The 576,716-nt window shown below is 43.3% G+C and overlaps 11 protein-coding genes, 1 long non-coding RNA gene and 7 other non-coding genes across 44 annotated transcripts; 15 read left to right on the top strand and 4 right to left on the bottom strand.

Moving 5' to 3' along the window:
• Positions 1-8,303: 8,303 nt before the first annotated feature.
• On the top strand, positions 8,304-19,859 carry LOC138921810 (uncharacterized). Of its 3 annotated transcripts, none has more exons than XM_070257193.1 (4): positions 8,304-8,607; positions 12,374-12,533; positions 13,256-13,398; positions 13,612-19,859. In XM_070257193.1, exons 1-4 carry the CDS (start codon positions 8,449-8,451, stop codon positions 13,894-13,896), a joined length of 747 nt encoding a protein of 248 aa, XP_070113294.1. In that variant the 5' UTR covers positions 8,304-8,448; the 3' UTR covers positions 13,897-19,859. The 3 variants fall into 3 exon arrangements, 2 of the variants coding, with proteins under 2 accessions (XP_070113294.1, XP_070113293.1); XM_070257192.1 differs by having other exon boundaries at positions 8,312-8,607; positions 13,259-13,398; XR_011434664.1 differs by having other exon boundaries at positions 8,493-8,607; positions 12,414-12,533; positions 13,259-13,398.
• Positions 19,860-29,781: 9,922 nt separating this feature from the next.
• LOC138921812 (uncharacterized) lies at positions 29,782-41,346 on the top strand. Its single transcript, XM_070257203.1, has 4 exons — positions 29,782-30,085; positions 33,861-34,020; positions 34,746-34,885; positions 35,099-41,346. Exons 1-4 carry the CDS (start codon positions 29,927-29,929, stop codon positions 35,381-35,383), a joined length of 744 nt encoding a protein of 247 aa, XP_070113304.1. The 5' UTR covers positions 29,782-29,926; the 3' UTR covers positions 35,384-41,346.
• Positions 41,347-50,728: 9,382 nt separating this feature from the next.
• LOC138921811 (uncharacterized) lies at positions 50,729-62,829 on the top strand. 4 transcript variants are annotated; one of them, XM_070257196.1, is made up of 4 exons: positions 50,729-51,572; positions 55,344-55,503; positions 56,229-56,368; positions 56,582-62,829. In XM_070257196.1, the coding sequence occupies exons 1-4, from the start codon at positions 51,414-51,416 to the stop codon at positions 56,864-56,866; spliced, it is 744 nt and encodes a 247-aa protein (XP_070113297.1). In that variant the 5' UTR covers positions 50,729-51,413; the 3' UTR covers positions 56,867-62,829. The 4 variants fall into 4 exon arrangements, 2 of the variants coding, with proteins under 2 accessions (XP_070113297.1, XP_070113298.1); XR_011434666.1 differs by having other exon boundaries at positions 51,458-51,572; positions 55,384-55,503; XR_011434665.1 differs by having other exon boundaries at positions 51,463-51,572; positions 55,210-55,503.
• Positions 62,830-72,927: 10,098 nt separating this feature from the next.
• On the top strand, positions 72,928-84,489 carry LOC111771741 (uncharacterized). 4 transcript variants are annotated; one of them, XM_070257198.1, is made up of 4 exons: positions 72,928-73,223; positions 76,998-77,157; positions 77,883-78,022; positions 78,236-84,489. In XM_070257198.1, the coding sequence occupies exons 1-4, from the start codon at positions 73,065-73,067 to the stop codon at positions 78,518-78,520; spliced, it is 744 nt and encodes a 247-aa protein (XP_070113299.1). In that variant the 5' UTR covers positions 72,928-73,064; the 3' UTR covers positions 78,521-84,489. The 4 variants fall into 4 exon arrangements, 2 of the variants coding, with proteins under 2 accessions (XP_070113299.1, XP_070113300.1); XR_002805654.2 differs by having other exon boundaries at positions 73,109-73,223; positions 77,038-77,157; XR_011434667.1 differs by having other exon boundaries at positions 73,114-73,223; positions 76,864-77,157.
• A 10,096-nt stretch (positions 84,490-94,585) lies between these two features.
• On the top strand, positions 94,586-105,254 carry LOC111767429 (uncharacterized). The gene is made up of 4 exons (XM_070257194.1): positions 94,586-94,881; positions 98,661-98,820; positions 99,546-99,685; positions 99,899-105,254. The coding sequence occupies exons 1-4, from the start codon at positions 94,723-94,725 to the stop codon at positions 100,181-100,183; spliced, it is 744 nt and encodes a 247-aa protein (XP_070113295.1). The 5' UTR covers positions 94,586-94,722; the 3' UTR covers positions 100,184-105,254.
• Positions 105,255-113,842: 8,588 nt separating this feature from the next.
• LOC138921813 (uncharacterized) lies at positions 113,843-190,156 on the bottom strand. 2 transcript variants are annotated; one of them, XR_011434668.1, is made up of 4 exons: positions 189,927-190,156; positions 158,611-158,751; positions 153,183-153,423; positions 113,843-114,052 (listed from the first exon to the last, which is right to left on the bottom strand). It is a non-coding gene; the product is annotated as an uncharacterized lncRNA (long non-coding RNA). The 2 variants fall into 2 exon arrangements; XR_011434669.1 differs by lacking the exon at positions 153,183-153,423.
• On the bottom strand, positions 118,305-120,735 carry SMIM10 (small integral membrane protein 10). Its single transcript, XM_070258287.1, is given in 3 exon segments — positions 118,305-118,375; positions 118,378-118,553; positions 120,683-120,735. Coding segments are annotated over 3 exon segments (300 nt in total).
• Positions 190,157-193,757: 3,601 nt separating the features above from the next.
• On the top strand, positions 193,758-215,591 carry MOSPD1 (motile sperm domain containing 1). 3 transcript variants are annotated; one of them, XM_070257200.1, is made up of 7 exons: positions 193,758-193,865; positions 194,791-194,908; positions 205,841-206,095; positions 206,220-206,295; positions 207,882-208,099; positions 212,665-212,826; positions 214,022-215,591. In XM_070257200.1, exons 3-7 carry the CDS (start codon positions 205,942-205,944, stop codon positions 214,051-214,053), a joined length of 642 nt encoding a protein of 213 aa, XP_070113301.1. In that variant the 5' UTR covers positions 193,758-193,865; positions 194,791-194,908; positions 205,841-205,941; the 3' UTR covers positions 214,054-215,591. The 3 variants fall into 3 exon arrangements, with proteins under 3 accessions (XP_070113301.1, XP_001488147.1, XP_070113302.1); XM_001488097.5 differs by lacking the exon at positions 193,758-193,865 and having other exon boundaries at positions 194,534-194,908; XM_070257201.1 differs by lacking the exons at positions 193,758-193,865; positions 194,791-194,908 and adding an exon at positions 204,172-204,292.
• Positions 203,017-280,619, bottom strand: PABIR3 (PABIR family member 3). 6 transcript variants are annotated; one of them, XM_070257189.1, is made up of 11 exons: positions 278,089-278,165; positions 277,599-277,794; positions 272,061-272,139; positions 252,807-252,850; positions 252,651-252,705; positions 251,269-251,307; positions 251,089-251,172; positions 250,608-250,696; positions 249,937-250,001; positions 247,082-247,178; positions 203,017-204,203 (listed from the first exon to the last, which is right to left on the bottom strand). In XM_070257189.1, exons 2-11 carry the CDS (start codon positions 277,706-277,708, stop codon positions 204,200-204,202), a joined length of 666 nt encoding a protein of 221 aa, XP_070113290.1. In that variant the 5' UTR covers positions 277,709-277,794; positions 278,089-278,165; the 3' UTR covers positions 203,017-204,199. The 6 variants fall into 6 exon arrangements, with proteins under 6 accessions (XP_070113290.1, XP_005614572.1, XP_005614571.1 ...); XM_005614515.4 differs by lacking the exon at positions 278,089-278,165 and adding an exon at positions 280,438-280,587 and having other exon boundaries at positions 203,444-204,203; XM_005614514.4 differs by lacking the exons at positions 203,017-204,203; positions 278,089-278,165 and adding exons at positions 224,671-224,774; positions 280,438-280,619.
• A 1,326-nt stretch (positions 280,620-281,945) lies between these two features.
• Positions 281,946-305,457, top strand: PABIR2 (PABIR family member 2). Of its 9 annotated transcripts, none has more exons than XM_070257186.1 (11): positions 281,998-282,108; positions 282,885-283,127; positions 285,312-285,390; positions 289,367-289,423; positions 289,725-289,768; positions 289,853-289,907; positions 290,175-290,276; positions 290,578-290,663; positions 291,754-291,815; positions 294,967-295,063; positions 302,735-305,457. In XM_070257186.1, the coding sequence occupies exons 2-11, from the start codon at positions 283,030-283,032 to the stop codon at positions 302,877-302,879; spliced, it is 825 nt and encodes a 274-aa protein (XP_070113287.1). In that variant the 5' UTR covers positions 281,998-282,108; positions 282,885-283,029; the 3' UTR covers positions 302,880-305,457. The 9 variants fall into 9 exon arrangements, with proteins under 9 accessions (XP_023490167.1, XP_023490170.1, XP_023490166.1 ...); XM_070257185.1 differs by having other exon boundaries at positions 282,015-282,108; positions 291,751-291,815; XM_070257187.1 differs by having other exon boundaries at positions 282,025-282,108; positions 291,751-291,815; positions 303,670-305,457.
• On the top strand, positions 298,056-298,195 carry LOC111771662 (small nucleolar RNA U109). Its single transcript, XR_002805592.1, has one exon. It is a non-coding gene; the product is annotated as a small nucleolar RNA U109 (small nucleolar RNA).
• A 3,016-nt stretch (positions 305,458-308,473) lies between the features above and the next one.
• On the top strand, positions 308,474-485,050 carry PLAC1 (placenta enriched 1). 2 transcript variants are annotated; one of them, XM_023633205.2, is made up of 2 exons: positions 308,474-308,614; positions 484,216-485,050. In XM_023633205.2, the coding sequence occupies exon 2, from the start codon at positions 484,274-484,276 to the stop codon at positions 484,910-484,912; it is 639 nt and encodes a 212-aa protein (XP_023488973.1). In that variant the 5' UTR covers positions 308,474-308,614; positions 484,216-484,273; the 3' UTR covers positions 484,913-485,050.
• An 18,228-nt stretch (positions 485,051-503,278) lies between these two features.
• MIR424 (microRNA mir-424) lies at positions 503,279-503,376 on the top strand. Its single transcript, NR_033091.1, has one exon. It is a non-coding gene; the product is annotated as a microRNA mir-424 (primary transcript).
• Positions 503,377-503,634: 258 nt separating this feature from the next.
• MIR503 (microRNA mir-503) lies at positions 503,635-503,705 on the top strand. The gene has a single exon (NR_033100.1). It is a non-coding gene; the product is annotated as a microRNA mir-503 (primary transcript).
• Positions 503,706-508,405: 4,700 nt separating this feature from the next.
• Positions 508,406-508,491, top strand: MIR542 (microRNA mir-542). The gene has a single exon (NR_033108.1). It is a non-coding gene; the product is annotated as a microRNA mir-542 (primary transcript).
• A 699-nt stretch (positions 508,492-509,190) lies between these two features.
• On the top strand, positions 509,191-509,279 carry MIR450C (microRNA mir-450c). The gene has a single exon (NR_033095.1). It is a non-coding gene; the product is annotated as a microRNA mir-450c (primary transcript).
• A 44-nt stretch (positions 509,280-509,323) lies between these two features.
• Positions 509,324-509,414, top strand: MIR450A (microRNA mir-450a). The gene has a single exon (NR_033093.1). It is a non-coding gene; the product is annotated as a microRNA mir-450a (primary transcript).
• Positions 509,415-509,498: 84 nt separating this feature from the next.
• On the top strand, positions 509,499-509,577 carry MIR450B (microRNA mir-450b). The gene has a single exon (NR_033094.1). It is a non-coding gene; the product is annotated as a microRNA mir-450b (primary transcript).
• Positions 509,578-536,161: 26,584 nt separating this feature from the next.
• Positions 536,162-569,694, bottom strand: HPRT1 (hypoxanthine phosphoribosyltransferase 1). The gene is made up of 9 exons (XM_023634464.2): positions 569,448-569,694; positions 560,308-560,414; positions 558,866-559,049; positions 549,871-549,936; positions 546,232-546,249; positions 544,030-544,112; positions 537,925-537,971; positions 537,648-537,724; positions 536,162-536,876 (listed from the first exon to the last, which is right to left on the bottom strand). The coding sequence occupies exons 1-9, from the start codon at positions 569,472-569,474 to the stop codon at positions 536,811-536,813; spliced, it is 675 nt and encodes a 224-aa protein (XP_023490232.1). The 5' UTR covers positions 569,475-569,694; the 3' UTR covers positions 536,162-536,810.
• Between the last annotated feature and the right edge of the window lie 7,022 nt (positions 569,695-576,716).

The following is a 576,716-nucleotide window of genomic DNA, read 5'->3' as shown; positions in this document are numbered from 1 at the left end:
ACACTCACTTCAGTTTCTTAAGTCCTGTGTTTTTATGAGATAATGGTGCAGGTCAACCCCGTGGATTCCCACAACAGCTCGGCCCAAAGCCGATTTGGCACCTGTTGTTCCGCTTTAAAATACGTAGTTGAATAATGACTTCAGAGTTGGAATTCACGAATTAATGTATCTTTCATGTATTGGCACATTTAAGGGAAACATTTGCGCTGAGTTTATAGGCTTACTTTTGAAAATAAATAGAATTATTTAGTATTTGTTAAGGGTTTATTTACTAAGCCTTTTTGGTTGCTTTTTCTTATTCCCAAACCGCTGTTTCCTTGTCTCCCCCATCTCGACAAGTGGTAGTTCTTTCCTTCCTATTGTCCAAGCCAAACACCGTGGTGACCTCCTCAATGACCACGTTTCCTCATGGCCCACATTAGCTCCGTCAGCAAGTCCTCGGCTCTACGTTCAACAGCAACCAGAATGTGCCCGGGTCATTGCACCTCCGCTGTCACTGCCCTTGTCTGAGCCTCCATTACCACTCTCCTGGATTATTCTAATGGCCCCGTCAGTAGTGTCTCTTCTTCCTCCTTGCTCTATGCAGTCAGATCTTGTACATATCTTTGGTTGAACATCTGTACACATTTGTGCAGGGTAAAGAACTTGGGGTTCCCATTGCTGGGTCACAAGGGATGCTTATGTTTCGCTTTGGTAGATGCTGCCCAGGGTTATTCCCCATACGGGGGGAGGAATTTGCACTCCCTGCAGCGGTGCTGCTTCATTGTAAAGGCAAGGCAAGGTGAGGAATTGTGTGAGGAAGGAAACCCGGCCACAACCCCGCCCCGTGAATGCACCACGTGGATTCATTGTTGCACACTCCTTTTCAGTGGGGACATACCTGCTTTGTGACATTGGAATGACAGAGTAGGTCCTAGAAAGTGTGTGAGTAGATGCTGGTGGCAGACCATGAGTGGGATATGGCACTGCTGGTGAGCCCACAAGACAGAGGAGAAGAGCCCCTGTGGGCCAAGAAGAGCCAGGGCTGCCAATGGTGGGATGTGAGGGCAGTGCCTCCTGTGGTGGGATGTGAGGGCAGGGCTGCCTGGGGTGGGATGTGAGGGCATGGCCTGGGCTGAGCACCATGGGTGCTCCTTCCTTCCCCTCACCTCTGTCTACTCATGCATGCCTTGATGCGACCGAATTCCAGGGAGGCAGGGAGCAGGCAGGGAGTAGGAGTTTACCCCCATCCTTCTCTTCCTAAGTCTTCCTCGCTGTGGTCCCTGCTCTCCCTGCTGGAACAGGGTGCTCCAGCCAGCCCTCGACTCGAGAAGTCTCCCGGTGGAGACAGGTGTCCGTCTCCTATACCTGCCCCCACATTGGCTGCCTGTGCCCTGGAGAAAGGGTATTAGGGTAAGAAGACACAAATGGAAGCTATTGGATCTCCCCTCGGACGCACACTTGACTCATCTGCCCCAGTTTGACCTCCCCGCCCTGCAACTCTGCTCTCTGCTGGTTAGAGGTTCTGGTCCCCTAGGAAGAAACCCATCCCGTATGGGAGGAAATATTGGTTCCACTATACTTGAAGCCGCTCTTAGCTCCTGGAGCCTCTCAAAACAGGTGCTTGTGGTGTTTACGCTATAGAATGAGGCCGAGGAGGAATACGGATGAGACTCAGGGGGTCCCCTCAGGTGGCTTCTTATCCTCCAGTCCTGAGTAGGTCCCGACAGAGTACTGCAACCCCAGAAAGGAGCACCAAGGACTCAGACCCCAGGAGTGAAGGACTGAGCCTCCCCAGAGGGTAAGGCAAAAGGGCCGTGGAGTTGATGGAGAAGTCATAGCTAACAGGACCACCTCAGGGCTGTGTGCAGAAATGAGGACTGTACTCTCTATCTCTGTTCCCTGCTTATGCACGTTCTTTAGTTCAATTCTCTCAGCTCTACTTTAGTAATGTAAATAGCACGGAGAGGTGGTGCTGGTGAATTCAACATTTAGGTCGTGGAATTGTAGCATATCCACATTACGCTGGGATGATGACTGAGCAAGAGAAAGAGGAGACATCACTGGGAGGAGATTAACTGTAAACAGAGGCCCCATGCCTGCAGCTCTGAGTATGACGGTGGAAGGTGTGTGTATGCTGTCTCTGTCCGGTTACCTCTTGGTTGTATGTGGAGTGATCAAGTCATGGCAGGAGGGAGCATTTTTGGAATCGTATGAATGGAAGAAGGCTGTGTGGAAATGAAAGAGCATCCGGTGATCATTGTCTATATTATTTTTCTGTCTACCTAACATCCCCTCCTTTGGGACCTGCCGAAAATCATGAGGCTGCACTACCCCAGACCACAGGACTCGTTGAGGTAGAAACACAGCAGAGGGCCAGACATCAGCATCCAGTCAAGCCCCTGAGTATTGACATCCTGGCTTGTCGTGGGGCCTCCACCTTTTCAGACGTCAATACCTTGCCCTGAATCCTTCAGATTCTTTGGTTGAACCAAATGTGGCTTATGAACTTGGCCTCTGGGTTCCCAGGCAGTTTTCAGGAAGGATTTGAAGGGCAGCTCTTGGGTTTGCAGTAAAACTACCCAAACCGGGGACTTGTGGTCAGTCATGTCTCGAAGACAGAATGGATACCGGTCTCTGAGCACTCCCACCCCTACCCTGGGGACGAGGATTCTAGACAGAGGCTGCCTGCGTTGCTGGAGTAGGAAGCGGACGCCGGTAGTCATCAGGGTGCGAGCACCAGTTTGAGAGTGGAGGCAGTGAGGGAACTGTGTCCAGGGCAGGGGTCAAGGGTCACATCAGAGAGCCCAGGCTGTGGACCAGCCTCAGGGAAGTGCAGGGCCCGGAAGCTGCCTCTGTGCCTGTAGAGTCGGAAGTCTGGTCCTATCGAGAGAGGACCTGGAGGAAAGGCAGGGGGAAATGATAGAGAAAGGTAGAAAAGGAATTCTGTTGATCTGGTGTCAGAGAGGAGCTCTGTCCCACGTGGTGCTCTCAGAGAACTACCTCTTAGGAAAGCCTGAGGTGAAGGACGTGTCCTGTTGCACTCGGGGACTGTCAGCAGAGCTCCAGAGACAGCCCCTAACTGTCCAACGTAGCCTTCGGCAGACGTTGCCAGAGATACTCAGCTCGTGAGAGTGGGTCACGGAGGAGAACAGGCCATCAGTCCGAGGATGCTGGACTTTCGCTGCCTGTCTCCTTCTTCTGGCTGTGGGACGGGAGAAACAGCCCTGGCGTGAATCGGGGGAAAGGATTTGAAAAGTGAAAGACAAACCCAACGGCCTGTGCTCCTTGCAAGTGAAAATTTTTAACTGGACCTGTTGAGAAATATGCATAATTGATCTTGCTCTGTTAAGGGGTATACCCCAGCCTGTGCTGAGGAGAAAGTGGTATTTATTAGTGACATCTCCCCATTGAGTCCCGCTTGCTTTATTGGAGCCCCTGTGATAAGGAATGCTTTGATGTTTCGTTCCTGCTTCTCCTTCTGGTTAGAATTCACGTGCGCTCTAGGTGCCTCTGAGCTCCGCCTGAGCCTCCGTGAGTGTGTGCCAAGCAAGAACTTGGGAGGATCGACTGAGGTTGCAGAAATGGACTGCCCAGCCCTGCTTTCCCCAAATTCCAGCCCCCGTCGCGCCCACTTAGAGAGGGAATTTTCCACGAAAATTTCAAAGGCGGCCTCACTCTTCAAGTAATAAAGATACGACTAAAAACGAATCATGACAGTGAATGTCTGGTATCAGTGGGCAGGATGATATGGTTTGCAGTATTTCGTCACTCGGGCACTATCCTTCTCTGTGCCTGGCTCCTCTCCTGCAACTCGGAGGTGATAACGGTCCGCATCTCTGAGTCCGCTGTGAGGATCACGTGAAATGATGTGTAGAAAGTGCTTAGGCCCCGGCCTGGCTTTTCGTCACAGTGCAATCACGTTCCCAGGTATCACTATGTCTCTACAACCAGGTGGAGTGTGTGAGTGCACGTGTGCACTCAGTCTCTCTCTCTCTCTCTCTCTCTCTCTCTGTCTCTGGTCCAATCGCTCGAGCTGGTGGTGAGGGGGCTTGACATCTATTAAATTCATTCCACCTGGGTAATTTATTTCTCCTTATTTTTAATGGCTACATAGTGTTCTAGTCTATCAACGTACGTTTTTTCTTCAGCCAAGCTCCTAGCGTTGGACATTTAGTTTATTTCCGCTGTCTTGCTGTTATGACCAACACTAAAATGTGGGACCCTTGGATGATCACCATGGGGTATTTGTTGAGTGTTTCAGTTTTGAAAAGTTAATCACAATCTTTGTTTTGTTTTCACCTTATTGCTCACGCAAAGTTCCCTAGAGTTAGGAAGATCTGGGCTACCTGCAGATTACTGGCCATTTTTACTTTTAAAGCATTTCCTTATGGTCTGTGATTTGCTTAGAAAGTACGGAAATCATATCTCGTGATAACTCAGGAACATTTTAGGACCTACATACACTATTAGACAGATAGGAAGGCAGAAGCCATCTGGCCTCATGTGCCACTCCCTAAAGTCCCCTCCCCCAATTTCCTTCTAATTCTAATTCCTTTTTGGTAAGTTTTAATTTTGATCAAAGGAATACACGCATAGATAGTTTTTAAAAGATCAAATAGTACACAAGGGCTTGTAGTGAAAGCAGTGAATTCCTGCCCCTCCTCTGCTCTCTCGTTTCCCCATCCCAGAGGCCAAAACTACGCATGTCTTTTGAGCGGTTGCCTCCATTTTTCTCAATCATATGCTTTTATGAGTACTTCTTGACTTGTGACAGGAGGCATTTTCTGCTGCCTTCCTGCTGTCCCCTTGGCTCTCCACCCCCCTTGATACGATGTGCCTTTTCTCACTTGGGGGGACCGCCATCCATCCAGGCAGCAGCTCCATCAAACTGGCAGTAGCCCCTGACTCCTTGACTGCCCGTCCTTCACATGGCTGCCACTGCACCTTCACCGCACGCCCTGTTGGCCCGTGTTTCCATTTAACCTTCACGGCACCTGGAGGAGCTCCAGCACTCCTTCACCCCCACCTCGACTCTAACAGCCTCCTTATGACTATATTGCCTCCCTTTTTCAGATGACTCCGTTTGGATCCACTCTGCACACTGACACCCAAAGGATACATTTCTAAAGCAAATGGAATCTGTTACTCAAGGCCTTAAATTCTTAATGAAGCCTTCCACATCCCACCCAGGGTTGTGTGCTCTGCACTGCCTTTCCCCTCATCTTACATCCTGAACTCCCTTCTCCAATCAGACCACGATGTGCATTCTACCCTGAGGAGGCCATGTTGTTTCCGACCCCTGCTCCCGTGCACCTGCTCCTCCCTGGACCTTGAAACAGCCTCCTCTCTCTCCTGTGTAGCACGTCAACTCTGGGGCAGGACACGGTTCAGCCTGGTGCTTCGTCTCCTGACAGACTGGCCCGAGGGACGCAACCAAATCTCCCAGAGCCGTTTGCCAATTTCTCTATCAGAACACCACTGACGTTGAGTCTTCTGGCAAAACCGGTCAGCAGACAAGGGAGTTTGTGAATTCCTCCAGCGGGAGTATTTCTGGAGATCTGCCACTGAAAACCACTATTTCACTATCTACATGTGCACTTACAGAATACCCCTACATACCATGCTACATAAAGAGTGATCTGATCTTATTCTATAGAAGAAATTTGTGGGAACTTTGGAGAGGAGAGATGATATATATATACACATATGTGTGCATATATATCTAAACACTTAGGACGATTAGATTTATCAATTAGCATGCAGAAATGGCCATACATGAAAGTGATAAAGATGTGGAACTAACAATGGGAGAATTAGAAAGTGCCTGGAAGATGGGAACCTGGAACCTGGAAGGTGCTTTCCGTGGTCATTAGAATGCAGAGTCATACGAGCTGCTTTAGTGGGGGAATGGCGCAGGTAAGAGTGCAGGTTTGCTTTGAAACATGAAGGATGATGATAACAAAATGACAACTATAGTTAGGTGAGAGCTTGGTATGTACCAGGCACCAAGAAAGGGCTTTGCATTAACTCAACGCATCTTAGAACAGCCCAGTGAGACGGTTCTTATTGGCTCACTGCTTTAACTCATGAAGAAATAGAGGCACAATAATCATGTCACGTTACCCATCTGATGAGAGGAAGAGCTGGTGTATGAATCCAGGGAGCAAAGGTCCAGCCCGCATACAGATCCAGTAGCCAAAATGAGTAGTCGGTGAGTAGCGAATGCCGAATCTTCCCAGACAGGCAGGAGCCCAGGGCATTGGCCTGGGATGAAGTGTGAGTGGGGCTGGAAAGATTGGTGGCATAAAAATCAAGAGGGCATGGGTGATCCGAGAAGCAGGACCTGTGTGGTATTGGCCATCCTGTGGCAAGCACTGAGAGAGCCCAGCATGTGTCCATCCACAGAACCAGTCACAGAGATAAGCCTTAGTGCCAGGTGTTGAGAGAGCTGGCAGATCCTGGAGACAGGAGTCACATCAGGAGCTGGAGTTTCCCCTCTCTTCCCTCCACATGGCTTCAGTGATGGCTGAGAAAGCCTGCCACAACTCTCCTGCCCTCTGGAGCTTCCTCAGAGTGTGACCCACGATCCCAGCTCTGGAAGAGGTCAGCTATCAGCTTTCTGTGCGCTGGCAAACGACCAGCCTGACTCTAGCGGATAAGACCCCCATCGCGGCCAGTGGCTGTGTTCTGAGCACTGCCCAGATATCTGGCCGTCTGTTTCTGGTGTGTCCTTTCCTCATCCACAGTTTGGAACTCATGTTAACTTTTTGGATTTTGCCCTTTCTTCAGAGATCTACTTGAGGACTGGGAAGCCCTCTCTAACAGCAGCAGCGGATGCGAAATTCAAGGTATATTAGTCAGAGATGTGCAGAGGAACAGCAAGAATAGGAGTATGATAAGTTATGGGAAAGGAGACTTGTTATGAGGATTTTGGTCGCGCATCTGTGGAGGCTGAGAAGTCCCAGAGTCTCTCGTGTGCCAGCGGGAAAGCCAGGAAAGCTGGCGGCATAGTTTAGTCCCGGTCTGAAGGCCAGAGAAGCCGGGGAGCCGATGGGATCAATCCCAGGCCAAGGGCAGGAGAAGATGAGATGAGATGTTCCACCTCAAGCAGTGAGGCGGGCAAAAAGGAAGCATGTCTGCCTTCGTCCACCTTTTGCTGTATTCAGGCCTCAATGGACTGGATAATGCCCACGCACCTGGGGAGGGCAATCTTCCTTACTGCGGCCACCTCCTCAAATGCCAACCTCCTCCTGCATCACCCTCCCAGACACAAGCAGAAGCCATGTTTAATCTGAGCATCCCGTGGCCAGTCAAGGTCACATAGAAAAGCCACCACTGTGGTGGGTAGGGCAACACCGTGGACTACTGCATGACACTGTTCCACACCTTCGCCGCCTCCCCACCCCCACCACGGCAAAAATGACTTTTTCTTTGGGCAGGATAGGGTTCGCGTTATTGTGTCCTTCCCAGAGGCACTGTCCACTCTGAGCGTGCAGTCCATCGAGCCTCATCCCGTGGCTATGTGGTCCACCAACCAAGGGAGAGTGCAGGTGAGTTGATCATTCAAGGTAGTCAGTGCTGGCGGGGCCACGCCCCTCTTTTTGTCCAAGTCTCAAATTGAGAGCAGCTGCAAAAATTCCTGAGCAGATGGCCTCCTGAAAAGAAAGGGGTTTCCACTCTCACCTTCATAATCAGGAAGCTTAGTGACCTGGCAGCAGAGAAATGAAGTGCCCTTAACTTTCATCCTACAGCGACAGAAGAAAGAACTGTGCTTGGGGTTGGGAGTGGGAACGTGAAACCAGAGGGGGACTCAGAGAGGTAGTGCCTTATGCCTGGGCCTTGGCGAGTGGGCAAGAGTTCCAGAGGTAGAAAGGTAGGAAAGGATATGAAAATCCTGAAAGGGGTGGTTGGGAGTTGTTTGAATTCACTGATGGGACCAATCCTGGGAGGCTGCTATGAGTCACTCTGTTGCTGGTTTTTCGCTGCTCTTCCCAAACGTGTGCAACAGTAACCGTCTTGCCAAGATTGCGAGTGCCAACTTGGGGTCCTTCACACTGTGCCCAGCAAGTACTCCGTGATCCCAGAGATGGCAGGATTCCCCTGAATCGCCGCTCGGAGGTTTCTTCATGTCCATGTCGAAGAGCAAAGGGAAACTCACATCGACCTCTGGGGATGGGAGGAGTGAAGCATGGAAGGCTTCCTGGAAGAGGATGGCACGGAGCTAGGCTTGAAGAGCCTGAGTGATCAAGATTTCCAAAGTCTGAGAAGACAGGAAACTAAGGAAAAGATACGTGAAAAGCCTCGAAGCAGAGCTAGGCGTTGAGGGATGGACATAGAAGAAGAAAGAAAGAACAAGAAGAGCAAAGATTTCAGTCAATAAGCAGAGCCTTGGGACATGAGCGGGGTTTGCGCTCTTGGAGCTGGAGCGAGTGGCCAGTCTCGCTGTCAATCGTCGCAGACCCGCCAATGACGACGTGGGAAGGCGGGGCCAAAGGAACGCTGTCCAGTGAAGCGAAACGCTTGACCGGGCTCTTTAAAACGTGGATTGTGCAGCGCGGCTTCCGTGGACCGTTCCCCTCCGGGATGGGGGAACATGGCGGCTCCGTCTCCTGCTGTCCCCAAAGTGTAAGTTCCCTTGACTTCCTACTTGGCTGTCTGTAGGGTGATTGGAGGGAAGCGGGGGGACGGTGTGTGCTCAGCTCCTCTGACAGGCAGTGTGCCCGGGGCGGGCTTTTGGGTGGAGGGCAGAGAAGGCCCCTTAGCGGCGTCCGGGCCCCCGGTGGAGCTTGCGGCACAACCTGATGGAAGGCTCACCTCGTCTGCTCGTGGCGGTGTGGGCCTTGACCCCCCTGTTGGTGGTCTTCAGGACTGGAGGTGTCTGCAGCTTGGAGAGGAGGAAGGGGCTGGGGCGGAGGGCCGAGTGGCCGTGGGTCCAGGACGGGCCGTGGCCGTTGGCGGCCAGGGAGCGGGTGTGGCCTTTGGTTGTCCAGTGTCGCGGGCTGGAGGCTGGCCCCGGGTGTTTGTGGAAATCTGGGTCCTGTCCGTTTCCGTGAGCCCTTTCGTCAGGGTCGGGATTTCGGTGATTTTCGACTCGGACAGAGGGAGGTGACGCGCTCAGGGAGCGTGTGTGCGAGGGTGACAGCTGGTGGCCCATGGCCGCCTGCGAGCGCAGACTTGGGTTTCCCTGCCCAGCGTGAGTGCGCGTTTCCTTTCATTGGTTGCTCCCATTTCGGGATGCTCTTCTTCCCGTGCGGCTGAAAAAGAACGACACCCTGATAACGTCGGGGGAAAGAGTGAACAGCCGGCCTGCTCAGCTCAGGCTTGGCTTGTTCCCTGACCCCGCGAGTCCCCTTCAGTCAGCACTGCACGCTGTTTTACGTATTTCTGCAAAGCCCTTCTGGACCTAATGTCATCGCGCTGAGTGGAGAGTGGCCCAGATGCTGTCAGTGTGTTTGCATGCAAACTGTAGTGTTCCCTACGCTTTTCCAGTGTGAAACCCAGCGGTGTGATGGGCGAGCCCTTGTTGCTTCGAGTCCCTGAGGGGCATCACGGCCCCGGGGCTTCTATTGCTGGTTTCATTCTGTAATCTCATCCGTCCGTAGCGCGCGGTGTTTTTGTCTTCCTCGTGATTTTGTGGCCATTTGCATGTGTTTAATGTGGATTTCAGCTGGGTTTCCTAAGCATTCTTCAAACGATAGTCTCTTCCGTGTGCCCTTTGGGAAGTGATTTGTGCGGCTGAGCACCAGAAGTGTTCCAGTCTGTGTGAAGGCCCCTTAGCCACCCTTGTCAGCCAGGACTGGACCCTGCTGGGCACTGAATTTTGCATGTCCTTCCTCATGCGTTTAATGAGGAGGTCCTGGCCCTCCCCATAAACGTCCTTTAAATGGTTTCGGGGAAATTTTAATTTACAGAGCTGGAATGTACCCTCTGATAGAGTGTCATAAGTTTATAATGTAATTGCGTGTTTGACCTGATTTATATTGTTCTATTCTGGTGTTTCTCCGTCTTCCTAACTTTTCTTAAAAACTCCACGTTCTGAGGTCCTCTCCACGTACAGGGCCGAACTTTCAGTTGGCTGAGTCCTTGTTGTTTTACGACAGCGAATGCTCTTAACCGTATGTTGACGTGCGTCCCTGGCCCGGGGTGGGATTGTGTTTTACGGAACAATGGCATTTGGGGTCATTTTATTCTGTTAAAGATACGTCCTGATCCTTTTCGTAAGCTTTGTGTTAAAGTTTTTCATGTCACCTTCGATTGACAAATGAGGACAAGATGGTCCTAATTGTGTCTGTGCGTTTTGCTTTACGACACTTAGCGGCTTCAAGCAGTCTGCTAGCCTAATCTTGCATTTTATTTACTGTTAAGGGTTTTTCATACCATTAAAGTTTTGAAATTTTAGCTTTTACGTTTCTTATTTCATAGCTCTAATAAAAATTAAGAAAGGTTTGTTTTCAATGTTAAAAATTCACACGTTGTCGATCTGGCTGAGCGGTGCTGTTTTATGACACTGAATTCCCGGAAGTGCGCCTCACTGGTCAACACTGGAAGTCATTTGGGTTCTTCGGGGATTTCATTTCCAGCAATCATTGTGTGTTGCGTGTCGCGTTATTCGATTGGGTTCTGTCCTGAGTCCTTTCATGCATTTCCTGTTAAAATCGTGGGGCATTTTCCACTTACAGAGATGGAAATTCACCTCCAGAATGAGTGCTGTTAAGAGGGAATGGCCCTTGCAGGTCATCGGGCATGCTTATGTCTATTACTGGAGGGCAATAATTGTGCATTTATTCCGTTGTCATTTCTTTAAACGTTGGCCTGGTTCCTCCTTCCCTGGTGTTGTCCCAGAGAAGAAACGTTTTGTGTAGTTTCTATGTACAGAAAAGCAGGATAGGCCAATTCATGTCCTGACCGGTCTGCCCCAGGACCACTGCTATCCCATCTGTTTGAGGTCCTGGGCCAGACTGCGAGTACCATTGCCCCACCCCCACGTCAAAGGGTGCTGTCCTTGCCTCTTTGCACACAAGTGCTGACTGTGCCTTAGTGGCTCAAAGTGTTACAATGTCGGGTTAAGAAATCGACAGTGCCCGTGTGTTTATCCTCATGCCTCCGTCCTGCGACATCCACTGTGTATTCAAGGGGAGAATTAAATTAAAGGAACATTGTTGTTTTCCTCAAAATCCTGAGGACACTATCGCCTGACAGTAACCTCAGAATTGTCAAGGAAAACAACTACTTCCTCTACATAATGGTGATGGTTGAGTTGGCTTATGAGCCTTCTTGCAGGTTGATTCTTGATACTGACTTGAATTATGTATGTTAGCTCATGTAGAGATGATTTAATGACTTGAATATTGGTGGGGCATTGGTGTTCTCTAAATCCACCTTGATCACATTTAGAAATGGGACAGATGTATTGCTGGTATTTGCTTTACTGGTTGTATTGCTGGTCTTCCTTTATCTGCACAGTTGGTACTGGCAGGAATACCAATTTCCGGAATTGGGACACTCACTCACCTCGCCGGTGAGTCCTGCCTTTTCAGGCAGAGCCCCAGACCTGGATCAATACCTACGTGTGGAATGAAGGTGCTTTTAATCCGTGCCCATTGCCCATAGTACAGTAGGACGTATTGCAAATTAAGAGCAAATTCCCCAATCTGTGTATTTCCAGATGTCCGGTTGTTTCCGTTGTTTTGTCCTCAAAGACCTATGTTCGATATCGGATGGTAGTAACGTTATGTACTATATGAAATTCTTCATGAAATTGTTCTGGATTCAGTTAGCTCATGCCTAGTTTTAGCAGTCTTTGAACTTAATCTTTTACCAATTACTGAGACTAATATAACGACCCAGTTGTCTAATGTGCATCTCATGGTCTATTAAGTAGAAGACAGAACCCATGTGAATGAATTGTTACCTGTAATCTTACGTGGCATGTAAATGTCAGTAATTGGGAACACAGTGAGAGCAGGCACACATTCCAAAGGTTTGTTACCATCCTTTTATGTGTGAGTCAGTTCCCTTATTACTGAACAGAAAAAATGGAGTTGGGAGACCCCGCCCCCCCCCCCACCCCACCTTCTAGCCAGTCACTGGTCGCACCTGTCAACATAATGTTGAGTGAATCCCATCCGTGTTTGAGTAAAGCGGGATGAACCCTGGTTCACTTGAAGGGGCAATGAGGCCTCTAAAGCAGTGGTCTTATCTTGTGGTTTGACTCATGGAGCGCCTGTCTCACAGTGTCTTTCACTCTTTTGGCCTAGCTCACACAAGGTGCATGAGTGGGTCCTCTGGCCTCACCGACCATTTTCAGAAATTTCTCAGGATAAGGGAAAGAACCAGTTCGCCTGAGCCGCTTGACTTATATGAGTTGGCAAGTAAACTGTTTTTCCTGCAGTTGTGCTGGGCTGTCCACCCAAAGTCAAGTCTCCTTGCAGATTTCTACCATCACCATCCCCTTCAGGACCTGTGGTGGCAAAGTCCAGTCCAGGTCATCCTGTGGGCCTGTACGGAGAAGAGAGTGGAACTGGAACCAACAGTCAAGAGCAGGCAGACAAGTAAGTGCCATCTCGTGTGATGGGAGGCCACAGGTGTTGGGGGGAGGGTAGCACTGATCTCCTGTTAGCTGTAGCGCTATTTCAGATGGTGTGGAAATCCCTTCCCTGTGTGTCTAAGAGGGGAATTTCCGGGAACGTCGGGGGCACTCCCTGGGCACTGCTTATGAACCCCATGTCAGAGATGCTAGGTCTACCGCCAATTTCTGGGCTAGTCAGTGGCGTCTTTTTCCAGTCCCTATTGGTGTTCCTCTGTTTCCTGGGGGTGCCACTGTTACAGACACCTTGACTTTATTAGACTGTCAGATTTCAAAAAGAACCGATGTTGACATTTTCACGTCAAGGTTTTGATCTGTCCTATCCTTTCGAAAACCTTTGCCAGACCAGGCAGAAGCAGGATGGACTAGATGGGACGGTCAAACACAACCTTCAGGAATCCAAAGATTGTGGGAGATTGCTCATGTGCTTTTTATCTCGGGTGTGAGATCGTGGATTTGGATGTGATTTAAGACCGGGTCTAAGTGGGAAACGGGGGAGAAGGTGAGACCCGTCCACCAAGTGGGTGCCAGACAATGGCAATCTGCCAGTCTACCCCGGTTGTGGGTGGGTGAGCATTTACGTAGCAGTGGTCCTGCAGGCATAGTCTAGCAATTGAAGTAATGAATAGGTCCGTACTTGCTCACGCGCTTACCCCTCCATACGTTGTTGGCCACTTTGTTGCCTAGCAGATGTTGCTGCGACCAGACGTTGTGTTTCGTGGACAATAGATTTCTGGTATCTGAGTGAGAAAGACCCTTGGCCCTTTCTAGCTCTCATCTTTGAGCTTGAGTTTCCACAGATGGAGATGGGGAGCACACCTTGCTATCAGGTATGTTGTGAGAATCAAGTGTGATGATCCTTGTAAGTGCTCGGCATGCAGCGGGTCCTGAAGGAAGTAGCTGAGCACTTCCAGAATCCGTAGATTAGAGCAGACCCTTGTGGCTTGGTTGAGGTCCTCTCCCTCCCTGTGAGCCCCCGCTTCCACTTCAGTTCTTGAGACCCTAGGCGTCATTTCAACGAAATGTTTTGTTTCCTTTCACAGGACCAGCAAATTTCCTCAGCGATTCCTTCAATCTCTCTAGAAACCAACTTCTCTACTTCTCCTGTGATGCCAGGGGAAAGCCGGGCAATTCGGACTTTGCCTTCTCTGAGCTGCAGTCTTTCCGGCCAACATGGACACCTTTCGTCAAAGCTGATGTGGCTCAGCACCAAGTTCAGGCTGGAGGCTTCTTGTTCACTGGCAGTGCCACCAAGATCTCCTCTGTTCCCTGTCTGTATAAAGTCACTTGTTTTCTGGGGGGTGGTTAATTTGTTGAAACTTAAGTGAAGAGTTTGGGTAATTGGGAGGGAGTTCTTGATACAAATCTGCACTAGGTAAGGTGCGTTCCAAGACGCTTCTGCCCTTTAGTCTCATGGATGGCTCTGGTTCCCGGTTCCTCTATTGCTTTATTGGCACAGGTTTCATCCAGAAGGTCGCATCACAGAAGCTGAAGTTCACTCACCAAGGGTGAAAACAATCCACATTTCTTTGTGAGTAGAGACTAAAGTATGTTGCCTTTATGCAGCCCACTGACACTTCAAAGTCATTCTTGATCCTTCTGATTGGTTGGATCACATAAGATTTGCAGAAGATAGGGGTCATTATGTTGTCTGCCCAGTGAAAACCTGAGACCTGAGATACTTAGAAATACCTGTGCTCAAGCCCATGTTCCTTCACCAAGTGACATGACAGTGACCATCACTGGCCTGGTTGCTAGTCAAAAACTCAACTTGTGAAACTTAACCGTAACTGCGATGCCTTCTTCCCCTTCCACATACACTAGGGCCCGCTGCCCAGGACATTCATTTGAGGTCCCTTCATGGCGGGAGGGGTGCGAAAGACCTAGATGAATGGTTTCAGGGTCAATCTGCTGAGTATTGGCACTTGAAAACAAGTGACGGCTTTGAGGATTCCAAAAGAGTGACTCTAATTGATGACATTCTCAAAATCAAGACTCTCAGGGAAAGAGAAGCTGATCGGGTTCTCTCCCAGGAGTTCGTTCTGAGGCGAGCCATGTCACTCACCCAGTGAGACATGTACTCATGAATGTCTGCTCACTCCTGGGAGTGTTAATGTGCTGTAGCTTTTGGTGTGAAGTATTCCATGTCAAAGTCGCGTTTGCCATATGTATTTTTTCATTCCTCTTGTTGCTGTGGGGGTTGGAAAGAGAAGGGATTATATTGGACCCCTTAAGGGTAGGCTCCTGAAATGGAGTGTATTCCTTGTTATACTGGTTCCCTGTTCTGTGCAAAATGTCTATGGCGGAATAGTATTCCATTGTATGTATGTACCACATTTTCTTTACCCACTGATCTGTTGATGGACACTGAGCCTGTTCCGTGTGTCGGCTGTTGTGAAGAGTGCGCCATTGAACACCGGGGTGCAGACACGGCTTTGAGACAGTGATTTCGTTTCCATTGGCTGTACACCCAGGGCTGGGATTGCCGGATCATGGGGTGGCTCTCCTTTTACTTCTTGAGGAACTTGCATACTGTTTTCCATTGTGGCTGAAGCAGTTTACATGGGGGAACACTTCTTGAACTAAAGAGATTTCATGACTGGTTCTCCAGCCACTTCTGATTGTCTGTTCTCTTGAGGAGAAGAATGATGGAGGTTGGAGGCTCTGGTGGGGAAGGGGGTTCTGTGATCAGGAAAGATGGAAGGACTAACTCCTTGCTTCTGGTGCTTGAAGCCTAGAGCTGGGAAGGGGGCTGGACAGAGTGTCCTCTGTAGAGCTGCTCTCAGAGCAGGAGGACAGAGCAGAGAGGAGGGTATGCGCCCTCAGTGTCAAAGGCGTGTTGGCCTTTGTATGTTCCAGAGTGCCTCCTGCCCGCTGGCCCATCCATGGCACTACCAGGGATCAGCATGGCTGGAGGATAAAAGATAACAATGCAGATGGTTGAGGGTGACATGAGAACATACGGCCCTCTGGCCAAGATGAAATTTTGACGATGGGGACTGTTGCTGACTTGTGCAATAGGAGTATTTTGGACTTTGCTGCTGAGGAATGCTTTGCTGTTTCTGCCTGATTCTGTGCACTGACTTAGCCTGTGAATAATGGCTCGAGGAACATTGGCTCTTTGCCCTCCTACGTTGTTGTGTAGTACATTAACATGAGGGAGTCTTCTGAGAGAGAACTGCTGTTGTCTCTGGGGAATAATCGCTCTTGGTTGAGGTGCCCAGTCACTCTTTCGTATTGTTGATGAGCTGTGTCCCCATGGAGAGAATGATGAAAGCGAGCTGCTGTTGCTGCTGTTATATTTCCACAAACCACGCTGACACTTCTTCCTTCCACCATCACATGACTCAGTTGCCTTTTTCAAGTCGCCCAAAAAGCGCATGATGGCAATGGCCGAATGTGGGGTGTGGGAAATTCTGGGTCCCTGGGGAGAAATTGGCCATGGCCCGCCGTCAGGCTTGCGTGCTCTGACATGAAGGTGCTGAACAGAATGTCGTCCACCATGCAGGGCGATGGCATCTTAGGAGTCATTAGGGATGCTGAATTTCTGGATGGGAGTTGGGCTGGAGCTTTAGCCAAGCGTTACCATGTGAGCTGTCGGCACTCTTCCGCTGAGTACACTCTGCACATTGGTAGGAAGAGGAGAGTCACTGGGCCCTGTCCATGAACAGTAGATGAGGCCGTGGACATTTAGATCCTCATGGGTGTGTGCCGATAAGGCTGGATGTCCAGGAACGTGCCTGGCGAGCTCTCCAGGCTGGAGGATTTTGCCCTCCTATTCTTCATTGCTGAATAGGACAGCATGTAGTCAGTGGCTCTGGCTGTCCCTTCCCCTGTTTCTGTGAGAAGGTGTTGCTGCTTGGTGGTCAGCCCCTCTGCCCCTTTGGTCTTCTCACAGGGGTGGTGATGTTGCCTCGAGGGGACGTTGTGTGCACTCTCAGGGAAGTGGGTGCTGTCCACAACGGTGAGGGGCGTCGGCACAGGGTTGGGTGCTGCAGCTATGGAGGGGCAAGAGGGTGAGGACAGTCGCAATTAGAGGAGAGGAGACCCCCTCTGTGTTTCCTATTTCAGGCTTTTGATTTCTCCGCATTGGTGAAGTCTGGGGCTGGCACAGAAGTACCTAGCGGAGATATGACGACACTCTGAGGGTAGGAGGAAAACTTGAGAGTGTGGAGGACAAGGGACTTTGGTGCGACAGTCGTGAAGGGCATGGTGGGCGCAGGGCTGTGTCTCGTGTCCCCTATGTGCCTTCTCCCACACCACCTTAGGGTCAGCATAGCGGTGGGACAGGAGGTCACAGTGGACACTGATGGACATGCTGTGAGAAAATATGGCTCCCTTGTCAAGTTAAGACGTTTATTCTGCCAACAGGGTTTTACTTTCCATTTTCCCAGGGAACTGAGTGTTTGTCTGCAGGTGGAGTCAGAGGCTTGATCTCTGTGTGTTGTGACACACAGCAGGTGACATGACACTTGGTAGGAGGAGAGGACTCAGATGGTTGTCTCTGGTGAATAATCGCTCTTGGTAGAGGTGCCCAGTCACTCTTTCGTGCTGTTGATGAGTTGTGTCCCCATGGAGAGAATGATGAAAGCGAGCTGCTGTTGCTGCTGTGATATTTCCACAGACCACGCAGACACTTCTTCCTTCCACCATCACATGACTCAATTGCCTTTTTCAAGTCCCTCAAAAAGCGCATGCCGGCAATGGCCGAATGTGGGGTGTGGGAAATTCTGGGTCCCTGGGGAGAAATTGGCCGTGGCCCGCCGTCAGGCTTGCGTGCTCTGACATGAAGGTGCTGAACAGAATGTCGTCCACCATGCAGGGCGATGGCATCTTAGGAGTCATTAGGGATGCTGAATTTCTGGATGGGAGTTGGGCTGGAGCTTTAGCCAAGCGTTTGCAGGTGAGCTGTCGGCACTCTTCCGCTGAGTACACTCTGCACATTGGTAGGAAGAGGAGAGTCACTGGGCCCTGTCCATGAACAGTAGATGAGGCCGTGGACATTTAGATCCTCATGGATGTGCGCAGATGAGCCTGGATATCCAGGAATGTGCCTGGTGAGCTCTCCAGGCTGGAGGATTTTGCCCACCTATTCTTCATTGCTGAATAGGACAGCATGTAGTCAGTGGCTCTGGCTGTCCCTTCCCCTGTTTCTGTGAGAAGGTTTTGCTGCTTGGTGGTCTGCCCCTCTGCCCTTCTGGTCCTCTCACAGGGGTGGTGATGTTGCCTTGAGGGGACCTTGTGTGCACTCTCAGGGAAGTGGGTGCTGTCCACAACGGTGAGGGGCGTCGGCACAGGGTTGGGTGCTGCAGCTATGGAGGGGCAAGCGGATGTGGACAGTTGCAGTTTGAGAAGAGGACGCCTCCTCTGGTTTTCCTATATTTCGCTGTTGATTTCTCTCCATTGCTGAAGTCTGAGGCGGGCACATAAGTGCCGAGTGGAGATATAAGCACACTGTGAGAGTAGAATGAAAAATTGAGAGTGTGAAGGAAAAGGGACTTTGGTGTGACAGCTGTGATGGGCATCGTGGGTTCAGGGCTGTGTCTCGTGTCCCCTACATACATTCTCCCGCACTACCTTTGGGTCATCTTATCCGTGGGCCAGAAGGTCACAGTGGACACTGATGGACGTGATATGAGATAATATGGCTCCCTTGTCCAGTTAAGATGTTTATTGTGGTGACAACTGTCATTTTCCGTTTTCCCAGCGAACTGAGTTTGTCTGCAGGTGAAGTCAGAGGGTTGATCTCTGTGTGTTGTGACACACAAGAGGTGACATGACACTTGGTAGGAGGAGAGGACTCTGATCCTGTTTTATGGCTAGTTCGTGTGCTGTCCTCTCAAAAGGGTGGAAAGAATGTGCAAATGTGGGCACTCCCGTACCATTTGAATGATCTCCTCTAGACCCCGCGGGATTCGAGTTTGCCCTCTCAGTCCATCGTGCTGACTCCAGGAGCACAGTGTGTGGATTCCCGAGGGTGGCCGGTCAGGCCAGCTCCACGTTGATATTTGCCTTGGCCTTCTGAGCTTCCCTTGCCTCTCCTTCTTCATGCGCAGACCTAGCGTGCTGCTGCTTCTCCACTTCAGAGAACAGCCGTGGGCGCTGTGCAGTGAATCCTGGGGGGAGTCACTGCCTTTCTCAGTGTCCCCCAGCAGTCAGACACAGCGGCCTTCCAGAGTGCCGAAAGGCCCGTGGTCGAGCCAGCTCTCGGATCAACTGGGGGACTGTTGTCGTGGGGGCGTTGCTGAGCTGCCGTGTGTGAAATATGGTTAAAGCCGGGGACCACGCAGCTGGGCCACTTCTCCAGAGCCCAGGAGAGATGGGCTGGGTACTGAAAGATTTGCTACGTGTGTCCATTCTATGTTGTCTTCTTATTACACAAAATAATAATAATGGTAATTATTATTATTATTATTATTAGAGGGTGGAAGGAAACTTTGGAGGGGATGGGTCTGTTTATGGCACAGGTTTTGGTAATGGTTCACAGATGTCTACCTATTTCCACAGTCTTTAAATCATATACATTAAATATGTACAGCTCTTTTGGGTCATTCTTTCCTTCATCCCTCAAGAAAGTGGTTTCAGAAAATAATATTAAAGGCCCTCCCCTGACTACAGATGAGCGCTCCCTCTCAAATGTCTTTAGCTTTAGGACTGAAGGGAAGACTGCTTCTCCATGGTTAAAGGGGTAACGGCGTTGACTGCGTGTGGATTCTTTTGGGCCTTGGACTTTCCACTTATATGGAGCCTTAGCATTGGCCGTGTGTAAGGATAACTTTTAGTCCACAGGGTGTTGACTTTCCTAGACTCACAGCGGTTCTCCAGAACCCATGAACTTCACCTGAAGGACTTCGACTCAGAGATGGGGCCTGTGACATCAGCTACTTGTCATGTGACCAGAAATTGATGTCGGGGTACTGTGACTTTGGCATTAGGTTGGACTTTGGGTTGTTTTCCTTGTTTACAACATGTGCTTTTGTGCTTACTCAAGAAATCTTTTGAAATACTGTACATGTGGAGACGTGTCCAGATGTGTCTGTCCTGTCCGTGTATTCTACAGGGTGACCGCCGAGGTCTCAGGCTGAGTAGCCTTTGCAGTAGGAGCCTTTTCTCGGAGACCTTCCCTCACCCTCTGTTTACTGTGTGACTGAGTTCCCTGGCCATACCAACTCGGTGTGATACTTTTCTGCTATCCTCATTGCTGTGTCTTTACAATGTGTTTGCTGCTTCTGTTTCTTGCATTTTAAAGAACCCTTGTGTTCTCCCAATAAAATTCACTTGTTTCAGAAGATTCCACTTGTCGATTGTTTTCTTCGCAGTCAACACCCTCAGGTCAAGGGAGCTGCGGCTGTGCCATGTGCATCATCACTTGCACCGGGGCAGAGCTCTGTGCCATAGATCCTGAGGCATCAAGGACAGGGGCCTGGTGGCAGGGGAAGGGGCTCTCCAGGCCCTGATGGAAGTTCTCCCCTTTGTTAAGCTGGCCCCTGTGTTTAGAGACGTACTCCCCTACAGGTGGTGGGTAATCTAATGCCTCCCCTTATGGGGTGATCCTTTGAGCCACTTCTTGAAGGCCATCAGCACAGATGTGGGGACTGTGGAGTAAGGGTGGGAGGTCTTCTGATAGGTCCAGGGGTAAGGCGGGGTAGGGTAGTCAGCATGCTTCTAGAGAAGGTCCGTTCAGAAGTGGTTGGGTCTTTGGGTCTGGTTCCCTTCCTGGGATTTCATACACGTCTTGGGCTGCAGGTGTCAGCAAGTGTTCTTGCCATCCAGTCTACAGGGACCCAAGCTGCAATGTCCCATTTGTAACGGGAGTTCATCGTTACGCAAAGTTCAAATCACTTCTCTTTGTCCTCACTGCAACTGAACCTTTATCGATATCCCTTTTCTTACCCTCTCTGGTGTCACCGAATGAGTCTCACGTTCGAATGTGACCATTTCCCCTTTTGGCCTTAGTTCAGGTTAGCGGGTATGACGCTACCAGAGACATTGGCTTTTCCTCTTTGCCAAAGACCAGCAAATCACATTGCTGCTCTGATGGCGAGGTTCCCAGTTGACACCGGGAGTTCATTTCCTCAGAGGGGGGTCCGGGTTGGTGAGGGCGGGGCCGTGGGCGGTACCCAGCAACTGCGCAGTCTCTGCCCACAAAGGCTGTGGTCGCTCCAGCGCAGGCGCAGTAGGTACCCAAGGCAGTGGACGAGCGAGACGCCGGCGTGGCTCTAATGCCTGTTGGTGGAGGCCGGTCCAGAATCGCGGGAGGCGTGGCCAGAATCGGAGGGGAGGTGCTGAGGGTTTTCAGGAGGGGCGGTGGATGAGGACTGGGTCACAGGAGAAGACGTCAGGCCACTGGGCTCCATATGCATGGTGAAGGCGGGGGCTGCAGGGAGGGAAGTGGGGAGGATCCAAGTGCTCAGGCGCTGAGGCGTCCGCGTGGTGCCCCCCCTCCCTGTCCACCACCCACCTGTACTTCTGACATCCTCAGTCAACGTTGGCCTCCGGATGCCCCTTCTGGGAGGTTTTGTGAACACATTTTCCTGCTCATTCATGCGTCTGTCAACCCAAGATTTTTGGCCCACAGGCCACAGATACTGCCTCCAAGATTATTGGGAAGGCCCCAAACATCAGCCCACATAATTCACAGCAGCACATTCAACGAAGAATGCACCATGGCCAGGGAACGTCAGGGGAGTTCAATGCTAAGAAATGTATTCACTCACTGCGTTCAGAGAGAGAAAGAGGATATCATGCAATCACCTCCATAGATGTTGAAAAGATGAAAATCAGAGGAGTTATTATTTGACCAGAGGCGTTTGCTTTTAATCGATCGCCAACACCAGAAAATGGAGTTACCACTCTGATCCTTCCATCACTTTGTCGAACTTCATGTACCATTTAGTCAGGGCAATGACACTCACTTCAGTTTCTTAAGTCCTGTGTTTTTATGAGATAATGGTGCAGGTCAACCCCGTGGATTCCCACAACAGCTCGGCCCAAAGCCGATTTGGCACCTGTTGTTCCGCTTTAAAATATGTAGTTGAATAATGACTTCAGAGTTGGAATTCACGAATTAATGTATCTTTCATGTATTGGCACATTTAAGGGAAACATTTGCGCTGAGTTTATAAGCTTACTTTTGAAAATAAATAGAATTATTTAGTATTTGTTAAGGGTTTATTTACTAAGCCTTTTTGGTTGCTTTTTCTTATTCCCAAACCGCTGTTTCCTTGTCTCCCCCATCTCGACAAGTGGTAGTTCTTTCCTTCCTATTGTCCAAGCCAAACACCGTGGTGACCTCCTCAATGACCACGTTTCCTCATGGCCCACATTAGCTCCGTCAGCAAGTCCTCGGCTCTACGTTCAACAGCAACCAGAATGTGCCCGGGTCATTGCACCTCCGCTGTCACTGCCCTTGTCTGAGCCTCCATTACCACTCTCCTGGATTATTCTAATGGCCCCGTCAGTAGTGTCTCTTCTTCCTCCTTGCTCTATGCAGTCAGATCTTGTACATATCTTTGGTTGAACATCTGTACACATTTGTGCAGGGTAAAGAACTTGGGGTTCCCATTGCTGGGTCACAAGGGATGCTTATGTTTCGCTTTGGTAGATGCTGCCCAGGGTTATTCCCCATACGGGGGGAGGAATTTGCACTCCCTGCAGCGGTGCTGCTTCATTGTAAAGGCAAGGCAAGGTGAGGAATTGTGTGAGGAAGGAAACCCGGCCACAACCCCGCCCCGTGAATGCACCACGTGGATTCATTGTTGCACACTCCTTTTCAGTGGGGACATACCTGCTTTGTGTCATTGGAATGACAGAGTAGGTCCTAGAAAGTGTATGTGAGTAGATGCTGGTGGCAGACCATGAGTGGGATATGGCACTGCTGGTGAGCCCACAAGACAGAGGAGAAGAGCCCCTGTGGGCCAAGAAGAGCCAGGGCTGCCAATGGTGGGATGTGAGGGCAGTGCCTCCTGTGGTGGGATGTGAGGGCAGGGCTGCCTGGGGTGGGATGTGAGGGCATGGCCTGGGCTGAGCACCATGGGTGCTCCTTCCTTCCCCTCACCTCTGTCTACTCATGCATGCCTTGATGCGACCGAATTCCAGGGAGGCAGGGAGCAGGCAGGGAGTAGGAGTTTACCCCCATCCTTCTCTTCCTAAGTCTTCCTCGCTGTGGTCCCTGCTCTCCCTGCTGGAACAGGGTGCTCCAGCCAGCCCTCGACTCGAGAAGTCTCCCGGTGGAGACAGGTGTCCGTCTCCTATACCTGCCCCCACATTGGCTGCCTGTGCCCTGGAGAAAGGGTATTAGGGTAAGAAGACACAAATGGAAGCTATTGGATCTCCCCTCGGACGCACACTTGACTCATCTGCCCCAGTTTGACCTCCCCGCCCTGCAACTCTGCTCTCTGCTGGTTAGAGGTTCTGGTCCCCTAGGAAGAAACCCATCCCGTATGGGAGGAAATATTGGTTCCACTATACTTGAAGCCGCTCTTAGCTCCTGGAGCCTCTCAAAACAGGTGCTTGTGGTGTTTACGCTATAGAATGAGGCCGAGGAGGAATACGGATGAGACTCAGGGGGTCCCCTCAGGTGGCTTCTTATCCTCCAGTCCTGAGTAGGTCCCGACAGAGTACTGCAACCCCAGAAAGGAGCACCAAGGACTCAGACCCCAGGAGTGAAGGACTGAGCCTCCCCAGAGGGTAAGGCAAAAGGGCCGTGGAGTTGATGGAGAAGTCATAGCTAACAGGACCACCTCAGGGCTGTGTGCAGAAATGAGGACTGTACTCTCTATCTCTGTTCCCTGCTTATGCACGTTCTTTAGTTCAATTCTCTCAGCTCTACTTTAGTAATGTAAATAGCACGGAGAGGTGGTGCTGGTGAATTCAACATTTAGGTCGTGGAATTGTAGCATATCCACATTACGCTGGGATGATGACTGAGCAAGAGAAAGAGGAGACATCACTGGGAGGAGATTAACTGTAAACAGAGGCCCCATGCCTGCAGCTCTGAGTATGACGGTGGAAGGTGTGTGTATGCTGTCTCTGTCCGGTTACCTCTTGGTTGTATGTGGAGTGATCAAGTCATGGCAGGAGGGAGCATTTTTGGAATCGTATGAATGGAAGAAGGCTGTGTGGAAATGAAAGAGCATCCGGTGATCATTGTCTATATTATTTTTCTGTCTACCTAACATCCCCTCCTTTGGGACCTGCCGAAAATCATGAGGCTGCACTACCCCAGACCACAGGACTCGTTGAGGTAGAAACACAGCAGAGGGCCAGACATCAGCATCCAGTCAAGCCCCTGAGTATTGACATCCTGGCTTGTCGTGGGGCCTCCACCTTTTCAGACGTCAATACCTTGCCCTGAATCCTTCAGATTCTTTGGTTGAACCAAATGTGGCTTATGAACTTGGCCTCTGGGTTCCCAGGCAGTTTTCAGGAAGGATTTGAAGGGCAGCTCTTGGGTTTGCAGTAAAACTACCCAAACCGGGGACTTGTGGTCAGTCATGTCTCGAAGACAGAATGGATACCGGTCTCTGAGCACTCCCACCCCTACCCTGGGGACGAGGATTCTAGACAGAGGCTGCCTGCGTTGCTGGAGTAGGAAGCGGACGCCGGTAGTCATCAGGGTGCGAGCACCAGTTTGAGAGTGGAGGCAGTGAGGGAACTGTGTCCAGGGCAGGGGTCAAGGGTCACATCAGAGAGCCCAGGCTGTGGACCAGCCTCAGGGAAGTGCAGGGCCCGGAAGCTGCCTCTGTGCCTGTAGAGTCGGAAGTCTGGTCCTATCGAGAGAGGACCTGGAGGAAAGGCAGGGGGAAATGATAGAGAAAGGTAGAAAAGGAATTCTGTTGATCTGGTGTCAGAGAGGAGCTCTGTCCCACGTGGTGCTCTCAGAGAACTACCTCTTAGGAAAGCCTGAGGTGAAGGACGTGTCCTGTTGCACTCGGGGACTGTCAGCAGAGCTCCAGAGACAGCCCCTAACTGTCCAACGTAGCCTTCGGCAGACGTTGCCAGAGATACTCAGCTCGTGAGAGTGGGTCACGGAGGAGAACAGGCCATCAGTCCGAGGATGCTGGACTTTCGCTGCCTGTCTCCTTCTTCTGGCTGTGGGACGGGAGAAACAGCCCTGGCGTGAATCGGGGGAAAGGATTTGAAAAGTGAAAGACAAACCCAACGGCCTGTGCTCCTTGCAAGTGAAAATTTTTAACTGGACCTGTTGAGAAATATGCATAATTGATCTTGCTCTGTTAAGGGGTATACCCCAGCCTGTGCTGAGGAGAAAGTGGTATTTATTAGTGACATCTCCCCATTGAGTCCCGCTTGCTTTATTGGAGCCCCTGTGATAAGGAATGCTTTGATGTTTCGTTCCTGCTTCTCCTTCTGGTTAGAATTCACGTGCGCTCTAGGTGCCTCTGAGCTCCGCCTGAGCCTCCGTGAGTGTGTGCCAAGCAAGAACTTGGGAGGATCGACTGAGGTTGCAGAAATGGACTGCCCAGCCCTGCTTTCCCCAAATTCCAGCCCCCGTCGCGCCCACTTAGAGAGGGAATTTTCCACGAAAATTTCAAAGGCGGCCTCACTCTTCAAGTAATAAAGATACGACTAAAAACGAATCATGACAGTGAATGTCTGGTATCAGTGGGCAGGATGATATGGTTTGCAGTATTTCGTCACTCGGGCACTATCCTTCTCTGTGCCTGGCTCCTCTCCTGCAACTCGGAGGTGATAACGGTCCGCATCTCTGAGTCCGCTGTGAGGATCACGTGAAATGATGTGTAGAAAGTGCTTAGGCCCCGGCCTGGCTTTTCGTCACAGTGCAATCACGTTCCCAGGTATCACTATGTCTCTACAACCAGGTGGAGTGTGTGAGTGCACGTGTGCACTCAGTCTCTCTCTCTCTCTCTCTCTCTCTCTCTGTCTCTGGTCCAATCGCTCGAGCTGGTGGTGAGGGGGCTTGACATCTATTAAATTCATTCCACCTGGGTAATTTATTTCTCCTTATTTTTAATGGCTACATAGTGTTCTAGTCTATCAACGTACGTTTTTTCTTCAGCCAAGCTCCTAGCGTTGGACATTTAGTTTATTTCCGCTGTCTTGCTGTTATGACCAACACTAAAATGTGGGACCCTTGGATGATCACCATGGGGTATTTGTTGAGTGTTTCAGTTTTGAAAAGTTAATCACAATCTTTGTTTTGTTTTCACCTTATTGCTCACGCAAAGTTCCCTAGAGTTAGGAAGATCTGGGCTACCTGCAGATTACTGGCCATTTTTACTTTTAAAGCATTTCCTTATGGTCTGTGATTTGCTTAGAAAGTACGGAAATCATATCTCGTGATAACTCAGGAACATTTTAGGACCTACATACACTATTAGACAGATAGGAAGGCAGAAGCCATCTGGCCTCATGTGCCACTCCCTAAAGTCCCCTCCCCCAATTTCCTTCTAATTCTAATTCCTTTTTGGTAAGTTTTAATTTTGATCAAAGGAATACACGCATAGATAGTTTTTAAAAGATCAAATAGTACACAAGGGCTTGTAGTGAAAGCAGTGAATTCCTGCCCCTCCTCTGCTCTCTCGTTTCCCCATCCCAGAGGCCAAAACTACGCATGTCTTTTGAGCGGTTGCCTCCATTTTTCTCAATCATATGCTTTTATGAGTACTTCTTGACTTGTGACAGGAGGCATTTTCTGCTGCCTTCCTGCTGTCCCCTTGGCTCTCCACCCCCCTTGATACGATGTGCCTTTTCTCACTTGGGGGGACCGCCATCCATCCAGGCAGCAGCTCCATCAAACTGGCAGTAGCCCCTGACTCCTTGACTGCCCGTCCTTCACATGGCTGCCACTGCACCTTCACCGCACGCCCTGTTGGCCCGTGTTTCCATTTAACCTTCACGGCACCTGGAGGAGCTCCAGCACTCCTTCACCCCCACCTCGACTCTAACAGCCTCCTTATGACTATATTGCCTCCCTTTTTCAGATGACTCCGTTTGGATCCACTCTGCACACTGACACCCAAAGGATACATTTCTAAAGCAAATGGAATCTGTTACTCAAGGCCTTAAATTCTTAATGAAGCCTTCCACATCCCACCCAGGGTTGTGTGCTCTGCACTGCCTTTCCCCTCATCTTACATCCTGAACTCCCTTCTCCAATCAGACCACGATGTGCATTCTACCCTGAGGAGGCCATGTTGTTTCCGACCCCTGCTCCCGTGCACCTGCTCCTCCCTGGACCTTGAAACAGCCTCCTCTCTCTCCTGTGTAGCACGTCAACTCTGGGGCAGGACACGGTTCAGCCTGGTGCTTCGTCTCCTGACAGACTGGCCCGAGGGACGCAACCAAATCTCCCAGAGCCGTTTGCCAATTTCTCTATCAGAACACCACTGACATTGAGTCTTCTGGCAAAACCGGTCAGCAGACAAGGGAGTTTGTGAATTCCTCCAGCGGGAGTATTTCTGGAGATCTGCCACTGACAACCACTATTTCACTATCTACATGTGCACTTACAGAATACCCCTACATACCATGCTACATAAAGAGCGATCTGATCTTATTCTATAGGAGAAATTTGTGGGAACTTTGGAGAGGAGAGATGATATATATATACACATATGTGTGCATATATATCTAAACACTTAGGACGATTAGATTTATCAATTAGCATGCAGAAATGGCCATACATGAAAGTGATAAAGATGTGGAACTAACAATGGGAGAATTAGAAAGTGCCTGGAAGATGGGAACCTGGAACCTGGAAGGTGCTTTCCGTGGTCATTAGAAAATGCAGAGTCATACGAGCTGCTTTAGTGGGGGAATGGCGCAGGTAAGAGTGCAGGTTTGCTTTGAAACATGAAGGATGATGATAACAAAATGACAACTATAGTTAGGTGAGAGCTTGGTATGTACCAGGCACCAAGAAAGGGCTTTGCATTAACTCAACGCATCTTAGAACAGCCCAGTGAGACGGTTCTTATTGGCTCACTGCTTTAACTCATGAAGAAATAGAGGCACAATAATCATGTCACGTTACCCATCTGATGAGAGGAAGAGCTGGTGTATGAATCCAGGGAGCAAAGGTCCAGCCCGCATACAGATCCAGTAGCCAAAATGAGTAGTCGGTGAGTAGCGAATGCCGAATCTTCCCAGACAGGCAGGAGCCCAGGGCATTGGCCTGGGATGAAGTGTGAGTGGGGCTGGAAAGATTGGTGGCATAAAAATCAAGAGGGCATGGGTGATCCGAGAAGCAGGACCTGTGTGGTATTGGCCATCCTGTGGCAAGCACTGAGAGAGCCCAGCATGTGTCCATCCACAGAACCAGTCACAGAGATAAGCCTTAGTGCCAGGTGTTGAGAGAGCTGGCAGATCCTGGAGACAGGAGTCACATCAGGAGCTGGAGTTTCCCCTCTCTTCCCTCCACATGGCTTCAGTGATGGCTGAGAAAGCCTGCCACAACTCTCCTGCCCTCTGGAGCTTCCTCAGAGTGTGACCCACGATCCCAGCTCTGGAAGAGGTCAGCTATCAGCTTTCTGTGCGCTGGCAAACGACCAGCCTGACTCTAGCAGATAAGACCCCCATCGCGGCCAGTGGCTGTGTTCTGAGCACTGCCCAGATATCTGGCCGTCTGTTTCTGGTGTGTCCTTTCCTCATCCACAGTTTGGAACTCATGTTAACTTTTTGGATTTTGCCCTTTCTTCAGAGATCTACTTGAGGACTGGGAAGCCCTCTCTAACAGCAGCAGCGGATGCGAAATTCAAGGTATATTAGTCAGAGATGTGCAGAGGAACAGCAAGAATAGGAGTATGATAAGTTATGGGAAAGGAGACTTGTTATGAGGATTTTGGTCGCGCACCTGTGGAGGCTGAGAAGTCCCAGAGTCTCTCGTGTGCCAGCGGGAAAGCCAGGAAAGCTGGCGGCATAGTTTAGTCCCGGTCTGAAGGCCAGAGAAGCAGGGGAGCCGATGGGATCAATCCCGGGCCAAGGGCAGGAGAAGATGAGATGAGATGTTCCACCTCAAGCAGTGAGGCGGGCAAAAAGGAGGCATGTCTGCCTTCGTCCACCTTTTGTTGTATTCAGGCCTCAATGGACTGGATAATGCCCACGTACCTGGGGAGGGCGATCTTCCTTACTGCGGCCACCTCCTCAAATGCCAACCTCCTCCTGCAACACCCTCCCAGACACAAGCAGAAGCCATGTTTAATCTGAGCATCCCGTGGCCAGTCAAGGTCACATAGAAAAGCCACCACTGTGGTGGGTACGGCAACACCGTGGACTACTGCATGACACTGTTCCACACCTTCGCCGCCTCCCCACCCCCACCACGGCAAAAATGACTTTTTCTTTGGGCAGGATAGGGTTCGCGTTATTGTGTCCTTCCCAGAGGCACTGTCCACTCTGAGCGTGCAGTCCATCGAGCCTCATCCCGTGGCTATGTGGTCCACCAACCAAGGGAGAGTGCAGGTGAGTTGATCATTCAAGGTAGTCAGTGCTGGCGGGGCCGCGCCCCTCTTTTTGTCCAAGTCTCAAATTGAGAGCAGCTGCAAAAATTCCTCAGCAGATGGCCTCCTGAAAAGAAAGGGGTTTCCAACCTCACCTTCATAATCAGGAAGCTTAGTGACCTGGCAGCAGAGAAATGAAGTGCCCTTAACTTTCATCCTACAGCGACACAAGAAAGAACTGTGCTTGGGGTTGGGAGTGGGAACGTGAAACCAGAGGGGGACTCACAGAGGTAGTGCCTTATGCTTGGGCCTTGGCGAGTGGGCAAGAGTTCCAGAGGTTAAAGGTAGGAAAGGATATGACAATCCTGAAAGGGGTGGTTGGGAGTTGTTTGAATTCACTGATGGGACCAATCCTGGGAGGCTGCTATGAGTCACTCTGTTGCTGGTTTTTGCCTGCTCTTCCCAAACGTGTGCAACAGTAACCGTCTTGCCAAGATTGCGAGTGCCAACTTGGGGTCCTTCACACTGTGCCCAGCAAGTACTCCGTGATCCCAGAGATGGCAGGATTTCCCTGAATCGCCGCTCGGAGGTTTCTTCATGTCCATGTCGAAGAGCAAAGGGAAACTCACATCGACCTCTGGGGATGGGAGGAGTGAAGCATGGAAGGCTTCCTGGAAGAGGATGGCACGGAGCTAGGCTTGAAGAGCCTGAGTGATCAAGATTTCCAAAGTCTGAGGAGACAGGAAACTAAGGAAAAGATACGTGAAAAGCCTCGAAGCAGAGCTAGGCGTTGAGGGATGGACATAGAAGAAGAAAGAAAGAACAAGAAGAGCAAAGATTTCAGTCAATAAGCAGAGCCTTGGGACATGAGCGGGGTTTGCGCTCTTGGAGCTGGAGCGAGTGGCCAGTCTCGCTGTCAATCGTCGCAGACCCGCCAATGACGACGTGGGAAGGCGGGGCCAAAGGAACGCTGTCCAGGGAAGCGAAACGCTTGACCGGGCTCTTTAAAACGTGGATTGTGCAGCGCGGCTTCCGTGGACCGTTCCCCTCCGGGATGGGGGAACATGGCGGCTCCGTCTCCTGCTGTCCCCAAAGTGTAAGTTCCCTTGACTTCCTACTTGGCTGTCTGTAGGGTGATTGGAGGGAAGCGGGGGGACGGTGTGTGCTCAGCTCCTCTGACAGGCAGTGTGCCCGGGGCGGGCTTTTGGGTGGAGGGCAGAGAAGGCCCCTTAGCGGCGTCCGGGCCCCCGGTGGAGCTTGCGGCACAACCTGATGGAAGGCTCACCTCGTCTGCTCGTGGCGGTGTGGGCCTTGACCCCCCTGTTGGTGGTCTTCAGGACTGGAGGTGTCTGCAGCTTGGAGAGGAGGAAGGGGCTGGGGCGGAGGGCCGAGTGGCCGTGGGTCCAGGACGGGCCGTGGCCGTTGGCGGCCAGGGAGCGGGTGTGGCCTTTGGTTGTCCAGTGTCGCGGGCTGGAGGCTGGCCCCGGGTGTTTGTGGAAATCTGGGTCCTGTCCGTTTCCGTGAGCCCTTTCGTCAGGGTCGGGATTTCGGTGATTTTCGACTCGGACAGAGGGAGGTGACGCGCTCAGGGAGCGTGTGTGCGAGGGTGACAGCTGGTGGCCCATGGCCGCCTGCGAGCGCAGACTTGGGTTTCCCTGCCCAGCGTGAGTGCGCGTTTCCTTTCATTGGTTGCTCCCATTTCGGGATGCTCTTCTTCCCGTGCGGCTGAAAAAGAACGACACCCTGATAACGTCGGGGGAAAGAGTGAACAGCCGGCCTGCTCAGCTCAGGCTTGGCTTGTTCCCTGACCCCGCGAGTCCCCTTCAGTCAGCACTGCACGCTGTTTTACGTATTTCTGCAAAGCCCTTCTGCACCTAATGTCATCGCGCTGAGTGGAGAGTGGCCCAGACGCTGTCAGTGTGTTTGCATGCAAACTGTAGTGTTCCCTACACTTTTCCAGTGTGAAACCCAGCGGTGTGATGGGCGAGCCCTTGTTGCTTCGAGTCCCTGAGGGGCATCACGGCCCCGGGGCTTCTATTGCTGGTTTCATTCTGTAATCTCGTCCGTCCGTAGCGCGGGGTGTTTTTGTCTTCCTCGTGATTTTGTGGCCATTTGCATGTGTTTAATGTGGATTTCAGCTGGGTTTCCTAAGCATTCTTCAAACGATAGTCTCTTCCGTGTGCCCTTTGGGAAGTGATTTGTGCGGCTGAGCACCAGAAGTGTTCCAGTCTGTGTGAAGGCCCCTTAGCCACCCTTGTCAGCCAGGACTGGACCCTGCTGGGCACTGAATTTTGCATGTCCTTCCTCATGCGTTTAATGAGGAGGTCCTGGCCCTCCCCATAAACGTCCTTTAAATGGTTTCGGGGAAATTTTAATTTACAGAGCTGGAATGTACCCTCTGATAGAGTGTCATAAGTTTATAATGTAATTGCGTGTTTGACCTGATTTATATTGTTCTATTCTGGTGTTTCTCCGTCTTCCTAACTTTTCTTAAAAACTCCACGTTCTGAGGTCCTCTCCACGTACAGGGCCGAACTTTCAGTTGGCTGAGTCCTTGTTGTTTTACGACAGCGAATGCTCTTAACCGTATGTTGACGTGCGTCCCTGGCCCGGGGTGGGATTGTGTTTTACGGAACAATGGCATTTGGGGTCATTTTATTCTGTTAAAGATACGTCCTGATCCTTTTCGTAAGCTTTGTGTTAAAGTTTTTCATGTCACCTTCGATTGACAAATGAGGACAAGATGGTCCTAATTGTGTCTGTGCGTTTTGCTTTACGACACTTAGCGGCTTCAAGCGGTCTGCTAGCCTAATCTTGCATTTTATTTACTGTTAAGGGTTTTTCATACCATTAAAGTTTTGAAATTTTAGCTTTTACGTTTCTTATTTCATAGCTCTAATAAAAATTAAGAAAGGTTTGTTTTCAATGTTAAAAATTCACACGTTGTCGATCTGGCTGAGCGGCGCTGTTTTACGACACTGAATTCCCGGAAGTGCGCCTCACTGGTCAACACTGGAAGTCATTTGGGTTCTTCGGGGATTTCATTTCCAGCAATCATTGTGTGTTGCGTGTCGCGTTATTCGATTGGGTTCTGTCCTGAGTCCTTTCATGCATTTCCTGTTAAAATCGTGGGGCATTTTCCACTTACAGAGATGGAAATTCACCTCCAGAATGAGTGCTGTTAAGAGGGAATGGCCCTTGCAGGTCATCGGGCATGCTTATGTCTATTACTGGAGGGCAATAATTGTGCATTTATTCCGTTGTCATTTCTTTAAACGTTGGCCTGGTTCCTCCTTCCCTGGTGTTGTCCCAGAGAAGAAACGTTTTGTGTAGTTTCTATGTACAGAAAAGCAGGATAGGCCAATTCATGTCCTGACCGGTCTGCCCCAGGACCACTGCTATCCCATCTGTTTGAGGTCCTGGGCCAGACTGCGAGTACCATTGCCCCACCCCCACGTCAAAGGGTGCTGTCCTTGCCTCTTTGCACACAAGTGCTGACTGTGCCTTAGTGGCTCAAAGTGTTACAATGTCGGGTTAAGAAATCGACAGTGCCCGTGTGTTTATCCTCATGCCTCCGTCCTGCGACATCCACTGTGTATTCAAGGGGAGAATTAAATTAAAGGAACATTGTTGTTTTCCTCAAAATCCTGAGGACACTATCGCCTGACAGTAACCTCAGAATTGTCAAGGAAAACAACTACTTCCTCTACATAATGGTGATGGTTGAGTTGGCTTATGAGCCTTCTTGCAGGTTGATTCTTGATACTGACTTGAATTATGTATGTTAGCTCATGTAGAGATGATTTAATGACTTGAATATTGGTGGGGCATTGGTGTTCTCTAAATCCACCTTGATCACATTTAGAAATGGGACAGATGTATTGCTGGTATTTGCTTTACTGGTTGTATTGCTGGTCTTCCTTTATCTGCACAGTTGGTACTGGCAGGAATACCAATTTCCGGAATTGGGACACTCACTCACCTCGCCGGTGAGTCCTGCCTTTTCAGGCAGAGCCCCAGACCTGGATCAATACCTACGTGTGGAATGAAGGTGCTTTTAATCCGTGCCCATTGCCCATAGTACAGTAGGACGTATTGCAAATTAAGAGCAAATTCCCCAATCTGTGTATTTCCAGATGTCCGGTTGTTTCCGTTGTTTTGTCCTCAAAGACCTATGTTCGATATCGGATGGTAGTAACGTTATGTACTATATGAAATTCTTCATGAAATTGTTCTGGATTCAGTTAGCTCATGCCTAGTTTTAGCAGTCTTTGAACTTAATCTTTTACCAATTACTGAGACTAATATAACGACCCAGTTGTCTAATGTGCATCTCATGGTCTATTAAGTAGAAGACAGAACCCATGTGAATGAATTGTTACCTGTAATCTTACGTGGCATGTAAGTGTCAGTAATTGGGAACACAGTGAGAGCAGGCACACATTCCAAAGGTTTGTTACCATCCTTTTATGTGTGAGTCAGTTCCCTTATTACTGAACAGAAAAAATGGAGTTGGGAGACCCCGGCCCCCCCCACCCCCCCCCCCCCCCGCCTTCTAGCCAGTCACTGGTCACACCTGTCAACATAATGTTGAGTGAATCCCATCCGTGTTTGATTAAAGCGGGATGAACCCTGGTTCACTTGAAGGGGCAATGAGGCCTCTAAAGCAGTGGTCTTATCTTGTGGTTTGACTCATGGAGCGCCTGTCTCACAGTGTCTTTCACTCTTTTGGCCTAGCTCACACAAGGTGCGTGAGTGGGTCCTCTGGCCTCACCGACCATTTTCAGAAATTTCTCAGGATAAGGGAAAGAACCAGTTCGCCTGAGCCGCTTGACTTATATGAGTTGGCAAGTAAACTGTTTTTCCTGCAGTTGTGCTGGGCTGTCCACCCAAAGTCAAGTCTCCTTGCAGATTTCTACCATCACCATCCCCTTCAGGACCTGTGGTGGCAAAGTCCAGTCCAGGTCATCCTGTGGGCCTGTACGGAGAAGAGAGTGGAACTGGAACCAACTGTCAAGAGCAGGCAGACAAGTAAGTGCCATCTCGTGTGATGGGAGGCCACAGGTGTTGGGGGGAGGGTAGCACTGATCTCCTGTTAGCTGTAGCGCTATTTCAGATGGTGTGGAAATCCCTTCCCTGAGTGTCTAAGAGGGGAATTTCCGGGAACGTCGGGGGCACTCCCTGGGCACTGCTTATGAACCCCATGTCAGAGATGCTAGGTCTACCGCCAATTTCTGGGCTAGTCAGTGGCGTCTTTTTCCAGTCCCTATTGGTGTTCCTCTGTTTCCTGGGGGTGCCACTGTTACAGACACCTTGACTTTATTAGACTGTCAGATTTCAAAAAGAACCGATGTTGACATTTTCACGTCAAGGTTTTGATCTGTCTTATCCTTTGGAAAACCTTTGCCAGACCAGGCAGAAGCAGGATGGACTAGATGGGACGGTCAAACACAACCTTCAGGAATCCAAAGATTGTGGGAGATTGCTCATGTGCTTTTTATCTCGGGTGTGAGATCGTGGATTTGGATGTGATTTAAGACCGGGTCTAAGTGGGAAACGGGGGAGAAGGTGAGACCCGTCCACCAAGTGGGTGCCAGACAATGGCAATCTGCCAGTCTACCCCGGTTGTGGGTGGGTGAGCATTTACGTAGCAGTGGTCCTGCAGGCATAGTCTAGCAATTGAAGTAATGAATAGGTCCGTACTTGCTCACGCGCTTACCCCTCCGTACGTTGTTGGCCACTTTGTTGCCTAGCAGATGTTGCTGCGACCAGACGTTGTGTTTCGTGGACAATAGATTTCTGGTATCTGAGTGAGAAAGACCCTTGGCCCTTTCTAGCTCTCATCTTTGAGCTTGAGTTTCCACAGATGGAGATGGGGAGCACACCTTGCTATCAGGTATGTTGTGAGAATCAAGTGTGATGATCCTTGTAAGTGCTCGGCATGCAGCGGGTCCTGAAGGAAGTAGCTGAGCACTTCCAGAATCCGTAGATTAGAGCAGACCCTTGTGGCTTGGTTGAGGTCCTCTCCCTCCCTGTGAGCCCCCGCTTCCACTTCAGTTCTTGAGACCCTAGGCGTCATTTCAACGAAATGTTTTGTTTCCTTTCACAGGACCAGCAAATTTCCTCAGCGATTCCTTCAATCTCTCTAGAAACCAACTTCTCTACTTCTCCTGTGATGCCAGGGGAAAGCCGGGCAATTCGGACTTTGCCTTCTCTGAGCTGCAGTCTTTCCGGCCAACATGGACACCTTTCGTCAAAGCTGATGTGGCTCAGCACCAAGTTCAGGCTGGAGGCTTCTTGTTCACTGGCAGTGCCACCAAGATCTCTTCTGTTCCCTGTCTGTATAAAGTCACTTGTTTTCTGGGGGGTGGTTAATTTGTTGAAACTTAAGTGAAGAGTTTGGGTAATTGGGAGGGAGTTCTTGATACAAATCTGCACTAGGTAAGGTGCGTTCCAAGACGCTTCTGCCCTTTAGTCTCATGGATGGCTCTGGTTCCCGGTTCCTCTATTGCTTTATTGGCACAGGTTTCATCCAGAAGGTCGCATCACAGAAGCTGAAGTTCACTCACCAAGGGTGAAAACAATCCACATTTCTTTGTGAGTAGAGACTAAAGTATGTTGCCTTTATGCAGCCCACTGACACTTCAAAGTCATTCTTGATCCTTCTGATTGGTTGGATCACATAAGATTTGCAGAAGATAGGGGTCATTATGTTGTCTGCCCAGTGAAAACCTGAGACCTGAGATACTTAGAAATACCTGTGCTCAAGCCCATGTTCCTTCACCAAGTGACATGACAGTGACCATCACTGGCCTGGTTGCTAGTCAAAAACTCAACTTGTGAAACTTAACCGTAACTGCGATGCCTTCTTCCCCTTCCACATACACTAGGGCCCGCTGCCCAGGACATTCATTTGAGGTCCCTTCATGGCGGGAGGGGTGCGAAAGACCTAGATGAATGGTTTCAGGGTCAATCTGCTGAGTATTGGCACTTGAAAACAAGTGACGGCTTTGAGGATTCCAAAAGAGTGACTCTAATTGATGACATTCTCAAAATCAAGACTCTCAGGGAAAGAGAAGCTGATCGGGTTCTCTCCCAGGAGTTCGTTCTGAGGCGAGCCATGTCACTCACCCAGTGAGACATGTACTCATGAATGTCTGCTCACTCCTGGGAGTGTTAATGTGCTGTAGCTTTTGGTGTGAAGTATTCCATGTCAAAGTCGCGTTTGCCATATGTATTTTTTCATTCCTCTTGTTGCTGTGGGGGTTGGAAAGAGAAGGGATTATATTGGACCCCTTAAGGGTAGGCTCCTGAAATGGAGTGTATTCCTTGTTATACTGGTTCCCTGTTCTGTGCAAAATGTCTATGGCGGAATAGTATTCCATTGTATGTATGTACCACATTTTCTTTACCCACTGATCTGTTGATGGACACTGAGCCTGTTCCGTGTGTCGGCTGTTGTGAAGAGTGCGCCATTGAACACCGGGGTGCAGACACGGCTTTGAGACAGTGATTTCGTTTCCATTGGCTGTACACCCAGGGCTGGGATTGCCGGATCATGGGGTGGCTCTCCTTTTACTTCTTGAGGAACTTGCATACTGTTTTCCATTGTGGCTGAAGCAGTTTACATGGGGGAACACTTCTTGAACTAAAGAGATTTCGTGACTGGTTCTCCAGCCACTTCTGATTGTCTGTTCTCTTGAGGAGAAGAATGATGGAGGTTGGAGGCTCTGGTGGGGAAGGGGGTTCTGTGATCAGGAAAGATGGAAGGACTAACTCCTTGCTTCCGGTGCTTGAAGCCTAGAGCTGGGAAGGGGGCTGGACAGAGTGTCCTCTGTAGAGCTGCTCTCAGAGCAGGAGGACAGAGCAGAGAGGAGGGTATGCGCCCTCAGTGTCAAAGGCGTGTTGGCCTTTGTATGTTCCAGAGTGCCTCCTGCCCGCTGGCCCATCCATGGCACTACCAGGGATCAGCATGGCTGGAGGATAAAAGATAACAATGCAGATGGTTGAGTGTGACATGAGAACATACGGCCCTCTGGCCAAGATGAAATTTTGACGATGGGGACTGTTGCTGACTTGTGCAATAGGAGTATTTTGGACTTTGCTGCTGAGGAATGCTTTGCTGTTTCTGCCTGATTCTGTGCAATGACTTAGCCTGTGAATAATGGCTCGAGGAACATTGGCTCTTTGCCCTCCTACGTTGTTGTGTAGTACATTAACATGAGGGAGTCTTCTGAGAGAGAACTGCTGTTGTCTCCGGGGAATAATCGCTCTTGGTTGAGGTGCCCAGTCACTCTTTCGTATTGTTGATGAGCTGTGTCCCCATGGAGAGAATGATGAAAGCGAGCTGCTGTTGCTGCTGTTATATTTCCACAAACCACGCTGACACTTCTTCCTTCCACCATCACATGACTCAGTTGCCTTTTTCAAGTCGCCCAAAAAGCGCATGATGGCAATGGCCGAATGTGGGGTGTGGGAAATTCTGGGTCCCTGGGGAGAAATTGGCCATGGCCCGCCGTCAGGCTTGCGTGCTCTGACATGAAGGTGCTGAACAGAATGTCGTCCACCATGCAGGGCGATGGCATCTTAGGAGTCATTAGGGATGCTGAATTTCTGGATGGGAGTTGGGCTGGAGCTTTAGCCAAGCGTTACCATGTGAGCTGTCGGCACTCTTCCGCTGAGTACACTCTGCACATTGGTAGGAAGAGGAGAGTCACTGGGCCCTGTCCATGAACAGTAGATGAGGCCGTGGACATTTAGATCCTCATGGGTGTGTGCCGATAAGGCTGGATGTCCAGGAACGTGCCTGGCGAGCTCTCCAGGCTGGAGGATTTTGCCCTCCTATTCTTCATTGCTGAATAGGACAGCATGTAGTCAGTGGCTCTGGCTGTCCCTTCCCCTGTTTCTGTGAGAAGGTGTTGCTGCTTGGTGGTCAGCCCCTCTGCCCCTTTGGTCTTCTCACAGGGGTGGTGATGTTGCCTCGAGGGGACGTTGTGTGCACTCTCAGGGAAGTGGGTGCTGTCCACAACGGTGAGGGGCGTCGGCACAGGGTTGGGTGCTGCAGCTATGGAGGGGCAAGAGGGTGAGGACAGTCGCAATTAGAGGAGAGGAGACCCCCTCTGTGTTTCCTATTTCAGGCTTTTGATTTCTCCGCATTGGTGAAGTCTGGGGCTGGCACAGAAGTACCTAGCGGAGATATGACGACACTCTGAGGGTAGGAGGAAAACTTGAGAGTGTGGAGGACAAGGGACTTTGGTGCGACAGTCGTGAAGGGCATGGTGGGCGCAGGGCTGTGTCTCGTGTCCCCTATGTGCCTTCTCCCACACCACCTTAGGGTCAGCATAGCGGTGGGACAGGAGGTCACAGTGGACACTGATGGACATGCTGTGAGAAAATATGGCTCCCTTGTCAAGTTAAGACGTTTATTCTGCCAACAGGGTTTTACTTTCCATTTTCCCAGGGAACTGAGTGTTTGTCTGCAGGTGGAGTCAGAGGCTTGATCTCTGTGTGTTGTGACACACAGCAGGTGACATGACACTTGGTAGGAGGAGAGGACTCAGATGGTTGTCTCTGGTGAATAATCGCTCTTGGTAGAGGTGCCCAGTCACTCTTTCGTGCTGTTGATGAGTTGTGTCCCCATGGAGAGAATGATGAAAGCGAGCTGCTGTTGCTGCTGTGATATTTCCACAGACCACGCAGACACTTCTTCCTTCCACCATCACATGACTCAATTGCCTTTTTCAAGTCCCTCAAAAAGCGCATGCCGGCAATGGCCGAATGTGGGGTGTGGGAAATTCTGGGTCCCTGGGGAGAAATTGGCCGTGGCCCGCCGTCAGGCTTGCGTGCTCTGACATGAAGGTGCTGAACAGAATGTCGTCCACCATGCAGGGCGATGGCATCTTAGGAGTCATTAGGGATGCTGAATTTCTGGATGGGAGTTGGGCTGGAGCTTTAGCCAAGCGTTTGCAGGTGAGCTGTCGGCACTCTTCCGCTGAGTACACTCTGCACATTGGTAGGAAGAGGAGAGTCACTGGGCCCTGTCCATGAACAGTAGATGAGGCCGTGGACATTTAGATCCTCATGGATGTGCGCAGATGAGCCTGGATATCCAGGAATGTGCCTGGTGAGCTCTCCAGGCTGGAGGATTTTGCCCACCTATTCTTCATTGCTGAATAGGACAGCATGTAGTCAGTGGCTCTGGCTGTCCCTTCCCCTGTTTCTGTGAGAAGGTTTTGCTGCTTGGTGGTCTGCCCCTCTGCCCTTCTGGTCCTCTCACAGGGGTGGTGATGTTGCCTTGAGGGGACCTTGTGTGCACTCTCAGGGAAGTGGGTGCTGTCCACAACGGTGAGGGGCGTCGGCACAGTGTTGGATGCTGCAGCTATGGAGGGGCAAGCGGATGTGGACAGTTGCAGTTTGAGAAGAGGACGCCTCCTCTGGTTTTCCTATATTTCGCTGTTGATTTCTCTCCATTGCTGAAGTCTGAGGCGGGCACATAAGTGCCGAGTGGAGATATAAGCACACTGTGAGAGTAGAATGAAAAATTGAGAGTGTGAAGGAAAAGGGACTTTGGTGTGACAGCTGTGATGGGCATCGTGGGTTCAGGGCTGTGTCTCGTGTCCCCTACATACATTCTCCCGCACTACCTTTGGGTCATCTTATCCGTGGGCCAGAAGGTCACAGTGGACACTGATGGACGTGATATGAGATAATATGGCTCCCTTGTCCAGTTAAGATGTTTATTGTGGTGACAACTGTCATTTTCCGTTTTCCCAGCGAACTGAGTTTGTCTGCAGGTGAAGTCAGAGGGTTGATCTCTGTGTGTTGTGACACACAAGAGGTGACATGACACTTGGTAGGAGGAGAGGACTCTGATCCTGTTTTATGGCTAGTTCGTGTGCTGTCCTCTCAAAAGGGTGGAAAGAATGTGCAAATGTGGGCACTCCCGTACCATTTGAATGATCTCCTCTAGACCCCGCGGGATTCGAGTTTGCCCTCTCAGTCCATCGTGCTGACTCCAGGAGCACAGTGTGTGGATTCCCGAGGGTGGCCGGTCAGGCCAGCTCCACGTTGATATTTGCCTTGGCCTTCTGAGCTTCCCTTGCCTCTCCTTCTTCATGCGCAGACCTAGCGTGCTGCTGCTTCTCCACTTCAGAGAACAGCCGTGGGCGCTGTGCAGTGAATCCTGGGGGGAGTCACTGCCTTTCTCAGTGTCCCCCAGCAGTCAGACACAGCGGCCTTCCAGAGTGCCGAAAGGCCCGTGGTCGAGCCAGCTCTCGGATCAACTGGGGGACTGTTGTCGTGGGGGCGTTGCTGAGCTGCCGTGTGTGAAATATGGTTAAAGCCGGGGACCACGCAGCTGGGCCACTTCTCCAGAGCCCAGGAGAGATGGGCTGGGTACTGAAAGATTTGCTACGTGTGTCCATTCTATGTTGTCTTCTTATTACACAAAATAATAATAATGGTAATTATTATTATTATTATTATTAGAGGGTGGAAGGAAACTTTGGAGGGGATGGGTCTGTTTATGGCACAGGTTTTGGTAATGGTTCACAGATGTCTACCTATTTCCACAGTCTTTAAATCATATACATTAAATATGTACAGCTCTTTTGGGTCATTCTTTCCTTCATCCCTCAAGAAAGTGGTTTCAGAAAATAATATTAAAGGCCCTCCCCTGACTACAGATGAGCGATCCCTCTCAAATGTCTTTAGCTTTAGGACTGAAGGGAAGACTGCTTCTCCATGGTTAAAGGGGTAACGGCGTTGACTGCGTGTGGATTCTTTTGGGCCTTGGACTTTCCACTTATATGGAGCCTTAGCATTGGCCGTGTGTAAGGATAACTTTTAGTCCACAGGGTGTTGACTTTCCTAGACTCACAGCGGTTCTCCAGAACCCATGAACTTCACCTGAAGGACTTCGACTCAGAGATGGGGCCTGTGACATCAGCTACTTGTCATGTGACCAGAAATTGATGTCGGGGTACTGTGACTTTGGCATTAGGTTGGACTTTGGGTTGTTTTCCTTGTTTACAACGTGTGCTTTTGTGCTTACTCAAGAAATCTTTTGAAATACTGTACATGTGGAGACGTGTCCAGATGTGTCTGTCCTGTCCGTGTATTCTACAGGGTGACCGCCGAGGTCTCAGGCTGAGTAGCCTTTCCAGTAGGAGCCTTTTCTCGGAGACCTTCCCTCACCCTCTGTTTACTGTGTGACTGAGTTCCCTGGCCATACCAACTCGGTGTGATACTTTTCTGCTATCCTCATTGCTGTGTCTTTACAATGTGTTTGCTGCTTCTGTTTCTTGCATTTTAAAGAACCCTTGTGTTCTCCCAATAAAATTCACTTGTTTCAGAAGATTCCACTTGTCGATTGTTTTCTTCGCAGTCAACACCCTCAGGTCAAGGGAGCTGCGGCTGTGCCATGTGCATCATCACTTGCACCGGGGCAGAGCTCTGTGCCATAGATCCTGAGGCATCAAGGACAGGGGCCTGGTGGCAGGGGAAGGGGCTCTCCAGGCCCTGATGGAAGTTCTCCCCTTTGTTAAGCTGGCCCCTGTGTTTAGAGACGTACTCCCCTACAGGTGGTGGGTAATCTAATGCCTCCCCTTATGGGGTGATCCTTTGAGCCACTTCTTGAAGGCCATCAGCACAGATGTGGGGACTGTGGAGTAAGGGTGGGAGGTCTTCTGATAGGTCCAGGGGTAAGGCGGGGTAGGGTAGTCAGCATGCTTCTAGAGAAGGTCCGTTCAGAAGTGGTTGGGTCTTTGGGTCTGGTTCCCTTCCTGGGATTTCATACACGTCTTGGGCTGCAGGTGTCAGCAAGTGTTCTTGCCATCCAGTCTACAGGGACCCAAGCTGCAATGTCCCATTTGTAACGGGAGTTCATCGTTACGCAAAGTTCAAATCACTTCTCTTTGTCCTCACTGCAACTGAACCTTTATCGATATCCCTTTTCTTACCCTCTCTGGTGTCACCGAATGAGTCTCACGTTCGAATGTGACCATTTCCCCTTTTGGCCTTAGTTCAGGTTAGCGGGTATGACGCTACCAGAGACATTGGCTTTTCCTCTTTGCCAAAGACCAGCAAATCACATTGCTGCTCTGATGGCGAGGTTCCCAGTTGACACCGGGAGTTCATTTCCTCAGAGGGGGGTCCGGGTTGGTGAGGGCGGGGCCGTGGGCGGTACCCAGCAACTGCGCAGTCTCTGCCCACAAAGGCTGTGGTCGCTCCAGCGCAGGCGCAGTAGGTACCCAAGGCAGTGGACGAGCGAGACGCCGGCGTGGCTCTAATGCCTGTTGGTGGAGGCCGGTCCAGAATCGCGGGAGGCGTGGCCAGAATCGGAGGGGAGGTGCTGAGGGTTTTCAGGAGGGGCGGTGGATGAGGACTGGGTCACAGGAGAAGACGTCAGGCCACTGGGCTCCATATGCATGGTGAAGGCGGGGGCTGCAGGGAGGGAAGTGGGGAGGATCCAAGTGCTCAGGCGCTGAGGCGTCCGCGTGGTGCCCCCCCTCCCTGTCCACCACCCACCTGTACTTCTGACATCCTCAGTCAACGTTGGCCTCCGGATGCCCCTTCTGGGAGGTTTTGTGAACACATTTTCCTGCTCATTCATGCGTCTGTCAACCCAAGATTTTTGGCCCACAGGCCACAGATACTGCCTCCAAGATTATTGGGAAGGCCCCAAACATCAGCCCACATAATTCACAGCAGCACATTCAACGAAGAATGCACCATGGCCAGGGAACGTCAGGGGAGTTCAATGCTAAGAAATGTATTCACTCACTGCGTTCAGAGAGAGAAAGAGGATATCATGCAATCACCTCCATAGATGTTGAAAAGATGAAAATCAGAGGAGTTATTATTTGACCAGAGGCGTTTGCTTTTAATCGATCGCCAACACCAGAAAATGGAGTTACCACTCTGATCCTTCCATCACTTTGTCTAACTTCATGTACCATTTAGTCAGGGCAATGACACTCACTTCAGTTTCTTAAGTCCTGTGTTTTTATGAGATAATGGTGCAGGTCAACCCCGTGGATTCCCACAACAGCTCGGCCCAAAGCCGATTTGGCACCTGTTGTTCCGCTTTAAAATACGTAGTTGAATAATGACTTCAGAGTTGGAATTCACGAATTAATGTATCTTTCATGTATTGGCACATTTAAGGGAAACATTTGCGCTGAGTTTATAGGCTTACTTTTGAAAATAAATAGAATTATTTAGTATTTGTTAAGGGTTTATTTACTAAGCCTTTTTGGTTGCTTTTTCTTATTCCCAAACCGCTGTTTCCTTGTCTCCCCCATCTCGACAAGTGGTAGTTCTTTCCTTCCTATTGTCCAAGCCAAACACCGTGGTGACCTCCTCAATGACCACGTTTCCTCATGGCCCACATTAGCTCCGTCAGCAAGTCCTCGGCTCTACGTTCAACAGCAACCAGAATGTGCCCGGGTCATTGCACCTCCGCTGTCACTGCCCTTGTCTGAGCCTCCATTACCACTCTCCTGGATTATTCTAATGGCCCCGTCAGTAGTGTCTCTTCTTCCTCCTTGCTCTATGCAGTCAGATCTTGTACATATCTTTGGTTGAACATCTGTACACATTTGTGCAGGGTAAAGAACTTGGGGTTCCCATTGCTGGGTCACAAGGGATGCTTATGTTTCGCTTTGGTAGATGCTGCCCAGGGTTATTCCCCATACGGGGGGAGGAATTTGCACTCCCTGCAGCGGTGCTGCTTCATTGTAAAGGCAAGGCAAGGTGAGGAATTGTGTGAGGAAGGAAACCCGGCCACAACCCCGCCCCGTGAATGCACCACGTGGATTCATTGTTGCACACTCCTTTTCAGTGGGGACATACCTGCTTTGTGTCATTGGAATGACAGAGTAGGTCCTAGAAAGTGTATGTGAGTAGATGCTGGTGGCAGACCATGAGTGGGATATGGCACTGCTGGTGAGCCCACAAGACAGAGGAGAAGAGCCCCTGTGGGCCAAGAAGAGCCAGGGCTGCCAATGGTGGGATGTGAGGGCAGTGCCTCCTGTGGTGGGATGTGAGGGCAGGGCTGCCTGGGGTGGGATGTGAGGGCATGGCCTGGGCTGAGCACCATGGGTGCTCCTTCCTTCCCCTCACCTCTGTCTACTCATGCATGCCTTGATGCGACCGAATTCCAGGGAGGCAGGGAGCAGGCAGGGAGTAGGAGTTTACCCCCATCCTTCTCTTCCTAAGTCTTCCTCGCTGTGGTCCCTGCTCTCCCTGCTGGAACAGGGTGCTCCAGCCAGCCCTCGACTCGAGAAGTCTCCCGGTGGAGACAGGTGTCCGTCTCCTATACCTGCCCCCACATTGGCTGCCTGTGCCCTGGAGAAAGGGTATTAGGGTAAGAAGACACAAATGGAAGCTATTGGATCTCCCCTCGGACGCACACTTGACTCATCTGCCCCAGTTTGACCTCCCCGCCCTGCAACTCTGCTCTCTGCTGGTTAGAGGTTCTGGTCCCCTAGGAAGAAACCCATCCCGTATGGGAGGAAATATTGGTTCCACTATACTTGAAGCCGCTCTTAGCTCCTGGAGCCTCTCAAAACAGGTGCTTGTGGTGTTTACGCTATAGAATGAGGCCGAGGAGGAATACGGATGAGACTCAGGGGGTCCCCTCAGGTGGCTTCTTATCCTCCAGTCCTGAGTAGGTCCCGACAGAGTACTGCAACCCCAGAAAGGAGCACCAAGGACTCAGACCCCAGGAGTGAAGGACTGAGCCTCCCCAGAGGGTAAGGCAAAAGGGCCGTGGAGTTGATGGAGAAGTCATAGCTAACAGGACCACCTCAGGGCTGTGTGCAGAAATGAGGACTGTACTCTCTATCTCTGTTCCCTGCTTATGCACGTTCTTTAGTTCAATTCTCTCAGCTCTACTTTAGTAATGTAAATAGCACGGAGAGGTGGTGCTGGTGAATTCAACATTTAGGTCGTGGAATTGTAGCATATCCACATTACGCTGGGATGATGACTGAGCAAGAGAAAGAGGAGACATCACTGGGAGGAGATTAACTGTAAACAGAGGCCCCATGCCTGCAGCTCTGAGTATGACGGTGGAAGGTGTGTGTATGCTGTCTCTGTCCGGTTACCTCTTGGTTGTATGTGGAGTGATCAAGTCATGGCAGGAGGGAGCATTTTTGGAATCGTATGAATGGAAGAAGGCTGTGTGGAAATGAAAGAGCATCCGGTGATCATTGTCTATATTATTTTTCTGTCTACCTAACATCCCCTCCTTTGGGACCTGCCGAAAATCATGAGGCTGCACTACCCCAGACCACAGGACTCGTTGAGGTAGAAACACAGCAGAGGGCCAGACATCAGCATCCAGTCAAGCCCCTGAGTATTGACATCCTGGCTTGTCGTGGGGCCTCCACCTTTTCAGACGTCAATACCTTGCCCTGAATCCTTCAGATTCTTTGGTTGAACCAAATGTGGCTTATGAACTTGGCCTCTGGGTTCCCAGGCAGTTTTCAGGAAGGATTTGAAGGGCAGCTCTTGGGTTTGCAGTAAAACTACCCAAACCGGGGACTTGTGGTCAGTCATGTCTCGAAGACAGAATGGATACCGGTCTCTGAGCACTCCCACCCCTACCCTGGGGACGAGGATTCTAGACAGAGGCTGCCTGCGTTGCTGGAGTAGGAAGCGGACGCCGGTAGTCATCAGGGTGCGAGCACCAGTTTGAGAGTGGAGGCAGTGAGGGAACTGTGTCCAGGGCAGGGGTCAAGGGTCACATCAGAGAGCCCAGGCTGTGGACCAGCCTCAGGGAAGTGCAGGGCCCGGAAGCTGCCTCTGTGCCTGTAGAGTCGGAAGTCTGGTCCTATCGAGAGAGGACCTGGAGGAAAGGCAGGGGGAAATGATAGAGAAAGGTAGAAAAGGAATTCTGTTGATCTGGTGTCAGAGAGGAGCTCTGTCCCACGTGGTGCTCTCAGAGAACTACCTCTTAGGAAAGCCTGAGGTGAAGGACGTGTCCTGTTGCACTCGGGGACTGTCAGCAGAGCTCCAGAGACAGCCCCTAACTGTCCAACGTAGCCTTCGGCAGACGTTGCCAGAGATACTCAGCTCGTGAGAGTGGGTCACGGAGGAGAACAGGCCATCAGTCCGAGGATGCTGGACTTTCGCTGCCTGTCTCCTTCTTCTGGCTGTGGGACGGGAGAAACAGCCCTGGCGTGAATCGGGGGAAAGGATTTGAAAAGTGAAAGACAAACCCAACGGCCTGTGCTCCTTGCAAGTGAAAATTTTTAACTGGACCTGTTGAGAAATATGCATAATTGATCTTGCTCTGTTAAGGGGTATACCCCAGCCTGTGCTGAGGAGAAAGTGGTATTTATTAGTGACATCTCCCCATTGAGTCCCGCTTGCTTTATTGGAGCCCCTGTGATAAGGAATGCTTTGATGTTTCGTTCCTGCTTCTCCTTCTGGTTAGAATTCACGTCCGCTCTAGGTGCCTCTGAGCTCCGCCTGAGCCTCCGTGAGTGTGTGCCAAGCAAGAACTTGGGAGGATCGACTGAGGTTGCAGAAATGGACTGCCCAGCCCTGCTTTCCCCAAATTCCAGCCCCCGTCGCGCCCACTTAGAGAGGGAATTTTCCACGAAAATTTCAAAGGCGGCCTCACTCTTCAAGTAATAAAGATACGACTAAAAACGAATCATGACAGTGAATGTCTGGTATCAGTGGGCAGGATGATATGGTTTGCAGTATTTCGTCACTCGGGCACTATCCTTCTCTGTGCCTGGCTCCTCTCCTGCAACTCGGAGGTGATAACGGTCCGCATCTCTGAGTCCGCTGTGAGGATCACGTGAAATGATGTGTAGAAAGTGCTTAGGCCCCGGCCTGGCTTTTCGTCACAGTGCAATCACGTTCCCAGGTATCACTATGTCTCTACAACCAGGTGGAGTGTGTGAGTGCACGTGTGCACTCAGTCTCTCTCTCTCTCTCTCTCTCTCTCTCTGTCTCTGGTCCAATCGCTCGAGCTGGTGGTGAGGGGGCTTGACATCTATTAAATTCATTCCACCTGGGTAATTTATTTCTCCTTATTTTTAATGGCTACATAGTGTTCTAGTCTATCAACGTACGTTTTTTCTTCAGCCAAGCTCCTAGCGTTGGACATTTAGTTTATTTCCGCTGTCTTGCTGTTATGACCAACACTAAAATGTGGGACCCTTGGATGATCACCATGGGGTATTTGTTGAGTGTTTCAGTTTTGAAAAGTTAATCACAATCTTTGTTTTGTTTTCACCTTATTGCTCACGCAAAGTTCCCTAGAGTTAGGAAGATCTGGGCTACCTGCAGATTACTGGCCATTTTTACTTTTAAAGCATTTCCTTATGGTCTGTGATTTGCTTAGAAAGTACGGAAATCATATCTCGTGATAACTCAGGAACATTTTAGGACCTACATACACTATTAGACAGATAGGAAGGCAGAAGCCATCTGGCCTCATGTGCCACTCCCTAAAGTCCCCTCCCCCAATTTCCTTCTAATTCTAATTCCTTTTTGGTAAGTTTTAATTTTGATCAAAGGAATACACGCATAGATAGTTTTTAAAAGATCAAATAGTACACAAGGGCTTGTAGTGAAAGCAGTGAATTCCTGCCCCTCCTCTGCTCTCTCGTTTCCCCATCCCAGAGGCCAAAACTACGCATGTCTTTTGAGCGGTTGCCTCCATTTTTCTCAATCATATGCTTTTATGAGTACTTCTTGACTTGTGACAGGAGGCATTTTCTGCTGCCTTCCTGCTGTCCCCTTGGCTCTCCACCCCCCTTGATACGATGTGCCTTTTCTCACTTGGGGGGACCGCCATCCATCCAGGCAGCAGCTCCATCAAACTGGCAGTAGCCCCTGACTCCTTGACTGCCCGTCCTTCACATGGCTGCCACTGCACCTTCACCGCACGCCCTGTTGGCCCGTGTTTCCATTTAACCTTCACGGCACCTGGAGGAGCTCCAGCACTCCTTCACCCCCACCTCGACTCTAACAGCCTCCTTATGACTATATTGCCTCCCTTTTTCAGATGACTCCGTTTGGATCCACTCTGCACACTGACACCCAAAGGATACATTTCTAAAGCAAATGGAATCTGTTACTCAAGGCCTTAAATTCTTAATGAAGCCTTCCACATCCCACCCAGGGTTGTGTGCTCTGCACTGCCTTTCCCCTCATCTTACATCCTGAACTCCCTTCTCCAATCAGACCACGATGTGCATTCTACCCTGAGGAGGCCATGTTGTTTCCGACCCCTGCTCCCGTGCACCTGCTCCTCCCTGGACCTTGAAACAGCCTCCTCTCTCTCCTGTGTAGCACGTCAACTCTGGGGCAGGACACGGTTCAGCCTGGTGCTTCGTCTCCTGACAGACTGGCCCGAGGGACGCAACCAAATCTCCCAGAGCCGTTTGCCAATTTCTCTATCAGAACACCACTGACATTGAGTCTTCTGGCAAAACCGGTCAGCAGACAAGGGAGTTTGTGAATTCCTCCAGCGGGAGTATTTCTGGAGATCTGCCACTGACAACCACTATTTCACTATCTACATGTGCACTTACAGAATACCCCTACATACCATGCTACATAAAGAGCGATCTGATCTTATTCTATAGGAGAAATTTGTGGGAACTTTGGAGAGGAGAGATGATATATATATACACATATGTGTGCATATATATCTAAACACTTAGGACGATTAGATTTATCAATTAGCATGCAGAAATGGCCATACATGAAAGTGATAAAGATGTGGAACTAACAATGGGAGAATTAGAAAGTGCCTGGAAGATGGGAACCTGGAACCTGGAAGGTGCTTTCCGTGGTCATTAGAAAATGCAGAGTCATACGAGCTGCTTTAGTGGGGGAATGGCGCAGGTAAGAGTGCAGGTTTGCTTTGAAACATGAAGGATGATGATAACAAAATGACAACTATAGTTAGGTGAGAGCTTGGTATGTACCAGGCACCAAGAAAGGGCTTTGCATTAACTCAACGCATCTTAGAACAGCCCAGTGAGACGGTTCTTATTGGCTCACTGCTTTAACTCATGAAGAAATAGAGGCACAATAATCATGTCACGTTACCCATCTGATGAGAGGAAGAGCTGGTGTATGAATCCAGGGAGCAAAGGTCCAGCCCGCATACAGATCCAGTAGCCAAAATGAGTAGTCGGTGAGTAGCGAATGCCGAATCTTCCCAGACAGGCAGGAGCCCAGGGCATTGGCCTGGGATGAAGTGTGAGTGGGGCTGGAAAGATTGGTGGCATAAAAATCAAGAGGGCATGGGTGATCCGAGAAGCAGGACCTGTGTGGTATTGGCCATCCTGTGGCAAGCACTGAGAGAGCCCAGCATGTGTCCATCCACAGAACCAGTCACAGAGATAAGCCTTAGTGCCAGGTGTTGAGAGAGCTGGCAGATCCTGGAGACAGGAGTCACATCAGGAGCTGGAGTTTCCCCTCTCTTCCCTCCACATGGCTTCAGTGATGGCTGAGAAAGCCTGCCACAACTCTCCTGCCCTCTGGAGCTTCCTCAGAGTGTGACCCACGATCCCAGCTCTGGAAGAGGTCAGCTATCAGCTTTCTGTGCGCTGGCAAACGACCAGCCTGACTCTAGCAGATAAGACCCCCATCGCGGCCAGTGGCTGTGTTCTGAGCACTGCCCAGATATCTGGCCGTCTGTTTCTGGTGTGTCCTTTCCTCATCCACAGTTTGGAACTCATGTTAACTTTTTGGATTTTGCCCTTTCTTCAGAGATCTACTTGAGGACTGGGAAGCCCTCTCTAACAGCAGCAGCGGATGCGAAATTCAAGGTATATTAGTCAGAGATGTGCAGAGGAACAGCAAGAATAGGAGTATGATAAGTTATGGGAAAGGAGACTTGTTATGAGGATTTTGGTCGCGCACCTGTGGAGGCTGAGAAGTCCCAGAGTCTCTCGTGTGCCAGCGGGAAAGCCAGGAAAGCTGGCGGCATAGTTTAGTCCCGGTCTGAAGGCCAGAGAAGCAGGGGAGCCGATGGGATCAATCCCGGGCCAAGGGCAGGAGAAGATGAGATGAGATGTTCCACCTCAAGCAGTGAGGCGGGCAAAAAGGAGGCATGTCTGCCTTCGTCCACCTTTTGTTGTATTCAGGCCTCAATGGACTGGATAATGCCCACGTACCTGGGGAGGGCGATCTTCCTTACTGCGGCCACCTCCTCAAATGCCAACCTCCTCCTGCAACACCCTCCCAGACACAAGCAGAAGCCATGTTTAATCTGAGCATCCCGTGGCCAGTCAAGGTCACATAGAAAAGCCACCACTGTGGTGGGTACGGCAACACCGTGGACTACTGCATGACACTGTTCCACACCTTCGCCGCCTCCCCACCCCCACCACGGCAAAAATGACTTTTTCTTTGGGCAGGATAGGGTTCGCGTTATTGTGTCCTTCCCAGAGGCACTGTCCACTCTGAGCGTGCAGTCCATCGAGCCTCATCCCGTGGCTATGTGGTCCACCAACCAAGGGAGAGTGCAGGTGAGTTGATCATTCAAGGTAGTCAGTGCTGGCGGGGCCGCGCCCCTCTTTTTGTCCAAGTCTCAAATTGAGAGCAGCTGCAAAAATTCCTCAGCAGATGGCCTCCTGAAAAGAAAGGGGTTTCCAACCTCACCTTCATAATCAGGAAGCTTAGTGACCTGGCAGCAGAGAAATGAAGTGCCCTTAACTTTCATCCTACAGCGACACAAGAAAGAACTGTGCTTGGGGTTGGGAGTGGGAACGTGAAACCAGAGGGGGACTCACAGAGGTAGTGCCTTATGCTTGGGCCTTGGCGAGTGGGCAAGAGTTCCAGAGGTTAAAGGTAGGAAAGGATATGACAATCCTGAAAGGGGTGGTTGGGAGTTGTTTGAATTCACTGATGGGACCAATCCTGGGAGGCTGCTATGAGTCACTCTGTTGCTGGTTTTTGCCTGCTCTTCCCAAACGTGTGCAACAGTAACCGTCTTGCCAAGATTGCGAGTGCCAACTTGGGGTCCTTCACACTGTGCCCAGCAAGTACTCCGTGATCCCAGAGATGGCAGGATTTCCCTGAATCGCCGCTCGGAGGTTTCTTCATGTCCATGTCGAAGAGCAAAGGGAAACTCACATCGACCTCTGGGGATGGGAGGAGTGAAGCATGGAAGGCTTCCTGGAAGAGGATGGCACGGAGCTAGGCTTGAAGAGCCTGAGTGATCAAGATTTCCAAAGTCTGAGGAGACAGGAAACTAAGGAAAAGATACGTGAAAAGCCTCGAAGCAGAGCTAGGCGTTGAGGGATGGACATAGAAGAAGAAAGAAAGAACAAGAAGAGCAAAGATTTCAGTCAATAAGCAGAGCCTTGGGACATGAGCGGGGTTTGCGCTCTTGGAGCTGGAGCGAGTGGCCAGTCTCGCTGTCAATCGTCGCAGACCCGCCAATGACGACGTGGGAAGGCGGGGCCAAAGGAACGCTGTCCAGGGAAGCGAAACGCTTGACCGGGCTCTTTAAAACGTGGATTGTGCAGCGCGGCTTCCGTGGACCGTTCCCCTCCGGGATGGGGGAACATGGCGGCTCCGTCTCCTGCTGTCCCCAAAGTGTAAGTTCCCTTGACTTCCTACTTGGCTGTCTGTAGGGTGATTGGAGGGAAGCGGGGGGACGGTGTGTGCTCAGCTCCTCTGACAGGCAGTGTGCCCGGGGCGGGCTTTTGGGTGGAGGGCAGAGAAGGCCCCTTAGCGGCGTCCGGGCCCCCGGTGGAGCTTGCGGCACAACCTGATGGAAGGCTCACCTCGTCTGCTCGTGGCGGTGTGGGCCTTGACCCCCCTGTTGGTGGTCTTCAGGACTGGAGGTGTCTGCAGCTTGGAGAGGAGGAAGGGGCTGGGGCGGAGGGCCGAGTGGCCGTGGGTCCAGGACGGGCCGTGGCCGTTGGCGGCCAGGGAGCGGGTGTGGCCTTTGGTTGTCCAGTGTCGCGGGCTGGAGGCTGGCCCCGGGTGTTTGTGGAAATCTGGGTCCTGTCCGTTTCCGTGAGCCCTTTCGTCAGGGTCGGGATTTCGGTGATTTTCGACTCGGACAGAGGGAGGTGACGCGCTCAGGGAGCGTGTGTGCGAGGGTGACAGCTGGTGGCCCATGGCCGCCTGCGAGCGCAGACTTGGGTTTCCCTGCCCAGCGTGAGTGCGCGTTTCCTTTCATTGGTTGCTCCCATTTCGGGATGCTCTTCTTCCCGTGCGGCTGAAAAAGAACGACACCCTGATAACGTCGGGGGAAAGAGTGAACAGCCGGCCTGCTCAGCTCAGGCTTGGCTTGTTCCCTGACCCCGCGAGTCCCCTTCAGTCAGCACTGCACGCTGTTTTACGTATTTCTGCAAAGCCCTTCTGCACCTAATGTCATCGCGCTGAGTGGAGAGTGGCCCAGACGCTGTCAGTGTGTTTGCATGCAAACTGTAGTGTTCCCTACACTTTTCCAGTGTGAAACCCAGCGGTGTGATGGGCGAGCCCTTGTTGCTTCGAGTCCCTGAGGGGCATCACGGCCCCGGGGCTTCTATTGCTGGTTTCATTCTGTAATCTCGTCCGTCCGTAGCGCGGGGTGTTTTTGTCTTCCTCGTGATTTTGTGGCCATTTGCATGTGTTTAATGTGGATTTCAGCTGGGTTTCCTAAGCATTCTTCAAACGATAGTCTCTTCCGTGTGCCCTTTGGGAAGTGATTTGTGCGGCTGAGCACCAGAAGTGTTCCAGTCTGTGTGAAGGCCCCTTAGCCACCCTTGTCAGCCAGGACTGGACCCTGCTGGGCACTGAATTTTGCATGTCCTTCCTCATGCGTTTAATGAGGAGGTCCTGGCCCTCCCCATAAACGTCCTTTAAATGGTTTCGGGGAAATTTTAATTTACAGAGCTGGAATGTACCCTCTGATAGAGTGTCATAAGTTTATAATGTAATTGCGTGTTTGACCTGATTTATATTGTTCTATTCTGGTGTTTCTCCGTCTTCCTAACTTTTCTTAAAAACTCCACGTTCTGAGGTCCTCTCCACGTACAGGGCCGAACTTTCAGTTGGCTGAGTCCTTGTTGTTTTACGACAGCGAATGCTCTTAACCGTATGTTGACGTGCGTCCCTGGCCCGGGGTGGGATTGTGTTTTACGGAACAATGGCATTTGGGGTCATTTTATTCTGTTAAAGATACGTCCTGATCCTTTTCGTAAGCTTTGTGTTAAAGTTTTTCATGTCACCTTCGATTGACAAATGAGGACAAGATGGTCCTAATTGTGTCTGTGCGTTTTGCTTTACGACACTTAGCGGCTTCAAGCGGTCTGCTAGCCTAATCTTGCATTTTATTTACTGTTAAGGGTTTTTCATACCATTAAAGTTTTGAAATTTTAGCTTTTACGTTTCTTATTTCATAGCTCTAATAAAAATTAAGAAAGGTTTGTTTTCAATGTTAAAAATTCACACGTTGTCGATCTGGCTGAGCGGCGCTGTTTTACGACACTGAATTCCCGGAAGTGCGCCTCACTGGTCAACACTGGAAGTCATTTGGGTTCTTCGGGGATTTCATTTCCAGCAATCATTGTGTGTTGCGTGTCGCGTTATTCGATTGGGTTCTGTCCTGAGTCCTTTCATGCATTTCCTGTTAAAATCGTGGGGCATTTTCCACTTACAGAGATGGAAATTCACCTCCAGAATGAGTGCTGTTAAGAGGGAATGGCCCTTGCAGGTCATCGGGCATGCTTATGTCTATTACTGGAGGGCAATAATTGTGCATTTATTCCGTTGTCATTTCTTTAAACGTTGGCCTGGTTCCTCCTTCCCTGGTGTTGTCCCAGAGAAGAAACGTTTTGTGTAGTTTCTATGTACAGAAAAGCAGGATAGGCCAATTCATGTCCTGACCGGTCTGCCCCAGGACCACTGCTATCCCATCTGTTTGAGGTCCTGGGCCAGACTGCAAGTACCATTGCCCCACCCCCACGTCAAAGGGTGCTGTCCTTGCCTCTTTGCACACAAGTGCTGACTGTGCCTTAGTGGCTCAAAGTGTTACAATGTCGGGTTAAGAAATCGACAGTGCCCGTGTGTTTATCCTCATGCCTCCGTCCTGCGACATCCACTGTGTATTCAAGGGGAGAATTAAATTAAAGGAACATTGTTGTTTTCCTCAAAATCCTGAGGACACTATCGCCTGACAGTAACCTCAGAATTGTCAAGGAAAACAACTACTTCCTCTACATAATGGTGATGGTTGAGTTGGCTTATGAGCCTTCTTGCAGGTTGATTCTTGATACTGACTTGAATTATGTATGTTAGCTCATGTAGAGATGATTTAATGACTTGAATATTGGTGGGGCATTGGTGTTCTCTAAATCCACCTTGATCACATTTAGAAATGGGACAGATGTATTGCTGGTATTTGCTTTACTGGTTGTATTGCTGGTCTTCCTTTATCTGCACAGTTGGTACAGGCAGGAATACCAATTTCCGGAATTGGGACACTCACTCACCTCGCCGGTGAGTCCTGCCTTTTCAGGCAGAGCCCCAGACCTGGATCAATACCTACGTGTGGAATGAAGGTGCTTTTAATCCGTGCCCATTGCCCATAGTACAGTAGGACGTATTGCAAATTAAGAGCAAATTCCCCAATCTGTGTATTTCCAGATGTCCGGTTGTTTCCGTTGTTTTGTCCTCAAAGACCTATGTTCGATATCGGATGGTAGTAACGTTATGTACTATATGAAATTCTTCATGAAATTGTTCTGGATTCAGTTAGCTCATGCCTAGTTTTAGCAGTCTTTGAACTTAATCTTTTACCAATTTCTGAGACTAATATAACGACCCAGTTGTCTAATGTGCATCTCATGGTCTATTAAGTAGAAGACAGAACCCATGTGAATGAATTGTTACCTGTAATCTTACGTGGCATGTAAGTGTCAGTAATTGGGAACACAGTGAGAGCAGGCACACATTCCAAAGGTTTGTTACCATCCTTTTATGTGTGAGTCAGTTCCCTTATTACTGAACAGAAAAAATGGAGTTGGGAGACCCCGGCCCCCCCCCCCCCCCCCCCCGCCTTCTAGCCAGTCACTGGTCACACCTGTCAACATAATGTTGAGTGAATCCCATCCGTGTTTGATTAAAGCGGGATGAACCCTGGTTCACTTGAAGGGGCAATGAGGCCTCTAAAGCAGTGGTCTTATCTTGTGGTTTGACTCATGGAGCGCCTGTCTCACAGTGTCTTTCACTCTTTTGGCCTAGCTCACACAAGGTGCGTGAGTGGGTCCTCTGGCCTCACCGACCATTTTCAGAAATTTCTCAGGATAAGGGAAAGAACCAGTTCGCCTGAGCCGCTTGACTTATATGAGTTGGCAAGTAAACTGTTTTTCCTGCAGTTGTGCTGGGCTGTCCACCCAAAGTCAAGTCTCCTTGCAGATTTCTACCATCACCATCCCCTTCAGGACCTGTGGTGGCAAAGTCCAGTCCAGGTCATCCTGTGGGCCTGTACGGAGAAGAGAGTGGAACTGGAACCAACTGTCAAGAGCAGGCAGACAAGTAAGTGCCATCTCGTGTGATGGGAGGCCACAGGTGTTGGGGGGAGGGTAGCACTGATCTCCTGTTAGCTGTAGCGCTATTTCAGATGGTGTGGAAATCCCTTCCCTGAGTGTCTAAGAGGGGAATTTCCGGGAACGTCGGGGGCACTCCCTGGGCACTGCTTATGAACCCCATGTCAGAGATGCTAGGTCTACCGCCAATTTCTGGGCTAGTCAGTGGCGTCTTTTTCCAGTCCCTATTGGTGTTCCTCTGTTTCCTGGGGGTGCCACTGTTACAGACACCTTGACTTTATTAGACTGTCAGATTTCAAAAAGAACCGATGTTGACATTTTCACGTCAAGGTTTTGATCTGTCTTATCCTTTGGAAAACCTTTGCCAGACCAGGCAGAAGCAGGATGGACTAGATGGGACGGTCAAACACAACCTTCAGGAATCCAAAGATTGTGGGAGATTGCTCATGTGCTTTTTATCTCGGGTGTGAGATCGTGGATTTGGATGTGATTTAAGACCAGGTCTAAGTGGGAAACGGGGGAGAAGGTGAGACCCGTCCACCAAGTGGGTGCCAGACAATGGCAATCTGCCAGTCTACCCCGGTTGTGGGTGGGTGAGCATTTACGTAGCAGTGGTCCTGCAGGCATAGTCTAGCAATTGAAGTAATGAATAGGTCCGTACTTGCTCACGCGCTTACCCCTCCGTACGTTGTTGGCCACTTTGTTGCCTAGCAGATGTTGCTGCGACCAGACGTTGTGTTTCGTGGACAATAGATTTCTGGTATCTGAGTGAGAAAGACCCTTGGCCCTTTCTAGCTCTCATCTTTGAGCTTGAGTTTCCACAGATGGAGATGGGGAGCACACCTTGCTATCAGGTATGTTGTGAGAATCAAGTGTGATGATCCTTGTAAGTGCTCGGCATGCAGCGGGTCCTGAAGGAAGTAGCTGAGCACTTCCAGAATCCGTAGATTAGAGCAGACCCTTGTGGCTTGGTTGAGGTCCTCTCCCTCCCTGTGAGCCCCCGCTTCCACTTCAGTTCTTGAGACCCTAGGCGTCATTTCAACGAAATGTTTTGTTTCCTTTCACAGGACCAGCAAATTTCCTCAGCGATTCCTTCAATCTCTCTAGAAACCAACTTCTCTACTTCTCCTGTGATGCCAGGGGAAAGCCGGGCAATTCGGACTTTGCCTTCTCTGAGCTGCAGTCTTTCCGGCCAACATGGACACCTTTCGTCAAAGCTGATGTGGCTCAGCACCAAGTTCAGGCTGGAGGCTTCTTGTTCACTGGCAGTGCCACCAAGATCTCCTCTGTTCCCTGTCTGTATAAAGTCACTTGTTTTCTGGGGGGTGGTTAATTTGTTGAAACTTAAGTGAAGAGTTTGGGTAATTGGGAGGGAGTTCTTGATACAAATCTGCACTAGGTAAGGTGCGTTCCAAGACGCTTCTGCCCTTTAGTCTCATGGATGGCTCTGGTTCCCGGTTCCTCTATTGCTTTATTGGCACAGGTTTCATCCAGAAGGTCGCATCACAGAAGCTGAAGTTCACTCACCAAGGGTGAAAACAATCCACATTTCTTTGTGAGTAGAGACTAAAGTATGTTGCCTTTATGCAGCCCACTGACACTTCAAAGTCATTCTTGATCCTTCTGATTGGTTGGATCACATAAGATTTGCAGAAGATAGGGGTCATTATGTTGTCTGCCCAGTGAAAACCTGAGACCTGAGATACTTAGAAATACCTGTGCTCAAGCCCATGTTCCTTCACCAAGTGACATGACAGTGACCATCACTGGCCTGGTTGCTAGTCAAAAACTCAACTTGTGAAACTTAACCGTAACTGCGATGCCTTCTTCCCCTTCCACATACACTAGGGCCCGCTGCCCAGGACATTCATTTGAGGTCCCTTCATGGCGGGAGGGGTGCGAAAGACCTAGATGAATGGTTTCAGGGTCAATCTGCTGAGTATTGGCACTTGAAAACAAGTGACGGCTTTGAGGATTCCAAAAGAGTGACTCTAATTGATGACATTCTCAAAATCAAGACTCTCAGGGAAAGAGAAGCTGATCGGGTTCTCTCCCAGGAGTTCGTTCTGAGGCGAGCCATGTCACTCACCCAGTGAGACATGTACTCATGAATGTCTGCTCACTCCTGGGAGTGTTAATGTGCTGTAGCTTTTGGTGTGAAGTATTCCATGTCAAAGTCGCGTTTGCCATATGTATTTTTTCATTCCTCTTGTTGCTGTGGGGGTTGGAAAGAGAAGGGATTATATTGGACCCCTTAAGGGTAGGCTCCTGAAATGGAGTGTATTCCTTGTTATACTGGTTCCCTGTTCTGTGCAAAATGTCTATGGCGGAATAGTATTCCATTGTATGTATGTACCACATTTTCTTTACCCACTGATCTGTTGATGGACACTGAGCCTGTTCCGTGTGTCGGCTGTTGTGAAGAGTGCGCCATTGAACACCGGGGTGCAGACACGGCTTTGAGACAGTGATTTCGTTTCCATTGGCTGTACACCCAGGGCTGGGATTGCCGGATCATGGGGTGGCTCTCCTTTTACTTCTTGAGGAACTTGCATACTGTTTTCCATTGTGGCTGAAGCAGTTTACATGGGGGAACACTTCTTGAACTAAAGAGATTTCGTGACTGGTTCTCCAGCCACTTCTGATTGTCTGTTCTCTTGAGGAGAAGAATGATGGAGGTTGGAGGCTCTGGTGGGGAAGGGGGTTCTGTGATCAGGAAAGATGGAAGGACTAACTCCTTGCTTCCGGTGCTTGAAGCCTAGAGCTGGGAAGGGGGCTGGACAGAGTGTCCTCTGTAGAGCTGCTCTCAGAGCAGGAGGACAGAGCAGAGAGGAGGGTATGCGCCCTCAGTGTCAAAGGCGTGTTGGCCTTTGTATGTTCCAGAGTGCCTCCTGCCCGCTGGCCCATCCATGGCACTACCAGGGATCAGCATGGCTGGAGGATAAAAGATAACAATGCAGATGGTTGAGGGTGACATGAGAACATACGGCCCTCTGGCCAAGATGAAATTTTGACGATGGGGACTGTTGCTGACTTGTGCAATAGGAGTATTTTGGACTTTGCTGCTGAGGAATGCTTTGCTGTTTCTGCCTGATTCTGTGCAATGACTTAGCCTGTGAATAATGGCTCGAGGAACATTGGCTCTTTGCCCTCCTACGTTGTTGTGTAGTACATTAACATGAGGGAGTCTTCTGAGAGAGAACTGCTGTTGTCTCCGGGGAATAATCGCTCTTGGTTGAGGTGCCCAGTCACTCTTTCGTATTGTTGATGAGCTGTGTCCCCATGGAGAGAATGATGAAAGCGAGCTGCTGTTGCTGCTGTTATATTTCCACAAACCACGCTGACACTTCTTCCTTCCACCATCACATGACTCAGTTGCCTTTTTCAAGTCGCCCAAAAAGCGCATGATGGCAATGGCCGAATGTGGGGTGTGGGAAATTCTGGGTCCCTGGGGAGAAATTGGCCATGGCCCGCCGTCAGGCTTGCGTGCTCTGACATGAAGGTGCTGAACAGAATGTCGTCCACCATGCAGGGCGATGGCATCTTAGGAGTCATTAGGGATGCTGAATTTCTGGATGGGAGTTGGGCTGGAGCTTTAGCCAAGCGTTACCATGTGAGCTGTCGGCACTCTTCCGCTGAGTACACTCTGCACATTGGTAGGAAGAGGAGAGTCACTGGGCCCTGTCCATGAACAGTAGATGAGGCCGTGGACATTTAGATCCTCATGGGTGTGTGCCGATAAGGCTGGATGTCCAGGAACGTGCCTGGCGAGCTCTCCAGGCTGGAGGATTTTGCCCTCCTATTCTTCATTGCTGAATAGGACAGCATGTAGTCAGTGGCTCTGGCTGTCCCTTCCCCTGTTTCTGTGAGAAGGTGTTGCTGCTTGGTGGTCAGCCCCTCTGCCCCTTTGGTCTTCTCACAGGGGTGGTGATGTTGCCTCGAGGGGACGTTGTGTGCACTCTCAGGGAAGTGGGTGCTGTCCACAACGGTGAGGGGCGTCGGCACAGGGTTGGGTGCTGCAGCTATGGAGGGGCAAGAGGGTGAGGACAGTCGCAATTAGAGGAGAGGAGACCCCCTCTGTGTTTCCTATTTCAGGCTTTTGATTTCTCCGCATTGGTGAAGTCTGGGGCTGGCACAGAAGTACCTAGCGGAGATATGACGACACTCTGAGGGTAGGAGGAAAACTTGAGAGTGTGGAGGACAAGGGACTTTGGTGCGACAGTCGTGAAGGGCATGGTGGGCGCAGGGCTGTGTCTCGTGTCCCCTATGTGCCTTCTCCCACACCACCTTAGGGTCAGCATAGCGGTGGGACAGGAGGTCACAGTGGACACTGATGGACATGCTGTGAGAAAATATGGCTCCCTTGTCAAGTTAAGACGTTTATTCTGCCAACAGGGTTTTACTTTCCATTTTCCCAGGGAACTGAGTGTTTGTCTGCAGGTGGAGTCAGAGGCTTGATCTCTGTGTGTTGTGACACACAGCAGGTGACATGACACTTGGTAGGAGGAGAGGACTCAGATGGTTGTCTCTGGTGAATAATCGCTCTTGGTAGAGGTGCCCAGTCACTCTTTCGTGCTGTTGATGAGTTGTGTCCCCATGGAGAGAATGATGAAAGCGAGCTGCTGTTGCTGCTGTGATATTTCCACAGACCACGCAGACACTTCTTCCTTCCACCATCACATGACTCAATTGCCTTTTTCAAGTCCCTCAAAAAGCGCATGCCGGCAATGGCCGAATGTGGGGTGTGGGAAATTCTGGGTCCCTGGGGAGAAATTGGCCGTGGCCCGCCGTCAGGCTTGCGTGCTCTGACATGAAGGTGCTGAACAGAATGTCGTCCACCATGCAGGGCGATGGCATCTTAGGAGTCATTAGGGATGCTGAATTTCTGGATGGGAGTTGGGCTGGAGCTTTAGCCAAGCGTTTGCAGGTGAGCTGTCGGCACTCTTCCGCTGAGTACACTCTGCACATTGGTAGGAAGAGGAGAGTCACTGGGCCCTGTCCATGAACAGTAGATGAGGCCGTGGACATTTAGATCCTCATGGATGTGCGCAGATGAGCCTGGATATCCAGGAATGTGCCTGGTGAGCTCTCCAGGCTGGAGGATTTTGCCCACCTATTCTTCATTGCTGAATAGGACAGCATGTAGTCAGTGGCTCTGGCTGTCCCTTCCCCTGTTTCTGTGAGAAGGTTTTGCTGCTTGGTGGTCTGCCCCTCTGCCCTTCTGGTCCTCTCACAGGGGTGGTGATGTTGCCTTGAGGGGACCTTGTGTGCACTCTCAGGGAAGTGGGTGCTGTCCACAACGGTGAGGGGCGTCGGCACAGTGTTGGATGCTGCAGCTATGGAGGGGCAAGCGGATGTGGACAGTTGCAGTTTGAGAAGAGGACGCCTCCTCTGGTTTTCCTATATTTCGCTGTTGATTTCTCTCCATTGCTGAAGTCTGAGGCGGGCACATAAGTGCCGAGTGGAGATATAAGCACACTGTGAGAGTAGAATGAAAAATTGAGAGTGTGAAGGAAAAGGGACTTTGGTGTGACAGCTGTGATGGGCATCGTGGGTTCAGGGCTGTGTCTCGTGTCCCCTACATACATTCTCCCGCACTACCTTTGGGTCATCTTATCCGTGGGCCAGAAGGTCACAGTGGACACTGATGGACGTGATATGAGATAATATGGCTCCCTTGTCCAGTTAAGATGTTTATTGTGGTGACAACTGTCATTTTCCGTTTTCCCAGCGAACTGAGTTTGTCTGCAGGTGAAGTCAGAGGGTTGATCTCTGTGTGTTGTGACACACAAGAGGTGACATGACACTTGGTAGGAGGAGAGGACTCTGATCCTGTTTTATGGCTAGTTCGTGTGCTGTCCTCTCAAAAGGGTGGAAAGAATGTGCAAATGTGGGCACTCCCGTACCATTTGAATGATCTCCTCTAGACCCCGCGGGATTCGAGTTTGCCCTCTCAGTCCATCGTGCTGACTCCAGGAGCACAGTGTGTGGATTCCCGAGGGTGGCCGGTCAGGCCAGCTCCACGTTGATATTTGCCTTGGCCTTCTGAGCTTCCCTTGCCTCTCCTTCTTCATGCGCAGACCTAGCGTGCTGCTGCTTCTCCACTTCAGAGAACAGCCGTGGGCGCTGTGCAGTGAATCCTGGGGGGAGTCACTGCCTTTCTCAGTGTCCCCCAGCAGTCAGACACAGCGGCCTTCCAGAGTGCCGAAAGGCCCGTGGTCGAGCCAGCTCTCGGATCAACTGGGGGACTGTTGTCGTGGGGGCGTTGCTGAGCTGCCGTGTGTGAAATATGGTTAAAGCCGGGGACCACGCAGCTGGGCCACTTCTCCAGAGCCCAGGAGAGATGGGCTGGGTACTGAAAGATTTGCTACGTGTGTCCATTCTATGTTGTCTTCTTATTACACAAAATAATAATAATGGTAATTATTATTATTATTATTATTAGAGGGTGGAAGGAAACTTTGGAGGGGATGGGTCTGTTTATGGCACAGGTTTTGGTAATGGTTCACAGATGTCTACCTATTTCCACAGTCTTTAAATCATATACATTAAATATGTACAGCTCTTTTGGGTCATTCTTTCCTTCATCCCTCAAGAAAGTGGTTTCAGAAAATAATATTAAAGGCCCTCCCCTGACTACAGATGAGCGCTCCCTCTCAAATGTCTTTAGCTTTAGGACTGAAGGGAAGACTGCTTCTCCATGGTTAAAGGGGTAACGGCGTTGACTGCGTGTGGATTCTTTTGGGCCTTGGACTTTCCACTTATATGGAGCCTTAGCATTGGCCGTGTGTAAGGATAACTTTTAGTCCACAGGGTGTTGACTTTCCTAGACTCACAGCGGTTCTCCAGAACCCATGAACTTCACCTGAAGGACTTCGACTCAGAGATGGGGCCTGTGACATCAGCTACTTGTCATGTGACCAGAAATTGATGTCGGGGTACTGTGACTTTGGCATTAGGTTGGACTTTGGGTTGTTTTCCTTGTTTACAACGTGTGCTTTTGTGCTTACTCAAGAAATCTTTTGAAATACTGTACATGTGGAGACGTGTCCAGATGTGTCTGTCCTGTCCGTGTATTCTACAGGGTGACCGCCGAGGTCTCAGGCTGAGTAGCCTTTCCAGTAGGAGCCTTTTCTCGGAGACCTTCCCTCACCCTCTGTTTACTGTGTGACTGAGTTCCCTGGCCATACCAACTCGGTGTGATACTTTTCTGCTATCCTCATTGCTGTGTCTTTACAATGTGTTTGCTGCTTCTGTTTCTTGCATTTTAAAGAACCCTTGTGTTCTCCCAATAAAATTCACTTGTTTCAGAAGATTCCACTTGTCGATTGTTTTCTTCGCAGTCAACACCCTCAGGTCAAGGGAGCTGCGGCTGTGCCATGTGCATCATCACTTGCACCGGGGCAGAGCTCTGTGCCATAGATCCTGAGGCATCAAGGACAGGGGCCTGGTGGCAGGGGAAGGGGCTCTCCAGGCCCTGATGGAAGTTCTCCCCTTTGTTAAGCTGGCCCCTGTGTTTAGAGACGTACTCCCCTACAGGTGGTGGGTAATCTAATGCCTCCCCTTATGGGGTGATCCTTTGAGCCACTTCTTGAAGGCCATCAGCACAGATGTGGGGACTGTGGAGTAAGGGTGGGAGGTCTTCTGATAGGTCCAGGGGTAAGGCGGGGTAGGGTAGTCAGCATGCTTCTAGAGAAGGTCCGTTCAGAAGTGGTTGGGTCTTTGGGTCTGGTTCCCTTCCTGGGATTTCATACACGTCTTGGGCTGCAGGTGTCAGCAAGTGTTCTTGCCATCCAGTCTACAGGGACCCAAGCTGCAATGTCCCATTTGTAACGGGAGTTCATCGTTACGCAAAGTTCAAATCACTTCTCTTTGTCCTCACTGCAACTGAACCTTTATCGATATCCCTTTTCTTACCCTCTCTGGTGTCACCGAATGAGTCTCACGTTCGAATGTGACCATTTCCCCTTTTGGCCTTAGTTCAGGTTAGCGGGTATGACGCTACCAGAGACATTGGCTTTTCCTCTTTGCCAAAGACCAGCAAATCACATTGCTGCTCTGATGGCGAGGTTCCCAGTTGACACCGGGAGTTCATTTCCTCAGAGGGGGGTCCGGGTTGGTGAGGGCGGGGCCGTGGGCGGTACCCAGCAACTGCGCAGTCTCTGCCCACAAAGGCTGTGGTCGCTCCAGCGCAGGCGCAGTAGGTACCCAAGGCAGTGGACGAGCGAGACGCCGGCGTGGCTCTAATGCCTGTTGGTGGAGGCCGGTCCAGAATCGCGGGAGGCGTGGCCAGAATCGGAGGGGAGGTGCTGAGGGTTTTCAGGAGGGGCGGTTGATGAGGACTGGGTCACAGGAGAAGACGTCAGGCCACTGGGCTCCATATGCATGGTGAAGGCGGGGGCTGCAGGGAGGGAAGTGGGGAGGATCCAAGTGCTCAGGCGCTGAGGCGTCCGCGTGGTGCCCCCCCTCCCTGTCCACCACCCACCTGTACTTCTGACATCCTCAGTCAACGTTGGCCTCCGGATGCCCCTTCTGGGAGGTTTTGTGAACACATTTTCCTGCTCATTCATGCGTCTGTCAACCCAAGATTTTTGGCCCACAGGCCACAGATACTGCCTCCAAGATTATTGGGAAGGCCCCAAACATCAGCCCACATAATTCACAGCAGCACATTCAACGAAGAATGCACCATGGCCAGGGAACGTCAGGGGAGTTCAATGCTAAGAAATGTATTCACTCACTGCGTTCAGAGAGAGAAAGAGGATATCATGCAATCACCTCCATAGATGTTGAAAAGATGAAAATCAGAGGAGTTATTATTTGACCAGAGGCGTTTGCTTTTAATCGATCGCCAACACCAGAAAATGGAGTTACCACTCTGATCCTTCCATCACTTTGTCGAACTTCATGTACCATTTAGTCAGGGCAATGACACTCACTTCAGTTTCTTAAGTCCTGTGTTTTTATGAGATAATGGTGCAGGTCAACCCCGTGGATTCCCACAACAGCTCGGCCCAAAGCCGATTTGGCACCTGTTGTTCCGCTTTAAAATACGTAGTTGAATAATGACTTCAGAGTTGGAATTCACGAATTAATGTATCTTTCATGTATTGGCACATTTAAGGGAAACATTTGCGCTGAGTTTATAGGCTTACTTTTGAAAATAAATAGAATTATTTAGTATTTGTTAAGGGTTTATTTACTAAGCCTTTTTGGTTGCTTTTTCTTATTCCCAAACCGCTGTTTCCTTGTCTCCCCCATCTCGACAAGTGGTAGTTCTTTCCTTCCTATTGTCCAAGCCAAACACCGTGGTGACCTCCTCAATGACCACGTTTCCTCATGGCCCACATTAGCTCCGTCAGCAAGTCCTCGGCTCTACGTTCAACAGCAACCAGAATGTGCCCGGGTCATTGCACCTCCGCTGTCACTGCCCTTGTCTGAGCCTCCATTACCACTCTCCTGGATTATTCTAATGGCCCCGTCAGTAGTGTCTCTTCTTCCTCCTTGCTCTATGCAGTCAGATCTTGTACATATCTTTGGTTGAACATCTGTACACATTTGTGCAGGGTAAAGAACTTGGGGTTCCCATTGCTGGGTCACAAGGGATGCTTATGTTTCGCTTTGGTAGATGCTGCCCAGGGTTATTCCCCATACGGGGGGAGGAATTTGCACTCCCTGCAGCGGTGCTGCTTCATTGTAAAGGCAAGGCAAGGTGAGGAATTGTGTGAGGAAGGAAACCCGGCCACAACCCCGCCCCGTGAATGCACCACGTGGATTCATTGTTGCACACTCCTTTTCAGTGGGGACATACCTGCTTTGTGTCATTGGAATGACAGAGTAGGTCCTAGAAAGTGTATGTGAGTAGATGCTGGTGGCAGACCATGAGTGGGATATGGCACTGCTGGTGAGCCCACAAGACAGAGGAGAAGAGCCCCTGTGGGCCAAGAAGAGCCAGGGCTGCCAATGGTGGGATGTGAGGGCAGTGCCTCCTGTGGTGGGATGTGAGGGCAGGGCTGCCTGGGGTGGGATGTGAGGGCAGGGCAGCCTGGGGTGGGATGTGAGGGCCGTGCCTCCTGTGCTAGGATGTGAGGGCCGTGCCTCCTGTGCTGGGATGTGAGGGCAGGTCTACCTCTGGTGGGACGTAGGGGCAGGTCTGCCTCTGTTGGGATGTGCAGACAGGGCTGCCTCTGGTGGCATGTGAGGGCATGGCCTGGGCTGAGCACCATGGGTGCTCCTTCCTTCCCCTCACCTCTGTCTACTCATGCATGCCTTGATGCGACCGAATTCCAGGGAGGCAGGGAGCAGGCAGGGAGTAGGAGTTTACCCCCATCCTTCTCTTCCTAAGTCTTCCTCGCTGTGGTCCCTGCTCTCCCTGCTGGAACAGGGTGCTCCAGCCAGCCCTCGACTCGAGAAGTCTCCCGGTGGAGACAGGTGTCCGTCTCCTATACCTGCCCCCACATTGGCTGCCTGTGCCCTGGAGAAAGGGTATTAGGGTAAGAAGACACAAATGGAAGCTATTGGATCTCCCCTCGGACGCACACTTGACTCATCTGCCCCAGTTTGACCTCCCCGCCCTGCAACTCTGCTCTCTGCTGGTTAGAGGTTCTGGTCCCCTAGGAAGAAACCCATCCCGTATGGGAGGAAATATTGGTTCCACTATACTTGAAGCCGCTCTTAGCTCCTGGAGCCTCTCAAAACAGGTGCTTGTGGTGTTTACGCTATAGAATGAGGCCGAGGAGGAATACGGATGAGACTCAGGGGGTCCCCTCAGGTGGCTTCTTATCCTCCAGTCCTGAGTAGGTCCCGACAGAGTACTGCAACCCCAGAAAGGAGCACCAAGGACTCAGACCCCAGGAGTGAAGGACTGAGCCTCCCCAGAGGGTAAGGCAAAAGGGCCGTGGAGTTGATGGAGAAGTCATAGCTAACAGGACCACCTCAGGGCTGTGTGCAGAAATGAGGACTGTACTCTCTATCTCTGTTCCCTGCTTATGCACGTTCTTTAGTTCAATTCTCTCAGCTCTACTTTAGTAATGTAAATAGCACGGAGAGGTGGTGCTGGTGAATTCAACATTTAGGTCGTGGAATTGTAGCATATCCACATTACGCTGGGATGATGACTGAGCAAGAGAAAGAGGAGACATCACTGGGAGGAGATTAACTGTAAACAGAGGCCCCATGCCTGCAGCTCTGAGTATGACGGTGGAAGGTGTGTGTATGCTGTCTCTGTCCGGTTACCTCTTGGTTGTATGTGGAGTGATCAAGTCATGGCAGGAGGGAGCATTTTTGGAATCGTATGAATGGAAGAAGGCTGTGTGGAAATGAAAGAGCATCCGGTGATCATTGTCTATATTATTTTTCTGTCTACCTAACATCCCCTCCTTTGGGACCTGCCGAAAATCATGAGGCTGCACTACCCCAGACCACAGGACTCGTTGAGGTAGAAACACAGCAGAGGGCCAGACATCAGCATCCAGTCAAGCCCCTGAGTATTGACATCCTGGCTTGTCGTGGGGCCTCCACCTTTTCAGACGTCAATACCTTGCCCTGAATCCTTCAGATTCTTTGGTTGAACCAAATGTGGCTTATGAACTTGGCCTCTGGGTTCCCAGGCAGTTTTCAGGAAGGATTTGAAGGGCAGCTCTTGGGTTTGCAGTAAAACTACCCAAACCGGGGACTTGTGGTCAGTCATGTCTCGAAGACAGAATGGATACCGGTCTCTGAGCACTCCCACCCCTACCCTGGGGACGAGGATTCTAGACAGAGGCTGCCTGCGTTGCTGGAGTAGGAAGCGGACGCCGGTAGTCATCAGGGTGCGAGCACCAGTTTGAGAGTGGAGGCAGTGAGGGAACTGTGTCCAGGGCAGGGGTCAAGGGTCACATCAGAGAGCCCAGGCTGTGGACCAGCCTCAGGGAAGTGCAGGGCCCGGAAGCTGCCTCTGTGCCTGTAGAGTCGGAAGTCTGGTCCTATCGAGAGAGGACCTGGAGGAAAGGCAGGGGGAAATGATAGAGAAAGGTAGAAAAGGAATTCTGTTGATCTGGTGTCAGAGAGGAGCTCTGTCCCACGTGGTGCTCTCAGAGAACTACCTCTTAGGAAAGCCTGAGGTGAAGGACGTGTCCTGTTGCACTCGGGGACTGTCAGCAGAGCTCCAGAGACAGCCCCTAACTGTCCAACGTAGTCTTCGGCAGACGTTGCCAGAGATACTCAGCTCGTGAGAGTGGGTCACGGAGGAGAACAGGCCATCAGTCCGAGGATGCTGGACTTTCGCTGCCTGTCTCCTTCTTCTGGCTGTGGGACGGGAGAAACGGCCCTGCCGTGAATCGGGGGAAAGGATTTGAAAAGTGAAAGACAAACCCAACGGCCTGTGCTCCTTGCAAGTGAAAATTTTTAACTGGACCTGTTGAGAAATATGCATAATTGATCTTGCTCTGTTAAGGGGTATACCCCAGCCTGTGCTGAGGAGAAAGTGGTATTTATTAGTGACATCTCCCCATTGAGTCCCGCTTGCTTTATTGGAGCCCCTGTGATAAGGAATGCTTTGATGTTTCGTTCCTGCTTCTCCTTCTGGTTAGAATTCACGTCCGCTCTAGGTGCCTCTGAGCTCCGCCTGAGCCTCCGTGAGTGTGTGCCAAGCAAGAACTTGGGAGGATCGACTGAGGTTGCAGAAATGGACTGCCCAGCCCTGCTTTCCCCAAATTCCAGCCCCCGTCGCGCCCACTTAGAGAGGGAATTTTCCACGAAAATTTCAAAGGCGGCCTCACTCTTCAAGTAATAAAGATACGACTAAAAACGAATCATGACAGTGAATGTCTGGTATCAGTGGGCAGGATGATATGGTTTGCAGTATTTCGTCACTCGGGCACTATCCTTCTCTGTGCCTGGCTCCTCTCCTGCAACTCGGAGGTGATAACGGTCCGCATCTCTGAGTCCGCTGTGAGGATCACGTGAAATGATGTGTAGAAAGTGCTTAGGCCCCGGCCTGGCTTTTCGTCACAGTGCAATCACGTTCCCAGGTATCACTATGTCTCTACAACCAGGTGGAGTGTGTGAGTGCACGTGTGCACTCAGTCTCTCTCTCTCTCTCTCTCTCTCTCTCTGTCTCTGGTCCAATCGCTCGAGCTGGTGGTGAGGGGGCTTGACATCTATTAAATTCATTCCACCTGGGTAATTTATTTCTCCTTATTTTTAATGGCTACATAGTGTTCTAGTCTATCAACGTACGTTTTTTCTTCAGCCAAGCTCCTAGCGTTGGACATTTAGTTTATTTCCGCTGTCTTGCTGTTATGACCAACACTAAAATGTGGGACCCTTGGATGATCACCATGGGGTATTTGTTGAGTGTTTCAGTTTTGAAAAGTTAATCACAATCTTTGTTTTGTTTTCACCTTATTGCTCACGCAAAGTTCCCTAGAGTTAGGAAGATCTGGGCTACCTGCAGATTACTGGCCATTTTTACTTTTAAAGCATTTCCTTATGGTCTGTGATTTGCTTAGAAAGTACGGAAATCATATCTCGTGATAACTCAGGAACATTTTAGGACCTACATACACTATTAGACAGATAGGAAGGCAGAAGCCATCTGGCCTCATGTGCCACTCCCTAAAGTCCCCTCCCCCAATTTCCTTCTAATTCTAATTCCTTTTTGGTAAGTTTTAATTTTGATCAAAGGAATACACGCATAGATAGTTTTTAAAAGATCAAATAGTACACAAGGGCTTGTAGTGAAAGCAGTGAATTCCTGCCCCTCCTCTGCTCTCTCGTTTCCCCATCCCAGAGGCCAAAACTACGCATGTCTTTTGAGCGGTTGCCTCCATTTTTCTCAATCATATGCTTTTATGAGTACTTCTTGACTTGTGACAGGAGGCATTTTCTGCTGCCTTCCTGCTGTCCCCTTGGCTCTCCACCCCCCTTGATACGATGTGCCTTTTCTCACTTGGGGGGACCGCCATCCATCCAGGCAGCAGCTCCATCAAACTGGCAGTAGCCCCTGACTCCTTGACTGCCCGTCCTTCACATGGCTGCCACTGCACCTTCACCGCACGCCCTGTTGGCCCGTGTTTCCATTTAACCTTCACGGCACCTGGAGGAGCTCCAGCACTCCTTCACCCCCACCTCGACTCTAACAGCCTCCTTATGACTATATTGCCTCCCTTTTTCAGATGACTCCGTTTGGATCCACTCTGCACACTGACACCCAAAGGATACATTTCTAAAGCAAATGGAATCTGTTACTCAAGGCCTTAAATTCTTAATGAAGCCTTCCACATCCCACCCAGGGTTGTGTGCTCTGCACTGCCTTTCCCCTCATCTTACATCCTGAACTCCCTTCTCCAATCAGACCACGATGTGCATTCTACCCTGAGGAGGCCATGTTGTTTCCGACCCCTGCTCCCGTGCACCTGCTCCTCCCTGGACCTTGAAACAGCCTCCTCTCTCTCCTGTGTAGCACGTCAACTCTGGGGCAGGACACGGTTCAGCCTGGTGCTTCGTCTCCTGACAGACTGGCCCGAGGGACGCAACCAAATCTCCCAGAGCCGTTTGCCAATTTCTCTATCAGAACACCACTGACATTGAGTCTTCTGGCAAAACCGGTCAGCAGACAAGGGAGTTTGTGAATTCCTCCAGCGGGAGTATTTCTGGAGATCTGCCACTGACAACCACTATTTCACTATCTACATGTGCACTTACAGAATACCCCTACATACCATGCTACATAAAGAGCGATCTGATCTTATTCTATAGGAGAAATTTGTGGGAACTTTGGAGAGGAGAGATGATATATATATACACATATGTGTGCATATATATCTAAACACTTAGGACGATTAGATTTATCAATTAGCATGCAGAAATGGCCATACATGAAAGTGATAAAGATGTGGAACTAACAATGGGAGAATTAGAAAGTGCCTGGAAGATGGGAACCTGGAACCTGGAAGGTGCTTTCCGTGGTCATTAGAAAATGCAGAGTCATACGAGCTGCTTTAGTGGGGGAATGGCGCAGGTAAGAGTGCAGGTTTGCTTTGAAACATGAAGGATGATGATAACAAAATGACAACTATAGTTAGGTGAGAGCTTGGTATGTACCAGGCACCAAGAAAGGGCTTTGCATTAACTCAACGCATCTTAGAACAGCCCAGTGAGACGGTTCTTATTGGCTCACTGCTTTAACTCATGAAGAAATAGAGGCACAATAATCATGTCACGTTACCCATCTGATGAGAGGAAGAGCTGGTGTATGAATCCAGGGAGCAAAGGTCCAGCCCGCATACAGATCCAGTAGCCAAAATGAGTAGTCGGTGAGTAGCGAATGCCGAATCTTCCCAGACAGGCAGGAGCCCAGGGCATTGGCCTGGGATGAAGTGTGAGTGGGGCTGGAAAGATTGGTGGCATAAAAATCAAGAGGGCATGGGTGATCCGAGAAGCAGGACCTGTGTGGTATTGGCCATCCTGTGGCAAGCACTGAGAGAGCCCAGCATGTGTCCATCCACAGAACCAGTCACAGAGATAAGCCTTAGTGCCAGGTGTTGAGAGAGCTGGCAGATCCTGGAGACAGGAGTCACATCAGGAGCTGGAGTTTCCCCTCTCTTCCCTCCACATGGCTTCAGTGATGGCTGAGAAAGCCTGCCACAACTCTCCTGCCCTCTGGAGCTTCCTCAGAGTGTGACCCACGATCCCAGCTCTGGAAGAGGTCAGCTATCAGCTTTCTGTGCGCTGGCAAACGACCAGCCTGACTCTAGCAGATAAGACCCCCATCGCGGCCAGTGGCTGTGTTCTGAGCACTGCCCAGATATCTGGCCGTCTGTTTCTGGTGTGTCCTTTCCTCATCCACAGTTTGGAACTCATGTTAACTTTTTGGATTTTGCCCTTTCTTCAGAGATCTACTTGAGGACTGGGAAGCCCTCTCTAACAGCAGCAGCGGATGCGAAATTCAAGGTATATTAGTCAGAGATGTGCAGAGGAACAGCAAGAATAGGAGTATGATAAGTTATGGGAAAGGAGACTTGTTATGAGGATTTTGGTCGCGCACCTGTGGAGGCTGAGAAGTCCCAGAGTCTCTCGTGTGCCAGCGGGAAAGCCAGGAAAGCTGGCGGCATAGTTTAGTCCCGGTCTGAAGGCCAGAGAAGCAGGGGAGCCGATGGGATCAATCCCGGGCCAAGGGCAGGAGAAGATGAGATGAGATGTTCCACCTCAAGCAGTGAGGCGGGCAAAAAGGAGGCATGTCTGCCTTCGTCCACCTTTTGTTGTATTCAGGCCTCAATGGACTGGATAATGCCCACGTACCTGGGGAGGGCGATCTTCCTTACTGCGGCCACCTCCTCAAATGCCAACCTCCTCCTGCAACACCCTCCCAGACACAAGCAGAAGCCATGTTTAATCTGAGCATCCCGTGGCCAGTCAAGGTCACATAGAAAAGCCACCACTGTGGTGGGTACGGCAACACCGTGGACTACTGCATGACACTGTTCCACACCTTCGCCGCCTCCCCACCCCCACCACGGCAAAAATGACTTTTTCTTTGGGCAGGATAGGGTTCGCGTTATTGTGTCCTTCCCAGAGGCACTGTCCACTCTGAGCGTGCAGTCCATCGAGCCTCATCCCGTGGCTATGTGGTCCACCAACCAAGGGAGAGTGCAGGTGAGTTGATCATTCAAGGTAGTCAGTGCTGGCGGGGCCACGCCCCTCTTTTTGTCCAAGTCTCAAATTGAGAGCAGCTGCAAAAATTCCTCAGCAGATGGCCTCCTGAAAAGAAAGGGGTTTCCAACCTCACCTTCATAATCAGGAAGCTTAGTGACCTGGCAGCAGAGAAATGAAGTGCCCTTAACTTTCATCCTACAGCGACACAAGAAAGAACTGTGCTTGGGGTTGGGAGTGGGAACGTGAAACCAGAGGGGGACTCACAGAGGTAGTGCCTTATGCTTGGGCCTTGGCGAGTGGGCAAGAGTTCCAGAGGTTAAAGGTAGGAAAGGATATGACAATCCTGAAAGGGGTGGTTGGGAGTTGTTTGAATTCACTGATGGGACCAATCCTGGGAGGCTGCTATGAGTCACTCTGTTGCTGGTTTTTGCCTGCTCTTCCCAAACGTGTGCAACAGTAACCGTCTTGCCAAGATTGCGAGTGCCAACTTGGGGTCCTTCACACTGTGCCCAGCAAGTACTCCGTGATCCCAGAGATGGCAGGATTTCCCTGAATCGCCGCTCGGAGGTTTCTTCATGTCCATGTCGAAGAGCAAAGGGAAACTCACATCGACCTCTGGGGATGGGAGGAGTGAAGCATGGAAGGCTTCCTGGAAGAGGATGGCACGGAGCTAGGCTTGAAGAGCCTGAGTGATCAAGATTTCCAAAGTCTGAGGAGACAGGAAACTAAGGAAAAGATACGTGAAAAGCCTCGAAGCAGAGCTAGGCGTTGAGGGATGGACATAGAAGAAGAAAGAAAGAACAAGAAGAGCAAAGATTTCAGTCAATAAGCAGAGCCTTGGGACATGAGCGGGGTTTGCGCTCTTGGAGCTGGAGCGAGTGGCCAGTCTCGCTGTCAATCGTCGCAGACCCGCCAATGACGACGTGGGAAGGCGGGGCCAAAGGAACGCTGTCCAGGGAAGCGAAACGCTTGACCGGGCTCTTTAAAACGTGGATTGTGCAGCGCGGCTTCCGTGGACCGTTCCCCTCCGGGATGGGGGAACATGGCGGCTCCGTCTCCTGCTGTCCCCAAAGTGTAAGTTCCCTTGACTTCCTACTTGGCTGTCTGTAGGGTGATTGGAGGGAAGCGGGGGGACGGTGTGTGCTCAGCTCCTCTGACAGGCAGTGTGCCCGGGGCGGGCTTTTGGGTGGAGGGCAGAGAAGGCCCCTTAGCGGCGTCCGGGCCCCCGGTGGAGCTTGCGGCACAACCTGATGGAAGGCTCACCTCGTCTGCTCGTGGCGGTGTGGGCCTTGACCCCCCTGTTGGTGGTCTTCAGGACTGGAGGTGTCTGCAGCTTGGAGAGGAGGAAGGGGCTGGGGCGGAGGGCCGAGTGGCCGTGGGTCCAGGACGGGCCGTGGCCGTTGGCGGCCAGGGAGCGGGTGTGGCCTTTGGTTGTCCAGTGTCGCGGGCTGGAGGCTGGCCCCGGGTGTTTGTGGAAATCTGGGTCCTGTCCGTTTCCGTGAGCCCTTTCGTCAGGGTCGGGATTTCGGTGATTTTCGACTCGGACAGAGGGAGGTGACGCGCTCAGGGAGCGTGTGTGCGAGGGTGACAGCTGGTGGCCCATGGCCGCCTGCGAGCGCAGACTTGGGTTTCCCTGCCCAGCGTGAGTGCGCGTTTCCTTTCATTGGTTGCTCCCATTTCGGGATGCTCTTCTTCCCGTGCGGCTGAAAAAGAACGACACCCTGATAACGTCGGGGGAAAGAGTGAACAGCCGGCCTGCTCAGCTCAGGCTTGGCTTGTTCCCTGACCCCGCGAGTCCCCTTCAGTCAGCACTGCACGCTGTTTTACGTATTTCTGCAAAGCCCTTCTGCACCTAATGTCATCGCGCTGAGTGGAGAGTGGCCCAGACGCTGTCAGTGTGTTTGCATGCAAACTGTAGTGTTCCCTACACTTTTCCAGTGTGAAACCCAGCGGTGTGATGGGCGAGCCCTTGTTGCTTCGAGTCCCTGAGGGGCATCACGGCCCCAGGGCTTCTATTGCTGGTTTCATTCTGTAATCTCATCCGTCCGTAGCGCGCGGTGTTTTTGTCTTCCTCGTGATTTTGTGGCCATTTGCATGTGTTTAATGTGGATTTCAGCTGGGTTTCCTAAGCATTCTTCAAACGATAGTCTCTTCCGTGTGCCCTTTGGGAAGTGATTTGTGCGGCTGAGCACCAGAAGTGTTCCAGTCTGTGTGAAGGCCCCTTAGCCACCCTTGTCAGCCAGGACTGGACCCTGCTGGGCACTGAATTTTGCATGTCCTTCCTCATGCGTTTAATGAGGAGGTCCTGGCCCTCCCCATAAACGTCCTTTAAATGGTTTCGGGGAAATTTTAATTTACAGAGCTGGAATGTACCCTCTGATAGAGTGTCATAAGTTTATAATGTAATTGCGTGTTTGACCTGATTTATATTGTTCTATTCTGGTGTTTCTCCGTCTTCCTAACTTTTCTTAAAAACTCCACGTTCTGAGGTCCTCTCCACGTACAGGGCCGAACTTTCAGTTGGCTGAGTCCTTGTTGTTTTACGACAGCGAATGCTCTTAACCGTATGTTGACGTGCGTCCCTGGCCCGGGGTGGGATTGTGTTTTACGGAACAATGGCATTTGGGGTCATTTTATTCTGTTAAAGATACGTCCTGATCCTTTTCGTTACCTTTGTGTTAAAGTTTTTCATGTCACCTTCGATTGACAAATGAGGACAAGATGGTCCTAATTGTGTCTGTGCGTTTTGCTTTACGACACTTAGCGGCTTCAAGCGGTCTGCTAGCCTAATCTTGCATTTTATTTACTGTTAAGGGTTTTTCATACCATTAAAGTTTTGAAATTTTAGCTTTTACGTTTCTTATTTCATAGCTCTAATAAAAATTAAGAAAGGTTTGTTTTCAATGTTAAAAATTCACACGTTGTCGATCTGGCTGAGCGGCGCTGTTTTACGACACTGAATTCCCGGAAGTGCGCCTCACTGGTCAACACTGGAAGTCATTTGGGTTCTTCGGGGATTTCATTTCCAGCAATCATTGTGTGTTGCGTGTCGCGTTATTCGATTGGGTTCTGTCCTGAGTCCTTTCATGCATTTCCTGTTAAAATCGTGGGGCATTTTCCACTTACAGAGATGGAAATTCACCTCCAGAATGAGTGCTGTTAAGAGGGAATGGCCCTTGCAGGTCATCGGGCATGCTTATGTCTATTACTGGAGGGCAATAATTGTGCATTTATTCCGTTGTCATTTCTTTAAACGTTGGCCTGGTTCCTCCTTCCCTGGTGTTGTCCCAGAGAAGAAACGTTTTGTGTAGTTTCTATGTACAGAAAAGCAGGATAGGCCAATTCATGTCCTGACCGGTCTGCCCCAGGACCACTGCTATCCCATCTGTTTGAGGTCCTGGGCCAGACTGCAAGTACCATTGCCCCACCCCCACGTCAAAGGGTGCTGTCCTTGCCTCTTTGCACACAAGTGCTGACTGTGCCTTAGTGGCTCAAAGTGTTACAATGTCGGGTTAAGAAATCGACAGTGCCCGTGTGTTTATCCTCATGCCTCCGTCCTGCGACATCCACTGTGTATTCAAGGGGAGAATTAAATTAAAGGAACATTGTTGTTTTCCTCAAAATCCTGAGGACACTATCGCCTGACAGTAACCTCAGAATTGTCAAGGAAAACAACTACTTCCTCTACATAATGGTGATGGTTGAGTTGGCTTATGAGCCTTCTTGCAGGTTGATTCTTGATACTGACTTGAATTATGTATGTTAGCTCATGTAGAGATGATTTAATGACTTGAATATTGGTGGGGCATTGGTGTTCTCTAAATCCACCTTGATCACATTTAGAAATGGGACAGATGTATTGCTGGTATTTGCTTTACTGGTTGTATTGCTGGTCTTCCTTTATCTGCACAGTTGGTACTGGCAGGAATACCAATTTCCGGAATTGGGACACTCACTCACCTCGCCGGTGAGTCCTGCCTTTTCAGGCAGAGCCCCAGACCTGGATCAATACCTACGTGTGGAATGAAGGTGCTTTTAATCCGTGCCCATTGCCCATAGTACAGTAGGACGTATTGCAAATTAAGAGCAAATTCCCCAATCTGTGTATTTCCAGATGTCCGGTTGTTTCCGTTGTTTTGTCCTCAAAGACCTATGTTCGATATCGGATGGTAGTAACGTTATGTACTATATGAAATTCTTCATGAAATTGTTCTGGATTCAGTTAGCTCATGCCTAGTTTTAGCAGTCTTTGAACTTAATCTTTTACCAATTACTGAGACTAATATAACGACCCAGTTGTCTAATGTGCATCTCATGGTCTATTAAGTAGAAGACAGAACCCATGTGAATGAATTGTTACCTGTAATCTTACGTGGCATGTAAGTGTCAGTAATTGGGAACACAGTGAGAGCAGGCACACATTCCAAAGGTTTGTTACCATCCTTTTATGTGTGAGTCAGTTCCCTTATTACTGAACAGAAAAAATGGAGTTGGGAGACCCCGGCCCCCCCCACCCCCCCCCCCCCCGCCTTCTAGCCAGTCACTGGTCACACCTGTCAACATAATGTTGAGTGAATCCCATCCGTGTTTGATTAAAGCGGGATGAACCCTGGTTCACTTGAAGGGGCAATGAGGCCTCTAAAGCAGTGGTCTTATCTTGTGGTTTGACTCATGGAGCGCCTGTCTCACAGTGTCTTTCACTCTTTTGGCCTAGCTCACACAAGGTGCGTGAGTGGGTCCTCTGGCCTCACCGACCATTTTCAGAAATTTCTCAGGATAAGGGAAAGAACCAGTTCGCCTGAGCCGCTTGACTTATATGAGTTGGCAAGTAAACTGTTTTTCCTGCAGTTGTGCTGGGCTGTCCACCCAAAGTCAAGTCTCCTTGCAGATTTCTACCATCACCATCCCCTTCAGGACCTGTGGTGGCAAAGTCCAGTCCAGGTCATCCTGTGGGCCTGTACGGAGAAGAGAGTGGAACTGGAACCAACTGTCAAGAGCAGGCAGACAAGTAAGTGCCATCTCGTGTGATGGGAGGCCACAGGTGTTGGGGGGAGGGTAGCACTGATCTCCTGTTAGCTGTAGCGCTATTTCAGATGGTGTGGAAATCCCTTCCCTGAGTGTCTAAGAGGGGAATTTCCGGGAACGTCGGGGGCACTCCCTGGGCACTGCTTATGAACCCCATGTCAGAGATGCTAGGTCTACCGCCAATTTCTGGGCTAGTCAGTGGCGTCTTTTTCCAGTCCCTATTGGTGTTCCTCTGTTTCCTGGGGGTGCCACTGTTACAGACACCTTGACTTTATTAGACTGTCAGATTTCAAAAAGAACCGATGTTGACATTTTCACGTCAAGGTTTTGATCTGTCTTATCCTTTGGAAAACCTTTGCCAGACCAGGCAGAAGCAGGATGGACTAGATGGGACGGTCAAACACAACCTTCAGGAATCCAAAGATTGTGGGAGATTGCTCATGTGCTTTTTATCTCGGGTGTGAGATCGTGGATTTGGATGTGATTTAAGACCGGGTCTAAGTGGGAAACGGGGGAGAAGGTGAGACCCGTCCACCAAGTGGGTGCCAGACAATGGCAATCTGCCAGTCTACCCCGGTTGTGGGTGGGTGAGCATTTACGTAGCAGTGGTCCTGCAGGCATAGTCTAGCAATTGAAGTAATGAATAGGTCCGTACTTGCTCACGCGCTTACCCCTCCGTACGTTGTTGGCCACTTTGTTGCCTAGCAGATGTTGCTGCGACCAGACGTTGTGTTTCGTGGACAATAGATTTCTGGTATCTGAGTGAGAAAGACCCTTGGCCCTTTCTAGCTCTCATCTTTGAGCTTGAGTTTCCACAGATGGAGATGGGGAGCACACCTTGCTATCAGGTATGTTGTGAGAATCAAGTGTGATGATCCTTGTAAGTGCTCGGCATGCAGCGGGTCCTGAAGGAAGTAGCTGAGCACTTCCAGAATCCGTAGATTAGAGCAGACCCTTGTGGCTTGGTTGAGGTCCTCTCCCTCCCTGTGAGCCCCCGCTTCCACTTCAGTTCTTGAGACCCTAGGCGTCATTTCAACGAAATGTTTTGTTTCCTTTCACAGGACCAGCAAATTTCCTCAGCGATTCCTTCAATCTCTCTAGAAACCAACTTCTCTACTTCTCCTGTGATGCCAGGGGAAAGCCGGGCAATTCGGACTTTGCCTTCTCTGAGCTGCAGTCTTTCCGGCCAACATGGACACCTTTCGTCAAAGCTGATGTGGCTCAGCACCAAGTTCAGGCTGGAGGCTTCTTGTTCACTGGCAGTGCCACCAAGATCTCCTCTGTTCCCTGTCTGTATAAAGTCACTTGTTTTCTGGGGGGTGGTTAATTTGTTGAAACTTAAGTGAAGAGTTTGGGTAATTGGGAGGGAGTTCTTGATACAAATCTGCACTAGGTAAGGTGCGTTCCAAGACGCTTCTGCCCTTTAGTCTCATGGATGGCTCTGGTTCCCGGTTCCTCTATTGCTTTATTGGCACAGGTTTCATCCAGAAGGTCGCATCACAGAAGCTGAAGTTCACTCACCAAGGGTGAAAACAATCCACATTTCTTTGTGAGTAGAGACTAAAGTATGTTGCCTTTATGCAGCCCACTGACACTTCAAAGTCATTCTTGATCCTTCTGATTGGTTGGATCACATAAGATTTGCAGAAGATAGGGGTCATTATGTTGTCTGCCCAGTGAAAACCTGAGACCTGAGATACTTAGAAATACCTGTGCTCAAGCCCATGTTCCTTCACCAAGTGACATGACAGTGACCATCACTGGCCTGGTTGCTAGTCAAAAACTCAACTTGTGAAACTTAACCGTAACTGCGATGCCTTCTTCCCCTTCCACATACACTAGGGCCCACTGCCCAGGACATTCATTTGAGGTCCCTTCATGGCGGGAGGGGTGCGAAAGACCTAGATGAATGGTTTCAGGGTCAATCTGCTGAGTATTGGCACTTGAAAACAAGTGACGGCTTTGAGGATTCCAAAAGAGTGACTCTAATTGATGACATTCTCAAAATCAAGACTCTCAGGGAAAGAGAAGCTGATCGGGTTCTCTCCCAGGAGTTCGTTCTGAGGCGAGCCATGTCACTCACCCAGTGAGACATGTACTCATGAATGTCTGCTCACTCCTGGGAGTGTTAATGTGCTGTAGCTTTTGGTGTGAAGTATTCCATGTCAAAGTCGCGTTTGCCATATGTATTTTTTCATTCCTCTTGTTGCTGTGGGGGTTGGAAAGAGAAGGGATTATATTGGACCCCTTAAGGGTAGGCTCCTGAAATGGAGTGTATTCCTTGTTATACTGGTTCCCTGTTCTGTGCAAAATGTCTATGGCGGAATAGTATTCCATTGTATGTATGTACCACATTTTCTTTACCCACTGATCTGTTGATGGACACTGAGCCTGTTCCGTGTGTCGGCTGTTGTGAAGAGTGCGCCATTGAACACCGGGGTGCAGACACGGCTTTGAGACAGTGATTTCGTTTCCATTGGCTGTACACCCAGGGCTGGGATTGCCGGATCATGGGGTGGCTCTCCTTTTACTTCTTGAGGAACTTGCATACTGTTTTCCATTGTGGCTGAAGCAGTTTACATGGGGGAACACTTCTTGAACTAAAGAGATTTCGTGACTGGTTCTCCAGCCACTTCTGATTGTCTGTTCTCTTGAGGAGAAGAATGATGGAGGTTGGAGGCTCTGGTGGGGAAGGGGGTTCTGTGATCAGGAAAGATGGAAGGACTAACTCCTTGCTTCCGGTGCTTGAAGCCTAGAGCTGGGAAGGGGGCTGGACAGAGTGTCCTCTGTAGAGCTGCTCTCAGAGCAGGAGGACAGAGCAGAGAGGAGGGTATGCGCCCTCAGTGTCAAAGGCGTGTTGGCCTTTGTATGTTCCAGAGTGCCTCCTGCCCGCTGGCCCATCCATGGCACTACCAGGGATCAGCATGGCTGGAGGATAAAAGATAACAATGCAGATGGTTGAGTGTGACATGAGAACATACGGCCCTCTGGCCAAGATGAAATTTTGACGATGGGGACTGTTGCTGACTTGTGCAATAGGAGTATTTTGGACTTTGCTGCTGAGGAATGCTTTGCTGTTTCTGCCTGATTCTGTGCACTGACTTAGCCTGTGAATAATGGCTCGAGGAACATTGGCTCTTTGCCCTCCTACGTTGTTGTGTAGTACATTAACATGAGGGAGTCTTCTGAGAGAGAACTGCTGTTGTCTCCGGGGAATAATCGCTCTTGGTTGAGGTGCCCAGTCACTCTTTCGTATTGTTGATGAGCTGTGTCCCCATGGAGAGAATGATGAAAGCGAGCTGCTGTTGCTGCTGTGATATTTCCACAAACCACGCTGACACTTCTTCCTTCCACCATCACATGACTCAGTTGCCTTTTTCAAGTCGCCCAAAAAGCGCATGATGGCAATGGCCGAATGTGGGGTGTGGGAAATTCTGGGTCCCTGGGGAGAAATTGGCCATGGCCCGCCGTCAGGCTTGCGTGCTCTGACATGAAGGTGCTGAACAGAATGTCGTCCACCATGCAGGGCGATGGCATCTTAGGAGTCATTAGGGATGCTGAATTTCTGGATGGGAGTTGGGCTGGAGCTTTAGCCAAGCGTTACCATGTGAGCTGTCGGCACTCTTCCGCTGAGTACACTCTGCACATTGGTAGGAAGAGGAGAGTCACTGGGCCCTGTCCATGAACAGTAGATGAGGCCGTGGACATTTAGATCCTCATGGGTGTGTGCCGATAAGGCTGGATGTCCAGGAACGTGCCTGGCGAGCTCTCCAGGCTGGAGGATTTTGCCCTCCTATTCTTCATTGCTGAATAGGACAGCATGTAGTCAGTGGCTCTGGCTGTCCCTTCCCCTGTTTCTGTGAGAAGGTGTTGCTGCTTGGTGGTCAGCCCCTCTGCCCCTTTGGTCTTCTCACAGGGGTGGTGATGTTGCCTCGAGGGGACGTTGTGTGCACTCTCAGGGAAGTGGGTGCTGTCCACAACGGTGAGGGGCGTCGGCACAGGGTTGGGTGCTGCAGCTATGGAGGGGCAAGAGGGTGAGGACAGTCGCAATTAGAGGAGAGGAGACCCCCTCTGTGTTTCCTATTTCAGGCTTTTGATTTCTCCGCATTGGTGAAGTCTGGGGCTGGCACAGAAGTACCTAGCGGAGATATGACGACACTCTGAGGGTAGGAGGAAAACTTGAGAGTGTGGAGGACAAGGGACTTTGGTGCGACAGTCGTGAAGGGCATGGTGGGCGCAGGGCTGTGTCTCGTGTCCCCTATGTGCCTTCTCCCACACCACCTTAGGGTCAGCATAGCGGTGGGACAGGAGGTCACAGTGGACACTGATGGACATGCTGTGAGAAAATATGGCTCCCTTGTCAAGTTAAGACGTTTATTCTGCCAACAGGGTTTTACTTTCCATTTTCCCAGGGAACTGAGTGTTTGTCTGCAGGTGGAGTCAGAGGCTTGATCTCTGTGTGTTGTGACACACAGCAGGTGACATGACACTTGGTAGGAGGAGAGGACTCAGATGGTTGTCTCTGGTGAATAATCGCTCTTGGTAGAGGTGCCCAGTCACTCTTTCGTGCTGTTGATGAGTTGTGTCCCCATGGAGAGAATGATGAAAGCGAGCTGCTGTTGCTGCTGTGATATTTCCACAGACCACGCAGACACTTCTTCCTTCCACCATCACATGACTCAATTGCCTTTTTCAAGTCCCTCAAAAAGCGCATGCCGGCAATGGCCGAATGTGGGGTGTGGGAAATTCTGGGTCCCTGGGGAGAAATTGGCCGTGGCCCGCCGTCAGGCTTGCGTGCTCTGACATGAAGGTGCTGAACAGAATGTCGTCCACCATGCAGGGCGATGGCATCTTAGGAGTCATTAGGGATGCTGAATTTCTGGATGGGAGTTGGGCTGGAGCTTTAGCCAAGCGTTTGCATGTGAGCTGTCGGCACTCTTCCGCTGAGTACACTCTGCACATTGGTAGGAAGAGGAGAGTCACTGGGCCCTGTCCATGAACAGTAGATGAGGCCGTGGACATTTAGATCCTCATGGATGTGCGCAGATGAGCCTGGATATCCAGGAATGTGCCTGGTGAGCTCTCCAGGCTGGAGGATTTTGCCCACCTATTCTTCATTGCTGAATAGGACAGCATGTAGTCAGTGGCTCTGGCTGTCCCTTCCCCTGTTTCTGTGAGAAGGTTTTGCTGCTTGGTGGTCTGCCCCTCTGCCCTTCTGGTCCTCTCACAGGGGTGGTGATGTTGCCTTGAGGGGACCTTGTGTGCACTCTCAGGGAAGTGGGTGCTGTCCACAACGGTGAGGGGCGTCGGCACAGTGTTGGATGCTGCAGCTATGGAGGGGCAAGCGGATGTGGACAGTTGCAGTTTGAGAAGAGGACGCCTCCTCTGGTTTTCCTATATTTCGCTGTTGATTTCTCTCCATTGCTGAAGTCTGAGGCGGGCACATAAGTGCCGAGTGGAGATATAAGCACACTGTGAGAGTAGAATGAAAAATTGAGAGTGTGAAGGAAAAGGGACTTTGGTGTGACAGCTGTGATGGGCATCGTGGGTTCAGGGCTGTGTCTCGTGTCCCCTACATACATTCTCCCGCACTACCTTTGGGTCATCTTATCCGTGGGCCAGAAGGTCACAGTGGACACTGATGGACGTGATATGAGATAATATGGCTCCCTTGTCCAGTTAAGATGTTTATTGTGGTGACAACTGTCATTTTCCGTTTTCCCAGCGAACTGAGTTTGTCTGCAGGTGAAGTCAGAGGGTTGATCTCTGTGTGTTGTGACACACAAGAGGTGACATGACACTTGGTAGGAGGAGAGGACTCTGATCCTGTTTTATGGCTAGTTCGTGTGCTGTCCTCTCAAAAGGGTGGAAAGAATGTGCAAATGTGGGCACTCCCGTACCATTTGAATGATCTCCTCTAGACCCCGCGGGATTCGAGTTTGCCCTCTCAGTCCATCGTGCTGACTCCAGGAGCACAGTGTGTGGATTCCCGAGGGTGGCCGGTCAGGCCAGCTCCACGTTGATATTTGCCTTGGCCTTCTGAGCTTCCCTTGCCTCTCCTTCTTCATGCGCAGACCTAGCGTGCTGCTGCTTCTCCACTTCAGAGAACAGCCGTGGGCGCTGTGCAGTGAATCCTGGGGGGAGTCACTGCCTTTCTCAGTGTCCCCCAGCAGTCAGACACAGCGGCCTTCCAGAGTGCCGAAAGGCCCGTGGTCGAGCCAGCTCTCGGATCAACTGGGGGACTGTTGTCGTGGGGGCGTTGCTGAGCTGCCGTGTGTGAAATATGGTTAAAGCCGGGGACCACGCAGCTGGGCCACTTCTCCAGAGCCCAGGAGAGATGGGCTGGGTACTGAAAGATTTGCTACGTGTGTCCATTCTATGTTGTCTTCTTATTACACAAAATAATAATAATGGTAATTATTATTATTATTATTATTATTATTAGAGGGTGGAAGGAAACTTTGGAGAGGATGGGTCTGTTTATGGCACAGGTTTTGGTAATGGTTCACAGATGTCTACCTATTTCCACAGTCTTTAAATCATATACATTAAATATGTACAGCTCTTTTGGGTCATTCTTTCCTTCATCCCTCAAGAAAGTGGTTTCAGAAAATAATATTAAAGGCCCTCCCCTGACTACAGATGAGCGCTCCCTCTCAAATGTCTTTAGCTTTAGGACTGAAGGGAAGACTGCTTCTCCATGGTTAAAGGGGTAACGGCGTTGACTGCGTGTGGATTCTTTTGGGCCTTGGACTTTCCACTTATATGGAGCCTTAGCATTGGCCGTGTGTAAGGATAACTTTTAGTCCACAGGGTGTTGACTTTCCTAGACTCACAGCGGTTCTCCAGAACCCATGAACTTCACCTGAAGGACTTCGACTCAGAGATGGGGCCTGTGACATCAGCTACTTGTCATGTGACCAGAAATTGATGTCGGGGTACTGTGACTTTGGCATTAGGTTGGACTTTGGGTTGTTTTCCTTGTTTACAACGTGTGCTTTTGTGCTTACTCAAGAAATCTTTTGAAATACTGTACATGTGGAGACGTGTCCAGATGTGTCTGTCCTGTCCGTGTATTCTACAGGGTGACCGCCGAGGTCTCAGGCTGAGTAGCCTTTCCAGTAGGAGCCTTTTCTCGGAGACCTTCCCTCACCCTCTGTTTACTGTGTGACTGAGTTCCCTGGCCATACCAACTCGGTGTGATACTTTTCTGCTATCCTCATTGCTGTGTCTTTACAATGTGTTTGCTGCTTCTGTTTCTTGCATTTTAAAGAACCCTTGTGTTCTCCCAATAAAATTCACTTGTTTCAGAAGATTCCACTTGTCGATTGTTTTCTTCGCAGTCAACACCCTCAGGTCAAGGGAGCTGCGGCTGTGCCATGTGCATCATCACTTGCACCGGGGCAGAGCTCTGTGCCATAGATCCTGAGGCATCAAGGACAGGGGCCTGGTGGCAGGGGAAGGGGCTCTCCAGGCCCTGATGGAAGTTCTCCCCTTTGTTAAGCTGGCCCCTGTGTTTAGAGACGTACTCCCCTACAGGTGGTGGGTAATCTAATGCCTCCCCTTATGGGGTGATCCTTTGAGCCACTTCTTGAAGGCCATCAGCACAGATGTGGGGACTGTGGAGTAAGGGTGGGAGGTCTTCTGATAGGTCCAGGGGTAAGGCGGGGTAGGGTAATCAGCATGCTTCTAGAGAAGGTCCGTTCAGAAGTGGTTGGGTCTTTGGGTCTGGTTCCCTTCCTGGGATTTCATACACGTCTTGGGCTGCAGGTGTCAGCAAGTGTTCTTGCCATCCAGTCTACAGGGACCCAAGCTGCAATGTCCCATTTGTAACGGGAGTTCATCGTTACGCAAAGTTCAAATCACTTCTCTTTGTCCTCACTGCAACTGAACCTTTATCGATATCCCTTTTCTTACCCTCTCTGGTGTCACCGAATGAGTCTCACGTTCGAATGTGACCATTTCCCCTTTTGGCCTTAGTTCAGGTTAGCGGGTATGACGCTACCAGAGACATTGGCTTTTCCTCTTTGCCAAAGACCAGCAAATCACATTGCTGCTCTGATGGCGAGGTTCCCAGTTGACACCGGGAGTTCATTTCCTCAGAGGGGGGTCCGGGTTGGTGAGGGCGGGGCCGTGGGCGGTACCCAGCAACTGCGCAGTCTCTGCCCACAAAGGCTGTGGTCGCTCCAGCGCAGGCGCAGTAGGTACCCAAGGCAGTGGACGAGCGAGACGCCGGCGTGGCTCTAATGCCTGTTGGTGGAGGCCGGTCCAGAATCGCGGGAGGCGTGGCCAGAATCGGAGGGGAGGTGCTGAGGGTTTTCAGGAGGGGCGGTGGATGAGGACTGGGTCACAGGAGAAGACGTCAGGCCACTGGGCTCCATATGCATGGTGAAGGCGGGGGCTGCAGGGAGGGAAGTGGGGAGGATCCAAGTGCTCAGGCGCTGAGGCGTCCGCGTGGTGCCCCCCCTCCCTGTCCACCACCCACCTGTACTTCTGACATCCTCAGTCAACGTTGGCCTCCGGATGCCCCTTCTGGGAGGTTTTGTGAACACATTTTCCTGCTCATTCATGCGTCTGTCAACCCAAGATTTTTGGCCCACAGGCCACAGATACTGCCTCCAAGATTATTGGGAAGGCCCCAAACATCAGCCCACATAATTCACAGCAGCACATTCAACGAAGAATGCACCATGGCCAGGGAACGTCAGGGGAGTTCAATGCTAAGAAATGTATTCACTCACTGCGTTCAGAGAGAGAAAGAGGATATCATGCAATCACCTCCATAGATGTTGAAAAGATGAAAATCAGAGGAGTTATTATTTGACCAGAGGCGTTTGCTTTTAATCGATCGCCAACACCAGAAAATGGAGTTACCACTCTGATCCTTCCATCACTTTGTCGAACTTCATGTACCATTTAGTCAGGGCAATGACACTCACTTCAGTTTCTTAAGTCCTGTGTTTTTATGAGATAATGGTGCAGGTCAACCCCGTGGATTCCCACAACAGCTCGGCCCAAAGCCGATTTGGCACCTGTTGTTCCGCTTTAAAATACGTAGTTGAATAATGACTTCAGAGTTGGAATTCACGAATTAATGTATCTTTCATGTATTGGCACATTTAAGGGAAACATTTGCGCTGAGTTTATAGGCTTACTTTTGAAAATAAATAGAATTATTTAGTATTTGTTAAGGGTTTATTTACTAAGCCTTTTTGGTTGCTTTTTCTTATTCCCAAACCGCTGTTTCCTTGTCTCCCCCATCTCGACAAGTGGTAGTTCTTTCCTTCCTATTGTCCAAGCCAAACACCGTGGTGACCTCCTCAATGACCACGTTTCCTCATGGCCCACATTAGCTCCGTCAGCAAGTCCTCGGCTCTACGTTCAACAGCAACCAGAATGTGCCCGGGTCATTGCACCTCCGCTGTCACTGCCCTTGTCTGAGCCTCCATTACCACTCTCCTGGATTATTCTAATGGCCCCGTCAGTAGTGTCTCTTCTTCCTCCTTGCTCTATGCAGTCAGATCTTGTACATATCTTTGGTTGAACATCTGTACACATTTGTGCAGGGTAAAGAACTTGGGGTTCCCATTGCTGGGTCACAAGGGATGCTTATGTTTCGCTTTGGTAGATGCTGCCCAGGGTTATTCCCCATACGGGGGGAGGAATTTGCACTCCCTGCAGCGGTGCTGCTTCATTGTAAAGGCAAGGCAAGGTGAGGAATTGTGTGAGGAAGGAAACCCGGCCACAACCCCGCCCCGTGAATGCACCACGTGGATTCATTGTTGCACACTCCTTTTCAGTGGGGACATACCTGCTTTGTGTCATTGGAATGACAGAGTAGGTCCTAGAAAGTGTATGTGAGTAGATGCTGGTGGCAGACCATGAGTGGGATATGGCACTGCTGGTGAGCCCACAAGACAGAGGAGAAGAGCCCCTGTGGGCCAAGAAGAGCCAGGGCTGCCAATGGTGGGATGTGAGGGCAGTGCCTCCTGTGGTGGGATGTGAGGGCAGGGCTGCCTGGGGTGGGATGTGAGGGCAGGGCAGCCTGGGGTGGGATGTGAGGGCCGTGCCTCCTGTGCTAGGATGTGAGGGCCGTGCCTCCTGTGCTGGGATGTGAGGGCAGGTCTACCTCTGGTGGGACGTAGGGGCAGGTCTGCCTCTGTTGGGATGTGCAGACAGGGCTGCCTCTGGTGGCATGTGAGGGCATGGCCTGGGCTGAGCACCATGGGTGCTCCTTCCTTCCCCTCACCTCTGTCTACTCATGCATGCCTTGATGCGACCGAATTCCAGGGAGGCAGGGAGCAGGCAGGGAGTAGGAGTTTACCCCCATCCTTCTCTTCCTAAGTCTTCCTCGCTGTGGTCCCTGCTCTCCCTGCTGGAACAGGGTGCTCCAGCCAGCCCTCGACTCAAGAAGTCTCCCGGTGGAGACAGGTGTCCGTCTCCTATACCTGCCCCCACATTGGCTGCCTGTGCCCTGGAGAAAGGGTATTAGGGTAAGAAGACACAAATGGAAGCTATTGGATCTCCCCTCGGACGCACACTTGACTCATCTGCCCCAGTTTGACCTCCCCGCCCTGCAACTCTGCTCTCTGCTGGTTAGAGGTTCTGGTCCCCTAGGAAGAAACCCATCCCGTATGGGAGGAAATATTGGTTCCACTATACTTGAAGCCGCTCTTAGCTCCTGGAGCCTCTCAAAACAGGTGCTTGTGGTGTTTACGCTATAGAATGAGGCCGAGGAGGAATACGGATGAGACTCAGGGGGTCCCCTCAGGTGGCTTCTTATCCTCCAGTCCTGAGTAGGTCCCGACAGAGTACTGCAACCCCAGAAAGGAGCACCAAGGACTCAGACCCCAGGAGTGAAGGACTGAGCCTCCCCAGAGGGTAAGGCAAAAGGGCCGTGGAGTTGATGGAGAAGTCATAGCTAACAGGACCACCTCAGGGCTGTGTGCAGAAATGAGGACTGTACTCTCTATCTCTGTTCCCTGCTTATGCACGTTCTTTAGTTCAATTCTCTCAGCTCTACTTTAGTAATGTAAATAGCACGGAGAGGTGGTGCTGGTGAATTCAACATTTAGGTCGTGGAATTGTAGCATATCCACATTACGCTGGGATGATGACTGAGCAAGAGAAAGAGGAGACATCACTGGGAGGAGATTAACTGTAAACAGAGGCCCCATGCCTGCAGCTCTGAGTATGACGGTGGAAGGTGTGTGTATGCTGTCTCTGTCCGGTTACCTCTTGGTTGTATGTGGAGTGATCAAGTCATGGCAGGAGGGAGCATTTTTGGAATCGTATGAATGGAAGAAGGCTGTGTGGAAATGAAAGAGCATCCGGTGATCATTGTCTATATTATTTTTCTGTCTACCTAACATCCCCTCCTTTGGGACCTGCCGAAAATCATGAGGCTGCACTACCCCAGACCACAGGACTCGTTGAGGTAGAAACACAGCAGAGGGCCAGACATCAGCATCCAGTCAAGCCCCTGAGTATTGACATCCTGGCTTGTCGTGGGGCCTCCACCTTTTCAGACGTCAATACCTTGCCCTGAATCCTTCAGATTCTTTGGTTGAACCAAATGTGGCTTATGAACTTGGCCTCTGGGTTCCCAGGCAGTTTTCAGGAAGGATTTGAAGGGCAGCTCTTGGGTTTGCAGTAAAACTACCCAAACCGGGGACTTGTGGTCAGTCATGTCTCGAAGACAGAATGGATACCGGTCTCTGAGCACTCCCACCCCTACCCTGGGGACGAGGATTCTAGACAGAGGCTGCCTGCGTTGCTGGAGTAGGAAGCGGACGCCGGTAGTCATCAGGGTGCGAGCACCAGTTTGAGAGTGGAGGCAGTGAGGGAACTGTGTCCAGGGCAGGGGTCAAGGGTCACATCAGAGAGCCCAGGCTGTGGACCAGCCTCAGGGAAGTGCAGGGCCCGGAAGCTGCCTCTGTGCCTGTAGAGTCGGAAGTCTGGTCCTATCGAGAGAGGACCTGGAGGAAAGGCAGGGGGAAATGATAGAGAAAGGTAGAAAAGGAATTCTGTTGATCTGGTGTCAGAGAGGAGCTCTGTCCCACGTGGTGCTCTCAGAGAACTACCTCTTAGGAAAGCCTGAGGTGAAGGACGTGTCCTGTTGCACTCGGGGACTGTCAGCAGAGCTCCAGAGACAGCCCCTAACTGTCCAACGTAGCCTTCGGCAGACGTTGCCAGAGATACTCAGCTCGTGAGAGTGGGTCACGGAGGAGAACAGGCCATCAGTCCGAGGATACTGGACTTTCGCTGCCTGTCTCCTTCTTCTGGCTGTGGGACGGGAGAAACAGCCCTGCCGTGAATCGGGGGAAAGGATTTGAAAAGTGAAAGACAAACCCAACGGCCTGTGCTCCTTGCAAGTGAAAATTTTTAACTGGACCTGTTGAGAAATATGCATAATTGATCTTGCTCTGTTAAGGGGTATACCCCAGCCTGTGCTGAGGAGAAAGTGGTATTTATTAGTGACATCTCCCCATTGAGTCCCGCTTGCTTTATTGGAGCCCCTGTGATAAGGAATGCTTTGATGTTTCGTTCCTGCTTCTCCTTCTGGTTAGAATTCACGTGCGCTCTAGGTGCCTCTGAGCTCCGCCTGAGCCTCCGTGAGTGTGTGCCAAGCAAGAACTTGGGAGGATCGACTGAGGTTGCAGAAATGGACTGCCCAGCCCTGCTTTCCCCAAATTCCAGCCCCCGTCGCGCCCACTTAGAGAGGGAATTTTCCACGAAAATTTCAAAGGCGGCCTCACTCTTCAAGTAATAAAGATACGACTAAAAACGAATCATGACAGTGAATGTCTGGTATCAGTGGGCAGGATGATATGGTTTGCAGTATTTCGTCACTCGGGCACTATCCTTCTCTGTGCCTGGCTCCTCTCCTGCAACTCGGAGGTGATAACGGTCCGCATCTCTGAGTCCGCTGTGAGGATCACGTGAAATGATGTGTAGAAAGTGCTTAGGCCCCGGCCTGGCTTTTCGTCACAGTGCAATCACGTTCCCAGGTATCACTATGTCTCTACAACCAGGTGGAGTGTGTGAGTGCACGTGTGCACTCAGTCTCTCTCTCTCTCTCTCTCTCTCTCTGTCTCTGGTCCAATCGCTCGAGCTGGTGGTGAGGGGGCTTGACATCTATTAAATTCATTCCACCTGGGTAATTTATTTCTCCTTATTTTTAATGGCTACATAGTGTTCTAGTCTATCAACGTACGTTTTTTCTTCAGCCAAGCTCCTAGCGTTGGACATTTAGTTTATTTCCGCTGTCTTGCTGTTATGACCAACACTAAAATGTGGGACCCTTGGATGATCACCATGGGGTATTTGTTGAGTGTTTCAGTTTTGAAAAGTTAATCACAATCTTTGTTTTGTTTTCACCTTATTGCTCACGCAAAGTTCCCTAGAGTTAGGAAGATCTGGGCTACCTGCAGATTACTGGCCATTTTTACTTTTAAAGCATTTCCTTATGGTCTGTGATTTGCTTAGAAAGTACGGAAATCATATCTCGTGATAACTCAGGAACATTTTAGGACCTACATACACTATTAGACAGATAGGAAGGCAGAAGCCATCTGGCCTCATGTGCCACTCCCTAAAGTCCCCTCCCCCAATTTCCTTCTAATTCTAATTCCTTTTTGGTAAGTTTTAATTTTGATCAAAGGAATACACGCATAGATAGTTTTTAAAAGATCAAATAGTACACAAGGGCTTGTAGTGAAAGCAGTGAATTCCTGCCCCTCCTCTGCTCTCTCGTTTCCCCATCCCAGAGGCCAAAACTACGCATGTCTTTTGAGCGGTTGCCTCCATTTTTCTCAATCATATGCTTTTATGAGTACTTCTTGACTTGTGACAGGAGGCATTTTCTGCTGCCTTCCTGCTGTCCCCTTGGCTCTCCACCCCCCTTGATACGATGTGCCTTTTCTCACTTGGGGGGACCGCCATCCATCCAGGCAGCAGCTCCATCAAACTGGCAGTAGCCCCTGACTCCTTGACTGCCCGTCCTTCACATGGCTGCCACTGCACCTTCACTGCACGCCCTGTTGGCCCGTGTTTCCATTTAACCTTCACGGCACCTGGAGGAGCTCCAGCACTCCTTCACCCCCACCTCGACTCTAACAGCCTCCTTATGACTATATTGCCTCCCTTTTTCAGATGACTCCGTTTGGATCCACTCTGCACACTGACACCCAAAGGATACATTTCTAAAGCAAATGGAATCTGTTACTCAAGGCCTTAAATTCTTAATGAAGCCTTCCACATCCCACCCAGGGTTGTGTGCTCTGCACTGCCTTTCCCCTCATCTTACATCCTGAACTCCCTTCTCCAATCAGACCACGATGTGCATTCTACCCTGAGGAGGCCATGTTGTTTCCGACCCCTGCTCCCGTGCACCTGCTCCTCCCTGGACCTTGAAACAGCCTCCTCTCTCTCCTGTGTAGCACGTCAACTCTGGGGCAGGACACGGTTCAGCCTGGTGCTTCGTCTCCTGACAGACTGGCCCGAGGGACGCAACCAAATCTCCCAGAGCCGTTTGCCAATTTCTCTATCAGAACACCACTGACATTGAGTCTTCTGGCAAAACCGGTCAGCAGACAAGGGAGTTTGTGAATTCCTCCAGCGGGAGTATTTCTGGAGATCTGCCACTGACAACCACTATTTCACTATCTACATGTGCACTTACAGAATACCCCTACATACCATGCTACATAAAGAGCGATCTGATCTTATTCTATAGGAGAAATTTGTGGGAACTTTGGAGAGGAGAGATGATATATATATACACATATGTGTGCATATATATCTAAACACTTAGGACGATTAGATTTATCAATTAGCATGCAGAAATGGCCATACATGAAAGTGATAAAGATGTGGAACTAACAATGGGAGAATTAGAAAGTGCCTGGAAGATGGGAACCTGGAACCTGGAAGGTGCTTTCCGTGGTCATTAGAAAATGCAGAGTCATACGAGCTGCTTTAGTGGGGGAATGGCGCAGGTAAGAGTGCAGGTTTGCTTTGAAACATGAAGGATGATGATAACAAAATGACAACTATAGTTAGGTGAGAGCTTGGTATGTACCAGGCACCAAGAAAGGGCTTTGCATTAACTCAACGCATCTTAGAACAGCCCAGTGAGACGGTTCTTATTGGCTCACTGCTTTAACTCATGAAGAAATAGAGGCACAATAATCATGTCACGTTACCCATCTGATGAGAGGAAGAGCTGGTGTATGAATCCAGGGAGCAAAGGTCCAGCCCGCATACAGATCCAGTAGCCAAAATGAGTAGTCGGTGAGTAGCGAATGCCGAATCTTCCCAGACAGGCAGGAGCCCAGGGCATTGGCCTGGGATGAAGTGTGAGTGGGGCTGGAAAGATTGGTGGCATAAAAATCAAGAGGGCATGGGTGATCCGAGAAGCAGGACCTGTGTGGTATTGGCCATCCTGTGGCAAGCACTGAGAGAGCCCAGCATGTGTCCATCCACAGAACCAGTCACAGAGATAAGCCTTAGTGCCAGGTGTTGAGAGAGCTGGCAGATCCTGGAGACAGGAGTCACATCAGGAGCTGGAGTTTCCCCTCTCTTCCCTCCACATGGCTTCAGTGATGGCTGAGAAAGCCTGCCACAACTCTCCTGCCCTCTGGAGCTTCCTCAGAGTGTGACCCACGATCCCAGCTCTGGAAGAGATCAGCTATCAGCTTTCTGTGCGCTGGCAAACGACCAGCCTGACTCTAGCGGATAAGACCCCCATCGCGGCCAGTGGCTGTGTTCTGAGCACTGCCCAGATATCTGGCCGTCTGTTTCTGGTGTGTCCTTTCCTCATCCACAGTTTGGAACTCATGTTAACTTTTTGGATTTTGCCCTTTCTTCAGAGATCTACTTGAGGACTGGGAAGCCCTCTCTAACAGCAGCAGCGGATGCGAAATTCAAGGTATATTAGTCAGAGATGTGCAGAGGAACAGCAAGAATAGGAGTATGATAAGTTATGGGAAAGGAGACTTGTTATGAGGATTTTGGTCGCGCACCTGTGGAGGCTGAGAAGTCCCAGAGTCTCTCGTGTGCCAGCGGGAAAGCCAGGAAAGCTGGCGGCATAGTTTAGTCCCGGTCTGAAGGCCAGAGAAGCAGGGGAGCCGATGGGATCAATCCCGGGCCAAGGGCAGGAGAAGATGAGATGAGATGTTCCACCTCAAGCAGTGAGGCGGGCAAAAAGGAGGCATGTCTGCCTTCGTCCACCTTTTGTTGTATTCAGGCCTCAATGGACTGGATAATGCCCACGTACCTGGGGAGGGCGATCTTCCTTACTGCGGCCACCTCCTCAAATGCCAACCTCCTCCTGCAACACCCTCCCAGACACAAGCAGAAGCCATGTTTAATCTGAGCATCCCGTGGCCAGTCAAGGTCACATAGAAAAGCCACCACTGTGGTGGGTAGGGCAACACCGTGGACTACTGCATGACACTGTTCCACACCTTCGCCGCCTCCCCACCCCCACCACGGCAAAAATGACTTTTTCTTTGGGCAGGATAGGGTTCGCGTTATTGTGTCCTTCCCAGAGGCACTGTCCACTCTGAGCGTGCAGTCCATCGAGCCTCATCCCGTGGCTATGTGGTCCACCAACCAAGGGAGAGTGCAGGTGAGTTGATCATTCAAGGTAGTCAGTGCTAGCGGGGCCGCACCCCTCTTTTTGTCCAACTCTCAAATTGAGAGCAGCTGCAAAAATTCCTCAGCAGATGGCCTCCTGAAAAGAAAGGGGTTTCCAACCTCACCTTCATAATCAGGAAGCTTAGTGACCTGGCAGCAGAGAAATGAAGTGCCCTTAACTTTCATCCTACAGCGACACAAGAAAGAACTGTGCTTGGGGTTGGGAGTGGGAACGTGAAACCAGAGGGGGACTCACAGAGGTAGTGCCTTATGCTTGGGCCTTGGCGAGTGGGCAAGAGTTCCAGAGGTTAAAGGTAGGAAAGGATATGACAATCCTGAAAGGGGTGGTTGGGAGTTGTTTGAATTCACTGATGGGACCAATCCTGGGAGGCTGCTATGAGTCACTCTGTTGCTGGTTTTTGCCTGCTCTTCCCAAACGTGTGCAACAGTAACCGTCTTGCCAAGATTGCGAGTGCCAACTTGGGGTCCTTCACACTGTGCCCAGCAAGTACTCCGTGATCCCAGAGATGGCAGGATTTCCCTGAATCGCCGCTCGGAGGTTTCTTCATGTCCATGTCGAAGAGCAAAGGGAAACTCACATCGACCTCTGGGGATGGGAGGAGTGAAGCATGGAAGGCTTCCTGGAAGAGGATGGCACGGAGCTAGGCTTGAAGAGCCTGAGTGATCAAGATTTCCAAAGTCTGAGAAGACAGGAAACTAAGGAAAAGATACGTGAAAAGCCTCGAAGCAGAGCTAGGCGTTGAGGGATGGACATAGAAGAAGAAAGAAAGAACAAGAAGAGCAAAGATTTCAGTCAATAAGCAGAGCCTTGGGACATGAGCGGGGTTTGCGCTCTTGGAGCTGGAGCGAGTGGCCAGTCTCGCTGTCAATCGTCGCAGACCCGCCAATGACGACGTGGGAAGGCGGGGCCAAAGGAACGCTGTCCAGGGAAGCGAAACGCTTGACCGGGCTCTTTAAAACGTGGATTGTGCAGCGCGGCTTCCGTGGACCGTTCCCCTCCGGGATGGGGGAACATGGCGGCTCCGTCTCCTGCTGTCCCCAAAGTGTAAGTTCCCTTGACTTCCTACTTGGCTGTCTGTAGGGTGATTGGAGGGAAGCGGGGGGACGGTGTGTGCTCAGCTCCTCTGACAGGCAGTGTGCCCGGGGCGGGCTTTTGGGTGGAGGGCAGAGAAGGCCCCTTAGCGGCGTCCGGGCCCCCGGTGGAGCTTGCGGCACAACCTGATGGAAGGCTCACCTCGTCTGCTCGTGGCGGTGTGGGCCTTGACCCCCCTGTTGGTGGTCTTCAGGACTGGAGGTGTCTGCAGCTTGGAGAGGAGGAAGGGGCTGGGGCGGAGGGCCGAGTGGCCGTGGGTCCAGGACGGGCCGTGGCCGTTGGCGGCCAGGGAGCGGGTGTGGCCTTTGGTTGTCCAGTGTCGCGGGCTGGAGGCTGGCCCCGGGTGTTTGTGGAAATCTGGGTCCTGTCCGTTTCCGTGAGCCCTTTCGTCAGGGTCGGGATTTCGGTGATTTTCGACTCGGACAGAGGGAGGTGACGCGCTCAGGGAGCGTGTGTGCGAGGGTGACAGCTGGTGGCCCATGGCCGCCTGCGAGCGCAGACTTGGGTTTCCCTGCCCAGCGTGAGTGCGCGTTTCCTTTCATTGGTTGCTCCCATTTCGGGATGCTCTTCTTCCCGTGCGGCTGAAAAAGAACGACACCCTGATAACGTCGGGGGAAAGAGTGAACAGCCGGCCTGCTCAGCTCAGGCTTGGCTTGTTCCCTGACCCCGCGAGTCCCCTTCAGTCAGCACTGCACGCTGTTTTACGTATTTCTGCAAAGCCCTTCTGCACCTAATGTCATCGCGCTGAGTGGAGAGTGGCCCAGACGCTGTCAGTGTGTTTGCATGCAAACTGTAGTGTTCCCTACACTTTTCCAGTGTGAAACCCAGCGGTGTGATGGGCGAGCCCTTGTTGCTTCGAGTCCCTGAGGGGCATCACGGCCCCGGGGCTTCTATTGCTGGTTTCATTCTGTAATCTCGTCCGTCCGTAGCGCGGGGTGTTTTTGTCTTCCTCGTGATTTTGTGGCCATTTGTATGTGTTTAATGTGGATTTCAGCTGGGTTTCCTAAGCATTCTTCAAACGATAGTCTCTTCCGTGTGCCCTTTGGGAAGTGATTTGTGCGGCTGAGCACCAGAAGTGTTCCAGTCTGTGTGAAGGCCCCTTAGCCACCCTTGTCAGCCAGGACTGGACCCTGCTGGGCACTGAATTTTGCATGTCCTTCCTCATGCGTTTAATGAGGAGGTCCTGGCCCTCCCCATAAACGTCCTTTAAATGGTTTCGGGGAAATTTTAATTTACAGAGCTGGAATGTACCCTCTGATAGAGTGTCATAAGTTTATAATGTAATTGCGTGTTTGACCTGATTTATATTGTTCTATTCTGGTGTTTCTCCGTCTTCCTAACTTTTCTTAAAAACTCCACGTTCTGAGGTCCTCTCCACGTACAGGGCCGAACTTTCAGTTGGCTGAGTCCTTGTTGTTTTACGACAGCGAATGCTCTTAACCGTATGTTGACGTGCGTCCCTGGCCCGGGGTGGGATTGTGTTTTACGGAACAATGGCATTTGGGGTCATTTTATTCTGTTAAAGATACGTCCTGATCCTTTTCGTAAGCTTTGTGTTAAAGTTTTTCATGTCACCTTCGATTGACAAATGAGGACAAGATGGTCCTAATTGTGTCTGTGCGTTTTGCTTTACGACACTTAGCGGCTTCAAGCGGTCTGCTAGCCTAATCTTGCATTTTATTTACTGTTAAGGGTTTTTCATACCATTAAAGTTTTGAAATTTTAGCTTTTACGTTTCTTATTTCATAGCTCTAATAAAAATTAAGAAAGGTTTGTTTTCAATGTTAAAAATTCACACGTTGTCGATCTGGCTGAGCGGCGCTGTTTTACGACACTGAATTCCCGGAAGTGCGCCTCACTGGTCAACACTGGAAGTCATTTGGGTTCTTCGGGGATTTCATTTCCAGCAATCATTGTGTGTTGCGTGTCGCGTTATTCGATTGGGTTCTGTCCTGAGTCCTTTCATGCATTTCCTGTTAAAATCGTGGGGCATTTTCCACTTACAGAGATGGAAATTCACCTCCAGAATGAGTGCTGTTAAGAGGGAATGGCCCTTGCAGGTCATCGGGCATGCTTATGTCTATTACTGGAGGGCAATAATTGTGCATTTATTCCGTTGTCATTTCTTTAAACGTTGGCCTGGTTCCTCCTTCCCTGGTGTTGTCCCAGAGAAGAAACGTTTTGTGTAGTTTCTATGTACAGAAAAGCAGGATAGGCCAATTCATGTCCTGACCGGTCTGCCCCAGGACCACTGCTATCCCATCTGTTTGAGGTCCTGGGCCAGACTGCAAGTACCATTGCCCCACCCCCACGTCAAAGGGTGCTGTCCTTGCCTCTTTGCACACAAGTGCTGACTGTGCCTTAGTGGCTCAAAGTGTTACAATGTCGGGTTAAGAAATCGACAGTGCCCGTGTGTTTATCCTCATGCCTCCGTCCTGCGACATCCACTGTGTATTCAAGGGGAGAATTAAATTAAAGGAACATTGTTGTTTTCCTCAAAATCCTGAGGACACTATCGCCTGACAGTAACCTCAGAATTGTCAAGGAAAACAACTACTTCCTCTACATAATGGTGATGGTTGAGTTGGCTTATGAGCCTTCTTGCAGGTTGATTCTTGATACTGACTTGAATTATGTATGTTAGCTCATGTAGAGATGATTTAATGACTTGAATATTGGTGGGGCATTGGTGTTCTCTAAATCCACCTTGATCACATTTAGAAATGGGACAGATGTATTGCTGGTATTTGCTTTACTGGTTGTATTGCTGGTCTTCCTTTATCTGCACAGTTGGTACTGGCAGGAATACCAATTTCCGGAATTGGGACACTCACTCACCTCGCCGGTGAGTCCTGCCTTTTCAGGCAGAGCCCCAGACCTGGATCAATACCTACGTGTGGAATGAAGGTGCTTTTAATCCGTGCCCATTGCCCATAGTACAGTAGGACGTATTGCAAATTAAGAGCAAATTCCCCAATCTGTGTATTTCCAGATGTCCGGTTGTTTCCGTTGTTTTGTCCTCAAAGACCTATGTTCGATATCGGATGGTAGTAACGTTATGTACTATATGAAATTCTTCATGAAATTGTTCTGGATTCAGTTAGCTCATGCCTAGTTTTAGCAGTCTTTGAACTTAATCTTTTACCAATTACTGAGACTAATATAACGACCCAGTTGTCTAATGTGCATCTCATGGTCTATTAAGTAGAAGACAGAACCCATGTGAATGAATTGTTACCTGTAATCTTACGTGGCATGTAAGTGTCAGTAATTGGGAACACAGTGAGAGCAGGCACACATTCCAAAGGTTTGTTACCATCCTTTTATGTGTGAGTCAGTTCCCTTATTACTGAACAGAAAAAATGGAGTTGGGTGACCCCGGCCCCCCCCACCCCCCCCCCCCCCCCCCCGCCTTCTAGCCAGTCACTGGTCACACCTGTCAACATAATGTTGAGTGAATCCCATCCGTGTTTGATTAAAGCGGGATGAACCCTGGTTCACTTGAAGGGGCAATGAGGCCTCTAAAGCAGTGGTCTTATCTTGTGGTTTGACTCATGGAGCGCCTGTCTCACAGTGTCTTTCACTCTTTTGGCCTAGCTCACACAAGGTGCGTGAGTGGGTCCTCTGGCCTCACCGACCATTTTCAGAAATTTCTCAGGATAAGGGAAAGAACCAGTTCGCCTGAGCCGCTTGACTTATATGAGTTGGCAAGTAAACTGTTTTTCCTGCAGTTGTGCTGGGCTGTCCACCCAAAGTCAAGTCTCCTTGCAGATTTCTACCATCACCATCCCCTTCAGGACCTGTGGTGGCAAAGTCCAGTCCAGGTCATCCTGTGGGCCTGTACGGAGAAGAGAGTGGAACTGGAACCAACAGTCAAGAGCAGGCAGACAAGTAAGTGCCATCTCGTGTGATGGGAGGCCACAGGTGTTGGGGGGAGGGTAGCACTGATCTCCTGTTAGCTGTAGCGCTATTTCAGATGGTGTGGAAATCCCTTCCCTGAGTGTCTAAGAGGGGAATTTCCGGGAACGTCGGGGGCACTCCCTGGGCACTGCTTATGAACCCCATGTCAGAGATGCTAGGTCTACCGCCAATTTCTGGGCTAGTCAGTGGCGTCTTTTTCCAGTCCCTATTGGTGTTCCTCTGTTTCCTGGGGGTGCCACTGTTACAGACACCTTGACTTTATTAGACTGTCAGATTTCAAAAAGAACCGATGTTGACATTTTCACGTCAAGGTTTTGATCTGTCTTATCCTTTGGAAAACCTTTGCCAGACCAGGCAGAAGCAGGATGGACTAGATGGGACGGTCAAACACAACCTTCAGGAATCCAAAGATTGTGGGAGATTGCTCATGTGCTTTTTATCTCGGGTGTGAGATCGTGGATTTGGATGTGATTTAAGACCGGGTCTAAGTGGGAAACGGGGGAGAAGGTGAGACCCGTCCACCAAGTGGGTGCCAGACAATGGCAATCTGCCAGTCTACCCCGGTTGTGGGTGGGTGAGCATTTACGTAGCAGTGGTCCTGCAGGCATAGTCTAGCAATTGAAGTAATGAATAGGTCCGTACTTGCTCACGCGCTTACCCCTCCGTACGTTGTTGGCCACTTTGTTGCCTAGCAGATGTTGCTGCGACCAGACGTTGTGTTTCGTGGACAATAGATTTCTGGTATCTGAGTGAGAAAGACCCTTGGCCCTTTCTAGCTCTCATCTTTGAGCTTGAGTTTCCACAGATGGAGATGGGGAGCACACCTTGCTATCAGGTATGTTGTGAGAATCAAGTGTGATGATCCTTGTAAGTGCTCGGCATGCAGCGGGTCCTGAAGGAAGTAGCTGAGCACTTCCAGAATCCGTAGATTAGAGCAGACCCTTGTGGCTTGGTTGAGGTCCTCTCCCTCCCTGTGAGCCCCCGCTTCCACTTCAGTTCTTGAGACCCTAGGCGTCATTTCAACGAAATGTTTTGTTTCCTTTCACAGGACCAGCAAATTTCCTCAGCGATTCCTTCAATCTCTCTAGAAACCAACTTCTCTACTTCTCCTGTGATGCCAGGGGAAAGCCGGGCAATTCGGACTTTGCCTTCTCTGAGCTGCAGTCTTTCCGGCCAACATGGACACCTTTCGTCAAAGCTGATGTGGCTCAGCACCAAGTTCAGGCTGGAGGCTTCTTGTTCACTGGCAGTGCCACCAAGATCTCCTCTGTTCCCTGTCTGTATAAAGTCACTTGTTTTCTGGGGGGTGGTTAATTTGTTGAAACTTAAGTGAAGAGTTTGGGTAATTGGGAGGGAGTTCTTGATACAAATCTGCACTAGGTAAGGTGCGTTCCAAGACGCTTCTGCCCTTTAGTCTCAAGGATGGCTCTGGTTCCCGGTTCCTCTATTGCTTTATTGGCACAGGTTTCATCCAGAAGGTCGCATCACAGAAGCTGAAGTTCACTCACCAAGGGTGAAAACAATCCACATTTCTTTGTGAGTAGAGACTAAAGTATGTTGCCTTTATGCAGCCCACTGACACTTCAAAGTCATTCTTGATCCTTCTGATTGGTTGGATCACATAAGATTTGCAGAAGATAGGGGTCATTATGTTGTCTGCCCAGTGAAAACCTGAGACCTGAGATACTTAGAAATACCTGTGCTCAAGCCCATGTTCCTTCACCAAGTGACATGACAGTGACCATCACTGGCCTGGTTGCTAGTCAAAAACTCAACTTGTGAAACTTAACCGTAACTGCGATGCCTTCTTCCCCTTCCACATACACTAGGGCCCGCTGCCCAGGACATTCATTTGAGGTCCCTTCATGGCGGGAGGGGTGCGAAAGACCTAGATGAATGGTTTCAGGGTCAATCTGCTGAGTATTGGCACTTGAAAACAAGTGACGGCTTTGAGGATTCCAAAAGAGTGACTCTAATTGATGACATTCTCAAAATCAAGACTCTCAGGGAAAGAGAAGCTGATCGGGTTCTCTCCCAGGAGTTCGTTCTGAGGCGAGCCATGTCACTCACCCAGTGAGACATGTACTCATGAATGTCTGCTCACTCCTGGGAGTGTTAATGTGCTGTAGCTTTTGGTGTGAAGTATTCCATGTCAAAGTCGCGTTTGCCATATGTATTTTTTCATTCCTCTTGTTGCTGTGGGGGTTGGAAAGAGAAGGGATTATATTGGACCCCTTAAGGGTAGGCTCCTGAAATGGAGTGTATTCCTTGTTATACTGGTTCCCTGTTCTGTGCAAAATGTCTATGGCGGAATAGTATTCCATTGTATGTATGTACCACATTTTCTTTACCCACTGATCTGTTGATGGACACTGAGCCTGTTCCGTGTGTCGGCTGTTGTGAAGAGTGCGCCATTGAACACCGGGGTGCAGACACGGCTTTGAGACAGTGATTTCGTTTCCATTGGCTGTACACCCAGGGCTGGGATTGCCGGATCATGGGGTGGCTCTCCTTTTACTTCTTGAGGAACTTGCATACTGTTTTCCATTGTGGCTGAAGCAGTTTACATGGGGGAACACTTCTTGAACTAAAGAGATTTCGTGACTGGTTCTCCAGCCACTTCTGATTGTCTGTTCTCTTGAGGAGAAGAATGATGGAGGTTGGAGGCTCTGGTGGGGAAGGGGGTTCTGTGATCAGGAAAGATGGAAGGACTAACTCCTTGCTTCCGGTGCTTGAAGCCTAGAGCTGGGAAGGGGGCTGGACAGAGTGTCCTCTGTAGAGCTGCTCTCAGAGCAGGAGGACAGAGCAGAGAGGAGGGTATGCGCCCTCAGTGTCAAAGGCGTGTTGGCCTTTGTATGTTCCAGAGTGCCTCCTGCCCGCTGGCCCATCCATGGCACTACCAGGGATCAGCATGGCTGGAGGATAAAAGATAACAATGCAGATGGTTGAGTGTGACATGAGAACATACGGCCCTCTGGCCAAGATGAAATTTTGACGATGGGGACTGTTGCTGACTTGTGCAATAGGAGTATTTTGGACTTTGCTGCTGAGGAATGCTTTGCTGTTTCTGCCTGATTCTGTGCACTGACTTAGCCTGTGAATAATGGCTCGAGGAACATTGGCTCTTTGCCCTCCTACGTTGTTGTGTAGTACATTAACATGAGGGAGTCTTCTGAGAGAGAACTGCTGTTGTCTCCGGGGAATAATCGCTCTTGGTTGAGGTGCCCAGTCACTCTTTCGTATTGTTGATGAGCTGTGTCCCCATGGAGAGAATGATGAAAGCGAGCTGCTGTTGCTGCTGTTATATTTCCACAAACCACGCTGACACTTCTTCCTTCCACCATCACATGACTCAGTTGCCTTTTTCAAGTCGCCCAAAAAGCGCATGATGGCAATGGCCGAATGTGGGGTGTGGGAAATTCTGGGTCCCTGGGGAGAAATTGGCCATGGCCCGCCGTCAGGCTTGCGTGCTCTGACATGAAGGTGCTGAACAGAATGTCGTCCACCATGCAGGGCGATGGCATCTTAGGAGTCATTAGGGATGCTGAATTTCTGGATGGGAGTTGGGCTGGAGCTTTAGCCAAGCGTTACCATGTGAGCTGTCGGCACTCTTCCGCTGAGTACACTCTGCACATTGGTAGGAAGAGGAGAGTCACTGGGCCCTGTCCATGAACAGTAGATGAGGCCGTGGACATTTAGATCCTCATGGGTGTGTGCCGATAAGGCTGGATGTCCAGGAACGTGCCTGGCGAGCTCTCCAGGCTGGAGGATTTTGCCCTCCTATTCTTCATTGCTGAATAGGACAGCATGTAGTCAGTGGCTCTGGCTGTCCCTTCCCCTGTTTCTGTGAGAAGGTGTTGCTGCTTGGTGGTCAGCCCCTCTGCCCCTTTGGTCTTCTCACAGGGGTGGTGATGTTGCCTCGAGGGGACGTTGTGTGCACTCTCAGGGAAGTGGGTGCTGTCCACAACGGTGAGGGGCGTCGGCACAGGGTTGGGTGCTGCAGCTATGGAGGGGCAAGAGGGTGAGGACAGTCGCAATTAGAGGAGAGGAGACCCCCTCTGTGTTTCCTATTTCAGGCTTTTGATTTCTCCGCATTGGTGAAGTCTGGGGCTGGCACAGAAGTACCTAGCGGAGATATGACGACACTCTGAGGGTAGGAGGAAAACTTGAGAGTGTGGAGGACAAGGGACTTTGGTGCGACAGTCGTGAAGGGCATGGTGGGCGCAGGCCTGTGTCTCGTGTCCCCTATGTGCCTTCTCCCACACCACCTTAGGGTCAGCATAGCGGTGGGACAGGAGGTCACAGTGGACACTGATGGACATGCTGTGAGAAAATATGGCTCCCTTGTCAAGTTAAGACGTTTATTCTGCCAACAGGGTTTTACTTTCCATTTTCCCAGGGAACTGAGTGTTTGTCTGCAGGTGGAGTCAGAGGCTTGATCTCTGTGTGTTGTGACACACAGCAGGTGACATGACACTTGGTAGGAGGAGAGGACTCAGATGGTTGTCTCTGGTGAATAATCGCTCTTGGTAGAGGTGCCCAGTCACTCTTTCGTGCTGTTGATGAGTTGTGTCCCCATGGAGAGAATGATGAAAGCGAGCTGCTGTTGCTGCTGTGATATTTCCACAGACCACGCAGACACTTCTTCCTTCCACCATCACATGACTCAATTGCCTTTTTCAAGTCCCTCAAAAAGCGCATGCCGGCAATGGCCGAATGTGGGGTGTGGGAAATTCTGGGTCCCTGGGGAGAAATTGGCCGTGGCCCGCGGTCAGGCTTGCGTGCTCTGACATGAAGGTGCTGAACAGAATGTCGTCCACCATGCAGGGCGATGGCATCTTAGGAGTCATTAGGGATGCTGAATTTCTGGATGGGAGTTGGGCTGGAGCTTTAGCCAAGCGTTTGCATGTGAGCTGTCGGCACTCTTCCGCTGAGTACACTCTGCACATTGGTAGGAAGAGGAGAGTCACTGGGCCCTGTCCATGAACAGTAGATGAGGCCGTGGACATTTAGATCCTCATGGATGTGCGCAGATGAGCCTGGATATCCAGGAATGTGCCTGGTGAGCTCTCCAGGCTGGAGGATTTTGCCCACCTATTCTTCATTGCTGAATAGGACAGCATGTAGTCAGTGGCTCTGGCTGTCCCTTCCCCTGTTTCTGTGAGAAGGTTTTGCTGCTTGGTGGTCTGCCCCTCTGCCCTTCTGGTCCTCTCACAGGGGTGGTGATGTTGCCTTGAGGGGACCTTGTGTGCACTCTCAGGGAAGTGGGTGCTGTCCACAACGGTGAGGGGCGTCGGCACAGTGTTGGATGCTGCAGCTATGGAGGGGCAAGCGGATGTGGACAGTTGCAGTTTGAGAAGAGGACGCCTCCTCTGGTTTTCCTATATTTCGCTGTTGATTTCTCTCCATTGCTGAAGTCTGAGGCGGGCACATAAGTGCCGAGTGGAGATATAAGCACACTGTGAGAGTAGAATGAAAAATTGAGAGTGTGAAGGAAAAGGGACTTTGGTGTGACAGCTGTGATGGGCATCGTGGGTTCAGGGCTGTGTCTCGTGTCCCCTACATACATTCTCCCGCACTACCTTTGGGTCATCTTATCCGTGGGCCAGAAGGTCACAGTGGACACTGATGGACGTGATATGAGATAATATGGCTCCCTTGTCAAGTTAAGATGTTTATTGTGGTGACAACTGTCATTTTCCGTTTTCCCAGCGAACTGAGTTTGTCTGCAGGTGAAGTCAGAGGGTTGATCTCTGTGTGTTGTGACACACAAGAGGTGACATGACACTTGGTAGGAGGAGAGGACTCTGATCCTGTTTTATGGCTAGTTCGTGTGCTGTCCTCTCAAAAGGGTGGAAAGAATGTGCAAATGTGGGCACTCCCATACCATTTGAATGATCTCCTCTAGACCCCGCGGGATTCGAGTTTGCCCTCTCAGTCCATCGTGCTGACTCCAGGAGCACAGTGTGTGGATTCCCGAGGGTGGCCGGTCGGGCCAGCTCCACGTTGATATTTGCCTTGGCCTTCTGAGCTTCCCTTGCCTCTCCTTCTTCATGCGCAGACCTAGCGTGCTGCTGCTTCTCCACTTCAGAGAACAGCCGTGGGCGCTGTGCAGTGAATCCTGGGGGGAGTCACTGCCTTTCTCAGTGTCCCCCAGCAGTCAGACACAGCGGCCTTCCAGAGTGCCGAAAGGCCCGTGGTCGAGCCAGCTCTCGGATCAACTGGGGGACTGTTGTCGTGGGGGCGTTGCTGAGCTGCCGTGTGTGAAATATGGTTAAAGCCGGGGACCACGCAGCTGGGCCACTTCTCCAGAGCCCAGGAGAGATGGGCTGGGTACTGAAAGATTTGCTACGTGTGTCCATTCTATGTTGTCTTCTTATTACACAAAATAATAATAATGGTAATTATTATTATTATTATTATTATTATTAGAGGGTGGAAGGAAACTTTGGAGGGGATGGGTCTGTTTATGGCACAGGTTTTGGTAATGGTTCACAGATGTCTACCTATTTCCACAGTCTTTAAATCATATACATTAAATATGTACAGCTCTTTTGGGTCATTCTTTCCTTCATCCCTCAAGAAAGTGGTTTCAGAAAATAATATTAAAGGCCCACCCGTGACTACAGATGAGCGCTCCCTCCAAAATGTCTTTAGCTTTAGGACTGAAGGGAAGACTGCTTCTCCATGGTTAAAGGGGTAACAGCGTTGACTGCGTGTGGATTCTTTTGGGCCTTGGATTTTCCACTTATATGGAGCCTTAGCATTGGCCGTGTGTAAGGATAACTTTTAGTCCACAGGGTGTTGACTTTCCTAGACTCACAGCGGTTCTCCAGAACCCATGAACTTCACCTGAAGGACTTCGACTCAGAGATGGGGCCTGTGACATCAGCTACTTGTCATGTGACCAGAAATTGATGTCGGGGTACTGTGACTTTGGCATTAGGTTGGACTTTGGGTTGTTTTCCTTGTTTACAACGTGTGCTTTTGTGCTTACTCAAGAAATCTTTTGAAATACTGTACATGTGGAGACGTGTCCAGATGTGTCTGTCCTGTCCGTGTATTCTACAGGGTGACCGCCGAGGTCTCAGGCTGAGTAGCCTTTCCAGTAGGAGCCTTTTCTCGGAGACCTTCCCTCACCCTCTGTTTACTGTGTGACTGAGTTCCCTGGCCATACCAACTCGGTGTGATACTTTTCTGCTATCCTCATTGCTGTGTCTTTACAATGTGTTTGCTGCTTTTGTTTCTTGCATTTTAAAGAACCCTTGTGTTCTCCCAATAAAATTCAGTTGTTTCAGAAGATTCCACTTGTCGATTGTTTTCTTCGCAGTCAACACCCTCAGGTCAAGGGAGCTGCGGCTGTGCCATGTGCATCATCACTTGCACCGGGGCAGAGCTCTGTGCCATAGATCCTGAGGCATCAAGGACAGGGGCCTGGTGGCAGGGGAAGGGGCTCTCCAGGCCCTGATGGAAGTTCTCCCCTTTGTTAAGCTGGCCCCTGTGTTTAGAGACGTACTCCCCTACAGGTGGTGGGTAATCTAATGCCTCCCCTTATGGGGTGATCCTTTGAGCCACTTCTTGAAGGCCATCAGCACAGATGTGGGGACTGTGGAGTAAGGGTGGGAGGTCTTCTGATACGTCCAGGGGTAAGGCGGGGTAGGGTAGCCAGCATGCTTCTAGGAAGATCGGTTCAGAAGTGGTTCGTTGGTTGGGTGGGTTTCTCTTTCAGGGATTATATAAAGATCTTCTCCTTCAGATGTCAGCAACTTTGTTGTTGCCATCCAGTGTACAGGGACCCTAGCTACAATGTCTGATATTATACCCGAGGGAGTAAATTTGTATGCAGAGTTGAAATCACTTCTCTTTTGCCCCAGTTGCAGCTAGACCTTTATTTATATTCCTTTTCTTATCCTCTCTTGTGTTACAGGAGGAGTATGACATTAGGCTGTGACCATTCTCCCTTTTGGCCCTAGTTCTGCTCCGTGGGTATCACTCTACCAGAGACATTGGCTTTAACTCTTTGCCAAAGACCACAAAATCACATTGCCACTCTGATCATGACATTCCATGTTATTACCAGAAGTTCAATTCCTAGGCAGCTGGCCTAGTGCAGTAGAGGGCGTGGCCATCGGTGTTACCTGGCCACTGCACTGTCTCTGCCCGCAAAGCCAGTGGTCACTACTGCACAGGCGCAATAGGTAGCCAACTCAGTGGACTAGCAAGACGCGGGGGTGGGTCTAATGCCGGTTGGTGGAGACCGGTCCTAAATCATGGGAGGCGTGGCCAGAGTCAGAGGGGCGGGGCTGATGATTTTCACGAGGGGCCACGGATGAGGTCTGGGCAACAGGAGAAGACCCCAGGCCACTTGGCTCCATACGCATGGTGAAGCGGGCTCCATACACAGCAGGTGAAGAGGGGAGGATACAAATGCTCTGGAGCTGAGGAGTCCGCGTGGTGCCCCCCCTCCCTCTCCACCACCCACCTGTACTGCTGACTTCCTCAGTGAACGCTGGCCTCTGGATGCCCCTTGTGGGAGGTTTTGTGAACACATCTTCCCGCTTATTCTTGCATCTGTCAGCCCAAGATTTTTGGCCCACAGGCCGCAGAAATTGCCTGCAAGATTATTGGGAAAGCGCCAAATATTAGCCCATATAATTCACAGCAGCATATTCAACGAAGAATGCATCATGGCCAGGGAGTGTAAGGAGTGTTCAATGTTAAGAAATGTGTTCACTCACTATATTAAGAGACAGAAAGAGGATAATCATATGGTCATTTCCATACATGTGAAAACATTAAAATAATTGGGGTTATATCATTTTACCAGAAGCATTTGATTTTAGTCTATAACACAAGAAAATCGAGTTACCACTCTGATTATTACGTTACTCCCTCTAACATCAAGATCACATATATGCACATAATGCAACGTTTAGTTAGGCAATGACATTCTAGTTTCTTTCATAAATCATGTATTTTTATGAGATAATACTGCGGGTCAACCCTGTGGATTTCCACAACAGTTCAGCCCAAAGACGATTCGGCACCTGTTGTTCCACTTTAAAATATGCAGTTGAATAATGACTTTAGAGTTGGACTTTTAAGTAGAACTGTTACTAATTTATATATTTTTATATATTGGAACATTCAAGGGAAACAACTCCACTGATTTTATAGGCTAATTTTTTTAAATCAATAGAATTATTTATTATTTGTGAAGGCTTTATTTGTTAAGCCTTTGATTGTTTTTTTCCTTCCCAAATCTACTCTTTCCCTGTCTTCCCCATCTGGGCAAATGGCAGTTCTTTCCTTCCTATTGTCCAAGCAAAACACCGTGGTGACCTCCTCAGTGCCTGTGTTTCCTCCCACCCCACATTAACTCCGTCAGCAAATCCTCAGCTCTACGTTCAACCACAACCAGAATGTGCCCAGGTCATTGCACCTCCACTGTCACTGCCCTTGTCTGAGCCTCCATTACCACTTTCCTGGATTATTCTAATGGCCCCGTAAGTAGTGTCTCTTCTTCCTCCTTGCTCTATGCAGTCACATCTTGTACATATCTTTGGTTGAACATCTGTACACATTTCTGCTGGGTAAAGAACTTGGAGTTACCATTGCTGGGTCACAAGGGATGCTTATGTTTTGCTTTGGTACATACTGCCCAACATTATCCACATTTGGTTGGGCCAATTTGCACTTCCAGAAGCAGTGCAACTTCATAGTAAAGGGAAGAAAAGGAATTGTGTGAGGAAGAAAACAGGGCTACAACCCCACCCCGTTAATGCACCAAGTGTAGTCATTGTTTGATACTCCTATTCAGTGGGGACATGCCTTCTTCATGGCATTGGAATGACAGAGTAGCATCCAGAAGATGTATGTGTGTAGCTATTTATAGTAGACCATGAGGCTACAGTGGGATATGACACTGATGATGAGCCCACAAGACAGAGGAGAAGAGAACTTATGGGCCGAGATGAGCAGAGCTGCCTCTCTTGGGATGTGAGGGCATGGCCTAGGTTGACCACCATGGATACTTTTTCCTTCACCTCACCTCTGTCTACTCATACATGCCCTTTATACAACAGAGTTCTTGTCAGAGTGAACATAGAAGACAGCTTTGACAGGAAGCAAGAATTCAGGAAATGTCAATAAGCTGCCTGGATAATGTGTGTTGGAGCGAGTGCAGATGCACCCCTATACCTGCTGGCCTGAGGATGGCTTGTGGATGGCTTATATGAAGATGGGGTTCACCAACACCTCTCTGCCCTCTTGGAAAACTTGCAATCACTGCCCAGCTGACAGCAATGTGGGGCCCTGGGGAGCACAGGCCCATGTGCCACTGGTTCTTTTTGACAGATCTAGATAGCAAGTTAGTATCTTCCAGGGTTACTTTGGAGGGGGGCCATGGACATGCCTGTCCTGACCTGATAAGAAGCTCTGGTATCAGTGTGGCTCAAGAGTGTATTTATTTCAAAGCTTTCCAAGAAATTTAGCTCCCATATGTCTTGATATGGAGGCCTCAGCCTTTCAAGAGAACAAGACTGGAAGCTTCAAAAGCCTCCTTGACTAGGCTCAGAATTACCACAACATCCCCTCCACTACATTCTGTAGGTCAAAGGAAGTCACAGGTTAGCCCAGCTCCAAGCAGTTGGAAGAACAGATTCCACCTATTGATGGAAGGAGTAGAGAAGTCCCAGTGCAAAGGGCTGCACATCCAGGGAGAGGAGAAATTGCTGTGGCCTTCTCTGCAATCAATCTACCCCAGGATGTATCTGGAAATATGACCCAATACCAAGGACCAAGTCTCATAAGCAGAATATGGACTCATAATAGGAGATGAAGTAATATGGAGAGTCAAAGTTTGTATGTGGGATATGAGCTTACCCAAGGGGTATGAATCCCTTCTAATCCACTGGATTGGACATTGAATCCAAAACTGGGTGTAAAGGAACCATCTGTGGGTTTGCAAGGGGGTGGAGTTTCAGCTCAGCCTTCCTTCTTCACCCAGGAGGAATTGGGTGAAATGCAGAAGAGAAACCTGATCTAAATGGGAGTCAGGAAAGCCTGTAGGGGGAGCTCTCATGTCCTATCATAGACCATCAATTACTCCAAACAGGAAGAGACCTAATCTTGGATCTCCAAGAGGAAGTACAACTACTTTACTACTGAAGGAAGATTTCTTTCCCAACCATGCAACAGCCCAGCCAATAAGAAATGTTGCAGCTCAGCCAGTGAGATACCATTACCACCACGAACTGTTACTTTCCCCTAATGGACTTTCCTTTAGCACCGCCCCCTCTACATTCCCTGTTCCTCTATAAAAACAAGCTCCCCTCCTTTGTTTTCCAGATTGGCCTGTGTTGTGCCATAGCATGCACATCCCGGATTGCAATTCTATTGATTGTTACTGAATAACCTTGTTTTCTGGGTAAAATAACTGGCAAATTTGCCTTTTAACTTGACAACAGTAAATAAAAGGAATCCCCGGTGTACCACCAGGGGAGTGGAAGAGAAGATCAACATGTAGCCCACAACTTGATGGTTGGGTAAAGTTCAGATGCAGGACTGGGGTTTTAGACAACTGTCTGGGATCAATGAAACTTTGCTTTGTGATGATAAATAAGGCATGCCTTGAGACCATTTGGGTTAGAAGTGAGAATGTGATATGGACTAGCCTTCTGAGGAAGCTCAGAATATTGGTTCCTGTTTTGGTTCCAGTGGTAATAAAAAGGACAAAACCCAAAAAGGGTTGGTCATCAGAGCAACATGTCATTCTTTGGCAGTATCTTTCATTGGAGGAGCTAGGAGCACTTTGAAAATACACCCCTATGAGGTCATCTATGCTATTTCCCATGGAAAACTCCTTAATCTCATAAACCATGATTCATCAAAAGAATGCAATTCACTAGGACTCTTAGGATGTAGACTCAGAGGGGCCTTGGATATCTCCTAGTGCTAGAACCTGAGTTGTGACCCCTCCAAATTCGTATGCTGAAGCCCTAAGTCAAATGTGATTGTATTTAGATATGGGGCTTTTTGGTGGTAATTGAGGTTAAATGAGGCCATGAGGGTGGAGTCCTAATCTGACAGAATGATGTGTTTGCAGGGGGAGTAAGAGACAGTCATAGATCTCTCTCTCTCTTGCTGCCTGCTCACAAACAGGAAAGGCCATGTGAGGACCTAGCCAGAAGGCAGTCATCTGAAAGCTAGGAGGAGAGCTCTCACCAGCGACCAAATTGGCTGGCACCTTGATCTTGCACTTCCCAGCCTCCAGAACTGTGAGAAACAAATTTCTGTTGTTTAAGCTTCCCAGTCTATGGTATTTTGTTTTGGCAGCCTGAGCTGACTCAGACACCTAATCTAGGGTTTTCTTAAGTTGGATCTGGGAAACACTGTTGTGCCTGGACTGTGAGAGGTGTTGGGTCTAGGGTCAAACTCCTTTGAGAATGCCGCATAAGATCAACCCCTCTTGGAGATCCAGGATATAGATCAGAATACCATGTCTCCTCAGGCAACGGAAAGAAAAGAAAAAGGAAATAAATGGAACTACATCAGACTAAAAAGCTTCGGCACGGCAGAGGAAACCATCAACAAAACAAAAAGACAGCCCACCAACTGGGAGAAAGTATTTTCAAATCATATCTGACCGGGGTTAATTTCTAAAATATGTGAAGAACTCATCCAACTCTACAATGAAAAACTGAACCACCCGATCAAAAGTGGGCGGAGTATATAAACAGACATTTTTCCAAAGAAGATATACAGATGGCCAACAGGCACATGAAAAGATGTTCAAAATCACTAATTACTTGGGCAATGCAAATCAAAACTACAATTAGATATCACTTCATACCTATCAGAAAGGCTGTGATTAAAAAGACAAGAAATAACAAGTGTGGGAGAGGATGTGCAGAAAAGGGAACCATCGTACACTTCTGGTGGGAACGTGAACTTGTGCAGACACTATGAACACAGCATGGAGACTCTGCAAAAAATTAAGAAGAGAACTACCATGTGATCCAGCTATTCAACTACTGGGTATTTATCAAAAGAACATGAAAACACTAATTCAAAAGGATACATGCACCTCTATGTTCATCACAGCATCATTCACAGTAGCCAAGATTTGGAAGCAACCCAAGTGCCCATCTACAGATGCAGGAATGAAAAAAATGAGACATATATACACAGTGGAATACTACTCAGGCATAAAAAATACAAAATTGTGCCATTTGCGACAACATGATGGACAATGAGGATATTATGCTAAGCGAAATGTCAGACACAGAAAGACAAATACGGCATGATTTCACTCACATCTGGAAGATAAATGAACAAACACATAGATAATGAGAACAGAGTGGTGGTTACCAGAGGGAAAGATGGTGTGGGGAGGGCAAAAGGGGTACATATGTATGGTGACGAATGGAAACTAGACTTTTGGTGGTGAACATGATGCAATCTATATAGAAACTGACATATAATAATGTAAACTGAAATTTAAACATGTTATAAACCACTGTGACCTCAATAAAATAACTTTAAAAAAAGAATATTAAAGGCTTCCAGAGCACTAGAGTAACACCTACATCACAGGTTCTTTACCTGGGGATTACTTTGGACGCACCTGTGAACTGTGCTTTTGTTTTTGTTTTAGATATGTGTCCAGGCCCTGACTCTGCTCCTCACTTAATGAACAGGAATATCTAGGGGTCGAGCCTGGACATAGGTATATTTTCAAAGGTCACAGATAGTTCTGATGGACAGCACTAATGACGAGCCGCTAAAGGCATGCTTTTGTGGAGCTGAGCTGGGGAACTGCTGAACTAGGACAACGCTCTCCTTTTACAGGGGAGGAAATTGAGGTCCCCATAGGGAATATGAACTGCCAAGGTTTGAGCACAGAGCCAGTAATGTTTGAACCCTTTTTCCTCTGATATAAATGGCCTCTAGATGGCACAGGCAGAAAAGTTTTAGTCTGTGTCTGCACAGGCAGAAAAGGTGAACAATGACTGGATGAATTTGAGCTTGAAAATACAACAGTTGAGTCAAATGAGTGTCTCTCATGATACGGTGCCTCGGAGCAGGTAGCTGCTGAACTGTGTCTGTGGATACCTCAGAGGCCAGGTTTCCAGCCTGGGAAGAGGAGGACTGAGGGAAGATGAAGTCTAGTTTGGGAAGGGAGAGGTGAGGGACAGCAGTCCCTTTCCCATAGAGCCTGTTGTGGCCAAGTACCAACCACTCTGCCCACAGCACCAGCTCCTGGGTCCTGACTGATGGGCGTAGACACATGTCACACTATGGCAACTGGTTTCCCCAAGCCCCCTGCCAGTTGGTATAACCTTTGAGAAGGAATAATTTTAAAAATACATCTGATGATGGGGCCGGCCCTGTGGAGTGGTTAAGTTCACGCACTCCGCTTCAGCGGCCCAGGATTTCGCCAGTTCGGATCCTGGGCGCGGACATGGCAGCGCTCATCAAGCCATATTGAGGTGGCGTCCCACATGCCACAACTAGAAGGAGCCGCAACTAGAGATATACATCTATGTACCTGGGGTCTCTGGGAGAAAAAGGAAAAATAAAACCTTCAAAAAAAAAAAAAGACACATCTGATGAAGGGCCACTTAGAGAGATGCCTTTTGAAATCCAGTCATTTTGAGAACCTTTTCTCATGTCCCAACTGTTCTTCGTTAGAATCTTAGAATATTTGTAGAGTTTCAGACTCTCCCAGGCTGATACTAGAGTTCTCACCTTTTATCTGCTACCAATTCAAAAGTGACCTTGGGCAAGTCACCTCCCATCCCTCAGCCTCAGTTTCACCATCTGATCATCCAATTGATTCTCATTAAACTGCGTCAAGAACTCAGTGACAGTTTGAATGATGGCTAATACTTGACTTCTGTGACTCTAATAATTTCTGTGGGGCGAGATACAGCAACATACACACACACACATACTCACAGGAAGTGCTCGTGTGCATTTCAAATGCTTGTTATACACTTAGTAATGGCTTCCCTTTATTTAGAATCATCAAGGGAGAAGTCCATAGATATACCAGGCTCCAGACACAGAGCTCCAGCTGCAATTCTTCGTGATTCCCTTGGATCCGTCATCTTCTGTGACTTGGCCTCATCATCAGTGTCTTGGAAGATGGCTACAGCAGTTCCCTGGGGTCACGTCCAGATCTGACAATTTCCACAGGCTAAAAAAAAAAAAAAAAGGACCACTCTGCCCTGCATTGACTTCTTAGGAGACAGGAACCCTTTCCCAGAAGCACCCTAGTGCACTTTCCAGATTCCACTGGCCCTGATGGAATCACATCCCTGTTGTTTGCTTTTCCCTTCAGTGATATAGGGAATGGTAGAATTATGCCTAGCTTGCACCAATACTTGTCAGGCAATGAGCACTGAAATCAAGTACTGTTAACCTCTCATTCCTACCAAAGTAGAGAAGATAAAATGCTTAGAGTGTGAAGATGAGATCATTCCAAATCCACTGAAAAGGATTAAATAATCATTTTCATGCTGTGAGTCAATATTTGCTGTCTAATCTATTACATGGGACCAGTGTGTCTGTGTGTGCTGGGGGTTGGGCCATCTCATGGAGAGTTTTATATCCACCATCCATAGATGCTGTCATCCTTCTAGATTGACTTAAGGCGTGTTATCCAGGGGTCTGAAGTGAGATGCAGTGTCCAACAAGGAATAGAGTTAAACACAGAATGAGTAGTAGGCATTCATGAATTGTATTCACTGTGGCTGGGCTCATGCAGCAGGCTGTGATTCTGGCTTCTGGGTGGCCTAATGCAAACCTTTGTCAGATGGTAGCCTGTGATGTATGGCGTTGAGTGACTAGAAGCCCACTGATGTAATGTAGGGGAAGAAATTCAAAACTTCTGAACATGAGAGACTGTTTTCCATGTCATGAGCACCCACCCATTAACTCCCTAACTTTGCCCTCCAAGGAACTTAAAACATCTGTCGTGTAACCCTTGCCGTGAAAAATTGGTGGGTAAGGGAAGCATTAGAAGCTGTCAAAAGCACTTCTGTTGGCTGTTCTGTCCAGGCTGAGGATGCCAGTGAGAAGCAGGTGCCATTCAAATGGACTCTGCTGTGTAGCGTGTTGGAGGGAGTCAGTAATAGAGGAGTCCAGGGGGTGGCGGGTATCAGCAGCAGCAAGGTGGGCGTTATCACCCAACAGACATCTGGGGATCATCTGACATGCTGTTGTGGAGGGAACTGTGTCCCCCACGCCAGATTCATGAGGGGAAGCCCTGACTCCCAGTGTGCCTGTATCTGGAGGTGGGGCCTCTCAGGAGGCCATTAAGGTTAAATGAGATCATAAGGATGAGACCCTGTTCTGATAGTCCTGGTGTCCTTATGAGAAGAGGAAGAGACACCAGAGCTCTCTCTATATACACACACACACAGAGAAATAGACCCCATATGAGGACACAGTGAGAAGACAGCCATCTGCAAGCCAGGAAGAGAGGCCTCACCAGAAACCAACCCTGCTGGCACCTTGATCTTGGACTTCCAGTCTCCAGAACTAGGAGAAAGTCAGTGTCTGCTTTTAAGTCCCCCAGTCTGTGGTATTTGTTATGGCAGCCTGAGTGGACTAATATAGATGCTGAGTAATCTGCTATAACACTTGGGAACCTTCCCCTTAGCTTTCTCCCAAAAACACCTGTGCCCACTGACCTTGCCAATGTGCCAGGGCCAGCACAGCCCAAAGCTCTCAGAGACCCATTGGAAACAACCTGTAAGTCAATGCTAGTGTGACAGGACCCAGAACAGCCCTGCAGTAGCACCTACACTGGTCGGGGGAGTGCTAACTTAGGTTAGGGGAAATGAAATTCTACCCTGAGTCACCCACTCAGTAGCCTCAGTGACATGCTGACCACTTCCTCTGCGATTATTCTACCAGTTCCTGGATATACTTAGCATCAGGCACCATCCCCACTCTGCTTAGAGTGTGCACTTTTGGTTATTGTGGTGGATGTTCAGCCTCACGGTGCTCACCCCGCTACCCATATGTGGAGGCTTAGAACCATCTCAGACACTTGGGTCTCCTTTTACTCCCACCACACCAAGTCCCCAACCTCCTGTCCAGGTGGAGTGTTCCTCATCTGGCTGGTAGCCGTCAGGGCTGCCCTGAGGTTCCTTTGCTTCCTCTACCCTCTGTGCTCCAACACATGGTGTCAGGGAGAACAGCAAAGTCATCTCTACCCGCTCTGAGGGAAGAAGAGAGCAGGCACGGAGTGGGAGTTTACCCCCATCCTTCTCTTCCTAAGTCCTCCACACTGTGGTCCCTCCTCTCCCTGCTGGTACAGGCTGCTCCAGGAAGCCTCCGACTTCAGAAGTCTCCCAGTGGAGACAAGTGTCTGTCTCCTATATATCTACCCCCACACTGGCTGCCCGTGCCCTGGAGAAAGGGTATGAGCATAAGAAGATGCAAAAGGAAGCTATTGGATCTCCCCTCCGTATCCACAGAGGAAGCAAAATGCTATGGCTCATCCTGGTGGGAACGGCAGAGACCTGGCCACCATCCAAGACTTGGAAAATGCAAGAGCTATTCCTGCCACACAGGAATGTGGCCGGAGTGATCCACAGGCTAATATGGATCCACAGCTAAACAGGTCCCCAGCTGCTGTAGGCTAACCTGCTAGGAAATCTACTCCTTAGCCATTCTCATCTAGCAGATCCAATGGTGCTCACAATGTTTGGGGTAAATCATTGTGCTATATGGAGCCTTTTTTTTCACTTTTGAAAAATAAATGCCACTTTTTGTTCTGTTTTTACCTTTACTATGACCTTGCAGTGATTTTGCTCATGCAAAGTTCCATAGAGTTAGGAAGTCCTGCGCTAACTGAAGATTGATGGCCATTTTGAGTTTTCAAGCATTTCCTTATGGTCTATGATTTGCTTAGAAAGCGTGGAAATCATGTCTCATGTAACAACTCAGGAGCACTTTAGGACTTACATACACTATTGCAGAAAGATAGGAAGGCAGAATCCGCCTGGCCTCATGTGCCACTGCCCAAGGACCCTTCCCCCAAATTTCCTTCTAATTGTAATAAATTCATTTCTGATAAGTTTTAATTTTAATTAAAGGAATACATGCATATATAGTTTTTAAAAGATCAAATAGTATAAAAGGGCTTATAATGAAAGGCAGTGAATTCTTGCCCCTCCTCGTTCTGCACTCTTGGTTCCCCATCCCAGAGGCCAAAACTACACGTCTGTTGAGAGGTTACCTCCATTTTTCTCAATAATGTGCTTTTATTACTACTTCTTGACTTGGTTACATGAGGCATTTTTTGCTAACTTCCTGCTGTCCCCTCGGCTCTCCTTCTCCCTGGCTGTGCTTGTATCACTACTTTAAACTCTTCTGTTGGTTTCCTTGTTCACTTGAATAACACGATCCCTAAATCTGTCTTATTCTTTCAACTGGAGACAGTACCTGGACTTCTTACCTTATGAGAAGAACGCCGCTGTTCTGTTTCCTCCCCTTTGCCTGTTAACTTGTTGCCTGGACTTGCACACTGTCAAAGTTGGGAACATTCCCATCTGCTCTCTAACCATAATGAAGTCTTCCCTGCTTTGCCTAGAGTTTTACTCTAAAAATGGAAAACCATAACTAACATTTTCATTGTAATGATTATTTGAATACTGTTCACTGAATGACAGAGTGGGATGCTACCATTGAATTTTCTCATCTGTGACTGCACGATATTGCAGTGCATTCCCTGTCTCTCACTCCTGGCGATGGTTTACAAGAAGGCTCCATCTGAGGTTGCTGCATATTTGAAGCATGCTTTCCTCAAACAGTCTGAAATCTTTGTTTTCCCCTCTAGTTTCTGTTTACCATTGTGTTTCTTTGGGAGGAAGAAATGTATGCTTTCCAGGTCATGTTATTAATTTCCTTCTGCTTCTAACTCCATCCACCTGTTGCTGAGAATTCATTGCCTTCAGTTGGAAGTCTATTCACTTCTTATTCTAATTTAGAAGACTAGCCTCCTCTTTGCACCATTCTTGTACAGTTTCTGTCTATTTAACTTAGTGATTTTTCCTTTTTTTCCCCTTAGGGCATCCTATGCCCATTGACATTTCCTGAAGTTCATGCTGCCTTTTGTTTTATGGATGCAAGAACTTCTCAAATGTTTCTGAGGATTTTCATATTTCTAAATTCTTTTCTGTTCCTTGAATTCTCTATTTCTTTGAAAGTCCACTTTCCATTATATCTAAGGCTTTGTTGGTTACATTGCAGGCTTTCTGCAAATCATGATTCTAGCTGCCCATTTCTATTAAAAGATGTGGCAATGGAAAGACAGACGGGCCAGTCTGTGTGCCCGAGTGCAGCTGGTCGCTTTGCTCTAGGCTGGTGAGCTGGTGGGTGGAAGGTAGCTATCCTGCCCAGGACACCCCTTCATCAATGCCCCAAAGTTCTTTGCTCTAAATATGTACCTGCAGGTGGATGCTGAGCATCACGGAGACCACAACATAAAAGTAGGGGTAGTTCATGCACAGGCCTGGTCGAAGAATGTGAGCAGCACACACAGGAGCCCATTGCAGAAGGTGCTGTAGGAGCCGCGGGCCGCCACTGAGTGCAACAGCTGCACCCCCAGGCCTGACAGGGCCGCCACCACCATTGGGCTGATGGAGCCTCCCATACTGTGCCCAGAGCCCAGGGCCTCCAGCGGGCTCCGTGAAACCACCGACCAGCGGGCAGAGGGACAGACGTGGAAGGAATTGGTGTGGGAGGCCAATTAGGCAGCCACAGATGTGAGCTGGGCTGCCCAGCAGGTGCCCTCCTTTCACTGCAGCACTCAGGCCATCGCTAGTGCCCAAGGGCTGGGCGGGGGGAGGAGGAGGCATGCTAAATTGCCTCCTCCCTCCCTCCCCGGAGCCAAGGTGATACTGAGCAAGGACTTGACCTGCCCCCTGCAAGAGAAAAGGCCAAGCAAGCAGTGGTAGAGAAAGAACTTTAATAAGTGATAAGCTAGTATATCTGAACGTGGTGGACTATCATCCTAAAAAAACCCATCTTAAAGGGAGCTGATTTGGACATGACTTATATAACACAAACGAGGTTGGGGAGGGTGCTCAGAAGTGTCAGGTGATGGATCACCACACAACGTTGGGTGCCTCTCCATAGCGGATCTGCTGAATGCAACATTCCTGAGAAATCTAAGAAAATCTCAGTTACTTCTTTATCTGGGACAGAAGGAACAGTTTGGGCAGAGGACATAAATTTTCTGCTAACAAGTTATTCTTTCTACCTGTTACGGATTAGCTTGCCTACATGCAGTTCTAAGCGTTTTTCCAAAGCACATTGTGAGAATAAGATGGGGAGGGGACATGTGGCCTTGGGGGCCGAAGTTCCAAGAGTCCTCTGCACAGGGGTGACTGTCTTTCATATTTCTTATGACGTGCGGAGCTTACAGTTGGTCATTTTAGCTTCTCAATGCTCCTGTGTGATGCTTAGTCAGGCGGAGGGCTGTCAGCAAGCTACTCTCTTACCAGGCGTCCTCCTGCTGTTCTGCAAGGCAAGCTCAGAAACTTTGGTTACTTTGTTTCCCACATTAACCTTGTGGATACAGGCACAGTTTCATCCTAATCCAGGGAAACTGTAACTCCTTTGTCCTTGGTTTCAAAGGGAGCCCCATGGGACAGGGCTGGGTGGGGCGCCAGAGATCCCTGGCACTGAGAAGGGGAGGGGAGCACCGGAGAGACAGGGGACTAGAGGGGGGAGGGGCGCGCAGCTTACCCGGGAGACCTAACTTCCTGGCCCTGCTCAAAACATTGGAAAATTTCTTTCATAAACATGATCTTGAGCAGCTTAAAAGTGTGAACAGATTTCCTGTTGCCTCAGATCCTTCTAGGAACTTTTTCAATCCTTAACTGTGAGCTAGTACAAATATACAAAACCTACTAATTTTCTGAACTTTAAAATGTGTGCATTGTTTTAATGAGTCAAGTGACTTTTTTGTTTTTCCTTTGGATCTTTAGTATTCTTCTAATGGGAAAAGTTATACCAACAAGTTTTTAGAAAGTTTCAAGAGCACAGTTAGAACAATGGAAGGCAAATTCCCTGAGTAGCCCCCATCCCACCCCTGCCATGAACTACTACTCTGTTTCCCTTATATACCTCCTGACTTGGGATGTTGATATATTGCTTTTACCATATCAATGATATACAGCTACTTCACTCTCTTTAACGACTAATTATTACACCAATATATATGCTGACTAATAATGTTCAATGATTTATTTAACCAGTTCCCTACTGATAGATGTTCTGAATGTTTCCCGTTTTCCTATGCCAAAGAGTGTTGCAGTGAACATCCTTGTACACATGAGTTTACAAGTGGCAGAAGAGTATAGATAATATGATCCCATTGTAACCGCAGGCCCTCCAGGACCAGTTCAACTCATCCCATCTCTTATCAACAGAGTGATTAAGAATTGCCCTTCAGAAAATCTGCGAAGTCATATAGCCAAAGCATGCACAGAAGAAGAAATCTTGACCTGAAATGACTGCAGAACCAAAGATCCCTCCTCCCTACAGGACCCAAGGACCTGGACAAGACCGGAACTTGAATGTCAGACTCCTATCAGAAGCGAGGGTTCCCTCATTCAGGAAGATCCAGTGTTAAATTCCTTCCTTACCTCATCAAAAATGTTTAGCACCCTATCATAAAAGTTTAGAACCTCATCATAAATGTTTAGAACTCTGTCATAAATGTTTAAAACCTTACCATAAATGTTTGACACCCACCAATCAAAACTACCCTGCCAGCGTTTCCACGTGCCAGTCTGTTCTCCCTAACCTCTTAAATTTCGCCACAAATCCTGAATTGGGGAGACACATCTGGGAGCACATGTCCCCTGTCTCCCTGCAGGTTGATCTCCCAGAATAAAGCCGATCTCTTTTCCCAGAGGCTGATGCTGTTATTAATTGGCCATTTATGCACACTGAGCAAGAGAACTCCAATTTTTGTGTGATAACATCATCTTTATAAAAAACAATTACATAAACACATATATTTAGTGTTGGAGATAAAAAAGTTTTACTAATACATATGGCCGATCAAAAATTTTAGAGACCAGGACTCTATACAACATTGAGTGTTGATCTTGGAATTTTTTTCACCACTACAATAGGCAATAATTATATCTCATTCTTCTAATTTGCATTCATTTATCAGTGAAACTTAGCAACTTTTCTAAAGTTCTTAATTTTTCAATGTTGTTTCACTGATTGCTTCTAAAACATTATAAATATATATTATGAGAAAAGTAAAATTCCTAGGATCACAACCCCCAGAAAGAAAGACTATTAATAGATTGGTATATGTTTTTATCAATTATTAACATATATTAATAAGCAAGGTATATATACATATATCACACACAAATCATAAAATAAAAATGGAATCAGACAAACATACTGCCCAGACAATTGCTTTTAGACATAAGGACATATCTTACATATCTTTCAAAATTGATATCTTATGAGCTGTGTATTATTCTTTATGGATGGCTAGTAATTAACTGATGGTTTCACATTTTTCATGATTGTAAACAATGTTGAGATTAATGTCTTTGCATGCATATCTTTGTACACTTCTCTGATATTTCCCTTGGATACAGTTTTAGAGAGGGAATTTTTGGATCAAAATGTTTTTGTCTGTTTAAGGATTTTAATACAGGTTGTTAAAATGCCTTCCACACAGTTTGTACCAGTGTATCCATGAACACCCTCAACTTTCCTAATAATGAGTATTGACGTTCTCTTAAATCTTGGCCATTCTGATAGGTGAAAAAAAAAATCTCACTGTTTTAATGCGCATATTTTGATTACAAGCAAGGTTAGACATCATTTATATGTGCATATATCTTTGCACGTTTGTATGTAAGGAACTACTCTGTCAAAAGTTTTGCAGTCTTAATTTTTTTTTTTTTTGCTTTTTCTCCCCAAATCCCCCCAGTACATAGTTGTATATTTTAGTTGTGGGTTCTTCTAGTTGAGCTATGTGGGACACCGCCTCAACATGGCCTGATGAGCAGTGCCATGTCTGTGCCTAGGATCCAAACTGGTGAAACCCCGGGCCACCAAAGCAGAGCACATGAACTTAACCACTTGGCCACAGGGCCAGCCCCTTGCAGTCTTAATTTTAATCAATATTTTCAATTACCATGTAAAAAAGGTTGTAGAAATTTGCACTCTCTCAGGCAATGTGAGGCTGTCCATTTCTCCACACCCTTGTGCATATTATTATTATTTTATTACTGATAGCCTAAAAGCAAAGCATTATTCTAATTATTTTAATTTGCTTATATTTGATTACTGGTGAGGCTGAATATTATGCTTATTGGTCATTCATAGTGGTGTCAAAAGTAAGGAGGACCAGGTGGACCAGATGACTGGCTAGCAGGTGGAGGCCTTACAACTAATACACAGACTAAAGGGTCCTGGAGCCCCCAGAGATGGTATCAACAGTGAGGAAGAGGAGAGTTAGGCAGCTGTCCTCTCTCCTCCCCATAGCTCCCTGCCCCACAGGCTGCCCAGGCTCTGGCCCCTTTGCTAATTTTTGCATTAAAATTTTTGCCTATGGCATGCAGAACAGCACAAGCAGCCTGAAATGATAAAATTTCAACCATAGCCCTTTGGAGAAAAATAGAGTAGACAAAACGGCCTAAGATAATGCATTAAGCAAAGGAAACGCCTCCTTCTCCTTCACACCACACACTGAATATAAAATCGTAGTAATAGGGAGAGTGACATCAGCAACATGGGGGCGTGAGCTCCCCTGGGACTCTCTCCCCTCCAAATTACAACCAAAAAGAGCAACTGCTTTCCAACCAAAAAAAAAAAAAAATCCTAATAACAGAAATCGTCAGAGACCCACAGCAGCCAAACGATGGAGGTCGGAGACACTGGAGCCGCCCTTGGAGGAGCTGGAATGGGGTAGGAGAGAACTCCACCCCCTCCCCTAGAGACTGGGATCACTGCCGCGGGTGTGGGAAGGAGCGGGGTAGAGGCCGCATGTCTGGGGATCCTCCAGGACTCCCACCCTGGTGCAGTGGAAACCCTCTAATGGGGAAAGCTTTCACGTGTGGGAACCCCAGCAAGCCAGGGCCCTGGGAGACCAGAAAGGGAGAGCTGATCCAATCCAGGTCTGTGTGAGTGAAAGTGCCCCTCCTCTCTCAATCCACGTTGCGCCCCACCATCCAGGCTGAAGGCGGAGGGCTCAGAACGCAAGGCTCTCGACCCCCATCTAGTGGCGACAGGCTGTAACTGCAACCCAATAATAGCATCATGCGCAGAAACCGCTCCTCTACCATTCAGCAATTTATAAAAGCTCCAGTCCAAAAGAAAAACAATAAAAATACAGAAGTAGGTCCTGAGGGCTTGGGAATGGGTAAACTAAGTGAAGATGAGTTCAAAATAACTATCATCAAAATACTCAATGAGGTAAAGGGAAATGTGGAGAAACAACTCAATGAGTTCTGGAGTTACTTCACAAAAGAGATTGAAATTATAAAGAACAATCAATTAGAAATATTAGAGATGAAAAATACAATGGATCAGATAAAACAGAATACGGATTCCCTGAATGCCCATGTAGACACCATAGAGGAGCAAATTAGCAAAATCGAAGATAGACAGGCTGAATGGCTCCAGACAGAGGAAGAAAGAGAAATAAGAATTAAAGAAACTGAAGAAGATCTCAGAGAAATAGCTGACTCAATGAGAAAATGCAACTTAAGAGTCATTGGAATTCCTGAGGGCATGGAAAAGGAAAATGGAGCAGAAAGTGTGCTCAACAAAATAATATAAGAGAACGTCCCAAATCTAGGGATTGAAAGAGAAATGTGTGTGGAGGAAGCTTTCGGATCTCCTAGAGTTGTCAATGTAAAAAGACCTACTGCAAGGCATATAGTAGTAATAATGGCAAAAATGAATGACAAAGAAAGAATACTCATGGCAGCAAGGCAGAAGAAAATAACCTACAAAGGAACCCCCATCAGACTTTCAGCAGATTTCTCTACAGAAACCATACAAGCTAGGAGATATTGGAGTGACATATTCAAAACTTTAAAGGATAAAAATCTTCAGCCAAGAATACTCTATCCAGCAAAAATATCCTTGAGATATGAGGGAGAAATTAAATCTTTTCCAGACAAACAAAAGCTAAGGGACTTTGTAGTCACAAGACCTCCACTACAAGAAATCCTCAAGAAGGCTCTCATACCTGAAAAAAGAAAAAAAGGGAGTAGGGGGTCACAAAACACAGAGTAGAGAGACAGATAGAATCTGAATAGGATAGCAAATATTCAACGATAGCATTAGGATAAAGGGAAGTAAATCACCAAAGCAAAGACAATCTTATCACTCTAACCACAAACTCACAACACAAGTTGATATAAGAGATGAAAATAATAATTTAGGAGGGGAGGAGGAAAGGGACTGAAACAGTCTAGGCTAAGGAAGTAAGAGACCACCAGAAAATGGACTATGTTGTACATGAGATTCTGAATACAAACTTCAGGGTAGCCACTAAACTAAAAAACAGAACAGAGAAACAAAACATAAATAAGGAAAAATATAAGAAACCCAGCATAAGAAATTGTGGAAGTCAACAGGTAGGCTAAAACACACAGGACGAGAAACAAAGGAAACACAGGAAAACTGGAAAACAAGCAAAAGAATGATGGCATTAAGCCCTCATGCATCAATACTCACCCTCAATGTAAACGGATTGAACTCTCCAATAAAAAGACACAGAATGGCAAAATGGACTAAAGAACAAGATCCAACAATTTGTTGCCTCCAGGAAACACACCTCAGCTCCAAGGACAAACACAGGCTCAGAGTGAAGGGGTGGAAGACAATACTCCAAGCTAATAGCAAACAAAAGAAAGCAGGTGTCACAATACTTATATCAGACACAACAGACTTCAAGATAAGGCAGGTAAAGAGAGACACAGAGGGCCAATATATAATGATCAAAGGGGCACTTCATCAAGAAGAAATAACATTTATAAATATCTGTGCACCCAACACAGGAGCACCAAAGTTCCTAAAGCAACTACTAACAAACCTAAAAGAAAATATCAAAAATAACACAATAATTGTAGGGGACCTCAACACCCCACTCACATCAATGGACAGATCATCCAGACAGAAAATCAACAAGGAAACAGTGGAGCTAAACAAAAAGCTAAAACAGTTGGACTTAATAGACATATATAGAACACTTCATCCAAAAACGGCAGAATACACATTCTTCTCAAGCAAGCATGGAACATTCTCAAGGATAGACCATATGTTGGGAAACAAGGCAAGCCTCTACAAATTTTAAAAAATTGAAATAATAACAAGCATCTTCTCCGATCATAATGCTACAAAGCTAGAAATTAATTACAAGAAAAAAGCTGAGAAAGACACAAGGATGTGGAGACTAAACAATATGCTATTGAACAAGCAATGGATCATTGAAGAAATTAAAGAAGAAATCAAAAAGTACCTGTAGACAAATGAAAATGATAACACGCCATACCAACTCATATGGGATACAGCAAAAGCTGTATTAAGAGGAAAATTCATCACAATTCAGGCACATCTTAAGAAACAAGAAAAATCCCAAATCAGCAATCTTAAACTACACCTAACTGAATTAGAGAAAGAAGAAAAAACAAAGCCCAAAGGAGAGAAATAATAAAAATCAGAGCAGAAATAAATGCTATTGAAACAAAAGAGGCAGTAGAAAGGATCAATGAAACAAAGAGCTGGTTCTTTGAGAAGATAAATAAATTGACAAACCCCTAGCCAGACTTAAAAGAGAAAAAGAGAGAAAGCTCAAATAAACGAATCAGAAATGAAAGAGGAGTATTAACAACAAACTCCGCAGAAATACAACGGATTATAAGAGAATACTATGAAAAACTATATGCCAGCAAAAAGGATAACCTAGAGGAAATGGATAAATTCTTGGACTCCTACAATCTCCCAAAACTCACTCAAGAAGAAGCAGACAATTGGAACAGACCAATCACAAGGAAAGAGATTGAAACAGCCATCAAAAGCATCCCAAAGAATAAAACCCCAGGACAAGATGTCTTTCCTGGGGAATTCTACTAAACTTTCAGAGAGGATTTAACACCGATCCTTTTCAAGCTATTCCAAAAAATTAGGGAGGATGGAACACTTCCTAACACATTCTACAAGGCCAACATCATGCTGATACCAAAACCTGACAAGGACAGCACGAAAAAGGAGAACTACAGGCCAATATCACTGATGAACATAGATGCAAAAATACTCAACAAAATTTTGGCAACCCGAATACAGCAATTCATTAAGAGGATCATACATCATGAGCAAGTGGGATTCACACCAGGGACACAGGGATGGTTCAACATGCGCAAATCAATCAATGTGATACATCACATCAACAAACTGAGGAATAAAAACCACATGATCATCTCAATAGATGCAGCGAAAGCACTTGACAAGATCCAACAGCCATTTATGATAAAAACTCTGAAAAAAATGGGGATAGAAGGGAACTACCTCAACATAATAAAGGCCATATATGACAAACCCACAGCCAACATCATACTCAATGGGCAAAAACTGAGTGCCATCCCCCTGAGAACAGGAATGAGACAAGGATGCCGTCTATCACCACTCTTATTTAACATAGTACTGGAGGTTTGGGCCAGAGCAATCAGGCAAGAAAAAGGAATAAAAGGAATCCAAATAGGGAGGGAAGAAGTGAAACTCTCACTGTTTGCAGACAACATGATCTTATACATAGAAAACCCCAAAGAATCCATTGGAAAACTTTTAGAAGTAATCAACAACTACAGCAAAGTTGCAGGGTATAAAAGCAATTTACATAAATCAGTAGCATTTCTATACTTTAGTAACAAACTAACAGAAAAAGAACTCAAGAACACAATACCATTCAGAATCACAACAAAAAGAATAAAATACCTCAGGGTGAATTTAACTAAGGAAGTGAAAGACCTATACAATGAAAATTACAAGGCTTTTCTGAAAGAAATGGATGACGACATAAAGAGATGGAAAGACATTCCATGCACATGGATTGAAAGAATAACCATAGTTAAAATGTCCATTCTACCTAAAGCAATCTACAAAGTCAACGCCATCCCAATCAGAATCCCAATGATATTCTTTACAGAAATAGAACAAATAATCCTAAAATTCATATGTGGCAACAAAAGACCCAGAATTGCTAAAGCAATCCTGAGTAAGAAGAACAAAGCCGGAGGCATCACAATCCCTGACTTCAAAACATACTACAAAGCTACAGTAATCAAAACAGCATGGAGCTGGTACAAAAACAGGTGCACAGATCAATGGAACAGAATTGAAAGCCCAGAAATAAAACGACACATCTATGGACAGCTAATCTTCGACAAAGGAGCTGAGGGCATACAATGGAGAAAAGAAAGTCTTTTCAAGAAATGCTGCTGGGAAAACTGGAAAGCCACATGTAAAAGAATGAAAATTGACCATTCTTTTTCACCATTCACCAAAATAAACTCAAAATGGATCAAAGACCTAAAGCGGAGACCTGAAACCATAAGGCTTCTAGAAGAAAATGTAGGAGGTACTCTCTTTGACATCAGTCTTAAAAGGATCTTTTCAGACACCATGTCTTCTCAGACGAGGGAAACAAGAGAAAGAATAAACACATGGGACTTCATCAGACTAAAGAGCTTTTTCAAGGCAAGGGAAAACAGGATCGAAACAAAAAAACAACCCACTAACTGGGAAAAAAATATTTGCAAGTAATACATCTGACAAAGGCTTAATATCCATAATATATAAAGAACTCACACAACTCAACAACAAAAAATTAAACAACCCGATCAAAAAATGGTGAGGAGACATGAACAGAAATTTCTCCAAAGAAGATGTACGGATGGCCAATAGGCACATGAAAAGATATTCATCATCGCTGATCATCAGGGAAATGCAAATCAAAACTACACTAAGATATCACCTTATACCTATTAGAATGACAAAAATAACTAAAACAAATAGTAACAAATGTTGGAGAGGTTGTGGAGAAAAAGGAGCCCTCATACACTGCTGGTGGGAATGCAAACTGGTGCAGCCACTATGGAAAACAGTATGGAGATTCCTCAAAAAATTAAAAATAGAACTACCATATGATCCAGCTATCCCACTACTGTGTATCTATCCAAAGAGCTTGAAGTCAGCAATTCCAAAAGTCCCATGCACCCCAATGTTCATTGCAGCATTATTTACAATAGCCAAGACGTGAAAGCAACCTAAGTGCCCATTGGCAGATGATTGGATAAAAAGGATGTGGTATATATATATATATATATATATATATATATATATATATATATATACAATGGAATACTACTCAGCTATAAAAAAGAACAAAATCATCCCATTTGCAACAACATGGATGGACCTTGAGGGAATTATGTGAAGTGAAGTAAGCCAGCTAGAGAAGGATAATCTCTGTATGACTCCACTCATATGAGGAATTTAAGCATGTGGACAAAGAGAACAGATTAGTGGCTACCAGGGGAAAGGGGGTTGGGGGGTGGGCACAAAGGGTGAAAGGTTGCACTTACAACACAACTGACAGACAATAATGTACAACTGAAATTTCACAAGATTGTAACCTATCATTAACTCAATAAAAAATTTTTAAAAAAATAAAGAAAAAGAAAGGATAGACTGACCAGGGTTCAAATGAGAATGAATACCTGCCATATTAAATATGACAAATTAAAATATTTGGAATTTTAAAGTGTTTAGAAATGTGGCAAAAGAAGGGACTCAAGCTTTAAGGCAGAAACTCTAGCATACATATAAACTGCTTATCTTTGACAGGTGGTATAGGATCTGATGATGATATTTCAAAGAAACAAAAACTGTCTTTAGAAAGATTAAAGAATAAAAAGATCTCTCCTTTGCCAGTGGCAGTTTGTCAATTTCTAGCCTACCATGAAAAACACCCTTAAGAGCTTTTTCTTTTTCCATTTTGAAAGATACGTGTTCACTGTTCGAACACAGCAAGGTATATATGTTATTTATTTATTTATTTGACCTTTTAAACTCATCTTGGCAAAAACTTTGACCAAAACACCAAATAATGCCCAATAAATTGCTTTATAAGGAATTTGTTCAATGTACTTTTAAAAAAATTAGCTAATTCCTAAGATTACTTTTGCAGTGTAAATTCTCAGTTGAACCTTAACAAATAATAGTCATAGAGTTGAAGATCTCTTAAAAAAAATAGTAGTAATAGGTTAAAGTTATTGTCTTTGGGAAACTATACAAGCCTTCTGTCTCTTTTTTCCCCACAATACGGTGCATATACTTGATTCTTGTATCTGAATCACTCACTCTTAATATATATGGGAGGAATATATTTTTTAACTGCTATATTGATCTACAGATAATAGATTTAAATTTTATCAGAGGCTTTTGTAAGAGAAGACACTGAATTTAACATAGGTGTTTAACTCTCCAAAACAAATAGAAACAATTATAAAGAAGTGCAAAATAAATTCATTCATAAAATTAGTGGAAGGGGTGAGGATAAAGGACTGAAGAGCTTTATAAACTTCTGGAATGAATGAAGATTGAAGTTATTCTTCAAACTGAAGAATAACTCATAGTGAAGGGCATTACAGCCCAAAAAATCTCTCTCGCAGAGGCAGAAGCCATTTTCGTGGAAGAAGCACCCCCACCACACTCTCCAGGTATGGAGAGTGGGAGTAGAAGGATGACATAAAAGAGATGAACATTTGAAAATCTATTTGAAAAATGACTGAATAGGTTCATTTCCACCATTTTCCCCTGACCCCACTTAGTGGAAGAGTTTATCTCCTGGATCCTGGAACGGTGTTTCTCTAAAGAAATTGAGTGATATGTCTAAAAAGGGCTAGGGCTAGGGCTCCTGAATGGGGAAGGAGGATTGGTGCCTATGGTAGAGTGTAAAAATCACCACAAATGTTTCCCCTGCCTGAATCTATAACTTTGCATTGACATTGCAGATCCTCTCATCAAGGAGTAGTCTATTTTTTTCTTGAATCTATCATATTACTTGCTTTGGTCAACAGGACATTGGCAAAAACAGTGCAAGCAAAAGCTAGAAAAGTGCTTATGCATTGGGGCCTGCACTCTTGCTAGTCTTTGAAACATACTGCCACCATGTGAACAAACCAGGTGATGAGACTCATGCCCCAGTCATCCCTGTAGCCCCAACTGATGGCCAACCAACCTGTAGAAGCAGTGTCACCAAGACCACCAGCAGCAGCTGACCACAGACACATGAGAAAATCCAGCTGACACCAGCAGAAGAATAGCCCAGCTGAATCCAGCCCAAACTGCCAATTCCCAACAATTATTCATTAAATGGTGGGGTTTTAAGCCTATAAGCTTTGAATGGTTTGTTTCACAGCTAACTGGCAACCAGGCCCCAGAGTAGAGTTACAGAGCAGAGTGGTAACGAAAATGGTCTGGTCCACAGTGACCTTTGGTGGTGATTACTTGATCATGGGGACCCTAGGATTGAAACAGAAGCATGACCCATTTAAATGAATGAATTCTGGCAAGCAGAAAGTTGGGTGGCCATGATAGAGTGTCACAGCCCCTCAGGTCATATACCCAGAGTCCCTAGGAAGAAAGAGAGACTGAGTATCTTGAGGAAGGATGCTATGATAACATTATAATTAAGTACTGTGAATCTTCCTAGCTATGCCCAAAAGGACTTGCAGCAATTTCCCAGGGTAACTGTTCAGAGGAGAAATACAAATCCATAAACTCTCCAGAGATTATTGGACAATGGCTCCGAGCTAACACTCATCCTGGTGATTCAGAGCAACATTGTTGCCTACAGGGAGGGCTAATGAAGATCAAACGATAAATGGAGTATTGGCCCAAATCCAACTCCTGGTGGGCCCAGTGGGTATACAAACATACTCTGTGGTAATTTCTCCAGTTCCTGGGTTTACAGTTGTGATAGATATAACCAGAAACTGGAAAACACCCCAATTGGCTCCCTGACCTGTGGAGTGAGAATTCTTGTGTTAGGAAGGGCCAGGTGGAAGCCTGGAACCTACCCTCCCTTACAATTTTAGCAGTAATAGCAAACACACATATATAGCACTTTTTATGTGCCAGACACTCTTCCAAGCACTTTACATATATTAACACATTATTCCTTGAAACAGCACTACAGAGTAGGTACTATTATTGTACACATTTTACAGAAAAGGAAATTAAGGCATTGAAAGCTTAAGTAACTTGCCCAAGGTCTCTAGTTAGTAATTGGTGGAACTGGAATTTAAGCCAGAAACTGGCTCCAGAGTCTGTGCTCTTAACCACTATGCTGTACTCTCAAAATATTAAACCCAAACCAATACTGCATGTACAGAGGACTCCCAGAAATTAGGGTCACCACCAAGACTTTAAAAACTCTGGGGTAGTGATCCCTATCACATCCCCATTTGGCCAGTGAAGAATACAGAGGGATCTTGAAATAGAAGTAGTATATGTGGATTGGCCTCTAGCAGGTTCTGAAGACACAAGTAAGGTACATGAGCAGTGGTTCACACTCCCAGTGTGTTAGCGCCTGCCACACTGCCTTCCCTTTCTCAACCTACACTTACAGTTTCATAGGGACTGTTATGGACTGAATTGTGTCCTTGCCAAATTTATGTGTTGAAGTCCTAACCCCCCAGTACCACAGAATGTGACTGTATTTGGAGATAAGGTCTATCGACAGGTAATTAAGGTTAAATGAGATCATTGTGGTGGGCCATAATCCAACATGGTTGGTATCCTTATATGAAGAGGAGATTAGGACAGATAGACCCAGAGGGAAGACCATGTGAAGACAGATGGAGAAGATGGCCAAGGAGAAAGACCTTCAAAGAAAACAACTCTGTTAATACCTTGATCTCTGACTTCCAGCTTCCAGAACAGTAAGGAAATAAATTTCTATTGTCTAGCAAACTAATATAGGGACCTTTCTATAACCAGTTATATTAGTCGGGGTTCTCCAGAGAGAAGCAGAACCAATAGGATATATAGAGATAAATATAAGAGATTTGTTATAGGAATTCTCCCTCACAAGGTTATGGAGGCTGAGAAGTTCCACAATCTGCTGTCTGCAAGCTGGAGAATTTGGAAATCCAGTGGTATCATTTTATCTAAGTCTGAAGGCCTGAGAACTGGGGGATGCTGGTGTAAGTCCTGGAGTCTGAAAGCCCAAGAACCAGGAGCTCTGTCTGTTGTGCAAGGGCAGGAAAAGATGGATGTCCCAGCTCAAGAAGAGAGTGAATTCTCCCTTCCTTCACCTTTTTTGTTCCATTTGAGCCCTTAAGGGATTGGCTGATGCCTACCCACATTGGTGAGGGCAGATCTCTTTACTCAGTCACAAATCGGATGCTAATCCCTTTCAGAAACATTCTCACAGACACACCCAGAAATAATGTTTTACCAGCTATTTGGCCTCCCTTAACCCAGTCGAGTTGACACGTAAAATTAACCATCACACCAGTTGTTTGAGGAGTAGATAACTCAAAGATATTTAAGTACAGTTTTGTATGACATAAGGGCACTTGTCAGAAGCATATTGCTGCAGCATCAGAGCTCCACACAGGGATACCCCAGAAGGGCAGTGAAGAAGTAAAATCTTCTCTGAGAACATAATTTCAAGTGGTCTATCTGGTTGTTTGCTTTGCTTGGAAGGAGAAATGGCCTAAGGTATGGCTGTACACTGTTTGATGTTCAGGGGCTTGGAAAGAACAAAATGTGTAGTATTGGTGACAAGATTTGGGAGAAGTGACATGTGGTTGGACCTCTAGGAATGGCTACAGAGTGTGAATACATTTATGTTCCATATAAGTGCCCAACAAAGGGCACCAACTGTGATGAAGGCTCTCAATAATCATGTGAACAAGATGACTTGTATAAGAATGTCAGTCAGCCCCTTTCCTGAACCACTCTGAAGCTTGCTCAGAGGCCCATGTACAAAGTGGCTGTGGTTGCAGGGATAGAGGTTCTGCATGGGCTCAACTACATGGACTTCCCCTCACTAAAGCTGATCTAGCTATCAGAACAGTTGAGTGTCCAATCCCAGCCTGCCAATAGCAGTGGCCAATGCCAAACCCCCAATATATACCATTTCCTTGTGGTGGGAGGAAGCTCCAACCAGCCATCTGGTAGCAGAGTGATTACTTTGGGCCCCTTCCATTATGGAGGGGCCTACAATATGGATTTGCCTCCTGCAACACTTCAACAAGCACCACTTTCATGGGCTTGCTCACAATTATGATATCCCACACAGTACTGCTTCTGACTAAGGAACTCATTTTACAGCAAAAGAAGGCAATAAGGAGCTAAACAGAATTCGTGTTGCTCATACCTTATCCTGCATCATCTTCAATGGTGGGTTGCCTATTCAACATCTATTTGCAAGTATTTTCTTCCTGTCCCCTTGATTCTGGCCTTTGCTGATTGAGAGGCCTCCCAGTACAAAAAACAATGATTCCATTGAACTGAATGTTGAGACTGCAACCTAGCTATTTGAGCTACTCATGTCACTGGACCAAGAGGCAAAATATGGACTTTATTGATGTGATTGATCCTGATCATCAAGAAGATGTTTAGTTGTTCTTACAATGTAGGCAGAGAAGATTAAGTCTGACACTCTGGGGCTCCTCATAATACTGCTGTGTTCAGTGGTAAAAGTTAATTAAAGATTACAGCAACATCACATAGGCAGGACTATCAAGGCTTCAAAACTCTCAGTAATGAAGCTCTACCTCAGCACACCAGGCATAGAGAACTTGATAGCTGAGAAACTGGCTGAGGGCAAGAGAAAATGGAATGGGTAGTGGAAGAAAAAAGTTATAAATACCAACTATGGCCTTGTGACTAGTTTTAGAAACAAAATGGAAGTTGCCTGTTTATATATTCTTTTTTCCTTATTTTGTCGTGTGTGTGTGTGTGTGTGTGTGTTAATATATTCTCTTCACCCTGTCCCCTTACATAGGGTATGTTGATGGTGGTTGAACTTCACAATTTAGTTCACAAATTACAGAATATCAGTACATGATTGTGATGAACTTAAAGAGGAATGAGCATTGTTCAACAATCCTGAATTTAGAGGTGCATGTGATAACTTGGGAGACTTTGGGCATCCCTTTTCGGGGAGAAGTTGAGTGTGATTTGTTTTGTACAAGGCATACTTGTATTATGTTAAGTGGGAGCATGTTATTGTTGCTGTCATTGTTATTTAGAATTTTAAGTGTGGAAAAGGATTGTGTAGATATCCGTCATTAATTGAATCTAATCTGGCACGGAAAATATCTTGGATACCACATTCTTGGATAGCAGAAGCCTATCTTTCATTAATGTATTTTTTATTGCGATAACATTGGGTTATAATATTGTATAAATTTCAGGTGTACCTCATTATATATTTCAATTTCTGTGTAGATTACATCATGTTTACCATCCAAAGGCTGATTACAATCCATCACCACACACATGTGCTTAATCACCCCTTTCCCCTTCTCCGCTCCCCTCTTCCCCTCTGCTAACCACCAAGCCAATCTCTGTCTCTATGGGATTATTTGTTGCTGTTTTTATCTTCTACTTATGAGTAGTCACCAGATGAGTGAGATCCTATGGTAGTTGACTTTCTCCCTCTGACTTATTTCACTTAATGTGATACCCTCAAGGTCCATCTATGTTGGTTGTCACAGATGGCCAGATTTCATCATTTCTTATGGCTGAGTAGTATTCCATTGTGTATAAATACCATATCTTCTTTATCCATTTGTCCCTTGATGGGCACCTAGGTTGCTTCCAAGTCTTGGCTAGTGGGAATAATACTGCAGTGAACATAGGGGTGCATGTATCTTTACACATTCATGTTTTCACGTTCTTTGGATAAATACCCAGCAGTGGAATAGATGGATCATATGATAGATCTATTCTTAATTTTTTGAAGAATGTCCATACTGTTTCCCATAGTGGCTGCACCAGTTTGCACTCCCACCAGCAGTGTTTGAGGGTTCCCTTCTCTCCACATCCTCTCCAACACTTATTGTTTCCTGTCTTGTTAGTTATAGCCATTCTAACGAGAGTGAAGTGATATCTCATTGTAGTTTTGATTTGCATTTCCCTGATAATTAATGATGTTGAACATCTTTTCATGTGTCTGTTGGCCATCTGTATATCTTCTTTGGAGAAATGTCTGTTCAGATCTTTTGACCATTTTTTGATTGGGTTGTAAGATTTTTTGTTGTTGAGATGTATGAGTTCTTTGTATATTTTGGATATTAACCCCTTATCAGATATATGGTTTGCAAATATCTTATCCCAATTGGTAGGTTGTCTTTTCGTCTTGTTGATGGTTTCATTTGCTGTGCAGAAGCTTTTTAATTTGATGTGGTCCCGTTTTTTCTATTGTTTCCCTTGCTTGGTCAGACATGGTACTTGAAAATATACTGCTAAGATCGATGTTAAAGAGGGTACTGCCTATGTTTTATTCTAGAATTTTAATGGTTTCAGGTCTTACCTTCAAGTTTTTAATCCATTTTGAGTTAATTTTTGTGTATGGTGTAAGATAATGGTCTACTTTCATTCTTTTGCACGTGGCTGTCCAGTTTTCCCAACACCATTTATTGAAGAGACTTTCCTTTCTCCATTGTATGTTCTTGGCTCCTTTGTAAAAAATTAGCTGTCCCTGGATTTGTGGGATTATTTCTGGACTCTCCATTCTGTTCCATTTATCTGTGTGCCTGTTTTTGTGCCAGTACCGTGCCATTTTGGTTACTATAGCTTTGTAGTATATTTTGAAATCAGGGAATGTGATACCTCCAGCTTTGTTCTTCTTTTTCAGAATTCCTTTGACTATTTGGGGTCTTGTGTTGTTCCATATAAATTTTAGGACTCTTTGTTCTATTTCTGTGAAAAATGTTGTTGGAGCTTTGATAGGAATTGCATTGAATCTGTAGATTGCTTTGGGAAGTATGGACATTTTAACTACGTTAATTCTTCCAATCCAAGAGCATGGAATATGTTTCCAATTCTTTATGTCTTCTTCCATTTCTTTCAACAATGTTTTATAGTTTTCAGCGTACAGATCTTTCACCTTGTTGGTTAAGTTTATTGCAAGATATTTTATTCTTTTTGTTGCAATTGTAAATGGGATTGTAGTCTTACTTTCTCTTTCTGATACTTCTTTGTTAGTGTATAAAAATGCAACTGATTTTTGTATGTTGATTTTGTATCCTGAAACTTGACTGTATTCATATAGTATTTCTAAAAGTTTTTTGGTGGAATCTTTAGGATTTTCTATATATAAAATCATGTCATCTGCAAATAGTGACAGTTTCACTTCTTCCTTTCCAGTTTGTATCCATTTGTTCCTTTTTCTTGCCTGATTGCTCTGGCTAAGACTTCCAATACTGTGTTAAATAAGAGTGGTGACAGTGGGCATCCTTGTCTAGTTCCTCTTCTTAGAGGGATAGCTTTCAGTATTTCTCCATTGAGAACGATATTAGCTATGGGTTTGTCATATATGGTCTTTATTATGTTGAGGTACTTTCCTTCTATCCCCATTTTATTCAGAGTTTTTATCATAAATGGATGCTATATCTTGTCAAATGCCTTTTCTGCATCTATTGAGATGATTATGTTATTTTTATTCTTCATTTTGTTAATGGGTGTATCATGTTGATTAATTTGTGGATGTTGAATCATCCCTGCATCCCTGGAATGAATCCCACTTGATCATGGCGTATGATCTTTCTAATGTATTGTTGTATTCAATTTTCTAGTATTTTGCTGGGGATTTTTGCATCAATGTTCATCAGTGATATTGGCCTGTAATTTTCTTTTTTTGTGATGTCCTTTTCTGGTTTTGGTAACAGGATAATGTTGGCTTCATACAATGAGTTAGGAAGCTTCCCCTCCTCTTCAATTTTTTGGAAGAGTTTGAGAAGGATAGGTATTAAATCTTCTTTGAATGTTTGGTAGAATTCACCAGGGAAGCCATTGGGTCCTGGACTTTTGTTTTGGGAGAGGTTTTCGATTACTGTTTTGATCTCCTTACTGGTGATGGGTCTATTCAACTTCTCTCTTTCTTCTTCATTCAGTTTTGGAAGGTTGTATGTTTCTAAGATTTTTTCCATTTCTTCTAGGTTATCCAATTTGTTGGCGAATAGCTTTTCATAGTATTCTCTTATAATCTTTTGTATTTCTGAGGTGTCTGTTGTCATTTCTCCTCTTTAATTTCTGATTTTATTTATTTGAGCCTTCTCTGTTTTTTTTCTGGTGAGTCTAACTAAAAGGTTTGTCAATTTTGTTTATCTTTTCAAAGAACCAGCTCTTGGTTTCATTGATACTTTCTATTGTTTTTTTAGTCTCCATTTCATTTATTTCTGCTCTGATTTTTATTATTTGCTTCTTTCTGATCATTTTGGGTTTTGTTTACTCTTCTTTTTACAGTTCCTTTAGGTGCACTATTAGATTGTTTATTTGGGATTTTTCTTGTTTGTTGAGTTAGTCCTTAGTTGCTATAAACTTCCCTGTGAGAACTGCTTTTGCTGTATCCCATAGATTTTAGCATGTCATATTTTCATTTTCATTTCTCTCCAGGTAATTTTTCATTCCTCCCTGATATCCTCATTGACCCAATCATTGTTCAGTAGCATTTTGTTTAGTCTCCCCATATTTGTGGCTTTTCTGATTTTCTTCCTGTCATTGTGGTCAGAAAAGATGCTTGATATTATTTCAATTTTCTTAAATTTATTGAGCCTTGTTTTGTGGCCATTATGTGATCAATCCTGGAGAATATTCTGTGTGCATTTGAAAAGAATCTGTGTTCTGTGGTTTTTGGATGGAATGTTCTATATATATCGCAACTAAGTCCATCTGGTCCAATGTGTCATTTAAGGCCGATGTTTCCTTACTGACCTTCTATTTGGATGATCTATCCATTGGTGTAAGTGGAGTGTTAAAGTCCCCTACTATTATTGTGTTACTCTTTCTCCTTTTATGTCTGTCAATAATTGCTTTATATATTTAACTGCTCCTATGTTTGGTGCATAGATATTCACAACTGTTATATCCTCTTGTTGGATTGTTCCCTTTATCATTATGTAGTGCCCTTTTTGTCTCTTGTTACAGTTTTTGTGTTAAAGTCTATTTTGTCTGGTATAAGGATTGCTACCCAAGCTTTCTTTTCTTTGCCATTTGCATGGAGTATCTTTTTCTATCCTTTCGCTTTCAGTTTCTGAGTGTCTTTAGGTGTGAAGTGTGTCTTTCTATGCAGCATTTAAATGGGTCTTTTTTTTTTTATCCAATCGGCCACCCTATGTCTTTTGATTGGAGCATTTAGTCCATTGACATTTAAAGTAGCTATTGATAAATATGTACTTATTGCCATTTTATCACTTTTTTTCTTGGTGTCTTAGTAGTTCTTCTCTGTTCCTTTCTTCTTCTCTTGCTCTGTTCCCTTGTGGTTTGATGGCTTTCTTTAGTATTGTGTTTGGGTTCTTTTCTCTTAATTATTTGTGTATTTATTACAGGTTTCCGGTTTGTGAATACCACGAGGTTCATATATAATAAGCTACATATATAGCAATCTATACTGAGTATATGCTCTCTTTAGTTTGACCTCTTTCTAAAAGCTCTACTCTTGCTCCCCTCCTCCCACGTTTTATGTTTTTGATATCAAACCTAACCTCTTATTTTGTGTGTGAATCCATTACCTTCTTATCAGTGAAATAGGTAATTTTAGTACTTTTGTCTTTTGACCTCCATATTATCTTCTTAGGTGCTTGATCTGCTACTTTTACTATATTTTTCCCTTTGCCAGTGATTTTATTACTGTTTTTTGATAATTTCCTTATTCCTATTTGTGGTCTTTTCTTTTCCACTTAAATAAATCCCTTTAGCATTTCTTGTAAAACTGGCTTCTTGGTGATAAACTCCTTTAATTTTTGCTTGTCTGGGAAACTCTTTATCTCCCCTTCCATTCTGAACAATAACCTTACCAGGTAGAGTATTCTTGGTTGTAGGTTTTTTCCTTTCAGCAATTTAAATATATCATGCCACTCCCTTCTATCCTGTAAGGGTTCAGCTGAGAAGTCAGCAGATAGACTCATGGGGTTTCCTTTGTATGTCACTTGTTGCCTTTCTCTTGCAGGTTTTAGGATTCTCTCTTTATCTTTAATTTTTGACATTTTGATTACAATGTGTCTTTGTGTGGGCCTCTTTGGGTTTATCTTGTTTGGTGCTCTCTGTGCTTCCTGTACCTGGATATCTGTTTCCTTCTTTAGGTTATGAAATTTTCAGCTATTATTTCTTCAAATAGATTATCTTCCTCTTTGTCTTTCTCTTCTCCTTTTGGAACACCTATAATACGAATGTTAATGTGCTTGATGTTGCCCCAGAGATCCCTTAGACTGTTCTTGTTCTTTTTAATTCTTTTTTCTTTTATCTCTTCAGCTTGGTTGATTTCCTCTAGTCTTTTGTCCAGCTTGCTGATCTGTTCTTCTGTATCCTCTACTCTGCTGAGTCTCTCTAGTGAATTTTTCATTTTCAGTATTGTATTCTTCATTTCTGATTGGTTCTTTTTTATATTTTCCAATTCTTTGTTGATGTTCTCACTGTGTTCATCCAATCTTCTCCCAAGATCAGTGAGCATCCTTGTGACTTTTTGTTTGAACTCTTTGTCTGGTAGATTGTTTATTTCTGCTTCATTTAGTTATTTTTCTGGGGTTTTGTCTTGTTCCCTTGCTTGGAACATATTCCTGTGCCTCCTCATTTTGCTTCTTTCTCTGTGTTTATATCTATGTATTAGGTGAGTCAGCTGTGTCTCCTGATTTTGGAGAAGTGGGCTTATGTAAGGAGATGCCTTTTGAGGGCCAGCAGTGTGTTTCCCTCTCATCACCAGTTTCAAATGTTCCAGGAGTGACCCCTGTGTGAGCTACATGTGTCCTTCTGTTGTGGCAGGTTTGCTCTTGCTGCAGGTGCCCAGGGAGTCTAGGCTGTCCCCCTGGCCACCTGGTTGTAATGCTCAGCTGCATGTGGCTGTTATGGACCCTTCAGTCACTTTATCAAGTTTGGGGAGCCCCAGCACAGTGGCTACAAGGTCTAATAGCACATTCCTGTTGCTATTTTTCTGTTAAGTAAGTGGGCCCCCAGCGTGGCTCGTTGCTAGGCTCAGGGGCTTACAATTGCTGTAGTCCTCTGGTCTGTAAGGCTGTTGTTGGCTCTCTCAGGATTGCAGCTGAGGGGGCTGGCCCCAGGCATGAGAAAGCCCAATCGTTTCATGCTTTGGAAGGTGGGGCCGATCCCCTATGTGGCTATTTGAGAAGCACATGTCTTCTGTTGATGATAAGTCCCACAGCCCACAGATCCACACACACTGTCAACATGGTCCTGGCCCATGCACACGTCCCAGCCCCCTGGAGCATACCCAGTCACCCCACTGCAGAGGCCCACACACACTCCACCAATGCCCTGCTAACTACACTGCTCCTCACGCGCACCCTGTTCCACAGAGGAGGAACCATTTGCCTGCTTGCAGCAGATCCAGGCACCCAGTCTATGCAGGTCAAAAGTTGCCTGAGGGCTTGCTGTTGGGTGAGGCCATTCTCTAGGGTGGGCTGCCTGCCCTGGCTGAGCTGGATTAAATCTGTACTCTAGTGGGTGGGGCAGACCCCTGGGCTAACAGGCTAGGGGAAGAACTCCAATGGCATCTGCCAGTGTCTGTGACCACACACCTGTACTAGGTCACAATAATGGCTACCGCCAATGTCTCAGTCCCTGGAGAGGTCTCATCTCTCACCAAGATGCACCCAGGGCCTATCAAGTGAATCTCTTTTCACCAAAGGACTTTGCATCTTTCTTTCTGGTGATTTTATATTGCTTTCCAAAACTGGCAAATTTGTGCATGGACCCATTAATAACTGGCTTTTTTTCAGCTTATGTCTGGTAGCTTTTCTCGGGGTATTCCCCATTGTAGTTACTAGCAAGAAAAGCCAGATATTATGAGAGTCATCTCAGTTGTGCTGAGTCTGAAGGATGCTTATAGCAGTAATGCTCCCCTGTTCAGGTAACCTGCTCCTCCAGGGAAGGCTGCATACTTTAGGGTTGCTCCTGGCCAGCTGTGGAGCACTGTGGCTTGCAAAGGTGGCCTTTTTCTCTCCAGAAGGTATTTCTGCCTCTTCTGCCTCAGTCAGGACTGTCCCTTGTTTTGGGGGTTCTTTTTATCCAGTTTTCACTTCTCTCTCAGGGGTAATTGTTCCAAAAATAGTTGTAGATTGGTTGTGTTCATGGGAGGAGGTGAGTTCAGAGTCCACCTATGCCACCATCTTGACACCAACTCCTCTTTCATTAATGTAAATGGGAAAAATAATAATGTTTCTCAGCTTATCCCAAACCAATTTTCCAAAATTTTGCTAAAACACTCTTTACAATGTCTATATAGGCCACCAGAGGTTTCTGCATAATATAAAGCATTTACTACCTAACTATCTAATTCTAATTATTTAATATTTAATGAACTCACTAGTTTACATATTTATGTGCAGTATGTGATGATATCACACAGTATGGAATATGAATTATATTCTCCTTCCACACTGCAGGAAACACATTCTGTAATGTAATTAGGGTAAAGTCTTATGTTTGCATTTTATCTATTTTATTTTTCAGATTATCATACTATAATGTTGCAGTAATTGAACAGTGTGGCATTGAAGAAGCGAGAAACACACATATCAATGGAACAGAATAGAGTCCCAAAATAGATCTACACACATATGGCTAACTGATTTTTTACAAAGATAAAAAAGCAATTCAATAGAGAAGGGATAGCCTTTCAACAAAAATGTGTTGAAATACTTGGATATCAATAGGCAAAAGAAGAAAAATTGAACCTTGACCTAAAAATAACACCTTATTCAAAAATCAATCCAAACTGGATTATAAATCTAAATATAAAACTCTAAAAAATCTTAGAAGAAAGCACAGGAGAAACTGTGTGACCTGGGATTAGACAAAGAATGATTAGGCATGACACAAAAGCACAATCCATAAAAGAAACAATTGATAAATCGGACTTTATCAAAATTAGAAACTTGTGCTCTTTAAAAATCACTGTTAAAGAAACAAAAAGACAAGATACTGTCAAGGATTCTACAGGATACAAGATTGTACCCTACTTATAAGCTAAATCGTTAACCTGTTACTGTTTCGTGGATATGGACAAAAGACACAAGACTCCTGCTCTGAGACAAATGACCTTCTTACTCCTGGCAAAAGCAATAGCCAGAGGATCAGCATAATGCTCATGCTGGTTCCCCATGCTCCCTAAGTCCCATGGAGGTGATGCAAAAGACCTATCATGGATGTTGGCACATGCAGTAGGCTACAGTACAGGAGAGGAACAGCAAGCTTGGGGAATTCATTGCTTTTATAGCAAGTGGAAACAAGCCCTCTCTATCTAGGGGAAGAAGTCACCTCATCCCTCAAGGCTGTTTACAGTGATGCAAACACAATCCTGAGAAATGGCCTACTAAAGAGTAGTCAAGATCTTCCAGTCTTGGCATGCCTAGCAAAAATTTACAAGGGCACTAATGGCCCATGGTGAGTGGCCCCTCCCAACATTCCACCCTTCAGCCCAACAAATTCTTGGCCAAATGTGGATTTTTACATGAATATGCCACTCTGATTAATCTGACCAATAGAGTCTGGGATCAAATCTGTTTAAATTGTCTCATAAACTATTTTCAGCAGAACTCCAAGCTGCAGGATAAGACCACTTGCTGTAGTGATCTCATCCATGCCTCCCGGAGTCCTGGTCTCTCCAACTCTGAATAAATCCCAGGGGGACTGCTAGGTCTTCTTTTAGACAGTAAGGATATAGTCTAAGGCCAGACTATTATCCATTGCAGCCCACATGAGGGAGTTTAGATTATCCTGATGATCTTTGTTGTCATTGCCAATATTTATAAAGAGCAGATGGGCCATAAAGCCATCCCCAATGGAGAGACAGATCATGGCCCACTCTCCCCTACATACAAACATATAACCCAAAGGGGCACAGTTCAGGATTTGTTGTCACCATTGCATTGGTTTGGCTAAGCTGCATGGGCAGTGTCACCAAGTATTGGCAGCCTCAGTCTTCATACATGGCATAACCCAAGGCCATTCAAGTGTCAGAGAAGCATATGAATTGGAATTAGATTGAAACAACGTTGTACTGGATCATGTGTTTATACATGTTCACTTTCAGGAGCTGCCATTGATGGCAACAGGAATAACAAAATAGTTCCTGACTGGTTATATCCACATGAGTTTTTCTGTTTACATATCACATAGAAGGAGATTATAACCTCAGTAGTAGCAGGTCAAATTGCCAGTACAGCTGCTGCTTGACTCAGATGGCAATGCTGGATCTAGGGAACAAGGACAGCATTAATGATCCTCCTATCCTTGCACCTCCAGAGGTCTGAGGTATTCTCTCCCAAAGTACTGGGGTTTGCACTTTCCCTCCACTGCCACATAATTGGTGTGTCCCATCCCAATACCTAAAACTTTACCTTTTCTCCAATCACCCCCTGCTGGCATTCAGACTTTTCATCCTGATCATCGCCTATAGACCCCTTTCTGGGGACAGCTTCATTCAGTGACCAAAATGCCCTGCTAAGCTGTGTGGACTCAGAGGAAGTAGAGTCAGAAATCATTCCAATGCTCAACAACATCAGATACTAATGGAGTGTGGAATGTTCATCAAATACTTTGACTATTGACCTATTACTGGATGACATTTGAGGGAAAAAAGTACACCATTTGTCAGGCTGCAAATGGGTTGGAAGACTGAAAGTATGACACAGATAAGACTCACAGACACCACAATGATGTGGCAGGAGTCAGCTGATCATACTGGAACAGCAATAAGTAAGCTGAAAAAGTTTCAAAAGTGATGAGACCATCGGTAGCACTGAGGGGGACAGTCAAAGGTCTGATGTAGTCTGTCAGGAGCAAGCAGGGTCAATGCCCTGTCAAATGTGCCCTCTTTTGTTGCAAGATAAACAGGCCAACTTTTGGTAAGAATTACAAGTCTGGCATGTAGTAGTGACTTCTGCATCAGAAACACAGAGTCCTTTACTTTGTCCCCAGTCCCTGATGGCAGATGTGTTGCTATGTCTGATGGCAATCTGGGCAGTGTAGGCTTGATTTTAATTGGTTGTGAAAGGGAGCAGAATATGCCACCCCAAAATGTGCCTATTTGGCATGTGAATTATTTTAAGCTCAGGCAATCAAGACTGAGCAGATTCAGGAAAAACTTTTACCTCTCCCTAAACTGCCTAAAAGAACTTAAATAGAGGGCCTGGCCCAGAAAGAGAGCAATTACCAGATATAACTTCTTTATCTGAAAGACTTACCTGCATGGCAGGGCAAACATCTGATTACAGAACATCTGCTTTTCTTATCTTCCTATAAAATGCCCTCTTCTCCTTTAAAGCCCTAGGCCCCTATCCCATTCCTTAGCTCAGGATGTCATATAAACCTCAATTGCCTAACTGTCTTTGGGTCTCATATTTTTATGGGGTTCCCATACTGATGGACTTAAATTTGTTTTTCTCCTGTTAATCTGTCTTATGTCAATTTAATTATTAGACCAGCCAAAAAACCTAGAAGGGAAGAATTTTCTGCTTCTACAGTCTCATCAAAGAACAGATCTTTGCTGTGGGCATCTCTGTGAGTGACCCAGACAGTCCCATCAGTATCTACAGTTTGTCTCCAAGTTTACCATCCCAAAGAGAGGTGTCTTTGCCAATCTGCAGTCTTTCAAGTGGCAGCTCAAATGGCTAGATCAATGGCCACTGGGAACAGCCCCAGAGTCAGTAAAAATATAACAAGTTTTCTCAAGGGGAGGATTGGCCAGACTTCTGAGAACAGCCTTGAGTTCTGTCCATTGAGCAGAAGTGTTATAACACTGCAGTCAGGGCTATTGATTTGGAGGAGTTCTGATGTGCCAACCACCAGGACATCATCTATACAGTAGAAGCTTTGGACATCAGAGGATAAAGGGACTCACACTCAATGCTGACACCCCCACACACACACTGGTGGCAAATAGTAGGGGAGTTTGTCCCACTAGCACTTCTCTACTGGTGTCAGTGCTCTGAATGGGAGAATAACCTCTGACACTTTATGAGCATTTATAGTACAATCATTTAACACATCAATTTTCTTATACATTTTCACAACAATAGTAGATTGAATTGGCACAGAGGGCCCCATGCACAAGGTCACTTGAACTGTTTTTCTTCACTGAGAGTTTTACTCAAACCCTATCAGTTGAATTCAGGCTCTTTTTGTTCCCTAGGGGAACACAGACCAAGGAGTTTAACATCTGCACTTCAGCAGCTCTGGGTAGTTCCAGGCTTAGGAGGAGGGAACAGAGGGAGGGGACAGGACTGGAGGAGGCCAGCCTCAGAGGAATGGCTGCAGGCTTTTCTCCTTTGTCTCCTAGCTCCAGGAGGTATCTGCACATCCATCTCCTCCCCCTTGTACTTTCAAGAGCGCCCCAGCTCTGAGAGCCTTCCTTTCTGCCTCCTCACTGGCCACAGCTCTACCCTGGAGACCTCAAGGCCATTGGCCACCTCTGCACCCAGTGCCCTCTCCTTCCATAGGACTGGGCAGGATGGTAACTTGGATACCTGTTGCCAACAGAGTTATAAAAGTTTGAGTCCGTCCATCCCCCCCACCCATGCAAGTTCACCTGCATACTCTTTTTTGTTCTTTAGAACAGCTGAAATCCTGGAAGAGGAGGAGGGAGGCATCAGGAGGTATGAAGGAGAGAGCAGCTCTGCACCAGTAAGCAAAGCTTTTCATTTACTTTCAATTTTGAGTAGCTGCACACTTGGGCTCAACAAATGAACTTCTAATGTTTCTCATTATCTAAAGCTCTACATCCTCGTTTCTGACACTGTTTATTTCAGCTTTGGTGACCCCTTGACTCAGCAACTATAGTCATGTTCCCTTTTAACTAAGTCTCCAGGACTTGCTGTCCCATTGTCATGATAATGTCATTGTCCACACAAAGGAAAGGGATCAAGAACTAAGGTACCAAACTCATAGAAAAAGAGATCGGATTTGTGATTGAGGGTGGGAATTGGTGATCAAAAGGTCAAAACTTCCAGTTATAAGATAAATAATTACTAGGGTTGTAATGTACAACATGGTGACTATAGTTACCACTGCTGTGTGATATATAGGAAAGTTGTTAAGAGAATAGATCCTAAGAGCTCTCATTACAAAGAGAGAAGTTTTTTCTTTTTTTTCCTTTTCTTTTTACTGTATCTAAATGAGATGATGGATACTAACTAAACTTATTGTGGTAATCGTTTCACAATATATGTAAGGCAAACCTTTATGCTCTACACCTGAAATTCATATAGTGATGTATGTCAATTATATCTCAATAAAACTGGGGGGGGGGGGAGAGAACTAAGGTATAAGTGCAGGCCCTCCACAACCAGTTCAACTGACCCCATCTCTTATCAACAGAGTGATTAAGAACTGCTTTTCAGAAAATCTGCAGTCACATAGCTAGAGCACGCACAGAAGAAATCTTGACCTGAAATGACTGCAGAACCAAACATCCTCCTTCCCACCCAACCCAAAGACCAGGACACGACCAGAACTTGACAGTTGGATTCCTATCAGAAGTGAGGGTTCCCTCATTCAGGAAGATCCAGTGTTAAAATTCCTTCCCCACCTCATCAAAAATGGTTAGCACCCTATCGTAAAAGCTAAGAACCTCATAATAAATGTTTAGAACCCTGTCATAAATGTTTAAAACCTTACCATAGGGGCAGGCCCCATGGCCAAGTGGTTAAGTTCACACACTCTGCTTCAGCAGCCCAGGGTTTCACCAGTTCAGATCCTGGACGTGGACATGGCACCGCTCATCAGGCCATGCTAAGGCGGCATCCCACATGCCACAACCAGAGGCACTCACAACTATAATATGCAACTATGTACGGGGGGGGGGGGGCTTTGGGGAGACAATAAAATAAATAACTAAAACATTAGCAACAGTTGTTAGCTCAGGTGCCAATCTTTTTTAAAAAATATTTATTTATTTATTTATCAGGTGCCAATCTTTAAAAAAAAAAACAAAAAACAACCTTACCATAAATGTTTGAAGCCCACCAATCAAAACCTACCCTGCCAGTGTTTCCATGTGCCAGCCTGTTCTCCCGAACCTCTTAAATTTTTCCCCAAATCCTGAATCGGGGAGACAGAATCTGAGGGCATATGCCCCCTGTCTCCTGCAGGGCAATCTTGCAGAATAAAGCTGATCTCTTTTCCCAAAGGCTGGTGCCATAATTAACTGGCTGTTACGTGCATGGCGCAAGAGAACCCCAATTTTGTGCAGTAACAAAGGTACCCAGTAGAGGAATCTTATAACAGAGCCCAGATGAATTCTTATGTGGTAATTGCAAATGCCCTAGAGAATGGTGACTTCTGAAATGGACACTAAGTCACAAGAGAAGTATGTAGTTGAGGAGAACTGTTGCCCAGAAGCTAAATAACCTGCGTGTATGGATACCTTTCCCTTAAGATGATGGCCACTGGGAAAAAAAGAAAGAGAAAAAGAACTAAGGTACCAATCAGATGGTTCGTTTCAATCCTACCTCTCATCACTAAGCCTCCAACATTCATTAACAGGTTGGACAATGGGGGATCAGGCCATTTGGGCACTTCCCCATTTGGGCAAGAGCATTCCCTACTGGATCCTAGGAAGTCTTCTCATATTCCCTAACCTGGCTTGTGTGGGCCGTCATCCTTTCTCTTCTAGAAATCCTATCCTAATCTCCCAAACTGTCAAGCACTGTGCAGGATCTGACATTTGATCCTACTTACAAACTAACAAGTTAGCTTGTTATTGTTTCATGGATCCTGGCAGAAGACACAAGGCTGCAGAATCAGAGACAAGGCCCTTTATTATTCACTGTAAAAGTAGGAGCCAGAGTGTTTGTATTGTGCTTGTGCCAGTCCCCATGCACCCAAGTCCCATGGGAGCAATGCAAAGGGACCATCATGGGTGCCTGCACACACAGTGGATGTGTTGAGACACTGAGCTTAGGGGATTCACTGCTTTTATAAAAAGCGGAAGTGAGCTTGCTCTTTGGGGTAAGACAGTGCGGCCCTTGAGGTGAAAAATGACTAGGGTAAAGAGTGGCTAGGGCCTTCCCCAGCAAGAATGTGCAGGGACCCACACAACCCATAGTGAATTGCCTCTCCCAACAGATACAAGCCAAGAGAAAATATGGTAAATCACATGTATGGCAAAGGATTTGTATCCAGAATATAGAAAGAACTCTCAAAACAACAGTAAAAGAAAAACCCAATTTAAAAGTGAGCAAAAGACTTGAACAGATGCTTCACAAAAGAGAATATACACGTGGAAAATAAACACATGTAAAGATGTTCAGTATCTTTCTATTAAGAAAATTCAAATTCAAACCACCATTAGATACCACTACAGGTTTTCAGATGGCCATCTTCTCCTTGTAGCCTCACATGATGGAGAGCAGAGAGAGAGAGAAAGAAAGTTCTCTCCTATGTCTTCTTATAAGGTCACTAATACCATCATGAGGGCTCCACCCTCATGACGTAATTACCTCCCAAAGGCCCTTCTAATACCATCACATGGGGGATAAGAGTTTCAACATATGAATTTTGGGGACACACACACACACAAAGTCCATAGTAATACCTACTAGAATGGCTAAAATTAAAAATACTGACAATACCAAATGCTGACAAGGATGTGGAGCAACCAGAACTCTCCTATATAGCTAATAGGAATGAAAAATGGTACAGCCACTCTAGAAAACAGCTTAGCAGTTTCTTATTGAGTTATGCATACACTTACCATATGACTCAGCAATCCCATTCCTAGGTATTTACCCAAGTGAGTTGAAAACTTATGTTCCCACAAAAACTTGTACACAAATACATATAACAGCTCAATTCATAATTGCTAAAAACTACAAAAAAAACAAATATTGTTCAATGAGTGAATGGATAAGCAAACACTGGTACATCCATACAATGGAATACTACTTGGCAATAAAAAGGAATGAAATATTGATATACTTAACAATTTAGATGAAAATCAAAGGCATGCCAAGTGAAGAAGCCAGTCTCAAAGGTTACATACTATGTGATTTCATTTATATGACCTTCTCAAAGGATAAAACTGGAGTGATGGCGAGATCAGTGGTTGCCACAGGGTAGTGATGGGGGGAGGGTGTAACTTTAAAGAGATTACAGAAGGGAGTTTTTTGGAGAGTGATGCAACTATTGTGTAACAAGACTGTTAAAATTCATGGAACTGTGTTCCCTTCTCCCCCAAAAAACCCTACCATTCCCAGCTTCCCTTACCACTAAGTTGTAGACATATGACTTAGGTTTATGCCATTGTGCTAGGCTTTGATTTGGAACTAAGTTAAATGTGAAAAGAGGCAAGGCATGGGGGCATCCACTTTCTTCATGTGCAGCTGCAGAGTCAGATCCTGGGATCAATGCTAATATCAGCCTCTTCTCATGGTAGTAGCAGATGAAACGTGGTTCTGAGTTCTCCCTCACCTCTCCACCAGAGTTGGTCCAAGAAGCCCAGCATAGAGTCTCTTCCACTACCTTTCCCAGATTCCGTAACATACCTAATATACATGTAATAAATTTATGCTAATTTAAACTAGTTAAGAGTGGATTCTGTTGTCTGAAAGCAAGAACACTGACGGACGTATTTATGGATGACTGATGGTACTATTCAATTCTCAGCCCATGGCTTGCTTCTCAAACATACCATTTAATGATAACAATCAGTTATTAGCCATGACAAGCAACCATTTTAAGAGAGGAACACCTCAATGTCCTTTTAAAATAGATAAAGGAGGAGCTGTGAGCCCTTAAATGGCCAAGTACTCCATAAGGATTCCTTGGCACTTGAAGTGGTAAAATACTAAGTCCAAATACATTGGTCAGTTGATTGCAGAGAAGGCCATGACAATTCCTCCTCTCCCTGGATGTGCAGCCCTTTGCACTGGGACTTCTACATTCCTTCCATCAAGAGGTGGAGTCTTTTCCTCCACCCCCTTGGATCTGGGCTAGCCTGGGACTTCCTTTCACCTATAGAATGTAGTGGAGGGGATATTGCGGCAATTCTGAGCCTAGTGAAGAAGCCTTATAAGCTTCCACTCTTGTTCTCTTGGAATGCTGGGACCTGCATATCAAGAAGCATGGGAACTACATTTCCTGGAAAGCTTTGAAATAAATATGCTCTTGAGCCACAGTGCAACCAGAGCTTCTGATCATGAGGCGAGACCAGGCGTGACCGCTGCCCCCCTCCAAAGCTACCCTGGAAAATACTGACTTGCTATCTGGATCTGTCACAAAGGCCCAGTGGTGGCTGGGCCTGTGCTACCCAGGGCCACACATTGCTGGCATCTGGGCAGTGACTCAGAGTTTTGAAAAAGGGGAGAGAGGAGTTGGTGAACCCCATCTTCATATAAGCCATCCACAAGCCATCTCAGGGCAGCAGGTGTAGGGGTGTGTCTGCACTCACTCCAACACACATCTTCCAGACATCTTATTGCCATTTGATGAATTCTTGCTTCCTGTCAAAGCTGTCTTCTATGTTTACTCTGACAAGAACTCTGTTGTATAAAGGCATGTGTGAGTAGACAGAGGTGAGGTGAAGGAAGGTGTACCCATGGTGGTCAACCTAGGCCATACCCTCACATCCCACCAGAGGCAGCCCTACCCCTACATCCCACCAGGGGTAGACCTGCCCTCACATCCCACCAGAGGTTGACTGCCCTCACATCCACCACAGGCAGGCTTGCCCATCTTGGTCCACGAGGTCCCGTCTGTTTTGTCTTGAGGACTTTACATCAGCATCATATCCCACTGAAGCCTCATGGTCTACTGACAAAGATTCTCTCCTTGACCAAACTCTAGCCAGGCTCCTCTGAGCCCTCTTCTCACTTAGGCCTCAACGTTGGTCCATAAAGAAGCAAACAAACACTAACACAGTCTCTAGCAGCTCAAGGCCTCATCCCTAGGATGACCATACTCCCCCTTTAAGTACCTGTGTGAGAAAACTCAAGGCTGCCAAAAGAATTTACTATTTGTTCCAACCAACACCTGAAGATAGGGCCCCTGTCTCCCAGGCTCTGTAGGAGTGTGGGGCCTAACTTTGATAGGTACCAGTTAATAAACCCAGATGTGTTTCACATGGACCGACTCCCCTCACCTTACTTCCTGCTTTTTGTGATTTTTCACTTTCCTGACTCTACTGAGCCCCCATTTATTCCCCATCCAATTCCTTCGTTCGCCCTTTAAGACACCCAGTCACCTCTGTACAAAGGGAAGGTCAGTTCATGCTGGACTCTTCCCTCTTTCAGTAGTGTTTTACTGATTAAAATCTGTCCTTAGGGCACTTCAGTGTTTGGCTTTGTTTATCTTTGACACTACTGCCAAGAGTTATATGTATACAAATCTGCTGCCACTGTGTCATTCAAGTGGCATGAAGAAGGCATATCATAAAGGAAAAATGAATACACTTGATGCACTAATGGAGTGGGATTGTGGCCTTGTTTTCATTCCTGATACAGCTACTTCCTTTGCTGTTGCTATGAAGTTATTTGAAGTGAATTTTTTTAAAAAAAATTACAGGTGTGAAAAAGCATGTCCTCCTTAGTCAATACTTCCAGACCCAATGCCAGTCTAGGATGACAGAGCTGGTCTTGAGCATAATGAATGTTGAAGGTGCTGTCTAGAAGGTGGGGTTAACCTTCCAGAGCTCACCTTGTTGCCTGACTACTCAGGAATTCAAGTAAAGGCAGTGACAGGAAAGGGTTATGGGGGATGTATTTTAGAGGCCGAAGGCTTCCTCACTCATTATAAGCTTTCCACAATGAGATTGTGCGCACTGCGTTTATGATCACAGATTTTCAGGCTTGAAGCCTCCCACCTGTGAGTCTGTGTAAGTTGGAAGGAGAGTCCAGGGCTTCTGCTCAGGGGCTTGGGGTGATTGTTTCTGTCTGACCATCCCTCATCACAAGCAGTGGCTTATCTTGGTGTACCGCTGTATAGGGTGTGTGTGCGTGTGTGTGTGACGGGGTGAGCATGTACCCATACTGGGCCTGCTGCACTGGTATCTGCTTACGTGGTGAGGTAGGGAACAGGCGTCCTACTAGTACAAGGCCACCTCAGCAATTCACAGTTGCCATCCCAGAGAGAATGGCATAGGAGTTGAGTGTGCTCTTTACAAGATGTAGGACATCATCATTATGGCAACAAGCTTCTTGTCAGTGTCCCTTTACCCCCCATCCCAGTTCACAAAAGAAGAAATGGTAGCTGATGAGTGAGCATAAGGGGGAAAAAATGTTTAACTTCATCAGTAACCAAAGAACGTGGCCCTTATTGTCTATTACCCACTATGCTGTGTCTTTCCTCTCTAACACCTTGTCCAACCCGTAACTACCAGTTTATCAGTTTCCTTTGTTTTTGGCATGCCCCGTCTCCCTAGAACTTGAGACTTGGGAGAGTAGAATAATCTCTGTCTTATTCTCTGCTGGGTTCCCAGTGTACGGAGTATGACAACAAATCAATGCTCAAAATATATTTCTTTTACATTTGATTGGTGAAGAGGTACAATCTAAAACAACTATGATGTAACATGTTTCCTGTCAAATTGGCAAGGATTTTAAAAGATAAGAACAGCGTTGCAAATGACAGGGTCAAGGCAGCATTCTCTCACGCTTCTGGGGAGAGTGTAGTTCTTGCCGTCTTTCTGGAAAGCAACTTAGCAATATGTGTCCAAAACCTAAAAGGATTACATTGCCATTGAGGCAGCAATTCCTCCTCTAGTCATTGATAACCTAAGCTAAGGGGCTTATCAATGGTATTGAAGGGGAACAGAATTTGCCAGCGCAAAATATGCCTCTTTGGCTTATTGATTATTTGGGGCTGATTATTTTTGAGAGTCTGCAGACACAGGAGAAGCTCTGAAGACCAAATAGAAGTTATCCTTTTGTAAGAGACATTTACATTTATAAGGGAATCTCCATTTGTAAGGGTGTCCCCCTCTCTGTACCAGAAAAAGGAGATGATTAATCTCTAGCAACTCTTATCGATGGAGAAGGCAAGGACTTAAATCTGCATAATAACCTTACCCTTGTTTACGGTGCTTTTCCTGGTCATCTCCCATAACTGGCTCCCACCCTGCTCCCAACATCGTCCTTTGTCTTTAGTTGAAGATGGTATTTAAGATGATGGCTTGTGACGTTTGGGGGAATTTCTTAGTTTTCCTAGGTCTCTCCCATATATACAGGAAGCACACATGTTGTTAAACTTGTTTGTTTTTCTCCTGTTGATCTGTCTTTTATTACAAGGTGAGGGGTCTCAGCCAAGAACCTAGAAGGGTACAGGGAAAATTATTTCTCCTCCCCTACAGTATGCCCCCAAAATATAACCACAATGAAGTATACTGTCCATGATTTTTGTAATAATTAAACATCAGAAAATAATGCCATAGAAGAACATATAACACTTAGGAAAGATCTTTACAGGATTTTGTTACAAAGAAGAAATAAGATAGTATGTAGAGAAATACTGCATTTAAAAATTTTATTTACATTTAGGTAGAGGAGAAAACTAACGTAAACAAAGTGCCATAATGTTCTGAGTGGTTGTCTGAGGTACAGGATATCAGGTGATTTTTATTTTCTACTATTGGCTTATCTATATTTTCCAAACGTTCCACACTTTTGTAATAAGAGGCAATTCGAATTTACTAAACTAGAGCAGCTTTGCCCCCTGCTGGCTGATTCAGTAATTGTCGGCCTTTAGTCTGAAGGAGGAATGTTACCCACTGAAAACGAAGAGAAGATACTACTGCAGGCTTTAATCCCAAGGCTGAACTTTCAAGATTCATAAGTCCTTTAGTAGGACAAGTGTTTGTGTCCTAGAGGAGCGATCTTTTGGAATTCTAGCAGTTATCTTTGACCATATGATGACAGTATGCTCTCAGCTGCCATGAGACATAGAGAAACACCAACAGCAGGAAGAGGAAAATGGGTTCCAGGATCAGCTGGTCGCTTGTGGCAGGGCCTCTGCAATCAGAGGGCTAAAGAGGGCAGGCAATTGGAATTGGGGTGGGGGCCTTGGGGTTGGAGAAGAGGGGGGACCCACTGAAGTGAGAGTTACAGGGCAAAATGGATTTAGTGACTGGCTGTGGGGGACTAGTAAGAGGGTGAACTTGAAAAGGACTTGGGATGGATGAGTGGGAAAAGATGGTGCAACCAGCAAGAGGGCCAAAAGGAGCAGAGTCAGAGAAGTAAGGAGCTCTGGTCCAGGCCAGCAGCCGCTGAATCCAGCCAGGCAGCCTTCTTGGGGACACAATCTCCCTTATCACGATGTCAGGGCACCCTCTCCCCATTTCTTAGGGCTTCAGATTTTACTAGGATCCCTGAAGAAACTGGAAAATTTCCCAAAACAATGGTTTTCAAGCTTTCTGTGAGTGGCGTCCTACCTGACTACGATTTTAGGGACCTCTTCAACCTCAACTCCTAATGCACAGTTTCGTGTGAGGATTTCTGATCAGCTCCAATGTGTGGTGGAATGGAAGGGCCTGGAGCACCCATACCGTATATCTACTGTTTAATACGTTGATTTTATGACTTGCTGTTTTGGCGTGGCCATTTCCCCATATCTTTATAGAGGCTTTGAAAACAGGATGAATTTTTGTTTTGTTTTGCTGAATGTGTATTCTGGCTGATCCTTTTCTCTTTAACTACTGGCCCCATGGATGAGTATTTATTTTTGTTTTTAGGCTTGTTGCTGCTCATATCTGCTTGTCAGAGAACCTAAGTAGCCACTGTGCCTCACCTGATGGAAGGCAAAGCAGTATCAAAGGTTTTCATCCTAGAAGCAGGGAGCCCATAAGGCTTTGGCACCTGCAGGAAGCCACCCTGATTGCAGGGCTTCTGGCACTTTCCAGCCTACTGCTACATATAAATCATCGATAAACATGAGATTGCAATTAAGAAGAAACAAAGCACTTTGAATGAGAGACAGCAGAAGAAAAACAGCCCAATCAAACCTGAAAGGGCCTCAGATATTGAAAATGTGCTTTAGTCTGAGAAAGGAATGTACTGCTCCACTCATTTTGCAGACCTAGAATGTAAAACTGATATCTTGCATATGTTTAAAGAAATAAGCGAATACTGGAAACATGAACAAGGAATAAAGGGCTACCAAAAATGATCAGATTTCTTCTTTCTCTTCTCTCACTGAAAGATTCAGTCCAAAAGCAATTAGGTGAGGCTAAGCAATGTAGGTATTTGTGTTGGAGGAGCTAGGGTGACCCTGCGTTACGTGATGTCAGAGCTTGAGCAGGGTGAGCAGAGCAGCCACGTAGGGGAATGGTGGTGGTGATGGTCTAATGTAGTGTCAGAGCCCAGTTAGGGTGAGGAGAGCAATTTCATCGGAGAGAAGAATAATGGCATTGGCCCAGGATTTTAGAACCTGAGGGGATGCTGAGGGTATCCATGCAGGGAGGTGGCCTGGCATGGTGTCTCATGATCTGACTGCAGTAAAGAGGGCAGCTACATGGGTTGGGAAGTAACTGTTACAGGTCAAATTGTGTCCTACCAAAATTCATATGTTGAAGTCTCCTGTAGACTGAATGTTTGTGTCACCCCAAAATTCATATGTTAAATCCTAACACCCAATGTGATGGTATTTGGAGGTAAGGCCTTTGGGAAGTTATTAGGTCATGAAGGTGGAGCCCTCTAGAATGGAATTAGTGCCCTTAAAAAAGAGGCCCCAGAGAGCTGCCTTCCCCCTTCTGCCATGTGAAGACACAGTGAGAAGACAACTGTTTGTGAACCAGGAAGTGGGTCCTCATCAGACAGTGAATCTGCCAGTGACTTGATCTTGGACTTCTCAGCCTCTAGAAGTACAAGAAATAAATGTCTGTTGTTTATAAACCACCCAGTCTACGGTATTCTGATATAGTAGCCCGAATGGACTGACAAAGTTCTAACCCCCAGTACCTCAGAATGTGAACTTATTTGGAGATAGGATCGTTGCAGAGGTAATCAAGTTAGGACGAGATTGAGGGTGAGCCCTAATCCAATATGACTGGTGCCTTAATGAAAATGGTAAATCTGGACACAAAGATACATACATCTAAAGCCAAGGAGAGCGCCAGGGAACAGATTATCCCTCATAACTTTTCAAAGGAATCAACCCTGCCCACACCTTAATTTTGGACTTCTAGCCTCCAGAACTCTGAGACAATAAATTTCTGTTACTTCAACTACTCAGTTTGTGGCACTTTGTTACACCAGCCCTAATAAACAAATACAGTAACCCAGCACAGGGTTTTGGAGCCTGAGCTCTGTAGGAAGGGAGCCCACACAGTAGGGGGGGGGGGGGCAAGGTGGGTATTGGTGAGGATGGCCTGGTGTGGGGTGTCAGAGCCTGAACTGGGTAAGAAGGGTGTCCATGTGGGAGCCAGCCCAACACAGGATATCAGAAGCCAAGCACATGTGGTAATCATTTCACAATGTATCAAAACATCTAGCTGCACACTTTAAATACAATTTTTATATGTCAATGATATCTCAATAAAGCTGTTTAAAAAATAATTTGAATTAGGATGGTGCAATATGCTACAGAATTACACAAAAGGGAAACCTCTCTGTAGCTGAAAGATTTCCAATGGGCTTAGTAAAACATATCCTGATTCCTACCTTCATTTTTCTGGAGTGAAAGGAGAAGTCGGCCTTCAAATGCCCTGCAGATACACTCATCACTAACCTTGGTACATGTTTGGGCAAAAAAAAAAGAAACCAAGCACAATGAGAAGGGCTCTCATGGGCAAAGGATGGGAGGTTGGATCCTGGCAAAGGATGTTAGAGCCTAAATGCGGTGAAGATGGTCTGTGTGGGGGCAGCCTGGCACGGAGTGTCTGGGCTTGAGTGAGATGAGATGGGCATCCACAAGGAAGGGTGAATCAGTGTGGAGTAGCAGAGCCCAAGTGGGGTGAGGGCAGCACCCATGCTAAGCGGTGGCAAGGGTGGCAGTTAAAATCTTTTTAAAAGGTCTAAGACTTCACACTGAAAACTACAAAACATTAATTGTGTCTTTTTATTGTGTATTTTTGATGCCTTGACACCTGGGGCCTTGCTGACACTGGGGACTGCCCTCCCAGGCTTAGCCAATTCCTAGAGAGAGTAAGGGACTGGCCTGTGAGCAGGCCTTTCAAAAGCAAACCAGCCAATCCAGGACCCATACCACCAACCCCCAACCACCTGCTTTATGGGGCTATCACACTTGCACACAATATCACCTGCCCTAATCACTGCATTGCCAGGTACCAGGCAACCAGGGACAGCCTCTATGCCCCAGAGCCCACTGAAATTATTCAAACCAACCAATCTTAAACCTGCCTACCTGCCTTGCCCATTCTTTCCCATAGAAACCACAGTAAAGACTCTTGCCCCGCATTTATCCCCTCCCTCTTCCTCCTGACCAACCCGGGCCTTCCTCATGTGGCTCTCCCATGGCATGGCATGACCCTCCTCTTGGGAACTATAACAAACTATCTTTTCAATGACAATCATCTCCTGATCTGTTGGCCTTATCATACCTAAATAATAATAAAACCTATATTACAGTAAGAAGACCTGAATAAACGGATATACATACCAGAATCATAAATTGGAAGACTCACTATTGTGAAGCTATTTCCCCATAATAAATATATAGAAGCAACACAATTCTGATGAAAGTGTCAACTTAAGCAAATTTGCCTGTTATTTTACCCTCAAAATGAGTTTATTCAAGAATAGCCAAAAGAATTGCAATTTTGGGATGTGTGTGCCATGGCAAACCATAGGCAAATCCAAAGAACAAAGGAAAGGAGGTTGCTTTTATAGAGAAAAAGGGGAAGTAGGGAGGGACTGTCTAAAAGAAAGTCCATTGGGGGAAAGTCACAGTTCAGGGTGGCAACGTCTTCTTATTGGCTGAGCTGCAGCATCTCATTGGCTGGACTTCTGCCCGGTAGGGAGAGAAATCTTCCTTCAGTAGTAAAGTAGTTGTACTTCCTATGGGACATGCAAGGGTAAATCTCTTCCCGTTTGGAGTAATTAACGATGTATGATAGAGTGTGAGAGCTCCCCCTACAGGCCTTCCCGACTCCAATTTAGTTGAGGTTTCTCATTCATTTCACAAAAACCAGAGCAGTTTTGTTTTTGTACATGTGTGAAAATTGACATGCTATTTCTAACATTTATATGAAAATGCAGAAGGCCAGAAATAGCCAAGGCAATCTTGTCTTGGATTACTTGGGTTAAATCACCAGATATCAAGACCTACTATAAAGATACATAATTAACTCAGTGTAGTAGTTGCATGAGGATAGACAAATTGACCAATAGAACTGAACAGAGATTGCAGAAAGAAACCCATAGATATAGTAACCTGATTTATGACACTCTAGTACACTGAGAAAAGGATGTCTTTTCAATAAGTGGTGCTGGGTCAGTTAGATATCCAAATGGAAAAAAAATTGAACCTTGACCCCTATCTTACCTGATGCACAAAAATTAATTCCAGATGAACTGTTGATCCAAATGTGAAAGGTAAAACAGTAGAGTTCGTAGGAAAGCATCTTCATACTCATGATCATGACATAGGCAAAGATTTCTTAAACAGGGCACCGAATGCCGAAACCTTAAAGGAACAAAAATATAAGATGGATTATGTTAAGCTCATAAACATCTGTTTATCAAAAGACATCATTAATAGATTTAAAGGTAATCCACATAATAACAGAAGCTATTTGCAATGCATATATCTGACAAAGGATTTGTGTCCAGTGTATATAAAGAACTCTGTAAAAAATAATTATAAATAAGAAAAAGACTGGAAAAAAGTAGAAACATGGACAAAAGACATGAACAGATATTTCCAAATGGCCAGTAAACATATGAGAAAATATTTAGTTTCATTACTCATCAGAGAAGTGCAAATTAAAACCACAATGGGATACCACCACATAACCACAAGAGTGGCTAGATTGAACACAACAAAAAGCACCAGGTGTTTGTGATAATGTGGAGCAGGGAGAATTCCCATACCCTGATGGTAGGAGTATAAATTTGTGCAAGCACTTTTGAAAACCAGTTGGAAAATTTGAACAAGTGCATTCCCTATGACGCAGCAATTCTACTCCAAGGTCTATACCTGACAGAAATGCGTTCATATGTTTACCAGTAGATGTGTTCAAGAATGTTCATCCTAGCACACTTTGTAATAGCCCCAAATGGGAAGCTTACCCAAATGCCCGTGAAAAGTAGAACACATAGATAAATTGTATATAATCGCCTAATGGGATACTAAACTGTATGAGAATAAATGGACAGGATATGGATCATTCTCACAAACGTAACATTGAGCAAAAGATGAGAAATGTATAAGAATACATATGGTCTGATTCTATTTATATAAAGGTCAAAAACATGCAAAACTATTGTGTTAGGAGTCAGAACAGCGGTTTCTCTCAATGAGTCGTGACTGGAATGAGGCCCGAGTGGGGCTTCTGAGGTGCTGGTAATATGCCATTTCTTGATCTGGGACCTGCTTATACAGATGAGCTCAACTTTTGAAAATTCATGCACTACACTCTTAAGATTTATGCTCACTTCTGTGTGTCTGTTATGAAGCAATTTAAAAAAAATTTACCCTAAAGAAAATGTAAGAGAATAAGATGAATATTTATCTTGTCTCTGGAAAAAAATCTTTAGCATAGTGACAACATAACTAAAAAATAAAACACTAATAGTTTTGATGAGTTAACATTTTGAAATTTGTATTTGTCAAAAGAAATTTAATGAAAGAAATTGAGAAAATCTTTTCCAGAGGATTACAGATGTTTACTGTGTTGAGTTAATAAAGACTTCATATAAATAGATTTTCTTTAACAAGAAAAACAATCTGAAGTTAATTGACAGATTATGGGGAAGGAAGAAAGAAAAATAATAAGGAAAATGTGAAAAAGGCCACACATTATTGGTAATCAAAGAAATGGAAATGAAATTAATTATTAGGTACCCTTTTGCTTATCAGATATCATGGTTATCAAATGATAATTACTTTTAGTAGGGGTGTAATGATATAGGCTGCCTTACACTCTATTAACAGAAGTGGAAATTGATATAACCATCCTGGAAAGCAATCTAAGAAAATCTATCATGAGTCTGGAGAATGTTTATGCATTTGATAAAACATTTCCATTTCTAGACATCTAAAAGTATGAGCACAAAAGCAGCTAAACGTATATAGGGAAATGTTTATTATAGCATTCCTTAAAATAGCAAAAGAAGTAGAAACAAATTAATATTGTCCAACTTGGGAATGTTTGATAAACTGTGGTATATCCACAGACTTGGATATGCAAACATTAAAAACCATATCTTTGTCAGAAATTTTTAGCGATATGGGATAAATATGATACAGAATTATTGAAAAGATCAGGACACAAAACCCTATCAAATTGTAACTATGTGTAATATATGTGTGGGTATATTATAGAGACAGAGAGAGAGAGACTGAAAGAGAGTGAGAGAGAAAAAAAAATGTTAACAGTCATGTAGTATATTAGTCAGCTCAGGCTGCCATAACAAAATACCACAGACTGGGTGGCTCAAACAACAGACATTGATTTTCTCGCAGTTCTGGAAGTTAGAAGTCAGAGACCAAGGTGCCAGCAGGTCTGGTTTCTCCTGAGGCCTCTCTCTGTGGCTTGCACTTCTTGCTGTGTCCTCACATGGTCTTTCCTCTGTGCAAGTGCATCCCCAGTGTCTCTCTGTGGGTCCAGATTTCTTCTTATAAGGACACCAGTCAGGTTGGATTTTGGCCCACCTTAGCGACCTCATTTAACCTTAATCACCTCTTTAAAAGCCCTATCTCCAAGAACAGTCACATTATGAAGTAGCAGGGGTTAGGACTTCAACAAATGAATTTACAGGAGGACACAATTCGGCCCATAACACATAGGTCCCGAGTTTTCTACCAAATGCAGCAGGGAGCACAGGGGTGTTAGACACCAAATGTGAGAAGGCCCAGGCAGGGCAGAAGCAGGAGGGCCTTGATCATCTGCTGGAGGTTCGTGCACCCTTAACACAAAAGGAGGAAGGAGGGAGAAGGGTCCTTGAGGAACAAAGACCTAATCACCACCTCAAAGTCACATGGCTTTTTCATTTCCTACAAACAATCGCATAATCATGCCTGTGTGAAATATATGTAATAAGGGGGAAAAAGAAAAATATTTAGAACTTACTAAAACAGAGCAACTGCTGCCCCCTGGTGGCTCATTCAGTAATTGTCTGTTTGAGGTGAGTAAATAATGCTGCAGTCCTGTGCTCCGGCTGCAGAGCAGGTACTACCACAGTCTTAATCCCAGGGCCCAAACCAAGACTCATTGACTCTCTGAGTACCACAAGGGTCCTGAAATTCTAAACGCTCCCCCTTTGGTCGTGTGGCAATATGCTCTCAGGTGCCATGAGACATAGAGAAACACCAACAGCAGGAAGAGGAAAATGGGTTCCAGGATCAGCTGGTCGCTTGTGGCAGGGCCTCTGCAATCAGAGGGCTAAAGAGGTCAGGCGATCGGAACTGGGGCAGGGGCCTTGTGGTTGGAGAAGAGGGGACCCACTGAAGTGAGAGTAGGGGGCAGAACGGATTTGGTGACTGTCTGTGGAGGACCAGTAAGAGGGTAGACGTGAAGAAGACTCGAGATGAGTGGGAGAAGGTGTTGCAACTAGCAAGAGGCCCAAAAGGAGCAGAGTCAGAGAAGATGAGCAGTTCAGTTGTGGGCCAGTAGCTACTGAATCCAGCCAAGCAACCAAAGCCTTCTCATAGACATGCTCTGTGTCATCATGATGTCAAGGGCCACCCCCCCCCAAGTTCTTAGGGGCCCATGGTTTTCTCTTGAGGATCCCTGAGAGGCCCTAGAATTGTCCATAAATAGTGGCTTCCCAGCTGATCTCTCCTTATTTACTGAGTATAACAAGGAATGGGCAGCATTGGGCCTGCGCCCGGGCCTGAGGCTGAGACTGGAACTGCCCTTATCTCAGGATGCTTGGATAGTCAGGTTTGACCAGGAGAAGAAATATAAGGGTGGGAAGAGAACTCTGACATAGGAACACTCTCCTATGACTCAGGGTTTAATGTCGTGGCAAGGACCCGTGGAGCCGGTGTTAATATGCTACTGAGATGGTTACCTGAGGCTGGGGAGTGGGCAGGACAAACAATGGCCACAATAAATGAAGTGGACATGCCAGAACTGATTAGATATTGGGGAAGAAGTCAGAAAGTTCAAAGTCAGGGATGGAGCAATGTTAGAATGGCTTTTTTATTTCTTACAAACAATTGCATAATCATGCCTGTGTAAAATGTGAGTCCAGATAAACTGCCACATGACTATGTTCCCTGGGGAGGTTCAGAAGACATTCCTTCAGCAGGAATGCACTGGTAAGCAGGGGCACCAGCTTCTTTGAGAAGAACGATAGTGGTTGTCTTCTGTAGACCAAGATTGACAGTGGGAGATGCCGTGGTGGAACTGGGCCCCTCAGTAGCAATGGAGATAATAGGATTCTGGTATAGCAGAAGCCAAAGATGATATTTAACTGACCTGAGCAAGACTGAAGTAATTTCCAAAATGGGCCATGTTAGGGGCTGATTGTGTCCCCCCAAAATTCATATGTTGAAGTCTTAACCCCTACTTCTGAACATCACTGTATTTGGAGATAGATTCTTTAAAGAGATAATTAAGTTGAGATGAGTCGTTAGGGTGGGCCTAATCCAATATGACTGGTGTCCTTATAAGAAGAGGAGATAAGGGCACAGACACGCACATAGAGGGAAGATCACGTGAAGACACAGGGAGAAGATGGCTATCTATAAGCCACGGAGAAAGGCCTCAGAAGGAACCAACCCTGCCAACACCTTGATCTTGGACTTCTAGGCTGCAGAACTGTGAGAAAATAAATTTCTCTTGCTTAAGCCACCTAGTCTGAGGCTTTGTTATGGCAGCCCGAGTAGACAGGTCAGAAGGCTGGAGGAGTGACCAGAATGCCTTGACCTGCAGAAATCTATAGTGATGTTTAATGGACACGGTATCTTAGGGATAAGAGAGATGGACAGCCAACTGGGGTGATAGTTGACTTGTATACTCTATAGATATTTAAAGCTGGGAGCAAAAAGCTAATGTCAGCCACTACAATGGAAAATCATGATCCTTCATCCAGTTTCCAGATCTAAATTGGTTCACAGATCCAGAGTCCAGCGATTGAAGGGAAGTCGGTGCCCTTGGGGAAGAACTCTGCAATGCCACTGAAAGTATGTACAGTAAGTATTCCCCCATGCTTCGCCAAAGGTGCCAATGTCCATTTACCTCGAGTTATATGGGAAGGAGGTTGAAGCAAGCTGATAACTCACCAGGGCCAGCACTCATAGGCGTTGGAGGACAGAGAAGCTGAAGGTGGAGACAGGACCGTAGTATGCTGCTATGGACTGAATGTTTGTGTCCCCCTAAAATTCGAATGTTGAAGCCCTAGTCGTCAGTGTGATGGTATTTGGAGGTGGGGCCTCTGGGAGGTAATAAGGGTTAGACTAGGTCATAAGGGTGGAGCCCTCTGTCTCTCTCTCTGTCTCTCTCCCTCTCTGCCTGCCTGCATGGACCAAGAAGAGGTCATGTGAGGACATAACCAGGAAGAAAGCCCTCACCAAGCACCCAGTCATGCTGGCGCCCTGATCCTGGACTTGCAGCCTCCAGAACCGTGAGAAATAAGCGTTTGTTGTTGAAGTCACCCAGTCTATGGTGTTTGTTATAACAGCCTGAACTGACTAAGACATATGTCAAAGTCAGAAAAGACGAAAAGACATCAGCAGTGAGTATCCAGAAGCCAGACGTCAAGGTGAGACAGTATGTCAAGGCCAGTTAATACCCAGGAAAGTAGAAGCAGACATAATTCTAGTCAATTTTGTTACCCAACAGTTTAAGCCAACATGTGATAACTTTAAAAAATATGTTCATGAATTCCTGGGTGCTGGGTAGAGTACTAAAGGAATCTAAAGATGTCTATGGACATCCCTGTCTTTTGGGTGGCAGATGCCAAAAGAGGATACTTTCCTTTTCTACCACCAATCTCTTGTTTCTCATCAGTGGCAGAATCCTGGACTCAACAAGCTTAAGTGTTGACCTTATTTACATTCCTTCTGTTTTTACATTTTTTTAGAATGAGGCCATGATCTAAGGTGACCCAACCATCTCGGAAGTATCATCTAGTAAAACCACCTTGTTAATTTAAAATGCAAGGAGCTGGAGAAAACACACCTCTAACATTAAGAGGATTTTGATTGGCCAATATTTTCATCAAAGAAAAATATTATAAAGAGTGGCTATACCATTTTTTCAAATCCGTGTCTACCTAACAAGGTTTTATTTCATTTCCTAGCACCCACCTTTCAATACAGAAAATCCTCAGGCCTAGTGAATCCTGATGAGACAATCTTAGCATTGCTTTGGCAGCACCTGTGAAGCCGGCCTGGCTTAAAGGATGGTGTTGCCCTTGGTTTAAAATCTTCATAAATGAGTGCTGAGTGTTTGCTGCTATTCATTATGTGAGCGCTCTTGAGAAAGGAATTTTAGTAGCGACATTAACGGAATTCCTGTAAGCGCTTTAGTAAGTCATAACCCGTGCAACAGATACTTAGCAAGAAGCCTGGGGTGGAGCTTTCTTTCTCTTCTAGGGCTACAGTAACCATCTGTTCAAGATTATTGTTTTCCATTATAGAAGAGAGTTTTATTCTGCACATGATTTTTTTAACCTACCAGCTTACACCGAGTTATGCCCTCATACTGAGATAAAAGCTTGGTAGGAAGCATTCACGTCAGATCTCAGGGCAAGGCCCAGTTCACTCCAGTGGGGCCACACAGACTGTGCGGATCTGAGAAGTGGAGCTGGAGTCTTCCCACGAGGAGCAGGGACAGGCATTGAGGGACAGATACAGCTGTGGAGTCCCAGACAAGGAGGCAGCCTTAGGTGTGGCTGTGTGATCAGAGTGAGTTGAGGGGTTCCAACCTGAAGTGACAATAAGCGTATTGACAGACTCTTCAAGCGGGGAGTAAACTAGAACCTCCACAGAGTTATTCTGAGGAACCAAGGCCCTGCTGGCCAAAGGGGGAGGGAAGTTACCGAGTGGGAAGAATAAAGGGACCTAACACTTACCTTGGACACCCCTGAGTGTCCACTGGAATCTCACTACTGCCTCATGATGATGCCTTCTCCCTCCTCTCTCTGACACACACATGTATAAGGAACCAGATGTAGAGGAAGGAACGTAGGTTTTAGAGTTCAGAAGACCTGGGTTCAAATCATGGTTCTGTCATTTATTTACCTGCTGTGTGACCTATAACACATTACTTGCCCTCTCTGATCTTCAATTCCTTCATCTATAAAATAGCAATAATAAGAGTATTTACCTTATAGGGTGTTTTTAGGATTAACAGAGGCAATGAAAGTGTAGTGAGTTTATTGAGGTGTCTCAACTCATCGGGGATATGTACATAAAATAGTTTCACTTTATTTATTTCATATTTCCCAGTAAATACCCCTCAACTGCGCTGTGCCCCTGATCGAGGTGTAATACCACTTTCTGATGAGGTATGAAACTCTTTGCCCTCATAATGTGGTAGGTTTTGGCAAGACCATGAGCCCCAGTCTTCTCTATCATTTTGGGACAATTCCTGGCCTTGCAGATATATGCCATATATATCTTACCTACTCCTCAAGAATCAGGAAATTCAGGGGCCTGTCCTTGCCCCCTCTCCACCTGGCAGTGCCCCTCTCGCAGTGTCTTCCTCTATGCCCCAGCAGCATCAGGCACAGTGCCAGTACAGTAGAGAATGGATAGACACCAGTCCACATTTTAGTAAGACCACAGCGGGTTACTTCCAGTGACCCCTATTTTTCTGAGTGGTTCTCTTACAGTTTCTCCTTTCTAGGCTTGAGGAAGGGAAACATTGCACAGCCCCAGACTAGACCTTTGATGTCGACTGGGCACCGGGGCATAAAGCTGGTTTTTCCACTCAAGATCTGTGGGCTGATGGCTGGCCCTAATAGTTACTGGTCCTCCGAACTTAGAATGGGGGGCAAGGAGTATCTTTTGCTTTAAGTTTTGAGCCCTTAGCTGCAGTTCCAAGAAAACTGCTAAATTACAAGGACAGAAATCAGATCAGTGGTTGCCAGGGGCTCAGGGTAGGTGTGAGGGGATTGACTGGGGAGAGACATGTAGAAACTTCTGGGGGCAACGGAAATGTTACACATCTTATTCTGGTAGTGATTGGGTGACAAAATTCACTGAACTGTGCACATAAAAAGGGTGAATTTTGCTGAATCGAAATTATACCTTAATAAAAGAAAAACAGGAAACAGGGAAAAATCCCTTTGGGCAGCTCACAGTATCCTATCACAAGGTAGGGTGCGTACTGCCTGGCACACAGTGTTCAATAAACAGCGGCTGCTGTCCCTGGTGTGGGCCAGCTCTGCTGGAGCTCTGCCAGCACTGTCGTAGTCACAAAACTATGTATCTAGTCATCCCATCGCTCCCTCTCCTGGGCCGTCCTGTCACCTGTAGCTGCTAGTGTGGGCATTAGTGGCGAGGTTCCTATTTCTGTAGGTCTCAGGCAAAGGGAGGGCCCGCTTCAGCATTCCTGCTTTGGGACTCTGAAGGGTTAGAGCTGGGGTGGAGGTGGAGAAGTTACTGACCACTGAGAAAGCCTGCCTGGGGCCTCTCGGGAGATCAGCCGGGTTGGTACTTTGGACTATGATCTCAACGCTGCCTTTCCTGATGTCTCTGCACAGAGGCGCGACCTCACCCTGAGCCCGACTCGCTCATTCTCATTCCTAGAAGCCCTGTGCTCGGAACAGAGGATACAGGGAGATAAAGCAGGAGAAAGAGGCCTGTTTTTTGCCGACTCCTGACTCAGGAGAGCAGCTGCTAAGGCCTCACTTGTGGCGTATGCTTCCCTATTTTCATCAGAAAGTTTAAAATATTTTATTTAAATATTTCAAGCTCTTGTGGCTTGACACTTTGGAAAAGGAGACCTTGCCCAAGGCTTTCAAATAGCTCTTCTAGAGTAAATGAGTGACCCTGTAGGGCAGGCCTGGGGTCACCCTGTCATTTGAGATTCCCGTCTGATTGGTTTACACCCCTGTCCCCCATCCACAGGAGCCCCAGCGCATGTCTGGGCTCTCTGAGGAGAACCTGCGTTTCTCTAATCACACATCTCAGGCTCCGAGTGTTTTTTTTAAATTGAGTTCAGAATAGTTTACATCATTGTGACATTTCAGTTGTGCATTATTTCTTGTCCGTCACCATATAAGTGCTCCCCTTCACCCCCTGTGCCCACCCCCCAGCCCCTTTCCCCTGGTAACCACTGAACTGTTCTCTTTGACCCAGTGTTTGTTTATCTTCCTCATATGAGTGAAATCATCTGGTGTTTGTCTTGCTCTGTCTGGTTTATTTCACTTAACATAAAACCCTCAGGTCCATCCATGTCGTTGTGAATGGGACGATTTTGTCTTTCTTTATGGCTGAGTAGCATTCCATTGTGTGTCTTCTTTATCCATTCATCTGTCAATGAGCACTTGGGTTGCTTCCACATCTTGGCTATTGTGAATAATGCTGCAATGAACATAGGGGTGCATAAATCTCTTTGAATTGTTGATTTAAAGTTCTTTGGATAAATACCTAGTAGTGGGATAGCTGGGTGATATGGTATTTCTATTTTTAGTTTTTTGAGAAATCGCCATACTGTTTTCCACAGTGGCTGCACCAGTTTGCATTCCCATCAGCAGTGAATGAGGGTTCCGTTTTCTCCACAACCTTGCCAACGTTTGTTCTTTTCTGTCTGAGTGATTATAGCCATTTTAACAGGTGTAAGGTGGTATCTTAGGGTAGTGTTAATTTGCATTTCTCTGATGGTTAGTGATGTTGAGCAACTTTTCATGTGCCTATTGATCAGGCTCTGAGTTTTTGCCTAGGCTGAATTAGCTCAGTTAAGAGATGTGCTCTCCCTCTCACCCTCACTGACAGTGTTCCCCACACTGAAGACTGTGGGGTGTCGAAATTAAGAGCCCAGCCCTGGCTGCACATTTGCATCACCTGGGGAGCTTTTAAAACTCTCAATGCCAAGGCTTCAACCCGTGCCAATTACGTCAGAATCTCTGGGGGGCAGAACCCAGGCATCAGTACTTTTTAAAGCCCCCCATGGGCCTGTGTTGTGCAACCAAAGTTGAGAAACAGTGCTTTCGAAGTTCAGACAGACCTGAGTTTAGTCCTGGCCCTGCCGCTTGCAGGTTGATGGACCTTGAATAAACTACTTAAGCTTTCTGAATCTCAATTTCTTCATCTCTAAAAGGGTTTGTATGAGGAGTCCATGAGTTAATCCCTACAAAGCATGGTGTCTGGCAGAGAGTAAGAATCTAATAAATGGAAGCTGTTAACGTATTTTTTATAAGACAGTCTGTCGCTCTTATTAACGGTGGATGAAGAGCAATTTCATGCCCTTGAAACCACTAGCTTGGGAAACCAGTGCTCTGAATGGAGGTATAAGAGAAGATCAATTCAGCCACAGATATTTATTGTGATTCTAAGTCATGCTAAGCTTTGAGGGGATGAAGAGATGATATGCTCTATGATCTCCAGGGACTCACCATTCTGGTTGTGGGGAGAATAGATGTGTAGACAAAGAAAGAGGAAGTTAAGCTTAACTTATGCTACGAACAATGAATAAATTCGTGCTGTGTGCTGCAATGGCCAGGAGAGTTTTCACAGAGAAGGATGTGGCTTTGCAATACGGGTAGGATTTGGACTGGCAGAGAAGACTGGGGAGAGCATATGGCTACGTAGAGATCCAGTGGCTGGAATAAAGTTGAGTGGACTGGTCTTAGTGAAATAGGGTTTGTTATAGAAAGCAGTGGAGGATAAGTGTGGAGAGGCAGGTTTGGGAAGAATTTGAATCCTGGATGAAGAGCTGTGGACTTTATCCTGTAGGTTCTTAAGGAGTGTGTGTGTGTGTGTGTGTGTGTGTGTGTGTGGTGGAATCCTTTGAGCATCAAATGAAAAGCTATGTATATGGTGGAAGAGGGGGTCACGGATGGTAATTAATCACATATCTCTCCCATGGGATCTGAACCAATAGAGAAATAGACACATGAATCAGAAACAAAGTATGGTCTTAGTTAATAATAAAGCTGTGTTGGAGCAGGGCCAAAGTGAACATCCTACTCCTTCCTCCTAAATTAGGCGAAATTAGCCATCTAGTCACAAGCAGGAGAAGCCCTGACCTGGTTGCAGAAGTAGGAAGCAGAGAGAATATTTGCCAGTGGTACAGAGAAATGGAGCAAGGGGTCAGGTCATTTATTTGCACAGTGACCTTGAACATACTAACCCTGCCCAGAATTGGAACCAATGGAAATCAGGCCATCACAAAATGGCAAATTTTAAATATAATTTCAGGAAGTTAATTGACTTCCTAGGAGTTGATGGACCCCAAAATAAAGATCCCTGAGGTAGGCAATGATAAGTCACAGGTTTTTTTCAGTAGGGAAATTAAGTAGCAGATTTATTCATGATAGTCAAAAAGTGGAAGCAACCAAAATATCCTTCAACTTTTAAATGGTTAAACGAACCATGGTCCATCCATGCCATGGAATGCTACTGGACAATAAGAAGGAATGAAATATTGATACATGCAACAACCTGAATGAATCTCCAGAGAATGATGCTGAGTGAAAAAAGGCAATATCAAAAGGTTCCATACTGTATTATTCCATTTATGTAATGTTTATGAAGTGACAAAATTATAGAGAGGGAGAACATAATTGTGGTTGCCTGGGCTTAGGGATGTTGGAGGAGGGAGGGAAGTGGCTATGGCTATAAAAGGGTAGCACAAGGGATCTTTGTAACGGAACTGTGCTATATCTTGACTGTAGTAGTGGTCACATGAACCTACATGTGATAAAACTGCATAGAACTAAACACACACTAATGAGTGCATGTAAAACTGGTGAAATCTGAATAAGTTCGGTAGATTGTATCAATGTCAATTTCCTGGTTGTGACAGTGTTCTATAGTTATGCAAGATGTGACCATTGGGGGAAATTGGGTGAAGAGTGTATGGGAGCTCTGTCTTATTTCTTATAACTGCACGTGAATGTACTATTAACTCAAAGTGAAAAGTTTTTTAAAAGCACGTTTCACAGACCATCAAGTGTAGTATGATTCCCTTTGTACTCATGCCCTCAAAAGGACATACATGTATATTTGTGCTTATATATGCATTAAAAAATTTCTAGAAGACCACACAAGATACAGTTAATAGTAGTAGTTTTGTAGGCCTGTGGTAAGAAGAGACCTAGTTTTTACTGTGCATCCTTTTACACTCCGAATTATTTTAACAAAGTGCATATTTTCTTTTTAACTTTAAAGGAAAATTAGTTGAAGAAAATTAAGTGTTGTAGTCACTGGAATCAGATGTGCCACTTTATCATCAGAGTCCTGGCATCTGATTCCTCTTCCTTGGCTGCGCTCTGCAGAGACTCTGATCTTTGCATTGTTGGATGAGACTGACTGCCTGCTGAGGCCACCAAAAGCCGGGACCCATCTCTGATGGACACTTTCACTGAAATCAGTGCCCTTTATGGTTAAAAGTAATAATTCTCCTCTTCAGTGGACAAAAAAACTAGGTGGATCCATAAGGAATGATATAAACAAAAATCAAAATATACTTTTAAGAAAAAGAAAATTACAGAAAAATATTGTATTTTTAAAAATCTGCATGTGTGCAAGAATTGTGAGGATTGCACATGCATGAACACTATATGTATTTATGTCTATACATAAAATGTTTCTGGAAAAAACTGTTATCAGTGGCCACCATTAAGGTATAGTGTGGTAGGCAAAATAATGTCCCCTCAAAGATGTCCGCGCTCAACCCCCAGAATCTGTAAATATGCTTTGGTACATGGCAAAGAGGAATTAAGGGTGCAGATGGAATTAAGGCTGCTAATGAGCTGACCTTGAAATGGGGAGATTACCCTGGATTATTCAGGCATGCCCAATGTAATCACAGGAGTCCTTATAGGTGAAAGAGGGAGGCAGGAGAGTAGGGGGTCAGAGTCAGAGAGAGATTTGAAGATGCTATACTGCCGGGTTTGAAGATGGAAGAAGAGGCCATACACCAAGGAATGCAAGCGGCCTCTAGAAGCAGAAAAGGCATGTGAACAGATTCTCTTCTTGAACCTCCAGAAGGAATGCAGCCCTGCTGACACCTTGATTTTAGCCCAGTGAGATCCGTTTTGGGCTTCTGACCTCCAGAACTGTAAGATAATAAATCTGTGCTGTTTTAAGTCACTGAGTTTGTGGTAATTTGCTACAGCAGCAATAGGAAACTGACATAATGGATGTGAAGGAAAGAGGATCCATGGGAATATTTTTACTTTTAATTTACACCCTTCTTTAAGAGAAAAAGAAATAAATTCAACAATTTAAGAGCTAAGTGGTGACCCTAGATAAATGGTTTTCATTTTAATTTGTTTTAAAAAATTATCATCACAGGGCCGGCCCGGTGGCGTAGTGGTTAAGTTCACGTGCTCCACTTCAGAGGCCCAGGGTTCACAGGTTCGGATCCCAGGTGCAGACCTAGCACTATTCGTCAAGCCACACTGCAGTGGCATCCCACATAAAATAGAGGAAGACTGGCACAGATGTTAGCTCAGTGACAATCTTCCTCAAGCAAAACGAGGCAGATTGGCGACAGATGTTAGCTCAGGGCCAATATTTCTCACCAAAAAAATAAAATAAAAAATTATCATGGTGTAAAACATTACATGCTTTCAAAAAAAATTAATATCCCCCTAAACCCTTGTCCTGTTTCCCAGTTTTGCCACCTAGAAGTAATTTTACTTTTTTAGCCATTTTTTTATTGCAGTAACGTTGGTTCATGACATTATATAAATTGGTTTTCATCGAAACTCTGGAGCCCAGAGGGAGAGAGGGGCTCTGAGTGGATGGGGCTCTAGGCCCACTCAACCCTGTTTCATTTTTATCTTGTTTATATTGGGCTTTGGTGGCTGTATTAGTTAGGATTCTCCAGGGAAACAGAGAGAGCAGAGAGAATTGGAAAAAGCTACAGTTCTCCTCGGGTGTCTTTCTTTACTGTCACACAGAACACTCATAACACTGATACCAGATGTGTGGAGTTTTTCCCTCCACCAAGAAATACTCTGTAACACTAGCTGGGGGTGGGGTCCTGTGATTTAACTCAATTCTGACACTATCTACCTGGAGATAGCGTCAGATCCCATGTTAAGGGCTCAGTCCCACAAGACTGCCTTCTCTCCACTTCAGATGCCAAATCCCAAGTCCAGGTTGCCACTGTGCTTCTAACCACTCAGCTATAAATCAGAGATTCCCACAACCCCCTCCTTGGGTTCGATTAATTTGCTAGAGAAGCTCACAGAACTCAGAGAAACACTTACTTATGTTTATCAGTTTATTGAGGAACATGATAAAGGGTACAGATGAGCAGCCAGATGAGGAGATACATAGGGTGAGGTCTGGGAGGGTCCCGACTGCAGGAGCTTCTCTCCCCTAGAGTTGGGATATGTCATCCTCCAGGTACATGGATGTGTTCACCAACCTGGTAGCTCCCTGAACCCCATACTATTGGGATTTTGTGGAGGCTTCCTCATGTAGCATGATCAATTACTAACTCCATTTCTAGACTCTCTCCCCTCTCTGGAGAATGGAAAGTGTGGCTGAAAATTCCAAGCCTCTAATCACGGCTTGGCCTTTCTGGTGACCAGCCCCCATCCAGGATCCATCCAGGAGCCCACCCACAGTTGCTTCATTAGAACAAAAGATGCTTCTAGTGCTCTTATCACTTGGGAATTTACAAGGGTTTTAGGAGCCCTGTGTCAGCGACTGGGGATGAAGACCTAATAGATACTTACAAATCACAATGAAAGAGAGAGAGACTTAGAGAAAAAGATTATAAGGAATAAGCTCACACAATTATGGAGGCTGGTAAGTCCCATGATCTTCAGGGTGAGTTGGAAGCTAGAGACCAAGAAGAGCTGATGGGGCCCCGGCCCTGTGGCCGAGTGGTTAAGTTCGCATGCCCTGCTTCCCCAGCCCGGGGTTTTGCTGGTTCGGATCCTGGGTGTGGACATAGCACCACTCATCAGGTCATGCTGAGGCAGCGTCCCACATAGCACAACCAGATGCACTCACGCTAGGACATACAGGGGGGCTTTGGGAAGAAGAAGAAGATTGGCAACAGATGTTAGCTCAGGTGCCAATCTTCAAAAAAAAAAAAAAAAAGAAGAGCTGATGGTTTAGTTCCAGTCTGAGTACAAAGGCCTGAGAACCAGGAGAGCCAATGATACAGTTCCAGTCCAAAGGCCAGCAGGTTTGAGACACAGGAAGAGTGGATATTTCAGTTTGAGTCTGAAGGCAGGAAAAATCCAGTGTTCCAGTTCAAAGGCCATCAGGTAGGAAGAATTCTCTCATACTTGGAAAGGATCAGCCCTTTTGTTCTATTCAGGCCTTCAACTGATTGGATGAGGCCCATCCACATTAGGGAGGGCAATCTGCTTTTACTCAGTCTACTAATTCAAATGTTAATCCATCCAAAAACATCCTTACAGAAACACCCGGAATAATGTTTGACCAAATATCTGGGCACCCTGTGGTCCAGTCAACCTGACACATAAAATTAACCATCACAGTAACTAAAAAAGGTTTGAACATCTTTGACCTACTAAACATCCGCCATTTTACTGGTGAGAGATCTGAAGCCAGAGAGAGAAAGGCCCTTGATCTTCTGATCTTCTTTACTGCATTTACATTTGCTGATCCGATTTAGGTGCAGGGCTTCATTTTCATGTGGAAGCTCCAGGGTAGAATCTGTTTCCTTGCTTTTTCCAGCTTTTAGAAGCCACCACGTTGCTTGGCTTGTGACCTCCTTTCTCCATCCTCGAGGGCAGCAATGATAGGTCAAGCCTTTCTCACATCAAATCACTTCAGCACAGACTTTCCTGATTCCCCCACTTTCACTTATAAGGACCCTTGTGATTACTTTGGTCCAACCTGGATAATCCAGAATAATCTCCCCAGTTTGAAGTCAGGTGATTAGCAACCTTAATTCTATCTACAACTTTAGTTCCTCCTTGACAAGTAACATAACACATTGACAGATGCTGGGGAATAGGAAATGGACATCTTTGGGGATCCATTATTCTGCCTACTACAATACTATTGCAAGAGACATCTGAAAGAACCTCTCTCTTCACACTGCTGACCTATTTCCAGAGGGACACTGTCTTAAGGCTGAACCCTTCGTACTTTCTGGCATCCAGGCCCCTCTACAACAGGGCCTTACCTTACTTGGCCAGCATTATCCTCTCATAATTTCTTCTTTAATTGATTGTCCTGCCTGGAAAGTGGTCATTTCTCTTTGGACCCACATTATAGAACCAAAACCAACCAACCAACCTAAGGTCAGCTCTCATTATTGAGTGACACATTGAATCAAAATTCCAAATAGTTTCTATATACTTCAGGACCTTTGCATTTACTATTCCGTCTGCTTGGAATGCTCTTCTCCCAGAGTTCCATAAAGCTGCCTCACTTTTTTCAGGTCTCTGTCCCACTGCTTCACAGATCACCATAGCATAAATGGCATAAATTTGCCCCACTCCATCTCTGTCTCTTTCTAACTCCTTATTCTGCTTTATTTTTCTTCTTAGCATTTATCATGACTTCAAATAGATCATATATGAAATTGTTTTGTTTTCTCCTTCCCTCCTCACTAGAATGTGAGCTCCATGAGAGTAGAACTTTGTTTTCATCACTGCTATATCTCCAGCATCTAGAACTAAGCCTGTTACCTACTAGGTCCATATTACCTAAAGCAATTGCAGATTCAATGCAACCCCAATCAGAATCCCAATGACATTCTTCACAGAAATAGAACAAAGAATCCTAAAATTTACATGAACAACAAAACACCCCAAATACCCAAAGCAATCCTAAGAAAAAAGAACAAAGCTGGAGCTCTTAGTTTCATCACAATCTCTGACTTCAAAATATACTACAAAGCTATACTAATCAAAACAGCATGGTACTGGCACAAAAACAGACACACAGGTCTATGGAACAGAATTGAAAGCCCAGAAATAAAACCACACATCTATGGAGAGCTAACCTTTGACAAAGGAGCCAAGAACATACAATGGAGATAGGAAAGTTGCTTCAATAAATGGTGTTGGGAAAACTGGACAGCCACATGCAAAAGAATGAAAGCATCTTTTCGAATACCATGTCTACTCAGGCAAGGGAATCAAAAGAAAAAATAAACAAATGGGACTACTTCAGACTAAAAATCTTCTGCAAGGCAAAGGAAACCATGAACAAAATGAAAACAACCCACCAACTGGGAGAAAATATTTGCAAATCACATATCCATCAAGGGGTTAATTTCCAAAATGTATAAAGAACTCATACAACTCAACAACAAAAACACAAACAACCCAATCGAAAAATGGGCAGTCGGGGCTGGCCCAGTGGTGTAGTGGTTAAGTTCGCGTGCTCCGCTTCAGCAGCTTGGAATTCGCAGGTTTGGATCCCAGGCGTGGACCTAGCACTGCGCGTCAAGCCATGCTGTGGCAGCATCCCACATAAAATGGAGGAAGATTGGCACAGATGTTAACTCAGCAACAATCTTCCTGAAGCAAAAAGAGGAGGATTGGCAACAGATATTAGCTCAGGGCCAATCTTCCTCACAAAAAAAATGGGCAGAGGATATGAACAGACATTTTTCCAAAGAAGATATTCAAGATAGCCAACAGGCACATGAAAAGATGTTCAATATCACTAAATATCAGATAAATGCAAATCAAAACTACAGTGAGATATCACCTCACACCTATCAGAATGGCTATAATTAACAAGACAAGAAATAAGTGTTGGAGAGGATGTGGAGAGAAGGGAACCCTCATACACTGCTGGTGGGAATGCAAACTGGTGCAGCCACTATGGAAAACAGTATGGAGATGTCTCAAAAACTTAAAAATAGAAATGCCATACAACCCACTATTCTACTACTGGGTAATTATCCAAAGAACATGAAATCAACAATACGAAGAGATCCATGCACCCCTATGTGCATTGCAGCATTATTCACAATAGCCAAGACAACCCAAGTGCCCATCAAATGATGAATGGATACAGACAATGTGGTGTATATATATACAATGGAATACTACTCTGCCATAAAAAAAGACAAAATCGTCCCATTTGCAACAACATGTATGGACCTGGAGGGTATTATGTTAAGTGAAATAAGCCAGACAGAGAACAACAAACACCATATGATTTCACTCATATGTGAAAGATAAACAAACACAGATAAGGAGAACAGATTAGTGGTTACCAAAGGGGAAGGGCGTGGGGAGGTGGGTGAAAGGGGTAAAGAGGCACATATGTATGGTGACAGATAAAAATTAGACTATTGGTGGTGAGCATGATTCACTCTATACAGAAACTGATACATAATAATGTACGCCTGAAATCACACAATGTTTTAAACCAATATGACCTCAATAAAAAGAACAAAGGCAAACCAACCAATCCAGAGTCCTCATCTCTACCACCTCCTCTATCGGGTTCTCACACTCAGGGCTACTTATTCCTCTGTCTTAACTAGCCAGGTCCAGGTGCTAGACAACTAGGGACAGCCCCTATGGCCCAGAGCCGCTGAAATTATTCAAACTAGTCAGTCCTAAACCTGTTTACTCTGCCTCACTTCTTCCTTCTCACAGAAACCAGGATAAAGGCTCTTGCCCACATCTCCTCCTTGCTCCCTTTGCCTCCTGATCAACCCCAGTGCTTCTTTGTGTGGCCTCTGGAGTGGCATTCCCCCTCCTCTTGGGAACTGTTAGGACCAATCTTTTTATTGGCGGTCTTCTGTCTCCCGATCTGATCTGTTAGCCTTCACCATACATGAATAATAATAAAACCTACATTTGAAAACAAAAAACAAACAAACAAAAAGAAATCACTTCTCAGTGCCTTTCACATTTTCTGAGTGATGTCTCTGTAGCTTCGCCCATGTGGGCTCTACCTCTGGGTCTGATGTTTAAGACTATTAAGACTTTGGACAAGTGATCTCTCTGAGCTGTTAGACATTCAAGAATTTGAAGCTATTATTATTATTATTACTACTACTATGACAAATTCCCACTTGAAATGGGGATAATTAAGTACCCGCCTCGTAGGATTGGCATGGTAATGACATGAGACAAGGCTCCTAGCACTTTGGCCTGTGGTAATTGCAGAGTAAATGGTAGTAGCTATGAGCAGCAGTAGCAGTGTCACATCTGCTGTGCAAATTAAGTTATAAAGTCAGCGTATCAAGTCAAAATGAAGTAAAATTATGCTTGGAAAGTCCTACCAATTTCCCATAAAGTACACTATCCCTGCCTTTGTGTATATCCTGTCCAGCTGAATTACTTCCCCCATGCTCACCCCGTGGCATATGCTTACTGAATGGAATGGCAAGTGGAATTGTTTTTTCTATTTCTTTTATTTTCCCGTATTGGATGGGGAGGGAGGGGCGGCGTGCACACACAGCCGAATTTGCGTAAATTAAATGCAGTGGACGGGACACCACTGGCTTCTTAGTATTAGGAAGCTGGCTCCCTTCAGTGTTGTCTACTGTGAGCCCTGTCCTTGGCTACTTTCTTGTTCTCTGAGACTGAAAGTTTTTTAAAGGCTGACCATGAGACTCCTTTCTATAGAAACAACAGAATTTTAGTTGGAACGGATCTTGAAGGTGCTGGCCAACGCACTAGGTGGCAGAATATCAGAGTTCCAGATGTGACTGTGCTACTTACAAGCCGGATGAGCCACTCAATCTCTCTGCCTTTCAATACGCTCACAGGTGAAATGATGGCCTGTGCTGCCTGCCTCCCAAGGTTGTGGAAAAGACTTCATGAGACAGTAATTATCACAATAAAGATACTAATAATACCTAACACTCACTGAAGACTAAGTTATCTCATTTAATTTTTACAATACCCTTGAATGAAGTAGTGCCCATAGTTACCCCAATTTACACATGGAGAACCTGAGACACCAGGTGTGTCAAAACACTTCAAAACCTCTGAAGTGCTTTGCAAGTGTAGGAATGAGTGGAATGAGCATGTTGAGGGATAGAAATATAAATGTGACCTTGGGCAAGTCATATCCCAAAACCCGGCCTAGTTTTCTTATCTGTAAAATGAGAAGGTTGAACTCTTTCAAGGTACCTGAAAAAAGCTTGGAGTAAGGTCTGTTGTCTATACACTATAAAGTAAACTATTTCAAGAACAAATTCTAGTAAGTTCACTTGTCAAGCTCTCTCTAGTAGCTCTATTCGGTTTACATGTTGAAGCATGCATGACATTTCACTCATTGCCAAATCGCCCTTTTCTTTTATGTTTATTTGACAAGCATGAATGCTTGGAAATGTTCTGAATATTTCCTCCTTAGAGCACAATAAAAGGGCAGAGGAACATTCTCAGTAAAGCCTGCTTAGTGCCCGATTATAATTTAATAATATTCATGGCTCCTCTGGTGTGCCTTACTGAAATATTGAATGTGCGTTTCTCTGTAAGGCAAACAGCATGTGTTTATTTCCCCATGTTTTAATTGTAAATATGACATTAAAATTTTTCAGAGAGAGAGAAGGAAAGGAAGGAAGGAGAAAGAAAGGAAGGGAAGAAGAGAGGGAGGGAGAGAGAGAGAAAGACCCTCTGCTCTAACCCAATCCCAATATTTTTCATTCCAAGATGCTTCCTTCAGTCCTTGTTCATCTGCTTCCAGATTTTTCCACAGTTCATTCATTCATTCCACAGGTATTTATTAGCCCATACCACGTACCAGGCACTCACTGTTCTAGGCACCGAATATGCAGCAGTGAGTAAGACAAAGTCCCAGCCCTGGTTGCAAGCCCTGTGTACATGCACTGTTATTCCCTCTCTTTTTTTCCTTTGGCTTAACATTCCATCTTAAGCATTTTTCCATGTGCCTGTCCTGAAAGAATGAGGACAGAGAGCATTGCTGCTAGGGAAGAGACTTGAAGATGATAATAATGACTATTTCTTGAGCAACTCCTTTGCAATAGGCACCATCTACATGATATTCATACATGATCTCATTTACCTCAATCTTTACTACAACTCTGTGAGGTCAGAAATATCATTTTATCCCCATTTTACATATAAGGAAACTGAGACAGCGAGGTTATTACTGGCCCAGATCACATAGTTTATAAACTGCAAAGCCAGAATTGGAGTCCCAGTCTGCGTCGCCCCAAACATTTCCCTGTAGTCTTGGGATGGAACGGAGCCTTCTAGTTCTTCCTTAAGGGGCTTTGCTTTGGTTCCATTTCTTTCTTTTTGAGGAGGGTAGGGTGTGGAAAGTCATTCTGCACCGCCTTTTACTCAATTTCATAACTATTTCAGGTTGGAAAGGAGATAGAAGTAGAGAGAAAGGAAGTAAGATGCAATTCGGAGGAAGTGAAAGAAAATAGGAACTCTTCCTGTCTTTTTCCCTTTTCTCGCCTCAAGCTTTGCCACGACATCTTTTTGTTTGGAGAAATAATGGAGAAAATTAGAAATGGCACAAAACACAAAATATTAAGGTATAGGAATTAGACTGAATAGTCGAGGAATGCCAAAGACCCACAGCTTTATTGCATACATGCACCAGTGGCTGGAGGGAGGCCAGGGTCACCTTGAACTCTTGAGATATCTCCAAGGTAATAACAGCAACAAAAACAAAATTCCAATAACAGGAATCCCCGGACAGTTACGCAGCTCTTTATGGTCTTCAACGCCCTGCACCACAGTTTCTCAAATATGAGCCATGTGTGGATGCTTTCTATTGGCAAAAAATTCATTTAGACCCTCAGTGTTGATCTTTTATTATAATGCTACTTAAATACATGCTAACGTAAAAGAGACATCAACTCCTTATGCTTATAGGAGTTAAACAACTATATAGTCAGAATGATTTTGCATATTAAATGCAAACAAAACTACAAAATCAATAAAATTCAAATCACTAACATTAATTTAATCTGATGGATGATGTAGTTTTGCTGAAACTAAATCGCTTTCCCCAATGTGAGTATTGGCATGCGCATTATTAAAACACTTCCTCCGAATTAACTATAAACTATCTGCCTTCATTTGGAACAAATACATCATTTAGCATGAGGTCCACCTCTGTTCTTTTCTCTTGCATCAAAAACAATAAGACAGTACTCTTGGGGCTGGCCCCGTGGCCGAGTGGTTGAGTTCGCACGTTCTGCTTCGACGGCCCAGGGTTTTGCCGGTTCAGATCCTGGGCATGGAGATGGCACTGCTCATCAAGCCACGCTGAGGCAGCGTCCCACATTCCACAATTAGAAGGACCCACAACTAAAAATACACAACCTATGTACTGGGGGGCTTTGGGAGAAAAAGGAAAAATAAAATCTTTTAAAAACAAAACCAAAAAAACGCCAGTACTCTTTGTACTATTATGAATGTAAATAGAAGTGCAAATTCTGATGCTGAAATTGCATGGCAGCACTTAGTTATGAGGTGGTCATCCACTTAGTACAATCTGGGAGACAACTCGAGGACCACAGTTTTGGGAATATCAGCGATTAAGAGCATAAGCTTTGGAGTCCAACAGATCCGAGTTTGTATCCTGGCTCTGGCTTTGTCACTTTCTAGTTGGACAAGTTATTGAACCACTCTGTTCCTCAGGTTTCCTTCTCTATAAAATGGGAGTGATAATAATAGTACTTTAATTTTGCCAGCAGAAACAGGCACCATGACCCACTTTCTAGACGTGCATGATGTTTAAGCCTGAAACTGCACAGAAACTTCAGAGCTCCTCGGTAACTTACTTCAAAGCTCCTCTGTAACTCGAGAACTACATGGAGTTGGGCAAGTTGAAAAAAAATGTCTCTCTGGCCTCCCACCCTACCCTCCCAATATCTGCATATGCTGTTCCAGGTTCGTGTTTTAGAGTGGAAATGGAAAATGCGATTGAGCCTAAAAGGGGAAACAACTGGCCATGCCAGTAAATAGACAATTGAGAATGAGTTGAACCCATGCCACAAGACAGCTGTTTTTATCTGAAGCCCACCAGTAGGGGCTTGCCTTTTTGCTTCCTGGCCTGGCATGAATCCCTTGGTTCCTGAGGCCCCCAAGGTTGAAAATAGCTTTGCCACCTGCCAATGGTTGGTATATTTTTAGGACCAGCAGGATTGGAAACAGAGCTTCGTATGCCTGGAACTTGAGCCAGGCTGCTGGGTGGGTCTCTCACCTCCATTGGGTTGCTAGGTCCTGAGCTGCTGGATCAAATCCAACAGCAAGTCATAGAAGAGGAGAGAGAGTTCTGAGAGGAGCAGATCGGAAGAGTGAAAAGAGGTGGGGTTTGTTTGCTTTAGGGAGGAGAATGGGCTGAGCAGAAGGTCTTAGCTAGTGGATATTTGGATAAAGGATATAGGAAAGTTGTGTACACAGTAGGACCCCATAAGCAGAAATCACAGTACTAGATCTTTCTTTATTTTTTAAAAAAAGGGGAATTAAAATTGCTCTTATTGTCTCTTACTAATCTCTCAAACAAAAAGCCCAGTACTCTTGAAACTGTCCAAATACTGTGTGTTTGAAAAATTATAACAAACAAATCCAAAGATTTTGTTCTCTTCTTCCTCTATCCCCATCCTACTCAAGAGAAAAACTAATTCATCATATCTCACTGTGTGTGTCTCTCTCCCGAGTGATTTATCAAAGGCATTCTTCCGAACCAATACAACATTCCTTCTAAGGGGAACACACAGAGGGAGAGAAGAGATGAATAGGTGAGAGAGCAGAACAGGAGGACCTAACTCAATCAGGGAGACAGAAAACAATTCCCTGAGGAAATAGTAGGATTAAAGCGAATTGTACACAAATGCTCATAGCAGCTTTATTTGTAATAGCTGCAAACCAGAAACAGCACAAATGTCCATCAACTGGTGAATGGATAAACAAACTTTGGTGTATCAGTACAATGGAGTATTAGTAAGAAAGGGGAATGAACTATTGACACACCCAACGTAGATGAATCTCAAAATAATTGTGCTGAGTCAAAGAAGCCAGACCAAAATGAAAGGGACATACTATAAGATTCCATTTATATAAAACTCTAAAAAATGCAAACTATGTGCATTAAATATGTACAGCTTTTTGAATGTCAATCATACCTCAATAAGGTGGTTTAAATATGCAAACTAACCCATAGTGACAAAAAGAAGCTCAGTGGTTGATTGCAGAGGGGTGTAACAAGGGGAGGCAGGGATTACCCAGGGCCATGAGAAAACTGTCCAGAGTGATGGATATGTTCACTATCTTGATTGTGGTGATGGTTTCGTGGGTGTAGACATATGTCAAAACTTATCAAATTGTACACTTTAAATATGTACAGTTTGTTGTATATCCATTATACCTCAATTCATCTATTTTGAAAAATATTTTTTAAAATTGAGTTTAAGATCTGAAGGATGATTAGTATGAAACTGTGGTGCAGAAGTTGGGGGAGGGGCGGTGGGATGGGGAAGAGAGCACTCCAGGTAGAGAAAACAGTGCACAAAGTTTCTGAGGGGGGAAGGGTATGACATGTTTGAGGAGTTCAGAAAAGTGTTATTTAGAAAGATTTGAGAGATCCAAGGGAAAAGTGGCAGGAGATGACGTCAGAGAGGGCGGCAGAGGCTAGATCATGCAGGGCCTCACATTCATCTATTCTTTTAGCAAATATTTGCTGAGTGCTCACTACGTGCCGGGAACTGTTCTAGGTGTTTGGGATTGTATTAGTTTGCTAGGGCTGCTATGTCAAAGTATCACAGACTGGTGGGCTTAAACAACAGAAATTTATTTTCTCACATTTCTGGAGGCTGGAAGTTGGAAGTCAAGGTGTTGGCAGGGTTGGTTCCTTCAGAGGGCTCTCTCTTTGGCTTGTAGATACCCGTCTTGTCCCTATGTCTTCACACGTCTTCCCTCTACACGTGTCTGCATCCTAATTTCTTTTTCTTATAAGGGCATCAGTCCTATTGGATTAAGGCTCACCCACAGGACCTCATTTTATCTTAATTACCTCTTTAAAGGCCCTCCCTCCAGATACAGTCATATTCTGTGGTACTGGCAGTTAGGACTTCAACATATGAATTTGGGAGAGGATGCAGTTCAGCCCGTAATAGGGATATAGCTGTGCACAAAACAAAGATGTGTGGTCTTGTGGAGGGGGTCTCATTCTAGAGGAGAGAGGCAGAGAACAAACAATAGTCATAACAAAGTATATAGACTGTTAGAAAGTGCAATGGAAAAAAGAAAAAGTATAAAATCTTTAAAAAAAAAAAAAAGGGGGCGGGGGGCCGGCCCCGTGGCCGGGTGGTTGAGTCCGTGTGCTGGGCTTAGGCAGCCCAGGGTTTCACCACTTCGAATCCTGGGCGCAAACATGGCACTGCTCATCAAGCCACGCTGAGGTGGCGTCCCACACGTCACACCTAGAAGGACCCACAACTAAAAATACACAACTGTGTACTGGGGAGCTTTGAGAGAAAAAGGAAAAATAAAATCTTTAAAAAAAAAAAGAAAAAGTAGGGCAGGATGAGGGGACTGGGAATATGAGCTGTGTGACAGGTGGAGGTGAGGATGGAAGCAAAGAAGGAAAGTTACAAATTTTGTTCTTTATCCTGGCGGCAATGAAAAGCTATTGGAGGGTTTGAAACAGAGGTGGGACATGATATTTGCTATTGAAAAACATCACTCTGCTTATGGAAACTAGAATAAAGAGTGGGAGAGGCAGGTAGGAGGATATGGCAATAGTCCAGATGCAAGGTTATGCTGGCCCAAATTAGGCTGGTAGGAGGAGGATGGGATAATGTTGATAGATTTAAGATATGTTAAGGAAATTGAATCAATAGGATTTTTTTTCTGCTTTATCTCCCCAAACCCCCCAGTACATAGTTGTATATCTTAGTTGCAGGTCCTTCTAGTTGTGGGATGTGGGACACTGCCTCAAAGTGGCCTGACGAGCAGTGCCATGTCTGCGCCCAGGATCCGAACCCTGGGCCGCAGCAGCTGAGCACACGAACTTAACCACTCAGCCACAGAGGCGGCCCCAATAGGATTTGGTTTTTGATTGAATGTGGAGTGTAAGGAAAATGGACAAAACAAGGATGACTCCTAGGATTCTGTCTCACAAAACAAGATGGATGATGGTGTCATTCGCTGGGATAAGGAACACTGAAAGAGGACCTGGCTTGGGAGAGAAGATCATGAATTTGATTTTGGATGTGGTGCGTGAACTGCCTGTATGATACCAATGGTCAATTAGGTATGTGGGCCTGGAGGTCAGAGGAAATGTGTGGATTGGACGTACAGATCTGGGAACCAGCAACATATAAACTGTAGAAACAATGGGAGTGGATGAGGTCATCAATGCCTGGCAAGACTACTTTGTTTCTCTGGTCTGTTTGCTCTCCCACTTATAGCAATGACAGTTTCACACTTTCTCCATCCTCTGCAAGACTTCTACCACCTGGACTCAATCAACACACAAACATGTACCACCACCACCACTATCATCATCAACTGACCCCCGGATTCCAACCTCTCCTCCTGAATCTTGCCCACTATTCCCTTTCTCATCTTTTTTAAAAATTATTTTATTGAGGTCACGTTGGTTTATAACATTGTGTAAATTTCAGGTATCCCTCTCTCTTCTGTATCTTCAGTCACTCCCTCTTTATTTTCTCCATCTTATCATCATTTAAAGATGCTCAAGCCTTTCACATCTTTAGAACAACTTTCCTCGAGCCCACTTCCCCCTCTAGCTATCATTCTTTTTTCCCCTTCATTGTTAAACTTCTCCTAAGAGTTGTCTATTCTCACTGCCTCCATTTTTTCACTTCCCACTCACTTTTCACTCTACCTTAATCTGTATTCCACCCCACCATCAAGTGAAATCTTTCAAGAAGGTGGTCAGGACCTTCATGTTCCTAAATCTAATGGGCAATTTTTTATTCTCTTTGTCCTTGATATCTCAGAAGCATTTGTAACAGTTGACAGCAGTTGAGAACAAAGGTTGCTCTCTTAAAGTGCCAGGCTCACTTCATTCATGTATGAAAAAAATATCTGCCAAATAGTCAAGTCTAAATAACCATAGTTTGTCTGTCGTTCTTTCAAGTAAATGTGGAGTTCCATGAAAAAAGCAGCTAGTTCAGTTTGTAACTCAACTGAGCATGTTATTTCTTTTGAGACGACCATCACACTTTTTTATGCAGAAGTGCTTTGTGTATTCTTTTTATTTTATCACACAGAATATTAAAAAGACCTTACTCAAAGGTTGAAATTTAATCAAATTAATACATTTTATTGCTTCATCAAGTAAAAATTGGATTTTTTTCTTTCTTCAAGTGTGCAGTGATGAAAAGTACAATGACTATTAGTACAGTCTGATGCCACTGCCTTGTTTCACCCACCATTGCTTTTGCACCATCGGTGAAAATGTTCACACAGTAAAAAGGAAAGAGCAGGGCAAATAATAACTATTATTAAGCAAATAGTTTTGACAGATTAATCAGGATTTGCCCCTACACTGGTGCATAGAGCCACATTTCCTGAGAGGTGGATAGTGGAAAAAAGTGGGGTTCTGTTGGCATGGAAAAGGAACAGAATTGGTGTTGATAGCCAAGGAAATATCTTTTCATTGAAAGAAGCAGGTGTAGTGGGATAATTACGGGGAAAATGGTATAATGTGAGGTTTAATCAGAGAGTAGAATTTTGAATTAGGATAAATTTCTGCCGATTACCAGGGTAATCTAGAGTGTTGGAGTGGGTGGCTGAGTGGAGGAGAAGGTCATTGGAAACAAGGAGGTCAAGGGATAGAATGGCCAGGGTAATGGGTGGGTTGACCATGTGGACACTGAAGGCTCCCAGGATGATGGCAGCAGGACTTGCAGTAGAAAATAAGACTAAGAGCCAGTTGCTAAAGTCTCCAGTGGATACAGAACACTGGCCAGAAGTTCAGTTGGTAACAGGGACCAAGATGGAGAAGCGTTAGTACAGTCAAACAGTATGGACCTCAAAGGAGGAAGTAATGGCTTGAAAGTGACATTCGTCAATGTGGAGGACACCAGCCCCGCCTCCCAGCCTATGGAATGTGGGATGTTGAGAGACAAAGTAGACGCCATTTGTCTACAGAGAGAGCTCAGCCTACAGAGAGAGCTGCAAAGGAAATGTCATCCTCAGAGGAAAATCAGATTTCCATTAAGGTAAGAAGTTGGAAAAGATTGCTCAGAAAAGATGTTGAGGATGTAAAGGACTGTGATAGTTATGTAGCGGCCATTCCAGAAAGGGCATAATGGCAGTTTTTGGTTGCTGAGAGAAGAGTGAAACTTCAGGGAACAAGAAAAGAAACAGAGTATCATGGCAGGAAGTATATTTAGGAGATGGAGTGGGGGGAGGTATATGACTATAGGGGCTTAGAGTTGGGAAAAGACCTCTGAAAATAAACCTGTAAGCTACCCTAGATTTAGTCCTGCTGGCCTCTGGGAGGGCCAGATTTAGGCCTCTAGAATTCAGCTAAGTTTTGAAAAAAGGCCATGAGTTTATCAAGTCCTGAGGATACTAGGGATGGGCTTGGGGGGCGGGGAGGTGTAGGAACGGATGGTCTTGTGTTTTGTTAGACTAGAGGACACTTCAGCTAATTTTTTCAGAACAAAGGAACATCTGTCTCAAGTGTGCAAATCCATACCTCTCAAGAGATGGGAATGTTTGCAGCTGTGATATGAACTTCTCCAGTTTCTAACAATCCCATTCAAGTTATTTAAAATGGAAAGGGCTTCTACTACAGCAGCTATTCAGTTACAACAAGCGCAGTTACAACACTGCATGCTATAAACACAACAAAATTTGAGTTTAAAAAAAAGGCTATGAGAATATTATAAGTGGGACAAAAAAGGGCCAGGATTGTTCTTGGTTTAAATATTTTACGATATTACTCCAACCAAACAAAATAAAGGGATTTGTTACCTATACCTAAATAATCTCTAGTTATTTTTTTATTTTAAAGATTGGCACCTGAGCTAACATCTCTTGCTGATCTTCTTTTTTTTTCCCCTTCTTCTCCCCAAAAACCCCCTGTACATAGTTGTATATTCTAGTTGTAGGTCCTTCTGGTTGTGCTATGTGGGACACCACCTCAGCGTGGCTTGATGAGTGGAGCCACGTCTGCACCTAGGATCTGAACCGGCAAAACCCTGGGCCGCCAAAGTGGAGCGTACGAACTCAACCACTCGGCCACAGGGCCGGCCCCACTATAGTTTTAATCTGAGCAGTGTCTTGGTTTGTCATGATGTTTTTAAGGCAATATGACTACAAGTAATCACTTCCATTGTGGTCAATTTGACCTAGAATGCTCCAGCACTAGTAGATGACTGAAGGTGAGAAGGTGGTTTGAGTTGCTGACGGATAAATTGCCATAGCAGTGTTCTCTTACCTATTTTCAGAGGCTTGCTAATGTGGCCACAGAAGAGTAGCGTTGCGCCCAGAACTCCTTGGTCCTTTGCAATCACAAAGGGACAGACCATCAGGGGCTCTCCATCATTGCTGAGACTATACAATTATGCAAACTCAAGTAACCCAGCTTAAAAGTACCTTTGGCCAATCCCATTACTGGGTATCTATCCTAAGAACCTGAGATCAGAAATCCCAAGAGTCCCTTGCACCCCTATGTTCATCGCAGCATTATTTACAATAGCCAAGACGTGGAACCAACCTACATGCCCAGAAACTGATGATTGGATAAAGAAGATATGGTATATATACACAATGGAATACTACTCAGCCATAAAAAAAGACAAAATTGGCCCATTCGCAGCAACGTGGATGGACCTCAAGGGTATTATGTTAAGCGAAATAAGCCAGTCAGAGAAAGACGAACTCTATATGACTCCACTCATAGGTGGAAGTTAACATATTGACAAGGAGATCTGATCAGTGGTTGCCAGGGAAAAGGGGGGTAGGGGGAGGGCACAAAGGGGGAAGAGGTGTACTCACAACATGAATAACAATAATGTACAACTGAAAGCTCACAAGGTTGTAATCTATCATAACGTTAATAAAAAAAAAAGTACCTTTGGCCAAAGTGTATTTTGATGACATAATCATTTGTAGCTTAGTTTTTATTGGCTAAATATGATTTTATTTGGGGATTTTGCTTCAAAGACTAGGAGCTTGTTTGGGCGTGTGTAACCAGATTAAACTAGAATTGGCTTCTTAAACATGGAGTTTAGGTGCTTTAAATGTTGGATTTTGTTTATTTAGTAAAGTTACCGATTCTAAATACATATCTAGACTCTGATTTTATTCCACGTGCCAACGTTAAAAATGCATTTTATAGAGTTGTACAGAGAATCTCAAAGTTTGTATAGTCACTCCTATTTTACAGATTAAAAAACTGAGACTACAAGAGGCAAACTTGCCCAAGGTCACACACAACTAGTAAGTGTCGACGATGAGGTTTTACCCAGATCTGAATGCCTCTTACCCATGCTCTTAAACCACCGCACTGCACCGTAGTACACCTGCCTTCTGCAGTGGACATTTGGAAAAATACTTAAAACTGGATTATAGGCCTGGCCACTTTTGAAGTACAAAATCACACGGGCTGAAGTGAAGTATAATTATATACAAGCTACATCTTAAGTATGTGTTATTGCAGGATCTCCCTGCCATGGCTTACTCATCCTGACCATTGAAATCGTTTGTGCCTCTGTGATGAAATGTTCCCAGATGTGCTGTGGCATGCATGCTTACCTTAAAAACATTGTTTTCAAGTATATTAGTTCAGTCTGCCTTCCAAGTGTGCCCATGAAGTGAGTGGATAAGTAGGTGAGTGTGACAAGTTATATACATCTTGGATACTTAATGAAATTTTAGTGCTGCCCTTTGGCGTGTTCCCTCAACAAGGTGTCCCAAAAGTCTCAGTGCAGTTTTAAGCTTTAAATAGAAATATATTTCATTGAACACCTACAAGATTACTTGAGAAAAATCCCAGATTGGTCTGCCTTTTATGAGAGAAGCCAAGGAGCTAAGCATGAAGTGCAGAGTCACAGGGAGAACAGGCTTTGGAAAGGAACAGAGTGAAAGGGTGGAGACAGCAAGATAGCAGAAAGCTACTCAGGGCACGATGTGGGACCTCCTTGACAACCCTTAACCTTTTCAGTAAAGTTACCAAATTTAGAAAATGCTGACTATCTGGATCTCTTATGGGAAATGGCAAAATTCCTCTGGGTTTCATGCAGGACAGAACCAAGACAGCATGCATGAGTGTCTGACAGCATGGAGGCACTGAAGTATGAGGATGTAAAAGCATGGAAATCCTCTGGAAAGTTCTGAGATATGAGCTGGAATTGGGGGTGACCCAAGCCAGTATCTGGGCTACACCATCATTAGATAGTGTGGACCCCCCCTTGAATTTTTACAACAAAGTTGACTAGTCTCAGTGGCCCATAGCCTTTATTTCTTTCTTCGTCAGGTCTCAGATTCTTCATAATAATAACTAACATGTACTGAGTGACTTCTATGTTCTAGTCTCTTTACAAACATGCACTATTTCCTCTATTCAGGCCGTCATCTGAAGAAAGCTTTTACAGATGAAGGATCTGAGCTCAGAGAAGCTAAGCAACTTACCCCACTTTCCATAGCTCGTGACTCTGTGCTTCTTCTAGTAAAACCACACTACCTCGGAGGCCTCATTCCACAGTCATCTTCTATATTCAAAAGGAATTCCTGACTTTTGCTTCTTGTCCCTTAATATTATGCCTGAGACCGTCTCCTTGTCTTGGTCAATTTTCTCTGGCATAGTGAATAGAGAGCTGGTGTAACAGTGTTGTAACCTGACAGGTGCAAAGAGAGCAAGTGCCTGGGTTGCCACAACAGAAGGTAAAAACCATCCTTAGCTCTGCCCACAGGCTCACTAAGTCATAGGCTCCTCTTGGTGTCACTGAGGCCACCTCAAGTTCCTGGAGCATGTAAAATGTTCCTACTATTTAAACAATAAAACAAAATCATTCATACATAGTGTTGACATTTAGTAGTCAATTCAATAAATGTTCTTGACTAAGTGGTAATGTAGTAATTTTTATTTGTTATATGGGTCATGGGGTAGAGAGGAAGAGAAATACAGAACATTTTTCTGTGGTTGATTCTATAAGTTTGAATGGGGAATCAGAGCAGGAGAAAGTCTATTTCCAGGACCTTGAACAGAAATTTCTGGCCAGACCTGCCACAGACTTGAAGTCCAGCAACCTCATTGTAGAGACGGGTGAGTTTTGAGGCCCAGCATGAAGAAAGGAATTGCCTGAGGTCATCCAGCTCTAGTGGGACAATGAGAATCAGTTCCTACTTTTGCAAAAAGTACTCAAAGCTATTAAAGCTGTCTCTCTGCTCTGCCACCAAATGCCTGCAAGTATGATTCCTACTACTTAATTTTTTCCAAGATGAGATATGGCAAGAATGAAAAGGAGAGGAGCTCTCAGCAAAGGCTTCCACAATGGAATAGCAATGCAGTATGTCTGAACAGTCTAGAATTAAACGAATGGCCCTTAACACATTTGTATGCCTGGATTTGCTGTCTGTCTGGATTGTCAGGGGATGAGAATGCAACTGAAGCCTCGTTGGTGTTCAACCCTGTTATAGCCACCTCTTCTAGTCCCAGCCCCTGCCTCGAGGTAATGGGAGAACTAGGCGATATTCCCCACTCCTCTCAGAAGGCCCTTCTCAAACTAACCTCAGGTCAAAAGTAGTACACCTATATAAAGGCTGTGAGCAATATGTTCTCCTGAGTCCTAATCCCAAGACTGCCAGTGTCAACGCCTAGCAGACTGCATCTCTCTGAAGTAGCTAAGGTAGGCTTTACCAAAAGGGAGGTCATTCATTCTTCAACAAACATTTGCTGACCAATGACTCTGTGCATGGCACGAGGCTAGGACATGACGATACAGAGTTGAACTGTGGTTGCCCTCCATGGGCTCCCAGTCAAGGAGGTGAAGCAGACGTAAACAGACAATTTCACAGGTCAGCTCAACATAAGCACCTATAATACATCAGGCACAATGCCACGCCCTGGGGATGCGAAGGTGGATAAGACCAAGTCCAGCCCTCACCATCTCAGAGACAAACAGGAAAACAATGACAATATGGTTTTTAACTGCTGTGAAAGAGGTCTGTCCAGGGAGCTGGGGAAACTCTGAAGAGAAGGATCTAAAGGGAGTGTTCATCACCAAACCATTGTGGCACTGAGAAAATCCTGGGAAATCAATTTGATTGAGGCAGTAAAGGCGCCTGTTTAACACTCTGGCTTCATCTGGTAAATCTGATTCGCTGCAAGCCATATAACCTCAAATCAGTTTCTGAGAGCTTGGGGCAAGGACAAGGAAATTCAGGGGAAAGTTTTGCCCATTGCCTGCCCTTCTGTAGCCTCCTTCCAAGTTGAGCTCCAGTTTTGATTTCTCCTTATCTAAAAGGCCTTTCCCAGGAAGAATCCTAAACTAATTCATTCTGATATGTGAAGGACTGGTAATAGCAGTGTCTCCCAGACTTGCCTGAGGATAAGAATCACCTGGTGTCATTCCTAATTGTGCTGTTAACCTTTCTCCTGGTGTGATATTGTGATTTATAATAAGAAATATATACTTATCTTCCTTCCAATTTCTGGCACAGAGCTCCTAAATCCCTTGGAATTTCCTAAGTGATGAGAGCAATAAAGATGTCTTGATAGTCATAATAAACCTCTTTCAACCACACCTGAGTTAATGTTAATAAGGTGGCTTTTGGAAAGCACCTAAGGATTGGGGCTGGTTGCCAGGGGGACCAACCAAGTGATTAGAGGGTTGGAACTTTCCATCCCTCTGACCTCCAGGGAAGGGAGAGGAGAATGGAGGTGGAATCAATTACCAATAACCACTGATTTAATCAATCATGCCTGTGTAGTGAAGCCCCCATAAAACCCCAAAAGGAGCGGATTCAGAGAGCTTCCGGGTTGGTGGACCAGAACACTTTCATGCGCCACCATGCTGGGCCTCAAACTCAACAGAGTGCTTGAGGTCGAGAGACTCCTTTGAGACCTCACCTTATGTATCTCTTCTTCTGGCTGTTGATTCATATCGTTTAATATCCTTTGTAATAAACCAGTAATCTAGTGAGTAAAGTGGTTTCCTGAGTCCTGGGAGCTGCTCCAGCAAATTAATCAAACCCAAGGAAGGGGTTGTAGGAACCTCTGATTTACAGCCAGCCATTCAGAAGTACGGGGAACAACCTAGACTTGTGATTGGCCTCTGAAGTGGAGGGCAGTCTTATGGGACTGAGCCCTTAACCTGTGTGATCTGATCCTATCTCCAGATAGATAGTGTCAGAATTGAGATGAATTGTAGGACACCCAGCTGGTGTCAGAGAATTGATTGGTGGTGTGGGAAAATCCCACTCTTTAGAATCGTTGGAGAAGAATCTTACCTGGAAATTTTTATTCAATAGGTCTGGGGTAGGTTCTGGGAATCTGTTTTAACCAGGGCTCCAGGTGACTCTTATCTTCAGGCAGATTTGGGAAACCATGATATAAAGCATTATCCCCAGGAATTCACAATAAAGGCTTTGATTGCTAATGTGGAATCTACAACACGCATACCTACGTAGCAGAATGTCAAGATTTAAAAAAACGTAATAATAAAACATACCGTATGTTTGAAGGGCATCCCAAAGTTACATTATCACGTCCTATAAATATTAACACATTAGAACCTCCTAACAGCCTGGTAAACTGGGTAGGCAAATTTGTCCCTATTTTAGGGATGAGGAAATCCCGCCAGAGTGTAGCTTGTAATATAATTGAAGAGAAATCAAATACACATTAAATGTTGCAAGAACAACACAAAACAAGATGCCTACTTTTGCAGAAGAATACCTTATAACACAGTATACAAGGTCTGAAGGGATATGGAGCCCAACGGTGGCCTGAAGGGCAGATAGGAGTGCAAAGCCTCCCAAAGGTAGGACATATGTCTGCATTTGGAAACTCAGTTATTTTCTATGGCACCATGAAATTTTTCTACACTGGATCCTCATGTGAACTGTACCAGTTCCATTTTCCACAACCACATATTATACCACAAACCAGTTTGACCTGCAAGGGAAGTACAAGCTTTGGTCCTTTTGCAATGCTCTGCTGCCTAACCAGTTTGTTTGCAAAATGACACGTGGCCGGGTCAAGATGGAGATGCCCCCGTGAAGGGAGGGTGGTTGTTGTATGAGGTATTGCTTGGATCCTTTCTGGGCCTACTTAGGGCTTCAGATGCAGTGGAGTTGAAGGATTTCATTTCATCCAATTGTGCTGATGTCTTTTCTGGATCAGGCATTGTGCTGGCAGCTGTGGGTGAGCTTTCAGGAATTCATAGTCTAGGTAGGAGAGAAAGGAAGACATATACATACATGCCTGGTGATTACCTAAGTCAGGAAGAATTGCAAAGCAGAATAAGCAACGTTCTGTGGTGATGAAGCAGGAGTTAATAGTTCTCATGGAAGATCCTAGAAGGTTCATTGGAGGAAGTGGCATTTCCACTGGGCCTTGAAAGATAGGTAGGTCTTCCAAAGACAGAGAAGGGCATTATAAACTGAGGGCATCGGTGAACAAAGGCATCAGAATCCTGAGCCCAAGGGAGATCTACTGTCATCCCATTGCTCTGGTGGGGAAACTGAGAATTCTTTGGGCCTTATACTTGGGGGGAGGGGACGTGTGGTAGCTGCACCTTACTCTTCCTTTCTGAACATCATTAAAATTTAATTTTGAAAATTCTATCTTTAATGATACTCCAAGTGGCCTATGAACGTTAGTGACAGCACAGTCTCCAGCAGTTTATTGGGTTAGAGTATTGGGTGCATCAGAAAAGGATTACAGAGGACCCTATATACCATGCTAAGGAGTTGTAGGTACTGCTGAGACACTGAAAGGTTTTAAGCAGAAGAGCATACAGTCACCTGTACATCTTAGAGAAATCCCTCTGGTTCTGTCTGGGAGACGGTGTAGATAAAGGCAAGAGTGGAAGGAGAGAGTTCAACCAGGAGGCTACTGTAGGCATCCAAGCAAAAAGTCAGGGGCCTAAAAAGAGTCTGTAGCGCTAAGGATAGAGCAGAGACAGGAGGTCAAGACCTGTCTTAGAGGTAGAATCAACTAGCCTTAGGTACTCACTGGATGTGTGTGTGTGTGTGTGTGTGTGTGTGTGTGTGTAGGAGAGTAAGACGGGGGAGGAGTCAAGGGTGACTGCCTAACAAGTGCAAAGAGAGATGACCCTCAGTAAGAGTCTCCAGTCTCCTCAACGGGTCGCAGGAGGGAAGGGGAGGGGGCAGGCTAGAGACCGAGAAGGAAGAAGTTTGGAGCACGGAGAAGTGAGAAACCCGAGAGGCCAGGTGGCATAAGGAAGCCCCGCCCCCCGGCTCCGGACCCGCCCCCGACTCCACCTCTTCTCTCTCTTCCCACCCCCCCCAACCGCGGCTCATCCTCGAGGGCGGAGAGAGGTGGCATTTGAGTCCTCCGGTATCCCAGCAGGCAGTGCAGTCTAGAGACGCTGACAAAGGACCGGAGGAGCAGTCGCAGCTGCTTTCCGAGGAGCCGGTGTTGCGAGGTGAGAGTCCCCCACCGCCCGGTCACCCACTTCCTCCGACTTCGGGAAAACGTGGAAGTTACGTTGCCGGGAGACCCCGCGGAAAGAATGAGCCATACTCAAACCCAGAGCTTGGCTCTGTGACTGACAGCAGGGCTCCGCGGCGCCGGGATGCGAGTGGGAGGTGGGGAGGAGGCAGATGGAATCCTTTCTGCCCCATCTCTGACTGTCAGTTGCCCCACAGCCCGGGGATCCTGGCCCCAGGGTCTGGCTGGCCCGTGTGTCTCTCTCGTGCCCCGGCGGAGGCAGCAGGCTCGGGATCCTCCCGGTGCCTGCCCGGCAGAGTTCGGTTGCCCCGGGGATGCGACTCCAGGGACAACTCTTCGGCGGATGTTGTGAGGAGGGCTTGGGAAGGGAGATTGACTCCCTGGTGGGGGTGACACCGTCCTCGCCCTTCCTCCTCCTTCCTCCTGTTCAACTGGTCCCCCCAGCGAGCAACTGGAAGGAAATCGGCGGGGCTGGAGCGAGGTGTCCCGGGATGGCTGGAGGGAGGTGAAAGTGGGGTGGAGAGGCAGGGAGGGAGAGCGAACGCCTTCTTGGAATAATGGGGGTGGGGGATTGGGGGTACGTGGCCTGTATCCTTCCCCCTTCCTGGACCTCCGCACGGATCCTGATGGTTGCACCAGCTGCTCGGCTGTAAACAGGCTCACATGACCGGTTTCACATGGAGCCGCCGGTGTGGGGACGCGGGCTGGAAAGGCTGGGCCCCATCAGGTGGAGCTGAAGTCCTAGGACGGACCGTTTGATACTCCCTCCCCAGCCCTCCAGCCCTTAATCAATGTTATGCGGTTTCCACTCTGGGGAAAGTAACTGACATCTGTCGTCTCCGGGGTGAAGTAGCATTTCTACCCCAGTAGAATCGAAGAGACCTCACATGGGGGAGCGAGAGGGCAAATATTAAATGAAAACGGTCCCACATTTTTGACCTTTGAGGGAAATAAGAGATGGACACAAACCTGAAAAATTGGGTCTTTTAGGATCTTGCCTAAGAAGCGGTCCCATTATTTCGAAATGCATTCGAAAGAATTCCAGACAGAAAAGGAAAAGTCTACTTTTTCAGGCAGGGCACACATGGGATTTAATATATTCTTGATGATGAAAATCGAGTCCACATTTCCTCTAAGAGCTGGGAAATCTCTCTGCCTATAAAATACTCTATACAGGATATTGAATAGGGAGTGGACACCAACTTTTAGATCACACATATATTTGGTATAAAGCAGTGGGAAGTTTGGAAAACAGGAAATGGGACCAAGTGTGCCTTTCACGTTGTCCAGGTCTACATGTCCAAACAGGATGCAAGATTAAACTACGTTCTGAAACATTTCTCGAATTCTCAAAATAAGAAGTTTACTCAAATACCAGGATATTTGAGAATTTGGAATTTGAAAAATTCACAAAATTATGAGGGGTAGTTGTGATGGATTCCCTTTATGTGTAATACATAATTAAATGTAATGGACAATATTCAGTATAAAGTCACCCCTTTATAGGTAAAGATAGAAAATAGAACAAATAGCTTATAAAGTAATGCTTGTTTCTCCCCTGAAATTGTTCATGCACATTTTCTTCCCAAATATTTTATTTTTAAATTTTTTTCCTCATGGAGCTTTTACATTTAACTCTCATTTCTGAAACATCAAACAAGAAACTACAGGAAAAGTTTCCCCATCCTATACTAGCCCAATAAAGTGATTTGCTATTCTTCTCTTTCTGTTTTTCAAACAGTTTAAGATGAGAAATAGAGGAATTTTAAATCTTGTTTAACTTAGCGGATGATCAGTGTTGCTCTGAATCTTGTTTTGCCACCTTATAGCATTCTGAAGAATCTTGCCCTACGTAAAATATATTAAGTGATTTACTCTTTGAGGCCCTCCATTTCCTCATCTGTAATATGAAAGTTTTGTTTTAATTTCCAGGGTCCCTTATAGCTCTCAAATACTATAAAAGAGTGCAGTGTTTTATTAGGAACTATCCTTGGACAAAATAAGCTGGTCAAATAAGCCAAGATGCTAGTATCCACTAAAAGAACGTGCAGTAAGTAACAAGAGGTATCCAGAGTCCTACCAGGAATAGGAATTGCACTCTGCGAAATTCTCATTAGGTAAATTAGTCATGTAGGTTGACCTGTACCTCTCCTCCTTTGTGTCTTCGCCATCAGGAAATTGAAGATTGCCTCAGCTAACTCCTGCCTCCAAAATTAGAAATAACAGTTCCACCTGACTTTCTTGACCTTCAGGGCACAGTACAAAGTGATTCTTTCACTCATTCCAGCTTCTTCCTGAATTGAGTGGGCTATGTGATCCGTGATGAAGTTAAAATAGAAAAAGGCTCTAGCGAGGTCTCCCTTTGGCAGTACCTTGGTTAGGCCACCAGAACGAATGTCTTTTTTCCCCCAGCTTTTCAGGGTTTGAAATTTAATTTGGCCGGCACATCTAGAAATGATCAGTCGGTCTCAGAGATTGAGTCACACTAACCAAACTCACAAAAGATTTCTGTGTTAATAGGAAGCCAGTTTACTAACTTCCAGTAACAAGTAGAACTGCCAGGCAAGCCATAAGACTCATGTACAAGCCAGGGCACCAAACTGCTCTCAACCTCCCGTTTTTCTAGGGTCTATGTGGACTGCATCTTTCTTAAAACACCTAGTGGTGGATACACTCAACAAAATTACAGCTTTCTTTTATATAAAGACCATTTCAGTCACACCTTTGTATAGATATATTCTAGTCACCTGATGGAACGTGGGCCACCTGTACAACATCTCTAAAATCTGTTTCCTCTCCATTCTTACTGCCTTTGTCTAGGTCCTCATCTCTCCATGCCACATTCATTCAACAGTTATTTTTTACTATAACTACACTGGAGTCAGGCGCTGTGCTTGACTGGTCAATGGCAACCTGTTTCCTATTTCAGACCTTATCCAGTCAGTTCTCTGCTTAAAGGTTTCCCATTGCCTGCAGCAGTGGTTCTCAAAGTGCGGAGTGCATCTGAATCATCTGGAGGGTTTCTTTAAAATACATGGCTGGGCCCCAACCCCAATATTTCTGATTCGGAAGGTCTAGGTGGGACCCAAGAATTCATGTTTTTAACAAGTTCCCAGGTAAAGTTGCTGTTGCTGGTCCAGCACCACATTTTGAGAAACACTGGCGTCCAGAGTCAAGTCTAAACCCCTAAACTTGGCTTATAAGATCTTTTACCATTTGCCCCCAGCTTACCTTTCCAGCCTTATCTCTCGCCACTCCCCCATACGTGCTATTTCTTTAACATATGCAATACCAAACCTCATTTTAAGAATCCCTTTCATGCCTCTACACATGTTCTTCCTGGAATTCACCCCCTCTCCACTCCTTATTCAAGGCAGACCGTGAACTCTTATTTAAGGGAGACCGTCACTTTCTTTATGCTCCCAGAGTATTTTGTATCTACCGGCATTTTAACACTTGTCACATCATATCCTAATTACTATGTATATCTGTTTTTCCTGCTAGACTGAGTTTTTGGAGGGCTGTGACAATGTTTTCATCTTTTCTCCATGTTCCTTAGCGCAGAGCCTGGTAGATAATAATAAGTGCTCAGTAAATGTTTGTTGAATGAATTTGTGATTCTAGAACTTCCAAGAGTGCTACTTGTAGCAACATATATATTTCATATAATAAAGTGATATGAATTTTGCTTTGAGAATGGTACATACATCTTGAAGTAACTGAAGACATATCGGGATATTATAAAACAAGGGTTGGAAAGAACTCATTAAAAAAAAATGTTTTAGAAACATTACTGAAGGGCATCCTTATGTTTTTAAATCTTAGAACATACACTACTCAGCTTTTACATCTTGATATGTAGTAGCCTATCACTACCTATCATTTATAGCAGTCAATCCCATTAGTAAGATATCAAATTATACAAAAAATCTAGAAAATGTATAAAGACAAAATTGCCTAATATTGAGCAATCAACTATTTAGAATATAAGGTGAACATTATGACATCGCTTGTGAAAGAGTTGACTTAAGGAACATGCCATCAAAAGTCCTAGTGGACAATACTGGAAATTCAATGAGGGAGAGGGCTCAGCTGATGAAATGGTAAGGAAGGAGGTTTTAATACTACTGAGCCTAAAGCAAAAGAACTTATTGCTCTTAACTGTTTAGTATTTCGTTGGCCATGGGCAAGGACTGCACCAAGTATGGAGGAAGGAGATAGCGCCTGAGCCCAGATAAAAGGGAACTGGCCTGGGGGTGGAACTGGGAACCCCAATCAGAATAAGCACAAGAGCCAGGGACAGGTAGTAAGTAGCTGGTGTACTGTAGCCAAGAAGGTGGGTCACCTTTCTGGGGAAATCTGTACTTTGAATCATCCTTAACCATTTCCAAACTTTGAACCACTTCAGTACAAGAATCCCTAAGGACCACTAATTTCATTTGATTTTTCTTGCTGCCTCCCTTGCCCCCAAAAGGGGGCAGAGAGCAAATGACAATATGCTTTTAAAGTGGTTTCTGTGTTCTTTAACAGTCTCCACGTTTTGAATCGATAGTGGTAAAAGATAGTGAAACTCCCCTCTTTATCTTAGAGTCGAGTCTCTTCCTTCCTCTGCTCAATCCAAAGAGACAAAATAATCACACTGGTCTCCTGGACTGATGGTGGAAAGTGTGTGTGAGGATTTCAGTGTGTTTAGACTTTGTGTGTGTGTGAGAGAGAGAGAGAGCAAGAAAGTAAATTTGCAAACTGGTCACAAGGTGGTGTACACACATAAGGTTTTCCTTCAAATTTCCTTCATGATTGCATCTCCGTGCCTTTGGTATGGAGGAAAAGGACAGGGCAGTTTCCTGGACCACCAGCTCCCAGCTGCACTATCTCCCCATGAGGTCAAGATATGTTGGAGCCTCGGATTTTTAGATGCGGCTGGCCCCGTTGGGCACTGTGGAGCCCAGTGAGATGATGAGAGGGAGAGTGGGGACAGGCAGCTGGGAGTGCTGATCCTCTCTGGTCTCTTTCTACCCCAGCCCACGGCAAGCGGCCAGCAGAGATTTACTGTTCCTCTAATTGAGAGCCTTTGCCTGTATTTTATGAACAAAGCATGTTCAGCTATGGGGAAGGGGAATGTACCGCGATAGAGGAGACAGTTGTTAGTAGACACCTGCAGGTTGACTGACACGTTCACTGTCTTCTGCTAAGTGCCTAACACTGAGCTTGGGTCTATGCGGGACGCTAAAAGCAAAAACCCCACAGAAAAACAATATGGCATTATGCCTGAAATCTGGAGAGTCAAAATTAATCGCATCACACAAGTGTCAAAATATTGTCCATGCAGTAAGTATTTTAAGAAATAATGTCCTAGAACTAGTAAGATCCATGTAGATCAGAGTGGCAGAGCAAGGCTACAAAGAGGGGGAATTTGAACTAGGCTTTGAAGAATGAGTCAAAGTTTGGTGTCCAGAGAGGAAGAATAAAATAAACTTTGGCTATTAATGCCCTAATGAATAGCTACTGACAGGCATAGCTATTCTTTCATAATCTGGAGAAGGAAATGTGTGCAACTTAGTAAGTGAAATTGTCTCTCGATTTTTTCTTTATAAAACTGAAAAGGAAAAACATGCATCAAAACCTGAATTTTGGATCATCCTTGGAGAACTCATCTCTTCTGGAAAAGCAGGGAGACTTTCTAGAGATGAGGACATGCATGGCAGTCAGTGTCAGGGAGGCGGGACTTTTGAACTGAGACACAGAGGAGATGATTACAGTATAGGGAAATGGGAGTCTGGAGACCAGAGTTCTGCCACCAGTACCCTGTGCAACCTTGAGTAAGTCCCTTAACCATACTGGGCCTGCTTTCCTCATCGGTAAAATGAGAAGGGTTGGGAGCTAACATTGTTTGACTTTGTGTGTGCTTGCCTTTTGGAAAGCAACCTTATAAACTGATCTTCAGTAAGGTTTTACCGGCTTAGTATATAAACTGTCCCCCCAATTTTTGCACTTTATCATTTTGCGGTATGGATTGGAGCAAAGAGAAAGAAGTGTTAGTCTCCGGAAAACCATCCATTAAAGGCAGGTATTACGCTTCATTATCTTTGTTATCAGAGTCTCTAATATCGCTCTGGTGATAATTCCTCCTGTTGCTAATTCCTCCCTAATTTCCACTGTTTGGAGTTTAAGAGGCAACTTATATTTTAGCCAAGATAAGTGAGAAATGGGCACAGGGATATGAAAAGAAATAATAAAATGCTCAAAAATGATTAAATACATCTTTAATGGTGACCAGGGGATAAACAGCCTATTCATGATTCATGGGAAAATGTGTATACAGTCAACTTGTAAAGAGAAGGCTTCAAAATTAAAAGAATAAGAATTTGTACTAAGCCAATATTTAAAGCTAGTAAAATTTCTATTCCGTGCCGACTAACTTCTCCTTAAGGTTAGAACCAAGAGTTTAGCACTTGTTCCATGTGGTTAATTTTGACTTCTCAGTGAGATTCATAAACCATCTCATACTCCTTTATAACAAAGAGTTTTACATTTCCTAAGTTTGCAAGTGATCTTAAATAAACCTTTGATTTTCTCATTGTAATGAGTTTCTGTTGCATGTAAAATTATTTTAAATAATTGAAATCATTCTATTTAACACATAGTTTAAGGTTTTCAATGTTACTAAAGGATCATAAATCGGAAAATGCAGTTAACAGAGATTTTTCACAAATTGTTTCTAAATTCCATCTTGTGTTTCAGAACTGACACCCTTTTCAAATTAGGCCCTAGTAGAGTTGTTTAATTTGGCCCTTTGTTGTTGTTTTTTTACTTTTGAAAAGGCATTCATTGGGTTCAGAAATCAAAAGATACACAAAGGTATGTAGAGCAAACTTCCCTTCCACCCCTGTCCCCGGTCACTCAGTTTGTCTCTGCAGGGCAGCCCTGGCTATCCTTCCAAAGATATTTTACCCATATCCCAGAAAATAGGTTTACATATTCTTTTCTCTCCCTTTTCCACATACATGGTAGCATACTCTACATTCTGCATTGCACCTTGTGTTTCTCACTTTACACTTGAGGATCAGTCCTTACGCACACTACACAAAGAGCTTCCTCTTTCTTCTTTTTTTTTTTAAGATTTTATTTTTTTCTTTTTCTCCCCAAAGCCCCCCAGTACATAGTTATGTATTTTTAGTTGTGGGTCCTTCTAGTTGTGGCATGTGGGATGCTGCCTCAGCATGGCCTGACGAGCGGTAACATGTCCACACCCAGGATTCGAACCAGTGAAACCCTGGGCCGCCAAAGTGGAGCGCTCGAACTTAACCACTCGGCCACGGGGCCGGCCCCTTCCTCTTTCTTCTTGATGGATATCTGGTCTCCCAACGAATGGCTATATCATACTTTATTTAATGAATCCCCTATTAATGGACAGTTGGGTTGTTTCCAACCTTTTGCTATTGACAACTAGCTCTTAGTGAGTGCGAAGCTTCGTTCTAGTTGCTTCACATAAATTATTTTATGTAATCCTTAGTGCTGCCAAAAAATCCTTTCACATACATGATTTCACACAAGGGGAATATTTATGCTGGACAAATTCCTAGAAGTAGATCTCTAGATCAAAGGTGTGTGCATTTAATTTTGGCAGATATAGTGGATGTGCCAATTTATATCCCCGCCAGCAGCACTGAGAACATGCCTGATTGCTCACACCGTGTGCTATCGAACTTTTTGATTTTTGCTCATCCGACAGGTAAAAACGTGTATTTCAGTATAGCTTTAGTTTGTATTTCTCTTGTGAGTGAGATTACACATCCTTTTGTAAGTTTAAGAACCACTTATATGTCCTTTTCTATAAAATATTGTAGCATCTGCTCATTTTTAGATTGAGTTGTCTTTTTCATGATGATTTGTAGGTCCTCTCCATATAGTAGGGAAGTTAGACATTGCCTATGATATGAATTAAAAATGTTCTCTTGGCTTTGATTAAAAAGTTTTTTGCCATGAAGAATTTTAGAAGTTTTTATATAATTGATATTATCAATATTTTTTGGTTTCTGGTTGTTAGAAAGCCTAAGATTATAAAAAAAAGATTTCCCATGGTTTTTAGTGTTTTGTGGTTTTATTTTTTTACATTTAAAGCTTTGATCCTTCGAAGTTTACCCTAATAAAATTTGAGGATTTTATAAGGAGCGAGGGATAAATTCAACTTTTTTTCCCTAGATAGATACCTGGTTTTACCAACATTTATTGACTAAACTATCTTCTACAAATCAGAGATGTTGCCTCTTATCATAAGCTAAATTCTCGTCCTAACAGAGTTTTAGAATGAGATGTTGAAGATTATGTAGTGATGCTAAGTTTGGATGTTCTAGTCCTCATAGTCAAGCTTACCAAGAAAGTAATTATGGAGCTTATTATTTCCTGTTGAAAACAATAACATACCAAACTTCTGAGAGCACATTATCCAAATAGAAATATGTATGGCTCTCGGCAAAAGAAATTCATGGCAAATAAAAACTGAGAATTATTTAATCAGATGCTTTTCAGAATAATCTTTGTTTTGCTTTATTGAAGTGGACAGTTAGTTTGGTATAGTGGAAAAACACAGGACTGGGAGGCAAGAGACCTGCGGATGTGTTTTGTCTCAGTCTAGTCTCTTCCTCATTTAACAATAACAACAAACACTTAGAACATTGCCTGGCCTACGGTAAGTGCTAAAAGTTTACATATATTAATTCATTCAGTATATGTAATTAATAAAAAGTTTGTAATCTTATGAATTATACAAATGTTAAATATTATTACTTCTAGAAATGCAGATAGGCCTTTTCAGTTCAGGGAAAAAAAACCCACTGACACTATTATGAGCTACAGGCATGCTATAAAGTATATGGCTGTAAAGTAGAGTGATGATCCTAGGACAGCCTGTGGGCCACAGCCTTCCCAGCGTTCCCCCTTACCTTCACATTTTTGTGCCTTTGCTTATGCTGTTCCCTAAGTCTGAATGTCCTCCCTCCCTACACCCCCCCAACACAGAAGTGTGTACCCTTTTTTCCTTTAAGGACTACCTCCAATGTCATCTCCTGGCCTCTCTTCCAGGGAGAATTATTCATGTGGTCTTCTAATTCCCTGGCACTTTATATACATTACCATAGAGGGAGCTTAAATATTTATTTTGTTTCATCAGTTGGTCAGTTGAGTTTCTTGAAGGCGGGGCCTGCACGTTATTCATCTTGGTATCTCTGCGCAGCTCCTGACGTAGTTCCTGGCCTGTAATAGATGTTCAGCTGGAAGAAAAGAATAAAAATTTGCATGCACGATTATACAGTAGCCTATTTGATAAAAGCTGGAAAGGCCTCAATCAGAATGAGCGCGTGTGAGTCCTGATAGCTGGCAAAACCAAACAATTGAATCATTTGTTATGTTTCTCTTTGTATGAGAACCTGAACGCCGAGTATTAAATGGTTTATGGCCTCTTTTAAAAGGTGTGATCTACAGGGTGAAAATCAGACATTTTCTGTGATTGTATATTTTAGCATTTGCATTTTATTTTAAAAAGCCACACTTAGGGTTCTAGCTAAATGAGTGTTGTTGATTAAAATTAGATTAGGAAATACAGAAACATTGCACTTACCAGTCAGACTTCTGCCAGCTACAACTATCTGGAACATATTCAAAAGCCCCAGAACGAATCCAGAAAGGTCTCCGAAGTTGGAAGAAAATAGCTCTCATAAAGCCTGTGCAGATGACGTAGGAAGGGAGGCACAGCGCCACTCGCATGCCAGAGCCGACTTACTGACTGAATTCTCATAGAAAATTCCAAGGACTGCTTAGCAAGTGTAGATATTCGGCTTCCTTTCAAGACGTTTTTGCTTGTCTTGGGTTTCGGTAGAAAAAAGGTTAAAAGAATTCTCCCACCCGTGCTGACAAAAGGCACTAACTAAAGCATTGTTGAAATGAGTGTAAAAGTGATTCTCATGTTTTTCTCCCATAAATTGTGGTAACTTACTTTGTTTTATTTTATTTATTTATTTTTTTGCTGAGGAAGATTAGCCCTGAGCTAACATCTTTTGCCAATCCTCCTCTTTTTTTGCTTGAGGAAGATTAGCCCTGAGCTAACATCCATGCCAGTCTTCCTCCACTTTATATGGTGGGTCATCACTGCCACAGCATGGCATCTTGAGTGGTATAGGTCTGCACCTGGGATCCGAGCCTGAGGACCCCCGGCCACTGAAGCAGAGCGTGCTGAACTTAACCACTAAGCCACGGGGCTGGCCCCATATATTGTTTAGTCTTTAAGAATTCTGATTGGCTCAAATAAAATGTGTTGTGACAATATTTAATTTATTCTACTATTTAAAAAATGTGTTTTAAAAAGAGTAATGTCCCTTTGATCTCACCTTTTTGAAAGGGGCTGACTAATTTGAGGTAGAAAGCCTTCTTTACTCCTTTATTCAGGTATTTATGTAATTTATCATAGGTTGAAATCTTTTTTTTTTTTTTTGAGGAAGATTAGCCCTGAGCTAACTACTGTCAATCCTCCTCTTTTTGCTGAGGAAGCCTGGCCCTGATCTAACATCTGTGCCCATCTTCCTCTACTTTATATGTGGGACGCCTGCCACAGGATGGCTTGACAAGCGGTGCCATGTCTATACTCGGGATCCGAACCGGCGAACCCCATGCACCAACCCAACCGCGGCACCACTGGGCTGGCCCCCATAGGTTGAAATCTTAAATGTGAAAAGAGCATGTGTAAATTTCTTTGCATAGCTTGGTAGAAGCTATATAAACAAGCCAAGAAGAAAAGTCAAAAGGCATGTTTAAATGATTTGGGGACCTATTTTAATGTATACTGAACATGCTTTTTGTGGAGGGACAGCAAATGACAACAGGTCTCATTCAGTTTTCTTTCTCCTCTTTCTAGATTGCCAAAATGCTTTGGAGTTTTTAACTGACTTTAAGAAAAGTCCAAAATAGACTTGAGACTGTAAAAACAGAAGCTGCAGCAAGGGGGATTCAGTGCCAATGCATCAACAAAAAAGACAGCCAGAGTTAGTGGAAGGAAATCTTCCTGTTTTTGTGTTTCCCACGGAGCTAATATTTTATGCGGATGACCAGTCAACGCATAAGCAAGTGTTGACTCTGTATAACCCCTATGAGTTTGCCTTAAAGTTCAAAGGTGAGTCTCCTCGGTGAGTCTCCTCGGTCAATTTTATGGATTTTAACTAGTCCCTACTAATTTTTTACTTGTACAAACTAATTTTTTAAAAACCACTAATGGCCATTGTGACTTTTTCTTTCAGTTTTGTGTACTACTCCAAATAAGTATGTTGTCGTTGACGCTGCAGGTGCAGTAAAGCCTCAGTGTTGTGTGGATATGTAAGTCAAAATCACTTCCTGGTAACATGTTTTAAGTGTGTTAATATTTCTGTGTTTAACTTGAAAAAGAAAAGTCTCAAAGCTGTTCCCACATAGGGATTTATTATATTTTGAGTTTTTACTGAAAGTTTTAGTCTATCAAAATTCTTTTAAAGACGTTTCTAAGAGATTCTAAACAGGTCGACCAAATACTTATATTTCATTAGGTTGGAGCTGATGTGTGTGTTAATATCCATGAATGTTTCCTCATTGTTGTGCTTTTAGTCATTGCAGGGACATTTATGAAGGTAAAGTTTTAACTTATCCCTTTAAATTTCTCTAGCTATAATAGGGAATTCAGCTTTCTTTGGAACATCCTGCTATTATAGTGATATTTGGGAAACTAATAATACTACACTCTTAGAACAATGGTAATATAAGTTCATCTGAGATGATTCACCTAATAAGCCTGGAAGTTACTCTATATAAACAGGAAACAAGTAGGTAACTACTCATCTGTAAAAGGTTATCTGAGCTCTTCCAGATAATTTCGTTTTAGAGTGTCAGATAAATGATTGTTTGTTCAAGCTGTTCATATTTAATTTTCACTTTAGAACTCGGGGTGACCAGATGGGTCCATTGACCAGCCCTTAATTTAAACTACCAAGTAAAATGTATTTAAGTCTTCCGTGAGAATGAGAAGCGGAAGTCTTTTCCTTTGAAGACATTTTCATCATCTCAAAGCCGTAAAGTGATGTATCTTTGAGGATGTGTTTTTGCATACTTCTTTTGGTTTTCATTCGGTACACAATAAGCAAGGACTATTCCAAAGAAATGTAGTGTCTTGCCAAATAAATGTGTTACCTTTGACCTAGTTGTTTTGTGTTCTCTAATAAGAATGAAGTAAAATAAATGGAATTGCAGATAACGCTCATAAAAATTAAACTGTTTTATACTTCTGAGAAATACGGAAGTGTATTGTTAGCCTCCTGTTGCATTGGTCACACTGGATTACTTACTTCAGATTCAATTGCTTGTTTTTACCTCATGCATGGACTTCAGTTTTAAATCTAGGGTGAGGTTTGTTACTTGAACAATAAATAAGTGGCAATAGAAATTTATGAGTCTTTTGTAGGAAAGAAACAATTTTATATATCCTATTTAGTAAATATTGCTGCACACAGATATCCAGGGAAAAAATAACATTACTAAAAGGAATTTTCTCTACTTAGCATTGTTTTACTTAAGACTTTTATTCTATTTTTAAGTTATTTTATTGGGGTCACCTGGGTTTATAACATTATATAAATTTCAGGGATATATCATTATATTTTGGCTTCTATGTAGACTGCATTGTGTTCACCACCAAAAGTCTAGTTTCCATCTGATCTGTGTTTTAGAGAATGTATTTTTGTCAACTATTTCAAAATGACCCAATTCTTTAGGAATTATACTATTATTTTTTTTTAAGCATCATTAGCAAATTTCTGTATTTGAGTATTTGGTTATAGCCAGTTAATATTGTTTTACTGTATGCAGTCCCTTGCTGAATTCTGTTTGACAGGCCCCCAGAAATCTAAACAGCATTTCTTTTTTAATGTTTTCAGTGTGATTCGTCATAGAGACGTTCGATCCTGTCACTATGGTGTAATAGACAAATTCCGTCTCCAAGTTTGCGAGCAAAGCCAGAGGAAGGCTTTAGGAAGGAAAGAGGTGGTGGCTACACTTCTTCCGTCTGCAAAAGAACAACAAAAGGAAGAAGAAGAAAAAAGAATAAAGGAACATTTAACTGAAAGTTTATTTTTTGAACAGTCGTTTCAACCAGGTAGTTTGGGGTTGTTTTTAAAGCCTTTGCGTATACATTTCTAACTTTAAAATAATCAGCGAGCCAAGAATAATTACTAGAAAGATAATCTGCCACTTTAAACCTAATCAACCACTTCAAAACTAAACCTAGAGATCAGGTACCTAAAAAGAGGCCTGGAGCTGGACTTTAAGAGGAGACAATGTGTCTCACTAGATGAGGCTGTAAGGAGGGGCAAATGTCGCCCTAGCCTTTTTTTTTTTTAAGATTTTATTTTTTCCTTTTTCTCCCCAAAGCCCCCCGGTACATAGTTGTATATTCTTCGTTGTGGGTTCTTCTAGTTGTGGGGTTTTTTTTTTTTTGCCCTAGCCTTTTAAATATATAAAACCTGAGGATGCAGGCACCGTTCTCTACAGTGCTAGCACAATTTGGCAATTGTATACTCTTGTTTCTGTGACTTTCCTATATCCTTTCTCATTTAATTAGTTCGAAGGAGAGAGACTGTGTTTGGCAATAGGCCAAGCTTGGTGCACTGTTCATATTATTGTGAAAAAAAAATCTCATTAAAGTTGAAGTTAATTAAACTAAGTAGATTATAATATCCCCTGTGGGCTATTAATTGAATCCCTCTCCATTCCTCATTTCCTTCCAGTTTAGATATTCAGAAGTGTTATGATATATTCTTTCAACATTGACACTATCCTCATATTCAACTCCTTGGGCGTCATTCCTCCTCCCTCTTAGCTTCTCATTATCTCCCTCCTACCCAATACAAGAGGAGAAAGATAAAATTTTCCATAGAAAAACATGGAAACTTTTTGATAGTGATATATGAACGTGATAGCAGCTGTCCTTGAAATTGCAACATTATATATGAGGAGTTAAAACAAATCTACTTGTCATTAAATTAATTCACAGATCCCTATCAGTTTGTTCATCTTAGAATTATTTCAATAACACAGGGAGTAATGCCTCTTTGATTTACTGTAGCCAAGAGTCTTCTCAGTCCATGTAGGGAGGGCCCAGATTTTCTGGTGACACCAAGACTAGGTTCTAGGTAGTAGCTAGTAGATTCTTTTCTTCTCAGAAACTATTATTGACCGACACGACCAGCTTTTCATCTTTTGAAGTGGAAGGAGAACCACTCGTCAAATGCCACTTTGATCTCAGATCAATATTGTGAAGTTGACCTATAAATATTTATGAAATGCAAGATTCCCCTTTTAAAATGCCTCTTCTAGAACAAGAAAGGCCATATAATGAATATTTGTTTTTTTATGTTAAATTCATAATTTAAAGTAGTCATTGGAGCTCATTTTTGTATTTAACAGACTGGTTTAATAGCAAAGAATAATAAGGGTTAAAAGCTTAGTTATATATATATATATATATTTCCTTTTATATTTAAATTTATTAGAATTCAGGTAAAAATCATTCTAAAAAGCTAAATAAATACAATGTATATTAGTTTTATTTTTATAACGGACCTTTGGTATTTGAAGTATATTAGAGAATTCTTCTAATTGTCAAATTGGAGTAGGTCGATGAATGAGGATAAGTGATATTGGCATAACACATGGTGGTCTCTGTTTTTAAAACAAACAAACAAGCAAACAACTCCCCAAGACATCCATGTCAGGAAACTCAATGAAGTCAGGCACCTTATTTGTCTTGTTCACCATTATGCCCTTGGCACCCAGCACAGTGCCTGGCACAGGGTAGTTACTCAGGAAATGAGTGCATGGGCTGCACCTGGCATGGTCTGTTGGCTTGGTTTTCTTTGTCTTTCGGTTTCCACAGCTTCTGCTACTCTTTAGAGCAACGGTGATACCACAGTAGAGCCCCAAACACAGCCTTGGCCAACATGGCCTGTTTGCAGGTAGTCACCCCAATGCTTCTAATAATACGACAGGAAATTGAGTAAAGTTTTCTTCTTTAATAGAGTATAATGGTGACTGATTTAGTCAGTGTTGACAAAGTGATATGTTTAACTTCTGTTTATTAAATTAATAGTAAATTAAGTGTGGTTTCCAGTATGTAGAATTCTAAGGTATTTCACCTAAGTTTCTCTGAACTAAAATGCTGAAACGTTGAGATGTTTTAGGGTAGGTATTTAAATGTCATTATTTTTGCACATCTTTAGCTGAGAAAACGTTTATTAGATTCATTACAAGACCAACAATGTTGTGAGGCTCTGTGAACTAGTTGGAAAATGGTTGAAGGCAATATCATGAAAGATTTGGATTTTAAAATATATTGAAAGGCAATAAAAATGAGAAATTTCTTCTCAAATTGTGTAAAAGACATATAGCTATAACAAATTCAAAAAAGAAAATAGCACCTATAATCCCACACACTTAACAAATCTGCTTATATAAGTGTTCCCTGTTACTTTCCAGACCTTGTCTATGCACATAAATACAATTTTATATATATTTTTTCATTTAACAGAAATTTAACTAAGGGAAACCGACAAAGCATGCTTTTACCAAATACCAAAGCCCAGGTTATTAAAAAGACATTTTAAAAACATGCAGCTGAATCTTAGTGGGTTTGTCTTAATTACATTACTAATAAACTGCTATGTCTATGCGATGTTTGAATCAGTGCCTTCTGGCTTAAGAAAATAATGCTCTTTATTATTGTTTATAATAGTAAAAGATTGGAAATGACCTACAGGTCCATCAGTTGAGGATTGATTTATGAATATTCATAAGATGAGATGCCAGGCAGGCATTTACAAGGATCTGATAGGATAGATGGTTATATATTGACATAGAAAGAGGTTCAAATATATTTCTAAATGACAGAAAAAAAAGTTATAGAATAGTATGTATAATACGGTCTCATTTATGTAAAAAAATTACTTTACATCTTTATATGGGCATTTATAAAATCTGAAAGGATCTATACCTAGCTGTTAACGGTGTTCTCTCTAGGAGGATGGGATTACATAGGAACTTTTATGTTTTCTATATCTCTATGAAATTGCTACAACAATGCTGTAGTATCAGAGAAAAAACTATTTCCATTTTGAAAAATTTCAAGAATTTATGCAAATATTTTTGGAATTTCTCTAAATACTAAAAATTCCTTGAAATTGTCTTTGTTGTGGGTTTGCAGCGAGCAGTATAGTTGTCGTAAATAAATGTTTTCCTTGAAAATTTATCTTAGCAACAAATAAAAATATAAAGGTCCTCCATTTGTTAACTAAAATAAGACTTGTTTTTAGGTCTTTATGCTATTGTTGCATCTCAAGCAATAATCGCTATACAATTTGAATTTATTTTCATCTATCTGGCTTTGGTGAGGCTCAATTAAACTTCGCATAACAGCTAAGGTATTAATAATTTAGAAAAGCTGCATTTAATAATAAAATGAACAGTGTTATTTCATCAATAAAACACAAAGATTGTGCTGCTATTGGCTATTTCTTTTAATGAAAGGAAGGGTAGTGGGAAAAACCGTATGACAGAAAATACTGTTATTGAGTTTCTTAAAAATATAGGTATGAATATTGTACACATTTAGCCAGAACTGTAGACTAGCAGACCTAATAATAAATGTTTTTAAATTTTTATTTTATTGTGGTAAGAACACTTAACATGGCATCTACCCTCTTCACAAATGTTTTAAGTGTACAATACAGCGTTGTTAACTATAGGCACAATGTTGTACAGCCGATCTCCGGAACTTATTCATCTCGTGTAATTGAGACTTTATGCCCTTTGATCAGCAACTCCCATTTCATACCCCACCCCAGCCCCACGCAACCACTATTCTACTCTCTGATTCTACGAGTCTGGTTATTTTAGATTCCTTGTATAAGTAGAATCATGCAGTATTTGTCCTTCTGTGACTGGCTTATTTTATTTAGCATACTATTTGCCAGATATTGTTTCTGCTGCATGCTTTCTTCTTTGCTGTAAACGGTATAGAGCAGAGGAAAAGAATTTTCATAGGCAACTTTAAAACACTCAAGAAGTGCCGTTTTGCTACCATAACATTTTCAAAAATGGTAGCAGGACGCTGCGGTTAGTTATTAGGACCAAACCTGTCTGGAGACCTACCTAAGATACTTCCAGAAGGTAGAGGGGCTCTAGTGCGATGAGCTCCAAATTGGAGTACACACAAGCAATCCATTGGGGTACAGGAAGAAAATATCCGAACTTGAATTTCTACCTATTTTTAGCCCAAATCATTCAGTTAAATTCTCTTTGTGTATTTCATATTAAGCATAATAGTACAGTATTCATGCATATAATTTTATAAACATACACAGATGACGCATGCTCAGACCCTTTCTACCGATTACGGTGAGGTGGGGGGGCGAAGAATGGTGACCTTTCAGTAGAATTCACCACTTCACAATACCATTCAACATTCCATCCTGTAATGACCCAGAGAAGGTATGGGCTTCCAGATAAGTCCAGCAGATAAGCCCCCATGGAATGGGAACAATGGGGAAAGAGTCAGAGAAGTTAGACAAAACCAGACTCCTGGTGAGCAGTAGACAGTATATGTGACCGAATTTTTGTCTTAAGTTGTTTTTAGAAGCAAGCTCAGGGATTTTTGTCTTTTTACAGAAAACAAAACTGTCTCCTCAGGACCTAGCTTATTAACTGTCTTCCTGGGAGTCGTGTGCATCGCAGCTCTGATGCTTCCTACGCTGGGGGATGTGGAATCGTTGGTGCCTCTCTACCTCCACTTAAGTGTGAATCAAAAATTAGTGGCTGCTTATATCTTAGGTAGGTGTTTTCAAGATGCATTTGGAGCATATGTGTAGGCAATTTTTATGGCTCGGAGGTGGTAGTGGTGGTCTTGTGTGTATGAGGTGATGGTTTGATTTTTTTTTTAAGAAAAACATAAAAGATGGCTTCAAAAGCATGTTGAGGTGTAAAGTGCATTTTAAGATTTAATTTTTGGCTCACATGTAGTTCTTTTCAGCTTATTTATCTAATACATAATACTGTACTTATTCAATTATTTTCCTTTTGCTAACTTACAATGGTGAAAATCATGTATAAAATGTAGAATGCATATATTCCATGATACAGCAATTCTACTTCTAGGAATTGATCCTAGGGAAACACTTAGACAAAGTGCATACAGTGATAAAGATGAACAATGCAGCCTTATTTAATATTGTGAACCTTTCTCTTTAAACCAGTTCCCTTGTTTCCTAAGTCATTCTTTCAGTCATTCTGGCCTGAAATCTTAGTTAATGAGTTCAACTGAACAAACATTTATTCACCTGGAGCCCTGATCCTACCTCCATGTTGTTACTCTTGCCGTTCCCTCACCTGAAATGCCTGCCCATCTCATTGTTCTGTATGTTTCCTGTCCATCTCTTAGGCTTATTTCAGCTTTACCTTTGGAGGTATCTTTTCTGATTGCCCTAGTCCTACGTAATTATTCTCCTTCTTGGTACTTTCTCACTTTTTTTTTTTTTTTTTTTACCCCTCGTTTAGGGCTCAGCGTATCCTTATAATACTAAATTTTTATAGTTTTATGTATGAAGTCTCTTCAAAAGAGACAAGCCAAGCAGGAATCTGCCTCTGTCTTTCTGTGACCCTAGGGCCCTGGGATGCAAATAGGCTCACGTTTTTGTTGAAGTTGGCTGGCTTTACTGACACTTCAAAATGCCATGTCTGCTATTATTATAGCTGATGTGACTGGGAAAGTGGGAGGTATACTTGATGGTTAAAAAATTAGCTATGGCCAGGTGTTAGTGACTTAAATCTGTCCAGTGACTGGCCATTGCTGTAAATTGGATTTCTTCTGTGTAATACCAACTAAATTCAAACGGACTTTGAGTTCTTGGTAGAGTACCTTCCGATGTGCTGGATTTTATCTGCTCGTTGAGGTCTCAAACAAATGCTTATCGAATGGAAAATTTTGTAAAATGCATGTCTTCAACTGTTCTCCAATTTTTTCTTTCAGGTCTTATCACAATGGCTATACTTAGAACATGAGCAAGGAATCCAGTTGACTTCTGAAGTAAATTTATCTTGAAAATATGAATACGGACTGCCTTTTATCTCTTTCACTCCATTAACATGCTACAAACTATTGAATGATTTACAGTAATTGCAAATGTATTAATATATATTTTAAATTACTCTATAATTTTATTCAAAGGACTCCACATTATGTTACAGACAGCAAGGATGCTTCTGAGTGACACCTAGGAAATTATTTGAAGAAGTTCTTTTTATATCTGAATCTATTGTGCAAAAGACTTTAATTAAAACATTTGTTATTTTCTCATCTTTTTTCTAATTCACTTGGATCGTTAAGGTCATGTGTCCTTCAAAGTTAAAGGCCTAAAAGACGAGCCAAAAAGTAAAATTACATATATTTCCTAGCTACGAACATCAACGTTACTATGTAGATTATACCTTGTCCTCTGTCATTATAAACAGTTGCCATGGTGTTTCTAAAATAAGAGTTTTACAGTTAATGTGTGGAGGGTAAAGAAAAAAGCATAAAGTCCTGAGGGATCATGCTTATCCTAGGGTCTCACAGAAGACAGGACATGTTTAATTCATCTGGCGGACTACAGAATAGGTTGTGGTCCAGACGCCAAGCATGTGGGGTTGTTTTTTTAAACCTAATAGAAGCAGGGTGACCTCTCTCTTCGGTCTAAAGGGAGGCAGGCGTCTGCTTCGTTGGTTTACCCTGGCTTTACCTCTGGACGATGCTTTGTGTTAATAGGAGGAAAACTCACTTCATCTCTTCTCAGCCCTTTGCCTGACTGTAAGTGACTAGCCCGGAGTGGGATTACCGGATGCCGGGGAGATTATGTGGAGATGAATTTTCACCTTCAAACTCGAAGCCAAGTATAGAAAATCCTTGTTATCTGTGTCTATTTTATATCAGTCACTGAGACATGTTTTAAGTTTGTATTTATTAAAACAACTTTACCAAAAAGAATCCCTGAAGCACAACTATTTACATTTCTTTATAGCCTCTTCTGGTCTCTAACATATATATGCAGTTTTAACTGTAATTGTCATAGCAACTGATCTTTTGACATAGGATTTTTATCTGAGAGCACAATGCATTAACAGTCTCTTGAAAATCTCTTCCAGATCTTTTTACAGAATGAATTTATGCACTGCTACTGTAGTATTCTCAAGAAATGTACGTAAATACAAAATGTATGCCTGAGGTTGGTTTTTGCAGGAAACAGTACTTTGCTTCTCAAGTAAAAGCTTTTACGTATACTCTTTCATAGAAAATCCTCAATGTTTAACCATTTGGGGAGCATAAATCATTAAATGGATCATGTCTGTACATTGTGTAATGACCGAAAAGCACATAAATGTAATCTATTTTGAACTTTGTAAAGAAAAAAACAAACTTATGTTTGGAGGCTATCTTTCTCTGTCCATCTCAACTCGTGTGTGTGTGTGTGTGTGTGTGTGTGTATGTATGTGTGTGCGACAACACATTGTAAAGAACAGAAATTACTTTAAAAAAATAAAAGAAAATGGAGATCCGCATTTCACATTGATTTACACATTTTATTTGGGCTACCTCTAAGGAACTCAAAGTTTTAGTCTCCCATTTCCTAAAGCTGTCTCCAATTCCTGTGAGTTAAATAGGAAAATGAGAAGTGAAATACGTGAGCTAAAATGTCTTAAGTTTCTTAATTTGCCAAAGGAGTTAATTTTCTTTTGAAGTTTTGAGTAGGTAACAGTCACATGCTTCAAAAATGAAAAACTATAAAAAGGTATACAGTGAAAAATCACTCCTTGCCAGCCTGTCCACCCCAGTCCCTGTCCACTCAGCCCCTTACAAGTGACTGCTTTTATTAGTTTAAATATGCTTCCATTGTTTCTTTATCCAAGTACATATATATTATTTTAATGCTTTTATGTGTAAGTGGTAACATGTTCTATATACTACAGTGCACCTAGCTTTTTTTCACTCAACAGTATATCCAGGAGAACTTTCTATACCAGTGATTAAGGAGTATCCGCATTCCTTTTATTACAGCTGCATAGTATTTTCTTGTATGGCTTACAGCATAATTCATTTTGTCAGTTCCCTCCTGCCAGTTCTCCCTGTTCTTCCACAGTCTCATCAACCATGTGTTATGCCAATCTGATAGATGAGGAATGGTATCAGTGTAGTTTTAATTTTTATTAACTTATAAGTGATGTTGAGCATCTTTTCATAGAGCTATTTATTCACATTCTTTGTCTCCCACCATCTACTTTCTGGTGGGTGGGTGGGTTTTTTTTTCTTACTGACTTGCAGGAGCTCTTTGTGATATGCCTTGCAAATATTTCCTTTCAGTTTATCGTTTTTCTTTTGACTGTGGCTTATGGTGTCTTTACCATGCAAAATTTATTCTTGGGTAGTTGAATTTAGAATCTTTCATGGCATCTGGATTTTGAGTCATAGCTACAAAACCCTATTCCACTCCAAGTTTACAAACCATAGATACTCATACACACACACACACACACACACACACACACTCCAGTTAGAAGATAGAGTGAAGAGAAGAATCCATTTACAATAGCAAAAAAGTAAATTAAAAGAACCCTAGGTTTAAACTTAAAGTCCAAAACCTTTATAAGGAAAACTATAAGACACTCCTGGTTAACACAAAACTAGAACAAATAAAAAGACATCTGGGATGTTCTTGGATAGGTAGTCTTAACATCATAAAGATTGCCCTTCTAAGTTATATAAATTTAACATGACTCCAATAAGAATACCGAGAGGTTTTGGTATCTTTTTTTCACCTAGACAAGTAGATTCTAGAGTTTGTATGGAGAAATAGGTATAGCTAGGAAAACTCTCCAGGAGTAAAGGGAGAAATTTTTGCAGAAATTAAAACTTATACATAACTCCAATAATTCCAACAGTGTGGCACTGGCCCTTGAATAGACCATTGGAAAAGAATTGGAAATACAGAAATAGACCCAAATACATCCGGGAACTTAGATAGAGGTGTCCTCTCAAAGCAGTGAAGAAAAATTACTGGTCAATGAATGACATGAAAACAACTGGATAGCCATCTAGAAAAAGGCAGTTGGATTGATGCGTTCCACCAAGATAAACTCCAAACGGATCAAAAATGTAAATGTAAAGAAATGAAACCATAGAGGTGATAGACAACAATATGGGAGAATTAATCCCTTTGGAATCTTGGAAGGGGTTGATTCTTGATGACTCAGCAGTATTTCATATCAAAGACTAAATTTGTAACCAATGTCTCCCCTTAGCAGTTGTTTGTTTTCCTCCCCTCCTCAGTGTGTAATTCCTCAGTTTTTTAAAAGGACCCCCCCAAAATGAGTTTCCAAAGTAGATTCCCAGAATCATAAAACAATTGGATCTTCCCTGTTAGAGATCACTTACTTCAACTCACTTAAGTCCTCTTTAATTCAAAACCTGCCACATTTTGACAGGCTGTAATCAACAAGAACTGGGTGACTGGCAAGTGATCATAAACTGTGTGTCTACACTGTCTGGATTTACAGTCCACATTGAGTGTGTGGTGGCGCTGGGGAAGGGCAGAAGAGAAAGTGCACCTCAAACAGCCTTTGATCCAATTCCATGCTGCAGGAGTCCAAGGGACCTGAGCGGGCTCTTAAAGGGCAGGCTTGATTCATACACAGAGAGGAGGTGGGTTCACAAGAAAAGGTAAGGATGAATGTGCCACAAAGTGAGGCGAGTTGATTTGCAACAATTTCCAGGGGGACATTTGAGACTATGACGTGTGTGCCCTTATTTCCTGTCCACCATGAAGAAAATATCTTCCTGCCATGATTAAAGGGGCTGAACATAGGCTGGTGAGGAAAGAATCAAGCGTACCATGGGGCCACAGGTAATACAAGGTTTAATGAGGGACAAGGTAAAGATGTAGTTGTCATCATGAAAACAAATATGATTCATCCTGAAAGCAGCTAGCAAACAGGAAAAGCACAGCAAGATGCATGGCAATAGTTGTAATTATCTGTCACTGCAGGTGTTTCTGCCACCTTAAAATCGTTAGGCCTGCACAATTCTGCCACCCGAGTTCACTTCAAAAGGAGTTGTACAAGTCAGCACGTAAAGTTTCAGGTTTCTAGAAGGGATTCTGGAAATGAGCGTCTCCCAGATATTCTCATTCGCCGAACAATTAAATGGGAAGACTATATAGCAGCTGCCGAGGAGACACCTACAGGGTTTCAACATGAACACGGAAATAGAATGCTGAGGTTTCAAAACTTTGCTATTATGAAAGAGATTGAAGATTTCAAGTAGTACTGAAAGCCCTGACATTTTGAGACAGCATGCCTAAAAGGAACAATTTTAAATAGACCCAAAGAAAATTGGAGGAGGGGTGGGACTGGGATCATGTGGCTACACGAGAAGATTCAAATGGAGGGCCCCGCAGAGCCTAGCTGTCGTATCCTAGGATCAGAATGTCATATTAGTGATTATTTCATCAGGAAAATATTTGCTACACCTATAATCTGGAAGTGATAAACAACATACCAGAGCAGAACATCCCACTCCAGGATTAAATACCAAACAAAGTGACAGAGTTGACCCAGCTACTGGCCATTGGGATGAGGCCTTGTCCAGTTTCCACATCAAAGACCCTTTAAGTAAGCCATAGGCAGAAAAAGGAGGGATCACTTAGGACACTGGTTTGGAGAGGTTTTATATGATCAAGAAAACAAAGAAATGCAAATAGACTAAACTCAAGCTGGCTATTTATCTTGTGCATTTAGGTTCTCCCTGATTTGCCCCCGTCACTTGGTTAATCAAAAGATTTCCAAAAAATTAAAGTGCTACCTACCCTGGGCTATGTCAGCTCAGTACCTAATAAAAACGGAGCCCGGTTCAAGGAAGATGATGATGGGGAATGTCCAGCTCACTAAATGCATTTTCCAATTAGCTGGGCGATTGCTTTGTGAATCACTGACTTAATGAGCACACTAGCTAGGCAGTTCAGGACGTGATCCAGGTAGGTGGGGGAAAGCCCTGATTCAATCAAGTGAAAAGAATAAATGAAATGATTTCATGAGGGTGTAGACAGATTTTAGTCCACCAAGGTAGAGATAAATAATGCAAAATCTATCTTGACAAAATAAAGTGTGAGCTGTGCTAATGTTAAGGGAAAAAAATGTGCTAAACCCTGGGATGAATGGGTAAATTACTTTTGCACAATCATAAGTCACGGGAGGCAAGGTTAGGAATGGAATTATTTGGAGAATTGAAACAAAAGTGCTCTCTCTCTCCTAAAGAACATGTTTTTGGAGCTAATCTTGGTATGTACTAGGTAACCTGTATCTTCTGCTGTTTTCAGGCTGTTAGGAAACAGGTGTTTTCCATTTGTGGGGTTTTTCTTAATAGACTTTATTATTTAAAGCAGTTTGGGGTTCACAGCAGAAAGTACAGAGTTCCCATACACCCCTTGCCCCCACCAACTCATGAACAACCTCCCCCACGCTGTCCACATACAGCAGTGGTGCATTTTTTACAATGGATGAACCTACAATGACACATCATTATCACCCAAGGTCCATAGTTTGCATTAGGTTCACTCTTGGTGTTGTACATTCTATGGGTTTGGACAAATGTACAATGACATGTCTCCACCATTATGGTATCATTCAGAATAGTTTCACCGCCTTAAAAATCCTCCATTGGGGTTTTCTTCTTTAACTTAAAACAAGTTATTACGGAAAGTGTTAAATATGTACAAAAGCAGAAAGAATAGCATGATGAACCCCGTCCATGTACCCATCACCTGCCTTCAGAAGTTACCAACCATGGCCAAGCCCAATAAGACATCTGCAAAGGCTATGGGAACACAGCTATAGGCAGACTTGTATTAGTTTTGTGAGAAAAGGGTTTCTTCTCAGTAATTTTTGAGTAATTGAATTATTTTGGGGTGACCATGCATTAAGTATTAAATGTGCGAGGAAGTTTGCAAATGATATCTAGACCCTTGCTACTCCAAGTGTGGTCTGTGGACTAGCAGCATGGGCATCACCTGGAAGCCTATTGGCAATGAAGGCTCTCCGGCCCCCCCCCCACCCCCCACCAGAGCTACTGAATCAGGGTCAGCAGTTTAACAAGATCTCCAGGTGATCTGTATGTGCATAAAAAGTTAAAAAGCACCGATTGTCTGGCTCAGGGTAGACACTTAAAATAGCCTCCTAATAATCCTGCAACAACACCTCAAGGCAAATATCATCATGCCCAATTTACAGATGAGATAACTGAAGCTCAGAGTTATTATTTGGCCTTTTCAAGATCTCACAGTTAACAAATTTAGACCTGTCTGGCTTCAGAGTTTATGATTTTACCACGTATAGCATGCTGCCTCCCAGCTATGGAGTTCACTTTTGGGGCAACTCAATAAAAAAAAGAAAAGGAGATGGTATGCGTTTACACAACACAAAAAACCACTAGTCATCTTGGTGGCAACAACAACAGAAAACCAAACTGGTTGCTATCATGCAAGCAATCGCTCCACCGAGAGACCTTTTCAGTTTGCAACCAGCTATTATGGTATCATGTAGACAGCTAAATATCTCAGAGCAGTCAGAAAACAAAACAAAAAGACTAGAGCACTTATCAAAGTTACTCCCCTTTGACAGTGACTGTTGACCCAAATAGGAACCAAACTGGAAACCACAAGCTCTCTCAGAACAAAGAGAAGATTTGCTATAGACCCAAAGAACCGGTAAATGCATTTAAAAACATCGGTCAGACCAGTTTGACATCACAGAGATAGGAAGGGCAGGTAGTTAACTATTTCACTTTCCAACCAGCTGCCTGGTTTCAACCTATACCTCTGAACTGTTTACACCAGTAAGGCAGGCTTACAGAGCTGAGCACTGCTGGGCAATGCAATAGTGCCTTCTGTTTTCTGGTAGCTTTTTGAAAGGGGTATTACAGGAAAAGGTAGGAAAAGCATAATTCCTGGAGCACACCCCCAGTTTAGCAGGAACTCATTAGATCTTGGGAACTTCTTCCCTGGGAGGAGATTAGGCCATTTCCTTCTCTTTCTGCTGGCCTAATGACTTGGGGGACCTGCATTGATGGATCAGCATGGCTACTCGGTTTTGCAATGAGCTGATTTGATGATTAATTAGCCTCTAGCAGGAACCTGAAGTTCTCAGCTCAAAGCCCCAGGGATCCAGTTCGGGGCAATCTGCCCTCACAAGCAAAGAGCAGGTGAAGAGGCACACAAACTGGCCTGATGATAGGCTGCCACAGGGGTTATGATTCACTTTCTACTTTACAACCAAATGACCTGGACATAGCTTGCTGTTGTGAAAGTTATCCGACTGAAAAATAGTAAACCCACTGGCTCAAAAAAGCTAATTGTCTCTAAGCATGAAATCAAATTCCTAATGTATCTTCTCTGCCTTGTAAATAACTATTTGGCTCACTTTACCCCACATTCTTTTTTTTTTAATCCCACATTCTAACGGATTTCATAATGTTTTATGGCCAACCTCACCCTCATGCAAAAAGTAAAATGAACAATACTAAGAATTTAGTCACAATAGGCCAAAAAAAATAAAACCGCCTAAGGTAAAATAGATAAGACTTATAAAAGTTATTTTAAGAATGTTTTTCTAAACATTGAGGAACATTTCAAAACAGGGTATTTTGAATACTGTATTTTAATGTCTGAATCACTATATTTTCCCTCTGAAACTTTCACAAAGACATTTCTAAGATCTGTTTATCTCAATGACCACCTTCACAAGGTTAGGAGGGCAGTTGCTGTTTATCCCTCTTTTGCAGATGAGGAAACTGAGGCTTGAGAGTTGAAGTGACTTGCCCTCCACAAGAAAGCCTCCCAGCGAGAACGAGCCAGAGCCGAGATCAGCATCTAGTCCATGAGCTGGCCGTCTGTTTTCCCTTACCATGGGTTGAAGAAAAAGATAGCACAAGAGTAGCTGCAAAATTACCCCCTTAAAAAAACCAAGGCACCTGAGAACATGTCAGGATTATTAAATTAGTTGGAAATATCTTTTCGCTTTGGAAATTACAAATTACACCCATGGGTTATTTGGTGAGGGGGAAACTGCTGAGACATGAGTAGCTGCATGCATCATGTAAAGTGTGATGCTGACCCAGAGCAATGGCACTTGGGGTGGGACACATAGCTAGCTGCACTTTCTCCTTCCCTCCCTCACTGCTCATACTCTCCTCACCTAAGGGGAAGCGAGGAGTGTTCTGGAAGGCAGGGGCCTCTACTCAGAAAGTTAATCTCCAAAATATATAAAGAACTCATACAACTCAATAGCAAACAACCCAATTAAAAAATGGGCAGAGGATCTTTGGACATTTTTCCAAAGAAGATATACAGATGGCCAACCGGCACATGAAAAGATGTTCAACATCACTAAATATCAGGGAAATGCAAATCAAAACTACAATGAGATATCACCTCACACCTGTAAGAATGGCCATTATCAAAAAGACAAGAAATAATAAGTGTTGGTGAGGATGCGGAGAAAAGGAAACCCTTGTGCACTGTTGGTGAGAATGTACATTGGTATAGCCACTGTGGAAAACAGTATGGAGGTTCCTCAAAAAGTTAAAAATAGATCTACCATATCATCCAGCAATTCCACTTCTGTATTTTTATCCAAAGAAAATGAAAACACTAATTCAAAAAGATATATACACTCTCATGTTCATTGTGGCATCATTTACAACAGCCAAGATATGGAAACAAAGTGTCCATTGAGGGATGAACAGATAAAGAAATTGTGGTACATGTATATACAATGGAATACTATTCAGCCATAAAACAGAATAAGATCTTGCTATTTGTGATAACACAGATGGACCTAAAGGGCATTATGCTAAGTGAAATAAGTCAGACGAAGACAAATACTATATGGTCTCTCTTATATGTGGAATTGAAAAAAAAAAAACCAAGCTCCTAGATACAGAGAACAAATTGGTGGTTGCAAAAGGCAGAAGGCTCAGGGGTGGGAGAAATGGGTGAACTGTGAATAAAAATTTTGTAAAAAGAAGGAAGAGGGCATACACTAGAATGCAGGGTCTCCTGGCCCAAAGACAGATGCCCACCCCATCTCTACCTCTGGGGCTGGCTGTGAAGAAAACCATTAGTGTAAAGTCATTTCTTCTAAAAGGCATGTCCTAAGGAGTCTGAGTGGATTTGTATATGTGCTGCTGCCCAGTTGAGGAGAGCATGGTGCTCGTTGTGAAGTGAAGAGCGAGTAAAATTTGTGCAAAGTGAAAAGATTTCAAAATAGTCCAGAGGAGAGGAAGTGGGGATCCAATTTAATCCTAGCCATGGAACCCCCACAGCTTCCCTTCTGCTAGCCCCTTCTAGTCTTAGCATGACTTTGAGTCACTATTTTCTGATGTTATTACAATAGGCTGTAGAGTGCCCTGTAAAGCTCTCTTACCCACAAAGGAATCCTGGGGAATTGGGCTCCAGGGGAGTGGGACTGCAGTTCAGATTATCTCACGGAATGAGCCTTATAGATATCATGTAGGTAACACACTCACAATCAGCCCAAGAAATAAATTCCACACATGAACCACTTACATTTGAAAGGCCCCAGTTGCTGGGGGCCAGACTAATCTGTAGTTAAGAAAGGGATTTCTGGAATTTTCTGTGAGCCTTCCAGGCTTCTTGCATGTCATCCCTCTCACTAGGTAAAAGGAATGGAAAAAGGAGATGCCTGTTTGGTACAGGACAGTGTGTGATGGGAAAATCAGCACGTGAGAGGGCATTTTGTAATATTTAATCTAAAGATAAGAGTTTTGCTAATTATTGCATAAGTTTATGGAAAGAAAAGTTTATGTCCTTGCTCTAAATATTTATGTTAAATACTTCAACACTCCTAAAATCCTGGAGAAGGTTCTAGTTTGTGTGTCATATGGGCTGGGTGGACTCTTGGAAGAGATATTGTAGAGGGGCTTTGGGCACAAAACGGGAGACTGGGCTGGAGAAGTCACTCATTCGAGCCTGAGATTCTGTGAAAGCCACAGGTGCCAATCCATTTTCTTAAGAAAACTGTAGTTTTTACAATGCAAAATTATGGAGATGGAGAGCAAATTAATGGTTACCAGAGGTCAGGGATGGTGGGGGTGGGGGGGGGGCAGGGTGGGTGTGACTATAAAGACGTACACCAGGGAGATCTTTGTGGTGACGGAATAGTTTTGTATTTTGATTGCGGTGGTGGTTCCACAAATCTATACATGTAATAAAATGGCATAGAACTATACACACACATTGCACCTATGTCCATTTTCTGGCCTTTATATGGTGCTATGATTATGTGTGACGTAATCATTGGGGGAGACTGGGTGAAGGGCAACTTCCTGTGAATCTATAATTATTTCAAAATAAAAAGTTAAAAAAAATTCTAGCACAGTTCTGCATTTCTCTTAAGTGCCTACAAAACCCTTCATTTATCCAATTTTTCTTTTGAGAGAACCACACCCACACCTCCCCACCTCCACACACATAACTCCTTGACTCTTGAGAATTAGAACTACAGACTTAGAAACAAACTTTTCCTTTTCCATCTTAATTTCTTCATTGGGAAAAAAAACGTCAGAGAATGCACGTGCCCCTTCTTTTCTTTTAATCTGATGTTTTAGATGGAACTATTTGATTGGCAATGCCTTGAGCAGACTGGGGAGATTCTATATCTGATTAGGCCAGCTCTTCTCCCTGCCATAGAAAAAAAAGCAGAAACAGGTTAAATTCTTTTCATGCCTTCCATGTGAATAGAAGCATAAGGGTAGGAAGAAGGGAGCGGACAGGCCAGGAGGGTGTTGGTGTGGGGTCTTGTGGTTCTGAAAGGAGAGGCACCAGGCCACCACACAAAGCAGAGAGGCTCCTCTCAGCTCAGAGGGAGCTGTGCTTCTGGGGGTGAGAAACATGGAGAAACTGCCCCAGGAGGTCAAGCTCTTGGAAGAACAACAGCTCAGCTAGCCTCAGAGAGGGGCAGTTTGAGCTGAATGCAGAAATGTGCACCAGTTTCCCCTCACCACCTCCCCAAGTACACCAGAAGAGGAGACGGACAGAGCCTGAGCCCTTCAGTGGGAACAGATGGCTGTATGGGCAGGTTATAAAGGGATTTGGGATGAGAGCACCTGCCCCAAGCTGTCAGCTTTCTGACATACTCTATCTCCCAGAGGCCCCATCTTGGCCTTTGTAGATTCCACACGTCTCGCTAAAACTTCCTCGGTACATCTCATCTGGCCCATGTAACTGAGCACTTGATTATCAGTTGTCTTATATTATTCTCTTACTTTGAGTTATATGGGGCCTGGGTTCAAATCCTAGTTCTGCCGCTTGCTAGGTATGTGATCTTGGACAAGTTGTCTTAACCTCTCTGCTTCTCAGTTTGCTCATCTGTTAAATGGGGGTAATGCCTTACAGGGTTTGTAAAGTGTCTGGCACCTAACTGGTACTTAGCAAATGTTAGCCTTCTCTTTGTTCTGCTCATTGGTTCCCATGTGGATGCCACATCACTCATGAGACTGGAAGCTCCTAGAAAGAGCTTCTTTCTGTTCTTTCTGCCCCAGGACCTAGCATAGGGTTGGGCACACAGCACATTGTTAATGAGTCCTTGTTGGCTAGGCTAAATGGTGCTTTCCACCTGCCTCAGTGATACTAACGGAGATCCACAAATGGGTGTAAGAGAACATCAACATTCCATTGCAAAGATATGAAGGTAATATGCTGAATTCTTTACTTCCTTGATACATTGTTATAGTAAAACTGTCCACACGATAAGGCCTGCCTTTAGTGCAAATATAATTTTAGACAAATATTAGGTAGCTTGAGTAAAATTAAAGTCAAGGTTCAAGTATCTTGACAAAATGGCTTCTTGATCAGTTTATCAGTTGTGGAGCAGAAAAAAATCAATTACAGACTGACATGCTTATTACCACAGAATTCAGAAGGTCATCAAATATAGCAAAAGAAGATGAAATTGACTCAAGTCACATCTATACTCCAGTCATTGTCTCGGGACTACACCTCAGTCTACAGTCATTTGTGAGGTAGAGTGGAAAGAGCAATAGATCAGGAAGTGAATACCAGAGCTATAGGCCCAGATTTCATCATTCATTCACTCATCCAGCCAACAAGTATGTGCTGAGTGCCTAACACGGGGCTAGGCTCTATGCTTCACAGACGTGATCCTGCCCTGTATGGAATTTACTATCAGTAGCTGTGTGATCTGTGGGAAGTCACTTCACCTCTCTGGGTCTCATACTCCCCATCTGTCAAATGGTGACAAATCTATTTATATCATCATTATGAGAATTCTATGAGGAGATGCAGGGACCAGAGCCCTGCCGACTGTGACTGTTCTCTAAGATTGTCTTCTACGTAATGGTTACATGAATAGCTTGTGATCGTTTGAAAATTATGTCCAAAATCGATTTCAAGGGCGCTGAGCATGTTCTGCCTATCTCGTTTTCCTTCCCTACATGTTGACAAGCCAACCAAGACCAGAGTGAGCAGGAGGGACAGAGAGCTCTGTTACATGGGGCTGAAGCATTATAGGGAACAGCACTCTGCTTTGTGTTCTCAAATGGCTTCGATTTCAGACATGCTTCCCGTTATGGGTTGAATCGGGTCCCCCAAAAAGATATGTTGAAGTCTCAGCCCTGGGCACCTGTCAAGGTAACCTTATTTGGAAAGAGGGTCTTTGCAGATATAACCAAGTTAACATGAGGTCATTAGGGTGGGCCCTAATCCAATATGACTGGTGTCCTTATAAGAAGAGGGAAATTTGGACACAGACACATATACAGAGAGAATGCCATGTGAAGACACACGTAGTCACAGGGGGGAGACGGCCATGTGATGATGGAGGCAGAGATAGGAGCTACGCAGTCACAAGCCAAGGCATGCCTGGGGCTACCAGAAGCTGGAAGAAGCAAGGAAGGATCCTCCCGTAGAGGCTTTGGAGGGAGCATGGCCCTGCCACACCTTAATTTCAGACTTCTAGCTCCTGGAACTGAGAGAATCAATTTCTGTTGTTTAAAGCCACTCAGTTTGTAGTAATTTGTTACGGCAGCCCTAGGAAACTAAGATAGTCCCCAAACAGAAATGGCCCTGTCACGTACTTCCCTCTGCCCTCCACATAGTCATAGTGCCCTTTCCTTTTCTGTACATGAATCCACATGAAAATGATGCCTTGATCCCTAAAAACGTGGGTGTCCAGAGTGGTGACAAAGCTTTTACAGAATACTGAATTCTGTTTTATGTTTTTCAAATAAGTCAAAATGAAAGGCAAGAGTGCCATCTCCCCCACACCCCCACTTACCCTCATTGCTCTCAAGTTTGATGGAAAATAGTAAGAGCAGGCAGGTATGGGACCCGCAGGCACGAGACCTAGTGAGCAAACAGCTGCCACTGCTAGCCCTCAGCATGGAGACTATCTTGGGAAAATCGTGGAATCCATTTTGGGTCCTGATAAAGGCCAGCAGGGCTTGAGGGAGAACAAACCGCAACCAAAGTTTCCAAGCATTGCAAAGTATCAGTGGGTTCTGAAGCCAAGCTGCCAGCTTGTCCCCAGCTAGACTCCACGCTTGCAGCCAACCAGGGGCTGCTGTCCCAGCAAAGGAGGCCTCACTTCTGTAGGACGAATGAGTGATTCATTTAATCAATGTGTATGTTTTATTTTGAAAATCACTATTTGGCAACAACCAGAGTAATAACTGACTCAGGAAAGAATCATCAACGGATCCTAAAACTAGTGAGTGAAAGTTTTATGAGAAGCCTGTTATTTATGTGGTCTCAAAGTATCTCCCCATACATTAGTTATTAAGTACAAAAAGGAAAATAGTATCTTTACAGTGGGACAACCTGGCAGACATCATCTTAACCAAGCAATCAAAGTTAACATCTCCAACAATCCTCAGGTGCCTTTTTATGTTTTACTTCTGCCCAAAGTGTATAACCCCTAGCCATGAGGACACATCAGGCAAACCCCAATTGAGGGACATTTTACAAAATAACTGGCCTGTACTCCTCCAAAATGTTGTCATGAAAGACAAAGAAAGGCTGAGGGCTGTTCTAGATTTAAGGAGACTTTAGAGACATGACAACTAAATACTGTACAAATGTGTGATCCTAGACTGGATCATGGACCAGAAAAACAATAGCTATGAAGGACATTCTTGGGACAATTAACAAAATTTGAATGTGACCTGTAGATTATATAATAGTATACTGTATCAATGTTATAGTTCTTGAATTTGCTACCTTTGCTGTGTGTATCTAACAGAATGTCCTTGTTCTGAGGAAACACCTGTTGAAGTATTAGGCGGCAAAACTTCTCCGCAACTAACTCTCAAGTGTTTCAGGTAAAAAATGTGTTTGTGTGTGTGGAGACAGAGAGAATGGTAAGTGAAACAAGATGCTAGCAACAGATGAATCTTGGTAAAGGGTATGTGAAGGTTCTTTTTACTATTTTCGCACACAATTTTCTGTAAGTTAAAGTATTTCTAATCAAAAATTTTAAAATATATTACTTTAAGCATTTAACCATGAGCCTGACGCTGTGCTAGGTGTGTGAGATAATTCAAGAGAGAACAAGACATGATCCGTATGCTGAACCCAGGAGCTCACAGCCTGGGGCAGGCGAGACAAATAGAGGCCTGCACAATTCGATGCGATAAGGCATGCTGTGACAGCATAGAGAAGGGATGCTAAACCCAGAGTTGCTGGGGGGAAGGGAGTCAGAGGAGACTCTTTACAGAGGAGGTAAAGGGGAAGCTTAAAGTTGGGGGAACTAATTAAGTTTGGGGTGCCAGTGGGACATGCAAGCAGAGCCAACCAACAGACTGTGGGGTATAGGGAAGATGCCTGGGCCCGTAGGCAGCAAGAGGAAGCCACCTGCCCCTTGAGGACAGACAACAAGGCACGGATTAGCAGGTGCCAGGCCCAGGCCAAAGTCACCATTGCTTCTGAGGTAACATAAGAAGCTCAGACATAAGCAAAACAACTTCAGGCTGAAAGGGTGAACACAAGTGTGCTTACTGATGGCTTAGGCTGAACTTTGTGGTGCTGTATACGGAGTGCCCTAGAGACATCAGCCCCCTGATTGATAAAATATAAGTAACCTGGATAAGGGCATGGCCCCAAATTAAGTTAGGATTGCTAATAATAGCCTGCAAGGCAGGAAGAGAACAACAAGTGATCATAAGAAACTAAAGAAGTGATTTTTCGAAAACAGGATGAGCTTTACAGCAATAAGGATAAGGTAGTACCCAATTAACACACAACAGGATGGGGAGAGATTGTTGTTAATAGGAAAAATCCTGAGAACAGTACTGGGTCCCATAATAAAGGGAAATCAGCGAGGCAGTACTGCTGTTTCAGAAGTCAACGGGGGAATGGGAATTTCCACTCAATTACGAGATACAAGAGCCAGGATGAGAAAGTGTATGAATGTTCCTAGCAAGGGCCTGGTGGGAGGTCATTTTTTTTCTTTCTTTGAAAACTTTTGTATTATGAAAAATTTACAAAAATAATGAGAACAGCATTAGTTTAAACCACATGAGATTGCCAAAATGTGACCATTTTTTACTTAGAAAAATGGTAATTTCATGTTTTAAAAGAAAATGAACCCTCATATACCCATCATTCAGCTTCAGCAATTATTGACACATGGTCAATTTCATTTCATCCAAATCCCCACCCATTACCCTGGCAAACTGACTGGTTTGAAGCAAATCTGTGGTGAGAGTTTTTGTTATGCTTTTGTTTTATAGATTTAATATCTATAGATATTAAGTATATCTATAGATATCTATATCTATTAGATAGATAGATTTAATACGTATAAAAAGAGATTCAAATAATATATATATATAATGTTTTCAGCTAATTATTTTCTCAGCAAGTAATACATACACGGCTCAAAATTCAAAAGGTACGTCACATCGCACACCTTTAACATGTATAATTTTTATTTGCCAATTATACTTCCATACAGCAAAAAAAAAAAAAAAAAAACCGTATAAAACAAAAGGACAAGTGAAAAGTTGCCTTTCAAACCCTGTCACCTAGCCAACAGCTCACTCTCCTTGAAGGCAACCAATTTAACAATTTTTATGTCTCCTTCCAGAGATATTTTACTCATATGTTAGCAAATGGACTGAACTACTTACACCAATCTGCACCTTGCTTCTTGCACTTCGCGAAATATTTTGGAGATCATTCCATATCAGCACACAAAGAGCTCCCTCCTTTTTTCCAGCTACTGAGCATTCCATTTTATGAACCATAAATCATTTAACTAATCAAATCACTATTGACAGACTTTTTAGGCTGTTTCTAATCTGTTGCCATTACAGACAGTGCTGCAATGACTACCCTTACACATTCATTTTGCACAAAAGCAAGTAAGTCTATCTGTAGGAGAACCCCTCAAAGCCAAATGGCTGGATGACAGGGAACATACATTTGTAATTATGATAGATACTGCCAAATTGCCCTTCATCAGGTAGGAGTTATTTTAATTCTGTCTTCACCCTTTTACCACGCACAGTTTCCTTGCTGCTCCTTTCTGCTTACTCCAAGGGCCCCATAGAGAACCACTTCAACATATCAAACTCAGACACATCCCTCTGACTTCAGCCTGCTATGGATCCCCCTCTACCACTCTCTGGCCCCCATGACCATCAGCCTGTCTGTCCTCTCCTCTCCTTTCTCAAAGGCCATCAGTAGCCTAATAGCTTCCTTTCACCCTTCCAAGCTGGCCCCATGATCAACCATTTTAGCCATGCTGGTGTTGACCCCTGGACTTACTCTCTCAGTGACCTTCCGCAGCACCTGCTCTGCCAATCCTCAGCCCTGTGAACACCCTCCCACCCATTCTCTCCATCCCCCCCTCCTAGGCTGCTAACTGTTGCTGGAGAAGGTCATGAAATTGGCTCTGCTACAAAGCCAGGCCAGCCAGCTTCACCGGGGCCCCAAGGGCTGCAAGGCAGTCCTTTTATATATCTGTATCAAATTTCTCCCAGTGATCGTTCCAAATCCTCTCCCTCTCCTCAGATCTCCTACACCACCCTCACCGGGACCCCTCAGTCAAGGTCCTAGCTTTGGATTTCAATGACAGCACACAGGTCATCCAGCAGGAACTCCCTAAATCCCCCCCTCTTTACCTCGCCCTTCCCCGCTTCTCTGCATTTTCTCCTATGCCCACCCCTATTTCTCCTATCCACCCCTCAGCCTCATGGGAACTTTCTCCTCAAGGTTGCCTCTTCCACCTATGACCTTGACACTAGGTTCTCTTGCCTTAACCTGCACTTGGCCCCAGGAGCCATCCCCTTTCCCTCTGGGCAAGCTCTCCCTTCCGGTTAGGTTTCTCCTCTTAGCCTAAAAACACTTTCCTCATATCTGTGTCATTGTTTCACATTACCACCAAACTTTTAAAATTTAGTAATCTTTAAAATTATGCAAGTAATTCATGCCTCCTGGCTTCACTTCCTCCTTCCAAGTCAGCCCCAAAATTTAATAGAAAAATTGGAAAATAATAATAAGCAAAAAGAAGAAAATAAAAACCATCCGCAATCCCACCATCCAACTGTTAATATTTTGATATATTTCTTTCCAATCTTTTTATATGCACATATATACATTTATATGTCTTTATGTATTTTTTCTTACCAAAGTGGACCATAGTATACATACTGTTTTGTCATAATATATTTCAGACATCTCAGCTTTGCTACTTATTAGGTCTCTGACCCTGGGTAAGTACATTAACTCCCCTGAGTCCATTTCCTCCTGCGTAAAACGAGGACTATTATAGTAACTACCTCACAGGGCTGTTATGAGGATTAAATGAGATAAAAATATATAAAAATACTTATCACAGTGCCTGACACATAGCAAGTTGAATTAATGTTAGCTATTATGATCTTCCCACATCAATAAATATAGCTCTACATAATAATTTAATGAGTTCTGTCACTGCTGCGTCTAATAGGAGTGACTAAAGGCCTGCAGTGACTCACCAACACGTATTCATTTGGCACATGAGCAAGTGTATCCATGGGACAAACTCCTAAAAGCAGAATTGCTGGTTCAAAGGTTATGCGCATGTGTAATTTTGATAGATATTGCCAAATTGCATGCCATCAAGTGGGAGTTACTATGACTTCTCTAACTTTATCCCTTATCGATGGATATTGAAGCTGTTCCAAATTCTTCTCTGATACAAACCCAGACTGTGAAGAACATTCTAATAACTAAATCTTTGCATAGGTCCGTGATTATTTATTCAGGGCAGAGGAAAGAGTATGAGTAAATGCAGAGATGGGGGAGCAAATGGTGTGCCCAGGAAACTGCTAGCATCAGTGACAGAGGGGAGAAGGACAGGAGGTGAGGCTGGAAAATAGAGTGGGACCAGATGATGAAGGACTGTGAATGCCATGGTCATTTTTTCAGTCATATAATATATATTAATATATTGTATATATTATAAATATTACACTATATTATAAATATATATTTAACATACAAATAATATTATAAATATTATAATTTAGTGACTCTCATATTATAGGCCAGGCACTATTTTAGGCACTTTGATCACTTAGGGAACAAAAACAGAAAAAGATTCCTGCCCCGGGGAGCTTATGTTGTAGCAAAGAGAGAGAAACAATAAAAATAGTAAGTAAACTATAGAGAATAAACGATAAGTCCCATAGGAAGAAGGCAAAGTAGAGCAGGCTAAAGGGGATCGGAGGGCTGGGAGCGGGCCAGCAGGTGCACTATTCAATAGAGTGGCCCCTCCATTACAAGGTCTGAACTTACTCTGGCAGTGAGGGATCACTGAAACAGGCATTCACTTGCATTCCTCACCATCTTTGCCATATCCACACACCACCTGATACCTGACGATTTTCTTTAAATCAACTTACCTTTCCCTACTGAAATTTATTTTAAAGGAAGCTTTATAACACCAGCATAAACGGAAACCCAGTTTTGCACGCCATGAAGGTCTAGAAAGGGAGACTGGAAGACACCTAGGACTGGCCTCTTCCCTTCCTTTCACAGACCAACTTGTGAATAACAACAAGAACTTTTAAAATTGTAGGCTCGTTATCTGCCAGGTAGCTTAGCTTAGTTTTATACGCAGCAGATAATTTTATCTTCACAATAACTCTATGATGCAGGTGCCATTATTGAACCCGTTTGTTTAGGAGGAAGCTTGGGCCAGTGATTAACCCTCCCAAAGCCCAGTTTCCTCCTGAATAAATGCGGACAATAATGAGGATATAGGGAGAGAAGGGCCCATGGCTTCTGCCCACTCCATGTAGTGCTTGGAGGAGACTTGGAGAGGTGACAGGGAGGGGACAGAAACTCCCAGCAACATCATCCCCTGACCACTATCCCCCAACTGCCAACGACTGAGATTAGAACTAAATCACTGCTTTAAAACACAAACACCTCCCCCCAGAGTTAAATTTATTGGTCACTTTAATTTTCCTGTGAAAAACTTTAATCAGAATGTCCGAATTGATTTTAGACTTGCTAGGATGGGGGCTTTGATTAGAAGAGGGGAAGAAGATACATTTCTGGAGCATCAGACCCAGCCCGTTTTGGGAGAGGGCAGACCTGGGCAGATACCAGGTGGGGGAGGAAGGGCTGGCATTTGGAAAGCTGGAGGGAAAGAGGCAGCAGAAAGCAAGGTGGGAAGAAATGAAAGACAAACAGTATCAACTTCAGTTGTCTCTGATTCAAGTCCTTTTGGGAAAGAAGTAGAATATAAACTCAATAAATAATACATCGGTAGAGAGACAGTGCCTAGGTTATGTTAACCTGCTGAGTCTCTCAGAGCATACCAAGCTGTTCAACTTCCTGAGAGCTGTGTTTTTTTTTTTTTAAAGCCATTTTCATTTATAGGAAATAATATGGGACTTGGAACCACTCAACCAAAGAATTTAAACCAGAGATATGTCTTTCCCTGGTTTCAGTTACGATTGATTAATGAGAATGCCACAAAGTCACACAGATGAACCCAGCTTCCCTGAGAGGTTTACAACCAAGAAAAGTTCAATGTAATGCTGTAACCCTAGAATGTGAGCATTGGGGCAGTCCTTCAATATTTGATTTATAAAGGGTAGATCAACTCGATGAAGTAAGTAATAATATTTTTAAATGGCTAAGAGAAAATTGGAGACTAAAGAAAAGCTTTTCATATAAACAAAAAAGTAGGAGCAGAAAGGGTTAGATCTCTAGTACAGAGCAGGCATTGCCTAATGACCCCAAATAGCCCATAAATGTGATGTGTTACGTAGGTCCTACGTCACAGAGGAAAAGAGTATAGGATCTGTTTGGTGCAGACCATCTACGATGGGATAGAAATCCCCAAAGGCAAGTGCACTACCCCTGATTTCACAACATAGGCAAGGAGACATCGAAATCCTTTAGTTGATAGACTGGTGAACGTGGCACCACATTGTCTAGTACACAAACAGCTTCTTTCTCCTGCCCAACATTTGAGGAGTCCCAGACAAGCCTCAGACAACTCTGGCACTTATGTCGGAGCTCCTATTTGATAAAGTGAGATTAGCAAAGCTTGTTGCTTGGTAACATGTGCTCTATAAACCCTTGGGTCTTGGGTATGGTGAAAGAAACCAAGTACATCTAAAGTTTCATTTCACTTTTTTAAAATTTCTTTCTTGTCACCAAGATCCAAAGGCTGATACCATGCTTCATGGCTTTCCAGGCACCCACATCACCTAACTCACAGGACACTGGTAAATATCTATGAAGTCAGACTCTTCTCCTGCCAGTAGTTGAGGGAGTTTGGGAGGCTATGTATGTCACTGGGACTACAGCAAGCCGTAGCTTCTCTTTAACTGAATATGATTTCTCTATGAACTTATCTTGAAGTTAACTAAAAAGAAGTAGGAAGTCATATGAAGGTATTCCTTAGAATTTTAGGAGCCTCTTTAGAAAATCAAGTCAGTTTATTTTCTAAATCTTTTGAAGGAAGCATGATTTTAGCTGATCATTTTAAACAGTAACGAATAATTGTATTTGGCCAAATACCAAAACCCAAGATATACAAGGTAAATTCTTTGAAAGCAAATATAATCTGGTGAACATTTTTGATAAAATAACCATATTAAACATATGATAAAATAAACATTAAATAATTGATAAACATATTTCCTCACCCTCATTGATGGCTTTCTTATCTCAAGCAACATTTACCACAACAAATCCTTTTGAAAAGTAAGATCTCAAAATCAAAACATTGTTTAAATGAACTACATACATGAACTACATAAATGAACATGCATTGCTGAACAGGAATATAAAATGGTCAAATCACTTTGGAAGACAGGCTGGCAATTTCTTATAAAGTTAAACACACACTCACTGTATAATATAGCAATTCTACTAGGTATTTACTAAAGAGAAATTAAAACATACGTCCACACAAAAGCTTAAACATGAATATTCATAGCAGCTTTATTTGTAATACCCCCAATTGGAAACAACGCAAATGTCCATCAAAAGGCAAATGGATAAACAAAGTGTGCCATATACATACAATGAAGTGCAACTCAGCAATAAAAAGTAATGAACTACTGATACAGGAAGCAACATGAATGGATCTCAAGGACATTCCAAGCAAAAGCAACCAGACACCAAAGAGTACATACTGTATGATTATATATATAAAATTCTACAAAAGAGAAATCTAATCTATAGTGATGGAGAAAAGGAGATCAGCAGTAACCTGGAGCCAGTGGTGGGGGTGGAGGAAGATTAACTACAAAAGGGCAATGGACATTTTCTCTGGCAATGGAAGTGGTCCATATTTTGGTTGCAAGCTTAAAATGGGTGCAACTTACAGTATGTATGTAAATTATATCTCAATAAAGTTGATTTTAAAGATAGCATAAGTGGAAAACTCTTTAAAAGTTGAAGATTTAAGTTATTTCTGCTTAACAAATATAAGTATTAAGCATCTTGTATAAATTGTATACCAAGATGCAGTGCCTACAATTAGGAAACTACTCTCTTGAAAAAACTAAGCACAGAGGCACATAGCACGGTGGAAGGCACTGGGCTCAATGCTATGTGGAGCTGGTATATACAGTTTACCAGGCTCTTTTAAATAGTGCCTACCATGTGGGAAGAATGGCAAAGGATTCATTAGGCAGAAAAGAAGACCAATTATATACTAGGTTGGTCAGGAGAACTGGGATCAGATCAAGGACAAGAAATGATATTCTACATCATAACGAACCCTGGCTTGTCATTGTCATCTTGTGAAGTCCTTCTCAATAGAGAGGCCCATCAACCTGGATGCAGCTTGACCTTGTTTAAAATCTGGTACCAATGACTGGGACAAAGAGTGAAAAACAGTATAGGAAAAGAGGTTCTTCAGATTCCTTGGTTAGACTGCAAAGAAGTCCTTGTCCTCCCCATTAGTATGGAAGCTCTCTCATTGTCCTTTCAGTGTTTTGGTAAAAACTTTTACTAAGGTTTTAATAAGTGCAGGAGATTGGATGAGGAATTGATCTGGAATATTTTATTCATCTATATAGCTTTAGAAATTGAAAGATGGGGGGACATAGGTAATTGATTATCTCTCATATATAATTTTAGGATAGTATTCAGAGTCCAGTCACACTGAACTGGGAAGTATTCTGAAATTACTTTTTTAATTAGATGAATCTAATAATATCACAATTTTTTAGGAACTGATGTGAGAAGTAAAAAAAAGTGTAGAGTGTTGTGGTCATTTCTGGGTAGCACACTTGTAAGCTATTGACAAACTGGAAAATGTTCAGAGGCCAATGGCCAGGATAGTAACAAGGTCTGGAAATCTTCTTATAGAAAAAAAACGAGAATGGAAACCTAGAGGAGAAAAGATTTGTGGGGACACGGTAGCTGTTGTCAAACATCAGAAAATCTCGTCTCTGGGAGAGGAGATGGATTTTGCTTATTTTGTGGCATTCCCTATGACAAACTAAGACCAAAGGACAGAAGGCATATTTTAGTTCATTATCAGGAAGATTTTTGTGTGTGTGAGGAAGATTGGCCCTGAGCTAACATCCGTTGCCAATCTTCCTCTTTTTATTCCTCCCCAAAGCCCCAGTACATAGTTGTATATCCCAGTTGTAAGTCATTCCAGTTCCTCTATGTGGGATGCCGCCACAGCATGGCTTGATGAGCAGTGCTAGGTCCGCGCCCAGGATCCGAACCGGCGTACCCCGAGCCGCTGAAGTGGAGCGCACGAACTTAACCACTCGGCCATGGGACCAGCCCCAGGAAGAATTTTTTAATGAGTAGAACTTTCCAATAGTTTAAAGGCTCTTTGACTCTCCTTCAACAAAAGTTCAAATAGAAGTAAGTGAAGAGTCCAATAGTGGTAAGGGAGTCCTGATCCTTTCATCCTCTCCCTCACATAATTAATAACTGCATATGAGTTTCTAAAAAATATTTGTTTTAACTTCCATTATTTCTTGATTATATAAACAACAGATATTCCATGTGGAAAAATCTGAAAATACAGACAAAAAGGGAAGCAAATGAAAACAAAATCATCCATCTTCTCAACTCCCAGAGACTTAAATATTTTGGCATACAGCCTTACAGACTTTTTTCTGTTATATATCCATATAAAATACATACATATACTTTTTTAAAACAAAAATGAAATCTCATTAATCACACTACTTTTTTACTTTACAATACAGGTAAACATCTTTCCATGTCTTTCTCCATACACAAAAATAGACTCAAAATGGACCAAAGACTTGAAGGTAAGACCTGAAACCATAAAACTTCTAGAAGAACATATAGGCAGTACACTCTTTGACATCAAATTTAAAAGGATCTTTTTGAATACCATGTCTACTCATACAAGGGAAACAAGAGAAAAAATAAAAAAGTGGGACTTCATCAGACTAAAGAGCTTCTGGAAGGCAAAGAAAACCAGGATCAAAACCAAAAAAACAACCCACCAACTGGGAGAAAATATTTGCAAACCATATATCTGACAAGGAGTTAATCTCCATAATATATAAAGAACTCACACAACTGAACTACAAAAAAAAACCCCAATCAAAAAGTGGGCAGAGGATATGAACAGACATTTTTCCAAGGAAGACATACAGATGGCCAATAGGCACATGAAAAGATGCTCAACATCACTAATCATCAGGGAAATGAACATCAAAACTACACTTCGATATCACCTTAAACCCATTAGAAAGGTTATAATCACCAAGATGAAAAATAGCAAATGTTGGAGAGGTTGTGGAGAAAAGGGAACCCTCATACACTGCTGGTGGGAATGCAAACCCGTGCAGCCACTATGGAAAACAGTATGGAGATTTCTCAAAAAATTAAAAATAGTAATACCATATGACCCAGCTATCCCACTACTGGGTTTTTATCCAAAGAACTTGAAATCAACAATACAAAGAGACCTATGCACCCCTATACTCACTGCAGCATTATTCACAATAGCCAAGATGTGGAAGCAACCCAGGTGACTGACGATTGGATAAAGAAGCTGTGGTATATATATACATATACAATGGAACGCTACTCAACCATAAAAAAAGACAAAATCATCCCATTTGCAACCACATGGATGGACCTCGAGGGTAGCATGCTAAGTGAAATAAGCCAGACAAAGACAAACACCGTATGATTTCATTCATTTGTAGATGATAAACAAACAGACAAAGAGAACAGTTTAGTGGTTACCAGGTAGAAGGGGAGTGGGGGTGGGCACAAGGGATAAAGGGGCACATTTATATGGTGTCTGACAAATAATAATGTACGACCGAAATTTTACAATGTTATAAACTATTATTACCACAATAAAATACAATATATAAATAAAAATTAAAATAAAAAAAAAATTCCCCATTCCCTCTACCACTAGCCACTAGCAACCTGTAATCTACTTTCTGTTTCTATGAATTTGTCTATTTTAAATATCTCATATGAGTGGAATTGTATAATACTTGTTCTTTTGTATCTGGCTGATTTCACTTAGCATAATGTTTTCAAGGTTCATCCACATTGTAGCACGTATCAGAACTTCATTCCTTTTCATAGCTGAATCATAGTCTATTGTATGGACATACCACATTTTATTTATCTATTTATCTGGTGATGGACACTTGGGTTGTTTCCACCTTTTGGCTTTTGTGAACAATGCTGCAAGGAGCATTGGCATAGAAGTATCTGTTTGAGTCCTTGTTTTCAAGGAGTGGAATTGTTGGATCATATGATAATTCTATGTTTTATATTTTGAGGAACTGCCAAAGTGTTTTTCACAGTTGCTGCATCATTTTACATTGCAACCAGCAATGTATGAGGGTCCAATTTCTCCACGTCCTCACCAACACTTGTTATTATCTGTCTTTTTGATTATAGCCATCCTAGTACATATGAAGTGGGAGCTCTTTGTGGTTTTGATTTGCATTTCCCTAATGACTAATGATGTTCAACATCTTTTCTTGTGTTTATTGGCCATCTGTATATCTTCTTTGGAGAAATGTCTATTCATAAAGTCCTTTGCCCATATTTTAATTGAGTTGTTTGTCTTTTTATAGCTGAGTTATAGGAGCTCTTTATGTATTCTGGATTAAACTCATCAGATATGATTTACAAATATTTTTTCTCATTTTATAGGTTGTCTTTTCACTTCTTATTAATGTCCTTTCATGCACATTATCTATTTTTTTCTTTTGTTGCTAATGCTTTTGGTGCTATATCCATTGTCAAATCCAAGGTCATAAAGATTTACCCCTGTTTTTTCCCTAAGAGTTTAATGGTTTTAACTCTTAATATTTAGCTCATTGGTCCATTTTGAGTTAATTTTTATATACGGTGTGAGGTAGGAGTCCAACTTCATTACTTTGCACGTGGATATTCAGTTGCCCCAGCACAACTTGTTGAAAACATTAGGTTTTTCACAATTACAAATAACAGGACAGTAAACATCCTTTTCAACCTGTCCCATATTTTTCCCTAAGAAAAATTCCTCGAAGAGTTGCTGTATCAAAAGATGTGCACATTTTGAAGGCTTTTGATACATACCACCAAACTTGCTCCAGAAAGGACATTAGGAATCCATCACAGTAATTTCAGATACCACTTTCCCAACACTTTCAACAGCCTCATATATTATTAAAAAAATTTAAATCTCTGCTAATCACTGTGGCATGGGAATGTATTCCAAAGCAAGTTTAAGGGAGTTTTAGCTGAACTTCCCTTGACAGCCCCAACATGCTAGCCTCAGCACCCTCCTTTCCAAAGGCTTCACGTTTATGAAAAGATTATCCAAGAATAAGACTCGATGTAAACCACTGCAGAGTTTAATATAAGTCTAGTTAAGGAAGTAAACTAAACCCTTCCTCTCAGAATAAAACTAGAAATGGAAAGTATAATTAGGTTCCTCTGCTGGATAATGTAATTTCAAAATATTTCCTTCCTCAGCACAAAGTCACAAATGAGCTGTTTACAACTTTCAAGTGTGTCCTTCTCATTTCTGTTTGACAGAGAGTTACCAAGCACAGGAACCATGCCAAGAAATCAACTAAAGCGAAGTTAGACAGTTGTTTGTAAAGCCATATAATAATTGTTGAGGGAAAAGAAAAAGCTATTTTGCTGTGGTCTGCTCCTTAGTACCAGTTGAGCACTTCCAAATGTGTATTGGGAGAGGTTTTATAGTTGATGTCGCTTTTGGTCCTGTCTCCTTTGCTTCTCTGAAACAAACATACCAAGTATATCTTTATTTTGTTTTGCCTCAAGCTGTAGTTACAGTAGAAAGAAAATTTTATGGTGAGTGCTTTGTCAGTGGGAACTTGTTATTAATATGGAAATCCTAAGAGGATCATTTATCCACACAAAGTAAGAAACCAGGGGGAAATTAGCTTTCTACATTTCATCATAAATCATGCATAATTCATAGAAGAGAGGAAACTATTGATGAGGCTGAACAAAATGAGTTTCTTGTTGCCAGAAAGAATCAAAATATTAGGTATAAAGCTGTCTAATTTCCTAAATATTTTCTTAAAGCCTTCTGAAGTTTAATGCCATCATGACTTTCACTGTCATGCTAGCAAAGATGAAGGCAGATGTTTTTACAGAACCAATAAAATTTTAAGAGGCAGAAGCGACCTTATAAATATCTTGTCCAATTCTGTTTTATAGATTGGAAATCTGAAACCCAGAGACGTGAAGTGACCTGCCCAAAGTCATACCGAGCCAGTGACAGAGGTGGAGCTACAAGTCAGGTCTCTTGACTCCTGTACTCACTAATAATGTAGTCTGGTCACTCCCCTAAAAGGTTGATATGCACAATTATGTTACCAATTTACTTTGCTGTCAAGTAATGCCACCAGATCTCCAATTTCATACATATAGCTTGTTGGTCAATTGATAGGATTCAGTTAATAACCGCATTAATTGAATGCATTTCTTCTGAGAGACCATGGTCATTAAGTCTCCCACTATTAAGAAAGTTGAGCAAGTTTCCAAGATTCCTATATGATGTTTGACTCTCTCTACCTATGTATTATAGATATTCGTGAAACTCAATCTTATTTGCTCTTGGGTTAAGAACCACATTTTGAAGAATCTGTGAGATATCATGGAATTTAAGAGAAACAAAGCTACCTTTTTGCCAGAGTATTTATTGTTCTCTGGCCTTTTCTAAATGCACCATTTCAACTACCTGACAGTGAAATTTACCTGGATGATAGATTTTTCAAGCTCAACTTTTAAGATCTAAAATATTTAAAAACACTTCAGGCAAATTGTAATTAATTTTCTCCATAGATATCCAAAGTACCACACATGCATTTTCAGCATGGATATTTATATATGGTTGCTTCTAGGTGAATTTTAAAAATTCATTTAGGTGATGAGATTAAATATATCCTGTAGTGGGAGTATTGATAATTCAAGGAGCAGGGACAAAGATTAATGCAGAATTAGAATCTTAACTCATGTGCTTTTAATAGCTCATTTGATTTGCTTCAATTCTCAAGAGCCAATGAAACAGGCCCCCTAGATACAAATTCTAACCCCATCCCCTCTTTTCAATATAAAAGCTTTCTAATAGTGAGAGTTGTTCAACAGTAGAATGAACTGTCGTGTGAAGGAGTCAGTTCATTACTACAAGATTTCAAACTAAGGCTAAAAGACAATCTGTCTGGAGTTCTTCAAAAGGATTCCTGCATTGAAAGGTAGATTAAAAGACTTCTAAAATCTTTTAAGTTCTAAGATTCTGATTCCAATATTGTCTTTCTCTCCTACTTTTATAATACAGAGATCCTTTCATATGTGTATCTGTAGTCATATTATCTTAGAATGCCTTGCATCATTATTATTTTCGTACTTATGCTATGCGCTTGAAGATAAGGATGGTACCTCACCCATCTTCATATATCCTATAATTTTTTTCTTAAGGGTTGAGTAGACTCCATGCATTTTTCTTTTTAAAGATTGGCACCTGAGCTAACAATTGTTGCCAATCTTCTTTTTTTTTTTTTTCTGCTTTTTCTCCCCAAATCCCCCCAGTATATAGTTGTATATCTTTTTTTAGTTGTGGGTCCTTCTAGTTGTGGCATGTGGGACACCACCTCAACATGGCCTGACAAGTGGTGTCATGTCCGCGCCCAGGATCCAAACCAGCAAAACCCTGGGCTGCCAAAGCAGAGCTCGTGAACCTAACCACTCGGCCACAGGGCCGGCCTCTATCCTACAATTTAAGTACAGTTTCCTGTACACAGAAAGCATTCATTAGATACTTATTGAATATACTTGAAATTACAAGCTTGATTGGTTGATTTAGTCATTATAAATTTTAAGAACCATATTTGTTTTCCTGATTGAGAATCTAACTTATTACTGCAGTGAGCTTCATGTTAGGATGAATTTGGAGTGCTGCTCTTTTATAAGGTTACAAGTAAAACAGGAATATTTGATTGAACATGAACATATATTTAAGACTTAAAAATGATGCTTTAAAGGGGCTGGCCCCGTGGCCGAGTGGTTAAGTTCGCGCGCTCCGCTGCAGGCGGCCCAGTGTTTCGTTGGTTCGAATCCTGGGCGCGGACATGGCACTGCTCATCAGACCACGCTGAGGCAGCATCCCGCATGCCACAACTAGAAGAACCCACAACGAAGAATATACAACTATGTACCGGGGGGCTTTGGGGAGAAAAAGGAAAAAAATAAAATCTTAAAAAAAAAAAAATGATGCTTTAAAAACATTTGAAAAACATATTTCCTCCTTCATTTATCCTTTTATTGACAATGTGAAAACTAGCATATATATACCGGTACATACATATGTAATATATTTATAAATAAGCATATTTATAATATTTATTATCTATTTTTAATATATATTTAAATATTTAAATATATATTTTATATAATATATGTATTTATAATATATAAGAGGAAGACATACCAACACTTATATACAATATGGTCACCTCCTGTTCTCACAATTTTTTAAGATGGGCTATAAAATAGATGATTTAAAAAACTAGTTTAGGGCCGGCCCCATGGCTGAGTGGTTAAGCTCATGCACTCTGCTTTGGCAGCCCAGGGTTTCACCAGTTCGGATCCCGGGCGCAGCCCTAGCACTGCTCATCAAACCATGCTGAGGTGGCATCCCACACGGCACAACCAGAAGGACCTACAACTAGAATATACAACTATGTACTGGGGGGCTTTGGGGAGAAGAAGAAGAAAAAAGAAGATTGGCAACAGATGTTGGCTCAGGGGCAATCTTAAAAAAATAATATAAAACAAAATTTTTAAAAAACTAATTTAATAAAAATGAAAGGAGCAAAGTAAAAATTCCAAAGTTATCCTGCTGTGTGGGTTGAATTGCGTCCCTAAAAAGGTAAAGTTGATGTCCTAACCCCCGGTACCTATGAATGTGACCATATTTGGAAATAGAGTCTTTGCAGATGTAATCAAGTTAAGATGCAGTCATACCAGATTATGGTGGGCCCCAAATCCAATGATTGGTGTCTTTATAAGAAGGCCATGTGAAAACACAGGGACACAGGGAGAACCCCGTGTGATGACAGAGATAGAGATGAGTCATACATCTACAAGGCAAGGATTTCCGGAGCCACCAGAAGCTAGGAGAGAGACGTGAGGAGATTCTCCCTGAGAGCCTCCAGAGGGAACCAACTCTGCGGATACCTTAATCTTGGACTTCTAGCCTCCAGAACTGTGTGATAACCCAGTTCTATTGCTTTAGGCTACTGAGTTTGTGGTGCTTTGTTATGGCAGCCTAAGGAAACTAATACATGTTCTGCACAATGGAAAACTGACATGACAATTCCTTGGCACGTGTAGGATGACAAAATACAGCCTTACCATAATTTTTAAAAGTCAACCACAAAATATCATGTAAGAGTTAGAACTGCTTTAGTCTGAAAATCAATAAATGGAAAATCATTTAAGAAATGGATCTTCCCAATACACAAGCTGGAAAAGCAACAGAATGGAAAACTAACTACAAAATCCTTAATTATGAGCATATCATAGTGAGTTTTGACATCCTAGGGTACAACTAAAACAAGAAAAACTAATTGAATAGAGTGAAAGAAATTGTCTGAGTTGAGAAAAGTATACCGAGATAGTCAAGATTACCAAGATTTATTGATAAAAGTTCCTTATACAACTGAGTAATAGTCTCACACCCATTGTTCGCTTTCTCTGTCCTTAGTCTTTGCCCTTGAACATTCTGCAAAACTTTTTGTTTTGCTAAAGAGTCAAAAGTGCATGATGACCTTTTTGTCTGGCAATGATCTACAATTTCAGCAAGGAACATCACTGCAATCACACCTCATTCCATGAGGGCCCCCTTATATGTTCACAATTGGTCCACTAAAGGTCTGGCAAGTAAAAAAGCTGAGTAACAAAGGTAATATTGATTGTTTACTTGTCCTTAGCCAGTCTGTAGCATCCTGTCCCAGCTTCGGGAGACCATCATGATCCCAATCATCTCATAAATACTCAGTTTCATTTATTGATAGGTGAACAGAGTCTCCTCCCACATATATGTCCATTCTAATCAATTCTACAGGGGACATTGTCCAAAAGTTCTTGGTGTCACAGTCTTTTTCCCATGTGGGGCATTCTGATTATTTCCCATGACATGGAAAAACGTTTTATAAATATTGTAGGCAACCATTCCTATTTCATTAGGTGAGGAAATTTAAACCAATTCTCAACTTCACTTCATGAGGATACATTTTTATTTTTCAAATTGCTAATATGACCCCCAATTACTTAAAGCACTTACTATAGATTTAAAATCCTTAACACGTGATTTTTCTTATTGAAAAAAAACCCCTTAAGACTTTTGAATAGAAAATTGGGGTTTAAACAGTTATAGCCCTTAGGGAACAACTAGAAGCACATGATTCTTGCAGAAAAACCCAAGCATATTAAGCCTCTATTTAATCAAATCAGTAGTCGTGATGACGAATAAAAGGTAATTCATAGAAATGTAGACCACAACTTATCGACATTGTCTTTTTTCCACACTTAATTAGAATACAAAATTAATCAGGGATAATCAGGTTAAGCACAAATTGAGTGAATTTTCCTGCTACTCAATTAGCTTTTATTCATCTTGCTTCCCCTACCTGTCCCTTCCCAACAAATTAAACATTCAAGGATTCATGTGCAAAATAGGCAATCCTTGGATCAGTATGGTATAACTAGCTTAGTTTTAAAAACAGCTTTTGATAGCTAATTTTTCCCTATCAAGTAGAAACTAGTAATTACTGAAAATATTATTAAAAACTAGCATGGGCATTCAGCACATAATAAAAAGTCATTTTACCTGTTGATTAATGGAACAATTATATTTGATCAGAACTTATAATTTTATCTATTTATTCCCATAAATAAATAGAGCTCAATTATTTTTTTAAAAGTCAAGTTGTTTCTATACATTAGCAGCTTGAAGATGAATGACTGTGTCTTCAACATAGCTCTTATTTGGAAAATACCTTTGAAAATATTACTACATTGCTTTTAAGGGCATACGCAAGAATTAAACATGCAAGTTTTGTAGATAAACAGAATTTTAGGAAATTAAGGAAAAAAGATATATAGGAAATAATCTAAATTATACCATACAATTCTGTTGTTGCTCCAACGTGTGTGTGTGTGTATGTGTGTGGTGTATGAAAGAGAGACAGAGAGCATGTGTGTTCTGCCATTGGTGAGAAAGTCTTGGGATGGGTGAATCACTTAGTTGAAAGTACATCAACTAGAATAAATGGAGAACCAGAATCAGAAGGCGACACAGGAGAGTTTGTGACAGTGCTGATTTTAGCTAGTGAATTACAAGAAGATCCTGCATTGCCGTTGTTCCCATCAAGAGCATCCGAAGATAGACTAGGAGAGGAACATGTAACCAACTGATAACAGAATTAAAGAGATCTCTGTGAACTCTGCTTCGTCTACAAATGAACGCAAAATATGTGAAGCAAAGAACTGGCACTCGTTACAAGAGCAGTTTCACCAGAACAGTAAAACAAAACCAACAGTAGCAATAAATAGAAATCCACTCACTGTATTTCCCATTTTGATCATTAAAACATGCTTTCTTGGCACTCTTTTTCAATAATACGCTCAGCCTAACACAGCACACAAAAAGCCAAGGTAGAAAAGATGGGAAGAAGATGACTTTTTTCCAAGTTTGCACTTGTACGTATTTCGCTATTACCTCTTAATCTAATGCCAAAACCCTACTTCTAAGAACGTATCCACCCTATATTAATGTCACACATAAATGTTAGTGAGAAGAACTAAGGTTAATAGTATTCATTTGGGAGATTAATTTTATAACTTCTAAAAATATTTAATAATATACCCTACTTCTGAATATATACAATACCCAAAGTAGACTTAAAAAACAAGTGAAAATGGTCAATAAATGTTTAAAACCTCATGCTAATACTCACCAGGCATTCATATCAGACACCTGGTTAGTATCAGAAGGAAGCACGTCGGTTGGGCCTTGGAAAAATCTCTTTGGCTGATCTTCAAATGCCATTTCAGCTATGAGAAAAAAGCAGACCAAGGTAGATATGTTTTATGTAACACATTTATTATGCTTTTAATTGCAAAACTAAGACTTGTTCATTGCAGTTAATTTATAAAATACAAAAAAAATGCAAAGGAAAAATTTTTATACCACCATTATCCAACATAACTACTTTTCAGTAATTCCTGAATGTTTGTGTATATATATGATTGTTTTTAAACAAAATTGGATTTGTACTGTATATAATATCGATATGTAATCTACTTTTTGTTTTTAATGGTTATAATTCTCATATTATTAATCAAATTCTACAACATGATTTTCTATAGCTATGTAGTAAGGCTGCACCATAATTTAATCGCATTCCTTATTTTAAACCTTTTGGTTGTTTCTATCTGTATTTTGCCAAGCCTATACAATGAACTAAATAGATCAATTCTTTTATAACATACAAGGAACAAAAAATAAATATATTTTTACAGATTTAGAAGAAATATCTAATCTCAAAAAACTGCATTGCTACAATCTTCACCTCGAAGTAAATGTTAAAATCTGCACAATGTTACACATTCATGTGATAATTATATCTGGATGCGAGAAACACCCATAACTTGGGTGTTCAAGCCCATAACTTCTGGAGTGGAATATATTTGAATAATAAAACACTAAGGCCACCTACTCATTAAAAAATATCCCTAGAAGCAGAGATTCCACAGACCTTCCTTAGGAGTATAACCAGGGTTCATAAAGCTCCAAAGAGGTCTGGGTATCCTATGCCATGCCAGACCACACTTACACAGTTATGGAAAAGCTACTCATCTCTCCTTTTTGGTCTAAATTTAAAAGAAGACAAATCAAAACAAATTCATCATAGAAGAAGATTGGAATTTTCTTTGCAAACCATTATTACTTGTAAAACGGTATTTACGTTGCCCAGTTCCTGCAGATTTCTCAGAATTCCCACTTGAGGCCTTATCTGCTCTTGCTTACTCCGAATGGAAGTAACTGCTGCTTACCACCATAAAATATGCCTTCATATGCTCGGAGACGCTAATGTTTATCTCACACTCTCCTCTGCTTTACAGAGTCCTCATTCTTTCTTGTTTCTCCCCCCCAGGACCCCCTTTTGGTTTTTCATACCATCGTTCCCTACACTTCACTTGTATTAGTGAGCTCCAAATAGGCCACAGTTTGCTGTTTCAAATAAATATTCATATTCTAAAATATATAAATAAAATTTAATTTCTGTTTAATCTGTTACTGCATCTGAAAGGCCAGATGAATTTTGACTAAATTTGTATAGGCTATGTTTGGGAGGGTTTGACTTAAAATATAGACTATATGGTATATATAGAAACCGCTTCGCAGTTCCTAGGGACACCTCAAAGAAATGAGGCCGTCATCGTCCAGAGCAGCTGCAAACTAGGAGCAAGAGACTTGTGTGAGACATGCCATGTCCACCAAGACGCTTGGCAGAAACCAAGTCTATTATGTTAAAATTGAAATATAAAAGCAATTTTTTAAATCATAAATTCTAAGAAAATTCCAGGCACTTTCAATGTCATAAAACACTTCATGTATAAATGCCTTAAAAGGAGAATTATTTTAATTTAGTAAAACACTAGCTTCAATTTAAGCACATTTTATTTTAAATACGCAAATGACCCAAATTTCTAACAGTTCTTAAACTGTTAATATATTTGAATGTCTTTTCAACAGCAGCCAAACTTCACAGCACAGGCAAAAGAGCCCTAAGCTAGGTCATCGATCCATTGTCATAAAACAAGGTGCTTAGTTTGGAAAAGAGTATTTTCCAGAATTGATCTAACCTTAGTCTTAGAATATAGGATGTACATGTTGAATTAGGTATGCTGTTAGGAATATTACCATTAATCAACCCAAAATACATGGAACATTGGAATACATTTCAATTTCTTTCCCTAGAGTTTTGCTCTCCTCCTTTTCCTTCGCCTCCCCTCCTCCCTCCTTTTCTTCTTCTCTTTCCCATCTTAATGGATTTTTCACAAATACACATTATTAAAGTTGAATATCCTTTCCTATTTATCCTTTTTTCCTCCCTATTAGAGTTAAACTTTGTACTAAGCCTATAATTCAGTAGTGGTATTAACAAAAATGGAAGAAGAAGATAGCTTAGTGAGGCAGCATTGAGAAATGGGATCCAGGACTGTGGGAGTTTAAGAAAAGCACTTTTGTTCTTTCCACTGCCCTTTTATTACTGAGTAGGTGGGTCATTTTCCATATACTTAACCGAAAGTAACCCTCATAAAGAAATGAAACATCAAAGAACATACATCTTAGCATATATCTTTAGTGTTGTAAGTGGATCTAGTTTGTTTCAACTTCTTCATACGATATCAGTGTGTCCGTGCGGCAGGGGGGCAGGGAGGGCAGGGGCTGAGATTCAGCAGAATATTTGATGACTGACTCTGTGCATTTGTTCATTCCCCACCTTGTTTCAGAAAGTATTTAAGGCAGCTAGCTTGGTGAATTATACTTATACAATGAAAATCATAATAGTTGACTAAACCGAAATTAAATTTCTCAATTCACATTTATGTAGCACATTATAACTTTCAGAATGTCTTTACACATAGTTTCGTTTGAGTAAAACAAAAGGCCTCAATAACTTACCAAATACATTTTAAATAAATAAATCCTTTAAAAATGAATTTTATATAACATTTGATTTTATATGATATTTTATAAAAATAATTCAAAGTGATATTTATTTCTGCTGGTAGATAAAAATACCTTTTCTTTTTAATGGTCCAAGAATACTTGGTGTAATAGTGTTGGTGGGGCTTTGACTTCTTCTTCTAAAATGAAATTATGACAATCATTACAAGAAAATATTTGAACATAATGAGCTACGACTATTTCATTATAACATATCTAAGGACATACACTTTAAAAGAGGACTCTGTGTAGTACCCCACAGCACATTATTTTATTGCTTTTCTCTAAATATGAGTAAAAACGGAAGCCCCGAGGACAGCAGACTGTCTTGTAATTTATAAGGATTCAGGATTTTCCCAAGTTGTGGGGGAAAAGCTAGAGGGACCTGCAGTTCTCACTGTGACTTGCCTCGAATCAAAATGAGAATCATGGGTGAGCGAGTGGGGGCAGTTGTTTTAAGCTTCAAGAGTTAGCTCTGATCCTCACCAACAAGCTCAGTCAGAGGAAGACCATATTCAAAGAAGGTTAATGAGTTACTGATTCTTCATATGTTCATGTTCTCAAATGTTCTCGGTCACTTTATTCTTTTCGATATACAAAATGACGAACCAAAACAATGACATTTAATTTAGCTAAAAAGACATTGCTTCTTTGGTTGTCACAGAACCTGGAACTATAATTTCTTTTCAGTTTCTACTATTCTTATTTTCTAAGCAATTTGGGATTTTCATACAATATAAACTTACATTGTAAATTCTTCCATAGGATTAGCAACAGGAGCCAGAGGTGAACCGGTGCAACTCATACAAGTTTGCGATGACGTAGAAGAACACAGCTAAAACCAAATTGGAACAGAGGTTTTAAAACGACCACTTTTCTCTGAAAGCAGATCAGTGGTTTCCGAGGGTGCGTGGGGTTTGGGGGAAAGGAGATGGAGTGCAACAGATCATGAGGAAATTTAGAGTGTGGGAACTGTTCCATATCTTGATTGTGGATACAGTTACAGGATTGTACACAATTATCAAAATTAATCAAATCATATACTTAAAAGTTGGTGACTTCTGTTATATGTAAATAATAGTTTAAGAAATGAAAAGGACGGCAAAACTGTCATTTAGAATCAGATGTCCTATAGGAAAACATATCCCCCAAGAGATCTGGGTGGACAAACCTTAATGTTTCATAAATATTTCAAGGGACACAGACTTTTAGGCACTCGTTTCTTACCTGCTCAATCCCCATAGGGGGAGAAGCTGCTGGGGATAAATCAAAGCACTTTGGAGAAGCTGGCTTCTCTAGGTTGCTGTCACTCTGTGTAAGCAGAAAACAGTGTACAATTACAGCACCAACTGCTTACCTATCAAATATTTAGGGAGATAGCTGTTACATGGGGAAGGGCATCCTTACTGAGTTAGCCGTTGTCCACGCTGCGGAGCTCTCATCATCCTGAAACAAGCAGAGAACCAAAGATTCACTTCAATGAGCAAAGGCACCCTTTGCCCTTTGGGAAGGAGAGCTACATGGCAGTTGAGGGGCTTCCCTAGTCTCCAAAAAGACCTAGAATGTGAGCACTCAATATCGAGCAATCCTGACTATATACATAGAGCCTAAATTGAAATTTTGCTCTTTGGGTTTAACCTGTGCTTGATTATTGAAAACTATAACACTATGTCCAGGAAAGAATAAAAAAGGATTTGGTTAGAACTAAGATACAAATGGAACAGCAAAAATAACTACAGCTATGAAAAATGTTTACAGATTTTACGTAGACAAAATGAGTACTGCATAATTCAGGATTTTAAAATGCGCTCTTTTCCTTTCCAGGTAAAGTTATGTTACATGCTCCCTTCCTCCTCCTAACGCACTCGCATATTCACTCACTCGGTCATTCACTCACGCCAACACCTAAAGCAATTAGAATCGGGTCAGTCAAGGGAATCCAAAGCATCTACAAATTGTATTAGCGTCAAAACATGAAAAGTGACAGGATCCAGCGGTTATCTACTCAGTCTCCAGGACCTACTCCTAAATCAGGGGTAGATGGCCATCTAAGGCACTCAGGGCCCAAAGGAAAATAAGACGTCACTGCTTCTGCTGATGACCCATTTCCTTATGTAATAATTCCCAAATCTGAAAATTGACATCTAACCAGAATCTCTTCTACTCAAATTTCAGCTCAATTCTTATTCTGTCATTATCTGAGACATCCATGGAAAAGAACCCTAAACATCATTCAACTACCACAACTAAGTAATCATAACGTGTACAGAGACATTAAAAGATGTTAGCAAGGGCTGTAACTAAGTTCCAAATATGTTTAAATTAAAGGTTGTATGTTAAAATGTTAGTGGGAGTATATGTGTTACAGGCATAAAAATGTAGTATTTTCCCAGTAAATCTACTGTCATTGGTTTAAAACTCTAATACATAGTTAATAAATTATGTAGAAGGGAGTGAAATCATTTATTATTTTGTCATCTAAGCGATTTAACTAGTACAACTGAACTTTCGTAAGGCCGACTAGGACAGAGAGGAAGCTGGTACACAATGATGGTTTGGTATCAGACAACTATTTACTTTGAACCCCACTTTCAAACAATGCTAGTTATTTTGATGGGTAAATCATAAACTTTCCTAAGAGCAATCAGAAATTATTTATGCAGCACATGTAATTTTAGTTTCAAATGAGAGCTTAGATTTCTAGAAATTACAGCAAAACTAGGTAGCACCAACACTGAAAATCAGTAACAATCTCAAGTTTTCTACAAAATTGAGTGTTAATACCATACCAGGTTCGAATTTTCTTTCCAAGGTTGACCTATCTGTATTGCGGTTTGTACCTCCCTATAAAAGAAAAGACATCAGTACTGCAGTTGCCTGTCTAAAGGAAAAGATGTGACTGAATATACAAATGATAGAATAGAAACTCAAAGTACAGTACTCACCATGTACGCATTGCTTCTCTATTTATTAAATCCATGCCTTCCTCCTGAAAGGTGAGAACATGAGAATGAACTGAATACAAGTTCCTATGGTTTTAAAAAGTGATTTCATTTGGCTGCACCTTTAGTAGTATTCCCCGAGCTATAGAAGGGCTAGAGTATAAACGAATTTCTAACAAGTGTCTGGTTCTCTTCATTTCATTGTTGCACCTACCATACCAACAGTACATCCAATATGCAGGAACTGATTAGATGAAAAACTTTGTACATTTCTTCATTCAAAAGAGAAAACATCAAACATTCAATATTATACTATTTCTCCTACCATTAATACTATGATATTAATAAATAGTACTCACAGTTCAATACAAACTAAATGTCTATCAGTGTGGGTTTGCTTAAGTAAATAATGGTACTAGGGCCGGCCCTGTGGCTGAGTGGTTAAGTTCATACGCTCCACTTCAGTGGCCCAGGGTTCGCTGGTTCAGATCCTGGGCTTGGATCTATGCACTGCTCATCAAGCCACGCTGTGGTGGCATCCCACATAGAGGAGCTAGAATGGCTTGCAACTAGAATACACAACTATGTACTGAGGCTTTGGGGAGAAAAAAAAATATTAAAAAAATAATAATGGTACAAGCATGATTTAAATCCAGTCATTGACATTGAAAAACATGTATTACATAGTAAGTAGGAAAAAAGATAGGCACTATTTATGTAAAATTGTAAGCAAGAGGTATTCAGAAGGATGTTCACCAAAAAGTTAACAGTACTTATCAATGAGTAGTGAGATTTGGGGTAATTTGTTCTTTCCTTGTACTTTACCATATTGTTTGACCTTTTTATAATATTCAAGTATCATTTTTCACATGAATAGTTATTTTTAAAAATAACCCACATATGGAAAGACATTCTACGTTCATGGATTGGAAGACTTAACATTGTTAAGATGGCAATACTACCCTAAGTGATCAACAGGTGCAAATGTAACCCGTAACAAAATCCCAATGGCATTTTTTGCAGAAATGGAAAAACCCATCCTAAAATTCACACGGAATCTTAAGGGGCTCCAAATAGCCAAAACAATCTTGCAAAAGAAGAATAAACTTGGAGGACTCACACTTACTGATTTCAAAACTTACTACAAAGCTACAGTAATCAAAACAGTGTGGTACTGGAATAAGGACAGACATATAGACCAATGGAATAGAAGAGAAAGCCCAGAAAGAAATCCTTGCTTACATGGTCCAATGATTTTCAACAAGGGTGCTAAGACCATTCAATGAGGAAAGGATGGTCTTTTTAACAAATGGTGCTGGGAAACCTGAACCTCCACACACTAAAGAATGAAGTTGAACCCTTCCTTACTCCATCTATAAAAATTAACTCTAAATGGATCAGACCTAAACATAGGACCTAAAACCGTAAAACTCTTGGAAGAAAACACAGAGCAGGGCTGGCCTGGTGGCAGAGTGGTTAAGTTCATGTTCTCCGCTTTGGCGGCCCAGGGTTCACAGGTTTTGATCCCAGCCATGGTCCTAAACACTGTTCGTCAAGCCATGCTGTGGCGGCATCCCATACACAAAGTAGAGGAAGACTGGCTCAGGTGTTAGCTCAGGGACCATCTTCCTCAAGCAAAAGGAGGAAGATTGGCAAAAGATGTTAGCTCAGGGCCTATCTTCCTCACAATCAAAAAAAAGGAAATAGAAAACATAGGGCAAAAACTTCATGACATTGGATTTGGCAATGATTTCTTCAATATAATACCAAAAGTACAGGTAACAAAAGAAAAATAGATAAATTGGACTTCATAAAAAGGTAAAACTTTTGTTCAGCAAAAGAGACTATCAAGAGAGTGAAAAGACAATCATAGAATTGGAGATGTTTGCAAATCATATATCTGATAAGGAATTAATATACAGAATATGTCAAAAAAAACCTACAACTCAACAACAACAACAAAACAATTCAATTAAAATATGGGCAAAGGACTTGAATAGTGTTTCTCCAAAGAAGATATACAAATGGTCAGTAGGCACATAAAAAAGATGCTCAACATCATTTGTCATTAGAGAAATGCGAATCAAAACCACAGTGAGCTACCACTTCACATTCATTAGGATAGCTATTGTTTAAAAATATGGAAAATAACAAGTGTTGGTGAGAATGTGGAGAAAGTGGAACCGCCATACATTGCTGGTGGGAATGCAAAATGGTGCAGACTCTGTGGAAAATAACTTGGTGGTTCCTCAAAAAGCTAAACATATGATCCAGCAATCCCACTCCTAGGTATATCCCAAAGAACTGAAAGCAGGGACTGAAATAGATACTTGTACACCAATGTTCATAGCAGCAGTATTCACAATAACCAAAAGGTGAAAACAACCTAAGCGTCCATCACCAGGTGAATGGATAAAAAAAAATGTGGTATATCCATTCAACAGACTGTTTTGTTGTTGTTAGTATTGTCAAGTGGATTCTGACTCCTAGCAACCCTGTGTACAGCAGAGTAGAACCCTGCCGGTCTTTCTGCGCCATCCTCTCACCTTCCAGTGCTATATCAGACAATGCTCTGCTGCAATTCATACGGTTTTCATGGCCAATTTTTTCGGAAGTGGGTGGCCAGTTCCTTCTTCCAAGTCTGTCTTAGTCTGGAAGCTCTGCTGAAACCTGTCCACCATGGGTGACCCTGCTAGTATCTGAAATACCAGTGGCATAGCTTTCAGCATCACAGCAACATGCGGCCACCACAGCATGACAAGCAACAGATGGATGGTATGGTCCTCTGACTGGAAAATGAACCCGGGCGGGGTAGTGAGAATGCCGAATCGTAACTACTAGACCACCAGGGCTGGCCAATAAGAATGAAGGTCTGACACATGCTAAAATATGGGTGAATCTTGAAAAAACTATGCTAAGTGAAACAAGCCAAACACGAAAAAACAAATATTGTATGATTCCACTTATAAGAGGTACCTGGAATAGTCAAATTCATAGAGACAGAAAGTAGAATACAGGTTACAGGAAATGGGGGGGGTGAAATGGTGAGTTATTGCTGAACAGGTAGAGTTTCTGTTTCACATGATGAAGTAGTTCTGGAAATGCAAAGTGATGATGGTTGCCCAACATTCTAAATGTATTTAATGGTACTGAATTGTACTCTTAAAAATGGTTAAGGGGCCGGCCCGGTGGCGCAGCAGTTAAGTTCACATGTTCCGCATCTTGGCAGCCCGGGGTTCTCTGTTTCGGATCCTAGGTGCAGACATGGCACCGCTTGGCAAAAAGCCATGCTGTGGTAGGCATCCCACATATAAAGTAGAGGAAGATGGGCAGGAAGATGGGCACAGATGTTAGCTCAGGGCCAGGCTTCCTCAGCAAAAAGAGGAGGACTGGCAGTAGTTAGCTCAGGGCTAATCGTCCTCAAAAAAAAAAAAAGGTTAAAAAAACCTCCACAGTCCAAATTCATCCTGGCATTCTTATTTTTATTTCTTTATTTATTTTTGGTGAGGAAGACTGTCACTGAGCTAACATCCTTGCCAATCTTCCTCTATTTTGTATGTGGGACGCCATCACAGCATGGCTGATGAGTGGTGTAGGTCTGCGCCCGGGAGCCAAACCTGCGAACCCTGGGCCACCAAAGCAGAGTGTGCAAACTCAACCACTACGCCACCAGGCCAGCTCCCATTCTGGCATTCTTAAAAGCATATTTCACACATACTAAAGCATCTAGGATAGTGCTGGGCAAATACAGTGCTAAAAATTATTGGGAACATAAAATAAGCAGATGAGCGTTCCCTAAATGGGCCTAGAATCATATTTGAGAGACAAGCTTTATTTATATTGTCAGTACTCTCCAAAGTAAGCATGATCATAGCCCAGGAGGTGTACAAGATGATCTAGAGAAGCAAAAAGAAAAAAAATAGAAATTCCATTTTTACATTTTTTAAAATTTAAGATAGTAAGTAATGAAGGCTTGCTGATATTAGACACACAGATTGATGCAGGTGCCCTCACTCAGCCCACAGAGTCTAAAGATCTCATGAAAGAAGAGCATTTTTTTAGCTAATGAGAACTAATTGCAGTTCATCTGTGCCAAGTTAGGTGGACGTACACATATATTACCCAGTTTTAACTAAACCAAGTTCCACAAAATGCACAAGCCCCTTAACAAGATTCCTACAAGAAACCTGGGACAGAAGATTCATAATGAGGGTCTAAGTAAATAACAGGGAAATGGCAAAGGTGTAACTTATGCTACTCTTAGCACAGCTCATCATCTGCCACGTTATTGTGAAAACACAATGCTGAGCTAATCTGTTCTATCAAGGAGCTGGCTAAAATAATGTTAAATCTTTAAGACTATTGGAAATATGAATTCATATTCACTCTCAATAATCTACTATAAAATTAAATTAAAATTTTTCTGAGATCATTTCATCTTTATCTCATCCTTTTTATACTTCTATTTTGTATATATCCTATGATTCACATTATATACAAGCACAGTAGTATAGACGTCCATAAGGTAAATACAGTATACATATATTGGAAGCATGTGCTCAAACATTTTTTACTGATGCAGTGTGTGATCAAAAGTTTAAAGATTATTGTCTAGAGTATAAACAAATGTTATGAGTAGTCTGTAATGGAAGAGTAGTGCGAGTTGTGTGAGTCAAAATTTGACCTAGGCCTTGAAAGATGTTTAAAATCCGGACAAGCAGAGAGTGGAGGGAGGGTATTCCAAGCAGAAGGAACCACATGAACAAAAGTTTAGAGGAGAGAAAGAATATTCAGGTTGGAGGGTAATGAGACGAGCTCGGCTGAAACCAAGTTTGTGCTACAAAGCAATGAGAGAGAAAACTGGAGAGGTAAGACAGGGCCAGCTTTATAGGATCTGAAATAATTGAAGAGTTTGAACTTCAAGAGTTTGGGCAGAATAGCATAGTTGTTAGGACCACAGGCTTTGCAGCCACACAGAACTGAGTCGAATCCCAGCTCTGTACCTCACTACCTGTGAGACTTTAGGCAAACAACTTAACCTGAGCCTCAGTTTCTCCAGCCATATGAAGATGTTGATAATAATGAGGACAATGAGGCGTTGTACATTCTTATCATAGTGCCTGGCAACTTATGTAAGTAGGTGTTCAATACAACCTAGCTATTCTTCTTCTCATTTAATAGGTAATGGAAAGCCATTGTAACTTTTTGCACAGGAGAGAAAAAGGTGAAAACGATGTTTTAGAAAAGCTATCTTGGTACTGGTTGTGGAAGTTGGATTCAACTGGCAGAGACAGGAAATCTATTAGAATACTGTTACAGTAATCTGGACCCAAGGGACAGAAGGAAGTAGTAATGGGAACAGAGAGGATGCTGTAAAGTAAGAATTAATAGGATTAGATGTCTAATTGGATAGAGTGGAAAAATAAGGAAGAACTGAAGATGAACCTAGAGCTTTGAGCCTTAAAACTGTGACTGACTATTTTGATGCCATTATGAAAAAGGAGGGAAATTGGGAAAGGTAGTTTAAGAAGTTAATCAGTCTTTTAAAATAATGGAGTAACAGTAAATCTTTTCAGTAAAATGTAATTGCTAGTATAGTTCTTCCATTTAATCTTTATGTAGATGTTTTCCTGTAGTGAGAAGCTCAAAATATTTTGTAATTCATTCAATCAACAAGGAAAGAGCAAGTTTTCCCAGAACTAGGGCAGAATTTTACTTATTGTTCCTCCCATCGTAAGTTGGAACATTAGCCAACATCAGCTATTTTGAGGGTCGTTAGTAAAGGCGGGTTGGTTCTTTTATCATTTATATCTTGCCTATTTCCAAAATGAATATAAGATGGCTTATAATGAAATAAGATTGTTAAAATAAGGATAAAAGTTCAAGAGCCAGGTAAGTGGCAAGGGCACGGAGTACTGTATCCTAGAAACCCACGTTAAGGAGAGATGCTGCACTTGAGCACTAAACTTACCTTTCAACTTTTTAGTACTGAGGGTAAAAATGGAAATGGTAAGTTACTCGCTTTTGCTCTCTAAAGAAGAGTATGCTGGAAAGATTTTAGTCGCCCAGTGTCAACACAGTGCTCAATAAACGCTTGTTGAAAGAATGAAACAATTTGTAACGTAAGAGAAAATTAAATTTCTTTTAAAACAAGCTGGGCTATTTCCTTAAAGAACGCCTCTTCCTAAAAGAGACTAGGTACTTAGTAGGTTCCAAAGAAAACTCAAAAAGATATCACAGAAATCTAATGTCATTGCTTTACTAGACTAGAAAATGGTGGCAAAGTCTGTAAGAAAGACTAACTGGGAAACCTAGCCAGCAGAAGAAAAGCTCACAGACACACCTTCCATAACAGATGATATCTATAGTTGTTCCTACCATAATCATGCCTGGTTCTCCAGTTGCTAAAATCTGTTTTAAAGGGCTTCATCTAATAAATCTCCCTTATACTTGTGTCTAACCCAATTTAACTTATCCAATTCAGGTAAGACAAAAACAAAACTGTAATATGTGTTGCTAAAGTTGCTTGCGAAAATATAAATACAAGGGATATACATTTGTGAAGATATAAATACAAGGGATGTACATTTCTGAAGATATAGATACAAGGGATGCTGGAAATGCTTAAGTAGATAATTTTTAAAATTGATTTTACTTAAGACACTACAGACAAAGTCAGGTTCTTTCTGCATGCCAATGATTTTATATCCTATTTAACAAGTCAGGAAATAAAGTTATAGAACAAAATACTGGGAGCAAACCACTATAGACTGAATTGTGTCCCACCAAAATTCATATGTCAAAGTCCCAAGCCTGGAGTGCCTCAGTTGTGATTTTACTTGGAGATAGCATCTTTGCAGATGTAGTCAGGTTAGGATGAGGTCATTAGGATGGGCCCTAACCCAATATGACTGATGTTCTTATACAAAGGAGAAATTTGGAGACAGACATGTATACAGGGAGAAGAGCATATGAACATGAGGCTGTCCATCTACAAGCCAAGGAGAGATGCCTGGAATAGATCCTTCTCTCACAGCCCTTGGAAGGAACCAACCTTGCCAACAACTTGATTTCAGACTTCTGGTCTCCAGAACTGAGAAAATAAATTTGCTCTTTAAGCCACCCAGTTTGTGGTACTTTTTTATGGCAACCCTAGAAAACTAATACACAAACTATTTCTGCAGGGCGGTTATTTATGTTTAGGGCTTTGGGAGATAGCGAACTAAAGGCCAAGTGCTTTTAAACCTCTTGAAATACAAACTCAATTGTTATTAGGAAAGAAAAATTACATTACAAGAATAATTCCTGAATATTTGCGCATTGCTATGTGTTTAGAAAATTAACTTCCACAGTAATCATTTCACAATATATACATATATCAAATCATTACATTGTACACCTTAAACTTACACAACGTTATATGCCAATTGTATCTCACTAAAGCCAAGAAAAAAGAAAATGAACTTCCAGCTTGATGTTCTCAACCTCTCTAATTCCTAAAAAACACATAATAACCACAGTCAAGAAGAAATGATCCATTAACTACTTTAACAGGAAGGGGCAACTGAAACCATATAGTTACTTAAATTTTGACCCAGAACCTAATATTGACTTGGGGCTGTGTGCTTATTTACAAATAAAGGCAAATTTAATCAAGTCAATTTATAGGAAATATGGGAATAAAAGAACATATTAAACAACACCACATGGAAGCAAAATCAGAATGTGGGGCATTCTACAGGACAAATGGCCTAGCTTCCTCAATAAATAAGTTGCATGGAACAAAAACAAAAGGGGAAAGTTGTTTTAAATAAAAGAGAACTAAGAGATATACCAATCAAACATGATTGGAACATGTTTGAATCAGTAAAAAAGGCATTTTTGAGAATCAGGAAAATTGAACACAGACTAGTTATCAGATGACATTAAGGGATAAATTTTGTTAAATGTAATGATGGCATTGTGATTATGTAAAAAAAAAAAGTCCTTCTTAGAGATTCATATCAAGTGTTTACAGGTAAAAAGATATCAGGTATTTACTTTAAAGCACCCTTCTCCCCCCAAAATAGAAGGAAGTAGATGAAAAATGATGTACAAAATGTAAATAATAGTTAAAGCTGGATATTGAATACATGTAGGTTCTATTTTGTGTTTTTAAATTTCCATTTAATTTTTTTAAATTTTAACTTATATACTAGACATTGTGCACATATTAATTCCTTTCATCCTCACAATAATCCCATGAGGTAGCTACTATTTCCCCCGTTTTACCAAAAAATGAAATAAATGCCTTTATAAATATTATTAGCGTGAAAGTTCAGAATGTAATGAGGTGAGAACCAGACATTTCTGTTTTGTACGTAAAAGGTTAAGTTCAACAGCTAAAAAGAAGCCATGGATGAAGAATGCAGGTAAAGAAATATGAAACTTAAGGTATCTATTGGACCATTAAACTATTGATAATGTCTTAATTTTCCATTCAATCACTACCCAGATTGAAAGTTAATGTTATTTCTGTTTTCCCACTTCATTCATTTTCCACTTGTGTTTCATTTGAAATGCTTATAATATATATTCTGTCAATATGCAAATAAGTTGGTTTACAATTATATTACAAACCAGTTAAATTAGTCTTGATTTCAAGCTTCATAATCGAATAGCAACATGTAATCAATTTTCAAACATTTGGTCTAATTTAGAGGAAGCAACAAAACAAATTGCACAGATAAACCGGAGATCATTTTACTGGTTTTAGGTTCTTTCATTAAGAATTTCTAAAATGGCTACATAGTCACAAAGACAAACAGTAAAAGAATGTTTTATTTACTAAAAAGCAAAAGAATCTTTTTACCTTACTTTCTCACTAGTGGATGATAAGCTGGACCTTAAGGAAGCCATGGTGAGGGAGGGAGAGAGGGAAAGGAAGCAGGAGCTGGACAGCTAGAAACGAGGGTTACAAGATGCTATGGCTTTTGTGCCACTGAAACAGGGAAAGGATGGCTGGAAAAGAATCCAGTAATTTGGGGCTAAATCTTGGCTCTGACACTAATTCTGGACATTGGATAAATTACTAAATTTCTCCCATCTTTAGTTTCTGATTGTATAAGGTTGTTATGAGAGTAAATGAGACCACAGATGTAAAGTGCCTATCACAGTGCTAAGTGAAGAATAAGTGCTTCCTAACAGTTAAGCCCCCCTTGAACAAGAGTCTGCTTGTAGTTGGGTCAAAACAAAATCCCACCAACAGTGGTGGAGTGGTGATTTGATCTTTTGAGTTCTGTGGCTAATCCTTGGATAAATAAAAGGTTTAATTCTGTATTAGGCTTTTGCTATTAAACACACACACACACACACACACACACACCTGCACAAAACATAAGCCAGAGTGGTACAAGTGTTCCTGAACTCAGATCACTAAGAAGTGAAGACAAAAAGATAGCATAAAGATCATTTTATCTGTCAAATAAATTCATCTGAGGGTTTAAGAAAACCATGATAACTATGGTTATTATGAGCCTGAAAATTATCATTATTTTTGCTGAGGAAGATCCACCCTGAGCTAGCATCCACTGCCAATCTTCTTCCTCTTTTTGCTTGAAGAAGATTGTCCCTGAGCTAACATCTGTGCCAAGTTTCCTCTATTTTGAATGTGGGATGCCACCACAGCATGGCCACCGCCAAGTGGTGTAGGTCCATGCCCAGAAACTGAACCCGGGCTGCCAAAGATGAGCATGCTGAATTTAACCACTAGGCAATGGGGCCAGTCCCTGAAAATTAATTTTTGTGTATAGCCTTCGTCGTCTTCTTTAAGATCTTTGGAAGAAACTAGATTCAAGGTAAAAGAACTTGCCATATTTCAGGAAATTATCAATTTATTAAGATAGTTAATAACCTAAATAAATGTAGGACTCCTCAGTTGTTTTTCTTTTATTTTTTAGAGAAACTATTCCTGGAATTAAAAACTTAATCACATGTGGCTTCACTTAGAATTATTGAACTATAAGATGTCTTTTTTATTGAGGTAACATTGGTTTATAACATTATATACATTTCAGGTGTACTTCGTTATAATTTGACTTCTGTATATACTACCTTGTGTTCACCACTAAAAGTCTAGTTTCCATCTGTCACTGTACAAATCGCCCCCCTTACCCCTTTTGTCCTCTCCCCACCTCCTTCCCCTCTGGTAACCACCAATCTGTTCTCCGTATGTATGTGTTTGTTTGTTGTTGTGTTGTTTCTTTATCTTCCACATATGAGTGAAATAATACGGTATTTGTCTTTCTCTGTCTGACTTATTTCACTTAGCATAATACCCTCAAGGGATCGGAAGAAGATATTTGCAAATCATACATCTGATAAGGAGTTAATATCCAAAACATATAAAGAACTCATACAACTCAACAACAAAAAACCAAACAACCCAATTGAAAAATGAGCAGAAGGTCTCAACAGACATTTCTCCAAAGAAGACATACAGATGGCCAATAGGCACATGAAAAGATTCTCAACATCACTAATCATCAGTGAAATGTAAATCAAAACCACAATGAGATATCACCACACCCATGAGGATGGCAATTACTAATAAGACAAGAAATTACAAATGTTGCAGAGGATGTGGAGAAAAGGGAACACTGCTAGTGGGAATGCAAACTGGTACAGCCACTATGGAAAATAGTATGGAGATTCCTCAAAAAATTAAGAATAGAACTACCATATGATTCAGCAATTCCACTTCTGGGTATTTACCCAAAGAACATGAAAACACTAGTAATTCAAAAAGATATATACATGCCTATGTTCACTGCAGCATTATTCACAGTAGCCAAGACATGCAAACAATCTAAGTGCCCAATGAAGGATGAACAGATAAAGAAGATGTGGTATACGCATAGGTATTTTTTAAAAGAAAAATAAAATTTACATTTTTTAATACACAGCTATCAGTTTTGAAAGTCTTCTTATCTGTTTGATTTGATGAAGGTGACTAATGCAAGTGTGAATAGGAGAAGGCAGCAAAAACTGAAATTTAAAATATAAGTCAAGCTTGCTTTAATGTTTCTGATTAATTATTTCTAAACAGTAAGTCAATGTTGAATTACCTAAAATATTTATTGAGTGCCTAATGCATGTTAGCAACAGTATTAGTTAAGTTTAAAATTTTTAAAAAATCAAAATTCCAATTGAATCTTGACTGAAAATTAATCAAAAGTCTCTCTCTCTCTCTCTCTCTATATATATATGTGTGTGTATCAAAACAGAACAAAATAACTGTTAACATAAGAAACATAGGGCAGAACATCAATAGAACACTTTGCTTATCTCCACCTTTCCTCTCCTAAGGCACCAGATGTTAAAATCACCTCATTCTTCCTGCCAGTTTCAGCCCATCATCAAAGCTTAGTGATAGGCATTGCCCAGAAAAGGCTGAAACAGTCATTAAGTCAGCAGAAACAAAATGACTCCATCAAACACCTTGGAATCTAGCTGGGGAAACCAAACTTTCATAAGATGGAATGACTTAAGGCAATCACTTTCAAGTAGTTCAGTACATCTGACTCTCGCTCAGATACTTGTTGTCTAGGCCCTTTCTCTTTTCAGGGATACTTTAGGAAATAGAAAAGGAGTTTGGTCTTTTCTCAAAGCTTATGAGGACTCATACAAGAGGGAAATGAAAGAATGGAGGGATTTAAGGCTAAGTGTGGAAATGAGGCTTGAAAATTACCTCTAGAATTCATTCATTCATTCCATCAGTATCCTGGTTAGTTCTTGAAATGCCAGATAACGAATTTACTAAATCTTACTTTCACATTATACCTTAAGAGTACATTGAGTTTTCTGTTCAAAAATATTTAACGAGTACCTACTATAAGCCTCAGCGCTGTGTCAGACCCTGAGGATCCAAAGATAAGTAAGGCATTTTCCTGTCCTTGAGAAATTTGAAGTCTAGGTAGGAAAAACTAGGCCACAGGTAAGTGCCAGAACAAGTTATGATTTGTGGGCGTTCAGAGGACAGAGAATCTAACTCTGTCTGGGGTCTCGGAGAAGGCTTCACAGAGGCTTCAACAGAGGAGGGAGGAATCATTAGACGGAGACGAGGAAGGACGGTATTTTACGGAGCGGGAAGAGACGTTCAGGCAGAGAGGCATACGTGGGGAACAGGGATGTTAAGGGTGGCTGAAACTTGTACATGATAGGGCATGGCAGGAAGTAAGTTTTGGGAAATTTGGCTGAAACCAGATTGTGGTTTATGGACTTTAGCCTTTGAGCCCAATAGGAAACCTAAAGCATAGGTCCCTCTGAGTTCTTAAACCTCAAAGATATTGTACACAAGAAGATCACACCTGTTTTAGAAAGGCAGCCCTAGCAGCATATGCGGAAGAAATTGAGGGTGGAGGGAAGATGGACTAAAAGCAGGATCTCAGGCCAGGTCAAAGATGAGGGTGTAAATGAAAAATGGGGGGATGAAGAGAAGGAGGCAGATTGGAGAGATGATCAGAAAGCGTAAAAAGAGTTAAAGATTGGCCTGAGGTTTCTAGCTGAAACCTATAAGCGGACGGTGGCCAAGAAAGGCAGTAAGAGGAGCGAGTTGGTGGATGGGGAGAAGATGAGTCCTCAAAAACACGTGTTGGACAAATAAATGTTTTCATGAAGCAGATAGTCTGAATTTTTATTAGGTTTTAAAACGTATCATATGACTTTTTAAGGAGTATATTACCTCACTAGTTATATTTTGCTTAAGAAAGGGTTAAAATCAGTTTGTTTTTTCTAATTTGTTAGAAGGTGGAGGAAACAGCCAAGGGTGTAAAAATAACAGCAGAAAATTCATATGTGGATAACTGAAAATTCACTACATATAAATTATGCCTGAAATTAGTGACAATTACTTCATCATCATAATTCACTATCAGAAAGATAGGGCTCTTAAGTATTTCAATATTTAGTGAGCCCTTATTATGGTTAAACCACAGTTATGACCCTCAGAGACCTTACACCAGACATGAAAGCAAATATACGAGAGACAAGGAAATGAGTCCTAAATGGAGGCAAATTGAGGTGGGAATAAAAAGCAAAGGTTAAGTGAATGGGCGTAGGGGGTGGGAGTGGGGGACAGGTAAGAAAGGCATAAGGGGGCATTTGAGTTGGGCCTTATAGGATGAGTTTGACAGCACAAGCAACAGAAAAGAGAAAGTGCTTGGCATGTTTTAGGAAAGGTTATTAGTCGTGTGTGAGTGGAAGGCCAGGTGTCTACAGAGAGACAGAAGTCTCAGAGGCCAAGAGGGTGAAGATGCTTGAAAACCTTGAAGGCAATACTCAAAAAGTTTGAACCGTGGAAAAATTACCTTCTTTGGTATACAAAGAAGAGGAGATTATACCTAATAGCACCGTCTATTTAACTTTGGAATAGACATTCTCAGATATTTATCAGCCCTGAGCCTGGTTAGTTTCCATCCAGAGGATGGGCATAAAGGAGGCGTCAGATGGCTATGGACTACAGACTGACCAGAAACTCAGACTGCATGGTACTTACTAATCATGTCCCAGGGTTGATATTTCAAGAACATTTTTAATTCAAATCAATAATGCCACTAGCTGACCCTCCTCACAAAAGTCAGGAAACTTTTCTGGATAAAACTTACATAAAAGGAATAAATTGGATATATGATTTGTTGCTATATGGAATAGTGTTCTGAACAATGTAACAGAGTTTCTCCTTCAAGCATCTATTCATAGTAAATGTGATATTGGTGATAATGCATGTAATATGCTTAGCACAGTGCCTGGCACATAGTATGTGCTCAATAAATGGCAAATGACTATTACCACCACTACCGCCATTATCACCACCATCATCAAACACATCTAGAATTCAATGTTTAGTGATCTATAAACAACAACTTGGATTATCTGTGGCAGATTTATAAAACTAGGCTATCTTTTCCCTGCTACCCAGAGTTCTTCATTCTTTTTCCCCGCTGATCTTTTAATTAGTTAATTTTTAAAATAGACTATTTTTTAGAGCAGTTTTCGGTTCACAGCAAAATTGAGTGGAAGGTACAGAGATTTCCCCTTCCTTCAGGTACATATAACTTCCCCCACTATCAAAAGCCCCACAAGAGTGGTAAATTGTTACCATAGATGAACCTACGTTGACACAGCATTATCATCCAAAGTTCACAGTTTACTTCAGAGTTCACTCTTGGTGGTGTACATTCTATGGATTTGGACAAATGTATGACGTGTATCCACCATTATAGTATCATAAAGAATAGTTTTGGGGCCCAAGTAGAGGTGTAATGGTTAAGTTTGGACGCTCTGCTTCGGCGGCCCAGGGTTCACAGGTTCGGATGCCAGGTACGGACCTAGCACCACTCGTCAAGCCATGCTGAGGCAGGTCCCACATAAAAATAGAGAAAGATGGGCAAAGATGTTAGCTCAGTGACAATCTTCCTCACCAAAAAAAAAAAAGAGAAAGAATTTCAGTGCCCTAAAAGATCCTCTGTGCTCCACCTATTCATCATGATCTTTTATTTTTCAACAGAAATTGACTCACCTTTTTTCTCATTATAAAGCAATACATGCTCAGTATAAAACATAATTAATAGGAAAAAACAGCATCACCCACCATCATGACCATAGTAAATATCTGTTTTATTTTTTCAGACATGGGTCCTACTTCACATAGTATTTTGCAGTTTGGGTGTTATTGGTTTTTTTAAATAACTTAACACATTCTAGTTCTGCATCTGAGGATGCTCACAGCTCTTGGCTGTTATTCTCATAGATAACTCAGCATATCTATACTGAAGGCAAGTATATACCTACATAAGTCTTAAAATAATAATGAAGTGATACTTTGAACAAAATCAAAGCATATGCATAATGCTGATACAGTAAGCTAAAGCACTAAGCCTTGAAATTCTCATCATCAAATAAGTTAAAATGACTTCAGTTCTGCCAAACACAGTCCATTATATTAAATGATTTATTTTAAATATGCATTATATTAAACTTAACCTTATGCAAATTAAGAGCCTAGAATTCCTAAGGAAAATTATGCATTTAAAGAAATGCCAGGTACATGGTTGCTCTGTATATGTACTATTACTAACAAAAACATCTAGGGGGCCAGCCTGGTGGCATAGTGGTTAAGTTCCCACACTCTGCTTCAGTGGCCCAGGGTTCACTTCTTTGGATCCCAGGAGTAGACCTAGCACCACTCATCAAGCCATGCTGTGGTAGCATCCCACATACAAAAATAGAGGAAGATAGGCACAGATGTTAGCTCAGGGTCAATCTTCCTCATCAAAAAAAAAAAAATCTAATACTTATTGAGCATTTAGTATGTGCCAGTGCCATGCTGAGTGCTTTATGCTGATTAATCACCACAACAAACCTATGAAGCAGATACTATTACATTCCCATTTTACAGAGGAGGAAATTAAGGCATAGAAAGGGTACTCTGCCCACAAATAACCATGCTCGTATGTACGGTGCCATTTAAAGGTCCTCACCTCTCAGTCATTCTTTAACCCAATCCAATCTGGCTTCTTCTCGCCCTACCCCCCTCTCCACTGAGCTTGCTTTCAAATATAAGAAATTCATGAATAATCTCCATTTTGGTAACTGAATGTACACCTTCAGGTCTTTATCATGTCTGACTACTTAGCCAATGACAATATTTTTCCTTGGTTTTCATGGTACTACTCTCTTCTGAGTCTCCTCTCGCCTCTCTGACCGTTCATGTTTGTTTTCTTTGGTGGAGTCTCTTGCGACTGATGTTTAAGTGCTGGTGAACTTTAAAGCTTTTTCCTGTAGCCTCTTCTCTTCTTCTTTTATACTCCCTCCATAGGTCATATCATCCATTCCCCTAGCTTTAAATTATGATCTACTGATGCTTCTTATGTGTGTCTCTAGCCCAAATCTCTATCCTGAGCTTCAAACTAGTATATCTAACATCTCCAGTCAGAGATCCCAGAGAACCTCAAACTTAACACGTCCAAAACTAAACTCGTCTTCTCTTCTAAATCTACTCTTCTTCCAACATTCCTTCCTTCTTCTGTGGTAGCACCATCCCATCAGTTGCCCAAGCCAGAGACCTAGTAGTCACCTTTGCCCCTACCCTTTCCCATTCTCCATCAAATCTATCAATTGATTCCACTTTTCAAATACTCATGAATCTGGCACTTTCCTTTGCCCACTGCCATCATATTAATCCAAGTTACTATTAGCTCTTTGCCAGGGTTACTGCAGTTGCCTCCTATCTGATCTTCTCACATCTACTTTTGCCCTGTTCCAATCCACCTTCCAGTCTGCAGGCAGGGTAATCTTTTAAAAATGCCAACCTGATTACGTCAATCACAGACTTAGAATTCTTCCGCGGCTTCTCACTGACCTTAGGATAAAGCATAAAATCTTTAACATGACTTGGAAGGCTCTACAAGATCTTGCACTAGTCTGTATCTCCAACCTCTTCTCCCACCGCTTCATCTTTACTCCCACTCTAGCTAGAATGCACTTCTTTCAAATTCTCTGCACGCTCTATTCTCTACACACCACACTCCCTTTCACTTCCAGGCCTTCAAACATGCCATTTTTACCTGGAATACTGTCTGCTCCCGCAACCAATATCCCAAACTAACTAACTCTTACATATCAATAAGATCTCAGCTCAGATGTCATTTCCTCCTTCAACTCCTCAAACTAGGTTAGATCTCCCTGGCAACTAGATCAGGGCTTAATTCACAGTACACTCCTAAAAGTATTTGTTAACTTGGCTGAGTAGAAAAGAAGCCTGGATAGGTATGGAGAGCTTTGATAGACAAGCAAGTACTCAATAAATATTGTTGAATGAATGAGGAAATAAGTGAGTGAATAGAAGGAGGAAGATTCGTTTAATGAATAATTCTAACTCTTCCCAATACAATATAAGTGCATCTGTGGGAATAATGATAAATATTCTATGAGGAGGAAAATTTCCAGTTTTAAGATTAGGAGGCAATATTTTTAAAGGGGTTCCAACCTATAACATTTCACCAAAATATGTTCTATAGATTCCATCATATTAAAAAATCATGGGGCGAGCCCCACGGCCAGTTAAGTTCACGTGCTCGGCTTTGCTGGCCAAGGGTTTCGCCAGTTCGGGTCCTGGTCATGGACATGGCACTGCTCATCAAGCCATGCTGAGGCAGCGTCCCACATAGCACAACCAGAAGGACCTACAACTAGAATATACAACTATGTACTGGGGGGCTTTGGGGAGAAGAAGAAGAAAAAAGAAAAAGAAGAAGAGGATTGGCAACAGATGTTAGTCTAGGTGCTAATCTTTAAAAAAAATCATATAAGAGAAATCTATGAACAATTATGTGTCAACAAATTGGATAATCTAGATGAAGTGGACAAAATCCTAGAAACACACAAATTACCAAAGTGATTTCAAGAGGAAATAGAAAATATCAACAGACCCGTAACAAGTAAAGAAATAGAATCTATTTCAAAAACCTTCTAACAAAGAAAAGTCTAGGACTAGATGGCTTCACTAGTGAATTCTACCAAACATTTAAAAAGAATCACCACACCAATCCTACTCAAACTCTTCCAAAGATAGAAGAGGAGGCACATTTCCTAACAGATTCTATGAGATCAGCATTACCCTGATACCAAAGCCAGCAAAAATGCCAGAAGAAAACTACAGACCAATATCCCTTGTGAATATAGATGGATAAATCCTCCACAAAATAATAGCAAACCCAATCCAATAGTACATTAAAAGCATTATACACCCAATCTATCCTAAGAACCTGAAATCAGCAATTCCAAAAGTCCCATGCACACCTATGTTCATCGCAGCATTATTCACAATAGCCAAGTCATGGAACCAACCTAAATGCCCAGCAACTGATGATTGGATAAAGAGGATATGGTATATATATACAATGGAATACTACTCAGCCATAAAAAAGGACAAAGTCGTCCTATTCAGAACAACATGGACAGACCTTGAGGGTATTATGTTGAGTCAAATAAGCCAGACAGAGAAAGATGAACTTTGTATGACTCCACTCATAGGTGGTAGTTAACATATGGACAAAGAGATCTGATCAGTGGTTACCAGGGGAAAGGGGGGGTGGGGGGAGGGCACTAGGGGTGAAGAGGTGTACCTACAACATGACTAATAATGATGTACAACTGTAATTTCACAAGGTTGATAACTATCATAATCTTAATTTAAAAAAAAGCATTATACACCCAGATCAAGTGGGATTGATCTCAGGAATGCAAATGTGGTTCAACATAAGAAAATCAATGTAATACATCATATTAACAGAACGGAAAGGAAAAACCACATGATCATCTCAATAGATGTAGAAAAAAACATTTGGAACAATTCAACACCCTTTCATGATAAAAATATTCAACAAGTAGGACTAGAAAGGAACTTCCCCAATGTGATAAAGAGCATTTACCAAAACCTCCAGCTAATCTCATACTCAATGATGAAAGACTTGAAAGCTTTCCTCCTATGATCAGGAACAAGACAAGGAAGTGTGCTTTTGGAAACCAGAGAGAAGTGGTGGGTGAACCACACTGTAAATGCACTAAATGTCCCTGGATTGTATGCTTTAAAATAGTTAACTGTATGTTATATGAATTTTATCTCAATAAAAAGATTTACACAGTGAATCATTTATTCACTTTGGCTTACTGATCAACAAGCATATTTCCTCTGTTTACAGGATAATTAGTAGATAAGAGTTGTAATTTAGAGATTGCATTATAACACCATGAAAAACAAACTTTATTTTCAATTCAAGATAACTTTGAGATAAAAGTCCAACTAAAAGCCTGAAAAATACTCTTAGGAGAGTCTGCAAATTTTCCTCTCAAAATGAGAATGTTCTTTTAAAAATTAGAAGCCAGATGGTCTTAAACATAAAACAAATCTCAACGTTAAATCCATATTGGATTTAAAAGTTAATTCTGCTGCAGCTGCAGCAAAGCAATCATAACTGTAGTCAATGTGTTTATTTTTTTCTTCACTAACGTTTAGAGCTGTGGCTCTCAAAGTGGGAACTTGTCAGAAATGCAAATTCTCAGGCCCTGCCCCACATCTCCTGAATCACAAACTCTGGGGTTGAGGACCAGTATTCTGTTTTAACAAGCCTCCCAGGTGCAAACTCAAGTTTGAGAACCAATGGGTAAAACCAATAGCACAAGTCTTGGCCAGTGAGGCTGCCATAAGCATTTTCTTACCAGACAGTGTTGGGTTATGGAGGTTATACTGTTTCCTCTAGCTCTTAGCGTGTCAGCTTGGAACATCTGTGAATTATCACTAAGAAGAAAAAGAAAATATTTGTCATTTAAAATCCATTACAAAATTTTTTAAAAAGAAATAAGATTTCAAATACGTAAACAGCAATGCCATTAATGTAAATGGCTTCTTTGTGGAGACAGCTGTGCAGATGTAGAAATTAAAACACACACATATGCACGCGCACACACACACACACATACACAAAGCCTTAGTTGGCTGAGCCTAAACAAGTGTCCATGTCAGGTAAGGAATTCTCAAGCAAGCCACTTTACGTCTAATCGTGCTACCAAGAATAAGTATAACTTATTGTGGCCTTGGAAATACATCATTTTCTGTGTAAACCTGTAACTGACTTAAATTTATGATTGGAGCCATAATGTGCTAGAACTAATTTCCTCTCAACTCCCAAACTTTCACATGAACAAGAGGGATAACCAATAGCAGGCGTCAACAGAACTGAGATTTTCACAGATATGTTTCCTTTGGCCTATTGTTAAAAATGTTTTCGAATTAGGTGGGCACATTCGAAACACTGAGAGATGTCACGTAAATAATCCAGATTCCAGATTTCTGACTTCTACTGAAAAGTTGCAAGATGTCGCCTCACTGGGTCACATTCCCACAAGGCAACAATGGACTGAAGCTGAGCAGATGCTGCCTGCTGAGGATGGTGCTTGTGTCCTCAGCTTTGACGGTGCTCACCCCACTGGCCTTAGCCCTATCCGAGCTTGAGACCCGGAAGAAGTCATCTTTTCCTTTTCCTGTCTTCTTTTTGTTATAGCTTTTTAATCAGAAACACTTTAAGACTCACAAGATATTGCAAAAATGATACAGAGGGTTCCTGTGTACCTTTCACCCAGGTTTCCCCAATGACAATAAGAAATCATCTTGAACGTTTTCTTTCTTGCCACCTATATCCAATCAGGCCAGGGCTTTTAGGTTTTACGGATATAGTCTCTTATATCCATCTTATTCCTTCCAGGCTCCTTGCCAAAAAACAGTTCAAAGCCTTTTACTTTTCCACAGACTCTGCTAATCTACTTGGTCATCTCACCTCTCTTCTTTCCCTACGGCAATCTATCAAACAGACTCCCAGACCACCTTCCTAAAGAACAGCTTGCTCTCCTGCTCACGACTTTCAGAAACTGTCTTCACGGCTGGCCGAATTCAGTTACACTCTTTACTGGGACATTCAAAGCTCTCCACAATTTAGCTCCAGAGTTTTAGATTTCATGGACTAGTAAAATTTACAAACAAAATCTTGGTAGAAACACAGTTGCTACCATTTTCTTTTGCCAAGTAAGGTCATTAAAAAAAACTCACCATCTACTGACACCATTGTTTCATTTATAAAAGGACATTTTGGTATTTAAAAAAAAGAGCAAAAGTAACAATCTCAGAGCAAAGCACAGTCCTGCCCAGGAAAGGATGATTGGCACCTACATAACAACATATTTAAGTACGCTGTATTTAACTTTTTTTAACCATGGATTGGTGAAAATGTCACCGGGGATCAGCACTGGTCAGCAGATGAACATTTTGGAGCCAGTGATCCAGGTAGAGTGGATCAGCTCTCTGGAATACATCTGTGCTTTTCCACCTTCAAGCCTGTTCCATATACTTGGAATGCTGTCCCAGCTATCCAGCCCCCTCTCTTCCAGTCTGCATCCTATCATTCTGTTTGTTAGGACCCATCTCAAATGACACCTGTCCAAGAAACTTTTCCTTATCCCTCACCAACCCCCGTGTCATTTCTCACTCCGTTCTTCCAATTCCCCTTGCACTTTCTTTCCCTCCCTAAGCACAGATCTTACTCTACCATACACAAGTGTTTGAAGTGTTTATTTTCCCTATTAAAAGCTTATTGAGCCTTGAGATACATCTTTGCAGCATGGTAATTTGCACAGAACAGACAGTAACTCAATACTTTATGAGAGGATATATATATGGGTGTAATTTTTACTTCCTGTCCCAGTCATTTTTCCCTATGAGGACAGGAATATATTTGAGCAGTCGCTTATAAGGGAGTTGGAGGGACACTAAGGGGTTATATATTTCCACTATCTTTTGTGTGTGGGGGTTAATTCTTAAGGCTGGCAATTATATTCTCCCCTAAATTATCGTCTGCCAATTTTAATATTTAATTTTTATTTAATATATTTTTAATTATCTTAATATTTAATATAAATTTAATAAAACTATAACTGAAAGAGTTAGGCATCATTGAGGCAGCATATACTTCAAGTGGTATGAGTCACTCAACATGAATTCATAAAATCCTAGGTGATACCTAGAACTGAGTTAAGTACTACTTACACTTTGGAAAAAGTGAAGGTCATATAACTAGATAGATGTTCAATGCTCCACATCAAATGATCAGTAAACAACTCTGTCTAAACTACAATAGATTTATGCCAGTTATATTCCCAAAGCAATCATTCTTCATAGCCGCTATTCTTCTGCCAGGTTGTAAGAGTTTAATAAACCAGACGGTTGGCAAATTTTTTTCTGCAAAGGGCCAGATAGTAAATATTTTGGGCTTTGTGGGTCATACAATCTCTGTTGCAACTACTCAACTCTGCGATTGTGGGAAAGCGGCCATGGTTGATAAGTAAACAAAAGAGCATGGCTATGTTCCAATAAAACTTTATTTACAAAACCAAGTGGCAGGCTGGATTTGGCCCACAGCAGTAGTCTGCCTTTCAAAACAGAATTGAGGCAGCAACAGTTTAAATGCAGGGTCAGGCTAAAGGTATTTCAGCGGGAAAGGCGCTGGCAGAAAGCCAAGAACTTAATCTAGGATTCTAATAAGGGCTAGAGAAGGAGAATAAAAAAACTGCTCCCTTTAAATAAAGTCATTGACACCAATAGTGAAGTCAGTCAACTAGAGGGCTAAAGAGTATAAAGAACCAAGAGGTTCGAAACTTTCAACTTTGATATTTTTATTAATGCAACATATACACAAAACAGCACAGGAACTTCTTAAAGACAGTAACACTTGTATTAAAGAGTTGACATTGAAGGAACACACTCTGCAAATGCCAGTACAAGAGAGATTCAAAGTCCTTATACACAGGAAGCATCAAGCGAAATGGGAAAATTACCTGAAAGAAGTGCAACAATATTTAGTGAGCTGTGAAAGAGGCATGGCAACAGTGTTAGAGGGCCGACCAAGCGAAAGTGAGGCAGTGAGCAGTGTACACATGACACTGAAAAGAACAGAGGTGAAAATGAATTCAACTAAAGCTCAGTGTAATTCTACTCTAAATTTTTCTTGCTTCAGGGTAACTTCTCTGGCCATACTCTAAACTTGCCACAACAGCATAAAATATGCCCTCAGGAGATCATTTGGACAAGTTCCCTGACCTCAGGCGTGTCATATATCATTCCTGTGTTACATCTTTTTCATAGACAAGAGTCCCCTGGACGTGGTCTACTTTATGGTTTCTTTAACTCCTACTAGCTAAATATGCAATTGCCTCTCATCTTTCTGTACAAATTTCACTTCATGCATCAGGATCTTAAGCTATGGAATTCAATACCGTTAACTATGCTCTAATATAAACTCAAAAATTTCAAACCCTTTACAGAACAAAGCAAAGTATAAAGGGATAACTGCAATCACTCTCTTTGCTTCCAGGACTTTGAGGATTGGGGAAAGCAGCCTGCCTGGCTGCCCCAGCACCTATTATATTAAACAGGATCCACAGGTTCCTTCAAGTACATATCCTCCATCATCTCTTTGCAACTTGTTTTTTCATTTCATAAAGGGGTCCAGGGGCCAGCCCGGTGGCACAGTGGTTAAGTTCACACACTCTGCTTCAGCGGCCCAGGGTTCACCAGTTTGGATCCTAGGTGTAGACCTACACATCGCTCATCAAGCCGTGCTGTGGCCGCATCCCACATAGAAGAACTAGAAGGACTTACAACTAGGATATACAACTATGTACTGGGGCTTTGGGGAGAAAAAAAAAAAAAGAGGAAGATTGGCAGCAGATGTTAGCTCAGGGCCAATCTTCCTCACCAAAAAAAAAGAAAAAGAAAAAGAAAAAAGACTGCTATTTCCAAATTGACCAGGGTGTCATTAAAAAAAAAAGGAAGATTCCCAATAAAACCAACATTCTCCCTAAGTGCTTTCTTCTACTAGCATAATGGGTCCATAAAATACTTCCATTCACACAACAGGATTAAAATTCTGAATTTATAGAATGTTCTTATTCTCAGCACAGCATGCAGAGCCACCCCTTTTAATTTTTCTATCTGCCTATGGAAAAAGGTAATGTATTATTTCTTGGTCAATCTTCCTTTGTTTTTCATTTTGTAACAATATATTCTCCCTTACCTAAAATGACCAGGAAGCTGCATTTGTTTAGAGTTAACCAGCTTAGAGGTTGATTAGTAGTGGACACAGCACTAGCACAGGGGTCACTGGCTCTACTACTATGTCATTTTGGACATTTATGGGCCTCAGTTTCCTCCTATGTTAAACGACGGGAGATCTGGTCTGAGTTCACTAACAGTTGTGATTTACATCAGTTAGTATGATGCCAGCGAAAGGTGAGGAGCAAAGTTAATAACACAAGCAGTGGCTGCATTTTTAGACATTTTTATGGTATTGAGAAAACTTTAAGATACTGGGATGTGAGATCCAAGATCTCACTTTAAAATTCTGTTTTAAGAAACAATAAGTTTGAGTTATGCTAGACCTTTGGATATGTGCAGAAAATGCAGTTAACCATCTGGGCAGTGTTTCTAAATCTTATATTTTTTCATTAGCAGCCCTCTAAGGAGCCTGTTTAGATATTTTCCCCCTCTAATTGCTTCCTCTTGAAAATTCCCACACAATTTTCACATGTATATCTGTGCTTTATACACAAAAAGAGTAAGATTTTTTCATACACCCATAAGAACCAAGTTGGGAGCAATATCAGCCATTGATAATGCAAAATTTAGGAGATCAAGTTTCTGTGGTACCTAAACTTTTTGTTCAAATAAAAACCAGGTGTAAAAAAGGCCCAAGCTTATTTGTTTGACAACCATTTCTATTTGATGGAGGTGAGGGTAAAGAGGTGACAAAGCAGCTGAGAGAATGACAAAAATTACAGTCATCACAGAAGATCTGAAGGCGAGGGTGAGGCGCGCTCAGTTTCTTCAAAGGAATGGGTAAGAGATGGAGTGAAGTTAGAAAAAGTCGTGCTCAAGACCAATTGGTTGCTGCTTTCGGGTCCTGGTGGCCTGTCAGAAGAGGACGTTCAGGTTCCTGTGTGTCACCCTCAGGATGGGTGTGCGCTCTCCCTCCGGCCAGCCCATCCCACTTCCCCCCAGGCCAAGGGTGAGATCTCCGAACACCAGGGACAAGGGAGATACCTGTAAAACCTCAATGAATAAAGAGATGGGACTGCTATGGGAAGTCACTTTCTCCAACACTTGCCACCCACCCCCCTGTTTGCCTCCTCCGGTATCTCAATCCTGCTCACCCAAGCCCATTGATCACAGGGGCGCTGTTGGATCTTCTCAAGATGCTGCCATCTGTGGTGCTTGAACTCGGCTGGAGCTCCAAGTCTAGTTCCATTTTTTCCAGCGGCATGTCCGTGTCAAGAGAGAAGCCACTGTTTAGATCGGAGTTCTCAACGTTTTCTGGCTCCCATTCACATAAGGACACGTCAGCTTGGTCTGGAGACGATGTAGGGAGAGAGAAAAAGGGGGGGGGGGGAAGAGAAGAGAGGAGGAAGCTCTTAGACGAGTGGGATGCTCACTTTTGCAGCCCTACCATCCCTAACACAGTGGGCACAAAGTGGGGCAGGACTGGATCTAAACCTCCTAACCTCTAAGTTCGGGCCCCTAACGCTGACATCCTTCCCCTCCAAGCCTAAATGAAAATGAGGAATTTATCTTAGTCCTCCTCCTTGATCTCTCTCAGCCAAGGCAAACCCAGTAAGCCTTCCCGGCCAAAATAAAAACTACAACCTGCCGCCTCCGAAAATCAGTTGAGCACCGCCCCTCTGCGCATGCGCCTCGTGCCCTGCCCGCCGACACAAGCTTACTGCGCAAGCAATGAGCATTATTGCAGGCGCCTTTGTCCGCGTTGCCAGGGGCGCATGCGCAGTTCGCGGGCCGCCTGTTTTCCCAAGCCCGGTCTTTTCCTGTTCTCCTAGTACAGATTCACCGTGGTTGTTCCTCTTCTCCCATGTTAACCCTGGAATGGTTTCGTTAACCATTATTTAGGAAAGAAAGGGTGGGGAAGAGTAAGGTGTATGGGAGCGCCGTCTTTTCTGCCCTACGTCTAATACTCCATTTTCTCAGTTTTGGTTAGCCCGCTATCCCTTTACGACTGAGATCAAAAGCTTGTTACCTCTCATGACGAATTTTTCCATCCTGTTACAGCAGACACACCACACCTTTGCAATTTTAAAAAAGCTAAAGCCTGAAAAAAAATCCCAAAGCCACTCCTAAATGCTTAGAGGCCACCTGCTCCCAAAGGGTTTTGGTAAGGCGCTAACCCAACTGAACCAATTGCACAGACGAATCATTACTTTCTCCGTGGTTTCTTTCTTTTTTTTTTTTTTTTTACCATAATCGTACATTGTACGTTTTTACACTGAATAAAATCTAGCTCCTCAAAGCTATTAATCTAAAAAGAAAAAAAGATTTGAGCTAAAGCAGGGAGGCTTATTTTCTTAAAACAGTATCTCAGAATTTAGTATCCATCCAAATCAGTGTTTGCGTTTAACATTCAAAACATTTTAAGAACTGCTCTTTTAGAATTTTTCACCACCAGTTAATGAGCCACATTGAACGCTGAAATCTTAACTCCATGCTAATAATTTTGTAAAACTACACATTTTAGGAGCCATATAGAGAATTGGCAGAGAAGGCAAGTGAAACTAGTGAAATAGGAGTTACTAGTTAAAATAGTCATAACATGGTATAGCACTTTACAGTTTAAAAGATGTTTTCACATACTTATCTCGATTGGTTCAATCATTAACCCTGCTCAGCTAGTCAGTGGTGAACTTAATATAAGGGGATTGTCTTAAAACAGTTTATGACAAGTTATAGCATGAAAGATCATAATCATTCTTCATTCATTCTGAGAACAGAATAGGAAAAGCTTAATTATATTAAGCAGAGTTAGGTTACCTAAATCCCAGACATGAGGACGATTTGGAGTCTCCATTCCTGATGTAAGACAGATTAACAATAGCTGCCATTTGGGGGACACTTACTATTTGCCAGGTACTGTCCTAAGCACTTTAAATATGTGATCACATTTAATGCTTACAATAACTCTGAGAGGCAGGTACCATCATAATGCCCATTTTTCAAAGGAGGAAACTGAAGCCCAAAGGGGTTACTCAAATTGCAACTGCTAAGTGGTAAAGCCAAGATTCCTGTGCCCTATTTAAGTGAAAAGACAGGTGAGGTGCCTCTGGATATTTCTCTGAACACTATTTATATACTCGTAAGCACTTGATACTTGTTAAATTATTTTATGGATAAATGCAGGTTTAAATAACCTGTCATTCACAACTATCTAGTAAAGCAGGTAACTCATTTCTATTTTACAGTTGATAAAATTCCAGAGAGATTAATGGCACATAATTAGGTAGCAGTAGACTCAGCTAGTACCAAGATCTCCTGAAAGCCGCTGTCAAAGTTCCTAGGGTACCTGGAAAGTTTAGGAAAGATGGCAGTTAAAAACTCAGTAAAGTCAGGGTGAATGTAGAAGGCAGTGGTTAAATACAGAACAGAGGGTCAAAACCAAACTTGTCTGAGTAGCAGAAAAATATGGAGTACACCACAAAACCAATAGATCTTAACTCCATTCTACTGCTCATTTTACTTTTCAAAGAGTTTGTTAATATGCTTGGCAGGTAATAAGGCTTAACAGATATATTTTGAATGAATAGACGAAATCTTATCATGCCTAAGCATTACAGATATCTAACTTTTAAAAGTCTAAGTACAATAACACTAAGAAAATAGGTATAATAAAATGACAAGGAAAGAGCAATTAAGAGACTGTTTATAGAACAGGGGTAGCAATTTGAAACAACGAAATACATGAGATGGCAATAAGTTTCCAGCTATTAGCAAAAAGGAAGAATTCTCTTTAACTAAAGTTCAGCTACATGTCAGGAACCCAAAACCTGTAAAGATAGAGACAGGACTCATAGGTCACACATAAGGTGGAATGTCAAAAGGAGCAACTACTACGAAAACAGAAATAACTCTGTATACTGCAGTGGCAAACACAACATTTAAAGAAATTATTTTTACTTCTTCCAGTTTCTGCTCACACACTATTATACCAACCTAGCTGTGTTTCATGATCAGCTTTCTCCGTTCCATAGAAATGTGCCATGATCTTGGATCTGGTTTGCTTAAAACTATACCTTGACACTTATGCTACTCCTCTCTTCGTATGTCTGTCCCAGTCTGCTGCCATCTGCCTCAGGCCTTTTACCTATAAGAGTTGTGTCCTACAAACATGTCATAATCAGCTCTTTATTTGGCCAGTTGTCATGGCAACCTTTAAGCAACCTATTTACCTTTAGTTATCACAAGACCAAGTCAAATACACCTTGAATCCAGGCTCAGAAACCAAACACCCCAAACTTCCCAAAAGATTTACATGAAGGATAAAAGAAACTAGGTAACTAGGTATGAATAAAACTTGAAAATGACAGCTAAAGTAGCATCCATCTTCTCACATATCCTCGAGTTTCTCCTAATTTTAAGCTCCTGAAAGTTAGAGATTCTACTAAATTGTTTGACTCCTCTGAGTTAGGGACTGTGCATGTGGTCAACAAATGATTGGTTAGTAGCTATTGTAAACAATAGAATGTACAACCTTTTTTTTGAGCAGATGGAGGGGGTTGCTGAGACCTTGAGTTAAAAAGAGATACATAAGTTGATCAAAAACAGAGCTTGCATTTATAATCCATCTGGAGGGAAAAAATAGGCAATTTAGAGGAAACTTTCCAAAAGTGCTTTAAAAAATCTCATGTTACAAGCAGAAAACAACATTGAGAAACAAAATGATGATTGGGCTTGGCAAGTTTAATATGGTATAACTGAACTGAAGAGGCTGGTAATACTATTTTTGCTAAATTTTGAAACCAATTTTATAATTATTAAATTTCCTGTACTTTCTACCTATGTATGATTAACACAATACAATGGCCATTTTCTCCCAGGGTCATTCCAGTGGTGAAGATTAAACGAGTTAACATTTCTGGAGCTCTTAGAATAGTACCTAGCACACAGTAACTGCTATGTAGGTGTTTGTTAAATAAAATAAATAATTCCAGGTCTCACGTGCTGAACCCTGATTGTTAGGGTCTCCGTAAATCCTAGAAAGACAAAAAAATCTGGTTCTGCTACTTGTTCTTCAGGACTTTTCCTAATACGTCTTGTTGAAGCTAAAGATGCTTGTAAAATGGAGATGAGTATTTCTCACTAGATATATGAACTCTCATTGGAGATTCTCTTTATTTTTACGCCATTGTTTGTGTTTTTTCATTTCCTTTTGGCCTAGTGCATCCAAATGGATGATGTGAATAAGAAATCGGCCCCTGCAGACAAAGACCAACAAAATCGAGGGATTTAAGAAATAAGCAGGGATCACAGAGGTGAGAGCATACAAATTGGGAATGAAAAAAAGTGTTTCTTTTTCCCTTGAATATTGGCCCAAACTCCGCTTGAAAGATGGTGCTTCAGTGTCTCCATACTATTGGCTCTTTTTAAAATCGGGCGCCAGAGTGCCCGGGCCAATGCCATCGAGGAAGGCGCCGGGCCCCCTGGAAACGCTCCTCCCCTTTGGAGGAGGTTTGCCGGGCGGGGCTCCCACGCATGCTCCGTGTCCGTGGGCCCATTGGCGCGGCTGCCGCGCGCGTGCGCAGGACCAGATGGGTGCCCGGACGCGGAAGACCGGGCCCGGCGGAGGTTCCCGCTTTGGAGCGTGGGAGGCGGAAGAGGCGGCAGGTTGTAGATTTCGGTCTTGGCCCCAAGGGGTTTCCCCGGGCCATTAGAACCCAAGAGAGGAAGAGGAGGCACTGCAGCGGCAGCTGACGGGCTGGACCCCCAACCTGTCCTCCAGGCGGGGAGGGGGCAGGGAGGGAACCACCGATCGCAGGGCTGAGGAGCCTCCGGGACCGGGTCCCGGAGCATGGGGGCTGGACCAGGGCCCCGAGCATGGAGAGCTGGAGCCGCCGAGGCCGTCTGGCCGGGCCCTGCCCGATTGTCAGCTCCTCCGTGCTAGCGCTGCCCGGGCAGCCGCGGCGTCTGTAGCCCGGCCCCGCTTAAGGTCGTTGGCCGAAAGATAGCAGCATGAGTTCCGCCGCTGCCTAGTTTCCTCCCCCTCCTTCTCTTCTCCCTCTGTCCTCCTTCTCCTTCCTCTCTCCTCTTCCCCATACCTCGTCCTTCTTTCCCTCCCCCGTGCTCCTCTTTTCCCTCCACCTTGCCCTCTTCCTTCCCCTCTGTCCTCCTTTCCCCCATCTTTCTCTTTCTTGCCCCCTTCTGCCCTCCTCCTTTGACCCTCTCTGTACTCTTGCTTTTCCATCTATCCTTTTTCCCTCCCTCTTGCTTTTTTCCCTCCTCCCTTCATCCCTGTCTTTCCTTCATCCTCTTCTTTTATTCTGTCACCCTCCACCACAAGCTCTCGCTCCTCCTCCCCTTTCTCACTGTCATCCTCTCTTCCTCATCCTCATCCTCCTTCCCTCCTCCTCCTCTTCCTCCTCTCCTGCTTTTCTCCGCCCCAGCCCCCGCCCCTAAGCCTCCGCCCCTTAGCCCCCGCCCCCAGCTGCCAGTCCCCAGCAGCCCAGTCCTGCAGTGAGAGTCTTGGGAGTCCATAGCTAAGCACCAGGAGCCGAGCACTGTCCGCTGTGCCTGGCTGCAAGTTTCGACATGGCTCAGGAGAAAATGGAGCTGGACTTTGAGCCTGACACATCTGATGGGGCCACCCTGAGAAGATCCAACAGCGCTCCCCTGATCCATGGGCTCAGGTGAGCAGGGTTGGGGAGGATGGAGTACAGGCGTTCAGGGGCTCCTCGACCCCCTGCAAGCAGTCTTCCTTCTCTAAGGTGAGAGTTGGAGGTCGTTTGGACGCTCCAAACTGAGGGGTTGGGCGTGTGTTTGCTTGACAGTGACCTGGGTCCCAAGGTGGAATGAAAGTTTGACCCCAAACTCTGAGCAGTGTGGGGAAAACGGCCCCTCTCTTCCTGGGGCTCTGTCGGCCCACTTTAAAAGGAACTACAAGAAGCTTCTGGCTCTTATAACAAGTTGCTTGCCCTGCCTGATTTACACTACTGAATGTCAGACTGAAGCCCCTGGAACTAGACTTGCAACTTGACACCTGTCTCTAAGAGCTGCTGTTTCGAAGCTCAGTTTAGGAACTCTGGCATTAACAGAGGTTTACTTTAATAAATCACAATTTATCTAATAACTTGTAATTAAATGGCATGTTCATGTCATATTAAGTGATTCAGATTTGCTGTAATGTTTTCAGATCCTAAAACTGCCTAAAACGCATTCCAGTGAATAGGAAAAGAAGGGTGGCATGTAGCTTAGGTCAGTGAAAACACAGATTTTAGAAAACAATGGAAAGAATTGACCCTTGAATTTTAGTGGTAGAGTCTTGTGTTTTCATGTGAATAAGTCACCAGAGAGGCTATTTTAAGGTAGAATTGTGCGATAGTGAAGGATAGGTTGGCAGACCTCCTGAGCCTATTACATTTCACTTTTATCAGTAGATAATTCATCTTAGGTAGAGAGCCAATTTGTGCGACCCTGTAGAAATGGAATTAGTCCAAATAAGGGGATGGGAATAGAGTTAGCCAAAAACGTTAATCAAGCACAGGGAAGGCAAAGAAAGAGGTAATTCTTGTCTAGCTAACTGATTATAATATCCATATTTTGGGGAAAAAATGGATTGACTCTTTCTTTTATTAAATTTTGAAACTGAGGGGCTGATGGAGTGACTTTGCTTTCCTAATGCTATCCTCAGTTCTACATTTATTTTTGATACTGTAGGAATGAACTGGTCTTTTTTGGTTGTCTTTTTAAATCTGGTAAGCAAGCAATTGCTAAGGACAAGTCAATCCTGTTGACCTGCATTTAGACTGTTGTAGAAATAACATACTGTGTTTTGAATCACGATTTAAGTAATTACTTGAAAGGGAGCATGATGTGACAGAAGAAGGGGTGAGGAGCCCAGGCCCAGTCCCGATTTTCTCCCTGACTGGCTCTGATCATGAATGAGTCACTTAGCCTTCCTGAGTCTCTGTTTTCTCATTAAAATTTAGGAGGGCTGGATTAGGTGATCTCAGTGGTCCCTTGAAGCCCGATCCAGTTCAATCCTGAAAATCCTCTTGACCTCTTATCATGGGCATGGTACTCTGCTAGGCACTGCAGGGATTTTATACAAAGATGAGCACAACACCTCTACCAAGGGGTTTGAGACACATGCATGCTTTTCTTTAATAAAAGGTAAAGTCAGTGTCTCAAGAAGCATCTCATTTCCCATCGTGCCCTTTGGGTTCAAAGGAGGGAATGACTGCATTAGATTTGCGGAATGAAGAGAGGCTTCATCATGGAGGGCATGGCACTTGAAATGGGTGTTGAAGGAGAGGAAGGATTTCGACTGATAGTGGTGGGAGGGAGGGCATTTGAGGCAGAAGGGGCAACATGAGCAAAACACCAGGTATGTTTATTCAGTTGAACTGCAGGGTCCGAAGGTAGAACACACGTTTAGGGCAGTAGTGTGAGACGTGCTGATGGGGCTCATATTGTAGAAGAGGGACCCCCAGCTCTTCTCACGTCATGGCCCACACAGAAAGCAGTAACATTCGCAGATCCCCTGGGGTAAACAGATGAGGCTGCTGGTGTCTGGTGGTAACCGGTTTGGGGGCGTGAGCTCTGGCCAGAAACAGCTGGAGGCAACTGGCCTGGAGCTCCGCCCCATACCTCTCCTTGCTGCCCCCCCGGCCACGGAGGAGATCAGTATCTCAGCCAACCTGTAACCCACAGCACACCACTGGAGAAGCTCTGACAAGGACGGTGAGGAGTTTATTCACTGTATGGAATGAGGAGCCATTGACGATTTCATTGTTAACTAGAGAACTGGTTTTAATTTAGCCAAAGGATATCTTAAATGAGGAGACATTAATAACTTTATTTTTATTTTTCAGTGACCTTTCACAGGTTTTTCAACCTTATACATTTAGAACTCGGAGGAATAGTACAACGATCATGAGCCGTCACAACTTGGTAAGTATAGAAGTAAGTATCCTTAGTGGTTTGGATTAGGGGAAACACTTCCAAATGTAGTTCTTTCTTAAGATGATATGCTATGCACAATTGTTTACAAAAGAAAAGAATATCTTCCTTATCTTGTTTATCGCTTATGCTGGGGCCGTTTTCAGCTTTTGGTGCAAAAGGAGACCTGGTTAAAAATTTTCTTGGTTGTGGGACTTTGTATTTTTAAGAACCCTTCATTGTTTTTTGTCACTGCTTGCATCATGGTTGTGAGATAAGTCAGGATTAACTTCTAGTCATAGCTGAGAACTGGGGTCTTTATTTGTCCTTGGATGCGAAAATCACTTTAATGGTAGCAGAGTATGTATTTCTGCCACTTATCTGTTAGACAGTGCTGTTTATCCAAAGACTCTTTTCATATGCTTGTGCTTATAGTCTCAGTAGAGTTGCTGATTGTGACTGTTCCATCTAGCCAGAGCTGTCGGGGATCCCCTCATTCATTGGTCATGTTAGGAGAAATTATGCTGAGGTTTTTATAGAGTAGCACTTCCCATGTGGAGCCCACTTATCCAGTAGCTGCAGCTCTCTCGAAGACATCTGAAATATAAGCAGACAGACCTCTAAATGGCTGAACTAGATTTCCATAGTCTGCGCACAAAGGTTCATCAGTTTATTTATAGGAGAGTCTTTCTGACCCCTGAATCATGTAAAATTTATGCACAGTAATAATAAGCTTCCAACCCAGTAGTGTGTGAGAAGCAGCAAATTGGAAGAGGTACATCTGGGTTAAAGGTGTACTGATAGCTGCTAGCGGGGGAGGAGAGGGGAACACTGAAAAGTAGACAGAGGTTTTTAAAAAATTAGTCTCTGGCTTAGTCTAAGGCCTAAGAGCCTGTTAATAGACCCTGAGGGTGTCACTGGCATAGAACCGGAAGATAATTGATGTTCTTAAGGAGACCTGGGTCATTAACCTTTTCTTAAATTATAGTCATACCTACACTTGTATGGTATTTTCATGTTACAAAGTACTTTCACACGTTTAATTCTCATAGCATCCCCTGTGAAGTATGCAGGGCAAAAGATGTTTTTCCCAATTAAAAGAGGCAGCAGCTAAGACAGCCGATAGGAGTGACTTGCTCAGAATCACACAGTTAGTAAGTGCCAGAGCTGGGACTGGAATAGAGGTGTTCCAGTGCCATTCTGTTTGGTAAAATCTGTTTAAGAAAGGGAAAAATATAACACTTTTAAGAAAGATATCCAGCTGACTAAAAATAAGGGGGAAATGTCAGCTATCTGGAGATTTGCTTCGCTTTACCTCCTTCTTTGAGGATGCTAGAAAATACAACTACTTATTTTTGCTGAAATATATGAAAAATGTTTCTACAAGTTACACAGCTATGTTTCTGATACCAATAGCATAGCAAAGGGAAAATGAACTTGCCTCTCTACTCTTCACTTTGCTCTTTTCTAAGATGTGAAGATTCTTATCAACTCTCTCTAGGCTCACCTCTCCCAACTGCCTGACAAATACCCTTTGCTCTGGCTGCCTGAAATACCTAATTTGCTGCCGGGGCCATGTTGATTCAGTGCTCTTTGTTGATCCCTAGGCTCTCCTTCATCCCATCCCCTTCTCCTTTCCAGCTTTCTGGTTTGGCAAGCCTTCCACAGCACCCTTTGGGTGCTTCTATCATAATATTGATGACATCAAAAACATTATATCACAGTGTACTCTATAAATCTTAATACACTTACCTGTGTCCCAAATTAACCTGCAGAAAGTAAGGTGTTGGTGAATGAAACACAAAGGAGGGACTGATGAAAGAGAGATGCAGAAGTAGAGTCTTCCTGATTTGACAACTGATTGGATGTAAAGGCAGGGAGAAGGAGGACTCAAAGTGACTGAAATTTTGTTTCTTGGTGACCAGGGGAAAAGTGTTGCCTTTATTACAGATCAGGGAGATTGAAAAGAATTGGCCGTTTGAAGGGACAGAAGGTAAATTCTTTCTGGGTATGTTGGGTTCATGGTGCCACCAGCCCCATGCTGTTCTCCAAAGCAATATTCTAAATCTTTTTTTAAAAACTCTGCAAGCTTCCTATCTCACCACCTTTCCCTGTCGGTAGATGACCGTTCTCGCTTCACAGAGAAGGCAGGCACCTATCTTCTGTAAATGTCAACTTTCTTCTCCTTAAAATGTCTCTTCTTCACTGGCTCTTTTCCCCCCACCTTCTTCTCCCGACTCACACATCTAATAACTGGAACACTAACTATTCTTTTTCTCATGGGCCTCTCTTTCCCTTTTTTCCTTTCCTCTCTCCGAGCCTTTTCAAAACTTAATCTACACTCAACTGCCCCTAATTCCTCGTCTCCTAATTTCTTGCTGACAATTCAGCCAGTTTGTAATCTCGCTACTTCTACCACCGCTCCATTAAAAACTGCTCTTGCCAAAGTCACCAATGCCCACTTGATTTCCAATGTCAGGGGCCTCTTTTCTTATCCCGCTTGAGCTCTTTGCTTTACTTAACACCACTAACCAGCACCTCTTTGAAGTTCTTGGTTTCTTTCTCAGCCTATTCGTTACTCTTGTTTCTGGTACTCGACAGTTTTGCTCCTCTCTGTCCCTCTTTTGAGTCTACTTTCCACTCTGTCTAAAATTGACAACTTGTACGTCATGTAGATACAGCATCTAAATTTCTGACTTTCTCTGCAATCAGCTTTTGGCAATACTTACTTTGGCTTTCCTGATTATTTCACTGTCTTTGGGGTTTCTTTTGTTCTCTGCCAGACACATCCATACTGTCTTTCACGTTGTGCTGTTAGAGTGTTTCCTGCCTTAGTTACTTGCCTAGTAGCTTCGCGTTTTTCAAATGACCTTATTAAGAGTTCACCAGTAAATGTGTTACTTTCATAATGGAAAAAAATAACTTTTAAAAGGATTTTACTGGTAAAGTTTTTCTTTTCTTTTCACAGCCTAGAAGAGGAAAAAGTAAAAGAAAGGGGTGGGTAATGAAGGGATATCTTTTGAGGTAAACTCATATTTCAGTGGATAATTTTTTAAAATTATACCTGAATTAGCCTTTGCCTAAAAAACTTAGAACAGTTTATTACCATTTTATACTACTCACTACATTAATATTCGAAAAGGTTTTATAGGATAGGACAACTTGTAAAAGGATAATTGTCTTACTTGGTTTTTTAGTATTACCAATTCACCTGCATTTCATCAGGGAATAAATAGTAGTTGTTTACATTATGGCTATTAGAACCCTATAAAATCTCTTGATAGGAATTGTTTTCTACATTTTGTGATCAGATTATGATTATCTTGAAGAAACGTGATTTGGCCCCCAAATCATTTCAGCTTTGTGTTATTAAAAAATGATTATCTAAGGAAAAGCAGCAGTTATTTTTTAAAATACACCTTGCCTTCCACATTGATTTTTCTTAACTAGTAAGGTTTGTGATGATTTGTGTGTTAGTGGTCACATTTTAGAACTAATTTAGATCATGCAAACCAGATCTCCTTATTGCAGTTTTAAAGTATTTTCGATGAACATTAATCATAGTCGAAATGTTAGACTGAGCTTATTAGCCTGTCTTCCTCTGTTGCTACATTGATAATAAAACAGAGTAAATCAGTTTTTTCTTTCCCTTCTTATCTAGTTCCTTATTTTAGGTAAGTGGGGTAATGGATATTTCCAAGGCCTGGAGTCTTTTTTTACATAAACGTACACAGCTCTGCGTTCATTTGGGAAAAGTGTTAAAGTCAGTGTGTGTCTAGCGCCAGATGGTGCTTTGAGGTTGGACACCTGGTGTACTTTCTAAAGACTGAATGTACTGCCTCTAGTGCGTTGATGTTCAGTGATTTAAAGAGCTAGGTTGCTAAGAAGAATATGAAAAATTATCCGAGAAGAGGTTGTACACCGGTACTCACAACAGACTGCTACTTTGTGATTCAGAAAATAGTAAATGTTGATTTTTTCTTTCCAGCTGCTGTCATCCTCACCTAATCGCGTTCCTAGCAGCAGACTACATCAGATCAAAAGGGTAAATTGTACTTCGTAGCTCAGATCTACAACTTTCTGAATTTGACATATTGATTTTATTTTCATTGTGAAGATTTCGACATTAGAAATGAATCAGGCTGCAACTCTGGCTAGTTGTAGACAGATTAAAATGCTTCTGAGTATGCTGATCAAATGCAGATGTGGCATGGGTGACAATCTTCGAATGTTAGTTCTGCTTTACTTTGATTATGTCAGATGAAGTAGAAAAGTCTTTTTTATTGTCTTTGAAATAGAGAACTGTGTGGATAAATATTATGTTTTCAGCACATTTGTCTTTGCAGGAGGAAGGCATGGATATGATGAACAGAGAAACTGCACACGAAAGGTGAGTGCTTCACAAGAACAGGGCATAGCCTAATGTATGCCTTGTTTGTGAGCACTGATGGCATTTCATTTTTGTTTGTTTTAGGGAAGTGCAAACAGCAATGCAGATAAGCCAGTCATGGGATGAGAGCTTGAGCCTGGTAAGGTTTTCACGTTTGCTTGCTTTTTATTTTCTAGAAACCTTTCTGTTGTCCGTTGGCTTCATTAATTTTTTCATACGCTTCTGACCCTTCTGTTTCCAAAGTTCTGTTCATTGCTGATCTCTGCTTTTCCACCAGAATATTAGATTGCAACTTTTTAGAGTCTGTACATTTGTACTCTAAAAATGTAGGCGTGTTTGAGTAGTAAAGAAGCGCTGTGATGTGCTGAATTGTGAATTATGAGGAGCTAACACTTTATGTTTACAGAGTGATAGTGATTTTGACAAGCCAGAGAAATTGTATTCTCCTAAAAGGATTGACTTCACTCCAGTGTCTCCGGCGCCATCACCCACCAGAGGATTTGGAAAGGTAGGCTTGTTAGCAAGATATTAACTCTCTTACACTGAGCCGTTTACTCTCTAAAACACACACAGGAATCCCCTCACTTTTAAAGAAGCCAATGACTGGAAGGAAAATTAACGAAAGTCTATGATAGTAATTTGAAAAAAAAATACTATGTATATTCTCTCATGTATATATATATATATATATATATATATATATATAGACAGCTAGGAAACATTAAGGATATTGTTTCTGCCTTTTTGAGAAGAACCTATTGGAAATCTGAGCACTAGAACTATTTCAATATTAAATATGTTTTTTCTAGCAATGTTTTTCACCATCCTTGCAAATGTTCGTGAGCAGCAGTGGGCTGCCACCAAGTCCCGTTCCCAGTCCGAGACGCTTTTCCAGGTAAGTGAACCTGCTTTGTAAGTATGGTTGAAATGCTATTCATGAAATTTATCTCTTCGATGAACTTTTTCCCCAACATTTTATTCCGGAAATTTCCAAACAGAGAGCAAAATTGAAAGAACTTCACAGTGAACGTCCATATGCCTACCACGTATATTCTACCATTAACAATTCACCAGATTCATTTTTTGAGACTTAGTGCCAGTTTATATTCAGAGGGCACGCGCACACACACACACACACATCCTTTATAAGGATAAGGAAAAATTTAAGATTGTAAACCAGTCAAATCCAAATAACTTTAATAAGGTTTATCTTTGTTTTAAAACTGTCGTGGATATTTTGTCTTATAGAATGATTTTTAAAAATAGCTTAATGGGGGGCCGACCTGGTGGCGCAGCGGTTAAGTTTGCATGTTCCACTTCGGCGGCCCGGGGTTCACCCATTCGGATCCCGGATGCAGACATGACACTTCTTGGCACGCCATGCTGTGGTAGGCATCCCACATATAAAGTAGAGGAAGATGGGCACAGATGTTAGCTCAGGGCCAGTCTTCCTCAGCAAAAAGAGGAGGATTGACAGTAGTTAGCCCAGGGCTAATCTTCCTCAAAAAAGAAATAAATAAAAATGAAAAAATAGCTTAAGGGGCTGACCCAGTGGTTTAGCGGTTAAGTTCACATGCTCTGCTTTGGTGGCCTGGGGTTCGCCCGTTTGGATCCCAGGCACAGACCTACACATTGCTTATCAAGCCATGCTGTGGCAGGCATCCCACATATAAAATAGAGGAAGATGGGCACAGATATTAGCTCAGGGCCAGTCTTCCTCAGCAAAAAGAGGAGGACTGGCAGCAGATGTTAGCTCAGGGCTAATCTTCCTCCAAAAAAAAAAAGTCTTAAAATACCATGTTATTCGAGATTGCCATATGCTAGGTCAGATCATGCATTGGTATATCAGTTACTCAGCCTGCAACACAGGCATTTTCCATTTCTCCCTATATGACTGTCAATTTTATTGATTTATTGGTGGGCTATATTTATCTTGCATCTTAGAAGTATTTCAAGTCATCTCATTTGTTTATTCTTTGAAGCAGGAGGAGTCAGAGTCCAGTCAAGTGCATTAGGCCCAGTGTTCTTGGTCCTCTTAAAAGAAAAGGTAAGTGTCACGCTTCTGATGTTAAACCTAGTCGAGCTTAAATTACAAATTAGAATTTCTGTCTGAAATTAGTTCAAGGCATGACTCCTTTTTTCTAAAGAAATGTGAAATATTCTTCCCAATGTGTGCTTTACTGATTCCAGATTTTGTAAATTAGTTATTTGATACTGTCTATATTTTATTACACTTCATAACTAAATCTTATTCATATATTCATGTTATCAATATATATTCCAAAAATTTTGCCTCTCAGTGATCTGAATATAAAAGAGATGCAAGTTGATATGTTGCAGAAATAAATGCTTATGTCATAGCAAATAGGTCTGTAAACATGCTGTATATTCAAATACAAGCCACCACCAAATTACACCTCGGGAAAGAGAATTGCCTTATATTCAAGTCTCCTTAGGGTTTTTGATATAATGGGATGCTCTCTTAATTACCTTATTTTGAACCACAAAGCACTAAACTAAAATGATCTCATTCAATGCTAGTTTTGGATGCTTATAGAGGGGGCCTGATAGAGTCTATTAAAAAAAGGCAAAGAGGGGCCGGCTCCGTGGCCGAATGGTTAAGTTCGTGCGCTCCGCTGCGGTGGCCCAGGGTTCGGATCCTGGGCGCAGACATGGCACTGCTCGTCAGGCCACGTTGAGGCGGCGTCCCACATCCCACAACTAGAAGGATGGGCGACTAAGATATACAACTATGTACGGAGCGGGGGTGGGGAGATAAAAGCAGAAAAAGAAAAAAAGAATGGCAACAGTTGTTAGCCCAGGTGCCAATCTTTTAAAAAAAAAAAAAAAAGGCGAAGAAATTTAACACCGGTTTAGTCCTTATTCCTGGGGCTGTGACCACATAGTTGCAAGTGTTGGATGGCATTTTAAATAAGAGTTTTAACAAAAATTTTCCAAAAGCAGTTCAGTAAGTGATTTCTTTGTGCAGATCACCTTCAGGGCCAGTAAACAAATCAGATCTCCTAATGTTAGGTAAACAGATGCTTGTGGCTTTGGTACAAACTTTCCAGTGATACACAGATTCAAAAAGTACTATGATTCACATGACTTTAAAGATGGTGTGATTGGAAAATAGATCCTGATACAGTGACTATAGTTGTATTTAGTGAATACATTTTATTTTATAAACCAATAGCCTTTTTCCTTAATGCTATAAGGAATTATTTACAATCCTAAGAACCTTCTGAGGAGCTATTACATGAAAATAACACAGGGGAATTAAAGCTATTATTATTGTTGTTATTATTATTAATTTTAAATTTGTTGCAGGAAGTTGCAACAAAATTGCAGAAAGTGTAATTAGTATGGTTGTTTAGTTTCAAGGCTATTCCAAAATATACCAGCAGATGGAGGGGTTCTTTGCTAAAAAGGGCTGAAGCCTTTTGCTGATGAGGTGGAGTTGAAAGATGGCAGCACCTTTTAAAAGCTGCATATTAAAGTATGGGAAGAGCAAATAAAAATACCACCTTTCCTGAATTTCAGCAATTTTCGGAATAGCTCAAGAGGAAAGATAATATGAGTTAATTGATAATATGGAAAAAAATGAATGTGGCATTCGTTCTTCGTTGATCTTTTTCCATCACTAAGAATCTTGTACAAGTTTAAGTTCATAATTACTAATTTCCTAGTGGAGTATAGTGAGGCCCATGAATTAAATTTTCTTTAATATTCCGTCTAAGGCTCAGATAAAGAGCTTCAAACCCAAGGTGTGTGCACGTTGTAAATCATAGCTTCTTTGGAAGCGGGCTTTTTCTGTCTAATCTGCGGTTGTGAGTCTGCACTTCTAGTGCTAAAATGTTAAGCATTATTCCTATTGATGCAAAGTTTTTCTGTTAACCAGTTATGAGAAAATCTATAGGATTGAGGTCACCAGTACAATAGCAATTTTCTGAGTTGATTAATAATTGCTGTTGGGGCCAGCCCAGTGGCGCAGCAGTTAAGTTCGCACGTTCCGCTTCTCAGTTGCCCAGGGTTCGCCAGTTCAGATCCTGGGTGTGGACATGGCACCACTTGGCATGCCATGCTGTGGTAGGCATTCCATATATAAAGTAGAGGAAGATGGGCACGGATCCTAGCTCAGGGCCAGGCTTCCTCAGCAAAAAAGAGGAGGACTTGCAGTAGTTAGCTCAGGGCTAATCTTCCTCAAAAAAAAAAAAACTGCTGTCAGTTACAGATGTGCTTTCAAACTTACATTTTTTTTTTGTTGAGATAATGAAAGCCTTTATTTGTCCTATTAAGACACTAGGCCATCAGAGTCTGCCTCAGAGGAACACCTGGGAGCACCTTCTCTCTCTGGTCTTCTTCTCTGTTTTCCACTCCCATCGACCCCTAATTCTTTTTCTCCATCTGCCCATCTCCTAGTGTCCTAGCTCCCAATTGCAAACTTACATTTTTAATCTTCATTTTCACTAAGTAGCCCAAAGCAACCTTTGATGTATATGCTCTTTATCAGACTGCATGCTTTTTAACCAATTTAACTTCAACTCAGGAAGTGTTCTGATATTCAAATATGTAAAATCAGTAGTCTTTACTAATTGTCCAGCATAAATGATTATCTGCTAGGGCCTTCAGCTGTTTGGGGATACTTTATTTCTACTATGCTTAGCTTTGATTCATTCTGTCTAATGCCATCGGTGTTTTACTCTTCTTTTAAAGAACTTGACTGTGTCTGTAGCTACAGATAATCTTAGGGCTGCTGACTTTTTGGTTGAGGTTCTGTGGAAGTATATTTCTTCCACGTTAAAGCACGTGGAAAAATAGCCTTCAGGGGCCAGCCTGGTAGCGCAGCGGTTAAGTGCACACGTTCCGCTTCCACAGCCTGGGGTTCACCAGTTCAGATCCCGGGTGCCAACATGGCACCGCTTGGCATGCCGTGCTCTGGTAGATGTCCCACATATGAAGCAGAGGAAGATGGGCACAGATGTTAGCTCAGGGCCAGTCTTCCTCAGCAAAAAGAGGAGGCTTGGCAGCAGTTAGCTCAGGGCTAATCTTCCTCAAAAAAAAAAAAGAAAAATAGCCTTCAAGTAATGGCTTGAAGACGTATTCTGAGCCTTGGTTAAACAAAGATTACCCCATTTTAGCACTAGGCCTGTATCTGTAAAATCGTTTTACAGCGCCATCCTGTCTTTCTGTTGTAGGTGAAATGGAGACCGAAAGCCAGCCTAAGAGGCTCTTCCAAGGCACTACCAATATGCTGTCTCCGGAGGCTGCGCAGTTGTCTGATCTCAGTTCATGGTAAAGAATGACATGAAATCAAAAGGGTGTTAGGATATGATCCATTTAAAAAGAGCCACATTGAAAGTATATTGGTCCATTTAAAATATATTCAAGTTTTTATTGTGCTCCGTAGAGGGGAAATCTCCATGGAGGTGTAGATAATGTGAACACACAGATCATTTGAAAGTCATGAGTGCTTCCTTTGTATTTTTTTGGCACCTTTACCTTCGTTCCTAGCTCCCGTCAGGTCAGCCTTTCTCAGTAGATGCTAACGGTATGGGAGAGTGTCAACAGCTGGATGGCATGAGAAAGTTCCTGGGTTGCTGTGGGTAACGTGCATCGACTGCAGCTGCTCTGCCTGCGTTTTGTATTACCCCCTTTTGACTTAGCAGAGCATACCAGCATTCTCTTAAGCATGGCATTTTGTAAATGGCATTATCTGTTTTATAAAATCTGTTTGAAAATTTGGGGGTATTCCGTCACGATAGTAACTAAGCTTTCGTTTTTATGGTAATGCTTCCTGATTCCTGTGGTCTGTTCACATAATGTTTCTTAGTCTTACTTCTCCTAGGTTAGGTGTCCAACTTAAGGCCCTTTAGTGTTTTTGTGCTAGAGTTCACTTCTTTTCCAGTCCCTGAAGTTGAGCACTTGGATGCTGACATACATTTTGAAAGGAAGGGGAAAGGATAGTAGCAGTGGCTAGGGGATATTTTGAAATCTTTTAGTACATTCTGATGAACTCACTGAGCACCCGTGCTGTACACACAATTGTGTAGTGCCTTTCAGAACTTGTTTCCCTGAGTTTTATAGCTGAAGGTCTATCTTAAGAGCTCACGAGGGCATTCACTTTAAAAATAAAAGGATCGGGGCCAGCCCCATGGCCAAGTGGTTAAGTTCACATGCTCCGCTGCAGCGGCGCAGGATTTTGCCGGTTTGGATCCTGGGTGCGGACATGGCACTGCTCATCAAGCCATGCTGAGGCAGCGTCCCACATGCTACAACTAGAAGGACCCACAACTAAAAATACACAACTATGTACCGGGGGGCTTTGGGGAGAAAAACGAAAAATAAAATCTTTAAAAGATAAAATAAAAATAAAAGGATGGTGCCCTCTAAATGGGAGAATTGTGTAAGACACTCATACGGTATCAAGATTGATGATTCCTTCCTTCCAAGTCACTTATTCATTGTTTTGTGTAGGATAACCTGTACTTCTAGTTGACCAAGAAGTCGCGTATTATTCTACTTTATTAGACTCGTTGATCAGTACTGTTCTAACCTTGGAACAGATGCCTTTTAGATTGTTCTAGCTATTTTCAGCCCTACAGTCTTTCTCATCTCTCTGTCCTTGGTAGCTCAGTGTGCTAATTTTGGTACAGAGTGCCTTTCCAGGTATGTAGATGATTGCAAAGAGAAAACTTGTCAAGCTTGTCAAGAGGACTAGAGGATGAAACTCTATACTTAGTGGAAACTGCATATCACTTTTATGGTAAAGTGTGTTTTAATATAGGCACATGACGTTATAAATAGATCTGCTTACCCAGTTACTAACGAAGTAACCAAGTTAGGTAAAAGATACGAAGGCATTTTGCCAAGCTGAAAACATACAAGGTGAGGTGATTTTTTTTTCAAATATTGCCTTAGGCTGACTATGCAGGATGCCATAAAACAGTTCATACGAATAAAGAAGGAAGGAAAGAGAAGGTATGGTATTTACCAAGGGTCCTCTCCCCTCGTTCAGACGTTTATTCCTCTGAGCAGCACAACCTGAGCTGTGGATGGTGGTGGCTGTGGCGAGGCTTCTGTTTCTGTTGCTACCACTCCCATTCTCCATAGACCTGTCACTGCCTATGAGAGCCCGGGGAACATCGACATTGGTGATGAAGGATGTTTTTGATCCATATCCACAAAAAGTTTTGCCTTACACTGGACAGGTTTACTTTATTCACAGCCGCTCATAGAGTGCAAGCAAGCCAACATATGGCTTAAGTAATATGTTAAAAAGAAATTTATTACTCAAAATTCACAAAACTAAGTATCAACGATATTTAAATAATTAAACATTCAAATGATGTTTTTAGTAAGTTTGTAGTATCTGGACTTCTGAGGATGTTAAAGCTTAAAATTGCACTAAGATTTTTGGGATACCTTGTATACTAATATTGCTGACATTTATGTCTACAACTAAGATTTTAAATATGAGTTATTCTTGATATGTAAAAATTGGATCCTGCTTTCACAGAAACTTTTTTTCTGTCTCTTTAATGCAGTTTCATTGATCAGACATCCATATTCTTAGAAATGAGGAGAGAGGCAGGAACTAGGTGTGTTCTGGTTTTTATTGCCAAAGATAGCAATCTACTTGATAACGAAACTAAGGAAAACAAGTTTTATACCATTTAGGGAGCAGAAAAAGTATCAGGTCATTAGTAGATGTTATCTTATCATTTAAATCATGATAGTTTATTCCCTGCCCCACCCTGCAAAGAAAATAGCTGCCCCGTGGCCGAGTGGTTAAGTTTGCACGCTCTGCTTCGGTGGTCTAGGGTTTCATGGGTTCGAATCCTGGGCACGGACATGGCACCACTCATCAGGCTACGCTGAGGCAGCGTCCCACAAGCCACAACTAGAAGGACTCACAACTAAAAATGCACAACTACCAGGGGGCTTTGGGGAGAAAAAGGAAAAATAAAATCTTAAAAAAAACAAACTCTAAAGTTTATATACTACATAATCATCTTTAAAATCTGACGTCTTTGAAGTAGAAATTAAATGTGAAGTTTGATTATGGACTCATTTGGAGTTTGTGTCCAGTGTGCCAACTGCTGCCCAAAGAAATAGTAGGTCTACTCCTTATGTCATATTTTTTACTAAATGAAAATTCTGAAATCTTTGCCAGTCAAATCTGGGGAATATTGCACGAATTACGTCATTCCGCCTTTAGTCCGTGTGAACATCAAGAGTTTGAATATAGCCTGGAGATCCATCTTTGCATGGGGCTTTGATTCTTTTGCATCTTGGGAACTCTTATTCTTCTCCTCCTCCTTTTGGGAATAAAACTACCTGTGGCATGCTATAGAAAATCAAGGAGTTTTCAGGGCTATTAACCATGTAGTGAAGATTAAGTGGTAGTCTTTTGCTCTTACAGAAAAGGAAAAAGTCTCCCATGAATTTTCTTGCCCAGTGCATCACTGTTAACGTGACTGCTAATTTAACCTTTATGGTTTTATTTTAACATTTTTCATTCGATTTACCTTAGTGACTGTAACGGTTTTTTTTAAAGATTGGCATCTGAGCTAACAACTGTTGCCAATCTTCTTTTTTTTTTTTCCTGCTTTATCTCCCCAAATCCCCCCCCGCCATACATAGTTGTATATCTTAGTTGCAGGTCCTTCTAGTTGTGGCATGTGGGACCCCTCCTCAGCGTGGCCAGACAAGCAGTGCCATGTCCGTGCCCAGGATCCAAACTGGCAAAACCCTGGGCCGCCACAGCGGAGCACGCAAACTTAACCACTTGGCCACGGGGCCGACCCCTGTAACATTATTTTTAATGTTATGTGTGTCATGCCAAGAAAATTTCATAGTGAATGTGTGATGTACGAAGAATAAGATTTAGTCATAATGTATTTAATAATAGAAATGTAGACATGTAATTTGAAGATGTCTATGTGAGCAGCTTAGACATTGGTGCAGATACTTTTAAACTCCTCTCCCCAAGGTGACTATGGAAATGATCATATTTAAACGTGTGATCTTAAAAACTTAGAAGTTGGGGCCGGCCCCGTGGCCGAGTGGTTAAGTTCTTGCTCTCCGCTTCAGCGGCCTAGGGTTTTGCCGGTTCAGATCCTGGGTGCGGACATGGCACCGCTCATTAGGCCACGCTGAGGTGGTGTCCCACATGCCACAACTAGAAGGACCCACAACTAAAAAGAAAATATGCAACTATGTACTGGGGGGATTTGGGGAGGAAAAGCAGGAAAAAAAAAACTTGGAGGTTGTACGGAAAGATAATGCTGGGCCTTCCTAAGGTAACACAGTAGAGACCAGGGAAGATACCCTATGGATCAGTTTAACCTACACCAAGGGATAGGAGGATGCTGCGTAGTCTTACCTTATGCCACAATCTGTGCTGGGCTTGATAGGGCCGTGGCTAATTTCTAGTGCATTTACCTGCCTGCCATTAATCTAATGGCACCCATTTTATTGACTGGACAGAGCACTAAGTGGCTCAACCACATGAGGTGATAGCACGAGTCACACTGGCCATCCTAGTTTTGTTGTTATCATTTGAATGTTTTAATGATTCTCTTATTCTTTCACCCTTAGTCTTTTTAGACAGAGGGCGCTACTTTAACGGTCACAAGTACTTTTGGTTGTGTGGTTTATATATTGTCTCAATATGTGTATTCAGTGGCTGGGATGAATTAGTTCATTTTTGATTCATGTGCTCCTATATTCAACTTGAATTGTCCAGGTCCTTTGCTTCCCTACCACTGTCTGGCTTTGGGCCATCAACCTAAGCCTCATTAGCACCTCCATCAGAGCTTAAGCTAGGAAAGAAAGAAGAGAGAACCTCAGATTGGAACATACTTTGTTGCTTTTTGAAGCCCTGGTGGAAGGTTTAATAGCAGACACTGTGAAAATCACTTTTATCCGGTGACCTCTCTATGGGTTAAAAAAATCCCGTAAATCTTGTTTTACACGGATATACTAACAGTGGGTAATTTGTGGCCCTTAATCTCTGCTTCCATAACCACGTGTAGTAGTGCCAGATTAGTTAGGACAGAAACTAGATTTTAGTTTAGTGAAATGTCTGGTTAAAGGTTTACCAAGTTCTGAATCTAAATTGCACTCGAGACTAAATGTAAGTATGCTATTTTTCTGTTAATGAACAAAATTTTATATATGTTTATATTTAATAATAGGGAAGAAATTCTTGAAAAGATATGAAATGTTCAGATTTATATATTTTTTCTTGGTAACTTCTTGCTAACTTCCCCATTAGCTTATTTCTCTTAAGGTAACCAATAGTGTTAGATGACAGATTTCTCTGCATGAGTCATGTTCTGTGTTTTTGAGTGAATACAAGATTCACCTAAGCAAACAGGTCTTATTACAAATGGAATCTTTTAAACTAGGGCTCACTATAGGTTTAGTGGTTGGGATAAGAAAGTCTTTATTTATATTCAGATTATCTGCTTGGTGGCCAAATTTTAATCTAAGCCTATTTCTTCCTGCCAAGTAGCACAGAGCGTGTCCTTCGGCTGCCCAGCCAATATGTGCTTTGGGAAAGTAAATTCATTTTAATATTAGTCTAGGCAAAATGCTGCAGGAGGAAAAATCACATATGTTCCAAAGGGAAATATAAAGGTCTTTTGATTTTCCAATGTCTTAGATTATCTGTGCAACTTTCAGTAGTTTGAATAATTCATAGTTTAGACCCATTTTGCCATTTGGTTGAAGAAATACCAGAACCAGCTAAATTTTCCGAATTTCTTACTTAAAAGGGCTATTATTAATGATGCATTTGACAGCAGTGAGTGTAGAGTAGGAGTACTGTGGCGTATACTGTTTCCATTTTTATTTTTACTTTTCCAAAGCCTATTTGTATTCTGTCTCCACCTAAAACAATCCAGAGGCAGTAGAAAGAAATGACGTTTTGAAGAAAAATAGAAGCGAAGCAGGGGGGAAAAAGTTATATTTCATTGAGGGTGGTACGGGGCCCAGAAACTTCCAAATGTACCCTAGGTTGCTTAATACTGGAAATACATTAACTTGGAAATTCATAAAAATGATAATACTAGAGACTCATAATGTTTAGCCTCAGAGCACGTTAGACCAGGATGGGCTTTTGGAGAGGAGCTAGTGACATACTTAAACTAGAACTCATATTTCCTGATTCATAATTTCTTTTCCAATTCTATGCTTTGTTTCCTTTTTAAAAATAAAAAGTGTGTCTGTGTATATCCTAAAACTGCCTGACTACCTCTCCAGCTTTGTCTCTCACCGTGTTCTCTTTACTCTGTACTGCAGCCACACTAGCCTGCTTTTGGCTTCTAGAAATACCCTTGCTTCCTCCCAAACCTTACCTAGTTAATGCGTACTCATCGTTCAGATGACAGCTTAAATATCCTTTTGGGGGAGCCTCAGTCCTCCCTATACCTCCAAATTAGATCAGGTTACCCAAGTTAAATACTCTCAGAGCCCCTTGTATCTTCCTTTATTGCTTTGATCACGTTATAGTTCTATGTTTATTAGCAGGATTATTTAAATGTCTGTCTCCTGCACTCTACTGTAAATTCAATGAGCGCAGAGACCACATCTGTCTTTTTTTTTAATGATTGGCACCTGAGCTAACAACTGTTGCCAATCTTTTTCTTTTTCTGCTTTTTCTCCCCAAATCCCCCCAGTACATAGCTGTATATTTTAGTTGTGAGTCCTTCTAGTTGTGGCACGTGGGACGCAGCCTCATCGTGTCCTGATGAGAGGTGCCATGTCGGCGCCCAGGATCTGAATCAGCAAAACCCTGGGCCACTGAAGCGGAGTGCATGAATTTAAGCACTCGGCCACAGGGCCAGCCCCCATATCTGTGTTATACACCATTGTATTTCTAATATCCAGCATCTTCCCTGAACTTAGCAGGTACTCAGTAAATATTAGAATAAATGAATGAGTGGATTTGGGCCAAATGTAGAACATAGAGCTTATATGCTGGATTGATGGGAGTCAACTAGGAAGGCAGCCTACTGCCAAATTGTGAAGGCTTTTAATTGTGAATGCTGAAATATGAAGCCAGACTTATGAGGCAGGTGGAGTGATTGTTGGGAGCTGTGAGGGCCTGGGCTGGGTGAGTAGGGTGTCCCTGGGCTGGGTTATAGAGGCTCTGATGCCCAGATCAGGAGTTTTAGTGAAAGGATGGGAGCGGAAGCCAGTTGTCGGGATTAGAGAGCAATGGACTGCGAAAGTATTGAGTCCATAGATATAGAGCATTTCTTTAGAAGGTTAACTGGATAGTAACTAAAGGCATCAAAGAAAGGAGTCTTTAGAGATAGCAGAGAGACCTTTAGGTTTTGAAAGCAAGAGGAAAGGAAACAGTTTAAGAAATTCATAAAATGAGAGGAATATAAAAGGCAAATAATGGAGGGGGAAATTAGAAGAAAATGTTTGAAGTGAAGGCCTGTTGGCAGTGGGGAAGTGGGAAATCTCGAGCAGTTGAGAGACTTTGTTCTGAAGTCGAGGAACCGTGCAGCAGTGTACTTGATAGACTGCTTCAGACGGTCCGAGGCCCCTCCATGAGGAACCATTCCTCTTACTCCGAGGCTGATGGGAAGATAAGAAAATAAATGTAAGGGTAGAAATCTCTTGAGCGGAGGGTAAGGGAAGTCCCTCATGAAAACCCTGACCTGTGCAGAGGAGTGCTTATTGTGTGTTGGACATTCTGGTGCCTCCAGGAGAACACTCAGGTGATACAGAGCCTTGAGTGTCTTATTTGGGATTTCCGTGACTTTGTCCTTTTGCAGGTATCCGAATATCGTACGTTATGTACTTCATTGCTGTTGCTTTTATGCTTTTTATTATTTACAAATGCTGTACTGATTTGTGAGTTCTTGAAACTGTGTTGTTGCATGTTATGTTTACCTTTACCCTGATAGATGCATCTGCTTATAATTCTTTTTGCTTTGTCCTCAGTTCAGATATTTTGGATGGCAGTAGTAGCAGCAGTGGCTTATCCTCAGACTCACTGGCTAAAGGCAGCACAACCGCAGAGTCTCCAGTAGCATGCTCCAATTCATGCTCTCCGTTCATCTTGATGGATGATCTCTCACCCAAGTGACTTACCTATTTCTGATTCAGTGTTTTAACTGCTGTTTCCTACATAAAATATTCAGTGAGGAACGCAGAGAACTTTGATCCATAATGAGGATTAAAGTGTTACAGATTGAAACCTCTTTGATGCCGTTCTTTTTTGGCATCTCTCTTCTCTAAAGTTCAATTTTACGAGTGTAGTGACCTTACTTATGTCTCTTTGCTGATCTCATTTTAGATCTAGTGACTAAATCTCAAATACTCACTTTTGATTGCTTAGAGAATATATATTTTTTTCTCAGTGCCTCAAAGAGCACCTATTTTAGAGTCTATATGTTTAAGGAAAGCACTGATAATGTATTTTCAATAATGGTTCTTTTTTCCAACAGTTGATATGACAGCTAGAGTTGATCAGAAGTTCTCTTGCTTGAGAGATTTTGTTTTTGCTCTCTGTTGACTACGTAGTTTCAAACCTCTTTATTTCACAGTAATAGATGAATTGCTTTCGATTATATCAAATTTTTATTTTTCTGCATCAGCTTAAAGTACATTATTTTGTTTCCCTTTCCTGTTTGAGCTGCTTACTTGCCATTTCTCACAGAGGGGAAGAAATAGTTGCTTTCATTACTATCCATATCGCTTCTTTGCTGTTGGAGTGTCTGACATGAGGATTGATTTTAGTGCCGAGAATGGAAATGGACTTACAGGATGCCTGGATTAGTCACCACAGATTCTTATGACTCAGCTACCACAGTTGACATTTTTCTCCCCAAACCTGTTGCCCTAAGGAATATATAAAATATTGTTAATGTTTCTAGGTGGTGTTATCAAGGAGAAGAAATTCCTGCCTTGACCAGATGTGTGGAGCATCTACAAATGAATGAATAATGTTATTTACACACAAACCACTGTGTAGGAAAGCATACATGGAGCTTGACAGCTTGTCTTGGGTGGTACTGTGGGGCCTGAGGCGCCTTGGGGTATAGTCATAAAGATCTGTACCATGATGTAGGATAGACAAGGGGGCTCTATGTGTGTGATTGCCACATACTGTTTCAATTGCTGCTTTTTGCCAATTACTTTTTGTCATTGGATGCGTTCGTTTTGTCATGTGGTGAGTGGTGCCGCCGACTGTGTTTTGGTTACGTGTTGCCACCAGAATCAGAATCCAGTTCCTGTTCACGCTGCCTTATAGTAAGGGCAGTTGAATATTTACGAGGAAGCTTTTAGGAGCTGAAAAAGTCAATGTTATTGTGCATCCTGCTTTTTAAGAAGCTGTTTGAGCTGTGAACAGTGTACATGATAGTAAGTCTGAGGTACCATAAGTTATTTAACTTTTAAAAGAGGAAAATCCTGACAGAGCTATTTAAAAAACCTGAGTGTAATCTATTGTTGTGTTATTTATTATTTAAAAGTGTGTAGAAATGTCTGTTGTGATAGATTTTTTTAGTGTTCAGGCATCATGGTTGGCTTGTCTGTATTTAATATATGAAATTTGCCTACTAGGATCATACTATTCCATTTTTAAATGAATGTAAGAAAAGAAAACTACTGCATTTGTGTCTTTTGAAGGCAAAGATCCTTGAACGTTACAGGAATATGATGTGCTGCGGGTACTCACAGGCTAGTAATGCTGTGTGGCTTGAAGGGAAACCTATTCTCTTTGAGTCATGAGAGCGCTTTCCTTAGCTTGTTGTAAGTGGTTCTGTTACAGCATCAGATGTGTTGTTGGTTTTAAATCGTCATAACCGCCATAATGGCCATTAATGGCTTTATTTCTTGTATTGCTTTCACCTATGCAAAGTCCATAATCTTTCAAACCTAACAGAAATGTATATATTATGAAGATCGTTCCCTAGTATGCCACCGTAAAGAAAAATTATTTCGATGGTATTCAGTGTATTTATTCTGTTTGTGAAAGAACCATGTTAAGATGTTGCTGCCTATGTCATACTGAGAGATGGTTTTATCTTACAGGATATTTATCCACCTTTGCTCTACTGTCTTCTTTGCCTTAAAGGGACACTTTTGGCCATCCTTTTTTGGCTCTAATTTAGGACTCTTTAAGAAATAACCTTTGGAATGTGATGATATTTAAATTTATTTTTGAAATTCAGTGGTGGGGTAGAATTGGGACAGGAAAATGAAATTGTTCCAGTAGTATGAGAACTAGGAGGCAAGATGATTCACTTTATTGTTTAAACCAAGGTTCATTTTTGTTGTTTAAATTGACTAGAAAGTTAAGTTTGTGCAGGAATTGTTTTGAAATAAATAAAAGATAGAGATGCTAATGTTCAGATGAGCTTTGTTGACAGTACCACTTTATTTTTATATAAAGTCTAATATTTGAAAAGTGATCATTGTTATAAATTAAAATTCTCTCTTCCTATTCTAGTATTATATGATATGTCAGGCTTCTATTTGGAAACAAGTACAAGAGACGATATGATAAGAAAATCCTATAGATGCTTTTTTTGCTTGACTGACTTATATAATCACTGTGTTTCACGATAATTGCTTTTGGAATAATAGGAAGTTTTGTGAAATGCTGACTTTGTGTATATCTTAGAATGCAAATTTAATAAAGTGTGTACACATGCATAAAATTCTGTAAAAGTTTTTAAAGTCTATTTCTTTTCTATTTATTAGTAATTATTTTCTGCCTCCATATCTCAGTATTGCAATCTGTGTGTCTAATTGCAGTCAAGTTTGGAATCAAAGGACATCAGGACCACAAAAGCACTAGCAGCTGTACTGAAGTTTGGGCTGTTTCCCAAAACAAAGAGAAACCTCTCCACACGATCTGTCAAATTTTAAAGAACATTTTGTAGAATTTGATAATGTCGAAGGTTCTTGCCAAGACCACACATATTTCTTACTTATTTCCAATTTACTTTATCTTGTTATTATTTTTACATATTCATAAGACTCTAAATTGTTTTTAGAACAAGATAGAGGGGTAGACAGGCAAAAACTAAATGCCTTTTATATATGACTCAGGTTGTAAACACTCAGTTTTCTTTTCAGCATTTTAAAAACATATGAATATTTTATTTCACACTTACAGAAAAGTTGTAAGAATTTGCCCACAGAAGTCTGTGTCTCCTTCATCCAGGTTCCGCGCTTGTTAACATTTAACTACATTTGCTTTATCATTTCTGTCTCTCTCTCGTATGTGTGTGTGTGTGTATGTGCATGTGTGTATATATAAATGCATGTGTACACATATTTTCTGAACCATCTGAGAATGCTGCAGATATGATACCCCCTTATCCTTAAATGCTTCAGTGTAAATTTCCTAAGGACTAGGACATTTTACATAACCGTGTTACAACTATCAAAATCAGGGAATTAACTTTGATACAAAACTACCATCTAATCCACAGATCCATTCAAATCTTTCCTGTGCTCCCAATAATGCTGTTTTACCAAAAGGAAAAAAATATCTGTATCTTTTCTTCTGACCCAGAATTCAATCCAGGATTATGTGTTATACTTGCTCATTATGTGTGTTTGGTTTCCCTCAATCTGGAAGTCCCCCAGTCTTTTCTTTTGTGATCTTCATGTTTTTGAAAAGTACTGGCCAGTTATTTTTAAAAATGTCCCTCAGTTTAGGTTTGCCTGGAGTTTCCTCGTTATTAAATTCAGGTTATGCATTTTGGGCAGAAATACCACAGATGTGACGCCATGTTCTCAACATCTCATTGCAGGAGGCACGTGGTGTCCTGTTCTGTTACTGGTGATGGTTTAAAGGCCTTCTCAGCACAGAGAGATTACATGTATATGTCTAGATACATACATACCTATATCTGTTCATCTGTTAAAAATCGTGAGTTCAAACTCGTACCTGATTCCAGTTCAACCCCACAGGGTTCGTTCCAGCATCCACCCTATCCATATTTACAACTCTGACAGTTACAAACATTACATTCTCTGAGAGTTACAAACCTGATTTTCTTTTTCTTTTTTCTTTTTTTTTTTGAGGAAGTTTAGCCCTGAGCGAACTGGTGCCAATCCTCCTTTTGCTGAGGAATACTGGCCCTGAGCTAACATCTGTGCCCGTCTTCCTCTACTTTATATGTGGGACGCCTACCATGGCATGACGTGCCAAGCGGTGCCATGTCCACACTCTGGATCCAAACCAATGAACCCCGGGCTGCTGAAGCGGAACGTGCGCACTTAACCGCTGCACCACAGGGCCGGCCCCATCAAACCTGATTTTCTTTATCCTTGATATAATTGCTCATTTCCCCTGTACGTGACCAGTTTCTGACCCTGCTACGCTGGCTGATTCCTCAGCCCCAGCCATCTCTTTGGCTCTGACCCTGATGTCCTTCCGGCCCCGCCAGCCATGACTGCCTCTACAAAAGGAAGGGAAAGGGAAGAGGGTCTAAATACTCGTTTTAAATATCCCAGGTGCACACAACCCCAGCCACCACCCCTATGCTCCTCTTTCTCTGGGTTTAACTGTTCACAGCTCGGGGATTTCATATATTCATCAATCTAACAAATACTTATTGAGCTCTGTCCTGGGAACTGTAAATGCAGATAAACTTTGTGCCTTCAAAGACCAGCCTAGCAGAATAAACAGAAGTACACCGATCATTAGAAGTACTGATTCAAGTCTGTTGGGGAGCACAGAGGGAGAGCACCCAACATAACCTGGGCAGTGCTTCTGGAATGCTTCCCAGAAGACATAGTAACACTGAGGCTGGATCTTGAAGAACAAACTTGAGGTGGAGGTGGGAGTCAGGTAGAAGGAAATAGGATACAGTCAAGAAAAGACCAAGGCACCATCACAGAAATTCACAAGTATCTCAAGCAGCTTGCTAGTCTGAGAAATGAGGCTGGAGTGAGAAACAAAGGCCACACCTGGTCTTTTAGGATTTGAGAGTCTTTAGCTTATGTAGGTGGAAGCCATATATGTAGACATCAGCAGGCAGATTGTATGGAGAAGAGGGTTTAGCACAAAATCCAGACAAGCATCAGCATTTAAGAGCAGGGTTAAGGAGAGATGGGGTGGCAAGAGAGGTAGGAGGAAAACCTGGAGAAAGCAGCTAACAGTATCAGTGAAGCTAAGGAAGGAGTCGTCTCCAGGGTCACTTAAGATGAGGACTGAAACTTCCGTTGGATCTGATAATTAGGAGGCCCCCAGAGACTTCTGTTAGTGTACTTTCGGTGAGGTGGAGGGGGCAAAAGCCAGATTGAATAAATGGGGGTTCAGGAAATGGAGACAAGCAGTACAGTCTATGCTGAAATCTTTTAACTTCCTCCTTCCTTTCTTTCCCAACCCTTGCTCGACTACAATACAAAATCGTTCACATTTTCTCCTCTGTATCCTCAGCAGCGAGTACTTTCTCTGAAACATAATAGTCACTCAATAAAATTTTGTTGAAGAGTAACCCCACACTCTGACCAATAGAGGGAGCTGAAAGAAAGTCACTCTCGCCTGTAGAGGGAGCTGAAAGAAAGTCACTCTCGCCTGTAGGGGGAGCTGAAAGTAAGTCACTCTCGCCTGTAGGGGGAGCTGAAAGTAAGTCACTCTCGCCTGTAGGGGGAGCTGAAAGAAAGTCACTCTCGCCTGTAGGGGGAGCTGAAAGAAAGTCACGAGGGGGTGTTAACCTAGGAAGGAACTGGAAGAAAACCCCTGGAAGCGTTAACCACACACTCTGACCTCTAGGAGGAGCATCGAGCTTCTTGTCTTTCAGACATTCCTGAGGAAAACTTGCCTGAGGAGTCTGCATCAAGGAGTACCAACTTTAGGTAATATTTATTAATATACACCTAGTATGTATCCTGTGTTTGTGGCAGTAATACTGATTTTCCGTTTGTGATAATGATATGAAGTTTTCTGTTAAATTTAGCAAATAATATTTTTAATATATTTTAAAAAATAAATATAACAAAGAAAAAGTAAGTTCATTTAAAGAAACATCTTAAGTAAACAATAGTATGAGTGATAGATATTCTAGATATGGCTAAAATCTTCAGAGTAAAATATAAATCAGAACTCAGATCCACGGAAGCATTGGGTCACAGTGGTGTGTGGAATTGTCGGTATGAAGAGGTTAAAAGCTGTTGAATGGGTGCAATGCTCGTTTTGGCTGCCTCTTTGGATTCTCTCTGGAATTCTGATTCTGCCCTTTCTTCTCCTATGGAGTGTGGTGAGAGCAGTCTGACATCTCTCCTTTAGCTTCCGAGAAGACACCCGCCTCTCACCTTGAAGGTCAAGGGGGAGCTTGGTTGGGGCTCAGGGCAAAGGGGCCTACAGAGCACTTGAGGCCTGGTTTGCTAGGTCCTGGTTTGCTTGGACCTGAGGGGTTTCCCAGGGACTTTCAGTGCTAAACAAGAAAGTCCCGGGCAAACTGGGACCAATCAGTCGCCCTAAAAGGTTTCTTGCCTCCCGTAGGTGTGGTTTTTCTTTGCTTTGTGTTTCCTTACCTGTCTCTTCTGACTAAAGGAGTGGTTAGAGCTCCAAAGCTAAGGTCAGCATGTAGCCCTCAGAGAAAGAAGCTGCTAGTCTGGGTCACCTGAGCCCTATTTTGTGCAAAAGAAATTTTTAGTGTCATTCATCTGGTGGTTACACTGAAGTGTGAGGTGAAAGCCTGAGGTAGTAAAATGTTTCTCGTCTGAATCCGTATTTCAGGCATTTATCTCCCCCAGGACCTGTAGGGTGGGGGTGGGAAGTGGGGGACTGTGGCTGTTGTAGGTGGTGGGTCAGGAATTCTAGGATTTGTAGTCCTGGCAGTGTATATTTCCTCCTCAAAGACCAAACTAACATCTCATAGCAGTGTTTAAAATTATTTTCTTTTTTGTTGTGTTTTTCTTCATTATTTATACATTTTTAAATTATAAATTATGAAGAAAAAAAGCTCATTAAAAAAAGTAGAAGCCTTATAGAAGTATGCAAATTAAATAAACTCCTCCCGGCACAGCCGTCTCATCCATAATGTAATAGTTTGATTTGTATACCTAATTACCTTTTTCTATACATATGCAAACATATTTACAATATGTACACATGCATAGTTTTAAACTTTTTATTGAAGTATAACATACATACAAAAAAGTGTACAGCTTGATAAATTATTACAAAACTGGATGTTCTGGGAATGTTCTAGAATGTTCTATGTGACCTAGGTGATGGTTACATGGATTTATTCACTTTGTGATCATTCATAGAGGGTGACTGGCTAGAAATGGGCACAGGGGGGCACACTTCAAGAGTTCTGGAATGTTCTATGGGACCTGGGTAATGATTACATGGGTTTATTCAGTTTGTGATAATTTGTAGGGGTGAATGGCCAGAAGTAGGCATTCGGGAGTGCTTCAGGAGGTCTAGAGTGTTCTATGTCGACCTGGCTGATGGTATCTGGGTCCATTTTTACCAACTGTGTAGTATTCTCTTGTATGAACATTCCATAATTTATCTAACTAATCCTTAATTGGTGGTCCTTTAGGTTCTTTATAACTTATTAGTATACACAAGTAATAACATATATTTATCTTTGCTTCTGTAAGTATTTCTGCAGGAGAGATTCTTAGAAGTGATAAATTTCTGGGTCAAAGGGTGTGTACATTTTATTCATTATTTTCCTTTTGCAAAGGTAATACAAGTTCAGTGTAAAAACTTCAAACGGTAAAAAGAGCATATAGGGAAAGGTCCTATAAAAGGTCTTTCTTCTGCCTTTGACCCCCAGTTCCATAAGGTCCTTCCTCAGAAGCAACCACTGTTGTCAGCTTCTGGTGGTTCTTTCAGAGATAGTCTATTCATTTACATATTTTATAGGCACTGCCTAAAGCCATACCTCCACCCCACCAAGATTGTATTAATTTATAATCTCACCAATAGAGTATGAGAGTTCCCATTACCCATTGGAGATGATTCAAGAGTTGTGAAAAGATTTGAGTAAAAGAAACAGATTTTATTCCTTCACTACTTCGTTCATTGGGAATACATTCACTTGTTTCAAAATTCCAAAGGTACAAAAGGGCAGACAGTGAAATGTCTCCCTCCCATCTTCATCCGCCAGCCACCATAGCTTCTCTCCTCAAAAGCAATCGTGTTTTCAGTTTCTTGTGCATCCTAACAGAGAAAGTTTGTATATGCCAGCAAGTACATCTATATATTCTTCTTTCCAAAATTTTACACAAACAGTAGCATATTTGTATGAGCTATCACTGGTAATCTTGCCCTCCACCCCTACAAACCTTAGTAACTTAAAACAATAATTGTTCATGTTTTCTCATAAGTCTGTGGGTAAGCCGGATGGTTCTATTGTTCAGGGCCAGGCTCAGCTGATCAGTTGATGAGTCAGCTGGGGATTGGTTGCTCTAGAATGGCCTCAGCTGGGATTATTTGGCTCTACTGCACAGGATCTTTCACCCTCCAGCTTGTTCTCATTGTGGTGTCAAGGTTTCACAAGTATAGAAGCACACAGGCCTCTGCAAGCCCAGGCTTGGACCTGGCACACCGTAACTGCTACTATTTTCTACTGACCAAAGGAAGTCACAAGGCTATCCGAAATTCAAGGGATGTGCGGAGCTGCAGAGTCACATTGGAAGGGGTGTGAGTTTAGGGAGGGGAAGAGGTAGGGTCATTGATTCTATCAAACACGATGCTATAGGAATTGTTCTGTATCTGACCTTTTTTTCCTGACACTACATCTTGGAGATGATTCCATATTAGTCCTCAAAGAGCTTCTTCAGTTTTTTATTCCACTTTATTTTGCGAGTCCCCTGTTAAAGGAAATTTTGATTGGCTCCCAGTCTTCTGCTGAATTATCTAACATTATCTAACAATGCTGCAGTGAATAACGTTGATCATATGTGAGATAAATGCCTCAAAGTGGGACTATTGTGTCAAAGGGTGTGTGTGTTTGTAATTTTGATAGATATTTCCAAATTCAATTTTTAAAAAATGTTCAACTTTTTATTTAGAAAAATGTCAAACCTGTGGAAAAGTTGAATGAACACCCATATTCCCTTCACCAGGATTAAACTGTTGTTAACATTTTGCCACATTCGTTCTCTCTCGCTACCTCTCTCTCTCTTTCTCCATCTCCTCCCCTCTCTCTCTATATGTATATATATATTTATGTTTACATACACATTTTTATAAACCATTTGAAATTAAATTGCAGACATCAAGATCACTTTTTCAGCCTGTATTGCCTAAAAACAAGGGTGTTTGCCTACGTAATCACAATTTTGTTAGGACACCCAAGAAATTCAACATTGATAAAATAATAATATTTAATTCGCAGTACATATTCGAATTTTGCAAATTGTCCCAATAATCTCCTTTAGCGCTTTTTTTCAAAGATCCAAAATTCAGGATCGAGGTCATGCAAATTCATTCAGTTGTCATGTCTCTTTAGTTTTGTTTTAGTATAGAACAGTCTCATACTGTTTTTCATCTTTCATGAAATATTCATTTTGAAGAGTCTGGGCCAGTTGTCTTGTATAATGTCCTGTAATTTGGATTTGTCAGATTGTTTCCTCATGATTAGATTCGGTTAAACATTAGATTGAACACTTTTGGCAAGAATACCACATCAGTGATTCCCCTTGCGTCACACCAGGAGGTACACGATGACAGTTGTTCCATTAGTGATGCCAAGTTTGGTCATTTGGTCAAGATAGTGTTCTCCAGATTTCTCCACTGTAAGGGTACCTTTTCTCCTTTGTAATTAATATTATATTAATATTTAAAAAGTAGGCGTGGCCACGTAAATATACTGTTTCCCAACAACTTACACCCAATAATTTTAGCATGCATTACTGATGCCTGCCTGAATCAGTTTTTATAATGGTGGCTGCAAAACGATGTTGTACTAATTCTGTCATTCTTTCCACATTTATTAACTAGCATTCTTCTGTAAAGAAAACTGCCCCCCTTCTTTTTGCATATCATTCAAATTCTTTTTTTTATTATTATTCAGTATGTTATGAGCAGTTACCATTATTGTACTGGTACATGAACAGATAGATCAATGAAACAAAGCAGAAAGTCCAGAAATAGATCCAGGCATATATGAAAATTTAATTTATAATAAAAGTGGTATATCCAAATCACTGGGGCATAGATGGGCTTTCTAATACATGTTGTTGGGATGACTGGATAGCCATAAAAAATAAATAGATACAGGGCCGGCCCTGTGGCCTAGTGGTTAAGTTTGTGTGCTCCGCTTTGGGGACCCAGGTTCGCAGGTTTGGATCCTGGGTAGGGATCTACACCACTCGTCAGCCATGCTGTGGCAGTGACCCACATACAAAATAGAGAAAGACTGGCACAGATGTTAGCTCAGGGAGAATCTTCCTCAGCAAAAAAGTAAAGAAATAAATACATAGGTAATTTGGTTTCACATCTCATACTGTGCATTGGAATAAAATCCAAATGAATCTAAATGTAGAAAATAAAGCCATACAAGTACTACAAGGAAACAAAGATGAATTCGTTTATAACCTGGGTGTGGGGAACGCCTTTCTAAGTATGCCTCCAAATCTAGATGCAATGAAAAAGATGGATAATTTCAACTACATAAAAATGAAAGTAAAAACCTTTTGCATGGCAAAAAAACACATAAACAAAGTCAAAAGACAGATGACAAAACTGGGAGAAAATATACATCTTGCATAAAAGGCTAATATCCCAAATATATAAAGAACACTTAAATTCCAGAGTGAAAACACAGGCTAAAGATCCCAAGAGGAAAATGGGCAAAAACATAAATACACAGTTCACAGAAGAAAGTATGCAAATGACCATTAAGTGTATGAAAAGATACTTTCTTATCTTTCTATAATTATTTTCTCATGCAGCCAAACAAGAAAACTGCAAAATAATTTATTGTTAAAATTATTCCAACATTTGTTTGATCTTATTGCTAAAACGGCTTCCTACAATTTCATTGCAAACCTGCAGTATTTTAGCTTGACTTTTGTGAATTAACTTGGGACTGTAATCACTATAACTTTGTTTCTTCATGAAAATGAGTTCCAGGCACAAAAAATAAATATGTCAATAGACGTTTGAAATGTAACACATTCGCAAGTAAGTCGAGGGGCTGCATGTTTGTGAGTGCCTTTGACTGAATTTGTTCATGAGCCCTTAAGCAGTTGTCCTTTTTTTCTGCCACTAGAAATCCTTGATGTATTTTTCTATTACACTTAATTTTCAACATGGAGAATAAGCCTTTCTTCAAATGTTGGTTTTTTTACCTCAGAACTTGAATGAGTCGCTTGATTTTCCAAGCCCAGAAAAACAGGCTTCCCCTCAGACAGTCATTGTGAAAGGGGCCTCTTGGTAGTAGATCCTATTTTCTCTAATACCGTAATTATAGATTGATCCAATAAACGTTACTTTGGAATTTCGCTGTGTTTAAAGGCACTATAGAAAAGTCACATGGATTAGACTAGAGCAGCTTGAGTCTGCTACAAATCTGTTTTATCCTTATCTTTGAGTTTTGATAGTCTATATAAACAAATGTGCTGCTTAGCAGCAGTTTACTACAGTAAAACAACAGTTTGCAGGGTTTGTGTTTTTTTTTAAGGCTTTGCTGAATGTGAATACGAAGTGAATTGTGACAACTAAGGGTTTGACGTTAAAATTTAGGTAGCAACCTTTCAACAACTTATTGTAGATGTGCTATATGCTCGTTGGAGAATATATGAAAAGTAATGGAAAATAGAAGAAAAGGTTTCAAGTGAAAATAAAAATCACCATAATTACACCAGGCGGAAATGGCTGCTATATGTTTGTGGGTTTTTTCCTACATAATTGAGCTCATATTCTGTATGCACTATTTTAGTCTATGAAAGCACTTAAACATTGAGAGTAGTTTTTAAAGAAATAAATTGTCATCCAGAGTATTTCAGTTTTATGGGCTTGCACACTGCTGTGATGAATGGTTTGAGAATTCCGCATCTTGAAATCAATTCATACAAGTCCGGTTTCGATTACCTGCAGATGTCAGTGTGGATCTGAGTGTGGTTCAACAGTTTGTTCCAGGATGCGCTGGGACAGTTGAAGTCCAGTTGTGAACCAGTTGCTTATTAAACAAACACCAGTTTCGTTTGGATGAGAAATATGAGCTGCAAGGGCCTTAAGTCCTCCAAATTTCTTGTTACAAAATTTTAATATGCATGGATATATTCTTTAGTTACAGAGGTTCACAGAAGATTATACACTCTCGTTCCCACCCCTGATTGTTTGACCAGCCTTTCTTAAATTTGTTATAGTGCTAGAAAAGTGGAGGTGATGTACTTTGCTTATTAAGTTCGGCGTCAGCCCAGATGGCAAGTCTGAGGGCTGTATACGAGCTGTGTTGGTTTACTCTCTGCTATTACTGCATATTTGAACACAAAGTTTAAAACCAGTAATTCCAGCTCTCGAAGAGCACCATCTTTGCTATCCCTTCCAACTCTTCCTTTCTTTTCTACATGAATCCACTGTCCTCCAACTTCACAACATAAAAGGTCAGAGTGTTTATTAGGCTAGGAAATTGTCGGAGAGATTTGCAATGCCTCATCGTGGCAAAACCCTGTTTTTCTCAGACAGGCCATAACACAAATCTGCCATCTGTTTCGTAAGCTAGCAAGCTTCCTCTCAGCTATAATTTGCTGTATATACTGGTACATAAATTGTTGGTAGCTTATGTTTACCTAGCAACACAATCTGTTTGGCAGAAGGCTGTGGGAAAGGAGGCTCTTCTTTTGCTTCCTTTCTTTTTTTTTTTTAAAGCAGTTTCTTAATCTACAAATTTTTTTCAAATGCAAGAAAGGCAGATGTACTGGCTTAAACAATTTGCCTTTTATATCACTTTAACCCAGACTGCCTAGTAACTGCCTAATTTGGAGATTATTTTTTCTACTTGGATTACCTTTATGTATTTGAATGCCCTCTTTTAAATTTGTTTTCGTTTTGTAAGCAAACTTCATACAAATCACTGTGAAAAACTCTCTTGACCTTGTGCAGTCAAAGGTCACTGACTTTTGGGACTGCCCACATCTGTCCAGTGTCAATTTCTCCCGTTTTCCCAGTGTTCTTAGTGTCACTTACGGGTTTTGGATGTTGAATTTACATTTCAAGAACATTGGTCAGGGGACAGAGAAAGACAAACACTGTATGGTATCACTTATATGTGGAATCTAAAAAAAAGTCAAACTCATAGAAGTAGATAGTAGAATGGTGGTTGCCAGGGGTTAGGGGGTGGGGGAAATAGGGAGATGTTGGTCAAAGGGTACAAACTTCCAGTTGTAAGATGAATAAGTTCTGGTGACTATAGTCAACAATGCTGTACTGTATACTTGAAAGTTGCTAAGAGAGTAGATCTTAAGCATTTTCACCAAAAAGAAACAGGAAAGTATGTGATGTGATGAATGTGTTCATTAACTTGATTGTGGTAATCATTTCACTGTTGCACACGTATGTCAAATCATGTTGTACTCTTTAAATGTATTACAATTTTATTTGTCAACTATACCTCAGTAAAGCTCAGGGCAAAACATTGGTCATGACCTCTTGGTCCTTAAGTGTAACAAAATCAAGCACCATGCACTGTGTTGTCTGCATTACTTTAATTTTCCTTTCAGCTGAATGAGCTGTATATTTCTACCTACTCACTTTCGTAGCTTTCTAATCAGCAGAGCAATGTGTCTGCTGAAAGAAAAAAAAAAGCCAAACAGAGAAAAACAATTCTGACTTCCTTTCATAATACTTATAGACATATGCTGTTAAAGGCTAGAGTGGACTTTATGCATTCATTTTGAGAAGGGAAGGGGGTGTCATCCTGTCAACTCCCTTCGCACAACACAGGGTGTAATTTGCTGCTATTGCCTCTGTGCAAGTGACTGGTTTTGCATTTTGATCCACAACTATTGTGTAGTTTCCTATGAAGAGGCTGTGTGGAAGTTACTAACCCACTCCTCCCTCCAAAAAACAAAGCAAGAAGAAGAAGTCAAAAGGAAGAAGAACTTCTATACTATCCTGAGATTTTGAAACTAGTCATAGGAAAGACTATAGTGGAATTATTATATGGAAAAAGTTCCTTTGGCCAGAGCCTTCCCATGTCTCTTAGTTTTCAGTCTTTGTTTCTGCCCCCTTCAGTAACTGACTCTTCACATGCCCAAAGTGTTGTGAGGATGTGAGAATTAACTGGGATGGAGAGGGAGATTTCTCTGCATTCATTGATGATACGAACACTTCTTCATGGTGCTCTCCCAGTAATGCCAGGCATGTAGGTGAGAAATTAGCATCTTGAGCCATGAGATCGAGACTCATTTTCATAGAGCAGGTAGTTAAAGGTGAACAAGGGAAGATGAGCTCATCATAGAAGGGCTGGCAGGAGAAAAGTAGAGGACTGGGCCTTCGGGACAAGAGGGAGATGTAGGAAGGATCCTGGAGGAGTGAATGATCAAGGAAGGAAGCTCGTTGCCTCATCTAACCATCACTTCTTTAGCAATGGTGATGTCCCAGGGACAGGAGGTGGGAGAAACAGTTTTGACAGGAGAAATTTTAAGAGGGTGATGACTGGGAAAAAATGGTAGAGGATGCCTCAAAAGTTTTTGGTGGCTTCATTTCTGTAAAGAAGATAAAGAAGTCATATTGCAGAGGACAAAGAAAGAATTGCAGGCAGGAAAGCAAATACGCATTCTAAAAGTTGGGCAGCATTTAGAGACTGGTAGCTACAAGAGTAGGAGGGTCACTTGTAGGGTAGCTGTTACCATTGTTGTTGATGATAATGAGATTGAAGAGACCGTGGGATAGGTAAGAAATCAGAGGACCCTATTGAACGCTGCTATCCAGGAGAACTTTCTGCAATAATGGAAATGTTCTATGTCTGTGCTGTCCCATACAGTAGCCACTAGTCACACGTGGCTATTGAGCACTTCAAATATGGCTAGCACAATCGTGAAACTGAATTTTTAATTTAATTTAATTTTAATTGATTTACACTTAAATAGGTACATGTAGCTAGTGGCCACCGTGTAGGGCAGTGCAGGTGTAGAGGATAAATGCGGCTGTAGAAAAGTGGGAAGGGATGAATTCTAGAGTGGAAAAGGAGGGGATAACTTAGATAGTATTCAGAAAAAATGGTCATTGGATGTGAGAGAGATTCTCTCACATCTCCTTACTGGAGACTCTTAAGGGAGTTCAGACCCATAGCTTCAATTTTTTCAGCAATCTTTGTCAAACTTATCTACTAGGAATGGAGGAGTCAGGAGGAAGAGGATTTGGGGGCCTGAGGAGAAAAACTAGACTCTTCACAGTACAAGGGATATAAGGAACAACTGGGCAATGGTGGAAGCCAAGCTGCAGCTGACAGCATAAATTTGTGGTGGGTCAAGTCTAAGGGGGTTGATATGGGCCAAATTTGTCCTGGGCCAAATGTGTGCAATTCCATATAGGGACCTTTTTGAAATAAGATACAAACTAAAAGGATCTGGAAAAGATTATTATGCAGTTCAAGTTTAGAAAGCTATGTTTATGTGTATCTCAGTAGTTCTATTACTCTACCCTAAATGTTTCCTGGTAAATTTCTTTTTTTTTCTGATGAATTTAATTAAACCTTGATAGTATAAAGTGTATTTGAAAGAATCTCACCAGACAGGTTGAGCCCCTTCTGCCTGGGTGGTGTTTGGTTAGGGTGATCTGCCAGATTTCACTGTTTGTTTTCCTCTTGAAAGAGTTTGGGGGCGGCTCACCCATCTCTGGTGTAGGGGTAGCAGTGACAGGAGGCTCCCTTACATCTATAAAAATTATAGAACTGTGCAAACCCATTACTATTCAACTATCACCCTTTCCAGATGTCCTTGGGGGACAGGAGCAGGAGATGCTTACTGCAATATAGATCCTATTTGTGGGAAAGGAGAAAAATGAAAGGAATGAGCAGATAGGAATAGAAACTGATCAGCTAGGGCTTTTCCGTATGTCAACAACATCAAAAGAATTATGAACTAAAGAGAGTGTTTTTAAAGTCCAGGTATAGACAGCATTTAAAATCTTGATTTTTTTTTAATAGAAATATCTCACCAAGCTCAAAATTTTAACTTCAGAATAAAGTGCACACTTTGGCTACCTAGTCAATTCTGTGGATATTTCCATGTAAGTCTTTGATTCTTGTTTTCATTGCAGCTTAAAACTCTTGGGAGAGGCTAGTTTACATCAAAAGTCCATGACAAATAACCCTGATTGGAACTCTTCCTCTAACATTAAGAATTAAAATGAGCATGGTGTGTGTCATTGAATACGTTCCAATGGCCAGAAAGGGACAACACAACTTCTCCATTCTGTGGAATTCCTGCCAGGGCTTTAAAGGGAAGTAAAATAGATGTTGGATCCTCAACTTGCCAATATCTGACCTAGATAATTGCCTCACCAATTGTTTCGTCCATCTAGAAAGGTGATCTGCTATAAGATATCAAGACATTCCATGTATCTAAGCCCTGATATCAGGGTAACTCCTGCCTAAGTGACCCCAGTGGCTACAACCAGATGAAGTTTCCAAAGATGAGGATAAAATCGTGGGAAGTAGAATCTGGCATGCCTCTTGGGTATAAGGAGTAACTCAGAAATTTTAGAATCTCAATCTGTTCATTCAGGCATTTGTTAAATATCTTCCAAGAACCCCTAACATTCATGGTGAGGTGGGGAGAGGACAGAGATTCAAAGACGGTATGAGATATGAATCTGGTCCTCAAATATGTTGTACCCTAGTTGGGGTAACAGATCTGAAGCTTCTAAAGCAATTCAAGAACAATTAGGTGTTAAATTGCACAGTAAGGACCAGAAGGGTGACTAGAATCTATTCCCTTAAAGATAAAAAAGATATGTGATAGCATAGAAAGGACCCAGGACTAGCATGTCTAAGGCCAGTTTTGTCCCTAATTGACTGGGTCATCTTGGTCTGGAACTGTCTAAGTCCTTCATTGGCTTTCTTATAAGATGGAGACAGTGCTACCTGCTAAGCCAGCTTCCACCGAGGGTTTCTTTGAAAAATAAATGAAAGAGATGTTGTAGATGAGAGTCTGGCCTGGCATGGAAGGCCATACTGGATAATTCGTGGAGTCCTTTTCCACAGTTAACATTCTATGATTTTGTCGTAGTAAATATGAAAGTGCTTTGAAAAGTGTAAAGAAGTATAAAATGTAGCATTTGTATCACTATCATCATTATAAATGTTCCTTGTGGATTCCCAGGGGCTGATGTTCTCCCTGCATCTGCTAATGGGCCCACCCCGTAGCACATTTCCTGACTTCCAGGCCAGGGTTCTCTTCCTGACCCCAGAATGTCTCTTAAAAATGAATAAGCTAAGTGACCAGCAGAGAATTTCCCAAGGAGGTCCCTACTATTTCCCCACTCCCACACACATTTATTTTCTCTTCCCTGGCAGAGTGCAAGCTTCACTACAGGCCAGTGAACCAAATAATGTCTTCTTTTAAAGTCATTAAGCTGAGTGACCAAGCAACTCAAAATATAGCAGGGTGTTTCCCAGGGAGGTCAGGTCACCACTCTCCCCCCTTCCTTCCACGTTTATCTTCCCTTCCCCATCAGAATGCAAGCTGCCATGCAAACCACTGGGCAGCTGCTCTTCTGGCTTCCTGGATAGGCCAACTTTAGCCACAGGAAGCAAGCAGCCGAACAGGGTGCTCTTGATGCAGATTGGCAATGGGTTAATGAGACGTTTCATTTAACTCTAGATGGTCAGTGGTGTTTCACCTCACTGAGTATATTACTGTCCTGAATGGAAAGGCCCAAGGGCAATGCTTAGAAATGAGTTTAAGCTGTTATACATCAACTAAGGATAAAGTCCTCCGTGCTTCTGTCGCACGTTCACTCTGCTCTATACCATTCCTTTGACTTAGCCTACACTACCTTGGATTGTTGATAATTTTTCCAAAGCATATGGCATCTATCCCTTACTAAAACCCTTTTCGGCCCTTGAACATTGAGCACAATGTTCTGTACACAATATTCACTTGATTTGAAAAACAAATTCCAAGTAATGTAGAAAATACGATCTTTCAAAGTATTTACAGTCCAAAAGAAATTATACTGATACTAATCCAAGAAACTTGGAAGTCTTTTCGTTTCCACCCTTTCACCTCAAATAATGCAGATTGGTTTAACAGCCCACCACGTCTCACTAATATTAATGTATGGTTACCTCTGGCAGTCAGTGCTGGGGTCTAGGAGTGGAGTTTGGGCATTAGTTAGCATTGCCAATGACTGTGATATATCATCTATAATATATGATACGTGATACAGCCAGCAGAGCCAAACAAGTCACTCCAAGAGTGAGTTATTGGCTTTCTGGACAGAAAAAGGTATTGGGTCAAGTCCAAAAACAGCACTGAATTTTCCTACTCTGTGAGCAGCAAGAAAAATGAGGGCCAAGGTGACCACAATCCTATCTAGCTTCTACATCTGCATTTACCAAGATGTTTTTAACATCCTTGATGTTAACTCCAGAGAGGCAGTGAAAATGGACCCAAAGTGGAGAGATGTAAAGGGTGCCTTCCTGACACTTGGGACACTTAGGCAACCAGCCAGCCTGGCCAGCTGAGGGAGAACAAGGCAACCTGCCCAGGGAGACCAGGCAGAGGTCAGGCAAGGAACCGAAACCGTTCTGCAAGAGGGGTGGGAGTTTTGAAAAATTAAAAACAGGTCAAGGAGGAAGCCAGTGGTGGGAACTGAGCCCTGAGGCACATGCCTATGGTTGTATACCTTCTAGAACAGGGTGTCACACTGAGCTCTGCCAGTAGCCCAGCCTCGCCTGTGTCAATGCATGGAGTCCTCAAACTTGGCTTGGATGACTCTTAGTTTCTCAGGCTGATTCATTTTAAATTCAACATCAAACAGATGAGGAGTAAGGAGGGGAACAGATTTGAGGGCCTCCTTGCCTCTGAAACTGCAGCTAGTGTTTTTCAACCCAGCATCTTCAAACAAAGGGAGAGCCATGTTAGCTTCCTTTGGGGAAAGGAAGGAACCGGGCTCGCTGTGGTTTGGGTCATGCTTGCTACTGAAGCATTAATCAGGATCCTGACATAGCTGGAAAGGGCTGGTTTCCTCTTCATGTATAGAATCATAAAGGGGGCACAATATTCAAACAAAAGGCCAAGGAAACCTCTCCCACAGATCCTATCAACTGCAGTTTTGGACCAAGGAGACTGGCCAGAAGGGAAAGCCCATTTTAGAAAAGGACCCTGTTTTTCCAGGCAGTGACATTCCTGTTACTCCGGATATGACTATATTTCCAAAGAGGTCACTGGGGTAGACCTTAACTTCAACTGGCTTTCAGGGAGTGGCCAATTATTCATTGTAGGGTTATGTTTTTATTATCTCTAGCATTAAGGAGCACAAGTATCCTACACTTAAGATGCTGGCCATTGCAGTTTGCTATCCTAGCATCTATTCTACCTGTCTCACATTGCTTAGCACAAGTGTAGTTTGGGGGATTGTTTCCAACTTCAGTGGGTGGAGCCTGATCAGCCTAAGCCAATCTTGGTAGTGCCATGCCCCTGGATGTTTCAGATCGACCTGGCTACAACGATTAGTTTGGGAACGGGCATGTGACTCAGTTCATATTAATGAGAGATGAAGGAAGATTTACTGTGGGCTTCTGAGGAAAGCTTCCTCATTGGTGAGAAAAAGGTCTTTCTCTCTAACATGTTGTTATATATGGATGTGAGATCTGAAACTGCTGCAGCCTCTCGCTCAAACTTGAGGAGAAAGTCAACTCCGGGTGGAGGTCAGGACAAAGAGAACAGGAGGGAAAAGGAGCTGGGGCTACAGTTTTATGTCAGCTCTGAACTTCCTCTGGACTTCAAGTTCTGTGAGCCAAAAACTTTCTTATTTGGGGTGGGCAGTGGGGAGATGGTGACAAGAGAGGCTGGCTGGTCGCTGAGACAGCAACTCCCAGCTCATCCGGCAGGGACTCTGGAGGACTGACATGCACTAACTAGACCCGGAGGAAACTAGAATTCAGAAGACCGGTTTATTCATTGACAGTGGAAAGTATGCTTTCCAGTGCTTGGAATACTTGTGTCCTCTAACTTCCCTTCCCAGTATCAAGATACCTGGGCAACCAAGTTGGTAGTAATAATAGCAAAAACAGCAAATAATAATAACAAACAGCCTAATTTGCCCGGAGCTCCATAGCTAGTGAATAGCAGAGCACAGGATCTAGACTCCAATCTATCCAAGTCCAAAGCCCAAACTCTTAACCACGAATTTATCTAGCCTTTAGTGGCAGTCAGGAGGTTATTACGATTAAAAAAAACTATGGCGGGCTGGCAGGTGGCACAGTGGTTAAGTGCACATGTTCCGCCTCGGTGGCCCGAGGTTCGCCGGTTTGGATCCCGGATGCAGACCTACTCACCGCTTGGCACGCCATGCTGTGGCAGGCGTCCCACATATAAGGTAGAGGAAGATGGGCCCCGATGTTAGCTCAGGGCTAATCTTCCTCAAAAAAAAAACAAAACACCAAAAAGCAATGGCAAACTTGTACTGAGCTCCTGCCATATGCAGGCCCTGTGCTAAGCACTCCATGTGTATTAACTAATTGAATCCTCATCATAATCCAGTGGGGGGAGGTATTATTATAATTCCCATTTTAGGAAACTGAGGCTTGGAAAAGTGAACTAAATCTCCAAGGCCACATGGTGGGGTTAGTAAGTGGTGGGGTTACCCAGTATGAGTTTAGAGGACCCACTATTCTCTAGGGAATCATACAGGGAGGGGACGAAGAGTAGCATCTGGGTTGTCTCCTCTGTTCTGATCTCAGAATATGCCTTTCTGATGGCCCAAAGAATGTAGGGACACTTCTGTAAACACTGCTGCACACTTACTGACAGCTTCTCATGATCCAGGTTTCTTTAGTCAGTATTCACACTCAGTTACCAAAAACTTTTATCACAACCACATCGAGATAACTGATTTTGTATCAGTTAGCCTTTTCAATTGATGCCTTACGGTTGAGATTTTAGAAACCATTCTCAGTCTCTTGTTCATTTTGAGGCAATACCTTAGTTTTAACCAGCAGTTAGAGGTTTTTTTTCTTTAAAGATTGGCACCTGAGCTAACATCTGTTGTCAATCTTTTTTTTTTCTTCTTCTTCTCCCCAAAGCCCCCCGGTACATAGTTGTATATTTTACTTGTGGGTCCTTCTAGTTGTGGGATGTGGGACGCTGCCTCAGCGTGGCCTGATGAGTTGTGCCATGTCTGCGCCCAGGATCCCAACCAGCGAAACCCTGGGCTGCCGAAGCCGAGTGCACGAACTTAACCACTTGGCCACGGGGCCGGCCCTAGAGTTTTTCGTGTTAACATCAGTTGCAGAGCGTGACATTGGCTGGCCTTGTTCCTAAAGCCTTGGAGTCTATCTTGTTTGTATCCTGTAGGCCTCTCCTTACTATCTTCAGCATTTTTGTGGTGTCAAAATGGCCATTCTTGCCTGAACCATACGTCTTTGCACTAAATTATGTTTTGGTTCTTTACTCTGTCTTTATTTTCTAATTTAATTGTGTGAGTTGTTCTATGTTTGGAAGTCTTCTCTCTCTCTCAACAAAATGGCAAACTTCTTGCAGGCACTGACTGTGCCTTCTTCTTCCTACACGTTCCCCACAGCACCAAACAGAGTGTGGAGCACATAGTAAGCATCAGTGAATGCTGATAGAATTGAATTATGAACTATTGTCTCATGTTCAGTCTTTCCTCAAGGGCTTTCGGTTAGAACATTTGGCCGGAATGCCATACAGACAAAACTGAATTAGGAAAAAAACATGCAATATATGTTACAGTCAAGGCTCAGAATTTCACATTACCTAATGTTTTGACTTCTTTTCAAATCAGTTAGTTATTATCTGGTCTCACAAACGTTGCCTTTCTTTTCATATCTCTTAGGTAGGAATTTTCTTCTCTTTGCCCCCTAACTTCACATTTTTCTCTCTCCAACAAATCCTTGAGTGAGGTTTTTCTTCTTGCTGAAGAAGTCACTGCTGTGGCCATCTCATAGTGACCTAATTTGGAACGTATGCCATTTCACTTCTGTCTTCACTTTTTTTCTTTTTTTTATGTTAACAGCTGCATGTAGATGACAATAGCTCAAAGGTGACAACAGAAATGGAAGGCCCAGCCCTTGCTGTCCTTGTAGCTTACACTCTAAAAGGAGAAAGATGGAACATCCACACAGGACAAAGCACACATGTTTGAGGATTCCAGTGCAGGAGCAGTTTTGTGGAGTCATCAGTTTGAACCGAATTTGGCCCCTTAAGGAAGTCAGCACCGAAGCCAGGGCTGAAACTTTGCTTATGCCCTCTGTGGACTTCAAAACCCCACTGTTTTGAGTTGAAAGAAGACCACTGTTGTCTTCTTTACTTCGTACTCCACACCCTGGACAATGCGGCCACAGTCCCGTGTTCTCATTGCCTGGGCAGGGCTAAGGCGGGGGGGGGGGGGGGGGGGGGCGCTGCTCCATCATGGAGGAAAGAGTAGGCGTGTCTGCCCACCTTCAGTGATGAGGTCTCCTTGACCTGACAAGTTCAATAACTTGATTTAGGCAGCAGTGGCCCCCTTTAAGCAGACATACATGAGAACTGACTTATCTGAGGATGAAAAAGGCCCTTCCCCGGCACCCCCTCCCCGGCCCTGTGCCTCTCTGCACCTGTGACTGTTTGAAATCCCCACCCTGCCAGCTTTGTTCCCCAGTAATCCCTGCTGAGGGAATTTGGGCCTGCTCTCCCCAGCCACTTCCATCTGCACTTGGCTTTCGTCTTGAGTCCACAGTTCTGGCAAGTGCTGACTTCTTTAAAGCCAGTGTGAGGAGAGTGCACGTTCAAAATCATCTGCCTGGGGTTGGAGGGAGTGGAAAATGGAAAACATGCTCATTTTGGAGGCATCTCAGTTTTTTGGAAAAAATATGAAACCTCCACTGGTTTATTGTTTGTAGGCTGCCAAGTGTGTTCTTTTTTCCAAGACAGAGGAAACCATCTTTGAATCTCATTCTTAATAACACACACATGAACTATACACAGTGCTTCTCCCACCCAGTGCAAAACTGCCAGATAAGGTGGGGTGAGGGTTTGGCTGCTTCTCCTTGTTGTTGATCACAAAAGGTTCACAACGGATCCACTTTGAGCAAAAGCAAGGTGTGGATCACTCTGTCATTACTCAAAACTTCCAGACAGTTCCTGTCCTGGAGATTTGTTATCCCTTAACTACCCTGCTACCTATTTCAACAAAAAGGGAAATATGAAAAATGGATGTCCTCTCCTTGCTTCTGACGTTTTGTCCTCCAAAGTCCCCCTCCCCATACTGCGGTGGAGGGAAAGACTGAGTATCCATTTGTTAGGGGCATCCTTTTTTGATTTGGTGAAAGGCCTTCCTTCCCATTTGAAGCACAGCTTAAACATAAACAATAAAACCTCATAAATCCAGCCTCTGTTTACTCAAAATGAGGGGTAATTGGACACTAGATTAGAGAATCATATGTTTTTAAAATTTTTTTTTTTTTTTGGTGAGGAAGATTGGCCCTGAGGTAATACCTGTTGCCAGTCCTCCTCTTTTTCCTGGGGGAAGATGGGCCCTGAGCTAACATCTGTGGCAGTCTTCCTCTATTTTGTATGTGGGATGCCGCCACAGCGTGGCTTGATGAGTGGTGTAGGTCCACACCCAGGATCCAAACCTGTGAACCCCAGGCCACTGAAGTGGAGCACACCAAACTTGACCACTAGACAACCGGGCCAGCCCCTAAAATAAATTTTTTGTTGGAGCATAACATACACGTTAAAAAGTATATAAATCATTAGTGGGCAATTTGATGAATTTTTACAAAATGAACATACCCATGTAACCAGTATCCAGATCAAGAAACAGAACGCTTTCCCTGTATTCGTTTCCTAGGGCTGCTGTAATAAATCACCACAAATTTAGTGGCTTTTACAACAACAGAAATGTACTCTCTCACAGTTCTGGAGGCCAGGGGTCCCACATCAAGATGTCAGCAGGGCCGGGCTCCCTCCAGGGGCCATAAGGGAGAATCCTTCCTTGACTCTTCCAGCTCTAGTGGCTCCAGGCTTTCCTTGGCTTGCGGCCACATCACTCTAAACCTCTGCCCCTTCTTCCCAGGGCCCTTCTCCTCCTTTTCCATCTCTTATAAGGACATTTATTGGATTTAGGACCCACCCAGATAATCCAGGATGATCTCATTTTGAGATCTTTAATTTAATTGTATGAGCAAAGACCCTTTTTCCAGATAAGATCACATTCACAGGTTCTGGGACATGACTATATCTTTTGGGGGGCCACCATTCAACCGAATATCCCCCTCATCTCCTCTCCCAGCCACGCCCCTGTCAAAGCTAGCCACTGTCCTAACCTCTAACAGCATGGGTTAGCTTTGCTTGCATTTGAAGTTTATATAACTGGAATTATATAGGATGCACTCTTTTATGTCTGGCTTCCTTTGCTCAACATCACATTTGTGAGAGTTATCTACATGTTTGCTTATAGCTGTAGACCATTCATTCTTGTTGCTCTATAGTGTTCCATTGAATGACTTTATCACAATTTATCCATTCTACTCTCGATGGACCTTTGGGTGACTATTCCTGTACATGTGTCTTGCAGCACATGTGCATGCACTTCTGTTGAGTATACCCAGGAGTAGAATTACTGAGTCTGAGGATGTGTGTATGTTCAGCTTTGGCAGATAATGTCAAAGAATTATAGATTTTTAAAGTTAGATAGAGTAAATTTTTGAGATCAAGACCAGATGCCTCACTTAAATAAAACTCAAATAATCCCAAATCCACTTAATTCAAAGTCCTCTCTTTCCCCTGGCCTCAGACCTTTTGATTTGGGCAGATTTTATTGCATATTGTCATTCTGGCTTAGTACTACATCAGAGTGTTAGGCCAAAATCACACTGTGTTGCCTTTGTCAGCTCACACAAGTGAAAGAGAGCTTGGTGGCATTGGCCATGGGAGAAGCAAGAAGCAAACCATGTGGCCAAGAGTGTTAGCTGGAGTTGGTCACCTTCCTCCCTACGTTTAGGCCTCGGTTTGCTCCAGGAGTAAACTAGTGAGGATTAAGTGTCTCAGGCAGGCTCTTTCATCCTCACTTGTGGGGGCAGAGGAGTGATGTGTGCCTAGAAAAGAGCAGTACACATGAAGCTTTCAAGTAAAGAATTGTACGTTTCAGAAAAGAGTCCCATCTTTTGGACCCTAAGCTACGGAAAGCCAAAGGCAGCTCAAAGCCAAACAGAAAACAATTAAACAAGATAGCTCCCCCAACACCCACTCCCACCCTGCTGTGTCTAATTTTTTAAAAAACCATTTGTTGTAATTAAGCCATTGCCTCATAAAGTTGTTTCACCAGAAACTTTAGTTTCCCCAGGAAGAGATGAAAATAACTAAACATTTTGTGTCACTGTTCCCACGATTCTTAAAAAATCATGCTGGTCTTTAATAGCACGATATGAAACGTCTCTTGTCGATAAAGAGTTGTTTCACCTCAGGATAACAAGGCAACATAATCTGTAATGACAATTTTTACGCACATTTTAAACATGAATTCTTCATATAGATTACCAGGCATGTTTGACTCCAACTGTATTTTCCCACATAATTATTTCTTTTAAATCTCCTAATTATTCCATTCTGTTGAATACCATCTGTCCTACTGAGGGACAATTGTGTCTAAACAAATCAACAGGTTTTGCGTCATTGTCTAAATATGAGGGAGAAACAGCCCCCAAACTATACTCTGGCACTCTGGTGGAAATTAACAGAGTTCTAAATCCCACATTGGGAATGCCTCATCTCTAGCTCCCCTGGAAGCTAACTTTCATAACTTGTGGAGCCCAAAACAAAGCCAAATGAATTTTGGAAGGGTCAGTGGGAAAGGGATTGGGGTGGGACTTTCCCAGAGAATGTTTGAGCCTTTGCTTCATGAGCTGTCTTGTCTCCCGGACAGTTTGTGCTTCTCAGGGAGGGTGGAGGAGAGAAGAGAAGCCATTCTCTCTTGGTACCTGGGTTCAGGGGGTCTGGAATCCTGGGCTTTGCCCAGTTTGCTTGGGGACAGCTATCTCACCCTGGGAACTCGATGAGCAGTGTAATTATGTCAGGAACCTTGGAGAAAGAGCACAACATCTGTGGGAAGAATGTTGCCGAGGATTGTCTGCCTTGTGTCATGTTATCTAGAGAACTGCTGATGGGTTTCAAATAATCAAATACCGTGCACTGGGAAAGTTCTTCTCCCTGCAGCCAGTTCCAGGCACCCCAGAGCTCCGGTGCTTCTGCTAAGGGCCTGCAGCCGTTGCTGTTAGCACTCTACCTTCCAACAATAATTGACCTTTCTCCTTTTTTATTTTCTTTTTTCTCACCCTCTCTGTCTTGCTCTCACTGCCTGCCCCCCTCCAACTTAGTTTTCTCTTTATATGTTTATTTCTTCCCTCAAAGATGTAGCCAAGAAGCCCCAGTTGCTCTTGGGGTTAGAAAGGAGGTCAAGTCCACTGCTCTGAGCATAGCCAGCAGTTCTGAGAAATCAGTAAGTCCCTGGAGATTCTTTTCCTCTCTCTATGATTGTATCAGCCTCACTCGCCCCTATCACATTCTCTTTCTATACATGCTCACTTCTAAATCAGTTCTTTCAAAGACAGTAAGCATCTGCCTTCAGCTAATTAACTCTGATTTGGTTCGAAGCCCAGTCAAAAGGGACAAGAATGAAGGAGTAGACTGTCCTTCAGCCCCGGCCTCATTTCCCATAGACCCAACTGGCTTCTTCAGAGGCCTTGGTGTGGTTAGAGATTCCGTATCTGCTCCCCGCACAGCCCCATGCAATGTCAGGGGGAAGGGTAAAGGAGCTCGCCACTATACTCTTGGGAATTGGCAGTGCTCCCAATCGGGTGGTGGGCACATTAGCACACACACACTTCCCGGACTCTCCCCTGGCCCCTGCCCAGAACCCCAGCAAACTAATCACGAGGAAAATGTGTGTGCGTGAATGTCAAGAGTGAACGGGCAGGTGGCTTGCTTCAGAATTAGCCCGCAGCATCTCTTTTTCGAGCTGCCATCCAGTATTGGATATGGTAACCACACCAGTTAACACCCCAGATTGGTTTGGGATTATGAATGGAGGGAAGGGAGATCCCCGTGCAAGCAAGCAGCTGTCCCTTTGGTTAATTATTGGGATCCACAAGCCCATCCCCATTGCCAGGGCTCCAGTGTCGAGATGATGAAATAGGTGATTAAGGGACTTGGAGGCCAGTCCACACTGCAGCTTTGTCTGGCGTGTTCCAACGACAAGTGTTATTAGTCCACTAATCATAACATTGCCTGCAGTGGAATTTCCTTGGGAAGGAATGGAGCAGCGCCTCCATGCCAGAGGGCTGCACTGCATGAAAATACTAACACATCACAATTGGCTGTTCTGTGGGAAGGCGAGTCCAACATCCAATTCAGGAAATAGGTCACCAGGCTGCTAGATGCACTGTTATTTTGATTTACTTCCTTAGACTCTTACAGATTTTATACACTTCTCTCTGGGTAGAATCCACCTCCATTGGCTTCTGGAGTGCCACATGGGGAAAGATGCAAGCAGGTTCTGAAAACATGGCATGGGTTTTCTGTGGGCAGGCCTGTGGGAGGAATCAGACACAGTGCCGTTCAGGTTGATACTCCTCGCCTTGACCCCTTTTGGTGGGTCTCCTGGACCAGAGGTCTGAGGCCATGGCTTTTAGGAGCTTGCAGCTGTGCCTGCCAGACAACAAATGTTTAGAGAGAGGTTGAAGAGATACAAATGGGTTGGAGGGCGCCAGAGCCTTCTCAGTAATGAGCATAGCAAAGCTTCCATTTCCAAGGATCTTGGGAGGACGAGATGTACTCATTTGGAGGATCGCACTGCCAAGGCTGTTAGTACCAGCTGTCGGATTCAGGGACCACCCTGTTGGTGGGGTTAGGGGCCCGGCCAACACTTTCCTTTATTCTATACCTCTGGTCACTTGGACTTTAAGAAGCAGGAGTCAGGGGGGGCTCTGGGGCTCTGTCACCAAGCAGCTGCCTTCTCTTTCCTGGATCAGTCTAGAGTTCCCCCGATTTTTCCTAAACCCGAGCAGTTGTCCACTGCCTTGGAGTGTTAGCAGAGGGTATTTGTGGGTCCACTGGTATTTGCAGATTTCACATCAGGCCAAAGCTTGTATTTCTTTTTTTTTAAGGTAGACAGATGGTCTGACACTGGGGGCTCTGAACTTACGCTCTGTTCTCTCTTTGCTTTTAACTATTCAACTGCTGGGTATTTCTGGATTCATATCTTTCTCGGTGCCCAGAGACATACTGTGTTTTATTGGGGCATAAGTTCTTGGCTCCAGCTCACCTGCCCAGAGATGCCATCCCAGCACAGTCTTTTAGGAGGTGGAGATTTGTGCCAATGGTGCACTGGGGCATTGAGATACCATGGGAGAGTCTGAAGAGGTCTCTTGGAGAGTAAGACCAGAGGGCTTGCTCCGTCTCTCTCGCTCTCTCTTCCTCCCTATTAGTCATAAGCTATCTAGGCAAACAGGAAAGGAGAATCTTTGTGATAAACTCCCCTAGCATATTTTCTATTTCTTTGAGCTCTGGGCTTAAGAGTTTCACTGCCTTTAAAAATTCTAAGGAGCCCGTTAAACACAATCTCTACCCTTCAGTTTTGTTTGTTTTATAAATCTTTAGAGCAGAGGTTGTCACACTTAAGTAACTGGAGTCGAATTTATAGTCAGCCCAGAACTACCACATGGTTACTGCATATACTGCAGAGACGAGGAAAAGATAGGCCTCTGGACTCATGAGAGCAAGCGTGGCACAGTGCTACAGCAGACGGTAGTGCAGAATGGTTACAGAGGTGCTGAGCTAAGCCGCTGGGTTTGAGTCCCAGCTGGGTTGCTTCCTAGCTTCCTAGCTGTGGGGCTAGGCAAGTTCCTGAGCCCCTGCTTCCTACACTCCCGATGAAAATGAGAGAGTTCTTAGCGCCAAGGGGCTGGGAAGGTTAAGTGAGAAAATGTAGGTGACATGCTTTGTTAGGCCAGTCCTGGAAATTAGCAAAGTGGCCTCTAAATATTGACTTTTCTCATTATGAAAATCACCTCCTCAGCTCTGTAGTCCCATTTCCTGTTTAACAGCAAATGAAGGCGTCACAGGAGCCACCCCCCCATCTGAGTCTGGCTATTTTCGAGGCTCCCTTTGGAATGGGCCGGCCCCAGCGGTCCAGGGGGTGGGAGGCGGGGAGGGAGGCAGGCATTATTCTCTGGGTTGCAGCTGTGGCAGCCAGTACAGTATCCCCCACATGCCAGATGAATCAAGCTGAGGGCCAGATCTGGGCTGTGGGCCAGAGGCTCCCCACCCTGATTTATGGTGTGGACAGAGATGTGGGTGTTTTGTGAATATATTTTGATGATGATAAAAAAAAGAGAGGGAGAGAGAGAGAAAAAAAAAAAAACACCCTTCCTAAAAAATGTGCTGAGGGAGGGAGGTTCAGGCCTATCTGCAAGATTAGAGCAGCCTGGGAGCAGCAGCAACTCATTAGAAGGGGGCCCCATGGAAGAGCAGCCTGTGATAGGCAATGCCCCTTGAAACGCAGTGAATTGTGAATGAGGCCCCTGTATGCCAGCCATTGGGGGCAGATCAGGCCTGCTGTGCCTCCGCAGGTGTAGAGTAGGGGACTAAGCCTGCATTTTAACTCCTGCAGGCCCCACGAGCAGGGAAACAGAGCACTGGACTTGCTGGGCTCTGGGGAGACCCCCAGCTCCCATGCTTTCCTGGTGCTAACACTTCTCCAGAGACCAGCCAGGCTTTGCCTTTGTGGTCAGGCCTAGGTCATTGCCAATGCGCTGGCGACAATAGGGTAAGTGTGGGAAGGCCGCCCTGGATGGAGTTTGGAAAAAAACCACATCCAGGATTTATTCTCAACCTTCAACCCAACACATTTGAGAGGGTTCCCAACTCTGAGGCTGAGGGAGCAGAGTGGAAGCAGGGAGGCTGAGTAGGGGCTGGGAGTGGGGGCCCCCTCCAGAATGTTCCCCCTCCCAGACAAGGCAGAGCCAGGCACAGCCTTCTTTGCTTTACTCATGAAATATCAGGCACAGCTGTCCTGCCTTACTGTATTTCATTGAGAAAGAACCTCAACCAGGTTTCCTAGGACCCATACAGATCTTTGAAGACAAGAGATTTATTCCCCAAAGGAGAAGCCACTAGGCAGACGTTGTGCTGGAGCACACAGCGTGTAAACTCACGTTGGTCTGCAAACATTTTTTCTCCGAGGGAAGGGCAAGTGAACACTGTCATGCCGATAACCTGTAGTATCTGACAAGTAAAATCTGTTTGGATCTTTTTACTTCCTCACCTCACAGTGCTCCTGGCCTGGGGCCCTCAAGCCAGGCTTCATCCGGGTCCACAGCATCCCCACCACCCCATCATGCTCATTTTTGCCTTGAAGCTTTTGCTCCGTCTGGAATCCTCTTCTCTTTGATGATCCAAAGTCTCCTTGTCCTCTCACATGCCAGTTCTCTGAGGAAATAGCCCCAGCTACCCCTGGTCCCCCCATTGTTGCCTGGCCCGAGACTTTGGGGCATATATTGCCTGTGTGTACATCCTCATGAACTTCAAATTTGCCCACCAGTCCAGAGGACAAAGAAAACTTGGCCAATAAAGAAGTCTAAAGGAGAGAGGCTAGCCTCTCTCTGTTTGGCTGCCCCTTCAGGCCCAGTTCAAGTGGGATTTTTAGAGCTTTTCCTGTGATTTTTTTTTGCACATACTCACCTCTTTTATGTGTTCACTTTACCAAGACACAAATCCACCACACCCACAAGATCAACCCTGGGGGACTTTCAGAGCCTATGGCGATTTCCCCCATCAGGCAAAGCTTCTCCTGCCCTGAGCCCTGGAAGTTCTCTGCTTTATATCTGGGATGAGAAATAAGACTCCATGAGAGGGGCTCTGGTCTGTATCACTCGAGGCTGGCTCCTTTGCAGGATGGTGAGAAGCCCCCTGAAAATGAAATAAAATGGCTTCTCAGGCTCTTCTTTTTGAATTTCCCATTTCCTGCCTCAGAGCTCAACAAAGGACTTGTGTATGGAGTGGGTGTGTGAGTGTGTGTACCATGGCAGGAGAATGCACACAGGATCCTTGTTGTTCATTCACTCTTCTTGGGAGGAAACAGAAGTGGGTGTCTATTCTCAGCAGTATTAGGGAACGGCAGTGGGGGCCCCTCACCATCTCTCCTTCCAGCTTGCTTGGGACATCTTTTACTAACAGCTTGGTTTGATGTAACCAAAATGTTGCATCTCTGGCTTCTGACTACATCCCACTCCCCACGAGATGCCCACAAAAAAAAGCGTGTTCAGTTGACATTTGGGGAGACTGTACATATTCTTAGCAGACAAGGGAGCCTGGGGCCATTCCCGTCTCAGAGTGCTGGTGTTTCATTCTAATAAAGGTCAGGGTTTCTCCTCCCCCACACTACTGCTTTTTGATGACCTGGCAACAGCCAGCCTTCGGTCAATGCTTTGGATGGCCCTATGTCAGCATTTGAGAGCATCTGCTGGGGGCTGGGCTTCATAAAGCTTGGGTTTTCTTTGAGATCCTGTTTAAAATGGAGTAAGGAGTGTGGCTACGTGCTCATCACAAACCTGGGAACAAACTGTTGGCTAGCACTATCGTGGGGCCCATTTACAGACCAAATGTGCTAATTATAAATGTTTCTTATCTTGTCATTAAAGCAGATCTGGCAGGCCCGGGACTTGGCAGCCCTTGGTTAGCTGTTAGTTCCATGCTACTGTACGGCTGGGCAGTCATAAAACTGTATCTCTGTGAAAAATAGTCCGTAACGTAGACCAGCCTCCCCTGCACCCATTAGCCCGAATTGGTATGATTTGATGGTCCACTCTTGGGCCGCTCAGACACTGGATTGAACTTCTGTCTGGAGTTTTAGGTGGACTGAAGGGAGGGACCCAAGGGCTGCGTGTAGTGAGGTTGGATCAGAGGCTATGGCCCCCAGCCCCCCTCCTCCTTCGGCACCACTTGCCTTCCTGCTGCCAGTTATCCCTCTGTTCATATCCGCATTCTGTGCCCTACTCTGTCAAACCCTGCTAAGGAATTAACTGTGCGTTGGGAGTTAGTTGGTAAGAGCCTGGGGCATAACAGGAATACTTGCATATTAACAGGCCTCTTGAGGAGGCCAGAAGCCTCCAAGGATAGAGGCCACAGTGCTGGGTAAGAGCTGATAGGATAGCTGTTTCTGAACTGGGTCTCCTCAGAAGACGGTGGGCATTTCAGGCATCAGAAAGGAGCGATGGGGAAAACGGGTGGTGGGGCTTCCCAATGCCCCAGAAATCCCACTGAATAGACCACGCTGAGTCTCCAGTGAGATGGTGCCGATCCCTCTGCTCCTCCCTGGTAGCGAGGTAGAGAGCGTTTACGAAGTACCAGGTGGCACGTGTACCTTTGTAAGTTTAGGGGCAGGGCCCTACTGTAGCTTACAGTCAAGGAGGCTGAAGGCTTTACCCAGCGTTTCTAAAGCCTGTTCTAAAGGCTTTCATTTGATTTAAATGTCTCAAAAATAGAGAAAGGACCCAATCTTCCATTGACACAGAAATATAAATTTGGGAATCAAATCCAACCAGTGCTCATTTATTCACTTTTAAAAGCAGATATTGAGCACTTCATATGTGCCAGGCAGGTCCGATTATATCTCCATTTTATAGACCAGGAAACTGAGGCTCAGGCACATTAATCGGGGTTGCACAGCTCTGATATGGTGGCACTGGAACGAAAACGCGGTGCAGCATAGAGCACAGATTCTGGTGTCAGGCTGCCAGGAGCATTCTTTGTCTTATAGACAGACGTGTAAAATTAAGGGGTGTTTCTTTTTGTAAGTGTTCTCTGGAGGGGACCTCGGCCGCCTAGGACAACAGCTGTAGCTCAGTGGAGAGGTTTAGTTTAAAGATATAGACACGGGAGCCATAGGCATGTAGAAGGCAAGTGAAGTCCAGTGTAGATGAGAGCACCAGCCAGAATGGCTTGCTCAAGGTCATACAGCCATCAAGGGCAGAGCCAAGTACACGCAAGAGCACTTCCCTCATCGCCACTCCCTTCAGCTGGGTGGAAAAGCGAAGAAAAGCAACTTCACACCAGGACGCTGCTCCACACTTCCCCCATCCTGACCCTCAGCCCCTTCTTCTTGCTTTACAAACAGGAGTTGTTTCCCAGGTAGCAGTAAGAGTATTGATGATCAGAGGAATTTGTGCTGAGAAATATTTCCAAGCTAACTGACGGAACTCCAGGATAAACAGACTACTCCAGGGTTTTCGGCACCACTTCCCCTGAAGAACCTTGCTCCAAAGGCTCCCACAAAAAAGACTCTCCATCTCAGAAACTGGGTGCTGTCTGTGAGGATGTTTCCAGAGCAATGGCTATCATTTGACAGAGGCTGGTCCTCTCTGAAATGGTGATATTTATCTGTTACAGCTCTCTACCTTGTTCCTTTCTCTTCCATGGATCCCTCAGACCCTCATGCTCTCATGTTTTCTTCCTTCTCCAGATATGATTGCATCTTATGTTGGCTGTCTGCATGTGCACAATAAAAGCATCTCTCTGGAAAGAACATCATGATGGCTTATATGCTCTTTCCTAGGCCTTTGTTTCAGGGACGGGAATCTTAAGCCAATAAATATCTAACAGTGGAATTTCAGGCGTTGGCCAGCAAGTGGGAGGGTTAATAAAGGGATATCGAGAGAAGGCACCTTTCTGGGACTTCTGAAATTGTACTACTGGCTCTGGCTCTGAATGTCAGCTCCTCATTTGGGAACTAGTATCTATAGCTGGAAAAATCTCAGACACTCCTTACATGGTCGACTGGAAAGGGCATGGGCTCTGGAGCCAGACTGTCTGGGGTCACATTCCAACTCTGCTACTTACCAGCTGTGGGACCTTGCATATGTTACTTAAATGCTTGGTGCCTCAGTTTCCTCATTCGAAAAACAAGATGGTTATAGTACCTAATTCACGAGGTTCTTACATGGGTGAAACAGGATAATTTGAATATATACAAACACTTAGTATGGGACCTGGCACAATGGTAAGCACTTAACAAATGGTATCTAGCCTTGCTATTTCCTTGCTCAAGCTGCTTTTTCCTTCAGGTCCCTGAACCATATGGGTCACTCTGGGGAACTCCATTCAACTGGAATTATTGAGTATCTGCTGTGTGTCTAGCCCTGTGCTGGGGACACTGTGAGGAATACAACAGAAATCTACAAAGGAGCAACTTTTTCAAGGAGCTTCTTTGGTGAGATGTTTTGCACTTCCTCCCAAGAGCCCCATCTAGCAGCCAGGTAGAGAGGCCCAGGGCTCTTCCTTACACAGCACAGCAAGGGGTTTAAACTCTTGGGCTCTGCAATCAGGCAGGCGTATGTTCACTTCTGGCCTCTGCCTCTTAACTGTGGTATGACCTTGGCAAGGCACATTACCTCCCCATGCCTCAGTTTGGGCATGCCTTGGTTCTGCATCTGTAAAATGTGCATCATAATTGCATCCTTATACATGGTGTGCCCATCAACATAGATGTATAATTATTGCTTTACGCAGTTGTCTTTTAAATCAGATAGAAAAAAGGGAGTCACAAAAATACATTAATATCTTTAATATTTACCTATAAATATTATATTTACTGGTGTTCTTTATTTCTTTACTTCTTCATGTGGATTTGAGTTACCCTCTAATGTCCTTTCATTTCAGCCTGAAGGGACTCCCTTTGCCATTTCGTGTAGTGCAGGTATCCTAGCAACAAACTCACTTTTTGGTTAGCTGGGAATGTCTTTATTTCTCCTTCATTTTTAAGGATAGTTTCGGTAGATATAGAATTCTTAGTTGACAGCTTTTGCCTCTCAGCACTTTGAATATGTCATCCCACTTCCTTCTTACCTCTCTGATTCCTGATGAGAAATCAACTGTTAAACTTATTGAGGATCGCTTGTATGCGATGAGTTACTTTTCTCTTACAGCTTTCAAGATTTTCTCTTTGCCTTTGGCTTTTGACAGTTTGTTAATGATGTGTCTATGTGTGGATCTTTTTGTGTTTATCCTACTTGGAGTTAGTTGAGATTTTTGGGTGCGTAGATTAATGTTTTTCATCAAATTTGGGAAGTCTTGGGCTCTTATTTTTTAAATATTCCTTCTGCTTCTTTCTCTCTCTCCTCTCGTTCAGAGACTCCCATTATGTGTATGTTGGTACACTAGATGGTATCCCACAGGTCTCTGAGGCTCCAGTCGTTTTCCTGCATTCTTTTTTCTTTCTGTTCTTCACACAGGATAATATCAATGGCTTCAACTTTGCTGGGTTTTTTCTTCTGCCTGTTCAAATCTGCTGTTGAACTTCTCTAGTGAATTTTTCATTTCAGTTATTGTGCTTTTCACTCCAGAATTTATATTTGGTTCTTTTTTCATAATTTCTATCTCTTTATTCATATTCTTTCTTTATTGAGATGTCATTCTCATACTTTCCTTTCATTCTTTAGACACGATTTTCTTTTGCTCTTTGAACATATTTAAAATAGCTGATTTAACTCTTTGTCTAAAATGTCCAATGTCCAGGCTTCTTCAGGGACAGTTTCTATTGATTGTTTTGGTTTTTTCCTGGCTATGGGCTATTTCTTTGCAGGTCTCATAATTTTTTTTTTTTTTAAGATTGGCACCTGGGCTAACAACTGTTGCCAATCTTTTTTTTCTTTTCTTTTCTGCTTTATCTCCCCAAACCCCCCTGTACACAGTCGTGTATCTTAGTTGCAGGTCCTTCTAGTTGTGGGATGTGGGACACCGCCTCAATGTGGCCTGATGAGCGGTGCCATGACCACGCCCAGGATCCGAACCCTGGGCCGCCGCAGCAGAGCACGCGAACTTAACCACCTGGCCATGGAGCCAGCCCCTAGGTCTCATAATTTTTTATTTAAAACTAGACATTTTGAATATCATAATGTGGTAATTCTGGAAATTAGGTTCTTCTTCCTCCCCTGGGTTTGTTGTTGCTGCTGCTTGTTGTAGTAGTTGTTGTTTGTTTGTTAAATGACTCTCTATTTGAACTTCCACCGGAGCTGGTTGTCCCTATCTCGTAGCTACAGTTTACAAAATATAACTCCCCCTACTGTTTGCTTTGGCTGCCCCACGACTCTTTTGATGAAACTTGAGGCCAGTCATTGGGAGAAGCAAGTTATAAATATTAAACTTGTCTTATGCTTCTTAGATCTCAGCTGAGCAACCTCTATTCAAGGAACTCATAAATCACAAGGCCAACCAGTATTCATTATCTGCCTTCCTGTCAGAAGAAGAAAAAAATAATGAGACATTTATATGGCATGAGAGAAGATCCTGTTCCACTCTTCTAAGAGGCCTGAAAAGACTCTCCTAAAGAGAATAAGTGACAATCCAGAAAGAGAATTGCAATCTGTGTCACTCAGGATGGAAGCCCCTAGCACTTTCCTTCTATTCCTGATCCTCCCTACTTTTGAGGGAAGAGGAGCACACCTCTGCAAACTAGAGTTGGCTAAATCCTGCAGTGTTGCCAGTGACAGGGGTTCCTACGTGAGGTTCTCTCCCCACTTAGAGGGCAGCTTTAATGGCAATCTGGAGGCAATCAGAGACCAGGGCAGAAAGACTAGAAAGGTAGCATGAGGACCATGGGCAAAGTGTCTCCAGCACTGGATGGGGAGTGGGGAAGGGAGAGAAAGGGGGAAAGGGAGACCGGCAATGGGACAAAGAATGACAGATAAATTCTGTGCCACTGGAGCAGGCTTAGAGCAAGATGCAGTTTGCTTTTCCCGATTTCATGTTTTCACCAAATAGTTTTTAACGTTTATTTGGATTCTTGAGATGTTCCTCAACCATCCACTTTATACATTCATTCGACAAACATTTACCAGATGTCAAGCACTGGGACTACTGTTATGAATAAAACAAGTCCCTCATGGTTATGGGGGAAACCAATGTATAGAAAATTACAGTATAGTGAGAGCAGGGCTATGACTGAGGGAAAGCCAGAGAACTGAGAGCCCCAAGAAAGCCCCTTACTCCAGCTTGGAGTGGGAGTAGGAAGTAGGATTCTATAACGCTTCTGGAAGGAGGTAATACTTAAGCTGAATCTCTAATCTTAAAGCACAAGATGTTTGTCAAGTGTTGGCAGGAGGAGCGTGTGAGGGTGCAGGCATGCTAGAGAGAAGGAACAGCAAATGCAGACAGAAGCCAGAGAGAGCTTCTGGTACATTTTGGAATGGAAAAATAGCTTTGGAGGATGGACATGGAGTGTACGGAGGGTACCAGAAGGAGATGAAATTAGAAAGCTAAATAGGGCCAGATCATGAAATGCCCTGCGTGTTTTAAGAAGGCATCTGTGCTTTATCTTGAAGTTTTTAGGGGAGTCAATGAAGGATTTCACAAGAGAATGACCGGGGTAGTGTAATAAGGCAGTTAAGAGTACAGAACCCATACACTATAGATGTTCAAAGAATGGCCCCTCTACCAGCAGCAGCAGCATCACCTGGGAACTTGTTAAAAGTGCAAATTCTTGGGCCCCCATCCCAGACCTACTGAATCAGACACTCTGGGGGTGGAGTCCAGTCATCTGTGGTTTCGCAAGCTCTCCAGGTGATTCCAATGCGTGCTCAAGTTGGAGAACCGCTCCCTGGAGAGACTACCTTGGTTGGAATCCTAGCTCTCCCACTGCATAACCTTGGGCAAGTTTGAAACTTTTCTGAGCCCCGGTTTGCTCAGCTGTCAAATGGGGATTATAAAGTTGTTGTGAGGATTAAGTATGTTAATATATGAAAAGTGCTTAGAGTAATACCTGGTCCAGAGCATGTGAACCATCATCATGAATATTATTTTCATCCAAGTTCCTTCCGGATGGCTGAACATTTTTACCTGACCTGTGGGCCTTAGGTTAGTATCACGGCTCTTCCATTTCTTCCCTTCTCTTCCCTCACACGTAGAAATATACCTATTAAACATCTACTACAAGCAAAGTGCTGCTTAAAGGGAATTCACCTGGCGATAGTGGTCGCACCCGAATGAGAATCCAGGTCTGCTGACTTTATAGAAGAGACGGAACTCAGAGTGTGGCCCTGAGCAAGCCTCCTTCCCAGGTCTTGTCCTCGGTATGTTCATCTGTGGGGTGAGGGAGTTGGAACAGATGATTTAGGAGGACTCTGACATTCACTGATTCTGCTTACCTTTAAGCGAAAGGGTAAGGGAGGTAAAGGGGCCCTTTTGTACGGTGACGGATGGAAGCTGGACTTTTTGTTTGTTTTTGGTTTTTTTGAGGAAGATTAGCCCTGAGCTAACTATTGCCGATCCTCCTCTTTTTGCTGAGGAAGACTGGCCCTGAGCTAACATCCGTGCCCATCTTCCTCTACTTTCTATGTGGGACGCCTACCACAGCATGGCTTTTGCCAAGCGGTGCCATGTCCGCACCCGGGATCTGAACCAGTGAACCCCGGGCCACAGAACGGAGAACTTAACTGCTGTGCCACTGGGCCGGCCCCAGAAGCTAGACTTTTGAGGGTGAACACAATACAGTCTATACAGAAGCCGAAATATAATGATGTGCACCTGAAATTTATATAAAGTTATAAACCACTGTGACCTCAATAAAAAGATAAATAAAATAAAATTGAAAAAATAGAAAACGAGTCGGATTCAGTGGACATTGAGTACTATTCTACTTAACTTTCACAGAATTGCACAAGCCTATGAGATAGATATTATTATTATTATCCCCCAATTAAAAATGAGAACGTGGAAGCTGAGAGAAGATGAGCGTGCCCCAAACTGCACAGCACCCAAGTGGCAGGGCTGAGATCTGAGCCAGGTCTGGCTGATTCCAGGCCCTATGTCTCTTCTGCCAGGTCACATTGCCTCCTGTGGCACACTGTGCCTTCCTTCAGAGAGATAAATTGGCTTTCCCAAGGTCACACAACTAAGCAAGGGGCAGAGGAAGGACTAAAACCCCAGGTTTTCTGACTCCAGGGCCGGCCTTCGCTCTACAAATCACAGCGGCCTGTAACAATGAAAGCTAACAGCATGCTGAGTGCTGGACAGATTAATGGCCCGCCTCTTGCCTACAGGCTCCAACAATATAAAGTCAATAGACAACACATAAGCCGTGTAAGAATGGCAATGTGGCACAGAGGTCTGCAGTCCTCTGTAGGAGTCAATTTGAAGTGCCTGGAGGGATCCGAGAAGGTTTGAGATGGACTTCCTGACTGAGGACTCTATCAGAAGCTAATGAAGGTGTTAGGAAAAGCAACATGCTGCCTCTTTTTCCAAGCAAATAAATGGATCGAGTCGAAGATCTCCCCATTCAGTGATCTCCAAAGTACAGTGTGCACATTGGGGTACAGGAAGAAAGTGTTAGAACTTCTATTTCTATCGCCTGTTTATCACTTTTGAATCTCTATTTTCTGTATGTGCTTTATGATGTAAAATATACATACTGAACAGGTTCAGGAGTGCATGTTTATAATTTACAAATTCTAACACACACATAATTCATAAATATTTTTCTATTTTTGTATATGTCCGTAATTATTATATGTGTGTAGTATGTTAATATAATTTGCAAACTAGAAATATATATATATGCAAATAAAATGTATAAATCAATATATTAAAATTATGTATACATGATATTTGGGGATGTCCTTGCAAGCTGTTTTCTAAATAGGGATGTGGGGAGGTAAATCCCCCAGCCCGCCATCATCCACTAAGACTAGCAGTATTCTGAGGCCTACTTACATTTTCGTAGAGCAGAAGCCCAATCTCTTTTGGCATTTAATAGCCACAGATGTGTGTTGGTCCATCTGGCCTGGTCTAAGTGCCCACCCTGTGTGCAGAGACTGTCCGAGTGAGAGCCCTTGCCCTTGTAGCGTTGACAAGCACGTGGTCCAGGAATAGGGGGAGTCAGTAACATCAGTTTTGATCCATCCACACAAAGGAATTTTATCTCATGATTTAAAATGATGCTGGAAAAATATGTTGTGATGTGGAGAGATGGTCTTATATTGTAATTGTAAAGAAAAGTAGTTTACAATTACAGGGGGATGATTAGTATCTTTATTTTTTAAAAAACAAAACCCCACAAATCATGTATATATGCATGGGAAAATACAAAGAGGAAAATAGCCTAACATACTCATCGTGGTGTGCAATTACAGGCACTTTTATCTTCTTCTTTGTAGTTATCTTTGTTTTCTAAAATTTCTATAAGAAGTTCATATTGCTTTGTAATCAGGAAAAACGTTCTTTTAAAAAGAAATAAATTGTTCGCCTGCACTTGAGAAAGATGTAAACATGCTCTCAGTGAGTAATGCAGACCCACAGAAAGAAAAATGAGCCCTACTTGTCTGTTTCCTACAAGAGAATCCTGCAGACTTGACCACACTAGCGTGTGGTGAGGGCACTGGAGAAGTTTCTCTCAGGTCTCAGAACCAGAAAGAGCTGCGCTGGTTTGCTTTTATCTTGTGGACTCTGTGACTCATGTAACTCAATGATCTTCAAACGTATTTGCCTGAGAATCCCCTGGGATTTGCTTTTAACTTTTTATTTTGAAGTAGTTTTAGATTTACGTGAAAGTTGAAAAAACTACTACAGAGAGTTTCCGCATTCCCTTCATCCAGTTTTCCCTAATGTTAACTAACTTAACCAGAGCACAGTGATCAAAACCAGGAAGTTAACAATGGTACAATAATGCCAACTACATGTCTTAGTTCAGGCTGCTGTAACGAACTACCACAGACTGGGCAGCTTATAACAGACAGTTATTTCTCACAGTTCTGGAGGCTGGATGTCTGAGAAATGCATGCCAGAATGGCTGGGTTCCGGTGAAAGCCCCCTTCTGGGTTGCAGACTGCCATCTTCTTGTTGTATCCTCACATGGCAGAAAGAGAGCAAGAGAGGTCTCTGGGGTCCCTTTTGTAAAGGCACTAATCCCATTCCTGACGGCTCCATCCTCATGACCTAATCACCTCCCAAAGGCCCCACCTCAATACCATCACGCTGGGGGTTAGGATTTCAACATGTGAATGGGGGGGGTCACAAACATTCAGTCCCTGCACTAAACAACTGAGTTTATTCAGCTTTCCCCAGCCTTTCCACTGATATTTTTTCTGTTCCAGGATCCAATCCAGGATCCCACATGGCGTTGAGTTGGCGTGTCTCCTTAGTCTCCTCCAATCTGAAACAGTTCTTCAGTCTTTCTCTGTGTTTCATGACCTTGACACTTTTTAAGATACTGGCCAGCTACTATGTAAGAAAGCCCCTCAACTTAAGGTTGTCTAATGTTTTTTCATGATTAGATTGGGGTTGTACATTTCTGACAAGAATACCACATAAATGATTGTGCCATTCTCAGAGTTCCTTGACCTTTTAATAACTAAGTGTCCCCTTACACATTTTCATCATACAATTTAAAAATAAGTGTGAATAGGGGCTGGCCCCGTGGCCGAGTGGTTAAGTTCTCGCGCTCTGCTGTAGGCGGCCCAGAGTTTTGTAAGTTTGAATCCTGGGCGCGGACATGGCACCACTCATCGAGCCATGCTGAGGCAGCATCCCACATGCCACAACTAGAAGGACCCACAACTAAGAATATATAACTGTGTACTGGGGGGCTTTGGGGATAAAAAGGAAAAAAAATTTTTTAAAAGTCTTAAAGATAAGTGTGAATAATTTCAAAGATATTTCCAATCTATTGAATCTATTGTAAATATCAGCATTTAAAATAAAATGGTTACTTCATTCTTTTGAATGTATTAAATGGAACCTAAATACCAAAATGACTTTTACCCACCATCATTTTATTTTAAAACATATAAATAAGATCTTTTTAACATTTAACATTTTACTCCACAAATTTGTATTTTTAGTTCACTTCCCCCAGAGAATTTTATCTTAAGAGAATACATTTTTATATATGAAAGTCTTATAATGCTCCCCCTATTTGACTTCTCTGTAACAAAAATATACTTATTTTTAATTCCTGTGTCCATAAAACACTAATTATTAAAAATTATTATACTTACTGCATACAAATAATCAAAACAAAATAAATATATTAAAAGATTTTGAAAATGACTATTAGTTACAAAAAGTAAATTTTTCTTTAAATGCGTCTCTTAATGAAATGGGTGGGACTTTTTTTCAGGTATCCATGGATAAATATTACCCAAAAAAGACAGTATTCAGCATCAATTCTTCTCTAATTTTCTTTCTTTATACACATAAGGACTGAGAAATCTTGTTCATATAAATAAGATGAGAACTGCAAAGTTTTATTATAACATAGTCACATAATTATATAAGTTCCTTCTGAGTTACATACCAAAGATCAGAGTGATCTCCCAACAGAAATAACTTTTTTCCATTTCTTATTGCAATATAATTCACATACCATAAAATGCACCCTTTTAAAGTATAAAATTCAGTGGTTCTAGTACATTCAAAAAGTGGTACAACCATTACCAATATCCAATTCCAGAATATTTTCGTCACACTAAAAAGAAATTCCCTACACATTAGCAGTCACTTCCCATTTCCTCCCTACCCCCAGCGCTTGGCAACCACTAATCTTCTTTTTGTCTCTATGGATTTTCCTATTCCTGGCATTTCATATAAATGCAGTCATATAATATGTGGCCTTTTTTGTCTGGCTTATTTTCCTTTGCTTAATGTTTTCAAGGTTCATCTTTTTTACGGCTGAAAATATTACACTGTATGGATATACCACATTTTCTTTATCCATTCATCGGTTGATAGACATTTGACTTGTTTCCACTTTTTGGCTATTATGAATAGTGCTCTTATGAACATTTGTATACAAGTTTTTGGGTGGACATATGTTTTCATTTCTCTTGGGTATATGTACCTAAGAGTGGAATTATTGGGTCATATGATAACTCTATGTTTAACCTTTTAAGGAAGTGCCAGACCATTTTCCAAAGTGGCTGTACCATTTTACATTCCCACCAGCAGTGTATGAACATTCCAATTTGCCACATCCTTACCAACACTTGCTATTATCTGTCTTTTTGATTATAGCCATCCTAGTGGGTGTGAAGTGGTATCTCTTTGTGGTTTTCATTTGCATTTCCTTAATGGCTAATGATGTTGAGCATCTTTTCATGTACTTATTCGCCATTTGTATATCCTCTTTAGAGAAATGTCTATTCAGATCTTTCGCTCACTTTGAGTTGGGTTGTCTTTTTATTATTAAGTTGTAAGAGATCTGTGTATAGTCTAGATATATGATTTGCAAATATTTCTCCCATTCTGCATGTTGTCTTTTCACTTTCCAGATGATATAATTTGCAGTTACAAAAGTTTTTGATTTTCTTGAGTCCAATTTGTCTTTTTTGTCACTTGTGCTTTTGGTGTGCTATTTAAGAATGCATTACCTCATCACTCTGATCCCCAAACCTGACAAGCACAACACAAAGAAGGAGAACTACAGGCCGATATCACTGATGAACATAGATGCAAAAATCCTCAACAAAATTTTGGCAAACCGATTACAGCAATACATCAAAAAGATTATACACCATGATCAAGTGGGATTTATACCAGGGACACAGGGATGGTTCAACATCCGCAAGTCAATCAACGTGATACACTACATTAACAAAATGAAAACCAAAAACCACATGATCATCTCAATAGATGCAGAGAAAGCATTCGACAAGATCCAACACCCATTTATGATAAAAACCCTCAGTAAAATGGGTATAGATGGAAAGTACCTCAACATAATAAAGGCCATATATGATAGACCCACAGCCAACATCATACTCAATGGACAAAAGCTGAAAGCCATCCCTCTGAGGACAGGAACAAGACAAGGGTGCCCACTTTCACCACTCCTATTCAACATAGTTCTGGAGGTGCTGGCCAGAGCAATTCGGCAGGAAAAAGAAATAAAAGGAATCCAAATAGGTAACGAAGAAGTAAAACTCTCGTTGTTTGCAGACGACATGATCTTATACATAGAAAACCCCAAAGAATCCACAGAAAAACTATTAGAAATAATCAACAACTACAGCAAAGTAGCAGGGTATAAAATTAACGTGCATAAATCAGTAGCATTTCTATACACTAACAATAAACTAACAGAAAAAGAACTCAAGCACTCTATCCCATTCACAATCGCAACGAAAAGAATAAAATACCTTGGGATAAACTTAACCAAGGAAGTGAAGGATCTATACAATGAAAACTACAAGACTCTCTTGAAAGAAATAGGCGATGACATAAAGAGATGGAAAGACATCCCTTGCACATGGATTGGAAGAATAAACATAGTTAAAATGTCCATACTACCTAAAGCAATATACAGATTCAATGCTATCCCAATCAGAATCCCAAGAACATTCTTCACAGAAATTGAACAAACAATCCTAAAATTCATATGGGGCAACAAAAGACCGCGAATTGCTAAAGCAATCCTGAGCAAGAAAAACAAAGCCGGCGGAATCACAATCCCCGATTTCAAAACATACTACAAAGCTACAGTGATCAAAACAGCATGGTACTGGTACAAAAACAGGTCCACAGATCAATGGAACAGAATTGAAAGCCCAGAGATAAAACCACACATCTATGGACAGCTAATCTTCGACAAAGGAGCAGAGGGCCTACAATGGAGAAAAGAAAGTCTCTTCAACAAATGGTGCTGGGAAAACTGGACAGCCACATGCAAAAGATTGAAAATTGACCATTCTTTTTCACCACACACCAAAATAAACTCAAAATGGATCAAAGACCTAAAGATTAGGCCTGAGACAATAAGTCTTTTGGAAGAGAATATAGGCAGTACACTCTTTGACATCAGTTTCAAAAGAATCTTTTCGGACACTGTAACTCCTCAGTTGAGGGAAACAATAGAAAGAATAAACAAATGGGACTTCATCAGACTAAAGAGCTTCTTCAAGGCAAGGGAAAACAGGATTGAAACAAAAAAACAGCTCACTAATTGGGAAAAAATATTTACAAGCCACTTATCCGACAAAGGGTTAATCTCCATAATATACAAAGAACTCACACTACTTAACAACAAAAAAACAAACAACCCGATCAAAAAATGGGCAGAGGACATGAACAGACATTTCTCAAAAGAAGATATGAATATGGCCAATAGACACATGAAAAGATGTTCATCATCGCTAATCATCAGGGAAATGCAAATCAAAACTACACTAAGATATCACCTTACCCCCGTTAGATTGGCAAAAACATCCAAAACCAAGAACGACAAATGTTGGAGAGGTTGTGGAGAAAGAGGAACCCTCATACACTGTTGGTGGGAATGCAAACTGGTACAGCCACTATGGAAAACAGTATGGAGATTTCTCAAAAAGTTAAAAATAGAAATACCCTGTGACCCAGCCATCCCATTACTGGGTATCTATCCTAAGAACCTGATATCAGATATCTCAAGAGTCCGTTGCACCCCTATGTTCATTGCAGCATTATTTACAATAGCCAAGACGTGGAACCAGCCTACATGCCCAGAAACTAATGATTGGATAAAGAAGATGTGGTATATATACACAATGGAATACTACTCAGCCATAAAAAAAGACGAAATTGGCCCATTCACAACAATGTGGATGGACCTCGAGGGTATTATGTTAAGCGAAATAAGTCAGTCAGAGAAAGACGAACTCTATATGACTCCACTCATAGGTGGAAATTAGTATATTGAGAAGGAGATCTGATTGGTGGTTACCAGGGAAAAGGGGGGGTGGGGGGAGGGTACGGAGGGGGAAGTGGTGTACCCACAACATGACTAACAAAAATGTACAACTGAAATCTCACAAGGTTGTAATCTATCATAACATTAATAAAAAAAAAAAAAAAAAAAAGAATGCATTACCTAATCCACGGTCATGAGGATTTACAACTATGTTTTCTTCTAAGTGTTTTAGTTTTTATAGTTTTAGTTATGAGTCTCTTGCCATTTCTAATTGAATTTTAGGATCAGCATGTTAATTTCTGAAGAAAAGCCAGCTGGGATTTTGTTAGAGATTGCATTGACTCTGTAGACCGATTAAGGGAGTATTGCCATCTTAACAGTATCATGTCTTCCAATCCATGAACAAGCAATGTCTTTCCATTTATTTAGGTCTTCTTTTATTTTATTCAATGATGTTTTATAGTTTCCAGTATGCAAGTCTTGTACTTCTTTTGTCAAATTTATCCCAATTATTTTATTATTTTATTGTAAATGGAATTGTTTTCTTAATTTGATTTTCAGGTTGTCCATGATTAGTGTATAGTAATACAATTGATTTTTGTATATTGGTCTTGTATCCTGCAACCTTGCTGAACATAATTACTAGCTATAATAGTTTTGTTTGTGGATTCTAAGATTTCCTATGTGTAAGATTATATCATCTGTGAATAGGGATATTTTTACTTCTTCTTTTCCAGTATGGATGCCTTTTATTTCTTTCTCTCGCCTAAGTACCTGGCTAGAACCTTCTCCAGTACAATGTTGAATAGAAGTGGTGAGAGTGGATTTCCTTCTCTTGTTCCTGATCTTAGGGAGAAAGCTTTCAGTTTTACACCATATTAAATTTGATGTTAGCTATAGGGTTTTCATAGACATCTTTTGTCAGACTAAGGAAGTTGCTTCCTATTCCTAGTTTGTTGAGTGTTTTTATCATGAAAGGATATTGGATTTTGTTGAATACTTGTCTTTCCTTTATTGAGATGAACATATGGTTCTTGTCCTTTGTTCTATTAATACAGGGTATTACATTGATTGATTTTCATATGTTGAACCAACTTTGAATTCCTAGGAAAAGTCCCACTTGGTTTGTACATAATTCTTTTTATATCCTGTTGAATTCAGTTTACTAGTATTTTGTTGAGGATTTTTTTATTATTATGATAAAATACACATAACATAAAACTCACCACTTCAACTATTTCAAAGTGTCCAACTCAGTGGCATTTAGTACATTCACAATGTTGTGCAATCATCACTACTATGTAGTTCCAGAATCTTTTCATCACCCCAAAAGGAAACCTCATACGCATTAAGTAGTCGCTCTTCATTCTGCCCTCCCCCTAGCCCTTGGCAATTGCTAATCTACTTTCTGTCTCTGTGAAGAGTTTTTATATCTATATTCATAAGGGATATTTCTCCTTGGCAATTGCTAATCTACTTTCTCTCTCTATGGACTTACCTATTCTTAATTTTATTGAGAGTTTTTACATCTATATTGATAAGGGATATTTGTCCACAGTTTTTGCCCAGGTGTGAGGTGAAAATGGCTTGGGTGAAATACTTTCTATTTAGACAATGACTACTACAAATTCTTTATCAGTAAGCAACCTGTAAAGAGGGGGCCTTGGCTTTCTGTCAAACACAATTATTCACAGGCCCCTTTGTGCCCCCTTTATTTGGCAAGGGAGAGAGAGGTGGGCAGAGAAAAGGAGAGTAATCTTTCAGCTTTGTCTCCCTTTTGTCTGCTGGAGGAAGAGGGCTGCCCAGCATTGCTCCAGGCACAGTGTAGACATCTGTCTTCTTTACCTTCTAATCTGCCCTTTCTGTTGCTGTGTCCAGCCCCCGGTTGCCTCAAGTAGCCAGGTCCCAGGATAGTATCTCTGAGGTCTCTGCTCCCCAGCTGGGGCCTTAGGCCCTAAGACTACTCTCAAAATTGGTTCCCTGTTGGGTGTCCTTTGCCTCTAAGCCTTGCTAACTGGCCAGATGGTGTCCACTTGCTTGAGCCATGTGTTCTTGTTTGCTAAGGCCTCCCTAAGTTACCCCATCCAAGTTGCCTGACTCAGGAATGTCAAGCCCCAAAGCTGTAAAAAAGGTGGCTTGCTGGAGGCCAAGAAGGAGGTATTTCTGGAGGCCAGGGTGCTCTTTATTTACTTTTCAGGTAATGCTCATGGGCGAGTTCATTATTTGGTGAAGTAGGTTCAGGGAGTAGGGAGTGAAAGGTTACACTCTTACCCTCACAGTGCCCCTCGCAGCCCAGTTCACCCTACAGCTTTGTCGAGAGCTAAAAGTCTCTGGAGAGAATTTGTGATGGAGAAAATTCTTTTGCTTTTGGGAGGCTTCCTGGATCACACCTCTCCAGCCCACAAGGACACTTCCAGACTCAAGGTGATGTCATTGGAGTGTTTTCAGATAGAGAATTTAAGGCTTGCTCTGACCTCATGTGCTTTGTGTTTACGGCTGAACTCAAAATTTCCAAGACTTGGATTCATTTACCTTTAGTCAAAAATTCCCTTTCTTGGCTCCATTTCTAATTACACACGGGCCTCTTAGTCTTCTTGGCCATCAGGTACCAGTTGATCAAAAGTGCTACACATTTAGGTGGGACCAATGTGACTGACGTGTTCTTTTAATTTCACATTAGTGCAATATTGCTGACATGATGTCAACTCACATGTGTAAAATATAATGTGTGATATTTGACAAACTGAAGCACGTGGTAAGGCAGCCATGCTTCTTTCAGAGCCAAAGACTCCACTCGAGAGTAGGGTAGTGACTTCCCATTGGGGTCTTCTCTGTTGATGGCAGAATCAGACTGGGGAGCTCTTTGATGAAGAATCAGAATGCTAGGACCGGCCTGGTGGCGCAGCTGTTAAGTTCACACGTTCTGCTTCTCGGCGGCCCGGGGTTCGCTGGTTTGGATCCCAGGTGTGGACATGGCACCACTTGGCAAAAGCCATGCTGTGGTAGGCATCCCACGTCTAAAGTAGAGGAAGATGGGCACGGATGCTAGCTCAGGGCCAGTCTTCCTCAGCAAAAAGAGGAGTATTGGCAGTAGTTAGCACAGGGCTAATCTTCCTCACAAAAAAAAAAAAAAAAGAATCAGAATGCCATTTCCAACCCCTAGGCGAGTAATGGACTATATGAATGGTTTCAGAATTTTAGTAGGCAGGCCTACCTTCAAGTCTTGCCCTCACTCTGGGGGGCAGTCCACACTGAAGGCATACGTTTTTCCTCCTAGACTTGCATGGCTGATAAAAGCTACTTGTCATATGTACCTAATGTGCTTCTGCTCCCTGAAGACTACTCCAGATGGTTTGGTTTTGGGCATCTTCATGGCCAAACCAGAGAAGGCAAATTCCCTGCAAGTAAGCTCCCACTTTTCCCATCTTCATCCATAGCAGGCCTTAGAGCCCTCTTTTCCATTGAGTCAGGATGAGACCATAAAATCTTCAATTCAGCACCCCTGGCAGTCTGGACCAGTTGCCTGGAGTTGGTATACAAAATAATAATAATAGCTAACATTTTACTGAAGACTTATGGGTCAGGCCCCGGCTAAGTGCAGCACAGGCATTATCTCTAATTCACACATTAGGCTTGTTGTGATACTATTATTCTTATTTTACAGACAAGGAAACTGAGGCCAAGGGAAGTTAAGTTATTTTTCCCAAGGTCAAGTTGACAGAACCTGGGCTAAAATTCTGGTCTGTCTGACTCCAGAGACTGATCTCTTAACCATTACACTATGACAATTCATTCATTCACTCAACAAATATTTAATCAGCACCAATGATCTGTCAGCACTGATCTAGGCACTGGGGATACAGCATTCAGAAGATCTCCACCCAGTGGAACAGGATACCGTAGGGGGCCTCTTGAAGGAAGAAATCTATCGATGACTTAACAGTGGATCATACATCCATTTCCTAGCGGGATAAGGGATCTCAAAAATGTGAGAGCTCCAAACTTGAGCACAGGGAGTGTGTGAAGAACTCACGTCACGAGGCAAAGGGGCAATGGTAGAGTTTGAGCTCAACTCTGGTCCTAACAGGGCTCTGTGTGCTTAGTATAGGCTGTGGCTCATGCTCCAGTGTTTGAGGTGGAGAACATGCCCCATTCATCTCTATAACTGTGAAAGTCAATCACCCAGGGCCCCACTAACCATAGGCCAACCTTAAGTTTCTCAGGTATCCCATGTCTACTTGCCTTTTTTGCCATTAGCAGCTGGATGTGTGAAGTTCACGGCTCCCTGCAAAGAACCCTTGGACCAGGTCACAGGCAGGGCTGAATTTACCCTTCCTATAGATACATTTCTCCATTGTAAAGGGCAAAGGAGATAGATCAAAGGACACCTGGGCCCATTTGCTTGATAGGGAGACCCGGGGGAGCTAGAAAGGAAGGGGGAGGAGGGGACCAGGACAGGCTAGAGCTGTGCCATGATTTATTGGCTTGTTTTGCTCCTGCACTTCTGTTTACCCAGCTGGGCCTGCTACTGCCCTGGGTACCGGCATGTGCACAGCCACTTTGGCCAGTCTTTGGGGCGGTGTCAGAGAGAGCTGTGGACTGGGCCAGCCTCTGGCAAAACCGAGGCAGTGGAGTTTGTGTTTTATGTTTCCAACTTCCCTGCCCCACTAGGCCTTTTCTCACTTCCATGGGGCACCCCTCACACACAGACACATCCCAGTATCAGTCACAAAATCCCTCAGGGCTTCTTCTCCTTAGTGGAAACTGGTGTCACTCAGGCATCTAAGACACACTTATACTAACAGGTAAATATCTGCCAATAGCCTCAAGCCTAATTCTTCTAGCATTTTAAAATACCGGGCACCTCTTTAATTAATCCTTTCAAGGTAGAGAAGAGCAGAGCCTCAGGAGAGGAAATGAAACAAATAGCTTACAGAAGAGATGCAGATCCAAGAACACGATTCAAATCCCTGGTCTAGGCCAGTCTTCTTTCTGTTAATTGGCAAAGTTAAAACAAATCCTGGCATCTCGATAATGCTAGCTGCCTTGTTTAAACAGTGATAGAAAAGTCTTGGCAGGGGCTGGCCCTGTGGCCGAGTGGTTAAGTTCGCGCGCTTCGCTGCAGGCGGCCCAGTGTTTCATCGGTTCGAATCCTGGGCACGGACATGGCACTGCTCATCAAGCCACGCTGAGGTGGCGTCCCACATGCCACAACTGGAAGGACCCACAACTAAGAATGTACAACTATGTACCGGGGAGCTTTGGGGAGAAAAAGGAAGAAAATAAAATCTTTAAAAAAAAAAAAAAAAAGAAAAGTCTTGGCAGTCCCCGAAGTAGAATGATTTCAGAACTCAGTGTGTGAGCGTGTATATGTGTGTGTGTGTGTGTGTGCGCGCGTATGTGTGCATATGTGTGCATGTGCAAGAGGAAGGTGGTCAGGATTGGAGGGTTTAAAGGGCCCTTCCAGGCACATGTGCTCAATGTTCTGTCAGTGCATGGAGTCAGTTCTATTTTTCTTAAAAACTAACCCAACCCCAAACCAAACAGATGAAGGTAGCAACTGGTGGCAAAGGACACCTGAGCCTGGGTAGGCAATAGAGAGTGGTGGTTCTGAGTGGGGGCTTTGGGGTCAGACAAGCTTGAGCAGGGGTTTCAAATCCAAGCTCTGCCACTTACTAACTTTGACTTTAGGCAAGTTGGTTAGCTTTTCTGAGTCTCAGTATCACCCTCTGCAAAATGGGGGTAACACCTACCTCACTGCATTGTTGTGAAGATTTAACATGATGAAGCTTGCTGAGCATTTAGCAACCGATTTGCATGTGATCAATACCTGGGGCCTGTGAAGATCAAAGATGAGGATTCCAGAGAGCAGGTGATGGGGCACTTGAGAGCTTCAGCACTTTAGGTGTTCGTTCCTAATGTTTTCAGTTCAAAGGAAAGTTTAGAAGGCGGAAACATCCCAAGTGTCCACTGATGGATGAATGGGTAAACCAAATATGGCATATCCATGCAGTGGAATACTATTCAGCCTTAAAGAGGAAGGAAATTCTGACACAAACTACAACGTGGATGAACCCTAATGGCATTATGCTAAGTGAAATGAGCCAGTCACAGAAAAGAAAAATAATTTATGATTCCACTTACATGAGGTACCTAGAGTGGTCAAATTCATAGAGACAGAAAGTAGAATGGTGGCTGCCAGGGGCTGGGGGAGGGAGGACTGAGGAGTTGTTGTTTAATAGGTACAGAGTTTCAGTCTGGGAAGATGAAAAGATTCTGGAGATGGATTGTTGCACAACAATGTGAATGTACTTAATGCCACTGAACTGTACACTTAAAAATGGTTAAGATGGTAAATTTTATGTTGTGTATATGTTACCTCAGTTTAAAAAAACTTAAGTTCGGGGCCGGCCCAGTGGCGCAGCAGTTAAGTGCACACGTTCTGCTTCGGCGGCCTAGGGCTCGCTGGTTCGGATCCCAGGTGCAGACATGGCACCACTTGGCAAAAGCCATGCTGTGGTAGGTGTCCCACATAGAAAGCAGAGGAAGATGGGCACGGATGTTAGCTCAGGGCCAGGCTTCCTCAGCAAAAAGAGGAGGGTTGGCAGCAGTTAGCTCAGGGCTAATCTTCCTAAAAAAAAAAAAAATTAAGTTCAAGAATTGAGGGGCCAGCCCGGTGGTGCACCGGTTAAGTTGGCACGTTCCGCTTCTCGGCGGCCCAGGGTTCGCCAGTTCGGATCCTGGGTGCGGATGTGGCGCCGCTTGGCAAAAGCCATGCTGTGGTAGGCATCCCATGTATAAAGTAGAGGAAGATGGGCATGGATGGGATGGGCTCAGGGCCAGCCTTCCTCAGCAAAAAGAGGAGGATTGGCAGCAGTTAGCTCAGGGCTAATCTTCCTCAAAAAAAAAAAAAAAAAAAAAAAGAATTGATGGGATTAGGGGTATACACATGAGGAATGAGAGAAAAAGAGAAAAGCCCTGGTAAATAGGTGACTGCCCCAGTGACAGCCTTGCTGGGCTTCCACGCTGTTCTACCGCAAGATGAGAGGGCAGCCGATTTCCATGAAGGGGCAGAGAGACAGAGAATACAGAAGCAGGAGAGGAGGATGGTCTGGGGCTGTCCAGGTGAAATAAAAGATAGAAAAGAATGGAGGTTTCTGAACTCTGAAAATGCAGCACGCAAGGAAAGAAGGCTCCATCCCTAGGCTGTGGTCCCCCAGGGTGAGCCCGCAAGCCCATTTGGGCCACAGCTGCAATCAGGCAGGGAGACCTCAGAAAGGAAGGAGGAGGACATTTGGACTGGCCTGGGGTGAAAATTGCAGAGATTCACACATGCAATCAGCTCCTCAACTCCCCACCACGTTCAAGCAGAGTGACTGGGACCAGCCTCTCCTCTTCTTCCAGTCCCACACCCTCCAGGCTCCACAGGGCCCCTCAAGCCTGCCCTTCTCCTTCGGTTCAGCTGCCTAATTTCCCTGAATAGGAGGTTGCTGAGGCGGGGCTGCCAGTCCTCACGTCCCTAGAGGGCCTGCCTCCTCATTGGACCATCCCAGCCCCTGCACACATGGCCCCTGTCCATGTGGACACACCTGAGTCCAGGAACGACACAAGCTGCGGGGCTCCAAGCCCAGGCACGGAGGTAATTAGGCACGTCTTCTCTGCTCCTGAAGTAATGTTTATTTGTCTTGCAAATTCTGCCAACCAAAATGGCTTGGGCTGTGATTTACCAGCACACCGTTATGTCATACTTCCTTACTGCTTTTATGACCAAGAAAGACTCCAGGCACAGTAGCCATATTATGTCCCAGCAAACTCCTGCCCAAATTAAGTCACTATTTCTAGTCCCTGTCGCTGGTCAAAAATGACATCTAAGGTTAATTGCTGTTTTAGGGGCACATTTTAAGGCAAACGCAAAAAATAATGAATGTACCTATTTTCTGACTGAAATTTGCATCCATCCCTTTGCCCTCTCCTGGCAAACATGTTTTATGTTTATTTAAATGGCCCTTAATAAAAATGTACAGCTGCAAAGCATCTTACTACTCAATGCTTTCTGCTTAAAAAAATTGCCCATAATCACAGTTGACTTTCCTATTCATAAAAGAATATTATTTTTCATCAGTGTCTGGCTGCGGCCCAATGTGTGAATGTTATAAATGCAATGGGAGGCTTATCTGAGATCTTAGGCACTTCATTCATTCACTCCTTCAGTCAATCAACAAACTTGTTTTGTGGACTTATCATGTAGGGTTTAGGACCTCTGGGAACAGAGGGAAAAGCATGTGTGGAGACATGAGAGAGCGTAGCAGGTCACTGATATGACAAGGGTAGCCATTGTCAACCACAGTTGATGTGTCATGATTGGCTGTAAAGTGTGACATAAATAATTTGTTACTGATAATAGTGAAAGTACCAAAATTGCTGATTGGTTTAGTTATAATTTGGAATGGGGTCAAGGTTATCCTTGTAATAAACAGCGTCACTCTCACCTGCTTGCATTTTTGTATGTCTTAACGAGAGTTAAAGAAAAGGGTCCGATTAATAGCCAGCATGCCAAGAATCGTGTATTCCCCAAGTACACCCATGGGAGTGTGTCATGCACACGAACATCATCTGTCAGTTGTATCACAGTTTAGATTTTTGGAGTGGCCCACAAAGTGTGTGTAATGAGGGGGTGTGGAGAGAGATGAACCTGGGAAGGCAGGCTGGGTAGGTGCAGCTTTTCAGAGCTTCAGTAAGCACATTTTCAGCTGGGTTGCCCCCAAATTTGGCAGAGCTAATTGTCGTTGATATCATAGAGCTACTGCTCCTCTATCAGGTTCCAGGATTTCCTCAAATACAGAGATGGGCTCTTAGGTAAGGTAATGGCTGTCAGCCCATACTTGTGAATTTAGCCTGTCTTGGAGATCCCATAATTAACTACTTCTAGCACTGGCTGCATTGCATGTTGAGCTTCTAAAAATGAGAATGTGACCCAGCAGGCAGTTTTCAGGTTAGGTTGCATAGAGTGAGTGTATTGTGGGCCTCATATATCTGTCTTGGGAAACAGATGGAAATTCTCAATAGTGAGTCAAACTAGAAAAGGAACTTACTAATAATGAGCTTGATATGCTATCTCTTCTGGGTCTGTGGGAGGCTGCTGGAGTACAGAGAAGGGATGCCTCGGTTGCCTTATCTTTCCAACATAAAATGGATTTCTGGAGTTCGCCAGAAGATATTAGGAATGATACCTCATGTGCAAATAGAATAAGCGATTGGCTTGGTGTTCTGATTTGAAAGGAGCTGCAAATGTTTTCCTGCCCCTGAAAATGCTCTCCCACTGGTGCTTGATTGTCTGATATTAGAAATTGTGATAGAATCACTTTATTTGTTTAAAAACTATGCTTTGTTCTTTTAACTATTTTTCTTTCTTTTTTTAAATGTGTGCTTTGGGAAAGGAAGATAGTTCTTTTAAAAATAAGAAGCACATTCAGGAATGAACTGGAAGCCTGCTAGAATTGTTGTTAAGAAGACCAATTATGTGTAGATGCGACCTCAGTAATTAATCAGTGAACATCTAGCAGCCAATAATCTGAAGGGAGGGAGGAGGCCCTCTCCTCTGAGAGGGAGAAAATGACTCCCTTCTGATTGAAAAAGCACCATCCCAGACCTTCCCGCTGCTGACATGCAGATGTACATCTGGCTGTAATCTCTCACTCCCTGCTAGCCTTTGCCAAACTGCGTGGAACAGAAATCCAGTTTCTCCCCCAATGTAAAGAGACAGAGAGAAATTGAATAGTTAGATAGTTAAAATTCTGAGCACTGGCTAGGAGAAGGAACATGCCCAAAGCAATAAAAAGACTCTCACTTAAAAACTGTGGCTGAAGAAAGATTTGAGCAGTTTAAACAACTGGTAGAGTTGATTGGGGTGAAGGGAGTAGGAGTCTGAAAGCCACGGACAAGCCTTGATACTCTGCAGACAGGCCGAGAAATATTTCAATTGTGTTAAATCTACTCAAGGGTGATGAGCAAGATAGAATAAATGCTTGATAAAATGTGAGGGGATTTATTTGCACGTAGGTGTCCATGTTTCTATAAATCTTGCTCTAAATTTTATTTTATCTGGAGTTGTTTTAAATGCAGTTTTATTTATAAAGAATGAAAGCATAACTGAGTGAGGAAATGTGCTCTGTTCCCTTTCTCTGAGCTATCCAAACGAAGGGAAACCTATCATTCTGTCAAAGTGGTGGCAACTTACCCAAACTGCAGGACTAACACACAGGAGGAAAATAACACCCTTTGAAGTTTTGTCTTCAAAACTTCATAACCCACAATTCATAAGTGACAGCAAACACCACAGTGCCTCAACCTTTGGATTAAACACTGCAGCCTTCTTTAAAAATGAAAACATCCCTGGGAAGCTTAACATATAAAGTTACTAGTACCTTAATATGGTGGTTCCCCTAAACGGAACATTTATCATTTGACACCAAACCTTTCATTTCTATTGAGAACTTTCAAAATGCAAGAAAGTACAGAGAAGAATATAGCAAACGCTTGTGTTCTTGCCACGCAAAGTGGAAATACACCACTGTATTTACTTTATTTTCCACTTTTTTTAAATGAAAAGAATAAAATACTACAAGAAAAGTTGATGTTCCCTTCATCTCCCACTTCCAGGTAACCCATTTTCCTTCATTTGGTCTATTTTCTTCCAGGCCATGACTAATGCATTAAATGGTTTTGTGTGTACTTTTGTTACTCAGCACGATGTTCTTGAGATCAGTCCACGTGGATGCATATTGACCTAGCTTGTTTTCACTGCTGAACAGTAACCTATAGCGCAACCATGACACATTTAATTTATTCATTCCCCAACTGATGGATATTTAGGTTGTTTCTAACATTTTGCTATTAAAAACAAACAAATTGCAATGGGCACCAGTGTCCACGTGTCTTTGTACGCTAGATGGAAAGCTCTCTGGGGTACGTACCTTTTAGAAAGTAGTATAGGATTGCTGGGTTAAAAAGTATGTGCACTTTTAGTTTTTCTGGGTCTTGGCAGATTGCTTTCTAAAGTGCTCTACCAAATAACAGCCCCACCAGTGGTCTATGTATTCCATGACACCATACCATTAGACAACTTTTCAGTTTTAATTTTTGCCAACCTGACAAGTAAAAATAGTATCTCCTTTTTTTTTCTTGTATTCCCCTGAATACTAGTGAGGTTGAGCATCTTTTTATGTATTTATAGATCTTTCCAATTTCTTCTGTCTGTTGCCTATTGGTATTCTTTACCCATTTTTCTTTTCGGTTGGTTGCCTTTTTAAAATTGAGTTATTATATGCCTTTTGCATGCTGTTTCTTTATGTGTGGCAAATGTCTTCTTCCACTAAATGGCTTGTCTTTAACTTTATGGTGTTACGTTTTCTATAGACATTTTAATATTTAATGCAGTTACATTTATCAATCTTTTCTATTAAGATTTGTGAGGGTTTTTTGTGTCTGTGATTAATGAATTCTTCCCTACTCTGAGATCATAAAAGTATTCTATATTTGCATCAAAATGTTATAAAATTTTGCTTTAGACATTTAGATCTTGAATTCATTTTGAATCGGTTCTTAGGTAGGATTTGAAGAAGTTGTCTAATTTTATCTTTTCTCACATGGATAATTTTAACCCCACTTATTGAATAGTCTATATCATATCCTCCATGATTTATAATCAACCTCTGTCATATACCTAGTTCTCATAGATTTATATGAGTTGTTTTTAGGCTTTTATATTCTACTGGTCTATTTGTCCATCTGTCAATACCACACTATTTTAATTGCTCTAACATTATAATAAGTCTTGATAATCTGTCCCCTATTGCTCTTTAAAAGTGTTTTGTCTACTCTTGGTGCCTTACTCTTCCATGTAAATTTTAGGATCAGTTTTTCAAGATCCACAAAAAGTCCTGTTGCGATTTTGATTGAATTTGAAATAAATTTTTAGATTAATTTGAAGAGAATTGCCATGTTGATGTTAGGTCTTCTCGTACATGATCATGGCATAGCTCTCCTTTTTGAGGTTACCTTTTTCTAAACTTTTTCTTTTGATATAATTACATATTCTCAGGAAGATGGAAATGCAGAACAGAGACACCCTCTGTACTGTTCACTCATTTTCTCACAGTCGTTCCATCTTGGTTTTTTAAACAACTTTATTGAGGTATAACTGATATACCAAAAAAAACTGGACATATTTAATGTATACAAGTTGATGAGTTTGAAGATATGCGTAAATGCCTGAAACCATCACCATCACCACAATCAGGGAATAGAAGCATATCCATCACCTCTAAAAGTTTCCTCCTGCCCTTTTTTTGGTGGTTGTTGTTTTGTGGTAAGAAACTTAACATGAGATTTACTCTCTTAACAAATGTTTAAGTGTGCAATGCTGAGTTGTTGACCACAGTCGCAATGTTGTTTAACAGATCTCTAGAACCTAGCCATCTTGCATAATTGAAACTTCTATCAGTGATTACAGCTTGCATAACTAGAGTACAACAGCAAAACCAAGAATCTGACCTTGGTACAATGTTCGTGTATAGTTCTAAGCCATTTTATCGTGTGTAGATTTGTGTAACCACCACCGTAATCAAGATACAGAACTATTCCCTCACCACAGAGAGCCCTCATGCTACCCCTTTATAGTTACACTCGCCTCATCTCTAACCCCCAGAAACCACTAATCTGTTCTTCATCTCTACAATTTGGTCATTTCAAGAATGTTATATAAATGGAATCATACAATTTGTAAACTTTTGAGATTGTCTTTTTTTATTCAGCATAATTCCCTGGATATTCATCCAGGTTGTTTGTATCAATAGTTTTCTCCTTTTTATTGCTGCGTAGTAGTCCCTGGATTGGATATACCACAGTTTGTTGAACCATTTGCCTGTTGAGGGGCATTTTGGTCATCTTTGTTTTTCATGTTTTATATACGTTCTCTCTTTCATTTCTGTTTTCATCTTCCTGTCCTATAGGTTACTTGAACATTTTTTAGAATTTCATTTTGATTTATCTACAAGTTTTTTAGTGTATCTCCTTGTATAGCTATATATATAACATATCACAGTCCACAGGTGTCATCATTTTACCTATTAGAGCTAAGTGTAAAAACGTTGCCTCCCTTTGTGTTCCTTTATCCACCCACCCCCAGTTTGTAATATAATTATCTTAAATATTTTCTCTACATACACAGAGAAACATATCAGACAAGGTTTTACTTTTTGCATTAACCATCAAGCATAATTTAGAAAACTCAAGAGAAGAAGGAAAACCTACTGTATTTACCCATATTTTTTGCTCTTTGTTTCTCCTTCCTTCCTGATGTTCTAAGATTCCTTCTTTTATCATTTCTTTCTGTTTGGAGAATTTCCTTTAGCATTCTTTAAGGGTTGGTTTACTAGTGACAAATTCTTTTTAATTTTCCTTCACCTGAGAATGTCTTGATTTCCCTTTCATTCATGAAGGATACTTTTGCTGGATGTAGCATTCTGTGTTGGCAATTCTTTTCTTTCAGCACCTGAAAAACATTGTGCCACTTTCTTGTAACTGCGATAGGTTCTGATGAGAAATTCACTGTCATTGGAATTGTTTTTCCCTTATAGGTAAAATATTCTCTCTGGCTGCTTTCAATATTGCTTCTTTGTTTTTAGTTTTTAGAGGTTTAATTAGGTATCTCAGCCTGGATTTCTTTGGGTTTATCTTATTAGGAGTTAACTAAGCCTATTGAATATATAGGTTTATGTCTTTTCCCAAATTTGAGAAATTTTCAGCCAGTATTTCTTTGATTACTTTTCCAGCCCCAGCTTCCCTCTCTTCTCCTTCTGGGATTCTTATGACACAAATACTATATCTTTTGCTATAGTCCAACAGGTCCCTGAGGTTCTGTTCTTATTTTTTCAGTCTACTTTCTCTCTGTTTTTCATACTGGGTAGTTTCTATTTTTCTATCTTCAAGTACTGCTTCTTTTCTCTATCTCTTCCATTTTGCTACTGAGCCCATCCACTGAGTTTTTTATTTTAGTTGTTTTATTTTTTCAATTCTGAAATTTCCATTTGATTCTTCTTTATATCTTCTATTTCTTTGCTAAGATTGTTTTGCCCTTTGTTTCACATGTATTTGTAATTACCGGTTTAAGCGTTTTTATGATAGCTGCTTTAAAATCTTTGTCAGCTAATTTTAACTTCTGTGTCATCTCAGTCTTGGCATCTGTTGATTAATTTTTCTCATTCAAGTTGAGATTTTCCTTTCTTGGTATAACAAATTTTTTTTTCATGAAATTTTGGCATTTTAGATATCATAATTCTTTGAATCTTCTGTTTTAGAAAGCCTCTGCCTTATTACTGCCAGCTGGAGGTGGAAGCTCAGACCCCCCACGTAGTCTCCACTGTCACCGTGGGGGAGGGGCCTTGTTATAGTCCCACTTCCCGCTCAGCCCTCTCTGACAACATCTTGGCCAGGTGGTGGTCAAGGCACTTCCTTATAGCCTGGGGAGGGTGAAACTCCAGGCTCCCCACTCAGCCTTTGCTGGCATGAGTGGGAGTGGAATCACATATTTTTTCTGTGGGTGTTTGGCTAGAGTAGAGAGCAGTTATTGTTAAAAATTTTCTGTCCTACTAGGTTGCTCCTTTCCTGGTACTTTGGCTAGAGAGAGCAGGATTTGGCTGGGGCTTTTTTTTTTCTGTCTTTATTGGTGTTTCTGGGTTGCCAGTTCCCCCAGCACCCAGTATGGGATAGATGAGGCAAAAAGAACACACTCACATGTCTCCTCAGTTCCCAAGGTCCCTAGCCAGTCTGTCTGACTTTTCTCTCTACCTGTCACAGTCTTCTTATATTTGTTTTATGCATAATGTTCATGGTTTTTAGCAGTACTTAGCAAGAGGAAGAGCAAAAAGTACTTCTACAGCATATTGTCCTGGAACTGGAAATACAAGTTCATCTTTTATGACTCTCAACATTTTTCATAATTTTCTCCATAGAGGTCTTACACAACTTTCACGTGTATATATGTATATTTATTTATTTATTCCTAGATAGTATATATTTTGACTAGTATCACTCATTTTTTAAAATTACATATTCTAATTGATTATTTCTGGTATACTAAAATGATACTAATTTTTCATATTAATATATTCAGCACTCTTGTTGAATTCCCTTATTAGTTCTAATACTTCGTAGATTCTATTGTATTTTCTATGTAGGCAGCCATATCATCTGCAAGTATGATGATTTTTTTCTTCCTTTCCAATCCTAATATATTTTTTTCTTTTTCTTATACTATTGCATTTGCTGGGTCTTCAATTACAGTGTCAAACAGAAGCCATAATGACAGGCATCCTTATCTTTTTTTTCTGAATTTTAAAGTAAATGCTTGTACTCTTTTATCTTAATGTATGATTATTATAGGTTTTTCATAGATACCTTTTATCAGAGTGAAGAAGTTTCCTCTTATTGCTAATTTGGCTGATATTTTTATCATGAATGGGTGTTTTATCAACTTTTTTGCATATATTTTGATGATGACTTGGTTCCCTTCCTTTAGTCTGTTGATGTGGTGAATTACATCAACAGATTTTCTGGTATAAAACCTTCCTTGCATTCCTGGAATATACTCTATATGGTCATATGCATATATGAATTTGGATTCATTATATTTTACTTCATAATATTGCACCCAAGTTTACAGGTGAATTTGAGCAATGTTTTCCTTCCTTGTACTGTTCTTGTCTGATTCTGGGATCAAATTACACTAACCTTATAAAATAAGTGAAAACATTTTTCTTTTGCTGTTCTCCAGGTTGGTCAGTGATGATTTCATTTATTTTCAAATTTATTAGCATAGGGTTGTTTAAAATATTGTAAGATTTTTATATCATTAGTATTTCTTTTGCCAGATACATACCATTTGGATTATTATAGTGTCTTGTTGAAGTGTTCCTTTTAATGGGTAATGACCTCTTTATCTCTAATGATATTTTGCCCTTAAGTTTCAAAATCTGATATAGTTATGCAAGCTTTCTTTAAGTTAGTATTTTCTTAGTTTATACCTTTCTGTTCCTTTACTTTCAAACTTTCTATGAAATTATAGTCTAGGAGTGTTTCTTAAAAATGTGATTAAACAGACTTTAATCTGTTCATATTTATTGTGTTTCTGTTATATTTAGATTTATTTTCCATCTTATTTTGTATTTTCTATTACTGTGTTTTTTCATTGCTTCTTTTTTCTTCCTTTCTTGCCTTTCTTGGATGGATTTTTTTTTCTATCTCTCCTGCCTCTCTCTAAAATTTTGGAAATTGTATTTCTGTTACTTTAGGGGTTACCCTTAAATTTTTTACATGCATCCATTGACTAGACCAAACTTCGAGTTAATATATATCTCTTTGAATAATAAAATAACTTGAGTATGTTTTAATTGCAATCTTCCAGTTCCTATTTTCAGTCTTCTACTTCCTGTCTTCTTATCTTCCATCTTCTACTTTCTATCTTGGGCAATATTTTGGTTCCACCTTACTTTTCAATATCCCCAAAATTGGTGATCATAGTGTTATTATTGGGCTTTGTTTTTCTTTTTCTTTTTTTTAAAGCTTTATTGAGATATCACATTTTAGATCAGGTGAATTTCATCAGGTGAATTTCATCAGGTGAATTTGGTATATTTCATCATATAAAAAAGAAATCTCATTTTTACATTGATGTTTATTTATATTTGCCTAGATGTTTATCAAGTTTTTTTCTCTATTGTTTCTTGAACCTCACTCCTTTATTCTGGTTTCAATTTTCTTTTTCTTAGTATACATCTTTTAATAGCTCTTTTAGTGAAAGCCTATGACTGATGAACTCTCTCTGTTTGATAAGGTTTTATTTGAATTGTCTCCACTCATGAATGTAATTCAACTCTATATAAAATGTTAAGTTAATAGTTATTTTCCTTTTGCACTTTGTAAATATTATTCCATTGTCTTCTGTTGTTGCTGACGGGAAGTATATTTTCTATGATCTACTTTCAGTCTATTTTTTTTATGTCAGTCAGTTTTTGTATGTAGTCTGTCTTTTATCTCTGGTTATCTTAAGAGTTTTCTATTTGTTTTTACTATACATGTCTGGGTTTGTATTTATTTAATTTTTTTTCCTTAAAGATTGGCACCTGAGCTAACAACTGTTGCCAATCTTCTTTTTTTTCTTTCTATTTTCTCTCCCCAAATCCCTCCAGTATATAGTTGTATATATTGTAGTTGTGGGTCCTTCTAGTTGTGGCACATGGGACGCCGCCTGAGCGTGGCCTGAGGAGTAGTGCCATGTCCGCGCCCAGGATCCGAACCAGCGAAACCCTGGGCCACCCAAGCGGAGCATGCGAACTTAACCACTTGGCCACGGGACTGACCCCCGGTTTGTATTTATTTTATTTATCTTACTTAAGACTTGGGCTTACTTCAGTCTGAGTTCCTGTAGTCTTAATATAAACTACACTCATAATACATTGTTTTCAATTTACAGTTTCCATTTTTTAAAAGTGAATTGGGATCTTAAAGACACTTACAAAGCCATACTTCTGATCATTATTATTTTTCCCAGTCTTTTATGATTGTCTTATCCATATGCAATCCCATGCCTTTGGGGGGGGGGGTTCTTCTTTATTGAGTCTTTCTAAAGCTTTCAAATTTCATAGAAAGGACTCTTCATTTTCCCACCTATATATCATCAGTTTACAGAATGTTTATTTCAATTACATAACATGAGACTGGGAGCAAACACAGCTGACTCTTGGTAAATATACAACTTAACTGGTGTGAGCAAAAGCACTTGGATGTACTAGAGAATGGCCTACTAGCTTCAAGCATTCAGCATGTCGTGGATATCAGTCAATATATTTTACAGGAGGAATAGACAGAGTTGATTAATCAGGAGAATAAGTAAAGGGGAGGTTAGATAAGAGAACTTCTACTGTGTTGAGTAGCTACTTTGGGCTAAGTACTGATTTCAGATATGGGGGCAGAGTGGTGAACAAGATAGACGAGGCTCTTGCTCTAGTGGAATGAGGAGAGAATAAATAAATAAACAAGATAATTTCAAATAATCGTGAGTTCTATGAAGGCAATAAGAAAGGGCAATGAAATAGAGGATGACTGAGAGGTGAGAGGTAATAGTGGCTTGGATTAAGATGTTAGTAAGCGAATATATCAGTAAATATAAAGAGAAAGGGACAGATTTAAACTCTATTTTGGAGATAGACTTGAAAAGACTTGAAAGATTCGTTATGTGGGGACTGAGGGTAAAGAAAAGAGGAGAAATCAGATCAATGCCTTGTTTGGGGCCTGAGTAACTATATGGCTGGTGATGCCATTTTCTGAAGTATAGAAGACTGAGGTAGGAGTATATTTTGGGGCAAAATTAAGAGTTATCTTTTGGTTACATTAAATTTGAGATTCTGTGATATATATACAAGTGAATATTCCAAGAAGACAGCTGGATATATGAGTTTAGGGCTCAAGAGGTGATGTCAAGATTGTAGATATACATTTGGAAGTCAGCAGTTTATAGATACTGTTTAAGCCACGGGATTGTATGAGATAATCTAGGGTGTAGTGAAGCCAGAAAAGAGGGCTAAGGATTGAGCCTTAGGGAACTTTAGCATTTAGAGGTCAAGCAGAGAAAGGGAAGACAGCAAAAGATCCTGAGAAGAAATGGCAAGCCAGGCAGGAGTAAAACCAGGAATTTATCCTAATAACATGATTGGACAAGCGTGTAAAGATATACTGTACAAGTATACTCCTCACAGTATTTTTATAATGGCAGAAATAGGAAATGAGTGTCTGCAGGGAGATGATTAAATAAGTCCTGGTGCATATATACTATAGACTGTGCTAGGCAGACATTAAAATGACGACGGAAATCAATGTTTGTTGACACATAAAAAGCTCCACAACACATTATTACACGAAAGAGCAGGTTACAAAACAGCATACACAGTATTAGCCCATTGATGTAAAATGATAGGTGTGTATGTGTTGGTGTATGTATGTAAATAGGGCCAGGACGGTAAAAGTTGTGTTTTTCTGCTGTTTATTCATGTATCGCTTAAGTCTAAAACAGTGTTGAGCACCTGGTAGGCACTAATAAATATTTTTCGAAGGGATGAATGAACGAATGAATGAATGAATATTGAAAGATGCTCACCAAAGTGTTGAGTGGTTATCTCTGGGTCTCATGATTATGGATATTTTATTCTCCTTTCTTTTATATATATTTTTTTAATTTTTTGCAATGCGCATACATTCTTCTTATCGGGAAGAAATTCTTTTAATATTTGAAACCACTCCCTCCCTCATCTGTTACCTATGACCTCCAAGTACCCATATTTGGATGAATATACCGCAAAGCAGTTGCTTTGCCATTGTAAATCCATACTTAGGAGGAAGATCAAAATGATAGCAAAGAGATGTGTTGGCATTTGGAGAGCTGGAGGCAGGAAAAGTGACCTAGGAGGTGAAGACCAACAGGAGCTGCAAGAAAGAAAGCCTTGTGCCTTGGAGGAAAGAAAGGAGTTGAGCTGGGTTTCTCAAAGCAGAGCAAAGCACAGCACAAGAAGCTGAGAGCCCCTTGCAAAACCTGCCCTGGGGGGAGAGGAGCCTGTGGAACCCAGAGGGCACAGTGGATTTTGCAGTCTACGTTCTTAACTCACAGTTGTGAATGGATATAGGAGTTTATAACAAAGCCAACCTGTGGCTCCAAGACTGTGCTGTGTTGTATAGAAATGCCTTATTCCCTTTGGTAGTGGCAGTAGAAAACGACAGAAGCCTTCTGTTTGAAGAAGTCCTTGGTTCTCTATTTTTTCCTGAGGCTGTAAGACAAGCAAGTGGCATTCTGTTTTTTGAATAACTGATTGGTCATACTTTGGGATTTCATATGTGTATTTGCCCAACTGCTCTCTATCCTCCCCTCCATTCTCCCGCATTAGCTTCCTACTCCCTAGCACCAGAAGATACCTAGATTTCTCCAGTGTGGAAGGTTAATTTCATGCTAGCATTTCTCCTGTACTGCATTATGCTAAATGAGTGCTCATTTCCTTCCTGGTCTTGAGTTACAAAATGCTCTCTTCTGTTGCCCAAATCTTGGAAAGTGCAGGCTCCAGGAAAAGGGTGGTGGTAGAGATAGGATTGCCAGATAAAATACAGGATGCCCAGTTAAATTTGAATTTCAGATAACCAATGACTTTTTTAGTGTAGGTATATCCCACATATTGCGTGGGACATACTTATGCCAAAAGAAAATTAATCGTTGTTTATCTGAAATTCAAATTTAACTAGGCGTCTTTTTCCGCCCCCCCTAAATCTGGCAAGCCTAGGTAGAGAAAAAAAAACATCTTGTGATACAAGCATTTTCTCAGTGCTTTTCATCCAAGATTTACCAGATGTTTCTTAGATGGACTTTCAATTTACAAAATGGGAAAATAACTAACTGATTAAGTCAAGATTAGCCTGGAAATCAGTGCTAGGGCTGAAAATTTAAGTTTTTGAGTTCTCCAACACATGATCGAACTCAGTGATCCTCTTTATCAATAATTTATTGGCTAGAAGGACGCAAGATTAGAATTATCAAAAAGACACAGATTCCCACGAAAAGTAAAATTTAAAAAGAATCTAAAGGCAATGACTCTTAAGGTTTTAATTTTCTGTAGACATGGACATAACTAAGTTTAGTCTCTAAGGCAGTGTTTCTCAATGTGTGGTTCCTGACTACCTGCATCACAATTATCTGCGAAGCAGTCCGTAGATACAGACAGAAAGTGAAAATAATGGATCCTTTCAAGGATTGAACCCATGATCTTTGTCTCATTGGCACCACAATCACTTCCTCCTTCATCTCTAGAGACTTTAGTTTCACGAAGAGCTTTTATCTGGAGGATCTCGATGGCAGAGGGTTTGTGGGTTATTTTTAAGGTTTTGTTTTCTTAATTACACATTACAAAACCAAAATTGGTAAAAGGTGAAATTATTAAAAGGCAAAACTGAAGAGAGGTTTGTCATCTCCCCCAGCACACCCAAATAAAGGAATCCCAAATAACGGTTAAATGTAAGAGACTAGATGATGGACCTGGCCTATATTAAGTCAGCAAATTTAATTTGATATTGGAAACTGGAGAATTCTCTATCACCTTCATCTTGCCTTGATGCCCAGCCATTCCATAAAACTTACTCTCTACTTTTCTTGGGCCTGCCTCCAAGAGAGCAAATCAGATCTTAATAATTTGGTACAGAGCCGCAGTGTAATTGCTCCCAATCAATATTGTACCCTATCAGATTGGACAGCAGAAATTATTATCAAAAATTAAAAAGAATAAGGTCAAGAGGTACAACTGGCTTTCAAAGCATCCCTAGGACATGCGTAAAACCAGAATGACTTTTTTAATTGAGGAATTATGATTATTCTCTATTAGAGCAAAGCAAATATGTTCAGTCAATCTGTCACTTCACATTTATAACAAACAGTCTCACATTTGGTCAATTCCTTAATCACACACTAATAAAAATAACATAAATAGTTTGGTAACTCACCCCATGCTACTAAAATGAAAGTAACCCAAGATGGCTCTGCTATGTCGTTCTCATCTCATTTTATCACCAGGGACTTCATTCTTCTTAGTTGGCCTTATGTGCTGCCAGTTGATACTTGCCTAAATATTTCCTTCATACTCAGAACATTATAGTTACTTTTTCAGGCTTCAAATATTTCCAACTAATTCTAGAAATACGTAAGGTACGCCTGAAACGCTGACAGCTGTAGCTTAGACCCAAAATAGTCAGGCCTGCTTTAAGAGACACATCGAGCAAAGAGAACCAGGAGTTTGAAGGTGACAGCTGAACAGGCATCAATAGGAAACTGCCAGGTGCTCAGCTGATCCAGTTAGAGATGGGAACAAATAGATTCCATTTCTAGAAATAGCACAGAAGATGCCAACAAGTCATGGGATATACGTGATAGAACGAATCTTCCTTTCCATTTTCTGGGTAGCTTGGAGGTGTCTCAGGAACCTTAAACTTGCTGCAAAAATTAACGTGTCTAAAAAATAATCTTTGACATTGATTTGTTTAGCTGCTGTTATTTTCAAGTCACTTTGCTAGGCACTTTGGGGGAACACAAAGAAGTTCATGATACAGGCTCCACTACTCACAAGGAGTTTTCACACCAGTTGGGGAAACAAGTCAAGTATGGGGAAATCCTGTCTTAGGAGAGGTTAGGTTCCTGGTAAGCAAAACAATATAATTTTTAGACGAAATACACCTCGAAAATTGCTTTGAAAGGTGCTCAATTGGAGACAGACATACTGTTTTTCAGTAAGTCCAGCACAGGTTTGTTTTTATTTTTTCCTCCAACATTATACCAGATCACTCTTTCTTTAGTCAATAACCAAGCCAGTTGGCTTGCATTTAGGGGCCGTGTTGAATTTATAAAGCACATATATTTAAGCATGGGGATCACACAGTGAGAGGCCCACAGGAACTGACACCATCTAAAGTAACAGTGGATTCACATCTCTCAGTTCAAGTTAACTCCAGGGCAAAGCTTACTGAGCTAAATGGAGGATAGAATCGCCAACACGATTTCACTTACTCTCTCTCTCTCTCTCTCTCAAGCTTTCTTTCTGTATATCGATGGATTCGTATAAGAATGGTTTGCTTATGACATACTTCTCCATACCCATGTACCAAGATAGGAGAGGCCATGAGAAGGCAAGCTTCACCACTTACTGACTGTATGACTTTAGTCAAGTGAAACCCACTGAGCATCCATTCCCTGATACATAAAATGAGAATAATAATTGCATCTTCCTGACAGGATTGTTCTGCTGATCAAATGCAATGATGCTTACCAAATGCTTAGTCTAGCGCCTAGTAACATAAAATTTTCAATAATGGTTAATTATTTATATATATAATATGTATCATTGCCTTTATTTTATTTTTTCAGCTTTATTGAGGTATCATTGGCAAGTAAAATTGTAAGATATTTAAACTATACATGGTCGTGATTTGATGTATGTATACAATATGAAAGGATTTCCACCATCTAGTTAATTAACACGTCCATCACCTCAGGTATTTATCTTTTTTTTTTGGTGAGAACATTTAAGTTCTACCCTGTTAGCAAATTTCAATTTATAATACAGTGTTATCAGCTATAGTCGCCATGTTTTACATTAGCTCCTCAGACCTGATTCATCTTATAAGTGAAAGTTTGTACCCTTTTTCCAACCTTTCCCTATATCCCCCACCCCCAGCCCCTGGCAACCACTTTCCTACTCTGTTTCTATGAGTTTGACTCTTTTCTTAGATTCCACATATAAGTTATACCATGCAGTATTTTTCTTTCTCTGTCTGGCTTAAGTCACTTAGCATAATGCCCTCAAGGTCCATCCATCTTGTCACAAATGATAGGATTTCCTTTTTACTCATGGCTGAATAATATTCCATTGTATATTTATATCACATTTTCTTCATTCATCCATCGATTGACACTTAGGTTGTTTCCATATCTTGGCTATTGTGAATAATACTTCAATGAACATGGAAGTGTAGCTATCTCTTCAATAGCCAGTTTTCATTTCCTTTGGATATATACTTACAAATGAAATTGCTGGATCATATGGTATTTCTGTTTATAGTTTTTTGAGGAAACTCCATACTGCTTTCCATAGTGGCTGCACCAATCCACATTCCCACCAGCAGTGGACTAGAGTTCCCTTTTCTCCACGTCCTCACCAACACTTATCTCGTCTTTTTGATGGTAGCAGTTCTAACAGGTGTGAAGTGACATGTAATTGTGATTTTGATATGCATTTCCCTGATGATTAGTGATGTTGAGCACCTTTTCATGTACCTGTTGGGCCATTTGTATGTCTTCTTTGGAAAAATGTCTATTCAGATCCTCTGCCTGTTTTTAATCAGATTGTTTGTATTTTTGCTCTTGAGTTGTACGAGTTCTTTATGTATTTTGGATATTAACCCTTTATCAGATATATGATTTGCAAATATTTTTCCCATTTCATAGGTTGCCTTTTCATTTTGTTGATGGTTTCCTGCTGTGCAGAAGCTTCTTCATTTTTATTTTTTTAAAGATTGACACCTGAGCTAACCTCAGTTGCCAATGTTCTTTTTTTTTCTTCTTTTTCTTCTCCCCAAAGCCCCCCAGTACATAGTTGTATATTCTGGTTGTAGGTCCTTCTGATTGTGCTATGTGCGATGCTGCCTCAGCATGGCTTGATGAGCGGTGCCATGTCAGCGTCCAGGATCCGAACTGGTGAAACCCTGGGCCACCAAAGTGGAGCACACGAACTTAACCACTCGGCCACGGGGCTAGCCCCCGGAAGCTTTTTAGTTTGATGTAGTCCCACTAGTTTATTTTGCTTTTGTTGCTTTTGCTTTTAGTGTCAAATCCAAAAACTCATTGCCAAGACCAATGTCAAGGAGATTTTTTTATGTTTTCTTCTAGGAGTTTTAGGGTTTCAGGTCTTATGTTCAAGTCTTTAATCCATTTTGAGTTGATTTTTGTGTATGGTGTAAGATAGGGGTCCAGTTTCGTTCTTTTGCATGTGGTTGTCCTGTTTTCACAACATTGTTTATTGAAGAGACTATCCTTTCCGCATCATGTATTCTTGGCTCCTTTTTTGTAAATTAATTGACCATACATACATAGGTTTGTTTCTGGCTTCTCTGTTCTGTTCCATTGATCTATATGTCTGGTTTTATGCTAATACCACACTGTTTTGATTTCTATACATTTGTAATATAATTTGAAATCAGGAAGTGTGATGCTTCCAGCTTTATTCTTCTTTCTCAAGCTTGCTTTGGCTATTTGGGGTCTTTAGTGGTTCCATATGAATTTTAGGATTATTTTTTCTATTTCTGTGAAAAATGCCATTAGAATTTTGATAGGGATTGCACTGAAACTGCAGACTGATTTGGGTAGTATGGACGTTTTAATGATATTAATTCTTTCATTCTGTGAGCACAGAATATCTTTCCATTTATTTGTGTCTTCTTTAATTTCTTTCATTAATGTCTTATAGTTTTCAGTGTACAGATCTTTCACCTCCTTGGTTAAATTTATTCCTAGATGTTTTATTCTTTTCAATGCAATCGTAAATGGGATTGTTTTCTCAATTTCTCTTTCTGAGTTTGTTATTAGTTATAAAAACGCAACTGATTTTTGTATGTTTATTTTGTATACTGCAACTTTACTGAATTTGTTTATTAGTTCTTACAGTTTTTTTGGTGGAGTCTTTTGGGTTTTCTCTGTATATCATGTCTTCTCAAATAGGGACAGTTTTACCTCCTCCTTTCTGATTTAGATGCCTTTTATTTCTTTTTCTTGCCTAATCGCTCTGGCTAGGACTTCCAGTACTACGTTGTATAAAAGTGGTGAGAGTGGGCATCCTTGTCTTGTTCCTGATCTTAGAGGAAAAGCCTTTAGCTTTTCACCATTGAGTAGGATGGTAGCTGTGGGCTTGACATTTATAGCCTTTGTTATGTTGATGTACATTCCCTCTGTACCCAGCTATTTCAGAGTTTTTATCATGAATGGATTTTGAATTTTGTCACATGCTTTTTCTGCATCTATTGAGATAAGCATATAATTTTTATCCTTCGTTTTGTTAATGTGGTGTATCACATTCATTGATTTGTGGGTGCCAAACCGTCCTTGCATTCCTGGAATAAGCCCCACTTGATCATGGTGTATAAACCTTTTAATGTATTGTTAAATTCAGTTTGCTAATATTTTATTGAAGATTTTTGCATCTATGTCCATCAGGGATATTGGACTGCAATTTTCTTTGCTTGTGGTGACCTTGTCTGGTTTTGGTATTGGGGTAATTCTGACCTCATAAAATGAGTTTAGAAGTGTTCCCTCCCATTTTTTGGAAGAATTTGAGAAGAATTGGTATTAATTCTTCTTTAAATGTTTGGTAGAAGTCACCCATGATGCCATCTGGTCCTGAAATTTTCTTTGTTGAGAGGTTTTTGATTATTGAATCAATTTCCTTACTAGTAATCAGTCTGTTCAGATTTTCTATTTCTTCATTAATTCAGTCTTGATAGGCTGTATGTTTCTAGGAATTTATCCATTTCTTCCAGGTTGTCCAATTTGTTGGCATATAGTTGTTCATAGTAGTCTCTTATGATCCTTTGCATTTCTGTGGTATCATTTGTAATGTGTCCTCATTCATTTATAATTTTATTTATTTGAGTCCTCTCTCTTTTTTTCTTGGTAAGTCTAGCTAAATGTTTGTCTGTTTTGTTTTTCTTTTTAAAAAACCAGCTTTTAATTTCATAGATCTTTTCTATTGTATTTTTAATCTCTATTTCACTTATTTCTGTAATCTTTGTTGTTTCCTTCTTTCAACTGACTTTGCACTTGGTTTGTTCTTTTTTCTGCTTCCTTGATGTGTAAAGTTAGGTTGTTTATTTGAGCTTTTTCTTTTTTTTAATGTAGGCATTTATCACTATGAACTTCCGTCTTAGATGCTTTTGCTGCATCCCATAACATCCCATCATTGACTGTTATAGCAAGTAGTTTTTATGTGGTGTATCAAAGGAGAGACATGCCTTATGTGTTGATGAAGTTCAGGGGAGGGAAACATAACTGGAAGAGTGTTGGCAGGGAGGGATAAAGGGTGAAGTGATTTTTTAATTTGGCAAGGAATGGGTAACACTGGAGAATTAGAAGAGAGAATACAGGTAGAACACAGAGAATGCCAAGGCATGGACAAGTGCGGGTGCTCAAGAGATCAGGAGTAAATGGAGGTGAGTGAGAAAGCCTGTGTAGCAGAACATTAGGAGTGCTATTGGACCAAGAAGGTGGGAAGGCGGGGCCATATGATTGAAGGCCTTGAATGCCAGGCTGTGATTCTGGAAGAATTGTTTGAGATTTTTCACTCAAGGATGATAGTATGCTAAAACTTATCTAAATATACTTTCCAAATGCAGCTCATCTGTCAAAATCCAACTCACAGCCACTTCCTTCTGGAACCTTACTGGACCACTTCCCCCTCCTGGATCTCACTCTTACTTTTCCAAATTCTGTTGAGACTGATTGCTCTTCCCCCGAAATAATTTTGACCTTAAGCTTCTACTGCCTCATTTTAGGAACTAAATGTTTTCTCTGTGTGCATATGGGGGGGGAGGGGAGTCTTTTCTCTGAAGATATAGCCCTGCCTTTCACTTCCTCTCCACCACACAGAGCTCAGCACAATGTGGGATCTGAAGGAATGATTTGTAAATTAACTCAGTTATTATGATTATGGGCATGCCCAATTGGAACAGGAAAAACGAAGTGTCCCATAGGCAGGGTGAGTGCTGGCTCTGTGAGGAAAGTAGGACAAGAAAGATGGACAGGCTTCCCTGTCATAGGCTCATTCCTGAAGCCCCAGAGTCAAGTTTTTTGAACATTTTCCTAAATATCTTTGCCTAAGTTAGCCAGGGACCTGCCAAGTCAAACAAAGGCTGGTTGGCTGGCTGGGCTAACTGGTATAATGGCTGCAGGGAATGGAGGGCTGGCCAGAAAGAGATGCCCCAAGTGCAGTCCTGTGGGGGAGACCAGCTTCCTCACAGCCCAGAAGAGGAAGAGAAATAGCTTCTATCTTTAATCATAGCTGTTCAAGAAACAGGCTCTGCTGAGAGCAGCAGACTCTGGGAGAAGAAAAAAAATAGCATCTTTGCAAAGGAAACTTTTTTCCAACCTGAGGTCAAGGCCAGGAGTCAAACGGTAAAGGGGCTGGGAGGGAGAGACTGGGTATGACATGAAAGAAGACAGCCTGTTACACCCCTGGTTCCAAAGAACCACCTATCCATGCCTGTCACAGTCCATCTTCCAAATACTGATCATATAAAGTAACCCATCTGTGACAAACCTTCATTTGTCCAATACGGAAGCACGATGCTTTTCTGATATAAATCTGCATGTTATCCCGGTTTGCAGAAGCCTCCAAACACATCAACAGAAGAAGCTATTTGAAATGTATTGTGGTTAAGACTTGTCCTCTTCCTCATGTGCAAACTGATGTCATCCCTGACAATTCAGAGCCCTGATACCTGTCGCTCTCCCTGGGCCCCCACACTGCTTTCTGGATTCTCAGCGGAAACTGTTTCCAGGGCTCCAAAATGACCCCTCCTTGGGCCTCCACCAATCAGAGTCTCATCCCTCAGCCCACCCATGTTATCCAGATGTTGGGGAGAAAGCATTCTGATTTAACTAACGCGCACTAAGGTGTAAGTGAAGTCATACACGAACTAGTCCAGGTGTGTTTGCATTTCCAGAAGGGCCATCCTAAGGAACAGAATTCTAAACAGTCAAATTTCCAGAGTTATTTTGGGGCGTTGTGTGATGAGACAAGTCTTATTGGGCCAACTCAAATATACCACATGGGTAACCGCCTCAGCCACGTCTAATGCCGTTCCCTTCTCTTGGAATGTTCTGGCCTCTCCTGTCTCTCTAAGTCCTATTTTTCCTTCAGGGCTCAGCTCAAGTCTTACTCATGAGCCTGCCCAGAGTGCACCTGGCTCAAATTTCTGCCCCACTCGGAAGTCACTGCTCCTCACTTGTTCCATCTGGGTTAGTTTGGTTTCCCCAAGCAGATCCTGAGCTCTGTGAGAGCAGGAATCATGTTTTAAACTTCTTGTCTATCTTCCACAGCTCCTGGCATGATGCTGGGCTCGTAGGAAGTGCACAAGGAATTTTCATAGTAACAGTCATTGCTTTCCCACATGTTATCCGATTTGAGTCACAGAAGACTCATAAGGAAAGGTGTCATTACTGTCAGCCCTCTCTATCCGCAGATTCAACCAACCAGGGATCAAAAGGCCTATGATGGTTGCCTCTGTACTAAACATGTACAGACTTTTTTCTTGTCATTATTTGCTAAACAATACAGTATAACAGCTATTTGTTAGTATTTACATTGTATTGTAGGTAATCTAGAGATGATTTAAAGTATACAGGAGGATGTGTATAGGCTATATATAAATACTATGCCATTTTATATATGGGGTTTGAGCATCTGCAGATTTTAATATTTGCAGCATGGTGGGTTGGGGGGAGTGTTCCTGGAACTAATCCCCCATGGATATTGAGGGACAACTATACTCCTATTTTACAGAGGAACTTATAGGGGAAGGAATACTACTGAAAAGGAAGAAGTTAATTTAAAAATTTGTCTCCCTTTTATTTATGGAAATTTTCAGTTTATCAGTTAATACGATATTTTTGAGTTTGACCTCAGTGATCAGCACTGTGCTGTTGGAAAAATAAAAGAGGCATAGACCTGGAGCCCCGCCCTCAAGTCAGTCATGGAGCCATGGCTCCAAACCTGGTTGATCATTACGAATGCTTCAGGAGCTCGTGAACACACAGACTCCCAGGCCATCCCCAGAGACTCTGATTGAGTAGGTCTGGATAGGGCCCGGGTCTTTTCTCAAAGCCGCTTGAGGAATTCTGATAATCAGCCATGTTTGAAAACCATTTCTCCAGTGATGCATGTACTTTTAGGGCTTGACAGGCCTGTGGAGATGATCGAGTCAGGTGTTTCCCAAAGGGCGGGCACATTACTGATGGGACTGAGGCACCCCAAACTTTATTTTTAATTGTTACATATTTATTTTAATGTATATTAGAAGAAATATAACCATTCCATAAAAAACTATGATTTCACAGATAAGATAATTTCCTTTTATTAAAAATGTATTTAATTCTGACACATGCTACAACACGGATGAACTTTGTAGACATTATGCTAAGTGAAATAAACCAATCATAAAAGGACAAATACTATACGATTCAACTTATATGAGGTACCTAGAGTAGTCAAATTCAGAGAGACAGAAAGTAGAATGGTGGTTGCTGGGGGCTGGAGGAGGGGCATGGGGAATTATTGTTCAATGTGCACGGACTTTCAGTTTTGCAAGATGGAAAGAGTTCTAGGAATGGATGGTGGTGATGATTGCCCGACATTGTGAATGTACTTAATCTCATTGAACTATACACTTAAAAATGTTTAAAATGGTAAATTTTATGTTATGTATATTTTTTACCATAATAAAAATGTATTTAAATTAAAAAGCAAGAGAGAAAAATTTTAAGTAAGTAAAAGTAAAGACAGGTTGCAGATACAGCAAACGTGAAGGTGCTGTGCAAATGACTGGTGTTTGAGAAACACAGTTGTAGTTTAACTGTCTCATTTCACTTAGGAAGACACTGAGGCCAAGAGAAGGGGAGGGACTTTCCCAATGTCACACACTGAGTCAGAGGCAAGGCCAGGACCAGCACCCAGGTCTCCTGACTCTGTCAGTAGTTTTTCATTTATATCATCTGATTAGTTGCTAAAATATCATAGTGTAGGCTACAGACACAGGAGGTACTCCATGGATGCCAGAGAAGTCAAGGAGAGCTTGATGGAGGAACTGGAACTAGACATAGGTCCTGAAAGATGGAAGAATTTGTAAATCAGAGGAAATGGAAGGGGGCACAAACACAAAGGCCTGGAAGCAAGAATGAGTGTGGTTTGTGGTTTATACTGACACTGTGAAGCCAGAACCCTGATTAGAGAAGTGGGTTTATGTTCTAAAATCATAGAAATCTGTTGAACTATAGGTTAATTTAAACTTGCTACAATAAGCAATAGGCAACTCTTAGAATTTTGAGTAGAGGTGTGACATGCTGAAAGCAGACTTGTGGGAAGATTAATCTGGCAGTGGCCAACAAGATGGATAGAATGAAATCAGACCAATGAGTGGGCTCTTCTAGGAATCCAGCCATGGTGTGACAAGATCCAGAACTGGGATGATGGCAGTGGGACTAAAGAGGCAGAGGAAAATCAAAGGCTAGTTCAAAGGCAAGTTCAAAGGCAGAACAACCAGAACTTAGTCATCTATGAAAGGGCAGATGAAGGAAAGAGAGGAATTGAGGGTGATTCCAAGGTTCTAGGCCTGGATGATGGGGTCATGGTAGTGCCCTTAGCTGAAACGAAAAAAATCAGAAGAAGAGATGGTCTGGAGTAAAGGTGAAACATTTGGTTTTGGACATAGTGAGTTCGAGGTGATCGTGGGACATCCAAGTAGAGATGGTCTCCAAGTAGCTTGAAATATGAGACCGGAGCTTGAGTTAGAGGTCAGAGGTCATTAAACTCATTTCAATTCTGGATACTTTACCCAAGGATGGTCTTCCAGTGACATATTCATTTTTATTTAGCATTAATTTAAAAGACATATTGTTTTCATAAAGAAATTGTGGTGTAAGACTTTGAACGCAAGGGAGCAAGTATTTAAGTGCCTTCAAAGCCAGAAAACATCAAGGACTGGGTGGGAATGGCCCAAGTGAGTAATTATAAATTTTCCCTTCTGGAAAGAAAAGAGAGAAAAACCAGGGTGTAATTTCCAGTTGTCCTTTCTTGGAGCTCTAACGCATAGAAGGATTTAGTGTCCTTGTCACCCAGTGCAACATTTCAAAGAACTGCTGGATGAGTATTTAGTAATGAACCTTTGGGAACACCTTGTATGGAATCCAGCTCCTCGGCAGCTAATGCAGTATGGCAGCTGCCTGAATGATTCACATCAGGGCATCACGTAACACCATATAATTTGACAAAGTGAGAATGGGAAGATTGACAATATTTGCTGTGTTGTCTGTTACACACTTGCTCAGTGTATGAAAGGCTATACCCCCTTAAGTATGACTGACAAAACTCTTGGACTTGCTAACCCCCAAAAATCTCAGCTCTGATTTCTATGAGTCAAATTAATGGAAAATGTCTGAGTTGGGAAAAACAGCAGGTTTAGCAGATGTTCCGGTGTCTCTTAGAGAGAGCAAGAGGGAAAATGGTTTGCTCTGGACACATTTGCAGAGAGGACTGTGGGAGCATTTTCTTCTAAACCTGTTTCCTGGAGTCAGGGCTGGTCATGAGGGAAACACGTGAAGTTTCTCTTTAGCGCTTTCCCCTCTCTTCCCGTCTTCTGTTCCTCTCCTCACAGCTAGTTTCAATAGTCTAAGGGCTTACCTTCAAGTGCCCGGAGCTATCACACAGCCCCCAGTCCGCACTGTGAGGCCTCACTAAAACTAATCATAACTGCTGTGTATTGAGAGTTGACAATGTGCCAGATGTTGTGCTAGGTGCTTTAATATGCATTATCTCATTTAGTCCTCAAACGATCTTATGAGGTAAGTACTAGTATTCCCCTTAGTGTACAGACTGGGAAAGTGAAGCTTACAGAGGTTAAGTAGATTCCACTAAGGCACAAACCCAAGTCCAGCACTTTCACTACATCACTCTTTGTCATAGAGTGATAGGAAAGAAAGGGGCCGTAACCTAGCCAGCCAAAGCAGCCAGGTCAACTCGAACAACCAGCAGACTCTCACATCATATTTTTGAGCAAGGAACTTCTCAGAAGCCCTTAAGTCTACCCGCTAAGACAGACTTCACTGATGGTCTAAAGGAAACCGAAAAGACTTTTTCTACTCTTGACCTGTGTGAAGGGAGAGTTTTGGTTTGACAATAAGTTTACAGTCACTCTTTAGCTGCTTTCAGATGAGGGAACTATAACACACATTTTCCTCGGGCTTTTCAAACAATTTTGAACTTGCACTTTGTTTCTATCTAGCTCCTCCCATGACTGGTCTGTGGCAGAGCCTTAATGCCAGCATCCCTTTCATAACCTCTTTCTACTGATAATCAGTCTTAAGAGTGGCACAAGATTTGAGGGACACTGGGAAAACCCTTATCCCTCTATTAAATTGCAAGTCCTCTGAAAGGGTACTATCATCTCTTCTTGAATTATCGCCCAATTCCTTATTGCGATTAGTTCATTTTACTGTTTTCCAACATGAAGGCTAAGAACAACCCTTTTTGGTAATATTGGAAGAAGAAAAGGGGCAAGGGCAAGCTGCAATTGGGACTTTGAAAGGGGGCAACCAAGAGGAGCCTAGGCTCCTTCTCAGATTCATCAAGGGTCAGCACTGGCCCTGAGCACATGGCTTTCTGTATGGCTAACCAATGCAGAGCTCACACTAAGACCCATTGTCTTCCACCTATGATTCACAGGAGGTTGGAGGAGGCTCTTTAAAAAATATAATAATAATTCAAGTGCTGTCCTACTTTGGGGAAGCTGACTACTGCTGACCCACCCTGCGTAGGGCTGAGTTTCAAGGTATTTTGTCAAGCAGTGGACAGGGCTCATACCAAGAATTTCACACTCTGTCGCTTAGCCCTCCCTGCGCCAAACAAGATGGCTGGCTGAGGTGAAGGGGGATGTCTAGCCAGAGAAAGTCATTTTTCTTTGTTTATTTACTTTTCAATAAAACTAACCAGCCCACACAAAAGCCAAACCAGCGATTCTGCTGCCTTGGTATATCCTGGGTTTTGTATTGTACTCTACAAGAGATACTCTTGGCCACCAACTTTCCCATCTTCAGACCAAAGAACAAGAGAGCTGGAAGGGAACTCCTAACTCATCTAGTTACATCTTTAGTTGCATGGATGGAGGACAGAGAGGCTCAGAGAAGGAGATAGATTTCCTCAAGGTCATGCAGTCAGTTAGCTGTGGGCTAGAACCCAGATGTCCTGATTCCTGGATGAGCACTCTTCCACTTCACCACATTGTAACCTCATCAACAGCAGACCTCCGATTAAGGGCCTCTTGGCTTACGTCCGTTTTAGCTTCCAAAGTATTCTCTTAGCTGGCTTTTAGGACTCACTTGGTAATCCAAGGCCGTTTGGATAGTGCCTAACTGTCATCCTGGATTGTTCTTCCCAGATCAGCTGCAATCCGGGCCAGGATGGAACACTGCCACAAAATCAGTCCTTCCTGGCCTCTTCACTATGAGTAAAGGAAAATGAATGTCTCCATATTCTGTCTGGGGCTCTCAGATTGCTGAACAGATGTCTGTCTCAAAATGACTCCTTAGACACTGGGCATGGAAAAATATCAGTTACAAGCCCTGATAAGGGAACACAAGCTTTTAAAGTGCGAAAGAGCTGCTGTTGCCTACCTCACTCTCCCCCTCAGGACCATATCTACAAAATGTAGAATCTTCTTTGTCAAAGAAGATGTGTATACACTCCCCTGACTTGAAACTTCCTGATGAGCCCTGTGTTTTTGAAAAATTGGCTTTTAAGCCCAAAGCTTGAGCTCCTCTCAGAAGACCTTACCTGTTCTTCTACTAGGCACTAGAATCCAGACAGTTTTTTCCATTCACATGAAATAACCAATATTTCCCCAATCCTGACCGAAAAAAGAAAAGATGCCATTTTGTCCAGCCTGATGTATTCCATATGTTTGCATGCTTCACCTCCTCATACCCACCAGCCTGTGGCCCAGCATGGGCACTATTTTTGGAGCTAACCTAAGCGAAAGGATGGTGGCATTGGGGTGAGGAATTTGAGAATGGATTCCTATGTCCCAGGTGCTAGGCTCAGCTACTCTTTCACTCTAAGCCTCAGCCCAGTAAAAGTAATGATCTGGGGTTGCTGCCTAATGCTGCAGATGCTTAGTTCCTGCTGGGTCTACTTTCAACAGCTCAAATATAGCAGGGACACAAGTTGGAGCATGTTCCTCAGGAAGGGCACATGACATGTGGCCACTCACTCCGCAGAGCCAAAGCTACTCCTCCGTAGAGGCTGACAGCTGCTCTGCTGAGGCCCTCTGGAGGGGCTAGGCAGCCTTCCAAGATGGGGCCATTATTCTCCACCATCGCCTCCTGCCATCAATAGAGAAGCTCAAGTGAGGCTGTCCTCCTACATAGTCCAAGTCAGGGGTGGCCCTGCATTTACTCTGTGGGATTTGAGGTATATGCCTAGGGCCAGCTTTAGGCAAAGCTGAAAGAGGTGAATGTCTACACTTTCCCGTGTAAGGGCTGTCCAATGGAGCCCTAATTATCTCTCCTCCCCAGCCATTATGCTGTCAGAAATTTTAGACCAGACATGCCAATTATGGAGTCTGCCATCTCCACCATTTCCTTCTAAGGGAAACTACATGGCCCACAGTCCCTCACTGAAGAAAAGGACCCTAGACTGATTATTCCTTAAAACTGGAGTGGTGACTTCCTAGGTCGTGGATGGGCACCTGGCCCCAGGGCAATCGATCTCTCAACTTGTGCATGACCTTTGTATGAAGTGGCCTAGCAAGAAAAGTGGTACTCAGAGGGACAATGGGCAGGAGCTAGGACACAGGACTTGTCTCCCTAGAATGTAACTGTGAAAATATTGTGGTTTTCAGTTTGTTAGTAGCGGAAGTACAGATGAAAAGACACTGGGTGAACGCATAGACCAATTGCAGCGTTTTTTTAGTGGCAGAGTACTTGAGAACATTCTGGCTATTAAGGAGTTGAGGAGATTCAATGCCTAGAACTCTCTCAGTTCCCGAATGATGCCAAATCCTGCGTTCCCACTGGAGTCCCATTCGGAGGGACATTCACTTGCCTTCATGTAGTTGGGAGTCAGGCTGAGCTATGCAAACAGGGATCCTTCTGTTGAGGGTGATTGGGAAAAATTCTTAGCACTGGGTGGGCTCCTTTCCCTTGGAACTCAGTTTAGACTTTGTATGGGTAAGCCTACCTAATCTCTTACACATTTTAGAGCAGTCCGATCCTCAGTCCTTTTCTTCCACTCCGCTCCTATGCCCACTTTTAGTCTAGATTGATCTAGCTCTAAATTGATCGTCACTTGATGTGGCCAGCTTCCCCTCAGGGTCACAAGATCACCCTCCCTCTTTCTGACTGGGCATCGCAACCCAAGTCAGTCCAGCCAGGCAGTGTACCAGGGGCTTCTGCCACTTTGTCCGTAGTGGGCATGCCAATTTAGCTTTTTCCTTCAGATCTAGGCCAACATGATTTCAGATGCCCAACTCAATTTTCAGACCATATACATGGTACCCACACAGACTGATGTGGCACCAAGAGGGGTTGGGCACAAAGCCAGTGTTGACTTGTGGCAGCTCCAGAAGCGGAAGGCCTTTCATGAGAAATAAGGATCCTTCCAAGCCTCTTGACACAATAACTTGCATGGATGGTTTTGCAGTATTTTTCAAGTCACATGGACACTCCATGTTTGGGCTCGGTGTTATGGACAAGACTCTGGAAGAACTCTATCCCCAACTTTACCAAAAGCCAGCCCTATCATCTGTTTTCAATCTGGGCTGAATTAGCCTGCGATGGGAAGCAGCAAAAGATAAATGATACAAGGCCACTGTTTGCAAACCTCTGGCAATCTGTGATGGAAAAGATCTGTGACACTCAGATCTTTGTGCCATCATGTGGCAAGAGCTGACCAGAATTTCTTCTAGAAAAGGAACCTAGATTCTAGACTCCTCTGAGCAGACCTATCTGAACAAGCTTGTGAAAGTCACCTCTCCAGTTTTGCTGTTTAGGGTGGAGGGTGGGCAGGCCCACAATGGTGGAGAAAGGGTGCTCTAGCTAACATCTCTAAGATCTCTGCAGATGGTGGGAGAAATGGCCATGGAAGTTCTGGGATGATTCCAGGGCCCACTGGACTAAGCCAAATCCCATTTCACTGCTGAACCCACACCCCAAAAATCAATTTTGTAACTTCAATTGCAGGAAAAATGAAAACTTCGAAGTTTTGTACCCCTTGATTCTTCTCAGTGCACTGAGACTTCATGGAAAATTCTGGAAATGGAGGCAGGGAAGAAGAAAGCATTGGAATTGAACAAAAACTCACACACAAAATAACACTGTACATATTTTCTGGGCTTATCTCTACCACTTGTGAACTGGACAAGGATAAAAATGATATCTTGGTTTCACAATTGAAGAGTTCATATGCCCTTTTACTTTATCTGCACTTACTGTCTGAGTTTGGCTTTAAAGGGATTTATGTGACACTTCTCCTAGGCCGTCTGATTAGCTTACATCCTAGACTGAAGGGCAGATAGGGAGGCACTTGAATCACCTATGGCAAGGCCAGACTTCAGTAACCCTGACCGAGACAGGAGAAGCCATTTGGCCAAAGGTTTTTCCTTCTCCCTTGAGCCCCTCAGAACCCATCTAAGCTAGCTTGCCTCCCTGACACCCCCAGCGGCCTCGGCTCCATGCCCCATCGAACTGCCCTGTGAAGAGCTTCATTTGTCAATAGCCCTACTCTCCAAAGTGCCTGCTATCAGATAAACTAAATCAGGTTGGAGCCGGCCCCGTGGCCGAGTGGTTAAGTTCACACACTCTGCTTTGGTGGCCCAGGGTTCCCTGGTTTGGATCCTGGGTGTGGACACAGCACTGCTCATCAAGCCATGCTGAGGCGGCATCCCACATAGCAGAACTAGAAGGACCTGCAAATAGAATATACAACTATGCACTGGGGGCTTTGGGGAGAAGAAGAAGAAGAAGAAGAAACAAAAGATTGGCAACAGATGTTAGCTCAAGTGCTATTCTTAAAAAAAAAAAACTAAATCAGGTTAATTATAGACGCACAGAACATCTGAGTCAGAAAGGGCCTTAAAAATCACTTTGCCCAGAAGAATGCCCACAAATAAATATGGAAGAAATCATAGAATTAGCAGATCACCATTTTGCAACCATCGTCTTGATAATGAATGCAGGCAATAATCATCAATATATGCTGAAACTCTAGGGCACAAGGCTTTGTTAGTTTCATTTCTTGTTTATGGTGGTATCTGCCTGATTTCTCCATTGTAAAAGTATCTTTTCCCCTTTGAAATTACAAACCTAACATCACTAACAATAGAGCAAATTTACATTATGTGTCTCCTGATGTAATGCAATGATAAGGACACAACATCATTTACATAATATTTTTAAAATAAAAAGCACTTTGTTGCACAAATTGATACCCAAAGAGGGAAAGGAACTGAGTCAAAAACTAGGATTAGAATCCTTGCTCCGTGGCCTCTTGGTGCACCGTCTAGTTCCAACCATGATGATGTTGCTGCTGCTCCTGCTGATACCTTCTTTTTTTTTTCCAACACATGTTTTTTGAGTTCTACTATGACCCAGGTACTGTGTTTGGCACTCTGGAGTCATTAGTGAATAAAACAAAAGATCTCTGCCTTCATGGGGCTTACATTCATCTTCACATTTTTGCATCTTTACCATCTTAATCCCCATCCTCATCATTGCCCTTCCGTTGTATCCACCTTCTTTTAAATTTGTGGTCCTTTGCAGAGAGATTCCTAAATGGAAATATCTCCAGGGTGTGGAACAAAGTAGGAGTTTAATAAATACTTGTTGAATTAATGAATGTGTGTGTGCATGTGTGTGTGTGTTGAGACTGTGTGTATATTCCCACTCCACAGCTGCACTTTAGCTCAAGCTATCCCCCCAGCTTGAAATAGTATCTGCACGTCTCTCTTTTTATCCTTTAAGGCAGCCTCATTTCCTCAATGACGTCTTCCTGAGAGGATCGCCTCCTTTTAACAACCAAAGCTTTTACCACTAATTTCATTCTCATCACACACAATACTGTGACAGCTCAGGGACTGGAGTTTGGTTATTTAACCCCGGTAATGGCCGCCGATGGATTCGGGTGCATTCCTCCAAGGTAGAATACTTTCCATTTTCCCAGGGAACCTGTGGAAACAACAATACCCAAACAAAAGAACAGCTAATGCAATTTTAGGCCCTGAGAAGAGGGAGTGACCCTCCGCCCCTTCTCTCATGAGGACCCTTGGCATGCAGAATTTTCCTGGCCTCGTCACATGAATCTGATTGTAATTCTTTCCTCAACTTGATTGTATGACTCTGGGCAAGTCTTAGGCCTCAGAAATTCAATACACTCACCTGTACAATGAAAGGGTTGACCTCTGGGCACTGGAATCTTTTGCAGTTTTCTATCTATTAGGCTTGATCTCCCCTGACTTCAGGAAGGGAGGAACTAGCCACGACTAAAGGCACAGTGACTTCTCAAATGGCCCTCTGCACCATCGTATCTGCCCTGTTCTAATTAAAAGTGCAGTGTACAGACACTTGGATATTGGCCTTAATTAAGGCAGCCAAATGAAAAGCTAGAATTACAGCCAATGCCACACATACAGAACAGGTTTTCTAAGCCTTGCACTGCATAATTTTCCCAAGAGGCTGCAAACAAGTGATGTAAGGATAAGAGAAGGTGTTTTGCTTTCTTAGAATACTGGCTCATACAGAAGCCCTTCCAAAGACAACGAAATGGCTAACACTTGAGGCAGGGCCTGTTTCTCCTTTTCTCTCCCTTTACTGCACAACATCTCCAGGGCACCTTGAAATGTGATATAAAAAGCCAGGCAATAGAGTAGCTAAGGTGGTATGCTCTGGCATCAGGTAGACCTGGGTCTTCATCTCAGCTCCGTCATTTGCTGGCTGTGTGGCCTTAGTCCAGTTACTTAACCTCTGATGCCTAGTATCCTCATTTGTAAAAGGGAAGAACAATGGTACTATGTGTAGGGTCATTGTGAGGATTAAATGAAGTAATGAAAGAGGAGCACTTAGAATAATGCCTGGCACTTAGTAGGTGTTCTGTCAGTGTTAGGAGAAAAATTGACAAATCAAAATACTGGGACACAAAAGTACCCACGTTCTTCTGGGGATTTGAGGTGATAGAATGTTTGAAATTGGGGCTGTCCTAGAAAATTCAGTCTCTGTACCTAGGAAGTAACTTGCATTCTGCTCTTTGCGAGCTCCTGAAAACTCTGCCCAATGGCTTGACCAACTGGAAATTTACCTCTCATTGGGGGAAAAAACAGAGACACGCAGACTCTAGGACCTGGCAGGAAGCTCAGAGAGCAGCGAATACAATCAACATCCTCTCCACCTTCACCCCTAGCCACCCAAAGGACCCAGAAGGTCAGAAAAAGGAAGTGAATTGCTCAAGGTCATGCAATAAACTAGTAGTGGAAAGTTGGTTACCACTTCTTGATCTTTTTCCTGAATATTTTATAAATAAGAGTTTAGAAAGAAAATGTGTGCAGCACAAAACAGGTAAAAAAACACAAATCCAGGAGAGTTAAGCTGGTCCCTATATACCAGGGTTTCTCAACTTTAGCACTATTGACACTTTGGGCCAGATAATTCTTTGTTGTGGGGGCTATCCTGTGCACTGTAGGATGATTAACAGCATCTCTGGCCTCCACGCACTAGATGCGAGTAGCACGCCCCACCAGCTGTGGTAACCAAAAACGTCTCCAGACTGCCAAGTGCCCCCTGCCGGGGGGTGAGATGGCTAATCACCTCAGGTTGAGAAGCACTGTTGAATAGGGACAGCACTGTAACTGTAGCCCTCTAACTTTTAACTGTCCTGTCTCCAGTGTGGATGGCATCTAGCCCCATGGTTGATGGCTCCCAAGTCAGTGTCTCTAGCTTTGGCCTCTCCTACCCACTCCAGTCTCAGATATCCACTGCCCACTTGACGTCTCTCTTGCACATCTAACAGGCATCTCAGACAATATGTCCAACACTGGACTCCTGATTCTTGACCCTGTCCTTTTCCCAACTCGTTCTTGCCCATGTTCATTCATTCTTACGTTATACAATATTGCACACCTACTGTATTAGTTTCCTGTGGCTGCTGTAACAAATATACCGCAAACTTGGTAAGGCTTAAAACAACAGAAATTTATTCTTTTACAGTTCTGGACACCAGAAGTCCCAAATCAAGGTGTCAGCAGCACCGTGCTCTCTCCAAAGTTTCCAGGAGAGAATCTTTCCTTGCCTCTTCCAACTTCTGGTGGCTCCAGGCATTCCTTGGCTTGTGGCTGCATCATTCCGGTCCCTGACTCTGTCTTCACATGGCCGTCTACTCTTCCTGTGTCTCTCCTATGTGCGTTTCTCTCCCTCTTTTTTTTTTTAAAGATTTTATTTTTCCTTTTTCTCCCCAAAGCACCCCCCCCAGTACATAGTTATGTATTTTTAGTTGTGGGTCCTTCTAGTTGTGGTCTTTTTTTTTCAGTGAGGAAGATTTGCCCTGAGCTAACATCTGTTGCTAATCTTCCTCTTTTTTTTTTTTTTGCTTGAGGAAGCTTAGCCCTGAACTAGCATCTGTACCAATCTGCCTCTATTTTTTGTATGTGGTTGCCACCACAGCATGGCTGATAAGTAAAGTAGGTCCACACCCAGGATCCGAACCCATGAACCCAGGCTGCCAAAGTGGAGTGTGTAGAGCTTTAACCACTATGCCATGGGGTCGGCCCCTATGTATCTCCTTTGAGGACACTTGTCATTGGATTTAAGGCCCACCCATATAATCCATATGATCTCATCTCAAGATCCTTAACTTAATTACATGTGCAAAGATCCTTTTTCCAAATAAGGTCACATTCACAGGTTCTTGGGGTTAGGACACAGACATATCTTTTTAGAGACCATCATACAACCCACTGGGCGTACTCTGCACCAGGGATGTTCCAGGCACTGGAGATACAGTGGCGAACAAAGCAAATTCCCTGATCTCATGGAAACTACACTAGAGTGTAGGAAGATAGATAATAAATGGATAACTATATAATATGTAATGTCAGGATATAATATAAAATGCCAGGATATAATAAATATAATATAATAATGCTAGGAAGAAAAATACAGCGGGGTAAGAAGACAAGAAGATAGAAAGTGACAGGGGCTGCTCCTTTTGATAGAGTGAAAGCCTCTTGGAAGAGGTGACATTCAAGTAGAGAACTGAAGCATGGGAGCAAGGCATGGTAAATTTCGGGGAAGGTGCTAGAAGCAGAGGGAACAGCAAGTACAGCGGCCTTTAGAAAGGCTCCTTCTTGGCATGTTTGAGAAGGAACAAAGAGGCCAGGGTGAATGTTGCATAGGAAGTGACCAGAAGAATGACAGGAAATGACTTTGGAGGGGTTAACAAGAACCAGAGCACGTAGGGAATTGTGGTCCATGGAAAGGCCTTTGGTTTTATTCTAAGCGTTATGGGAACCATTAGACTGAGGCTGGAGGTCAGGAGAGTGACATGGCCTGATCTGCGTTTTGAGAGGCTCAGCCGGGCTGCTAGGCAGAGCCCAAAGTGCAGCAGCAGGGTAAGCACGTAGGAATCGGCGGAGATTCCAGCCAGGGGAAGGGGAGAGATGGTATCACTATCCATCCAGTCGCTCAGGCCAAAAACCTGGGAGTCATTCGGATTCCTCTCTTTCCCAATCCCCCTCATCTAATCCATTGGAAAATCCTGCTGGCTTCATATTCAAAATATATCCAGAGTCTGACCACCTCTCACCACCTCCACCACTACCAGGCTTGTCCAAGCCACCGTCGTCTCTCGCCTGGACCACGATAACAGCCTCCTCACTGGTCTCCCTGCTTCAACACTTGCCTCCTAGTCATTCCCAACACAGCAGCCAACTCAATCTTTTGAAAGCATAAATCAGAACATGTCACCCCCTGGCTTAAAACCCTCAATGGTTTTCCAGTGCACTTAAAAATAAAATCCAAATACTCTACCATGGTCTCCCTTATATGGCTCCCACCTACCCCTCCAACCCCATTTCCCACCATTCTCACCTTCACTTGCCACATTTCAGCCACTCTGGCCTTCTTTCTGTTCTTTGAATCCTTTCTGCTTCTTCCTACCTCAGGGCCTTTGCACTAGCTGTTCCTCTAGATAGTAATATAGGTGTTCTCAGCTGCTATCACCTTCTTCAAAAGGCCTCCCTGATGACCCTCATGAAAGTGGGATCCCGACAGTCACGCTATTTTCTTTCATTTTCTTCAGAGGACTTATTACTTTCTGAAATGATATTATATCAGGAATTTTTTAAATTTATTATGTATTTGTATGGTTACTTGTTTAATATTGTCTCTAGTCTAGAAGGTAAGCTTCATTTGTTTTTTTTAAAGATTGGCACCTGAGCTAACCTCTGTTGCCAACTCTTTTTTTCCTTCTTCTTCTTCCTCTCCCCAAATCCCCCCAGTACATAGTTGCGTATTTTTAGTTGTGGGTCCTTCTAGTTGTGGCATGTGGGATGCCACCTCAGCATGGCCTGATGAGCGATGCCATGTCCACGCCCAGGATCCGAACCAGCAAAACCCTGGGCCGCCTAAGTGGAGCTCATGAACTTATCCACTCGGTCATGCGGCCGGCCCCAGAAGGTAAGCTCCTTAGGCAGAGTTCCTGCCTGACTTGTTCACTGCTGTATCCCCAGAACCGAGCACAGTGCCTTGCAAATCATAGTCCCTCAGTTAATATTCGTTGAGTGAATGCGCTTCACTTGTGGTGTTTGGCTAGACACGTGCTTAAGGACCTTCTAGTGGCTGGGCATCAGAATCACCTGGAGGGCTTTGTAAAAACCCATATTGCCAAGGCCCCTCCCAGACCCACTAAATCAAAATCTCTCAGGGCAGGGTTCAGAAATCTGCATTTTGAACAAGTACAAGTATTAACTCATTTGATCCTCACAATAATAATTTTGATATTCCCATTTTACTGATGAGGAAGCTGAGGCACAGGGAGGTTTAGCAATTTGCCAAAGGCCACCCGGGTAGGAAGGAGTAGAGTCAGAATTCAAACCCAGGCAGTCCACACTCTTAACCACTATTCTATGCTGCTGCTGCACAGGAGACTCTGTGATCAGCTCCATTGGGACCCACAGATAAATCTTCTCTGATGAGAACAGTGAGGCCCAGACAAGAGAACAGACCTCTTTAAAGCCACAGTCAGAAATGAGACAGGTTTTGTGTCTCCCTATCTAAGAAGCGCTCCATTCGCTCCAGTCATTCTGTGTCCTGTGAGGAGCAGGGCCTGGGAGCACATTGCCCACATAAAAACCCAGTCACAGAGGTTATCTAGAAATGTTTCTGCTATCAGTGCTGATTGTCAGGGAATGCAGGAACACACACGCATTGGGTTCTCTAACCATCTCTCCATGAACACAAGCTTAAAGGCAGAGATCCCCTTCGCCCAGAAGACAGTTAGCAAAGCCGAGGGCATGGAAGCCTGGATCAGTGGGGCGTGGACCAGTTGAGGATGGTATGCAGGAGCAGCCCCCATAAAGTCTGTGGAGGGGGTAGCATGTGTGGTAGAGCTTATCCGCTCCAGCCACAAAAAGTGTACCAGGCCTAGGCAGCCTCCACTCCCCCGCCCCTGCAGCCCCCACTGAGGGAACCATGGGATGGCCCAGCCAGATGACATGCATCAATTACTCTCCAAGGAGGCCCTGGGCCAAACAGGCTTTTCAATTTCCAGATGCTTTTTAATTAAAATAAAGGCCACTCTGTAACCTGACTTTGAATGGACAAAGTTTCCTTAGTAGAATAACTATACAAGTTCACCCTTTTTCCATTACTTTTCATTGAGCAATTGAAACGTTTGTAACCAATAAATTACGACTTGAGTCACATGGCAGCAAGGGGCATGGAAGGGTTAAGTGACTTATGGAAGGTCACTCTGCTGAAGAAAGACTCCTTTGTTTCTGCCTCCCCTTTTGCTCCTGCCTCTGCTAGTGTGCATTCTACCTTTGGGGGAGAGAAAAGAGGCTAGGCTGCCTTGCTCAGAACAACAGAGGGTTGAGCAATGATGTGGTGACCTTGTCCATCTGGGAATTCAGGCTCTCCATCTCTGTCCCAAAAGGAATCCTGTGAGCTCAGATTTTCTGTATTGGTCGTCCACACTGTGAGTTCTGACTGTGCCTCATCCTCTGGGATCAGAGGTGGCAGGGGGAAAAAGGACCACTTTTATTTCCAGGCCACAGCGAGAGGAAATGTTTGGGGAGGCCTCTGGGGTGACAAGCAAACCTCACCAACTTTTATCTTGGACTTGCCTTTTGTCCAATTCCAGCATCATAAAGGAGGAAGGGGCCAGACAGCAGCCGTGGGCTCTACTGAGATGTGATAGCTAACTGTTTCTTCTTGATTATAAACCAGCTCAGCCCTTAACAGAGTCCAGAGACAATGGATGTCTATGGGCCCAGAACAAAGCCTGCTGATCCCAGATCACAGGGGTGGATGTGGTCTCAAATGATGACCAGTTCAGCTCCCTTGCCTCCGATGCATTGATGTTACTGTTCTCCACACACTATGGACCAGGCAACTAAGATCCAGGTGGTTATAGGATTTGTCCGAAGACCCTCTGCTAAGAATTGTGGAGAATAAACAGTAGGTGTTTCCTGGATCTTACCAAACATCCCCAAACTCCTATCCTTTGGATCTTTTTATGTGAGAAGAGCTTTTCCCAATTTCTCTTTTCCTTGTTCTGCTGAAAGATTGGGCCTAATCTGCATTGTCAGCTATAGAGACAGGGAGAGGAAGGAACGAGAAACCAATGAGGGAACCCATTTTCACGTTTTCCTGGAATGCGCCAAAATAGTTTCTTCCACAACCTAGAAGTGCCGAAGCACTTAGTGAGGTGTATCTTGGGTCACGTGCACGTGAAACTAACATAGCCAGTAGGAGAGTGGAGAACCCAATTAACCCCTGTTTGAGAGGCTGTTGATGTTTGTTTTTTTACAATTCTAAATTACCCATTTCAGTGCACCACAGAAACTTGGGGGTCACGGTGCATGCGATTGAGGTTATGGGAAGAATGCTGTAGGAATCAAGTTTATTTTGTCTTGGGTCTTTTCTCACTTTGGCCTTCTTTTGTTGGATGTGTGAGCTTTCCTTGTTTGGATCTACTGAAAACACAGAAACTTCCCCGCCCACTACCACAGCCCTCCCATTTCTTTCCTGAATGGCCTTTGGGATGGAGGCTGTCGATTGAGGGTGTCTCCACAAGGTCTTTTCAAGCTTCCCAAGAGACTTTGGGGCATGAGGCTGAGAAAATGAGTTTTAGGATTTAGTGCTTAGAATGTGTTTTCACACGTCATCTTAAAGCTAGAATTTCTGAGGAAGATCCAGGATATCAGGTCCCTTTGGACAACCTTGGTATCTTCCCATAGCCATTAAACTTGTGAAATATCACCAAAGGACCATATCCTAAATGGCTCCTAAGTGGGCTGCTGGACCAAGATTGTGGTGTCCAAGACAAGCATCTTGTGTTTCAGCCCCATAAGGGATCGTTGTAATCATATCCAACAGATGTGTAGCTTCAAAAAGGCAAAGGATGGTAGCCTTTAGAAAGATCCATCTGTTGAACGTTTTCCCTTTCATCTCCAGAATAGATAGAGACTGTGTGAACAATACTGCCCAGCCCTGCACTAGATGACAGTCACATTTTTTCTCGTTAACAGAAGAGTGAAAACAAGTGAGGAACATTTGGGGATTGACCAGCAGTACCTAGGCCACATTGTTCGAAGCTCTTTGGGCCCTCACTCTGGGATTAAGTTATGTCAGAGAACAAGGCAAGTCCCATTCTTCCCTCTACAGATGGAGATCAAAAGGCAGCATCAGCCTAACCATCCACAAATCGCTCCAGCATTTGACACCCGCTGTCAATAAACACCATCTCTCCGCTAGCAAGGTGGCAATCTGGAACAGCCTCCTCCAGAGATCGGGGTGGGCTCTGCATCCTATGCCATTTCTCATCTGGGATCATTTGGTTCACTAAGTCTGTTTGTAGAATTTAATTTTTAGGACTATGATGAGGCTTTCATGTGTAGAGTTTCTAGGTTGAAAGGAAATGGTCATAGAATGACGGGCCATTTCCTTTCTCACACCCTGTCACCAATCCACTCAGCTTTTTGTTTTCCGTCTCCTTCCTTCCTTTCTTCCTTCCTTCCTTCTTTCCTTTCTTTTTATTTCCCTATTTCTGTCTCTTTTTCTTCCTTTTTTAAAAAATAAGCCTACAGAGGCTCACCCAGTGTAATTTCAGCAAGTTCACAAGCCTGGGATGTTTCTCTCTCTCACTTTTCCTCCTGTCAGCACTGACTGGATTCCCCAAAAGGGCCATTTCAGCTGAAACAGATACAGAGGGGAAAAATCCATCTTCTTATGACTTACATAAGGAGTTGGAGCCTCCCCGCAGCCCCCAGTAAGTCTCAAGTTTGCTTCTAATAGTATGGCTGAAGAAGCCTCTGAAATGACAAGATTTATCAGCACACCTAGCAGTGGATTCAATAGAGGAAAAACTCACCCGGTGCAGTCTCTGAAATCCCAAGCTTGGCCCCGCTCTTCACCCACCAGCCGGTCAGCTATCATAGGGCGTTCTTAGTGCAGCAACTTCTGCACAAGAGAGGTAATCACCCCCTCATTGTTCACTGGTATATTATGAATTGGGATTTCTTCCAATGAAGCCCCCTTTGGAGTAACTTCTGAAAGAGTTTCTTGCTCTGTTTCATCAGAATCGTGAGTTTTTATTAAGGTTACTATTTATTAAAGATATTTCCTTCAGAGCAGGGATGTGCCTCCAAGCAGCTGGTTAAATTAGTAACACCGTCATTCTCAGTCACTGAGGAAAATAACTGAGTACCGCGTGATTTTATTACAGCCACCGAAGGACTCTCTGGAGACACCATTTAACATCAAAATAGAAGGGAAGAGAGAGTGAGCAAGGAAGTGCACTAGAGAACTCATGCTTCATGTGCCTCTGAGCACAAAGCCAACTAGGGTATTGGGACCACCCAGAGTCACCATGTCAGCCTCTGCATTTCCCACAGTGGATGTTATTATAAGCCCTTGGAACTTGTGGGAGGGGTGCTTCAAGGTCATCTAATGATCCTTGAACCCCCTCTACAGTCTCCACCCCAAATGGCTCTTCAGCCTCTTCTTGCGCTCCTCCAGCGGTAGGGATCTCACTTCCAGGGGTGATTTGACACTCTTAAACGGCTCTGACTGAAAAAGATTTTCCTTTCCTTTGTTCAGTCTCTCTACTCTATTTACTGAGCACATACTATGTAACAGGCACTGCGCTATGTCCTGGGGATACAGCAGTGGATGAAGCAAGCGTGATCCCTGCCCTCATGGAGTTTACAGTCTAGCAGAGAGATAGATAATAAAAGAGCAGGACTCCCCTCGCCCCGCTCCTGACTATTCCCTTACACATTGGTTGGCAGTGCCCAAAATGTAACCCAATGACTTGGGAGGATTGTGCTTGATGTATGCGGCCAGAGCAGAGCTCGTTGATTCTCAAGACTAGACTTTGATGAATGCAACCTGAAACCACTCTTCTTTCTTGGTTTACTGGCCACATCACACATTGTCTTACAGTGGGCTGTCACCAGAAACCCCTAAGCACACTCCTCCCTTTTTTTTTTTTTACATATTGTACCATTAAGCCAATCTTCTCCTATCCCATATTTGTGCAATTGATTTTTTGGACCGAATTACAGGACTTTACATTGATTTCTGTTAAATTTTATTTTGCTAAAATACCCTGTCATTCCTGTCCATTGAGCTAGTTGGTGATTCAGCAGGACAGGAAGTCCTTTGCAAAATTTACTCAGGAGCCTGTATATAAAACTAATAACACTGGATTATCATGGAGAGAAACTGGGTCTAAGCCAAAAGTCGGAGGCCTACAAAAACCAGTGTGTCACAAGAGTTTCACCTCATGGGGTTAAAATTTTTTTAAAAACAAGGAAACAAAGCAATCGTATTCTGCTTTCATTCCATAAAATAGCGCAGGAAACTCCAAAGCATAGCATAGAACACAGTCTTCTCAGACAGATCCCCAACTGCTCACCATGTGGTTGATATCCAACTGGGTCTGTGAACTCGAAAGCCATCAGTGTCTTTGTTAGGTGACAATTGGGAAGGGGGATTTTCAGATGCCAAATCTTCCAGGCAATGGGACATTATTGGAGAAGGTGCCCATGACCGCTAGCTGTGGGAATGAGCTGTGTGAGTTAGGGTGGCTCCTTGTCTTGTCTACATGGCAGGGCTGGGGGCTACGCTGTAACTTTGGTGTTCCGTGGGACAACAGAAAGAGCAGCCAATGACCCTCTGTTCTGCAGAGGCCAGGCAGAGCGGGTTCCCTGGATGGTGTGCTTGGGTGGATAGGTGTGTGCTGAGAGACTGGGCTTCAGGGGCTAGCAAACTCAGCCAGCTAGGCAGGCTGGCAAGCCTCAATTAGGCAAACACCCCTAACCTCCTCCACCCCCACCCCCAGCTCCACATTCTTGAGGTTTTCGTTCCCCAGACCTGAGTGAAAGACTGGCTGCCTGACTGCTAATTATTCCTGGAAGTGGCATGCTATGAAGTCTGCAAACATTTTCTGCAAACATTGGCCCACAAGAGGCGAGCTGTTGAGTTCTGGAAGCCAGGAGGCTGGAGGTGGGAGGGAGTTTGGGAGGCATTCCTCAAGCATGAGGCAGTAGGATCCCTTTGCCTGCTGGATCTCTGCTATAAGGTCAGCGGGAAACAGATGCATCAAGGACAGTCCCCAAGGTGGAATGGGACCACCCAGGGGAGCTGGGCTTTTCAGACTTGTTTTTCAGGTGAACATATGAGCCTGGGCTGGGGGCTTTCATGTAGGTGGACTGTTGATGACTTTCTGTCGTCAAAAAAGTTTCATCTGCCACCCAGCCAAAGTTTGCTTGCACACATGTTTTCCAGAGAAGAGACAAAAAATGTGTTTCGGTGGGGAGGGGGGTGAGGAGGAGACTGGAGTGACAGTTACATTAGCCGTATGCAGGGCCATCCTCATCACCTCGGCATTTCCTGGAGATTGTTGCAGCCTCCTGTGAACCCCAGCCAAGGTTCTATCGAGATCCAGGGCAAGCCCCATGGCCAAGAGCAGGCTGGCCCGGCTCAGAGGGAGGAAAAGGAGACTTCAGAGAGGGTAGTCAGGCTTCTAAGGCCCTCTTCCATCAGCGCCCACCCCACCAACTTCTTCAGCCTCATCCACCACTGCTCTGCGTCTCCAGCTTCAGTAACACCAGACTGTCCCCCAGCACCCTGCTCGTGCCAAGCAGTTCCCAGCCTCTCTGCCACTGCTTATGCTCTGCCCTCTGTCCACAATGCTCTCCCCCCACTGCTTCTCCAGCCTAACTCCTACTCATCCTTCAAGACTCACTTCTGATGTCACCTCCTTTGGAAAGCCTTCCCTGATTCCCTCGGTCTGAGTTTGGCCTTCCCTGCACTCCCACGAAACGCTGTGCTTTCTCATCACAGCACTTCTCACACTGTGATGACAATCGCTCGCACTTACCTTGGACTTAGGATGTGCGAGTCACTGTTCTAAACTAATTCTCTAAGTGTATTAACATTTAATCCTCACAACTCTACCGTGCTCCTGGTGTCCTGACTTGGTTGATGAGGAAACCCTCTTGGGAAACCAAGAGGTTAAAGACCTTGCCCAGAGCCACACAGGTAGGGAGTGTTGAGGCTGGACTTTCAACCCAAGCCGTCTGGCTCTGGAATCTGCCCCACCGGAAAATGAACTCTTTGAGAGCAGGTGAGTAAAATCATCCCTAAATTCTCAGCGTAGACATTCTGGGAGCTGTTGAATAAACTTAATTGAACCACATGTGACTACTAAGCCCATGGGGTAGACCCTGGAGAGGAGGGAAGGGCCTGAAGAGGCCTCCTCTCATGACACAGCTCTCCCGCCTGCCCCTGTCGACAGATGTCCAGGCCTAGCAGACCCCTCAGTGGGTGAGCTCCCTCCTCCAAGCCCAGAGCACAAAGGCCGGAACTAAACCCAAGAACCCGCCTTGGGAGGCCGTCTCTAGGAGGCCATTTCCACTGGGCCTGCCTGCCTCCTTGCCACTAGTGTAACCATGACTGCTCATTTGGTTTTGGTTAAAGACAACAATATACTCGCTCGCTGGGGGAGTGGGTGGGGTGGGAGCGGGCTTTGTTTGGAGGATTCACACAGCGCATCCTGCCCTAATCCCAGGGAGATTTGGAGCAGCCAGGAGAAAATCTTTCCGAGTCCTAGAACTTTCTGTCTTCAGCCTCGAAGCCTTTGCGTGAAGGCTTCACCTATGTGGAATTTCTATAGACAAGTGTGAGCTGGCCATTATGACTGGGTCTAGACCCACCACCAGTCCTTTCCAGGACTCTCAGAGGCCCTTTTGAGGAAATAAACAGATATCCCTGTTAAAAAAAACAAATAGAGCCTGATGCGCAGGATCCAGAGCACTGAATGATGAGGCCGGGCATTCGACTCTGGGCAGGGTGGCTATGGGTGTGGGTGCTGGAGTAGGACTGCCCCCACTCGCATCTTGGCTCCACTACCTGATAGCGATGTGGCCTTAGGCTCCTCATCTGTAAAATGGGTGTAATAACAGCACCCATCCCCCTCATAGGGTTAAGGGAAGAATTAAATCACTAAACTGAAAGCAGCTCCTGGCACGTAATAAGTGTTCAAAGATGACAAACTAATATTATCAGTCTTGATTCTCATACCAGTTAGCTCATGGCGTTGGGCAACTCCTATTTTTTTCGGTTCCCTCATCTGTAAAACAAGGGGTTGGACTTGATCCCTAAGGCCTCTTCTAGCTCTCAGTTTGTCTAACAACATAGTTTTTTCCACCTTAACTTATATTTTCTTTTTTCTTAATTGAGGTACCATTTACATTCAGTTAAGTGTTTGAACCTCATGCTACAGCTCCGTGAATTCCCACATATGTGTGTACCTGTGTATACATCTGTGTACACCACCCAGACCAAGATCTAGAACGATTCCAGCCAATCACAGGCTTTCTCGTGCCCCCTTCCAGTCAACACCTGCCCCCAAAGTTGGCCGCTATTCTAACCTTCATTACCGTAGATTAGTTCTGCCTCCTTTTGTACTTTATATCAATGGAACCATAAAAGCATGTGGTCTGCTTTGTGTCTGACTTTTTTTGCTCAACAGTATACCTCTGAGATGCATCTGTATTGTTACGTGTACCAGTAGGGTTTTTTAAATTGCAAAGTAGTGTTCCACTTATGGCTATATCACAGTTTATCCTTTATCCAGCTGATGGACATTTGAGTTGTTTCTAGTTTGAAGCTATTATGAATAGGCATACTGTGTCCATTCCTGTATTTGTCTTTTGGTGAACATACTTGTGCCTTTCTATTGGGCGTATACACAGGAGTGGAATTGCTGGGTCATAGGGCAAGCATCTGTTTGGCTTTAGCAGGTATTGTCAAACCATTACGAAAGGGTCTTATTAATTTACAGTTCCATCAGCAATGTATGAGAGTTCCATTTGCTATAAATCCTTGCCAACCCCAAATATTGTCAGCCATTCTATTTTACCTGTTTTGGTGTCTGTGTTCTTGGCTACAGCTTTGTCTGTGTGGCTATAGACATGGTAGCACATGAGTGTCATTGCAGCTCATCTTTGACTAGCCAGATGTGGCTTTTCAAGAAGGAAGCCATCCCTAGCAGAGCCTCTGAAATAGGCACTACTTTCAGGGTAAAAAAATATCCAAGGGACATATGTCCAAATTGGCCTTCTGACAGTGACTGTTTCAGAAGAAAGACCGCACTGTGCTAACATCATTTAGAAAAATGTTACTTGAGAGCAAAAGACAAAAGCAGCTCCAACGTTAATTCCTAACTTCTGGCTGTTTGTGCTGGCCCAGGAATTTAGACTTGAATAAAACTGGCCACCCACCCAGGGCAGCTCAGAGGAATCCAAGGGGGTTAGTGCCAGGTATCCACAGCATATTTTATAGCAGCTTTATGGAGCTATAATTCACCTACCATACTATAGTCACAGAGTTGTGTAACCTTCACCACTGCTCTAGAACATTGTCCTTGCTCCAAAAAGAAACCCTGTAGCCATTAGCAGTCACTCCAGTTCTTTTCTCCCTTCCAGCTCCTGGCAACCCCTAACCTACTTTCTGTCTCTATGGATTTGCATATTCTGGATGTCTCACATAAGTGGAATCATACAATATGTGGTCTTTTGTAACTGGCTTCATTCACTTAGCATAACGTTTTCAAGGTTCACCATGTTGTAGCATGCATCCGTACTTCGTTCCTTTTCCTGGTTGAATAATATTCCATTGTGTGGATATACCACATTTTGTTTATCTATTCATTTGTTGAGATGGACATTTGAGTTGCTTCTACTTTTTGGCTATTGTAAATAATGCTGCTATGAACATCCATGTACAAATTTTTGTGTGGACATATGTTTTCAATTCTCTTTAGTATATACCTAGGAGTAGACCTTCTGGGTCATGGGACAACGAACTCTATGTTTAACTTTTTCAAGAACTGCGAAACTGTTTTTGCAAAGTGGCTGCACAATGTTATAATCCCACCAGCAATGTCTGAGGGTTTTGATTTCTCCATATCCTCACTAACACTTGTTATTTCCCATTTTATGTTTTAGTCTAGCCATCCTGGTGGGTGTGAGGTGGTATCTCATTGTAGTTTTAATTTGCATTTCCCTAATGACTAGTGATGTTTAGCATCTTTTCATGTACTTATTGGCCATTTGTATATCTTCTTTGGAGGCCTGTCTATTCGGATCCTTTGATCACTTTTGAGTTATTTGTATTTTTATGATGGAGTTGTAAGTGTTCTGTATATATTCTAGATACAAGCCTATTATCAGACATATAATTCACAAAAATTTTCTCCCATTCTGTGGGTGGTCTCTTCCCTTTCTTGATTGTGTGCTTTGAAGCACGAAAGCTCTTAATTTTGATGTAGCCCCATTTATCTATTTTTTCTTTGGTTGCTTGTGCTTTTGGTGTCATAGCTAAGAAACCATTGCCTAATCCAAGGTCAGAAAGATTTACACCTATGTTTATTTCTAAGAGTTTTATAGTTGTAGCTCTGTCATTTAGACCTTTGATCTATTTAGAGTTAATTTCTGTATATGGTATAAGGTAAGGGTCCAACTTCATTCTTTTGCATGTGGATATCCACTTGTCACAGCACCATTTATTTAAAAGACTATTCTTTCCCCCATTGAATTGCCTTGGCACCCTTGTTGAAAGTAAATTGACCATAAATGTGAGGGTTTGTTTCTGGTCCACAGCATTTTTAACTGACAGAAAAGAACGGTCAGATACAGAGGGCCCACAATAGTCCCAATGTCTTAGGCTAGCACACCCAGAGGCCCCTTATCCCTCCACTCTGTAGAGAAAGGGTACAGCCCGGGAAAACAGTTGTCATAAAAATTAGGTCTAATGACTCAACCTGGAAGCAAATTATGTTGGAAAGTTACATGTGTTTCCAGAACTAACCTTCATTTCTCTGGAAAGTTATGCTTCAATGTAAACCCCATTTCTCTCTCTGAGCATGCTGCACTGAGTTTAAGGAAAGCCTTCCCTTCTGACTGAGGCCTCTTTCCTCTTAGCTTGGCACTTCAACCAATGTTAACCCTCTTAAGACGGCCCACTCTGAGTTTAAGCTGTAATTAGAGCCCAGACTTTCAGAAACCAGAGGAGTTTGGCTTCAGTTTTTTTCTCAAAGGAAAATGCTCTTATCCATGCCTTGTTTGCCTCACACACGGCCTCACACTTTGGGCAGCATCCCAGCAAGTGGCAATGGATTTATTCTGGACCCGTCCTTCCCACTTTTGTTGACAGGATTCCAATTGACCGTAAGCACCTAACAGTTGAGGAAGATTGCCAAGGACAGAAAGGGAACCTGACCTCCCCCAGCTTTGGCCCTACCTAGCACCTGATGCCCCAGCTCATGCTGTGAAGAGATTCTTTACCTCTTCACTAGAAGAGTTCCTTGACTTGGGGGAGGCAGTGTGCCAGAGTGAAAAGGGGGACAGTCTTTGGCTTCAGATAACCTGGGCTTAAATCCCTGATTCTGCATTTACTTGCTGTGGTGGACATGGAGACGCACCGCTCAGAACCCCTGTGGAGAAAGAAGCCGCTGCCCAGCTGTGAGGAGTGTGATTAGTTGAGATCCTCTAGCCGTTAGCTCCTTCAGGGTCTGCCTCAGCTTTGGAGCCAAGGTCATGCTGTTCTTGGGGTGGCCCCCAGCCAATGACTGATCAAGGAGGTGATCCAAGGCCCATTTCCACCACACAGAAGACTCTTCTAGAAGGGAGTCTTTGCTCCGGAGCTCCCCTTTGGGCTGGTAGACTTTAACGGGTCTGCACCGTGGTCTCACAGACCCCTTACCCAATCCTGCTTCCATTTCTCTCAAGTTCAAGACTAGGGGCGTGAAGGAGCCTTCTGGGGAGCTGGAAATGTTCTCTACCTTGGTCTAGATTCTGGTTACGTGGGTACACACACACACATGCACACACAAACATGAAGCTTATACTTACAGTTAGTGGAATGTATGGACTTAACAATATATGTTATGCCTCCATTTTTTTTAAAGGGAAAAACAGTGAGGAGTTTTTTTACTGATTAGCATATTTACATGTTAAGGTTTTTTTAATTTAGAAAATGCAGAGAAGTAGAAAGAAAAAACTCACCTATGGCCCCATTCCCCAAAAATAAGCGCTGGAGACGTTTTAGGTTTTACATCGTACTCTTCAACTCTCTTATCACTCCACCTCTTTATGGCACTGCTTTGACTCACGGAGAAGGGAAGTTACATCATCACTTCCACTTTCCTGGGAGCAGTGCTGGGAGGATTGTTTCCAGACTCACTTTCTAGCCCTCTTTCACTCCTTCCCTCAGGACCTGAAGCTAAATAGGGCCCAAACTTCGATGTCTTAACATGCACATCACCCCACACTGAAGCTGGGATCTTCTGGGCCTCTGGATCCCTTTCTGGAACAGCACAAATCTGGGACCCAGGTTCACGGGGTATTTTGCCTTAACAGGAGTTGAAACACTAACTCAGGCCCCAAAGGACTTTTTGATGGGAACGAAACTGACTTTCTCCAATGCTGAAATGGTCCAAATTCAGAGCAGCCAAGCTTTTTGCCTATTTTTTGTGTGAATTGTGGGAGAAAGGCATTTTCCAGTTTGCTTAGATGACCACAAACTGTCGAGGTGACTCTGTAGGAAACATCTCAAGGCAGATTGTAATTGAAACCAGGCAGCTGGAACACAGGGGCTTTCTTCTTAGACAACTGGTTCTCAAAGTGTGGTCCCCAGACCACAGCGTCAACGTCACCATCACCTGGGAACTGGTTATAAAGGCAAATTTGGGGCCCTCACCATAGACCTGGTGATTCAGAAACTCTGGGGGTGGGACCCCGTCATCTGTAGTTCAACAAGCCCTCCAGGTGATTCTGATGTACTCTCAACTTTAAGAACATCTGTTCTAGAGGTTTCTAAATTCCACTGCCAGGGAAAGAAAGAATGTACTCACGCATGCTCTGCTCATGCTCAGAACTAGTGTACTGTGTCCTTAGCATGACTTAGGGGCATGTGCCAGGTCCACATAACTTCAAAGTTTCTTGTTCTTTATATCATGAACCCAAGGAAATGCATTCCTTTTGTCTCTGTTGGCTGAACAAAGATGAAATATAGTCTAATGTTCCCCCAACAAAAAGATTTATTAATTTGTACTAATGACTGTTTAGAGAAAAACATAAAAACCAATGTCCTTGTTGAGTGCTCCTTCTTGAGGGCAAAATGTGGATGTTATCTGTAAAATCAACACATTTGTCACCAAAGTGAAATGTTGTCTTTTGCTGAGGATTTTCCCAGGCAGCTCAAGGCCTCAAGGACTAGACAACCTCCCCCGATCAAATGAAGCAGGTTAGAGCTTACACCCATAACTCAGATGCCTTCAGACAGCTCAGATGTAAGTTTGCTTTCAGGTTAGTAGCTTTGCTCATATCGCGCTGAGGAAAGGAGACCACGAGCCTGTTCAAAGCCTCAAAGAATTCCCACAGACCTTTGCCTCCTGAAAATATGACCAGTGCAATGATCCCATGGATAGGACAGCAAAGGCACAGGCAACAAAAGCAACAATAGACAAATGGGACTACATCAAACTAAAAAGCTTTAGCACAGCAGCCAATCAACAGAGTGAAAAAGGCAACCTATGGAATGGGAGACAATATTTGCAACCCATTTATGTGATAGGGATTAATGTCCAAAATATATAAAGAACTACTACAATTCAATAGCAAAAAAACAAATAAGCCAGTTAAACCATGGGAAAAGGAACGGAATAGACATTTCTCCAAAGAAGACATACAAATGGCCAACAGTTGTATGAAAAGATGCTCAACATCACTGATCATCAGGGAAATGCAAATCAAAACCACAGTGAGATCTCACCCCACACCTGTTAGAATGGCTATTATCAAAAATCAAAAGATAACGAGTGTTGGCGAGAATGTGGAGAAATCAGAACCCTTGTATATTGCTGGGAGGTAAAATGGTTCAGCCACTATGGAAAACAGTACGGAAGTTCCTCAAAAAATTAAAAATAGTACTACCATATGATCCAGCAATTCCACTTCTGGGTATTTATCCAAAAGAATTAAAATCAGGATCTCAAAGAGATATTTTCACTCCCATGTTCATTGCAGCATTATTCACAATAGCCAAGATGTGGAAAAAACCTAAATGTCGATTAACAAATGAATGGATAAAGAAAATGTGGTATATACATACAATGGAATATCAGTCAGCCTTAAAAAAGAAGGAAATCCTGCCATTTGTAACATGGATGAACCTGGAGGACATTATGCCAAGTGAAATAAGCCAGACACAGAAGGACAAATACTGTATGATTCCACTTATATGAGATATCTAAAATAGTCAAACTCAAAGAAGCATAGAATAGAATGATGATTGCCAGAGGGTAGGGGGAGAGGGGAATGAAGAGTTGCTAATCAGTGGGCATAAAGTTTCAGTTCCACAAGATGAATAAGTTCTAGAGATCTGCTGTGCACCATCGTGCCTATGGTTAACAATACTGTGTTATACACCTAAACATTTGTTGAGAGGATAGGTCTTACACTAAATGCTCTTACTTCAGTAAAAGATATTCACTAAATATGGTAACTATAAAATTGATGAGGCTGGCCCAGTGGTGTAGCAGTTAAGTTCGTGCGCTCCATTTTGGTGGTCCAGGGTTCACTGGTTCAGATCCCGGGCACAGACATAGCACTGCTCATCAAGCCATGCTATGGAGAGCATCCCACATATAAAATAGAGGAAGATGGGCACAGGTGTTAGCTCAGGGCCAATCTTCCTCAGCAAAAAGAGGAGGATTGGGGTGGATGTTAGCTCAGGGCTTACCTTCCTGAAAAGAAAAAAGAAGAAATTAGAGATCTGAAAAAAACCCACAAAGATATGATCAGTGGTGTGCTGTTAAATGTTTAGTAACCTGCTCTCTGAAAAAAAATACATGTATATATCTTGATTATAAATGTGTAGCACACAATTTACAAATAAAGTAAAGTATATAATATTCATTCTTGTAAATTTCATATAGCCAAATAACTCTAATAGAATACTTTATTTGATTTTTTCCTATCTCTTGTTTCCAAAGCCAACCTAAGGTGGCAGTTAACAAACAAGTGTGGTTCCCATGTGACTATTGGTTTATATATTGATTTATTGAGTAAGATAAAACTGAAACAACAGAATGTATGTCGAAATGTCACTGGTTCACACCAGTGGCATGAGTGACTTCTTCACTAAATCAGATAATAGTTTTTGAATACTGGAAGAATATTTCCTCAATTTTTTGTGTTATTTAAAATGTAACAGCTACATGGGGCCGACCCCATGGCCAAGTGGTTAAGTTTGTGCACTCAGCTTCCCTGGCCCAGGGTTTCGCCGGTTCGGATCCTGGGTGTGGACATGGCATCGCTCATCAGGCCACGTTGAGGTGGCGTCCCACATGCCACAACTAGAAGGACCCACAACTATAGCATACAACTATGTACTGGAGGGATTTGGGGAGAAAAATTTAATAAAAAACATGTAACAGCTACAGAACTGACACAATTTTAGGTTTAATCTGCACTATTAACATTTCTCCGTCACTTTCTTGAGTCTAGACCATGGGTCATCAAAAATTTTCTGTAAAGGGCCAGATAGTAAATATTTTAGGTTTTGTGGCCACATAGAGTCCCTGTTGCATGTGCTTTTTCAGTTTTTTACAAACTTTTAAAAATATGAAAACCATTCTTAGTTGGTGAGCTGTACAAAAACAGGCTGTGGGTGGAAGTTCACTGACCCCTGGTCAAGACAATCAACAAAAAAGATAGATAAAGCACTGATTTGTAGCATTTGCTAATTTCCATGATGTAAGTACCCCTAGCATGGCCGAGTTCAACCTACCAACTTGACGTCACTGAACATGGAGTTGCAAAGAGATGAGCAGTCAAAAAACGTTATGTAGTATTTCCACTACACAGATACAAAAGACATAAATAACCTCAAGAGCATAGATAATAGTAAAGTGTAGTAAAATAATTAGGAAGTGATGAGTTTTGAGGATTTATTAGATTTGTTTTTAATCTAATTTATTTAATTGTAAGTTTCTATAATTTAATTTTTAATGATGGCTGTATTTAACAAGCAGTTCTCAAAATTTCTGAAAATCTAATAATTGGCTCTCGCAAGCTAATATGAGCAACAACACCAAATTTCAACCCATTTGTTTGGTTCTGTTGGATAAAAAGAGGATCCACTCAATTTGCTCCATTATTCCCTGTAACAAAAGGATTTACTACAGGGTTTCTTTGAAGCTTGCAGTTTCCTTGGCTCTTCTAAAATAGGAAACGATTTTAGATGTTATTTTTACATATTTTCAAAAAGAAGTCTGTCTCTATTCTCAACAGCTTCTTGACCACCTTTTGCTTCCAAATAATGAGAACTATTTAATGGAAAAAGGAACTACTGTTGTGTGGTTTTAAGAAAAGCACATACTTTGTTCTTTCAGAAGTAGTTACACAACACCTCTGCTCATAAGCTGGGGAAGAGTTCCAATAGCTTTTCAAGGGCCCTCCTAAGGCCATGACTTTCTTCTCATCTTCTCAGGTAATGCCACTCATTGCACTTACTCATTTATTCAGCTATTTGAACATCTACCATGTGGCAGCCACTGTGCTGAGCCCTGGAAACACAGTAGAATGCAAGAGAGACATGGACCCTTCTGGATCAATAAGTACACAGATCATTATTTACTTATACTTTTCGCAAGTGCCTCAAAGGAGATCATATAACATAGGTGCCTGACCTATTCCGGGGGATTCAGGGTGTGACATTTAACCTTGCTACCTGAAGGATGAGTAGAAAGCCAGGCAAAGGAGGAGGGAGAACAAAGTAGAATAGTCTTCCTCCCAGATGATGAGAACAGCCTATATCACGCTTGTATAAAGCACAGTGCATACAGTACACGAACAAATATACCGTATCTCTTTGGTATTAAAATTTCATGGGAGGGGGTGATTAGGGAAAAGTGTCTAAAAAGGCTCCTGGGGGGAGGGGAGGTGACAGTGAAGAAAACGTTGAGAGACATTGGTCTATATAAAGAACTTGGCACTTTTGAGCAATTACAGTAGCAGTGGCAGAGCTAAGATGCTGGCCTCCTCCCATGAGGACTGATGACCTACCTGCAAGCTCCTGAGCCTGATATTAAGGCAGGAAGTTAGAGGACGCCTGGTTTTCAACAACTCTGGAAAATTTCTGCTATTATCTTTCAATACTGCCTCTTCCCCATTCCTTCTATTTTCTCCTAGGGGACACTTGTTAGAACTTCTCATTTTATCCTCCCTGTAGCTTAATGTCTCTTTCATATTTTTCATCTGTTTATTCCTCTGTTTTGAGTTCTGGATAATTTCCTCAGATCTATCTTCTAGTTTATTAATCCTCTCATCAACTGTGTCTGGTTTGTTGTTTAATCCATCTATTAAGTGTTCTCTTTTCCATTTTAATGCCCATATTTTGGTTCTTTTTCAAGTCCACCCATATTTTTCAAACTGTTCTATTCTTGCCTTATAATTCCTATTCTTTTAAAATATATATTTTTGAACATTCTAGGCATGCTGATTTTAACGTCCCTTTCACATTTCTCTATTAGCAATAGTTCCTAAAGGGTGAATTCTCCCATTTGTTGTGCCAGTCCCATAATGGTTTATTTCCTTACGGACTTAGTGAGTTTTGGTTGTAAGTTCATCTTCAGAGTCATAGTTACAAACACAGACTCATATGCTGTAGTACCTGGGTTTGAGTTCTGGCTTTGCCACTTGGTAGCTGTGTGACCCTAGGCAAGCTACTTAGTCTCTCTGATCTTTAGTTTCAGTATCTGTAAAATAGGGCTGTTCTGAGAATGAGTGAGTTGTTATAAGCAAAGCACTTAGTACGGTGTCTGGCATGTAATTAAGTACACGGTTACTGTTGTTATTACTGTTATTTGGCAAGAATTGTTTTACCTGGAAGGCCTGCCTGCATACCTTGGGTTACATGACTCCCTCTCCACTCTCAGCTCAAAGTTGCCAGGACACTTCTGAACTGTTTTTTTCCTACCTCCATCCCCATTTATGGGCCAGCCCTTCCAGCTGCTGGCTTTCTATAGGAGCTCAGATCCTGCTCCCATTCCCACTCTGCCATTAAAACCCTGCACTCAGGATCCATGTTCACTTTTGATTGCTATGTAGCCTGTGTAATTGCAATTCTTGCTCCCTGCTGTGGCTTTGAGCTACCTCTTCATTTCTGGCACTAGAATTTGGTTTTGCTTTTGATCTCTACTAAATCTTTAAATTTTTAAAAAACAACGCACTTGGAGTGGAGGAGGAGCTTCCCGCAACAGCTCAGGCAACCAAAATGACCAGAAATCCCTGCCTGTCCTTTCTAAAGAGGCTTATCTCTCATTTGGACATGAGCTACTTGAGAGAACCCAGGACACGAAGGGACGTGTTTTATTTGCTTTTATATCCCCTGTGCCTAACACAGGTCCTGATACATTTGACATACATTTACTGAATTAAGAAGTGAAAGACCACATTGGCAACAGCGAGCACTACAAGCAGCCAGCTCACTGCTTGGTTTCTCTAAGAATTACCGTCACCAGCACGGTGTTGGGCCTGACCCTCCTTATCCCTGTGAATGAGCTCTGTTAAAGCGATATGATTTCTAACAAATGAAAGTAGGTATAATTCATTCAATCAGTGTCTATCTTGAGAGTAAGCAACAGATGTGTGTTTCTTCTACTTTCAAAGAAAATACCAAACTGGAAACACTTCAGAGGCAACAGATTATTCTGATTTTCAGAGTGTTTTCTTAAAGCACCAGAGTAAAATGTTAAGCAGGTAGCTGATGCAATCTGGCAGAGTGTATAGCTCTATTTATATAAAGACACACACATATATCAGGCCATCAGCAGTATTTGTGTAAACAGTGACTCTCCTATGAAGGTAAAGGCCACCCCCCTTCAGTGCCAGTGACTGAGATACATTTTTCCAATCCTGGGGGCAAATACAGACGCAGCAAGTTCCTTCTTCGCCTTGGAAATTTGGCAGGCACAGCAACTTTGCCTCTGTTGCCACATTCCCTTGGGGTTTTATGACTCTGTGCATATGGCCTGTGTGAAGGCTTCACTTAGGTCACCTTACGCCTTTGGCAGCCAGCATGGTGTATGACGATTCAGGAAGACCCTGGTGTTTCCCAGATGGGTCCAGATCTGGCCATGCAATTACTGCCCTCCAGCTGGGAAATGTGACGCGGGGTGATGAAGTGGCTGCTGAGAAGGAGGCAGTTTGACTCTGAATTTGGTCTGTTCTTTATTTAAATCCGAAGATTGAACAAATACACACACATATAAGCACGCACACGTATAAAATCAATATCATACACACACACACCACTCCCCAATTGCAGGGGGTGTTCTTAGGGACTTCATGTGGGATTCCCCCGAACATATATTTCCTAAGCCGATCCCCTATCCTGTCCCCCGTTTACTTGCCATCTCATCATTCTCTCTTCCTTCGCTCTCCTTCTTATTTCCTTATCATTACATTTAATGCTCAGGGAGTTCCCATTAATCCGGATGCTCAGTCTAAGGCCCTTTGAGACAGAGGCAGGGACCCTAAATCCTTTTCCAGGGTGAGCCGCTTTGCTTCATTCTCTCCCAGGTCCGCAGAGCGGCCTATCTCTGGGCCTGGATTCTGAGGAGAGCCAGATCCACAGCAGCTGCCCCATCACTGGTGCTACAACACTACTCTCAGGGGGGCATTCTCGTTTATAAAGGCGCACGCTGGAATCAACTTGGTCCTAATCACAGCAGCTCTAATAACGCGTCCCTCCTTCCATCAACAAACTGTTTACTGTGATGACAGAGGCAGCAGAGAAAGAGTATGGGCATTGGCTTTAGACAGACGGGGGTTCAAATTCCAGCTTCAGCGGTTAATAGCTGGGTGACCCTGGGCAAGTCACTTAGCCTCTCTGAGCCTCCGTTTCTTAATCTATGTAGTTGGAATCAAATAGAATATATATTCAAAGTGCTAGACACATAATAAGCACTCTATCAATGGGAGCTATTACTCTGATTGGTTGGATGATGGTCACAGCCCTTGGTTCTTCTTGTCCCACCCAAGGCAGAGATTCTCGGAGTGTTTTGTCAGAATTAAAAGGAGGGCTCTAAAGATGGACAAAGCATCTTCTCCCATTCAGTCAAGTGGTAAGCTCTGAGCTGCCAAGGGCTCAGCACAGCACTAGCTCTAGGAGAAACAATAAACAGATCTACTCCTGCCCTCAAGGGGCCCCAGCCATCTAAACTAGCAGATAAGATGAAAATGTAAACATTGGAGATTAGGTTTCAACAGACGAATTTGGGGGGGAGGCACAAACATTCAGTCCATAGCAACTAGCATCTGCTCAGTTATTCCCTAGAGACCACAAGCGCCGTGGCAGTTCAGAGGGGGAGGGCTGCTGTGGGCAGGAAGTCTTCCTGGAGGAGGCAGGGCTTGAGCAGAGACTCAAAGATAGAACAAGAATTGGAGAGACGCTTTGAAGTGGGAGCAGTGTGGGCGTGTGCCGGGCAAACCCAAGAGGCAGGCACAATTGTTATTTCCTACAAATAAGAAAAAGGAAGGCCAGATAAGCCTAGTGATTTCTCCCAAGCCACTCAGCAAGAAATTGGCAGCACTGGGATTTAAGTAGAGATGTGTCTCGGACGCTGAAGTCCGTGTTCAAAGCCAGCTCTGACAGAAGGAAGATGAGCTTCTGCTGGAAAGTAGGAAATAGGGAGCCACTGACAGTTGTTCAGAGAAGTGACACGATGAAGGCAGTGTTTCTTCTACATTTACAGGGCAGCAGATGTTTAGGGGAAGATTCTAGCACTAGAGGGTCAGTTAGGAAGCAGTTGCAGTAATTTAGGGGTGAGGCATCGAAGGCCTGACCCGGGGTCAGGGGCATGGTGGGACTGGAGGGGCATAAAAACAGGAGGCGTGTCAAAGGGCAAAGAGACAGACTTGGGAACTGACTGAATATGGAGAATGCAGGGGGAGGGGACTAAAGAATCGGGTGTGAGGTCCAGGGACTGGGTAACCCGCCGCTGGAGATATTGGGAAGACTAACAGGGACTGATTTCCTTTATTACTATTGCTGTTAAATGATTTTATTGAAGAAAATAATGTTTACTATGAGGAAACCAACAAATTTGCGGAGCCAACTCTCAAGATTAAACGATGCTCATCATTTCCTCCGAAAAACGCACTGAGCCGCCGGTGCGCTGAGAATGTGCTCCCTAGTAGGTCCAGGCATTTCTGCTCGAACTGACTTCTAATCAACTGGCCGACTACCATCTACGAACTGACCAACTAGCTAGTCTTCCCAACATCTCCAGCGGCGGCATTACCCAGTCTTCTGGGCCTCAGACCTGATTTTTTAATCCCCTCCCCCTGCATTCTCCATATTTGGTTGGTTCCCAAGTCTGTCAATATGCCCTTTGACACGCCTCCTGTTTTTAGGCCTTCTCCAGTGCCACCACGCCCCTGCCCCCAGGTCAGGCCTTCAAGGCCTCACCAATACGGGGTATTCTACAACACAACTAACCTGAACTCTGCAAAGAGTCAATGTCACACACAAAAACATGGAGAGCGGGCATCATTGTATATTAAATGACGCTAAAGAACCGTAAGTAAATGCAATGCACAAACCTTCATTTTGGATTCTTTTCTTTGGATTTAAAAAAACTCTAAAAGATATTTGGTGGCTATTAGGGCAATTTGAATATGGATTGGAAATTAGGTGATATTAGATTATTTATTTGCTTAGGTGTGATAACGTTTTGTGGTGAGGAGGGAAAATTTCCTTATTCTTAGGAGAGTCATTTTGAAGAATTTAGGGTAGTGTGTCATGAGGCCTGTAACTTACATTCAAGTGGTTCAACAAAGAAAAAACTATGTGTATGTACAAACAGATCGATTGATAGAAATATACACAAAGCATGTCAAAATGTTAATAGTGGAATTTTAATAGCTATATGTGTGTTCATTGCACTGCTTTTTCGATCTCCTTATATGTTTGAAAATTTTCAAAATAAAAACTGGGGGAAAAATAATTCATGAACATGCTAAAAAAGTTAAGAGTACAAAAGGGTATTTGGTGAACCTTTCTACCCCTGACATTCAGTACTTCCTTCCCAGAAACAACCACTGTTCACATTTTTGGAAATTTTATCTGCATTTACCAGCCTATATAAGTATTTGTGGATCGTTTTTTTAAATAGATAGGTTCATGCTATAAATCTTTTTAGCTACAATAGTCTCCCTTATCTATGCAATTGGGGGAGTAGCTGGTCAGTTAATTAGAAATCAGTTCAAGCAGAAATGCCTGGACCTACTAGGGAGAGGCGTCCCGGCGCACCAGCGGTCAGTGCGTTTTATGGAGGAAATGGAGAGCATCCTTTAATCCTGAGAGTTGGCTCCAGAGGTCAGGTAAGCGAGCTTCCACTGTAATGTTGGCAGCTTGCTTTTTTTTTTTTTTTTTACCACTTTACAAGCCTTCTGAGAGATTGTTCCATATGACCATGTGTAGATCTGCCTATTCTTTCAGCACAGTTTTTAGGATGAGTTGCTTTTAGGATGAGTATGGTTTTAATCATATTGTGCTTGGGGTGATGAGGGGGGCATCTGGGTGGAAATTGCCTGGGCTTCCTGAACTTGCCTGATCCTAAGAATCAGTTGGGTAGTTTTTGAACAAGCTCCTAAGCTTGGGCAACGCTGCTACGAGCAGCTGGAGAAACGCAGCTGGGGCTCCAGTCACAGGACTGCTCTGAGGGGTGGAAGTTCCACTAATGGCGCTAGTTAAAGGCATGAGAATAGATGGAGAGACGGCAAGACGCCAGAGAAATGCTGAGGGCCAAGGACAGAGCCCACAAACTCCCATGTGAGCTTCCGCCCCCTGTTCCTCCCCACCAAAGATAACTGCCTCCTGTCGCAATCATGGGGGGCACATTTCCAAAGCATGTGCGCCTTTGAATATGAAAACCCTCCCTAACTGCCCGCACCTGGGCAAATTCAAATCCCGCACTCCGACCTCAGGCTTCTCCCTGCAAATGGGAAGGATTTGATTGGAAAAATGTGACTCTGGAAACCAGCTCTGGGATTGAACTGAAATTGCCTGAAAAATGAGAGCATTGGCACAATTAACCAAAAGGGACTGGATTCCTTTACTTATTTATTTCTTTCTTTTGCAGCTGAATCCTGAACAGCTTGCAAACCTTGGGAGGCAGCCATCCCATTATCATTCCTGATATGGACTTGAATTTCTAAGAAATGACTTTTTTTTAAGAGCTGTGGAATTAAGCCCGTACTAGAAGCGGTCCTAGGAGTCCCAGTCACAATGTTGTAAGAACAATCCTGAGACGAGAGCCAGAGCTCTGTGGGGCCCTGAGTCCCCACCGACCCCGGAGCCATCCACTGACCCCAAATAGGTCCCCTCAGGAGTCCTGGAATACCCAGTTCTGCATGTATTCCCCCTCTGAATTGGGACTAGGTAGGGTAGGCAGCTGGGTCCCTGTCATGTGAGGGAGCCAAAATGCCAGAGGACCCCACTGGCTTGTCACACTGCCTAAAATGTTCACCTTTCAGTGTGAAGCACTGAAGTCCCCTGCCTTCTCTAGATCAAAACGTCTTGGAGGTACAGACAGGATCCTCAATCTTTTAAGAAGATCGGCTTTTCACTTAAAGTAAAAAACCAAATGGAGAAGGGAGGGTGGAGCTGTGTCTGGTCTTTGGTGTAAGCCTGGAGGGTGGGCAGGTGGTAGGGCGAGGAAAGGAAGCCGAGAGGGATCAGGGCCTGCAAACACGGCCCCTGAGTTACTGGTAGAACCTTTGGGAATGAGGGAGATGAGGCGTGGAGCCCAGGGAGAGGCGAAGTCAGCAAATGCATGAGAGGCCTGGGCCAGGACTCTTATATATAGCCCCACAGGCACACGCTGGCCCTAATGATTGTGACATCGGGAAGCCACCACCACAGTTCCCAACTCCCTAACTCTGTTGTTACCGTGACCATGCCGAGTGCATGTGCTTCACATTTTCCATGAGCCTGCAACCTGGAGACACTTCCATATGCCCCGTTATTTGGTGGCACAGGCAGATGGACCCCAGTGCCAGGGTGGAGCCACAGACCCCGTGGCTGAGAGATCAGGCCTCAAGGATCTTGCAATATACTTTATTCCAACTCTGCTATGTCTCTTAAGAAATCCACAATTTTGAAATTTATTTTTTTACTTTTAGCTCTCTCCACACACACTTTTTAAAGCATACACTATGTGCCAAGTTCTGGAATAAGCATGTTAGATCTATCATTTAATACATAATCCTCATCACAAGCCTGTGAGGTAGGTTCTATCATGAACCTCATTTTACTAATGTGGAAACTGAGGCACAGAGAGGTTAAGTAACTTGGCCAGCACTGCTCAGGTATCTCTTTAGTAGCAGAGCTTCCAGAAATCAGCTAGCCTGCTAGAATCCTTCAGATTACCTTTCCTAACTCAAACTTACTTCTAAATTGTCTCTCTCTGTTGATTCAACTCTTGTAGTGAGAGATTCATCTGCAAAACGAGGTTGCCTGGAATAGCGTTGCTGTGGCGTCAGCCTGACCAGGGCCCAGCCTCGCCACTCACCTGGGTGCAGTCACCTGCAGAACCATAGAACAGAGATAACAAACCTCGCTAGGGTTGTTTACAAACCTCAAAATGTTTTAGAAAAAGGGCCAGCCCCAAGGCCAAGTGGTTAAATTCAGTGTGTTCCACTTCGGCGGCCCAGGTTCAGTTCCCAGGCAGGGACCTACACCACTCATCAGCAGCCATACTGTGGCAGCAACTCACACACAAAATAGAGGAAGACTGGCACAGATGTTAGCTGAGGGCGAATCTTCCTCAGCAAAAAAAAAAAAAAAAAGCTTTAGAAGGATCCCAAAATGTCCCTGAAGAACAATAGTCAGATCACTGCCCTTACCACCAGAGAATGAAAGAGCATCGTGGTAGCAACTATCCATCCAATTTGAGCCACATGACCTGCAAATTTGGGTCTTTTCCAACAAAAGCCTTCAGTTAATTCAGCAATTCTGGCCTAGGCTCCTTTCAGAGTCTGCCTAAACTAGCTAGACGGTTGCATCTGGGTCACTGTAACCCAAAAAAGCTTAATTAAAATCAGGAAATATAGGGGCCAGCCCTGGTTGCCTAGTAGTTAAGTTCAGCATACTCTGCTTTGGCAGTCAGGGTTCAGTTCCTGGGCGTGGACCTACACCACTCTGTTAGCAGCTGTGCTGTGCTGCTGGCCTGCGTACTAAAAAATAGAGAAAGATTGGCACAGATGTTAGCTCAGGGTGAATCTTCCTCAGCAAAAAAAAAAAAAAAAAAAAAATCAGGAAGTTCCTCTTCTGCAATGCTATAAACTCTAGATATGGCAAATTAGGCTGTGAGGACATAAAGGCAGAAAAGGTGCTTTGGGTATAGCATAGTCATTTGGGACACACACGTACACACAGACACCAGCATGAATTGAGAAATGAGAAAAGGGGAGTATTTGGCTCTAGATGAGTTTCCTTTGGTAAGGACTGTAGAGAAAGGGACTTGGTACTGAAGACACTTTGTTTGGGTATGGGGGAACAATCTCCAGCCTGCAGGACCTCAGGCAAGACTTTGCAAGGTGGGTGTTTGGGTGGGTGGGGAGGGGCAAGTGGGTGATGACTGGCAGGCTGAGGGCATGAGGAGGACAGAGGAAGAAAGCAGGGCAGAGGAGAGGGGGACGAGAGACTGGAAAGTGAAGGGAGCAGGCATAAAAGAGAAGAGAAACAACAGAGATGTTTGGAATAGGGACAGCACGAGGAGAGCTGTGCCGCTAGCAAGCTGCCCACCCCCTTGATGAAGTCATTTCCTGTTTCTCAGCTACCACGGGGGCACTGGAGGGCTCACAGCGATGACGTATCCCATAACGGGCGCTTCCCCGCTTCAGGGATCAATCCTTTCGGAGCTCCGTTTGGGATAGATAGCTTTTCAAAATGGATTCACACTCCACTGCTTTCTGAAACAAAAACATCCTGAAGTACCTTTTCTGGAAATAGTGGTGAAAAAGGCAAGGAGTCTGCTTATGAAAATTGGTTTCATTCTTTCGATAAATAATTATTAAGGGCCTTCTATATGCCACGCACTGTGCCAGGTGCTGTGGACACTGGTGGACACTACAGACCTGGAGCCTTCTTTGGGACCTTGTTCTGCCTGTACTTTAGCCCACTTTCAAGGGGTCGTTAGGATCAGCACTACGGCTTCCTGAGCTGTGCTGGGCCGTGAGGGTCTTAGGAATAAGTTGGGTTGTTTGCCCTTAGAGGAAAGGGCTCAAGACTGTGATGCTGGGACCTCCTAATGTCAGCTGACATTCATGCTGTTGTTACCATGTTGCTTCTCAGCTGCCACGTTATTTAACACATATTGGCCTGGGCTGGGGCCTGGCACCGGCTTGTCTCTTCCAGAGAGTAAAGTGTATGTGTTTTGTGATAATGGCTCCTCGGCTGCATTTCCTCTTCCCCTCCTGAGTCCTAAGCCGCATTCCTCGTGGGTGAGGTTGCTGGAAGTAGAGCTTCCGGAGAAGTGAGGACTTACAGTATAGTCAGTGGTGCGCTGGTAAATGTTTAACAATTGGCCTCTCGGTTGGTGGGGGAGAAGGCTGCTGATTTATAGCGTTTGCCGACTTCCACGGTGTAAATACAACTACTGTGGCCAATTTCAAGCTCCCAACATGACGTCACTGAACAAGGAGGTGGGAAGGGATGCACATCAGGGCGCCATTGTGGAGTATTTCCGCCACGCAGATGCAATAGATGTGAATCAAGAGCATAGATAATAGTGAAGTGTAGTAAAATGATGAGGAAGTGATGAGCATTGAGTATTCATTTGCTTTATCTTGAATATAACTTAATTGTAAGTTTATAGAATTTAATTTTTAATAATGACTGTATTTAACAAACCAACCTCCAAAATCGATGTTCAGTAATCAGTTCTCATTATCCAGCTGAGTGTGGTACTACCTCACTTTTCTCAGCCTCAGCAGTAGAAAGAGAAGCTAAGTAGACAGAGCCCCGAGGCCCTCACCCCCACTTTAACCAGAGCAGCCCCATTTGTATTCATTTTATGCATAACGGGGTTCTGTGTTTGAACAGAGAGTTCCAATGTTTAGAAGATGGTTTTTTTGAAAGGCACTGGTGTAGATAGTCTATGAGGCTCCTTCCATTCAGGATACCCTAAGTTAGCCAAGACTTGATACCATCCCATCTCCCCCTTCATTCCTGTGTCCGCTCTTGTCACTCAGGCTTCCTATTCCTGCTCTTCCCAGAGATCCTTCTGTCCCATCGCAAGGATCTCCGTCTTCACTGAAGAGAGAGCTGTTGTCGCCTGAGCTGGTTTATAGTGAGATCCCTCCCAGGCATATTTTACTCTTCAACATGTGACTCCAGAGGACTCTAAAGGTCTTTCAGTAAACGGGATTGATTTCTAAAGGGCAGAATTCCGGGGGGGGGGTACCCTTGAAATCAACCTGTTTTATATTTTTGCATCCTCCTTCAAAAATCTCTGGATTTCAGTGGATTGCTGGGTTAGCCCCAAAGAGCTGCCCAACAATGTATCTCTATTTTTCTTTATACAACATAGTTTTCTTTGAGTAAAAACTAAAAACTTTTCTCAGCAAACCTTTGGTTGCTTTTCCCCTGAATGCAAATTTTTCAGCCATGGAAATGCAGAGGGGCCGCGGGAGTTATGGATATGACACAATCCTTTTCTGAAGGCAAATTCACTCTCTTTAGCCTGCCAGAGAAATTATTTTTCCAGGAAAACTAAACAGTAAGCACATACTTGGATGTTCCTTTCAGGCAAGAGAGGAGCCCTTTCTATCCCATTAAGGTCAGGCAATTGCCCAAATGATTTGCTTCACTGCCTATCATAACGGGGAGTGTGGGACAGAACCAGCGGGGGCCTACTCTCGTCTCTCTCCGTCCAGCAGTCACAGTTGAGCAAAGTTCATAGGCACAGGCACCCTCTGAAGCCTGCAGTCAGAGAAGCTGAGGCTGGGGCCACTCGGGAACCCCCCAGCACACACACACACACACACACACACACAGAAGCCCACAGTGTTCCCACAGCTCAATGCAGCAGCTCACCAAGGTCAGTATTCTGAAACCAAAAGTGGAGTGATAGAATATGGAGCATGGAAGCTGGTAGCCCAGGAGTCCATGGAATGAGACACGATGGTGAGTTCCTGGCCAGTTGTCAAGTCTGTTGGGTGCACACTGGTCAAATGCAGATAGGCTAGCCAGTGGCCCAGAAGCTAGGGTTGGGGGCGCCTACTGTTTCCTGCCTACATGGCTACCTTCAGAGGCCTAGGGGTACTCTCTATAGCTTTGCTTCTCGGGTTTTGTCCACACTCCTGACACCGGCAGCAACCCCCCTTTGCCCCCATTTCACTGAGAGTGATGGCTCACTATCTGAAGGCTCCAACTGTAAGGAGGTATGAATGCATGCCCAACACATAAAACAGACTCAAAGCCAAGCTCTGTCCAGTCTAGGCCAACTTAGGTGATAAATCTTGCTCAATTCCCTGGTCAGAATACCTCTGGCTACCTCTGCAAGCCCAGTCTATTCTTGATCCAGAGCCCTTTGGCCAAGGTCCCTGCACAGTCGGCACTTTCTCCTCTTCTCTGTCCAAGCTGAGCTCACTCTCCCCTGGCTCCCCCCAAAGTCCTTAACTTTCAGAATCGGAATCTTTTGAACCCAAATTTACTCTCTTACAAAAATCTCTTCTTTTACCTCTAAATTTATTCCAACCTAGACTCCTGAATTCTCTTGAGTCTTCCAACACTTGAATGCTAGGGGAATTTGGTCTCTCCAGCAGAAGCAGAGAGGCACTCCTTATTTGTTTAGTAACATCCAATGGCTACTCTCGTTTATAGAACATCCAAAGAAGATATCAATTTCAGAGTGTGCTTTCCCTGTATCACTTGCTCTTGACCTTGGAGAGAGGTTTGAAATCTAAATGTAAGCCACCAGCAAAATACTGTCTCTTCAATGCACCAAAAGAAGGGAAAGTTAGCCTATCTTTCAGAAGCCCCCAAAGTATTGTGGACTAGCTGAGTGCGTATAATTAGAAAAAGGAAAAGGGAAGGCAAGGAAGATTCACATGCAGCTGGAGAAGTCTCATGATAAAGTGAGTTTTCTCAAGAATTGCCAGCAAGCAAGGCTTGCAACCTTCGGGAAATGATGAGTCCAAGAATTTCAGAAGAGCCCCTGCCCTTCACCTGGCCGAGGCCTTGATACCACCAAAGAGCTCTGATTGCTCCATTCCAGGCTCAAGAAGCCAGCTGCTTTTCATTGCCACTTTCCAAAGTGTGCTCGTATCCATTATCTCACTTGATTCTCACCATGACCTTGTGAGGTAGGTAGGACAGTGATTAGTTTTCCCCAGGCTCACTTCTGGAAGATGCCCAGGAGTCAGATTTTGCACAATTGTAAGTTGATAGATTTGGCTCCATTTTCACATGCTAACAAAACCTGGCCTGGTCTAATCCTTATGTAAAGGGAAGATTCATCATGCAACGTTGACCTAACCTAGGCAGAGAGAAGCCTGATCATCAGGGGTGACAAGATGGGGGATTTAGTAATTCTACTCCTCCATTCTTTTCCTGGAACTAAAACCCAGGCTTTTGAATGGGGAGGGCTGGTGTTATCCTCAAGCTACTCAAACTTTCTTTCTCGAAGACTGGATGCTAAGGCCAAGTTCCCATATATTTATCTATATTTGATCCATCTTTACCAATTAATCAAGTGCCCATTGTGGGCCCAGCTCTGTGGGGGCACAGAGATGTATGAGACGTGGGCCCTGACCTCCAGAAACTTACAGTTTTTCTGGGAGCTAAACTTGTGCACACTAGACTACAATGCATAGCAGCCAGAACAATGAAGAGAAGGTCAGGGAGGACTGATGTAGCCAGAGGAGGTGTTCCGGAGAGTTAGAACAGAGAGGTAGTTAGGGGCATGAGCTCTGGGGTCGGGTAGTAAACATGGCTTCGAATTCCAGATCCACCACTACTAGCAGTGTGAACCTTGAGCAAATCACTATACCTGATCCATAAAAAGGAGTGAACATTAATAAATGCTTATCACATAAGATTGCTGAGAATATTAAATAAGTACCTGGCACATAGTTAAGTGTTCAACAAATAATATTATTAAGGCACTATTTGAGCTGACCATTGAAGAATGGGAGAGGATTTGGAGACACTCAGGGAGAGAGACAGGACAATACAAGACACTGAATTAAACAAAGGCATCAAATTAAAAAGGAAAGGAGGTGTGTGAGGATACCGTCTTACTAAAGCAGAGGGTACATATTAAGGGAGCAGGAGAAAATAAACTTTGTTAAGTTGGGTGCAGCTAGATGGCAAAAGGCCTTGACCACCAAGCAGAGGAATTTAGACTGAATATGATAGGAAGTGAGAAGCCACCAGAGATTTTTAAGCAAGAGAATGACTTAAGGGTAGTGGTCTTAGAGTAAGATTGGCCTGTGGTGTATTCAGTGACTTGGAAAGGGACTGAGGGATATTCACTGTTTTAGGTATGAATTGATATGAGCCTCAACTAGAGACATGAGTAGAAAACAGAATAGAAAACATTTGAGGGCCAGCCCTGATGGCCTAGCAGTTAAAGTTTGCCATGCTCCACTTCAGTGCCCCAGGTTCAGTTCCTGGGCACAGAAATACACCACTCGTCTGTCAGTAGCCAAGCTGTGGTGGTGGCTCACATAGAAGAACTAGAAGGACTTACAACTAGAATACACAACCATGTACTGGGGTTGGGGGAGGAAAAAAAAAGATGAAGATTAGCAACAGATTTAGCTTAGGGTAAATCTTTCCCAGCAAAAAAAAAAAAATTGAAAAATATTTTGGGAGTAAATTAACTGAATAGGTAATTGGATATAGGAAATGAAATAGGAGGAAGAGTTCAAGAGGGTTCCAAAGTTTTGAGTCTAGATGACGTGGAAAGTGGTGGTGCCATTGACAGAAAAATGAGAGTCAAGAGGAGAAGTAGGCATGGAGGAAAGATAACGGATTCAATGTTCAATTTGAGATAATGATGAGACATCCAAGTAGATATGTCTAGAAAAAATAATGATACCCAAATGTCCGAGAGGGTATAGTTTTCTTCTTTTACTTTCTCTCTGAACAGAGGCAGACTTCATTCCTGGTTAGATGATTATATTATCTGCAAATATTGACAGGGTTGTTCTTTCCTTTTTGGTGCTGTTAATTATTTTTCTTGTTCTATTGCATTGGCCTGGACCTCCAGTAATATGTTGAATAGTACAGTAACAGTAATACTAGACATTCCTGTCTCATTCCTGACTTTGAGAGAAAGCATCTAATGTTTCAAAATTTGTCAATGAACAGTTATGTAGTGCTTCTCTGTGCGAAGCACTATTATGAACACTTTACAAATTATTTAATCCTCCTACAATGTTATATGTATTATTATTATTATTATTATTATTATTATTATTATTTTAATTTTACAGATGAGGAAACTGAAGCATAGAGAAGCTAAGTAACTTGCCCCAGGTCACACAGCTCACAAGTGGAAGAATAGAGATTCAAACCTCCACTATCTAGCTTCAGAAACTGTATTTTTAACCACTTTGCTATGCTTGCTACCTCTTTAAGTGTGGAGTTTTCTGTAGATTTCTGGACGATACTCTTTATCAAATTAAAGTTTCCTTTTATTCCTAGTTTTCTTAGAGCTTTCTAAGAGCAAATGGGTGCTGAGTTTGTCAAATATTTTTGCTGCATCTATTGAAATAATCATATGGCTTTTCTCCTTTAATATGCAAATATAATTAATTACATTGATGTCACTTTAATGGTGAACTAGCCTTGCATTTCTGGGGTTAAACTCTAATTGGTTATGTTACAGTCTTCTTTTTCAAAAGTGCAGGATTTGATTTGCTAATAATTTATTTAGGGCTTTGGTATGGTGTTATTTTTCTGTTCTCCCACAATTTGGTATTGGTGTAATGATAGTTTTGGAAAATAAGTTGGAAGTTTTTTATCTTTTCCAATGGTCTGAAGTAGCTTGTTTGATAAGGGGATTATCTGTCCCTTAAAGGCTTTGTACAACTTACCTTTAAAACCTTTGTGTGGGTGTTAAGAGGGCTGAAGTATATGCATCTTTGATTCTATTTCGATTTCTTCCCTAGTTTATCGGTGTAATCAGATTTTCACCTTCTTCTCAAGCCAATTTTGGTTATTTATATTTCCCTAGAAAACTGTCCATCTCATCTAGGTTCCAAATTTATTGGTATAAATGTTAATACAAAATACCAATTATTTATAACTTTACACCTATACCAGGACTTACACAATTACTAAGAATATTCAATATTTTCCTACACTTTTTAATGTATTCTAAACGTAGTTCTCTCTTTTCTCTCTTTCCCTCTCCCTCTCTCTATCTGTTTTTACTCCTGAGCATGGTTTATTTTTTTTAGCAAACTTGCTAACTTTGCCTATTTTAATGGTGTTTCCGAAGAGCCAGCTTTTGCTTGTATGGATCAACTTTCCATTTTTTGTGATTGTGTATTTTATAAATTTTTGCTTTCATCTCTATTAGCAAGCCTTACTCCTGCAAAGCCCATCTGTCTGGAACAGCCTTGCCTCCTTCCCTTTAGCTTGGCTAACTCCTACTCATTCTTCAGTTTATGCATCATGTCTTTCAGGAAGCCTTCCCTGACCCTCCAGCATGATTTAAATGCTCATCCTCTGTCCTCCCCCAGCAATTTCCAGCACTCATCAACCTGTTATAATTAGCTGCCTGCTTGTCTCTCTCCCCTATTAGATTGTAAATTCCTTGAAGGCAGGGACCGTGTCTGGTTCATAATTGTACCTCCAAGTGCTTAACATTGTACTTGGCATCCCCAGTAGGAATTCCAATGGAAATGTTATTGGAGGTAGCAACCCACGAGCTTGCAGACAGATCTAACAAAGGGGCTCCCACCAGTCTGTTGCCTGAGGTTTGGGGTCTTCAAAAAAGGAAAAAGCAATTACCCTTGATAGAATTTCTTTTCTTGATTTTTAAAAAAATCAAAACCCTTCAAATGTGTAATTCCAATGGTCATCCCTTGGGAAGGAGTCCTTTCTCACTCCTCTTTCAGCCTGCCTTCCAGCATGGATCTAGAAGTTTCAACCCCAAAGGAGACAAGGCCCAGAGTTACCCATAAAGAAGCTGAGACTAACTGGCGTTAAAGGGTCTACAGATTGCCCGAGGACTTTTCCATTTAAAAGCAGCTTTCCTGCATAGGGGCACTTTCCTTCTCTGCAGTAAGGGTGGCGGGGGGACCTCATCCCATACTTCCACTTCTCTTGTTTCCAATCTAATCTGAAACACCTTTCCCTCTGTATTCACCTTTCCCCTCAATTCCCTCCTTTTATTCGGCGTTGACCCTGCAGGTTTTTATTACTTGTGTCCAGGAGGTGTTTCGAGAATATGAACTGAAGTAGTAGTTTATGAAATTGGCAACATCTATGCATTGCTGCCCTAGGTTTTCTTCTGGAAACTTCTGTGGTTAGCAGTCAGGTCCAAGGAAAGCAGAACACAGGCCGAACTGAAAGAGAAGCATACCAAAATCATGGAACACCGTGAGCATTAGGGCCGGCTCCTGCCCACTTCTCAGCCCCCAACTCCACCCTAAGCTACAGTCTGAAAGAAGACTATTTCTAGAGACAAAAATCAAACTGGAGACTTAGGGTTTTCCTACTCACTGTGAATTTACTCCCTAGGAAAGATGGTCTCACTTCCTCGCATAATCTGGATTCCTCTTTGAAGAAGCGATCATGAAACTAAAAATACAAAAACACTTTCAAAAGAGAATTCAATCTGAAATTGAAGGGAAGTCAGAAGAAGCAGGACCCAAAGTATACCCACTCTATGCCACCTGCTTAAGACAGAACCAAGGGAAGCAAGATGGCCCACAGGGAATGACGTGGGCCCCAGGGCTGCAGGGAGAGGGCAAGGGGCTGATGTTGCCAGGCAGCCTGCTTTAGACCTTTCTGAGGTTGCTTTGATGACAGAAAATGTGTTCCAGGCACTGTGCTAGGGTCTAGGGATTTAGCAAAGAACAGGACACAGTTATGCCTTTGAGGAGCTTATAGTCTGGTGTCTGTACGGGACAGTGTCCACATTTGGAACTCTCCTGGCTACTGTGATATCTGGCACCTTGACTTGAACATGCATCATCTCCTCAGCATTTGCAGGCCTCAAAAACAGGAACTGCATCTCATTCATCTCCATACCCCCAATATCTAGCACACTACTTAAAACATGGTAGGCACTCGATTAATATTTGTTATATGAATGAAGAAAGGCGGGAAAGGGAGAGGGAAGGATGGAAGGAAAGAGGGTTAGCTGTGAACACTAGTGCCAATACTCCAGAATCCTGAGGCAGCCCCCAGCCATGGGACGAAAACCCAGGGATACCGAGGTCAGCTTCATAGATTCTGATGACTTTGAATCGGTCACTTTCATTGTTGTGTTTCCTCATCCTCGAAGGCATTAAAATAATAGAGTAGGAAAACAGTTTGGTGGCTCCTCAAAAAGTTAAACAAAGAATTACCATATGACCCCACAATTCCACCCCTAGGTATATATCCAAAAGAACTGAAGACAGGGATTCAAATTAGTACATGCATACACATGTTCATAGCAGCACTACTCATAACAGCCAAAAGGTGGAAACAGCCCAAAGTCCACCAGTGGATGGATGAATTTAAAAAGTGTGGTATATCTATACAATGAAATAGTATTCAGCCATAAAAAGGAATGAAGCACTGGTACCTGCGACGACCTGGATGAACCTTGAAAACATTATGCTAAGTGAAAGGAGCCAGAAACGAAGACCACATATTATATGGTTCCATTTCTATGAAATATCCAGAATAGGTAAATCTATAGAGACAGGACGCAGATTGGTTGTTGTCAGGGGCTGGAGGGAGGGAAGAAATAGGGGAAGTCTGCTTAATGAGTAAGGGATTTTACTTTGGAGAGATGGGAATGTCTTGGAGGTAGATAGAGATGATGGTTGTACAACATGTGAATATACTAAATGCCACTGAATTGCTCAGTTTAAAATGGTTAATTTTATGTGAATTTCACTTCAACAAATTATTTCTTTAAATAGTAATATTAGGGTAACCTTAGGAAAAGCCAGGCTAGAAAGCCCCAATTCTGAATCTGGGCAGACTGGGTAGCTGTGGGCAGTGGTAGACTAGATGGGCATAGAGTGGGAACTATTTCCTTCTCTACCCCCCACACCCTCCACCATGCTCCAATGCTTGTTTCTTTCCTACTCAGCTAGGTCAAGTGTTCATGCCTATCTCCATTCCTGCTCATATCCAAGAATCATCTGGAATTATTCTTAAGAATATTCCACTGTTGATCATAAAAAACGCAGTCGTTATTTGTTGGGATTTCTTTCAAGAAATCCCAAATATCAAAGATTTTAGGAATACAGGAAGCCAGCATGAAGACATAGGTCAGCTTAAGAAGATGGCCTTTCAAAGAGAGTCTTGAGAAAACGTTGATGCAGCCAAGGTGATTGGTGAGCACAAAGTGTTGGGTACCTGGGGAACGCTAGGAAATTCTTGTTGATCGACTGATTCCTTGACTGAACAAATAAAGACGTTTACACAAAGGACCTCACTCCAGTGAGTCCCTATCTCGTTTATGGTCTTCAGGTCACATTTTGAGTAACAGCCTTCATTCATCCATTCTTTCTTTCATTCAACAAATATTTATTGAGTATCTCCTCTGTTCTAGAAAGCACAGTGCTGGGGATTCATCATCCTAGACATAGATAAAAGAAATTCACATACAGTCACAAAAATTCTTTTTAGGCATAATTTCAGCCTTTTACCATCTCCAAACTTGGAGCCTGAGTAAACTGATGGGCAAGAACAGGGCAAGTTATGGTGACAATGATGGTGTTTCTGTAAACTAGAATGTGTGGTCCAATAAGTATGGTTAAGGGGCAACAGAGCAGAATACTTTAAAATAGGGCCATCTAAGGAAGCAGCCCTGTGACAAGGGAGGTGGAACAGCTTGGGGGAAAGTGTGATCAATATCTTCTTCCCATCTGTCCTGTCCTCTCTGGCCCCCTCCCCACACCTGGCCCACCTGGAGACCAGGGATTGAAGCAGTGCTCCCCTAGACTGATATAGTTACACACACCCTTTGTGTATCAAATGCTCTCTCCCACCCCCAGCATAGCTCCTGAGGGGCCCCGTGTGAGCACTAGGTCGCCTGAAATTGAAGGGAGGCAATCTGGTGAGAAGTAGGGGGGGTCTGCTTCTTGCCGCCTATGCTACAGTTAATCCATTGCCATCTGTCTTTATTTGCTGACTCACTGCTTTCATTTGGGTTGGCAGTTCTTTTGCTGTTGGCTGCAGTCTTTAACTGTTTACAGAGGGCTGAGATGGATGGAGAATTAGGGGCTTTGCATTCACTCCCTGGATGAAATCCTACCCAGGTACTGTGGGCCTCTTGTCAAGGGGCTGAGGCCAAGGCCCCTGGATTTTGATGGATGGTGGAGATTAAGTGTAGGGTAACACATCATTTAGTCTGATTGCAAGGCCAGATTTCTCCCAAGTGCTGCCAAATGAGCTGGGAGGTCATGTGAATTGTCTGCCCAAGCACAAGGGAGCATGGTGCCTTTTAATTAGAAAAAGGATGAACGATATTCGGGACCTTGGTCTGTCAGGGAAGTTGGAGCACCCAAATCCCATACTTCATTCAAGGTTCTCTTTAAGCTTCACCTCATCCATGGAAGCCTTCCCTGTGTAAACTCCCATCCCCACACTCCATCCCACCCCTCCTCCAAAATGCACTCCCCTACCCTTTGAATCTCATCAGCATTTGGTTTCTATTGTGTGCGATCCTGGCTCACTGTCATTTTGGAGCCGACCTTCATCAAGTTTGCTAGATTCCTTCTCTATCCCAGTGAGACATAAGCTCATCAAGACGTGAAACTTTGTAGCCTTTATAGCTCTGAGTGTGATGATGGACATGACACATTTGCAGCCTAAGGTTGGGCTGATTACACAGTTTACTGTCCAACCTGGGACATTTTGTAGGGTGAAGGGCAGTGCTATTAATAATGACACTGGGATAGCTGGAGTAAACTGGAACCATCCTGGGCAAACCAGCACCTATGTCCACCCTACCTAAAGCACTAGGTTCTTTTCGACTTCTTTTGTTCCTACCTCGGTTCCCAAGCAGGGCTGCTCAACAGTGAGGCTGAGTAGGCAGATAGACTAAAACCCCCTCAACTCCCTCTAACCCAGAAATGATCTAATGCTGACAGAAAGCAGCCTTAAAAGGGTTAAAACTGATGTGAGCCCATTACAAACCCAGGGCATCTTATTACAAGTCATTCTATCAGATATCCTGGAAGTGTTTCCAGTGAAGATTCCTGTAGATTTCAGAGGCCAACGGTGGCTTCCTCCAAGTCACCTTCTCCCACGATCCAATGCTATATGACAAAATAGAGATGACTTACTTACAAAAATTATCCCCTTGGAAACTTAACCTTACATGGCCAAACTATCCCAGGAAGATGGCGTTTCCAAGCCGTCAACCCTGGAAAGTATTCTCTACCAATAGGACAGGATTAAAAAGTAGCCTCCAGAAATTGGAGCCCTCATACACTGCTGGTGGAACTGTAAAATGGTGCAGCCACTTTGCAAAACAGTTTGGAAGTTCTCAAACAGTTAAACACAGAGATACCATATGACCCAGCAGTTCTACTCCTAAGTTATACCCAAGAGAACTGAAAACAAATGTCCACACAAAAACTTGTACACGAGGGCCACTCCGGTGGTGTAGCGGTTAAGTTCATGCACTCCGCTTCGGTAGCCCAGGGTTCACGGGTTTGGATCCCGGGTGCAGGCCTACACGCCACTTATCAAGCCCCACTGTGGCAGCGTCCCACATACAAAACAGAGGAAGACTGGCACAGCTGTTAGCTCAGCGACAATCTTCCTCAAGCAAAAAGAGGAAGATTGGCAACAGATGTTAGCTCAGGGCCGATTTTCCTCACCAAAAAAATCTCCACAAACTTGTACATGAATGTTCATAGCAGGATATTCATAATAGGCAAAAGGTGGAAACCACACAAATGTCCATCAACTGATGAATGGATAAACAAAACGTGTATATCCATACAATGGAATAGTATTCCGCCATAAAAGGAACGAAATACTGATGCACGCTACAACATGGATGTACCTTGAAAACATTATGCTAAGTGAAGGAAGCCAGTCACAAAAGACTACATCTGATGATTCCATTTCTATGAAATGTCCAGAATAGGCAAAGCCATAGAAACAGAAATATTAGTGGTTGCCTAGGACTGGGTGGGGTAAGGAGTTTGGGGAGGGGTTGGCGGGGAGTGAGAGCTAAAGGGTACAGAGTTTCTTTTGGGGGTGATGAAAATGTTCTAAAATTAATTGTGGTGATGGTTGCACAACTCTGTGAATATACAAAAACCACTGAATTGTACGTTTTAAATGGGTGAAATGTATGATATATGAATCATAGCTCAATAAAGCTGTTAAAAAAGTGGCCTCCAGACCTGAGCAGGGCTTAATACCAGCTGTCCAAGCTGGACTAGTGCTCCTTTAGTAAAGACATGGGCACTCTCTTCCAGGCAGTTCTTCTCAGGCTTCACAATGGCCAAGCACCAACTTGGGCAAATGCCTTACAAAGGCAGACCAGGGGGAGAAGCCTTGTTAATACCCACAAGCCTTTGGCATTTTCTTCATTAGCCTTTATGGAACCATCCAACACAAAGTCACAGGTCCGATAATATTTGACAGGAAAAGGCCTTAGAGCCTACCCATTCCAATCCTCCCCGTGGAGATGCTCAGAAAGAGGAAGTGAGTTGCCCAAGTCACACAGCTAGTCAATGGCAGGGCTGGGACCAGAACCCAATGTTCCTGACTCCCACTCTAGTTCTCTTCTCCTGCCCTGGCTTCTCCATTGCCTTCCTTTTCCCTTTGACCCTTCCTGCTGAAATCCAGGAGGAGTCAAGTCTGAGAATCCAAGGTCAAAATCAGAGTGAATTTCCAATTTTGAAAATATGGTACAACTTGACTAAATAGTGGGTCAGGAAATCTGCATTGTAGGTCTCCCAGCATCAGGATGTGGACAGAGTACAGGATTTGACCCCTGGTACAACTAAATTTGTGGAATAATCACATGCTTCTCTTTATACTGTATTTGGCAGTATTAGAAGAGAAAAATAATATTCATCTTAGGAAAACCTTGGTAACTGCAAATTTGCTGGCAACCTTATTTCCTCTCGCTTTCTTGGAAGAAACCAAACGAAAAAGCAGCTGTACAAATTAGCCCTGACCAACAGGCCCGGGACCAAAACAAAACAAAACAAAAAAAATAAAGCCAAAAACAAATCAGGCTAAATATTTAAATCAGAATGGAAAACATATCCAACTGCATACGCCTACTGGAGCTCTTGAAACTGCTAATCTCCACTTGATTATCGACAACATCATCTTTCTGGGAGGTCAGGACAAAGCCGAGGACAGCGTGACTGAAACTTATCAGCAATTTTCCAAACTCCTTCATCTGCATTCCCAGATTTTTCCGATAAGTCTAATTGAAGCAAAACCATTTATCCTGCTTGTGAGAGTCAGACTAATACCATAGTGAAAAGGAAATGTGCTTAGTAGGGTATCAATTAACAGCCCCTGTGTGCCAGGCACTGTGCTGGTGCTGGAGGAAGATGTGAGAGGAGAGAAGGAAGACATGATGTCTGTCCAACAGGAGCCATACACCCCCAAAATGAGGTGAATTATGGCCAAGGCAAGGGCAAAGGGCAAGAGCAAAGTTGAGGAGGTCGGAAAATTTATATATGTTGAGTAACAGTCAGGGGACCAGTCTTTCTGGAATAGAGATTTCTTTTAAGGAAGTCATGAGATATTTGGTTGAAAAAGAAAGTTGGAGACAGATTGTGGAGGCAATGTATGGTTTTGAGGAGGTGAGTGGCCAGATGAAAACCACATCAGGGAAGCCCTCTCTTGCCTATCCCCTAAACACTGGGTTAGGTGCTCTCCTCTGGGCTCGCAGAAGCCCTGGGCACTTTACACACTTTCTTATAATTCTCTGCTCCCTGGACTTCTTCCCTTCAAACTGATTTTCTTGTGGGAAGAGCTTGTGTCTGGTTGATGCGTACATCCCTAATGCCTAACAAAGGGCTTAGCCCATGGTCAGCACTCAGGAAATGTTTATTGACAGGATGGGACGGGACGGGATGGGATACAAGATTAGGTCTTTGGAAGAGCCATCTGGAAGAGAAGGCGGGGAGAGGAGATCAGTTAGAAAGATGTTGCCATACAGATATGAGGAAATATGACCCTGATCCCAAGCAGAAGCAAAGGTGACAGAGAAGAAGGGAGAATGTCAGACACATTTTGAAGGAAGAATGGACAGTACTTGGGAACCTTAATTAACATGGACCTGAGGAAATAAAACAAAATGGCTGTCAATTTAGAGTAGGTTCCTCACGAGGCAGTGTGGTAGGTCCTACAGACCCTAGTTGGATTAACTAGCCCCTGCTTCTACTTTGTGGGCAATTGGTCATGGACCCAGCTGTCTATGGGGACCCTAGCCCTTCTGTTTTTTCACATCTAGAGGTGAAGGGAACTAGCCCATTGCTGAGAGGACTTTGCCCAGCTGTCTCTGTGCCAGCTGTGCTGAGCCCCCAGAGAGCACGTGCTGACCACCAAGACTAGGCTCCAGAATGATGAACCGACGTTTGGCCATCTTAATCCTATGGGCTCAGCTCAGCTCCCACCACCTGGAGGTGTCAAACAAAGAAAAGTGTCAGCCTAAGAAACAGGAGTCTCCTTTTCCTCATCCTGCTTATTTCGTTCCACCTCAGTCTTTCTGCAGCTCAGGAAGGGAGGAGTGAGAGAAAACCACGGAACTTTTCAAAATCCCATTTTCCAAAAGCTAAATCAGATTCATTCTGTGTCTCTTGCACAGACTGCATTAGTCTGGGTAATGTAAACACTGTGAGGCCACAGCTGTCTGCCAGCTGCAACGTTGAAGCCCATTTCGGGGGGCATGAAAAAACCTGTCTGTAACTATCACAGATGAGAAGTGTTAGCTAATGAATGGTCCCTGCTGAGTCCAGAGCCCAGCTGAGTTATTTCAATCTTGGGCTTTAGCAGAGATTTTTATTGGGTAACAAATCTCAAATGCTCTAGTCACCCTCTAGACCCCAGATTGAAGCCCGTTGCTCAATCCCCCCCAAACGAATTCACTCCAGGGACATTCCTGGTTGTAGCTCAAGAATCTTGGCATTTGGAGTGTTGGGTGATTGCTCAAGGAGCGTATGTCAGAGGCCTAAGAATCTCATGAGCCTCCTTAGGTCCCCTGCAGTAGTGTGGACAGAGCAGGGCTGTCAATGGCTTCCACTAGGGCCCATCAGCTCTGAGTGGCCTGACCAAGAAGCAGTTGGCTTCGAGTTGAACACTACCATCTCTGCTGGGCCTCGGCCTAATCCTCTGGTTCTTGCTGGCACTTTTCCTACTGCTCTTGTGCCTCCTACATGGGCTCAGGTGAGGGGCAAGGCCAACAGAGCCAACGTACCACCAGCTCCAATGAGCTGAGGGCTAGGGCCCAGCCATTTTGTTCGACATCTGCCTAGAGCATGAGTACCTCGAAGCTGTATCCTCCAGCTTGCTCTGGGGTGGAAGCAGGTGCCTGATTATCACCCCTTGTACATGGGCACTGTCTCAGAGCTGTCTGTGAATGAGAGACACACAAAAGAGAAGCCAGTGCTAAATCCAAGCCGGTGAATTTTTTACTGTGGTAAAATACAAATAACCCAAAACTTACCATTTTAATCCTTTTAAAGTGCACCAATTCACTTTAATTCATTTAGTACGTTCATGATGTTGTGCAGTCATCACCTCTGTCTAGTTCTGGAACCTTCTCATCACTCCCAAAGGAGACCCCATACCCACTAAGCAGACATCCCCCATTCCCCTCCCCGCTCCCCACCCCCCAGCTCCTAGCAACCACAAATCTGCTTTCTGTCTCTATGGATTTACCTATTCCAGATATTTCATGTAAGTGGACTCATACAATATGTGGCCTTTTGTGTCAAGCCAGCATTTTTTGAGTGCCTACTATGTGTGCTAGTCACTGAAACAGGCATGAAGATTCAGCCTCAGGTGCACACCACATAGCAGCAGCTGCTGTGTGTCTTGGAATACTTAGTTCACTCAAGACACATGCTGGGTGATTTATTTGCCCCATCCCATTTAATCCTCACAACTCTCTGAAGTGGGTAATAGCATTGTCCCCATTTTAAAGGTGAGTAGTCTGAGGCTCAGAAAAATTGAGTAACTTAGCCAAGTTAAGATTCACACTAGTAGTTAAGATTCCAACTTAAGTCCTTCCATTATTTATCATGTATTTAACCCAACTTCGAGCCAATCTGCTTACTTAGAGCCAACATACTACCTTCGTGGTGTGTGCTGCCTGCCCCAACTTGCCTGCCGTTCAATCCCCGCTGTGGCAGACCCCATAGACAGGGGAATAATCTCACGAGGCCCTTGTTAAAATCCCCATGTGCTGCCAGGGATAGGAGTCTGGCCTCTCGTGTTCACATGCCCCTGGGCACACCAAAGTTTTCTTTAGTTCCCAAAGTGCTGAATATAACCCTACTCCTTTCTCACCCACTCATGAGAGCATAGGGAAATATTAGAGTTATTTATAGAAAAATCCGTGAATCTGCTTGAATTTATTTTTTAAGTAAATCATACACAAGCTTTGGTATTTGATTATTGGAAACAAATAATAACTGATTTTCAGACACCAGAGTATCCTGACATCAAAAATGAGAACCTCTGGGCCAAAGGCATCCTCCTTTATGCCCCATCTAGATGCTCCAGAGACCGTATAACTCAGTTCAGTTGGTTCCGGCTTGCAGGTGAATTCCCAGCTCGGTCAGGTTGCCCTGGAGACTCAGGATCTGGCTGTTTCAAACAAAGGTCTGGAGTGGCCTTCATGAAGCAACCTTGAAGGCTGTGCACCTGGTGTGTGGACTTTTGAACAGTGACCCTGACATTTGACAGAGACTCTCATGTCCCAACCACGTGTGCAAGGCCTGACGCAAGTTCTGCAGCAACAGCCGGGGAAAAGGAAAAGGAAAATGCGAGTTGTTTCACTGTTTTATAGACTCCAGGATGTATGTTGAAAAGACCCACAAAGGAGAGTGGCACTCCGGCAAGTTCAATGGAACTGAAAGAGACAAATACTGATACTCAACAGTCAGCTTCTATAATAATAATAATAATGGCACCGCCTGAATTCAAATAAGCAGAACAGATGTTCCTCATGTGTTATGAGTTGAAAATCATTCCTTCATGTGGGATCAGTTAAAATCAAGCTTGAGACTTAGTGTATGTTTAATATAAAAACTCTCAATAAAAAGACTTTGGAGGCAAAATCCAAGAAAGGGCATGCTACAATCATCTGTGCAAATAATCAACCATTTAGCATTTGCCTGGAAGACATCAAGGGACGTAAATGTGTGAGGATGGCAATCACTGGGAATGGAGGTGGTGATGAGAGAAATGCTTTTTGCCATCAAATCTGACCAGAGCTCAGCATGTAGCGTTCTTCTCATCATAAGTGGGGCTTGGATGTTGGTGTTGGGGTGAGCCCCAGAGCAAAGGAAAAACCAATTCTTTTGACATTTAGTATACATTAGAAGAATTTCCAAAAGATGGTCTCTTAGAAATACATGAAACTGTCCTACAGAATGGCAAATTTCAACTTGAACGAGCCCAGCCCAGGCACTGGGGTGGGGATAACGAGAGAACTTAGCCGTAGTCTCTACCTTCAGGACCCCCTCCACGCCACAGAAGAACTTAACATCAGAGCTGGAAGACAAACTGGGAACTATGATCCAACACTCTCATTTCGCTGACGAGGAGATAGGCACAGGAGTCTCTTAGATGTGCCCAAGGCCACACAGTGAATTTGTCCCTAGGCAGAGCTGAGACACGAGCCTTGCCTTTCAAGAATCCACTCTGGGAGCCTACTAAATGAAAGAGGCAGAAATCAAAATGGAATATAAAAGCATTATTGCCCTTTCACAATAATGACATAAAATTAGATTTCTACAAGAAAAAACAGAACTGGCATGCCCTTTCATTCCACAGCACCAGCTAACAGCCCGTTTTGCTTTAAAGAATTAGTGGAGTAAAATAGTCACCTGATCCCAAAGAAGAGAAACATGAAACAAGCAGCCACAAAGAAAGTCTTAATGAAGCCAGGAAAGGGCCAAGGGCGTTGGGAGGCTGCCTTACAAGGCCAGGCAGGAAAGATTAGAGCAAAATAGTTGGGGAAGATGAAGGCGTAGAAGGAATGTCATATGATTAAAGTCTGTAAACTCTTGAAGGCCACGGATCTAAGGGACTTAAACATGTCCTCCAGATTTTGGAGTACAAGAGAGAGGTACAGCCTTTGCAGCGCATATTGGGCAAAATAGAAAAATAGAAAAATAGGCCTTACTGTACGCAGTGGGTGCTAGATGCCTAGTAAACACGAAGGAAATGTGCAAACCTTCTTCTTCCAACAGGTGTTAAGAAGTAACAAAGTATTCCTCAAAGAACTTCAAATAAACCAATTCTTGGTTTAATAACAATGTTAATAATAGCTACCGTTTAGCGAGCACTTACAATGTGTCAGGCACCACGCTGAGCTCTTTACATGGTTTTCTCATTGTATCCTCACAACCACCCTGTGACCATTTTTCAGGTGAGGAAACTGAGGCTCAGACAGGTTAAGTCATTTCCCCAATTTCAAAGAGCTGGTGAGCGGTGGAACCCACCCTCAACTCCAGGTCTCCCTTAATTCCAGAGCATGGAAACACTCAACCGTCCTGCCTCTGTAATAGTGATGGTTTGATTGTTTAGGACTCTCCCTCTGGCAGTAAAGAGATCTGACGAAAATGATGTTCTAGAATGTTCACTCCAGTTGATTGAAACGATGAGTAGGAAAGAGAGACCCTGGGACAAGGGAACCAGTTAGGAGGCTGAACCAATGAGAAGGGATGAGAAGCAAGGATTTTGTGAAACCACTGCAAGGGGGTACTGACAGACTACAGACATATGGGATCCTACTGTGCCAGACTTTGCTTTTTTCATTTAGGACATCATGGAGATCTTTCGGTGATGATACACATAGATCCGTCTTACCCTTTTTGTGACTGCTTAGGGTTCCATTCTATGGGAGCACCACTATTACAAATGCTTTTGGTAGACACTCCAGATGTACATATATCTTTGCATCCTGGTATATATGTAGGGTCAATTCCACATGGTGGAATTTCCGGGTTGAGAGGAACATATTTTAAATTTTGATAGACTTTTTGAGAAGATTTTCATAGTTGAGATGATTCGTATTTTAAAATAGAGTTGGGGAAAAACCTTCCTTGGTGGTGTTAAGGAATGATGTATTATAGCAGAAATAAATGGATTGGTTGCCATTCAAAAGGGTAATCAAAAAGCACGGGGCCTTCCATACCTTTCCCAACCAGACAAACACCAATGTTGTCACAGCTAACGACAGGAAGGAAAGGAACAGAAGGCATGGGGACCCTATGGGAACCATTTTCAAATATTGGCGATCGGGTAGCTCATCTCTCCATTACTTAATTTTAAAGGAAAAGAAGCTGAGCTGGAGTGTCGAGCAGCTGGGTGGCTGTGGGCCACATTTAATCAAGCAGACAGCCTTTTGAGAGGCTCCCAGAAGGAAGGCTGTCAAACTGAATGAAGGGCAATTTTCAGACATAATAGCAACTTGACTTTATTTGTAGCTTTGAGAAGGTTGACTATTGTTTTCAGACAGGGAATCTAAATAACTTCGTAAAAATAGCTCCCAAAGGGAAGAGAAGGTAAACTTGAGTATTATTACTAAGCAGAACAATCTGGCCCCCCGAGTGACATTGTAATACACTGCTAGTAGAGCCAGTTCTGTTTGGCAAATCCCCAGCTCTAAGTGCCTCTAACCAAACAGCTGCCTGGCCCTGGTGCTCAGACCCTGGGCATCCTGAACCAAGTAAGAAGTAGGAAGTGGACAGAGAGAGGAGATAGCTGAGGGCCAGCCCTCTCTCCTGGCTGGACAAGTCACAACTATCAAATGTGAGAAGCTGTTAGGGAGAGACCTACATGTGAAGATAATAGGCCTGCTTTGAAAATTTTCACAGAATGCACTAACTAGTAAGCAGAATCCTTCCACCATTTTACGTAGTCACTCAACAAATGTTTATTGTGCACCTACTACGTACCAGGCACTATGCTAGGCATTAAGAGTACAGTGTTGAACCAAACGGTAGTGGCCCCTACCCTCATGGAGCTTACTGTGTCCTAGGAGAGATGAGTACTAAACAAACACAGAAATAAATACATAACACAAATGGTAATGAGTGCTTTGAGCACAAAAAAAAATAGGTTCTGTGAAAGAGGAAATGTAGGTGGGTCGTGGGCTGAGGGAGTCAGGGTGGCCTCGCCAAAGTAACCTGGCATTTAGAGTGAGTCCTGAATGAAGAGAGGGGGGCCAGTTACTTAAAGAGCCAGGGGGAGAGGGAAATGTGTATGAAAGAACTTTGGGGAATCAGACTCTTAAAGTCAGGCAGAAGGCTACCTGGGAAATACTCTACCTTTTGCTCCCCACTGGGTAAACCAAAGTGCTCTAGGCCTTATGGTTGCTCGCGGGCCCAGAGACCCAGGTGAGTTCCAGAGACCAACCTGGAAGTTGCCCAATGAGGATCCATGGTGACGGCCTGCTTGTAGGTTCAGCCAGTTCCATAAGGTGAGTTTCCAAAGTATTCCTAGAGCCTACAGCCTCAGAGAATCACGTCGCAGGGATTTCCGTCTCTGCCCATGGCTTTCCATCAACAGAGAACGCCTTCTTGCCAAAGAGCTGTGCCTCACCTTGGTTAGGGTTAACGAGCGAGGCAGCTCCGGCCTTCAGGAAAAGTGCAAGCAGCAACGAGAGTGAGAGCAAGAACTGGAGCCAAGGAAGCAGGCCCTGCCAACAACTTCCGTTCCTTCCCTCTCCTTCGGCATGGCTGCCCGAGGAGCCCCCGGCGACTGTTTATGGTGATCTGTTTGTTTCGCAATTGACAAAGAAGGAGGGAGCCCTTTCTGACATTTTTGCCCAGAGGCCCCAGATTTCTCAGGATGAAACTGCCAAATACGCAACTTTGGGTGGATATTTGGCTGAATCACTTTGAAGGGCCTGTCAGTGCCTAAAATGGAAATTGTTAGAAAGCAGAGGAGGGTGGTTGCCAGCAACCATGAAATGGTAATGACCAAATCATTTATTTTTGCAATGAAATGTCATCCCCGAACACTACAAAGGCTGGGGTTTTTTTCTAACTTAAAAGTACTGACTACCTATAAAAAATCTTCAGAAGTGATTCTGTGTGCCACACACATGTACATACATGCCCCTGTCCCTCTCCCACCCTGTCTCCCCTCCTAAACCAAGCCTCTTCCACGTTCCTGGAGCCCAGCTGCAGCCTGGGATGAATTAAGAGGTTGGCGGATTGGGAAGGTAATCAAGCTTTAGCAACCCTATAAAACGAAGGGGAGTTCATTTGGTTATTCATAAGATGGTGTCTGGCTGACTTTACCACATTGGAAAGTCAGGAGGCAGGAACAGGCTATACCCCAAAACATGATGTGGGTCTTTTAACAATCTGTTCAAGCCTAGCTGGCGTTGCACTGAGGCGACGTGACACTTCGTGAGGTTTTGCTGTGTGTATCTGCTCAGTAGCAGATCCAGCAAGATCTCCAATTCTGTACCTTTTATTTTTAAACTCTGGTGCTTTTTTTGTTTGAGTTTAGGAGGAAGAGACTAGAAAATACATTGCGGGCTGACCCTGGGCAATGGAAGGGGATCTACCATTTCTTTGAAAACAGCCATTAAGATTCTGTTGCCTATGCCAATTCCTGGGCGGCTTTAACCACAGACAAAGCCTCTGGTCCTTCTTTACGTTTTTCCGTATTGACTCCTGTGTTAGGATCAGTGGAAATTTATCCGACCATAAAATTAATTTTAAAGTAATACTTTACAAGCCTATGGCTTGAAAATATTTCAATAAAGTCTGCACATTCAAAACTGAAAGTGAGATGCTTCCGTTCAGCTCTCATTATAGTCAGCTTTGAAAGGTGTCAGACTTTGGCTCACAATCATCAGTCCCAAGTTTTGATCAGCTTCTTTTTCAACCCAAGTGATTCTCCCCAAAGTCATTTGTGATTGCTAGTGTGAGATCCATTTTGTAAGCAGATCTGTGTTAGGAGGGGTTGTAGCGACGTTACCGTTGCGCCACGGACTTTGGTCATCTGAATGTGGCAGTTTTGCTTGGCATCTCGCTGCATTTGAAAGCCACGCTTCTGGAATCCCCGTTATGCAAGGAGTTGGGTCAGCCTACTGGCCAAGTGGCTCTGCTGTGGGGGATCCCTCCTTCTGATTCCCTTGTAGGGTTGGCTCAAAGGGGAGCTACAAATTAGGCCAACTCTGTAATTTCTGTCCCTTTGCCGACCTTTTAAGAAGCCCTCTCAAGCCTCAGTCCACGTGTACCTAATACCACTATCTCAGCCTCAAGTTTCCTCATGTGTAACATGAAGGACTTTGACTAGACAAGCTGTAAGTTTTCCTCAAACTCCAACATGTGATGCATCTAGTGGATTTACCAGCACAGAGGCATGTGTCCATTTTCCAACACTTTCTTTAGTTTGAGGAAACACTTTATATAACCTTCTTTCCCTATGTTTCCCTTTTAAGAGGAAAACACAACCCATTTCCAGCATCATAAAGTCAACACATTGTAGCTCTGCATGAGGAAGCTTTTTTCTCTGTGGAAGGGGCACAGAATGCCGTGGAAATCAGGGCAGGCACCTGTACCTGACCAGGGATGCAGGCAAATGAGACAGGTGGGTGGGCAGTCCTTCCAGGAGCCAGAATCATTGGTACCATCCTCAGTCCTCCCATGAAGCTGGCCTACTCAGAAGCATGATGGTTCAGAGCAGATCCCTGAGCCAGCAGTCCTGGGTTAGAATAGCAGCTCTCCTGCTTACCGGCTGTTTAACCTTGAGCAAGCTAATTAACCTCCGTGTGCCTCAATTTCCTTATCTGTAAAATGTGAATAATAATTGTACTGTTGTGAAGATTAAATGAGATCAAGTGAGCACATAAAGTGCTTAGAACAATATCCAGCACATGCATATTAAGTGTTCAGTAAATGTTAACCATTTTCATCATCAGGCACACACGTCCAGGCATGGATCCCGGAGTGGAAATGGTCGTGTTACACAGGGCTATCCTCTCTTATGTGTCCAAGACTTTCTGTGGTCTAGGACAACTTTTGGGAGGTGTGTGATCTGGAATAAGTGACTTTCTCCTTTCTACAGAGCTAATAGTTCAAAAGGTGGTTAGTCTATCCCAGCCTGCATCTCTCTAGGTTCATAAGTCAGTGATAACAACCAAAAGGACGGAAAACTACCTGATGAGGAGGGACGGGGTGGTCCTTTAAACCTAAGCAATCATCTCCCCTGCTTGCAGAGGACTTAACAGAACTCAGACTTGAAGGCTCTTGGAGTTGACAAAGGATCTTTAGAGAAGAATGTTCCCTGAGGGTTCTCTATGTCTACAGAGGCCCAAACAAGAGAAAACAGATTGTGGTTAGACCCAGGGAAGACATTTTTACCACAGATGGATAAAATGCTGGGCCAGATTCCCAAAACAGGTTATGCAGTGTCTTTCCCTGGTAAGTTGGGAAACAATGGTTGGCCATCTGTCATAGACGATCAGAGCAGGAAGAGCCCTTAGAGGTCATCTTATCCGAGCCTTGATTTTAAGGATGAGAACGCTAAGATCCAGAGAGAGGGACAGTTGCCCTGGAGTCATATAGCTAATTATGGCAAAACTACGATTTAAATCCTAGGCCAACAGATCATGCCACTGAACCATCCTGGTCTCTTAAGGCACTCAAACTTCTAGTTCTGGAATGCTCTGTAGTACCAACGTACTAAAAAGTAATTGAGGCCCACCCAGAAGGACTCGAAGGTATTGAGCAGTGCCCAACTTGCGATTCCGCCAATTTATCCATCTGATTTTGGAGCTCCGGCTGTCAAAGTGTTTCAGCCAAGCCTCTTCACTCAACTAACTAGTATTCTTAGCTTACCATTTGAAAGCAGCTGTGGTTAAAGCACAGCTTGCTGACTCAGCCCATGTAGTAAGGATGACTAAACACAAGAATTTCCTGTGGGGGGGATGGAAAATATCTTTCAAATGCATTTGCTTCAGGGAACCATTCTGATCAGTCAGGAGCTGGCCCACCGTGGGCCCACGAGGAAAAGCAGCAGGCTGTCCCCGCTCAGCACCAAGGCAGGATTTGCAGATGCTTCCTTTCTTTTTTGCTCAACAGCGCTATGGCTGTCTCGGCACCCTTTTGGTCTGGCTGGTATTTGCGCAGAGCTTCATCTGCCAACCGGTACAGCCCAAAGCCCAGGGGCACGGATGTCTCCCCTGACTGGAGGGGCCTTTCACATTCCCAGGCTCAGAGGCGGTCCCCCAGGGCTGAATGGGGCTGATCTGCTTTATCTCAAGGCAGCTTCAATTCTGAGGCCACCTTGAACTCGAAAGAGAGGATCATTTATGCTGACTGATCGGAAAACAATGTGGGCTGGCTTCCATCTCCAGGGCTCACTCTGGGGAGTTTGCAATCTGAAGTAAAGTCTGAATACACACAGGTCTGAATACCACACAGACGCTGGACAACTTTAGGAAACGAACATTGACCTTCAGTTGGATTGCTCGCCAGCTTAAGGCGTTAATTCAGTGCAGCTAACATTTGGATAAATATTTCAAGGCTCTTGGCTGGGAAGGGAGTCTGCCTTGCTCAATTAGAAAGTTGGAGACACCTGGTGCATTTGGGGGGCGACACATTTCTACAACTTGCAAATTGGAAAAGGGGTAAAGAAGGAAAGTGAATTTTATGCAGCCATCTTCTGAAAGCCCCGTACACCTCGGACAGCTCAGACAGAGCTGAGTCAAGTCCAAGGGGCCCGCCTCATCCTCTCCCTATCCTCTCCCCATCCCCACCCGTGCGTCCACAGGACAAAACAGGACCAACTGCCTTAGAGGTCTCAAAGAGGGTCGAGGATTTGTTTTTCTTAAGTGAGTAACAATTTCTTATTCCAATGGGGAGAATCTGGGACAGGCAACGCGGAGGAATGGCAAACAGTCTGGTCCAGGGGGAGGGGAAGGTGGGAGAGAACGTCCCAGTTCCTCGCCATCCAGCACTGTGAGCTTGGAAGTGTTATTTTACTTTCTAAGCCTGTTTCTGACTCTGTAAGCACTTACATAAGCTACATATAGTGCCTGGTAATAATGTGGCCTCAATAAATGTTTCCTGAATGAGAGACAGAGCAAGAGAATGTACGACAGAACAGTAAGGATTTGTGTGGCTCATGGAGTTGGTTTGAAACAGATGAAATAATGGTTATAAATTCTTCTGATGTCTAACCGTTTCCAGTTAATAAAGTACTTATATACTCACTATCTTATTTGAATCTTACAAGGTGCCTGTGAGATGAGCAGGGTAAGGATTGTTATCTGTCTGACAGAGGGAAGTGAGGCTCAGAGAGGTGAGGAGGCAATGTACAAAGGGACGAGGGCTCCAGATCCAATGCCCCTTTAAACATTCTATATAACCTCTTATTTTCAAGTGAAAAGGTTTTTAAAGGAGAAAGTGCTATAGGATCTTTGCATCAGAGCTATGCCTTGTTACTAAGCACCCTTTGTATAAGGGCTCAAACACTGGAGGTGGGTTCAGAAGAAGAAACATCAGGCTATAACTAACAATGGTATTAAAGATAACAGTAAGACCTTGTCTACGCAAAACACAAGAGGCCGGGGGAAATGGCCTTGGAATGACTTGGGTTGGGATTATCTGATATTTTTGTAAAAGAACAATAGGGCCTCTGGTTGGCAGGGAGCTAGCAGTTGCTATTTGGAATAACATGGGCCAGTGTAAGGAGGTTGACTGTAGACTCAGGTGAGCCAGCCAAATATATACTTAGTCCGCCTCCATCAGGTACCTGGCCTCTCGTGGAGCCATCAGCTGCTTAGCAGGAGAGGACTTGTGCTCTGAATCTTCTCCAGATTTCCATCGGTCTTAAAATCTTTGACTCATGGTGCTGAATAGTGTTGTTTAGGTCATATAGGTCCAATCCCCATCCAGTGAAGCCACTCCTGTCCGCAGAGTGGTTGCCCACCCTCCAGTGACAAAAAACTTACTACCACTCTATGTGTAGATTCTAGCTCTGCATTCCAGCCAGTATGATGGTCATCTGTGCCATTGTCATTTCTGATTGCACAGGGCTCTAGGTAAATACAGAGATGTTGATTGCACATGCACCTCATGCTCCTGAAAAGTTATATGAAAAAATTTTTCATAAAGCAAAAGTCCTGCTTTTGTGCCCTCAGTTGGCTTGTTATTTAAAGGAATCATTGTTCCCTAATTTATCACTCTTGAAAACATAGAATTAGGTTTGTGTAAAGCAGGAGTTTTTAACCTGGGGTCTGTAGTTCTTGGATGAGATATAGAAAGCTCTGTGAATTTTTCTGAAACTATGTGCAAAATGGTGTTTGCATTTTTCTGAAAAGAGAGTCTACACATTTCCTCAGATCTCAAAGGGGTCTACCCTCCAAAAGGTTAAGAACTATTGGCGTAGAGGAAGGTAAACTATAATTGTGTTTATGAATCTCACAGTATGCAACTTCAGCTGCAATTTATTAGGAAGGTAGCTTTGTCTATGTCAATTGCCATGGTCTGATTCTCTTCCCTTCTGCTGCCTCTCAAGGATGAGTACCCTTGGGACATGTGCCACGCTTTGATCTTCTCCCTGCCCTATTTGCAGGATAATGGGCACACTAATAGGATTTGAGTGGTGATTATTATACACTGGAATAAGGTATTTGATAAAATTTCCAAGTCCTTGTCCTCCGTTCTCAATCCCAGAGTGCAACCTATAAGGCAGACATGTTTGTTGCACAGCAGCTTGAGGTTTGGAAGCAGACAGCTCTGTGATCTTGAGCAAGTCACTTAATCTCTCTGAGCCTCAATTTCCTCATCTGATAGTTGGGGATAAGAACAGGGTTGTCATGAAGATTATCAGTGAGATGGTGGACATAATGTGCTTGATACATAGTAAGTGCTCATTAAATAACAATGCCAACAGTATCTGTGCCAGGTGACCAAGTCCTTAGGAAGGTCCAAAGCTCTTTTCCAAAGACATGGATAGCTCTGTCTGGGGGCCACCTTGCTGCCCAGGGCCATGCTCAGTGGCCCATTCATGAGCATGGGAACAAAACCAACTGGACCTTTGTTATTTTGTCACAACATAGGCTTCAGCTTGTCCAGCACTTGTCCTCTGCTAAAAGCTGTTGAGGAAGCCTGACACCATGTTTGATTATTGAACCCAGGAGTTCTATGTAGGGATTTGAGCTGTCTATGGGAGGCCAGGACAACTGGCTCAGTCAAATCAGCTCCAAACCTTCACAGGGCGCTTTGACCCAGCAGCAGTAACAGTGTCCAAAGGGCTTTCCCACCCCTGTCTCTATCTGAGCTCAAAACAGCCAGATGAGGTCAGCAGGACAGGTGTTGCCGAAGCCATTTATTGCAGCAATGATAGAAGCAAAGTCTGGGGATTTTGAGGACTTAGTGAAAATGCAATGTTTTGCAAAAGAGCGAAGTTAGTGTGTTAGCAAGAGATGTTTATTGAGTATTGGGTTTTGAGTATTGAGTTTATTGAGTACAACTGAATATAGCACAGAGCTGGGCACATGGAAAGGCTTACACAGTCAGGTCGGGGTGTCACGAACTCCGTGAAAGTGAAAAACAGAAGGTAGTCTAACACGCCACTGGATGGTCTGGTACAGTTAAGGGCTGTAAGACTTCAGTGAAGGGAAGACATAAGTTGGTTGCAGGACACAGGAAGGTTTCCTAAAGGAGGTGGGCCTTGGGTTTAGAGAGGCAGAGGGCAGAAGGGAAGTGTGGCAGGCACATAAGCAAGAGCAGAGGGGCTGGGGAATGGAGGAGCTTACACAGTGGTTAACGATGGGGGTGCTTTGGAGTATTGGGGATTTAGGTTACAGAGGTTGTGGAAGACCTCAAATGCCCCAACAAAGAGGAAAGGGGTCTGGACTTGATGTGGTGGGCGGTGAGGACCAGCTAAGTGTGGCAATAGAGGGGTAAGAAAAGGGAATGGAGTCAGAGAGTCCCACTGGGAGCCGGGAATAAGAATCCACACTTAAATGGTCAGAGTCTGGGCTAGAATGAGGTCGTGGAAACAAGAAAGGAGAATGATACCAGACATCGTGCTGGTCTCTGGAGCCTTTGCCTAGAGTAACACAAAGAGCTTTCTCCCTGTACGGAGCAAACTGATTTGGGGTCTTTCTATTTCTCTAGCATGAGTGATGCCTCCTTCATTGAGGAGCACGTGGGCTGCTTTAAGATGACCAGGCAAAATAGCTTGCAAAGGAGAGAAGCCGGGAGGGGCTCCCTCAGGGTGCAAAATGGGTCTTTCCTGAAGGATGCACAGAGGGTTCTTTGACTTAGAAACTCCCCTCCATTTAGAATGCTCTCCCAGTCAAATGTTTCCAGTTGTCCTTTCTTGTGGTCCGTGGGAACCATACAAAACTTACAACTTCTGAAAATAATACTAAGCTGTAGTAATTTTCAAAAGTAATTGGGAAAGATGAACTATGTGAGGAGTGACCAGTAATAATCATAATAGTCAACATATATTGAGGGTTTGCTAAGTGTGAGGCATATTACTAAACAATTTAAAACCTTATCCTGCTTAACCTTCACAACAGTCTTTTGAAGTCTATTTTACTATTCTCCCCATTTCATAGATGCGGCAAATGAGGTTTTTAGAGAAGGTAACTAAATTGCACAATGTAATTTAAAAAAAGAAAAGGAATTCCCCCTAAGTTATGTGCAGGTTAGTGCCCCCTGTCCCGGGGAGGCTTTGGGGCGTGGGTGACTAACCCCCCACAGCCCCTCTTCAGCCGCTGCCCAGGGTTCTATTTGCCGTAACAGGTCTTGTGAAGATTTTCAGGTGGAAATGCCTTCCTCAGCCTCACAGATGGGTCATGGACCTGCTCCAATGGTGAACCAATTTTGTTGCCATTTCAGCACGAAAGGTACAGAAGAGAGGTCTGCGAAGGGGGCTCAGGATTCAGTTTCCAGGGCTGTCCCGAGAATTTCTTCCCCAGATTTGAGCATTTCCCTCCGGGGAGAAAACCCAGTGCTGTAAAGTGGTTGTTCCCTACTGTTCAGGATGCCCCGTGGGGGGTGGTTAGTGGGGAGACCCATCTGAGCCATCACGTTAGCCGGGCTCTGAAGCACAATTTCTACCTGCTACATATGCCTGAGAGGCCCAAGCTTGGCTCCATCCCCATAGACCCACCAACTGCAGATGGGACGGCTTGCCCCTGGCAGGGAGGGGCCAGGCACTCAATCCAGGTTGCTCACAGAGGCTGGATTCAGCACGGGGTCAGCTCCTGTGCCAGGTAGTGCAGAGCGAAGGTACCATACATTCACAATTGCTGAAGCAGAGAATCTTGGTTTTACAAACTTCAAGAGGAGTATACAGGTGACTTTGTTGTGTTTGAATTGCCTTTACTGGATGAATAGAGCCCTGTGGCTCCAGGGCTTAGAGAGGATTGCGTGGAGATGGCGTTTTTCCTTGTGTTTTTTCTATATAGATATATTTCCTTAGATACATATGTCTGAGAACCGTTCACTGGTTCTCACTGAAACTGATGGTTGCATGGATGTGACTTCTGTCTGTCCTTCTAGGCGGTAAGTCCTCAGCTTATATCTGAGTCTGCGCACCCTGAGAGGTCCTGTGCAGTTGTGTTCAGGGGTCCCTTCAAACTAAGACCCTGATAGTTTTGAAACTTTCTCGGATAGAAGCTAGGGGTAGGGAAACCCTGTTTAATTGCTGCGAGCAGTTTGTAGCTTACAAGAGATGAAACCTTTGCTTTTCGTTTAATTTTAATGACAACAGCAGCTTCTATATATTGAGAGCTTCTTATGTGCCCGGCACTGTGCTAAACCCTTTATGTGCAGAATCTCAGTTAAGCTTCACAACATCTCTAAAAGTGAGGCACCATTGTTATCCTCTATCTTACAGATGAGGAAAGTGATGGAAAGAGAGGCTTAGGGACTTGACTAAGGTCAGGCAGCTCGTAAGTGGAGAGCTGGGGTTTGAACCCATAATCTTGATGACCGTGCAAACCTTCCCCAGGAAAACTGCTCAAAATTCTTATCCCTGCAAATTTCAAGGAAATATTCTCTAATGAAATTAAAATGTGGTTCAAGAAGCAAAAATGGCTTCGCGAGGAGGAAGATATATGAAGTTGTCTACATGGGAGGCAGGGAATCGTTTCTGCAGGCTAGTTTGCTATTGGAGCAATTGGATGTGGACTGGGGAGAGAAGAAGGCAGCTGAGGGGATGGCAGGGAGTCCGACAGCCAGCCCCTTGAGCTGGGCTTGAGACCCGACGGGAAGAGCGTCAAGGCCAGAGGCTAACAGACCTGGGAAACTGTGACACCAGTGGCACTGCCTCTAAGCCCAAGTGTCCTTGAGTCGGGCAGAGGGGACACCCAGCTCTTTGCACTGACCTACACTTCTGGTGTCTTTTTTTTCATATTTTCTAACTGATTATTGCTGGCATATAAGAAAGTTTTTTATTTCTGCATGTTCACTGTGCATCTAACTACTATATTGAACTCTCATTAATTATGATGTAAAATTACAATTCACTCACATCTCTCGGGTTTTCTAGATATGCAAGCATATTGTTACAATATATAAATATATATACCCATATATATATAGATATAGATAGATAGATAGATAGATAGATAGATATCTTCTCCATTTTACAGATTAAAGAAACTGAAATTCAGAGAGCTTAAGTAACTTCCCCTAGGTCACACAGCTAATAAGTGACAGTACACAGATTAAAAAATAGGCCTACCTTCAGATCCTCAGCTCTAACTTACTATACAATTCTCTCATACATATATGACATATTTTTTAAAAAATGGGATGATACTGTATGCATTCTTTGTAATCTCCTTCTTTCACTTAATATACTATAACAACCTTCCTATGTGCCTAAATATTACACAAGAACGTGATTTTAATGGATGCATACAATGCCTTAATCATAAGAGTAACAATTAAAATTTATTGAGTGTTTAAAATGTGTCAAGCATCTTAACATGGATTATTTCATCTAAGTTGTGTTTACATGAGGCCAGAATTACTGGTTATTGCAATCACATCAGTTCAAAAACTCCAGCCTGCCACTCTCCTACCTGGTGGCACCCTAGCCTGTCACCCCCAACCAGCTTTGGAGCTGTGGGATCTGCGTGGATTGCTGTGTCATCTAATGCAAACTGTCCATGTCTTATTTATGTGGGTAAGAAGCAAGCAGCAAGTGTCTGGGCTGAGCATAGGGCATAGCACGTGTGGCAAGAGTGACCCTGATGTTGGTGGGGGGGCCTCGGGGGACCTAATGTTACTAGTATAAATAAGGGACCAAGAAAAGCTGTTCTCTAGTTTCCTGGAAGCTTTGAGATGATACTGGACCCCGGGGAAAACTGTTGCAGAGAAGAGATTTTAGGAGGTGCAGGAGCTAATGGCAAACAGGCACCATTGGTGGGTTGAGGGAGCGCAAGAAATAGTGAAAACGTCGACATTAATATTTTGCCCACAAATCTAGTCCTTTCCATTGATCTCAAAGTACGCTTAATGCACACTGGCTGCTATGGACTGAATTGTGCACCCCCCCGACACACACACACACATCCATATTTTGAAGCCCTAACCCCCAATATGATGGTATTTGGAGATGGGGCCTTTGGGAGGTGATCAGGTTTAGATGAGGATGTGAGGGTAGGGCCCTCACGATGGGATTAGTGCTCTCACAGGAAGAGACACCCAAGAGCTTTCTCTCCCTCTCTTTCCACCAGCCATTTGTTTCAACTGATTACCTACATTTTGAGAGTGTTAGAGAAAAATGACTGACGCTTCTCACATGGCTCTCAAATAGCCTTAGAAAATACATTTCATTCATTCTTTAAAAAAAAAAACTCCACAATAATTGTTGAGTGCCTATTATGTGCCAGGAGCTCTTCTAGACAGTGACCAAGGCAGACATGATCCCTGCCTCCATGTAGCATATGGGCTAGCTTACAGTCAGACATGAGTGAATAATCTTGTAATGAGTGAATTCCAATTGTTATGGAGTGCTACTGAAGGAGAAGTTCAAGGGGCTATGAATGGATATAATAGGGATCATGACTTGGAGAGAGATGATAAGATGGCTTCCCTGAGGAAGATGAGTCCTGATGGATAAGTAGGAGTTGTCCGGGTGTGCATGTCCGTATGTGTGTGCATGCGCGTGCTTGTATTACAATAGGCATGGTGGGGGATGACAACGACATTGCCAGCAGAAAGAATGGCACCACAACTTTTATACTGTGGTAAAATACACATAAAATTTACCATTTTAACTACTTTAAATTATGTAATTCAGTGGCATAAAGTACATTCACGATGTTGTGCAGCCATCACCATCTCATTCCAGAACGTTTTCATTATGCCAAAAAGAAATCCTCTACCCAGTAAGTAGTTACTCCCCCTTCTTCCTTCCCCCCAGCCCTATGTAACCACTAATCTACTTTCTGTCTCTGTGGATTTGTATATTCTGGATATCTCATATAACTCGGATCATACAGTATTTGTCCTTTTGTGTCTGGTTTTGTTCACTTAGCATAGTGTTTTTGAGGTTCACCCATGTTGTAGCATTTATCAGTATTTCATTTCTTTTTATGGCTGAATAATATTCCATTGTATGGATATACCATGTTTTGCTTATCTGTTCATCAGTTGATGGACAATTGGATTGTTTCCACCTTTTGGCTATCATGAATTGTGCTGCAATGAACATTCATATACAAGCTTTTGTTTGAACCATCTGTTTTCAGTTCTCTTGGGTATATGCCTAGGTGTACAGTTGCTGGGTCATATGGCAATACTGTGTTTAAATTATTGAGGAATCAGTGAATGGCACCACTTTTATTATTGAAAAGAAAAACCCAAAGCCAAAATACAATCATTTGAAGCTATACTTTAAAATATTAGAGTAGTCTAGCCAGATTAGTGACAAAATGGATCCCACTCTCAAGGAAGAGAATCAAAGTGAGTCACTCAGTGCACACCCATCACTACGGTTAGAAAAACCACCCCAACACCGTTTTCTATTGGCCAGCCCAGGGATGAGCATGAACTTTCTCAAATCTGATGCTGAACTGCTTATTGTCGTCCCCAGTCACTACTGAGACTAGTGATATTCTCATCCAACTATGAACACCAGGAGGACAAGGGCATATCTGAGTCATCTCCGCTGCTCCAGTGCCTGGCACAGTCAACATTTGCTGGTGGGGGGAAGACAGGAATGCCACCCAGCCCCCTGGGAGAGATGGGCTTGGGCAAAGTCTCTCTTTGCCGTGTCCCCACAGCGTTCTGAGCCACCCCTACCCTCACAGCAATCTCCTTTCCATCATCCATCACTTTGGGTGGCACCACCGCTGTCACTCAGTAATAAGCAAACCAAGTTATAGCACTTTTCACATAAACAAATTGGCAAATCACAGAAACTGATGTTTGTCAGACCCAGGTATCCTGATTCCTATTTTGAATAATATGATCATCATTCCCTTGGGCAAATCCCCTAGGGGCTGGGCATTTGCTTTCCTCCACTGTAAAATGGGAATCCTGCTACTGGTCTCTGGTCACCCCACAGCATTGTGCAGAGAGTCAAAGCAGACATGGAAGATGGATGTGTGAGCATCCCTGGGCTTGTGGAGTTCTCACCAAGTGGGCAGTGGCTGGGCATGATCCCCTTTGGAGCCTGTCACTGCTGTTGACATTGAGAATGCTGGTGTGGGAACAAATGCTGTCTTTGTCACAGGCTCAACTACAGGGGCCTCTCCTTCCCTAAGCTGGCAGCTGAGGCTAAGTACTTGAGATCCCTGGGCCAGCTGTTGTGAAGTAAACGCCGGGCAGTAGGTAAGGCAGGATTCAGAACTGGGCAGATAGCCAGGCCCGAGTGGGAACACTGATGGGGGGGTGGGGCGCAAAAGTTGGCAAACAAGTGTTTTCCAAGGAGAGGGTTAAAAAATACAATCTTGCTTTAAGGTAGACAAAGCACCAACGGGGGAGCGGCCTAAAAATTCCTGCTTTAACTCACTATCAGCTGAAGAAGATTCTAGTACCAGAAAGGCACTGTGAGCAGTGTTTCCCCGAGGAGGCTACCCTGGGAGCACAGAAAGATAGCCACACCCTTTGAAGTCTGCTGGGAGCTCACAAAGGGCGGTGTTGTTTCCACTGAGGAAGAATGATAGCCCCGCATAATGGTGTCCTTATTCTCTAAACCTCAGACCTTTCACGATGAGGGGCAAGAGAGGCTGCAGGCCCAGGCAAAGGGGGAGGGGGGAACACTTGGCAAAACGCACTTGCTTTTAGCTTGCTTGCTAGTCAACATGGAAGGTATTCCCTGGGAAGGTGGCGTGGTCAAAGTCTGGGAAGTTTTTCAACTCTCTTCCTGGGGGAATTGCTAAACCACACCAAGATACCTTTTAAATTTGATGATGACTGATGAAAGTTTCCAAGTGAACATATCTTCTATCGTACCTGATAGATTTCAGTGAAACAGGGCACAAGCTTCGAGGTTCTAGAGATAAAAGATGGATGAGGAAAAAATGGTTAAACCTATTGTTTTAAATCAGAATGAGCGTAGTGGTATTTCTGAGGGGCAGGATTCCTATCACACAAGAGGGGAAGTCAATAGGCTGGCAGGAGCTGTGAGAGGCAGCTTATTCACCAGTTACTGGGAAATGGAGCCCCAGAATTGGGCTTTAACATAGCCTTGACCAACTTCAGGATGCCTATGGTGTTGCATCATGCATGCTTATGTCAGGGACCACTTCCAAAATTCTGACTCATTTCCCAGGCCGACGAAACCATGTCAGCATATGAGTTACATCCCTGGTGTCATCCCAGGGAATTTTTGTCAGCCCTGGTGCCCGGGAATGATTCCATTAAACCTGGAAGAAGCCGTGTCGTGTGATGGCAGGAGCCATGCGGAGCCCTAAGGTCCAGTGCTAGCTCTGTCGCCAATTAACTGTCACTCCAAGTGAGACTTTTAACCAATCTGTGTCTTGGTTTCTTCAGTGGTTAAAAAGAGACTTTAATTTGATGATTTAGTCCCTTCCAGCTTTAAAAATAAAAAATGCCTGTTGATAGCATTAGATTCAACAAAGAATTGTTGTGAATATGCATATCATCTCATTTTATAAATTATTTTAGGTCTGGAAGGGATCTTAAAGATCATCTAGTCCAACTCCGTTATCGGACAGATGTAGAAACCGAGACCCAGGGCGGAGGGAGTTGCCCGATTAGCGCAGAATCAGGCTTATAGATGAGGTTTCTCGATTGCCAGTCCAGTGCATTTTCCACTACACTTATTTTTAAATCAAAGTAATACATGAGCAAGGTTTAAAAATATCAAATAATACATGGCAGCTGGTAATAAAAAACAACAGTTCTCTGCCCCACTCCTAGTCGCGCTCCTCAGAGGCAACCATTTTGAACAGATTCTGTTTTCAATTCATCCGGTGGTTACTTCAGTCTCTCTAAATAATATGTCTACTCCTATTTCTTGATTTATCCATTTTGGACCTTATCTATTGACTCCCTGCTATAAAAACTGAGGATTTAGCTTACTTAACATTACTCCCAACCTCCTTTCTTTCCTGAACCTCCCCATGTTTGATAGTATTATCTTTATGAGATTTTCTTAATTCACTTTTTAAAATAGCATACAGTAAAATTTACTGTTTTTGGTGTACAGTTCTGAGTTTAGACAAATACATAAAGTCATGTAACTACCGCCACAATCAGGATATGGAACAGTTCCATCACCTCCCAATTTTCCTCGTGCTGCCCTTTGTAATCAACCCTGCTCTCTACCCCCAATCCCTGAGTAACCACTGATTTGTTTGATGTTCCTATAATGTTGCCTTTTCCAGAAGGTTATAGAAATGAAACCAGAGATTACATGATTTTTTGAGACCACTTTTTTCACTCAGTATAACTATTCTGAGATTCACATCTCAGCAGTTCACTTGCCTTTTGTATTGCTGAGTAGTATTCCATCGCATGGATGTACCACAGTTTATCCATTCATCAGTTGAAGGACATTTGGGTTGTTTCCAGTTTCATAGCATTATTTTTAGTTATTCCATTGGTTACCTTTTTACTGGAAATCATATACTTAAATCTCTATATCTTGAGCCATCACCCTCTATATGTTAAGTAGGTCTTCCTTTTCAGAATAGTAAATGCTTTTGCCTGGATTTCAAAACATGATACTTTCATTCATTTAGCCTCAGTTTTAAATGGATTTAATTTGAGGGTGTCATTTTTCATGGGGCTGGGGGAGCTTGTCCAAATGCCATCCAGGAGCCCTATTCAGGACTGCTGCTATTCCAAGTGATTCCTGTAGGATAGGGGGCCTTCTCTAGTGGCAGACGTGCTTGTTGCTGGGAAGATAGACATGTACTTTCTGTTCTGATCGTTGCTAACTCAGGCAGTAATATTGGGGAAAAAGACCTTTCTTCATGTGGATTTCAGCTTTTGTCTGTCATGCTTTTTCTGTTCCCGCTGCCTTTCCCAGTGAGCACAAAGCCACATTTCAAAGGAGACTGACAAATTATCTTTAGCTGCCAGAAGGAGGTTAGCTGTCTGTGTGTTCTGTGTCTCCCTTCTCTGATAATCAACAGGTTAACTTTCTAAAGGGAACTGACAAAAGCAGAAATTGTCCTTTCACCCAAACGTTTGTTTTTTTGCTTTTTTAAAAGATGTGGATTGTAATATTCCTCTCCAGTCCTGCACAAATTTACACCAGGAAATAGAGTGTGAGCGATCACAACTGATCCTCTATTGTCTGCAAGATTCATATTAACGCATTTCTTTTTTTAAAGTGTTTACAAGCTCTAAATTATTTTTTTTAATTTGCTAGCACAGTATCTTTCCTCAAAGAGTTGCCATTTAAAGGTTGAATGATATCAGCCCTGGCCATACAGATTTATAGGTTGTTATATTTCATTTGCATTTTGAACCATCTTTGTGTGTCTGTTATCTACCTAGCACTTACACTGCGTGACAGGAGGGAGTGCCATGCCTAGAACAGTACCCTACACATAGTAGGTGCTCAGTAAGTGCCTTTTGAATTGAAATGGCCCAAAATAGTGTCATGTATACCTGATGGTGAAGTATTCTGTATTAATGCAGTGAGTCAGGCGTTCCCAAACACTGCTGGGAATGCAAATTGGTACAACTCTCCCCACAGGGCAATTTGGCAATATGTGCCAAAGGTTTAATAACATTCTTATCCTTTTACTCAGTAGTTCTCTTTCTAAGGACTTATCCTTAAAAGCTAATAGAGATGCACAAAAAAGATATGAATACTAAGAAATTGATTGTGGCATCGTTTAAAATACAGAAAAAGTGGAAACAACTTAAAAGCTGTCCATACTATGAAATCCTATGCAGTAACATTTGTACTATGAAATGCTATGTAGGTATTTAAAATCATGTTTAGAGGAGTATATAATGACAGGGGAAACGCTGACAACCTAAATTAAGTGAAGGAGTGAAGGATAGATAAGTGAGCATACAGCATGATCCTGAGTGTGTGTACGTGTGCACATGTAGAAAAGAAGAAGACTGTGGGGCTGGCCCCGTGGCCGAGTGGTTAAGTTCGCGCGCTCCGCTGCAGGCGGCCCAGTGTTTCGTTGGTTCGAATCCTGGGCGCGGACATGGCACTGCTCATCAGACCACGCTGAGGCAGCGTCCCACATGCCACAACTAGAAGGACCCACAACAAAGAATATACAACTATGTACCGGGGGGCTTTGGGGAGAAAAAGGAAAAAATAAAATCTTAAAAAAAAAAAAAAAGAAGACTGGAAGGAAATAAATAGAAAAATTAATACTCGTTATCTCTAGGTTGTAGGATTAGGAATGATTTTCATTTTCTAATTTCTGTAATTTCCAAATTCTCTACAATGAACTTGTATTACTTCATAATCTGAAAAATATCTTTTTAATTTTAAAGAAATACTATTTATGATAGCTGGAGCGCTTACATTCATAAAATCCTAGTAATAAGATATGAAACTATTTCTTGAACCAAAGTCAACTCTTCAGATGCCACGTGGAAAGTCACAGCAGTGTTTAGTTTTCAGAAAGACAAAATGAAGCCCAGAAGTCATTTCGGGTGTAAGCGTTATGAGCCCAGTTTGATGTTGAAAGGCAAATGTGTTCATCCTTTTCGCTAGGCCTAGTTAGGTTTCGTCCTTCTCTCTCCCCAGCCCCACCCCTTTTTAAACTGTCCAGATCTGTGGAACAAATGTTGAGCAAACTGGAAATAAATAAAATCCAATGGCTTTAAGATACCACAAGGCCCTCCCTTCCTGTGCACTGATGGCTACCTGCCCACTGCACTCCCCAGAGTGGAGGGACGGAGTCAGCCAAAATGGAGGCTTTTCTGAGTCAAGCATGAAAACTGCAAATGCTCAAAAGAGAGAAAAACTTAGCAAGTCTGAAAAGATTGAGACACAACGTGTCCAACCCTCCCTCCCCTACATTCTTAGCTTTGCATAATATAAACTCGTGGGCTCTGCTGGGAAAAGAAACTGCTAAGTAAAAACTCAATCATAGAAGGCAAATTCAGAAAGGACTGTCCCCATTTCAAAGAAATCTTAGGATCCTAGAACTTTAGAGCTGGAAGGAAAATATTCTAACAATACTGGCTCCTTCCAAACACAGATACTATGCCAGGAGCTAATCAAATGTTGTCTCATAAAAAACCATGTAATGATGCACCCCATGTACAGATGAGGAAAGCAAAGCCCAGAGAGGGGTTGTGAATTGCCTTAAATCACAGTTGTTGGCTGCAAAGTTGGGGCTAGTTCCTACAACTTCTGGAGACTCTCAGGTGAAAAGATGGGTTTTTCTGGTACAATCTTCCCCTCAGCTCAAGATCGTCCAAATATTTACTGTGCAATTATGCTTGGATATTTTGCCAACAGCTCAAGCTAATCAGGTCCAAAATCAAACTCATAGTCTTCCCTTGGCTCCCGGGAACCCAGGATCTAAACCAAAGTCTGTTTGACTTTTTACTCTCTTTCACCAGCTACCAAACACTCTGGGAACAAGTCCTGTCAATTTTTCCTTCAAAAAAATACCTCCAGATTCTACCCAACCTATAACACAACCCAACCTCTACCTCCTTAAGAAATCTCTTGACTACTCTAGCCCCTACTGCTGCCTCTCTTCTGGTTTCATACAGCTCTTCTAGTCTGCACTACACAATTCAGTTTAGCACCTGTCATTCAGAGGCAATTAGCATTTGTTCAGCAGCATTCATTCATGCAACAAATATGTACTGAGTGCCTACTATATGCCAGGCCCTGAGATGGAAAAATCATTTGTCTTTTCTCCCCAACTAGACATTAAAAACCCTGAGAGTCTAGGCTACAGCTTTCTCCATAGCTTCTTAAACACTCATTGCAGCTCTTGGCACATATTGAAGACTTGCTTGTTCAAGAGCAGAACAGATTTAAAGAATCTCTCACCAGCTCAGCAGCTGGAGAATGCTGGGGATGCCTTAGTCTATGGTTCTGCCTCAACGTCTCACAAGTACATGAGTATGATCCACTCACTCAATGAAGACAGCATATTAAAATGTGGCTTTTTAATACCATACCTTCAGAGATAAGTGATGAGATTTAACTAATAGGAGATGTGGGATCCTAAAAGTCAACTGGGGACTTCTGCCTCCAAGGAGACGGAGTAGATGCGCTTTTTCCCATTCCTTTCACTAAGTACAACTAAAAACCCTGGACATCATATATAAAACAAATGTAAGAAGACCAATAAGGAGGGAGAGAAGAAGACAGACCGGCTAGGGACCTCAGGAACTAAAGGATGACATGGTGGTGAGTTCCCTGGGTTCTCTTCTTGCCACACATATGCCAGACTGGTTGCTGGAGAAGCCAGCAATTCAGAAAACACCAGCAGAAGTAGAGGAGCAGAGAAAAATCAAAGCCTGCTCTCTCTTGCCAAAGGGCCAGTAAATGGACAATCTACCAAGATAGAAAATTTTTCAACAATTACTGCTCTACTGTAGCCAAACACTACAAGAAAAACTGTAACACCTACCTCACCCATGCCAGCAAAGGCTGACTGGGGAGCTTGACCCTCTACCCTAATCTGGCAGTAACAAGGCAGTACTCCCATTTCCCCTGCCAGAGCAGTGTCAGAAAAAAAAAACAGCTAAAACAGAAGGATTAAATAAGATTCAGAGTCTCATTGTGTAATACCCAAAATGAGCAGTATTCAATTGGAAATCATTCATCATAGGAAGAACCAGGAAGATCTCAAACTGAATGAAAAAAGACAATCAATAGATGCCAAAACCAAGATGACAGGGATGTTGGAATTCTTGGACAAAGATTTTGAAGCAGCTATCATAAAAATGCTTTAATGAGCAATTATAAACTTTCTAGAAACAAATAAAAAGAATGGAACATCTCAGCAAAGAAATATAAAGGCTCTGCAAACAAATGAGATATAAAGAAGAAGCAAATGGAAATTTTATAACTTAAAAACTCAGTGGATGGGCTAAACAGAAGAGTAGGGGGACAGATGAAAGAGTCAGTGAATTTGAATATATAATAGTAGAGAAAATAGACTAGGAAAAAATATGGGACTATAACACTAGATACAACATTCATATCATTGGAGTCCCAGAAAGAGAGGAGAAAGAGAATGGGGCTGAAAAGCATTTGAAGGAATAATGGCTGAAAATTTCAAAATTTGGGAAAAGATATAAACCTACATATTCAAAAAATTGAGAGAACCCCAAACAGGATAAACCCAAAGAAATTCACACTCAGGCACATCATAATCAAATTTCTGAAAGCTAAAGACAAAAACATCTTGAAAGCCGAAAGAGGAGAAAAGATATTACTTACAGGAAAACAATGGTTTGAATAAGGAATAGGCACATTTTTCAAGTGCTAAAAGAAAAGAACTGCTAACCCAGAATCCTATATCCTGCAAAAATATCCTTCAGAAATGGAAGAGAAATCAAGACATTCCCAGATGAAGGCAAACTAAGAGAATCTGTCACCATCACACATACCCTTAAAGAGTGGCTAAAGGATGTTAGAGAAGACATGATAAAAGAAGAGATCTTGGAACATCAGGAAGAAAGAACACAATAAGCAAAAACATGAATAAATCCAATAGACTTTCCTTCCCCTCTTGAGTCTTCAAAAATTATGTTTGGTGCTTGAAGCAAAAATTCTAACACTGCCTGATATGGTTCTAAATGTACATAGAGGAAATACTTAAGGCAATTATATTATAAACTGGGGGGAGTAAAGGGACATAAACGGAGGTAAGGTTTCCACACTTCACCTGAAGTGGTAAAATAACACCACCATTAGACTGTGGTAAGCTATGTATATACAATGTAATACCCAGGATAACCACTAAAAATCTATACAGGTATCCACTCAAAACCATGACAGAGAAATCAAAATGATATTCAAAAAAATTCAAGTAACCCATAGGAAGACAGGAAAAAGAAAACAGAGACTTTTCACTAAGAACAGAAAACAAAAAATAAAATGGTAGTCATAGACCCTAATACATCAATAATTACATTGAATGTAAACGGTCTAAATACACCAATTAGAAGACAGAGATTGGCAGAGTGGATAAGAAAAACATGACCCAAAAAATACACTCTAAAAGAAACTCACTTCAAATGTAATAATATAGGGAGGTTGAAAGTAAAAGAATGGAAAGACATAGAACATGCAAACATTAATCAAAAGAAAGCATGAGTGTCTCTATTAATATCAGATAGGCTTCACCGTAAAGAAAATTGCCAGAGACAGAGAGGAACATTATGATATGTGATAAGGATATAATGATAAAATGGTCAATCCACCAGGAAGACATAGCAATCCTAAATGTGTATGTGCCAAACAAGTGAGCTGTTTTTGAGGTAAAATATGTGAAGCAAAAACTGATAGAACTGAGAGTTGAAATAGGTAAATCCACAATTATAGTTGGAGATTTCAACACCCCTCTCTCAACAATTGATAGAACAACTAGACAGAAAATCAGCAAAGATATAGAAGAACTCAATAACACCATCAATCAACAGGATCTACTCAACATTTACAGAACACTCTACCCAACACCAGCAGAATACACATTCTTTTCAAGTACCCTTGGAACATATGCCAAGATAGACCACATCCTGAGCCACAAAACAAACCTCAACAAATTTAGAAGCATTAAAACCATACATAATGTGTCCTCTGACCATAATAGAATCAAAGTAGAAATCAATAACATAAAGATAACAGGAAAATATCCAAACACTTGGAAACTAAATAACATACTTCTAAATAATCCATCAGTCAAAGAGGAAGTTTCAAAAGAAATTTTAAAATACATTCTAAATTGAAAATGAAAACACAGCATTACAAAATGTGTGGGACACAGCAAAAGCTGTGCCGAGAGGGAAATTTATAGCACTAAATACATACATTAGAAAAGAAGAAAGATCTCAAATCAGTAATCTAAGCTCCCACCTCAAGAACCAAGAAAAAAAAAGAACAAAATAGGCACAAAACAAGCAGAAGGAAGCAAATCATAAAGTGCAGAAATCGATGCAATTGAAAAGAAAACAATTTTAAAAATCAATGAAACAAAAAGCTATTACTTTGTAAAAATCAACTAAATTGACAGATCTCTAGCAAGACTGACGAAGAAAAAAGAGGGAAGAAACAAATTACCAGTATCACACCAAAACAGGAGATATCACTACAGACTGTGCAGACATCAAAAGGATAATAATGGAGTACTATGAACAACTCTACACACATAAATTTAACAACTTAGATGAAATGGACCAACTCCTTGAAAAACAAACTACCACAACTCACCCAAAATAAATGTAGTTAGTAGCCCTATCACCATTAAGGAAATTAAATCCATAATTTAAAAACTCCCCAAAAAGAAATCTCTAGGCCCAGATGGTTTTACCAAAGAAATCTGCCAAACGTTTAAAGGAGTGATGCCAATTATACATAATTTCTTCCAGAAAGTAGAAGTAGTGGGACCATTTCCCAATTCATTTCATGAAGCTGGTATTGGCCTGATACCAAAACCAGACAACGACAGTACAAGAAAACTACAGACGAATATCCCTTATGAATATAGATGCAAAAATCCTTAACAAAATAGTAGCAAATAGAATTCAGCAATATAAAGGAATTATACACCACGACCAAGTGGAGTTTATTCCAGGTATGCAAGACTGGTTCAATATTCAGAAACCAATCAATGTAAACCACCATTTTAACAGGCTAAAGAAGAAAAATGACATGATCACATCAATTGATGCAGAAAAGGCACTTGACAAAATTCAGTATCCATTCATGATAAAAACCTCTCAGCAAATGAGGAGTAGAGAGGAATTTCCTCAACTTGATAAAGGGTATCTACAAAAATACCTACAGCTATCGTTATACTTAATGGTGAAGAACTGAATGAATGCTTTCACCCTAGGATCAGGAAGAAGTCAAGGATGTTCACTTTCACCACTCCTGTTCAAAACAGTGCTGGAAGTTCTAGCCAGTACAATAAGGCCAGGAAAGAAAATAAAAGGCATATTGATCAGAAAGGAAGAAATGAACTCCTAGAGCTAATAAATGAGACCATCAAGGTCACAGGATATAAAATAAACATATAAAACTCAATTGTATTTCTATATACTAATAATGAATACATGGACACTGAAATAAAAAATACAATACCATTTATAATTGCTAAAAAAAGACTCTGACATATGTCTAGCAAAATATGCATGACTTGTATGCTGAAAACTACAAAAGGCTACTGAAAGAAATAAAAGAAGATTTAAATAAATAGACATACCATGTTCATGGATTTGAAGGCTCAACATAGTAAAAATGTCAATCATCTCCCCTAACTGATATACAGGTTTATCATAATTCCTAATCAAAATCCCAGCAAGAGTTTTGTAGAATTTTATCTGAAATTTATACAGAAAGTCAAAGGAACTAGAATAGTTAAAACAATTTTGAAAAAGAATAAAGTGGGAGGAATCACTTGGTCCTATTATATATCTATTATATAGATATTACATGTCACACAGTATTCAAAGCTGTGTGGTATTGGCAGAAGGGTAAGCACATAGACCAATAGAACAGAACAGAATCCAGAAATAAACCTACATAAATATGCCCAACTGATTTTTTTTAAGTACAAATGCAATTCAATGAAGGAAAGATAGCGTTTTCAACAAATGGGGCTGGAGAAATTAAACATCCATAGGCAAAAAAAAAAAGAACCTTGTAGTAGTCAGGGTTCTCTAGAGAAATAGAACCAATAGGGTGTGTGTGTGTGTGTGTGTGTGTGTGTGTATGGAGAGAGAGAGAAAGGTTTATTTTAATAAATTAGCTCTTGTGATTGTGGAGACCAAGTCCAAGACTGCAGGGTGGGTCAGCAGGCTGGAGACCCAGGAAGAGTTGATATTGCAGCTCGAATGTGAAGGCAGTCTGCTGGAGAATTCCTTCTTCCTTGGGGGAGGTAAGTCGTTTTCTTAAGGCCTTCAACTGATTGGATGAGGCCCACCTGCATTATAGAGGGTAATCCACCTTACTCTAAGTCTACTGAATTAAATGTTTATCTTTTCTTTTAAAAAAAAAAAGACCGTCACAGTGACATCCAGATGTGTTTCACCAAATATTTGGGTACCGTGGCCTACCCAAGTTGACACATAAAATTGACCATACAAACTTTGTCCTAAGTCTCATAACTTATACAAAAATTAACTCAAAATGGATCATAGACTTAAATGTAAAAAAAAAACTTTTAAAAATAAGCATAGGAGAAATTCTTCAGGACCTGGGGCTAGGCAAAAAGTTCTTAGACTTGACACCAAAAGCACAACACATAAAAGGAAAAATCCATAAATTGGACCTGATTAAAATTTAAAACTTTTGCTCTGTGAAAGACCCTGTTAAGAGGATCAAAAGACAAACTATAAAGGGGGGGCAGGATGTTTACAAACCACACATCTGACAAATGAGTCTTATGTAGGATATATGAAGAACTGTAAAAAACTCAACAGTAAATAAACAAACAATCCAATGAGAAAATGGGCAAAGGACATGAAGATACATTTTACTAAAGAGGAAATACAGATGGTAAAGACATGAAAAGATGCTCACATCATTAACCATTAGGGAAATGCAAATAACCACAAGGAGATGTCACTACACACCTATTAGTACAGCTGAAATTAAAAAAAAAAACAGTGACAATACCAAATGCTGGCAAGAAGGTCGAGAGACCGGATCTCTCATCCATTGCTGGTGGGAATGGGAAATGTTGCAGCCACTCCGGAAAACAGTTTGGCAGTGTCTTATAAAACTAAACCTGCAATTACCATCGGACCCAGCAATCACACTCCTGGGCATTTATCCCAGAGAAATGAAAACTTATGTCCACACAAAATCTTGTGCACGAATGTTTATAGCAACTTTATTTGTAATAGCCAAAAACTGAAAACAACCAAAATGTCCTTTGATAGGCGAATAGTTAAACAAACTGTGGTACGATGAAAAGGAATGGATGAGAACTTGGATGGACCTCAAGGGGATTATCCTGAGTGGCAAAATTGTTTGCACAAAAGTCTCCACCCCTCACTCCCCATCCCCCAAGCCACCACCCGTAACTGCAAACATTCCAGAAGCAGTTCCCTAGGATTCAAAAGACAAATTGGCAAAAAGAGGCATCCCAGGTGATTTCAATTTTGTGGCAGCGTATGCATCTGTTTAATGTGTCTCCCATCTGGGACTGTAAACTCTATGAACAGAGGAACCTTGTCTTAGTTGTGTATATTCCCAGCACCTAACACAGTGCTAGTCCGAAGACAGTGCTCAGTACATATTTGTTGGATGAATGAAGGTGGGTAGCAAGACCCTGATTGAGTTAAACATAGTTACTTAAAATCATATTAACGGGGCCGGCCTGGTGGCATAGCAGTTAAGTTCTCATGCTTTGCTTCAGCAGCCCGGGGTTCTCCAGTTCGGATCCCGGGTGTGGACCTATGCGCCGCTTATCAGGCCGTGCTGTGGCAGGTGTCCCACATATAAAGCAGAGGAAGATGGGCGCGGATGTTAGCTCAGGGCCAGTCTTCCTCAGCAAAAAGAGGAGGATTGGTGGCAGATGTTAGCTCAGAGCCAGTCTTCCTCAAAAAAAAAAAAACATATCAAGGAAAATAAACTTTGATTTGTATTTATTTTCCCTCACAAAATAGGGAAAACATTCCTTATCCCACTTATCGCATTGGAGAAGACTGAATAGATGTGGAGATGCTCTGGAGTAAAAAGCACCGTTCAACTCCTTGGGCTAGCGATAATCAAGCAATGGCTTCCTACCCTTTGAGTTTTGGGGGTCCCCTGTATGTGCTCTAAGGCATGGAATTCAGGCCCTGGATGTGCCAGCATGGAAACACGGACATCAGCACTCATGTGTCCACCACTTGGGGGTTTCTTTCCACCAGCTGAGGAATCCTTCAAACCCCCCAGTAGAGCCCAGGGCTTGATAGGACTATTTGCTAGGTTAGAGTGCCAAAGCCTACTCAGGCTCACTAAGGGCTGCTAGGCATCAAAAATTATGGCTACCATTACCTATGTTTATTTCCTCTAGGGAATAATTAAGTTGGGAGAGCCCAAAAGATTTGAGAGGAGACTCTCCTTTAGACTTTGAACTTAGGGCCCAAATGCTGTTTCCCACGCTTCTCCAGGTTTCCAATTTCCTGTCACTTACACTGGATCCCCCTCCCACTAGCCATAGGGAAGGAGAAATAGAACCAACAGGGTGGGAGGAATTGGGAGTGGGCGCAGATACGACAGGTCATTTCAGAGACAAGTCCAACCTGGTTAACACGTAAGCTTGCCTTTTCTTCTCAACATAAAATGATTCAGCCCCAGGCCACCTAGGCTCCCCGGAGGCCCTCACCCCGGTCTCTTAGGAGAAACAATGTTCTTGCTGGCTGAGTTCCACATGCAATCCCCAACTCACAATGAACACTGCTCTCCTCCCAGCCACCTGACACCAGAGCTGTTGCTCAACCGTCCCTTGTTCTGTGCCTGCATTGCTTAAATTAGCTTTTCTCCCTGGGCCCCCAACGAAGTCAACTTCTTCCCTAGCTGCCTTTCTGCTTTCTGCTGTTCTTGAGTGAGCCCGTCCCCAATTCCTCCTCACTTCTTCCAGCCTGTGCTTTCTACGTCCTGAAGCATTCTTCAGGCTCTCCTCTCCCCTTGCTGATAACGCTCTGGTCAGATCATTTTCTCAGTGCCCTCCCCCTACACCCATCCTGGGGCTGTGTCCACTCCACTCTTGTTTGCTTTCCATGCTCTCTATCTCTGGGAGTGGTCCTTTACCTACCAGCAACTGCCAATCACCAAACACCCACAGGTTCCTGAAATTGCCTTTGTCTCCACTGCAAACAGGGAGAGGGTTATAGGAAAAAAGTGTGCAAGATATAAATATTACCGAGTTTTCTGATGAGAGTAGTTTTCAGCAAAATAGCTAGAGGTGGGGGTAGCTAACCAAATCATAATCAAAGAAAACCTATTCAAAGGCGTTTTATAACACTTTCCTCTGTGCATACTATTTCTATATGAACCTTATTCAAAGTACTCTGAAAAAGAATGCAAGGACGAGAACCTTAGACATTGGGCTTTTCTAGGCTTGACTACATTTTTTAAGCAGGGGACAAACTGTGGCAGTTCATAAAAACAAGAAATATGTTAACAGTTGTTTTATTCTGCATGAAACTTGCCCCCCACCTATTTTTTTATAGCCTGTATAATATTTATTACGAGTAATATACATATACTATATATATATATACACACACATGTAGTGATTTCATATATATAGTCACTCCAGAGTAAAATGCGTTGTTTAAGAGTAATTGCCTTCCAGTCTTTTTTATTCACAGGCATTTGGTAAGTCTTTGACAGTCATCAATTTAATATTCAATTTCCCTTATTCTTGGATGATCCTGAAAATCCATTGCATGTAGTAAATTGTAAAACAGTAGAGGTGTGCATTTGAATCATATACTAAATGAGTGAATGAGTCTAGCCAGCCAACAAGCAGATTCATTTTATGGGAAAAGTTCTATTTTCTGGTGGTGGTTGTACATTTGGAGACAGACAAAAATTTCCAGGCCGCCTGTCCCTTGTGAATATAATAGACGTATCATCTGTGAATGTCAAGATCATGTGTGTGTGTGTATTTCTTATATATTCAGTTGAAATATGCAGTTTTACATCCTGTTTTAGTTAACGTTACTTTTTGAACATTGCAATTTTTTTCATCATGATAATTTTGATGGCCAAATGAGATTCTATAGCATTTGACAAGCCAAATTTCCTTTTGTGTCCAATTCTATTATCGGAATGTAAGTTACTTCCAGGTTTGTGTTATTATAATCAATACTGTTGTGGATATCTTCAGCATTAACCTGTCTGAATTTTTGACAATTTCTTAGTGTGGATTTCTAAAATTGCAATTTCTGGGTCAAAGAATATGAATATATATATTTTTTTGATTAATGTTATGATAGATTACAACCTTGTGAGATTTCAGTTGTACATTTTTGTTAGTCATGTTGCCCCACCTATTTTTTTAAGGCTAGAAGCAGAATGAAAGAACATCATTTCCAAACAGGGTGAATCAGAAGTAGATGCTTTTTTTTTTTTTTTTGGTGAGGAAGATTGGCCCTGAGCTAACATCTGTTGCCTATCTTCCTCTTTTTTCCCTCTCCCAAAGCCCCAGTACATAATTGTATATCCTAGTTGTAAGTCCTTCTAGTTCTTCTATGTGGGATGCCACCACAGCATGGCTTGATGAGCAGTGTGGTGTGTAGGTCCGTGCCCAGGATTGGAACCATGAACCCCAGGCTGCCAAAGTGGAGCCCACGAACTTCACCACTACACCACTGGGCTGCCTGAAACTTGCCCATTTTTATAGGTTGGAGACTAAGAAGGGAGAAGGAAAGGGCAAGCATATTGACATTAACGCTCACCCCCTCCGACCCTGCCTGCCACATTGAAACTGAGCAGGTGTCATAAATAACCTGACGTGCTTGAAAGCCACGGCAGAGGCCCTTGTAAGGAGCACTTGGGTGATGTAAGAGAAAAAGAAAAATCGGGAAGCATCTTCCTGGTGCCACCTCCTCACCCTTTGCCATTTTCTGTGCTGTGCCTGGGCCCTCTCTTCATGAAATTGTTCAAGAGAAATGAGGGGTTTCAAGTGCCAGCCCTCCTGGGGCATCTGCCCTGGGTTCCTAACAGGGTCCACAAGGGGAGCCTCAGGAGAGAATTTCTGGCTTCTGTGGGGAGAGAACCAGCTCTGGAGTCAGCTCGCCTGGCCTCAGTCCCGGTTGCTTGATTGGGGGTGACCCGTGTGCGCAAGTCATCTAAACTCTGTGAGCCCCGGTTTCCGCCCCTAACACAGGATGATAACGGCGTTCCCTCCAAACGCTGTGCAGAGTAGATGAGGCAGGGCTCGGATAGCCCTAAGAGCAGGGCTGGGCATGTTGTTAGTGCTCAGTAATGTTAGCGAGGAGGGGCGGGGGGAGCACGGAGGGCAGAGGAGAAGGAGGAGAGGGAGGAAGGAGCAAGATGACCTTGGATTCCCCCGGAAAGAGGGGCCTTGGCAGCTGGCCTCTATCTCCCTTTCGAAGCCCGACTCAAGGCTTCATGGTCCTTCAGGCTTAACAGCTGAGACCTTGTTCCCAAACTCACAGGTGTGCCGTCCTGTGCACCTGGGTAGAATGTTCCTCTCGCCTTCCTGCAATTACCAAATCACTTTAAGGGGAATGCTGTACATTTTTTCAAATGAAGCCTGCGCTTGTATTTGCTCACAGTGAATTTTAACATTTAGAAGATGATGAGCTTGTTTACTCAATAAATATGTATGTTTGGGTCCATTTGTCAACTCTCTCGCAGATGCCGTTCCTCCCGCCCGTTGCTGTGGGCTCCAGGAGCAGGGCCTGCGGGGGGGTAGGAAAATGCCAGTTGTTGGTCTTCTTGGACCCAAAAATTATTTACAGAGCACAGGATTTACAGTCAGGAAGGATTTTTTTTTTTTACAGAAATGGGCAAATCCTAGATACTCTTTATGTATACAAACCTCCTTTCCAACAGTTATGAAAGGACATTTTAAACTTTAAATGAGAGCCCTGTTGGCAGTACATTGTCAATGCTAAGTTCCATCAAAACATCATATTGAGGGCAAGGAGGTCACAGAGGAATTGCCACCTTTGGGTCTTGAAGTCTCCCCGATAATGCTGTGACTCCAGAAGTAGGCAAGGGTCCTCCTTTGCGCCCCTGGTTCATTCATTCCCCAACTCCTTGTGCCTCTGACGTCAAAGCATAAGCTGGTAACATACACCGAGAGATAGAATTCAACCCGGGGTCAGGGCCGCTTGAACAGTTCTGTACAGAAGCCCAGCTTTAAATTCTACCCTCCACAGAAGTAGTCCCCCTCCGGCAGCTGCTCTCCACCAGCTGCCTAGCCAGCTGCTATTAGGCCAAAATTACCACCACCTCAGGCTCCCCGCCACACGCTCCCTGGGGCTCTTTCTCTGACCCGTTAGCAGGAATGGGCCACAGTGGAAGTCAGCTCTGGTTTTCACCAATATTTTTTTAATTTGAATAAAAGGGCAACTCATAGATACCCCTCACTCTCACCATGTGTGGAATGTGATAAAACAAAAGCTTGCTGAGTCAGACCCCAAGAACCAGATTGAGCCAGAGATGATACGAATGTGGAATCAATCAAGAAGTTACGTGTGTTAGAAAGGACTGGCTTAATGGTTCTCTTTAAAATATTTGTTGAAATTTTCAATCACATCACGTAAGGTGGAATCCTCAGGCTCTTTTTCCAGTTCCCTGTTGTTATTATTTTTTTTGGAGCTGTTTTGCCTGTTTGTATGTGTCATTTGCAGATTTGCGGGCAACAAGAGATTGGGTGTAAAATGGAGGCTGGGAACTCACAGGGAGCAAGAGGTAAAGAATCAGAGATTCAGGATCCAAATTACTGTTGCTCCTGTGGTGAGAGGTTGTCACACAGGCAATTAAGTGTATATTAATTTTCCAGCAATGTAGTTTGAAAAATCAGCACATCAAATAAAATATTTAACACCCAGGAAAAGCCAAATTCACATTCTGCATGTGTGTCCTTAAGTGGTATTTTTATGGAAGGAAACCTTATTTGAAACAAATGTTGGAACAGAAGTTGAGTTTCTGAAAGGCACTGAGAAACTATGGCACATAAGGTTTTAAAATGTTGCCCATAAAAAGCATAATCCTCAGCCTCACTCCCTTCCACGGTTCGCATGCCTGCTCAATGCCCGCGTTGATCCACCTGTGTGTACAGGTGTCTTCACTTATTTGCACATCATTCACAGCGAAACCTGGTAGTTATATTGGTTACATGTGTGAAATGAAAAATGGAAGGGACTAGTGGACCCGTCATCTGGTCTCAGGACAAGAAGGGGATCTCACATTGATGGATGGGATGATATCTGGATAGCCCTTGAAGAGCTTCCTGAGACCAGCATTAGAATGAAGCTGTTTCTGCACACAGCTGAGAGATTCAGGTGCTCTGAACCCAAAGTGGGGAGCCCCGAACCACCCCCAAGCTTCCGTCTGGGTATCATGAAGTGGGGCTTGAAGGGTATTACATGTAACCTGCGCAAAAAGGAGAGAATTGGGGCTGGCCGCAATCTGTGGCAGGGAAGGCCCCTGAGATAGAGAGATGTTGGGGGGGCATAGTTAGGAAAAGTTTGCCATGACTCTCATTTCTTTCTCTCCCTTCCCGGATGCCTGCCCGCCGCCTCTCTTTTTTCATTCATTTGTACATACATTCCTCAAGTATTTACCGAACACCTATTTCAGGCATAAGCCTGGGCTAGCCAGGGCAGGAGTATACAGAAGACGTTTGTTCTCGCCTCTCCCTCTCAATGGGTCTTCTCTCCTTCTCTCTCTCCCCATAATTCAGTGGTAACAGGGGTGGATGGAGGAATATCCAAAATTTGTCCCCGTAGAAGACAACTGTGCCAGGAATTTCCGGCAACCCCCAAGGAGGGTGGCAGATTGATGGGACTCTAGTTGGGACTTACAAGGGGGTGAGGGAGATGGGGACAGGAGGAACCCTGCAGCCAGGCTGTCTGCTCAAGACTATTCTATAGCTCCCATTTATTGGGCACTTGCTGTGTGCCAGACCCTGTACGTGCATTTTCTTATACCTCATTTAGTCCTCCAGACCTATGAGATAGTTATTATAACTGGCCCTGTTTCCTCTGAGAAAACTGAGGCCAGGAGGGGGAAGTGACTTGCCCAAGGTCACACAGCTAGGAAGTGACAGAGCTCCAATTCAGGCTTATGTCTATATCTCTCCAATGCCCAGGCATTTTAAAAACTCAGATGTGGTTTAGACATAAGCACAAAAATGGATTAGGAGCTTCTGAAAGGTGCTATGAATCCTGTTTCAATGCAGTTTACTTGAGTTTCTTTATTCAACAGTAATAATTTTAATAATACCTAACACTTACTGAGCACTTATATGTCGGGAAATATACTAAACAGTTTTACACTCAGTCTCGTTTAATCAACATAACAACTCTATGAAACATTATTATCATTATCCTCATTTTACAAGTGAGGAAAGCAATGCCTAGAAAGTCACATGCCCAGGGTTTTATTCCAGTCTCTCTGACAGCTCAGAGCCACTCAGCTACCACGCTAACCTGCCCTAAGCCCTCCAGGACCTCATTATTTTGAAAAGTCTTTCCCCAGACTTTCTTCTCACCCTTTTTCTGTCCATGTAAGTATATCCATATAAATCTGCCCCATTTCTGTCCTATAAGGTGAGTTAAGAGCCAGCCCTGATGGCCTGGTGGTTAAAGTTTGGCACACTCTGCTTCTGTGGCCCGGGTTTGGTTCCTGGTCACAGAACCACACCATTCGTCTGTCAGTAGCCATGCTGTGGCGGTGGCTCACACAGAAGAACTAGAAGGACTTACATCTAGAATATATAACCATGTACTGGGGCTTTGTGGAGGAAAAGAAAGAGGAAGATCAGCAACAGATGTTAGCTGAGGGCAAATCTTTCCCAGCAAAAAAGAAAAAAAAATAATAATTAAAGTGAGTTAAGTCATTGACTCCTCCATAACCTCCCTACCAAGACCACTTATTTTCCCCAATATCAAACTAGCCAAACCTGGAAGTCCCAAGGACACGTCCATATAGGGGCAATCAGAACAAGACTGTTATGAGCACCAAATTTCCAGTCACCCTTTTAGGTTCATGGAATCTTAAGAACAAGACAGAGTAAAACCATAAATCCTTGTATTTAGAAATAATAAATGCTACTTAAAACTTGATTACTTCAAAAATACTCCCCAGATCTACAATCGCCCACAAGGAAAATCTCTAAGAGGGAGATAAAAGAGAAATCTTCCTCCCTGATAATTGCTTTATTTTATAAATAACAACAAGGTGACCCTTTTTGAAAGTGTTACTTATTTAGAGACTCAGAATTTAAACGTACTTTACTGGTGAGGGGTGCGTTCCAAGTGACCATATCCCTCGATAAAGACAGTCTTTCATTTTTCTCCCTTATCTTCCAATTGCCTGTCTGGGGTCATGTCCACAGTACCCTTATTCTATTTCAGCTTCTACCTCTCGGCAGTCAGAAAAATTACTCTGAACAACCCATAGAATGAGCACCTGCTTCAGTTATTGTCTCAATGTGAACATGCTAATCCCTGGGCTTAGGAGAGCTTCGCCTTCCATGCAAAATGGTCAGGCCCTTCTAATGGGTCAGCACTGCTGGTTTTAATACCCCAGTCTTGATTTCTAACAGGTGGGTGCCACAGTTGTTCAACTCTTATTATGAGCCAGAGCACGGCTCGAACAATATAGGATTCTTCATAAAGAGTCTGAGAGAATGCCAGATGATATTACTGGGGAAGTAAGCTCAATTCCTTTCTCCAGCATTTGAGCTAGGGGCTTTGCCCAGGGAGGAAGAGCACCCCAGCCCCGCAGTTTTCTTTATACTCACTAAATAGGCTTTTTTATTTTTAAGGGAGCACGAAAATGTTTGTGAAAACCCAGATTTTGTCAGGGCACTGGGGCTGCCTAGCTCTGGTTGTTTAGAACATGGTACTAATCAAACGTCACCCACTGAATCTACCATTCGGCTGTGTGTCCGCCCCCGCCCTCCCACCCGAGTCCTGTCTGGAGCTTCGCAAACATCCAGGCTCGGTAAATGAAGCCCAGCATTCTTTTTAAAGACACGATGAAATCAGAAAGAGACACAATCTCTGTCTTCAGGGTGGAATTAGGAATGTGTGAGTCCCACTTCCGTAGCAAATGTAAGAGTTTGAGAATGCATTGGTACCCTTTTTCCATTCAGAAAGATTTATTGGGTGAGCTTGCAGGCCATTCTTCATAGTTCGCGGCTGCCATATTTGATGGCTTTGCACAGAAGCCATACACATTTCCTGTCAAAATAAGTTTGGAAGGCCTGGCTATACAGCACGTCGTGAGGCTCATTCTCTTCTGGGTATGCACATGTTACATTGGTATCAGGAATGACTGCTTGCTCTAAAGAAGTCTAAAATATAAGGAGTGATATAATATAAACGGTGATCTAGAATTATCTTCTCTGAGTGCCTCTGAATTTCTCTTTCATTTATTGCCTCTGTTTTTTCTCCATTTCCTCTGCTTGAAAACCTGTTAATTTCCCCACCTCTGCAACACCCTAGACTCTGATCCCCATAAACAATTGATGCCTCTTTTTTGTGTCCTCATTCTTAAACACCTTCCCTGTGTTTCCTTTCTTAGCGTTGGCATATACTAGAAAGAAAACTCTGGAAGTTCTGTGAACCTGGTGGAAGCTTCCAATCCTGTCTTTGTCACTTACTAGTTTTGTGTCTTTAGTGAGTTTCCTAACCTTTCTGATCCTCAACTTCCTCTCCTGTAAAATGGGGCTATTAGTCATAGTACCTCCCACACAGGGTTACTGTGAGGATTGAATGAGACAATGCACATAAAGCCCTTTAGCATATTTCCTTCCTTCTTCAGGGGAATTTTGGTGGACTTGGTTTCTGTCTTTGTTTCCATAACTTAGGGGCAAAAAGAAAACTTTAAAAAGTGAGACGGGACAGGGAAAGCATGAATACGTACTTGGCTGGTATCTAAGCGGGTCTGCCCTGTCCAGCCTGTGGTACAGTCCTTGCCTGAAAGCCTGTGAATACCCCATTCTTCCTCATGTCTTTTTCAAATCTTGGGCTATTCTAGAAAGCTTGGTCCCTGCTGCTCGCTGCCATTTGCCATCTTAGAGCGTCTCCCAGCTTTTCCCAGCTGTGAGAAGCTGCACTCAGAGCCCCTCTATATTAGCTCCCTTTGCTGAGTTTGCGAGTCGCTCCTGCTCCCTCTCTGAAATAGCCCAGCCATCAGACACTGAGGCAGAATTCACCATGTCTCCTGGAGCAGTGGTCCATAGGTCAAGCCACTTCAGCACTTTCCCTGCCTTCCCCACAATGATTAACTCATAATAATATCTTGCGATTTCGTATATGTTGTAAAGGGGGAGAGACACCAGGCAGAGTAGGCCTGAGGCCCAAATTAACTTACCCAACCTTGATCTTGGCCAAGGCTCTCTGCCCTTCTGGGCCCCTCTTTCCACAGCTTTAATGTACAATGCCTCCTTGGGGACCTGATGGAAGGGCTACAGGGACCAAGGGCGGTAACAGGAGAGAGAGCACTCTGTTTGGGGCGGGGGGATCTCCATGCAAATAACGCATACCCAAATTACAGGAAAAGTGTTATATTTTTGAGATTTGCTGCCATATGTGAACCACGTATGTTCAGGCAAACTGAAAAATCCTTGGATTATGCAATTGCTTAAAACATTGTGTAAACATAGAAAAGAAAGTCATTGCTACTACTCCTTTCTAGGTTAAATAGAAAATATGTATTGTTTTGAGCTCTTGCCATAGCTGTGCTGAGGCCTCCATAGACGGTAGTCCGAGGAGCAGAGCCCCGGCCTTTTCAATCCAGTGCAGGTGGATTGTGAAGACGTCCCTCCGTGCGGGGCTTTCAAAAATCATGCTGCTTCGAAAGGCCGTGCCAGCCCCCCATTCTGGAGAGCCGGGCAGGAAGCCCTATTCTGAGGATTTTCCTCTCTATCATGACTTGCCCTCCCTTCCCCCCTGCTACCTTCCCCTTGTAATTGCCACCAACATCACTAAGCTCCAGTCACAGCAAAAACCTGGCTGAGGACCCCGGTCCCAGGTAGACAGGATTACAGTGTCTACCATATATCAGGAGTAGAAGCTTTGGACATCAATGACATTGTGAGACCGTCCGAAAAAGACGTATGTAAAACCTACACATGCGTGCATGAGGTGTGTGTGTATGTGTGTGCGCTCCCATGTGTGGGTTCACAATATATGTGCCCATTATGAACACAATACGATACACAATTATGAATACATTATGAATTATGATAATACCTTATGAACAGGTGCATGAGAATACACACACACACACACACACACAGCACTCTGTGACTGAACCTTCAAGACCCTGTCCTCTGGCCTCCCACATAGGACAGGAATTCCCTCTCCAGCCATCCTGACAAGCGGCCATCCAGCCTCTATCTGAATGCCTTCAGGGAACCAAGGAAACTCAGTCCTGTACCAGCCATCTCTGTTCATTTTTGGACAACTTTTAGAGTTACACAAGTCCTTGTATTACACTAAATCTCCCTCCGTAATCCCATGTCTCCAGTAGGTGTCAAGTACCAGCACTAGCATCCCCTTTGACAGGCTCTTTTCTTTCTAACTTTTTGTGTCCATTCCTTGTTGTCTCATCATCTTTCTAACTGCAAATGAAATTTAAGGTTGTAGCAAGACACAGAGTCCGAACTTTAACAGTTACAAGCTCTTATCTCCGGAAAGAGACACATAATGTCTGTTCAATTTGTGGAGAAAGTACATTTATGAGTTTGCTAGGACTGCTGTACAAAACACCACAAACTGGGTGGCTTAAAGCAACAGGGATTTCTTCTCTTCCAGTTCTGGAGGTGAGAAGTCCAAGATCGAGGCATCAGCAGGGTGGTGCTCTCTCCGACAGCTCTAGGAGAGGATTTTTCTTAGCCTCTTCTAGTTTCTGGTGTCTGCTGACAACCCTTGGCATTTTTCGGGCTGCAAATGCATCACACCAGTCCCATGGCCGTCTTCTCCCTGCATGTCTTCACGTCATCTTCCCTCTGTGTGTGTCTCTGGCTCCAAATTTGCCCCTTTTCTGAGAACATCAGTCACATTGTGTTAAAGCCACTCTAATGACCTCATTTTAACTTGACTACCTCTGTAAAGACCCTATTCCCAAATAAGGTCACATTCTGAGGTACTGGGGGGTTAAGACTTCGACATATGAATTTGGGGGGATGCTATTCAACCTGGAAATATATTTATAAATATATATATTTACATATATATTTGCAGACAAATGACGTAACTTCAAAGTTTGAAAAATTTCAGAAAAGAGTCCTTTATTCTTTGTTAAGAGGAAGATAGATTGCCAGGAGGGAGGGGACCTCCTCTTTTTATTGTTAATATATATTTTAATAGTCTTATATGTCACATATGTATATATTATCAGATATAGTATAATAGGTTAGCCTTTTATATTTATTTTTAATATTATTCATATATTTATTTTAAATATTTTTATATTATAATATGCAAATGATGAACACAATTTCAACCTATTAGGCATATATTTTGACCAAATACTAATTGCATGAAGAAGGTACCAAGTCGACGCTTTGCCCCAAGTATTTTGATATTTTGATGTCGCACCCAAAGCCAAATCTTTGTTATATAAAAGGTAAAGGTGAGAGAAATGGAGAGTGATATTTACCAGTAAAATATTATAGCACATGTGGAGATGGGGTCAACTGCAAAGCATTCTGGGGAGAACTCAGGCCAGGGGATGCTGAAACAAAACCTGAAGTTGGCCTGGATCTCTCTCTTAGTCTGAATTGGCAGAGCAGAGAGCCCAGCCCAGAGTGAGCCAAGGGTCAACTTGTGGTAGGGGAGACTTACCCCATCTTGCCTCCAATTTCCCAGGAACCTCTGGTGTTTTCTGATTTCTACCACTGTACTCAGAACTGGTAGTGGACATGTGAATGTGCTCTGAGGGGGAAGAGATATCCAGCCTGTGGATTGGTTCCCTCTTCTAAGGGAATCCATCCACGGGCAACTTCAGAGGGCTGTGTCCATTTGCCTCAGTCAACCCAGTGACTCCAGCAAGCCCATTCTAGGCACCCCATCACTTTTCAGTACCTCGTGGACCTGAGACTTCCGGTGCTGATGACGCTGTGTCTCTCAGTTACCTGGACTTGGTCTGGGTAGGGCTTGAGAATTTCTTCTTTCCTCCCATGTAAAGCCAGACCACAGGAGAGTTACACCTTGTCTTCCCTCTAGAAGTTGACTTAGTTCACTTGCCTGAGACCATTGGAGTGGGAATAGCCTATGAATCTATGGCCGAATCCAGGCATGCTGACACTGGTTATGTTTGGTTGCTCGACAGAAGGAAGGAGGATAATGACCAGGAGTTGGGGGCTAGTATCAGGAGTGCGGGCTCCATTTGGAGTGGCTAGCTAAGAGCTAATTGGGAGGGCAGTGAGTACCACTGAGCTGGGCAGATGTCGAGTCCTGGGCATTAGTGAGGCCAGTAGGCAGACTGGTGAGCAAGTGGATAGGCTGGGACCCTTGACAGGGGCCCTTCACTCTCTACCAAGAATGACTTTACTGCTGTCTCAGGCTTTCAACTGGGAGTTTGGGGAAGAAGCCAGAGAAAATGTTGGCCAGTAACCAGATTCAGGCCTTTAGGGGCTTGACAAGGAGGCACAGGGGCAGGTAGCAATTTCTGGTAGTCATTTATTGATTCATTCTTTCATTCAGTAAATATTTACTGAGTACTTACTGTACCAGATACTATAGTAGACCAAGTAGACTAGTTCCTTAAGGAATTTACAGTCCCAGGATTAAGGAATGGGGGAAAATAGTAGGGATTAGGGCCACAGCAGGAAACAGATTTGGACTTTCATTTCTCCTTAGCGTATGTGTGTGTGTCCGTCTGGCCATCTGGCCATCTCTCTCTCTCTCTCTCTCTCTTTTTCTGTGTGTGTGTGTGTATGTGTGTGTGTGTGAGAGAGAGAGAGAGAGACAGAGAGATTTGTTCTTCCCACAATGTCCTGGCCACAAAGCAATGCATCTTTGCCTACTCCAATATGCATGCCAGCCTCCCAAATTATAGGCTCCCTAATAATGACCAACAGCCTTCCTATCAAAAGAACCTTTTCTAAGCCTTTTCTTCCTCTCAGGAGCTGAAGGATGGTGAATGGCCTCAGTCAACATGTACACACATGCACCAAGTGGCCACATTCTGGGTGGGGCATACACAAGGTAGCTTTGGGTTTTAGAAAGACGCATATTGGTCAAGTCAGTTAAAAATTAGCCAAACAGCCTGTAAAGTCAACTGTGGCTTGATTTGGACTTCACCCAGCCTTCAGCTGGGGCCGTATTCGTGCACCTCACTTTAAGAAAACCTGTACCCAAAAATCCCGATTTTGAAAGGGGGAGAGGAATGTGCCTGACCACTTTTGGAAGCCATCTAGAGCCCTCATTTATTGACACAGGTGTATCAAAAAGGTGGTGAAGCTCTTGAAGCAGCATCTGATTCAATCCTCTGCCTTCTGATGGTAACACCGGGAAATCGTCGCAGGCGAACGGGCCTTTATCTGGTCCGGGCAGACCCCCAGAGACTACTAATGGTTTAAAAATGCAGCCAAGCTGCTGTGGAGTTGGGAGCCCTGCACAGACACGAACTTACCTTGTCTTTTAAAATGAGAAGGGACTCTGGGGCTTTGTGGCCAAGGGTGTAGTTTTCTGAAAAATCAAACTCAAATAAATTAATAAATTAGAACAAACTGAATTAGGGGCATGCATTTGGGCTTTTCCTTACATTTTATGGAAATTATGAAATACATCCCTTCGTTTAAGTTTAAAATTAAACTAACTCAGCATCTCTGAAAGAAAGGGAGGGAGTTCCCATGACCTGATATTTGCAATTTCCACTCAAGTACGACTCTCTGTATTTATTTGGAAATATTTGTGTTCAGTCAGGGTATGGTTTACCCTTGTTGTGTAGCCTTATTATAGTTTGATTTCACATCAGACTACTCACCTTTTAGTAACCAAATTTGTGGCCCAACGAACGCTTCTCTCTCTTACAAGGAGCTTGTACTCTTATCTATTTCGCAACCTTTATTTGTGCATGAGATGAACCATGACATTTAAACTATGCTTGATAGCTTAACAGATTATAAGAACAAAACCAGATGGCCCCCAAAGAATAATGCTTTGATTGCTTTCAAATTCAATGTCAAAAATTAAAAACAGCTTTCAAAAAGCCTTGCCCTTTTTTTCCAGAAGTGACTTTGGATCCTCTATATGTATATAGACTGTTTCCCAAAAAAACCTGAAAGTGTATAAACCAAAAATTTAACAATGGTTATTTTGAGGTCAAAGAATGTTTTCTTCTTTTTTCTTTTCTATATCTCCCAATTTTTCTACAGTTACTTTTAGAATCAGAAAAACATTTTTTAATGACTACTTTTTCAGTTTAATTTTAATGAAGTCTTTTCTAGGGTTGAGTCAAGGTGTTTTCCTCTGTTGAGAAAATGGACATTGTTAAGCATTAGCAGTTCATAATTCTTCTCCCATGCAAAATGATGAATAATGTGCGGTTCCTTAAACACTGTGCTTCACGAGGTTGGAAAACTGAACCGGACCCAGATTCTTTAGAATTAACGTAAATTCTACCAAAGCAGTTATTTAATTTTCTAACTCACTTTCATGTACCTTCGACGTCACTAGTATAATCACAAGCCTCCTTTCTTTGAGAGCAGTAAACCCACTAATTCTTTAAAACTGGGCTTTAAAAAGAACCTCAATTTAAAAAGTCTCCCAAACCTTGAGATAGTTGGCAGGGCAAAGTCAGAATGTGACCATCTGAATTTCTAAACGAAAGAGTTCACAAAGTGTTAGGATTCTTTTTCCCATTCTTGTTTTGTAAAAGAATCTTTATTCCAACTCAGATTCCTTTTTCTTCAAATCAGCTGCGAGAGAGTGGACAAACTTTGCTGCAAATCAAAGCCCTGACAGTTATATTTCCCTGGATAATTGCACACTGCTTTGGTTTCCTTTTCCCCTCTGTTTCCTTTTGTTTTGACAACAAGATTCTGGGAAAACAATATACAAATGATAACTATGCTGTCATGAGTATACTGAATTTTAAAAATAAATAACTGTCGACCCAAAAAGCTTCCAGGAGCCTATGGAGTGAGTTCTTTTTCCAAAGCGTTCCAAAACCAGATGTGGAAATGTTTAGCTAATTCCCCTCCCCATTCCCCATGCAAAGAGTTCAGATGTGTCTCTAACGACATCAGAGGAGATGGGGAGGCAAAAATCCTGTCTGCTTTCAAGGAGATTTGTGTTACACTTCTCAATTCACTCACCAGCGTCGCAAAACTAATTTGGACTTCAGCTTTTGTCTCTTTTAACAAGAGCCTTTTCTTCCTGAGACTAAAAAATGCTCTGTGTTTAGACCGATCTCTAATCTCTTTCTTGTAAGACATTAAGAAATAGAGTTCACATTCCCAGAATGAAACGTTTCATGATTTTTTTAAAAAAACATAAAGGATTTATTAAGAATTAGGCTTATTAGGGAGTTCTTGAAAAGTAGGAGGAAAACTCTTTTAAAGAAACTAATGGAAAATGTATATGCATAAACCACATTTAGGAAAAACAGAAAGCTACTGTACTCCGTAGCTGCAAAGAAAGCGAACGTTTTGCAGCCAGGTGTCATTAGCAGCTCTGGTTTTGCTGGCCTCTCTATAGCTTAGTTCAGGACAGTATGTACCGATAGCTGAGCCCTGCTCAGCTGTACAAATGCATCTAAGCTCATTGCTTCTGGAATGTCACAGGGATCATTTGCAATCAAGTCAAAATGGGGCTGTGGTAATGCAAACCCTGAGACCTGCTTTCTAACAGCCCAGCGGCCTCTAAGAAGCTGGACAGTAGTCCCAAGGTGAGCGCTCCCTTCTCTGCATTTTTTTTCCCCAGTCCTCGACTCCCCTCAGCTCTGCAGACTTCCGGAGACTTTAAATAGGATTCCGTCCACAGCGCCCGGGATGCTGTGCACAGCCCCAACTAGGACTAAAAATACCTTCAGTTTGGCACCCCCACACAGCCGTCTCTTCTGGCACCCCCTTCCCATCTCAGCCTCTTGGCCCTCTTTTTCCTCTGCCCGCAGTAATCAGAGCCCCCCCCACTCCTCTGCCCAAGAGCCCATTCAGCCAGCACATCTCAGCTAGATGTTAGAAAAGCCAGCTGATTTGATGAATTGGCACTGTGTTGTGAATGACTTATGACCATCCCGCACACGCACATACACATGTGCATTCCACCCTTCCCTGAGAATGGCAGGCCGCAGGGGAGGGAGGCTGCCCAGTTCTGATGACCTGTACTCAGCAAAAGGGAGCAGCTGCCCAAGTGTGGCATTGAGCTAGGTGTTAGCAAGTTCATCAGCAAATACCTTCTGCTCGCCTCCTAATATCCCGGCTCCTCCCCCTCCCCTTAGAGATGCACCATCTTAAACCTGGGTCTCACTGACTTCACTTCTCAGCTCTACCTGACCTCAAAGCTATGTTGTCACACACATGGGCATCTCCATTTATTGCTCCCACCATGTGGCAATCTGTTCCTGGCTATGAGAAAATCAGAGGAAACAGATTCTGTCCTGTCTGAGTTGGGAGATTTGTACTAAATAAACACGCAAACTCAGTAATGTTACTGAGTTCCCTCCTTTAAGACTGATTCAGTGCAATGTAATTCAAAGAGTGGATGTGGGGGGAGGTGAGGTAGTCTAAAATGGTCGGTTCCGGACAACTGTCTTGTTTCTCGGGGAATCGACTTTTTATGACTTCATTTGGATTATTCATGAGAGTGAGGAGGAGGCTAGGAAAGAAGCTGGAGGAAGGGAGAGGAAATGGATGGCTTAACTCTGTGGACAAGAACACAGCCTTAAACTTGGGTCTCAGTTTTGGGGTTTGAACAACAAAAATGGAATTGAAGGATTGTTTCCTAGGCCTGTTCCAGGAACTGCTTAAAGGGGAGGGTTTTGTTCAGAGCAAATAGGTCCCGGCTGTGAGACGATGTTAAGGAAAGAAAGAGAGAGAGGGAGAGAAAGCCACTCCTAAGGCGTGCTCAGGATGCTAAGGTGGTCTTCCTTAGCCAAGACAGTGAGACAGTGGTGCAGTAGCAAAGAGTAATTATCTCAGCTTCCAAAAGGAAACTCAGCAAATATCATGCATCGTTCCGGAGCAAGTGGTTTGTTTATTTGACTGTTGAGTCATTATCCACGAGCAGCCGGCATCAGAGTTTACTTGGTTTGTTGTTGTTGTTGTTGTTGTCATTTTATTTTGTTTCGTTTTTCGGAAGGGTAAGAAGGTTGGCTTTTTTGTTTGTTGCTGCTGCTTCCATTTTCGCTTTGTGAAAAACGAAAGAGCAGTCCTAGGAGAGTTTTCAGAAGGAACAGAGAGGAAAAGAAGGAAGAAAGCAGGCCCCTCAGGCTTCTCGTTACATCCCAACACCCCCGAGAGAGTGAGGAGTCCCTAACGGGAGAGTGAGAGAGAGCGAGGCCCAATCCGTACCAGTCAGATCACGGGCCTGGCTTAGAAACAAAGCATTTCATCCAGGCCAGTGCACTTTTCCGGTGGGCTCCTGTGCCGTGGTTTCCATTAAAGGATGCGGCAGATTCATCAATATCAAGGGAAGAGAAAGAGCTGCATTTTTGCAACTGGAGAAAAGGGGAGGAAAGAAATGTCTTGGGATGCTTTTTAGCACAATGCTGCTCATGTAGTAGTCGCTCAATAAAATATTAGCCAAAGAATGAACTCATTTATGCAGGGGTCACTTCCCTCAGCAGGGAGCAAAAATAAAACCCTACACTTAGACATATACATTTCCTATGAAATTTTAGGCACTTTGCTATTTGATTTATGTCATTTTCACTTTTAAAATGAAAGCTGACTTGGACAATATCTGATGATACTCCTCTTGCTTGCTTCTTTCGTCATTTGTCGCCTCCTTCTGATATTGTGTTTTAGACACTAGTTCTTAGCATTGCTCTTTTTTTCTCCCTGCTACTCTGCCTGCCATTCTTTGGCGGTAAAAGGCAATAGGACTCGGAAGTGGCCACGGAGCTTTCCACTGAAAAAGAAAAGAACAAGCTAGTGAAAATAAAAGAAGAACGCAAAGCAAAGGCTATGACTCAAGGAGGTACAAACCATGGCCACAAAGAATATTTTAGGAAATACCTTCTCAATCAACATGGAAAGTGGAAACCCAGGACTCCTTGTCTTTAATATGGGACTTTTGAGTAGTATTCATGTGTAATATGGACTGAAAAATGTAAAATTAAAAATCACTATGTTTTTGTTTCTGCAATTTCACTATTTTACGAGGTGTCCGACTGATGTATCAGGGAATCTATTAGTCATGGTGACTTAAGATGCTACTGCTGCAGTTTATGAAGTATTCATGCGATCAGTTTAAGTGAGCCACTTGGTGGGGCCGGCCCGGTGGAGCAGCAGTTAAGTGCACATGTTCCGCTTCGGTGGTCCAGGGTTCGCTGGTTCGGATCCTGGGTGTGGACATGGCACCACATGGCAAGCCATGCTGTGGTAGGCGTCCCACATCGAAAGTAGAGGAAGATGGGCACGGGTGTTAGCTCAGGGCCAGTCTTCCTTAGCAAAAAGAGGAGGATCGGCAGCAGTTAGCTCAGGGCTAATCTTCCTCAAAAAAAGAAAAAAATTAATAAAAGTGAGCCGCTTGGCAAAATTTCAATATTTGGTTGTCAGGAATAAACCACAATCTTTTCTTAGGTTTTATTTAATTAAATTTGCTGCTAACCAAAAAAAAGGCAATAGGAAGGGGTTTGTTAGTACAGTATACGGGAGGACACCCGGGCCCTTAAGGAGGGCAGTGCTGCCAGCTTGAATTAAACTGTATCTCCTGTCGCCTTATTTAATGTTTGGCACAAAAACTGTTTTCTTTTTTTATTGGGGTTCCACACAAAGGGATGCCTCTCCTGATCAGTGTGGACTCTCATGCTATATCTGAGGGATGTGTGTTTCATACCAAAACAGCATGGTAAAGTCACTGAAAGAAACCATTGTAGGCATCTATAAACACGTGAGTTCCAACAATGGAATTAAAATTCAGTTCTCGCAGGAATGCTTTCCTTTTCTTTTTTGCAGTTTTATTGAGGTATAATTGACAAAACTGTAAGGTATTTGAAGCATACAGCGTGATGATTTGACATGCGTACACATCGTGAAAGGATTCCTCCCATTGAGTTAATTAACACATCCGTCACCTCATATGCTAACCTCTTGCAGGGGGCGGGGCGGGGGCGAGATCATTTAAGTTCTACTCTCTTAACCTTTTATGAATATTTTAGGAACAGCCTTTTTTTTTTTTTTTTAAAGATTTTATTTTTTCCTTTTTCTCCCCAAAGCCCCCCGGTACATAGTTGTGTATTCTTCGTTGTGGGTTCTTCTAGTTGTGGCATGTGGGACGCCGCCTCAGCGTGGTCTGACGAGCAGTGCCATGTCCGCGCCCAGGATTCGAACTAACGAAACACTGGGCCGCCTGCAGCGGAGTGCACAAACTTAACCACTCGGCCACGGGGCCAGCCCCAGGAACAGCCTTTTTTTTAAAAAAAATGATCATGTTTGAACTTTCAATAGGCAATAAGATGATTTGCCTTTTGTGTTTTTGTGTGCTCTAGAAACCTTCACCAGACAACGGCCTGTTTCCTGAATGCAGTTAGCCGAGCAGCTACAAGGATGAAAGTTTTCCAGTGGCTAGCAGGGATGCTCATCCTCACCTCTCTGTTGGCGGCCTGTTCCGGACAAAGTCCAATGACTGTGCTGTGCTCCATAGACTGGTTCATGGTCACGGTACATCCCTTCTTGTTGAACAATGACGTATATGTGCATTTTCATGAGTTACACTTGGGCCATGGTTGCCCTGCCAACCATGTTCGGCCACACGCCTACCAGTTCACCTACCGCGTTACTGAATGTGGCATCAGGGCCAAGGCTGTCTCTCAGGACGTGGTTATGTACAGCACTGAGCTGCACTATGCTTCGAAGGGTACCTCATCGAAGTACATGATCCCAGTGTCATGCACTGCCCCCCAAAAGTCCCCGTGGCTCACTACGCCCTGCTCTGTGAAACTAGCCAGCGAGGGAGGGACCACGGTCCAGAATGGCAAGACATGCTATGAGGTGTTCACATTGTCGCAGTCCAGCCAAAGGCCCAACTGTGATTGTCCACCTTGTGTCTTCAACGAAGAAGAGCGTGTCCAGGCCCCACGTCACCAAGAAGAGGCTCAGGAGGGCCGTCCTGAGCAGTTTTCTCCCTTGGAAGATATTTCTCAGAATTCATCTCTTCACTCGGATGACCTGATTGAGTTCGTGTGATCCCCAGATTCGGGGTCTCCTGTAGATGTTCTTTCTAAAATTAGTGTATAATATTTACTAATATCAGACACATAAGTGCTCTTGTGGCCCTCTTTTGAGTGTTTTTGAGAAAGGGCAGCCTGTGGTCATTTCATGAATAAAGTTCTTTTATATTTTTACTTCTTTTTTAAAAGAGAAAATAAAATTCTGATGGCATAAAAATATCAATTGGGCATTTTTATTTAATAAACACATATACAGTTTTTACTATGGGCCACGCATTTCCTAAGTGCTTTACAAACATTGGTGCCTGGTCTCTAGGGTGACTTTTCTCTCCTTTAAGGTCCCCCAATGGAATCCCTCCCTCTGTATCCCCATTTCACTTACACTCTGCATCATTCAACAGCACTGAGCTACATACCTCCTTAGTTCGATCTATAGCTGTATCACTTTTCATCCGTGGAAGGCATAGGATGCACTAGTGATTTTTAAACCACCAGTGGTTCTTAGAATCACTCAAGTCACATCCCACCGTCCTGAGGCCAAGGACTGGATCTTATACCTTAGTGACAGACTGCCAGTACTTCGAAAGGGGTTTTGTTCCCTGACTTTTGTGATCAGGAAATTTCCCCCAAGTTTGGCTATCCATTAGCTCTCTCAAAGACTTGAAAGGGGAAAAAGAAGCAAATTTAGTCAACAAATATTCATTGAGTGCTACTACATTCCAGGCACCATTCTAGGCACTGAGAATATGGAAGTGAATGGAACCTGAGGCTCAGGGAAATTGAGGTCACACAGCTAGTAAACAAAGAGAAATTCAGATAGTGACAAATGCCATGAATTTTTTTTAAAAAATAACATCGATGCCTTGGGGGCTGGCCCGGTGGTGCAGCGGTTAAGTTCACATGTTCCACTTCGGCAGCCTGGGGTTCGCTGGTTCAGATCTCGGGTGCAGACGTGGCACCACTTGGCAAGCCATACTGTGGTAGGCATCCCATGTATAAAGTAGAGGAAGATGGGCACGGATGTTAGCTCAGGGCCAGGCTTCCTCAGCAAAAAGATGAGGATTGGCAGCAGATGTTAGCTCAGGGCCAATCTTCCTCAAAAAAACAAAAGCAAAAACCATCCATGTCTTGTGTTTTTTTGGAATGGGAAGATTCACCCTAAGCTAACATCTGTTGCTGATCTTCCTCCTTTTTATTCCTTTTCTCCCCGCAAAGCCCCGGTACATCGTTATGTATAGTTGTAAGTCCTTCTAGTTCTTCTGTGTGAGCCACCATCACAGCATGGCTACTGACAGACAAGTGGTGTGGTTCCACACCTGGGATCCGAACCTGGGCAACCAAAGCAGAGTGCACTGAACTTTAACTGCCAGGCCATCAGGGCTGGCTCGCCATGAAGAATTTCAAACAAGGTGATGATATGAGAGAAATTAGAGAAGGGATTAGAACAGTCAGGGAAAGCCTCTGAGGACTTGTCATTTGAACTGAGTCTTGAATGTGAGGGAGTCAGCCCTGGGATGATCCGAGAGAGAACATTCCAGATAGTAGAAGCATCTCATTTAATCCTCACTACAACCCTGAGAGAAGTACTCTTATTATATCCATTTTACTAATAAGGAAACTGAGGCACAGAATGATTAAGAACCTTGCCCAAAGCCAAACACCTACTAAGAGGCAGAAAATGTTAGCACAATGTCCATGATAACACACACATAGCGTTTCAGTAGATGAGTAGACATTAGAAATTCAGTCACTGTCTTAGTCCATTTGGGCTACTATCACAAAGTGAGTGGCTTATCAACAACAGACATTTACTTCTCATCATTCTGGGGGCTAGAAATTCAAGACCAGGGTGCCAGTGTGGTCAGGATCTGGTGATGGCTCTCTTCCAGGTTGCAGAATGCTGTCCTCTGGTTGTGTCCTCACATGATGGAAAGAGAGCAAGGTAGCTCTCTGGGGTCCCTTTTATAAGGGCACTAATCTCATTCCTGAGGACCCCACCCTCATGACCTAATCACCTCCCAAGGGCCCCACCTCCTAATACTATCACAGTGGAGGTTAGGATTTCAACATATGAATTTTGCTGACACACAAACATTCAGTCCATTGCAGCCATGACAGTTGAAGAAACACAGCTGTTCATTTAAAAACGTATTGCCCCTTCTTGAGGAAAGCCAGGTAATAAACCCTGAAAATACCATATTCATTCAACAAATGTTTATTGAGCTTGTCCTATGATCCAGGCATTATGTTAGATGCTGAGCATGCAATGGTGAACAAGACTAACACAGTCTAATCAGGAAGAGATAAGTCAAGAAGCCTAGGGAGCTAGAGGCTATTCCAGCCAGAGAATGGGCCCGTGCAAAGACATGAGGATCCGGGCTGTAGCCATCAGAGAAACTGCAAGTAGTTTAGTCCAATACAATGGAGTGGGGGAGGTTGATGGCGGTAAGAAAAGGTGTTCAAGGAGTAGCAGTATACAAGACTACGCACACAAGAACTAGCACTTCCCTCCCCATCCTCTCTTCAGAAGCTTACAGATTATTAAATACTAAACCACATATAAATAACTTATCAGGGTCCGGCCCATGGCTGAGTGGTTAAGTTGGCATGCTCTGCTTCAGCGGCCCAGGGTTCACCAGCTCAGCTCCTGGGTGCAGACCTACGCACAGCACATCAAGCCATGCTGCAGCGGCGTCCCACATAGAAGAGCTAGAATGACCTACAACCAGAATATACAGCTGTGTACCAGGGCTTTGGAGAGGAAAGGAAGGAAAAAAAGAGGAAGATTGGCAACAGATGTTAGCTCAGGGCCAATCTTCCTCACCAAAAACAAAGAATAATAATAACTTAGCAAACTATCAGTACTAGACACATTAGACCTGGGCTACCATGTTCAAGTTGTGCACTTCACAACTGCAAGGGGCAATATTCATGGAGACACCCCCTGGGGTTGTGTAATGCCCCAGCCTTGGAGAAGACTCAAGACCTACATGGTAATAATAATCATTACCATGTGCCAGACACATTACATACGTGATCTCATTTAATCCTCACGACAGCTCTGCAAGATAAAAATAATTTTCTCTGTTTTATAGATGAGGAAACTGAGGCTCAGAGAAATGGAGGCCATAGAGTTAGTAAGTAACCTCCCTGGGATTCAAACCCAGGTTTGTCTAACTCCAAAGTCCACTTTCCCATCTATACGCAACTCTCCCCACCCCCCTACCCCCACCGAGGGAGGGTTGGAAGATCCAGGAAGACTTCCCAGTAGAGGTGGGCAATGACCCCACTCTTAGAAGATGAGGAGGATTTGGCTAGGCAGAGAAGAGGAAGTAGAGCATTCTTCATGAGAATCAGCACTGGGACACGGTAGAGAAGAAGGTGTTGGAGGGAGGACACTCAGGGGTTATTGCTCGAACCTAGGCGGGAGGAGATGAGGAGAGCACACGGGGGAAGCAGCTGAAGTGTAGGGAGAGATGAAAACGAGAAGGATTTTAAGTGAAGAAGAACAAGACTTCATTCATTTGAGCCTGAAAAACAGTTAAATATCTATATAAGCCCCATTCCTAAGTAAGAGAGAAATTGAGTAGGGCAGGCAAATTTAGAGCGTGGAAAACTCCAGGCCTTGGAGCAGAGAGGACAGCCTTCTTGGAGGGCATAAGACTTGAGCTAAGTTCTGATCTGTCTGACTGGATATATATGAAAAAGAAGAGATTGAATCAAAGAAGATGTCACTATTTAGAGCTCTAGAAGCTTAGAAGACATAGTAAGCTCTGGATTTAAGTAAAGAAATTGGAGTGAGGATAAAGGATAGGGGTGAAGATGAGTCCAGGTTGGACATGTTGAGTTTGAGATGATAGTGACATCCGAGTAGCTATGTCTAGGAATTAGCTCAAGAAATAGAGCTTATATGAGCTGGAGCCTAAGTAAGGGGTGTAAGGGGTAGTTACTGGTAGCTAAAGCCTTGGAGAGACCACATGAAAACAGGCAATTAGGACCACAGAATCAGAATTCCCTAACATTCGATCCTTAAGAGACAGTTAGGAAAAGATGAAGAGACATCAAAGGGGACAGAAGAGAAATGATCAAGAGATGGAAGGAGAAGTATGACTCATGGAATTCTAGGGAGGAAAGCTGAGTATATTTTCCAGTGCAACAGAGAAGTCAAGATGGAGTAAGCCTAGGCATCATGGAATTGGGAGCCTTTGAACTAGACCTTAAATGAGAGATGGAATTTCATCAGGTGAAGATGAAGGTAAAGGGCATTCTAGGCAAAGGAAACAGCAAGAACAGAGACACAAAGCAACAGTACGGGCAAGAATCATATTTTGCCTAGGTAAGTGTCTCAGGATAATTAGGCATAATTTTTCGAAATTCAGGAGTAATCTGCACTTGTTGGCTTGGACATGTCATTACTGGGTAAAGGTACTTCAACCATTTCAGTAGCACATTTGATCTTCTCCACTTGATTGTGTGCTTCTTGGGCATGGGAGACCCTCTCCTATGTGTGTGTTTGTTTATTTCTTTGGCCTTTCTTGTCCACAGGACTTGGTGGAGGTACTCTGTAGGTGTTCAGTCCAGTTGACTGACTGACTGGTACTGAAAAAGGGCCTAGGCATTCACAAGTGCAGGAACCATTCAAAAGATGGGAAGATAAAAATGCCTTAAGAAAGGCATTGGCTAATTTTGAATCAGCTAATTTATTTACCTTTTGAAATGCCACTCTAAAAGAGTATTTTCCTCCTTTATTGTGGTAATATTTATTCCGTTTTTAAGGTGATGTGATTTATAAAAATCTACCAAATATTGTTAATCATATTTGTGATAATAATATGAAATGATTTATTGCCATCAAAAAAAAATGAACATTTTCAGGGGCCAGCCCCGTGGCTGAGTGGTTAAGTTCATGCGCTCCGCTTCAGCGGCCCAGGGTTTCACCAGTGCAGATCCTGGGCGCAGACCTAGCACTGCTCATCAGGCCATGCTGAGGCAGTATCCCACATAGCAGAGCCAGAAGGACCTACAAGTAGAATATACAACTATGTACTCGGGGGCTTTGGGGAGAAGAAAAAGAAAAAAAAAGGATTGAGAACAGATGTTAGCTCAGGACCAATCTTAAAAAAAGAAAAAGAAAACAGAAATGAGCATTTTCACCTTTCTTTCAACCTCTGGGAAAGTCAAAAATGCCTAAAACCATTTGTTATGAAAATTGCTTGTCAAATATCTGAAAACTAGAGCCATAATGAGATTTTTCACCCATAAATGGAGACTCAAAGTAACATTTAAATTTTTCTTCCTATAACCTGAAAACAGCAAACCAGATTTTTCTTTAAACTGTGTAAAGTATATGTAAATGTTCAAGGCAAGAAGTCTTTTATCCCTAATTTTAACTAATAGTCCATTTTGGAGATGCTTATAAGTACCTCCATCCCTCCACCCCTCCACCAATAATGAGGGCCTGGTAGCATTAAACTAAATACAGTGCTGTTCACACACATGCACATGTGTACACATGCACACACACACACACACACACACACACACACACACCATGTTTATGAGAAATACTTATCAAGGGCTGGCCCCATGGCCGAGTGATTAAGTTCGCATGCTCTGCTTCAGTGGCCCGGGGTTCACAGAGTTGGATCCTGGATGCAGACCTATACACCACTCAACAAGCCATGCTGTGGGGGCGTCCCACATAGAAGAACTAGAATGACCTACAACTAGGATATACAGCTATGTACTGGGGCTTTGGGAGAAAAACAAAAAAGAGGAAGATTGGCAACAGATGTTAGCTCAGGGCCAATCTTCCTCACCAAAAAACATACCTTAAAAAAAAAACAAACAGGGGCCGGTCCGTGGCTGAGTGGTTAAGTTCACGTGCTCTGCTTCAGCGGCCCAGGGTTTTGCCAGTTCGGATCCTGGGCGCAGACATGCCACAACTAGAAGGACCCACAATTAAAAATATACAACTATGTACCAGGAGGCTTTGGGGAGAAAAAGGAAAAATAAAATCTTTAACAAACAAACAAAAAAGAAATACCTTATCAAAGGACAAGTGTCGGGGCTGGCCCCGTGGCCGAGCGGTTAAGTTCGCGCGCTCTGCTGCAGGCGGCCCAGTGTTTCGTTGGTTCAAATCCTGGGCGCGGACATGACACTGCTCATCAAACCACGCTGAGGCAGCGTCCCACATGCCACAACTAGAAGGACCCACAACAAAGAATATACAAGTATGTACCGGGGTGCTTTGGGGAGAAAAAGGAAAAAATAAAATCTTTAAAAATAAAAAAATAAAAAAAAAATTTAAAAAAAAAAAGGACAAGTGTTTATTATAAAGAGAAGACTAATTTTCACAGAAACATCCTTTAATTATTTTTTCCTTTTTCTTTAATTCAGTGTTAATCCTTATGATTGATCTCTATGACATCCTGTTTAAACTGTAATTATAGTTGTTTATTCCCAAAAAAGAGAAAAAAGGGGGAGGAAGGGAGAGAGAGAGAGAGAACGAGCGAGAGAGAGAAACTTTCAGTCTCGTGATTTTCTACAACTTTTTCAGAAGAAAACAAATGATTTGGTCAGATTTCAGCTTATAAACTTGCATTGGTTGTATACAAGACCTTCTGCATTAGTTATCTATTGCTGAACAACAAATTACCCCAAAACAACAAACATTTATGATCTCTACTTTCTCTGTGTCGGGAATCTGGGCACTTAGATGGGGGCCTCTGGCTCAGGATCTGTGGAGGTGCAGTCAAGCTGCCGCTGTGGCTGCAGTCATCTCAAGGCTCACCTGGACTGAGAGAATCTGCTTCCAGACTCACTCAAGCGGCTGTTGGCAGGAGGCCTCAGTTCCTCTCTGTGGGCCTGTCCATGGGCTGTGTGTCCTCATGATATGAAAGATGATGATGATGGTGATCATAACAGAAAGAGAAGGAGAGTGGGGGAAGGGAAGAGATGGGAAGGGAGAGAGCCTAAGTTAGAAGCCACAGGCCTTTTGAAACCCAATCTCGGAAGTGACATCTCATCACTTCTACCATATTCTGTTTATGAGAAGCAAGTCTCCAGGTCCCGCATCCACACAAGGAGAGGGGATTACTCAAGGGTGGGGATGCCAGAAAGCAGGAGTCATTGGGGCCCAGTGCCTACCACACCTTCAATCTGACCATACTGGCCAAGCCCACAAATTCAACATTCTTCAATTTATTTAGGTACATACAATTAATGGCAGGACAGAGACTGGGTGGAAAAATACCTGATATGCCACTGCCGTCCCCTTGCCTCAGTCAGTTCTAGCTTCCTTCCCCAGGGAAAACAAGTCCTACAAGCGACGAGTTACAGGACGGACTGATTGACTGGTGACAAGCATTCCAGAGGAAGCTTCCATTTATTTTTATAAGAGGACATTGATGAAGACATTTAAAGCCAAAGGAAAAAAGTGTAAAAGGTAGAGCAAATAACGTAAACGATGATACTAGATAGAAGTTCTAATGCTGTGTCTAATGTGACCCATATTACTGATAATATATGCTCTTTCAGCAGTCCTCTAATGGAGCTTAATTCAGATCAGGCCAACAACCTTCTAATGAAATTCAGAGCGAGGGTGGGGAGGTGGGGGAATCTGTGTTGATAGATAGATTGATAGGTAGATAGGTGGATGATAGATGATAGACGTGTGTATATATAGGCATGCATATATATTATATATATATATAATATACATATGCCATTATTGTCCAGCTTCTAAGGACAAGAGGCAGGGGCCTTTACTTACTGATTTGCATATGAATATTAAATGAGCACAGTGCTCCCCATCGCCTCCTACAGTACTTCTGTTTCTTGCTTTGTTCCTATCCAATTTGCGACCATCTGACTTGGCCATTGTGAAGGTCCCATAACTTACCTGAAGGGTGATGCATGAAACCAAAGCAGCTCGCAGAATCCTTAAACAGCAGTAGCCCGGAGCGGCTGACTGGGCAGGAGCAGGCGGTGGGACTGCTGGAGGGTTCATAACCAGGTTTCCCCAAAGTGAAGCGGAAGTGAAGCAACAGGCTGGCCCTTCCCTACATGGATGGCTTTGTCAAGAGTCATTTGTAGATGTTCTCTGACAGGCAGTGGGAAACTGCTCTGAGTCAGAGAAGTAAATGCTAATACCAGTTTTCAAACCTAAAGGAACGTCAAAGAAGCCTTGCCAGCTGTCTAGAAACATACCGTTGGAAGGCATTTGAATTCTACAGTTCCTAGGAGGAAATATTTAAATTGCCCAAGTTATTTTCAAGGTTATTTTAACTTTGTCACACACACCCTATTATATAAACACCATGCTAATGTAAATTACTCACCTTTTAAAGTTACTTCAAAATTTTTGACTCGTAGCCAAATACTTATTTCTATCAAGAATTCTTTTAAGTTGTAAGTCGACAACTTAAACACACACACATCTTTAAAAGGAAAGTTTATTTTCCAAGTAAGGCCCATAGAATATTTATTCTGTTTTCTAAGCTGCATTTACATGACAAAGTACTAAAAGAAAGCCAGCGTGGGGAGAGAAGGGACAAGTCCGAAAGCAACAGAGAGACTGGTTTCTTCCGGGTTAGAGAAACCCCAGCCCTCCCACTACCAAGCGTGGGTCAACTTAGGAACAAAATGACCCAAAAGTAAGCTTCAATGTCATTGCCACACCAACTCCCTGGAATAATTTACAGTCTGCAATCAAGGGCTGGCTTGAAACTAATGATCTCCTCAAAAATCTGGCTTTTTATGATCCAAACTACAAATTAATTCTCCTTTTCATTTCATATTTCATCTGCTTAATTTTTGCTCCGCTGACGTGGAGAAATCACACTCTTCTGAGTATATTCAGATGCACCGAAGCTCTAAATATGTTGTGATATTTGGGTTACAGCAACTATGGGGAATATTTGTTACCCAAGTTACTTTCAATGTTGTTTTAACTTCATGAAAATATTTAATGACAATTTTTTTAAGCTGCCCATGAAAAATAACATTCTCCAGTTTGAAGCTCTGCCACCCCCCAGAAACGGTTAGCCTCAGTCCAGAGGGTGTGTATTTTTATTCCTCTATTCCATCAAATCAGCACATGATGTTAAGTTTCTGGATTCTTTGGATGAACTTTTTTGCCTATTTACTGGTATTTTAAAACATATTTTTTATGACTAATTTAACAGGAAATCGATGAACTTTAAAAAGCCAGTCAAGTCCTAGTTGGGGGATAGCTTGGGGGGTGCAGGTGCAGGTGTGAGAGAGAGGGAGGAAGGGGGGCAGAGAGGGTAGGGGAGGAACAGCTACCGAAAAAAAAGGCTAGCACATTGTGTCATACACAGTAGCGTACAATACGTAGTATTTTTCCATCCTTTGTCTTGTCTAGTAAGCAAACTGACTCCTGCAGCAGGGAGAACAGGCTATTCCGATCCTTCAGATCTTCGTAGGTTTATCATAGTGCATAGAGTTACCATGTAAGCCAAGTGAATCTGTTGCAAACACTGTCTTCATTACATCACGCCCTTCTGAAGGCCCTTTAAAGGCTCCACACCATCCTGCCACTAAAGCCAAAACTCCTCTGCCTGCTTCCACGGCCCCAGAATCTATTTGTCCGAGATTAGATGGACCTTCTTTGTCCAGCTCAATCTCCAACTAATTCCCCGGACAGAGGTATCCCCTGTCCAGCCAGGTCTATCTCCTTTCAGCTCTTCTCTACCTCCAGGTCTCTAGACACATTGTTTCCCCCTTGCCATGCAAGTTCCACGTTCCCCTCAAGGGCTGGCTTGAAACTAAAAAGTATAAAATGACAGTGATAGTTTCTCAGGAGAGGGTTTACAGCACTGAGTAGGTAATTTAAAGGCAAATTAATTCCACATTATTAAAGGGGATGTGTTTCAAATGTCAGTCCCAGACCGACTTCTGTTAAGCCACCGTTATCTCCGACTTAGACCACCCACTCCGAGTTTGGTGCGCCAAGGGCACCAATGGGCGCCTAAGGCAACTCTTGAGGATATTGGCCAGAATCTTCCCACCAACACAACACCTTCTTCTCACTCCCTCCATTTCCTCTCTTTCCTTCTCAGGGACACATCTATTTGACAAATAAGGATACCAACTGATGCAAGCTATTGTGCAAAGTGCTGAGAGGACACCCATAGACAGACATGTCCGTACCCTGTAGGAGCTTACTGTCTACTAGGAAGAGACTCTGAATAACCACCCTTATCAAAGTGCTGTGATGGGCAGGACAGAGGCAGTTAACTCCAACTCTGAGGTCATCTGAGAAGGCTTCGAGGAGGAGGTGGCGTTTGAGCTGGGCCTTGAGGATGAGGAAATGGGAGGAACAAACATCTCCTGCACAGAAGCATGAAGAAGGTGTGGCTGGAGGGGCAGATGGGAGCCAGGTTGGAGGGCGGTTTGAATGCCATATTCAAGAGTTCAGCTTTCAGTCGTGTGATTTTTGTGCCAAGGATTAAAATGATCAGAAATGTGTTTTCTGAGTGAACTCAGAGGACGACTGGGAGAGGAGCAAAACTCAGCTGGGAGATCAATGCGGAGCCGGAGAAGGGTACCTTGACGACCCAGTTGTGGCAAATGGAGCGTTTGAACAGAAGACAGATAATAGGAATGGAGAGGCAAGACTTAGTTTTCTTGTTCTTCTTTCTACTTTTTGCTTCCTCTCTTTTGATCTCGCCCTCACTCTCCACCTCACTCTTGTTTTCACTGTCCCCGCCTGTGGCCTCTGCATTTCCTGGGTACTCTAAGCTAAAGAAGCTGCTGAGCCCCAGGTTTCGGGCAAATGCTAAAATTGAAAACTGGGTCCACATCTCCACCTCCCTTTCCTGCCGATGGATGGGGCTCACTCTGGTCATTAGCTACTGCAAAATCCCACCTGGTTTTAGACCCAAGAATTATCTTAAGAGACATGAGGTAAAAGAAACAACATTTTCCACCAGTCCTAGAAACTCCACCTATTAAGTCTCAGTTGTAAAAATGCAAACGATTATGTTATGGGGACAAGAAGGAGAGCTGCAAGCGAGTTCTGGATAGTTCAGTGTTCACAGCTTTAATGTAAATGCTTCACTCACACATATTGACTTTCCCTCCTTCCCTATTTCAACAAAGTGTTTCACGGTTTGGAAAACACATCGTGTTTTAAACAAAGACAGCACCCCTCAGCACCCTTCAATCTCCTACACCCGCCTTCCCCCTCCACCAGCAAGATATTCGTTGTCCCCAGGAGTGTTTTCCCTTTACATAGCAAGATCCTAAAAGTGATGTCATTCGGCTTGGCAGAGCTCTGTGCATTTTACAGGACCTCCTCGGAGCTGGTCACTTTGGAGTTTGTTTTTTTTTTTTAATTTTTGATGTAAATGGAGCCAACAACTGTCCAAATGCCCTTCAGCCTACCTGAGCGTGATTACATGTGACAGGTTGACATTGATCTACACTGGGGTTTTTTTCTTCTCTCTTTTTCATAATTAGGTAAGGCTCAAGGAAAGTGCTAGATGTGTAAAGTTAGAAACTTGATGACCATACTGTTTATGGTGAAAGCGGGTGACCAAATCTAGCCTAGGACAATGCTTGGAGATGGCTTTTCTGTCTCCAGTCCCCTGTCACTACACTTTGTTCTGTCAATTATCACTCTGTGCAAAGGCCAGGGAGTCATGGTCGCTTAGAGGGTGGTGACACTGTAGGGCCACACGGCGTAGACTGCAGCCACCCTACGCCTCTTCGTTGTGGCCTTCCTTTGCTCAAAGATCTGATCATTCCTGTCATCTGACACAGTCTTTGATTTAATGGGCAAAAATCCAGGAATAATTAAGACAATAATAGAACACACCCAACAAGAAAAACACGCCGTGTTTAAAGAAGAAATCCCAGCAGCATTGAAGGCAGTGGCTCTGCGTCTTCGAAATCAAAAGCAACAGCCATCAAGGACTTGCTAAGCTCCTCTTTGGCAGAAAGGAAAAATTTACAAATCCATTCTCCCTTTTCCCGGTGAGATCATGGGAGTGGGAGAAGTGAAGATTTGAAATTTTTTCCCAAAGTTCTAAGTTTTGCAAAGAACCATATTTTATTATGACTAATTTCATAAAGTAAAATAAAAATTACCAAAGGGCACTATCTGTTTTGTTTAATCTGACAGTAGGGCAAGCATTATTCTATTATCACTGCTCACTGCTAGCCTTTGCTTGAACCCTGAAAAAAAGCCTTTACAAATAACACACTGGAAGCTTCATAACATGATTTCAGTTGTTTTCTTTCTGTTAAATCTGTAACTCTATCCTGATTTTCTCTCTCGGAAGACTTCTGGATATTTACAACATAAGGAAAGTCTTGTTTCCCTAACGCAAGGCCTTCATGAAAAACATAATCATAAAAGGCTTTTTTCTTGAAAATCAAAATGCTAAGTTCTAGAAATTGTCTTTACAATTTAAAAAAGAACCTTCAATTCAACTCGTTTCCCTAGTATCTATTTCCAAAGATTCCTTCGCAGTTGCTTTTCAGAAAACACTTTCCAAAAATGATCCCAAATACCTTGTTATGCGGAACTTCCTTGCCGAATATCTCCAGGCTAGAGCTAATTTATTTTTCTCAGCTGCGCCTTCAGATCCTTCAGAGCTGTTGCTAAACTTTCCTCCCTCGGCTGACTATAATTATTTCTTATCAAGGTAATTTCTGAATGTTTCGTGGGAGAAAATAGGAGGAAGAACCATGTGCTGTTTTCCTGAAAACACCCGCTTTGAAACAGCATTTCAGAAATGACCAAAAACAATTGATGGTGTGCATTTCGTTTTGGGGGTTCCTTCTTGCCCAGTGAGAAGTTGCCTGACTACCAGTTGGAGGGCCTCCCTGACACCCCGCTAGTGAGGGGAGGTGCCGTCGGGTTCTAACCCCAGGATGAGTTTCTAAACACTTCTTGGGGCAATAGGTCTGCAAGAGTTTTGTTAAGTTGGGAAGGGCCTATTCAAACGAGAAGCCATTTGCAGAATCAGGGTTTACTTTAGAGGTCCTAAGAAAATCCTTGAGACATCATTTTTGAAAAATATTTGAAGATTGTTCACTTGAGTAAATACTTAAGCCGGCCCTCCCTCACTCTCTGCGGCCTGTAGCCATATTACTCATCCTCAAAGAATTCATCAATATTCAACTGGCTCTCTAATTTGCTGATGTAGCAAAAAGAGTTTAATAAAGAAAGCTGTTGCAATTTTTCTTTAGAGGACGTGCCACAAACTCAGCTTTTATCTTATAGTGCTGGAATCTTCTGCCTTTCCACTAATCTAGGTAGGGAAATGAGTGCTTACACGCTGTTAGATCAACCCAAGCAAATTTCCCCAGAAAATTCTTTCACCCCAAGGACTCTGGAGCTTTATAAATGATCTATCTGAGGATTTAGACGCTTGTTCAGTCACGCCTGACAGCCTGGCAAACTTTCAGCCCTGTCCACGAGGAGTTTTGAAGACTTTAATAGGGAAATGGTAGTTTAGTAATAAGTTTTTAGCTCCCACCGAACCCATACAAGTCACTGCAATTTTAAAAGCTTTTCTGAAAATCAAATCTTGGTCTGTAAAATCTTTTTGGTTAATTTTTTAAAACAGCTTCGCAGACCCTGGAAGACTCGACTCTCCCTCCCCTCACCTCCCAAAAAAAGAGAGAAAGAAAAAGCTGCAGACGCCAGCGAAAGGCCACGCAGCACTTGCAACGCCGTGGGGCTGCGAGGTCGCCCTTGAAAAGAAATTAAGGCTTTACATCAGATCTACAGAAACATCACAGTAAAATGCATGCGAGAGTTAAGTAGTTCAAGAAACTCGAGCGCCGAGTATGGTGGAATCCGTGGTTTTATTTTTGTATACTGATTTCGTGTGTGTGTGAGTGTGTGTGTGTGTGTGTGTCACTGTTACTATTTTCTTTCGACACCTGATTTTTTTTCCAGCGCCCGCGCGCGGTTCTCCACGACCCCGCGCGCAAGGCGCAGGGCGCAGGCCGCGACAGCCTCGGCCTCCCTCCCGGAGCGCGGGGCACACGGGCCGCAGCGGCGGCGTCAGGCGCAGGGCTCAGCTCCTCGCGGCCCACCGGTTTCCTCGCTCGCCCGCGGCGCAAGCACAGCCGAGCAGACCGAGTGGAGTCAGACCCCGAGCGGCTGAGAGCCGCCAGGGAAGCCCCCTCCCCGGGCGAGCGCGCTCGGCAGCTCCGCAGCGCTGCGCGCCTGGCTGCCCACCTGCCCCGAGATCCGCGGGGCCCCTCCTGGCCTGCGTCCCGTGCCCGGGGCTGTGGCCCCTGTAGGCCAGCGCTACCCACTGCTCTTCCTGTCCAGAACCCGCTCGATTTGAGCCCTGCTTGTTCGCAGATTTGTCCCACCCGGGACAGGGAAAGAGAAAGAAGCTGCGCTCATTTTCTTAGCGTTCAGGCGCTATGTTATAAGAGATTTCTCGCAAAATTTTTATGACATTTTGCAAATATACAGGAAAGTTGACAGAATAGTACAATGAACGTCGGTTTACCCCACCCCCCACCTGGATGTAACAACTGTTAACATATTGCAACACTTGGTTCCTCTCTCTCTCTCTCTCAGAATGTGTGCCTGTGTGCGCTGCGTCATTTGAAAATTGCAGACATGGTGACATTTCACCTCCACACTTCAGCATGCATCCTCGAAGTCCAGGGACAGCCTCCTACTTACCTTCAATACCATTCTCACACATAAGAAAATTAACTCTTCGCCCCTAATAGACACTAGCATCCAGAAGAAGGGCTCGTTTACCTCCTGTTTCCCCATTTCAGTCTTAAAATCAGTTTCCCTTCTTGGACTGAGACAAGTGTAGACAATTGTTCTCTCCCTCCGTGCTATGTCCCCCTAAAGCGGATGGCCAGCACGTATGGGGCTCGCCTCATCCCACAGGCCTCTCTCCCTGAGAGCTTGGCAGGCTGGCGAGGGCAGCGGAGTCCCGACAAGTCTGGACTCAAACGCGTGGGGAGAGCGCTACACTCACGCGGTCCGAGGCTCCCTGTCTCCTCCCCAAACCAATTCAGGTACCCCAGGAAGCACAGCGTGAGAGGCTCCGCTCAGCCACCGTGCTCCCTCCCGGCAGCTCAGAGGGCACCGCGAGGGGACGGGTGGGCGTGGGGTGGGGTTCAACGTGTGGCTCTCTGGCTGCGCGCTGCGCTAACTTGTGCCATTGGCTTTGCCATTTTCCATTCTCTCTTCTCCGTGAACCCCCGCTATTCGGCTCTGTATGGACTATTCTGGGCGCCCTGTGTCCCTCTTGGCCCTTCCCGGCTGTGGACCAAGGCTGTGGCGTCGAGCGCCTGCACAACCCCCGCTTCCCTCCCGCTCCCTCTCTTCCCCTCCCCCCTTCCGCCCCCGGAGAAGCCCGGGGAAGGGGGGGGAGCGGGAGCACCGCGTGGCCACGCCCCCGGAGCCGGCTTTTTCTAGGGCCGCTCCAGGAGCCTCTCCGCTGGCTGCCCCGCTCGCCTCCCCGGGTGCGCACGGCTCCGACCCCGCGCTCCGCTCCGCCTCCGCCACGCCGCTCTCCGAGCTTCGGCTGCAGCCAGCCCCAGAGCGCACCCTCCGCCCGCCACCCCGGCCCCCGGCCCTGGCTCTCTGCGCCCAGCGCTCGGTCCCCGCGGCTGGTGCCCGGCCCCTCGCGCCCCGCGACCCCGCCGCCTCCCACGTCCCAGCCCCGCTTCCCGCCCGGGCCCCGCTCTCCCGCTGTCTGTCCGCGTCTCCCCGCCCGCCTTCCTTCCTCCCTCTCTTTTGCTCGCTTGCCGCTTGTTCGCTAGCTTTCAGTCTCGGCGAAACAGCTTCGCAGGAAAATCCCAGAAACCTTTGCAAAAAGCTGACAATGAAATTTAAGAAGTTCTTCGATTTCGGCGCCATTTTCGAGTGGAGCGAGAGGTGACATGAGATTTTTTAAAAAGGGACTTGTTGGCTGGCGTTTTTCCCGATAGGAACGTTGGTTACGGTGGACTGAAAAAAATCTGGTGACAATGCTGAAAAAGTTCCGTGTGGCTTTGGGATTGGAAAGCATGCTTGGGGGCCGGGGTGCGGGCGAAACAGACCTTGAAAGTGTTTAGCACAGGAGTGCGGCCGGGAAAATTCTTAGGAAACGGGCAGGAAAAAAGCTAACAGGGAGGGGCGGGGAGAGAAAACTGAGTAAGGGGCAGTGACCGACTGTCAGCCTCGCCAGGGTCGGGAGCGACTGGTTTTGACAAACTGTAAATGGACTTTTCACGGCTCTTATTTGCAAGCGGCAAACTATGTCTTGGAAATAAATGTGTGATTAATTTTGCACTGTCTTTTTCCCAATTAAAACTTTCAAGGTTGTTTAGTTTTCCCTGTAGGAGTCTTGACATTGGGAAGGTTTGGCACCAATGCGCCAAGGGAAGGTACCTGGTGTGTTTGGGGCGTGGGGAAGAAGGCATCTGCAAAATTCAGACAAAACGTTGTAAAATATGAACAGAGGAAGAGGCGGATTCTTTGGCTCTTAAATGATGTTGCCAAACAGTTCTATTCAGAAGGGATGGGTGGGGCTATGGGCAACTCGAAAGTATCGATTCTTTGTCTTTTGTATCAGCGACCGACCCTCTCCTGAAGTGACAAGACGCCTCTTTGTAATCTCTTTTCGTAAGTAAATTTCAGTCTAAGGGGAAATCCATAAACTAGGGGAGCGAGATGGCTTTTTCAGAATGTAAATCGTTGTACTGTCAGTGGGAGTGGAGAAAGGGGGATTAAGCGAAAGGTACAAACGAATTCGATTCCAGTGAGTTTGTAAACTGGAAAGGACCTTCGCCTTTGATACGACTGCTAGTTCGAATGAACTTTTGTTTTTTTAAGTAGTCAACTAAGGAACGTGAAATTAGGGATGACTTTAACATCTGATGTGACGGTTCACATATTTGTGTGGAACATAAATATTTCATTGGGAGAAGGTTGTGGAGTTTTAAAGTCTGTACGTTTGCTAAACATGTTTTTTTTTTCTTTTTAAGGGCAACCAAGGACGTTTTTCTCCATTAATCCCAAAAGTCAATGTAAAAGTTGTTTGTAAATAGCATAGCCAGAACAAGATGGAATTTAGAGACCCTTAATTGTGTGTCCGAATTTAGGGAGTGGGGTTTTCATTATTAATAACTTACCATGACATAAATAGTGTATTTGGTATCACTGGAACTCAGTCTGGTGTTAGGAATTTTGTGCTTAGTCTCATTAAATACTCTGCACATTTTATTAACTAATAAATACACAACATCCATTGTACTGGTGTTGAAAAACCTGCATAATTTTTAAATGAACCAACGCACTCAGCATACTTGAATACTTCGTGTCTGTTACTTGTGTTGAAATGCAATTGAACCTTCAAAACCATTAGAGTTTTGTGCTGGTTTAGTTGTTTTAACCTTTAGGTTTGTGATTGACGGTTACAGGGTAGTTTCTTTTATGCTTAATTGAATATTTCGTTTAAACAGTGGAGGGGGATGCCTGGAACTTAACTGCTAATGTGTGTCCATTTTCAAAAGGGAGAAGTAGTATCTAATGAGTTAATCATTAAGGAGTATGCACAGGGCCGGCCATTTCAGGACATGCAAGAGTTTCTGTGGAGCTGCTCCAGACAGGAAGGAGTGACTTGACATCAAGCATTTAAACTTTTTGATTTATGTTTCGATTGGTGACATTGAAAGGTATAAATTATTTACAAATAAGTTTGAGTAACCAGTTTCATCTGTAAACAACCAGATATTTCATCTAGGGACAGTTGTCTCTCATTCTTTGATAACTTTAAAAAGAACTCAAAGCAGGGCGTTTGCTGTAGGAATGAAGGACTGACAGTTAAAGAGACGACGGGTCTCTATTTCCCGGCTATCTCCTATGTTAGAATCAGCTAAAGCTGCCAGGGACGTGCTGGTGATCTCCTTTAAGTCAATAAATGAAAAGTTTTGTGGGGCTTTTTTAATGGGGACATTGAGTGAGACTTATGATTTATAATATGCAGCAGGAAGAAGTTTCACTAAGATTTTGAAGCTGGCAAGTGATCCAGATGTTGCCAAACTGCCTCAATTTATTTTTATCTTATTCTTACTTTAAGAGGTAAGATTCTTTCCCACCCTAATTCCTATCTCCCACCCCTCTGCTTTTCACCACTACACTTTTGCAAGAGTCATCCTTTGGGGAAAAAAAATTGAGAGCCACACCCTTCGCTCCACCTGCCGACCCTGGAAATCAAACGAAGTTCTACAAAGGACGTCCATCTGGAAGGAGACGTCTCAGTTATCCGTTTTACTTTATTCCCCGCCATTGGGCGGGGCAGGACTGGGCTTCCTTCCAGTCACCACGTCTTTCTCCACCTGCAGGTACTCCAGAGCGATCCCCCTTCGTTGACTCCGAGGGGATGCAGCAGCAATTCATGTTTTGAAGTGATTTAAACGGTTCAAAACGTGAGGCGCTGCTATACCCCCTCGCGGGGAAGTTGGAAGGTGGGGTTCTGCTGGACGTGTGCTCCTGCGAGGCGCCCGCTCCCAAGGCCAGCTCAGGAGCAGGTAGGTGCGCTGGGGCTTCGCTTTCCCTCTTCTCCCCGCGCCCTTCCTTGCCCACGAGGCGCGGCCATGGTCGAGGGAGGGTGCCAATGTGGGGAGGAGGGGGGGCGGGGGGGAGGGGGAGGGTGGGGTACTTGGGGCGGTCGGGGGGCCGCGCGCAGGCGGTGCCCGCCCAGGAGGGACGCGGTGCCCCGCACTCAGCCGTGCCCTAGCAGCGGGAACAGTACTGCAGTGGGCGATCGGTGCTCTGGAGTATTGTTCCTGCTGCCCGGGCAAGGCTGGGACTTCCGCACGGGCCCACCCACCAGGTAAGTGCTAGTCCAGCGCCTGCAGTGTCGAGCCCCCGGCCTAGCGCGTTTGTCCTCCATCAGAAGTTTGCCCGTCTTTGAATATGTACATGGGTGTGAAAGATGCTTCGTTTTAGCACCCCTTTCCCTGCCCAGGAAAAAATCCCTTCCTGATCACTTAGAATGCCACCCACACGACGAAAACCAAGACAGACTACTGTCAGGCCCCAGCAACTAAAGGGGGGATATTGAAACAGGAGTAAGGGAAGGCAGGTAGGGTGACCCGCTGCAGGCGGTCCCCAGGCCGCTCTGCAGTTCCTAGAAAACGGGCATACGTCCTGCATGTGGAAAGGGTTTTGGAGGCCAGGAAAGACTGAAGTTTGTGGCCCCTTCCCGACACCCTTCCCTCCCTTCCGTCTGCTCGGGCCGCAAGGATCCGGCGAGGTGCGGGGCCTTGCTGCCCGGTGAATGCCAGGCGGCGTGGGAAGGCGCTGAGCTGCCGGATCTGAGGCCTGCAGGGAGACCAGGACCCCAGGGGGTGGCTCTGGAATGAACTTCTGCGTGTCTACCTGGTTCTTGCCCTATCCCCCAAAATCTGCTCGCAGAATTCCACTATGGAGGCGCCGCCCCAAGGCCACCTTTGTCGCCGCAGGGGCCTCGATTAACCCACTGGCAGGGCACTGGCTCGACGCTTCCTGAGCTGTCCATTCAGGGGTCCGTCGTGCCTCCACAACTCTGGGCACTCCTGCTACTTAGCGCTGCACACCTGTCGACCTCTAAAGCCACCTCCACCCCTCACTGGTGGTCCCCAGTGGGCTAGGAGCTTGACAGCCGGCCTAGAAAAGAGGGCTAATCTCTGGCTGGTGTCTCCCTTTTCCTGTGAAAATGACTTTAGATTTTTTTTTTTTTTTTTTTGACCTGGCACATGGGCAGGTAAAGGACCCTTGGCAAAGACAAAGGAAGGTGTGGACTCTCTTGCACGCTTTATGTCATCTTAAAAGAAAAGAAACACAAAAAGTCCCTCTCTTCTGTATGGGCTGCCTTGACCTCGTCTTCATGGGGGCCGGGAGTGGGGTCCCCGGAAGAGTCCCCCTTTGGGGCTGCCCGGGCTTCCGGGCACCCAGGGCCGGGAGTCAGGCTCCAGCCACCCGCTCTCCCAGACGCCCTTGCGCGGGGCCACCGGGCGGTGCGGCCTCGGGCTCCCGGGGCCTTGGCGGGGGCCTCCCCGCGCCGCGCTCTCCCAGCCTAGCAGCCCCGCCCCGCCCGGCGGCCCAGGGCCCCTCAGGCCCGCACTGCCGAGGCTCGAACGGCGAACGGGTTCCCGGCCCCGACTTGCTTTGCCCTTGAGGGTCGGGGAGGCCCGAGACCGCCCTCCGGCCGCTCACCAGCTTCCCTTCTCCGCCTCTGCCCGCCCTGTCTGGTCCCCCTGAGCCAGGAGGCCCGGTGGCACCCGGCGCCCAGCCCTCCGGGAGGACCACGCTCGCGCCATCCGTCGCCCGCAGGACACAGGTGAGAGCCCCGCCGGTCGGGGCCCGAGGGGCGGAGGGCGGGGAGCGAGTGATCCCGACTGGAGGGCATTGCCTTCCCCAAGCGAAAGGGCCCTTTCCCCGGCCCCCAGGAGGCATCGAGATTGGGGGCGTCCCCACAGCCCCACAGCCCTCGGACGCGTGGTGCCCTTTTCTGACTTAAAACATTCGTCTTGCACCAGTATTCACACGATCGAAGTTTCAGTGTGCCTAGCTTTTCCTCCAAGGACAAAAATGTGAATAAAGCAATATTTTAGCCAAACATTTCTGTGTCAATTAAGAAGATGGCAATTCGTTCCAGACTATAAATTCTCTTTAACAACTCTCTAAGGAATTCTTTAAAATTGTTTTTCAACGTTGCTAAATGTGCATCATAATGTGTGGGAGACTTTGTAAAGCGAATCCATTTAGAGTCAGCTGATTAACTGCCCCAGTGTTACCACCTTCCAGGAGGCACCTTCCCATTGTTTGCTCCTTTTTTCCCAGCACACGTTATTTGTTAGTGAGGAAGCTGCGTGCACAAGGCATTGTATTCAGTTTATTACACAGACGTGGCCCTTAAACTACGAAAAGCTTCGTCTACCTCTAAATTTACATTCGACATTTCTATAAGTTGTGGGACGAGGTATACAGGTTGCTTTCATAAACTAGAATTGAACATAATTTTTTAAAAAATTTTAATCACAGGAATATTTTTTGAAGGCCTCTAGCATCTCCAGTTAGCAGTACTGACATTTTTTTCCAACAAAGGAACACTATATCAACACTCTTGGCCCGGATCTGAACACAGAAGACTCCTGTTTCAAGAAAATACAATCATCTCTCAAAGTCTGCATTTTTAACTCACTAGGTATTGAAAACCACCCAAGTGTCCCACAACATGGGGTAAAACAGAATCAATCACTCAGTGTAATATTATACATCCTTTAAAAATGTTATTGGGGAATGTTTTATGATCTGTAAGTCGAAATAACCCTCTCCGGGCATTTCTTTCTCCCTGCTGCTCCCCCATACCCGCGCTTCTTTGTTCCAATTGGCATATAAAGCTGTTTTTCCCTCCAAACAAGTCAGTCACGATGGGAACGTCAATTGATTTGAACAGATGTGTGTCAATGTTACTTGGAAAACTAGATGCCAGTAACCAGGGCCACAAAGAAAGGCAGTGGTTGCAACACTATAAAAACGTATGCGTGCATACAGACAAGGACTAAAGTGGAACCCCAAGCAGGAAAAGAGTTGAATACACTCCAGTGCTGGGAGACTGAATGATTGTATGCTGCTTTTGATTTCCATTAATACGGGCAACTGTCCAATTAAAAAGACCTAATAAGGACTCTGCAGTGCAAATTATTTTGCTGATTGTTTTAAAACACCATACCTATCAAAGCATCGAGGCCGACGGGGCAGCAGGGGACTGGGTTTGTTCCCCCATCCAGCACTCTAGAGCTCAGGGCAACACTGGGAGAAAAAGTGATCCTACACAGGTGGGAGTTCACTTCTAGGCAGGTTTCCTGAGAGACGGTGCAAGATGAAAATAAAAATAGGTTCAAGAAGCATTTTGGGGGAGACCAATGAGTTTTTTGATAGGAATTATTGATAAGAATCAAAGACTTGAGTTGGGGGTTATACCCACGTTGGCATCAATTTTTAGAGACCTATCTTCCCGTCAGCCTTCAGTGTAATATCCTTGTGACCCTAGAACTTCATAAATGCACTGGTATTTAGAATGACTACATTACTCTTAAATGGAAAACAATATATATACACCAATTGTAGCAAATGTGTATCTCCCTGCCACCCTACACCCCGCTCCCGCCCACCCATTAGTTACTGCTCAGTAAAGGGGCAAGGATCTGCTCACTCACCTATCTCCTTACTTTGCACCCCGCCCCCGCAATCTACAATTGATCTCTTTGGCAAGTTCAGAAAGGCTTCGACCCCTGTGGGGATAGTAAACTGAGCCATTAGGGAGGAGCCCTGAAAAGATTTCCATTTCCTGTGGCCGCGTGGGCTTTGGAGCATTCCCCTGACTCTAGAGAGCTCTAGTATCTGAGCGGGCCCTTGGGAGTTGGGGACGTGGCCCTGGCTTTCCAGCCCCCGTCAGTGTGGGAGCTGATCCCGGGCAGCAGCGCACTGAGAGTCCTGATTGCTCTGAAGTGTGATTCTCCCAAGGCAGCTCCCTCACCTGGCCCCGATCCCCGCCCTTGCCCGCTCTGCAGACCGGGCGGTTATCCCAAGACCAGCCCTTTCAAAGGCCTGGCCAAGAACACCGCAATAATCAGAATCATAATGATCCTAATATCTTACTTTTGTATCACACGTTTACATGCTTTTCCAAATGCTTTCATATTTTCTACTTGCAACAACCTCGAGAGATAAATAGGAGAAGGCAGTCATAAAAAACAATAACAGACAAGGAAACTGGGGCTTCTGGAGGTGAAGGATTTGTCCGAGGCTAGTCTGGGGCCTCTTCCCCCAGACCTCGTGCTGTGTTTCTTGTATCATTACCTGTTAATCAGAACCGACTACACAGTAGTGACTAGAGCAGGAAATGGAGTGGAATTAGTTTCCCTAGAAAAATTCGAGGTGAAACTGATTAGTCTTAAGATGAGCAGACACTTCCTGGGTGAGGCCCAAGATTGGCCCCAGGATGACTAAATAGTGGCTATAAATTACCCAGCTATGTACAAGCAGACGTGCACACACCAAAAAAAGCATGATGTAAGTTCGTTTAAAATCTCTGGCCCATATTTGAAACCATCTATAGATTCAACCAAATTAATCTTAAGGAAACAAATGGAATGTCCAACCATAGTTCCCTCAGTCACTCACTCAATGGAAGCTTTTTCAGCCAGTACAAATAATAATTAGAAAGATTATGTAGAAACCTGGAAAATGCTTATGATACTAAGTTTTACAAATCAGGGACATAAAATCACATGGACATCCTGATTGAGAAGTGGGTCTATATAGAAGCAGAAACTGGAAAGAACATGCAAAATATACATACTTGTCGCTTTAGGTGGTAGGATTCGAGCTGAAGTTTTTTCTTTCTCTACTTTACCATGTATTTTTGTTATGGCATGTTTTTTTGTTACGTTGTCAAACATAATTCTCTAAAAAGTCTTTAGGGGTCATGGGCAACACAGAAATTTTGAGTCAAGGACCTCAGACATCTCGGGGATCATCATGTCACGAGATACCACTGTGCACTTGTGACAGATTGATAACTGAAAGGTCTGGGAGCCATTCATCCTCATGGCAATACAACTGGTAAGTATCACAAGAACGGTGGATGAAAAGATCAGGAGAACACGGGCCCTAAGCAAGGAAGAGAGTGGTTGCCAAGGGGGGAGGAGGGCAACGAGTTGTATTTTAATAGTTTAATGGGAGGTGGGGGTCGGACTTTGTGTCTTTATTATTTTGAGTTTCTTTTTAATGGATTGAATCTTATACGAGGCATAAGATTTTATATTCATGCCGGAATGTTGAAGAATTCATACTTCAGCAAACAACAACTGGAAAACATTAGCTCTAAGCACTGCAGACACAGGGTCATCTTTAATATGTTGAGTTCATATAAGTGGTCAAGAAAAAACGTAAAAACTACATGAACATAAAGTCACAGAAAAAGAAGATATAAAGACACTCATTTCAGTATTTTGAAGGATGGAAATTAGGAACATCCGGGATGACCAACAACAAAGGATCGGGTAAATAAAATATGGTGCATCTAATAAGTGACATGACAATGTGCTCCTGATGAAATATTTCGTGATAAAAGAAAAGTGCAAATTTTTTGCTCTGTTCCCATCTATATGATCTAAGTATATAGGGCGCATTCTGTCTGCAGTTTTGTTTCAACATACAGATAAAAGGCTGGGAGGAAATATATCAAAACTTTAATAGTGGTTTATCTCTGAGTTGTGGCATAATAAGTGATCAAAGAAAGATGCTCAACTATTTTTGCGATGTGTTCCTAATACGTAATATAAATGTATTGGGAACATTTTGCATTCATAGTTTTGTATCAATAATATGGAAAGAAGGCTAGGAGGAAGTATACCAAAGTCTATCAAAGAAAGATGCTAAACTGTTTTTGCGATGTGTTCCTAATATGCAGTATAAATATATTGGGAGCATTTTGCATGCATGGTTTTGTATCAATATACAGACAAAAGGCTGAAGGGAATAAACCAAAAATCTTATAATGGTTATCTGTGGGTTGCAATATGATAAAGTGATAAAAGGAAGGTACAAAATTATTTTTGCAATATGTTCCTGAATATGTAATATAAGTGTATTGGGAACATTTTGCATCCATAGTTTTGTATCAATATTTAGAGAAAAGGCTAGGGAGAAATATACCAAAATTTAATAGTGGTTGTTTCTGGGTTCTGGTATTATAGATGATATCTGTTTTTCTCTTTATTCTTTTATGTATTTTCCAAGTAATACTTGTATAAACAACAAAATGCATTACTTTTATAGCGATAATAAAACTCATTTTGTTTTTTTAAAGAGTTTGTATTTATTTTTTAAAAAAAAGCATGGCCCCCTGACCTGGGGATGGGGAAGGACTTCCTATCTGGGCAGCAGTGGGCCTAGAACACATTTGCAAACCTGTCTGGGCAAACCCTCCACGGCTTTGGTTGGCTCTGCCGCGCAGATGTGTGTTATCATTTGCTCTTGGCAAAGGAAACAGCAAGTATAATTTGAAAATATAACCATGACAGAGTAATAAGAGTAATATTGCTAAACAGACTGCTATCTCCTGTCTAATCAAAGTAACACTTTAAGAAGTATAGAAAGTTGAAGCAGCCTCCTTTCCTCTAGGAGCCATTCAGGACGGCGGGACTTGGATGCCCACCCAGGGCCTCAAGACACACTAGCCAGTTTGGGACATGCCTGAGTCAGGAAAACACCTTACAGAAAGCCTAATTCCACTTAGCTAACTTTTTGCAGATGCAGATAAAGCCCCCTGCATTTTCCCACCAATTCTGCTGAACTCCATTACAACCCAGGCATTGGAGAACACATGTGCCTCGCGAATTTAGGCTTTCCTTGTTCTGGTGAGAGAGACGTAACTACTTGGAAACATACCAGGCCCACGGTCTGACAAGACTCCTACCAAGGGTTTGAATGTTCCTCGGTTAAGCTGATTTGAACAGAGACCCCCACACTAGAAGAAGACCTAGGGTCCCACCTATCCTTTGAGAAGCACTCTGGGCAAACTGTTTTACCCCAAAAGATTAGTCACACGCTGTAGCAAGTGCACATTACTAGACATTACTTTCAAATTATGTCCATCATGTTCCTTAAAGCAGAACTGCAGTTGTGAGACCAAAATATACTCTGAGAACATACTTCCAGTTTCCTGCTGCCAGGTCCTTTTCCTGCTTAAGAACAAATAATCATCCAACCAAACGTGCCCTTTTGCAGAAATGTGTGTGCTCCCCTGTAAGTCTTTCATAAACATTTGTCTCTGCTGCATTCTGTCAATCAGAACACACTTTCTGGGTGCCTAGCTCTGTGCCATCCCCTTGTGGGGAAAGGACAGCATGTCAGAGAAGCAGGGGTTAAGGCGATCCTGAGCCAGAGTGGCCTTGAACACACGAATCCTCTCCTCTGTCTGCCACCCGGTACAGAGCTGAGATCAGCTGGGGCTTTGACCTTCTGAGCCAGGTCGGACCACACAGACAATCTGCTTTGCTCAGCCAAATTCTCCAGTGTCCTCCCCCTAGGCCTCGCTCTGGTCCTGCTAGACAAAGAGTAGGGAATAGAGGAAGAGTGAGGGAGGGCCGCCTTCCAAAATGGAAGATCTCACGTTCAGCAGGGAGAGAGATCCTTGATATAAACACTGACCTTCAACTCCTTTCATGTACTAGTGAAAAAAGCTCCAGCCCCTGAAGTTCAGAACCAATAAAATGTCCTAGAATTTGGCCAGTACCAAGAGAACGCCTCCTAGTTGGGAGTATGCCAAGAGGGGCTGGGGGGGCGGGGGCAGGCGCAGAAGGAGCTGGGAGCTGCCCTGTGCTAACAGGGTCAGGGCAATCCCTCATCTTACAGAAGAGGAAACCAAGTAGCAGAGAGAGGAAATCACTTGCTGAGAGCTCGTGCAGAGAATTGGTGGCAACGTTAGAACTCGAACCTTGATCTTCAGGGTTCTTCCCACTGTAATTCACTGTGTCTAAAGGACAGAGGGAGCGGCCCAGGAAGATGCTAGGGGAGGACATTCCAGACAGGGGAGAATGGCACAGCACAGGCTGGCGTGGCACGAGGGCAGTCAGGAAATAGGTCTGGAGGAAACTGTTCGAGTCTGGCTTCTCAACGTGGGCTATGCAGACCCTTGAGGGGCTAAGACTGTCCTAAGGGTTGGCACAAAAAGCCGCAGAATACATATGGCACAACTTCCTTGAGCACAGATTTGATTCAATACTGAGTCAGTTAAAGCACTGTTTTTCTGTTAAAACAAGCACAAATTCAAAAAGATAAAACTGAGACTTCAAAATCATGTCAAGTTTGTTGCACGTCCCTGGGTCCCATGACTCCCACCCCAGCCTCATTCCGAGGGAGTATTTATATACTCGTCCCTAGACATTTGGCTTTTTGTTTGTTTTTCCTGCCAGTACCAGGATCTTGGCTTTTCCTGATAAGAGCTCCCCTACTCTTTCCTCTGGTGACTGCTGCTCTCCAGCCCCAATCACGTGATTCTGGAAGAGCTGCCAATCACAGTAAATTGCTAGAGCCTCCTGTCAGGCACACAGCCCAGGTCAGGCCCATGGTAGTATCCCGTGCTGCTTTCCTCACTGATCACGCTGGAGAAGGCTCATGTGACCCTGGCCTAACCAATGAGAACACTTCTCTGGGATTTTTTTTTTTTTGGCACCTGAGCTAACGTCTGTTGCCATCCTTCTTTTTTTTTTTGCTTCTTCTTCTCCCAAAAGCCCCCCAGTACATAGTTGTGTATTCTAGTTTTAGGTCCTTCTGGTTGTGCTATATGGGACACCACCTCAGAATAGCTTGATGAGTGGTGCCCCGTCCATACCCAGGATCCAAACCAGCAAAACCCTGGGCCACGGAATCGGAGTGCGTGAACTTAACAACTCGGCCAGGGGGCCGGCCCCTGGGATTTTTTTTTAATCCTGAAATGGACAGAGTCTCTCTTTCTTCTGCAGTTTCTAAGCCTGGAGCCGTATGTAGCTATGCCCTCACTCGCCCTGCTTTACCATGTCCCTCACCAGGAGGAAGCCCATCTTCAGTCTGACAGAATGAGAACAGCATGCGCACAGAAACACAGAAGAGAGAGAGGAAGACAAATGATGTTGCTTAAGTTCCTGGATCCAGGTCCGGAGCACATATTGTCCATTTTTGTTTAACCTGGTTTCATTTATTCATTCAACAAATACTTATTGAGAGCCTTCTAGGTGCCAGGCACCATTCCAAGGTCTGGAATTAGAGCAGTAAGCAAAAGAGACAACGCCTCTGCTCTCATGAGTTTCATTCCAGATTGAGTCGTGCTTCTGTTATTTGCAACTGAAACAGTGCTGCCTGCCAGATCATGGAAGAATTTACATGCTAGGATAAGGACCAGAGAGAGAGTCTATACTATAAACAAAGGAGAGTCTTTGAAATTTCTCAAGCCGAGGAACCACGTGATCTTTCACAGCAGTCTAGATTTGAGACAGGCTAGGTTGGAAGCAGTGGCTATGAAAAGGCTGGAGTGGCTAGGGCTCCGATTTGCTCCATTTTTGAAATATCCTCATGAAGAGGATGTCATACCTGAATCAAGTTTCCTGGGATGAAACTCAACTTAGAAGGAAAATAAAATGCTTCCAGGAAGTGCTCCAGCCCAGCTCTTCCGGTGCCCCACCCTCCCCTTCATTGTTTGGTTCAACCTTCCTGGCCTGCTCCATCTTCCTGTCATTTGCCCACATGCTGCCCCATGTCTATCTGCATGTGGAGGGCATATGCCACTGAACAGAACATGTTAGCTGAAGGGAAGGTCCATAGGAACTCCCATCTAGGCTGCCCGCTCCCTGCCCAACCCAATGCACGTTTAAGACCCATTCCAAGCGCTGCTTCCTTCTCTAGAGGACTTCCCTGACTCCACCCCCCCCCCCATGCTGAACCTCCTTTGAACGCCTGCCACACCCATGGCCAGGCACTTGCTCGCAGTACATGTGAATTTTCTTTTTCAGGTGTGCCTCTTGCAATTCAGTAGGAAGCTGCATGCAGGCAAAGATCCAGGCTCCCCTTCACCACCTCCCCCATGGAGCCTAGCCCTGTGCCCGAGACAGCAGAGGGAGTGCTCAACCCAGGTTGCTAATGGGACTAATTGTGCAGGTGGCTCAGGGGTAAGGCCATCCGAAGTCCTTTTCCCAGGTCAGTCTTGGTTTAGGCCTATTTTATTGTTATAATTATTAGTAGCATCCTCTTTCACTCTCAAAAGTGTCCCACGGTAAAATATATTGTCACCTACTCATCTGGAGGGTACCAAAGGGACTGTTGTCACAGCCAAGTTGAAGTGGCTCCTGATATAGGACAAAATACTTATAAAATCTAAGCAGCATTGTACTGCAATTCCGTGCTCTGTCACTTGGAACTGAACATGCGCCTTACTGAGCTCCGCAAAGTCTTGACTGCTCGGCGGCATCCCGCTCCCACACGCTGTCTAGCACATGAACCATTAAAGCCACAGTCCAGTGTGTCACAAGACTCAGATGTTGCCTCCATTTATTTCATGCCATGGATAAGTAAAACAGCACTGTTACACTCCATAAAGACTGGAAAGGCACACAGGCTCAGTCCAGGACCAGAAGGAATTCAAAGGCAATCATCAACAGACCAAAGTCCAGCAGATGGGGCAAACCACTGCTTGATGGTTCTTTTCAGCCCTTAGCCTGTGAAAGTCCACCTCACAGGAGCAGCTGGAAGCAAAAAACACCCTCATCCCATCACCCTCCCATCTTCCTCTCTACCTCTGTCTCCCCAGAGTCATGGCTTCATACTGCCCCTGCTCCTGGCACTCAAACTGGGCAGCTCTATCTGCCTACGACACTCCCATCCTTCCAAGGGGAGCATCTGCAAGACAAGCAAGTCTCCCTTTGGTGGATTAAAGATGGCTACAAACTCTCTGATGTTCCTCCCACTGGGACTCAGGTCTATGCCCCCTTCGCTCAAATCTCGGCTGGCCTCAGTGATCTGCAGCCCAGTGTGGCAGAAGTGGCCTCGCAGCTACCACCCGGGTCTCTTGGAGCCTTGAGCTTCCACACAGGAGTCCTTCTACTGAGGACATCATGCTGGAGAAACCATGTGGAGAGATGCCATAGAGAGGCCCTGAGACCTCAATAAGGAGGGAAAGAGATGCCCAGGCAGCCGCTAACTGTTCCAGCCCCAGGGGGTTCAGGTCATCCCAGCTGAGTCCTGGGATACCAGAAGTCATCCCTGCCAAATCGCAGATTCCTGAGCCAAATAAGTGATTGTTCCTGTTTTAAGAGACCAAGTTTTGAGGTGGTTTGTTATGTAGCAATAAACAAGCAGAACACATTGGGGCCGGCCCGGTGGCGCAGCGGTTAAGTGCACACGTTCTGCTTCTCAGCGGCCCAGGGTTCACCGGTTTGGATCCCGCGTGCGGACATGGCACCGCTTGGCAAAAGCCATGCTGTGGTAGGCATCCCACATATGAAGTAGAGGAAGATGGGCACGGATATTAGCTCAGGGCCAGGCTTCCTCAGCAAAAAGAAGAGGATTGGCAGCAGTTAGCTCAGGGCTAATCTTCCTCAAAAAAAAAAAAAAAAAAAACAAGCAGGACACTACCTCTTGCCAGTATTGATTTATCACTTCTTGTGGCATAAGTCTGATGTGCTATTTAAGCTCTAGGACCAAAAGTGAGGCTAGGATACGGCGCTGAAGGGAATGGGGAACCCTGGACCACTGCACTCCTAGTTCAGCCGCGGATGAGCACTGCTGGCGGTGGGTGAGAGAATGGTTAGACAGTAAAGGAGAAAAATTTTAAAACATTTTAGTACTATGTGTTTATTTTTAGTCTCCTTTCATTTATGGCAAGTAAACATGGTTTTTGTGTTTCCCACAGTGAAATAAAATTATACTTAAACATAAGTTTATGTCACACCCATTAGGATGGCTACTATGAAAAAAACAGAAAATAACAAGTGTTGGCAAGGATCTGGAGAAATTGGAACCCTTGTGCATTGTTTGTAAAATGGTACAGCTGCTGTGGAAAACCACATGGCACTAACTCAAAAAATTAAACATAGAATGACCATATAATCCAGAAATCCCACTTCTGGGTATATACACAAAAGAACTGAAAGCAGAGACTCAAACGGTTGTCTGTACAGCAGTCAGTGTTCATAACAGCATTATTCACAACAGCCAAAAGGTGGAAACAACCCGAACATCCAGACCACAGATGAAGGGATAAAGAAAATGTGGTATATCCACGAAATAGAATATTATTCAGCCTTAAAAGGGAAGGAAATTCTGATACACGCTACAACATGGATGAACCTTGAAGACATTATGCTAAGTGAAATAAACCAGTCATGAACCACCACCATGTATGATTCCACTGACATGAGTAATATCACTTATAAGAGTAGGGAAACTCACAGAGACATTAATTCTGGCAGCTAGCTGCCTTCTTCAACGACCCATGAGAAAACTGACCTACCGCCGAGTCCTCCGAGTTTTACCGGCGGTGTCCCCGCGGATGGGGAGCCCCCCTGGCACCGCACGTTCCAGAGGGTGCCTCTGGACTACCAGGAGGAGACAATGAGACCAGACGCTCAGAAGTCGGAAGATTTAACAACAGGGCGGCCCGCCCCGCCGGTATGGGCAAGCTGGGACACCCCACAGGCGCCCAGGTGTTCCCACTTCTCCAAGGACGCGCAGCGCAGACGAGCACGCGGCTCCTCGGCCCCCACCCCAGGCACCCCCCTCCTCCCCAACCCCAGGCAGCCCCCTCCCGGTGGACGCAGGGATTGGCCCAGTGGCGCGTTACCCGGTCACGGGGTGGAGGGTGGGGCGGAGTCTGGGGGTAAAAGGGCCAGGTCTCCTGACTACCCCTCTCCCCGCCCCGCCCCGAGCCAACTGCCAGACCCAAGGCTGACCGGCGACCCCCGAAGGACCTTTAAACCTCCGCGCAGGATGTGCTAGGTACCTGGACAGAAGGGACCAGAAGGCCAATACCTCCACGCCAAGCGGGTCTGCGACCCCCGGCGGAATGCACACCTCAGCGCTGCCTACCCATGACGTGGCATATATGTGGAGGGGCAGCCTGGCATGGGGTGTCTTGGCCCAAGTGGGTTAAGGAAAGCATCAGTACTGAGGGGGGTGAATTCTAGATCCTATGTTGGTAATACTTAACACAGCTGAGGACGGGAGTTACTTGCCAAACCAAAATCAGAATGATTAAGTGAAAGTCTAAATGAGCATAACTCCACCACCCTTACTTCCAGCCTCCTTCCCTGCTGAGCTCCCAGAACGCTGTCAACCTGGCTTCTGGCCCCCAGGCAGGAGACTGGATTTTACTCTGTGTGTAGATGCCTCTGGTGCCTCTTGTCCCTTCCCCTTGGGCCACCTCTGATTTCAGCTGCATACATACACTGTTTGTACAAGATTAGATTGACTTCATGCTGGCAGCATTTGATCTTCAGGGAGCATTCCGTGTCTTTCTGCTTTCAGTTTCAAGGCCTTCTCTGATGCTGTATGTCGTGGACTGAATGTTTGTGTCTCCCCTCAAATTCATAGATTGAAACCTACCCCCAAGGTGATGGTATTAGGAGGTGGGGCCTTTGGGAGGTGATTAGGTCCTGAGGGTGGAGCCCTCAGGAATGAGAGTAGTGCCCTTGTGAAAGAGGCTCCAAAAAGATCCCTCAACCCTTGGGCCATGTGAGGACACAGTGAAAAGATGGCCGTCTATGAACCAGGAAGCAGTCCTCACCAGACACCAAATCTGCTGGTGCCATGATGCTGGACATTCCAGCCTTCAGAACTGTAAGAAATAAATGTCTGGTGTTGGTCAGCCACTCAGTCGGTGGTATTTTGTTACAGCAGTCCAAGTGGACTAAGACCCCATGGGATCCTACCTGGCTCACTTTTAAGAGCAGGCTGTAAGTGCAGTCAATTAACGCACCAGTGTTAACCCTCAACCGATTTGGGGAGATGGGAGCTGGTGTTTAAATGCTCTAGCTTCCTGTTCTTCAGTGGTCAAATCTGGGAGGCCTCTGAATGCTTCTAAGGAGGCCCTGGGTGGAATAAAACCCATATTTCCCACAGGAGTGACCGTAGTAATGCACGTTTATAGTGGCTTTCCCTGTGTCACACTCTCAGCTCCCTCACTCCAACTACCTGAGATCAACTCCCAAATAAACGACCTGCTCTCAAATCCTTTTCTCAGCCTCTACTTCTGAGGGAACCTAACTTAAGACACTCTCTATTTGGAGACGCCATAATGAAACATCTGTGTCCTGGTCCGACTATTCTAGAGTGAAGCCAGCGGAGAGGCCCGACCCATGCCACAGAGCTTCCAGTCAGCGTTTTAGTGTCTCATCCCTAAAAAACGGATCAGGGCCCGGGATCAGGGTCAAGAGCTGGGACTAGAGTGAGGCAAATGAGATGCCCAGGGTGCAAAATTTAAGGAGGCTCTTGCTCTCAGGTGCTGACCCTGCATTCACATGAGCCTGAGAGGTGAGTGCCTCCTTAAATTTTGCACCCTGGATTCCTGTCTGCCTTACTCTGTCGTGAATCTGGCCAAGATGTGAGTAAAAAGCCTCTAAGACTAAAACAAATAGAAAAGAGAAACCCCAATGAAAAGGAAATAACGCACACTGTAGAAAACAACTTTAAAATCCACAATATCCTCAGAGACATAATTTACACATTCATCAAGAAGAAAAGAAAGAGGGGCCAGCTGCATGGCCGAGTAGGTAAGTTTGGCACTCCACTTTGGCGGCCCAGGGTTTCACTGGTTGGGATCCTGGGCGCGGACATGGCACCGCTCATCAAGCCATGCTGAGGTGGCATCCCACGTGCCACAGCTATAAGGACCCACAACTAAAATATACAACTACGTGCTGGGGGGATTTGGGGAGAAAAGGCAGAAAAAAAAGAAGATTGGCAACAGTTGTTAACTCAGGTGTCAATCTTTAAAAAAAAGAAAAAGAAGAAAAAAGAGCATTTAAAGAACAAGAAAGAGTCCTTGGAAATTAAAAGCTTAGGACGTTGTTCAGAGACAGACTGAAAAGGCAAAGAGTAGAAAAAAGGACAGAAAAGAAAAATAACATTAGATTATTCCAGGAGACAAATAATAGACGTTCTAGAAAGAGAGCAGGGAAAAAAGATAGGATATTATCAAAGAAATAATACATGAAAATGCCCAGAGCTGAAGGACATGAATCTCCAGTCTGGAAGATTCCACTGTGTGGATAGTGAATAGCGAATGAAAACAGCCCAAATCAAGGCACCTCATCATGGAAATTTCAAACACAAGGATAAAGAGAAGATTCTAAGAGCTTCCAGGAGAAAAAAATAGATTACATGCAAAGGATCAGAAATCAGAATGGCTTTGGATTTTTCAAGAGGAATACTGGCAGCTAGAAGACAAGAAAGCAATGCCTTCAATATTCTGAAGGAAAATTAGTATCCAATCTAGAATTCTATATCCAGCCAAATCAGCAATTAAGTGTGAGGATAGAATATAAACATTTTCAGACATGCAAGGTCTCAAAAAATTACTTCTTATGCACCCTTTCTCAGGAAGCTACTGGAGGATGTATGCCACCAAAATGAGGACGAGATTTCAGCTTCTGTAAATGGCAGACTAGGTAATTTGGACCAACACTCCTGCTGAAGACATCAAAGTGGACAAAATACATTTAAAATGTCCTTAAAAGCATAAAACACATAACAAGCTGTGAAAAAGTAGTGAGCCAAGATCCAGGAGAGGACAAGAACTCAGAGAGATGAGGTCGGCTCTTCCGGTCCCTTTGGCTCAGGGAGATTTCTCCAGTCAGGAGGAAGTTGAGAGACCAACTGCTTCTAGCAGCCTCCCAGGGACAGGGAACAAAAGTCAGAGTCCAAGGTCAGCCCAAAATGAAGACCCTGGGAAAGCATCTCCTGCCTTGGGCTGGTTCCTGAAAAGCTGTACCCCGGGAGTGAGGATGACTTGGAAGAAAACCAGCTCTCGCATGCATGCAGCCCGCCTTCCGTTCATCTGAGTAACCCAGAAAATTTCAGACCCTGAAAGTGGATTGTTTATTTCAGATAGCTAGTACCCCAGACACCTGGGGAAAACTAATCAAAATCTTCTTTGGAGAAATATAACAATATCCTGGGCTTCAAATTATTTCTTTAAGTTAAAATCTAATGTCCAACACACAATCAAACATAAAATTTAAGACGCTGTGAGCAAGAACCAGTAGAAACAACAGCCAATAGAAATAAATGCGGAAGAACTCCAAATACCAGAATTTTCAAGCATGATTGTAAAACAATAAGGCTTATTTTGGTCAAGGAGAAAATGTCAAGCTTTACAACTGTGGCAGGAGACAGAAAACCGTGAAAAGAGACATAGAAGATTTAAGAGAAAAAAAAAAAGAAACCAAAATGTGAGAGTAAACCAATTAAGAGGAAGATATGGGATCCTTCAAATAGAGAATACAACACAGGAGAGGTACAAAGGAAGTTCCAAGATAGCGAAGGAAGATGTGAAACCTGCACACTAGACCTTGCGAGCTCCCCGTCCAGATTGGAGCAGGGGAAGGAAGGCCTCCAGAAGGTTGTTTTCCAAGAGGAAAAAAAGTGGGACTGATAGATTATCTGATGTATTTCCCATCTGAAAAATTGGGTTGAAAGTTGTTTTACAAGGTTGTTGGACATTATGAAACACTTAGCCAAGGATTTGAAGAAACTCAAAGAGACAGAGAGAGAGAGAGAGAGGCAGTCGATGGAAAATATTTAAAATTGCAAAATCAGGAAGGAGCGGCGTAAGCACAAGATTTTCTTTGTTTATAAGTCTAATTTTTCATATAATTTCTTCTTTGATCCATGGGTTATTTAGAAGTGTGTTAATTTACTAATATTTGGGAACTTCCAGGCTTCTTTGGGGTTAATAAAATGTCTTTGGGCTACACGTTATTTCCTCTATTGTCTTCTTAGTTGTACCTCTTTTTGTTATTTTTCAGTGGATGCTCTAGGCTTAACAATATGCACCCTTAACTTGTAAATGACAAGAAGAAAGCGTAGCCTTTTATGTAGACTCTCTTACTTGCCATTTCCAATGCTCTTTAAACCTTCATGTACATCCAGGTTTTCCTTCTGGTGTAATTTTCCATTGGTCTGAAGGACATCCTTTAATAGTTTCTTGTAGAGAAGTTCTGCTGGTAACAAATGTTCTCACCTTTTGTTTATCTGGAACTATCTTTATTTCTCCCTCTTTTTTGGGGATTTTTTTGGTGAGGAAGATTGGCCCTGAGCTAACATCTGTGCCAGTCTTCCTCTATTTTATGTGGGATGCCACCACAGCATGGCTTGATGAGCAGTGTGTAGGTCCGCACCCAGGATGGAATCCTTCGAAGCCCCAGCTGCTGAAGCAGAGTGTGTGAACTTAACCACTACACCACCAGGCTGACCCCTCCCTCATTTTTGAAAGATAATTTTAGGTGGATGTAGATTTCTGAGTTGACAGGCTTTTTTTCTTTCAGCAGTTTAAAAATGTCACATCATTGCCTCCTGACCTCTCTTGTTTCTTTTTGAGGGTTGTTTTTTTTTAAAGATTGGCACCTGAGCTAACATCTGTTGCCAATCTTCTTTTTTCTTTTTTTTTCTTCTTCTCCCCAAAGCCCCCCAGTACATAGTTGTATATTCTAGTTGTGAGTGCCTCTGGTTGTGGCATGTGGGATGCCACCTCAGCATGGCCTGACGAGCGATGCTAGGTCTGCACCCAGGATCTGAACCAGCGAAACCCTGGGCCGCCACAGCAGAGCCCACGAACTTAACCAGTCGGCTCCAGGGCCAGCCGCACCTCTGTTGTTTCTGATGTCAGCAATAAATCTTAACTTTGTTCCCCTGTGTGTAAGATTCAAAATTGTTTCTTTATATTCGGTTTTTAGCATTTGACTATGATGTGCGTAGGTCTGGTTCTCCTTATATTTATATTTCTTGGGGTTCACTCAGATTCTTGGATCTGTAAATCACTGTTTTTTACCAGTGTGGGACATTTTCAGCCATTAGCTCTTCAAACATGTTTCCTGCCTTAATCTCACTCATTTTCCCCTTTAAGACTCCAATTACACCCATATGATATCATTTGATATTATCACACAGGTCCCTGAGGCTATGTTCATTTTTCTTCTTTTTTTAATCTGTTCTTCAGATTGGATTATTTCTATTGGTCTGTCTTTAAATCCTATTTCTCCTACTATTTCTAATCTGTGTTAAGCTCATCCTGTGAATTTTTCATGTAACTGTACTTTTCAGTTCTAGACTTTCCATTTGGTTCTTTTTTTATGGTTTTTATTTTTCTGCTATGATTCCTTATCTGTTCACTCATTAAAATCCTAGTTTGCTTAACTTTTTGGACCATATTTATAAGTGCCGTAAGGTCTTTCTGTTAGTTACAGCATCTTGGCCGTCTCAAGTTCAGTTTTTAGTGACTGACTGTTTTATCTTGACTGTGGATCACATTTTTTCTGTTTCTTTATGTGTCAAGTATTTTTTATTGAATATGGGACATTATGAATAATCTATTGTAGATATTCTGAATTCTATTATCTTTCTCTGCAGAGGTAATAAGCAGATCAATTACCAGCTAATGACCTTTATATTTGTCTAGGTGTGGTTAGGACTAGGGCTAGGCAAGACGGTGAAACAGCCAGTTTGTAGCTCTGCCCTGCCCATACCCTTTCTGACGAGAACACTGCTGAATAGGACATCACTGTCCTATACCCTTTTTACAGAAGTAGAAAAGTGAATCTATGGAGGCACTCATCCAAGGTCACAGGAGATAAGTGGCAGGGAATGGACAAGGTGCCCTCCCAGGTCAGTGTTCTTCCGCCCACATCATCGTGTTTATGGTGTTCCACCTTTTTGTTAGAGTCTGTCCAATTTCATGCCCTTAAAATAGATTAGAAAAAAAATACAAGTGGAAAGCCAAAGCTATAGTTGAGGAGACAATGACAGGGCTGCTTTAGGATGGTGGCAGAGGGTAGAGAGAAGAGGACAGATTCAACAGGTATTTAGGAGGCCATATTTTTATTGGAACAGGGACCTTCCCTCCGTCTTGTCCCTCTTCATCCCCGGAATGCGGTGATGAGAGCTTTTCCCTCCATCACCCCTCTCCATGAACAGTGATGCTCTGAAAGCCTGGGGGGCAGTGGAGGAGGTGACCTCGTTATGACGGTTGAATGATTTAGGGAGGTCTCAAGACCCAGACAAAGTGATTTTCCCAATCACAAGATGGCAGGACAATTAGCAGGGAAAGTAATGGTTCCACTCACAAGATGGGCAGCCTGCGTGGCCCTGCTCTTCTTGCATTGCGGTGCTGCGTGCCTTCCTTGAGCCCACATGTGCCTGGGCACACAGATAGTGCTCTAAACTGCAGTTCTGCTCCTATTTACTGGACCCAGCGCCTTCTGGGTCACTGAGTGAAGAGGGGAATGCTTTGAAGAACGGTACCCCGGGCGTATGAATCCCAGGCCTCCTTTCCCAGTCTCCTCCCAGGTTCCTGCCCACTTCCTCTTTAAGCTCTCACCCATGAATGCCCTCATTCTACTTCTTTTCCCTCACAGTAGGGCTAAATGGTTCAGGAAGCACTTGCCAGCAAGGACCCCTAGTCTTTCAGCAACGCAAAACTTGTTTACTCTCTGAATGGTGAGGAGGTCCCAGACCTTAAAAACACCATGGTGTCTTCTAAAGCTCCAAAACCACAGTAACAACAAATTGGGTCTTCATACCCAGATATCTATTCTGACATTAAAAAGAGTAATAAGAACATACACCATTTCTGTTTAAAAAGTCATATCTTTTAAGAAATCACAAATATATATGCATAGAGAAAAGTCTGGAAGTATGTCTACAAACTTTTTATTTGTGGTTCTCTCTGGGATGGAGATTTTCACTTCCAGCCTTTAAACATAATCTCTGGGGGCCAGCCTGGTAGTGTAGTGGTTAAGTTCACACACTCTGCTTTGGCGGCCCCTCTGGGTTCGCAGGTTCGGATCCTGGGTGCAGACCTATGCACTGCTCATCAGGCCATGCTGTGGTGGCATCCAACAAAGGAGAACTGGAAGGACCTACAACTAAGATATACAATTATGTACTGGGGCTTTGGGGAAAAAAAAAGAGGAAGACTGGCAACAGATGTTAGCTCAGGGCCACTCTTCCTCACTAAATAAATAAAAAAATAAACATAAACTCTGTTGTATTAATTAATTATTTAATTCACATTGAGCATATATACCTTTTATAATCAGAAAAAAATGATAAAGCTACTTTGATTAATAAATTAGTAATTTTGGGGCTGGCCCCGTGGCCGAGTGGTTAAGTCTGTGCGCTCCGCTGCAGGCGGCCCAGTGTTTCGTTGGTTCGAATCCTGGGTGCGGACATGGCACTGCTCATCAAACCACGCTGAGGCAGCGTCCCACCTGCCACAACTAGGTGGACCCACAACGAAGAATATACAACTATGTACCGGGGGGCTTTGGGGAGAAAAAGGAAAAAATAAAATCTTTAAAAAAAAAATAAATTAGTAATTTTAATTAAAAAAAAATCATTCCCAGCATTGGTGTATGATTCAAATGAAGGCTCCACTTTGGAAGTTTTCGCCCATCTCAATAGAACTGTGAAAGGACCTGCTTGAAGTCAGGGCCTTCCAGAGACCACAGAGAAGGAAAAGAAGTTATTTTGACTTTGAAACAGTTGCTATTTTAAAAATAATATACAGCTGTTAAGAATATTGGTAATAAAAGTCTGTGTAACAATTGTAATAAGAATTGTCGTTTATTGACTACCTACCCCACGTTATTGGATACAGGTCCTCAGTGGGAACTGGGGTTCAGAGAGGTTAAGAGACTTACTCAGACTCCATGAGTAGGGAGGTAGTGGAGGTGAGCACAGGACTCCAACCCTGTCAGTAGACACATGTCCGTCTTCTCATGCAATAGCCTAGAAATGTGTATGAGACACAAAGCTAAACAAAAAAAATTTCGTGGTCAGATATAAAGTATGATTACAATTAGGATAAAAAGTACTATGCACTTATGACTGTGTTTGGGTGACTTACCTCCTCGTTTTCTCTATTCCACATTTTAAAAAATCACAGACCATTAAAAGCCATTGGAGCACAAATTGAGGTTTTCCTCTTGATGTAATCAGAATGATTGAAAATAATTAAAAAGAGGAAAACAATTAGAGAGCATTAACTTCATTTTTAAGTTGCTTTCTTCTTTCTCTTTTAGCTAGAATAAAAATAGTTTTTTTTCTGATTATATACATTTAGATATATACATAAAAATTCAAGAACCAAACAAACAACCCTGATTACAAAGTGGGTGAAGGACTTGAATAGACATTTCTCCAAAGAAGACACACAAATAACCAATCAGCACATGGAAAGATGCTCAATATCATTAATCGTTAGGGAAATGCAAATCAAAACCACGAGGAGATACCACGTCATACCAATCCGGATGGCTATTGTCAAGAAAACAGACAATAACAAGTGTTGGCAAGTATGTGGAAAGATCGGAACCCTTGTGCATTGCTGGTGAGATTGTAAAATGGTACAGTCACTGTGGAAAATAGTACGGCAGTTCTTCAAAAAATTAAACATAGAATCATCATATGATCCAGCAATTCTGCTTCTGAATATATACCCAAAAGAATTGAAAACAGACTCAAACAGATATTTGTCTACCCATGTTCATAGCAGCCTTATTTACAATAGCCAAAAGGCGGAAGCAACCTATGTGTATGAACTTGCTAGGGCTGCCATAACAAAATACTACAGACAGGGTGGCTCAACCAACAGAAATGTATTTCCTCACAGTTCTGGGGGCAGGAAGTCCAAGATCAAGGTGCCAGCACAGGTGGCTTCTCCTGAGACCTCTCTCCTTGGCTTGTAGATGGCCACCTTCTTGCTGTGGCCTCACATGGCCTTTTCACACGTCCTTGGTATCTCTTCCTCCTCTTATAAGGACACCAGGCCTATCAGACTAGGGCCCATCCCTATAACCTCAGTTAACCGTAATTACTTCTTCAAGGGTCGTATCTCAAACAGTCATATGGGGGATTAGGGGTTCAACCTATACATTTTGGGAGGACACAATTCAGTCCGTAACACCACATGTCCATCAATGGATGACTGGCTGAACAAAATATCATATATACATACAATGGAATGTTATTCAGCCTTAGAAAAGAAGGAAATTCTAACACGTGCTACAACATGAATGAACCTTGTAGACATTATGCTAAGTGAAATAAGCCAGTGACAAAAGGGCAAATATTCTGATTCCATTTACATGAGGTCTCTAGAGTAGTCACAGTCATGGAGACAGAAATTAGAAGGCTGGTTGCCAGGGGCTGCATTTCGGGGGGGGAGGCCTGAGGAATTATTGTTTAATGGGTACAGAGTTTCAGTTTTGGAAGATGAAAAAGTTCTGGAGATGGATAATGGTTATGGTTGCGCAACAGTGTAAATGCGCTTAATGCCACTAAATTGTACACTTAAAAATGGTTAATTTTATGCCATGTATATGTTACCACAATAAAAAACAGCGCAAGAACCTCCCTGAGATAATAATCAGTAAAATTTGGGGAACTCATCTTTTCTACACTCACGTATACACATATATATATGTTTTTTCTTTTCTGTCCTTGTAGAAGTCCTATTAATTAATTTAAAAATATTTTATTATATTTCAAATGTGAAGTGTACAGAATCATAATGCAGATGCCCATGTACCCCCCATTCAGCTTTACAAATGGTAACATCTTCCATGCTTGCTTGAGATCTTTTATAAAGTCTTTTTTATTATGTAATATTATATGTAAGATTATACAATATTATATATTTAATGCGTGTGTATAAAATAAAAATGCGCACTTGAGAACCCAGCACAACACCCGCCCTCGGACCTCAGCCCCCATGGATACCTTTGAACCCCTCTGTGCTCATCCCCACCTCATCCCTCTGCCTCTTCCTGCCTGCACCTCCCCCCTCCAAGACGCACTAGCTTACTTTTGTGTTTATTATTCCCTTGCTTAAGTAATTTGTCGCATATGCATATAGCTCTCTTCTGGCCACCTTTTGCTGCCTAAAATACTACCTCAGAACTTAGTGAGTTAAAGCGTCAACCATTTAATTCTATCTCCTGATTCTATGGGTCAGGAATTCGGGCAGGGTCAGCTGTGTGACTCTATTTCACATAGCGCTTGGGTTGGTCTGGAAGGTCCACACGGGCTCCACTCAAGGCTGGAGCCTTGGTGGGGATGGGTAGAAGACTGAGTTCAGCTGGGCCTGTTTACTGGCACATAGGCTCCAGAATGATCGACTCTGGGTGGTCAAACTTCTCTCGTGGTAGCTCAGGACTTCCGTTCCAAGAGAGCCAAACAGAGCTATAAGGCTTCTTATGACCTAGCCTCAGAAGTCCTGGAATGTCACTTCCGCTGCAGCCTATTGTCAAGCGAGTCTCTAAGGCCAACCTGGATTCAAGGTTTGAGCACTGGTTATGTTCCAGATATGTCACCTTGGACAAGTTCCTTATGGTCTCTGGGGCTCACCTCCCTCATCTAAGAAAATGGGGGTAGCAACAGGCCCCACCTCGAGGGCTTGTGTGAACTCAGAATGAAGTAATGCACGCAAAGTGCCTACACACAGTAAGCGCTCGGCCAAGATGTAACTGCTATTAAAAACAGGGAAGCTGGCGCTCACAGGGTGGGTTAGAAAAGGATGGAAAGCTGGGGTGGCGGGACTAGGACAGCAGGGATGGGGAGGCAACAAAGTATCTCTGAATAGACCATTGGCATAGCCCTGACTCATGTGTCACCCTAATAACTAATTACTTACAACTAGGATATGCGAGCCGGGGGCCTGAGTGAAGCACAAACACTAACAAATGAATCCAATGCATTCCAGGGGAATAACACAGCCACGCTGAAAGGGATGGAGAAGAAAATAACTACGGAATTTTGGAAAACAGTATTTTTTTCTTTTATTTATTTTTATTTTATTGAGGTCATATAGTTTATAACATTGTGAAATGTCAGTTGTACATTAATATTTGTCAGTCACCATATAAATGTGCCTCTTCACCCCTTGTGCCCATCCCCCACCCCTCTTCCCCCCAGTAACCACTAATCCGTTCTCTTTGTCCCTGTCTGTTTATCTTCCACATGAGTGAAATCACACAGTGTTTGTCTTTCTCTGTCTGGGTTATTTCGCTTAACACCATACCCTCAAGGTCCATCCATGTGGTTGCAAATGGGGCAATTTTGTCTTTTTTATGGCTAAGTAGTATTCCATTGTATACATATCTCTCTCTCACATCTTCTTTATCCACTGGGCACTTGAGTTACTTCCACGCATTGGCTATTGTGAATAATGCTGCAATGAACGTAGGGGTGTGTGAGTCTCTTTGTATTGTTGATTTCAAGTTCTTTGGATAAATACCCAGTAGTGGGATGGCTGGGTCATATGGTATTTCTATTTTTAATTTTTTGAGGAATCTCCATATTGTTTTCCATAGTGGCTGCACCAGTTTGCACTCCCACCAGCAGTGGATGAGGGTTCCCTTCTCTCCACAACCTCTCCAACAGTTGTCATTTTTTGTCTTGGTGATTATAGCCATTCTAACAGGTGTAAGGTGATATCTTAGTGTACTTTCAATTTCCACTTCCCTGATGATTAGTGATGTTGAACATCTTTTCATGTGCCTGTTGACCATCTGTATGTCTTCTTTGGAAAATGTCTCTTCAGATCCTTTTTTTTTTCTTTTGAGGAAGATTAGCCCTGAGCTAACATCTGCTGCCAATCCTCCTCTTTTTGCTGAGGAAGCCTGGCCCTGAGCTAACATCCATGCCCATCTTCCTCTACTTTATATGTGGGACACCTACCGCAGCGTGGCTTTTGCCAAGCAGTGCCATGTCCGCACCCGGGATCTGAACTAGAGAACCCCGGGCTGCCGAAGTGGAACATGCGCACTTAACCACTGCGCCACTGGGCCGGCCCTTCTCTGCCATTTTTTTTTTATCGGGTTGTTTTGCTGTTGTTGTTGAGTTGCATGAGTTCTTTAGATATTTTGGAGATTAACCCCTTGTCAGATATATGATTGCAAATACTTTCTTCCAGTTGGTGGGTTGTCCTTTTTTTTTGTTCCTGTTTCCTTTGCCTTGCATTATTAGCTCTTTAGTCTGATGAAGTCCCATTTATTTATTTTTTCTTTTGCTTCCCTTCCCCAAGTAGACATGGTATTCAAAAAGATCCCTTTAAGATTGATGTCAGAGTATACTGCCTGTATTTTCTTCTAGGAATTTTATGGTTTCATGTCTTACTTTCAAGTCTTTAATCCATTTTGAGTTAAAATTTTTTTTTCCTGAGGAAGATTAGCCCTGAGCTAACTACTGCCAATCCTCCTCTTTTTGCTGAGGAAAACTGGCCCTGAGCTAACATCCATGCCCATCTTCCTCCATTTTGTACGTGGGATGCCTACCACAGCATGGCTTGCCAAGTGGTGGCATGTCCGCACCCGGGATCCAAACCGGCGAACCCCGGCTGCCAAGAAGCGGAACGTGTAAACTTAACTGCTGCGCCACCGGGCCGGCCCCCTTGAGCTAAAATTTTTGTGTGTGACATAAGATAATGGTCTACTTTCATTCTTTTGCATGTGGCTGTCCAGTTTTCCCAGCACTATTTTTTGAAGAGAATTTCTTTTCTCAGTCGTATGTTCTTAGTTCCTTTGTTGAAGACTAGCTGCCCGTAGATGTGTGGTTTTATTTCTGGGCTTTCAGTTCTGTCTCATTGATCTCTGTGTCTGTTTTTGTGCCAGTACCATGCTGTTTTGATCACTATAGCTTTGTAGCATATTTTGAAGTCAGGGATTGTGATGCCTCCAGCTTTGTTCTTGTTTCTCAAGATTGCTTTGACTATTCAGGGTCTTTTGTTGCCCCATATGAATTTTAGGATTCTTTGTTCTATTTCTGTGAAGAATGTCATTGGGATTCTGATTGGGATTGCATTGAATCCGTAGACTGCTTTGGGTAGTATGGACATTTTAAGTATGTTTATTCTTCTAACCCATGTGCCTGGAATCTCTTTCCATTTCTTTAGAACATCATGGATTTCTTTCAATGTCTTATAGTTTTCAGTGTATAGGTCTTTCACCTCCTTGGTTAAATTTATTCCTAGATATTTTATTCTTTTCGTTGCGATTGTAAATGGGATTGTATTCTTGAATTCTCTTTCTGGAAAACAGCATTTTGATTGGATACTATAAGGCTTACAACAAAAAGATCTGTCCACAAATACTGGACTCTAGTTAGCAAATCTGTTATAGGCATATGTAACTACTTTATGATACGAGGGTTGCACAAGTAAGTGAACAGAGCCACATTCTCACCGTGAAAGAAAAAAGTTTAAAAATAAGGAAACGGGGAAGGCTAGAATAAATCCTGCAGTGTGGATTAGAGTGGAGATATCAGTACAATTTATTTTCATATGTATACAGATAGACAGATAAAGAAATATAGATGTGTGTGTACATGGGTTAGTATGCATGCTTCTACTTGCTAGCTCTGTCTTAGGAGGACCCAGAAGCAAGGACACCCCAATAGTAAGACGCACATCTCGCACGTGGATCCTGCTTTCTAATACCATTCTTCAACAAAGGAACCAGGGCTCCTTGGAGTAATGGCTGATGCTGGACCAGGGCAGGAAAATACAAGTGAACCTGTAGTGTCTTGTGGTGCCAGAAAGTAAGGCAGTGCTCAAAAAGGGGTGGGGCATGACAAGAGGACACAGGAGCTAAGGCGGGGAGATGCAGGCAGTGTTCCAAAGGAAGCCACGTGCAATATAATCGAAGCTTCATCTTCAGAGCTCTCAAATATTGTCCTAATGAAAGGAATAGAAAACATGTTAGGAAAGGAAGTTCTACTGAAACACTACCAAGTCTGAAAGTCACTTCAGTCATGAATCATAATGAGGAAGCTCATTATGAAGTGCACCCATATCGTGTAAAGAGAAAACGTGAAATTTAATTTGGCAGTTTTTATCAGTAATGCTGGAAGTTACAAATAATAATGAAAGGCCATTAAAAAATCATTACTTTCAAGTGGTTTGAAGTATCTATAAAATTCACATTTAAAAATGGCAAAGAGCGCACACAATCCTTCATGCCAGAAAGTTAGTTTGTCTGAAGCTGCCCACGGGATCGTAAAATAAGCCAGCAGAAAAATTTGAAGATCACATTGGAAAAACTCGGTAATTGTCTTTGAAAATGCTTCCTAGTGCCAGAGGAAGTCAGTCTACATTCTTAAAGATCAGCTCTGACCTCAAAAAGCTGTTTAATGTACAAGTCATTTGAAATGATTACCATCAATGAGCTTAATATTTTCCTCTAAACTCTCAGTATATTCGTTTCCACACAAGAGCTGGGCACTAAACGTTAAGTGGCAACGAACTAAGAGGGCAGGTTCTGGAATGAGATTGCCTAGGTTCAAATTCCTCATCTGCCACTTCTAGCTGTGTGATCTTGGGCAAATTATGCAACCTCTCTGAGCCTGCATTTCTTCATATGTAAAACTGGGATGATTAAAAAAGAACTCCGCCTCATAGGGGTTATCACAAGGAGTCAAAAGCGCTTAGTATATTTCCATTGCATATGGTAATAATTCAAGAAATATTAGCTGTTAATAAAAAGAGGTTTTGGGGGTTCAACTTGAAAAATATGTTTTGCTTCTAATTCTAGTTAATTCAGATATAATTTTAAAATACTGTTATTTCTTTTTCAACTTTCTATCATTTATCCAACAAATATTTATCGGGCACTCTCATTTGCCAGGCCCTCTTGAAGGTGCTGGGGATACAGCAGTGACCAGACTGGGAAAATTCTGCCCTCACGGAGCCAGCTGATGGTCTGCTGGGGCAGAGAGACAATAAGCAGAGAAACAGAGGAAAAGGTCAATTTGGCGTGTGCTTATGGGGAAACAGCTCAGCCATGGACATCTCCACACAGGCCACACAGACAAGGTCAACTGCAGTCTGACCTAAGCCTCAAAGGAACAGACTGTGACCCTCCTAGGAACATGGTAAGGTAAACAGCTTTGTGATGAGCTGTTCCAAGGCTGTTTGTCACCCACCTCCCAATTCTGCAGAGGCCGCCATGAGGCAGTTTCTTATATGCCTCCCTGGTGCCCGAAAGGCATGGGACTTTCAACCTTGCCTCCCCACCAAGGCTAGAGCCTCAGGCTATAAAATCATTTAGCTGGAGTATGGAGCCAGCTCCTCCCCGACAGGGCAACCCACCCCTTGTGTCATCTGTCCTCTCTGGTTTGGTGTCATCCTGCGGGATCGGGGATGCGGGAAGCTGACATCACGCGGATTGTGCTCATGCTAAGTAATGAACAACCTGCACCGACTTGGGCTTTCTGTTTCCTCCCCACTGAAGCTGCGGCAGTGGCAGGTCCAACCTAGCAGCCACAGTAGTTGTTGCCCGTAGAGACTGCTGGACAGTGCTAAGGACTGTGAGGAAATGAAAACAGAAGAAAGGTAATGGAGAGTGACTCCAAGGCTGTTAGAGGGAGATCAGGGAAGGGTTCACCAAGGTGATATGTGAGCCAGCCAGGCTGATCTGAGGGAATTGAGTGATAGGCAGAAGGAACAGCAATTACAGAGGCCTGAGGGCAAGGGGGAGATTGGCAGGTGTGAGGAACTGAAACAACAGCAGTGGGCTTGAAGTAAAGTGAGCAAGGAGGAAAAGGATAAATGAAGCTAGACAAGTGGGCAGGGCTAGTTTACACATGGGCTTGCTGGCCATAGGATAGCTTGAGTTTTCAAGTGTTAAGCAGCCAAGTGATATAATCTGATTTATATTTTTAAAAGATCATCATCTCCCAAAAAATCAAGAGTAAAATAAGATGATCCCAAGTGCAGTGTGGGGGCTGAAGGGGCAGGGGGGCGAGAGCAGAGGCAGGGGGAGCAGCTGGGAGGAGCAGTCCGAGCGCTGTAGCTCTCGCTAAGGCGTGGTGGACACAGACGTGGAGCCATCCCGGAGCTTGCTCAGCACGCTGGTGGTACAGGGACGCAGCCAGCGTGCTGGGAGCAGCGCGGCGGGAAGAGATTATCCGCCCTTGTAAGGACTTGGGCTTTCACTCCAAAACGGGGAGCCACAGGAAGGATTGGAGCCGAAGGGTGACTCAACCCGACTAAAGTTTTCGTTAGGATCACGTTGGCTGCTGTGTTGAGACTGCGTGTGTGTCAGTCAGGTGGAAGGGGGACAAGGGTGGAAGCCGGAGGTCAGGTCGGAGGCTACTTCAATAATCCAGGGAAGAAATGTGGCCCGTTTGTCCATGGCAGACTTCTCCTCCACTTATTTGGCAACTGAACCTCTGTGATGGTCTCTCCTGTGAAATGTGCTGTGAATAAATAATGTATATAAAGCACGTGGCACAGCATCTGATGCTTATTAATTTAAATAGTACTTACTATTGGCATTACCAGTTTCATGCCTGAAGCCTCTGCAGCTTTCAGAACTGCTCTTAGAAGTTCTTGTGCCTTTAAAAATGCAAGTAAAATCTTATCACTCCCTGCTTAAAACCCTCAAGTGCCTTCCCACTGCAGAATGCAGAAAATCCATACTTTCCCACGGTCATGGTCTGGCCCTGGCCTTCCTCTCCAGTCTCAGGTCCTACCACTCTCCTTACTCAGCCACACTGGCCTCCCTTCTCTCCCTCCAACTGCCTCAGACGGCTCGTCACCATCTGAGCATCTTTTGCATTTGCTATTCCTACTGCGAGGACCTCTCTACTCCTAGCTCTTCCTTCGTGCGGCTGGTTTCTTTTCCATTCAGTCGCAGTTCAACCAATTGACCTTCCCTAACCACCTTATCCAACATATGGCGCCCACTCCTCACCCCCCAGTCCCTAGCACTTTGCTGTTCTAGATCCTTCACAGCCTGCCACTATTTGAAATTACCTTGTTTACTATCCCTTTCTCCCACTAGAATGAAATCTTCATGAAACCAGGAACCTTGCCTGTCATTCCGAGGACCTGGCGCACAGAGGGTGGTCAGTGGGCTTCCAGAATCTCAAATGCCAGGGAAAGACATTAATGGATTGACTTTCTAAGTTAACCAATTAGAAGAGTAGCTCAGATTATCTATAAAGCTTTTATACATGGAATTAAAGTGGGGACATACCTGTATTTACAGGTATGATACATATAACATTCTAAGCATTCACACTACAGGAACACATAAAGGGTTCAACACACATGAACTTTCCATTCACTAAGGCTTACCTCTTATTTAAGCACCAACATTCCCCTGGATGGTAATATTCCTAAAACAGATTCCATGTTTCCCTATCTCCTAAAATCAAGCAAATGAAATTTCATTTCCCTTTCCTTATGAACATCCCTTATTATATGGGCTGTAATTAAAGTGCAGCCCTGAAGGATTCCTGATGTGTGACGTTTATGACCATTTGTTCCTATACTAAATGACCAGATGGCCCCAGGATGCTATAGCAGGTTTTTCTTCTTCTCCCCAAAGCCCCCCAGTACATAGTTATGTATCTTAGTTGTAGGTCCCTCTGGTTGTGCTATGTGGGACGCCAGCTCAGCATGGCCTGACGAGTGGTGCCACCCTGGGCCACTGAAGCAGAGCGCGCGAACTTAACCACTCGGCCACAGGGCCAGCCCCAACGCTTTTTCTTTATAATACTTTTCCTCTACACCTTGACAGACTGTTATGCTGAAAATTACTGCTCCTCCTGTCAGTATCTCCCTTCCCCTATCTTATAAATGGACTATATCTAATCTGTTGACAGTTTGTTAAATAAAATTTTTAGGGGCCAGCCCGGCGGCACAGTGGTTAAGTGCACACGTTCCGCTTTGGTGGCCGGGGGTTCACCGGTTCAGATCCCGGGTGTGGACATGGCACTGCTGGGCAAGCTATGCTGTGGTAGGCGTCCCACATATAAAGTAGAGGAAGACAGGCACGATGTTAACTCAGGGCCAGTCTTCCTCCTTAGCAAAAAGAGGAGGATTGGCAGCAGATGTTAGCTCAGGGCTAATCTTGCCCCCCCCAAAAGAAATGAAATTATTAGAAATTTATTAGAAAGTATGCCCCAAAAGCAGATTAAGTAAGGTCTCAGGAGTATTCTTATGAGAAAAATGCTGAGTTTCAGGAGGCCTTTCCTTCCTGGCTGTTAGCTGGGTTTCTTCTTGGGTTTGCCAACCAGATAAAACATAACCACAACCTGAGTTTGGGCGAATCAGAAGGGGAAACAGTTGAGCTTCCTTATGACACTGTAGCAAGAATCAGACAAGATCTTAGTTTAAATCTCTGCCACTTACTATCCACGCATCTAACTTCTCAAAACATTCATACTTTTTAGCAGCAACTAATGTTTATGGAGCACTTGCTATGTCTCAGGCCACCGTCCTGTTTCACCTGCACTATCACATCTTAATTAATCCTTACAATAAGTCTGTGAAGGAGACAACATTATCTCCATTAATCAGCTGAGAAAACAGGTTCCAAAGTTAAGTAACTCGATGTCACACAGCTAATAAGCAAAGATCAGGACAGTCAAACTCAGAGCTCTTAGCTATTCATTCATTCAACAATCATCTGAGCTCCTACTATCTTTGAGGCACCAAGTACACATCAGTGAACAAGAGAGATAAAAATTCTTGCCCTCTTTATGCAACTTACATTCTAGAAGACGTGGAGGGGAGAGACAAACAGCAGGCTATAAATACAAATGTAAACTATACAGCTTGTTATTAGGTTATACCACTCAAAATTGCCAACAGCCAACTATTTTTACCTACAAAAATGGTAATTTCACATGGTTCAACCTACAGAAGGTGGTAGGCACAACTGAAAAGGGGAGGGTAAGGAAGCCTGGCAGCGGCGGCAGGCTGCAGTAGTGAACAGGGCAGCCCTGGAGACCTGGGTGAGGTGCCATGCCGTGGGGAGGGGGAGGAGTCAGGAGTTAGTTATTTCCGATACTACGCTCGCACGTGGTAATGTGCTAACGACGACTTCAACCTCACAGGGTTGTGAGGCTCAAATGAAATAACAAAAGTGAAAAAGTTTTGTAAACTAGGAAGTTCTAGGACTATAACAAATTACTGTTTAGTATTATTTAAATTTCTCTACTTTGCTACTGGGAATTACAGCAAATTTTGAAGGCATAAATATAGCTAGATGGCTGGCAAGGTTGCAAGTTCCTACCTTACCTGGAAGAGAAGCAATTAAGAGCTTTGGTTTAAAATTTTTCTTCCTGCTCCCAGAAAACAGAAAGTTTTGTTGTTGTTCTTTAGTTAATAAAGTATTATCTGCACAGAAAAGGTTAACAGGACATGTCTGAAACCAACTGTTGAGATGCAGGTGAGACTGCGATCTAAACGATTTAACAGAATTCCAAGAGAAAGCCATGTTATTTTAGATAGTAGAATGTAGTAAGTATACTATGCGTCTGAAATTTAATGTCTCTGAAGTAGGTAAGAATTCTGCTAACTCCACCAATCCATTGTACCAGATAATCATTATCTGCTGTGCTTGGTAAAGATTACAACTAAACCAGCTACTAAAGCTTAACAGACAAGGAAAAGTAACCAACACAAAACTACACTAGGTTAATTTGTAGAGAAATGATAGGTATGCATAGTTTCTTTTAAAGAGACAGCCTTTATTTTAAGGATTCTTACATTGAAGAATTCAAAAAGTGGTGAAGGTTTTTGGAATTTATTGATTTGTATTTAAAAGGAACTGTTGACAAAGATTCACCAGAAATTATCTGAACAAGTGGGAAAATACAGTTAATACTACCAAAACACTACTAAAATAATTCCAGGACATGTGGTTTATCCAACATAACAATACCTCTTAGATGCTGTCACTGATATGAAAACTGACCACTTCTTACTTAACACACAGTGGTCTAATAAACAATACTTAATCACTTCTGTTCTTTCCTGAATATATAAAAATTAAAATACCAATTAAAAAACTAATATATCTTCTCTTTAAATGTTTCTTACAGATACAATTTCAATATTTTCATTCAATAGTGGTGTGGTTTAAGAGATTTTTCATTCACAAGTCAAACAACAATTCACCCAAAGTGAACTGATAGTCTATAGGCTCATAGTGCAAATAAAGAGTTCAGGAATGCAGCAACTAACATTTCTAAAATGCAAAACAGATAAAATTCTTAGAAGATACATGCAATAAGCTCTACTAAGCAGCTGGCCACAGAACTAGAACATTTGATAATTTCACTGGTGATTTCAATGAGACTCCAGATGTTTCTCAACTCAACCTGAATTCTCATCGTAGGCTTTGTATTTTTCTTTTCCAGTTTCACTAATGACACAAACGTGCTATAAAAAAAAAATCCAGAAATTCATGTTAGAAAAGTGCATTCTGAAATGAAAGGCAAGAAGAGCATTTTGCATATCGTATAGGAATAGTATTATGCTGCAGGGTTTTTTTTTTTTTTTTTTTTAAAGATTTTATTTTTTCCTTTTTCTCCCCAAAGCCCCCCGGTACATAGTTGTGTATTCTTCGTTGTGGGTTCCTCTAGTTGTGGCATGTGGGACGCTGCCCCAGCGTGGTCTGACGAGCAGTGCCATGTCCGCGCCCAGGATTCGAACCGACGAAACACTGGGCCGCCTGCAGCGGAGCGCGCGAACCCAACCACTCGGCCACGGGGCCAGCCCCAATGCTGCAGGGTTTTTACTAAACAGAGGTTTGTGCAGTCTTCCTAATCCTCCTCCCCATGTTCATAAATGCATACTTGGGACTCCTGCCTCCAGAGAAGGAGGTGGGTATTTGAAGGAGAGTGAATTAAAAGTCTTAAACTAGTTCATTTATTTCTTACTTATGACCACATCTATCATCTGAAACAATAATGGGACAGTTATTGTATACTAAAGCTGTTCAACTGTTTCAGCCAGCAAGAAGTGTCACCCTAGCCTGGCCAAATTCCAGCTCTAAGGACACTGTGTATTTGACAACAGCTTTATCTGACTAATGCGAACCATCGGTCGGTTCCAATTATGAGGTGCTGGAAAGAGAGAACAATTCTTCTCTTTTGTAAATTTTTATATGGGTTCTGAAAAATGAGAGTGAGGAAAAGAAGCATTACTTACATTCAAATCCCTGAAGTATTCATTATAGTCAAGGGCATATCCTACGACAAACTTGTCTGGAATTTCAAATCCAACAACTAAAAAGAATCATAATTTATCATTTAGATACAGAAAATATCACTTCAAATCTAAAATTCTAAAATCTAAAAAATTACAAATAAATACTTGCAAATGGGCCTTCTCTACAAATATTCTCCAAAGTAACTCTAAACCATTTCATGTAAAATTTGTTTAGGTTAAAGATGGTTAAATGACTGACAAAAAGCAATTCACTTACAGTCTGGTCTATATCCAACACTTCGAGGGGTCCTTTTCACCAGCAAGCTGTTAATTACAAAATGTGACATGTGACATATGGAGACACTACAGGGCACTACAAAAGAGAACATTAACGTTCTCAAACATGGTTTCATCTGCATTTAGCATACTATGGTGAGTTTTAACATATCCAAAGAAAGACTATGAAATGGAGAGCTAAATCACAGGGATCACTAGACGGGGGCAGCCATGAGCTCACGCTACAGATGAGGACCTTGACTGAGCTTCAGCTGGAACACGATGGCCGTTTCTGAGAGCTGCACCCTGACTACCCACGCACTCACCGGAGGGCAGCTAATCAGGAGAATGAGTGAGTGGGGACTGCCAACAAGCAAAGATGAAAAGATAAGGGCTCTCAGTCCAGAATCCCTGGAAATACAATCCCTAAGCCACAAAGGGGTGTGGGAGGGGTAAGCATTACCTTTCAGACTTTTAATATGCGGCTTACGAAGAGGAACTTTAGGCTAAAAAATAACCAGCATGCTAAAGGAGCTAGTATCTCTTTTTGAGAGCAAAAACTGCAGGTAGGATGAGTCAACTCGAACAAAAGCTAATTTTGTAACCCAAGTGCTGCCTCCTGAAATTTTCAGCCATTAAAATAAAAGCTGTAGACAGTGCTTTGAAAGCCTTTATATATGTTAAGGGCAGTCCCCCAAAAACATGATGTCATACCTTCCTAGATAAATATATTTAAAGAGCTGAAAGGCACCTAAAGTGATCCTCAACCTCAGCTGCACCTCAGAATCACCTATGAACTCTGAAAAAACCAAACAGAACTCAGACACCCAGGCCACACCTCTGACCAATTACATCAGAATCACTGGGGATGAGAGACGGACACAGGCTGTTGTTTTTTTCAAGCTCACAGGTGATTCCAATAGGCAGCCAACGTTGCGAACCACCGGCCTACCCTTAGCCTCCAAGGGGTCATCTAATCAAGCCCTCATGACTCTCTTCCAGTAATTAGAAGATACACTTGGACTCAATTTCCAATTAGAAAGAAAATAAACCAATCACAGCAAAAACCCTCCCTTCCCTCTATCTGAACCCACTCAAGAACACTCCAGAAAAGGTATCATTAAACTCAGTGCAAGCTGTACTAAGAGTTTAAGGGAATTTGGCACCTCATACGCCTATAGATGTGAATGTTTAATAAAGCTCCATCTGTAAGTCATGATTCTAACTCATTTTTGAAGCAACTTTCATAGAACTCCAAAGATATACAAATGGCCAAAAAGCAGATGAAAAGATGCTCAACATCCTTAGTCGCCAGAAAAATGCGAATTAAAACCACAATGAGATACCACATCTCACACACTAGGATGGCCATAATTTAAAAATATAGACAATAACAAGTGTTGACAAAGACATGGAATACTGGAACCCTCATACATTGCTGGTGGGAATGTAAAACATTAAGCAGATACTTTGTTAAAGGGTCTGGCAGTTCCTCAAAATGTTAAACAGAGAGTTACCATATGACCTAGCAATTCTACTCCTAGGTACATATCCAAGAAAACTGAAAACAGGTGATCAAACAAAAACTTGTACACCAATGTTCCTATCAACATTATACATAAGAGCTGAAGAGGAGAAACCCAAATGTCCATCAACAGATGAATGGGTAATAAAATGTGGTATATTCATACAACGGAATATTACTCAGCTATAACGAGGAATGAAGTACTGATATATGCTACAACGTGGATGAACCTTGAAAATACGCCAAGTCAAAGGAGATACAAAGGACCACATAGCCTATATCCATTTATATGAAATGTCCAGAGGAGGCAAATTCACAGACTTTCCATAGAAAGGTTAGTTGTTTGCCAGGGTCTGGGGGAAAGGGTGAATGATTGCTAATGGGTACAGGGTTTCTTTTGGGGGTTATAAAAAGGCTCTAAAATTAGACAGTGCTGATTGATGCACAAGTCCGTGAATATACGAAAAACCACTGGCTTGTACAACTTTTAAAGAGTGAATTTTATGGTATGTGAATCACATCTCAATTTAAAAAATGGGTAATTTCCAGAACTAGCTACACGTAATGTGCTAAAAACCTTACTACCCTTCCTTCACCCTAAAAGGCACAATTAAGCAGCTGCTCACTACAATGAGATCCATCACATTGTAATAGCCAACACTGGAACAGCATTTTGCAGTTTAAAAGACTTTCAAATACGTTATCTCCTTTGAATCCCACAGCTTCCCTATAAGTGCAAGATGTTAACAATCACTCCCACTTAAAGATGAGTAAACATGTTCAGAGAGATTAAGTATGGGACAGTTTTTCAGGTAAGTGGGAGAGAAATACCAGACTGAAAACCCCAGTCCATGCCTTTCTCACTCTACTTCTCGAGAACCTGCAAACTAGAAACGCAGCAGGAAGAGCCTCAGAAGTCACCTAGGCCAGGCATTCTCAACAGAAGCCACATCTCCTCCAAGGGAACTGAAACTGGTTCTTGGCAAAGGGGAGTTGGGGGCAGGAGAGCTTAGACATTCCAAAACTCAGCCATACCTAACAAAATTTTATTCCTTAGTATTTAATTTCTCTCACTGGGATCTCTGAGGTAGCATGAGTAGCACTGACATTGAGTTCACGGGAGATACATGAAACATATGCAAGATCAGTGCTACAAAGCTGTGGTGAACAGATGACTGATTAGAGGACTTTCTCTCAAGAGCTGCCCGATCCGGGAGCTGTATTGTGAGAGGTGGCCTGTGAGTGCTTGTTGGCTGCCTTGTGGGGGTTAATTTTTTGATCCCCAGTTTATATATTATTTAATTCCACGAAAGTAATTTATCCCATTAACCATGTCAAGTATGCAAAGAAAAAGTGTCAACAAATTCTCAATGAATATCTGGTAGTTAATTTTTTTTCTTAAAGATTGGCACCTGAGCTAACAACTGTTGCCAATCTTCTTCCCCCCCCCCCCCCCCCCCCGCCCTGCTTTTTCTCCCCAAATCCCCCCAGGACACAGTTGTATATTTTTAGTTGTGGGTCCTTCTGGTTGTGGCACGTGGGACATTGACTCAGCATGGCCTGACGAGCGGTGCCATGTCCACGCCCAGGATCCGAACAAGGGAAACCCCGGGTTGCAGAATCGGAGTGCGTGAACTTAACCACTTGGCCACGGGGCAGGCCCCTAGTTAATTTTTAAGAGATTAATTTTTTGATTGTTTTGACTCTTGCTAGAAACAACCGCTTTTGGATGATTTTTTTTTAATGTGATTACACTGCTATTAGGTATTTATAGAAATTTCTAATTTGCATATATAATTTGATACATTACAATTTATATGAGTAAATAATATTAAACATTACTAAGCAGATAAAGTTTAAAGTTAACTGCTGAAAGCTTTATCAAATTTTTTATTTCAAAATAATTACAGATTCATAGGAAGCTGCAAAAAAAAAACCCTCGCAGAGCAGTCCCATGTGTGCTTTCTCCAGTTTCCTCCAATGCTAATGTCTCATGTAACTGTAGTAGATTACCACAACCAGGATGGGGACATTGCTGGACCAACCTTATCCAGATTTCACCAGTTTCATATGCACGTATTTGCGTGTTTGTAGTTCTATGCAATTTTATCACACGTGTGGATTCATGTAACCACCACCACAATCAAAATACAGAACTTTCCATCACCTTAGGCTCTCTCTTGCTACCTCTTTACTTATAGTCACATCCACCAGTCACTCCTAACTCCTGGCAACCACTAATCTGTTCTCCATTTCTACCCCATTTTGTCACTTTAAAGTTATATAAGTGGCATCACACAGTAGGTAACCTTTTGAGACTGGCTTTTGTAAGCACAATTCCCCTGAGGCTCATGCAGGCTGGCGTGCGGATGAAGAGTTGGTTCCTTTTTATTGCTGAGTAGGACTCCACGGTAGGGTGTGCCACAATTTGTTTAACCATTCATCTACCTAAGGACATTTTGGTTGTTTCCAGTTTGGGGCTATTACAAATGAAGCTGCAATGAACATTCACGTACGGGTTTTTATATAGACATAAGTTTTCCCTTCTCTGGGATAAAGCCCAGTAGTGCAACTGCAGGAGTTGTATGCCAGTTACAAGTTTAGTTTCTTAAGAAACCCCCAAAATGTTTTCCAAAGCAGCCATACTATTTGACATTCCTACCAGTTAATAGTCTTTTATTTTTTTTCCCCTCCCCAAAGCCACAATACATAGTTGTGTGTTCTAGTTGTAAGTCTTTCTAGTTCTTCTACGTGAGCTGCCACCACAGAATGGCCACTGACAGACGAGCAGTGTGGTTCCATGCTCGGGACCCGAACCTGAGCCACGGAAGCAGAGAGCGCCGAACTTTAACCACTAGGCCATCAGGGCTGGCTCAATAATCTTTTAATTTTTAACTTAACTTTTAAGTTAATAAAAAGCTTACCTAGTCATTCTTAACCCTACATTGAATAAAAATAAGCTTTATACTTAATCTTTTTATGTATAAAGCACAGATATACACAGACTACATAAACAGATATACAATATATCTGTGATATTAAAATTTAATGGTGAGGGAGACATTAGGAAAAAAAGGTTGAGAAACACAGACTTAGGCCAACTCCACCACTAAGAAATGACCTAATGAGCCAGCCCTGAAGGCCTGGCAGTTAAAGTTCGACGCACTCTGCTTTGGGAGCCCAGGTTTGGTTCCCAGGCGCAGAACCACACCACTTGTCTGTCAGTAGCCATGCTGTGGGAGTGGTTCACATAGAAGAACTAGAAGGACTTACAACTAGAATATACAACTATGTACTGGGGCTTTGGGTAGGGGGGAAAGAAAAGAAATGACCTAAGTATTCTTTGAGCACTTCACACCTCCAGCAACACAAAATACCTCTCTCATGAGGCAGTCTATCTCAAATTCCACAGCATATTCCAGGAAAGAGGCACAAAAGAATATCCAGAGGAATAAAGTCCATGCTATAGTAGGCTGACATTTAAAACCCTACAGAGCATGTAGAGAAATAAGCAAGAACACTGACTGGTTCACAGGATACTACTTAGTGCCCTAGAATGCATCATTTATACACTCTCATTATACCTGTCCCAAATCCACCTAAAAACTCACTGACGATACACTGGCACCAGCTACGTGAAAAGCCTCAAAGGACAAACTGCTGACATATGACTCATTAGAAGGCTTACTCCAATTCAAAGATACGTGACAGATACTTTGATCCTTTAAAAGGGCTTTATAAAAAGGTTAATCATTTAGGGAAAAAAAAGATGGGTCACTGTCTGACCCCTACACCAAAACTGCAGATTGATCAAAGATTTATAAATAGAAAATGAAATTGTAAAAACCTAAAAGAAAAAAACCACCCAGGGATGTTACCCTACCAAAAACATAAGGTAGTAAAGCATGAACTCTGAACCAGGTTGCTTGGATTCAAATCTCACCTCTATAGCGTCCTAGCTCTGTGCCTTTGGACAATTCCCTATGCCTTGGTTTAATCTGTAAAGTAGGAAGAATAGTGCTACCTCAGAGCTGTTGGGGAATTAAACTATAATTCAGGATAAACATAGGTAGAACTAAAAGAAGCAAAAGCCAAACAGCACAGGTAGGACCAGGAGGTGAGGCTGGCTTAGAAGAAAGGAAGCAGGCGTTGTAAACTTTCAATGTGGATACAGAACAAGATGCAGCATACATCACCACTAACCACTACCTCGCTCAATTCCAGGAGCTCTGGATCTTCAAGGCCCACCCCTTCCTACCACCTCCTAACCCCTCTTTGGGATCCTTGGTCTCAATTTTGCAAGGAGGTCCCAAATTCTCTGTCATGTTACCCAGGACAAGTTGATATCATTAACAGAATGCTCAAAAACCAAATGTTAATATCAAGCAGAAAGTTGACTGCAATAAAGGGCTTTATAAACACATGACAAAATTATTTACAAGGAATACTTAATGAGTCATATTTGAGATTACTTTTCGAAGATAAAATGACAGTTTAGAACATTTACCCTTACAAAGAAGCAATTACTTAATCATCTTTCAAATGAAGAATACATCCTATGTCAAAATGTTATATACACACCTTGCGACCTTGACCATCTTTGGATTATACTCCTTGACCAAGGAAAGCAAGGTTTGCATTGTTTTGCCAGTGTCAATTATATCCTTTAAAAAAAGAAAAGAGATTTAAATGTTTAAATGGTAAATAAAATCAACATAGCTTTAAATTCAGAGTCATTATATAAACACAAAATAGCAAAACCCCATGTGTAACTGGAATAATGCCATTTCTTTCAGTGTGGTAATTCTCACAATTCATGCACTGAGATTTCCTGGAATCTGTAAATCATCTGGCTCTCAGTAAGCAGTAGGAAAGCTAGTCCTTGGGACTGGATTTGGTAGGCGCCAAGAGGTCAATGACAGCTAATTTAAATATATATGCAAATATGTACATGCACTTTATTAAACAGTTATGATGCTGCCCTTCATCATAAAAGGTATTTCGTTTTTTTCATAAATTCAAGATTGGGATGCTCTCCCCCCAACTCTTGGATGCAAATAGTTAATGGATCACACTTTGAGAAACACTGCTTTATAACACCTTAAAAGTATCCAAATTAATAAGGTTTTACTATATAAAATGACTTTATATGAAAGTGAATCTTAGCTATTTAGTCAAAAGTAGGACACTATTCAAAATAAACCCATTTCTAATTGGGAAAATATTTCTTAAACCATAACCCTAATGCCCTTCGATGAAATCACTCTACAGATGGTACAAAGCAGTGCTTCACAAAGTGGGGTGTGTGAATCATCAGAAACACCAGGGTTGGAATCCTGTGAAAAATGCAGATGTCTGGGTTGTGGCAGACATAATCCTGATGGCCCCTAAGACTCCCATCCCCTGGCGCACACACCCTTTGAGTGTGAGCAAGACCTGTAAAAATGAGGGGATAGTCACTCCTGTGGTTAGACTATATTATACAAGATAGCTGTAGCAGACTGAAGATAGATTCTCCTGCTGGTTTTGAATAAGTCAGCTGTCATGTGAGAGGGCCATGTGCTACGACATACAGATGGCCTTCAGGAGCTGAGAGCCACCCCTGACCGGCAAAAGGGCCCTCAGTTCTGCAACCACAGGAACTAAATTCTGCCAACAACCTGAATGAATTTGGAAGAAGACCATGAGCCACAAGTCAGATAGGAGTCCCAGCCCTGATTCAGCCTGATGAGATCCTGAGCAGAGGACCCAACTAAACTGTCCTCAGGCTCCTGACCCATGGAAACTGAGATAATAAACATGTATTGTTTTAAGCTGCTACATTTGTGGTTAATTTGTTAGGGAGCATTACCCCAGACAAAACGAATCAATCTAAAATAGAATTAATTAATCTACATTAAAAAAAGCAACTAGTTCCCAGGGATACTAACGTATACCAACCCTTTGAAAAGAATGTTATTTATTTTTTAATCTATAAGCTAAAGTTTTCTAAAAACCTTAACAACAACAAAAAATGAATTGGGGGTTCCTGTTGCTCTTAAGCCTTAAACCATTTTACATAAAAGAATGAGAACTCATTCTATTGGTGGGAATATAAAGCATACAACCACTTTGATGAGTAATTTGGCAACAATAGTAAAATTGAAAATGTACAAATTCTACAACGAAGTCATTCCACTTCTAAGTGCCTGTATCTAGAGGGAACTCACACATGTGTACACAGGGCATTATGAAAGGATGCTCTTAGCAGCCCTGCTGTAGTAACAAAAATTGGAAGCGAACTCCCTGCTTGTAGGGCAGTAAATTGGTTGATTCATACACTACAATGCTATGCAGCATTTTAAGGCCAACTAACTCTGTATGTCTCAACATGAACAATTTCAAAAACAATTTTGAGTGAAAATAACAAGTTGTGAGAGAATATGTATAGTGTGGCACTATATAAATTTTTAAATCACAAAATATGTTTTGTATATTATATATACATATATATATATGCGCAACAGAAGTATTAAAAACATGTATGGGAATGATATACATCAACTTTAAATGAAAGAAAAAAATTGAAGCAAAAAAGAGAGGGCTAAGAAGTATACCCCAAATTTTCCATTATCCGGTAAAAATAAATTACTAAATATTTCTTACAAAAAAATATCTCACTCCTTTGTAACACAAGCCCACCATTAAAATTGATGAAGAATTTCTTTTCCTGGCTTACCTTTAGGACTGTGCATACTATGTTAGAAAATCATAAAGACTACATTAAAAATATGTAGAACTTACTTCAACAATCAAGACATTCTAGAAGAAAAAGAGAATGAAAATCAGTACAATGAATCACACAGTGTTTCCAATTATAACTCGAATCACATCATAAGAAACTCTAAGGAATTATCCACATTCTTGTTTAAGCTACTTTACTATATCAAACCCTGATTTAAACAAGTGGGCCATCTGTTGGGATTTGGAACGCCTTTAATATGAAATTTCACTGCAATGGAATTTTTAAAAATAAAATTTGACCCATATGTTCATTTTTAAGAAGTTTTCATTACTTAAACAGAGGTCTAATCTTGTGGAAGTCATGAAATTTCTCTGGGCTTCAGTTTTCAATGTGTAAAACGAAGGACTTCATCTAGTATGTGTCTTGCAATTCTAATTTCAAGGACTGTAATTTGTACAATAATTCCAAAATCATGCACTTAACTTAGCATTCGAATTTGAATTTAAATCTAATTCAAAACCTATTTTCCTCATTAGGCTGAAGTTGATCTGCATTTTTCTGGATGTGGTCATATTCTTGGACTAAAGAAAGATGCCAATGCTTCCTCCCACCATCAACCCTCACCTCAATTTCTACCTCTCAGAATTTGATAGTTAGAAGAATCCTTAGAGAAAACACCTTCTAACAATTACCTCTGAGGTAGAGAAGAGTCCTGTCTGTTCTTATGCTAGTTATACGAATGAGGTTGCATTTCACATACTGGTTATTAATTGTTATCACAAAAAGATTCATACTTATTTCTAGTTCTCATTTCTCTGTCACATACCTATAGCATCACAATTTTAATGTTCTATATATTCTTCTCAGTCAGTGGTTACCAAAGTAAGGCAAACAAGATCCACTGGGTTGCAAGAAATAAATATTAGAACTTTTTTTAAACCTCATCTTGTTTAATCTATAATTTTGCGTGTATTTTATAATATACATAATATTACTACCACAGGTCATATGTAGTTTACTCCTTTCCTCACATCACAACTAATTTGTCTCTTTTCAAAACACTGCAATCTAAATCTTTAGTAAGTAAAATGAAATATAATCAATTAATGGATCAGTAATCATTTCACCACCTACTATGTGGTTCTTTCCCAACATTTTCTCTACCCTAGCTAGCACATCTGAAGGACATCATTTTCCCGTCAGTAACTGTGGCTCAATGCTGCAGTGCTTTGCATCATGGGATAGAGTTATAGTCTGAAAATAGCACTGAATTATGAGACAGAGAAACTGGATTCTATAGTCTTGGCTTTAATACTAAGTAGCTGAACAACCTTAAGTCATAACCACAGACTTTTAGTGGTATGAGACAGTTTATACAAATCAAAGTTCAGAGAGATTAAATACTTATCCAATACAAAATTGTACTATCTAGAGCATGATCTCAATACTGTTTAAAAAATAAAAGAATGAGAATTGCTATCATTATTGAAAGCATATTTTATGTCAAATAGCTACATCTTTACTTAATAAATAAAAAAATGAGGCTCAGAGGCGTTAAATGAATTGCTTAAAGTCATAAAAATAGCCAAGTGGTAGAACAGAGATTTGAAGAGGTGTTTTCAGGGTCCAAAGCCCATATTTTCAACCAATAACTGGAAAAAAGAGGAAAAACATTTATATACATACGTATGTGTATACATACAGTGCCCCAAAAAGATAAACTGAAATAGAATGTCTAAGTAGCCCATAATCTCACCACCAAGAAATAACTTTACCTAACTTATGTGTCTTGATTTTTTTCCCATACTCAATGTACTTTACTGTGACTATCATGAAAAGAGTTATTTTAGAAACAGAGACCTGTTAAGATCACAGAGCTACATAGTGGGGCAGAGCCATTAGGTGGGAAAGGCAAGGTCAAATGGAATCAAGGAAGGCTTTGAAGGCTAGGCCCCTCCCAGCAGGAAAAACTGATTATAGGAGTAAGGACTTTGAATGACTTCTAAATATGGGCAAAATGTGCTGAAAGGGAAGGAGAACAGGTCTGGCAGTGATGTATAGGATGGACAGGAAGGAGAAAGAGTCAACAGATTATAAGTTCTCCTTCAAAGTTTCAAAAGATGTTGCGGAGGACAAGATTAGTCTGGCATGACCTGATATGGGACCACAGAATTTGATGCAAGTGTTCTATGTAAAAGTTTCCTTATAGATACTCAGTCAAGTAAGCTGTAAACATTAAAATCTAAAAGTCACAAGAAGAAAAGAGGGGCTGGCTCCGTGGCCGAGTGGTTAAGTTTGCGCACTCCGCTGCAGGCGGCCCAGTGTTTCGTTGGTTCAAATCCTGGGCGCGGACATGGCACTACTCATCAAGCCACGCTGAGGGGCATCCCACATGCCACAACTAGAAGGACCCACAACAAAGAATATACAACTATGTACTGGGGGGCTTTGGGAGAAAAAGGAAAAAAAAATAAAATCTAAAAAAACAAAAAAAAAAAAAAAAAAAAGAAGAAGAAGAAGAAAAGAGCTTTGGACCCAGACAAACCTGCATTCAAATTCAAGCTCTTATCAGCAGAGTGACTTTGGACAAGTCCTTCAACCTTGTTGTGTCTTAGCTTCCCGATCTGTAAAATGGGAATAATACCACCCCCCCCCCCATGGGATAGCTGTGAAAGTTTTATGAGATTATGCCTTTATATTTAGCACAGTATCTATAAGTAAAAAAATAACTAGCAGCTGAAAAAAAAGGTAGCATTCCATCATTTATCATTAGTTATTCAAAAGTCATTTCAATGTATTAGAATAATATTCGAATATCTTAATATTCTATTATTTTAGCCAACTGTCTATACTGAAAGGATTTTGGTGTATTTAAAAAACTCTTTTTGAGCTTTCTTAAAATAATAGTATGTTTGAATTTATTGAGTGTTCTAACTACCAGAAACTTATAAGAGCTCTACATGCATTATTTCACTTAATCCTTTTAATTTTATGAGGTGGCTGCCATTATCATCCCACTTTACATATGGGACACAGAGAGGTTAAATAATCTGCCCAAGGGCACATAGTTAGGAAGTACTGAGCTAGGATTTGAATCAAAGCTGTCTGGCTCTAGAACCCACTTTCAGGCCCTACGTTATACTGTTTCTTTATCTTATAAGAAACTACAAGTGAGTCTATTTTTAAAAAGGAGACTGTCTTGAGGCCAGCCTGGTGGCATAGCGGTTAAGTTTGCACACTCCACTTTGGCAGCCTGGGGTTCACAGGTTCGATCCTGGGTGTATACCTGCACACTGCTCATCAAGCCATGCTGTGGCAGCATCCCACATATAAAAAATAGAGGGAGACTGGCACAGATGTTAGCTCAGGGACAATATTCCTCACCGAAGGAAAAAAAAAAAAGATTGTCTTTTCCCCCATATATATATATTTTTGAGGGATCCCAAATTAGATCCTCACAGAGGCAGACAGCAGTACTTCACAACATGGGCTTTAAGTTTAATGCTAGATTCTGCTGCCTCTTTGCTATACGACCTGGGGAAAGATACCTAACCTAGATTGCTTCCAAGGGTTAAATAACCCTTGTTCAAGTGCATAAATAACTATGTAAACTGCCTCCTAGTGACTGATTGAAAGCACAGGGTTACTAATTGACTCTTGGTATGAAGTGCTCTTTTCTTTCCTTTCAAGATACATACCTTTCCAGTTAAAGTTGAGAGGTCATCTCCACCAATCACTTTTATGTCCCCTGTTGACTGGTCATTCTAGTAAAAAAAAGATATAAATATATATGTATATCCTTGTGTGTACACACACACATTCAAACTTTCAAATAGGAACTAGAAGATTTAAGAAGTTAGCTATCTAATGTCATAGCATTATGATATTCTAAATGATATAAATTATAAGAATGAGGTTTCTAGAAATGAATGACTAGGTAATTTTCAACTAGAGATTAGTAAAAATTAAAAAGTCCTAATTGGCCATTACTGATTTGATGCTTTTAAGAGTCCTAAAAATAGGGTATACCCATTTTCCAGTAGGCAGTATTACAGCAGCCACTCATCCTCAGTCATGGCAATTTATGAACCATGTAAGAAGTTATTTGCATGACAGGTGTCTGGGTCTGGCCCCGGACCATTCTCATGATTCAAGCAAGTTGTAAGGTCTGGTCTATATCACACTCAACACCAAAGATATTTCCCTCAGAAGTCTAGCCCAGGCCCCAGCCATCTTCAGCACAGTCCAGGAAACCAGGTCTGATCAGTAGCCCTTTAAGGTACACCTCTTAGGCTCCCAGTTTTCTGCTATCACAGAATCCAGGAGAAACCTTATAGGAGTTTCAAAGGGGAATGCTCCACACTCACTGTAGTTGGTGGTGATAATGATCATAATTGGGCTGTGCTGGATTCAAGACAGAAAACTGGAGAGAAAGAACAGGTGAACAAAAGAGCTTAGACTTGCCCTAACTGAGAGCAAACCATACCAAAGCTACAGCAATTACAACAGTGCTGTGCCAGCACAGTAACAGACAAGGAGATCGCAGAACAAAATCGAGCCCAGAAACAGACCCAGAAATACATGAGGATTTAGTATATGATAAAAATGGCATTTCAAGTCAGTAAGGAAAAGATGAATTATTCAATAAATGGTGTTTGATCAACTAGTTATCCATTTGGGAAACAATAAAGTATGATCCCTACCTCACAGCATACACAAAAATAAATTCCAGATGGATTAACATCTAAATGTAAAAAATAAAGCTATAAGCGGACTGGAAGAAAACGTAGAATATTATCACATTCTTAGAAAGGGTAAAAATCTAGGCATGACATGAACTTAAATGAAAGAAAAGATCTGTAACAAATATTCTTATTATACATTGGACTCTAACAGTAAGAACCCAATAGGAAAATGGAGAACAAACACAAAAGAGGCAATTCACAGAAGAAAAGTCCGTAACGTATAAAATATCTATCTGAGAAACAAATAGTAAAACAATGTGATTCTACTGTTCACCCATTCACACCGGCAAAACTTAAACCTGATGATATATGTTGGCAAAAGTTAGGGGAAACGAGCACTCTTGCTGTTGGTGAGAGTATAAATTGGTACAACCTCTTTTGAAAACAACATACCGATATCCACTAAAATAGTAAGCATGCATGCTATTTGTCCCAACAATCCCACTTCCAGGAATCGATGCTACAAAAACACACACAAGTATGCAAAGGTACATACAAGGATGTTTACTGTATCAATGTTTATAAGAAATAAAAATTGGAGACAACAAACATTTCTATTAACAGGAACTATTTAAACTAAGTTCATCCACACAATGTAATACCATGCAGCTATTAAAAAGAATCTGGGGCCGGCCCCGTGGCCAAGCGGTTGAGTTGGCGTGCTCCACTTTGGCAGCCCAGGGTTTCGCCGGTTTGAATCCTGGGCATGGGCATGGCACTGCTCATCAGGCCATGCTGAGGTGGCATTCCACATGACACAACTAGAAGGACCCACAACTAAAAATACACAACTATGTACTGGGGGGCTTTGGGGAGAAAAAGGAAAAACAAAATCTTTAAAAAAAAAAAAAAATGGGGCCAGCTCCGTGGCCGAGTGGTTAAGTTCGCGTGCTCCGCTGCAGCGGCCCAGGGTTGGGATCCTGGGTGCGGACATGGCACCGCTCGTCAGGCCACGTTGAGGCGGCATCCCACATCCCACAACTAGAAGGATGTGCAAGTAAGATATACAACTGTGTACAGGCAGGGTTTGGGGAGATAAAGCAGGAAAAAAAAAAGATTGGCAACAGTTGTTAGTCCAGGTGCCAATCTTTGAAAAAGAATCTGATAATCTATACACACTGACAGGAATAATGGTAATTAAAAACACCAAGTAGTAAAGCAATGTGTCACCTATGAAACTACTTTTGTTCAGCATTTTTAAAAAGTTTACAATAGGCCAGCCCCAGAGGCCTAGTGGTTATGTTTGGTGCGCCCTGCTTCAGTGGCCTGGATTCAGTTCCTGGGCACAGACTGACACCACTCATCAGTGGCCGTGCTGTGGCGACTCACATACAAAAAGATTAAGATTGGCAACAGATGTTAGCTCAGGGCAAATCTTCCTCAGCAAAAAAAAAAAAAAAAAAAAAACACCACACAACATTTTACTTTTATATACTTGTATTTTTGTCATATGCTTCTATACACATTTCCATTTTTTATGGAGTATTATTTTTGAAAAACACAAATGGGCCAATACTATTCAGTGTTACAAACTAAATACAAATATGAACACTGCTATCAAAAAATCTCTTGCATAGTCTCATCTTAAGGCAATTACAGACACCCTTCTAACTAACTTAAAAAAAGTTTCAAATACAGAGAATTGATTAATAGCCAAAAAACTGTACAAAAACCTGAAGCTTTCAATGAGAGTGAATCATATTAAATGATTCACGCTGTAAATAAAGTTAAACAGTGCCATCTTCTGTAGATATTTGGTATTACAGTCCAACTCCAACTGACCCTTTTTTACAAAGGGAGTAAAGATCTAACTGCAAAATATGGAGTCATGGAAAAACCCCAGTGATCCAAAGGCTATGGTGATAGGGTAAGAGACAAGAGAACTCCAAGCATGCAAGACACTGCTGCTCCACTAGCATCCCAATCCCCATATTCCTGTTCACTCCAAGGTTTTTAGCTTAAATCTCTTCTGAGGCTTTTTTCATGGAAAAAGCCACCTTTTAAATAGAGGCTAAAAAAGAAGAGTCACTGAAGAAAACGTTACAGTCCACTGTGCTAGAATACAGGTATAAGTGCCCAAAGTGCATACAAACGGCATCCATGAATCATTTAGCCCACCAGGGGAATTTCCCTCCCACTCTCCCTCTCTCGAACAAGCTTCCCACTGTATCCCCACTTCATTACATTACTGACTGACTCTTATATACCTCATCTTCAAAGAGATGATGGGACTGGCACAGGAGAGGGGGGAGCCCCCGAGAGTTGCTCCTCCCTCTTCTCTACCATCCCATCTCCTCATTCCTCCCAGCCAGAGAGCCTAATGTGCCCTTAACTCAAGGTGTCACTGTCAACTACATAAAATTCCCAGAGAAGCTCTTTGAGTCTACAAATACATACCCTTAGCATCTGTGTTTCCATTATGTCTACCCTTCTTGAGTCTAGGTGAAAAAACGAGAAGGGAAATATGAAGAAACTTTATTACTACTTGTCTATCCCTAGGAATTTTGAAAGCCTCTAGGTAGAAACAAGAACTGAAGCTTGGTATAGGAAAAGAGAAGAAAAAGATGTGTGAAAATATGTAATGAACGGGCTGCAAAAGAACTTCTTGGAACAAAGAGGTTGAAGCCACAAGAAGAGGATGCAGAGAGGCCAATCACCAAGCTGGGTTAGCATTTAGTGGCTTAGCACACTACATAGCTTGCTTTTATTATTATTTTTTTTTTTTTGAGGAAGATTAGCCCTGAGCTAACTACTGCCAATCCTCCTCTTTTTGCTGAGGAAGACCGGCCCTGAGCTAACATTCATGCCCATCTTCCTCTACTTTATATGTGGGACGCCTACCACAGCATGGCTTTTGCCAAGCGGTGCCATGTCCGCACCCGGGATCCAAACCCTGGGCCGCCAAGAAGAACGTGGGAACTTAACCGCTATGCCACCAGGCTGGCCCCCACAGCTTGCTTTTTTGCAGTGAACTTCACAACATTCTTTCAGGACCCTAGAAGGGAGTTATTGTGAAACAGTCATTCCCTCTACATCCAGCTAGGCCCAAGACCACCATATTCAATAATGTTTCCTCATCATATCATAATCTCAACCATCCTCTGTCCTTTAACTGTTTTCCTGTACCGTGATCAAATATCAACAAAAGTGAGAATATGAAAACCACATACTTTTAAAGGCAGAGTGCACCTCAGATGAAAAATGGATGATATCCAATTTTCTAAAAATATACACAGGAAAAAATAAGTCTGGAAGGATATGCATCCAGGTACTAAGTTAATTTATTTACCTGTATTGTACGGGTTCTTTCAAAAGAACATGCTGCTTTTAAAAAAAAAAGCAATTATCAGTTAAAAAAGAAATGATGCTGATAAAGTAGGGCCCTTATAGATGATCCAATCCTGCACTACCAATACAGTAGCCACTAAGCACATGTGGCAATTACTTAAAATTAAATAAAATTAAGGATTCAGCTCCTCTGTTACATAAGACATATTCCAAGTGCTCAACAGGCACATGGGACTAGTGGCTCTGTATTAGACTGCACAAACATGGAACGTTTCCATCACTGCAGAAAGTACTACTGGTGAGCACTGCTCTAAGCAAATCAAAGATTCCATTTAGCACAACATAGTAAGAGAAAAGATTGAAGAGTTAGGTGCTACCATCTAATATCTGGTATTTTCAAGTACACTGTGTCCAAACCTTCAGAAGTTAATGCATCCTATATTCATGCTTCTTATTCCATGTCTGGTTTAGGACTAGGATCTGATAAAATAAACATGTTCAACAGAATTATTTTTCATGGCCTAAGATAGTACTTTGCATACAACAGATAAGTATGTGTTTGCTGAGTGAATTAATCAATTTCCTTAATTTTTTTTAACAAAATTTGTAGTTTCATGGGACCATACTTAAACATGACCTTTATGTTTTAAGAAGCAGGGTGCTTATATAAAAGCTCAGTTGCATGACAAGGACTACATCAAAGTGAAAATCCACAGGAAAGGGCTAAGAAGTATACTTTTGACCCTAGCTCTGTTACAGTTTCCTTATGCCACACGGATAGTACACATCCCCATGCCTGCCAATTTAAACTGAACAAATTCTTTCTCCCACCCATATCTACAGTCTCAATTCAATAAGCAGGAGAAAGGCATAAATCACTCACTTCCTTTATGTATATAAAAATAGATAAATAGAAGATAAGCTTTAGACTATCTAGTGTCAACATCAAAGTGGTACACTTACATTTAACTTCAACTGTTCTAGAGAAAAAAGTATACTTCAAAGCAATTGACTAAATACATACAGAAAAAGGTTACTGAAAGCTAAAGACCTCTTCTTATAGAAGAGACACTTGAAGAAACTACTCCAATATTTTCTGCATTTTTCTTTAACAAGTTCACTCAGCCATCTCTTTACAAATTACTATAAAATAATTTGCATGTTTGATATATTAAACAGATGGCCTAATCAAGCGACTTCCAAGATCAAGACTGAAAGTTATAGCTTTATGAACCCTAACCACAATTGAGGAAAAATCCCATAATTGGCAAAATTAATTGGTTGCATACAAAACTTCTGACTAGTAGAGAATGAAGAAATAAGAGGAAGCCCATTATTAGAGGACACAATTCAGTTAAGTTTTCCCAAATAAGACTCTTAAGTTCTGCACAAAGTTAAAGGCTTGGGTTCAAATCAAAGACCTGTATGATCTACAAGTCACTTCATCCCTCTACACCTCATTGTTTTCAAATGTACATGGAGATAATTCATAATCTCAAAAATGTTTTCTGTAAGATTCCAAATCCTAAGAACAATTTCATTTTAATGTAAGCAATCTAGTTTGAACATACCACAAATCAGGCTAATTTTCCCTTTGCTTAAGGTCCACACAAAAATACTCCCACAAAAAATTTACTTGTCTGACAACTTTTCCTCCTGAGGCTTCGTCATTTTTTTTATTAATCTATTTCAGTAAAAAAAAAATTAAACTCACAATAGAGAAATACATTTGCATATTTATTAACTGTTTCATTTTTCTGAATATGACAGAGCCTTAGGGATAGAAAAGGTCATTGACTATATAGTACTACATTTCATTGTTCTAAGATGCACGTGCATATTTTAATCTCTGACATAGACATATTACAATTGATGGCAACTTGCAACTATAACTGACAGTGTCTTCATTTTTAACAGCGCAAACAGCAGTGGTAAGTCTTAAAATCAGTGGTATCTTAGATTTGGTATTCCAAATATGGTATTTGGAATCCGCAATTTCCTATCTAGGCACTAAGCAAATAAAACCCTGCCTAACTACTCTAATTAAAGACTATCTAAACTATAACATGTGTGTGTGTATACACAGAGAGAAAATTCTTTAAAATATTAGAAATAAAAGTGGTAGTGGAATTTAGGGTGACTTATTCCTTTACAATTTTCTGTGGTTGTATGATTTTTAAAATAACGTATTTTTTTAATCAGAAAAATACAATTTTTGTTTTGAAGAAAAACAAGCAGGATGCATTGACACTGTTGTTTCTTTATATATTCCAGGAACATTTAATAGTTCATGAAGCATTTCTTTAGGATTAGTACACATCAGTCAATGTTTAATTCACTATTTCAAACTGGTCAAGATCAGCATATAAAACTATACTAATATCAACGTTACTGATGCTGCAAAAGATTTAAAATTTCCATCTTATAATTTTATCAAATTAAGTTGCCTGGTTTTTCATATGCACATGTGAATATCTTCCATGACAAGCTGATGAATTATTAAATAGGGTAGAAATGTTACTTCAAATCAACAGAAAGTATATGGATGGTTTTCTTAATTTCGATTGTTTAGTAGTAAATCTACACAGAATTTAACATAAAATAGAATATTATTTTTCTCTCTGTGAAAATTAACCTAAAAATTCGCTTTGCTTATATTTAAGATTTCACACTTTTTATCAGTTCAAGAGTTCAGCTTAATAATCCTCTAAGACCTAAAACTAATAGGAAAAAAACTAAAAGTAGAAAATGGAATTAAAATGTCAAAGTGTTTCTATTGCTTCTAATTGCTCTTATAACTATAAAATACTTTTAAAAAGAAAATATTAAAGTTAAAATACCCTCTATTTTTTTTTTTTTTGAGGAAGATTAGCCCTGAGCTAACTACTGCCAGTCCTCCTCTTTTTGCTGAGGAAGCCTGGCTCTGAGCTAACATCCGTGCCCATCTTCCTCTAGTTTATACGTGGGACACCTACCACAGCATGGCTGCCAAGCAGTGCCATGTCCGCACCCGGGATCTGAACCAGCGAACCTCGGGCCGCTGAGAAGCGGAACGTGCGAACTTAACTGCTGCGCCACCGGGCCGGCCCCTACCCTCTATTTTTTGTAAGTTTCTTTTTCAAGGAAAGAACATGCTGCACAAACCCCCAAAGGAATGATGTATAAGTCATGAAGTAACAAGACTGAATTTTTTTTTTTAAGATTTTATTTTTCCTTTTTTCTCCCCAAAACCCCCTGGTACATAGTTGTATATTTTTTAGTTGTGGGTCCTTCTAGTTGTGTCCTGTGGGACACCACCTCAGCATGGCCTGATGAGTGGTGCCATGTCCACGCCCATGATCCGAACTGGCGAAACCCTGGGCCGCTGAAGCAGAGCACGTGAACTTAACCACTCGGCCACGGGGCGGCCCCAATGAGACTGATTTTTATGCATCCATGTATCGGGGTGTGCTTAAGAAGATCAGAAAGAAAAACCATACTGTGGACTGTAAGTACATGTTTTGACTCCAAGCAACGATATGTTAAAGGCTGGGCAACTATACCACTAGCAGCTATACTGAGAAGAATTAAATCTTAGTGTAAACCAGCAAAATAAATAAATAAACTTCTATCGAGTAAAAATTAAAATTTTGCATTTAAACAGGTCTTGAATTCAAGCAAGACTTTAGCAAGTTAGAAGGAGCTGATAAGTAGTATGAAGTAATGTGATGATGTATGAGCACAAAGGGTTTTAACAGGTTGGGAAAATGTCTATGATAATACTTAAATGTTTGTCCAGTCACCCACAGGACTGATGAAAATGTGGAAGAGGTCAAAGACGTGGATCAAATAAATGAGAGAATAAAGGTTGAAAGTTAAATGTAGTTAAACGGTCTTATTCTCAACAAAAATGTAAACATAAGCCAAGTTTCTACAAAGATGCACTACGATACTGATTCATGAAACAGCAAAGACTGGACATTTATTCTAATCTTTGAAGTAGCTGGGAGAAATCTCACTTTTAAGGAAAACAGTAACTCATGGGAACTACAATGCCAACATGTACTAGAAACAAAGCAATACTTTGAAGTAATAAAAATCAAAAGTTTACATGATCAAAGAAATTGTGGATGATTCACATGTGGAAATTCACGTGAAAGATCACACTGATCTTGGTTCATCCCACAGCATCAATATTGCTTATTGTGTCACTATTCTGAAGCATTTGAGACTGTGCAACACAGGCAGAGTGACCGTGAATCAAAAGCGGTTTCTGCAATGTGCCAATGCTCTCACTCCATATGTGCTTTGTAGAAAACAATTGTTGACCACCTTATTAATCAGACTTAGCTCCGAACAACTTACGACTCTCCCGCAAACCAATCCAGCTCCAGACAGGATTATCTGCAACCAGCATGTATATAGTCAAAAAAGTATCCCCCAAGTCCCCACAGCAATTCTTACAATGGGTTTAAAAAAATCCAAAAATCTTTAAAATAAGTACACAGCCTCCATATTCACTTGGATTTCACTTGGATATAAAGTACTAGTGAATATATTAAAAAATCTCACTGTAACTAAGTGAAATAAACATGTAAGTATAGTTTGCAGAATTTCAAAAACATACAAGGAAACCTACAGTTGCCATGGTTTTTTAAAAACACGTATTAAATATACTTACACAGTAGCTCTTCAGTCTGATAAAATCTACAGTCATAGGAATGGATCTATCACTATTTCTGTTCAACACTTTGATATAATCCAGCAGGTCAGCAAAGAATTTATAGCCCCCCTTGAGCACACAGAGTGCTACAATGTGATGGCCTCCCATCTCCTTCATCACATCTCGAGCAAGCCGTTCAGTCCTACAGAAATAAAATCAGGAATTTAATAGAAATGAATTTATATAATAGAAATACATTTAAACTTTGTAACAAATATCCCTTAAGCATTAAACTTCCACAAAACACATCCTTTGCCCCCATGAAGTATATCCTTGCTTCATAAAGTAAAACTAAAAATTTAAAAACCAGTGTACCTATAACATCTATCATAAACTTTAAAAATGTAAATTAAAATAAGATACCATTTTCACCTATCAGGCTGGCAAATTCTGATTAAATAAAATTTCTCTGATAATATATAATTATTAGAAGAGATTGTGAGGACAAGAACACTCTCATACACCATTAGGAATATAAATTAATATAACTTTTTGGAGGATAATTTTACAGTATCAAAACATTCAATAAACACCTTCTCCTTGACCCAGAATTTCCACATGGATAAAGTTGAGCAAGTGCTCAAATGTGTATAAAAGGATACTCCCTTCTAGTATGGTCTGTAAAGGCAAAACAATAGAGAAATCTTGTGTGTCCACCAATAGGGGACTGGTTAAATCAATTATAATACAGCCAGAAAGTGGAATACTGTACAACTTTTAAAATATATGGGATAGCTCTGGATGTATTAACAGAAAAAAAAAGTCCAATAAATTTTAGACCTATATGATAGTACATACCCATGTGTTAAAATATGTATGTATATTTGCATACAGTATATGTGCACAGCCAGTGTTAAGGGAGGAAATGTGCACAGGCGGCTGAGAGAACTTTACTCTTCTCATTTACAGCCTCTAGTTACAATATTTTACAACACACCCGTACTGATATTACAATTTTAAATTCAAAAACAAAATAGTCAGACACACAATGCAAGTATTTAAATACCAAGTAAGGTTTTTCACTGAAATTCACTTAAGGGGAAATTTTCAAGCTAGACATGCATAACACTCAAAATGTGACCTCGTCATCATGTGATTCAGCCCTAGCCCATTACCTGTTCAGGGTTGAGAAATCAAAGACTTGGTGACTGGATTCATTCTTCCTTTCTCCCTTCAAGGTTTACTTTATTCTACTCCTTACAGATTTCTAGTATACCATGCCTTACTCTGGGTAACCAGTAAGCCTTCCCTCCTTTTTTGTAAAGAGGCCTTTTAAAACAGAAAGCATCTATTATCTGACAAGCTGACCTAGTTTATGTTCAAATATCAACTACTTAAAACAGTTGCTGACACTTCAATATAAGAAAAAAACAAAAACTTCAATTTAAGATCTTACTAACCTGTCCATAATTACTCCATGAGGAATAAACACCTTTTCCAAATCCTCAGCATAATGATTAGGTATACAAAATAAATCTAGGTCATAACCTGGTTCATCGTCACTAATCTGAAAAAGAAATACAGCTGTTTCAGTGAGAGCATTACAGGATACAAACACTTGATTGGATTTAGATGTTAAAAAAGCTTAGCTTATCAGAGAAATTTAGGTATGTGATATCAAGAACTTTCTGTAACTTTGATAGGTATAATAATGCACTACAGTTATATAAAAAAGCAACCATGACTTAGAGATGAACAGTTAAGATTGTAGAAATAAAATGACGTGAAATTTCCTTCAGCTCAGCTAAGAGAAGAAAAACTTTAGAGCCAAGACAAATGTGTCAAAATCTTGATAATATTTTAAACACGAGTGACGAATATATGGGGAGATCCATTGTACTATTCTCTCCATTTTTGAGTACATTTGAAAACTTAGTAAAAAAACATTTTTAATACACTGTAGTCTAATAAGTTAAAGTATCACACTGAACAAGAAAAACTGCTCTTTCCCACCCCAAATCCAAATAGCCTCTCTCATCTCACAGCAAGGGAAAAAAAACTCCAAAAAAAGCTAAGTGATTTCTTAAATACTCAAACTCCTAGAAGTCTGAGATTGTTATAATCAAGTCATGAGGTACCTTCACAGTAGAAAAACCCAGATTGTTTGAGTATGACTACATATTGTCTTAGTATGCCCAGTCCCTGGCACACAAAATATTTAGTAACACTGATGATACCTGATGGTACCTGTGGTGGTAAAATGTACTATGATTACAGTTTTATAAATATTATATATGTATCTATACACAAAGAAAAAATATAACAAAACCATAAAAACTATTATCTTGGGGAGGGGAGTTATAGTGATTTTTTTTTTAAAGATTTTATTTTTTCCTTTTTCTCCCCAAAGCCCCCCACTACATAGTTGTATATTCTTCCTTGTGGGTCCTTCTAGTTGTGGTATGTGGGATGCTGTCTCAGCGTGGTTTGATGAGCAGTGCCATGTCCGCACCCAGGATTCGAACCGACGAAACACTGGGCCGCCTGCAGCGGAGTGCGTGAACTTAACCACTCGACCACGGGGCCAGCCCCGGGAGTTACAGTGATTTTATTGAGTTCTTTATACCATATTCCAAATTTTCTTCAGTGAGTATATATTGCTTTTTAACAAATTCAATAGTCTTTCTTATAAATTACTTTTGGTAGTATGTGTTTTTATACATACATATAAAAAGTATGGGGACATTTGAAAAGATATGTTAAAACAAAATCTACCAATAAAAACTGTCATACAAAGAAATAAAAGGAAGAAAAGGAAGGAGGGACAGAGGAAAGGAAGAAAGGAAGGAAGGAGGGAAAGGAGGAAGGATGGGTGGATGTGGAGAAATATACATATAAAACAATGGTCAACTACAAGAAGTGGGGACTTGCTACTTTCCATGCTTAATACTGACTTGTTTTTTTATTGTCAACTTCACTTTTTTAAATTATAGTTGATTCACAATTCCCATTCACCATTATATTTAAATCTTATTCAAAAAAATAAACCAGAATTACAATATCTCATATGATACTCAAGACTAAATACCCTCCAAATCACATTCAAGAAGCTGATGATAGGAGCTTTGGCAGTTTTCAAGAATATTGGTCAAACCACACTTCAATCTCAATGTATCGGTTAATATCTACTGAGCACCTCCTCTTTCAGTCAGCACTGTATTAGGTACTTAAAGACAAGTAGCTTGGCTTTCAGCACATTTAAAAAACACCCATTTGGAATTTATAATATTATTCACAGAATTCATAATTATATTCTGAGAAATTTGAGGTTCATAATGTCTCTCAGTCTCAAAAGCTCTGTTTTGAGCTCTCTAGATTTTGGTGGAATTTTAAGTATTGCCACGTCATTCTGGTAGTATCTGTGCACATGGCCAGGAGGCTGGCGGCAATTAAGTGGGTGGACCAGGACACAGCCACAGGCACGGGGGTTCAGTCGCATGCAGTGTACAGGCACTCCCTGCAGCCGGTCTGAGGGCAGTCAGAAGTCAATATTGATTTGTTTTTAAGCAAATACGTACTGCTTTCATAGAGAGGAAAAAATTTTATTTTTGGGAAAAAAGATTATGCTAGATCCTCTAAGATGAAGTGCTAATGTATCTCCTCAACATTTACATCATGCTCACTTCAGAACACGTTTACTACAAAAAAAAGGGAAATGGAACATTTGTGTGACCTACGGGAGCATTTCAAGAGTACTTTATAATAAGCAGGTATTACTTTTATAAATTTTATAAACTGAAATTTAGTTCAAGTTTTGGGATAAGAAGATAGACTTGCTAGATCCTGTAAGATAAGAGGGGAAACCTTCATGTCAGGCTCATCAGAACATATTTGCTATGCCTTGACAAGAACGAAAATGCACCATTTCATAGTGCTTTAAAATTAAGACCCAGAGCACCAAAACGGCTTCCCCAAAGCTTACTCACCCTTCCTCCCACTTACTCACTGCTTCTGCCACAAGCATAAACCAGGACCCACCTGGAACTCTTTGAAATACAGAATACTTGTGAAGACTACTGCTTCTGTGAAAAAGACTCAATTCTGGCCTACAGGTTTTGCACGCAGCCTAAGATCTTCAAGAGTCTTGTTCGTCTCAATCAAAGCTAATATGAATTCTGCCCGGAGTTCATCCCAGACACGGAGTCTAATACAGACAGACAAGCAGGAATGTACCCCAAAATAGGAATTCTATCTCTGTCAACACAACAAATTAATTTCCAATTCAAAAAATTTTATTTTCAATCAATACTATTAGATTTATATATCACATTTAATGTCAAAGGGTTGATTTATTTCAAGAATAACAAACATGTTAATATAACTCTTCCCAAAAGGCAAAAACAAGAACTCATAAAACTTTCATTGCTTGAGGTACTCTAGGCATGAATTCTCAACTTTGTTATAACTCACTATAAATAAATGGGATATATTTATGGGGGGGTCCTAGTTTAAGAAATATGATTGGCCATGGATAGATAGTTGTCAGAACTGGGCAATGAGTACATGAGAGTTCATTATACTATTATACCTACTTGTGGATGTTTCCACAATATAAAGTTAAATAAGAAGTAATTTATTTAAATGATGACAAGACATCAACATCAACTTTTCCTAATTTTACATTTAATGAAAACTCGAAGTCTTTTAAACTCATATTTAATGATCAAATATTAGAATACTAATTTGAAAATGGTGAGGACCTCATTCAGAACCTGTATTCTTATTACTAACACTTGAGTATCTACTATGTTGCACATACTAGAGAGGATTAGAGAAATGTGACACAGCTATCCTCAAGGAGTTTACAGTGTAGAACACACGACATGTACATGAATAACCATAAGACACTGTGTTAAACTGCTATGAAAAAGATCCAGGTAAAGCATTACAGGAGTTTAAGAGGGCAAACTCTCATTCAGTAGCCTCACTTGTGCCTGGATCACTGATAAGAAATAACATAAAATAAGACATAATTCTATAAACAGGAACTTGTTTTTAATCATCCCAAATACCAAAGCTTCATATGAAACAGGCCCAGTAACCTCAATCTCTACAAGAGCTGACAGAAATATACTTGGTGGTCTTTAATCTTATTATCCTTTATTTGCCCCATCTGATATTGGTTAATATCTGGTATTAATCCCACCTGATATGGCTTAGTCAGCAATTCAGCGACTGCTTTGATAGAAAAGTACTGAATATATTCAATTACATAAAAACGCATTCAGCATCCGCCTTGATTAAGGCCCTGTACAACAGATTTTGCAGGGAGATACAAAGATGATTATAAATTTAGAGCTCTCAAAGAGCTTATAATCTAGTGAAAAAGACATACATATATACAACTAACTACACAGCACAATAAAGCCTGTAATTTGTACCCGAACCTAATTTGACAAGCCCAAAACTTGTGATTATCAAGAAGACTTATATACGCACTAAAGATAAACCTGGAACCCAAGGTCACCCAGCACCAATGACTCCCTCCTAGAGAAATACCAAGCTTAAAGTAGTCATTATATTGTATTGCCTAGGTTGAAAACTGAGTGAAGTGTCCAGATTGGCATGTCTCTGACACTGCAGTAGCACAGCTTTCTAAATCAACCAGGCGATAGCAGTGCCCAACTTTCTGTACAAATGTAAATCACATGTTTTATTATTTGTGAATTGGTGTCACACGTCTAAGCATGTGGTTATTACCAACACCTTCTAAAAGGACTGTATTAGTCAGCTCAGGCTGCCATAACAAAATACCATAGACTGGGTGGCTTAAACAACAGTAATTTATTTCTCACAGTTCTAAGACTGGCAAGTCCAAAATCAAGGTGCCGGTAAGGTAGATTTCATTCTGAGGCTGCTTCTCTTGGCTTGTAGGCAGCCACTTTCTCCTAGCTATCTATGTGCGTGGTGAGGGTTGGAGCGGGGAGGGAGCTCTCTGGTGTCTTCTTCTTAAAAGATCAGGGCCCCAACCTCACGACCTTATCTAATCCTAAAACCTCCCAGAGGCCCCATCTCCAAATACCACCACACTAGGGGGTTAGGGCTTCAACATATGAATGGGGGTAGGAGGAGAGCAACAAACACTCAGCCCATAACAAAAACTTAACATTTAATGGTTGGAGAAGATCACAAAGAAGGTCCTGGATGGCTTTGGGGAGGGCCCAACCTCAAAATATTTGAGAGGAGCTCTGGAAGGGCCAGAAATGGTAAATAAATCAAAATATAGTTTGTCTCCAGATCGACCTTTCCCACTATGGCCATTTCTGGCTGAAATGGAAATCAAAGGATAGATCATTACTAGCTCTGAGTTACTTACCATTTACCCACACAGTTTAGAAATCTGACTGCATCTCCTCAGAGCTTTAGAACACAGCTCTCAAATTCTAACCTACCTGTAACATACTTGTTAATAATAAAATCTACACAGGTACTTTTATTAATATGAAAGATTATTGAAAAATGTAACATTAATATCTGCCTTTTGTCTAGAATCAGTAAATACTTTTGCTATCATAAATTACCAAAATTTTACTTTCCAGTAAAACTAGGATCTCAAATTCTTAATAATTATGTGTGTCACATATATAATAATGGTTTTCATATATTAAAATTTTTGTGGTTTACACAAAATTTCTAATTACAAAGATATATTATCTAAAATTACAGTAAACAAGGAAATTATTCACCATCTATGACTAGAACTGTTTAAGTCTCTTTGTGGTCAAAAAACAACCACGTTCATGGGTCCAAACAAGACTAAATAGAAGTGAGGAAGCGAGTCTTAAAATGCAAGCTTTGTGAAGACATACACTAATAGATAAATTATATTTTATTTTATTCCTAGTAACCAACAACAATTGCAAGCTTCTAGAATGGACAGAAATTGTTAGGTGGCATATTTTTTACCTTTTATATTCAGATATCTTAAAATTTTCAAAAAGCACCAAAGCAGATACTATGCCATCCCCTTGGGATAATTTGTGATAACTCAGGGCATCATAAAACCAAAATTATGAATTACTCATGCACATACTCCTAAATGTGAAAATAATTTAGGCTACTAGTATGTTTATCTTTCAATCTCTATCAGTCTTACAAATAAATTACACATATAACTTGCCTGCCCTCCCTTCTAAGGGCTAAAGAATTAAAAGGTTTACAAGAATCTAAAGGTGACAAGAATTAAAACCAGCATTCTTGACTATTCAACCCAGGGATAAATTATTAGCTGCTCCTAGGTAAGTGGGCCCATAACTACTATATATGCAAGGACATGAATTTACCCAACACTATGATCTTTTCTTTTATTAGTGTGCACAGTGGGATGATAAACACATCCGTTCTGGACAAAAAAATACATACCTATCAATTATCAGAAACACAGCGTTGAAGATAGTAGTCCCACAGCAATTTGAAGTGTTTGTTTGAATTCTTATTAGTGGCAAATTATTCTAAATGTTAGTACTTTGGTAGCCGCTGGCAGGAAAATAACAATCGAGTCTCAATGTTGATATAAATGATGGTGGTTGACACTTTTATAGCATTTAAATCTTACTGAATCCACACAATATATAATTATGAAAGGAAGAAGAATATACTAGTGCATCGTTAGCATCTCTTCACACAGGGGGCCCAGTTAAAAAACGACACGGCTCAGTTACTGCCTAATGAACTAGAGAAAACTCCAAGACCCTCTTTCTCTGCTGATCTGGTTGGCTCTTTTGGGTTTTTCCCCCCACTGCCTGCCTACCGACTTTCTGCAATACGCAGACAGAAACAACAGACAGAAAAGAATTAAGGTGGATCTACAGTATGCGTGTCACATTACTCAACTCTCAGAATGAAACCCCCAAACTGAACTACTCCATTTCTCGGTGGTTACGAAGAATAACTTTGGTCTACACTGACTGATGTCGGTCTAGACTCTGTTGATAACAATGATAGAGTTGTGGACAAAGAAAATGCACTATTTTATCAATTCTGTGAAAATTATTGGCAGGGCAAGATTTAAGCTCAGTTAGTACAAGATGACATTTCTAGCACCACCATCCTGAAATTTAGAAGATATTATATCCATATAATGCATATTTGATGTTTCACATTAATTTGCAAAAATCTAGAAGCTTGTTCTTAGTCCAAGTGTGTCCAAGTTTACCCTGGCAGTTTAATGACAGTTACAAGCAGCATGGGTTCTATCAGGTAGATCTGCAGGCCAATTTCCTCTGAGTGATGTTGGGCAAGTTACTTCACCAATCTGTGCCTCCAAGGTCATACCAGTGTTTACCTATCTCATGGGGTACCTATTATGTAACTTCAGGATGTTTACATTATATATATATAATGTCTGCAAAATATTTGGTTCGATGCCAAAGACACAGTAAGTACTAAATAAATATCTACCATTGTCACTACTAACTTAAAAGTGGAGAGGTTAAGAGCAGACTCTGGAGCCAGATAACTTAGATTCAAATCCTAGCACTGCTGGGTGACCTTGGGCAAGTTACTTAACCTCTCTGAGCCACATACATTTTTAAATAAATATCAAACTAGTTAAAGTATGTAAAGGGCTTAGAATAGTAACCAGCACATAGTAAGCACTATTTAAATGTTTGTTATCTCTAACATGCAGACAATTTATAGGAAGGAAATAAAAAAAAAGGAACAGAAATTTGCAAACCAAAATTACAATGAATATCTTGATGTTCAAGCAAAACTAACAGCCAGTTCTAGCAATAATAATTCACTGTATGCTGGGGCAGGCATCATACCCCAAAGCTAAAAGCATCTAACTTCTTCAGCAACTGATTAAAAACAACATCCCCCACCATTTTTTGAGTACCTACTATTAGCATAACATTTAAGTGTATGGGCTCTTTTTTTCTTTTTTCTTCGAGGAAGATTAGCCCTGAGCTAACTGCTGCCAATCCTCCTCTTTTTGCTGAGGAAGCCTGGCCCTGAGCTAACATCCGTGCCCATCTTCCTCTACTTTATAGGTGAGATGCCACCACAGCATGGTGTGCCAAGCAGTGCCATGTCTGCACCCGGGATCCGAAGCAGCGAACCCCAGGACGGCGAAGCGGAACGTGCGCACTTAACTACTGCGCCACCGGGCCAGCCCTAAGTCTCTTGGCTCTTGAGTCTGAGCTCCCTCTTAATAACTGTGTGGCATGGGCATGTTAAAAGGTTAAGTCACTTAACTTCTCTGAGGCTTCAAAGATTCTTCCTTAGCAAAACAGTAATAATCATAGTACTGTTACAGGGCTGTTTTGAGGAGTAAATAGGACTACGTAGATAAACACAATGATAGCTATTATTCCTATTCCCAGTCAGGGACCACGCAAAAGTTGTTTCTTCACATTGGCCATCTTATAATCCCTTTCAATAACACCAAGAGGTAGGTAGCACTTCACTTATACATAAGGACACTAAAGCCCAGAAAGGTGAAGTAAGTAACCCAAAGCCACACAGCTAGTAAATAGCCCAAACAAGTAGGATTCCAGGCTAGACTCCTGCTCTTTACCTTAAGTCACAAAGTCTAATATGACATAGAATCCTTCCCTTTTAAGGGCTCAAGTGGTTCATCCAACAAACCATTATTGAGAATTTCTTACATGCCACGCACTGGAGTTACAGTGGTGATTCCTGCCCTCACAAAGTTTCTTTTAGTGGGAGAGAGAATCAACAGGTAATCAGGTAACTGCTAAAACAACAACAGTAATAATAACAACGCAGGCTAAGGCATCTAACCGTCGGGAGCGGGGTTGGCTATTTCAGCAAGCACGATCAAAAAGTAGGGGAGAGGGGGGCAGCTCGGCTTGTTCGAGAAACGAGAAAAGGAACCAATGTGGTTAGAGACAGAATAGGAAAGGCTGATTACGGTACCAATGCCCTTGAGGATAAGGACCATATTCGCATGTTTTTGTCCCTTGCAGCAGCAAAGAGCCCCGGGTCCAGACTCCAGCGCATCTGAATTTGAGGCCTGGCGAGCCGTGGACCAATGACCTAAGAGCGTTTCACTATTTTCGTGGGGTCTAAAAAGGTGGGCACGGCTCCGGCCCCCGAGGCCGCCGCGAGGGTTCAGCGAGGCGATGCGCGTTCCCACGCAGACGCCTCCTCACGTCTGCGGGGCCAGAGGAAGCCGCCCGCGCCCGCACGGCCTCCGTGCCAGGGCCTCCACGGCGGCGCCACCGCCACCGCGCACGGACAGAGCACGGCCTCCACGGGGAAGTCGCCACCCTCCCCGCCGATCCTTCCCGAACCGGCCCGCGGCCCCTCCCCCCAGCACGCTGGCAGGCGGCACATGTCAACCAAAACGCCATTGCCACCCTCTCTCCCCACACGCAGCCCTCTTTCCCGGGGCTCTCTGGGGCCACACCCACCCCAGCCCTCGCAAGTCCACCCCCCTGGCCGCCCCGGGGCGACGGGGTAAAGCCCACCCCGGGACGCTGCGGTCGCCCCCGCCCCGCGCCGCCCCCCGCAGTGCGGGCCCGCGCCTCAGGGACTGGCTGCCGCCGCCGCTGCCGCGGGCCAAGCTGCTCACCACGACACTGGGGCTCAGGGTCGCCATAACGGAGCCGGCGGCGGGCCGAAGACCGTCTGAGGAAGAGGAAGCGGCGCGCAGCAGGAGGCGGCACAGCGCGGGAAAACCGGGCGCTTCAAGCGAGCGTCCTCAGCCGCTGCGGCGCTCGGAGCCAGGCGACGCAGGCTCCGCCCCCGCCCCCCGAGGCTCCGCCCCCACGCGCGCCGCCGCCGCCGCGCGCGGGCGACGCAGGCTTCGCCCCCGCCCCGCGGCCCCGCCCCCACGCGCGCCTCAGCTGACGCTCGCACGGTTACCGATCCCGAGGTGGCTGTGGGAATTTTGTTCCGGAAGCAGCGGAGACTCCTTCTGCGCAGCCTGTATCCCGTCTTTCCCTCTGCCTCCCATCCAGGTGGCTCCCCAATCCCCTCAACTCTCGCTGCCCGCATTGTCTCGTAGTGGCCCTAAACTGGGGGCTTGCTCTTCAGGTTCCGGTTACCACGTGGTTCCTCTCAGCCGGGGTCCCCTTCCCAAGACCTCCGAGTGCCTGGCGGCTTCCATTTTCCTGACTCGTGGCCCATTTCTAACAAAAATCTTTAACTGGTTGTACAAGTTGAGACCTAGAGCCCTAGAGTCGGCGAGATCACGTACAAAGGAACACTTAAATGCTTTTGTGACTGTGGGGGACTGGTCTTGGCCACGCCAAGATATATCTCTGGCATGATGATTATTTGAAGCTGGTTCCTTTGCAGACAGGAAAGCAACTGAAAAGTAGAATTTACTTACCCTTTGTAAGAGACATTTACATTGTAAATGAACTCTCCATCTGTAAAGATATCTCCCTCTCTACCAGGAAGAATGGGGGATGACCTTATCCCTAGAAACTCTTAATGCAGAAGGCAAGGACTTAAATTTGCATAATAATCTTATTCCTGTTTACTGTGCTTGTTTGGTAACCTCCTGTAACAGACTCCCCCCACCCCCAACATCCTCCTTTGTCTTTTAGCTGGATATAATGTTTGGGGTGGTGGTTTCGGCCATTTTGGGGAGTTGCTCGGCTTGCCTGAGCCTCTCCCATCTATACATTGACAAATAGAAATGGCAAGCAATGGGATGTGCTGGAGTACATGAGGAAGCCATTTGGTGTAAACCTAATTCGGCCTGACTTTGCTATTTTTTCCAAAAGGGCGTGACTGTGGCGGTTGAGCACGCATTGTATATCTGCTTTAAAACATTTACTAAGGCAAGAACAAAGGCCCTTGAGATAAAGGTGCAACTTCCCTCCCCCTCCCAACATTGGCATTTCCTTAAGGATTAAGCATCTTTCTTTAGGCTAGGAACTGATTGCTGTGCTCACCTGTGACCACCCAGCTTGAGACAATAGACTTGCCTCCTGCTACGCCTTCCGGGATAGCAGACCCACTACCTGCTGTGTCCATCGAGCTCTGTGCCGACAGGGCAATTTTGTGACTATTGTGGGAGGGACATTTCAATCATAGGTGAAATATCCTGTTTGGGGGTATATAACCACTCTGTGCACCCCACTTCTTCAGTGCCCTTTCAAGGCCCCAGGCCATGGTCCTCATAAAGCTTTGTTTAATTTTCTCCTGCTATTCTGTCTCATGTGAATTTAATTTGTTCTCCGGCCAGACAAACCCAGAGAAGGAAGAGGAAATGTCTTCCTCCCGTAGATGACTTTGTGCCGATCAGACTCCCTGAGCCTCTCTTGTCGTCTCAGTAAAATGAGGATATTAACAGGATTGTTGTGGGGATTAAAGATGATACATGTGTGTATATATGGTACAGCACTCAGGACAGTGCACAATCAGTAAATGGGAACTGTCACTATTACTGATCTTTATTTTTGCCTCCACAATTCCCTATATGACACTGGGGAAAAAATCTTCCCCTACTTCCAAATAGGTCAGGTAAACAAATAACGGTCGTTGCAGTCCTAATGTCCTCATCTGTATAGCTCCAGCAGCCACTACAGTGCCCAGCATATAGCTGGTGGCCTCTATTAAGATCACTGAAGGATATGTGATGGTAGCAGATTTGTGAAAGTGGGCAAGTAATTGAATTTCTCTGCACCTCAGTCTCTTCATCTAAAAAATGAGAACTATTCTTGCTGTGAAGGGTTATTATGAGAATTGTAAAAATCATTTATGTAAAGCATCTAGCATAGTCCCTGCCACATAGTAGGTGCTCAAGAAACAGTAGCGGTTATAATTTTTACGTGTATGAATTGTGAACTCCATACTTCCTTAATTTCTCTGCCTTCCCTGTGCATCATGGAGACCCAAGAGACTATAATGGAAAAGGAACATGTGGGGTTTGGACTGAGAAAGATCTGAGTTCACCACTAACTAGTGTTATGACCTTGGACAGGATTCTTGACCTCCATGTGCCTCAGTTTCCTCCTATGTCAAATGAGGATAATATCTCCGTCAGAGGGCATGGTGAGGATTAAAATAATGAAAAAGTGCCTAGCATCGTGCTTGCTTCCATAAAAGATAATACCAATGCTATGTGTTCCACATTTTTGCCTTAAACAATTCTTAGCCTCTAAGACTTTTTATCCATTCTTCCTGCTGCTGAGACATTTGGGCAGTTTCCGGGTTTGGGTTCTTACAAATAGTGCTGCTGTGAACATTTTTTCCGTAGCTTTTGGTGAACATACAAATGCATTTCTATTGGGTATAGACTTTGAAGTTCATATCAGCACATTTTTATTACTTATCCTTTTACAAACATTGTGTTCCGCTGGGAAGTTAATTCAGAAAACTTTCGGTTATAAATTCGGCCCCTGACTCAGCTAACCACATTTGTTTCTAAATTAGGTACTCAAGACTTCCAGAACCCTTCTAGTTTGCTTCTGGCTTGCAGTTTCTTTGTCCAACCCCTGTGGTACCACGTAGCCCTGTATTTTAAAAGAGATTTGAAATAAACAGTGATAGCCTGGTGATTGTAAAGACAAAGAAACAGTACTCTTATTTCAATCCTGTCATTCTATGTGGCAACCTGGAACTTTTGTGTTTAAAATTTAAAACAGCGCAATCTGTAAGATGTAATACTTTTATTTGGTAAGTGAAAATCTGGTTCATATATGAAATATTTTACTGAATTTGGAAAATATATTTAAAATTGAAATGTATTCTTTTAAAATTTTGTTTTTAAAACTAAAGATGAAATCAAAATAATGGTTATTACTAATTATTACAGGAAATAATTTTGTAATATAAAATAATTTTGTCATGTAATTTTGTCTTTTTTTGTTAAAAATGATCTACTCTGGGTATCAAATATGCTAGGTATGCTACTGTTAAGTGCTAGAATATCTGCATGCAGGAAGAAATACGGAAAGCATGAGTGTGAACCAAGATTCCCCTTCCCAGCTCCCGCCTTTCCAGAAAGAATTTTGTAGTCTACTTGTTTGGACATAATGAGGAATTAATTGTGTGCCACAACCAATTCCAAGTAGATTTCTGCTCCACATGTTTCTTCATTTAGTAAGAACTTTGTTTTTACCATCGTGCTGTGCTCCACCAAACTTTGCATTTCTATGAAAAAAAAATTACTGCAAAAATACTTACCCTAAATGTTGAACTTTTAAACTGAATTTACAATAGCTGTCCCTATAACGTCAGATGTTTCACCTTCATCAGAATAAATTTCCATAAGCTTTACTTTGATTCCGTGAATTGGGTGGAAAATTGAACCATTATTGGAATTAAACTAATGTGATGGTTTAATCACAATATGTGTCAACTTGGCTGGGCCATAGCGCCCAGATATTTGGTCAAAGCTTATTCTGGATGTTTCTGTGAAGGTGTTTGTTGGATGAGATTAACATTTAAATCAGTGGACTTTGAGTAAAGCAGATTACCTCCCATAATGTGGGTGGGCTTCATCCAATCATTTGAGGGCCTGAAGAGAACAAAAGTTGACCTCCCCCATGCAAGAAGGAATTCGGCCAGCAGACTGCCTTTGGACTGGATCTGCAGCTCTCCCCCGAATCTCCAGCCTGCTGGCGTACTCCATGAGATTTGGACTCGCCAAGCCTCCACGATCTCGTGAGCCAATTCCTTAAAATAAATTCTCTCTCTCTCTCTCTCTCCCCCCCTCCCCCCCCCCCTCTCTCTCTGCCTCCAATATACACACAGACACACACACATCCTGTTAGTTCTGTTTCTCTGGAGAACCCTGACTAATACAACTCATTTACTATTTGCAGCATCTAATGATATCAGCATAAAACTGGCATCATTTAGCTGTTTGTGAAGTTCTTTTGCTAAGAGAGCTACTCATTAAAAGCTATCGCTTCACTTTCACCATGTACAAGGAAACTTGAAATAAAACATGAGCGAATGAATTTTGAAGAAAAGTCATTTGACATAAACAAAACTCATTCAGAGCAATATGTAAATACCCTCTCTGCAGCTGCACCTGCTAAATCATCTTTGCACAGTCTTCTTAAAGTAATTACAAACCTTTGCGGTAGATACTGATGCTGTCTCTGCAGATTTATACCTCCTGGTTTTCACGTGGTCAGTGATATCAATGGGCCCTATGCTCGTGTGTATGATAAATGTCGACAAATGTTTTGTTCACGTTACACATTCATGATCAATTTTCTTTTGTTTTTTTTCCTGCTGCTTCTCCCCAAAGCTCCCCAGTATGGAGTTGTACGTTCTAGTTGTGGGCCTTTCTGGCTGTCCTATGTGGGACGCCTCACCAGCATGGCTTCATGAACGGTGCCATGGCCACACCCAAGATCTGAGGCGAAACCCTGGGCTGCTGAAGTGGAGTGCGCAAACTGAACCACTCGGCCACGGGGCTGCCCCTGATCAATTTTCTTGAGTAACAAATTTGGTATTTAATTTTTCATTAATTATGCACTTTGGTTTTTGAACTCATCTGCTGAAAGGGTGAATTGCAAATTTTAAAAAAAAACAAAGGGTTGTAGGTTTGCATCATGTAACGAATGACAGCCATTGTACCAAGAGCATTCAGACTACTCGCTGTACGTTTTATGGCAGGACTCCTTTGGCTGCTGAATACATTTTACATACACGTAAATATGTAATTTCCTACATCCCCAGCCTACCGACTGGTGGCGGCAGCTTCACGTATCTTGCAGGTTTTGGTATGGGCACCCCGGCTGGCACACTCAGTGTCCAGCAAGGGGCACAATGGTGAATACTACTCCCCAACCCCCCACCCTGGGACAACAATGATTCTGTTGTCTCTAACTCCTAGAGTCTGAGTACACTTGCATTGTTATCAGTGAATACCCAGCACGCAGTCCTTGAGAGGGAGGTGTTAGTTACATTGTGTTTGGAAAAGATTAGGAAAAGGGAGAAGGGTTATCACTGGTTGTTGTTTAGGTTTAACTTTGTTAAAGTGAGAACTTGTTTCTTTGTACATGCATCTCACAAACTAGCAGACGAGACCAAGGTGGAAGCTGGAATTAAGAAGTCATGGTTGAACAGACCCACGATGGTTTGTTTTAACTATTAATACTTACCCTTCATGGGAAAATGAAGAATCTGGGATAAATGCTAAGTTGGTCAAGATGCCAGGATAACAGACATAAACTGGGACTGTCCTGGGCAAACTGAAATGTATAGTCCCCCTATAATGGTATAGGGCCAGTGTGGGGGGTGCTTTCCAATGCTGCTGATGGCTGCTCTTAAACTGCAGTATCCCAGTCTCTGGCAATTTTCTTCCTCTCCGGTTCTCTTTGGCCACCCTGCCTAGCATAACTGTGCTTCAGACTCATGGGAGACCTCCACTCTATGGTCTACCACCCTGCTTCTGGCTTCCCTACTTCCCAGTTCAGTATGGATCCCACCTGAAACCACTCTCTCACCAACTGCCGGATGTCCTTTGTCCCCTTCTAATTCTGCTTTGCCAAGATGGCAAAGCCACACCCTGGCTCAACCCCACAGCCTGTTTTGTCTACCCCAACTAGGCTGCAGAGTGCTGCTGGAGAAAATCCCACAACCACGGAGACTGGTTCATCTACAGGTTCATGGTCTCAAACCTCAACTGGGCCTTAAACACCCCTCCACAATCCTTTACAAGTCCTTGGGCAGCTCCCCCTCTTACTCTCCTCAGGAATGTTCTGGACACTTGTCCCCATTCAACCTTATCCTCCTCACTCCAGAAAGACTCAACTCATTAACTTATGAAGACATTGAAAGAATCAGGCATGAATCACATCAATTTCCTTCTCTTCACATCTGCACTGCTTCTTCCCCTCTTTCCTCCAGGCCCAGAGGGGAGGAGTCCCTCCATACTTCCTCTATCCATTTTCTCACTTCCCATTTCCTCAGCAGACTCACTGCAGTCTGTCTTCTGCACCCACCATTGTACCGAAACAGCTTTGACAAAGAATGCCATTGACTGCTATTTTGCCAAATTCAATGGACACTATTTTTTGGCCTTATATAACTGTCCTTTCGATTGCACTTGATACTATTTATCACTTTGTTCTTGAATCTATTTATAGTCTCCTGGGACATCACGCTCCTGAATCTCCTACTTCCCTATTTCTTCTTGCTTTCTCTCTCAACGTTTTCAGTATACCCTTCCCCAGTGTTAACATTTAATATAACCACCCAGCACAATGATCAAATTCAGGACATTAACATTGATATAACAATATTAACTAATCTAGAACTCGTTTAAATTTTGCCAGTTGTCTCATTAATGTTCTTTTCCTGGACCAGGATCCGATCCAGGAGCACATGTTGCATTTTCTTTACTCTCCTTCATTCTGGAACAGTTCCTCAGTCTTTGTCATGACCTTAGATTTTTGAAGGACACTGGCCAGTTATTCTGTAGAATTTCCCTCAATTTGGGTTTGTTTGATGTTAGGATGTCATTAAATTTCAGGTGTTCCATTCTGGTGGGCCAGAAATACAACAGTAGTGATGGTGTGTCCTTCACGGTCCTTCATATTAGGAGGCACGTGCTATTGATTTGTCCTATTCTGACGTCAATTTGGATTTCTTAGTTAAGGCAGTGTCTGCCAGGTTTCTTCACTATGAAGACAGTATTTTCTCCTTTGTAATTAATAAGGATTATGAGGAATGATACTTTCAGACTATGTAAATATTCCGTACCTCATCAAACTTTCACTAATTTTGGTATCCACTGATGATTCTTGCCTGAAATAATTATTACTGGGATGTTTGTCGAATGTTGATTTTTCCATTAACATCTCTCCTTATTGGTTGCAATGCTACTGTAATGAAGAGCTCTCCCTTCTCCCCATTCATTATTTAT

The sequence above is a fragment of the Equus caballus genome, chromosome X (genome assembly GCF_041296265.1).
Source record: "Equus caballus isolate H_3958 breed thoroughbred chromosome X, TB-T2T, whole genome shotgun sequence".
NCBI classification, from domain to species: Eukaryota; Metazoa; Chordata; class Mammalia; order Perissodactyla; family Equidae; genus Equus; species Equus caballus.
The sequence above is the reverse complement of the archived record's forward strand: the minus strand, read 5'-3'. Positions and strand labels throughout refer to the sequence as shown.

Coding starts and splice junctions, on each gene's coding strand:
- LOC138921810 (XM_070257193.1), top strand. CDS start 8,449: ATGACGACGTGGGAAGGCGGGGCCAAAGGAACGCTGTCCAGTGAAGCG. Junction 8,608..12,373: donor TCTCCTGCTGTCCCCAAAGT/GTAAGTTCCCTT, acceptor TTTTTCCTGCAG/TTGTGCTGGGCTGTCCACCC. Junction 13,399..13,611: donor GGAGCACACCTTGCTATCAG/GTATGTTGTGAG, acceptor TTCCTTTCACAG/GACCAGCAAATTTCCTCAGC.
- LOC138921812 (XM_070257203.1), top strand. CDS start 29,927: ATGACGACGTGGGAAGGCGGGGCCAAAGGAACGCTGTCCAGGGAAGCG. Junction 34,021..34,745: donor TGTCAAGAGCAGGCAGACAA/GTAAGTGCCATC, acceptor GTTGCCTAGCAG/ATGTTGCTGCGACCAGACGT. Junction 34,886..35,098: donor GGAGCACACCTTGCTATCAG/GTATGTTGTGAG, acceptor TTCCTTTCACAG/GACCAGCAAATTTCCTCAGC.
- LOC138921811 (XM_070257196.1), top strand. CDS start 51,414: ATGACGACGTGGGAAGGCGGGGCCAAAGGAACGCTGTCCAGGGAAGCG. Junction 51,573..55,343: donor TCTCCTGCTGTCCCCAAAGT/GTAAGTTCCCTT, acceptor TTTTTCCTGCAG/TTGTGCTGGGCTGTCCACCC. Junction 56,369..56,581: donor GGAGCACACCTTGCTATCAG/GTATGTTGTGAG, acceptor TTCCTTTCACAG/GACCAGCAAATTTCCTCAGC.
- LOC111771741 (XM_070257198.1), top strand. CDS start 73,065: ATGACGACGTGGGAAGGCGGGGCCAAAGGAACGCTGTCCAGGGAAGCG. Junction 73,224..76,997: donor TCTCCTGCTGTCCCCAAAGT/GTAAGTTCCCTT, acceptor TTTTTCCTGCAG/TTGTGCTGGGCTGTCCACCC. Junction 78,023..78,235: donor GGAGCACACCTTGCTATCAG/GTATGTTGTGAG, acceptor TTCCTTTCACAG/GACCAGCAAATTTCCTCAGC.
- LOC111767429 (XM_070257194.1), top strand. CDS start 94,723: ATGACGACGTGGGAAGGCGGGGCCAAAGGAACGCTGTCCAGGGAAGCG. Junction 98,821..99,545: donor AGTCAAGAGCAGGCAGACAA/GTAAGTGCCATC, acceptor GTTGCCTAGCAG/ATGTTGCTGCGACCAGACGT. Junction 99,686..99,898: donor GGAGCACACCTTGCTATCAG/GTATGTTGTGAG, acceptor TTCCTTTCACAG/GACCAGCAAATTTCCTCAGC.
- MOSPD1 (XM_070257200.1), top strand. CDS start 205,942: ATGCATCAACAAAAAAGACAGCCAGAGTTAGTGGAAGGAAATCTTCCT. Junction 206,296..207,881: donor CCTCAGTGTTGTGTGGATAT/GTAAGTCAAAAT, acceptor TAATGTTTTCAG/TGTGATTCGTCATAGAGACG. Junction 208,100..212,664: donor TGAACAGTCGTTTCAACCAG/GTAGTTTGGGGT, acceptor GTCTTTTTACAG/AAAACAAAACTGTCTCCTCA.
- PABIR3 (XM_005614514.4), bottom strand. CDS start 280,486: ATGGCACATTTCTATGGAACGGAGAAAGCTGATCATGAAACACAGCTA. Junction 251,308..252,650: donor GGAAAGAAAATTCGAACCTG/GTATGGTATTAA, acceptor TGCTTGTTTCAG/GATGATGAGAGCTCCGCAGC. Junction 250,697..251,088: donor CCCCTATGGGGATTGAGCAG/GTAAGAAACGAG, acceptor ATTTGGTTTTAG/CTGTGTTCTTCTACGTCATC.
- PABIR2 (XM_070257184.1), top strand. CDS start 283,030: ATGGCTCAGGAGAAAATGGAGCTGGACTTTGAGCCTGACACATCTGAT. Junction 283,128..285,311: donor CCCCTGATCCATGGGCTCAG/GTGAGCAGGGTT, acceptor TTTATTTTTCAG/TGACCTTTCACAGGTTTTTC. Junction 291,816..294,966: donor TGGTCCTCTTAAAAGAAAAG/GTAAGTGTCACG, acceptor TTTCTGTTGTAG/GTGAAATGGAGACCGAAAGC.
- PLAC1 (XM_023633205.2), top strand. CDS start 484,274: ATGAAAGTTTTCCAGTGGCTAGCAGGGATGCTCATCCTCACCTCTCTG.
- HPRT1 (XM_023634464.2), bottom strand. CDS start 569,474: ATGGCGACCCTGAGCCCCAGTGTCGTG. Junction 559,050..560,307: donor CATGGAGTAATTATGGACAG/GTTAGTAAGATC, acceptor TTATTTCTGTAG/GACTGAACGGCTTGCTCGAG. Junction 536,877..537,647: donor AATACTTCAGGGATTTGAAT/GTAAGTAATGCT, acceptor TTTTTTTTATAG/CACGTTTGTGTCATTAGTGA.